General features: G+C 39.6%; 7 protein-coding genes, 2 long non-coding RNA genes and 2 other non-coding genes across 46 annotated transcripts; 5 read left to right on the top strand and 6 right to left on the bottom strand.

The window, feature by feature from the left end:
• Positions 1-18,500: 18,500 nt before the first annotated feature.
• Positions 18,501-48,852, bottom strand: ZNF518A (zinc finger protein 518A). 16 transcript variants are annotated; one of them, XM_047702556.1, is made up of 8 exons: positions 48,836-48,852; positions 45,942-46,024; positions 45,238-45,282; positions 44,720-44,824; positions 29,128-29,278; positions 25,951-26,000; positions 25,259-25,382; positions 18,501-25,113 (listed from the first exon to the last, which is right to left on the bottom strand). In XM_047702556.1, exon 8 carries the CDS (start codon positions 24,987-24,989, stop codon positions 20,514-20,516), a length of 4,476 nt encoding a protein of 1,491 aa, XP_047558512.1. In that variant the 5' UTR covers positions 24,990-25,113; positions 25,259-25,382; positions 25,951-26,000; positions 29,128-29,278; positions 44,720-44,824; positions 45,238-45,282; positions 45,942-46,024; positions 48,836-48,852; the 3' UTR covers positions 18,501-20,513. The 16 variants fall into 16 exon arrangements, with proteins under 16 accessions (XP_047558512.1, XP_047558513.1, XP_047558507.1 ...); XM_047702557.1 differs by lacking the exon at positions 48,836-48,852 and adding an exon at positions 48,641-48,658; XM_047702551.1 differs by lacking the exon at positions 48,836-48,852 and adding an exon at positions 48,512-48,616.
• Positions 26,894-26,996, bottom strand: LOC125085336 (U6 spliceosomal RNA). The gene has a single exon (XR_007122869.1). It is a non-coding gene; the product is annotated as a U6 spliceosomal RNA (small nuclear RNA).
• A 35,143-nt stretch (positions 48,853-83,995) lies between the features above and the next one.
• LOC125085382 (small nucleolar RNA SNORD88) lies at positions 83,996-84,085 on the top strand. The gene has a single exon (XR_007122905.1). It is a non-coding gene; the product is annotated as a small nucleolar RNA SNORD88 (small nucleolar RNA).
• A 998-nt stretch (positions 84,086-85,083) lies between these two features.
• On the top strand, positions 85,084-108,044 carry LOC125085154 (uncharacterized). Of its 2 annotated transcripts, XR_007122792.1 has the most exons (4): positions 85,084-85,308; positions 86,794-86,851; positions 104,300-104,493; positions 107,091-108,044. It is a non-coding gene; the product is annotated as an uncharacterized LOC125085154 (long non-coding RNA). The 2 variants fall into 2 exon arrangements; XR_007122791.1 differs by lacking the exon at positions 107,091-108,044 and having other exon boundaries at positions 85,086-85,308; positions 104,300-105,120.
• A 4,730-nt stretch (positions 108,045-112,774) lies between these two features.
• Positions 112,775-133,236, bottom strand: CCNJ (cyclin J). Of its 5 annotated transcripts, none has more exons than XM_047702743.1 (6): positions 133,099-133,236; positions 132,329-132,438; positions 123,376-123,586; positions 116,138-116,437; positions 115,891-116,050; positions 112,775-115,353 (listed from the first exon to the last, which is right to left on the bottom strand). In XM_047702743.1, the coding sequence occupies exons 2-6, from the start codon at positions 132,395-132,397 to the stop codon at positions 114,942-114,944; spliced, it is 1,152 nt and encodes a 383-aa protein (XP_047558699.1). In that variant the 5' UTR covers positions 132,398-132,438; positions 133,099-133,236; the 3' UTR covers positions 112,775-114,941. The 5 variants fall into 5 exon arrangements, with proteins under 5 accessions (XP_047558699.1, XP_047558702.1, XP_047558703.1 ...); XM_047702746.1 differs by having other exon boundaries at positions 115,891-116,017; XM_047702747.1 differs by having other exon boundaries at positions 115,891-116,014.
• Positions 133,237-143,869: 10,633 nt separating this feature from the next.
• Positions 143,870-250,465, bottom strand: CC2D2B (coiled-coil and C2 domain containing 2B). 5 transcript variants are annotated; one of them, XM_047702018.1, is made up of 35 exons: positions 250,398-250,465; positions 247,814-247,923; positions 244,183-244,234; positions 240,406-240,482; positions 239,983-240,048; positions 237,865-237,948; positions 233,414-233,612; positions 232,968-233,104; positions 232,738-232,866; positions 223,330-223,539; positions 220,289-220,386; positions 211,053-211,193; positions 209,181-209,289; positions 208,862-208,980; positions 205,993-206,170; positions 203,080-203,230; positions 202,063-202,210; positions 196,174-196,312; positions 194,836-195,039; positions 187,506-187,598; positions 187,101-187,192; positions 185,675-185,845; positions 177,749-177,845; positions 176,851-176,960; positions 170,704-170,800; positions 164,100-164,198; positions 161,577-161,759; positions 161,213-161,410; positions 159,427-159,516; positions 156,063-156,176; positions 153,741-153,875; positions 153,239-153,361; positions 148,444-148,502; positions 146,412-146,589; positions 143,870-144,337 (listed from the first exon to the last, which is right to left on the bottom strand). In XM_047702018.1, exons 3-35 carry the CDS (start codon positions 244,232-244,234, stop codon positions 144,149-144,151), a joined length of 4,269 nt encoding a protein of 1,422 aa, XP_047557974.1. In that variant the 5' UTR covers positions 247,814-247,923; positions 250,398-250,465; the 3' UTR covers positions 143,870-144,148. The 5 variants fall into 5 exon arrangements, with proteins under 5 accessions (XP_047557974.1, XP_047557971.1, XP_047557972.1 ...); XM_047702015.1 differs by lacking the exon at positions 247,814-247,923 and adding an exon at positions 246,104-246,168 and having other exon boundaries at positions 250,346-250,459; XM_047702016.1 differs by having other exon boundaries at positions 250,346-250,441.
• A 275-nt stretch (positions 250,466-250,740) lies between these two features.
• On the top strand, positions 250,741-315,274 carry LOC125084556 (uncharacterized). 4 transcript variants are annotated; one of them, XM_047702022.1, is made up of 11 exons: positions 250,741-250,843; positions 265,386-265,461; positions 267,772-267,903; positions 270,058-270,181; positions 276,154-276,214; positions 276,322-276,368; positions 276,760-276,835; positions 286,959-287,060; positions 289,632-290,606; positions 293,853-294,032; positions 315,089-315,274. In XM_047702022.1, the coding sequence occupies exons 1-11, from the start codon at positions 250,815-250,817 to the stop codon at positions 315,129-315,131; spliced, it is 1,845 nt and encodes a 614-aa protein (XP_047557978.1). In that variant the 5' UTR covers positions 250,741-250,814; the 3' UTR covers positions 315,132-315,274. The 4 variants fall into 4 exon arrangements, with proteins under 4 accessions (XP_047557978.1, XP_047557976.1, XP_047557979.1 ...); XM_047702020.1 differs by having other exon boundaries at positions 289,629-290,606; XM_047702023.1 differs by lacking the exons at positions 293,853-294,032; positions 315,089-315,274 and having other exon boundaries at positions 289,629-291,294.
• On the bottom strand, positions 299,217-402,607 carry ENTPD1 (ectonucleoside triphosphate diphosphohydrolase 1). Of its 2 annotated transcripts, none has more exons than XM_047702026.1 (10): positions 402,472-402,607; positions 356,021-356,148; positions 336,369-336,486; positions 333,674-333,824; positions 331,711-331,870; positions 330,584-330,823; positions 329,019-329,276; positions 315,702-315,818; positions 304,372-304,509; positions 299,217-302,272 (listed from the first exon to the last, which is right to left on the bottom strand). In XM_047702026.1, exons 1-10 carry the CDS (start codon positions 402,485-402,487, stop codon positions 302,066-302,068), a joined length of 1,533 nt encoding a protein of 510 aa, XP_047557982.1. In that variant the 5' UTR covers positions 402,488-402,607; the 3' UTR covers positions 299,217-302,065. The 2 variants fall into 2 exon arrangements, with proteins under 2 accessions (XP_047557982.1, XP_047557981.1); XM_047702025.1 differs by lacking the exon at positions 402,472-402,607 and adding an exon at positions 361,776-361,932.
• Positions 402,608-434,879: 32,272 nt separating this feature from the next.
• TCTN3 (tectonic family member 3) lies at positions 434,880-453,426 on the top strand. 2 transcript variants are annotated; one of them, XM_047703003.1, is made up of 14 exons: positions 434,880-435,250; positions 435,413-435,536; positions 435,910-436,028; positions 437,199-437,326; positions 437,553-437,661; positions 437,816-437,931; positions 438,416-438,451; positions 439,149-439,229; positions 440,273-440,398; positions 441,473-441,580; positions 442,029-442,123; positions 442,382-442,535; positions 443,237-443,374; positions 449,640-449,700. In XM_047703003.1, the coding sequence occupies exons 1-14, from the start codon at positions 434,995-434,997 to the stop codon at positions 449,673-449,675; spliced, it is 1,626 nt and encodes a 541-aa protein (XP_047558959.1). In that variant the 5' UTR covers positions 434,880-434,994; the 3' UTR covers positions 449,676-449,700. The 2 variants fall into 2 exon arrangements, with proteins under 2 accessions (XP_047558959.1, XP_047558958.1); XM_047703002.1 differs by lacking the exon at positions 449,640-449,700 and adding an exon at positions 452,100-453,426 and having other exon boundaries at positions 434,881-435,250.
• Positions 453,427-459,090: 5,664 nt separating this feature from the next.
• On the top strand, positions 459,091-498,765 carry ALDH18A1 (aldehyde dehydrogenase 18 family member A1). 7 transcript variants are annotated; one of them, XM_047702574.1, is made up of 18 exons: positions 459,091-459,235; positions 462,948-463,063; positions 470,605-470,819; positions 474,382-474,531; positions 474,620-474,724; positions 478,394-478,546; positions 478,981-479,071; positions 482,662-482,786; positions 483,802-483,946; positions 484,570-484,643; positions 485,687-485,780; positions 488,407-488,627; positions 489,547-489,684; positions 491,609-491,804; positions 491,910-492,031; positions 494,073-494,259; positions 495,242-495,337; positions 497,745-498,765. In XM_047702574.1, exons 2-18 carry the CDS (start codon positions 462,976-462,978, stop codon positions 497,924-497,926), a joined length of 2,382 nt encoding a protein of 793 aa, XP_047558530.1. In that variant the 5' UTR covers positions 459,091-459,235; positions 462,948-462,975; the 3' UTR covers positions 497,927-498,765. The 7 variants fall into 7 exon arrangements, with proteins under 7 accessions (XP_047558530.1, XP_047558529.1, XP_047558526.1 ...); XM_047702573.1 differs by having other exon boundaries at positions 478,394-478,552; XM_047702570.1 differs by having other exon boundaries at positions 478,394-478,552; positions 485,687-485,801.
• LOC125084778 (uncharacterized) lies at positions 497,148-500,673 on the bottom strand. The gene is made up of 3 exons (XR_007122697.1): positions 500,663-500,673; positions 500,471-500,472; positions 497,148-497,285 (listed from the first exon to the last, which is right to left on the bottom strand). It is a non-coding gene; the product is annotated as an uncharacterized LOC125084778 (long non-coding RNA).
• Between the last annotated feature and the right edge of the window lie 29,278 nt (positions 500,674-529,951).

The following is a 529,951-nucleotide window of genomic DNA, read 5'->3' as shown; positions in this document are numbered from 1 at the left end:
ATGTGTTTTCTAAACATGGGAACTTACATAAATGAGTTTAAAACATTATTGTTTTCTGATATAACTATTTAAAGCTGAAAGTTTCCCTCCAAGCACAGCTTTAGAATATCTCACAAATTTTGATATAGTTTTCTCAGTTTTTTTTAAAGATTTTATTTATTTATTTGTCAGAGAGAGAGAGGGAGAGAGAGCGAGCAAGCACAGACAGAGTGGCAGGCAGAGGCAGAGGGAGAAGCAGGCTCCCCGCCGAGCAAGGAGCCCGATGTGGGACTCCATCCCAGGACGCTGGGATCATGACCTGAGCCGAAGGCAGCCACTTAACCAACTGAGCCACGCAGGCGTCCCTAGTTTTCTCAGTTTTATTCACTTTGAACATTTTCAGATTTTGTGATTTCTTTTCTTTAAACTATTGGTTGATCAGAAAAGTGCTATTTAATTTCTGAATATCTGGCAATTTTCCAAGTCTTTCTGAGATTGATTTCTGATTGAATTCTATTGCAGACAGAAAATATAGTCTATATGAACTCAATTATTTTAAATTTATTAAAAATTGGAATGATCCAGTGGATGTCCCATATATACATTTAGCTCAGGGCACCTGGGTGGCTCAGTGGGTTAAGCCTCTGCCTTTGGCTCAGATCATGATCTCAGGGTCATGGGATCCAGCCCCACATTGGGCTCTTTGCTCAGCAGGGAGCCTGCTTCTGCCTGCCTCTCTGCCTGCTTGTGATCTCTGAAAAATAAATAAATAAAACCTTTTAAAAATTTTTTTTCATTTAGCTCAAGTTGATTGGTAATGTTGCTTATGTCTTTTATGTCCTTACTGGTCTGATTTTTTTTTTTTTTTTTTTTTGCCACCTGTTCTATCAATTACTGAGAGTGTTGAAATATCTAACAATGCTTGTGGATTTGTAGATTTCTCTTTGTAATTCTGTCAGTTTTGCTTCATATATTTTGAAGCTTTGGTATTATGCGCATAGAACTTAAGAATTGTTATATCTTCTTAATGAACAGATCTCTTTATCCTAAGTGTTTCTTTTTTATCCCTACCATTATTTTTTGCTCTCAAATCTACGTATTTTTATCATCTCTCATAATTTCTGACTTTTAATGGGAGTGTTTTCACCATTTACATTTAATGCAGTTATTGATGACTGGGTTTAAATCTACTATCTTTATTATCATAATCCCATCTGTTTTTCCTCCCTTTTTCTCTGGCTTCTGGTGGGTTGAAGTTTTTAAAATCAAGTCTATCTTCACTATTGAATTACTAGCTATATCTCTTTATTCTTTTTAATGTTTGTTCTGGGGTTTACAAAATACATCTTTTACTTACAATTTATCTTCAAGTACAATAGTGTATCTCCATTTCTCCTTCTTTGCCTATGTACTATTGTTATACATTTTACTTCTACATGTTATAAATACCATGATGTTATTTTTTGCCTTAAATGATGAATTCTCCTTAAAAGAACCTAAACAAAGCAGGGAAAGTCTTTTAATACTTATTCATTTACTAACATTTCCAGTGCTCTTAATTCCTTTGTATAGATTAAATATCCATCAGGCATTATTTTCCTGTCACCTGAAGTATTTTTCTTAATATTTAAGATAGTCCAATTTTGCTGGTGAGGACTTGTCTTAGATTTCTCTTATGTGAATTTGTCTTTGTTTTATCTTCATTTTTTAAGAATAATTTTGCTAAAGAATTCAAGAATGACTTTTTCCCTCAGTACCTTGTAGCTATCATTCCACTGTCTTCTGGCTTGCGTAGCTTCTGATGACAAGTATGCGATAATTCTTCTCTTTGATTCTTAGCACATGTGTGCTTTTTCTTCTCTGGCCACTCTAAACATTTTCTCTTTATCACTTGTGATTATGAAAATGTGATTATGGTGTGTCTTAGTGTGGTTTTTCTTTATTCTTTTCCCGCTTGAGCTTCATGTTCCTTCTTGGATTTATAGTTTTCATCAAATTTAGAAAAAAAAAAATCATTACTCCTTCAGATATTTTGCCTGTCCTCTTACTTCTCCTCCCCTTCTGGGACTCCAGGAACACAAATGTCATATTACTTGACATTACCCAACAGCAGCAGCCATGGAGGTGTGCTGCTTGAATTTCTCCATCAAGAAAAAACTGGGCATTCAACTGTGAGGAATGCAATTAGGTGACAGCCTTCAGCTGTTAGTGCTTTTAGAATCTACCTTGGGTTTTGAGCCAAGTCCATGCTCTTCCTAGACAGTCTTCACTCTGGTCATTTCTGCCCAACAGGGAACTCTAATGGGAAGTCTTTGACCTAATACATTCATAGAGTTGGCTGATTTTATCAGCAATGCATGGCAGACTGAAGCTTTCTATACCCAATCCTACTTCCATTCACAAATCCTGTTTTCCCACCAGTGTCTGTACTATGGTTTCAAGGTTTTTCTTACTCAATTTTGTTCCCTCCCCTTTTAATTTTTCCCAGGCATTACTGTTCAATAAACCTCTTGCATTCCAAACTCAGCATCTGCTCCTCAGAAAACCCAACTGACAAGGTTAATACCAGGAGTAGTCCAAAAAAGTAGGCAGCAAGATAGAATCTTTGGACCAGATTACTAACCACCCAGCTAGTAGTGAGGACCTCATCCTGGGGGTATTTGAGGCATGGACCATCCCTCGTATAAAGTGGCAACCCAGTTGTTAATCTCCTGCAGAGAGAGAAGAAAACACTGAAGACCAAACTCAGGATTTAATAGAATTGCTGAGTTGCAAAGAAAATTTAATTCTGAACCAAGACAGGTATGTTATGCCAGTTTGAGAGTCCTAGATCAGAAAACCGGAGACCCTGACAGGCGGGATGAGGATATCTGGTGATGAATGGTAATTTTTCCCAAAAGTGGATTAGGGATGCCCAGTGACAATCACTCTTCAGTGAGTTTCTCAGCCACCCAGCAGGTCCAGTTCTAGCCTGTGGCATCATCCCACTGAAGTTTTCCAGGCCAATTTCTGCTAACTGGCACTAGCCAACCAGTGCTTATAAGCAAATTTCTCTCAGCCACCTAGTAGGCTCCAGCTTGGCCACACCCTTCCCTTTAGTGAGTTCCTCTGCCACTCAGTGGGGCAACTACCTGTGGACCAGCCTAAGGCTGCCCTTGCCTTCCAGTGAGTTTCTGTAACACTCAGCAGGTTGTTTACAACAGAGGAGCTCTAGCTGACCAGCATCCTCCAATGAGTTTCAGAGCTTCTGAATTGACTACTGCTACAGACCAGCTAAAGTCTGCACCATCCAGCTGAATGTGCCAGTGGTGGCTACAACCTCTTCAGTAAGGTCTGAATCTCAGACTAGGGATTAGGGAGCCCTATTCTAAGTGTTGAGTTTCTTCCTTGTTTATTCTTTTTTGCTCCTAAAAATAATAGTGATTCCTACATTTGCCATTTCTGTGTTCCTTAGCAACAGACTTTCTCCTTCTAATGGCTAAACAACTTTTACTAGGTGCTAATTTTAATGGCATTATCAATATATAATTCACATACTATAAAATTCGCCCACTTAAAACTATATGATTCAGTGGGTTTTATTATACTGAAAGTTGTGCAATCATTACCACAATCTGCTAGAACATTCTCACCTCAAAAAGAAATTCCATTCCCTTAAGCAGTCTATTCTCCATCAGTCCCCATCACAGTTAACTTCTAATCTATGGTGTCTCTACACACTTGCATACTCTTGACATTTCATATGAATGGAATCCTACAATAAATATGTGGTCCTTTGTGACTGGCTTTTTTCATGTAGTACATTTTTGAGGTTCATCCAGATTACAGCATATACCAATTCTCCACTTCTCTTTATCTCTAATAATATATACTACAGACATACCACATTTTTTTCATTCATTGGTTGATGGACATTTGAGTTGTTTCCACTTTTTGGCTGTTACGGATAATACTGCTCTAAACACTTGTGTACAAGTTTTTAGGTGAACATATGTCTTCATTCTTTTATCTATATCTAGAAATGGAATTGCTGTGTCATATGGTAACCAGGTTTAACAGTTTCAGAAATGCCCAACCATTTGCCAAAGCACGACTTCACATTCTGACAGACGTCTGGGAGTTTCAGTTTTGCACATACTCACCAGCACTTATTGTCTTTTTGATTATATCCATTTTAAAAGGTGTGAATTACTATCTCATTGTGGTTTTGATTTGCATTTCCCTAGTAACTAAAGATGTTAAGCATATTCTCATATGATTTTTTTTTTTAAGCAGGCTCCCTGCTGAGCAGAGAGCCCGATGCGGGGCTCAATCCCAGGACTCTGGGATCATGACCTGAGCCGAAGGCAGAGGCCCAGCCCTCTGAGCCACCCAGGTGCCCCTGACTTTGTTATTTTTATATTTTCTTTGAGAAGCATCTATACAAATCCTTTGACCATTTTCGATGTAATTGATTTTTTTTATTATTAAGTTATGATCATTTTAATATATTTTGGGTACAATTCCCATATTAAATAAGTGACTTGAAAATATTTCTTCCATTCTGTGCGTTGTTTTTTCACTTTCTTGAGTTCTTTGAAACCCAATTTTTTCATTTTAATGAATTCTAATTTTCTTTAAAAAAAACCTTATTTTTCGGGGCGCCTGGGTGGCTCAGTGGTTAAGCCGCTGCCTTCGGCTCAGGTCATGATCTCAGGGTCCTGGGATCGAGCCCCACATCGGGCTCTCTGCTCCGCAGGGAGCCTGCTTCCTCCTTTCCCTCTACCTGCTTCTCTGCCTGCTTGTGATCTCTCTCTGTCAAATAAATAAATAAAATCTTAAAAAAAAAAAAACAAAAAAACTTATTTTTCTTTGATTTCTGTGCTCTTGGTGTCTTATTTAAGAAACTGTTTTCTAACCCAAGATCATAGAGATTTACACCTATGTTTCTTTTATAGTTTCATCTCTAATATATAGGACTTTTTAAAATTTTATTTATTTATTTGACAGAGATCACAAGTAAGCAGAGAGGCAGGCAGACAGAGAGAGGGGGAAGCAGGCTCCCCGCAAAGAGCCCAATGTGGGGCTCGATCGCAGGACCCTGGTATCATGACCTGAGCTGAAGGCAGAGACTTTAACCCACTGAGGCACTCAGGCACCCCTATAAGTCTTTGATCCATTTTGAATTAACTTTTATATATGATGAGGTAGTGTACAAATGCATTCTTTTACACGTGGATGTCCAGTTGTCACAGCAACAGTTGTTAAAAGACTGTTCTTTTCCATGTTTAAATGTCTTGGCATTCTTGTCAAAAGTCAATTGACTATTAATGTATGGATTTATTTCCGGACTCTCAGTTCTATTCCACTGATCTACATGTCCATCATGTCAGGACTCAACGGTCTTGATTAGAGTAGCTTTGTAAACTTTCTTCTTCTCTTCAAAATTGTTTTTGCTATTGGTTATTGTGAATCCTCTGCATTTCTATATGAATTTTTAGAATCAGTTTGTCAATTTTTTGCAAACAAAGGCAGCTGGAATTCTGAAATGGATTGTGTTGAACCTGTGGTCAATTTGGGAAGTCTTTCAATCTTAACAATATTAAGTCTTTGGATCCACAAACATGGCTTGTCTCTACATTTATTTAGGTCTTAACTTTTTTCAACAATGATTTGTAGTTTCAGTATAAAAGTCTTGCATTTTTTTGGGTCAGATTTATTTTTGTCCTTTAGCTGACACTCTAAATGGAATCTTTTTTCCTCAATTTAGGATTGTTCATTGCTAAAATCTAAAATCAAGCAGAACTGGTTTTTCTACTGATCTTGTATTCTGCACCCTTACTGATCTCATGTATTGATTATGAAAAAAAATTTAGTGGATTCCTTAGGATTTTCCACATACAAATCATGTCATTTCATGTTATAGATATTTTTAATTCTTCCTTTCCTACCTTTTTTTCCCTTTTATTTGCCTAATTGCCCTGACTAGACTGGCTAGTATAATGTTTAATGAAAGTGGTGAGAGTGGACATCTTTTCTTGTTCCTGATCTTAAGGGGAAGGTTTTGTCTTTAACCTTTAAATTTGACATTAGCAGTAGTCCTGAAGATAAAATCCCCATTCCTGGTAATAGAACAGAACTGACGCCAACCAAAAAGAATTGTAATCATTTGTTTTGACTAGTCTGGTGGCTTTCTGGAAGACTGGCTCTTGTCTGACTTGAAGCTTGCCTGGAACTAAAACTGCTACCTAGAGGCAATGTTGAAACATTAAAACGCAAATGTTTTGGTTACTGCTGCCTGAGTAAGAGATAACATTTGAGGCAAGCAAGAGACTGACCAAAAGCTAGGGAGGACAGGCTGGGGAATGAATGATGTCCATAGGGCTTGGTAAAGTTACAACATATTTCTGGGAATCTAGAAAACCACATGCACAGTCAGGGCTGTGTATGTACTCAGGAGAGCCCTGAGAAGGCCTCACGCTGTCATCTCTGACTGACCTGGAGGTTCTGCCAAAGTAGAAAGTGGAGGCTAAGGCATACTTGTAAACTGCCTGGCTGAGTGTTGGAGGTGCACCACAAAAACACATCGAGTCCCTGGCAAACACTGGGAGATTTTTCCATTCTGGGTGTATAAGGAACTCTCTACCCAATCATTTGCTGGCCATTAAGCTAACATAACAGATACTGTAGTGGCCACACATGACAAAGAATACAGACTTCACAAAATTAGTTCAGAAAAGTTACTAGACAAATAACTACAAGAAACAACAACAACAAACCCTGGGACAGAATGGGGTTGGGGGGAGAATCTGATTTTCAGAATTGCCACATTATAACACTTTAAATGTTGTTTTCAAAAAAAATTACAAGGCATGCAAAGAAAAAGTATGGCTCATACACAGAGCGAAAAGCAATCAATGGAAATCCTAGGAATGCCCAGGCACTGGATTTTCTAACCAAAGACTTTAATGAAACCACGTTTAAATAATGAAAGGAAAGTATGTCTCAATCGAATAAAGAATATAAATAGATAGAAGTATGAAAAGAACTTTTAATTCTAGAACTTTTAATTATAGAGTTGAAAAGTATAATAATAGAAATGAAAATTTCACTTGAGGGGCTCAGCAACAGATCTGAGCAAGCAGAAGAGAGAATCTATAAACTTAAAGATAGATCAATTAACATTGCCCAGTTCGAGGAACAGAAAAAAAAAATTAAGAAAAATGAACAGAGCCTAAGATAATAGAGCCAATAAGCATAACAGCATATATATAATGGGAGTCTCAGGGGGAGAGAAGAAAAAGAAAGCATTAAAAAGAATTATTTGAAGAAAACTTCCCAAATCTGATGAAAAATATTAACCTACAAATCCATGAAACTTCAGATAGTCCAAGTTCTCAAAGATATGTATACTCAGACATATTATAATCAAACTATAAAAAAAAAAACAAAAACAAAAAACAAGGGAGAATCTTGAAAGCAGCAAGAGAGAAGTGACTCATCACATACGAGGGGTCCTCAATAACATCAACAGCTGACTTCTCTACAGAAACTATGGAGGCCAGAAGCAGTGAGGACATAGTCAAGGTGCTGAATGGGAAAAAACTGCCAACCAATTTTATAGTCAGCAAACTAATCTTCAAAAAGGTAGGAAAAAAATTCAGACATTCCCAGATAAACATTACTAGCAGAACTGTCCTACAAAGAAATGCCAAAGGGAGTCCTTTAGGCTGAAAGGACACTAGATAGTAATTTGAACCCGCACAAAGCCAGACAGAACTGATAATGGTAATTATAAAAGATGTAAATGTATTTATAAATTTTCCCCTCAATTTAAAAGTTCATGAAGCAATAATTGACGGGCACCTAACTTACAATGATATAATTTTTTATAACAGCAGGAGGGGAGGAATGAAGTGTAGAGCAAAGTTTTTAGTATGGAAATTATTGAACTAGATTAAATAGATCAGCTCAATCTCTTCTAATAAAAATTCTCTACATTTTAAATTGTCTATTTCTTTTTTTTTCATTTGTAATTTTGATGTCATATCTAAGAAGACAAAGGTCACAATATTTACTTCCACTAGTTTTATAGTTTTGCCTACATTTTGGCTCATGATCCATTTTTAGTTAACTTTTGCGCATGTAGTGTGAGGAAGAGTTTTTTTTGTTTTTTTTTTTTTTTCACTTTTCTTTTCCCATCCGTGCTTCAGATTTTGTAATCTCTCTCCATCTGTCTTCAGGTTTGCTGATTCTTCTGCCGGCTCAAATGTACTGTTGAGCCTCCCTAGCAAAAGTTCCACTTTGGTTATTGAAATTTCCAACTCCAGAATTTTCATTCCGTTCTTACTTCCCATCTTTTTATTTTCATTTGATGAGTCACTGTCAGCATACTTTCTTTTAATTCTTTAAACTTGGTTTCCTTTAGGTCTTTGAACACATTTACATTTGCTGCATAACACTTATCCTGTATCTGGTACCCCCTGAAGGAGGTTTCTATTGCCAGCTTTTGCCCGTGTCACACTTTCCTGTTTCTTTGAACATCTCATAACTTTGTGTTGAAAACAGGACATTTTAGGTAATATATTGTAGGATCTCTCCATGGTGGTTCTCCTGTCCACCCTGGGCTTATTTTTATTTAGTGACTTGGCTAGACTAATTCATGAAGTCTGTGCCTCTGATGTCACTGTTCAATTTGTTTCTCCCTCATTTTTATCTTCAAGTCTGACTTTCTAGGGGTTGCTTCTGAGTCAACATCATTTAATGATTAGTCACTAATTAAAGAGGTTGCGTTTAAGCCCCCTGAATTAGAGAGATTTACACTGTGTGGGGCTTCACATTTTTTCACTATATAGGGAGTTTCCAAGTTTTGTCCTACATTCTGTCAGGTATTTCGAACTAAGACATTCCCTCTCTGGTTGCTCCTATGTAGCTATAGCCTTGAACCCACACACACTATTTCTGATCACAAGGGATGTCTTTAGTTTTACCCACTCTCTTGGTCTCCCTGATCTTGTCTTTAAGCTTTCTGGCTGTATTTATTGGTATCACCAGCAATTGTTAGCCTCTATTTATTGGTAGCTGATTGTCCTATAGTTTTCAACAATATTCAGGAGTACAAACTGCTCCAGTCTGTCCCAGGTGAAGTTAGGTCCCTAGTAACAGGAAGTGTGCTGTCAAGTCTTTGTAGTTCACTCAAACCCTCCTTTAAACAGAACCTCTTTGCCTTTGTGCTATGGAGCATTGGGGTGGGGGGGTGGGGGGTAGGGTATAGTTTGGGAACCCACCTCTTATTGAATGTCTCCCAGATCCTCCCTGCAGAGCAGCTGTGTCAGGGGTTAGAGGAGGGTATAGGGGAGAATCCTTTATCACCTCCCAGTATGGATCTTCTATAGCCCAGAAACAGGGAGGATGGAATCTGCTAACGTTCAACCAGCTGCAGAATGTATGCAGAATAGCTCTTCTGTCCCCAGAAAGCTGGGACAGATTTAAGCTGCCATTTGGATGCCAAGCCCACCAGAGCTGGTCTCTTGCAACATGGTTGTGCGGGAAAGCAGACCCGCACTGTAAGAGTAGCTGTCCTGACCAGATTCTCCTTATACTGCAGGATTTGGGAGTCACACAATGGCTAACCAGCAGCCACCTCCCACTTGATATAAGCCTTCTGTGGAACACCTGTGTGGTACATGGGATCTACAAATAGGGATATATTTAATCTTACACCCAGACAAACTATGTATCACCCAGTTAGGTTTTGTGGTGTTTCCTTTGGCAGCTTTACATAACTTTTATATATATTATTTTGTGGCTCTTAATACAAATGGGTCTTTTTTATTGTTTGCCAATTGATTACTATTAAGTGTTCAGGAAAGCTAATTTTCAGTGTACTTTTTTGGATTTTCAAAATACTGAAATCAAGTCATTTGCAAATAGTGTTCTGATTTCTATCCAAGTTTTTCATTTTGTTTTCCTATCTTTTTACGTTAGCAATAACTTATGAAGTAACTGATGATAGCAGGCACCTTAACTGAAAGAAGCAGTTTCAGTCACAACCCCAAACATTACCTTCACTTTTCGTTAAAGGACTCTGAAGTATTAGGGAAGAACTCTTCTAACATATTAAAAATGACTTTACTAGGAATGAGTATTTTTTTGGTAAGTACATTCTTAACACTGACTAAAATTATAATTTTTGAAATTGATGTACCTAATATAGTATTTTTCCTCACTATTTACTCAAACATTTCCACTATCACAATAATGGTATGTACTTTTTAAAGAAAGATTTTTAAATTTGGGGCACTTAACAGAAGTTCAAAAGATAGAAAAAAAATAATTCAAAGACGACTTTGTTAAACACCTCTTCCAAGATATTGACTACTTTTCAATTATCCAATTAAAAGCATACTTAAAATCAATGAACAACAAAAATCAACCAAACTGATCCTATTTCAACTCTGCATTACAGGAAGATTTTTCTGCTACTGCTACATTCTTAAAGAGCACCAAATAAAATGTCCTGATCATTCCTCCAGCAAGTTTCACTAGATAAGATCCTAAATGGAGTCAAGGCACTGTGCTGCAAACAAGAATCCTAACAAATTGCTATGTAATGATAAGGGGACATATCCCAAGTTAAATTTAAAAATTAATGAAAAACATCAGTAAATTAGCTGCATGGAATTAATATTGTTTTCACCTCACCTCCATTTTCCCCAATCCCAAGAACCTCTACTACTTAACAACTATTTCAAATCACTTACTAACTAGTATCTATTTCTCATCTAACCTGAACAGAAATTCCCACAGCACCTGTTTCACTTTTAATCCCTCCATAAGATGCATTTGCACACAAATGACCCATCATTATTTACCCACTAATCCTTTTCGTTACATTTACACTCTCTTCGCTTTTAAACACATCTACACTGGTAACTTAACAGCATATTTTAGTTTTTCTACTTCATAAGTTTTATATAGCTGGTATGTATCACAAAAGAAAAAAAACTGCATCAAACTTGTTTTTTAACTTAAAAAAATCCCGTTCTAAGAGCAGACTTTGAGAGAACTAAACCAAGTGTTAGTAAACAAGGTGGTGGGCCAAATTCAGCCCATGGCTCATTTCTTAAAATGAAGTTTTATTAAATCATAGGCATACTCATTTATTTATGTACTGTTTAGGGCTACTTCTGCATTATAGAATTAAGACATTATGACAGAGACTAAATGGCCTAGAGAGCCCAAGTTATTTACTAACTTAACTTACCCTTTACTGATAAACTTTGCTGACCCCACAACAAAATCAGTTTTTCATTAAAAAAAAAATATAGAGAGAGGAGGAGTCAAGATGGTGGAGAAGTAGCAGCTGAGACTACTTCAGGTAGCAGGAGATCAGCTAAATAGCTTATCTAAAGATTGCAAACACCTACAAATCCAACGGGAGATTGAAGAGAAGAACAGCAATTCTAGAAACAGAAAATCAACCACTATCTGAAAGGTAGGACTGGCGGAGAAGTGAATCCAAAGCGACTGGAAGATAGACCATGGGGGGAGGGGCCGGCTCCCGGCGAAGCAACAGAGCACAAAATCAGGACTTTTAAAAGTCTGTTCCGCTGAGGGACATCGCTCCAGAGGCTTAACCGGGGTGAAGCCCAGGCGGGGTCAGCGCGGCCTCAGGTCCCACAGGGTCACAGAAGGATCGGGGGTGTCTGAGTGTCGCAGAGCTTACCGGTATTAGAACAGGGAAGCCGGCTACAGAGACAGAGCCGAGGAGTGACTCTCAGCTCGGGGTTACCTTGAACTAGTCGCAGGCTCGGTCAGCTCGGAGCGCGGCCGGAGGCCAGGGTGACGGGAGTAGTTGGGTGCTGTTCTCTGGGGGCGCAATGAGGAGTGGGGCCCGGCTCTCAGCTCTTCCGGGCGGGAGACCGGGAGGCCGCCATCTTCATTCCCGTTTCCAGAACTCTACGGAAAGCGCTCAGGGAACAAAAGCTCCCGAAAGCAAACCCAGCAAACCTGAGCGGATTACTCAGCCCGGCCACGGGTAAGGGTGGTGCAACTCTGCCTGGGGCAAAGACGCTTGAGAATCACTACAACAGGCCCCTCCCCCAGAAGATCAACGAGAAACCCAGCCAGGACCAAGTTCACCTACCAAGGAGTGCAGTTTCAATACCAAGGAGAGCGGCAGAATTCCAGAGGCGGAGAAAGCAAAGCATGGAACTCATGGCTTTCTCCCCATGATTCTTTAGCCTTGCAGTTAATTTAATTTTTTTTTTCTTTTTCAATTTTTTTTCTCTTCTTCTGCTAAATTTTTTTAACTTTTACTGTTTTCTTTTTTAACGTTTTTAAAATAGTTTATCTAATATATATATATATATATTTTCCTTTTTATATTTTTTATCGGCTTTCTTTTTTTAATAGTTTTTTTTTTCTTTTTCTTTCTGAACCCCTTTCTATCCCCTTTCTCCCCCCTCACGATTTGGGATCTCTTCTGATTTGGCTAAAGCATATTTTCCTGGGGTTGTTGCCACCCTTTTAGTATTTTACTTGCTCCTTCATATACTCTTATCTGGACAAAATGACAAGGCGGAAAAATTCACAACAAAAAAAAGAACAAGAAGCAGTACCAAAGGCTAGGGACCTAATCAATACAGACATTGGTAATATGTCAGATATAGAGTTCAGAATGACGATTCTCAAGGTTCTAGCCGGGCTTGAAAAAGGCATGGAAGATATTAAAGCAACCCTCTCGGGAGATATAAAAGCCCTTTCTGGAGAAATAAAAGAATTAAAATCTAACCAAGTTGAAATAAAAAAAGCTATTAATGAGGTGCAATAAAAAATGGAGGCTCTCACTGCTAGGATAAATGAGGCAGAAGAAAGAATTAGCGATATAGAAGACCAAATGACAGAGAATAAAGAAGCTGAGCAAAAGAGGGACAAACAGCTATTGGACCACGAGGGGGGAATTCGAGAGATAAGTGACACCATAAGACGAAACAACATTAGAATAATTGGGATTCCAGAAGAAGAGGAAACAGAGAGGGGAGCAGAAGGTATGTTGGAGAGAATTATTGGAGAGAATTTCCCCAATATGGCAAAGGGAACAAGCATCAAAATCCAGGAGGTTCAGAGAACTCCCCTCAAAATCAAGAATAGGTCCACATCCCATCACCTAATAGTAAAATTTACAAGTCTTAGTGACAAAGAAAAGATCCTGAAAGCAGCCCGGGAAAAGAAGTCTGTAACGTACAATGGTAAAAATATTAGATTGGCAGCAGACTTATCCACAGAGACCTGGCAGGCCAGAAAGAGCTGGCATGATATATTCAGAGTACTAAATGAGAAAAACATGCAGCCAAGAATACTATATCCAGCTAGGCTATCATTGAAAATAGGAGAGATTAAAGGCTTCCAGGACAAACAAAAACTGAAAGAATTTGCAAATACCAACCAGCTCTACAGAAAATATTGAAAGAGGTCCTCTAAGCAAAGAGAGACCTTAAAAGTAGTAGATCAGAAAGAAACAGAGACAATATACAATAACAGTCACCTTACAGGCAATACAATGGCACTAAATTCATATCTTTCAATACTTACCCTCAATGTTAATGGGCTAAATGCCCCAATCAAAAGACACAGGGTATCAGAACGGATAAAAAAATAAAACCCATCTATATGTTGCCTACAGGAAACTCATCTTAAACCCGAAGACACCTCCAGGTTTAAAGTGAGGGGGTGGAAAAGAATTTACCATGCTAATGGACATCAGAAGAAAGCAGGAGTGGCGATCCTTATATCAGATCAATTAGATTTTAAGCCAAAGACTATAATAAGAGATGAGGAAGGACACTATATCATACTCAAAGGAACTGTCCAACAAGAAGACCTAACAATTTTAAATATCTATGCCCCTAACGTGGGAGCAGCCAACTATATAAACCAATTAATAACAAAATCAAAGAAACACATCGACAATAATACAATAATAGTAGGGGATTTTAACACTCCCCTCACTGAAATGGACATATCATCCAAGCAAAAGATCAACAAGGAAATAAAGGCCTTAAATGACACACTGGACCAGATGGACATCACAGATATATTCAGAACATTTCATCCCAAAGCAACAGAATACACATTCTTCTCTAGTGCACATGGAACATTCTCCAGAATAGATCACATTCTTGATCCTAAATCAAGTCTCAACCGGTATCAAAAGATTGGGATCATTCCCTGCATATTTTCAGACCACAATGCTCTAAAGCTAGAACTCAATAACAAGAGGAAATTTGGAAAGAACCCAAATACATGGAGACTAAACAGCATCCTTCTAAAGAATGAATGGGTCAACCAGGAAGTTAAAGAAGAATTGAAAAAATTCATGGAAACAAATGATAATGAAAACACAACGGTTCAGAATCTGTGGGACACAACAAAGGCAGTCCTGAGAGGAAAATATATAGCGGTACAAGCCTTTCTCAAGAAACAAGAAAGGTCTCAGGTACACAACCTAACCCTACACCTAAAGGAGCTGGAGAAAGAACAAGAAAGAAACCCTAAACCCAGCAGGAGAAGAGAAATCATAAAGATCAGAGCAGAAATCAATGAAATAGAAACCAAAAAAACAATAGAACAAATCAACGAAACTAGGAGCTGGTTCTTTGAAAGAATTAATAAGATTGATAAACCCCTGGCCAGACTTATCCAAAAGAAAAGAGAAAGGACCCAAATAAATAAAATCATGAATGAAAGAGGAGAGATCACAACGAACACCAAAGAAATACAGACAATTATAAGAACATACTATGAGCAACTCTATGCCAACAAATTTGACAATCTGGAAGAAATGGATGCATTCCTAGAGACATATAAACTACCACAACTGAACCAGGAAGAAATGGAAAGCCTCAACAGACCCATAAGCAGTAAGGAGATTGAAACAGTCATCAAAAACCTCCAAACAAAAGTCCAGGGCCAGATGGCTTCCCGGGGGAATTCTACCAAACATTTAAAGAAGAACTAATTCCTATTCTCCTGAAACTGTTCCAAAAAATAGAAATAGAAGGAAAGCTTCCAAACTCATTTTATGAGGCCAGCATCACCTTGATCCCAAAACCAGACAAGGATCCCAACAAAAAAGAGAACTACAGACCAATATCCTTGATGAACACAGATGCAAAAATTCTCACCAAAATACTAGCCAATAGGATTCAACAGTACATTAAAAGGATTATTCACCACAACCAAGTGGGATTTATTCCAGGGCTGCAAGGTTGGTTCAACATCCGCAAATCAATCAATGTGATACAACACATTAATAAAAGAAAGAACAAGAACCATATGATACTCTCCATAGATGCTGAAAAAGCATTTGACAAAGTACAGCATCCCTTCCTGATCAAAACTCTTCAAAGTGTAGGGATAGAGGGCACATACCTCAATATTATCAAAGCCATCTATGAAAAACCCACCGCAAATATTCTCAATGGAGAAAAACTGAAAGCTTTTCCGCTAAGGTCAGGAACACGGCAGGGATGTCCGTTATCACCACTGCTATTCAACATAGTACTAGAAGTCCTAGCCTCAGCAATCAGACAACAAAAGGAAATTAAAGGCATCCAGATTGGCAAAGAAGAAGTCAAACTATCACTCTTCGCAGATGATATGATACTATATGTGGAAAACCCAAAAGACTCCACCCCCAAACTACTAGAACTTGTACAGGAATTCAGTAAAGTGTCAGGATATAAAATCAATGCACAGAAATCAGTTGCATTTCTCTACACCAACAACAAGACAGAAGAAAGAGAAATTAAGGAGTCCATCCCATTTACAATTGCACCCAAAACTATAAGATACCTAGGAATAAACCTAACCAAAGAGACTAAGAATCTATACCCTGAAAACTATAAAGTACTCATGAAAGAAATTCAGGAAGACACAAAGAAATGGAAAAATGTTCCATGCTCCTGGATTGGAAGAATAAATATTGTGAAAATGTCTATGCTACCTAAAGCAATCTACACATTTAATGCAATTCCTATCAAAGTACCATCCATTTTTTTTCAAAGAAATGGAACAAATAATCCTAAAATTTATATGGAACCAGAAAAGACCTCGAATAGCCAAAGCAATATTGAAAAAGAAAGCCAAAGTTGGTGGCATCACAATTCCAGACTTCAAGCTCTATTACAAAGCTGTCATCATCAAGACAGCATGGTACTGGCACAAAAACAGACACATAGATCAATGGAACAGAATAGAGAGCCCAGAAATAGACCCTCAACTCTATGGTCAACTCATCTTCGACAAAGCAGGAAAGAATGTCCAATGGAAAAAAGACAGCCTCTTCAATAAATGGTGTTGGGAAAATTGGACAGCCACATGCAGAAAAATGAAATTGGATCATTTCCTTACACCACACACGAAAATAGACTCAAAATGGATGAAGGATCTCAATGTGAGAAAGGAATCCATCAAAATCCTCGAGGAGGACACAGGCAGCAACCTCTTCGACCTCAGCCGCAGCAACATCTTCCTAGGAACATCGCCAAAGGCAAGGGAAGCAAGGGCAAAAATGAACTTTTGGGAGTTTATCAAGATCAAAAGCTTTTGCACAGCAAAGGAAACAGTTAACAAAACCAAAAGACAACTGACAGAATGGGAGAAGATATTTGCAAATGACATATCAGATAAAGGGCTAGTGTCCAAAATCTATAAAGAACTTAGCAAACTCAACACCCAAAGAACAAATAATCCAATCAAGAAGTGGGCAGAGGACATGAACAGACATTTCTGCAAAGAAGACATCCAGATGGCCAACAGACACATGAAAAAGTGCTCCACATCACTCGGCATCAGGGAAATACAAATCAAAACCACCATGAGATATCACCTCACACCAGTCAGAATGGCTAAAATTAACAAGTCAGGAAATGACAGATGCTGGCGAGGATGCGGAGAAAGGGGAACCCTCCTACACTGTTGGTGGGAATGCAGGCTGGTGCAACCACTCTGGAAAACAGCATGGAGGTTCCTCAAAATGTTGAAAATAGAACTACCCTATGACCCAGCAATTGCACTGCTGGGTATTTACCCTAAAGATACAAACGTAGTGATCCGAAGGGGCACGTGCACCCGAATGTTTATAGCAGCAATGTCTACAATAGCCAAACTATGGAAAGAACCTAGATGTCCATCAACAGACGAATGGATAAAGAAGATGTGGTATATATACACAATGGAATACTATGCAGCCATCAAAAGAAATGAAATCTTGCCATTTGCGACGACGTGGATGGAACTAGAGGGTATCATGCTTAGCGAAATAAGTCAATCGGAGAAAGACAACTATCATATGATCTCCCTGATATGAGGGAGAGGAGATGCAACATGGGGGGTTGAGGGGGTAGGAGAAGAGTAAATGAAACAAGATGGGATTGGGAGGGAGACAAACCATAAGTGACTCTTAATCTCACAAAACAAACTGAGGGTTGATGGGGGGGGGTTGGGAGAGGGGGGGTGGGGTTATGGATATTGGGGAGGGTATGTGCTATGGTGAGTGCTGTGAAGTGTGTAAACCTGGCGATTCGCAGACCTGTACCCCTGGGGATAAAAATATATTTTTATAAAAAATAAAATTTAAAAAAAAAATAATTATATATATATATACATATACACACACTCAAATATGTATTTATATATATGTATAAACATTTCAATCTACTGAGTGCTTAGTAAGATAAAAGGTAAACTTTTTAAAAATTAAACTATTTTTTTAACTGAAAGTCAAATAGAGGTCCATTTCCAACGGAGATGGACAAATAGGAAAAAATGAAAACACATTCCTGACAAAGAAGCTGGATTGCAAAAATAAAACTATTCCAGTTGTAGTAACAACCTCAAACTACCGGATATTCACATTTTAGAGAACCATCTTTAGTTCAGTTTCAGCCAGGAGGGGAAAAAAAAAGGATGGGAGGTTTTGGCTCTGGATTTTTCACTCTGGCAATATAGAGGCCCCAAGCAGGTCTGCCTTCTTTAGAATAACCTAATGAATCAGAAAAGGTACTAACCATAGTACCTGGGACATGAAGCTTTTAAAAATGGCTTTTAAAACCTTAAGGCAAAAAGTATGTATTAAAACATTAAATCTATTTTTACTGGTATGGCTATTCTGAAATGTATTTTTATAATGCTGCAAACTTTGGCAAGATTGTTGCTTCTCTCTCTTTTCATGGAAGGCAAGGAATTATAATAAATCTACCGTTAACAACAGAGCATTTCAATTTTATTGCTGTTAGGGTACTAAAGAGCATTAGCCTCTCTATAACTTTCCTTAGCAGCATAACTACAATAACCTCATAATAAATGTTACCCTTCTCAAACAAAATTTCAAAATTTCGCCTATGATTTTAGGGAGAAAAACCCACACTTTATTACACAGTTCCCTAGCATTTAAAGCAAAAAAAAGTCTTTGATATATAAATATTTCCCATTAGAATAAAATCCCCTTTTGATTTTAGTACAGTAAAAAAATTGTGTAAACACAAACTTAAGATAAATTTAATTGATGAAAATATTCATTACAGAAATTAACATTGCTTGCCATTCTTTAAACACCATATACATTATTAATATATACTGTATATTTCCAATCAACTCCATTCTTAGGCTCAATTTAAGAAACACAATTGTAACAGGTTTTATACAAAAAATACTTCACTAGGAAAGTAGACAAACTGCACAAAAAAAGTACATGTGTATAATGTGCATAGCAAGATAGCTTGAAGCATCTATGTATGGCTTTCTTTAAAATAAAACTTTTGGGGAAATGGGCCCATTTGGGACCTACTGTTACAGTTGACATATGTAAACTGTTTCACATCTTTTAGGCACTTGCTAACAATAGTGTTCAATCCCTGAAAAATGAATTTACCCAAAAAAAAAAAAATAATTCTACATCTAAAATAAAAACCAAGAAAATAACATGGGTAAAGTCTTACATATTCCTTTTAACTTAAACAACCAGTTTTATTAGTGCATGCACAGAACTAAATTGAAAGAAAATAAACTTTTTATGTCAAAAATCTTCTGTGCAAAATTTACATAACAAACTGAAAGGTACAAAAATATGTACAGGTTTAAATTCTTTCTTATATACAGAAAAGAAGCCCTGAAGTTTTCAATTAATGAAAATGTTTTAACACTTATAGTAACAATATAACAAAAATTATACAGTAATTTGTAATATAAGAACTCCATTATTCAATAATCCAACAAAATTTGATCCAAACTTACATGGTGAAGTTTCAGTCGATGATTCTGTTGTCCTGAAAGTATCCATTTTAAAACTCTACCTGCTGGGTATATCCCCTAGGAATCTGTCCTGAAGTTTTATGTCCTGCCACTGAGTCCACTATTAATGCTTCTTCATTTCAACTGCCAACAATCAGTAAAATAATCTGCTTTGGGTTGTCAGGGAGACCAAAAAGGTGCTAACAAAAATGATTTGTCCCATTGTGTACATACATCTTCAGACACCTATAGTAACTAAAGAGCAAAAATCTGATTTGCTTTGCTAATCTTGCTTCAAAATACTGTTTCTGTAGAGTGATTCTTAATTTTCAAGAAAAGCCATTCCCTTGGAAGTGCTTCTATGTTCCACTTTTTAAATGGATGAAAACCAAGATAAAAATTGGCCATTTGGTTTATGGGGGACAAACAATTTAAATCAAATAAGCATAGTTCTGTGCAAGAGAATCACTGGAGATTATCATCAAATTCAGAAAAATGTTCAAGTTCTTTAATCAGACTTTAAACTGGACCAAGAGAGTTTAATTTTTTGGAGGCTGCCCATCTACTGTAATGCCTGACATAGCCATTTAGAAAAAGAAAATAACCTTGGGAAGGTATTCCAATTCCTGATTTGGGACACAGTGTAGAGAAAAGAGATTTACTTGTGAAAAACTCTGTTCAAGCATTATGTGGTGTATCTGTAGTTAGTTAAATGTGCTCTCAGAGGAGCCTAATAGCCTTCAAAAAGAACTATATTTAGCAGATGTAAAGTTAAGTTCTTTACTCAAACTCTTGGTGTGTCTTCAAAAATGAGGAGAAACTCCTTCAGCTCCGTGGTGAAAGAGCCTCCTCCATCTTCAGAGAAGCTACACTTAACAGATTCATAAGGCTGGTGGAAGGGGAGAGGGGATGCAGCTGTCAGCCATGACCCTCTACTAAGAGTCACTATATAACTAAATTGGGAAAACTGTTTTATCAAAATTTTCTTTAGCCCTAACTTCTCAAGAACACATTTAAAAAAATTAAATCAAGGTACATCTGTGCTGCAATTAGTTTCTTGCTAAACTTATGTGTGCAGTGATAGCATTTTCAAATATCACACATGAAACTTTTTTAGTCTCCCATGGAAATTCAGCCAACTTTCAGATGCTCAATTTTAGGTACTATACTGAAGTAGAAAACGTCTGCCTTAAGGTAATTCAACCCATGTTTTCTTCTAAGATAATTTTACTTTTCTTTTCCTTGGTAACTACAGTAAATTATTCTAACATATTCCAGTCACGAGTGGCTTCCATTAGATGTCTCTGCCCATGACCAGCCCAAGCATCCTGATTGTCAAATACTCTACCACAAAACCAACAGTTAAATTTAGCTTTCAGAACATTTTCAGAGGTAGTCTTCACGATCTGATAATTGTTTTTGCTTGTCTTTTTGAGTGTTAATTTTAGCACAAATCTTTCTTTCACAGAACTAACAGGTTTCAATGTTTTATGTCTTTTGGAAAAATCACCATAAATTGTTTTCGAGGCATTATCACAAACTGGCTTCAGTAAAGCACTGATAGTTCTTTTCGACAATGAAACCTTAAGTACACGTCCATTAAATTTAGCAATAGTTTTCATCACACTTACTACTTCTGGTGCATCTGCATCAGGATGATTCAAAACTACAACTGGTTGGTTTCTCCTAGGACATTTCACAAGCTGTTTGGAACTAAAGGGGAAAAGCCGCAAAGTTCTGACTGAATCTCTTGAAAGCCTTGGTCTGCTAAAATCAAATGATTCACGGGCATCTTCAGGTTTAGACTTTTCTTTACACTTTCTATGTAATGTTGCTTTTTTTCTTGGAGGTTCTTCATAACTATTCCTACACTTTCGTTTACAGTTTCTGTTTCTAGATACAAAGGCAGTTTCAGAATCTTTACTTCTTGCATGAGTTTTTACTCTTGAAAAATTTTTTTTCGAAGTCTTTTTTCTATTGAAGCTTCTCTCGATTGTACAATTTGTTTTACACCTTAATACCCTGGTATCTGAATGGTCAGTGAAACATAACGGTTCCTCAGAAGATTCTGGGCATGTTGCAGTAGAAGTTATCACAATTTCATTTGCTGGCATCATATCATCTAGTAAGAAGGGTAAGGCATCTCTAGAAGATTCTGGCTCTCTCTGCTCTCCTCCCGTAGTCTGATTAGATGGTACCTTGTCTTTCTGCAATGAGGATGCAGAGGTGCTTACAGACAGATTGTTAGCAGCAGTCACATTTAAAACAGGGTTAAAAATTTTCAGCAATATTTTCTGTGGTGTTCCTTCAGGTTTCTTTGGCTGTATGTTTTGATAATATGTACTATTTTGGACTAATTTAGGCTTAAGCAGCTCAGTCTTATTTGGCATCACACACTTTAAAAAAACAGCTTGTTTGCCATCAGGCAAGAGGGTATAAAGAGGTGGTTTTGGAAAAATCTCATTCTGCTGTTTTACTGAGTCCAAGATATTCAACTTGGTGCCCTGATGCTCAGGTACTGTATTAGGCGTAGGAACAGCTTTCGCTGAAGAATTTGCTGATGTTTTGATGATGTAAGGGCCTTTTAATGGCAAAGTATTTTCTGAGCTACTTTTCACGCTCAAACAACTGCCAATGCTGGAACAAAGTGCAGGTGTCAGACAATTACTGTTTCGTTCTACCTTTAAAAAAGGTATTCTGCAAGGCTCCTTAGCTGTAGTTCCACAAGCCTGAGCACTCTCAGTTTTGACAGTGGAAACACCTTCAAGTTTCCCATTATTAAATGTTAAAATCATCCCAGGTTTCTTGTTTAAAAGAAGAGAAGCAGGTACACCTTGTGTATTAACCAATGGAAGTGGCCTTCCTGAAACAACATGTAATCCAGGCTTGTTAGCAATGTGCAATGGTACAAAAAAGCCTTTTGGAGTCTGAACAAATATAGCCTTTTTTGGTTCTGAATTCAGAAGTGGACTCTGCCTATATAAAGAACCTAAATTTTGTGTAGTGGCTCGCAGTTTATCTTTTACGAGCTGCTGTGTTATTATTGCATCTGACTGAGTCTTAAGTAATGTGCCAATACCTGAAATTCTAGGTGTCTTTTCTGAATCTCTCACATCTTGTGATATTGACAGATTTTGTTTTTCTTTTCCACTACATTTTAAATTCAGATCATTGGTAGGCACATTAATCCCTATACTACCAGATGGAACAGAGAAAATGCCTTGTACTTTGAAGTCTTTTGAAGATTCAACTATCTTGCCTTCTCCCTCAAGTTTCTGAAATGACTGGTCACAATGAAGTGGCAGGCCTTTATCTGGGGTGTTGTTATTACTAGAGTCTTGTTTTACCTCAGATTTTGTTTTTAATCCATCCTGAAGTAACTGGTTTACTTCAGGCGGCAAAAATTCTGATGCCTGTTGACTCTGGAGAGAGAAAACAGAGGTGATTCTAGGCATCATAGGTGACTCAACATTAGAAATGTTATCCCACTTAGATTTTTCAGTCAAGCTCTCTAAATTTTGATTTTCATTAGTGTATAAGTTCTGTCCGTCGCTGTTCTGTCCTTTTTCTAAAACACACTGTTCTTCAATTTCAGCTTGCATTTTTAAAGTTCCATCTTTAGTATTCAAAAGGCTAATAGATGCTAACATGCTATCTGGATTTGAGCTCTCTTTCCTCACTAGTGACAAAACTGATTCACTTATTGGTTGTTGAACAACTGTCTTGCTTGATGAAGGTTCTTTTTGAGGGTTTTCACACATTCCTGTTCCTGAAAACCTACGCCGTTTATTAGAATTATTTACTTTTGAGTAATTATGAAAGGGCAATGATCCTTGGTTGGAAGGTTCAACAGGTAACTCAGAGTTGACATAATTAATGCAATAGTTATGCATATCCCCACTGTTATATGCATTTTGTTTGGTAGTAGAGTTGACTTTATCTGGACTTCTAATGGCAGCACCTGATATCTCAGGGTGACTCTGAGTAATATAACTTCCCCACAGGTCAATATTATCTTTTGTTTCAGCTTTTGTGGTCAAATTCACTGATGCCGAAACTAATTCTGATGCTGACAAAGAAGACACATTTTTTTCATCATCCATTGTTTGAAGCATATTACTTGTTTGAGATAGCAAAGCCATTTCTTTTTCTGATGTTACTTTCCCTGAAAGTATAGGAGATGAACATGAAAATGGGGTAGTTGCTTTCATGTAAACTGTGTCACTTAATTCAGTTGTTACTCCTGCTAAAAATCCAGTAGTGTCCAAAGTCCGGGGCTGCAAATTGGCAGTACTGTCCTTTGCAGCATCTGACTGTGAGCCTGGTGAATATAAATTCTGTTTATTGGTAGGTAACAATTTTATTACAATATGTTGTTTTCCATCCACCATCTTAAAGCCCATAAAATCAGCACTGTAGTTAGCAGGAATTGTTATTCTATTATTTTTCACCATTAACACTGTAGGTCCTTGTACAGCAGTCTTCAAGAAACCTAGAGTAGAATTTGATCCCTCTTCAACTCTATTACATTGCCCAGTGGACAGAAGAGTTGGCTTTTCTGACTCTGACTCAGCAGGTTTATCATTATTCTCACAGTGTGGTCTTTCATCCTTTTCTTCATTTAAATGCTCTTGAATAAGATGGCTCTGGTCTTCAGATTTAGCCTGTGTTTTGTTCACTTTCTTGAGCACTTGAGTGTTTTTTTCTATACTTCTGTCACTTCCGTTGTTGATCTTTTTGCGTTTCCAGAACGTCTTCCTTGATGCATCTATTCTGTATCTTTTCAGTATCAGCTTAAGTCCTGCTGAAGTCTTTGCCATCCTCTTTTCATATTTGTCTTTTTCCAGTTTTTCTTTCGCATATAAGTGTTCTTTGTGCAAAGTTATAACATGTCTTACCAGGTGCTCTCTCCTAGTAGCACCGTAGCTACAATATTGACAAGTGAAGGGAAATGTACCAGAATGAACATGAAGGTGCTTCTGAAGCTCTCCTTTGGTAAAACATACATGATGGCACTTACCACATTTATAATGGATTTCATTATGTCTATGAATGTGCTGAACAAATGTGCCAACATCCTGGGTGGAGAATCTGCACTTTTCACATTGAAAACTACCATTTACACAATGTGTGGATGCAAAATGCTTTGTCAAGTCTAATAAAGTATATACACTCTCATTGTTACAAATGTCACATTTTACTAAAGTGCTTCTATGTGTCCGTCTGTGTTGTTTAAATATCTGGAAGTCATTTGCTGAAAAACTGCACATTTCACAAGGATAGGAAGGTAATTCACCATGGTGCCACATTTGAAAGTGTTTCTGCAAATCATTTGGACTATATCGAGTGCTATCTCGGCATTTTAAACAGTTGAAATTGAGTATTTTTGCAGACATTTTTAAACCCTCTTCTTCAACTCTCTCAGACTTATGGAGCAACATACACTCCTCTACACAGCTTACAGTCTTTACACTGATAGATTTTCTTGCAGTCTGTGGTTGACGCTGAAATAATTTTTTGTATTTGTCAACTTCATGTTTCAAAAAGACTTCATTTGGAATATGTATCTTCGGCAAATCAATTTTCACATTTTTAAGTTCATAATGAAAACTACTTTCTGCAATTTTTGGCCTAGGTACTGATCTGATAGTATCCACTATCTCATTTTTCACATCGTAATTTTTTAAAGTAGTTTGTTTTTCATCAAAAAATAATGGTTTCTGTTCAGATGGCATGATTTTACAAAAAAATCCCAACTTCTTTTTTCTCTAAAAACTGAAGTTACTTGTAATTTAAACAGGAAACAATACTGTGCCAAGACATCTTCAAAATACCAGAATTTTTCCCACATTAACTCACCTAAAATCAAACAAAGAATTGAATTTTCGTAAGTATCAGTAAATTTCATATTTTAAAGTTCATTTTGATACAAAATAGGAAATGCTGATCAAACACATACATAAAAGATATAAAAGACCTGTTAAGTATTTTAAGAATAGCTTACCAAGAAGTAATAGCTTGAAGTAGAAATAACACTAATCTGCAAGTCGGGAAATACAAGTTTTACTTCTGTCTCTGCTCTGTGACATTGGGCAAGCTTCAAGTTCTCTGAACCTCAGTTTTGTCATCTAAAGAAAACCACAACTGGATAAGCACCCTCAAGCTCTAGATTTTTATATTAAGTTGGTATGACAATATTTAAGCAAGATTTTAAAATATCTTAATGAGAACCATAAAAATTTAAGTTCCAATTACACATGTGTCTCCAGTTACAGACATGAACTATTAACTCTCTCACCTCCTTAGCTGACCCTCTGGCTACTACCTCATGAGAAACTCAACAGGCTTCTTCTTCAGATTCTTTATTTCCTTAGTGCTTCAGAGATAATTTAGATCTAAGATGTTTCATTTATCTAACAACAGTGACAGAAGACATTATCTGCTCTTTCAAGTTATCATTACTAACTGGTTAAAAAAAAAGAAAGAAAGAAAGAAAAGGAAAAAGAAAAAGAAAAGAAAAGGAATAGCACATTTTGCTGGGATACTATTAAAGTCTACCTACTATCTTTTTGGTTCTCAACCATTTTGGCTCTTTGGCTTTTTGTCCCTAGAACTCAGGCAGAAGGCATCAAGGAAAGCTCCTGGCATATGAGAACACACCCATTACTACCTGCCTTCGTTAATTCCAACACTTACTGGTTTGTGTTACTCTAGACAAGTCTCAATCTCTGTCTTCGTTTCTTCATCTATAAGGTGAAAAAAAAAATTAGTACCTTCTCTATATTTCACAGGGTTATTGTAAAGATTAAATGAGAAAACATATGAACAATATTCTGTAAAGCGCTATAAAAATTGTAGTTATCATTATTGTATGTGATTACCATGAAATGACACATTATCGGTTAAACTACAAAAGAATAAAAAATAGGGTAAGTAATAAGATGTGAAAATATATTGCTGAGACTGGAATCTGAGTATAAAAGTTCAGAAATATCAAAATGTGTATTAGAAAAATTACCTTTTCTTACTTTTGTGATCTTAAATATGTATGCACGAATAATAGACAAAATCAGATAAGCTAAAGAAAATAAAGTATAAATCACGCTGAGCTTCATCTGTAATGTATAGTCAAAGGTCTGAGCTTTAAATTTCAATTAATCTTGGGGCACCTGGCTGGCTCAGCTGGTAAAGCATGCAACTCTTGATCTTGGGTTTTGAGTTCTAGCCCCACGTTGGGCAGAGATTACATAAATAAGTAAAAACATGAAAAAAAATAAATTCCAATGAATCTAAGTAACTAGATACTGTTTCAGAAATCCTTTATTAAAGGAATACAATTAAAAGTTAAATTACATATTAAGAGATTCTTTTAATATCTCTAACACTCAGTAATTCTGGTTGGGTCTGAAAAACACATTCTTTGATAGTCTTTAAATACACACACACACACACACACACACACATATCCACACGTATGCTAAACTGATAATGAATTCATTAACAGGGTACCAGTTTACTGAATATATTTTTAGTAGTGAAAAATCACAATTTCATTATTCAGTGCCATACACTGTGCTCTGACTCATACCATTTTCTCAGAGTTCCTCTGCAAAGGGTGGTACAATGCTCAGGAACTGCTCAAAATATGAAATACTTCACAAATTTGCGTGTCATTCTTTGCACAGGGCCATGTTAATCTTCTCTGTATTATTCCAATTTTAGTATATGTGCTGCCAAAGCATGCACTGGCTTTACCCACTATGTCTAATTCAGTAAAATATTAAAATTTTTACTTAAAATGTTTTACTCCAATTACTTAAAGCATAATATAAATACTTTTTCTTCAGAAGTAAGGAAAACTAAATAAATGGCTAGAATAAAGTTCAGTGACAGCTGCTGCTGGACACGCCATACCAACTGAGAAGACCCCCTAGAGAGAGTCACATTCTCAACAGTGACAAGCATCATAATCACCAATGGAGACTTCACCATACCAGAATCTGAGGGTGAGGTTCAAAGAGGTGAAACTTTTAAGCACACCTGTAACGTTCTCCACTCCCTTGAATACCCTATTGTGGTCGTTCTGGATTATCCATACTCAAGCTTTTCTACTATACACATGATCAAGAAACTGTATCATGGGTTTTCTTACAAAAGGGAAATTGCTTCTTATAGTAACATTACATGTGTTCAAAAATAAATTTCTAATGCTAGAAACAGACTGATAATATTTCTAAATATCAACTCCATTTCAAAATATCTACACAATTTAAAATTTTTCTTGTAAGAAAACACCAAAGTCTAACAACCAGTGTTAAAAAAGGATTTTAAATAACTCGATCAACTAACACTTACTAATAAATGAATGCCTACTATGAATGTGAGGCATTTTGATGGGTGCTGTGGAAAGATTAAAAAACATGATCCCCACCCTATTACAGCTTACAATGTGAAGGAAGAGAGGCAGGACATACATATTAATATACTGCTTATTCAGAGATGACCATTCAGCAACCTCACTCTTCCAGGACATGAAGAACAGAAAACAATTAAGTAGAACACATGGCAGCCAAAACAGAGGTCACAAAGTTCACCCATTAAAGTGCATGTTCTTGGGACGCCTGGGTGGCTCAGTGGGTTAAAGCCTCTGCCTTCGGCTCAGGTCATGATCCCAGGGTTCTGGGATCGAGCCCTGCATTGGCTCTCTGCTTAGCAGGGAGCCTGCTTCCTCCTCTCTCTCTCTCTGCCTGCCTCTCTGCCTACTTGTGATCTCTGTCAAATAAACAAATAAAATCTATAAAAAAAATAAAATAAAAAATAAAGTGCATGTCCTTTACACACAGGCAAAACAATGTTAATAAAAGGGACCTTATCAAGTAATCCACTTAGCTTTTACTTAAGCTTGGTAATGCAAAATAATTAATATTGAACATCAGTATTTTTTACATTGAATGAATGGCATGTACAATAATACAGTATTAGGGGAGCTTGTGTATTATAGGTAGTTTGGAATTTGTTATTCACCCTCAAATTTTAAATTTGGAGAATCTATTTTTGTCTTCAACTATGTTCAACCTGCACTGTGTGGAAGCAATCAATGATGACATCTGGCAGCAAATCATGCTAGGGTTGCCACCTATGGGCAAAAATATTTGTGTGTCATGAATTTCTCAGATAATATAAAAAAAGGAAAGAGGAATTTTACTCTAATTTTAATCTTTCAAGCTACTAGCTAATGCTCTTTTCACTATAGTTCAATCTTTACCCTCACCAACAAGGATTACTGATTTTAAATCTCCATTTAAACTACTGCCCTCTCTATATATTTTTACCCCCTAAGTCTTAACCAACATCTCCTCAAGCCTTGAAAAAATACTACTTGTAGTAACAGTCATACTACAAGTACGCCGTATTAACAGTCATACTACAAGTACGCCGTATTAACAGTCATACTACAAGTACGCCGTATTAACAGTCATACTACAAGTACGCCATATTAACAGTCATACTACAAGTACGCCTAGCCCTTTCAAGCAAACCTGGAGAACTGCCTGCATCAAGATGGCAACTTAAGCCATCTGGTTTCCATCTTCTTCCAACTGCCCAATGAAACACAAACCAAAAAATGACGTCCTACAAAATGACTAGAAATTAGAAAAACATTCCATACACACACTGCAAGGTGTTTGGCAAGAAACAGTCCAGAGAGAGAAGAGTGAAAACAAATGCAAACCTACTGCCAAGCACCACCTTTAAAGAGGAATTTGACCAAGGGACATTTATTTAATAAGCATTTAAAATAAGCATCTCTAATGCCCTTCCTTAGTAAGAAAGTAAAGGACATAAATCTGCCCACTCCCTCCCTGAACATACCTTGAGATTCTAGAAAGTGAGGACTTCAGTGGAAGATCATGTGGTACCCTCTGAGGAGATAGAAAGCTTGGGCTGAGGTATGGGAAGGAAGAGAATGAATCCAGAGTTCTGAGCTGGGGCCAGGGGCTGAGTTGGGACTCGTTAGCACCAGCTGTTGGGAAAAATATAAAGAGGAAATTATTTCTGAACAAAGATAAATCTTCCTATATTCATGCCTATCTTCTGTTTAACAGTTCTGTCCTTTGTCCACATTAAGTAAATTATCTCAAAGTTGTCAGGGAAAAAGTATATTAACTCCCCCATCCCTTTAACTAAAAAACTGAAAAAATCTTGGCTCATTCTTTAAGAATTCATCTCAACTGCCAGCATCACCTTGATCCCAAAACCAGACAAGGATCCCAACAAAAAAGAGAACTACAGACCAATATCCTTGATGAACACAGATGCAAAAATTCTCACCAAAATACTAGCCAATAGGATTCAACAGTACATTAAAAGAATTATTCACCACGACCAAGTGGGATTTATTCCAGGGCTGCAAGGTTGGTTCAACATCCGCAAATCAATCAATGTGATACAACACATTAATAAAAGAAAGAACAAGAACCATATGATACTCTCCATAGATGCTGAAAAAGCATTTGACAAAGTACAGCATCCCTTCCTGATCAAAACTCTTCAAAGTGTAGGGATAGAGGGCATATACCTCAATATTATCAAAGCCATCTATGAAAAACCCACCGCAAATATCATTCTCAATGGAGAAAAACTGAAAGCTTTTCCGCTAAGGTCAGGAACACGGCAGGGATGTCCGTTATCACCACTGCTATTCAACATAGTACTAGAAGTCCTAGCCTCAGCAATCAGACAACAAAAGGAAATTAAAGGCATCCAGATTGGCAAAGAAGAAGTCAAACTATCACTCTTCGCAGATGATATGATACTCTATGTGGAAAACCCAAAAGACTCCACTCCAAAACTGCTAGAACTTGTACAGGAATTCAGTAAAGTGTCAGGATATAAAATCAATGCACAGAAATCAGTTGCATTTCTCTACACCAACAACAAGACAGAAGAAAGAGAAATTAAGGAGTCCATCCCATTTACAATTGTACCCAAAACTATAAGATACCTAGGAATAAACCTAACCAAAGAGACTAAGAATCTATACTCAGAAAACTATAAAGTACTCATGAAAGAAATTGAGGAAGACACAAAGAAATGGAAAAATGTTCCATGCTCCTGGATTGGAAGAATAAATATTGTGAAAATGTCTATGCTACCTAAAGCAATCTACACATTTAATGCAATTCCTATCAAAGTACCATCCATTTTTTTCAAAGAAATGGAACAAATAATTCCATTTTTTTTCAAAGAAATGGAACAAATAATCCTAAAATTTATATGGAACCAGAAAAGACCTCGAATAGCCAAAGCAATATTGATAAAGAAAGCCAAAGTTGGTGGCATCACAATTCCGGACTTCAAGCTCTATTACAAAGCTATAATCATCAAGACAGCATGGTACTGGCACAAAAACAGACACATAGATCAATGGAACAGAATAGAGAGCCCAGAAATGGACCCTCAACTCTATGGTCAACTCATCTTCGACAAAGCAGGAAAGAATGTCCAATGGAACAAAGACAGCCTCTTCAATAAATGGTGTTGGGAAAATTGGACAGCCACATGCAGAAAAATGAAATTGGATCATTTCCTTACACCACACACGAAAATAGACTCAAAATGGATGAAGGATCTCAATGTGAGAAAGGAATCCATCAAAATCCTCGAGGAGAACACAGGCAGCAACCTCTTCGACCTCAGCCGCAGCAATATCTTCCTAGAAACATCACCAAAGGCAAGAGAAGCAAGGGCAAAAATGAACTTTTGGGAGTTTATCAAGATCAAAAGCTTTTGCACAGCAAAGGAAACAGTTAACAAAACCAAAAGACAACTGACAGAATGGGAGAAGATATTTGCAAATGACATATCAGATAAAGGGCTAGTGTCCAAAGTCTATAAAGAACTTAGCAAACTCAACACCCAAAGAACAAATAATCCAATCAAGAAGTGGGCAGAGGACATGAACAGACATTTCTGCAAAGAAGACATCCAGATGGCCAACAGACACATGAAAAAGTGCTCCACATCACTCGGCATCAGGGAAATACAAATCAAAACCACCATGAGATATCACCTCACACCAGTCAGAATGGCTAAAATTAACAAGTCAGGAAATGACAGATGCTGGCGAGGATGCGGAGAAAGGGGAACCCTCCTACACTGTTGGTGGGAATGCAGGCTGGTGCAACCACTCTGGAAAACAGCATGGAGGTTCCTCAAAATGTTGAAAATAGAACTACCCTATGACCCAGCAATTGCACTGCTGGGTATTTACCCTAAAGATACAAACGTAGTGATCCGAAGGGGCACGTGCACCCGAATGTTTATAGGAGCAATGTCTACAATAGCCAAACTATGGAAAGAACCTAGATGTCCATCTACAGACGAATGGATAAAGAAGATGTGGTATATATACACAATGGAATACTATGCAGCCATCAAAAGAAATGAAATCTTGCCATTTGCGACGACGTGGATGGAACTAGAGGGTATCATGCTTAGCGAAATAAGTCAATCGGAGAAAGACAACTATCATATGATCTCCCTGATATGAGGGAGAGGAGATGCAACATGGGGGGTTGAGGGGGTAGGAGAAGAGTAAATGAAACAAGATGGGATTGGGAGGGAGACAAACCATAAGTGACTCTTAATCTCACAAAACAAACTGAGGGTTGATGGGGGGAGGGGGTTGGGAGGGGGGGGTGGGGTTATGGATATTGGGGAGGGTATGTGCTATGGTGAGTGCTGTGAAGTGTGTAAACCTGGCAATTCGCAGACCTGTACCCCTGGTGATAAAAATATATGTTTATAAAGCTGTAAAAAAAAAAAAAAAAAAAAAGAAAAAAGAAAGGATGAATACCCAAGTTTTGTAGCAACATGGACGGGACTGGAAGAGATTATGCTGAGTGAAATAAGTCAAGCAGAGAAGAGTCAATTATCATATGGTTTCACTTATTTGTGGAGCATAACAAATAGCATGGAGGACAAGGGGAGATGGAGAGGAGAAGGGAGTTGAGGGAAATTGGAAGGGGAGGTGAACCATGAGAGACTATGGACTCTGAAAAACGATCTGAGAATTTTGAAGGGGTGGGGGGTGGGAGGTTGGGGGCACCAGGTGGTGGGTATTGTAGAGGGCACGGATTGCATGGAGCACTGGGTGTGGTGCAAAAATAATGAATACGGTTATGCTGAAAAAATAAAAAATTTAAAAAAAAAAAGAAAAAAGAATTCATCTCAACTACCAAGGCCATCAAAAGTTAAGCTGGCAGAAACATCACTAGCTGCAGCAGCTCAACAAAGAGAAAATAACCTGAACAGAGAAACCCTTCCCATTCCCCCATCCAACAATGAAAAACAGTAACTACACAAAAGTTTCTACTACCGGAAAAAGGAGGAAGCTTAGGGGATAAAAATAAAGTACTAGTTGGCAATTTCAGTAAGACCTGAGATAATATACTAAAAAAAAAAGAAAACTAAGAACATACTGCCATGAAAGAGAGAACAAAGTAGATGGGAGAGAAATAATGATTTTGAAAACAAGAAAAAAGTAACATTTGAGTTTTGGGTTTTTTTTAAAGACCCGAATTTTCAAAATCAAAGGCTCCTCAAATGCTAGGCAAGATTATTAGTTAGAAAAGAACATAAGACTCAATGTTTACAATTTATCCTCATCAAATTTTTGAGTTTAAATAAAAATGAAATACTACAAAAAAAAAATGTAGCAAAGTAGAGTTACCTAAAAGGGTATTTTTCAACAGCAATGCCAAGTTTAATCAGAAATCAATATTAATCAGATATTTTCGGGACGCCTGTGTGGCTCAGTCGGTTAAGCATCTGCCTTCAGCTCAGGCCGTGATCCCAGGATCCTGGGATGGAGTCCCACATCAGGCTCCTTGCTCAGCGGAGAGTCTGCTTCTCCCTCTCTCCTCTGCCTGCCATTCTCCCCTGCTTGTGCTCTCTCTCTCTGACAATTAAATAAATAAAATCTTAAAAAAAAAATCAGACATTTTACTCAGAGTGACATTTATAGAGTTCTGAGGAAAACAGAATAACCCAAGAATCCATTCTCTACACAGGAAAATTCAAATGTAAAGGAAAAACACAATTTTAGATGTATAAGGATTTAGAGACTATACTACATATGTACTCTTCTGGAATAAAGTTTCAAGTAAATACTTTAGCAAAATCAAATTTCAATCAGAGAAGAAGAACTTAAAAAAGGAAAAATGTGTTACAGAAGAAATATCTCTCAACAGTAAGATCTATGAAATAGAAATAAAAGTAAATATTTTGTTAATAAAGTTAAGAAATGCAGAAAAGACTGGAATAAGAGAACACTTATGACACAACAAATATGTAAGAGGTCCTTAAAAAAAAAATTTACGATAGGAAATAAGAGACATGAAAATAGCAACAAATTTCTAGATGCTGGAAAGCAGATAAATTAGTAAATGACCCTGCAAACACAAGAAAACTTAATCCCAGACAGACTGGGTAATGCTAAGAACTAACCTATTTTAGTTCTGAATCTTCGAAAGGCTTAGGAACTGGCAAGTACCAAGTAACTACGAAAAAGAGATGAGAAAACTAAAACAGAGAAATTTGGAGAAGGCTGCTTGAGTTCTGGTTTGATGCTAAGATTCCCTTCCCCACTCCATAAGAAAGGTTACTGCTATTTCCCCACCAAAGCAGATGCCTGCAGGTTTATTCTCTACAGAAAGTACACAGACTCTCTTAAACAGGGGATACCAGACACAGCTGAGAGTAGGTGCCATACCAAAGCCAGAGGATTAAATGACCATATATGGATGAGACACAAACTCCACCCCAAGCCCACTATTCCCCCTTCTACACTGGCCCCTAGACTAACATAGTGCTACTAAAAATATGGTCCGCTGATGGTCCATGAAACATTCCTCACCAGTTCACAACGTATGTACAGAAACTGAGAGTTAAGCATTTAAACACTACTATAGCAACTTTACAGAGTTAAGTTTCTATCTGTTGAATCAAACAATAAAAATGTGGACTTGTATTTTATATGCCTTCATTTTTAAAATTTCATTTTCTGAAATACACAAAATAAAAATCTGTACACAACCAGGAAGAAAGTATATAACTTCCAATTTACTTCTAGAAATGTATCCTAAAGGTAATAAGCAGGTTCAATGAAGCATTGCTTACAGAAATCACAAAATCAAAAATAACAAAATGTCCACCAATAAATAATGATATTTTCGTTCAGTGGAATATTATTCAATTTAAAAAACAATATTATAAACCTATATTTATTAATTGGAAGATATTCAAGATGCATTTAATAAAAAAAGTAAACAGTAGACATATTAGGAGTTAATCTGTTCAAATATTGGTAAGTGTATAGAGAATAGATGAATAAGGAACAAACACACGGGCCCATACAAACTCATAGTAAAAAGTCAAGAGTAGGGACACCTAGGTGGCTCAGTTGGTTAAGCAACTGCCTTCAGCTCCGGTCATGATCCTGGAGCCCTGGGATCGAGACCCACATCGGGCTCCCTGCTCAGCGGGGAGTCTGCTTCTCCCTCTGACCCTCCCCCTTCTCATGCTCTCTCTCTTAATTTCTCTTTCAAGTAAATAAAATCTTTAAAAAAAAAAAAGGAGTCAGGAGTACACATTTAAGTGTTTATCATGATTACTGGTCATCCTTAGGTGTTTCTTAAAGTGCTGTCCTTGGATCACTACAGCCTCCACACTGGCAAACTTATCACAGCACAAGCAAACACCTTACATTTGGATGTGATGAAAATAAGCTCCTGCCTCTAGACTATACTGTTATGAAACTTTATCAAAAAATGGCATGAAGCCATGAAAATTCTGAAATTCTCAAGCAGATCAAGTGAATTCTGTGGTAAACCAACTGAGTTTTTTCTGAACAAACTGATGTAAATCAGTAAAACTGATGCTAGCAAAAAGTTGAGGAATGTTAACACTAAAGGTGGAAATCAAAACAAAATAGGTATCAGTCAACATTGTACATGGTACCCAGTACATCAGTACTGCATCAGTACACAGATACCCAATCACACCGAGAGGACTGTACAACAGCCATAAAGTTACTGGCAAACATTATACTCAGAGAATAAAAAATTATGCTATGTTACTCATGGTATATAAATTCATGCTATTGAGAGGTCTTTTTTTTTTTTTTTTTTTTTAACAGTTAATCTGTGAGCCTTGAGGATACTTTAAAAAGTAAGTAAAGGAAGCTGGCACCACCAGAGTAAGTTATGAATGCAGTGTTCTTACACAAATATAAAGCTGTATTTTACATAGAAAACAAATGGTATTCAACTAATATGTTTCCTGATCTTAGTACATCATTAAAAGAAAAAAATTTAAATAAAAAGAAATTAAAACTTCTTTTAAAAGATAAATAGCAAAAACTATAATACTGATCTAAATTTGACAATTATTTTTCTATCAGGTGTCCCCTGCTTTATGAAAGTTTGCTTTTCAAAAGTTTGCATTATACCACTTCACTTACAAACCTACAGTAGTATGTTTTTTGCTAACCAAAAGAAATCCAAAGAGGGTTTCTGTTTTTACAAAAAAAAAAACAAACAAAAAAACAAAAAAAACCTAAAACAAACAAAAAAACCAAAATCAGCGTTTAGCCTTTGTTTTGCAGCAATCTGTTACAGAGGCAGCATGCAGCCCAAGCAGTGAGAATGGCACCGCCAAGCTCCTTCCCCAGGAACTACAGGTCAGTATGTCAGCATCAGGAGGCCAGAGCTTTGAACTGTGTCTGTGGGCATCTGTGCCTGATCTCAATTATTCTGGCCTCCCAGCAAGATGTGCCTCCTAACGTATCAGAAAAGCCTAAGACTAAGGTTATTTTGGGGGTCTGAGAATACTTAAAAAATTTCCACATGAATTAGTGCTAACTGCTTCTTTGCTTTATACCATTTCAACTTATAAAAGGTTTCCTAAGAATGCTCTATTTTCAGATAGTGGGGGAAATCTTTATAGTATACAAAGAAATGAACAGCAAGGATAATGCTGAACTATTTTTACATCAGCTAAGTATATTACTCTTCAATAAAGTTCTGGTTTTCATCTGACAAAACTTTATTCAGAATTTTCTTTTTTGATGCTATCTTTAATAGTTTTAATACTGACATTATATAGAATATATAAAATGAACTGGAGTAATTTCCACCATTTCATCTCTGGAATAGTTCACTAAACATGAGAACTGCCTACTCCTTAAAATTACACAACTGTACCAAAATACCATATAGGCCTGATACCTCTTTGGATTTTAGTCCTTACAAAACTTTGAAAGGTCTCCATGATTTCTGGGCTCTTGGGGGTTTCTACTGCTTCGATTATTTTTCTCAATTGATATTTTCCCTGAAAATAACCAATTTCCTTCACATTGTCTAAGTATACTCCCTTAAACCTCACTTTTAACAACCTATTGTACAGAAATAAAAGCACAACATATGTAACAGTATCACTTAAACATCCATGCATAGGAGAATGATTAGTAAATTATGGAACATTTACCCACCTGAAAACATTAAAAACAAAAAGGTTTATGTATTAAATTGACTTAGATTTCGTTGTGAATTTTTGTTTTGTTTTGTTTTGAAATAAGGAAGTTACAGATGAAAACATGTAATAATACATTTTTCTATTAGGAGGAAAGATCCTCATTTTCATGTCAGGAGCAAAGATACTATAGGGCTATGTTTGTATAGGCATAGACAAATCTACAGAAAGTTACCTCTCAATCTACTGGCAACAAGTTAAATTTCTTAGGGAATGACAGCATAGCAAAACAAAAGACAAACGTACCCAAACAGCAGGGGGAGAATCATCAACTCTCCTAAGTACTCTGAGTGAAACCAAGAGGACAATGTTATTACCACCAAGTCTTTACTGAGGCTTGTGTCTACTCTTGCCCTTGAATTCTAAGAAATCTTATATCCTTAAAATAATTCCTCCTTTTACAGCTTACGGTGACTTAAACTACTTTAAGCTGGTTCTATTACTTGTAACCAGACTCTTAAGACATTAAGTTGATAGATCAATGTTGACTGCCTTTAATTCACAAAAAGGTAGGTTTCGTGAAATCGTTTAAAGAGTAGTAGACTTAAACTTGCACAAAAGGAGCAAAGGCTACCTAGAGCAGAAAAAAAGAGTAATATTGGAAGAAAAGCGCTTTTCTCCCATGGCACTGTGGGATCTAGATGACAGAGAAAATGTATAATGGTGAGGTTAAGTGAGAACAGACTACAGAGGACAGACTTGAACTTGAAATCAAAGGTAACCAGGAGCCATGGTGAGTTCATGAGCAGAGAGAAGTTATAAAAGCAGTATTTTAGAAATATTATTAGAATGGTACTAGAAAGCAAGATATATTGGAAACAGTAAAAATAGAAGTCAGAAAATTTAGAGGACTAACTGAGAAATCCAAATAAAAAGCGAGGAACCAGAGAACTGGCAATGTTAACATAGGTTAGGAATCGCAGAGAAATTTTAAAAAGATGATTCCCTAAGTGAAATGCCAAGGATAAGAAACAACTAAATAGAGTACAGTAAATCAAAAAGCACCATTCCTAGAGTTTCATTTGCTTTCTACAACAGATTACAAAGCAAAGACATTCTATAGTCTTTAGCTTTACTGAAATGATATAAAAAGAATCTATATGCTTTTTATTAAATTCTTGTTGCTTAAGCATTAAAGAACTAAAAAAACTCTGATTTTAGCTTCCCCTCATTTGTAACTCAGCATGTAGTCTGTAACCTAACGTCACATCACACAGACCGAAGGACTAACATAATTAGCCATTATTTTGTATAACAATTTCATTCCTTGAGTCATCGAATTCTTTTCTACAGAGATAACTGAATTCAAAACACTCATATGAATATATAACTAGAAATAAAACAAAAGAATCATGCAGCAAGAAGAGCTTATTGAAAAAAACCTAAGGTTCTGCCTAAAAGGGATCTAAAGAAAATTATTAAAAAAAACCTAAAACTTCGTTTAAAAGCAGAACCTTATAGTGCCTTCAAAATAATAATCTTTTCATGACGTGAAACACATTCTGGGCTTACTTTTTTTGGTAGCTGCTTTAAGTTTTTAAAAAGTTTACCTGTAGGGGTAATATTTATCATATTTTAAATAAGTGAAAGAATACATTTTGTAGAATTAATAGATATAATAAAAGGCAGCTCTCTCCAAATCATGGCCTAATAAGCAACTTAAACACAGAAAAGAGAAATGAAGAGCTAAATATGCTAATGTAATTAAGGACAGATACAGAGAGATTCAAAATGCTAGGATACATGTGAGCCATGTACCACTCAAGTAGGTTGGTAACACTGGTTGGTATACAATTATGAAGGAGTCCCAAATCAAAGGTCCCAAATCAAAAGTTAAAATATAGAAGCAGTTCCTGGTTCAGGTTAATCTTCTTTCTTATTACTGACACAATGACTACATATATAATGTACAGTGCCCAATATCTAAAGACGCTTTCCACTCCCCTACACGTACACCTTTATTCACTTTTTTATCCTATTTCCTTTCACCAGGCTTGTCATCCCCTTCTATCTTCTCAATACTGGTTGAACTTCCTTTCTAAATCTATCTCCTATAGGGACATGAAACCTGCAATACACACAAATCTCTCCCTTCTCTGAATATCCATTTAAAGCACAACCATTGCTCACCATTTCATTATGCTGCTTTATAGTCACATCATTTCATTTTTAAGTTTTACCTCCCAAGCTAATTCATAATCTTCTTAAAGACAAGTTCTATTTTATATTTTTCATTTATCCCTCACAAAAACCAAGACGATTGGTACACAGGGTCCTAACACACTCTTGATGCATTTATTCTTTTACTTGCAACCAAAATATCTGACTTCCTGTGACTTTAGATTAAATTACTTTACAGCAAATGCTACAGATCATGTAAACTTATTTGCTGTAATGGAATTTGACTTCACACACACACATGCACACACTCTATCAGCCCTTCAGAAATCACATTTTCAATATGTGGAAACTGGGAGAAAAATCAGAAGTAATCCACCCAAAGTAAAATAGAAACCACTCAATTTAGTATGGGAAGGAGAAAGATTATTTCATCTCTTGTGCTTTTCTTCTTCTGTCATTTTGCTGTGGCAATGATGTAGATCAGGCAGATTTTACTTAAGATTTTGGAACACCCGGTGGGGGGAATCGAAAAATTTATGGCTATCTGACTGGGACAACACACATCAACATGATTCCCATTTACCCTCAGCTTCCCACAATAATACAAACTATTCAATTTTTCTCTGGCCCCCAAAATCACCTGTCTCTATGACAGAAGCAAATTCTACTTCCCAGGCTTCCCCACTTTAGTAATATAGCACCACAATCCATCCAGTTACTCATTTCAGAAATCAAGGAATCATCCTGCATCCTCTTTCCCCTCCTCCCACGCTAATCGGTAAGCAAGACCTGTCAATTCCATCCCCAAAAAACATCTTGAATTCTTCTTCTCTCCATCTCTACTGTCATCATCTCAGTCCACTGTCATCTGTAACTTGGATTAAAATAACCTTCTAACTGGCATTCACGCTTCCCTCTTGCCCACCACCTTCCTCTGAATCCTTTCCCTACACAGGAGCAAACGTGATCTTAATATAAAATAGATCACTATGCTCCCTGCTTTAAAATCTGCAGTGGCTTCCCAAAGCACTTAAAATAAACTTTAATCTCTGCCAAGGCTTACAAGGAGCAGTGACATCTGGTACTGTACCTCCTTCTTAAACTTCACCTCACACCACTCTCATCATCTGTAACTATAACTCCAGCAAGCTATCACAGATAGTCTCTCAGTTCCTCAAATACTCTTCCTATCTCGGGCCTTTGCACCTGCTATTCCCTGCTTCTATTCTTCAAATGGCTAGATCTTTCTCATCTTTTAGGTCTCAGCTCAAATATCATCACCTCAAGAAAGGCCTTCCCCAACCTATAAAGCATCACTTCTCAAACAGAAACAATTATTCCCTATCTAAACCTCTTGTATTTCTTTTTTTAACACTTTGGGAATATTTTATGTATTTGCCAATTTACTTTCTATCTGTCTCCACCACTGGAATAAAAGCTGTATAAGCACAAGGAACACATCTGTCATGTTTTTTGCTGTATCACCAGCATCTGGCATAGTGTTGGCCATGTAGCTAGCACCAAATCTGTGCCAGTCTCTGTTCGAAACACTGAAAACACAGCAGTGAATAAAACAGACAAAAATCCCTCACCTCATGGACATAACACTCTGCTAGTTATTTAGGTGATAAAGTGTAAATTATTTAATATATTCAAACATCCCAAGTGCTACAGAGAAAAATAAAGCAGAGAAAAACAGGCAGAACTAGAGAGTTGCAATAAATGTGAAGTCAGGTAGCCCTCATTTGAAAAAGTCTTATTTGAGCCAAGATCCTAAGAAGTGGAGGCAGAAAGTGTTCCCGAGAAAAGAAATAGTAAGTGCTAACACTGAGTGTAGAGTGTGCCTAACATGTTCAGAGACTAGAAAGAATGTCAGTATGACTGAAACAGAAAACACTAGAGGGAAAGCAGTAGGAGATGAAGTCAAAGAAGTAATGGAACTGGAACAAGGCCTGAGGGACACCAAAAGGACTCTGGTTTTACTATAAATGAGATGGGAAGCTACTGGAGCACTTGGGGTAGAGAAATAACATAAGCTGAATGATTTTTTAGAGATCACTTTGGCTGCAATGGTAAGAACAGAGTATCTGGGAAGGAGGTAAGAGTGAAAGCCAGAAGACCAGTTTGGAGATAATTATACTACAACTGTCAGGAGAGAGATGATGGAGACATGAGACAATGGTGGAGACTTTGGTGAAGACAATGAGGTATGGTTAGATGGTGGATATGCTGTGACGACCTAGCCAAAAGATATGCTGACAGACTAAATCTGGTCTGTGAAGAGAGAATGTTAAGGATTAATTCTTAAAGTCCTAACATCAGCAACCGGAAGAAATGAATTGCTATTTATTAATATAGAAAGACTATGTGGAAACACTAAGTATAAAAAGTATATCAAGAGTTCAGTTTTAGCCATATAGAATTTGAGAGATCTAGTTGATACTCAAGTGGAAATGTGGATGTGTAGCTGAACAGAGAATACACAGACCTTGGGGTAAAATAAAAATTTTGGTCACTGGTGTGTATATATTTATGTATTCAGAACTGAATAAAATCACCAAGGAATAAGTACACACACAGAGAAGTCCAAGGGCTAAGCCTCAAGATACTACAACATTCAGAGTAAAAAGAGAAGAAAAAACCAACTAGTAAGAATGAAAGGAATGACCAGTGAGTAAGTTAGGAGAGTGGTATCCTGAAAGCAAAGTAAAGAGTTTCCCAGATCAGAGATTGATCAACTCTGACAAGCAAGATCAGGAGTGAGAACTGACCACTGGATTTAATGTCAAGACCACTGGTGACACTGACTAGCACCATAGAAGGGCTGACTAGCACAGATTTAAGAGGAAATGGGAAGAAAGGAAGTGGAGATGAATACAGACAACTCTTAAGGCGTTTTAGTATAAAAAACCAAGAGAAGAACTGCAGTAGTGTTATTTTCTTGTTTTGTTTGTTTTTTAAAACTGGAAGAAATTACCCTGAAAAACTGATGATGAAAGAGAAAAAACAGAGAAGCAGTAGCAATGTCCCTCGCAGGATGAGAAGGCGTGGGATCTACTGAACAAATGGAAGAGGTGAACTTAGAAAATAATAAAATAATTGATCTACAGTTACTATAGAGGAGGATAATAGGAAAATGTGAGCATGAGAAGCTGTCGAATGAAATGCCTCATTAAGTCTATGATAGGTGGTCCACAGCCAACAGCCTATGGGCCAAATGTAGCCTGCTGCCTTTTTTTGTAAATTAAGTTTCATTAGAACATAGCCACATTCATTCATTTACATATTGCCTATGGCTGCTATCATGTTACAACAGCAGCTGATAGGCCCAAAGAAACCACCCTGCCCACAAAACCTAAAATATATACTATTTTGCCATTTACAGCAAAAGTTTACCAAACCTGGTAAACAGGAATGTTCCAAATGTTAATTCTTTTGAGTTGAGGATAAGCTAACTGGTTATTGAATAAAGAAGGTTAAGTAGACAACAGCACTTAATGGAAGAATTAACCTACATATCATTCCTAGTATCTGGAGCTCAAAACAAGTATTATTATGAGTAATCAAACATTAATTTCATTCTTTATCTCTCTCAGAATGTTTTTATATCTACTGCAACATTAGTTTTGAACTGGCTGTATCTCTACAGGAAGGATATGGTTTTGACAGTCACTATGAGATCTCTCAATAAAAGGGGAAAAATGAGAAGAAAAAACTAATTATATATATATTATATGTATATAACATATAAAACAGAACAACATTGTAGGTCAATGGCTGTTTTTTTAAAAATTTCAAGGCAGAGGAATATAACAAGATCTTTTCCACAAGTAAATTTCCATCACTCGATTACACTTATTTATATCTTAGCATCACAAAAGTGGCATCACACTTAAAAGAAATATAAACATTTTATTCAAAGAAATCCCCACCTTATCAAAAAATAAAATGTTTGGCTTTCCAAATGCCTCACACATGAATTTACCTATAATACTCAACCTTGTATCTCACTACCTCTCACTCCCCCAAAATACAAATTGTTAGTCAAACCAACCTCCACTCCATCTTGATCAGCCCTCAGTCATTTTCAACTCCATCCCTTCCCCAATTATTCTGTGCCTAACAAAACTTGATTCATAAGTTAAAACCCATTTGCTGTGATACCTCCTTCAAGAAACCTGCCAGTCCCTCACTAATTTCTTTTCTATCAGAACTCAGACTTAAAATCCATACCATACAATCACGCATTCATTTATCTGCTGTTTGTATTATTTCATATATGTTAATCTGGGTTCCTTAACTAAACTATAAGCACTCAGAAGGCAAAGAATTCCTTTTATTCTTTCATATTACTAAAATGCTGGCACAGCACTGATTATTCTGAACACATACTTATTGATCAGTGTAACCTAAAACTATAAAAACGTGCTACATTAAAGGAAGTCCACCATCCACTTAGCCAGCAGGTAAAATGCTTGGCTATCCAGACAGTTGCACATACTTGCACATCGTAGACACTCAACAAATGTTTGTAGGTTGAATGAAGGACTGAATATATACATGAATGATGAGCGATGGGCATCTTTCATAAGGTGGAAGAAAAGGGGAAATTGTGGATGGATGTGATCAATGTGAAGCTACAGATCCTAAATTGATAAGGGCCAAATATCCATTAGAACATTTTCTGCTGCAATCCAATTCAAACTATTTTATATACAAAATTTTGGAACATAGGACTGGGAAGGACACCATGGTAACTGACAGGATCAAAAGAAAACCATAGATACTCTTAACCATGGTCCCTAGAACTGAAACTGGCATGCTATCGCCACCCGTCTCCCATTTCCATATGGCTTCACTTTTCCTACTACAGATGGGGCCCTCATACATGTGGAAAAGAGTGTCACTAACACCCTACCCCATTGGTAACTTTAGAGAAAAGGGAGGATCTTTCTCCTAGGATTCATACATCAATTTCAAAGAAGGGTTCTTGATTATCAAGATTCTGCTTGATTAACAGGCCATCACTGTTTCAATAGGGATGACTAGGTTTGGGTTATAAGTCTATATGATTGGCCTACTAACCACTCATAATAGGGGAGAGATGGCTCCCCAAACGAAGAGATACTGAGTTGATAAAATTAATATACAGCTGACCCTTGAACAAGACAGCTTTGAACCACGCAGGTCCACTTGCACACAGATTTTTTGATACAGTATAGTACTATAAATATATTTTTCTCTTATGATTTTAATAACATTTGCTCTTCTCTAGACTACTTTACCATCATTTGTTATTAAGAATATAGTATCTAATATATATAGCAACATATGTTAATCAAATATTCATGCTATCAGTAAGTCTTCCAGTCAACAGAGGGCTTACGGTAATTAAGTTTTAAAGGAGTCAAAAGAATACATGCAGATTTTCAACTGTGTAGGGGTCAGTTTCCCTAATCCCTGTGTTGTTCAAGGTCAACAAATACATATTTCTTTTTCTACCAGCTATAACCTTTAAACAACTCAATTTTAATCAGGAATCAGTGATGATTTTACCACACTGTGAAATTATTTGACTTTCTGTGAAACCAATATTTTTTAGCTATCACCATTTCTTGAAATGAGACCCATGTGAAACCTACTTAATTATCCTAAGTGTCAAGTCATGCAACTTCATTCTGATATTCTGATATCTGTTTCATGCAGTCAAACCAATAGTGATTTTAAAATTTAGTCAGACTTTGCTCACAATTTTTAAGATGGAATAATCCAAATCATTTTGGTCAGTCATCATAGAGCAGCCTCTTGTTTACTTCATTACTTGAAGTTTTCATTCTTCATCATATTACTTTTTCTGAGAATTTTGGATCAAACACAGTAAAGAAAATCCTTAGCACTCAGCATTTACTTTATTCAGGAACAACACAGTACCCATGTGAACCTAACTCAGTAAGAGGGCAAACAAATGTTATGTAGGAAGCAATTAACATATATAAATGAACACAGGTAAGTACCCAGTATCTAAACTTTGCCACTCTTACTCACTGTACTTAGTTGTTAGACATTAACTTCTAATAAAATAAAACATTCCTGCCTTTGTGAAAAATGACCCTGAAAACAAAGCCATCTACTAGAAAAACTCATGGCAAAACATGGTTATGATTACTGAAGTAATAATTTAAATTGGTTTAGTCTACTTCAGCTATTTCAGTAGTTATACAAATAATCTTATTTCTAATTTAAGGTTATATTTATGGGTACACTTACTGTATTTGGTGAGAGGAATTATATGATACTGTGGTATCCCAGTACCTATCCAAAACAAACAGTAAGAGACACTTGTGTTTCAAGGGTAGATAAACCATGTTTTTGTATAAGGGTACAATATTTTCCACTGAGTATGCAAAGCTTTCCTTATAATACCATGGATTTGATGGCAGATTTTTTTTTCCTTCTTTTTGTTCACACCAGGATATTCAAAAGATTGTCTTCAGGAAACCAGTCATAACTCCACAGTGATTCTCAAGTACCTTTTCTGACTCATAATGTAGATGCCATTAATCAAAATATAAATATATTTCAGCTTTTCTTTAGGTGCATTACTTTGCACTTATTAGAGCAAAACACAAACACTCATCTGGTCATTTATACCACTTCAAAACATCTTCCTACCATATGTAACTCCATCGTTCATTACCCAGAAGACTTTAATGCTGTCTTTATATTTAGAAGAATATAGTTAAAATTATCATTACATCAATAATGGAGTATTAAATAATATACTACAAAACCAAAAAGACCTTTTTTGCTTACATTAAAAGAAAACCTGTAAGTATTTTATGTAGGCCAAAAATAAAACTATAAGAAACTTATGTATACATAAGTATTTTACTTTATTTTGTCCAATATCAAAACATATTAACTTACTGCTTAATAGACTACATGCTGTAATACTTCAATCTTTACCATACCTCCTTCTTCAAGGAACAAAAGGCACGCAATTTAATGCTTGGACAAAGCCACAATCAGGAACAGTGATCAAAAGAGACGATATCTGGAAATGAAGACCAAGATTTTAAAACTGACTGCAAAACCTGTTAGTAAAATGTTTTTATACTCTTGATTCAATTATGCTTCATATTATGTGTTTAAATTTAAGAGGAAAAGAAAACCTTCTCCACTTCTGGCCCATAACCCATCATTGCTACTCCATGATAATACGTCATATATTTATAAAAATCACAAAACTCAAAGTTTAGAAGGGAAGTTAGGCTCAATCTAGTTCACTTTCTTTGTTTATTTCAAGATCAGGAAAATGAATCTTGCCAAAAATCACAAACCTAGAACAATCTAGATCTGATTCCAAGCCAGATATTCTACTACCACTACCACCATACTACCTCTTTATACTCACTTGCGCTTTCTAACATCCCATGAAAATTGCTTACCACGTAAAGCCAACACCCCCATACAGAACTAAAACATTCATAGTACACACCTGGAATCAGATAATAAAAATTTCAACTTCACCACAATTCTTTCCTTCTCCTTATAGTGCTTTATCACAAAACTTTTGGTAGAGTCCCTAAAGGAAACTGAGCAAGACTCAAAACTTTCATCATCCCCTCCCCCGCCAAAAAAAGTTGTATTAAGTGATCTAAAGCAGACAATGCTTCCATAAGAACAATTCCAAACAGAAAAGTAAACAATAAAAGTACATTAAAGGACATGTTTAAAGTACATTCTGAAGTCAAATTGTATATTTATGCTAAAATATATCTTCTGGAATGCTTCAAGATACAAAAACTTGGGACCACATATACTGATAAGAAAGAAGAGAATAGAATTTAAAGTGTGATAATAATTTCTAAAAAAAAACTCAACCATTTAAAAGCTCATACATTATTGATGTACAGATAGGTATTCATTGTGGTTGTATATTCCTTTACCCTTCCATAAAAACAGATATAACATTTTGAACTGACATTCATTCTTACTTTCACTGCAACAATAAAGAATAATCTGGATGTGCAAAACAGGTCAGATACCTGCATTTTTTCCCTCCCTCCCCTTTTGTTAACAATTTTCTACACTCGGGGCTCATCTTATTAATAAGAATTTTAACAAAAATGAACGTGGTCTACTATGCTTACCATCCTCATGAAATGCTAATGGCCTGAAAAATGTTAACCCAATGCAATGTCTTCCTTTATAAGTATCAGAAATATACGGTTTTGCTAAAAGATAATAAATTCACTTATATGGATTTGCAGCTAAAACTTTGCAAAATGTCAGGTTATTTCACTCCCTCAACTTAAGTGGTTTCTATCTGTTCAACCTGAGAATACTAACTTTAAGGTACACTCTTAAATCAGATCCCTGGCTGCATAAAAAAAAACAAAAAAACAGTAAACTAAGCCTAACACACAGTCACTCAAGTTAATGAAATTCCTATCCTGATGTACAGTTTAGTGTCTTTTTCACCACTGCTATAACCAAAGTTCAGCATTCTTACGAATTCCTTAATATTGACTTATTTTATTTTCTTGGTGTTTTTAGACTTTTGATATCCAAACACACCCAACGAATGTTTTGGCTAAAATAGCTCACAAATACTAAACGCCCCCCCGAATTAAGCAAAACTGAACCTGAACTTTTGTATTCTATACCTTAAAGCTACCCTGTTTTGTTGGTCTACTTAAAGAGTTACAACATTTTACCTTATATACATTCACCCTATATATTTTCCATTACCATATCCATCTAGAAAGAGACTGTCTACTTGACAATGAGGACACCATGTTAAGAACAGACTCAAAATGGACCCTACAAGTGAGAAAGCCAGTTACAAAGAAATCCATCGGCCACTGGGTGTGGTTGGGGTCTGCAAGAAGGGCGCCTTTGGCCAACTCTGTGGAGGAGGGAGCGCGCGCCAGAGAGCTGAGCGTAGATGCAAGAAAAGACCTCCAATGACCAGAGACTGGACCCACAATGGGGACGCCGTCGAGTCGGACTGCCGTGGGCCTGCGAATCTACGGCTCGAGGGGTGCGGTCGCAGCAGTACCCATGCTGTCTCCACCAGCCCCGGAATGCGCCGAGTGGGTGCTTCGAGCGCCGCGCGCCCCGCTCCGTCCCAACACCGCGCCCGATCCGCCCCTTCCTCCGGGGTTCGGCTCCCCTCGGGCGCGCGGAGGCACACGGTCGCCGCGCTCCCGCTCCAGCTCCTAGGCTGTGGGAGAAGCAAAGTTCAAAAAGCCCGAGCGTAGTGCAAACCCAGCTAAGAAGAGGAAGGTTAGCTCTAGCAGCCTGCAGGAGCGCTGAGTAAAAGAAGCGACTTCTCTAGAAAAACTTTGCAGCAAGTTAGGCGGAAGCGCTGAATAGCCGGGACTATTTAGCAGGCGCTTCCTATCACAAGAGGCGGAACCCTGAGCCGGTTCAGGGGACCCTGACACCCCCACAAACTCGCATTTTGCCCCCTGGCTGGCCATCTAGAAGTCCCGGCATCCTAACAAGTCCGGACGGCCCCGCTCATAGGGAATACCTGTCGTGGTCCCCATTGCCTGCGAGTCCCTGATGGCGGCCATTACGCTTCCATCCGGGTATTGCCGAAAAGCCGATCGCGGCGCTACCGGGAGCGCACGCTGCGGCGGAGGGATCCGCCGGGCTGTACCTGAGGCGAGCGGAAGAGGACGGAGGCCGGCAGGGTCCGAGCCACGGCCTGCGAGACTAGGCCATTGAGCTGGACTCGCAGCTGACCTCTCAAATTAGCGCCCTTCCCCGGTGCTGGCCACGCCAATGTCTCACTCTCTCCCTGTGCTCTCCAATAGCTGGAGAGATTCTACTGCCAACCTTATGGTAGACAAACCTCTACTCTGTGCTCTTCAGGGTAGACAACAGAAGCAGGAACTGTGGTCTTGGCAAGCCTTAACTTAATGGGAATGGTCTCAACCCTGAGATTTTAATCATTTCCGGTTTTGTAAATGGCGGCTCCCCACCCCCTCCTTGTTGCTTTTGACTCCCAGGTTTTAGCAGCAATTGCAACCCACATCAATGAAGGAAGGTGTCCCAAGTTCCTCAGGAAGACCTACTGAACTCCAAACGTGTACATATTTAAGAAGTGATCTGCAAACTGTCGTTAAAACAAGGGAAGCTTTTATCCCCATCAAAGGAATCCCGCAACATCAGAACTGGGCTGGATCAAGAGGTCAATTAGTACTAAGATTGGGTTTCTCCCAAAGACCAGTATGGCTCCCCTTCTCTCTTGTAGAGTGTTTCTGGAAGCCAACCTATTAATCTCACTTTTTATATGTTTAACATATTACATACTTTCATATGTATAAATATGGCAAAACTGTTAAAAAAATCAACTGGGGTGGAGGGACACATCAAATTATTAAAAATGGAACTACAATAGAATTGTCTTCAGTTTTTTTGTGTGTGCGTTTCTTGTTTTCTTAGGAAGTATATATGGTGTTTTGAAATGAAATAAAAATTTAATGTTTATCCTAAACGTTTTTTATTGTCCTAAGGATATGCTTTTGAAAATGTCAACCTGTAGCCAAACACAACACTTTCTGCATCCTTTAATAAAAAGCACACTGACAAATCCTCACTGTCCTTGGGGAGCTTTCTTAACACTATACTGGTCTACACGATGCTTCCTGGAAAAGGCAAATGCACAGTAATCCACATTAGATGTACTCCTATATCCTGTATTCATATGCCTGTATAAAATACACAAGGAGAAATCTTCTGTAAATACCAAAAGGGAGGCTATTAGAAAATAAAATAAAATAACATGTTTACAAAATGGATTTTATTTTGCATTAAGCATCATCCCCTCTCTGGTCTTCTTTTGCATGCAGGTCACACACACATGTGCATTTCAGAGTAAAGAGAGGATAAGAGCTTTTTTTGTGTTTTTTTTTTTAAGATTTTATTTATTTATCTGACAGACAGAAATCACAAGCAGACAGAGAGGCAGGCAGAGAGAGAGAGGGAAGCAGGCTCCCTGCTGAGCAGAGAGCCGGATGTGGGACTCCATCCCAGGACCCTGAGATCATGACCTGAGCCGAAGGCAGCGGCTTAACCCACTGAGCCACCCAGGCGCCCTGGTATTTTTTTTTTAATAGCAAAAAAGAAGATGATAGTTGGGAATATGAGCAGAATTGTTTGGTTTGTGTTTTGATGTAATGTTTATTTTTTGTTTTTCGGATTAAGAAACTGCACCTCTCTCCTCCACAGTATTTGCATCATAACTTCACTTTTATTTATACATGTATGTTTATCTAAACACATTACAAATCTGCATATATGATGTGGAAGAATTGGAGTGCGTGGGTTTTTTTCTTAAGTGAATAGGGTATTATTCAACCACAAACTTCTCTCTTCCCTCTTTTTCTTTCTCCACCTATATCACACAACCTCTATCCACTTTCTTGCCCTCTTTTTGGATTTTGAATATTAGATTAGCACAGAAAAAGGGAATGAAATGGAAAGGAAAGAAAGAAGATGTTAAAGAGAGAAAAAGAAAAAATACAAAGGAGAGAAAGTGGAATCATAGATTAAGAAGATATTTTATACTTGAGAAGGATAGTTAGTGGAGATAGGGCACCTAATTTAATCCTTTAAATAGTTGATTTTTGTGAACATGTGAATCTACTATTTACTAGCTGAGGACATTTAATCTCTGAGTCTCACAGAATTATGCAATGCATAGCTAACAGTTGATAGATTATAGAGAGTAATCAACCCCTTTGTACCCACAGTGTAAATAAATGGTAGAAGTGATAATGGTGGTGATAGTCAAAAGTTTCCATCTTGATTACAAACCTCTTTCTCCTTTTCAAAATATAATTCATGGTCTTTGTATCATGAAGCAGATCACTTCAAGACAGGGAAATTTTCTCCTAAAAAGAATATGTAAGTGGGAATTACATTTCACTCAAAGGATTCATACCTCTGAATCATAGGTAACACCATATCATAATCAAGTTACAAGCCTATATATACATATATAATATTTGTAATATTTATTATATATTTACATAAATATATATTTATAAAAACAGCATACTTTTAGTCATAGCTTGGTATATCATAAGCATTATACGATATTCTATAGATGATAACAGGTACAATTGTAATTAAAGAATTAAATGATTTAATTTGAAGAGTAAGTTTCCCTGAAAAATTATTCTCTCCTTTTTGCTGATCTCTCAACTCAAGTCCCAACTTTCTACTTCCAATAATATAACCAAGTATATTGGAATTGGAAAAATAAAGATACCAAGAGCCTGGTAATCTAGCTTAAAATGGTCCCCCTTCTTGGTCAAGAATATTATAGGTTGGTTACTCTTTTCAAGCTATCGAACAAGTGTTAGTTGAACATGAGCTTCAAGAACTGGCCTTATCATTGGGGAGTGTATGTGAAATGGTGAGTGCTGTGAAGCGTGTAAGCCTGACGATTCACAGATCTGTACCCCTGGGGCAAATAATACATTATATGTTAATAAAAATAATTAATAATAAAAAAAGAACAGTTCTTACCAACATCCTCTGTATGGATGTTACTTCATATTCATTCAACAGACATGTTCTTGAACACCTATTATCTGCCAGAAATTGTGCTAGTAATAAATAAGATGTGATCCCTCAAGGAGTAACTAGTTTGATAGGAGATTCTTAATATCTAAAAGATTTCATGATTCAACAGAGCAATTCCAAAAATGGGTTTTCAGACACTGTAACCGGTGATGAGAAAAATCTTTTTAGGATGGGCACCCCTGCCAGTTTCCTCTCAACTCAGACTTCCTAGATGATTAAGACTTTAGATATGTTGCTCTTTTTATTAAGTTGTTATTAAAGATGTAGTCACTTTCTCTTAGTTCTTTCAGTGGATACTATATTCAACTATGAAGAACATTAAACTATATAAACTATATTGGCCTTCCCTAAATAATTTAGGGTATCTCTCCCTTTCCCCAGTCACGAATTCTTTATAAGAATTCCTATATCCTGAGGGCAAGAGAACAGATGGCACAGATAATTGAAGTCCTAAAACTAATGATGTACTTTATGGTAACTAACATAACATAATAAAAAAATATCATCCATTGGTTCTATGGTGAGCTGTGATAGTCTCAACTTACTCTGGAACAGAGGACCTACAATCTGTAATATAAAATCTTGTTCACCCCATCTGCTGGGATAGGCTCAGAAAGACAGCTTCAAAATAACTAAACAGTGAAGAGAGAGAAGAGGGGAGGGGAATAACAAAAGATAAACTTCCCACTGATTTAAATTAAACTCTAAATTCCATAAAGTAATGTAATACTATGACATTAACCTACAAAATCAAATTTTAGAATGTAAATTCACTCTGGAAGAAATGAAATGCCTTACAAAGGTAAATGAAGAAATGATGTTATTAAAAAGAACAGGCAGAGGCATATGGATGGCTCAGTCAGTTAAACGTCCAACTTCAGGTCAGGCTGTGATCTCAGGGTCCTGGGATCTAGCCTCGCATCAGGCATCAGAGTGGGGCTCTGCACTCAGTGGGGAGTCTGCTTGAGGTTCTCTCACCCTCTCCCTCTGCCCCTCCTGCTCATGCTCTCTCTGTCTCTGTCTCTCTCTCTCTCAAGTAAATAAACAAATCTTTTTTTTTAAAGATTTTGTTAATTTATTTATTAGACAGAGATCACAAGTAGGCAGAGAGGCAGGCAGAGAGAGAGGAGGAAGCAGGCTCCCCACTGAGCAGAGAGCCCGATGCGGGGCTCGATCCCAGGACCCTGGGATCATGACCTGAGCCGAAGGCAGAGGCTTTAACCCACTGAGCCACCCAGGTGCCCCTAAATAAACAAATCTTAAAAAAAAAATTCAATGAGAAAATCCTGGAACAGCCACTGAAATAATATGTTACAGCCTGGATAAAGTCTAAAGTGGCTACAACAAAAAAGAGAATAAATGTGAAGATAGGCCTGAAGAATTTTCCCAAAATGCAGCAAAGGGAGATAAATACATTAAACACATGAAAGAGAAGTTAACACAGATGGAGATAGATTGTCTCCAACAGGGATGCCTGGGTGGCTCAGTGGGATAAGCGCCTCCCTTCAGCTTAGGTCATGATCCCAGAGTCCTAGGATCAAGTCCCACATGGGGCTCCCTGTTCAGAAGAGAGCTTCCCTCTGCCTGTAGTTCCCCCTGCTTATTCTCTCTCTGTCAAATAAATAAATAAAATCTCCAACACACATCTATTGGAAAAGCACCAGAAGTATGCAAATGTATTAATTGTGGAAAAATAGCATTTGAACACACAAAAGGTAACCTTTTTTAAAAAATTAAAGATATCTAAGAGTCCTTCATTTTAAAATATACTACAAGTGGTCAGTAGGATAAATAAAAACTTACCTAGGCACACCACAGTGAAATTTAAGAATGTCAAAAATACAGAGAAATTTGTTTAAAATTTTCAGCCAGAAAATACTGATTAAATACTGATAAATATAAATGACAGACTAAAAACAAACTTTTCTGATTCTATAGTAGATGTCATAAGACAATAGCTTAATCTTTTGAAATGTTAAGAGACATTGACTATCAACCTACAGCTTCATAACTAGGGAAACTATTATAATGAGGGCAAAATAAAGATAATTGCTATCATATGAAGATTAAGCTAATTTACTCCCTTAAAGTAGTTTTCAAAGAATGAACTTTAGCCAGAAGGTAAGTAAACTTGGAGAGAAGGTATGAGATTTAACAAAAATGGTGAGTTCTGAAGCTTATAAAATATGTCTGTAAATTAACGACTCTTCAAAAAAGCACATTTTCTTATTTTTGAAAAATTTTATTATTTATTATTTATTTATTATTATTTGTTATTAAATTTATATAACAATTACTGGATTTGGAGTTGGATTGGTGTTCAATGAATAGGTCATATTGCACTCAGAAGATGGAAATATTGAGTAATTATAGACATGGTAAGAAAATATGTATGTACTTTAAAAATGAAGATGACTGTTAAAAGAATAGACAAATATGCTATAGTAACAGTAAATTTTTTTCAATCCAAAATAAAAAAAAAAGAGAAAGAGATACAATGGTAAAAGTTGATGAATAGAAAATGAAAGTACTAGGGTAAACAAAAATAAGTCCAAATATATCAATAATCATTTCAGTAGAGTAAGCTTAAATATTGGAAGACAGATTATCAGAAAAATCATAAATATAAATTCAATCTCTATGCTGCTTAGAAGAGAAAACTTAAAACCATAAAGTCTGAAAGTAAAGAATAGGAAGATACACCAAGAAAACACTAAAGGAAGATAGGTTAAAAATATTGCAACCAAAATAGAATTTATAGAAGCTATAATAGAAATTTAAGAGTCACTACATATTAACAGTAAAAGGAACAACCAACCAAGAAGGTATCACAATCCTGAACTTACTTATAACTAACAACACAAGATTAGAATTTATGAAGCAAAAACTAACAATTAAAAGAAAAACATTGAGTCAGAGAAGGACAAATACCATACAATTTCACTCACATGCAGAATTTAAGAAACAAAGCAGATGAACATGGGGGAAGGGAAGGAAAAATGAAATAAGATGAAAACTGAGAAGGAGGCAAACCATAAAAGATGCTGAACTCTAGGAAACAAACTGAGGTTTGCTGAAGAGGTGGGGATGGGGGAAAGGGATGATCAGGTGATGGGCATTAAGGAGGGCACTCGATGTAATGAGCACTGAGTGTTATATGTAACTAATGAATCACTAAATTCTACCTATGAAACTTATAAAAAAAAAAAACAGGAAAAAAATAACACCAAGGTACAAACAAATAAAAAAGAAAAAGAAAAACATTGAGAAATCCACATCATGGAGGGAGGTTTTAATACATCTCTATCAGAAACCGATATGGCAAGCAGGGCCTGGTGGCTCAGTGGGTTAAGCATCTGCTTTCAGCTCAGGTCAGGATCCTAGGGTCCTGGCATTAAGTCCCGCACTGGGTTCCTTGCTCAGCGAGGAGTCTGCTTCTCCCTCTGCCTGCTTCTCCCCCTGCTCGTGCCCTCTCTCTCTCTCTCTTACTCTCTCTCTCTCTCTGTCTGACAAATAAATAAAAATCTTTAAGAAACTGATAGGACACACAGAAAAAAATTTAATAAAGATATCAGCAGGCTTGATCTAATTTATATATTCCTGCACTTAAAAGCTAAGAATAGACAAATAGAGTGTTTACAAAACTTAAACACAATTTAAGACACAAAGAAACTCTTAATACATTTCCTAGAATCAACACCTTACAATCTAATGATTCCAAAACCAGGACAAAATGACCCTATAAACAGGATTGCATTTCACTTCACATAGTATTGAAATATGGATATCGGGATGAGTACTTTCTTTAAAAGTTTCAAGCTCAGGGCTCCTGGGTGGCTCAGTGGGTTAAACTGCTGCCTTCGGCTCAGGTCATGATCCCAGGGTCCTGGAATCGAGTCCCACATCAGGCTCTCTGCTTGGCGGGGAGCCTGCTTCCCTCTCTCTCTCTGCCTGCCTCTCTGTCTACTTGTGATCTCTCTCTGTCAGAAAAACAAATAAAATCTTAAAAAAAAAAAGTTTCAAGCTCAGTGGAATTTTGAAAACAGGAACATTAAACATATATCATATGTTACAAAACACCATGCAAAACACAATTTTAAAAATATGTAAATATATATATATTTTAAAAACATATTAAACCTGCCTATCATTTGGATATAAATCTTTGAGTAATAACTGATAATAAGCTATTGAAAAAATACCTAAACACTATCCCCAAATGGATAAAATTTGATTTAAAATGAAAAACAGAAAATGAAATAATGTTTAATGATCTTTAGAAAGTGAAATCTTAAAAACAATGTGTTTGTAGATGGCTTTCATGATATTGAGGTATGTTCCCTGTATCCCTACACCACAAAGAGTTTTGATCAAGAAAGGATGCTATACTTTGTCAAGTGCTGTTCTGCATCTTTTGAGAGTATCATATGGTTCTTGTTCTTTCTTTTATTAATGTATTGTATCACATTGATTGATTTGTGGATGTTGAACCAACCTTGCAGCCCTAGAATAAATCCCACTTGGTTGTGGTGAATAATCCTTTTACTATACTTTTGGATCCTCTTAGCTAGTATTTTGGTGAGAATTTTTGCATCCATATTCATCAGGGATATTGGTCTGTAATTCTCCTTTTTGATAAGGCCTTTGTCTGGTGTGGATCAAGGTAATGCTGGCCTCATAAAATGAATTTGGAATTTCCATTTCTATTTTTTGGAACAGTTTCAGGAAAATAGGTATTAATTCTTCTTTGAATGTTTGGTAGAATTCCCCTGGAAAGCCATCTAGTCCTGGGCTCTTCTTTGTTGGGAGATTTTTGATTACTGCTTCAATTTCCTTACTGGTTATGGATCTGTTCAGGTTTTCTATTTCTTCCTGGTTCAGTTTTGGTAGTTTATACTCTCGAGGAATGCATCCACTTCTTCCAGATTGTCTAATTTGCTGGCATATAGTTGCTCATAATATATTCTTATAATTATTTGTATTTCTTTGGTGTTGGTTATGATCTCTCCTCTTTCATTCATGATTTTATTAACTTGGGTCCTTTCTCTTTTCTTTTTGATAAGTCTGGTCAGGAGTTTATCAATCTTATTAATTCTTTCAAAGAACCAGCTCCTGGTTTCTTTGATCTGTTCCACTGTTCTTTTAGTTTCTATTTCATTGATTTATGCTCTGATCTTTATTATTTCTCTTCTCCTGCTGGGTTTAGACTTTCTTTGCTGTTCTTTCTCTGCTCCTATAGGTGTAGGGTTAGGTTGTGTATTTGAGATCTTTCTTGTTTCTTGAGAAAGTCTTTTATTGTTGTATACTTTCCTCTCGGGACTGCCTTTCTGTATCCCAAAGATTTTGGACAGTTGTGTTTTCATTTTCATTTTTTCCCATGAATTCTTAAAATTCTTCTTTAATTTTCTGGTTGACCCATTCATTCTTTAGTAGGATGCTCTTTATTTGAGTTCTTTCCAACTTTCCTCTTGTGGTTGAGTTCTAATTTCAAAGTTTCTAGTTTCAAAGCATTGTAGTCTGAAAATATGCAGGGAATGATCCCAATCTTTTGGTATCATTTGAGACCTGATTTGTGACCCAGGATGTAATCTCTTCTGGAGAATGTTCCTTGTGCACTAGAGAAGAATGTGTATTCTGTTGCTTTGTATTCTGTCCACCTTGTCCAGTGTGTCATTTAAAGCCTTTATTTCCTTGTTGATCTTTTGCTTGGATGATCTGTCCATTTCAGTGAGCAGGGTGTTAAAGTCCCCTACTATTATTGTATTATTGTCTATGTGTTTCCTTGATTTTGTTATTTATTGGCTTATATAATTGGCTGTTCCCATATTAGGGGCATAGATACTCAAAATTGGTGTATCTTCTTGTTGGACAGATCCTTTAAGTATGAAAAATAGTGTCCTTCCTCATCTCTTATTATAGTCTTTGGTTTAAAATCTAATTTGTCTGATATAAGGATTGCCACCCTAGGTTTCTTTTGATGTCCATTAGCATGGTCAATGGTTTTCCACCTCCTCACTTTAAATCTGGAGGTGTCTTTGGGTCTAAGTTGAGTCTCTTGCAGATAGCATATCAATGAGTCTTGTTTTTTTATCCATTCTGATATCCTGTGTCTTTTGATTGGGGCATTTAGCCCATTTACATTCAGGGTAACTATTAAAAGGTATGAATTTAGTGACATTATATTGCCTGTAAGGTGACTGTTACTGTATATTGTCTCTGTTCCTTTCTGGTCTATGTTATTTCTAGACTCTCTTTCTTTGCTTAGTGAAGCCCTTTCAATATTTCCTATAGGGCTGATTTGGTGTTTGCAAATTCTTTCAGTTTTTGTTTGTCCTGGAAGCTTTTTTTTTTTTTCCTTAAAGATTTTATTTATTTATTTGACAGAGAGAGAGAGAGAGATAACAAGTAGGTAGCAGCAGGCAGAGAGAGAGGCAGAAGCAGGCTTCCCACTGAGCAGGGAGCCTGATGTGGGGCTCAATCCCAGGATCCTGAGATCATGACCTGGGCCGAAGGCAGATGCTTAACTATCTGAGCCTCCCAGGTGCTCCTGCCCTAGAATCTTTTTATCTTTCCTTCTATTTTCAAAGACAGCCTAGCTGGATATAGTATTCTTGGCTGCATGTTTTTCTCTTTTAGTGTTCTGAATATATCATGCCAGTCCTTTCTGGCCTGTCAGGTCTTTGTGAATAGGTCTTTTGCTAATCTAATATTTCTACCATTGTAGGTTACAGACCTCTTGTCCCGAGCTGCTTTCAGGATTTTCTCTTTGTTTCTGAGACTTGTACCTTTTACTGTTAGATGATGGGGTGTTGACCTATTTTTATTGATTTTGAGGGGGGTTTTCTCTGGATTTTGATGCCTGTTTCCTTCCCCAAATTAGGGAAGTTCTCCACTATAATTTGCTCCAGTATTCATTCTGCCCTCCTCTCTCTTTCTTCTTCTTCTGGGATCCCAATTATTCTAATATTGAGTCATCTTATGGTATGACTTATCTCTTGAGTTCTCCCCTCGTGATCCAATAGTTGTTTATCTCTCTTTTTCTCAGCTTCTTTATTCTCCATCATTTGATCTTCTTTATCACTAATTCTCTCTTCTGCCTCATTTATCGTAGCAGTCAGAGCCTCCATTCTTGGTTGCATCTCATTAATAGCTTTTTAAATTTCAACTTGGTTAGATTTTAGTTCTTGTATTTCACCAGAAAGGGATTCTTTAGTATCTTCTATGCCTTTTTCAAGCCCAGCTAGTATCTTTATAATCATCATTCTGAACTCTAGTTCCAACATCTTACTAATGTCCATATTGATTAGGTCCCTGGCAGTCGGTACTGCTTTTTGTTCTATTTTATTTTTAAAGTAAGCTTTTCCATTTTGTCATTTTGTCCAGGGAAGAACAGATGAATGAGAGAACAAAATGCTAAAAGGGTAACAATGACCCCAGAAAAATATACACTAAAAAATTCAGAAGAGACCTGAAACTGGGGGAAAAGAAAGTGAGGGAAAAAAAAAAAAGAATATGATCAGGCTGGTGAATAGAACAGAGCCACACACTTGATTTTGGATGTATTTTCGTATGCTAGAGGAAACTGGCTTCCAAATTTTAAAGAAACAAATATATATATATTTGGGGATATAAGGGCAAATATGATGAAGGGATGGACTATGACTATAGAGAAGCAGGCTTCCCATGGAGAAGAAAGCCCATTGCGGGGCTCCATCCCAGGACCCTGGGACCACAACCTGGGCCAAAGGCAGATGCCTAATGACTAAACCACCTCGGTGCCTCTAAAAGATTTTTTAAAAGGAATTGATAAGATAAGAAGTTGGTTGAAAAAAAGAAAAAAATTTTTTTAAAAAAAGGAGAGAATGTGATCAGACAGGGGACTAGAACAAAGCCATACACTAGATTTAGGGTATTTTTTGGTCTGTTAGAAGAAACTGTATCCCAAAATTTTACAGAAAGAAAAACTTATATATATATACCAAAAATAAGGTTAAATACAATGAAGGGATAGAATATGAGTGTAAAAATGAAAATTTAAAAAGATTAAAAAAAAAAGAATTGATAAGATAAGATGTTGGTTAAAATTAGAAAGAAGAAAACTTAAAAAAATAGAAAAAAGAAAAAAGAAAGAAAATTTTAAAAATTAACTTTGAAGACTAAAGAATCATGGGGAAACAGCCATGAATTCTATGTTTTGTATTACCCTAGCAGTGGAGTTTTGCAGTTCTCATTGAACAGTGGACTTGGTCTTGGCTGGATGTTCTCATTGATCTTCTGGGGGAGGATCCTATTGCATTGAGTCTGGAGTGTCTTTGCCCAAGGCAGAATTGCACCACCCTTGCCAGGGGCCAGGCTAAGCAATCTGCTTGGTTTTGCTCTCGGGAACATTTGTTCCCTGAACGCTTTCTGTACAGCTTTGGGAGATGGGAATGAAGACAGCCTCCCAGTCTCTGACCCAGAGGAGCTAAGAACTTGGGGCCCCCTCCTAAGTGCACCCTCAGAGAAAAGTGTCAATCCCTCCCATCTCCCTCGTCTCTGGCCACACTCTGTGCTCACCCAGCCTGTGATGCTCAGTCTGTCTGGTACACAACCCCATTTGGAGTTTTCAAGTCCAGCAGATTCCTTTGGGGGAGGCAGGGGAGTCTCCCCAGATCTGCTACTTGTGGGTCCCTGATGGAAGAGTAGTGGCCTGATGGTGCTGCAGATCATGGCTTATGGCAACCCTGAGCTGAGAGCCCACTGCTTGGCTCTGTCTTTGCAGCCATCTTCCCCACTCTAATACCTGGGAGCTCTGCCACACTCAGGAACTCCCAGTCTTTTTGTGACCCTGAGGGTCCTGAGACCACACTGTCCCATTGGGCTTCTAAACCCCCCCACTCCCCACCCCCACCTCTCAGCGGAGCAGACTTCTAAAAGTTACGATTATGTGCTCCCCTGTTCTATCCTTTGCTAGGAGCTGGCTGATGGAGTCTTCCTCCTCCCACCATCTATCTTCAATATATCACCTCAGATTCACTTCTCCACATGTCCTACCTTCCAGAAAGTGATCGCTTTTCCATTCATAGAATTGCTGCTATTCTTTTCTTCAATCTCCTGCTGAATTTGTAGGTGTTTAGAATAGTTTCGTAACTATCTAGCTGAATTCCTGGGACTAGATGAAATTTAGGTCTCAGACTCCTCTACCATCTTTTTCCTTCCACCTCAGAAGAGTTGTGTTTTGATAGAATCATGTTTCAATGGCCAGCTTTTCTGTAATAAATACCAATGTTTTCATAAAGTAATACTGTCTGACTTCAGAGAAAATAGATTGTTGAATTCATATAATTTAACATCTTCTGAAACTTTTTTTGTAGGTTATATGTGTAGAGAAACATCTCCCAGTACTAAGTCCTGAAAAATGCTACTTGGATTTCAAAAACATCTTTAAAATATTGCTAATCTGGTGGAAAAGTAAGAAACTCAACTGGAGACCAGGGAAAACATGATTCCCCAGGGACAAGCAAGTATCAGAGCCAGCAACTATTGTCAGGGCATCTGCCATTACATGCCTGCCAAGAATTGGTGTTTTTATGTAGTTGGTGTCCTAGGAAGAGTGAGTTCATTTTAAACATTTTAATGAAATGTTTTTTCTAATATAGAGAAAATCACAGATGTATAGTGCAATGAATTTTCTCCAAGCAAAAACACCCAGGTGATCAACACAGAAATTAGAAAAAAAAAGTGATCAGCATCCAAGAGACTCCCTCAGGACCTCCCTCAAACTCCACACTCTCTCCCCTCCCAAGAGGTAATCACTTTCCTGACTTATAATCACCATAAATTAGTTTAGCTTGTTTTGTAACCTTATATAAATGATATTATACAGTATGATATGCTTGTATTTATTCATTCAACATGTCACCCATCTTCTTGTGTAATGATAATAATCTTTAAATAACTGTGAAACATTACAGTGTATGAATATATCATGTTATATTTATCCTCCTTCTTGCTGATGGACAGTTGGACAGCTTCCAATATGGAATAATCACAAATAAGGTTGCTATAAACATTCTTACACACGTATAAATGTGCATACATTTATGTTGGCTATATAACCAGGAATGGACTGGCTACATCACATGATTGTGTATATTTATTTTTAGCATACTTTGTCAAATCATCACTCAATGATTCTACTAATTTGTTTTCCGACTAGGAATGTATGAGAGTACTAGTGGTTTCATATGTACATTACTATTTGTCATTGTTGTTGGGTTTGTATTCTGCTCTTTAATAATGAGATTGAGCATCTTTACATATATTCACTGGCTAGCTGGATTCTCTTCCATGAGGTGTCTAAGTCTTTGCCCACTTTTTAATTTTTTTGAATGACTTACTGATTTATAGGTGTTCTTTATACACAGTACTTTGGATATGAGTTCTTTGTAGATTAAATGTGTTGTAAATATATTCTCTTCCTTCATGGATTGTTTTCAATCTATCTTTCCCCACAGCTTTTTATTGAAGTACAACTGATATACAAAAAACTGCACACAATGTATGTATACAATTCAGTGCATTTGGACATTATGTGTACACTCATGTTACTATCACCAAAATCAAAGTAATAAACATATCCATCACCTTCAAAGGTTTCCCTATGTCTTTTTGTGGTTTCTTTTATTTTATTTTAAGAACACTTAACATGAGATCTACTCCCAACACACTTTCAATACCATATTGTTAACTATAGCCACCGAACTGTATGGCAGATCCCTGGAACTTACCCATCTTGTGTAACTGTATAGCTTTGTACTCATTGAACAACTCCCTTCCCTCATCCCATGGTAACCACCATTCTGTTTAATTCTATATGTTTGACTGTTTTAGATGTCTCTTATAAGAGGAATGAGGCAGTATTTGTCCTTCTGTGACTGATTTATTTGACTTAGCATAATGTCTTACAGTTTCATTCATGTTATTTAAAATGGTAGGATTTCCTTTAGGGATATCTTTTGATGAATAGAACTTTTAAATTTTAATGTAGTCCACCTTACTGATATTTTCTTTTAGAGTTAGTGTTTTTTCATGTTGTTTAAGAACTATGTGAGGATGAAGAGAAAGGGGAACAGAACTGCACTGTTGTTGGAAGTGTAAATTTGTGCAGCCACTGTGGAAAGCGGTATGGAGGCTTCCCCAAAAATGAAATACAGAACTACCATGTGAACCAGCAATTCCTCTTCTGAGCATTTATCTGAAAGAAATGAAAACATTAACTCAAAAAGATATCTTCATTGCACCATTATCTACAATAGCCAAGACATGGAAACAATCTAAGTGTCCATTAATGGATGAATGGGTAAAGAAAATATAATGGAATATTATTCAGCCATTAAAAAGAAGGAAATCTTGCCATTTGTGACAACGTGGATGAACTTTGAGGGCATTATGCTTAAGGAAGTAAGTCAGACAGAGAAAAACAAATATTGTATGATCTCATTTACATGTATAATTAAAACGAATCATCAAAATCATAGATATGAACAATGTATTGTGGTTTTCAGAGATGGGGGTTTGGGTGAAATAGGTGAAAGTGATGAAAAGGTACAAACTTCCAGTTAAAAGATAAATAAGCTCTAGGGATATAATATACAGCAGAGTGACTGACTGTAGCTAATAATACTGTATTGTATATTCAAAAGTTTCTAAGAGAGTAGATCCTAAAAGTTTTCATCAAAAGAAAAAGATTTATAATTATGTGTAGTAATAAATGTTAATTATGTGTATTGTGGTGATCATTTAACAATATATATATTGTACACCTGAAACTAACATAATGTTATGTCAATTATATCTCAATTTTTTTAATGAAAGAATTGTGTCCCCACCAAAGCAAGAAAATGGTTTTCTTTTTTTTTTTTAAGATTTTATTTATTTATTTGACAGAGAGAGATCACAAGCAGGCAGAGAGGCAGGTAGAGAGAGAGGAGGAAGCAGGCTCCCTGCTGAGCAGAGAGCCCGATGCGGGGCTCGATCCCAGGACCCTGAGATCATGACCTGAGCAGAAGGCAGCGGCTTAACCCACTGAGCCACCCAGGCGCCCCAAGAAAATGGTTTTCATATGTTACCTTCTAGAAGTGTTATTGCTTACTTTTCACATTTAGAAGTAGAAGTTGCTTCATTTTTTTGACATGGAGATATCCAATTTGCCCAACATTACTTATTGAAAAGACATACCTTTCATTACTGTTCTATAGAACTATTTTTTTTTCATAAATCAAGTGTCCACATGAATGTAGTCTATTTCAGATTATCTTCTGGCCAACTGATCTATTTCTCTATACTTACATCAAGAGAACACTGTCCTTTTTTTTTTTCTTAAGTTGGCTCTATGCCCAGTGTGGAGCCCAGTGCAGAACTTGAACTCACAACCCTGAGATCAAGACCTGAGCTGAGAAGAAGAGTTGGACGCTTAACTGATTGAGCCACCCAGGCATCCCAAACCCTGTTTTAATTACTATAACTTTATATAAGTCTTGATATGTGAAGAGAAATTCTTTCCACCTTTCCCTTCTTATTCTTACAAATTCTTGTGGATTCTCATGGTCCTTTGCGAATTTAAATCTACCATGTATTGGGGTCTTTTTGTCCTTCCTTTTCTGTGTTCTCTGTTTTCCTTTCCTTTTCTTCTTTTGAATCGATTGATTTTTTTTCTGTCTTTGATCAACTTGGCATTTATTTATTTTTGTCCTCATTTAAGTGTTTTACCTATAGCTTATTTTATTCACCCTTGACTTATTAATGTCTATTGTATATTAGTACTTTATCCTTTTCCTGGACAATGAATAGAGAACATTTTATCTCAATTTAATCCTGTCTCTCCTGACTTATGCACTATTTTTGTTCATGTATTTTAATTCTCCTTATGTTTTAAACCCCGAAATACATTGTCATTACTGTTTTATAATTGATTCAGATTTCTTGCTTCCTAATGTCCTGCAACTCCAAGATTCTATCTGGGATCCTTTTCCTTCTGCCTAAAAGAAATACCCTTTATTATGTCTGCTAAGTGGATTTGCGGGTGACAATATATTTTCAGGGGGCTTTTTTCTGAAGATATATTTATTTCACCTTCTTTTTGCTTGATATGGAATTCTAGGTTGGCCATTATCTTCTCGCACTGTGTTGAAATTATCTTTATGTGGTCTCTAGTCACCATTGTTCCTATTGCAAAGTCATAGTATCTCTCCAATTTTTGTTCCATTGAAGATAACATGTCTTAAAATCTTTGTAAGAAGATAATTTTGCTTGAAAAAATTATCCTTTTGTCTTGGATTTCAGCAGTTTTAGTATGTGTTATTTCAGTGTTTAGTATGATTTTCTTATATTATTTATCCTGCTTGTGGGGTTTTTTTAATGTGAAAAAAAACCCTCAGTTTTGGAAATTTTTCATATTTTAGCTATTTATAAATGCCAGAAATTACCTAAAGCTTAGCAGAAAAAAACAAGACACATTTATAATCTCATACAGTTTGTGTAGGTGAGGAATCTGGAAGCAGTTCAACCAAATGTTTCTGGCATAGAGTCTCACATGTGATAGTAGTCAGGATGCCTGCCAGTACTGCAGACATTTGGAAGTCTGACTAGGGATAAGGGTCTAGTCCCAGGATGTCTTACTCCGATGTTTGGTGAGTAAATAATGCTAATTATTAGCAGGTGATCTGAATGCAATGTCACATGGACCTGTCCATAGTGTTAGTTAAGTGCCCTTCCTGGCATGGTAGCTGACTTCCACTAAAGCAAGTGATCCAAGAGAATACAAAATGGAAGGCACATTGTGTTTCATGACAGTCTCAAAAGTCACACTTCCTCATTTCTACGATATCCTATTGGCTGTATATTCAACTATATTCAGTGTGGGAGGGGACTACACAAGCTAATACGAAAGACAAGAATCACTGGAGGCCATCTTGGTGACTGGATACCACGTTCTACCTTCTCTCCCTCTCATATGCAATACACACTCATCCTCAAAAGATTCATCCAATTACAGCATGAGCTCAAAGTCCAAAATTCTATACCTAGATCAGGTCCAGGTGAGCATGAGTCTCCTTGAACATATGTCCTTAATAAAATCCCATTGAGTGCTGTTCCTTTTCATCTGAAGCTATGTGAGCTAAAGAGGCAAGTTATTTGCCTCTTCCATGCCAAACATAGAATGGTTGGTACAGCAGAGGCTAAGTGTTATGAATGTTCTTGTCCAGAAAGGAGAAAAGGTCACAACACATGGTCCACAGCAATTCAGAAACCTGACGGAGCCAAGTTTAAAAGTTCTCTGATTAGAACTCATTTCTACTCCTACAAAGAAATGATTCTCCATATGTCATGGCTCCTCCCTCTGGGCTCTTGCCTCCTCTACTTGAGTTATCCTTTCTTTTTTACAAAACATACCACTATTTTTGGTTGTATGATTTTCTCAGCTTGCTTCCTGCTTCTGGAAGTTTCAGAATCTAAAGCCTCCTTTCCTTGTTACTGTCCCTGATTCTTTAAGTCCAAATCAGTGGTGTTTCTGCTAATACAAATATCTTTATAACTTTGTGGACGCTATTGGAGTTTACTCTACTAGACAAAGGGACACACCACAAATGTCTTTGAGGTAAGCCTTTCCTTACCTTGGGCTTCTGCTGATACTGCTGAGGAGAAACACACTTAAGCTTCATATAATCCCTATTCTCTGAATGTCACTAAGACACCACCTTGGATCATTTTGAGACCTTCAAAAGGACTTTACAGTAATACTTTTTTAAAAACAGATTTTATTTTTTTATTTGAGAGAGAGCGAGCATGAGCAGGGGGAGGAGCAGATGAAAAGGGACAAACAGACTCCCCACCCAGCAGAACTTGATCCCAGGACCCTGAGACCATGACCTGAGCCAAATTCAGACACCCAACTGACCGAGCCATCCAGGCACCTCTTACAGTAATACTTTTAACTTCATTATTAGATCATGTTTTCTGAAAGTGCCTTGGGTTTGAATTTTGCTTGGAAGCATTTCTTAATTTTAGCATTATGTGTCATTTGGAGAGGTTGGGAATTTTTAATTCACTGATTTCTGACTCTCCTCAACCCACTTTTCAAAACAGTTTACCTTTGGCTTATGTCTCCACTTTTATATTTTAGTATAAGAAAAGAGAAGAAATAAGGCACTCTTAGTATTTGGCCTGGAATTTCTCCTTAGCTAGATCACCCAGCTTATCTGATATGTTTCCTAACTTCCATGTTACTACATGCACTTGTTTGCTAAACTTTGTTTCCACACAACTTGGATCCACTTTTTTCAACATTCAGTAGACTTCAGCTCACTCTCAGTTAAGTCCTCACCTGCTCATTCCATGAAGGCCATCAGGCTTCTACTAACAGACATATAAAGGCTCTTCCCACTTTCCCTAACCCAGGTACCACTGACTGCCTCATTCCAAACCCACTCCATATTTTATGTTGTCATTATAGCAAAACTCCACTTCCAGGCCTCAGCAATCTGTATGTGTTGTTTGTTTCTGCATAGCAAATTACCCCAAACTTAGTGGCATTCTTCAATTAACATTTATGATCTCGTATAGTCCATGTGGGTGGGAAATCTGGAAGTGGCCTAGCTTGATGGTTTTAACTCAAGGTCTCTCCTGAGGTTAAATATAAGATGTCAGCTAGGAATGTATTTATCTGAAAGTTTAATGAGGCCTGGAAGATCTGCTTCCAATGTAGCTTACTCATGTCTACAAAGTGTATACTGGTTGCTGGCAGTGGACCTCAGTCCCTTGACACATGTGCCACCAAAGGACTGCTGGAATGTCTTCATGACATGGTAGTTTCTCTGAGAAAGTGATCTGAGAGAGCAAGAGAGAAAGCACAGGTCTTTTATGGTCTTGCCTTGGAAGTCTCACTCCATCATTTCCACAATCTTATTGGTTATTCAGATCAGCCCTCTACAATGTGGGAGGAAGTCACACGTGGGAGGAGAATACCAGAAGGTAGAAATCAGTGGAGATCACTCTGAGGCTAGGAAACACTTTTCACCTTGTGAAAAATCTCAGCCATGATCTCTCCGAGGACTGTTTCTATCCCATTCTCTTGCCCCTCTTTCTGGAATTACAACTACAATTATACATATATTAGGCAATATATAATACCTTTCCACTTTATTTACTATGTCTCTTATACTCTTATATACATTTGTACCCTTTTTCCTCTCTGTACCTCATTTTTTAAAAGATTTTATTTTTCAGTAAATCCCTACACCCAATGTGGGGCTTCAACTTACAACCCCAAGATCAAGAGTTGCATGCTGTACCAACTGAGCTGGCCAGGCACCCCTCCGTACCTCATTCTTTCTTCACAGTTTACTAATTCATTTATGAATTCTTTTCTTCTTTTAAATGACTCAAATGTTTTTATTATTTATTTTTTCTTATTACTTTCATGATTATGTAGCTTTCAATCGATCATTTAGTGTTCACCACAGAAATTACATTATGCCCTCTAGATTGATTAGAGTCTCTCTGAAATTAGTAATTTTACCTCTTCACAAACAACGAAAGCACTTTTCACATTTTAAATCCATTTACTCTCCCAGTGTGTCCTTTTGTTGTGCTAGTTTTCATTCTCTATATACTTAAAATTTTATTTATGTATGTATTTATTTATTTATTTTTAAGTAGGCTCCATGCACAGCAAGGAGCCTGATGCAGGGCTCAAACTCACAACCATGAGATCAAGACCTGAGCTGAGATCAAGAGTCCAATGCTCAATCCACTGAGCCACCCAGGTGCCTCTGTATATATTTTAAACCCCAAGAATTATTATTGTCATTATATAAGGTCAACATTCATTTTTATAGAGCCACATATTTATCCTCCTCAGAACTATTTCCACATTTTTATTGTTCTATTTGAGCCATTTTTCTTTTTCTCTAAACAACTCCCTTCAGTATTTCTTTTGGTGAAAGTCTGCCTGCAATACGTTTTCTCAGTTTTGGGGAAGAAAGGCTGAAAAAGTCTTTATTTTGGTTTAATTTTGTTACTTTACTTTTGAAGGATACTTTTTTAAAAGATTTTATTTATTTATTTGACAGACAGAGATCACAAGTAGGCAGAGAGCCAGGCAGAGAGAGAAGGGGAAGCAGACTCCCCCCTGAGCAGGGAGCCTGATGTGGGGTTCGATCCCAGGACCCTGGGATCATGACCTGAGTGGAAGGCAGAGGCTTTAAGCCACTGAGGCACCCAGGAACCCCGGATAGTTTTTTTTTTTTTAAGATTTTATTTATTTATTTGGCAGACAGTGAGAGAGACAACACAAGCAGGGGGCACAGCAGAGGGAGAGGGAGAAGCAGGATACCTATAGAGCAGGGAGAGCCCAATGTGGGACTCGACCCCAGGACCCTGGGATCCTGACCTGAGACAAAGGCAGATGACTGAGCCACCCAGGTGCCCCTTGAAGGATACTTTTGCTGGTTATAGAATTCTAGCTTTATAGATAGTTTCTTTCAGCAGCTTAAAGGTTTCAATCTATTACCTTCTGACTTCCATTGATTGCACTGAAAAGTCATTTGCTACTCCTTTGAAAATAACATCTTATTTTTCTCAGGTTGCTTTTAGAATTCTTTATGGGGGGGTGGTAAAACAACAGCAGCAACAATGGTAACAACAACAAAAGGCATCCGTACATGTCCTAACTTTTATGCAAATACTTTTTTTTTTAAGATTTTATGTATTTGACAGAGAGAGAGATATCACAAGTAGGCAGAGAGGCAGGCAGAGAGAGAGAGAGGGAAGCAGGCTCCCTGCTGAGCAGAAAGCCTGATGTGGGGCTCTATCCCAGGACCCTGAGATCGTGACCTGAGCCAAAGGCAGAGGATTTAACCCACTGAACCACCCAGGCGCCCCAATGCAAATACTTCTAAATTTAATCATTAATATGTTTTGGGGGGATTTTGCATTGACATCATTTACAACATTAAGGGGTTATAAAGGGTTTATACTTTGCTAAAGGGTTGTTTTTTAAAATCATGAATAGATTCTGAATATCATCAGTTTCTCTCATTCATTGACTATTTAAATGGTTGTATTTTTAATTTGATGTGTTAATATGATGAGTTACATTGATAGAATTTTTAGTTGTTAAACCATTGTTGAATGTCTGATGTAAATTTGGCTTGGATATATTTTTTACTATGCTGTTTGATTCAATTTGTTGATATAGTGTATTTACATACATGCTCACAAGTGAAATTTGGCTATAATTTCTTTCATTGGCTTTGTATGGCCTCATGAATATTGAATAGTTTCCTCTTTCTTTTAAGTAATGTTTTCAACAGTGTATAAGACAGTGATGAGTTTTTCCTGGAACTTTGCTAGAACTACTTTAAACCTACCTAGAAAGGTCATCTTTATTGTAGAGAGAAGAAATTTGAATGCTGTTTATGACTTTTGAATGATTATTTGACTAGATTTTTTAAGCTTGTTGGATTTATATTTTTCTAGAAAATAATATATTTCATGCAGCTTTTACAAATTTGTTGAATATAGTCATTCAATTTACTCTTCTAGGACTTTAACTCCATCAGAGCTATTTTCTTCATTTGATCCTTTATGTTGGCCTCCCTTCTGTTTCTTTACCTATTTATATTGATCTATTTGTTATTTTTTAAAACCTTCTGGTGGTATTATTTTCTTTCTTATTGTTTTGTTTGTTAAATAATTAAATCCCACTTTCATATTTATTATTTTCTTTTATATTCTCTGGGCTTAGGCTATATTATTCTTAGCTTTGTGAATTAAATGTTCACTGTATTTGTTTTCATACTCCTTGTGTTCTAATATGTAAAGACCATAAATTTCCCTCTAAGCTCCTCTTAACTAGCTGCATCTCACTATTTATAGGTAATGATTTCATTGCCTTCCATTTTTAAAAATTTCATAATTTTCATTTTGATTTCTTATTTGGACCTTGGGTTGTTTAGAAGTGAGGATTTTGTTTTCCAAATTAATTTTTAAACTATATTTTTGCATTCATTTCTAATTTCACTTCATGTTGGTCAGAGAACATTGTTTCTATATTATCAGTTTTTAAAGATAATTATCTTTATCAGAAAACAGAGTAAGCTTAATAAAATGTCTGATAATTAAGATAATTAAGTTCTTAAATAAAAAATGAATTTCATTTTTTAAAATCAGCTTTATTCTGTTTATAAGAGAAATCTGATATATATATATATATATATATATATTTGAAATACCACAATGAAAAGTTAAATGTGAATAGTAATAAATATACCAGAGACCTAGTCTAGCAAAAGATAATATCAGACAAAATAGACTTTAATGTGAAATTATTAACAACAAAAGAAATAATTTCTTAATGAAAAAGGCAACTATCCATCATCAAAATCACAACATTTGCTTTGTCCAGCTTTATAACTCCACATGCATATAGAAAAACTGTTGTTATTGAGGGGAAGAATAGGCAAACCACGGATAAAGATTTACCATAGTCTGTTTCAGAAACTGATTGCTCAGCCAGGAAAAAAAGGTTATAAAAGTGCTGATCTAAATTAATATGTAAATTTAAGTAAATATATGTAATCCTTTGAATCCAACATAGAAAATATGTATTTTCCAAGCATGCACAAAATATTTACAAAAATTACATATTGAGACACACAGAATCTTCAACACTTTTCTATTTATTTCATTCCCCCCAAATGACAAAAAACATATGATTTTACTTCCCTTGTCTCCTTTCCTATATATAGTACCTACCACATTGGTATCGGTTTCAGTTGCTATGACTGAAAAACCTACCTCAAAGCATAATGTTATAAAATAACCAATTTTTATGTTTATGAATATTGTGGTACAGAGGGTTGGCTTGCTTCTGCTCTATAATGTCTCGTATCTCAGTTGCAAGACTCAAAGCCTGGGCACTAGCATCATCTGATGGTTAATTTATTCAGAAGTCTGGGGGTGGATGCTGGCTGGGAGTTGCATTGCCTTTCTATTGGCTTCTTCATACAGCCTCTCTTTGTAAACTAGTTTGGGCTGCCTCACTGCAAGGTGCCTGGTTTTGCCAAAGCAAATTTCCCAGATAGAGAGCTAGGATAAAGCTCTGTCCTTATGACCGACTCTCAGAAGTCACATAGTGTTATTTCTGTGCACTCTATTGGTTAGAGCAGTCACAAGCCTGCTCACTTTCAAAGGGAGGGAAAATAAATTACACCTCTTGATGAAGAATGAGAAGTTTCTGGAAAAGCATGTGGAACTGAATGCATTCCTATGTCCATTTTTGGAAAACACAATCTGACATCAATGCCAGAGTGCTACTGAAAAGCATTTTACAAATATTTACCTAATAATAAATTTTACTAAATATATGTCCACCTTTTTTTTTTCTTGGATTTCACTAATTATATTTACTAAATAAATGTCCACCATTTTTTCTTGGATTTCACTGCCTTCTCTTTGTAGAAGAGCTCCTTTGGCAGTGTGCTCAGAGGATCTGTGGGTGATCAATTTTTGAGTTACTGAAATGTCTTAAAACGTTCTTTTTTCACCACTGAATTTGGAAGATGCTTTGAGTAACTATAGGATGCTGGGTTCAAAATTCTTTTTCTTAACATGTTGAACATACTCATTTTTTTCTTGATTTCAGTATTGTTGATGAAAATCTGACTTCAATGACTCTCATCCCTTTTGTAGGTTATCTCTGATAACTTTTTGGACAACTTTTTGGACTTCTTTTCCAAGCTTTATTTTGTTATAATTGACAAATCAAATTGTATATAGTGTACAACAAGACGTTTTGACATATGTATACATTGTGAATTGTTTACTACAAGGAAGCTGTTAACAGCTTCATCACCTCAAATAATAGTTGTCTTTTTTTTCCCCTGCAAGCACAATTAAGATCTACTCTCTCCTTCTTGATTCTCTAAAATTTCACTACAATTTGTTCAACCTTCACCATACTATTTTCCATGTTTCTCGTTTATTCTACTAGGAAGGATGCTTTCAATTTAAGGATTTGTGTCTTTTATCTGTTATTTCTTTCCTTCTATTCCCTGTATTCTCTCCTCCTGGAATTCATGGATGTTAATGCTTTTGGATTCATCCTTTATATGTCTCAATATTTCATTTAAACATTCCATCATCCCAGTATAGCCTAGTGTTTAAAAGACTCTGGAACCAGCCCCTGGTTTCAAAGCCTGGCTCTCCTAATTACTAGATGTGTGAACTTGGGTGAGTTATAATACTTTCTGTCCCATATATTTCTCATCAGTATGATGGAATAATCCTAGTGCGGTCCTGACAGTCTTGTTATGAGAATTATGTGAGTTTTAGATCTGTAAATAGTTTGGAACAATGCTTTGAAGATAGTAAGCCCTATATATAGCAATCTATTCTTCTTATCTTATTATCATTCCCTCCTGCTGTCCCATGGACCAACTCACTACACCAATCTTCAGCTATGTCTACTCTCTGTTCAGCCCATGTATTGAGCTTTTATTCTCAGCAATTATATTTCTCATTTCTAAAAATCTTTATTTTTGAAAAGTCACTTGTTCTTGCTTTATGTATCAAATACCTTCCTATTTGAGAATATTAATTTTACGTATTAGTTATTAGCTGTTTGACTGAGTGTGAGTTTTCCTTTTTGGTTTTTCTCTCAGAGTTTATATTCCTTAAGTAGCTTGTGGTAATTTACTATGAACTCATCCTTGCAGTTATGATTTCCTGCTAGTTCTCAATGCAGCCTTCTTGGTAGGAGAGATGAAAGCAAGTTGCTCAGGGTTATTTTCTGTGTTATACAAAGAGCTGTGGGGTGAAGATGGGCTGCTGGTTTTGGTATCTGAGCTCCCTATGTCTGGTTGCTCCTCACTCTTACCCAGTAACATCAGACATTTCCTTCATCTCAAGACCTGCTCCTGGAGAGTAAACACCCCTACTGTAGCAGCTGGCTTTTCACTTTATTTTATTACTCCATATTATTGTATTTCTTCCCTATTCTGGATCCAGGGCACATAGTAAATGCTCAGTTAGTGTTTATTAAATACACAGAGAAAGGAAAAATGGAAATTTAATTAAATTTTAAAACCTGCCGGGATGCCTGGGTGGCTCAGTGGGTTAAAGCCTCTGCCTTCCGCTCAGGTCATGATCCCAGGGTCCTGGGATCGAGCCCCGAGTCGGGCTCTCTGCTCAGCGGGGAGCCTGCTTCCTCCTCTCTCTCTGCCTGCTTCTCTGGCTACTTGTGATCTCTGTCTGTCAAATAAATTAAAAAAAAAAACAAAAAACAAAAATCCTGCCATGGCTTGTTTTGAGATTTTAAGGCAAGTTACTTTAGCACATATTTATTACATGTCTCTGCTAAATATTTTATATACACTACCTAGTTTAATAATATTCACAGTTCTATGAAGGGAATTGTATTCATTAGGGTATAGGTTCAGCTCCTGTTATAGAGACCCAGGATACAGCATATATATGCTTGATAGGAATTTATTTCTCCCTTATGTAACAACATAGATTTAAGTAATCCATGATTGGTATGGTGACTTACAGTGTCAGGGAACCAAACTCCTTCTGTCTCATTGCTTGGTCATTTTGAGTTTGCTACCCTTGGTTTATGGCCTAACATGACTCATTACTATATCTTGATTCTGATCAGTAGGAATGGGCTAGGTAGAAGGAAAAGGCACCACTTTTCCTTTTAAAGGCATGCCTTGAGATCCACACCCATCTCTTATGCTCATGTGTCATTGGCCAGAACTAAGTCACATGATCTAACTTCAAAGGATCTGAATCTTTATATTTAGCAGTCCTATGCCCTACTACATTTGAGAGTCCTGGTACTATAGAAGATTGGTAAGAATGGAGATTTGGGACCAGTACTGTTTATATTTTTAAATGAATCTAAGGATACAAAAATCCACTTCAAATTAAATTGTGACAATACTTTCTTATCACTTAGAATTTCTGTTGTGTATTTATTGAAACATAACTTTTTGATTAATTTAGACATGAGCTGAATTATATATCACTTCTGTCCATATATAAAAAAGGATATGCAAGCAAAATAAATCATTTAAGATACTTAAATTTTTTCTTCACATTCAGAGTCTATTTTCAATCACCTTAACTCAGAAGCAAATATATCTGAATTTTTCTACATAGCGTTATCCTCTGTACCATAAAGAATGTTTGTGATGTAGCATTCCTTTAAAAAGTGCCTCACTATTTGGGGTGTCTCAGTTGTCTCAGTTGGTTAAGTGTCTGACTCTTGATTTCAGATCATGTCTCTATCTCAAGGTTGTGAATTCAAGCCCTGCACTGGGGTCTGTGCTGGGTGTGGACCCTATTTGAAAAAATAAATAAATAAAAATGCCTCACTATTGTCCCTAGTATTGTCTTAAAAACCAGCAACACTCATTCTGTAGAGTTTGATGGTGACTATGACAGAGAAGCTAGTAACTTAGTATTCATTCTGGATAGTCATGGATCTAACTAAAAATTGGGGCCTTACAGATATAGAAAAAGGGGGGAATGGATATTAGGGGACAACTAGCAGTGTCAGCAGCATGGGCATCACTTCCATACTATATATACAAGGTAAATGAAACCCAGGGAATGGACTAATTTGCCCAATGACACACAATTATTAAGTCACGGAGCCAGAGTCAAGCCTAGGTGTATTCAGTTTTACAAGACTACTCTAAAACACAAATATGGAATTGACAAGGCTTTGAGGACACTGGCATACTCATCTACTGTGTTGTGGGAGTGTAAATCAGTATCACATTTCAGGGAATGTGATTTAGTAAAAAACATTACATGCACTTCTCTTTAAACCCAGTACTTCCAGGAATTTGGTTATAGAAATATCAGTACAAAAGTACAAAGATATGCATCTAAGGTCTGCATTAGTGGGGCACTTCTACAGGATTTAAATTAGACACTGGTACTGTAAATAAGAACAGGGTGATGGTGGCAGGTAGGTTTAAATTTCAGAGCCAGCAGACGTTAATATTGCCTTTCATGCAAGCCAGTGAGTCTCCAACCAGCAGTCGCAGCAGCTAAGTCCCCACTAGACCAGTGCTATGGTGGGATTTCCCGAATTCATCTTATCAGATACTCTCCAAGCTAGCTTCTCTGGCCATCCCAGAGATTCTGTGAGTTGCCCAGTATTTTTCAGTGAATTCCTTTTCTCCTTAAATTGTTACACTTATTTCTACTGAGTGTAACTAAGAACTGTAACTGATACACTGGCCTCATTTCTTTTCCTGTAAATTGCCTACTCGTTATTGCCTTAGGACCTTTGCTCCTGGTTTTCCCTAGGCCCTGACCTCACAGGACTGGTTCCTTTGTATCCCTCAGCATTTAGGCAAATATCACCTTGTAGAAACAGCTGAGATCCCCCACCTAAAGAAGTTCTACACCCACACTTTTAATTCTTTATCAAATATCCATTTTTCTTTTCTTTTTTAAAAAGGATTTATTTATTTCAGAGGGAGAAAGAGCACGAGAGGGGAGAGGGTCAGAGGGAGAAACAGACTCCCCACTGAGCAGGGAGCCTGATATGGGACTAGATCCTGGGACTCCAGGATCATGATCTGAGCCAAAGGCAGTTGCCAAACCAACTGAACCACCCAGGCACCCACATTTTTATTTTCTTCACAGAACTTAATAGGTGAAATTATTTAGTTCACATACATTTGTTTTCTTGTTTATTTCTTCTCTGCCCCACAAAAAGAAACTGCAGAAATTACCTTGCCTAGGGGCGCCTGGGTGGCCGAGCAGGTTAAAGCCTCTGCCTTCCGCTCAGGTCATGGTCCCAGGATCCTGGGATTGAGCCCCACATTGGGCTCTCTGCTCAGCAGGGAGCCTGCTTTCCCCCTCTGTCTCTGCCTGCCTCTCTGCCTACTTGTGAACTCTGTCTGTCAAAAAAAAAAAAAAAAAAAAAAAAAAAAATAAATAAATAAATAAATCTTAAAAAAATTTACTTTGCCTGGGGAAGTGCCTGGCACATGGCATGAGCACAATATTTGCAAAATGAATGAAAGAAATTTATACTTTTGCCTTGAAATTGGGAACATCCTTTGAATATTCATCAATAGGAAATTGGTTAAGTAAACTGGGGCACACCATGCAATAGAATATTATGTACCTATTAAAAAGATGGGGTACATTTTCTATGTCTTAACGTGGAAAGGATTCCACAACACTGCTAAGTAAAACAGTCAAATGTAAATGAAAGTAAATATAAGGTGATATTTCGTATGTGTAAAATACCTAGAAATAATATGGGAAGATACTAAACAAATTGTTAAGAATAGTTAACTCAGTATAATGGGAATCCTAGGGTAGAAAGAGACCCCCCACCTCTTGCCTAATTATTGAAACAATCATGCATGCATTGAGTCTTTCTTTTGGTTTCAAACAAACTGTCCAAAAAATAGATTTATTAGAAAAATATTAAGGTTTGATATCCTTTGTAATGAAAGGAAAAGTTGAACACACAACTATTGAAAAGGCAGAAATGATTCGGGGGTCTCAAAAACTCCCAGAAACAGAGATGTACAATTTTTCAGATCTCTTTCCACTGGTCTCTTGCCTCAGTTTCTCTATGCATCTCAGCTTCACTCTGTCTCAGTGCTATACTTCTGTTATTCAAGTCTCATGTTGGGGATGGTGGCTAAACACTGGAGAAAGCCGCCCTCTTCAGCTTTATCAAAGACTTCTTAGAACCATCATAGAGCCTGTGCACTTACCTGCAAGTCTGTCCTAGGTGAAAGAGGAAATAGTAAGGGGGATGGTTTGTGAAAAACCACCTATCTGACATTCAAACTGCTGCTCTGAACTCTCTTGCCTCCACAGAACACATTTAGAATAACGTAAATGATGCAAGATTCCAGTGTTGGATACACATGGTGAGAACTTTTTCCTTGTCATTAGGGTAACTGACTCTGTCTTCTAGATCACCCATGTCCTTATCTTCCCATAATCTGTAGGCAACAGCTCATCTTTAAGCATTGTTGAGAAGCCTTCCACAAAAAATTTGGGAGTCGTATGTAATGCTGAAGAGGGACTGCCAATAGCTGCAGTACTGTATCATTTCTTATAAGCCTTGGTTAAATCTCAATCACATTTATTTATATCATTGATATTTTTACAAAATTTTTTTGCCCAAATCAGTTTGTCCCATCAAAATCCACAAGGTAATATTTTAAACTGTTGATGTATTAGAAGAGACTACCTGCTGGTTTGTTTTATTTCAGTGTCTTAAAAGAATAAAGGATTATTGCTTTCTCAAAGCAACTCAAATGTCAATCAACTGATGAATGGATAAACAATATGGGCATATCCATACAATGGAATATTATTTGGCCATAAAAAGGAATAAAATACTAATACATGCTACCTTAGAAACATTATGTAAAGTGAAAAAAGCCAGGCACAAAGGACCACATATTGTATGATTTCATTGATATGAAAAGCCTAGAATAGGGAAATCTATAGAAACAGAAAGTAATTACTAGTTGCTTAGGTCTTGGATAGGGAGAAGAAATGGGGAATTCAAGGACAACATCTAAGCAGTGTGGGGTTTTTTTTCATGGCAATGAAAATGTTCTAAATTGATGTGGGTGCTAGATGCATGATTCTGTGAAGACACTGAAGGACAACGAATTGTACACTTTAAATGACTGAATTTTATAGCATGCGCATCATCCAGCAATAAAGCTGCTTTTAAAAAATGTATTTCTTGACAGATGCTGGCGAGGATGCGGAGAAAGGGGAACCCTCCTACACTGTTGGTGGGAATGCAAGCTGGTGCAACCACTCTGGAAAACAGCATGGAGGTTCCTCAAAATGTTGAAAATAGAACTACCCTATGACCCTGCAATTGCACTGCTGGGTATTTACCCTAAAGATACAAACGTAGTGATCCGAAGGGGCACGTGCACCCGAATGTTTATAGCAGCAATGTCTACAATAGCCAAACTATGGAAAGAACCTAGATGTTCATCTGCAGACGAATGGATAAAGAAGATGTGGTATATATACACAATCTAATACTATGCAGCCATCAAAAGAAATGAAATCTTGCCATTTGCGACGACATGGATGGAACTAGAGGGTATCATCTTAGCGAAATAAGTCAATCGGAGAAAGACAACTATCATATGATCTCCCTGATATGAGGGAGAGGAGATGCAACATGGGGGGTTAAGGGGGTAGGAGAAGAGTAAATGAAACAAGATGGGATTGGGAGGGAGACAAACCATAAGTGACTCTTAATCTCACAAAACAAACTGAGGGTTGATGGGGGGAGGGGGGTTGAGAGAGGGGGGTGGGGTTATGGATATTGGGGAGGGTATGTGCTATGGTGAGTGCTGTGAAGTGTGTAAACCTGGCGATTCGCAGACGTGTACCCCTAGGGATAAAAATATATGTTTATAAAAAAAATAAAATTTAAAAATGTATTTCTATAAAATACAGAAAGAACTTATAAAACTCAATGCTCAAAAAACAAATAATCCAATTAAACAATGGGCAGAGGACATGAACAGAAATTTTTCCAAAGAAGACATACAGATGGCCAACAGACACATGAAAAGATGCTCAACATCACTCATCATCAGGGAGATGCAAATCAAAACTACAATGAGGTATCACCTCACAACTATCAGAAGGGCTAAAATCAACAACACAAGAAACAAGGTGTTGGTGAGGGTGTGGAGAAAAAGGAACCTTCATGCACTGTTAGTGGGAATGCAAACTGGTACAGCTACTGTGGAAAACAGTATGGAGGTTCCTCAAAAAGTTAATAATAGAACTACCCTATGATCCAGCCATAGCACTACTCGGTATTTAGCCAAAGAATACAAGAAAACTAATTTAAAAGGATACATGCACCCCCATTTTTATAGTAGCATTATTTACAATAGCCAAGATATGGAAGCAGCCCAAGTGTCCACTGATTAATGGTTGGATAAAGAGGATGTGCTATCTATATAAGCAATGGAATATTATTCAACCATAAAAAAGAATTAAATCTTGCCATTTGCAATGACATGGATGAAGCTAGAGAGTATTATGCTAAGTGAAATAAGTCAATCAGAGAAAGACAAATACCATGTGATTTCACTCGTATGTGGAATTTAAGAAACAAACAAAAAGAGAGGGATAAACCAAGGAACAGATGCTTAACTACAGAGCATGAACTGATGGTTACCAGAAGGGAAGTTGGTGGGGGGGATGAGTAAAAGGTGAAAGGGACTAAGAGTACACTTATTTTGATGAGCACTGAGTAATATACTGAATTTGTGGATCACTATATTGTAAATCTGAAACTAATATAACACTGTATTTTAACTATCCTGGAATTAAAATTAAAAAGTACATAGTGTGTTTAAACAACAACAACAAAAAAACATGTATCCATAGATAATTGGCAGCACTGTATTTCAGTAAAATTTTATTTAGAAAAATAGGTGGCTGGTCCATGGGCCATAGTTTGCTGACTTCTGTTCTAGAGTAGTAAAATCTTTTCGCTGGGTACTGACTTACTAGGAAAAAAAGTATTGCCCTTTCCAGCCTCTCTTGTAGAAGTTTGTGTACAGCTTCCGGGAATTGCCTTTAAACGGAAGAGGTGTGCTACTCTCTACATATCTCCATCCTTCTGTTCACCAGAAGACTAGAGCTCTAGCCACCATCCTGGACCAGGAAATGACTTTGGAAAATGGAAATCACACACAGTGGAGCAATAAGGTAGCAGGAGCCTGGCATCCTCACCCCACAAATCACTGTTCTAACCCCAAGCTAATTTCAACTGAAAAAAAATTATATCATATAAAAAGCATAATAAATAACTTTATTTTGGTGCTTTCTGTTACTCTGTGCTCACAGCTAAACTTAGCTCCTACTACTAAAGTCTCAAGGAATTAAAAACCAACTTGGCTTCCTAAAGGGACTCAAGTAGATATTAGGGACATTCAATATCCAGTTCTATAGACATTATCACCCAATTCCATGTGTGTGTTTTCTTAACAGCATTTCATTCCTACACTTGCTCTCAGCCTAAAGGCAAAGAATTGATTGTAGCACTTCATTCTGATTTTACTGGCCTTTTGATCTAGTGTCTTGCAACTACTTGGGTCCATATCTGTAAGAAAGATCAGGAAGATACATTCTCTGATTAGCCAATCCTTTGTAACTTTTTAAAAAAATGTCAAACACCGTAATTACAGACAGCACCATATCCAACAGTTCCACTGTTTATTAAATCCTTGTTCATCCAAGTCATGATCACTGTGTACACAGTCTATTGTGGGGTTCTTTATGGGTCCAGTAATGTGAACATTAGCTTGTCAATTCCTCTGCTCTACAGGACAGAAACCAAACTAAACCAAACCAAAACAAAACCACCAGCACAGGCCTCTCATGGGGTTCAACTTTACCTTGACACGATTAAGATAATGTCTGAAGAGCTTATGTTTACTTTTGTTCATAATGTTTACTTTTACTTTTGTTCATAAAAAGATACAGGGCTTCAGTGTCACAAATGCGTATCTTCTCCCTAAGGATGTGAGGCATGAAACAGCTAATATTTTCAAGACTCCCCCCCCCACTTAATAAAGTATCTCTGTGTTTCAGAGTTACCCTGGTACATATCAAATGCTTGTGTCCCCTTAAAATTCATATGTTGAATCCCTAACCCCTGAATGTTGCTATATTGGGAGAGGAGGCCTTTGAAGATTTATGGTTAAATAAGGTCACAAGGGTGGGTCCCTGATCCTATAAAATTAGTGTCTCTATAAGAAAAAACATCAGAGATACCTCCGATCCCTGTCTCTCTCCTCACCCAGGCAGATGAGGACACAGCAAGAAGATGGCCATCTGCAAGCTAGGAAAAGAGTTCTCACCAGAAATTAAATTGGCCAGACCCTTGATCTTGGACTTCTTAAGAAAATAAAGTTTTGTAGTTAAAGCTACCCAGTCTGATACAATGTTATGGCAGTCTGAGCACACTATACACATTCCTAAAGGATGGGTGGAAAAGAAGGTCCTGCTCCAGCACATTTTCCAATTATGCCCTGACAAAATCCACTTTAATACTAACATAATCATAAACTGGCTTCACATATTCTGAGCCTACTTGATATTTCGACTTGAATCTTATTCTCATGGGTGACTTGGTGGACTTTGGAGGTTCTCTGCTGGAGTGCCTTCTGACTGTAACTCCTGTGACAGGCAGAATGACCAACCATCCTGAGTGATCTGGGACTGAGGGATTCCTGAGACTCGGGACTTTTGGTACTAAAACAGGGAGAGTTCCAAGCAAACTTGAGCAAGCTGGTCATCCTAGATGGGCAACACATTCTATTTCCCCAGTTACTGCTCCTTCTGTAGCTCCAGATTTTCTGATAATCCACACCACATGGGCTCTCTCTGTTGGGAGTCCCATTTCCCTTCCAGGAAGTCCTCTTAGGCAAGAGTCAAAAGAGCTCCAGGCCAGCTCTTTCTCTCATGTGGTACATATTTGGTGCACAAGAAACACTCAAACATCATTTGCCTGGACAAACTATGAAGTCACAGCTGATTCCAACATAGCAACTCTCCTTTACTCCTCTGACCAAACTTCTTACTGGCCCATTCTCCCTACCCTGGGATTTCTCAGATGTGAGTCAGGCACTATGTACTTCTGAAAACTCAAGGGACACATATCAAGACCCCTGAGTAGTGCCATTGAAGCCCCACTCAGTAGACTTGAAGGAGCATGAGGAAGCCTAACAACAATATAAAATCCTCCTCATGAAATCGCCTCTTTTATAATCTTCTTCTAAGCCTTGAAACTGGTGAAAAGCGCCAATAACTGAAAAAGCCCATTTGGGGACTGCGGTTACCAACTATAGGGAGCAAAATTGCCCAAGGGCCCCAGGTGCTGCCATACTCTGAAATCTTCCACCACATTTGCACCAAAGACCAAGCTTTCCATGGGCTGATCCGGCCAGTGATTGAGTGCAGCACAGATCATAAGGCAAGCTCCTTCCTAGGACGACTCCTGGTCATGGCAATTTTGGCTTGAGCATTCCCAGTAGCCTTGCCAAATCCTCCTCAGACTGTACAGCAGTCTAGGACAATTCCACCAACCTCTCCCCACCTCTTTCACTGTTTTTAACTTCCATCTATCTGATGGCTCTCCCTGGTTCCCTCCTTATTCTCTCTCACAAGTGTTGCCTCTAATAAAATTCTTGCACATTTAATGTCACCCTAACAACTGCTTTTTAGAAGGCCCAGACTAACATGAAGATACTTCCTTTGAAAACATGTATCTTGTCAGAACCTCACTTGGGAGTTTCATATTGTTGTATTATAATGTAACAGGCAACACTTCCCGTTCAATATCCACTTATGCTACTAATCATAGGATGAATGAATGATATGTTAAGAGGGAATACTAGGGAAAACTATGAGATTTTACTTCATAGTTCTTGTTGTTCAAGCCACTCTAGGTTTTGTCAAAATATATATCTAATTTGTATAAGTATAAAGCTGAAATTTTGGTAAGGATTCTCATAGTGGGTGCTCAAGGTGTGAGTGGGAACATTATATATGCAAATCTGTTTGAGTGGGCAACTGGTCTTGTACCAGGACTTGGGTGAAAGGGTTGTTACATGCTATCTTGGAATTTCAAAGCAACCTCGACCCCAATATCAGCATTTTCCATTATTACTTTATATGTTCTTCCTCCCCAATCCCTTCTCATTTTCTCTTCTGTCCTTTCACTGTATTTCTTGTAGTGCCACTGCTTGATAGTTGCTAAAAGGCAATAATGGAAGCAGACTACAGAACTAGAAAATAGAAGAGGTTATTTTGCTTTTATCTGAACCTGGTAAGTTGTTTAAAGCTACCCCAAAGAAGGCAGAATAAAAGTAGCTTTTTATACTTGTTATCCCGAATGCCAAGTGTCTCAAATCCTTCTCTCCTCTTTTTTTTTGAGAAGTAAAACTTCTGATTGGAATATTTTTATACAAAGGTGTGTGAAAAACACCTATACCAAATTTGTATTTTGATAATATCCTGACAAAAAACAACAACAAGAAACAAAGCTTTGCCAAGGAAAAGAATTCCTTTCTGTAGTTTGTATCAAAGACGGTCATTTGTCAAAATGTGACAACATGCCTTTGTCTTCATTATAATAGGCAACTGAGAAAGGTTTACTGTGGTCAATTTATTTCCCTATATTAAAAACAACTGTAGCAGATATAGAAAATAAATAGTAGAGAGAAGAAATAAAATAATTAAACGGCTGCTCTTCAAATATTATCATTCTTAATTCTGATGTATTTTTTTTCTATGCATAATTTGTTTTTACAAAAATACTACCTCGCCCCCATGATATCCAGCCATGGGCTCTGACCTCCCCTGAGGACGCTGTGCCCCTGGGACCTCTGACACCCAGGGATCTGAGAGGTTCTGAACGTTCTGGGGAGGTGCTGGTGTGGCTATTTCCCCACCTGATGGCCTCTGTGAAAAAAAGAAAAAGAAAAAAAGAATGACCTCAGTGGATATTCACACTTCATCATTTGATGGCTGGTTATAGTTAACGGTGACATTAAGGTCGAAGTATTTGTTCTTATATTCTAAAGGAATAGAAGCCAGGAGAAACAACTGATTTGGTGGAAAGTCCAAGATAATCGTTGTCAGGCTTTTATTATCGCCAGAGGCTATTTGCCAATAATGACAGGCCTCGAGCCGTTTGAGCAGTCTTGACTTTACAAGTGCCTGACAGGAGTTAAAATGTTTCCCAGCACCCAGAGTCAGAGCCAGTTCCCTCAGTTAACCGGGGGTTGAGGGCAGCAAGAACCTTCCATGTGCAGAGTCAAGGGGCAGGAGACCAAAAGAAATTGCAAGACACCGGGTTAACGAAGGTGACCGTGGCACACGGTTCGATTCTCTGTCCACCGCAGAGACCACGGTGGCTGTGGCTTGGCCCTACTCCAAGGGCAACAACGCTGAGCTGAAGGTGAACGCCCTTGCAGAAGTGGCCTGACAGCTGGAAGGACCAGGGGTTTGGGGTTTTTCTAAATCGAAGCATTACGGAGGAAATTTAAAGCACTGGCTCCACAGACAAACTGGGGGATCAGATCAGCTCCAAGACGAGATGCATTAAGACAAATCACTCGCCCCCTCCTGGCCTCAATTTTCCCATAATGGAAACAATACCATTTCTTCCCCCTGGACCTGTTGTAAAGAAAGGATTTAAAAGGCACGGGAAAGCGGGTGTTGGGCACAATACATAACACGTAACACCCATTACAAGTAGGTGGTGGTAAACAAAACCCCCAACCCCACCACACCACCACCAGCGTCTCTACCGCACCAGCTTCCTGAGCCCCTTCACCTCACCGAACGCAAATCCCTCCGCGTTCGCGTCACTTCCGGGAGACTCTGGTCGCGACTCCACGAAATACCCGGATGTAAATATCATGTCTGCCATCAGTGAGGGATCGCAGTGGAGTTCGAGTCAAGAGCTGCCCGGAAAGCGCTCAGAGTTGGGGCTTCAAGGAGGCCTGTCAAAGAACAAAAGATGAGATTACTGGGGCGGCAAGGTGCCCCAAACCGCCTAAGAACTGCGCCTCCGCGCTTCCTGTTAACTTGCCGCCAAGTTTTTCTAGAGGAGTCGCTCCTTTTGGCAGGGTGGGGACTCACTGGTTCCTTGGGCCTTTCTTCTGTGCCGGGTTTTAGTTTCCGTCACTCCGCTTAGTCTCGGAGTTGCGCGGACAATGCGGTAGCTGGCCGGGGAGGAAGGGGCGGGGCAGAGACTAGGACAGAGACAGGTGGGGCGCGGTGGGAAATTTGGAGCAGCAGAGGTGTGGGGCGTCCCACTAAGTGCAGGTAGCCTCAGGCCGCTGCCCTCATTGGAATCTGGTACCGGTCTTTTTGGCCGGATGCACCTTACCATGGGTCTCTCATATTTGGCCATAGGGGTCTTCCCTGCTGACCCAGCCATACTCAGCATTAGACTTTGATCTTCGAATACTATCCAGGATGTGTGTAGTGAAGTATGCGATCGGTTTTTTTTTTTTTTTAAATCCCAAACACAAGAAAACTAAAATGTTGGTTTTAAGTTTAAGAATTCATAGGGATACTTCTCATGTTGAACATTGGGTTGGTTTTCTTTTTAAAGTTTGAATTTGGATAACATGTAAGTGCTTGTGAGATTTTTTAACAAAAGCATTCTTAAAATAACTGGTATGAGAAAATATGCTGATATTTAAAATAGAGAATTGTCGCACTTTGGTACTGCGCAGTTGTCATGAGCGAAACAGCAGGACGCCAGAATTGGACCTCATGATAAGACTTTTAATTGCAAGAGGCTTCTGCAAATACAGTAATTCTAAATACAGATACATTCATTTCAGTTCTCTTTGCAGAGTGGCCTATAGATTTTGTCTTCAGGTGAAACAGGAACAAATGTGAGTTGATTGGTTAACATTTCCCAGTAGTTAAAACTACTTTTCAAGTGCTTACCTGTGTATCTGTTGCTTTCAGAATCTCAGCTGAAACCAATTTTATTTGTCTGAAATATGTAATGAACTCAATGTAAACTATACATATAGAATGTTATTTTATAACAAAAATATAGAAACAAATATGTAAAAACAGTTGATTCTATAAAACATAGTGTGCCATAATTTGGATTTTCACTTAAATTCCCAAAATTAAAAGAGCTGACCAGAAAGGCTTAAAAAAGAAATGTAGACCTTTGCCCCTTCTCTAAACATGCCATTGTTTGAACAGAAAACAAAATGACATTGTAAAGTACCTGGGATATACTTTTATAGTTATACTATATGTGAGGCACTGAATTGATAATGAATGAGAAAATGCTTTACAAAATATAAATTAATAATGGATTATGAACAGTTAGTACTCTCACTCTTTGGACCAAATCAAGCTTAACCTCCAAAACTTGTGGTTGTTGTACAAGTATTATATACCTGGTTGTAATTGTGTTTTATAGAAAGCAAAAATAAATGAACTGTTTAACATTTGAATATTTGTTCTTGTTTATATGTTGTTTCAGATTGTATTTATAAATGCATTTGAACACAGTGGAGTCCTAAGTAACTTGACAAACATAGTTGGTGTCAATTCTTATTTTTTTATGTTTTTTTGCAGGTAGATCTACTGGATTCTTGGCACAGTACCATATGGACCTGGACAAAGCATTGTTAAGGTGGAAATTTTTATTGTATTAATCAGTTCAAACATTTGACCACTCTATTTATTTTTCAGTATTTTAGTCAAATAACTAGATGTGGGCTTCATATAGTGAGCAATATTTGTAGGATAATTGGTCACTTTAAATTTCCTACCAAATGTAAATTTTGATCTCACATAGTTAAGTTTTACAGAGCGCCAACTATTTGCCAAACTCTGTTAAGTCCTATAAATACATTCTCTTACTCAATACAGTATCATGAGTTGGTCTGTTAAACTCCTTTTTTTACAGCAGAGAAGCTGAGGCATAGAGGGATTAAGTTCCTTGTCCATGGTCCCCAAACTAGAGCCATATTCTAGAGCCTTTATTTCCATATATCAGAAGACTTTGGTAGAAGAATAAGAATAGAAGTTAGAACCTGGACTCGTACTACCTACCCTGCTTTCTAAAGATTTAGGGCAGGTTATTTAACCTCTCTGAATTTCATTTTCCTCTCCTCTAAGAAATGAACACTTTTAACTATTATATTTTACTGAATTGTGAATCATCAAGAATCCTTAAGAGTGCCTTCACCATTGTCACCCATATTTTCTTCCAAGCCTCCAACACTGTTCTGTGAGTTTTGATGCACAAACACAGGCAGTGACAACTCTCCCTGAGTGCAGCCTGGTCTGACCACATTGTAAGATATGGCTGATTTTACAGCGTCAAAATGTAAAATAATGTGCATCTTGGAATTGATAACATATAGTAGATGATCTCTGAGCTCCTTTCAATCCCAATTCTATGACATTTGTGACTGTCTTATTGCTGGTTTATATATTTTTTAATGTGAATGATTCAAGATAAAACAAGCTTCTTGGCAGTGGAAAAGCAGGAACCATTCTTGTCTTTTTCATTTCTAAATCTTCAGTACCCAGAACAATGCCTGGCATGTAGTAAATGCTCAGTAAATATTTGATGAATGAATTAAGCAAATCTTAATTTTACATTACAAATACAACTTCCTAAAAAGTTATGCTTGACTTGAATTTGACATAAAACAGAACAGTATCAACAATGCAACAGTGGTCTTTGTTTCCAAATATCTTTTCTGTGCATTATTGATTGTCATCAAGTGTGTGGTACATTATGTTCCTTGAAGAGGTATAGTAAAAATGGACCTGCTGGCATCAATTTTTTAACAAGGCATCAACTTATTTTAAACTAGCAAAAGTATAGGAACACTGATTAATTATATAGAGATTTTCATTTTAACAAAAGTTGGAAAAATGTTATTTGATATTCTTACTAGATTTTTATGAGTATTCTGGAAGTGATTAAACATACCATCCTTCCTAATATACAAGTAATATTAAATACATCCGCGTTATGAATGATAAAAGTAATTGAAAGATATTTTGAAACTCTGTGAACGGGCAGAAGAGTTTTAGGGTGGCTAAGTGTAAGATAATGTAACTAAAGAGATTATCCCAACTATATTTATAGTATGTCTGATGAGGTATGTACTTTCAGTTAGAGCCAGAAAGGGTACACAGTAATTATTGCAGAGTTCTAGACTATTGTCTGGTAATAATCAGTTAAATGTTCTGCTGTGGCCAGAAAAGCCGAGAACATGTGAAGTATCATCAAAAAAGGATTTTGGAAAATCAACAAAAAAATCTTACCTTGAAACAACACAATGGTCTATCTAAACATGAAGGTACAGGCAGTTATTTTATATTCATGAAGGATAGATCTAGAATGTTCAAAATAACTTAAATCCTTAAATATTACTATAAATATCATTTTTTTCCTCACATAATTCTGGAAAAGCTATATGTCTACATACTTAACTTTTAAAGACTAAAATAAGTAACTAGTAAGATTTACATAGCTACTAACATTTCTGCCACTAAAATAAAGCTCTCCATCATATTACAGCATATAGTTACTGGATGAACATTAACCACTAACTTCTCTCAATTTCCACTATCAGTTTGCTTTTCTCAGGGCACCTTTTCATAGAAAACAGTTTTTATTCTTTGTAAGTCACAACCTGTGCAATAATGAGGAGGGAGTAGTTTTCACTTCTCTTAGTACTTGTTCCCTTGCACAGGATGTGTCAGTGAATCCTTTCTCAAAGCCCCAAACTCAAAGGAGAGTAAGGCCAAGGGCCCACAAGACATTATGAGCTCAAATGGAATAGTACATTTTATGAGGTTTTTATAAAAGTTTCTGTGTATTAAAGGCTTATTCCTCTACAGTTTTAGAGAATTGAAAGAGGAGTGATATTTATCATTAAATTTGGGACAAATATGTTCACTGAGTTCAATAACTAAAGAATTTTTTTTTAAGTACCTAATGGTAATGCTTTCTACCACCTCAAAAAACTTTTTCTTTAAAACTTCTATTTTCACCTCTTTTTCCCCTCCATTTCTTTGCTTTCCTATAAATAAATCACAGTAGACTCCCTCCCCCCTTTCTGAGCTGCCAACCTCCCCCACCCGCTGCCAGCTGTGATTTCATATGACTTCATCTAGGATAAAATCTTAGGATACATTCATCTTGTTTTGTATATTTTCTCCACATGCTTAAGAATTTATATCAAGGGGCACCTGGGTGGCTCAGTGGGTTAAAGCCTCTGCCTTCAGCTCAGGTCATGATCCCAGGGTCCTGGGATCGAGCCCCGCATCGGGCTCTCTGCTCAGCAGGGAGCCTGCTTCCTCCTCTCTCTCTCTCTGCCTGCTTCTCTGCCTACTTGTGATCTCCATCTGTCAAATAAATAAAATCTTAAAAAAAAAAAAAGAATTTATATCAAGTATGTATGATTTGGAAAATCTGACATTTGGATAAGACAAATATAAATCAAAATAATAAAATCAGGCATGGTACACTTGAAACTAGAAACAAAATTTTAAAGTGTTCTCTGGTTGTTTACCTATAGCAAAAGTGAATGTATATGTGTAAGTATCACATTTAAACACTAGGGCAAGTAAATCTCTCAGAAGTTTTTAGAAAAGGAATACAAATGGAATGTTGCTAATTCATTATTGTTTTTAGTTTGGTATATTGAAGGTTAAGGATTTTACAAGTTCATTTAGCAACCTTATTCTTCAAATCCTGATTTTTCCCTTTGAGGTTTCAACCATGACTTTTTTTTTTTTTTTTTAAGATTTTATTTATTTATTTGACAGACAGAGATCCCAAGTAGGCAGAGAGGCAGGCAGAGGGGGTTGCGGGGAAGCAGGCTCCCTGCTGAGCAGAGAGCCCGATGTGATGCGGGGCTCTATCTCAGAACCCTGAGATCATGACCTGAGCCAGAGGCAGAGGCTTTAACCCACTGAGCCACCGAGGCGCCCCTCAACCATGACTTATTTTAATAGAGGTTGTTTAGAAATAATATGCTGCAAGTTGGTGAAGAAATACTGCATCTCCTTTCTAATACTTATTAAAAAAATCAATTTTGGGGGGGTGGAAGAATGTGGTAACTGGGTGATGGACATTAAGGAGGGTATGTGTTGTAATTAGCACTGGGTATTATATGAGGCTGATGAATCACAGATGTGTACCCCTGAAACAAATAATACATTATATGTTTTAGGAAAATAATTTTTAAAGTAATCTCTACACTCATCATGGGGCTTGAACTCACGACCGCAAGATCAAGAGTCAGATGCTCCACCGACTGAGCCAGCCAGGCACCCCACAAATCTTTCTTTATAGTCAGAACTTAAAGGCTTGATGACTCATTTTCATAAGCAGAAAATTCTTTTTATGCTTTGTCTTCTAATTTGGTGATTGTGAGAAGTCTCTTGTTTAACTAATGACATTTAGGAATGCATGCATATACAGGGTTGAGAGACAGACATGAAAAGATCACTCATTACACCTGGCCATAACCCTGGAAGTACCTATATGAGAATGACATTTAAACACAAAAGTGCAAGGAAGGATGACCTGTACAGTGGTGAAAGTATGTATAGGGTAGAGAGAGACACAGGTGGTCCTTTCAGAGGTCTGGAGAGCATGTTAAAAGGGGGAGAGGGGCTTCATAGAGCTGTGATGACTTGGATAGCCAGGCTCCTTTGAGGAAGGAAATAATTTGGTGGCTGTGTCTTTTAATAGGGACAGTATTAACATAGGGCAGGACAGTTTATCACTGTATACTGGACTCCTAAGCGATGTAAATATTTAGCGTCCTTGGCTCTGTGGTCTTTTTGTGCCAACTAGCCTCAATTGGGATCATGAGGAGCACTTGGCTTTCTTGCTTCTCAGTTCTGATATTTATGCATGCTCACAGTCAGACTGCATTGCTTTCAGATGCTTTCTGTCCATGTGTGTCATTCTCATTCATTCCTTGCATTCTCCAAAGATTTTGGTATCTGACTTACAGTTTCCCTTCCCCAAGTCCCAACGTTAAGCCATGTGGGTAACCAGGTGATATCCTGGTCTCTTGATTGCTTGAACTTCTCAAATTCAGTGACCTTTGCCTTTTCTATAAAGCCACCCATTCCCTGGACCTTGTCATCACTTATGTCAATTTCACCCTTAAAACCTTAAAATAAACTCTTCTGCTTTCTGCCCGTCTCCCCAGCTTCCTAATTGAATGACTTCCAATGCATCAATACTTGAACTTCAAGAACTCCAGGCCCTTGACTTTGCTACTCTCCCTACCAGTTTCTTCTTTTCACTTCCCATCACTCCAACCACTGCACTCTTGCACTCTTGTCCTTCTGTTAAACCTTTTCAAGAAAACCCAACTGTAGGTCAGAAATAATAATAGTAGCTAACATGGGGCACAAGGTGGCTCAGTGAGCTAAGCCTCTGCGTCCAGCTCAGGTCATGATCTCAGGGTCCTGGAATTGAGCCCCACATCAGGCTCTCTGCTCAGCAGAGAGTTTGCTTCCCCCTTCTCTCTCTCTGCCTGTCTCTCTGCCTACTTGTAATCTCTGTCTGCCAAATAAATAAATAAAATCTTTAAAAATAATAATAGTAGCTAACATATACTGTATACTTATCATATTCCCAACACATCTCTAAATCTTTATAACAGCGCTATGAGATAGGCATTACCATTATTTTCATTTTGCAGATGAGAAAACTAAAACAGAATTTCTATCTACTAAGTGGTATCTCTACAATATGAACCCAAGCAGTTTGCCCCCAGAAACCATGCTCTCTATGACCACTTTAGACTACCTTCCAAATCAGCTGTCTTCTGTGCTTCCATGCTTGGACAGCTGAGCTGTTTTAGGGACTAGTTGGACAGTGTTGAAAGTTTTCACTTTAGCCTCATGGCTAAGTTTCAAGCCAAGCTGGGAAGCATAGAGGGAAGTAAAGTGATTCGGTATTTAATGCCCTTAGCTACTTCTGGGTGTCTGTAGCCAGAGGGACTGGAGAACTAAAGAGAATATGTATCAGTGTGGGAGTTGGACATGACATATAACCTCTATTTGATGACCAGGTAACTACTGAACTTGAGAGACTGAACTTGGCTTTTTCTGCAACAGAGTAGACAGGAGGGAGAGTCCTCCATCTGTTTTGAGAACAGTTACTCTCACCGTTTTTCTTCTGGATTTCTTACTCTAGGTGTCCTCTTTTTGTCATGGATTTGTTGACCCTGGTGTTATCGCTCTAAATGACAGGATCAAGCTTTTGAAAGCAGATTGCTTCAGTTATTGGGCCTACCTGTGTAGCCCTCTAAGTAGTTATTTTAGGGCTTTGGTTTTGACAGTGATTTTTGGTTCCCTGTATAAAAAAACCTTGCCTGTTGCCATTCTTAGGTACTCAAAAGGCAAACTTTTATTTTCTATGTATTTAAGGTAATACCAGTGACTTCTTACCTTTAATATTAAATACACCAAAATTTCTGTATGTACTACATACAGAATGTATGTAGTACATACAGAATTTTTATCTTTGCCACAATTCTGAACCTGGATTTAAGTTACTCAATTTCAAGAGAGAAAATAGCCTCTAGTGAAGTAGGGATTTTTCTTAGAAACCCTTTTCTGCTTAAAAGACTTTCTAGAGAAAAACCACGCATTAGAGAATATTAGTAGTCCAACAAATTTATATTCATGACTTTGCCTGGCAATTCTTCCCTGTTTCCCATTTTCCACAGGAGCTGTTTTAAACTTCTGCCCACCTAAGACCTTCCCCATTTTGTCCACCAACCCCTGTACTCCTTCACTCAGCAGATTATTGTACTTCTCATCATCTTGGAGAAAACAGAAAAAATAAGATGGAATCTTTCTCAAATTAGTACCACCAAACCATCAAACATACTTAATTGGTACCCATTCTTTGTTCTTCCCTCCTTTCACAATGGAAAAAGTAACCTTCTTCTGATGTAAGACTCTGGCTCCCTTCCCAGCCCTGCTTCCTAGTCCGGGTGTTCCTTTACGGATCTGTGGCTCCTTCCCATTGGCATTTAGGTATTTTCAAGTCTCTTCTATCTTAAAAAAATAAAACCTTCCTATAGGAACTCCTCATTCTCTATTCTGTATCTTCTTCACAGACATGGTTTATTTACTTTTTAAATTAACATATAATGTATTAATTTGTTTCAGGGGTACAGGTCTGTGATTCATCAGTCTTACACAATTCACAGCACTCACCATAGCACATACCCTCCCCAAAATCTATAACCCAGCCCACCCCCTCCCTCCCAACCCCCTCCCCTCCAGGAACCTTAGTTTGTTTCCTGACATTAAGAGTCTTATGGTTTGTCTCCCTCCCGAGTCCCATCTTGTTCAGTTTTTCCCTCCCTTCCCCCATGACCTCCCTCAACCCTGCTTCTCAAATTCCTCATATCAGAGAGATCATATGATAATTGTCTTTCTCTGACTGACTTATTTTGCTTAGCATAATACCCTCTAGTTCCATCCACGCCATTGCAAATGGCAAGATTTCATTTTTCGACGGCTGCCTAGTAGTCCATTGTATATATATACCACTTCTTCTTTATCCATTCATCTGTTGATGGACATCTGGGCTTTTTCCATAGTTTGGCTATTGTGGACATTGCTGCTATAAACATTCGGGTGCACGTGTCCCTTCGGATCACTATATTTGTATCTTTAGGGTAAATACCCAGTAATGTGATTGCTGGGCCATAGGGTACCTCTCTTTTCAACTTTTTGAGGAACCTCCATTCTGTTTTCCATAGTGGCTGCACCAGCTTGCATTCCCACCAACAGTATAGGAGGGTTCCCTTTTCTCCTCATCCTCACCAATAACTGTCGTTTTCTGACTGGTTAATTTTAGCCATTCCGACTGGTGTGAGGTGGCATCTCACTGTGGTTTTCATTTGTATTTCCCTGATGCCGAGTGATGCTGAGCACTTTTTCACATGACAGGCATGGTTTATGAAAGACTTGTCTCTATCCGTTGTTCCTTACTTTGTATTCCTATTTATTCTCCAGCCAACTGCAATATTTTACCCCAACTGAAACTATCAGTTGTAAAGGTCTCCACCTACCACTCTGTTTCTAAATCCACTGTGCACTTCCAGAACTTATCTGACTTGACCTTTCTTCAACAAATGACAGTTGAACCACTCTCTTCTCACTGATCTTCTCTTTCTTGGCTTCTGTAACACCATTGTTTTTCTGGTATCAGATAACTTACTTCTCCAGCCATTCCTTCTTAGTATCTTTAAGGGCATCTGTTCATTCTCTTTCTCATTCTCTTACTCAGGTCTTTACTAAGCATCTCTTACATTCCAGGCACTCTACTAGGTGCTGGTGATAGAATCTGACATAAAATCTGAAGTCTTTGTCCAGAAAAATGCACTCCCAAACATAACTCAAAATTTAGCATATGTTTTCAAGCATTTCATGATCCCTAAATACCTGTTCATCACTGTAGATTAAGAGACCTTGCCTTGGAACTTCCAATTGCCTTAGTAGAAGCTTTTACAAAAACATTAAAAAACAAAACAACCTGATTAAATTTAAAAGAAAAGGCTCAGAAAATGAAAATGAAGGCAGTTTTTCCCAGAGGAGAGATTTTGTAACCATTGGATACTTCCTCTAAGATGTTAAGATTAAACCAGTTCCTCCAATGTAACCTTTGTGGACAAGCAACTGTTTCCCTACCCTCCAACCCCCCACTCCTATATGCCTTGCTTGGTGTCACAAGAATAGAATTCAGTAAAGTCTTAACTCATCCTTAAAAAGGAGAAAATGGGGGCACCTGGGTGGCTCAGTGGGTTAAAGCCTCTGCTTTCAGCTCAGGTCATGATCCCAGGGTCCTGGGATCAAGCCCCGAGTTGGGCCCTCTTCTTGGTAGGGAGCCTGCTTCCCCCTCTCTCTCTGCCTGCCCCTCTGCCTACTTGTGATCTCTGTCTGTCAAATAAATAAATAAAATCCTTAAAAAATAATTTAAAAAATTAAAAGGAGAAAATGAAGTGATAGAGTTGGTATTATTACTTTGAAATTAGATTGAATAGGATTCTAGTCTCTACTAGGGTTCAAATGATGCATAGGATGTCAGCTTCAGAGAATGGGGCAAGCAGGAGGCTGAGTAATTCCTCACTTGATGAAGCTATTTCCAGTGACAAGAGAAGGAAATGGTGCTGATGTTGATATCCTGTGGTCACAAGTAATAGAACATTTACATTCTGGGTACTATCTTTTTATGCCATCCATAGTCTCCCACCAGCCCCGGAAACGTGTGTGTGCTGAGAAATCCACCTGTGTCTTCTCTTTACATGTTTTTTTTTTTTTTTAAAGACTTTATTCATTCATTTGACAGAGAGAGATCACAAATAGGCAGAGAGGCAGGCAGAGAGAGGGGGAAGCAGGCTCCCTGCCGAGCAGAGAGCCCAATGTGGGACTCGATCCCAGGACCCTGAGATCATGACCCGAGCTGAAGGCAGAGGCTTTAACCCACTGAGCCACCCAGGCGCCCTCATTACATGTTTTTAAAGGAAGAATCTTTTAGTCACAGATTCCATATCAGAGTTCCTTTGATCACTGGAAAAAAAACAGGAAAAACAAACAAATGGTAAGATTCGTGTTTCTTTTGGGACTATTGTGTATGAGATAAAATGTTCGCCATTTTTTTTTTCACCTAACACATGTATAGAGCACCCACTGCTGTGCTCAACTCTGAGCATGTAATCCTGAGTAAAAATAGATAAAACCTCTGCTCACAAAGCTTATAGTTTGGTGTAACAGATCACCAGTAACCAGACAACCACACAGAAATATAAAAATGCAAATTTAAGAGGTAGTAGGATGAAACAAGGTTATATGAGAGTCTGTATAACAAGAGAATTTGACTACGTTAGGAAAGTCTTAAAATGATGCTCAGGCTGAAGACCAACTAAACATTATCTAGGTGAAGGAGGAAGAAAAGTGTTTCCTAGATAAAAGTGCTAGAATGTGCGAGGATCTCTGATAGAATATTCAGGAAAGAGGTAGGGAAAAGGTTGGATGGCTACAGGGGAGAGAGGAAGAGGAAATGAGGCTTGAAGTTGGACTTGAGTTTTGAGAGGATCTCCTTGGCTGAGGTTGAAGAAAGGACGAGACCCAGGCAGAGGACAGGTGAGAAGACCAGTCACCCAGGTGTGATGGCTGGTGGGGATGGAAACATAAGGGAAGAAGTCGATTGTATTTGGTAATTCATTCTGAGTATGAATACTGGATTAGATTAGGTATATATTTTGCTAATAGTTTAAGGAACTAGATTTTGATTTTTTCCTTTTGGCAGTGAAATAAGAATTACTGGTTAAAAAAAATATATTTTTTTTTAAAGTTATGGAAGACCACACTGGGACACAGGTTAGGCCCTTCTTGAAGCTTAATATATACACTGAATATGAGCAACTAAAGCCTTGAATTGGAGAAAACTGAGTCAGTCACCTTCAAGATTCAGCCTCCAGATTGAAAAGAATATCTATAATTTTAAGAATAAGACTAATATTTATTTGAGAGAGTGAGAGGTAGTTTGAGGGGGGAGGGGATGAGGGAGAGAGAGAAGGAGGAAGCAGATTCCCCACTGAGCACAGTAGTACCTTAGACTGCATCTCAGACCCTGAGATCCAGACCTGAGTCCAGATCAAGAGTTGGACACTCAACCAGCTGAGGCACCTAGGCGCCCCAAGAGTAAAACTAATTTTTATAACCAAATTTGAGATTATTTAGCTTTTTGGATGACCTAATGGAACATTATTTCGTTAATATTTTAAGTGGTTCTTTTCCCCCCACTCCTTCTGTAACTGTACTTACCTGTAATTTAATGCATTGAATTTAAAGGCAAATTTAGATATGATTCCTAAAAGATTATATACCTGTGGTAAAATTGTAGGGAGAGGGTGTTTATTTTCCCGAGCACATTTTCTATGATAGTGAAGGTTTGTTGCGTTTTTCACTTGCGGGCAACCAGCAAGCTTTGAATAACAGGGACACTTACTGCGTCTGCCTGTCTGACTGAGTTTGTAGGATGTACAGTTGCTTCATACTAATTGGTACAGGACAGTCCTAGATTACAGCACTGGGTGGGTTGGTATAATTAGCGGAATTTTTATTTTGGGTCCAACCGCAGGGCAGCCTTCATGGTTGGTTGTCTCTGCTCACGGGCCCCATGATGTCATCAAGGACACAGGCTCTTTCCAGCTCTTTCTGCCATCTTTCGTGTTGTGTGGGGAAGTGTGTAAGTCTGATGTCAGCCTCAAGCTGTAGCAAGATGGCTATGGCAGTTACAGGCATCACACCCAGACCCAGGCCTCCACTTCTCTGACACTTCTCTGACACTCCACTTCTGTGACACCGCTGCTGAGGTTCTCATTCTGACACTGGGCATTGCATACTGCCAGGGGTCTGCATAGCCTATTTTGATAATGAACAAATTCCTCATTCATTGCTGGCTACTTCTGGGGACTTGTCCCAGGACCTGACACCCTTGCCAGTAGAATTCTACACTGAGTAAATTGAATCTGTAGGTTTATAAATTCCATTCTCTTCTGCAGTTGTATGCCTCCTGAGAGGCTTGATATTAAGGCCCTTTTCTTCTCTTTCCTACCACCCACCACAGTTCACTGATAAGGCTCCCCCTCTTTATTCTGGATTTGCATAATTGGCTCAAAGAACCTAGATAAAAAATAAATTTCCCTCTTGTTCCCATTTTCCTAAGTACCTTTCTTCAAAGTGTATTCCTTACCTGTCTCATTGTCTTAGGACTAGAATCTTTATGTTCTATTTTTTTAAAGCTGTTTTTGTTTATTAGAGAGTACTTGTGAGAGAGAGAGGGAGAGAGCATGCATGAGGGAAAGCAGGGGCAGAGAGAGAGGGAAAAGCAGACTCCCCACTGAGCAGGGAGCCTGACGTGGGGCTCAATCCCAGGACCCTGGAATCATGACCTGAGCAGAAAGCAGATGCTCAACCAACTGAGCCACCCAGACACCCCCTAGGGTCCTTATATTCTGTTGTGATTTCCTTCAGGGATTTATCTTGGTTGTTATTTGAAATGGATATTAAACAAAAATTTTAATTCTAATTCCACTGAGAGGCAAAATGAAATGGTCGTCCCTCTCTCTGCTCTGGTAAGGCTTGCAAAAACAGATGGCTTTGTTACCTGACTCCCTCCTTGGCTCCCTCAACAATCCTGTCTCTATTGCTTCAGGCTTCCTGTGGAAGGAGCCTCAGAGAAGCTTTTCTGTTATTCCTTAAGAGTTGTCCGCTCCATCTGCCACCTCCCAGATAAAACCATTCTGCCTGTCTCCACAAATTCGTTGGCCAGAGCACAACCTCTCCGTCATCCATATTTTACCTCAAAGAAGAATGCAGATGCTCATTTTATTGAACTTTGTCCCTATGCCTCAGATTGGCTGGAATGTTCCTCTTTCAACTCTGAGCAACTATGTTTCTTATGAGGAAGGATGACCACGTTGATTTAGGGGAGACTAAAGCCAACTTAATTGCCAGCAACTCCATCCTGAACTTCTAGCTCTTTGGATCCAGTTACCTTGGTGGATCAGGTTTCCTGCAGGGACTTAGATCAAACGAGCTGATTTCATTTCTGGTGCTGGTCAATGTGTTTCTTTCGCCAGTTGAAGAATCCAAGTGGGCAACTTGCTGATTGGTACCTTTGGGGGAACTGAATAAGAGGGTATGCATGATTTTTGTTCAGTTTAAAGAAATCCAGAGGTCCAAGTATTAAAGGCCTCACTTCCAGGAGCTTTGCAACCCTTGATGTAGGACAAAAGTTGGACCTTTCATGGCTCAAAGATGCCCCATGGGAAGGAGCCTGCAAAGAGGACTTTGTTTGAGACCACTTCCTTGTAGAAGCAGAAAAATCTCTCTCTGGCAAGTTAGCTTTTCATCTCTGTTCTTCTCTGCCATGTGGATTTCTTATGGCATCATGGATTCACAGTGCTACTCAGCATCAGTGCTGTTAATGGGTCCTGAGGACATGGGCACCCTTTTTTAAAAACAAACTTACTAATATTCATACAATGAAGTGCACACAAATACACACCTGTATAACTTCCACCACAATCAAGATATAGAACGTTAGCATTACCCTAAAAGGTCTCCGTGTGCTCTTTCCCACTAAGTCCTCCCCCACCTAAGTCTCTGGCCCAAGCAGCTGTTGGGAGTAACACCCCTGAGATGACCTATCAATGTGGAATAAACCTGTCTTTCCTAGAATTTCAAACAATTATAGTTATGGATTTCCCCCACTATCGGAAAGCATTCTTCTGAACTCTTTCATAAGCCAAAATGGTGTAAAGCAAAGTAGCATTTACCTTTGATTTATAAGGAAGATTGCTTGAGTTCCCAGACCCAAAAAAGGATGTATCTTGCTAACGGAGGCACAAGATAAATCAGGACAAAGAACATGCTCACAGACACAGTTCAGAGCTATGGTAGCTCAATGCTGAGATGGCGAGTATAGTTCCCAAGAAGGGAACTTGGCGGGGCCGCTCTTGCTACTGTGGGTACGGGCTGCCCCTGTTCACGGCTTGCTACAAAACAAGCACTAAATGCTATTTTTGCTTTTCACCTCTTCCATCAAAGTGAATATCCTCTCTGGATTTCTTTGGGTTTGTGGAAACAGGTACTCGTGTGGGTCTTTCCTAATAGCAAAGAAGTGTAACACAAACTTTCAAAAAGTGGGGGACATGTCTAGAATGTATTCTTTTTGGGGTCTGGCTTCTTTCATTCAGCATTGTCTTAGAGGTTCATGTGTGTTGTTTATGCATCTGTACTGGGTGTCTTTTTGTTTCTGTGTATTATTCCGCTGTGTGGATGCGCTGTAATTTGTCTATCCATTCACTGGCAATGGGCATTTGGATTGTTTCCTATTGGGGGCTAGCTTTTGCTTGGACACGTGTTTTCATTTGTCATGGGCAAATAACTAGGAGTGGAACTCCCGGGTCATGTGGTAAGTGGATCCTTAAATTTAGAGTAAACTGCCAAACTGTTTACCCAGAGTGTGTCGCTTTCTCCTTCCAGCGACAATATCTGAGAGTTCCTGTTCCTCCCCATTCTCACCCATATGTAGTCATTTTAATGATAGCCATGGTAGTGGGTGCATAGTAATATTGCATCTTGGTTTTATTTTGCATTTCCTTGATGACTGCTGGTGCTGAGGATCTTTTTAATGTGCTTATTGGCCATACTTACATCTTCTTTTGCCAAGGGCATAAATATTGATGAGCAGCTGATTTTACTAGGTGGTGAGACACCACATCTCCTGGCGCACTTGAACTTCTAGAATGGGTTCCAGAGTTGCACTGTCCCTATCCAGCCACACACCCTCTTGGCGCTGTACCTCCTCCCTTTCTCTAGGTTGGGGATCAATAAACTTATTATGCAAGGGCCCAATAATCAGTGTTTTAGGCTTTGTACGTCATGGCAACTTTGTCACAGCTCTTCAGCTCTGTCTGCTTGTAAAAGGAGCCAGAGGTAACATGTAAGTGAATGAGTGTGGCTGGGTGCCAATGAACCGTTACTTATAGACCCTGAAATTGCCCCCAAATAGTCTTTAGATTGTTTTTCAACCATTTAAAAAGGTAAAAATTATTCTTAGCTTGCAGACCTAAGCTTGCCAGACTCTGCTCTGGATGGTCCACACGATCTCCCCCTGTCCTTAGCGGCAGTAGAATCACACAGTTTGAGGAGTTGGAGTCCAGCTCCCCCACTTCCTGGTCTGTGTCCTTGGGTATCTCTGTCCCCCTCACTTCTTTTTTTTTTTCTTTTTTTTTTTTAAAGATTTTATTGATTCATTTGACAGACAGAGATCACAAGCAGGCAGAAAGGCAGGCAGAGAGAGTGGAAGGGAAGCAGGCTCCCCGCTGAGCAGAGAGCCCAATGCGGGGCTCCATCCCAGGACCCTGAGATGATGACCCGAGCCAAAGGCAGAGGCTTTAACCCACTGAGCCTCCCAGGCACCCCTGTCCCCCTCACCTCTAAAGGAGACTTTCTGGAAGTCCCAAGCAATGCTTCCACTTATATTTCATTGGCTGAAACTTAGTCACATGGCCGTGCTGGAGGCTGGAAAAGTCATCTTAGCTACATGACCATGTGCCCAGCTAAAATTTTGGGTTCTGTTACAGTGGCTGAATGGGTTTGGGGGTAAGTAACGTGGTGTATGCTATACACCCCTTGTACATAGCCTTATCCAGATATTCTCTGAGCCCTAGAATAGGCTCCTGAATTAAACCAAACACCCCTCTGTCACAGCCACCTGCGTGGGAGTTGCCTTGTGGAACAATGATGTCTGTTAAGTTACGATGAAAAAGAGAAAAAACCCAACAGATTTTAAAGTCAGCGTTGCTCAGTACTATCAGTGAAAACAGTTAGCGTGGACAAAAATGTCATCCCCCAAATATTTAGAATGTTATCATTTCAGATCTCTTTTGTGATGTTCTATTTTCCATACTTTTCCAAAGTTCTGGATCAGATTCTGAGGTTTCTTCTATTTCTGGTGATGACAGTGCTTTGGTGAACAAAATGTCAGCATGGACTTTTTCTACCCTGCTGTTCAGTAAACATTCAAAATAAGTAGGTATGATTATTTTAAATATTTTTGCTTTGGTTTTTTTTTTTTTTCCTCTACTAAATGCTTCTCTCTATAGCACCTGACCTTTTAAAAAAATTGATAGTGGTAACATTTGAGTGGAGGGAGCCTTGGTCGACCATCTCCAGAGGATTTCATGGCAGACATCATCTTACTCAAGATCTTTGACTGCCTGTCTATTCTTTAAATAATATCTAGGTAGATACATGGGAAACTCTTCCAAAGTCAGAAACAGTCATGCCGGAATGGCTTCCACAGAGCACACTCCTCTTCAAATGCCCATAGAAGAGGGCGTCCCAAACGTTTAGACATACCATATTAAAAATATTAGGGTGGAAATGGGAGCCTTAGATTATTTGGGTTTAGATGGTGAAGCCTTTCTATTTGGATTAAAATAACATCCTTTTATACTGTTAGGGAACAAATAGAACATATTTTGTTTACAATTTATTTACTATGATTTTATCATGTTTCCAACAGTTGGCAAAACTGCTTTGCTTTTGTGGAAACAGTGAGAGCACGTGTTTGTCTGTTGGAATTCCCTCCTCTTAAAACATGAATACTTACTGTGGCTTTCATCTAGAACTCCTTTGAAGCATGGTGAAGAAGTCAGTCTTCTACTTGATCTGAGATTTTTATTATCAGTAAAAAAAAAAAAATGTATTTTTTAAAATTTATTTATTTGACAGAGATCACAAGTATGCAGAGAGGCAGACAGAGACAGAGAGGAGGAAGCAGGCTCCCTGCTGAGCAGAGAGCCCCGATGGGGGCTGGATCCCAGGACCCTGAGATCACGACCTGAGCCGCAGGCAGAGGCTCAACTCACTGAGCCACCCAGGTGCCCCAACAAAATTGTATTTTTCCCAATTGTAAAAGTAATCCATATTTACTGTAGAAAAAGAATACAAAGTTACCAAAGGAAAACAAATAAAATCATCCCCAGTCCCACTACCCAACACTAACTAGTTAAACCCTTTGACAAACATCCTTTGAGATGATCAAGTTAGTTGTCTTTGAACCGGTTAGACATACCCAGTGGCCCATCCTAAAGTGATTTGTGAATAAGGGAGGGCTTTGAGCCTCTCTGTAATCCAAAGACTGCTTTCGCTTAGCACCTGGGAGGAATATCTATAAAACAGGAGTCTTCCTAAATGGACTCATGGCTAATACTGCAACAGAGACCCAAACAGTCCTTTATGTATTTCTCAAGACCTTTTGGAGAATGCGGTTTCTAGGATGGCACGTTATTTTGTGATGCCTTGATAATAGGATCAGTAGAAGTTGTATTTCCTTAAGGGCATGAACTATGTTTCCTTTGGCTGTGTGAAAGGAGGAAGAAAAGGGTGGAGTTTAGAGGATATAATCCCATCATCTCAGATTATAAACCATTTCCCTGGTATCTGAAAACCATGAGGCACCTCTGTGAAGAGCAAAGAAAATAATTTGCTGAGCCACTTTCTTGCTTTCTGTGTATTGGGATGGGGTAGTGGTGGTGGCTGGCTAGGAAGACTTCTGGGGCAGTCACTTTGTTTTCCCTCTAATGCCAAGCACAAAGCCAGAAGCCTCGTGGTACAGTAGTAATTAGCAAAAGTATTTGTAGTTGTGTTAAGAATAATCAAGGTCAAGGAGCACTTGAGGACATATCGACACCAGCTTACATCACATAGGCCACTTAACCACATAAGAGATCAGATCTTAGCCATGGTTGTCACCCCTCTTAGACATGTCGCTGGCCCAGTAAGTTAATTTCTAAGAACGGAGGCAGGTACAGGAAGGATTTGCAGACTGACATGAGGATGTGGTTGGAATCTGTGGGCGCGTGCCACCTAGCCCTGCACTTTTGTACTGAGGTGGCTTTCTGTGGCAAACGGATGTCTCTTCTGCTATATTGGGAACTTTCTGGAGAAGACACGCATGTACAGTAAAAGTGCTTTGTTTCTGCAGCAGTACACCCCCGCCCCCCATCTGCTTCAAAGTTGCCTCCAGTCCTTCTAAAAATGCAGGTTCTTGCTTCCCAATATAGATGTGCTAAATCTGAATCCTTTGGACTTGAGGTCTAAATGATTCTTCTGTACCTTGTTGTTTGAGAACACGGGGTTAAGCAGTGTTTTCAAGCTTTTTTTTGACTGTGACATAGTAGTTAGAAATGTTTAATGACACAGTACTTATTCCTACTAGGGCACACATTCATCTCTTCTGCTGCATTCTTTTCTATTCAGGTTGCTGACTCTGACCCACTAAGTCTATTTCATGACCCACTCCTGCTGAGTTAGAAAATTGAATTCAATGTAAACAATTTACAACTATGTAAATGTATGTGAATGTAAATGTAAAACATAAGCATTTTACAACTAGGAAGAATTGAACAGCATACAGAAAATAAAAATAAATGTAAATATAAAAAATTAAAAAAAAAAAATGCCCCCTTCTTTTTTTTTCTCCTTTCAGATTGTAGCCAATGTGAAGATTGTCAGAATTCACAGAAGCACAACATACGGCCTACCTGGGCTTTACTCTCGTGCGACTGAACAAGCAAAATCTTTGGGCTTCAGTTTTTCATCATCTGTTACATCATGCTAATATTCCCCTTTACATTTCTTAAAAATTCTCAAATGAGAGGGGTGCCTAGGTGGCTCAGTCAGGTAAGTGTCTGACTCTTGATTTCAGCTCAGGTCATGATCTCAGGGTTGTGGGATCAAGCCCCCTGAGTTGTGCCCTGAGCAAGGAGTCTGCCTATCCCTCTCCCTCCCACTCGCTCTCTCAAATAAATACTCTTTAATGAGATTAAAACTGTAAGGAAGCTCTGTGAACTCTAAATTCATACACTGACATTAATTGTAACTCCTCAGTGTAATGCAATTAATATAATTATGTCCTTTTACATTAATTTTACTTGAAAATGTTTGGACATCCAGGCACCTCTCTCATAACACCTGTTGCTTTCTGGTCATAACTTATACTCTCCTTGATCTTGGTGGATGGGCTTTAGAGGAAAAGGCACTGACTGCAGAAATCATGTGAATGCTGATGTGAATATCTGGTTCTTGCTCTTACATTCTGTCTTAGTTGCTTTCATACAAGAGAAAATGTCCTGGAAAAACACACCTGGGAGTGGAATCTAGATCTTCTGTCTCTGAGATATCTCTGAGATATTTATTTATTTTAGAGAAAGAGAGCATGGGGGAGAGATAGAGGAAGAAAGAATCTTTTTTTTTTTTAAGATTTTTATTTATTTATTTGACAGACAGAGATCACAAGTAGGCAGAGAGGCAGGCAGAGAGAGAGGTGGAAGCAGGCTCCCTGCCGAGCAGAGAGCCTGATGTGGGACTCAATCCCAGGACCCTGGGATCATGACCTGAGCCAAAGGCAGAGGCTTTAACCCACTGAGCCACCCAGGCGCCTCAGGAAGAGAGAATCTTGAGCAGACTCCCTGCTGAGTGCAGAGTGAGACTCAGGGCTCCATCTCATGAACCCAAGATCATGATGTGAGCTGAAACCAAGAGTCCGATGCTTAACCAACTAAGCCACCCAGGTGCCCCTCTGAGATATGTTTATTTGGGTTTTTTAAAAAAGATTTTATTTATTTGACAGAGAGTCAGTGAGAGAGGGAACACAAGCAGGGGGAGGGGAAGAAGGAGGCCCTCCACTGAGCAGGGAGCCAGATGTGGGGCTTGAGCCTAGGACCCGGGGAGCATGACCTGAGCCGAAGGCAGACACTTAACAATTGAGCCACCCAGGCGCCCCGGAGATATGCTTTTAAGCCTCATAACCAACACCCCCTGGTCATTGTTGAGAAAGTGGTAGAATACATGTTCATTAGAGCATTTTTTTTTATCATTTCAAAACATTGGAAAATGGTTAAAATATATTGTATTCATATAATTTAATACAACTCTCCTAACAAATATTTGGATATATTTTAATTTCATGAAAAATATTGTTATTGATGTATTTGGAGTAGAAAGTTACATATTTTATATACTGATCATGTAAATATGTATGTGTGTAAAGGTGCCAAAGAAATTATTAGTTATGCCATTTTGCTTTATATTTTTTCTTTTTTTTTTTTTTAAAGATTTTATTTATCTGACACACAGAGAGAGAAATCACAAGCAGGCAGAGAGGCAGGCAGAGAGAGAGAGGAGGAAACAGGCTCCCCGCTCAGCAGAGAGCCCGATGTGGGGCTCGATCCCAGGACCCTGAGATCATGACCTGAGCCGAAGGCAGAGGCTTTAACCCACTGAGCCACCCAGGCGCCCCTATATTTTTTCATTTTTCAAGTTTTCCATGTTGGCCAGTGAGAAAAAAGCAATGAGCCCTGATAGACAAAAAAGACTCCTCATAAGACCCCATAAACATTGGTATAATGGTAGGTAGCATTGCTCTGCTTTGATGTATCTTGGAGACTGCCTGTATCAGCTTACATAAATACTTTGTTCTTTTAAATCCCACTGTAATAGTAAAACAAAGTCCCCAAATGAGGAACATTTAAGTTGTTTATAGTCTTTTGTTCTTACTGGCAATAGCGAAATAAATAATTTGTACCTATCTCATTCAATATATATATAACTCTGCCCACAGGATAAAATCCTAGAAGTGGAATTTCTGGTTAACATATTTTTGCATTTGTATTGCCCAACTGCCCTTCACAGAATTTGCTTCCTCAGATACTCTCAATAAGTAAAGTAGGATAAGGCCTACCACCTCACCAACACCGTTCTCAAACTTCAAAATGAAGTTAGGCATCTTTTCTTCAGAGACATCAGTATTTCTTTTTCTGGGAACTGCCTGTTAATATCATTCCGTGTTCATATATTAAGAAAATTTGCTCTTGCCTGGAGATTAATTGCAAATACTTGACCCACGTTGTTAATTAGTCTTTTAACTTTGATTATGGTTATTTTTGTCATGCAGAAAAAAATTTAATTATATAGTTTAATTTTATTGCTTCTAGATTTCTTATACATACTTAGAAAGGTAATCCCCTCCTTTAGGTCATAAAATAATTCTTCCAAGGGGCACCTTGGTGGCTCAGTCGGTTAAACCTCTGCCTTCGGCTCAGGTCATGATTCCAGGGTCCTGGGATGGAACCCTGCATCTGCTTAGCAGAGAGCCCCTCTCTCTCTGCCTGCCTCTCTGGCTACTTGTGATTTCTTTCTGTCAAATAAATAAATAAAAAATCTTAAAAAAATAATTCTTCCTTTAAGTTTTTGATGGGAGATCAATTTTATTTTTCCAGATGGCTACCCCAGATGACCCAACTCAATTTATTGAATAATCCATACTTTCCTCCACTGACTTGAGATGCTACCTTTATTACATATTAAATTCCATATATGATTAGGTTTCTTTTTGGAATTTCTCTTGTTTCATTGAACTGTCAGCTCATTTGCCAGTAGTACAGTGACTTACTTATTACAGGTTTGTAATATATTTTAATGTGTCAAAGAGCTTGTCTCCCCTTGGTAGCCTTTTTCAGAATTTTCCTTTTTATTCTTGTTGAGTTCATTGTAAAAAATTGGCTTGTGAGGTTAATTTATAGATGAATGTAAGAATTGTCACCTTTATCATGTTGATGCTTCCTGTCTTAAGAATATGGCATGACTGGGGCACCTGGATGGCTCAGTCAGTTAAGCATGTCTTCGGCTCAGGTCATGATCTCAGGGTCCTGGGATGGAGCTCCATGCCTGGCTCCCTGCTCATTGGGGAGCCTGCTTCCCTTCTCTCTCTCTGCCCCTCCCCACCACTTGTGTTCTCTCTCTCAAGTAAATGAACAAAATCTTAAACAAATATGGCATGACCTGTTCAAGTATTCTTTTGTGTCACTCACAAATATTTCAAGTTTTCTTCATATCAATCTTGCACATGTCTTAATGTTTATTGCTAGACATTTTATCTTCTTTGGTGCCATTATAATTGATTATATCTTTCATTAAATCTAACTGCTAGCTGTTTGCATATATGAAAGCTATTTTAATTATGCACCCAATTTACTGAATTCGCTTACTGTCTGTCGTAGTTTTTCAGTTGGTTATCTTGGAGTTTCCGGGTGTACAATCATATCTACAAATAGTGGCAATTTTACCTCCTCCTTTTCAATTATTTTTTTTAAGATTTTATTTATTTATTTGACAGAGAGAGAGAGATCACAAGGAAGCAGAGAGAGAGTGGGAAGCAGGCTCCCTGCTGAGCAGAGAGCCTGAGGGGGGACTTGATCCCAGGACCCTGAGATCATGACCTGATCCGAAGGCAGCAGCTTAATCCACTGAGCCACCCAGGTGCCCCTTCAATTTTTTAAAATATATTTATTTATTTATTAGAGAGCGAGAGAGATCATAGAGGGAGAGGAGAAGCAGACTTGCCACTGAGCAGGGAGCCCTATGTGGGGCCCAATCCCGGGACTGGGAGATCATAACCTGAGCCAAAGGCAAAGGCCCAACCCAGGTGCCCCTTCCTTTTCAATTTTTAAACTGTTTTCTTTTGTCTAGCTGCACTGCAGGCATTTATCAGGGTTTTTTTCTTTTATAATTCTTTAATTTCTGCTTTTATCTTCTTTCCTTCTGTTTTTGCTTGATTTACTTGTTCTTGTTGGCATTTTGACTTTGACTTTAGTCCTTTTATCTACTTTTTTTTTTTTTTGCTGCCTTTTCATGGAAGTATGTTTTCTACCATGACTGTACAATGTTAATTCTACATTTGGTTGCTGTTTTCTTATAAGATTTCTTTTTTTTTTTTTTTTTAAGATTTTATTTATTTATTTGACAGAGAGATCAGGAGTAGGCAGAGAGAGAGAGAGGAGGAAGCAGGCTCCCTGCCAAGCAGAAAGCCTGATGCAGGGCTTGATCCCAGGACCCTGAGATCATGACCTGAGCTGTAGGCAGAGGCTTTACCCCCTGAGCCACCCAGGCACCCCTGGTTGCTGTTTTCTTTATGGATTAATACATAGTCAAGTTTTGTGAAAGTTCACATTAGAGTTTAATATTATCAAAGAAAACTTAAATATAGTAATTACTAGTACACTATTTACTTGGGCAAAGGATATGGGTTAATTTCATCTAATGAAGGCAAAAATGGGAATATTTTTGCAGTTTGGAAACCATGGATTTTCTTTTTCGTTGGGTGAGCTGCAGATCAGCTGGCAGCTAGCAAAGAGGCCAGTCAAGGCGTTGTGATCGCAGGCACCCAGATGGGTCCACAAAGAAAACTGTTCCAGTTGTTAAAAACTTCTGAGAAGACTGAGAGATTTGCTATTGGCACAGGTGACACTCTGTCAGTGTCCTCTGTGATCTTGTCCATTGGGTCTGTACCAGTTTCCCTTCTCAGAATCTCTCCATATATGTCAGTTAGAGCAAGCATAATGTTACTATGATCTAGATCTTTACTGAGTTTTTAAATTACTGATCTGCCATGGATCAAAAGTGATGAATTTATTTCTTCCTACCTATATTTTCCTTTTATTTCTCCTTATGTCCTCTGTTGCTTTCACATAACATTGCAAGAATCAAATGTTATTTAATTCACAGATATTCATTAACTGTTCATCTTTACTGTGAATTATAACCTTTAGCATTATATAGCACCCCTTTTTTCTGGTTGCTTTAATACACTTGGGCCTGAATTTAGCCTTGTCTGTTATTAAGATATTGCTTTTTGAGGTTTTTTTTTTTTTCAGTATCTCTTTACTCATCCTGTGCCTTCAGCCCTTCAGAATCGTTTTTATTGTAGGTCTGTTAGATAGCATAGATTTGAGTTTTGCTCTGTGATTCAGTCTGGAATTCTTTTTCTCAGGAATTGAATTTAGCCCTTTTACATTTATTGATTTGTATATTTGATCTTACTTCTGTCCTGTTCTTATGCTTTTTGTATTTATACCTTCTAAAAATATTTTTCTATATAGACTGCTTGCTTTGTTTTCTGTGTTTTGATAATTAGGAAGGTTTGTACTTTTGTTCCTGTAGTTACCTTTGTAATATCCTGATTGTATAATAACTTCAGTTCTGTAATTATTCAGCCAGATTTCAGGATTTGTCATTCCCTTCCAGAAGTAATGACAAATGATCAGCTGGATTTCATTAAGATAAAAAACTTGTGCTCTGTGAAAGACAATGTCAGGAGAATGAGAAGACAAGCCACAGACTGGCAAAGACACATCTAATAAAGGATTGTTATCCAAAATATACAAAGAGGGGCACTGGCTGGCTCAGTCCATAGGGCATGCAATTCTTGATTTCAGGGTCCTGAATTTGAGCCCCACATTGGGCATGGAGATTACTTAAAAGAAAAAAATGTGGAATACCCAAAATACACAAAGAACTCTTAAAATTGACAATAAGAAAATAAACTGAGAGGCACCCAGGTGGCTCAGGTGGTTGGCATCTGACTCAATTTTGGCTCAGGTCATGATCCCAGGGTAGAAAGATTGAGCCCCGTGTCGGGCTCTGTGTTCAGCACTGAGTGTGCTAGAGATTCTCTTTCTCCCTCTGCTCCTCCCTGCACTTACATGTATGCACTTTCTAAAATGAGTGAATAAAACTAAAAAAAAAAAAATAAAAAAAGAACCCAGTTAAAAATTGGGCTAAAGACCCTAAGATACCTCCCCAGATATACAGATGGCAAATAAACACATGAACAGTTGTTCCACATCATTTACCACCAGGGAAATGCAAATCAAAACAATGAGATAATACACACTACGCACCCCTGCACACACCACACACCTATAGAATAGCCAAAACCCCAAACGCTGACACCACCAGATGCTGATGAGGATGTGGAGCAACAGGAACTCTCATTCACTGCTGGTGGGAATGCAAATATTATACCACTTTGGGAAAGAGTTTGGCAGTTTCTTACAAAATTAAACATACTCTTAACCATACAATCCAGCAATCTCACATCCTTGGTACTTACCCCAAAGAGCTGAAAATACACAGGAAAACCTACATATATTTGGACAGCAGTTTTATTCATCACTGTTGAAACTTGGAAGCAGCCAAGATGTCCTTCCGTAGGTGAATGGATAAACTGTGATCCACCCAGACAATGGAATATTATTCAGCACTAAAAAGAGCTAACAAGCTATGAAAAGACATGATGAAAATTTATACATACCACTAAAGTGAAAGAAGCCAATCTGAAAAGGCTATGTATTGTATGTCCTCAACTATATGACATTCTGGAAAAGGAGAAACTATGAAGACAATAAAAAGATTAGTGGTTGCCAGGGGTTGGGGGTGAAGGAAAGAGAAGGCATGAGGAGGGATGAATAAGCAGATTACAGAGGATTTTTAGCAGTGAAAATACATAGTATATCACAATGATGGAAACATGCCATTATACTTTTGTCTAAACCCATAGAAATGTCCAGCACCAAGAGTGAACCATAATGTAAACTATGGACTTTTAGTAATTAGGATCTGTCACTGTAGATTCATCAGTTGTAACGTGTACTACTCTGGGCAGGACATTGACAATGGTGGAGAATGAGCATGTGTGGGGTAGTGGGCACATGGGAAATCTCTGTACCTCCTTCTCAATTTTGCTCTAAACACTCCAAAGCTGCCTTTTTTTTTTTTTTTTTAAGAATTTATTTATTTATTTGACAGACAGAGATCACAAGTAGGCAGAGGCAGGCAGAGAGAGAGGGGGAAGCAGGCTCCCCACTACGACCCCAGCTGAAGGCAGAGGTTTAACCCACTGAACCATTCAGGTGCCCCAAGGGGTGGAAGTTCTCAATCCACACATACAAACCTGTTAAAATTTTACTCTTCAAAACAATTTCTGTCTGCTGAGTTTTAAGTGGTAAATGATACATACACTTAGGTGAACAGACCATTCTCACTCACTGTTGACCCTGCTTCCTCTCACACCCTCGACCCTCTTGTGTCCCTACTGTTTTTTTTTTTTTAAGCAAAGATTTTATTTATTTATTTGACAGAGAGAGATCACAAGTAGGCAGAGAGGCAGGCAGAGAGAGAGAGAGGAGGAGGAAGCAGGCTCCTTGTGGTGCAGAGAGCCTGACGTGGGGCTCGATCCCAGGACCCTGAGATCATGACCTGAGCTGAAGGTAGAGGCTTAACCCACTGAGCCACCCAGGTGCCCCCCTACTGTTCTGAGATCAGACCTCAAATTTCTGAAGTATGTGTTGCTTGATAAATCAGAAGCTGCAATTGCTAATATACTGATTTTAAGCTCAAAAGGCCAAAAGCTGTGTCCAACATACTTCATGGGCTTTGATGCTCTGTATGACTACATAATCAATGGACAAGAGTTTCCCACCACTTCAGTTATGCTCTCCATCTGGATAGCTTTTAGTAAATATAATTAGGATTCCAAGTCTGACTAATATAATGACATGGTTCACTGAAACGACAAATATAAATTAAAACAAAACACTAAAGCCATTTTACTGAAAACTAGTTTTATTTTAAAATTAAGTGCATAGCACTCATCTAATTCCATTGGTGTAGAATTTAGCACCATACTCACTATTTGTAATTAATGTCACAACACAGATACATTTTGGTTTGCAGTCTGTACTTGAGTAGTGTTTATTTAGTGGACTTTGGTAAAGCCCTTTATACATATCATTAATCTCTTCACAGTACACATTTAATGATGGTCCAGTAATCTCAAACAAACAAAAAACCAAAAAAAAAAAAAAAAAAAAAAACAAACCAAAAAAACCCTAAAGACTAACCAATAAATTAAACAAAACCAAACCCATACAACTCCCCCCACCCCATCCCCCAAGGCTAGCAGTTTTGAGTTGTATTTATATTGAAACCTAATGTTTTAAAAATAGTTCTGATTCTCCAACCATCCCATCCCACCCCACCCTGGGTATGCAGCAATAGTAACCAATTAATTATTTTATTCTACCCACACCCCCAAAACTTAATCCAGTGTTCTTTAGCTTTTTTGTTTTTAAATACAAACTGGGAAAGTGTTATAAGCTTTTTAAAAAGGCATATTCTTCTATAACAAGAATGACATTTAAACCAATCAATAAAAGCATTTGACAAGACATTAAATTACCATAGGCACCAGTTGTTGTTTCAAGCTGGGATCTCTATCCCAGTATCTTACATTCATAGCATTATTGAGGTAGTTAAAATACTGAAAATTGGACTCCAGGTGATGGGTTCTGCATGTGAATGTGAAAGATATATTCTCTTTTTAACCCACTTTCCCCCAAATAATTCAAGTTCTCTTGAGGTAAGAACTACCAAAACCCAATTAGCAGCCTTTCTGTAAAGAGGAAAAGTGATGATACTTTCAGAAAACAATTTTCAGGCTTGAAAACTGCCAAGAGTGAGTGTTCTTACCTGAGTGGTTTTTTACCTACCAGACTAATAAATCCACATCATGCCATATGTACTCTAATTATAAAAGTTAACCATTCTTTTAAGGAGGACATTCTCTAGGAATTCATGCTGGCAGACGCCACCCACCCACATTTACCCACTGGAGCCATCTGGATCAGTCCACTACTGCGTTGAGTCCCTTCCCTTCACAACAAAAGCCGTCGGTGTGATTACAGAGACTCCTGCTGCATACCCACAACATCTTATAATAAGTTTGTCTTCAATGCATATTGTGGCAGTCACACACCTGCCATGCAGTTTCCCTTCTATTCAAGTGCTATCTTTAAAAAAACACAAAAAGACACACCTTACTAATTTTTAAATCAGAAAGCTTCCCTCCACCAAATCTCTCTTCTTCCACAGATAAGAGCACAATGTATAGTTTCAGTTATTACAATACTTTCTTTTTCCTTTTTATTCCCTCCAAACTTTCCCCCCAAATTGCCCTTGCTGTAATGACTAATTATTGCTGTTTTCACTCATTACCGACACAGTGAAATGTCTCAGGGCAGTTCTGGAGCCAAAGTAATGCAAGTGGCTACTGCAATCTAGTATTCGGTTCCTTTGCCTGATACACCCGAACCGGCTGGATTGCAAGGCTGCTTATAAAACTTGTCCTCCACGTAACAAAGTGCTGCTCTAGCACAACCTGAGAACTACCCTGGCCACATTCCACTTCAAAATAAACCTACAGGACTTTATTCTAGTACTGACATTTTACAGTTACACCTTCCCTTGAAAAAACTTCTAGAGTAACATCAAATCTGAGTATAAATCATTGATTGCACTGAGAAATGCAAAACCTATATATGGATTATGAATGACAGGAACCACTTCATTCATTCTAAGCTACAATTATGTTCTCAGCTGAAAACATCCTAGCAAGAGTATTTTAACCTATGTTATAAAGGTAGTTCATACGGTAACATTCCCAAAGCATGTTGCATTACAGTTAAGTGTTTCCAAGTAGTACAAATTCCCTGAGTTAAGTGTGTTTTAATCCTAAAGATTTGAGGTTGATCACTTAGGGCCAAAAAACAACAAAAACTTATGACCATGATTTTAAGAGATCTACTCCACCCTTAATTTTAGTACATAAATCCAGATACCTATATATTGTGAGAGGAAGTTATATAGACTCATCTAAAAAAAATTTTTTTTTACTGTACAGATTGGTATAGCATAGCAATTCATGAGTTTAAACTCAGTCAAAAATTCATTTGTAGATCAAAAATGTAACTCAAAACTGCAGAATAAAAAAAAAAAGACCTCTTCAAAAATTAATACTGTAACTTTCCTTCATAAAAAGACCATTTGGCAAGTCTACAGATAAACATTAGTCTCTGAAATACAAGCTAACATTAGGCCCAGAGCCCACCACAGGTCAAATCTCAAAATGGTGATTTAGAGTCTGTCCAAATTTTCTATTGTATTGAACATTTTTGAAATATTTGGACCATCAGCCAGGGCTTGAAAATTTTTGTCACACAGGGATGTGTTTTAACAGGATTTGATACGCATACTGTTAAAGTGTGCAGTGTTTATTCAGTCCTCCCAGGTACCCGTGGTGCAGTGAAAGGGACAGTCGGTCTTCCTGATGCTGGTCTCCGAAGAGTTCTGATATAATGTGGATCCCTTTCCTTCTGAAGAGAAGTTTACAAAAAGCTTGCTCCAGAGCTCCAAGTCACAGAACAGTCTGGGTCAGGAATTACCTTCACATAAAATCACCTTTCAAAGCACGGAGTGATGCAAGGGTAATGTTCATTGATCTGATAACTCCGATTATAAGAAACATTCAGACAGGGCTTAACTTCTACTGGTATGGCCAGGGACATCCCAACACCAGTCTGCACGTGCCCGAGGCCCTGCACGCTGGTTTGGAAGCCACCAGGACACGTCTGTAGTGTGTAAGATGAGGTGTGCGTGGTGGATCCAATCTGCGGGCAGCTTGGCTGTTCAGCTACAGGATGGCGATACTGTAGCGGGGTGTGGTGCATCTGGTGGAGATAGTGGGGCTGCTGGAAGTGAACTGGCCGAGAGGGCTGGGAGGCTGACTGCAGCACGCTCAGCTGCGCTGGCTGGGACCCTGCCTGGCCTCTCTGTTTGTTCGCCTCTTTCACATCATTATCATGCGCGCTGCAGGGAGAGAGAGAAGATGGTTAATCGCGGCTGACTCGGCAGACGGCCCCACTACCTGTCGCAGTCCCCGGAACCATGATTCCGACAATGGCGAGATCTCACTCTTATCCTTCTGAAAAGCTCCTTCCTTTGGCACAAACCTTGGGAACTCACTGATAGTAACTTGGAGGCCTACTTCCTGCTTAAGAAATATATCCACAATAAACACTCTGGCGACACCCTGGTGGCCCAACAATTCAGAGATGTGGAAAGGACCAAGGCGAGACTTGCCTGGAGTGATCTGGGTTATGGGCTCACTCACGTAAGCGCGTACACCGTGTACCCAGATTCATGACAGCACTGACAGCCTCTCCCTGGAAAACAGCCAAGGTACAGCTTTCCAGCAAACACTGCACATAAAGTGGCTTGCCCACGGCAGCAACGGTCAGAGCCAGGGTCCCAAAAGCTACGTGTATGTGAGAAGTTGTTTTTAGGGCCCCTCATCCATGAAGAAAAATACTGAGAAATCACAAACATGACATTAAGGAGGCTTACATCAAGAGCCGTTCAATGCACTGCACTAAAAAATCCCAGGAATAAGCAGTAAGACGATGCAGTCTTGTAGGCCACGTTGGAGAAAGACGAAGTATAATCCTTGAAGAAGCCACACATGCAGCAGCTACTAAAGAAGGTGCATAATTTAGAAAGGCATAATCTGTGGAGACATCAAAAATGAACTTAAGCAACAGAATACACAAGTCACAAGCTCACATGTCACCTCCTGGCATCCACGATGACTCACCTTGCAAAGATACTTCCAGGAAATAATCTGCATACTTGGCCATGTAGAGTTTTGTTTTTTCCAAGCAAATCATCGGCCAGCCATCATGAAGATCTGTTTCGTGTACTGCTTCGGAGAGATAATACTCAATGAAATGGGCAGCTGTTGGAAGGCAGAGGTTCCACTGAAAGGTTTCTAATAATAACAGTTCCATGTGTAGCAAATTTTGTTTTGTTAATACTAGATTCATATTAGTCATACAACCCAGGCTGTTGAGCTGTTCCAGCTTAGGCACACTATCTTCTTTTTCTTCAAATTTACCTTAGAAGGAAAGGGGACGAGAGAGAGAGAGAGAGAGAGAAAATGTTACACAAGTGATCATTAAAGGTCTAGTTGCTTAAATGGGATTTGCTGTCTCACTGCAAAAATTTAGAGGCAAAGACTTTCCTCCTCCTACCTTGGGCATATGTAATTGTGCTAGGACTCTGGCTCTCATATCCTGCACGTATTCTCGCCTCCTGCCTCCATCCCCGCCTGTCCCCCTCCTCTAAAAAAATGGAACATGTACACATGTTGGTCTCTGTCACACTATATAATGAAAAGAGTCCTACGTGCCAATGAAAAAAGAATGCTCTCAAATCTCACCAGCCAAATTATTTCCACGAAATTTCTACTGGGAGGGCAGGCAGTGGTCGGTGGAAGAAAATTAGTTTATTTTAGAATAGAAGGAAGGGTAAAGAATTTAATTTCTGAAGTTATCTGAGAATACGGAGTTATCTGAAATCAAAAGTAGCTAAGCTTCAAGTGTTTCATCTTGGTATATTTTTCCGCACAATCTCAATTCTAGAGAGAATTGGGGGAGACAGTGGGAGAAAAAAACTGGGTGAATATCTAATAAGCCTTCTCATTCCATCCAGAAAACTTCTCTTGGTATTTCAAAACAGAAACCTAGCTAAGTCTGTTACCAAAAAAGGGAAGGGAAGATACTTTTTACTTACTTTCATATCCCCTTCCTGAAAGCAGAATAGAAGTAGACAATCAGATTGCTGAACTTCATTATTCTAAGGCATTAACTTCTTTTCAGGAAATACTCATCCACATTTATAGCTGAGGAATAGAATTTCCTCTTCAGCCCCAGAATACTGTTTCTATAGGTTTTGTACCATCTTACACTTTAGTTTTCCTATACATAAATCATTCATTTTAGGTACCTCTAGAACTTAGGACTGGAGAAAATTCAAACTATCAAGTACCAGTATGGTTTTCCAGATGCAGCAACAGAACCAAGGAACTGTCTTCAAGTCTCTTTGGGTTCATTCCATAGTGGTCCATAGAAGAAGGGAAATTAACTAAAACCTTCTACCTTCTAGTATTATGTTCTATTTTACGTTAAAGTTTAAAACAGTCATTATATTGTGATTATTTCTAACTGTATGCAATACAAATAGACTTCTCACAATAGCTTTTATACTTGCTCAAAATTACAGTTGTTAGACTATGTTACATATTACTGTGTAAAATTTTTTTGTTTTACTATTTTGATAACTCTTTCAACATATTTATAGTTTCCTTGGAAATCTTATGATTTTATTTTATCCATTAAAAACATATTTTGGAGAAAAGCCAGAAAGACTGTCCAAAGCAGTAGAAACCAGGCAAGGCAAGCTTCCCTGTGAAACTTCTCTTCTAGAAGGGCTGGGTTTATATCACACATTGGAGGTACTACAACAAATGGTAGTGGCCCTTGGGCCAGATGTTCAATGTATTGGAGCCACTGGGGCTGTTCAAATCAGCCTGCCTCAGGGCTGGGGAAAAAGCACTGCTGACTACATGGGTCTTTGCCCGGAGGGTGGGAGAAATGGAGTAGAAGGCTGTGTCTCCTATGCCAGGAAGAGTCAAAGCTCATGACTTGAAGAGCTGGGGCCCAAAGAGAATTTTTCTCCCGCCTCAGAAATTCTGACCTTCTTTAGATCTAAATTACTCTGAACACTAAATACTGCTGTGGGTAGGAGTTGATTTAAAAAAAAAAAAAAAATACACAATTCAGATTTTAAAGAATCTAGATAGCCCTTCCCACTTCAAATCACATAGAGAAGAATTTCCCAAGTTTTTCCAATATGATATACTTAGTATAGCCAAAAGCCCTGACATGGTCTTTAAGACATAGTCATCCAGCATCATCACTGCATAAAGATATAGGAAGGAACCACTGTTCTCGATGTCAGAGTGGAGGACGTCCTAGGAATTTAGTACAATCCCTCTGGATGAATCATTAAGGTTCTTAAAGTAAGTGCCCCGCCATTTGTGCAACACCAATAACACTAGCAATATACTTACTTCAAAGGAATATCGTAAAAACTAATGTGTTTATTTATATCATCCTTGAGGTTCCTTCAAAGAAATTAATACACCATAATTCACTGTTTAATTCAAGGATCAAGAATGTTCCACATTATCTCCCTGAAACTTTCAACATTGAAAACCAAATTGTATATGACCAATGTCAAAGTTCAAAAAACCCAGATAGTGAGATTGGTCAATTCATGTAAGGTCAAATAAGCTGAACCAAATAAAAAATGGAAGCCAAAAAGGAAGACTTATGTTTGAATTCCCAAATCTGTACTTCTAGATCAAAGTATTGCACTGGGTTATATGGGAACAAAAACTATCAAAATAGGTAAGACGTCCATATTATTAAACATCTATGGGGTTTCTGTATTTATAAAGTGCTTGGGTATTACAAGTGTGAAAGCCTTTGCAACTTAACATGCAGAGTTAAAAATAACCTTGAATTACATAAATAACCATACTTGGGATTTTATTCAGGCTTAGGTTTTTTGGGAACTTTTTCATTACATATAGTGATATAAATACTCAGAATCACGGAAATTGAAGAATTTCCAAATGTGCGACAGTGTCAGTGAGTACCTGCTTTCATATCCATAGTTTCGTTGTGCTGAAAGCTATGTGCATGGGTATTTTAAATCAACTTATCTGCAATACCACATACAGATCACAAAGATCAGTTTCTTCCATTGAAAGGAAATACCAGAAGCCATGTGATTATATTGATAAAGGCCTCAAACAGGAACTATGGGCACAGGAAATTCACATCTGCTTCCCAGAAAATAAAGAATTAGACGCCACAGAAACAAAACATCAGACTTTCTTTCCTTTATAGGAAATGATCAGATCAGCCGTGGAAACCAGCACATTTTCAAAGCCAGAAGTGAATGGCAGGTATGTGGCAGAAGGGCAAGGATCAAATGTCACACTGTACACTCAGCTAATCCACATTTGATTCGGTTAGTACTGAGTAGGAAAAAAGTCACCCTTAATATAGCTAAGAATGTTCACAAATTGGTAAGACTACCCATCCAATAGAAAAACAGCTAAGGAACAGGAAGACAATTCGTGGCAGGGGAGAGTGGGGAAGGTTCTATTCTCATTAAAAACCGAGACGTAAATCAAATCAACTAAGAGATAAAATTTTCACCTTTAGTTAATAAAATAAAAAGCTCTGTCAACCCATTATTGGTAAGCAAGGAGAAACAATCACTTATCACAGATTTTTACTACTAACAGTCTATAATCTTACTTTTGGCTTCATCTTGATTCTGAGATCATTTCTTAGTTACACAAGACCTTGGGCAAATTATCGAAAGTCTTATCTCTAAGACTGCTTACACGTTCTCCACAAATTCAGTGCTGATCACAGAAGCCAAGGGACGCCAGGGTATACATGACAAAGAGTTGGAATTTCAGAATTTCCCAGGATAATCCAAGACTTTTTCTGGAAAGAGCCAGAATCTTTAGGGCTAGGGAGCCATATTAAAGATTACAGAACAGTTTATGGAAGAATTAATCATTATGATGCTGACTCTTATGTTTCAATTTCCTATGTGGTTTTAAACATCTTACCCACTTGATCTGCGCAATAATTTTGTCAGTTAAATGTCTTTATTTTCATTTTATGGACAGGTAACTTCAGACTTAAGGGTTATTGAAATTCATATTGCTGACAAGAGATACAAACCTAGGAAATTCGTCACTGTAATCCTTACTCTACAGCACTGCGTACTCCTCTCCAATCAGGGACAGTCTGTAGGCCCTTTCTTCCTATTTCCAACAGTGCAGACACAGGCAGCTGGGTATGCATATTACCTGGAACTCACAAGCTGTGCTTCATCTTTGGCCAAACAACTGACAGCCTTCCGTCCTACTTAACAAGTGGAACCCAGCTGTCACTTAGTCCTATCAGCTGTAAGCTGTTCTTCACTTTTACACAACAGGCTGCCCATCCTAGAGCAGGTAGCAGCTGGAGAAGGACATACCAAGTTCAATCATTCTGGGAGGAGAGAAGCATTATACTTAAATAAAGTTTATGAAACCTAACTGGAGAGCTGCCAAAGGTTAAGAAGAGTATAAAAATATAAAAAGCACTAGAATGTACTCCACAAATTAAAAACAGATATCAGATACTGAAAACAGGCTACCGGTTTAGAAGCATGTTAAGTATTTTTGTTGTAGTAAAACAGAGCAGAGGCAGGAGAAATTGTAGCCAACTACTAAGCATCAGCTGCTTTGATTACCTAACCCAAGCAGAGAGCTGATAGCTTTAACTTTTTTTTTTTTTAATAAAGATTTTATTTTTAAGTAATCTCTACACCCAACGTGGGCCTAGAATTTACAACTCTGACAGCCTGAACTCTTGCTTACTGCCTACCTGCAGGGGCTGAGACCCTGGCTCACACCTACCTCATACTCTTCCATTCTCCAGTGAAAAAGGAACAATGGAAAAACAATTCTCTCTCAGGAAAAGAGAGGTTAAGGGGTTTGAGCAGGACAAAGGGAGGAGGTATTGGACTCTTTTAGTAATAAGTGATCAACAAGTCATATCTGAACCACAACAAATACAAATCCTAAAGCCTAGTCTCTGGAAAATGTGCAAAATCATCTTCAATAAAATAATCATCTTTATTCAATAAAATAAACTAATCATAATCTTTAACAATAATAATTAAAAAAAAACAAGAACAGGTGAAAAGTTCGTTCCAATCAACCTAAGATGGTGTACAAGGTAAAGCATCCTTCCAAATTGTACAAACTGCAGAAACTTGGCACCAATACCAAGCACAGTGTGGTGGCCAGAATCTTATTAGATTATCTGACTAGAGTCCCCAGTGAACTTTGGCAATAACATGTAGTTTATGAGTATCTAGTTTAGCATCCCCTAATTCATCTGATAAGTTACCAGTAAGGAAACTTCAGTCACAAATATAAGTTGGTCCATGCACTGACTACCGCATTCATAATTTCACAGTCCACCAGCAAGAATCTCCCACTTGGGCTGCATACTTTTAAGAATCTCAGGCATAGAGCAGATGGGGCTTGGTAGTGGAAAAAAGCACAATATGGCCACAACAGGCAAAAATAATTTTTCACTAATGATCTGAAGTTTTTAAAATAACCTAACTTGTGTATTTATTTCCAGTGTCTCTCTACTCTAAACTGATCCTATTATAAACTAACATTCTGTAGGATAACAAGAAACCACTCCATTTGTGGATTCTCACACATCCAATATGTCAAGTATGGGTTTTTCTAGTCCTGTGCAAACTGTGAAACCACAAAGAGCTTCATAGCCAGTGATGAAACACATACAGAATTGTACATGAGATTGCTTATGAGAATGACACTCTAATTAAAGGCTAAAAGTTAATTATAAATACAAGTATTACCTCTCCAGCTTTCTGGGTAGAGGTGAGAAGAACAGGTGATGTGTCTGAATCCTAGAGGACAACAGATTAAAGGAGAAGTATAGATTTTCGGGAAATAGATGGTATTCTGGTGAGACTTTGGCTCAAGGTGCATGGGAATAGGGTGGGAAGGTAAGACTAGAAAGGTAGCTGGATCCAGATGAAAGGTTCTAAATGGTACACGAAGGAGCTTCTACCTTAATTCACAGAGAGCGGGAGTCATTTATATGTTTGTTTATATTCAGCCAGGTCCACAAAGGATTTGAAGTAACTTAAAAAAGACCTCCAAGGAGACAAAATCAGTAGTCAAGGTCATCAGCTCAAAGGAATAATAAGGGAAGAAAAAGAAAATCTGAAAAATCAGTACTAGAAATGATTACACAGGCCTGCATTTGGTTTTAGGTTTACTTGCAGTCAGAGAACAAAGTTGTTCTAGAACTCTGGTGGCAGGGTAGAGGTGGAATGTTCCTTAGACAGCAGCCACAAAAGATCCCAAACCCTCAAGTGGGGGTTAGAGATGAAGGCACTAAGAATTTCTACATCTTACCTTAAAGTGGAGTTTATATTTCTATTATAATGTCATAAGTAATACAAAAAGTAATGAATTCCAACTTCAATATCAAATACAATCTTTCTCACATTACTAGGAAAAACCCAATTTCAATTCCTTACTCACCCTCCTTCTCTTTGGTCAAGGTTCTAAAAATGAAATGATTTACAGGAAGAAGCTAAAAGAAAGAGGCACCAAAAGACCTACCAGTACATTCTCCATCAGGTAACAAATACGGTTTGATATCAGATTCTACCTGCAACCGACCATGGCACTGTGCCTACTGCAGAAGCAAAATCCTTCCCATTTATAGCAGTTGTTGTGAACCTTTAGTTAATTAAGCCAAGTCATCATGCAGTCAGTAGAAGGTATTCTAACAAAACAAGAGTATAATACCTTTTAAACAGAGTTTCTCAACCTAGTTCCATGGACATCTGTGGCCATTCTTTACTGGGGGCTGTCCTGTACACCGCAGACATTTAGTAGCATCCCAGCCCTCTACCCACTAGATCCCAGCAGCGTCCTCCCAGGTTGTCATGACAACCAAAACGGTCTTCCACCAAAGCCAACTATTTCTTGTGGGGCACAATTTATCCCGGTTGAGAACTTTAAGACAATGGTTCTCAGTTGGATGAGAACATCAGAATCACCTTTCGAATTCAAGCCCCATGATACAGATTCTGAGTCAGTAGATCTGGATTGGGCTAGACATTTGTAGCAGAATCTTCAGGATGTAGGGCTTAAGAACATATGTTTTCAAAAGACTTCAGAGCCACTTTTTAGTGTCTAGTTTAAAAATTATTATGCCAAGAAGCACTTTCAACATAAACTTTCTGATACTAGTAAACTGGAATGAATGGAATTTGGTGATATTTCACTGAGCTCTACATAAATTTTCTTTATTATAAACAATGGAAATTTCTAGTCATATAGATGAGATTCATACTTACTTGCTAAAAGTAGACAGGAAAGTGCAACTAAATGCAGCTGCTGGATGGAGATGTCATATCGATCCATAAATAAGTCCAGCAAATAGACAGCAAGATGTCGGGCAGAAGGGCAGAGGGTGAAGCGATTGCTCACAATGGCAATCAGGTCAGCAAAATACCTTCTGAGACTTAGTTGAGGGGACTGGCCTTTGTAGGAAGGCAACTTCAGCTCCTATATCAAGAGGAACAACATTTAATCTAACATAGCCTATAGGAATAGTACCCGCACAATGCAAAGACAACTCCCCCCCACACCCAATTTATTAGTGTTAACAAGAGCCTAAAACACTTCTCTTGAAAGAAACACAAATATGAAAAAGTTGACTGGAAGGATAATGAATAGTACTAATTAACAGCACTGAGTTTAAAATTTAAAACCAAATTTTTCCCTTCATTTTTAACCATCTTTGATGTGACAAATTGTGTTTCTTACATTACGGAATGGATATATTCCAGCAAGATTTTTGTATCCTGTTTTCCCAACCAGGTGTTTTCCGAAAAACATCCTCACCAAAATCCCAACCACACAACACATACACACCCCCTCCAGAAAGCTCAAAGCTTTGGGTCAGAAGGTAACAAGAAGTGAATATGCTCCTGGTATGTCACTATATTGCACTTGCAGAGGTGTGGAAGGTATAGACTAGTATTCATCCACTAGTACCTTCTAAGCAGGTTTTCCTTTCAGCAGTTTTATGATGCTCTCCTTTGCCATTACTTTTTCATATACCTAAAAATTATCCCCATTGCTGTTCAACCTCGAATTATATGAACGCTTTTTTTTAAGTAGAAATTTTCTACACTACTAAATAAAATATTTCCACTGCATAGAGAATGACAGGTTCTAAATTATTTCATGATATCAGCATAATACTAAAACTAAACACAACAGGGTATCACAACAGCAGGAAGTTACACAGATATGACCCCAAAAGCACAGGCAAAAAAAGATAAATGAGACTTCATCAAAATTAAAACCTCTTGTGTATCAAAGTTCATTCTTTTCAACAGAGAGAGAAGTCAATTCACAGGATGGGAAAAATATTTGCAGATCAGATGCAGGCAAGAGGTTAATATCCAGATTATATAAAGAATTCTTTTATACATGCAATCTAACAACAAAAACAACTTGTTTAAAAATGGGCAAAAGACCCGAATAAACATTCCTCCAAAGAAGATATACAAACAGCCAATAAGCACATATAAAGATGTTCAACATGACTAATCATTAGGGAAATGTGAATCAAAACCATTATGAGATAATATATCATACCCACTGGGATTGCTATTTTTTTTTTAAGATTTTATTTATTTGACAGATCACAAGTAGGCAGAGAGGCAGGCAGAGATAGAGAGGGGGAAGCAGGCTCCCTCTCTATCTCTGCCTGCCTCTCTGCCTACTGAGCAGAGAGCTTGATGCAGGGTTCAATCCCAGGACCCTGGGATCATGACCTGAGCCGAAGGCAGAGGCTTTAACCCTCTGAGCCACGCAGGCACCCCTGGGATTGCTATTATCAAAAAAACACAGGGGTGGTAGTGGTTCAGTTGGTTAAGCATCCGACTCTTGATTTTGGCTCAGGTCATGATCTGGGAGTTGTGAGATGGAGCATTACAGAATAGATACATTCCAGCAAGAGCACTGGTCTCCACGCTGGGTGTGAAGCCTGCTTGAGATTCTCTCTTTCCCTCTCTAGTCCTCTCTTTCTCTCAACAAAATAAAAACCACAAAAACAGAAAACAAAATTAACAAGTGTTGACAAGAATCTGAAAAACTGGAAGCCTTGTGTAATGGTGGGACTATAACATTGTACAGCCACTGAAAAATGGTACTGTAATTCCTCAGAAAAATTAAACACAGAATAACTATATGATCCAGCAATTCCACTTTTAGGTACATACCAAGAAGAACTGAAGGCAGGGACTCAGATATTTGTACATATATTGACAGCAGCATTATTCACAAAAGCCAAAAGATGGAAACAAACAATCCATCAATATATGAACGGATAAACAAAATGTATTTTAGTTTAAGGAGTTGAAAAAGTTCTGAAGATGGAGAGTGGTTAAAGGAGAACGTAAATGTACCTAAAGTCACTGAACTGTACACTTAAAAATGTTTAAAGTTTTATGTTGTGGCCATTTTATAATAAACAAACAAAAATAGAAGTTTTATATCTGACTTAATAAGGTATAAAATGTTAACCAATGTAATTTAATAGTATATCCAAAGAACACATCAATTGTAGTTCATCCCAGGAATGCAAAGATGGTTTGATATCAGGAAATCTATTACTATAAATCATAATTTTAAAAATCACACATGAATATTCACAACCATCTTGATAGATGCCAAGATAGCATCTGGACAAAGGTGACCCTGGGAGAAATAACAGCAGATGAAGGAAGAAGTGTTAAAAAATGTTAAAAAAAAAAAATCTCAAATTTAAGAGCCAGCTTCTCACTTGGAGATAAAGCAATAGAAGGATGAGCATTCTAGTGCCTGCTATTGCAATATTACTTCACATTATCCTGTGAACACTAGTCCAAATAGAAAAAAGAAAGAAAAGGTATAATGAATGAAAAAAAAGAGAATCAAAAATCACTTATAGGAATAAAATTATTTTTTAGATGATAGAATTCATATCCAAGAAAACCAACAGAGAAAGTAAACAGTTAGTATTCAGTAAGATGGTTGTTTACAAAATTAATATTTAAAAAAATCAATAGCCTGGGAGTGCCTTCAGCTCAGGTCATGATCCCAGCATCAGGCTCCCTGCTCAGCGGAGAGTCTGCTTCTCCGTCTCCTTCTGCCTGCCACTCTCCCTGCTTGTGCTTTCTCTGTCCAATAAATCAAATCTTAAAAACAAAAACAAAACAAAACCAATGGCCTGTTTGTATATTAAATGGCTAGAAATAGAAGATTCCATATAAAGTAACTACAAAAATTAAAACACCTAGAAAAAGTATTTGTATTTTAGCACTCTATGAAGGTAACATTAAAATTCTGAAGCAGTACGAAGACTTGTATACATGCAAAGACACTCCTTTTTCTTGGATAAAGAATTTGATTTGGTAACAATGCCATTTCAAATCAGGAGAATAGATGAATTTAATAAATGTTTCTGACACATAGGACAGAGTTAACTTCTCCATTATTTAGAAAAATCTTACACATCTATAAGGAAAAGGAAACATCTATGAACAGTTTACAGGAAAATTAAATACGGCCAAAAACATATAAAGAGATGGCTTCTCTCTTTCAAAAGTAAAGAATTACATAGTTTTTCACTTCCCAGATTATATCTTATTAACTCCTGCTTATGCTATCAAGAGTGGAAATAGAAACTACCATGTATCCAATAGGTCAGGTTGACAACTGACATAACCTTTTGGAGAGCAATTAGGTGATATAAATTTTTTAAAATGAAGATTGCAAATACCTTTCAACCTAGCAATTAACCCTACATATAAGGAGGTCCTTTGCAACATTGTTTTTAATAGCAGAATAGCGGGGAAAGCTTGATGTCCAACAATCTCCAGGGATTTATTGCTGAGTGTAGAGAGCCAATCCCGTCACATATTCTAACATATAACATTCTTAAAAGGACAAAATTATGGACTTTAAGGACAAATTAGTCGTTGGCAGAGGTTAAGGCGGAGAATAAGCTGGGAGAGAAAAGGTCGTGGCTATAAATCATAACATAAAAGAGATTCTTGTGGTGATAAAAAAAAAATTCTGTATCTTGACTATATCAATGTTAATATCCTGTTTGTGATAATTATACTAAAGTTTTGTAAGATGTACCACTGAGGGAAACTGGGTTAAGGTTTTAGAGGATCTCTCTGTATCATTTCTTACAACTGTATGTAAATCTACAATTATCTCAAAAAAAAAAAAAAGTGCAATAAAAAAAAAGCCTGGCATTCATCATCAGAGAACTGATAAACCATAGGACATCAATTCAATGTGGACATTAAAATAAAGGGCAGTTGATCAAAATGTGTTGATATGGAGAAAAACATAAAGAGAATGAGTTGAATGATGTTGGGATGGAAGGATGGTAAAGAACAGGGAATATAGGGCGCCTGGGTGGCTCAGTGGGTTAAGCCGCTGCTTTTGGCTCGGGTCATGATCCCAGGTCCTGGGTTCGAGCCCCACATCGGGCTTTCTGCTCAGCAGGGAGCCTGCTTCCTCCTCTCTCTCTGCCTGCCTCTCTGCTTACTTGTGATTTCTGTCAAATAAATAAATAAAATCTTTAAAAAAAAAAAAAAAAAAGCCTGGCATTCATCATCAGAGAACTGATAAACCATAGGACATCAATTCAATGTGGACATTAAAATAAAGGGCAGTTGATCAAAATGTGTTGATATGGAGAAAAACATAAAGAGAATGAGTTGAATGATGTTGGGATGGAAGGATGGTAAAGAACAGGGAATATAGGGCGCCTGGGTGGCTCAGTGGGTTAAGCTGCTGCCTTCGGCTCAGGTCATGATCTCAGGGTCCTGGGATCGAGTCCCGCATCAGGCTCTCTGCTCAGCGGGGAGCCTGCTTCCCTTCCTCATTCTCTGCCTGCCTCTCTGCCTACTTGTGATCTCTGTCAAATAAATAAATAAAATCTTAAAAAAAAAAAAAAGAACAGGGAATATATATTCTGACCTCTTGTATCAACAATAAAAAATATTGCATATATACTACTTTACTAGATAGATTTTCAGGAAAAAAACAACAATGGTGATAACCTTTGGGGATCAGAGAACAGTGAGGGTTGGGGAAAGCTCATTTTAAACTTTATACTATTTGAATTTTTTTTTAACCATATGCATTTATCACTTAAAATTTCTAAATAATATTAAAGAGTCAATTGGGAGATAAACTAATAGTCCATTTTATTTATTTTATTTTTTTTAAAGATTTTATTTATTTGACAGAGATCACAATTAGGCAGAGAGGCAGGCAGACAGAGAGAGAGAGAGAGAGAGAGGAGGAAGCAGGCTCCCTGCCGAGCAGAGAACCCAACATGGGGCTCGATCCCAGGACCCTGGGATCCATGACCTGAGCTGAAGGCAGAGGCTTTAACCCACTGAGCCACCCAGGCGCCCCACTAATAGTCCATTCTAAATCTTTGTACATGTGTACAAATTTTCCTAAATAGCATAAGTAAATGCTATTTAGGAAAAACAAAAACAAAAACAAAAAACCCACTGGCTTAGGCTTGCTTGATTCTTTGAGAAAAAGTATTAATTTCCCCAAATAAAAAGGAACATGCTGATTTCTCATGCAGCTCCAAGGATCTTCTCTTTCCCATCTCTGCAGATCTTTAGAATGGTGTAAATGAGTTACAATTTTAAACTTCACCTTTCTTTGCTGTCATCACATGACATTTATTGAGTACCTTTTATGTAGCAGATACTGTGTTAACCCCAGGGATAAAAGCTGGAAAACACTCTTGAGCAGGTAAACCAAAATACAGAGATGATTAGGATATATAGTAATCACAGGGTATTACAGGAACACGGAGACAGAAGATCTAACCCAGCTCAGGGGACCAAGTGCTGGGGAAAAAACAAAGCCACAGTAGGCTTTCTTTAAAAGAGGCCTCAACAAGGTCTTAAAGCTCACTGGGTAACACAGCTGGAAAACACTGTATTTGGTGGACTTTTTCACTATATTAACTTTAATAAATATGGACAAAACAAAGGCAAGAACACCAAAGACCAACAGGAGATTTTTAACTAGTGCCTTCTCTTTATGTCATTTTAAATGGTAAAGTACAAGTGCTTGCCAGCTGGCTGTCAGATTTAGTTCTCCTTGTCCAGTCACTGCCTGCAATTAGGCAAGCATGAGAAAATGACCTGTGCTTCTCTCAGCTTACAAGGTTTTTCTAAAATCTATTCCTGATCCTCCAGAATTTTACACTCTTTTCCCTCTCTGCTTCTCGGAATCCCATAGGCCCGAAGCACCAAGACCTGAACTCATCATCTGCCTCTCCAGTCTCAAGTACTAGTCAGTTCCCCACCCCAAATGCGATCCCTTCCCCAGAACAGATTACTGTTCAGCCAGGATAGAAAAAAAGGCATAGAAGGAATATTCACAAATGTAAATACAACTCTGTGGGATATTTTCTGAATGTTTCTTACAAGCTAACATTGTTCCCATCTGTTATAAAGGCTCTTGAAAATACTTCCCAAGCATCCTAAAGCACTAATATATACAGAAGAACAAGAAGACAGAGGAGAAGACAAGGGGGTGTAAGAAGACATCTGCTTTGAAGGTTTTTTGGGGGGGAGTGTAATTATATTTTACAAAAACAATATAGCTGGCTTTTGGGGGTTAAAGAAAATTTCCATTTGTCATCATTTTTACCCTTCTCTAATAGATATAATGCTGGTCAAAGCAATTATTCCTCCATACACCTTGGATCTACACACAGAATACCATCCATAGTGTCTGAGTGACATCTGCCCAAAGGAAGATCTAAATTGAGATGCTCGGAGTTATAGATTAGACTCTGCAAAGCAGATTATGTCTGTCTCATTCACTATACCATTTTAACACCTTGCATAGCACTTGTATACAGCAGGTACTCGAAAGTGTTGAATAAAAAATAAATAAGCAATCACCTAATTTAACAGCCTGGAATTAACATGTATTGTTTTTCATGAGAAAAGTTCAGTTTAACTTTCCCTGACTTCAGTGTACTATAGTTAGGGTTCTTTCCAGTTCCACGATGTTCAAGTTTTACTGATTAACATAATTTATTCAAAGAGTGTGTCCATTGTGTCAAATGTGGCTTACACAGTGCTTAAAGATAAAATAAAGACAACCCAGGGTAGCATGCCACAGGTGGCTATAGGTGGCCCAAGGTAATATTCAGTTGCATTCCCTCAGACTCTGTGCTATCTCATCCTCTGATAGTTCATAAGCAGCTTTAACAGGGTTGTGTCCTATTTCTTCAATTCTCCCCAGAGCCTTACACACAAGAAGTATTCAACAAAACTGTGCGGAGGGAATCCACTTCCAACCTCAACTGACAAAATTAATTCAGGAAATCATTCAGGATTTAAAATTACACATAAAATAATCAAAAACCATGGAAATCCATTAAGAAAAATCTTTTGAGGGGCACCTGTGTGGCTCAGTCAGTTAAGCGTCTGCCTTCAGCTCAGGTCATTATCTGGGGGTTCTGAGATCGAACCCCACATTGGGCTCCCTGCTCAGCAGGAACGTGGCTTCTCCCTTTTCCTCTGTCCCTCCTGCTTGCTCCTTCTCTTTCTCACTCACTTTCTCTCTCTCAAATAAATAAATACAATCTTTAAAAAAAAAAATCTTTTGAGTTTTATGTCACTAATAAAAGTATCATTAACATCAAATAATTAATTTCACCACATACCAGAGGACTAAAAAGAGTGGACACTTAGAAAAGGAGAACATTTAAAACTAAAAGACATCTTGGGGCGCCTGGGTGGCTAGTGGGTTAAGCCGCTGCCTTCGGCCCAGGTCATGATCTCAGGGTCCTGGGATCGAGTCCCGCATCGGGCTCTCTGCTCAGCGGGGAGCCTGCTTCCCTCTCTCTCTCTCTGCCTGCCTGCCTCTCCGTCTACTTGTGATCTCTCTCTGTCAAATAAATAAATAAAAAAATCTTTAAAAAAAAAAAAAAAACTAAAAGACATCTTAAAAAAAAATAAAAAAAAAAAAAATCAAAAGTATATGGACAATTTTCAAAATGGAAAACCGGAAACTCTCTTCCTAACATTCCAGAGAACCATTCCACAGTTGAGACCTTTTTGTGGTAGGAAAAATCTCTTAGGGGGCTGAGGTGTATTTAGTCCACCTAAGAAGCTGAATGTCAGAATTAATAAGTAGCATTTAGAAATCTCAAACCTTAGAAAAGGTACAATTGTAACAATTAAAGTCAGAATTAGGTTTTCTAATCTAGTTAACCTGGTTAAAAAAAAAAAATCAAGATACAAGTTCATTATCATCCCAGGATCTCTCAACTCCAATAGTCAGCATCCCTTTTATTAGTCAGTTGTTTTGCTTCTCTCTCATTTTCTATACATAACAAACGGCTCTCTCCATCCTTGGTGAAAATGAGTCAACTTAGGGATAGTTTTGGATCTGGTCTCTCTCCTGGTTATCAAAGAGGCAGAGATAACCCCTTAAACTGAGATGTGACCCAGTAAAATTGTTACTTAAGAGCAACAACACCCAGACTTTGCATTGTGCCAGAAAATTGTATTCTTCCCCCCATCTATTAAATATAGTAAGTCTACTTTCTGCTTTACATTAGCTGGAGGGAGCAGTTAACTCCTACCCTAAGGCATTTTGAACAGCCCCTAAATCTGAGGGTCTAAGGGAAAATAACAGTTAGGGCTCAGCGCTTCTATATACCAAGCACTGTTCTAAAGCACATGTACAGAATCAGTTCATTTAATCTCGCAATCCCCGCCCCCACAAGGCACGTTTCATTATTATTATTCATTCTACAGATGAGGAAATTGGGAAACACGAAAATTAAGTAACTTGTCCAAAGTCTTACTTAAAGTAAGTTAGTGGACAGGCTGGGGACTTGATGTACAGATGTGACTTAACAGCCTAAAGCAACAGCAACTACAGAACAAGGACGGCTACTCTGCCCAATAAAAAGGGAGCACACATTATCTGTTTAAACACAGTATCAAAGTCCTGTTCCACCTTCCCTCTCACAAAGATCGCGCCCCACCCCCTTCCTCATTTAAGTTGCAGGTTCTTCTGATACATCCAAGGGAAGAAACTAAGAAGTTAATTAACCTCGAGCAAACAAGCAAACGCACCCTTTCTGGTCTGGAAACTAGTGACCGCACTTCCCAGGGAGCCGCGATTTATACTAACTGGCACAAAACACTACAAGGAAAAGTCGCGGATCGGGGTTACCTTGTATCGAAGCGCTTGATGAATGTCTGCGGCCAGCTGTCCCCGCCACCACTGTCCCTCCAGCTCCATGGGACCGGGCGGCGCGCCTGGCCAGACGCGGCAACTTCAGTCTGTAAGACACACCCCAGACGCGGTCACGGCCAGCACCCTCCACAGAACCCTCCGCGCCCCCTCCCCGAGGGGTGTGACTTCAGGTCACCTCGGGTGGCTGTGCCTCTTCACCTGACTCCACCTAAAGCGAGCACCGATCCAAACCAATTCCCCGACGCGGCGCATAAGGCCCGACCTACCCCGTCAGGAGGAGTGGGCTCACACTGAGAAGAGCCGGCCTGGGTCCCGGGCAAAGAGGACCAACTTGGGCCCGAGTTGCCAAAGCGCGGCCCTGGGTGCGCGCAAGGGAAGCTGGAGGCGGAGGCTCGGCTGACGGCTCCCCGCGTCCCGGGTTCGAATCCTCCCGTCCGCCCCCGAGGGCCGAGACGCTGACATCAGTCGCAGACCCCCTGAGAAAACCTCCCGCGGACAGACAGACGGACGAATGCCCGCCTGGCTCCGGGTCCCGGCTGCGGGCGCCCGGGCGCTCGTTCCTCCCGGGGGTGGGGGGCTCCCCGAGGTCCCGCCGGGGCGGGCGCGCACCCAGGCCGCTTCCTCCTCTCCCGGAGCAGCGCGCAGGATCGCGCGGCCCCAGAGAGGCGAACAAAAGACCGGGCCGGGCGGGTCCGGTGTCCCGCGCCCAGCACAGGCCTGCCGGTCCCCACGGCGACCTCCCTTACCCGGAACCGCGGCCCTCACAGCCCCAGCCCCGCCGGCGTACATGGGACGCCGGCCCCGCTCATGATGCGGACAGTCGGCCGCGAAGCGCCGGCCTCAGCTCGGGCCCAGCGCCGGGGCGCTCGCGCCGCCCATTGTTAAAGGACCGGCAGGCGGCTCCGCGTACAAAGCCAGCGCGGGGGCACATGCGGCCCCGCCGCTGCCAATCTCGTCTCGCGATACAGCCGGGTCACCCCGAGCCGTCCAATCGGCGGCCGGGCCGGACCCAGGTGCAGCACCCGGCGGCGGCTCGGCGGCCCCGGCCGGACCCGGTAGCATCTAGCCGCGCCACTTCGGCGCGACGCGGTCGGTGCTGGCGTTGTCTGACAGCTCCGCCACCATCTACCGGGAAGCCGGCCCGAGCGGCGGGCAGAGGGCGGAGGACGGCGCCAGAGAAATTACAACGCTGATCATCATTGCGGGGGCCAATCTGGTCATGCCACTCACCTGCTGAGAACCTTCGATGGCTCCCCATGCTCGCGGAGGAAAGTTCTGAAGCCTCAGCTTGGTGTTTAAAACCCTTTCTGGGGCGCCTGGGTGGCTCGGTGGGTTAAAGCCTCTGCCTTCGGCTCGGGTCATGATCCCAGGGTCCTGGGATCGAGCCCCGCATCGGGCTCTCTGCTCGGCGGGGAGCCTGCTTCCTCCTCTCTCTCTGCCTGCCTCTCTGCCTACTTGTAATCTCTGTCTGTCAAATAAATAAATAAAATCTTAAAAAAAAATACCCTTTATAATGTGGCTTGAGTCTGCTTTATCTCACCCACATCACAACAGCGCTGTTTGCATCCTGGGGACTGCCCAGGGGGTTATCAATCCCTCCACAAATGCTCTAGCCGTTTCCGAAGCTCCTAAACGGCCGGCCGTTCTCTGTGAAATTCTGCCGTCTCTAAGTTCCAACCTCAAAACCTATACTGCTTCTAGAAACGTTAATTTATCATTCCCCCTCCTTATTTCCTTTGCTTTAGAGATCCCCAAGAACTTTGAATAGAGTTGAGATTACCTTTAGTAACCTAGTTTTGTCAAATCCAAAGTGGATGTAATTAGCCATCTGAGGTCTTAAATCAGAAAACTACGGAAACTGTGGAAACACTCCAACATCAAGTAAGATGATGTGGGACCTGGAATATGATTCGCGGAATTCTAATCAATTGTATTTTAACCTTTTTTGTGGAGTATCACAACAGATGTGCAGGGTCAACCCAGGACAGTGATGCTCACTTTTTCTGAGAAAGTAGATCAGCCTCTTTTAATACTAAAAAATGAATCATGAAAACTTCCCCCTTTTACTTAGGAGTCTTTGTCCCCAAGAGGCATGATAAAGAGCTACCATAAAGTGATGAATGTATGTTACAAAAATTAGTTTTATCACAATGGCTTCTTGAACAGCTGCAGATATGTATGTGAGCCATGTGAGACAATGCTTATGCCCAAGAGAGAAAGGCTACAGGAACTAATGGCAAGACAAGGAAAACTCGGAGAGATTGCCAGAACCCAGCCTAGCCCAGCATTGTCCAGGGAGAGGCTGCCCAGGCCTATCTCAGTTACAGAGTTTACCTAGAGAGGAGATAAACACATCAGGCTAAAAAGCTCCATGCCCTTTATAATGGTGTTTAAATAGTACCTACCTACCTTAGGTTCTAGTTCATGTGCACTAAACAACTTTATGACAATAATTTTGGCATCTCAATAACTTAAATGTGCAGGGTCTAGTTAAGAAGCCTTTCAGAAAAATAGGTCACAGACTGTAATCAGTATAATAAGTAGGTTGTCTCTCATAGTTTACTTTGAAGATGTTATTCACTGGGAGATACTTGTTCACAAAGAATTCTCAGATTTTCTAGATTTGGCTCCTATGATGAAAGGACCTTAATGTTCATTCGTTTTAAAATTTGTGTGTGTGGGGGCGCCTGGGTGGCTCAGTGGGTTAAAGCCTCTGCTTTTGGCTCAGGTCATGACCCCAGGGTCCTGGAATCGAGCCCCGCATCGGGCTCTCTGCTTAGCGGGGAGCCTGCTTTCCTTCCTCTCTCTGCCTGCCTCTCTGTCTACTTGTATTCTCTGTCAAATAAATTTAAAATAAATAAATAAATAAATAAATAAAATTTGTGTGTGTGTATATATATATACACACACACACACAAATTTGCCCTAGTGTGTCTTAGATTATAAATCCCTAAAGTGTAAAACTCAGGCTTATTATGATTTCCTCATTAATCCCTTTGGGGCAAGCTGGACACAATTAGGTATTTACTAATTCCTAAATGAGATCTGGTTTCATAGAGTTTATATTATAATGGGGAGAGAAAAATACAGTAAGTGAGCAACCACAAAAAGTCACATGGTAACAAGTGCTGTGAAGAAAAATGAACAGAAATAGAGAATAGAAAGTGACAGTGAGAACACATTGTTTTAGAATAAGGTGAGGAGTGTAAAGGCCTGAAGGAAGTGAGGGAGCATGCATATATCTGGTGACTGAGTGTTCCAGGCAGAGGGAACAGCAAATTCAAAGGCCCTAAAGAGAAGGCATGTTTGGAATGAACATGGAGGTCAGTGTCTGCCTGGAGTGAAGAGACAGGAAACACTTGGAAGTCTTAGAAGCAGCAGCCGGCAAAGGTATGAAAGGATGGAAGTACAAAACAGGCAGAACTTCTACATGATGAACAGAATAGGGAACTTGCAAAGGGTCCGCTGTGCCTGCTGCATAAGGCACAAATTGGATTAGGCAAAAGATGAGGGCAGGACCAGATTCTTTGGAAAGCTTTTAAAACTCATGAACTTTAGGCAACGAAAAGCAACTGATGTTAAATTGCTTAATTTTTTTTAATGAATGCATGCAAAAGGCAATACATTCAAACAGAAAACTGTATACAGTGACTAGCAAATCTCCCTCTCTCCTCTAATCTTAGTTCTTCCTATAGGCAATTAATAACATTTCTTTTGTATCCTCTTCCAGGGATATCCAGGTACTTAAAACCATGCATATACATAATGCATGCCCCATTTTGTACACAAATAATAGCACTTCACACTCTCTATTGTGTACCTAGTTTTGTCATATATTCTGGTGAACATTGAATAATAGAACATCCAGGATTCCTTTCAATGGCTACATTGTATTCCATTGGATACAAAGGACTAGAAACCAGAAGCCCTGAGCTCTGGTTCTCAGTTCCTGATTTATTGCTTCTAATTAGAATGCTGGTATTTTATCTCCTCTGAGACTCAGGTTCCTATACATAAAGTGAACTAGATGACAGCTGAGATTGCTCCTGACTTTAACATTTTAGGTTCTTTGGTCTTGCCACACACATGACAAAGTCTTCTGTAGGAAAGAGACTCAACACTGGCCATAAAGCTCTGATCATTATCAAGTTTGTTTTGTTTTTTTTTTTTTGATTTTTGATTTCTTTATTTAACAGAGGGAGAGAGATCACAAGTAGGCAGAGAGGCAGGTAAGAGGGGGTGGGGGGGAGCAGACTCCCCGCGGAGCAGAGAGTCCAATGTGGGGCTCGATCCCAGGACCCTGAGATCATGACCTGACCCAAAGGCAGAGGTTTAACCCACTGAGCCACCTAGGTGGCCCTCATTATCAAGTTTTAAAGGTTTTAAATTTAAAGTGTATCCTGGCAATTCATGTCTGTACACCCATTAAGAAGTCAAATATTTCTAAAAGGCATATGATGGAAAGCAGCCATTCCTTATTCCACACCCTCCTCACTCCCAATTCTCATTCCAAAAGGTAACCACTTTGATCTCTTTTAGCTGTTTCTCATGGTGTTTGTTATCATCTTTCAAAGTGCCATGTTTATGATTTTAATTTGTCATTTTTAGATATAGTTATATATTGTCCTGGAAAACAAAGATTTCATGCCACACTTTACCTTTCACACACACATTTCCCTCTGCCCTCATCTCCCCAATATATAATTTTAAGATATTTTTGGTTACATCCACTTTCAGTTGCTTTCATCGTTATGACTATACAAACATGTTCCCTGTTGAGACACGTGGTGTCCTATAATTATACTTTTTTTCATTTTTCTGTAGCTTTCTTCAAGCCTGTATGTTAAGTTTTCTACATCCTCCAGTAGCTCTGTAGAATGTCTCCATTCAGCTTTCAAAATAGTCAAACCTTCAGATAATTTATTTGTTTTATCTTTCTGTTCTTGATTTATCCTCTTGGATCCATCAACCCTGATACTCTAGCTCCAATACTGATGGCTTCTCTCTAGCACTCTCTCTAGCTGCCTATCCTGGGATAGATTTCTGTTCCCAGGATTCCATGTCATTCTCTTCCTTGGTTTACACAGCCCAGTAGCTTTCTGAGAAAGGGTACCTGGGAAGCAAAGCTTTGAGACTCAGTATACTGAAAATATCCTTAATCTCCTCCCATTTCATTTGCCTAGATATGAAATTCTAACCTGGAAATCACTTACCCTCATAATTTTGAATTCATGCTCTAATTAATGCCTTCTAGCCCTCTCATTTTCTGCCAAGGGAGATGGTATAAGACTGGCTGATAATCTTTTGGAGGCTACATGGAAAAGAAGCCTAGAAGACTGTCCTCACTATAAACAGACTTTCACATGATTTCTCTGTTCTCAATAGAACTCCTTTTTCCTCCTACAGTTCAGCCTCTTTAGAATATAAGCTTTCAGACTTCTAGTGTTGGTAAGTAGAGTTGCCTGGCTACAAAGGGTGAGGAGGGAGATCTTACAGTTTAGGCATTCCTTTTAAAGACTTTTAACCAATCATCCTATTTTTAATTCACCTCCTATCTCTACCCCTGCCTCGACCTTAAAGTATCACAGGTCTTGGGGTGTCTGGGTGGCTAAGTTGGTTAAATGTCTGACTTTGGCTTTGGTCAGGATCTCAAGGTCCATGGATGGTCATGATCTCAGGGTTCATGGATCAAGCCCCACGTTGCGGGGGAGGGGGGGTCCCCGCTCAGTGGGGAGTCTGCTTCTCTCTCTACCCCTCCCCCTGCTTGGGATCTCTCTCTCAAATAAATAAAATCTTTAAAAGAAAGATGTCACAGGGGGTGCCTGGGTGGCTCAGTGGGTTAAAGCCTCTGCCTTTGGCTCAGCGTCCTGGGATCGAGCCCCGCATCGGGCTCTCTGCTCTGCAGAGGGCCTGCTTCCTCCTCTCTCTGTCTGCCTCCCTGCCTGCTTGTGATCTCTCTCTCTGTCAAATAAATAAATAAAATCTTTAAAAAAAAGAAAAGAAAAGAAAAGAAAGATGTCACAGGTCCTGAGTTTTCTGAGGTTCTTCTTGACTTTGAAAAGTCCTAACACCCCTGAATCCATAGGCACTTTACTTGCAGCTTTCTCTGGTCTGGTAAATTGGTTATCATGGGTCTATGTACTTTCTAATTTCTAAGTTTTTATTCACTCTTGTGGTCCACTTGAGAGGGAACAGAATAAATTCTATGTTCAATCTGCTATATTTAATTTGAAGTTGAATTATTTCCCATAAAAGCCTTATGTTTCAGTCTTGACTTTTTTTTTTAATATTTCAGATGTTTTGTAACTACAGCTCTGTTGGTTCTACCTCCAAAATATATCTTGAATTGGTCTACTACTGTATTAGGTTTCCCAAGGCTGCCATAACAAACTACCAGAAATTGAGAGGCTCGAAACAACAGAGATTCATTCTCTCACTGTTCTGGAAGCTAGAAGTCTGAAATAGGTTGTCAGCAGGCTCCTTGAGAAGCTCTAGGGAAGGATGTTTCCTGGCCTCTTCCTAGCTTATGGTAGTGCCTGGCAATCCTTGGTGCTCCCTGGCTTGTAACCACATCATTCCAATCTCTGCCTTCCTCTTCACAGGACCTTCTCTTCTGTGTCTGTGTCTTCTCTTCTTGAAAGGCTAGTAATCATTGGATTTAGCCCCCACCCCGCCGATCCAGGATGACCTCATCTTAATTATATCTTTCTATATACATATAAGGGAGGAAGGGTAAAGAAATCTATATGGTGGTGACAGTTCTACAATCTACTTAAAGTGGTGGACTTTAAGTAAACTGTGAAAAGCTAAGTATGTATAGTACAACCCTTAGAGAACCCTTTAAAATATAAAAAAAGATACAGCAAAAAAATACATTAAAATGAAATACTAAGAAATGATCAAATAACCTAATAAAGTAGCAAAGAAAAAGTAGTGAAACAAAAACAGAGAGGAAAAATGAAAATACAAACAATAAAATGGTAGACCGAAGTCCAAACATAAATAATGACATTCAGTGTAAATGGTCTAAATATGCCAATTAAAAAAGAGATTGTCAGAAGTTTTAAAAAAATAATCCAACTATATGCTATTTATTAAAAACTTACTTCAAATAAAATTAATAGGTGCACTGAAAATAAAAAGATGAAATATATATATATATATATATATATATATATATACACACTAAGTAAACATGAATCCAAAGAGAGCTGAGTAGCTATATAAACATCAGTCAAAACAGACTTCAGAGCAAAGAAAATTAGTAAGGATAAAGAGGGACATTGCACGATGATGAAAGGGTTAAATAACCAAGAAGACATAAGTCCTAAATGTGTGTGCATTTAACAGAGCTTAAAAATACATGAACCTAAACCTGACAGAACTCAAAGAAACAATAGACAGACCCGTAATTACAGCTGGCAACTTCCAAATACATCTGTCTCAGTAACTGACAGAACTAGTAGACAGAAAAACAGCGAGAGTATAGAAAATTAAACAACACTTTGACCAACTAGATCAAAAGATATTCCTATCAATAAGAGAATGTTGAATGAACCCTACTATGTTCACAACCAAGGCTACATACTACATACTACACAACTCCCGGGGTTCTGGCACATAAATTCTGAGTTGTGTGGTGTATAAACTGCTGAAATGTATGTGGTGGTTCTGCCCCCCACTTCAGAATACTAAGGATTCTTTAAGAAATAGTAATTAGTTCACTTGGAGATATTTCTACTGTTTTTGAAAGAGAAAAGCAACATAGAGAAAAGCATACAAATATGGTCCTATTTTTATAAAACAGACAGGAACACACACACACGTCTGTACATATGTATATCTGAGAATGATGGTAAGTGGAAGGATGCATCCCTGGTTGGTTAGCAGGTGAATGAGGTGAATAATGTGGATGGAGGAGGGGAGAGAACAGTGGTGTAGGGACCTAAGCAAAGAAGAGGGAAAAGAAAGAAAAAATAAGCTGCACTTAAAAAATATGATCACATTTATGCACTTACATAAAATAATGAGTATCTGTAGAAGTAATTTTTAAAGTAGTCTTAAACATGAAAAAGAAAAATACTTTACTAGGTTACTAAACACCTTTCGATGATTTGTTATTGTACTTGGAATAAAATCTGAATTCCTTACCATGACTGATGTGATCTGATCTTTGTCTAGCTCTCCAACTTTGTGTGCCTTTGCTGTCTCCTCCTTGTGTAAATCTCTTTCTGAACTCAAGGCCTTTGCAATTGCAGTTTGCTCTGCCTGATATGCTTTTGCTAGAGGTTTGCACTACTGACTTCCTCTCATCTGTGGAAGCCACAGATGCCTACCCAATAAGCCACCCTCACCTTCTTCCTTAACAATAGAACACAGATATTACTGGGACAGCAAGATCTCCCACATTGCCCTGTAGCTAGGAGTGATACAATTCTGGTTGATGGGAGGTAAGTGGAAGTTACTAGGCATGGCCTCCTGGGAAGCTTTTTAAAAGAGATACACCAGCTGCATCCTTGACCTCCCCCTTCTATTTCTGCATTTTTTTGCCATGGAAACGGTTGTGAGGCTAAAGCAAAGATTCTCAAGGTGTGGTCTGCATATCTGCAGTCCCAGCATCACCTGGAAGCTTGTTACAAATGCAACTCACTGGGCCCCACCCCAAAAACCCCTGAATCAGAAACTCTGAGGGGAGGGCCCAGCAATCCATGTCAACTGCTGTTCAGGTGAGTCTTGAGCATGATGAAGTTTGAGAGCCACTGAGCTAGTGGACAGACGCCTCCCTAGAGATGCCTCCCTAGAGGATGGATGAAGACTAGTCCACCTATGATATCACAGATCCATTGCATCAGACTTGGACTGCCTCCTCTGGACTTGGCAGTTCTGTGGAAAAGTAATCCCTGTTTGCTTAAGCTACTGTGATTAGGTTTCTGTTCGATGCAACTGAATGCAATTCTAGTTGATAAATCATCTTCTAAATCTTGGTTCTAACATTGTCTCTTTAGAGAGGACTTCCTTAACTACTCTGCTTATACCCTCCGTCCTCACCAAAGTCCTTCTCTATCATGCCATCCTGTTGATATTTTCTTTGAAGCACTCAGTATACACTGACATTATTTCACTTACTTATTGTTTATTTGCTTATGGTCCATTTCTGCTGAAGAATGTAAGCCTCACAGGGGCAGAACCTTTGTCTTTTCACTGTACTCAAGCACATACTGAAGTGTCTGGTACATAAGGGATGTCCCATTATTATTTGTGGAATGATTTAAAGAACTCTTTAAAATTAGATGTTACATTTAAAATCATGTATTTTTAAGTTAAAAATAGAACTACCTTTCAATTCGGCAATCACTAAACTACTAAATCACTAAACTACTAAACTACTGGGTTCTCACCCAAAGAATACAAAAATACTAATTCAAAGGGATACATGCACCCCTATATGTATAGCAGCATTATTTACAATAGCCAAGATACGGAAGTAGCTTGATGAATGGATAAGGAAGATGTGGAAGATATGTATACAATGGAATATTTACTATACAGTCATAAAAAAAGAATGAAATCGTGTTATTTGCAACAACATGGATGCCAAGTGAAATAACTCAGAGAAAGAAAAATACCATATGATTTCATTCGTATGTAGGATTTAAGGAAAGAAAACAAATTAACAAAGGGATGGGAGAGAGAGAGAGAAGCCAAGAAACAGATTCTTAACTACAGAGAACAACCTGATGGTTAGTCAAGGGCAGGTGAGTGAGGGGATGGGTTAAATAGGTGACAGGGGTGAAGGACGGCACTTGTAATGACGAGCACAGGGTGAGGGACGGAATTGCTGAATCCCTGTATTGTACACCTGAAACTAATAATACAACACTGAATGTTAACTAAGCGGAATTAAAAACTTAAAAGTAAAATCATGTATTTTTAAATTGTCGAATGAAAAAAAATGGGTCACTACAGTTTCAAAATTTTAAGGAAAAAATTTTAGTTAAGAAATTCATATACTTGTAAAAAAGAAATGCATATGATACAGCAGGATCCTCTATGTTTGCCTATGAACACTTTCTCTTACTCAAACGTGGCCTATGAATCAAAAAACCATAAACAACTAGCAAAATAGTTATATAAATATTGAAAGTGCCATAGAAATGAACTCCTGCATGAGTTCAGTGTTTTTTTGGTAACCTTGTCTTTCCATTGATAGCATTTTGTGCTATCCCAGTCAATGTGGCATATGTGTTAATAACAAAACTTCCTATAGCATTTAAACACAAACATTCAAATAAGAACAAAAATCCTAATTTTCACATGCATGCCAGAGAACACACACAATCAGGTCCTAACCTTGGAGAGGAAGCATTTTCTTCACCCACATCCCTACTATTTTACTCTTCTAGTAATCTCAAGTTTGGTGCAAGACTAACATCACTGTGAATAAATGAGATCTTCTCTGGCCTCAGCCATGCAGGTGCACACAGGAGAGAATTCAGATTGAGGGTTCCTCAGTGATGAACTTGGGGTCTCTGCTTGTGAGATTGACCCAAGAAGCTGCTGCTCTTCTGCACGGGGAGGGGTCAATTTCCTTTCTGCTGTTTTTACCTCCTATAAAACTGTTCTCATCAAGCTTTGGAAATCTGTCTCCTTTGGTTTTTCTAAAATAAGTTGTTCTTATTCAATGAACATAAAATAAGTTGTTCTGTAACATTTAAGGAAATAAATATATATATTATATAATAGGTGAAATATATAATATATATATTTATATATATATGAATGAAGCACAGAACAACTAAAGAGAAAAAAGTGCAATGCTTCTGACTCAGATCCCCGTTTACTCTCTCTCAAGGCTCCTAGGATCTAGATGGGCCTCCCTGGAGCCACTGCGGAAAGGAAAGCGGCAGAAGAATGTCAGGGGCAGAATGGCAGGCTGTTCACTAAGGGCAAAAGGGGCCTTGAGATTTGGTAAGACCATTACTCCCTTTTTCCCAGAATCAGGAAGGCATACCAGACAGAGCTTCTTGAGTGGCCCTTCAAAATATTTGGAGCTAGAAAAACTTCAGGTCAGTAGCATCCCAAGCAAAAACTTTAAGGAAGCCCCCAGAAGCTGGCCTTAGTCCTCAGCCCATTGTGGCAGATTTTCCTTTTACTTCACTAGTGCAGTATCTAGGAATGATCTAGTAATGATAGTAACAATGATCTCATGGTTGTACTTGGATACCTTCCACCTTGAACGGCATCATAACCAGCATCAGATGTGCCAAGCTCACTTTGGTAATGACAACATTCTGTAAACCAGGGTTCTCACTCTTAACAGGTCATCAGAATGATCTGGGGGTCTTTTTTACAATAATGTGGGTTCCGGATATCCACGCCTAGAGGTTCAGATTCAGTAGGTGGGATGCAGGAGTCTGCATTTTCAACAAGGCCGCCCGGTGATTTGATGGAGGTGGTATGAGGCCTACAACTTGCATAATATTGGCTTCAAAGGGAGGGGCCAGAATCACCTCTTTCCCATAATAAGATTTATTGTAGACAGTGACCAAGGCCACCAGACTCCCCAAAGTATTCTCCTTGTAGAGGTCTCCAGTGGGGAGGTCATTTACACTCATTCTCAAAGGTTCAGGGAGTGAGTCTCCATGGTACCCAACTCTATAAAAGAACCAAAATTTGGGTTCATACTTGGGTGGACTTGAAGATAGGTAGCAAAGTCCTAAAGTACCAGAAAAGTCTTGATTGTTCTCGGTGAAGGGCCCATGACACATTTTTTTTTTTCTTTTCCAGTCTTCCTTTTCACTGATGTCGAGCTAAGGAAACCAAATAGACCCACACGGATAATACGTTGTTTGGGTAGGGGTGAATGTATACAGCTAGAGCAAATTCTGTCTGGGGGAATTCAGAAGAATGAATTCCAGTCTGATACACAGCATCAGTAACTGACTGGACATCAGTGTATGGCATCCGGATAGGAAATCCTGTGACCTAGACAAAAGACAGAGTAACGTGTAAACCCATGTTATAAGTATGTAGGTAATTGGGAGTCACTGCATGCAAAAATATTACAAAAGCCTTAAAAAATGGTAGTCATAAAATAATAAGTTATTTTATAGGTGCTTATGTTGTCCTAGGAACAATACTAAGGGCTTCACATACATATTTCATCCTTACACAACCTTATGAAGTAGGTTCTACGATAATCCCCACTTTCCAGAGAGAGGGGAGCAGAGCCAGAGCTGATACCAGAGCCTGCACACTCAACACTCCACACACTTGCAAACTTTCTAGAAGAGCAGACGGCCAGTGAAAAAATTAACTTGGTCCTACAAATGAGGTATTTAAGTGAGCATTATGGGAGAATTTATTTAATATTGATTCAGTTCATATTTCTTTGTCTTTTTTTAAGTTTATTTATTTATTTATTTATTTATTTATTTGATAGACAGAGAGCACAAGTAGGCAGAGAGGCAGGCAGAGAGAGAGGAAGGGAAGCAAGCTCCCTGCTGAGCAGAGAGCCCGATGCAGGGCTCGATCCCAGGACCCTGGGATCATGACCGGAGCCAAAGGCAGAGGCTTTAACCCACTGAGCCACCCAGGTGCCCCTCAGTTCATATTTCTTAAGTGACAACCATGTGACAGGATTAAAGGATTATGGTACATGGTCCTCCGTAACATTATCTATTTAATAATACACAGACAATAATCATAAACCTCTTTCCTCCTCCTGCAACTTCAGGAGGCTTTTCTTGATCCTTAAATCTGTTCATGTGTCCTTCCCCTGTGGTTGCAGTAAGATGCTATCCTTTCCTAACTTACATAATTAAAATATATTGCAATTATATGTTTTCTGCTCTGATCATTAGCTTATAGTCTCTGTGAATGCACAAGATTGTATCTGCCTTGCTTATGATCATAAGCCCAGGGCCTAACACAATGCCTGGCACATAGAATGCAAATAATGTTTAACATTTGCTAAACACTTGCTGAGTGCTGTGGTTAATCCTCACCATAACCACAGACCAGATAACTATTTTTAATCCCCGTTTATCTTGCCCATTGGGGTGGAAAGTATAGAGAAGTTAGGTAACTTGGTCAAAGCCAGTGAGTGGTTGAACCAGAGTCTGAATCCCAGCCACAGGATTCAGCTCAGGATTATGACTGTGTGTTATCATATAGGTAATTTTACAAAGAAATTATAAGTTTTAAACCTTGGCTTATATTGCTTTGGTTATCTGTTTATCCCTCATTCTATTTTTTTAATGCAAAACAAAACAACCTCCTCCCTATTCATGAATAAATTGCACCTGCAGATCCCCTCTGACAGCCTAAGTCCTGAACTCCCTACAGGTTCCTCCTTTTCTTCTCTCAAAGGGTTTCCCTAGGAGATATCTCCTAGTCTATGGGATAGTAGGGGAAAGAAGCAGAGTTCTCAAAAACCCACCGGACCAGTTTTATAGGGAAGAGTCAGTGAGAGGATGCCCAGAGCTGGAGGTAGATAGGGGCAAAGAAGGAGGCTCTAGCAATGTACCAAATGCCCACCATGTTTGATTATGAACTTGTTGAGTTTAAGATGCCTTTTAACTATCCAGGATGACATCAAATGTGTTGGTAACATTTGATGTTAGGTCAGGAAAGAAGTCCAGGCTGGTTACATACATTTGGAGTATTTTGCTTATAAAATATATTAAATCTTTCCTGGATCCTCTTGCTCAAAACCAAGGACAGGGAATCTATTCTATTACTATCACCAAGGGATCATTTTTCAATTTCTCAGTTGCTAGTGATTTCCTTTTGGTCATCTCTTTCCAGAGGTTGTGGTTAATTTAACATAACAACGTATGACTGAGTCCAAGAAAATGTCATGCACTGTGGTCGTGGTAATAGTTGTTCAGTATATTTGAAATTTCTTAGTCTATAAATAAATGTATTTTAATGTTATATCATCTATCATCTAGGATCAAGAAAAAAAGCATTTCAGGGATATTTAAGGTTACTCTTACCTAGTAATGAATTACACAGATAAAACAAATATTATTAATGTACTAAATCATATACACACCAAATAAAATTGTAGTAGTCTTTCAAATTCACTCTCTTCTTCAGATGAAACAAAGCTTCCAGTGCCAAGTTCTAGTTTAGGAAGGATTTTTCGCAAAATATAAGTACATTGTCGATTCCAACGTGTTGGCTGTTTAGGTCGCCATTCCATCATTTTACATTTCAGAGTCCTTTCAATCCTAATGTAAGGATGCAAAGATTAGTTTATGACCCGTTACAATTTGTTTAATAAATGGGATAAGAGTTTTGGCACTTTACTCAAGTATGAGAATGATATTTTTGACTTAGGATGAACTAGTCCTCTCTGGCTAAGTATATCTGCCATCATTCACATCACTTAAGTTGGGGAGAAGCAGGCTCCTGCTTGGCTTGGAAAAGCAAGAAGCTTCATAGGGTAACCAACAATGAGATCTCAAGGGCACAGCTCTTTTCTAGTTACCTGTGTGTAGGCACCTACCTACTGGGTGTGATGGGACAACCGTCTACTATCTGGTCACTGGACTGACAGCCTCATTCTCCAGGACCCTCCCCTGCCATAAAACATTGCGTTTCCAAGAAGCTGCATTTACAAAAGTTCCGATATCTGGTCTGATTGATGTTAGCAGGGATGGATTTATTAGATCAGTTAATTCAGCAAGCCAAGTTGGAAAGAAATAGGCATGGACAGATAAGTATGATGATTAGGTTTGTCTACTAGAAGGTGCATGCTGTGTAGGCAGGGATGTGTGCCTGTATATTCAGTCCCTAGAACAGTGCCTGATGGTAGACTGTTCCAAAGACAGTGCAAGTTGGTTGATGGAGCCCACTTGGGAAGCCTCACTCCTGCAGAGAATCAGTGTGTGCTTTAAAAACAAAAACAAAGGGGCACCTGGGTGGCTCAGTGGGTAAAGGCCTCTGTCTTAGGCTCGGGTCATGATCCCAGGGTCCTGCTCTCTGCCCCGCACGTCCATCCGGCTCTCTGCTCCGCAGGGAGCCTGCTTCCACCTCTCTCTCTGCCTGCCTCTCTGTCTACTTGTGATCTCTGTCTGTCAAATAAATAAATAAAATCTTAAAACAAAAACAAAAACCACCGGGAGTCACCTCTGGGCTGAGTCTGTGGTGTAACCGATCAGTTTGGAGTTTGTAATCTCAGTAATGGCTAAGCATCAGAATCACCAATCGACATATTTTACCTCCAGATATCGATTAAACAGGTCTGGTCTGGGACCCTCGCATCTGTATTTTTAAATAGTTCTAGAAGTGATTCTGATAATAATTAAAAAAAAAACAAACAAACAGAAGCTCTACCTACTTCTTCCTCTTTTTGTTAAGAACTGGGGGGAAAGGAAGGGAATAAAAGGTGGGAGTTGTGTGCTAGAAGAGACAAGAGTAGCAAAATTGTTTTTGTCATGCTTTGTTTTGATCAGTTGGTAGCAGCTTCTGTGGCAGCCTACTATGTCAGCATGAGTCATTAGAGGCAGTAAGATCTAGAAGCTTCTGACACATCTGGAGTAGGAGTAAGGACTGCTGCAAAGTCTGTGACTTTGACAAACTTGTTCAGCTTGACTGAATAACTCCTTTGTATAATTACGTGTGTGTGCGTGTGTGTGTAAGGGAATGGGGAGAGTGCAGGGGTTGGGGGTGGGAAAGTATTGATGTTACCACCCAACTTGGATGTTTTCTCCATACTCCAACTGCTGGGCCATTTACCTTCATGACTTTCAAGAAGTATGAGCTACCACATTATTATTGCTGTAACGTCAACAGGTGTCTGTGTCGAGAACTTCCCAACAGCAGCCCCACAATGTTTCCAGAGGCAACCATTTCTTGACTTAGTCTTTTTAAGGAGTGTTCTGGAATGGTAGAGGGGCTGCTTTTCAATGCACAGATCAAAAGACAGCTGGCTCAGAAGAAACTATCGTAAACTCCATTTCCTGCTTCTATGGCTGAATTAAATAGGTATTTTAAAAGACTGGGTTAGAGACTGAAAGGTGGGTGGAGGACTGAAAGATTTGGGAGAAATCATAGTAATAAGATATAAACAAAGGTTATACCTGTTCTTTAGATCTTCTATCATGCTTTTATTAGTCTCACAGTAAATTATTTCTTCAGGCTGAAATATATAGACAGTTGAAAGTTAGCAAAGATTCTAGGGAGACCATCTTCATTTACATCGCAGTCACCCCTGGAGTGCAAATTATAATGGAGGGACCCAAACTACTTTCAGGTGGCAAAATCACTCCACTACAGAGGCACAAAGGTAAAACACAGATCACAGGACTTCTTTCAGTTTTAACATTTTTCCTGGGTAAGACAGATCTGCTGCCCACATTCATTTATTCAAACAAGCGTTTGACATGTTTATTATGATACCAGATAATCTTTGGCAGCTGCTTTAGTTTCTTCCACTTATTGACTGGGGTCTTGGTGAACTTACTTAACCTGAGTCTCAGTTACCACATCTTTAAAAGAGGGACAATAATGGTACTTACTTCCCTAGGGTCTTGTGAAGATTTTGAAATAAAGTAATAAATATGCAAAGCCTGGCACATATTGTTCAATAAGTCAGGTATTACTGTAACTACTGCTCTTTTAAGATGGTTTTCTTCTTCCTTCTTTGAGTATCCTTTTCATTCAGCTCGCAGGAGCCAGGTCATTTTGTTTTGTGTGCGTGCATGCGTGTGTGTGTGTGTGTGTGTGTGTGTTCCATTTCAATCTTTCCTGTCTTCAAGCTGTTGCTTCAGACACTATAAAAACAGCAGAGAGCAAAGCTCTATCACACTCCCCCCATATTCCCTTCCCTGTCCGACAGGATTTGCTGCAGGAGTCTTTAAGAGAGGACTCCTATGTCTACCACCCAAACCAGCCCTCCCTGCCTGATTTCCCAGGGCGCACTTGAACAAGAAGGAGGGGTTGGGTTCAGACATTTTTATTTTGGGCATTCCTGAACTGAGAAATAGAAACAGCTGTAAAGACAGGGACACAAATGGACAGAGGATTGTGCAAAAAGAGGGCAACAGTTCATAAACCTCTAGGTGCTAGAATATTTCAGGAGTGATTGAGAAGATTCAATCTGTCACGTGGTGATCTAAGCCCGTGGTTCTTGAAGTGTGCCCCCTCGCCCCACCAGCAACCTCATTCCTGGGAACCTGTTGGAGATACAACTTCTCAGTCCCCACAGGGCATCAACTGAATCAGAAACTCCGAGGGTCCACTGAATCAGAAAGGCCAAGCACTCCGTGTTTCAGCAAGCCCTCCAGGGTTCTGGTGCCTGTGGTGGATAGATGTGAGAACAGTCCCAGGCACAGGGCGCTTCCCCACAACAGATCCCAGCAAGAGCTGGGAGGCACTGGAGAAAGGGAGCTACAAACTCCAGCGTCATGGTGCAGGGTCACCAGCTCTCCCAGACAGGACAGGTAAACCGAATGCTGTCACCAACCACTGTCCAACCCTCCAGTACCTCCACTCCCCTCCCCCGACCCCCTCTCCAACAGGTAACTCTTGTGGATCAGTGAGGCCACCTTCAGTCGTGAAAAAGAGGCCTGGGTTATGTTAACTTGGTAACTTTATGAGGTATTAGTCCACTTTCCTTTTTTTTTGGCAAAGGCCCCTTTCTTTCAATGAATGCATATCTTTTAAAATTTCAAGAGGTTTTCCCTGTTAACCTCATCTCTGAGTACCCACATGCTCATTTTACAGGCTCAAATTTATGTCTGCAGTTGCGATAAAAAACAGTGTTCATTGTAGATAGCACTTTATTTTGGCATGTGTGTGGCAAGACAGAAGATTGAGGGCCATTAACCCACAGGAAAAAAATCAGTAGAGATACAAGTCAAATGCAGTTCTGAGTTTTATATCTATAGATTCAACTTGACAAAAGGTTTCATATCCACACTCAGGCTTTTGTTTTTGTTTTTTAATTTTTAAAAGATTTTATTTATTTATTTGACAGAGAAAGAGAGACTGGGAGAGAGAGAGAGAGGACACAAGCAGGGGAGGTGTGAGAGGGAGAAGCAGGCTTCCCACTGTGCAGGGAGATGGATACGGGGTTTTGATCCCAGGGATCATGACCTGAGGTAAAGGCAGATGCTTAATGACTGAGCCACCAAAGTGGCTTTTAAAAACTACAGCTGTGATCATGGCAGCTTTGCCTTAGTGCTGTTGGCTTCTGACTGCCCTGAAACACAGGGCCACATCCTTAGTAGAACTCTGCTCACCCCTGAGCTTGTCTTGCTAGCTCCCTGGCACGGGCCAAGCTGGCCTTTCAGCTGCTCCACCCACCCCTCCATGCCCCGCAGGTCTTCATTCCTGCTGTGTCCTCTCTCTGCTGCACTGGTCCCCACACTGATTTTCCTCTTGGCCAGCTCCTGCTCACCTTCCTCACTTTGCCTGTCATCCCTTTTTCCCAGGAAGCCCCAGCAACTGTCCTTCTGCTCAGGTCCTCCTGCTGCATGCTCCCAAAGCACACTCATTTATTCCTTAATCATATTCACAGCTCTGTCCTGCAAGGGCTGGCGTCCTTCTCTTTGCTCCTTGAGAACCTAAGTCCCAGGACTATGAGACATGTCTTTTCCTTGTGGTACCGATGCCTGACATAGCATTGGCTCAGAGCAGGCACACAAGAAACATTCACTAAATGCCTAATAGAATGATGAATAGTAAACAAAACCCCTCATCTCTAAATGTACCTCCCCAGGAGGCAGCAAGGCAGCAGTCACAGCTTTGGGAGGGGAAGAGCAAGGCATGGTCGGTGGATGCTGAAGTGTTTGCTCGAGAGAGATAAGCACATTTCCCCTTCTTTAAAATGACTTTACAAGCAGGAAACATAAAAAATATATATGTGCCTGCAACACGTGGAGAATGTTTAGAAGGATGCACAAGTTACTAGTAAGAGTAGTTATTTCTTAGAGAGTGGGGAAAAAGATGGTGGGGGGGCATTCTTTATACAGTTTGGTACTGATTTGATCCCTTCCCTGCAACCACCATGCATTCTTTTTGTATTGTCAAATGCCTCAAAGACACAGACAAGCGTTGAGAACAATGTAACGAACATCCACTCAACATACCTACCACTTAACTCTAATATTTGCATTTTTCCATATTTGTTTTAATTTTTTGAAAAAGAAGTAAAACATTCCAGATAGACTTGAAATACTTTGTATGTCGCTCCCTGATCTCATTCTGTTTTTTGTCTCCAAAGGTAACCTTTACCTAAATTTGGCATTTATCATTCCTATGAATGCTTTTACATTATCACTATGTATCTATACATACGTAAACAGCACATAGTTTTCAAACTTTATATAAGCGATTTTGTACTCTGTGTATCACTTCACATACTCTTTATTTTGCTTTACATTACTTTTTAAATATTCATTCATGTTGATGTGCATGGCTCTAGATCAGTGGTTCTCAATCTTGGTGGCACACTGGCACCCCCAGGGAGTTTTAAATAATAACACAGGTATGCGAGTTCCATTCTCAGAGATTCTGATACAGTGGATACACAGTTCAAGTTGGGAACTAGTGTAAATTGTTTTTTGTTTTGTTTTGTTTTGTTTTACTACTATATAGAAGATTTCATAGTATGAGTACTTCATAACTCATGTACTCTTTTTTCTGATGGATGAGTCAATCCATCTATCCATCCATCCTTCCTTCCTTCCTTCCATCTTTTTTTGCTATTTCGAGCAATTCTACAGTGAATGTCATTGTACTTGTCTCCCTGTGTTTGCTCCTTTATGGTATATAATTAGAAGTTGAACTGGTGGATCCAAGGTTGAGCATCTTCAACTTTACCAGATATCATCACATTGCTTTCCAAAGTATTTCTAGTGATTTACTGACCCACCATTTCTCTGCTTCTTTGCCAACACTTGGTATGATCCTACTTAAAATCTCTTTGGTCCATCTTATACCTGTGAAGTAGTGTTTTGTTGTTTTAAATTGTACTTCCCTGACTGTGAGACTGAGCATTCAAGTTTCTGCTTCTGTGAATTGTGTTCTATCTATTTTTCTACTATTTTTTTTTCCCTCTCATTTTCTCTGGGCTCACAGCTCTTAGTTTATTGATTTTGCAATTGCCCCTCAATCCAGAAACAGCCACTGAGGTGACATCTGGGGTGTCTTCACAGAGTGACACTGAAGACATCACAGATCCACTGGCTGAGCCATCAGGTCATTAGTCTGTTCTTGACCTCAGGTCTGTGCTTCTACCTCCTGCCTCTTATAACCCAGGCAGTGAATCTGCAGCTTTTCTTCCCCATCTCCTTTCAAGAGTAGTGAAGTAGGGAGCCCCATCACAGCCCCTGGCTCCAAAAAGTGAGACTGGCTCTGATTTCTGGATTTCATGAACCATTTTCAGACCTTGCTGCTGTCTCTTGTTCAGCCCTACTCACTGTTAGTATTTCTGTCCTATTTCTAGTCCATGAGACAATTGTCATGGTTTGGAGCCCAGATAAGCCTTTTATTCTTCAATTTTTATATTTTACCATTGCCATGGATGTGGAGCAGATGGGTTAGGTCAAAGTAAACTTACTACACCATCTTAACATTATATTTTCAGTTTTAGAATAAATATTTAAAATTTTTTACTTTAAAATCTAGATTCACATTTGAGATGATACTTTCTTCTCAACTCTTCTTTTCTCCAAGTAGAGGAGTATGATCAGAATAGCCCAAACTCAGGCTGGATGGCAATCTAGTTTTATTAAAATCTAGTTTTATTAACATTGCCAGGTAAGTCAACATGCAACCAGCTATATAAACATAATAAGAGCTGGCATGACTGGTAAAGTTTAGAACCAACAGTAACTTTCATATAGGTATACCTGAAAGAATATAATTTACCTGTATGGTATGTGCTTTTGTCCCTTGGAAATTTTTTGGAAGCAACTGTTTCCAGAAACTTTCCTTTGAATAGTCAAAATGTACAGCCATTGGTGTATTATTTTGTTGAATATTAAACCAGACCTATTAAAACATTAACATTAAATCAGTATAGCATATGGGAGCACAAAACCCCTATCGGTTAGGATGCAGCAAAAGTTTACAATCCTACTACCAAATGAAGTGGTAGAAGCCAAAGGCAGTTCTGAGGTAGGAGGTAAAGAGATTCGAGGGGTATGTGAACATTAGATTACTGGTTCCCAGTCTTGGAGGTGCTACAGAATCACCTGAAGAACTTTATGGATAAAGGATTTCCCTGGCCCCATATCCCAGGGATTCTAACTGAACATCCGGAGTTTCCTCAGAGTTTCCCACACGATTCTAATGTAGAGCCAGGGCAGAGGACCACTGTTTGACTCTTGAGGAGATAACACAGAATAAGATTTTTCTCCCATATACTTACATTTCCATCATCAAACAAACAATCTACACTTTGTAAGGGACAAAATGGGTCGAACTGCTTGTGACATTGCCCAGTTAATGGATTCCAAAGCAAAAATTCATCAGTTTCTTGAGTTAATACATAAGCCACTTGCCCCTATAAGAGGAAAAAGAGTTGAGTCATGTTTGGTGGGTGTTTGACTTAAGTCATTTTTGTATGTGAAAATTATGATTAAGTATGTGATATCTATGATTTCTAAAAGTCTTTTTTAGGGTCTTCAAAGTCTTTTTGAAAAGCAAAACAAACCAAAAAACCAAACCAAAACAAAACAAAACCCCAAAGCCCCAGAAATCCTCAGGCCCAGGCTAGCATGAAGATTCAAATAAGAGAACTTTAGAGCTGGTGCTGCCATGTACATCCCTGTAGAGTGTACCCTCACAGCAATAAAACATTGTTCTTGAAACACCCACATACTCTGAAAATTTCCCAACAGCTAGTCCTGAAATGTTTTGAGGTAGGGATACTTTGGCCTAATTTACACAAAGGCTCTATATGGAGTAGCCCTGCTTTGAGGGGAATATACTTGGGGACTGCAGGGGAACCCCACGCAGAGTTAGGAAATGGACATTTGCCTGAGGCTCTGAAAAAGCCAAGAGAAGTTAAAAAGCCATTAATTTTGAGAATAAGATCTGAAGTTAGAGGCTAGAGAGAAAGTATATAGGAAGCCATCTGAGGAATAAAAGTGGTCATTATTATTCTGTTCTAAACACACCTTTTTAAGTGCAAAGTTTTCTTAGAAAAGAATAACAATTTCAGGTAGTAATCATAAAGACTATTGATCATTTAATGGGAATTTATGTACGCCAAGTACCGTGCTCTGCATTCATATGAAAATTTTCACTTGCATTCACTCCAAATTCTTTGAGATGGGGTGATCATTAAGCCCATGTTTCAGACAGAGTCAGAGGTTGAGGGGCTTGTCTAGAGTAACCCTAAATGACATTAGCCCTGTTCAGGGAGAGCATAACTGAAGCTCAGAGAAGTAAATAAGCTAAGATCACACACAGTTAGTAAAGGGCATTGCTGGGTTTTAACCCCTCTTTGACTGACTCCCAAACACAAATTCTCTCTCTCTCTCTATTTACTATACTCTGCCGTATAGCCTGGTGTCTCCAAAGCTCTTGTTCTTTATGACTGTACTCATCTTTACGGTAAAGAGGAGGCTTCACTTTAGCCACAGAGCCGAGGTGAAACACACAGCCCAGGTGCCCCCCACTGTTGTGGACTCACAGGCACAAATGCAAATGTTTGTTGAAATATTGTCGACTATTCACTGCCATCTAGTGGCACATAAAACTACACGGGGGGTTGGGGCGCATGGGTGGCTCAGTGGGTTAGGCCTCTGCCTTCGTCTTGGGTTGTGATCTCGGGGTCCTGGGATCAAGCATCGGGCTCTCTGCTCAGCGGGGAGCCTGCTTCAACCTCTTTCTCTGCCTGCTTCTCTGCCTACTTGTGATCTCTCTCTCTCTGTTAAATAAATAAATAAAATCTTAAAAAAAAAAACTACATGGGGGATCGCGAGGGGGGAATTAACCACAGCCTTTTAGCTTGTAAATGTGGCAGAAATAATAAGCCATGCCAAGGAAATATAGTGAAATAAGTGATCATAACACAAAGACTAAAACCAGACTGAAAATCTTGACCCTTATCAAGACACTCATGGCGGAAAGAGAAACAGTCCGAAAGACTATAGCTTTCTGGAGGTATGAATGCAGGAGCATATAATTAAGTTGTAAAAATTTCAGGTAGGTAAACACAAATTTCAGACCCATATCTTGTATGACTAAAAACTGAGGGAGGAAGAATAGGGAGAAGTATTTCTTAAGGATCTTTAAATCTATTATTAGAAAGGTAGAAAGATGATGCTGGTGATAGTTATCCACCCCTACAACTCCTGCTATAACTCTTATTACATCACCACAACCACCACCACAACCACCACAACCACCACCACCACAACCACCACCTCCATTTACTGAGTATTTGCTCTGATGCCATTCTCAATGTCACATACTCACTATGTAATTTACTATCTTAGTAACCCCATGAAGTAGCACTGTTATTAGTACAACTTTACAAAAAAAAAGTGAAGGAAAGCCTTTCTTTACATTGTGGTCATTTTGATGAGCCAACATTATCCTCTTAACTAAACAACTGGTTGTGCATGAAATTCCCCAATTAGCTTGTGAAAAGACAGAAAACTGGGGTTGGTGTTTTTTAAATTTGCAGATGATGGCTGATTAGTTTTGTTTACACTATTTAAATATTAACTCCAGCACTTACTTCCAACATTGAGGTCCCCAGGAGGACCAAGGCTTTCTTTCCGAAATACAGAAAGAAATTACAGAGTAGTATGGCATGCTCTTCCTTATTTCCAACAGCCAAACTGATGCAGCGCTAAGGCAAAGCAAAAGCAACAAGGCCAAAAGAAAACAGGAGAGAAAGATGAGTAATATAAGCATACAACGTATTCCCAGAGCCCCCCTGCTCCCTCTGGGTTCAAACACACATATATCTTTTTAAAGATTTTATTTATTTATTTGACAGACAGAGATCACAAGTAGGCAGAGAGGCAGGTGAGGGGGGGTGGGAAGCAGGCTCCCTGCTGAGCAGAGAGCCTGATGCGGGACTCGATCCCAGGACCCTGAGATCATGACCTGAGCCGAAGGCAGTGGCCCAACCCACTAAGCCATCCAGGCACCCCTAAACACACATATTTTTGCAATGTGGCTAGGATGACTGACTGCAAGGCTGAAAGCTCTGATACCTTGTGCCTGAGAAAACACTGGGGAGAACACTAATTTGGAATAAAGGGGTCACCTTTACGATGGGACAATTAATGTGGATACTGTTTAAGTGACCAAATAAAATAGTTCATCATCCAAAATAGGATATTCCTGTTTAGGGCAAATATTAAACTGCCCTTGGAAAACAGGGACATATGGACTGCTATTTTAAGAAACCTGATCTGATAGGAAATCAAATAGAGTTTTTAGAGGAAAGGATCCTCTGGTCAATGGAGCTTTACTCTGTCAAATACCAATATAGCGCTCTCAACTCCAAGAGAGGAAGAGGATGGAGTTGAAGCCCAATCAGAAAGATTATTGAAACTTCTTCAACTGAAAGAGTCTGTAGTCAAATATAGGGTGCCTACGAAAGCAGCTGTAGTAAGAGAGAAAAAGCATAGTAGAGGTAGGTGATCTATGACCTAGTTCTAGTCTGTAGCTGGTTTTTTGCTTGGCCCTGGAATGTTTTTTTTTAAATCAGGAGCTCTCATATAAAACTCTGCATTTCTGGCTTCTCTTGAAAAATCAAAAGATCTAACAACATATATGGGCCCAAATGTTCATATGGCAAAAGTCTGTTCTTACTGAGCAGCAGCTGCAACATTTAAACAGGATGTGTGCCTTCTGGTTCAGTACAGACCCAGAGGAAGGGCTGTGGTGGCCAAGGAGGTTGGGAGTGGGGGACCTCAGGAGCTCCTGGCAGTGACTATTTGCCAATCAGTATGAAAGTATTTCAATGTTTTAAAAAACTGATATGGCCGTAACCGTACACACTGGCTGAATGTGATGGTGAGGGATGAAAATTAGGGAGGATGGTGACATGGGTCCTCTGAAAGAGAAGTGTGAACAGAAGAATCAAAGGCAGAATATGAGTAGTCTTCAGTGTCAGGCCAAGGAGGTTCCCCTGGCTGGATTTCCTAAGAGGAGAAGGGAACAGGTGAGAACAGGTAACTACCACACTGAGTTCCAGATACCTTGCGTATATGTTATCCTTTCAAAAATCCCTGTATGACACAGATGAGGAAATTGAGGTCCAAGGAGGCTACATAACTTATCTTAGGTGATACAGCTCTTAAGTGGTTGAAATAGGATTTAACCAAGGTTTATTTTTCTCCAAAGACTGTTAGGTAGGAGAAAATAACACTTGTCCTGTGGCAGTCTAATTAGTCATATGTCATGAGCACTCCATGGCCAAAGAGTTCATGTCAGTGGGAAGACATTGGCCAAGAGGAAGCTCACACTTATAGTAACTAACATCTTGTTTATGAGTATTGTTTGGATTGGGGGCGTGGAGGGTGGGGGAGACTTGCGAGTACTAGTATTTACCTGAATGGTTATTTTTATGGGGTTTTTTATTTTTTTATTTATTTTTTTAATGATTTATTTGACAGAGAGAGAGAGATCACAAGTAGGCAGAGAGGCAGGCAGAGAGAGAGAGGGGAGGAAGCAGGCTCCCTGCTGAGAAGAGAGCCCGATGCGGGGCTCGATCCCAGGACCTGGGATCATGACCTGAGCTGAAGGCAGAGGCCTTAACCCACTGAGCCACCCAGGCGCCCCTTATGGGTTTTTTTAAAGATATTTTAGAGGCTCTTTCAATGTTCTGTAGGATCATAATAATCATGAGCATATTCTGATTAGGTCAAAGAGTTTCAGAAGAGTCTAAAGTTAATGACACCTCTTTGACTTCGACTACATTTGAATCACTGAATCATTAGAACCCCATGCTTGTGTCTCCCTTGTTCTCACTTAGCAGAAGACTGGGTAGCTAACCAGTTAAGCTAGCCCTGTGTCCTCTAAATCCATTTCAGCTCAACTCTAGCCTCTAAAACATTTTAGATTAATTGCCAGGACCATTGGTTCCAAATGGAAAGTTTCCTTCTCGTAGGTTCCTGTCTTACTAGTAATTTTCAATTAAAAATATTTATTGAATGTTTGCTAAATTTATATGAAAATCTAAAAATAAATAATCAAGTTTATCTCTTCATTCAGAGGTTAAACTTGGGATGTGTATGTACAGAGTGTGGATGTAGGGTCAATAATATAAGCAACTAAATATAATTTAGGGTGGAATGAAAAAACTGCTCTAATGAGGATTGCCAGGTTTTGGGAAAAAGTAGATGAGCTATTGAATCTGCATTTCAGATAAACAAATTTTTAGTACAAATATGTCTCAAATATTGCATGGGGCTTGTATTCTATTTGGCAACCAATCTAAAGAGAATTTTAATCCAAGTGCTAAGGAAGAGAGCATTGTTGTGCAAGCTCCCCATTCAGATGTGGGGAGACTGGAGAAATCTTCTGAGAAGTGGTGCTACTTGCCCTAGACTCAGCATCTTCCAGCTCCATAGTGACAAGCCATATTTCTTTCTGGGAGATGTCATAATACTGCACTCCCGGAACTCCCATTGAATTAAGATATTCATGAACTACCACTTATAATGTTGAATGAGGTTGTTCTTCCTTAAGAATTATTTCTATGGATTGTTACAGAGCTGAAAACAATGTATTAAATTATCAAATGCTTTAGATTTCATAAGACAAAGTATTTCATAAGTGCATAAATGTTTGTTTAGAAGAAAGGTGAGAAATACTAAATATTTTAATTATAAAACATAATGGGGGTGCCTGGGTGGCTCAATTGGTTAAGGTCTGACTCTTGGTTTTCACTCAGGTCTTGATCTCATGGGTTGTCATATCAAGGCCCATGTAGGGCTCTGTGCTCAGTGGGGAGTCTGCTTTAAATTTCACCTTCTGTCCCTCCCCCCACTCATACATACACACACACACACACACACACACACATACACACACTCTCAAGTAAATAATCTTACAGATTAATAAATAAAACATTAAGTTATTACTTCTGATGTCATCCATATGTCAAAACCATCATTTTCATCCAGAATATCAGGCACAATAGGAATCAAAGATACAAAGCGAGCAATGAGGTCCTAGAATAATATTAATTAACATTTATTAAGTGCATACTATATTCCCATCACCAAGCACAGTGTTTTAAGTGCAATATCATCACATTTAGTGTATCCCACAAGCCCTTCAAGTACATACTATTATTACTTTTGTCCTACATAAGAGGAACAAAAATAGATAGAGTGCTAAGATAACTTTCCCAGGGTCACAGAACTAACACAATGTATGAAGTCTCTGGGAATAAGCCCAAGTTAGCCTGACTCCAGAGAATGCCTGTTAACCATTACAATTCACTGTAATAAATTATTAAAATGTTAACATGATAGATATTACATATATACCTTAAATTAAAACTGTTAAAAAATTTTTAGAGAGATATTGAAGAACAGCAAAAGTTTGATTTGCTTTTAGGTTCCAGATCTATCAGAATTATTTTTTATTAATATAAGTTTGTTACAAGCTGTTGAAGCAGGAAAATGTTGGTGCCCTATTCTCCCTATAGGGCTGGAAAGAAAGGCTCAGACTAAAGTAGGAAAGGAGAAAGGGATACAAATAATGAGCCAACACAGAAAGTTTACCAATATTTTCACTGATTTATAATAGCCATCACTTATGCACCAATGACCTCCTACATTGGTCATGTTTCTGACTTCATGCAATTGAACATAGTTCATAGTCCTTCATAAGCAAGGTTCCTAAGAGTTATATTCTTTTTTAAAAAAGAAAAGATTATCTTTGAAATAAATCTAGAGTATATTATTATCTCCTTGGACTTTGGGCAATAAGAAACAGACAGGAAGAAACTTGTGATGGAAAGGCAGAGTGAAGCAAAAGGCAACCTAAATTAAGACTTTTGATGAGTCCAGCTGAGGGAGATTTATAGTGGACAAATAAAATATTCTGAAGTGAACCAACTAACTCAATCAAACCTGAATAAACAAAAGATATAGGCAATTATTCATGAATGCCCTTTAAGCAAAGCTAATTTTTTCTCAAAGAGGAGACTTATATTTTTTATTTCATATTTTCCTTTCTCAAAGTAGAAGGAGGTTTTGAGCACCTAGTGAATAAATCTTCATTTTAAAAGAAATTCAGTTTTGAGTATATGTCTCTCTTGTCAGCTGGTAAATAGATATGCATGAAGAAAATGTCACATAGGGATGGAGTGGGAAGTGTTATGTTGGCAGTTTACAGAGAAAAATAGAACATAGTTTCTTCATTCTCACATATAGTGAGAAGCTATCCTGTGAGAAGCAATCCTTAGAAGGACACATTTCCTTAGAAATGTAATTTGGAATTTTTCTGTGTCATCTTTCAAAGTTTGGTAGAAATGTTACAAAGCTAGTGTGGACACATGAACTGGTGTAGCAACAGTGACTCTAGTCTGAGGGGGCAGAAATGAAGGGAATCTAGAAGAAATATTCTCCCTCATCTAGGGCTCAGGAGGACACACTGCAGTATAGACACTTTCTCTCTCAGGAAAACTGTCTTTGAAAGCAAAACGATTTTAGTAAGAAGGTAATGCTCAAAGTTAATACAAAAAAGTAAACAAAATAAATGTAAATTAAGATTGACAAAAATGTTCTAAAACTTACTATGGTGACGGTTGCACAACTCTGTGAATATACTAAAAACAATGAATTGTACACCTTAGATGCATGAATTCTATGTAATATGGAGTATGTATCAATAAAGCTACTAAAATACATATCTTACAAGTGTTGCATTAGAATCATGAAGAAACATATCCAGGAGTTGCTGAGGTGGATTTAATGCCTTGATATATCTTGTTACTAAGATCTGTATTCCTTCACTGTTAAAGACAGTAGTTGTGATTCTTCGGTTGGGAAACATTGCCTTACAAGTATTTTTAAAAATCTGTGCTCTCTCCAAAACATCAGTTTGATCTGAAAACTGGAATAAAGTTCAAAATATTTTGACATTGTACCATGTTGTTTCCATAGGAAAATATAAAAAACCAATGTTCATTTTCACCAGCTCTGAAATTATTACTAGTTTTTAAGAACAGTTTCTACTTCTTTAGTAGTATACATAAAAAAAAATTCAATGCAAAACCTACCTTGTCTAGTTCTGGATTACAGGTGACATGTGATATCTGAGGTTCAATGGTAGCAAAAATATTTAAGAAGGTACATTCTTTTAAATTCTGCCCATTAAAATCTTCTTTAGGAGACACGTAAGTTTTACTCCAAGTATACCCAAGCAAAACTGGTGGAATATTTACTTGAAATGTTCCACTAATCTGAAAGAATATATCGATAAAATAGATTCTACATGAAGAAAACATACATCTGAGGGTACAGTACAGCCCATTCCAGTCTTCTTCAGAGGAGGAAACAGGCTTGCATGGGTACGTATGTGCTTGTTCTGTTCACCTGTGCAATGATGATCAGGTTCTCCACGGTGGTCTATATTCACAGGCACCTTGACACCCTGGGTCCCCAACTAATATGCACTATGTGGAGAGGGCAAAATTTAGAAAGGGATGACACGAGGGTGCAGGTTACCCTAACCGAATGATAGAAGTTCTTAGAAGATCCAATTCAGGCTCAGAGAAGACACTAAAAGACCATGCTACATTTTACATTAGGTCTAGAAAGAGAAGAAAAAATATAACAGCAGGAAGGACAACCCACAGGTCCACATGGAGGAGGGCTCTCCTGAATGTGTGTGTATGTTTGTGTGTGGAGGTAGGAGCTGATTTACAGTAATAATAACTAATAGTAATAGCTAGTAGGTAATTGAGGACTTACTCTGTGCAAGGCACTGTGCCTAACACTTGATACAGATCATATCATTCAATGAAGTAGATATGGCTCTTATCTACATTTTCCAGATAAGGAAACTGAGGCTCACAGAATTTAAGTAATTTGTGCCAACTCAGATAGCTAATGAGGTCTGTCCATGCTGAAGTTCACATTGTCAATTACCTCTCTATCCTAGAGTCTGGCCTGAGACTGGGAGATATCCAGAAATTTACAGATGTAGGAAGCCCTGTGTCTCTAACAACTTAAATCTCTATTGCTGGGACGTTTGGGTGGCTCAGTCGGTTAAGCGTCTGCCTTCGGCTCAGGTCATGATCCCAGGGTCCCGGGCTGGAGCCCCACATCAATCTCCTTGCTCAGTGGGGAGTCTGCTTCTCTCTCCGCCCTTCACCCCGCTTGTGCTCTCTCACCACAACCCTTCCCCCCTCGTGTTCTCTGACTTGCCCTCTCAAATAAATAAATATTTAAAAAATAATAATAAATCTCTATTGCTCTTTGTTTGCAGTCCTGTACTTCCAAGATGCTCCCGTGTGACATTCCTCTTGGGGACCCATTACATAATAATTTCTCCTCTCCTCCCTTAATATCCATTCTGTCCTTCTTTTTTACCAATGGTTTTAGGCAGCAAGACAGGCACATATGGCTAAGTCACATAACTATAAGAAGTCAGCCAGGATTTTCTGAGAAAGTGTCTGCTTTCCTAATACAGGCACTGCCCCTTCTTGCTTCATCCTACTCTTGTCTTCAACATGAATATGAGGCTGGAGGTGCATTGAAGACTTTGCAATTATGAGGGTGAAAGGTACATGATATTTATGTGATATGATGATATGCTTGAGCTGCTGCACTGTCATCCAGACTTCTTTTTAGGTGAGACAAATAGACCCCTTGCATCACTGTTGGGTTTCCTGTGGTAAATGGCTGAATGCAATACTAATACACACATAACTCCTTCTGAGTCAAATACCTTCCTCTGTTTGACAAACCATTTTTAAGGACTTGATTCAGAAGTTATCCCTTCTGTAAATACTTTCCTTTCATTCTCCTCGTCATACCCCTCTTACTCACCCCTGACTCCTATGAATACCCCGCACTCCTCCTCCAAGCCAGGAAGAGCAAGGTGCTCCCTACTGTATGTTCTCATAGCACCTATCTCGTGCCCCTATCAAAGCACTACAGCATTATTAGGTTGTGCTAAAGCGTTAGTTTTCTTTTATAGACAGTGAGCTCCTTGAGGTAGAAAATTAATTTCTGAAACTTCTGTGTCTGGCAATGCTCTGTAAGGAAGTAACAAAGCCTAAAATGGAGTCTAGGCTGGGGTTTTTATATTTTGCTGGACTTGAAACATACTTGTGCTACATAACAGGAGAGCCCTTTGGGGATATCACAGAGTCAGGTGCTAATCATCAGTCTCACCATCATCAAGAAACAGTCCCGAGAAGCTGAAGCTCCTGGAACCCATGGTCACAAAGCAACATCATTAATCATTTATCATTAATCAAAGAACATTTGTGAATCTGGTCCTAAAAAACTATTATATGCAAATGTGTTGCTTTAAGACCTGAGGCTAGCTTTGTTGTTCTTTATCAGCGAACACTCTAAAGATAGAATAAATAAATTTATGGCTGTCTCCTGTTCTAGAGACAGCTAAAACATTTAAATACTGCAACATCCTAATGGCACTCAAACACAAGATCACTTTAACTGACCTACCAGTCTGCCAATCACAGAATCTGATTCAAAGACAACAAACAGCAAGTTTTTATTAACCAGAGGTAAAAACTCAGAATAATTAGCAAATAATCATTTTCTATTACCTCAGATTGTTGCAGAAGAGCCGAGAAAGGGAAGACAATGGATCCGAGCCAATTCTTTCTTACATGTGAATGACTACTGCAGCTCTTGAAATAGGGATCCTTTAAATATGAATAATTTTTCTATTACATACTTTATACCATGTGATGAATAACTTCACAAACTTGCAAGTAAGTATAAAAAAATCACCTTTTCTTTTCAAAAGAATATTTTTCTCTCTTTAAAAGATAATTGACTATTTAAAGCAAAATAATGACCTGTTGTGGAGCTGATGGCCGATGTATGGCTATTGACATTATTGTAATAAATACACTCTGTGCAGCAAACTTTGAAAATACACTAAAGAATACAAGGAATAAAACTTACCTTAACCCCGAAGACATCACCACCATTAACAATGTTTTAAGATATTAAATGGTAGTGAAATATGTCTCAATGATGAGGACAAACTCAAAGAGCAGAACAGCATCATGGATGCTGGATCAGTGATAAAAGTAGACTTAGAGTGGAAGTCTGATGGTTGATATAACATGGTCAAAAAGAAGCAGGTTTGCTGACATGGCTAAGTAATTTAAGTGCATAACATGTCTATTGGAAACAGGTGACCCCCAAGCCTACCTCATTAAGCCCTTAAGACCATGCAATTCAGTTTTCTCTTATTTACCACGCAGTCTTCTGAGCCCAGTTCAGTTTTTAAGAAAGTTTTCTCTATCAAGGAGTGATTGCACTGATAGACCAATTCTGGCTGCTTGGTATGTTATGTTTCTTATGCTAGTTGACAGATTGTTTATTTTCCCCAAGATCCTGATAGCCTTTATCATAGGAATTTCAGATTTGCAAGATTGGTTTGATTTCCTTTCTTTCCTAGCCCCACTTTAGCCTTGGATAGAGCTTGCCTGACACTTCCAGGACCTTGTCATTAAAGAAGTAAACAACAGGCCATCCCGTTAAAGTAAACCAACCATCTGTGTACTAAGAGAAATTAATCATTTTGGCCTGTTTAGAATATTATGATTGATTCTAGGCATGCTTAAGCCCCATCATGGTACAAATTGGGAAAAGGAAATTGTGATAGTTAATTTTACTTGTCAACTTGACTGAGCTAAGGGATGCCCAGATATGGTAAAACATTTTCTCTGGGTATGTCTGTGGGAATGTTACTGAAAAGAACAGCACTTGAATCAATAGACTGAGTAAAAATTAGCCCTCATCAATGTGGACAGAAATCATCTTATCCTTCTGAGGGCCTGAAGAGAACAAAAAAGTAAAGGAAGGGCAAATTCTCTTTCTTCTTGAGTTGGAACAACCATCTTCTGCTCTCGGACATCAGAGTTCCTGGTTCTCAAGTGCTTTTGGACCTAGACCAGCAGTCTCCCTGTCCTCAGGCCTTTGGACTCAAATTGAACTATAGCTCTTGCTTTTCTGGTTCTCCAGCTTGCAATAGCATATTGTGGCATATCTCAGCTTCCATAATCCCATGAGCCAATTCCCATAATAAATCTCCATATATATATGGAGATATATATAAATATATTTTATGATTTATATATATATATTAATATATATAGTATATATAAAATATATATTTTATATATAATATAATTATAAATATATATTAATATATTATATATAAATATATAAATAAATATAATAAAATAATATAATAAAATATATAAATCATAAAACATATTTATATTTATATAATTTTTATATAATTTATATAATTTATATATAAATATTTATATATAAAAATATATATATTATATAAAAATCATAAAATATATAAAATATCATAAATATAAAATATCATAAAAATAAGTGATTCTGTTTCCCTGGAGAATACTAATACGAAGATAATTAAAGGGGGGAGAGGGAACATATGCCATGTATATGGGATTGGAAACATCAATATTATAAAGATGTCAATTGTAATCTAATGCATCTATGTATTCAATCCACCCTAATAAAAATCCTAGCAGGTTTTGTCTTGTTTTTGGCAGTCATAAAGCTGACTCTATTATTTATATGGAAATATAAAGAGCTAGGAATAGCCAAAGCAATCTTGAGAAAGGAAAAAAAGCTTGAAAACTTAGGTTTCTAGATATCAAGATTTATAGCAAAGTTTTAGTAACTAAGACAGTGTGGAATTTATGTAAGGATAGATAACAGATCAATAGGACATAACAAAGAATCCAGAAATTAACCCACATTTATACGTCACCAGATATACAACAAAGGGTGATTCCGTAGTGCAGTGGGGGAGGGGATGATTCTTTCCATAAGTGATGCTGGGTCAGCTGAATAGTCTTAGGGGGAAAAAAGTACTCTTGAACCTCTACCTCACAGACACATAAAAACCAATTCTGGTTGGATATTAGATAATGATTCAACTTTTAGGAGTAACCACAGGATAATATCTTCATGACCTTAAGTCGGCAATATTTCTTAAAGAGGACCCAAAAAAGCACCACCACTGCATTGTACTATATTAAATTAAGACTTTTTGTTCATGAAAAGACACATTAAAAAATTTTAAAAGACAAGTCGGCATGGGAAAAATACTTAGGAAGTGTATATCAGACAGAGCGCTCATATCCAGAGTATACACAGAACTGCTAAAAATCAATGAAAAAAAAAAAAAAAAACCCGGGCAAAATACTTGACAACATCTTTCACAAAAGAGGGCATCAAAATGGTCAATAAACACTGAACACATCTTTCACAAAAGAGGGTATCAAAATGGTCAATAAACATAGAAAACGGTGCTCAATTTCATGAGTAGTCATTAAAATGCAACTTAAAACCATAAGGTGATACTATTAATTTCATTAGTATGTTTGAAAAGAAGAAATCAGATGATGCTAGGTAACAACAAGGACGTGGATCAGTTAGAACTCTCATAACCTGGTGGTGGAAATATGAATCACCACGAACATTTTGGAAAGTACTTGGCATTAAACTACTAAAGCTGAGCATATGTGCAATCTAAGAGCTAGCAATTTTACTCTTACATACACTTCTAACAGAAATGCATAATTTCCCCCACGAAACATCCAATTGTATTTACATCAGTGTTAAATGTATGAGCTGACAACTAGAAAGAAGCAAATTATCCATCAGTCATAGAATGTGTAAAAAAGTTGTATACTCCTACAATCATATACCATACATCTGTGGGAATCAATGAGTAATATTACAGATGACTCCACAAACAATGTAGAGAGAAATAAGCCACTCACAGATGGATGCATACTGTACGAGATTTCAACCATACAAAATTTAAAAATAAGTAATACCTAATCTATGTTGTTAGAAGCGAGGATAGTGTCCATCGACAGATGAATGGATAAAGAAGATGTGATATACACACAGACACGTACACACACATGCACGCGCAATTGAGTTTTACATAGCCATCAAAAAAGAAATCTTGCCATTCGCAACAACATGGATAGAACTAGAGGGTATTATGCTAAGTGAAATAAGTCAATCAGAGAAAGACAATTATCATATGATCTCACTGATATGTGGAATTTAAGAAACAAGCCATAGGGTCATAGGGGAAGAGAGGAAAAATGAAATAAGATGAAACCAGAGAGGGAGACAAACCATAAGAGACTCAGTCTTAGGAAACAAACCGAGGGTGGCTGGAGGGGAGGGGGGTAACTGGGTGATGGACATTAGGGAGGATATGTGTTGTGGTGAGCGGTGTGCGTTGTGTAAGGCTGATTAATGAATCACAGACCTGTACCTCTGAAACAAATAATACATTATATGTTAATTAATTGAATTTAAATTTTTTAAAAAGCTAGGATAGTTACTCATGGGAAGGAAGCAACTTGGAGAGAGCACAAAAGAGGCTTTGGGGGTGATACTAGCAATATTTGGTTTCATGTTCTGAAGCAATGACAGTTTTTTTCCTTTTTTAGGCTTTTGTCTCTACTATTTATTTTCTCTTGGGTAGAAAGCAAGATATTTGCCAGAATAAGTTTGTCAATACAAATATAATTAAGAAACCTGGAGTTGAGTCTCTAGCATCTGAATAATCTAAACTTATCTGAAGTGGTCTGCAAACTTTAGAAAAGCATATAATTAAAATTAAACTTGAAAAAATATTTTAAAGAGTTATGTTTTTCAAAAATCATAGTACCAATTATTAAAAATCACAAAAGCACTTTGGTTACAATGCAATAAAACTAGAATTTATTTTTCTAAGATTCTATTTATTTATTTGAGAGAAAGAGTGAGAGCACAAGCAGGGGTGTGGCAGAGGGAGAGGAAGAAGCAGGCTCCCCACTGAGCAGGAAGCCCCTGAACCAGGGCTCAATTCCACGACCCTGGGATCATGACCTCAGCCAAAGGCAGACACTTAACCCACCGGGACCCCTAAAAACTAGAATTTAAAATCAAAACTTTACATTAGAGTCACTCAAACATTTGGAAATATAAGAACATAGTATTAAATAACTAGTAGGTCAAGAAAGATAAATGTAATAAAAATACATAGAAAATAACACAAAATAAAAATAACCTAACATAGAAGATATAGTCTAAGCTATTTAAGAGATAAATTCATGGCCTCAAAATATTGTCACTACTATGAAAGAGAGATTGATTCCAAATTCATTTCGGTCCACTCTTTCATTCCCAGTGCTAAAAATAGGCCTCTTGTCTGTGAGACTTCCAAGTTCTCTGCTTCCTGCTAACAAGTTAAATAATGAAGGGAAAACCCACAGGAAGTAAGAAATAGCTGATAACAGGAAGAAAAAATACACAGGGAAAAGAGGAAAATCAAGGCATGGAAAGAAACTATTTTCTAAAGAATAGTGATGGATGATAAACTAAAACCTTCTTTCAACTGGGTGGTCAACTTGGGACTCATTCTTGGTCTGGTCTTCTTTGAGAAAATGGAATGTTTGGCCTATCATTCGTTACCTTGTAAGCCAGTGCATGAGAGGAATTAAGAATATAGGCTAGGCCCTTTCCTTTCCTAAAGAGCATGCCAATGTTGTCACATATGTCTGATACCTGAAACATATGGATTCCATTCACTAACAACACAAAGCACTTAAAAGAATTGAACTATTAGTCAACTACAATTGTGGTCAAATGATCATTGAGATAATTCACTTCTGAGAGAGAAAGTCTGTTAGGCATTCTTTTGGGTTTCCCAAGTTCTACCCATCATCAATTTAGATATTCAGAAACTACTCAGCTTAACTCCTTGGAGAACAGCCATCACCAGGGCACCTGGGTGGCTCAGTCTTTTAAGCGTCTGCCTTCAGCTCTGGTCATGATCCCAGGGTCCTGGAATCAAGCCCAGCATTGAGCTTCCTGCTCAGCAGAGAGCCTGCTTCTCCCTCTTTCTCGGCTTCTCCCTCTCCCTCTGCTTCTCTCCAGGCTTGTGCACTTTCGCTCTCTGTCAAATAAATAAATGAAATCTTTAAAAAAAAAAAAAAAGAATAGCCATCACCAAATTACACCTCAATATTTTTACCTTCAGCCTTTATGAAGAATTGATAGAAAATGTTTTAATAAGAATGTGTGTCTGCATCTCCTGGAAAATTAAACTGGAAGACCTTGACATTATGTCTCTTAGTAGTTCTTAGAGAAGTCTCATTCCTGAACCATACCTGAAGGTCTCATTCAACTTCTCTCCCTCTGATCCCCAATCCCTCCAGACAGAATTAGTTGCTCCTTCAACTAATTGCCATAGGATTTGATGGGCATTTATATTAGAGCATGTAATCAGAGTCCCCAAAGAGGGACTCGATAATACCTCTATAATGGATCTGCATCTTTATACTTCTGCTGCCAAGCTTAGTAGGAGGGAAGCTAACATTTATTTGAGAGCTTGCACTAAGCGTTGTTACGAGCTTTCGCGTATCTACGAGGAAGACGTTCAGTAATTTTAAAAAATTTGATTGAAAAGGGGCGTCTGGGTGGCTCAGTTGGTTAAGCAGCTGTTTTCAGCTTATGTCAGGATCCTGAGGTCCTGGGATGGAGCCCCACATCAGGCTCCCTGCTCAGTGGGGGTGTGTTTATCCCTCCCCTTCTTCTCCCCCATCACCCTCATGTTTTCTGCTTGGGATCCCCTCTCTCTCTCTACTTCCCCCTGTTCATGTGCATGCACACATATGTGCTCTCTCTCTCTCTCAAATAGACAAATAAAATCATTTAAAAAATAAATAAAATCTGATTGACTAGAACTGGGTTTTAATCCTATGAGTAATTTGGTATCTTCAGCAGAAGTGGTGTATTTTCTTTTATCAGACAGTGAGAAATATATAACCCATTTTCATTTTGTTTCATTTATCTTGGCTACCAGGAAGCTCACACTCGAATGTTATGTTTAAAAGCAGAAACCAGCTTCTCCCAAATTCCTGGTATATTTACCCCTTCTCCTCCTATATGTGGTTTATGATCTCTGTTATTTTTTAACTGACTTGCCATATGTCTGATTTTATTTCATGTTACCCCAAATCCTTTTTAGAAAATACTGGAAATAGACATTGCCTCTAAAAGCAAATTTACAAATATGTTACTAGATTTCATTCAGTTTGACTGCAGAATCAGCTCAACAGTATTATAATTATTCTAATTTACCTCATGTTTTTCAATAATCATTTCATCAAAGATGTTGATATATATATTATCTTTTATTTTAGATAAGCTTGAGAAGCTATAATCATGCCCAGGTGAGCTGTAAATAAGAAAAACATATGTAAATGCTTAATTCATTTTATGAGAGCATTATACATAAAGAACCACAAAATTACTTGTTCTTTACTTTTATAAAGTATAAGCTAAGAAAAAGCTATGTGTTTTGCAGATGACTGTCATCTTTCATTAAAGACAGTATGCGCTTTGTAATTTATCTTGTCTCTCTCTTAAGGTAATTTGCATGAAAAATAAGAATACTTAAATTTCAAGCAGAAAGACTTTCACTATAGCCATTCATGGCAAACAAATTATCCAAAGTATGGTGTATTAAGACTTTCCAAAAACCTTAAACTCTGCTACTTTCTGCTAGCTCCCATATATAGTTAAACTGCTCTTTTGCTCTCAGCTAAGAGATACAACTGTTTAACTACAGCACTTATTCTCTTTCCCATATTTATTTTCTCCAACTAGAAATTGGGATAGTGGAACACATTGTGCAAGCTGTCTGTTGATGGCTTATTTGATTGGACACATTTTTGGAGGTAGCTTCCTTCACTCTTAGCTCCAGCTTGTGCATGGAAACTCGAACCTTGATCAAACTTCTAACAGCTAAGAGAAGTTAAATAACTTGCTTAAGGTAATGCCACCAGCAAATGACAAAGCTTGTATGTGAACTCAGTTCTGACTGACCCGAAAGGCCAGGCTCTTTTCACTCTACAGTCTGCCATTGATATTACTTATTGAAGCTTGTTGCTAAGGAAGCAACTATTTCAAGGGATCTCCAAAAGTTTGCATAACCTTCGGTTATAATGAAAAATATTAGCTGATATTAGAGAACAATTTTAAGTTGAATTTTCCTTATATTTTCAAGTGATAAACTGACTTCCATACCCTGCTCTTCAAGAGTTCCCTTTCATGTTGCAAAGCCTTAAGATAGGACAGAAGAGGCAATGAACATTTACAACACTATGCGGGCAGGAGGAATGATAACTGTCATCCTCCAGACATTTTTGAGTGTGTCAACTCAGTATGTCCCTTAAATCACTCAAGTCCTGCATTGTCTTGCACTTTATATTCTACTAAAACCTTATTCAAATTTCACCACAATTTCTCCTCCAAAGTAGAGCTCGCAAGGCTAATTACTATATACTGTTTACTATTATTCTCTATCCCATTTGCACGTGGTTTTTATTCACTAAAACATCATGTGGAGAAGGGAATAGAGCTCTTGTATCTCAGAAAACCAAAAGTGTAACTGAATGGTGTGTCTTAGCTGAACCCTCTGATCTACTTGACTATACTCTAAATGTGTTCTTGGTGTATCTTGCTGCTATAACTGCAAGAATGCAAATACTCTATAGCCTCCTTCTCTTTAGTTCACTTTTTAAAAAAATTTCTTTTCAGTGTAACAGTATTCATTGTTTTTGCACCACACCCAGTGCTCCATGCAATCCGTGCCTTCTCTAATACCCACCACCTGGTTCCCCCAACCTCCCACCCCACACCCCTTCAAAACCCTCAGATTGTTTTTCAGAGTCCATAGTCTCTCTCTTTAGTTCACTTATAAGTTTATTTATCTTATTGACTACTGTGTGTTCTCCTAAATCCATTTATTTAATACAGAGACACCATCAAAGAATAATGCAAATAGGAACCTCATGATCTGCAGAACTTGAGAGAGCTGAACAAGGTTGACAAGAGAAGGGGGATAGGGCACCAGGACAAGAGAAAGGACTTTGATAATGGATGTAGTTGACAGTTCTTTATATTCTTTTACTCCAGTGAGAGCTAAATATACTTAGAAAATGGCTAATTGAGTTTGGAGAACAATATTAAGTTTTAGGTTTCAAATTTGTCTCGATCAACATACTTTTATTTCCAATAACAAAAGCCTACTTATATAGCTTTTGTATCAAATATAAATCTTGAGAAAGAAGAACAAAGCTGGAGGCATCCAACTTCCTGATTTCAAAGTATATTACACAGCTACAATAATCGAAATAGGATGATACTGGCATAAAGATAAGACATGTAGACCAATGATATAGAAAAGAGAGTCCAGATATATAATCTGGATCTACATAAGGACAACTGGTCTTTGACAAGGATGTCAAGCATACACAACGTTGAAGAAATAGTCTCTTCAACAAATGGTGTCAGTACAACTACCAACATGGAAAAATAATCAAATTGACCCTTATTTTAGACCATACACAAAAATCAATTCAAAATATATTAAAGACTTAAAATGTAAGTAAGATCCGAAACTATAAAGCTCCTAGAAGAAAACACAAGGAAAAAGCTTCATGGGATAGGTTGTGGCAAAGATTTCATTCCGCAGATATGACACCAAAGCATGGGCAACAAAAGTAAAATAAACAAGTAGAACTTATCAAACTCTAAATCTTCTGCACAGCAAACAATCAATAGAGTGAAAAGGCAGCCTATAGATGAGAGAAAATTTTTGGAAACCATATATATTATAAAGGGCTAATCTCCCAAATACACGAGGAACTCATACAGTAAACTCAATAGTAAAAATGTTAACAACCCAGTTTTTAAAATATGCTGAACCTTGAATAGACATTTCCCAAAGAAGATCTACAATGACTGACATGTATTTGAAAAAATGCTTGGGGGCACCTGGCTGGCTCAGTCAGTAGAGCACACAACTCTTGATCTCAGGGCTTGTAAGTTTGAGCCCTACGTTGGGTGCAGAGATTACTTAATAAAATCTTTTTTTTAAATGCTCAATAATTGCTAACTAATAATAAAATGCTTGCTAATAATCAGGGAAACGCAGCTCAAAACAACAGTGAGGTATCACCTCACACCTGTCAGAATGACTATTACCAAAAAAAAAAAAAAAAGATGAAAAGTATTAGTAAAGATTTGGAAACTGGAACTGTACACTGTTGGCAGGAATGCAAAATAGTGCAGCTGCTATGGAAAACAGTATGGAGGTTCCTCAAAAAATTAAAAACAGATTTACCATCTGATCTGGCAATCTCATTTCTGGAAATCTATCCAAAGAATTCAATCAGGATCTGAAAGAGATGCTAGCATTCCTATGTTCATTTGTAACACTATTCACAATAGTCAAGATGGAAGAATGAAACTCGAGCATTCTCTTACACCATACACAAAGATAAACTAGAAATGGATAAAAGACCTCAATGTGAGTCAGGAATCCATCAGAATCCATCAGAGGAGACCATAGGCAGTAACGTCTTCAACATCGGCCACAGCAACTTCTTTCAAGATATGCCTCCAAAGGCAAAGGAAACAAAAGTGAAAATGAACTTTTGGGACTTCATCAAGATCAAAATCTTCTGCACAGCAAAGGAAACAGTCAACAAAACAAAGAGGCAAGCATGGAATGGGAGAAGATATTTGCAAATGCCAATACAGACAAAGGACTGATACCCAAGATCTATAAAGAACTCCTCAAACTCAACACACACAAAACAGATAATTGCATCAAAAAATGGGCAGAAAGGTGCCTGGGTAGCTCAGTGGGTTAAAGCCTCTGCTTTCGGCTCAGGTCATGATCCCAGGGTCCTGGGATCAAACCCCGCATCGGGGTCTCTGCTCAGCGTGGAGCCTGCTTCCTCCTCTCTCTCTCTCAATCTCTGCCTCTACTTGTGATCTTTGTCTGTCAAGTAAATAAATAAAATCTTAAAAAAAAATGGGCAGAAGACATGAACAGACACTTCTCCAAAGAAGACATACAATGGTTAACAGACACATGAAAAATGTTCATCACTAGTCATCAGGGAGATTGAAATCAAAATCACATTGAGATACCACCTTACACCAGTTAGAATGGCCAAAATTAACAAGACAATAAACAACATGTTTTGAAGAGGATGTGGAGAAAGGGGAACCCTCTTACACTGTTGGTGGCAATGCAAGTTGGTGCAGCCACTTTGGAAAAGTGTGGAGATTCCTTAAGAAATTAAAAATGGAGCAACTGCAGGGCCATATAGTCACCAAACTGTGGAAAGAACCAAGATGCCCTTCAACAGATGAATGGATAAAGAAGATATGGTCCATATATACAATGGAGTGTTATGCCTCCATCAGAAAGGATGAATACCCAACTTTTGTAACAACATGGATGGGACTGTTAGAGATTATGCTGAGTGAAATAAGTCAAGCAGAGAGAGTCAATTATCATATGGTTTCACTTATTTGTGGAGCATAAGGAATAACACAGAGGACATGGGGAGATGGAGAGGAAAAGTGAGTTGTGGGAAATTGGAGGGGGAGATGAACCATGAGAGACTGTGGACTCTGAGAAACAAACTGAGGGTTTTGGAGGGGAGGTGATTGGGTGGTTGGGTGAGCCTGGTGGCAGGTATTATGGAGGGCATGTATTGCATGGAGCACTGGCTGTGGTGCATAAACAATGAATTCTGGAACACTGAAAAGAAATTTAAAAGTTTTTTAAAAGGTAAAAAAAATAGTCAAGATGGAAACATCCTAAATGTCTGTTGACAGATGAATGGATAAAGATACAATGAAATAAATACTATTTACCCTTAGAAAATAAGAAAATTCTACAGTACTTGATAATACAGATGAACTTTGAGGACATTATGCTAAGTGAAATTAACCAATAAACCAGTCACAGAAAGACAAATACTGCATAATTCCACTTTCATGAGACATCTAAATTAGTTAAATTCATAAAATCAAAGAGTGGAATATTGGTTGCCAGGGGCTGGGAAAAGGGAAATGGGGAGTTTCTCACCAATAGGCATAAAGTTTCAGTTAAGAAAGATGAATAAGCTTTAGGGGTCAGCTGTACAACATTGTACCTATAGTTAACTATAATATACTGCATATTTTAAAATCTGTTCATAGGGGAGATACCATGTTAAGTGTTCTTTCCAAGTTAACAAAAAATGAATAGTGTTCAGTAAAGCAAATTACCCTCTGTAGTACTGGCTCACTTGATTGTGAGGTAGCCAAGTCCAAAATCTGCAGGGTATACCAGCAGGCTGGAAGCCCAGGGAAGAGTTGCTATTTAAGCCTTCCCAGGAGGGAGGTTAATTAAGTCTTTTTTCCATTAAGCCTTCAACTGATTAGACGAGGCCTACCCATATTATAAAGGATAAGAGAGAGAAAGACAAAGACACAAAGACACAAAGATACAAGTGTGTGTGCTTGTGCACACATACACACACACACACACACACACATCCTATTGATTCTGTTTCTCTGGAGAACCATGATTAATGTGATGATATTCTGGAAAAGGGAAAATCATGGAGACAGTAAAAACATCAGTGGTTGCCAGGTCCCAAGGGAAGGCTGAAGGGATAAAAGATGAAGCAGAGAATATTTTTAGGTAGTAAAACTATGCTATATGGTATTAGTGGTGGGTATATGTCATTATATATTTGTCAAAACCCATAAAATGTATGACATGAGAGGGAACTCTGAAGTAATGGTTGATAATGATGCATCAACATTGGTTCGTGGATTGTAACAAACATACCACACTGATGCTGAGGGAGGCTGTGTGTGTATTGTGAGAATGAGAATGAGAAGGGAGGAAGGATGGGAGGGAGGAAGGTTACAGATGAATCTCTCAAAATAATTAAGAGTAAACAAAGAAGATTGCAAAAGATGAGTCAATTTATATAAAGGTGAAACATCCACAAGTGAATAATAAATGGATAGGGATAATACTTATGATATAAAATCATAAAGAGAGGGAAAGTTAAACACACATTAGTGGTTGCTACCTCTAGGGGCAAAGTAAGGGAATACAGTTAGGTACTGGCTTCGTAACAACTAGGTACTGGCCTTCAAAGGTAATGGTAATATTATATTTTTTTAAGCTGGATGGTAGATACACAGGTATTCATTTATTACTTTTCCACAGAACTTACATTTGCCTATATATTATATATGCATATATATATATATATATATCAATACCTATGTAAGAAGAATTTCATAATTTAAAACTTAAAAAATAAAGCTTATCTCAATTGTTATTTTTCAAGCAATGGCTCAAGAAAACAATTTTGTTGTTGCTCTTTTTTAGAAGCCAAGGACAAATAGATTCCAACCTACATAAAATCTACTTTAATTTCTTCATTCCAGCATGGGTGAGATCCACTTGCAGTACTGGTTTGGTATACAGTGTGTTGAAAAGAAACTTCCACAAAAGGTTGTACAGTATCCTGAAACACACAATAAATACTGACTGGATTTTTGCGCTATTTTTATGTAGTTGATGAAAGGTAGAAGGCCAGGAAATTACTTGTTTACTCGCTGACAACTGGATGGCTTACTTTTTCTAACAGCTATTATTCGTTCACTCATTCAATAAACATTTATTGGTCCTATTCAATACCAGATGCTATTCTAGGATTGAAGGATAAATGGAACTTTCCTTAAGGACTTTATAGTCTATCAGGGGAAAATAAACAGGTAAACAAATAATTGCAAATGTGAAAAATAAAAGAAATATATTCAAGGTATAATAGTTACACAGGAGAGCCAATAATTAATTTTCTGGAGTAAGGACAAGAAGAATTTCACAGAGAAACATTCATTGACCTTGAGCTTTGAAACATTAAGTAGTAAGTTTCATGTGGCCAATAATATGGAGCTGCGTGGAGGCCATTCCAGGCAAAGAAAAGCGAAAGAGACCTTCTAGAAGTAGTGGTATGATATGGTACGGTCTTGGGGAGGAAGGAGATGTGGCTGATTGGTAGGTAAGGGCCAGATCATCATAGATTTTTGTAGGCATTCTAAAAGAGTTTGTACCTAATTCTATAGGCCCTGAGAACAGGGGAGCAGGGAATGAATTGATTAGGATTACATCTTATGAAGAGTGCCTTCATTGTATAATAGAAAATCAGCTGGAAGCTTAAGACAGTGGAAATGGAGACACCAATTAGGAGCCAGTTGCAATTCAGGGCAAACATAATCAAATTTGCACTTCATACAATTGTTAAATACTTACCTCATTTAAGATCTCATCTGAAGCTACTGATTTGATTGTTTCTTTATGTCTGAGGCGAGATATTGATGATTTCAAATAGGTAGGCAGATCCAAGGCTCTTCAGGAACAACAATATAGAGTTATACACTTCAAATGATTTTAACAGAGAGGAAGAATTAAGATGGCAGAAGAAGAGTAGGGGTACCCTAAGTTTGTTTCATCCCTTGAATACAACTAGATAGCTATCGAATCATTCTGAGCAGCTGAGAAATCAACTGGACTGCAAGTCTACAAGCAGAAAAGCGACCCCCTTTTGGAAGGTAGGCAGTGCGGAGGCTTGACTCTGGTGTGATAGAGCTGACTGAGGATATGGTGGGGAAGGGGCGTGCTTGAGGAGGCTACTGCAAAGTAGTATAAGCAGCAGAGTGCAAAATCGGAAGTTTTAGAAGTCTCCTACAGTGGAGGCTGTTCCTGGCTTAAAGGTGCTCGGGTGGTGAAGTGGGGCAGAATCCCAGGTATGACACCATGTGCTGAGGATCCCCTGGGACACAAGAAAATGGGTGGCATCTCAGTGATGCACTGTTCCCAGGCATAGGAGCATGGAAGCTGGCTGAGAACACCAAGTGTAGATGCCAGCTTTCTGCTCTGTCTTGCCATAAACTGAGAACTGCTGCATGGTCCTGGGACCACTTTCCTGGGGGGTGGTCCAACAAAAGGCAGAAGTGTGGTGAGACACTCCCTGGGAGGAACAGCTTGGGTGTGCCCCACAGGACTCCCTAAAATTTGGTTTTGAAACTCAGTCACATGCCTGAATTTAAAAAACCCTGGACACAGGCAAGGTGAACACAGAGTTCTGACAGAAACCAGGGAAACTGGGGCGCCTGGGTGGCTCAGTGGGTTAAAGCCTCTGCCTTCCGCTTGGGTCAGGGGATGGAGCCCCACATCCGGCTCTGTGCTCAGCAGGGAGCTTGCTTCCTCCTCTCTCTGCCTGCTTCTCTGCCTACTTGTGATCTGTCAAATAAATAAATAAAATGTTAAAAAAAAAAAAAAAGAAGAAGAAACCAGGGAAATAAGTGTGACTGACTTCTTTATTGTGAGGGTTCACTGAAGAGACGGGGACATGAATTTTCAGCTCCAGGGCTAGAGATAGAGGAGCCACTATATTCATTCCACCCATCAGTGCTCAAAGCCCTCAGGGAGCAAAACAGCGCCACCTAGTGGAGTTGAGTCCAGAGGCACTTACACCAAGCCCTGCCTCCCTGCCCCTTAGGGCACATTTCCATTGGGGCAAGTCCACCTGAGAATCAGGCTGCAGGCCCTTCCCCCAGAAGACCAGAAGAAACAACTCACTCGAACCAAGTTCACTGATCATAGACAGCTGCAAAGCTTCAGCTCTAGGAGAAAATAGTATCTAGCACCTTTTGTACTTTTATTCTTTAATTTTTTATTTTATTTATCCAGTTATCTTATTTTTTTGAATTCTTTTTTGAATTCTTTTTAATTTTTATTTTTATATATACTTCATATTTCTTATTTTTTGTTTCCTTTCATTGCACTTTATTTTACTCTTTCTTATTTTGGGATTTAGTTTCTTTTAATAAGCAGACCAAAACACACCCAGGATCTAGGTTTTGTTGTTCATATCTTTCAATAATTACTCTGAATGTAAGTGGGCTAAATGCTCCAATCAGAAGATACAGAGTATCAGAATGGATTAAAAAACAAGATCCATCAATATCCTGCTTACAAGACACTCAGTTTAGATCCAACACCTCCAGATTGAAAGTGATGGGGATAGAGAACCATTTATCATGCTAAAGGACATGTAAAGAAAGCTGAAGTAGACATCCTTATATAAGACAAACTAGAATTTAAAGCAAAGACTGTAATAAGAGATGAGGAAGGACACTATATCATAATAAAAGGGTCTATCCAACAAGAAGAGCTAATAAATGTAAATATTTATGCCCCTAACTTGGGAGCAGCCAAATACATAAACAAATTAATAACAAACTTAAGGAAATGCATTGATAATAATACAATAATAGTAGGGGACTTTAACACCACACTCACAGCAATGGACAGATCATCTAAGTGGAAGATCAACGGCAAACAAGGGCTTTGAATGACATGCTAGACCAGATGGACTTACCATGTATATTCAGAGCATTTCATCCTAAAGCAGCAGATTACACATGCTTTTTGAATACACATAGGATATTCTCCAGAATAGGTCACAATAGGTCACAAATGAGGATTCAGCTAGAACAAAAAGATTGAGATCACACTATGCATATTTTTAGACCAAATGCTATGAAACTTGAAGTGAGCCACAAGAAAACATTTGGAAGGACCACAAATACATGGAGGTTAAAGAACATTCTACTAAAGAATGAGTGGGTCAACCAGGAAATTAAAGAAGAATTTTAAAAATATATGGAAGCAAATGTAAATGAAAACACAATAGTTCAAAATCTTTGGGATGTAGCAAAGATGGTTAAAAGGGAGGTATATAGCAATGCAGGCCTTTCTCAAGAAGCAAGAAATGTCTCAAATACATAGCCTAACCTTACACCTAAAGGAGCTAGAAAAAGAACAGCAAATAAAGCATAAATTCAGCAGGATAAGAGAAATAATAAAGATTAAAACAGAAATCAATGATAGAGAAATTAAAAAAAAAAAACAGTGGAACAGATCAATGAAACTAGGAGCTGGTTCTTTGAAAGAATTAACAATATTGATAAACCCCTAGCCAGACTTACCAAAAAGAAAAGAAAAAACACCCAAATAAATGAAATCGTGAATGAAAGAGGAAACATCACAACTAACGCCAAAGAAACATAAACAATTATAAGAGAATATTATAAGCAATTACATGCCAACAAATTAGGCAATCTGGAAGAAATGGATAAATTCCTAGAAATACATCAATGACCAAAACTGAAACAGGAAAAAATAGAAAACCTGAACAGACCCATAACTAGCAAAGACATTGAATCAGCAATCAAAAATCTCCCAATAAGAGTCCAGGGCCCAGGGATGCCTGGGTAGCTCAGTCATTAAGCGTCTGCCTTCATCTCAGGTCATGATCTCAGGGTCCTGGGATCGAGTCCTGTGTCAGGTTCCTGCTCAGTAGGGAGCCTGCCTCTCCCTCTGTCCTCCCCGCTGCTTGTATGCATTCTCTCTCTCTCTCTCTCAAATAAATAAATAAAATCTTAAAAAAAAAAAAAAAAAAAAAAGAGTCCAGGGCCCAATGGCTTCCCAGGGCAATTCTACCAAACATTTAAAAAAGAATTAATACTTCTTCTTCTGAAAAGATAGAAATGGAAGGAAAACTTCCAAACTCACTCTATGAAGCCAGCCTTACCTTGATCCCAACACCAGACAAAGACCCTACTAAAAAGGAGAATTACAAAACAATATCCCTGATGAAGATGGATGCAAAAATTCTCAACAAGATACCAGTTAATTGGATCCAATAGTACATTAAAAGGATTATTCACCACAGCTAAGTGGGATTTATTCCTGGGCTGCAAGGTTGGTTCAACATCCACAAATCAATCAATGTCATACACCACATGAATAAAAGGATAAGAACAATACAATCCTCTTTTTTTTTTTTTAAGATTTAATTTATTTATTTGACAGAGAGAGATCACAAGTAGGCAGAGAGGCAGGCAGAGAGAAGGGTAAGCAGGCTCCCTGCTGAGCAGAGAGCCTGATGCAGGGCTCAATCCCAGGACACTGAGATCATGACCTGAGCTGAAGGCAGAGGTTTAACCCACTGAGCCACCCAGGCACCCCCAACATGATCCTCTTAATAGATGCAGGAAAAGTATTTGACAAAATATAACATCCTTTTTTTTTTTTATATAAGATTTTATCAATTTATTAGACAGAGAGAGATCACAAGTAGAGAGGCAGGCGGGGCGGGGGGGGGGGGGGAAGCAGGCCTCCTGCTGAGCAGAGAGCCTGATGCGGGGCTCAATCCCAGGACCCCGAGACCATGACATTAGCCAAAGGCAGAGGCCCAACCCACCTAGCCACCCAGGCGCCTCTATAACATCCTTTCTTGATAAAAATCCTCCACCATGAAGGGATAGAGGGAACACACCTCAACATCATAAAAGCCATATACAAAAGACCCATAGCAAATACCATCCTCAATAGGGAAAAACTGAGAACTTTTGTCAGGAACACAAGAGGGATGTCCTGTTGTTCAACATAGTACTGGAAATCCTGGCCTCAGCAATCAGAAAACAAAAAGAAATAAAGGCATCCAAACTGTCAAAGAAGAAGTCAAACTTTCACTCTTCACAGATGACATGATACTTCATGTAGAGAACCCAAAGACTCCACCAAAAAATTGCTAGAACTGATAACAGGAATCCAGCAGAGTCACCGGATATAAAATCAACACACAGAAGTCTGTTGCATTTCTACACACTAATAATGAAGCAGTAGAATGAGAAATCAAGGAACTGATCCCATTTACAAGTGCATCAAAAACCATATGATACCTAGGAATAAACCTAACCAAAGATGTAAAGGATCTGTTCTCTCAAAACTATAGAACATTTATGAAAGAAATTGAGGAATACATAGATAAATGGAAAAATATCCCATGTTCATGAATTGGAAGAACAAATATTATTAAAATGTCTCTGCTACCCAAAGCAATCTACACATTTAAAGCAATCCCTACCAAAATACCATCAGCATTTTCCACAGAGCTGGAATAAAAGATCCTAAAATTTGTATGGGACAAGAAACGATCCTGACTAGCCAAAGTAAAGTTGAAAAAGAAAACCAAAGCTGGAGATTTCACAATTCTGGACATCAAGCTCTATTACAAAGCTGTAATCACTAAGATAGTACAGTACTGGCACAAAAACAGACACATGGAACAGAATAGAGAACCCAGAAGTGGACCCATAACTCTATGGTCAAATAATATTTGACAAAGCAGGAAAGGATATTCAATGGAAAAAAGACAGTCTCTTCAACAAATGGTGTTGGGAAAATTGGACAGCCACATGCTGAGGAATGAAACTGGACCACTTTCTTACGCCATATACAAAAATAAATTAAAATGGATTAAAAGACCTAAATGTGAGATAGGAATCTATCAAAATCCTAGAGAAGAACATAGGCAGCAACCTCTTTAACCTCAGCCACAGGAACTCCTGACTAGACACATCTCCAGAGGCAAGGGAAACAAAAGCAGAAATGAGCTATTGGGACTTTATCAGGATAAAAAGCTTTTGCACAGTAAAGGAAACAATCAACAAAACTAAAATGCAACTGACAGAATAGGAGAAGATATTTGCAAATGACATATCAGTTAAGGGCTAGTATCCAAAATCTATAAAGAACTAATCAAACTTGGGGTGCCTGGGTGGCTTTGTTGTTAAGCATCAGCCTTCAGCTCAGGTCATGATCCCAGGGTCCTGGGATCGAGCCCCACAGGCTCAGCGGGAAGCCTGCTTCTTCCTCTCCCACTCCCCCTGCTTGTGTTCCCTCTCGTGCTGTTTCTGTCAAATAAATAAACAAAATCTTGAAAAAAAAAAAAGAACTTACCAAACTCAACTCCCAAAAAACAAATACTCCAGTCAGGAAATAGGCAGAAGACATGAATAGAGATTTCTCCAAAGAAGACATACAAATGGCCAACAGATACATGAAAAAAATGCTCAACATCACTCATTATCAGGAAAATACAAATCAAAACAACAATGAGATACCACCTCACACCAGTCACAATGGCTAAAATTGACAAGTCAGGAAACAACAGATGTTGGCAGCAATGCGGAGAAAGGGGAACCTTCTTACACTGTTGGTAGGGATGCAAACTGGTGCAGTCATTCTGGAAAACAGTATGGAGGCTCCTCAAAAACTTAAAAATAGAGCTACCCTACAATCCAGCAATTGCACTACTAGGTATTTATACAAAGGATACAAAAATAATGATCTGAGGGGCACCTGCACCTCAATGTCTATAGCAGCAATGTCCACAACAGTCAAAATATGAAAAGAGCCCTCAGGTCAGGTATATCAACAGAAGAATGAATAAAGAAGTAGTGTGTGTATAATGTGGAATATTATATATTTTATATATATGCATGTACATTCCATATACATATATGGAATATTACTCAGCCATCAAAAAGAATGAAATCCTCCCATTTGCAATGATGGGGATGGCACTAGAGGGTTTTATGCTAAGGGAAATAAGTCAGTCAGAGAAAGACAAATATATGATTTCACTCATATGTGGAATTTAAGAAAGAAAATAGATGAACATAGGGGAATGGAAGGAAAAATAAAATACAATAAAAACAGAGAGGGAGGCAAACCATAAAAGACACTTAATTATAGGGGACAAACTGAGGATTGCTGGGGGGGGTTGTCGGGGTGGGGGGGTTGGCGGGGGGGGTAACTGGGTGATAGGCATTAAGGATGGCACCTGATGTAATGAGCACTGGGTGTTATATGCAACTGATGAATCACTAAATTCTACCCCTGAAACTAATAATATATGTTAACTAAATGGAATTTAAATAAAACAATTTTTAAATAAATAATTTTAACATTAGTTTTGGTGGTAATGGGCAGGGTTTTACCTATGTTCGTGGTGATAAATAATTCAGTTACCCTGAATTTTATAGAGTTTCTTTGGATCTTCTTTTCATAGGTGGTTAGAGCTACACATTTGGTAATCACCAGTGGTTTCACTGGTTCTCAGCAAAGGATAAAAATAAGGCAAGTGATATTTTGAGATTATATCCTTTCTATTTTTGATGTTATAATATTCTTTCTTTTACAAATTGATGATTATAGAAAATGGTAGTGATTTTATTATGTCTTTACTTTATAAAAGTTAGCCTTTGGAATGTGCATTTGTTTTGAGAATATAGATTCTATTAGATAAATAAGGTTGTTGTTTATAAAACATAGGAAAAACTTTTAAGAGGTTTTAACTATAGATTAGTATTTAGTAAGCAAAATATTTTTCATGGGATGTGGTAAACATAAGACAAGCAAGTAGAGCACATTATATGCTAAACATAGAGGGGGGCTACTTAATATTCCTGAGATACCTGGGTTCTAAGTACCAATAATATAGGATTCATACATGAGACTAAATACAGAAGACACTCAATATTCAGGACACATGAGCATTTAATACTCATGATGCTTTAATTTGGCCACTAAATAGTGATCTCCATTCTGGCCCCACATACCCTCTACTTAAGAAATATAAATAAAATCCATGGAGTACCTGCAGAAGAGCTGGGTAAGATCTGATTTTCGCAGATGTCAACTAAAATAACAAGTCCAAAGCAGCCTACTCTCTCCTGTGTTCTACCTGCAGTACTGAGAGTGGCCAGAGATAGACGGCAGTTGCAGGTGGTGACAGCAGGGTCACAAGTGCTCACAATAGGGAATAAGGATAAAAGGCATTTATATGATATGACACCCCAAAATATACATGGTATAGTTTTTGTGGTCATCTCAAACTTCTGAAAACTTTTTTTCTTAAAGATTTTTTATTTATTTACTTAAGAGAGAGAGAGAGTGCACAAGCAGGCAGAGCAGCAGGCAGAGGGAGAGGGAGAAGCAGACACCCCACTGAGCAGGGAGCCCAATGCAGGGGCTCAATCACAGGACCCTGGGATCAAGACCTGAGTTGAAGACAGATACTTAACTGACTGAGCCACCCAGGTGCCCCCCAAAACTCTTAATACATGGTAATGACAGTATGACTATCCAAGTGAAGACTGCAACTTTCATTCCATTTCTGTATACAGAACATTAATAAAGTACAAAGTTTCACACATAGGACAGCATGGAAATTTACATTTAAGATAGGGCTTTTGCAAAAAGAAATTAAAATTTACGAAAAGAACTTTTGCAACTATTTAAAATTGGTGCACACTATCTTACCTAGTAACTGTTGTGTTCCTGGTAGGAATATTATAAGCCCGCAGTATTCTGACAAGAATCTTAATATCCCCGTCACAGATAGTCTGTGCTGCTACTTTCTTCCTTTCTTTTCTCTGAGGCTTTAACTGTCTTCGTCGTTCAACAATTTTACAAACTGCATGCGTCAACTGGCTAAAAAGTAAAAAAATGATCAGCTGCATATGCACAAGATAATTTTGTTTTAAAAGACATCAATTTTTAAAGTGAATTATTGTAAATAAGGCTGTTATTCTGAACCATATTTTCTCCTTTGTTGAGGGAAGACAGAGTTGTCTTAAACCCAAGGAAAGGACCTTCCTGAGCCCAGAAGAGATGCTGTGCTCACTCTCATGTCGTGAGAAAATGTGATTGTGATTGCCTCATGCTCTTTGGGTACACAGTCCAAGAATAGACAAGGGCATGGAGACAGAATTCCACAAAAACATGACGTTCTTTCAGAACATTATTCATTTTTCAGAAATCACTCTCCTAAAAGTGATTTGATGCTCAACTGTTCTACAGGCTCTGAAACAGGAGTTAGTTATACAAGCTGCCAACACAAATCCATGGAATTACGTACAGCTTTACGGCTACACTCATTTCCCCCCAAAAACTGAAAATAAAATACAATAGATTTCAGCATCCAAACCAATTAAAACATATTGGTGACACTAGGAATCTGCAGGTGGCCCCAGGGAAGGTTCCCAGAAACATGGCATCCCTACTTCTGGTCCTACCCCTATGGTTCAGAGATAAACAGTGTGGGAATTGAGTTGAGCCAAAGGCTCCCTCACCTGCTGCCTGTGGGTTATAAAGGAGGAGATTATAGGCTTAGTATGTGGTGCTGCAGGCAACAGCTTTTCCAGGAATGGTTCCAAAACAGGAAAATCTTAGGGCAAAACTAATTTGGGACAAAGGTATTTCTTGTCTTTTTCTTTCCTGCCCTAAAAACTATTAATAAGGGGAGGATTGAAAAATAGTACTAAGCAACTGAAAATATATATCATATAGATGTATCCAAAATGCAATTTTAAAAGAACAAAATATATTTTAAGTCACTATATTTCACTTTATGCCTCGTAAATGCATCCTCTGACATGTAACTTAATATTAAAACAGAGAACTTAAGAGATCTTTGAAGGCATTAACTTAAAGCTTTGTATTTCTTTTTTTTTTTTTAAGATTTTATTTTTATTTATATGACAGAGAGATCACAAGCAGGCAGAGAGGCAGGCAGAGAGAGAGGAGGAAGCAGGCTCCCCGCTGAGCAGAGAGCCCGATGCGGGGCTCGATCCCAGGACTCTGAGATCATGACCTGAGCCGAAGGCAGCGGCTTAACCCACTGAGCCACCCAGGCGCCCCAAGCTTTGTATTTCATATTTTAAAAATAGTAATTTTTATGATGTACCTTGCAGACACAATTTCTTCATAATCAGCCACAACATCTGATAAGTTAAATTTGCTAACTTTGACAATTCTTTTCATTATCAACCTTCTCATCTACAAAAAAATAAGTTTAATTTAAAGAAATAATAGTTTATATTTGAAGATTAAGTATTTACAATCCTATTGGTACAATTTTTAAATTTAAATTTATTTTTTTATTAACAAATAATGTATTATTTGCCCCAGGGGTACAGGTCTGTGAATCGTCAGGCTTACACACTTTACAGCACTCACCATAGCACATACCCTCCCCAATGTATTGGTGCAATTTTTTTAGTCCTAATTTTTGCAAGCAATGAATGTAAAGGGAGATTAGGATTTCACAAAAATAAATGCAAACATACCGATAATATTATTCTGTTGTTACCTTTTTCAGAAAATTGGCAGAATTAAATCTTTGTGCAGTAATGGAATTGACATCTGAAATGGAGATATCCTTCTCTATCTGACTTTCATATTCCTAAACAGAGAATTAAGTTAGTTTTACCTCTTCAGTGTAACAGAGTTCAGGGTCTGATACACTGCAATAAGATGTAAAATATTAAATATTTGGTTTATGTGTAGAAGACAGACAACACTCTGGCATGAGAGGGAAAAAAAAAACATATTTCTTTCAGATTCTTCCACTGAGCATTAGCTAAGAACAGCTTTTGACCATATTTCTTTGCTTCTAGGATGAGGTCCATTCATCTTTAAAAATAGCATAATATTGGTGCACTTGGGTGGTTCAGTCAGTGAAGCATCTGCCTTTGGCTCAGGTCATGATCCCAGGGTCCTGGTATCTAGCCCCACATCGAGCTCCCTACTCAGTGGGGAGTCTGCTTCTCCCTCCCCCTGCACCCTTCCCTGTGGCTTGTGCTCCCTCTCACACACACACTCTCTCTCTCAAATAAACAAAATATTTTTAAAAATGTAAAAAAATTAAAATAACATAATGTTGAGAAAAAAATTATGATCGACAAAAAATTATGAAAAATTGTGAAAATGACTGCAAAGTATTCTTTATGTGTATATTTATTTACCTGGAAACCACTGAAAATAAAACATATGGGAAGCAGTATAGTATCAATAGCTTTAATGTTTAACTTCTAACTTTATTTTTTTTTAAGATTTTTTTTTTTAAGTAATCTCCACACCCAATGTGGGACTTGAACTCACAACCCCAAGATCAACAGTTGAACTCTCCACCAACTGAACCAGCCAGGTGCCCCTTAACTTCTAACTTTAAAAAGTTAATCAATAACTTTAATTTTACATCCAGTAGTTGGTATAAGATTATTTGTCAGACTGCTTCATCTATATAATTCAGAATAAATCTGCACCCGTTATATCTGCATTTGTGGGATACATCCCTAATGCACATGGAGATTGTCTTACATTATGGATAATATTAAAAAATACACAAAAGTAATGAAGTAGATACTTTAGAACTTTCAGCCACGTTACAAGCATTCTTTTATCTGAAAGTAATTTATTTGTTCTTCCAATTATCTGCAAGAAATCTTGAATTTAATTCTGTTGACAAGTAACAACTTTTACTTAAAGATAAATTAATATTTCCTACCACTTTACTCTTTAAAGTATTAATTTATAGGAGCTACTTAAATATTATAATATCTAGATGTTAACTTTTTGTTATATGTGTTGCAAATATATTGGCTTAATCTGTAGGGTTTTAACTTTAATAACAAATTAATCTTTTTAAAAAATTTATACTTTTTGAGTTTTAAGAAATACTTTCTTACCCCAAGATTAAGATATCTATTTAAAGTTTTGCTTTTCACATGTAATCCTTTTCTTATTAAGATTTTTATTTTAAATCTAGCATAATTAATATAATTCACATGTAGTCTTCATTACACATGGTATTTATTGCTTTTATAAGGTCTGAATTTAATTTTATTTCTTTCTAAACAGATGACCAGAACCACTTAACAGATAGTCTATTCTTTTTTTTTAAGATTTTTTTTAAATTTAAGGATTGTATTTATTTATGTGTCAGAGAGAGATAGGGAGAGCGAGCACAAGCAGAGCGAACACAAGCAGGGGGAGCAGCAGGCAGAGGGAGAAGTAGGCTCCCGGCTAAGCAGGGAGCCCCCTGCAAGACTTGATCCCAGGACTCTAGAATCATGACTGGAGCTAAAGGCAGACACTTAACAAAGTGAGCCACCCAGGAATTCCTTTTCAAAGATTTTTTTTTAATTTATTCATTTGAGAAAGAGTGATTGAGAGCATGAGCAGTGGGGAGGTGCAGAGGGACAGGGAGAAGCAGACTCCCTGCTGAGCAGAGAACCTGACTTCAGGGCTCCGTCCCAGGACCCCGAGATCATGACCTGAATCAAAGGCAGCTGCTTAACCCACTGAGCTACCCAGGTGCCCCGAAAATCCATTATTTTCCAACTTATATGTAATGATACTTATCAAATATAAAGTTTCTACATATGCATAAGTCTGTTTTGAGGCCCTCTGTTCTATTTCACTGGTTTGGAATTGCATGACTACATTTACAAAATAATTTGGGAAGGACTGGCATCCTACAAAGCTGGCTCCTTACAACTTCCTATCAGTGAATATTTACTCAAATTTCTTTTTTACATCATTCAAAATGTTTTATAATTTCCTCCACTAAGTCCTTGCTAAGCTAGTTGTCCCACATTCCAAATTTGATTGTTTCCTTGTGGTGCCATTTAACTTCTCTATTCCTCATACTTATTGTAAACAAATTAACCTGAAGTCTTAATTTGATTCAGATTACACATGTGTGGCAAGGAGATTTCATACATAATGTTGTATATTTCATGCTGTATGATGTAAGGGGTAATAATGTCTGGATGTCTATTATAAGTGTATTAGTTTTCTCTTCCAGCTATAACAAATTATCACAAATTAAGTTGCTTTGAACAACACAAATTGAGTATCTCACAGTTCTGTAGGTGAGAAGTTCCGGGTTGTGTCAGCTGCTTTCTCTGTGCCGGTTTTGCAAGGCTGATGTCAAATTGTAGGCCTGCTAGGTTCTTATCAGGAAGGTCCGGGAAGGATCTTTTTCCAAGCTCATTGAGGTTGTGAGCAGAATCCAGTGCCCTGCCGCTGTGTGACTGAGGTCTCCTTCCCTTGCCACCATCAGGTAGAGCCTGCTCTTAGCTCCAGCCACCTCTCACCAGGCTTTGCAGGGGGTCCTCTAAGTCTCAGAGTCAGCCACTACATGTTGAATCCTTCTCATGACAAATCTGATTTCTCTTGCTGTAGCTTTTGCTCCCAGTTGGAAAAATTTCTCTACTTTTATTAAAGACTCACTGTAATTAGATTAGGTCCCACCCAGATAATCCAGGACAATGTCCCTATTTTAAACAATGTAACAGAACCTATTCACCGGTTCCACTGATTAGGGAGTGGACGTCTTTAGGGGAGCCATTATTCTGCCTAACACTATTAATAAGATTAAGCTGGATCACTGAGTCAGGATGGTGACAGCCAGGTATCTCCATTGTAGAAGTACAGGGTTCCTTTTGCAATAAATAAGTTGTCATTTTAAATATGGATGTTATATTCAACAAATTTACTAGTTGTGACAGTTTGCTGTAGTTTCTCTTATGTTTTCCATGTAGACAAATATATTTTCTGCAAACAAGGGCAGTTTGTCTTTTCTAATTTTCTTCTTTCTCTCTTAAAGCATTGGGTCTTACTGGTAGAGATGATAGTGGGCATCCTTATGTTGCTCAGACTAATGGGAAAAATGATGTCTATCCACTAAGTATAATGTTTGTATAGAAGTCTATGAGGAGGGGCACCTGGGTGGCTCACTGGTTAAGCCTCTGCCTTCAGCTCAGGTCATGATCTCAGGGTCCTGGGATCGAGTCCGGCATCGGGCTCTCTGCTCTGCAGGGAGCCTGCTTCCTCCTCTCTCTTTCTCTCTCTGCTTGCCTCTCTGCCCACTTGTGATCTCTCTCTGTCAAATAAATAAAATCTTTAAAAAAAAAAAAAAAGAAGTCTATGAGGAAACAGATTTCTGATCATGAGCCATACAGTTAATAGGGTACTGATACACAGTCAGGGGCAGGGGTGGTGGTGGTGGTATAAGGAATAGGTTTTCCAGAATGCTAAAAAACTAGAGACAGACAATTTGTTCAGGGACACCTGGGTACTGGCTCTATTTCTTTCTTTTTCTTTTTTTTTTTTAAGATTTTATTTATTTATTTGACAGAGAGAAATCACAAGTAGGCAGAGAGGCAGGCAGAGAGAGAGGAAGGGGAGCAGGTTCCCCACTGAGCAGAGAGCCCAATGAGGGCTCGATCCCACGACCTCTGTTTATAAGGTCTGAATTTAATTTTATTTCTTTCTAAATAGATGACCAGAACCACTTAACAGATAAGTCTATTCTTTTTTTTTAATAATATTCCATTTTATTTTATTTTTTTTTAAGATTTTATTTATTTATTTGACAGAGAGAAATCACAAGTAGGCAGAGAGGCAGGCAGAGAGAGAGGAGGAAGCAGGCTCCCCGCTGAGCAGAAAGCCCGATGTGGGGCTTGAACCCAGGACCTGGGATCATGACCTGAGCCGAAGGCAGCGGCTTAACCCACTGAGCCACCCAGGCACCCCAAGTCTATTCTTTTTTTTTTTTTTCCCATGACCTGAGTCAATGGCAGAGGCTTTAACCCACTGAGCCACCCAGGTGCCCCTCTATTTCTTTTCTTGAAGGATAATATGGCCTTAGTGACCAAGAGCCCCAGGAGTACAATGTTTGTAAACATTCCCTTGGCAAGTGTTAATCCTCCTGGAGTAGTTAGGTAAACCTTGCCTATTGTGTACAAGGGTTTTTTATTTGATTTTTTTGTTGTTGTTGTTTCAATTTGTTTTGTTAACTCTGTCAAAACCCCACTTTGTGTGGACATGTCACAAGAAGCTTACTCCCCATTAGGGCAGCAAAGTTCAGGAAAAGCCAGCAACAAAATTTGTTGCAGCTATCTCGTCCTGTGTTCTGCTCTGCTTTCTGTATGTTTCTGCATTACTGGCTAACTACATCTGAGACTCAATGTAATCACCCAGTGGGTATATAGGTGGTTCCTTCTTGTCTTTCCTCCCACCCTCTCAATTCCACGATTTAGAAGAAGCACTTCTTTCAATGCAGTTCACATCATCAGAAAAAAACAAAAATGTTTTAACATTCTTAATCAGTTTAAAGAAGTTCTCTTCTAAGGAAACAATCAACAAAACTAAAAGGCAACCTAAGAAATGGGAGAAAATATTTGTAAATATTTGTAAATGACATATCCAGTAAAGGGTTAGTATCCAAAATATATAAAGAACTTACCAAACTCAACACCTCCCCCTGCAAAATCCAATTAAAAAATGGGCAGAAAACATGAACAGACATTTCTCCAAAGAAGACATACAGATGGCCAACAGACACATGAAAAGATGCTCATCATCACTTGCCATCAGGGAAATGCAAATCACAACTACAATGAGATAGCAACTCACACCTGTCAGAATGGCTAACACCAACAACACAAGAAACAACAGGTGTTGGCAAGAATGTGGAGAGAGGGAACTCTCTTGCACTGTCGGTGGGAATGCAAACTGGTGCAGCCACTGTGGAAAACAGTATGGAGGTCCCTCAAAGAGTTAAAAATAGGAATACCCTATGATCCAGCAATTGCACTACTGGGTATTTACCCAAAGAATTAAAAAACACTAATTCAAAAGGATACATGCACCCCTATGCATTATTTACAATAGCCAAGATACGGAAGCAGCCCAAGTACCCATCAATCAAAGAATGGGTAAATATGGGGTATATGTACACAATGAAATATTATTCAGCCACAAAAAGAATGAAATCTTTCCATTTGCAACAAGATGGATGGAGCTAGAGTATTATGCTCAATGAAATGAGTCAGTCAGAGAAAGACAAATAGCACATGATTTCACTCATATGTGGAATTTAAGAAACAAAACAAGCAAAAGGGAAAAAGAGAGAGAGAGAGAGAAAAACCAAGAAACAGACTCTTAACTCTAGAGAACAACCTGATGGTTGCCAGAGAAGGGGGTGGGGGAGGGTGGGTGAAATAGGTGATAGAGATGAACAGTGCACTTGTCATGAGCACTGGGTATTGCATGGAACTGCTCAATCACTATATTGTACATCTGAAACTAATAAAACACTGCATGTTAGCAAACTGGAATTAAAATAAAAACTAAAAAAAGAAAAAATTCCCTTTTAATTCTAATATACTAAGAGCTTTCATCATGAATGAGCACTGATTTTATTAAATGCCTCCTGGGCATTTATTAAGAGAAGCATATTTTTCCTTCCTTAATCCTATTAACATGGTATAGTATATTAATAGATTCCCAAATTAAATTAGCTTTGTTATGTGAAAACAAACCCTCTTGGATTATAAATAATTATATATTTATATACAATACATTGTTTATCAATTTGCTGAAATTTTATTAGTAATTTTACAACTATGCTCAAAAGTAAAATGATCCAAAATGATTATTTCTTGTCCGCCTTGCTCAATTTTGGTATGAGAGTTATATCAGACTCAGAAAATGAGTAGGATTACTTTCCCTGCTTTTCTGTTCTCTGAATAGTTCAAATAAGATAAGGAAAGCTCCCGGGCACCTGGATGGCTCAGTGGGTTAAGCCTCTGCCTTCGGCTTGGGTCGTGGTCTCGGGGTCCCGGGATTGAGCCCAGCAACAGGCTCTCTGCTCAGCGGGGGAGCCTGTTTTCCCACCCCCCACCTGCCTCTCTGCCTACTTGTGATCTTTCTCTCTCTGTCAAATAAATAAATAAAATCTTTAAAAAAAAAAAAAAGATAAGGAAAGCTCCTAGTTTCAAGAGCAGAAACAGTTCCTGTTTTATGAGGTTATATTCCGGATTATCCTGAGCCTTGTGCTCTACCTGTCACAGTTTATGTAACTGTAGAAGTAAACCCAATCACTGAGAGAAGCAGCAGGAGGAAAGAGTAACTTTCTAGCTATTCTAAGCTATTCTAAGGCCTTCCCCCTATAGTTTGCTAACTGAAGCTCCTAAGGTCTCAGAACAGGAGATTGACCATAATTAAACCTGAAGCCAAATACCAATTGGTTAGTTTGTGATTACATATATTTCTACTCACTCTTGTTTGTGAAAGTCATGAATTATCTGCAAATCCTATCGTTAGATGATGATAATAGTCAAATGTACTGACTGGTGGTGCTAAGATATTGTCATTGAAAAATCATTAATTTGCCTTTCCCCTTTTACCTCTGAGCCACACCAAAGAGAGTCTCCAGACAGTCCATTTGGTTCAGAATATGAATGTCCTTGAGTTTTAAATGTAATGAGTCCTGTATAGTTTTGTTTGTGTATCCTCTAAGTTAAGGTATACAAGCTAAAGGATGGCTATGTGGCAACAACAATAACAAACACACACTATTTTTTAAAACAACTTTTATTTAATATTAAGTGGCTTATTGCAATTTACTTTCAGTCCAGAATAAAATGAAGACAAATATTGAAGAGTTTATCCATGTTTTTCTTATAGATAATAACAAAATTTAAATAAGTCTATTGTAACCTATTTTTAAAATAGGTTTTTAATACAAACTTATTTGTTAAAAAAAAGGAAAAATTAAGATAGATTTAAAGCAGCAAAAATTATTAATTTATCATACAATAAACAATATTCAAATAGAAATCACATACCTGAAGGACTAAATCTGGAATATCCTTGTCGTAAAGGGGTATTTGCTGCAGAAGGAAAATGTCTAACTGACCGGCATTTCTAAGTTGCAGTAGCTGGAAACGTTTACTCTTTTTCATTTCTTCTTCAGAAACAAAGTTAAATTCATCTTGCAACTGTTCCAGACGAAAATATTTTGGAATGTCCTGTCCTTTATGTTTCATGTACTATAAAACATAAATAATAGAGTTTTTACTTAAAATATTAATTTTTTTAAATTTGAGAATCATTTCAAAACACTTTTTTCCCTTCAACTGCTAGATGTTAGAGTTGCCATATAGGAAGGAAATGGAGCAATGACTCTATACAGAGATAGAATCTGGAAAAAAAAAAAGAAAAGAAAAAATAGAATCCAGCCTCCATGGCTTGCCAATCTTTTCCTGGTCATAACAGATATGAAAAATGAGAATATTTATATTGCACACTGGGTTAAAAGATGAGACCTATTCATATCTCTTTGCCATAAATGCTGGTAAAGGATCAATATTTCTGTATACCTGTAATCAACAGAGCACCTTACCTGGGAAGCTCTGATTTAGGGAAGCTTAACTGCAATAATCTATGCATTGTTTTACTCAATAAATGCAAATGTGCAGACATGGTCCATGCAAGGAAAAGTGCTAGCTATCAAAGATTTATTCGCTGTAGTTCTACAAGGAAAGATAAAACACAGAATGAAAAACTACAGTAAAAGGCAGAATGATATCAGAGTCATAGAAGTTATAAAGAGAAAGAAAAAATTAACAGGAAGGAATGGAAAGAAGGGCCCACATCTAACTGAGGTTATCAGTGGACCTTCATCAGACTTGCATGGTAGGTAAGATAGCCACCTAGGGTGCCCTTCTAGGCAGAGGGAATGACATGAATAAATGCATGAAGAATGCATGTTTGAGGAATGCAAAGCAGTTCAGGTGGTTGTAAGAAAGGACAGAAGCAGTGAACAGAGTCTTTGAGGGTAGGAGTGTGTCTATAGATCATCTCTATAGCCCTGGCATCTAGAATACTATGGGTACTCAGTAGTTGTACAAGAGATGCTTGCCTGAAGGTTAGCCTATAGGATGTACTGCAGGCTGCAAAGCAATGGCAGAGTACCAACCATCAAGCCTAAGTAGCAATTATTTCAGTTGTTGAATTTCTAATTGTCTTTACAATACTGTAAAACTGGTTGAAAATCGTATCTGTCCTCAGAGTTATCTTTATATGCCTCCTGGTGCCTAGAAAAATATACAGCAAACTATGAAGTATAAGGGGGTAGAGCTTAGGAAATAGAATATACAGTATTGATACTTGCCATAACTTACCATAATAAATTCCATTAGATCAGAATATTCTGGATTATTTGGATCAATTTTTACTTCCTTTGCCCACTCAAAAAGCTTCTGTGCATTAATGAGCCATGGAATTCCAGGAACCCCTCTTGCATTTACATTCCTTAACACACTAACATAGAGAAAAATATCTTGTGAATATAAGCAAAATTACAAATAGGTGAAGTATGAGTATTCTTTTTTTAATTCCTACTTCTGTCCTTATATTTGAACTGTTTTGATATCTTTGTCAGAAGAGATCTCTAGGGCCTGAGATCTGAATTCTTATACCATCATGTAAGAAATATTCCTTTTCATAGGAAGAGTGCTAGCCTAGGTCACAAAGGCTGAGGCAAAGCTTACATGTTAATTAATAGATTAGGGAGAGAAACTTATCCAGTTACAGCCTTAAAATTAAAAAGTTGTGATTGGATTTCAATGTACTCCCATGATTTCTTCCTCAGGGAGAGTAATAAAGACCTCAGCACATCTCCTGCCTTTGCTACAATAATTCCTCCAGCCGTCCATATAGGTGTTCAGCTGTGGGCTATGCCAAAATCCCTTTGTCCCCTGTACTCCCTTCTCCACAACCAAATGCCAAGCAAGTAACACAATTCAGTAGCATTAAGTATACTCACAGTGTTGTACAACCACCATCACTACCTATTTCCAGAATTTTTATCATTCCAAAAAGAAACTGTTAAACAACAACTCCCCATTCCTCTCTACTCCCAACTACTGGCTTTCTGTCTCTATGAATTAAGAAAAAAAAAAAGGTAAGGTTATTAGGGAGGAAAGACAGACTGTCTATAAAACACCAACATGGCGACTTTTAAATAAGAATGATAAATCCCAGAAGATTATGCAATCATAGCTTCAAAGTGTCAAGGGGAAAATAAGTATCAACCTCAGATTTTATACCCAAACTATTATTCAAGAATGAGGACAAAATAAAGATATTTTCAGATACACAAAAACTAAACAAATTTGCTAGCCACAGAAACTGACTGAAAGAATTAGTAAAGGTGCAGATTTTCATCAAGAAAAGTACATGTAGAATGAAGGTGTAGAAGATAAAGAGGTGCAAACACAAAAAGTCAATTAACCATGTCAGAAAATTTCATTAACTAGAGAGCATAAGAAAAACTTCTATATTTTAAAAATGTGTTAAGTGAAAACTCTGGACTATAATCATTGAGATTTGAGAAGTGTGCTCAATGTGATATTAAAGTATTCCAAGATCTTTTGGTTTATTGCTTCATTTCCAGCTCATTGATGAATGAATAAGTGAATGAGTAAATCAGAAAGTACATGAATACTTTCATTCAGAGCTCCCTGCTCCAAAGGAGAACTCCATGCTCTGACACCCCAAGTCAGCCTTGCCTTTTGGAGCACCCATCCCAGGTTCCTGGAACCTCTGCTCAGCACCAGCCTTTGAGTGCCCACAACTGTAGAGCAGAGTTCTGGAACCAACCACTTTGATCACAGATGTCCCAATTGTAAAGTTTTACTTCAAGTTAACTTCTTCTTCTACTTCTTTTTAAGATTTTATTTATTTATTTGACAGAGAGGGAAAGAGCACAAGCAGGGGGAGCAGCAGACAGAGGGAGAGGGAGAAGCAGGCCCCCTGCTGAGCAGAGAGACTGATGCAAGACTCCATCCCAGTGATGAGGGACCAGAAGGCTGGCTGAGGACAAAGCAAAGGCTGGGTGGGACATAGGTGACATTCTTTAGGAATCTCCCAACTATCTTAATGTTAATACCTTGCTAAGAAGGGGAAAATGACACTGCCAATGGCAAGGCCTCTGGTATCAGGTATCTTGTAGGTCCACTTTAACATATGAAAGTTCTATTGAAACCTCCCTTTTTCCTTTTCTCCCCCAACCCCATCGTAAAGAACCTGCCACCCCTCACAATCCTAGGGCAGCAGCTCTTTTTGCCCATAGGTCCTGTCCTGTGCTTTTTTTTTTTTTTAAGATTTTATTTATTTATTTGACAGAGAGATCACAAGCAGGCAGAGAGGCAGACAGAGAGAGAGGAGGAAGCAGGCTCCCTGCTGAGCAGAGAGCCCGATGCGGGGCTCGATCCCAGGACTCTGAGATCATGACCCCAGCCGAAGGCAGCGGCTTAACCCACTGAGCCACCCAGGCGCCCCTGTCCTGTGCTTTAATAAATCACCATTTTGCACCAAAGATGTCTCAAGAATTCTTTCTTGGTCATGGGCTCTGGACTTCATCACTAAACCTCACCTACATCACCAGGACCCTGGGATTATGACCCCAGTCGAAGGCAGACGCTCAACCCACTGAGCTAACCAGGCATCCCCAAGCTAACTTCTTTAGAGTGCTGTGGGGGTGCCTGGGTGGCTCAGTGGGTTAAAGCCTCTGCTTTCGGCTCCCAGGATCCTGGGATCGAGCCCCGCATAGGGCTCTGCCCAGTGGGGAGCCTGCTTCCTCCTTTCTCTCTGCCTTCCTCTCTGCCTACTTGTGATCTGTCAGATAAATAAATAAAATCTTTAAAAAAAAAAAGAGAGAGTGCTCTGGACTTTGAAACCTCTTGCAATTCACTGCCTCTTGAAATCTGTCATCTGTTCCAATCTTTAACAGAACTGCTTTTCATCTTTTGTAAACCTGAGAACTGCTAACTGCAGCATCATAGAAGCCATGAGAGAAAAGACTTCAAGAAGCAAAATGATGAGGACAGGCCAGTGACTATGGCCAGAAGGTCACTGGTAGTATTCAGGAATAAATGGGTTAAGTTAGGGAAGGAATGTGTGAATGAAAAATGGAGGCCTTGTACATAGATCAGTAGACTACACAAGTGAGGACTTGGACAGAAAAAACAGCCAAGACAGGTTTTCAGGGTTTAATCAAATGCTTGGGTTTTTCTTTGTTTTTAAAACAAAGAAGGCTTCTTGAAATTAAAAGACTAACATCTTAGGGAAATGGAAGAGTTAAAAGATAATGTAAGAAAAGGATATAAATAAGTCCTTAGGATCCTAAATAAGACAAAGGAAAGTTCCAAATTACCTATATACAAGTTAGCTTTAGATAAGAAGAATAAATATTTGACTCCAAAAAGTAAAAAAAAAAAAAAAAAGAATAGTATAAGGAGGCAAAGATTGGGAATAGCCCGAGTGGGGATGATGCTAGGGAAAAACGAAGAAATACAAGCATATAATGGTTCAGAGTATTAAAATCTTATTCACTAACTCCAAAATGGATTACCTTTATTAACTGTCCACTTTTCTCTAAAATGCTATTATTCAGGTCTCTAAGAAGATGACCTTGTTTCCTTAGCAAAACAAGGACATCATCAAAATTATGTTCCTGTCTACACAGCAATTTCCGTTTCCTTCTCTGATTTGAAGAGATTTCCTCTTCTCTAGAGCCAAGCTATCACTTATATTCTGGTTCAATATCTTCTTGACTCTGAAGGATCACATATTCTTTCTAATACATTCTGGCTCTTTTTCTATGGATTTCATCATTTATTCTAAGAAGATAAAAATTGTCCCAATTTTCAAGAAACTTATACTTTGATTCTATTGTCTGTCTTATTTTAAAGCCTCTTTTCAAAACTTAAAACTTCAGTTTTAAAAATAAAAAAGGAGTAGGGAGAGGGTGGTGGGGTTATGGACATTGGAGGAGGGGTATGTGCTATGGTGAGTCCTGTTGTTGGATCCATGGTCAAAGGAACAAGACTGATACAAAGCGAAGGTCAAGCAAAGCTTTATTTCGTGCCAAGCATTGAGAATCAAACCGTCTGGTCAGGGTTGCCTCTTACAGAGACGGCGACACCCCCCTGCCTTGCCGACTAACTTTTATAGAGCAAAGGCCATGTGGTTGAACCTGGCCACACACAGGTGGCCAATGAGATTGTAACACGCAGAGAAAGCGGCACAATCATGCTAGGTCACACACAGGTGGCCAGTTGAATTACAATTCACCCCATAGTAGCTATTTGAACTAGCTTATCACCTTGGTCAGGATTGCCGCCCAAAAGGCGGGGCCCACACTCCTTGGTAGCTAGGGAGACAGTATGCTCACTTTACTGATTGGATGTCTCCACCTGGCCCGACTCATCCCTGCATTCGGGCTCTTTACCTCCACCTGACCTGACCACCCTTGTATTTGGGCTCTGTTATCAGGGACTGGTCGGCCATATTCTACTGCGGCGGGGGGCGGGGGGGGGGTGTCAGTTTAAGTTTTACTGCATAAACAACAAAATCACTGTTTAACCAGATGGAATCACTCTGGCTAAATAGGCCCTTACTCTGTGAAGTGTGTAAACCTGGCAATTCACAGACCTGTACCCCTGGGGCTAATAATACATTATATGTCTATTAAAAAATTAAAAAATTATAAAAAAAATAAAAATAAAATAAAAAAGGAAAATAATCCACATCCACAACCTCAGCCTTCTCAACATCAGTTGCTGAGTGCTACTGACACTGTTTGTTTTTCTCTAAAACTATTCCCAAGAAAATCATTTATGAACTCTTACTATGACTCTGGACATATGCCACTGACTTTATACATAGTGTTCTCACTCTTATTTATAAAACAGTCTCTAATTTCAGTTGTGATTTCCTGTTTAATCCAAGTTATTTATAGCAATGTTTTAAATTTAAAAAAATTAGGGCACCTGGGTGGCTCAGTGGGTTAAAGCCTCTGCCTTCAGCTCAGGTCATGATCTCGGGGTCCTGGGATTGAGCCCCACATCGGGCGCTCTGCTCAGCAGGGAGCCTGCTTCCCCCTCTCTCTCTGCCTGCCTCTCTGCCTACTTGTGATCTCTGTCTGTCAAATAAATAAATAAAATTAAAAAAAAAATAAAAATTTAAAAATATTATTCTAAAAATACTTTTTTTTAGAGCAGTTTCAGATTCAGAGCAAGACTGATCAGAAAGTGCACAGTTTCCTTATGTCCCCTCCCCCCCAAAACATGCAATCTCCTCTACTATCAATATCTGGTACCAGAATTATAATTTATTACATTTATTGCAATAAAAGAGTTGCATTTGTTACAATCAATGACTGACACATCATTTTATCACTCAAGGTCCATAGTTTACATTAGGCTTTACTCTTGGTGATGTATACTCTATGCGTTTTGACAAAATGTAATGACATTTATCTACAATTATAGTATCATAGAGACAGGAGTTTCACTGCCCTAAAAATCGTGTGTGCCCTGCCTATCCATCCTTGTTTCTTCCTAATGTCTGGCAACTACTGATGTTCTACTGTTCCCATAGTTCTGACTTTTCCATAATGTCATATAGTTGGGTACAACAATGTTAGAAAAAAATATACATGTGTTTAGATCGGGAGGAGGAAACATCTTTCTGTTATCATCATTTTGAAATGAGGGAATCTACTTGGCTTTTTATATTTACTGTTTTATTCAAACACAGCTCAATATATAAAGCAATATTACCTTTTTATAGATTTTTTTATTGTAGTTAATTCTAGTAATCCTACTTGTGGTATGATCTAGATATTAATCCCAATTTCTCTAAGAAGTCCTAGGGCATAGAATAAGATTTCTAGGATTTTTCTTCTAGCAAATTGATAATGCATAAATGGTTCTTTCATAATCCAGAAAGGTTGGGATATACCAAGGATCCAGAGATAAAATCCTTGGGGGTCTTGGCCTCTGCCTGCAAGACCTATGGAACGGCCTCTCCCACCATCCATATAACTATAAACCTAAGCGTTAAAGAGATACATTCACTTACATATGAATCCAAATAAAAATAAGTAGTCCAAATAAACTAGACTACTCTTGCCATTGCTAGAGTTTTCTCTTTTACAGACACAGGTTTCTGTGTGATGCTTTGTTGAGGAATGGCATTATTTGTCTAGCATAAAAGTTTATTACCTGCAGTAAGCAGATCTTGACGACTGTGACATGGGTGTCAGAGGAATACCATTTTCGTCTAAAGCCCACGATAGAGAGTAGCTCAGTTTTCCTGACGTCAAAAGACAAATTTCTTCAGTTTCATTTCCCTCAAGAAGAAAAGGCACATCTGTTTATAAAAAGTATTAAAACATGAATTTTTATTAAAGCGTAGAGTGTGACACATTGTAGAAGCCCCCCCTCCCCCGATTTACTTGTGGAACCCCAGGCTGTTCTGTGGTGACATCAGGCTCTAATCTTAGAACCCTCCCTCATTTTCCATCAAAGGTACCTCAAGGCAGACTACTTCAAACAGACTACAAAACAGAGAAAAAATACTGATCTGAAGACCTAGGGATGAGCCCCTCTATTATCCTCTTCTTACTACTAGAAGCATCATTAACCATTCTTTCTGGAAGTGGCTTCCAGCAGGAAAGGACAGAACTGGAGGCCAGCTACTACTCTGTCCCCTTTCCCTACAGTCCTGAGTCTTCCCCCCTCTACCCATTTTCTTTCTCATTCTCCAGAGAGCCTAACAATACTCCTTGAAACTTCTTCTGAGTTCCTGGTTGCTCCCTAAATTTTTTGCCCTAAGTCTTTTCTCCTGGGTTCCCACAACCCTATTTTCTCACTTCAGCTGGACTCTAAGCAAACTACATTCCTTTCTTATTCCTGTCCTTCCCAGGCTTTTTTGCCTACTTATTTCCTTCTCTCTCCTCATTGCTCACAGGAGCTCCTGTTCCAGAGAGTGTACTGCTCTTGTCTCAGGTGATTTAGGAAAAGCACAGGTGCCAATTCTAAATTCCAGATTTTTCAAAGATCTGATTCAAGACAGTTTTTAAAATTTTAGTTTAACATCTGAAAGGAGAATTTAATACACTTTAAAGCTAATAGTGTAAACAGAGCACTCTTGACTCACATAAATGACCCAGAGTTAGGTAGGATATAGAACTCATGAAGAGAATGAAGGTGGGAGGGGGACATGTTAAATAAACTTACTGCTTCCTACTTCTCCACACGCAGGTATGACCAGCTCATCAGAGCTAAATTCTACATATTCCAAAACAGTTTTACTTTTCACCTCTGTGTTGTTAGGTAAAGGTAAATATAGTTTTGCCAGTAAACTTGTTCTTTTACTTATCTCATAAACCTAAATATAAAAGAAACAACTGATGGCTCATTGAAAGTATAAAATGGGGGGTGGGGAGCTAAAATGAGAACCCTCAACACATTTTTATTCTTTTTAAAAAAATACTAGCATATAAAATAGGTATTTCTCTAGAGCATTTCATCCATATGATTATGAGAAAGGAGATAATCATAAGTCCTTAAAAATAATGCCTTTTACTTGTTTCAGAGAAAATGAGTTGAATTAAAGGATTACAAAGAGAGTTCTGAGCATAGAGGTACATATAACATAATACTCAAAAACCTTACTTTTGCATAGCATTTTTAAAGTTCTTTATCTCATTTAAGCCTGATACAAATGATTAGGAAATAGGCATTATTTTCCAATTTTATAAATGCAGCTGTTGAGTATATGAAACTACATTAGTTTTTATTATAAATGGTAGAAATGCAGGTTGAATTGCTTAGGAAAAGGGAGATTCATTGGTTCATAGAATCAGAGGACAAGTTAAACAAACTGTGGGAGGTAGGGGAGGGAGAAAGAGTCGCAGAAGAAGGAGAAAGGGAGGGGTTGAGTGGACAGCTCCATAGATGTCCACTGGGTACTAAACCCAGGTCTTCTGATTCTGTATACTGTCCTTTCTACTACCATTCCATCACTGCCGTAACTACAAATCTAATTTTTAAAACGATTTTATTTATTTATTTGAGAGAGAGCACAAGAGGGGAGACGATTAGAGGGAGAAGCAGACTCCCCGGGGAGCTGGGAGCCTGATGCAGGACTCGATCCCAGGACTCCAGGATCATGACCTGAGCCAAAGGCAGTGGCTTAACCAACTGAGCCACCCAGATGCCCAAACATAATTTTTTTTTTTAAACAAAAATCTTATTTTGACCTATACTGTGTTGTCAGTATTTGGGAAAATAGTGACGTGCTCAAAGAAGAAGAAAATCAAGGAGGAAAAAAAAATGCTTCCTGAAAGGTAAGAATGTGTCAATCAAAAGGATGGTTAATTAACCAAAAAAGCAGAGCAAAAGGAAAGTCAAAGAAGCAAATATTTTTTTGCTCATCTAAATATTGTCCCTGTAAGAGTGACTAGAAGTCAGCACACTAGTTCCTTGACAAAGGCATCCTTAACACAGAAAGGTATGTAGGGGTTATAGCTAATGGGCTTACAGCATGTTCAGGCCTATGAAAGAAATTTCCTACTGCAAATCAGTAAACTAGGTAAGTGAAAAGAGGCATAACTATACTGATGACTATATCCAAATGTTACACTGGCATTTTTTATTTTACAGATCAGCCTTGTGATTTGTTTAGGGGATATAGACATATTCTTATGGACTGTCAAATCCAGTTTCTGGGACTGCAGGGCTGGAGGCCAGACCCTGGATAGTAAAGGTGAAGGTAGAGAATTCCACCTTCATGAGTGAAGTCTCCTGGGAGAGCCTTGTCCCCTGAGAGCAGCTCTCAAAAATCACTGTGTAGCTGGGATGGAGTGTCAAGAATGAAGATGGACCTTGTAAGTGGGAGAACTAGAATATTCAAAAGCTCAGAAGTAGGAAATTGCAAGGATGTATGCGGGGGGGAAACCCAAGCAATTCAGTTTGGCTCAAGTGAAAAATGAATAAAGGGAATGATAAGAAGTAAATTCAAAATGTAGGTCAGAATCTGTTAGGTTAGGCCATTTAGATTTATTTTGCAACATTTTCAGTTGCTCATGGTGCACTTTAATCCCAGCTAGATTCCTTTCTTTCCCTGACTCTTAGTTTGCTAAAATCATGTTCTAAGTTGTAGGATGATGAAGAATTTGAAATACACATTTATCTACTTGGGGGTGGAGGCAAGTTTTATACTTCAACTGGCTGGATTGTTCACAATTTATTTTAGGTACAGTAGGAAACTATATTCAGTGTATTTTTTAAATAGAAGTTTCAACAGAGGTACATTTTAAGATGATAGAAACTTGAAGTATAGATGAACAAAATGAATGTAGCCTCTCATCGGGGATAGAAAAAAATTATTTTAGGTATTGTAAAAATACCTTTAATTTAGATTTATAATCATAATTCTCTCCTCACTCCCCAAAGCTCACTCGATGTTCACATACAAAAATCTTTATTCCCTCCTAACTTTCCTTTCAGGTCTAGTTGCAAGTTTAACCCCTATGTTAGCCATCAAGACTTCTTATCTAGACTACTTTAATGTTTCTAATTTTTTCCCATTGTCCTATTTTCTTCTCCATTTAGTGCAGGGGTTCTTAGGCTGGGTCTTTGGAAAGGGATCAGGAGTCTTGTGTGTGTATGTTCTTTCATCAGATTCTTAAAGGGATCCAAAACATAAATAGATGAATGAATGAATGAATGAATGAAACCACATACACACATACAATTCAGCAACACACTGAAATCACTAAGTCAGGGTTGAGACAATTTGGAGAAATCATTCAATACCGACAATAGCTATGTTACACATTATAGTTTAAATAACCCTCTTCCATCTCATGAGCAAATGAATAGTAGTGCTGCACATCCAGGGTTGAGAGGAATTTTAGCAGGAAAGAATGGAAGTATTTAGAAAGCCACAAATCAAATAATTTTGTACTTGTAGCATACAAGACTATTGCTGAGTTATAAATACATTATTTATAAATAGTTTGCCTACCCATAAAGATCCGTCATCTTTAAATAGAAATTACTTGCCACATGTAACAGTAACTAACAAGAAGCTAAAAATTATGTATGGCATAAAATAAGATACAAAAGTAAATGATGATGGCATACCTCCAAGCAAATTGTTTCAGGCCAGTATATCAACTGAATATTGAAAATTTGCTGAAATATGACTTTAAAATCAAACTGAAGAGGAGATACTGAAGTACAAGAAACCTGTTTATTGTTGTATAGTATTTTAATGAAATATTTAAGCTTCTGAATTTTGGCTCTCCTTTTTTGTTCATGCCTAAAAATTAAATAAATCTTTAAAGGATCTCTGAAAAGCAAAATGGATGCAACATAATGTTCTTTTCAAAATGCATCTAGGCATGTTAAAGTATGACCATTTTAGAGGACAAATGTCATCTTTAATCTCAATAACGCTTGCCTATGTGTGGATAAAAGCCTCTCCTACTCAAATGTTTTTTTTTTTTTAAAGATATTTACTCAAAAATAGATAAGGGACTAAAATCAAGGTACTATATAAATCACTCAGTTATTTATTTCACTAAATTGAAACTTGAAGAGATTATGGTACTTACTCATCACAAGATGTCTTTTTTTTTTTAAGATTTTATTTATTTATTTGACAGACAGAGATCACAAGTAGGCAGAGAGGTAGGCAGAGAGAGAGAGGAGGGAGCAGGCTCCCCACTGAGCAGAGAGCCCCTGATGTGGGGCTCGATCCCAGGACCCTGGGATCATGATCTGAGCTGAAGGCAGAGGCTTTAACCCACTGAGCCATCCAGGCGCCCCCATAAGATGTCTTATAAGAGGAGGGAACTGAGGGACTTAGGAATGGGGGTGGGGGAACTTGATTTAAAAATTCAAAAATATTTTCTAACTTCTAGAAGAAAGACACACTCCTAAAAGAAATATGCCATATCTTCAATAACCTCGTTGAGGTGGCTCTCAGTCAACAGGCTTGTTGTGTCCTCTTTAAGGTCTTTATAAATCCCTTTAGGCCTTAGATAGTACACTGTTTTCCTCCAGGACATTCTTTCTCTAACCGCAAGGATCAGAGAGGCAAGCCAGATTCCCTGGGCTCCTATGAAACACTCGCCGGGAAATAAACTGATGCCTTAAGTGATATGAAACTCCTAAAGAGTCTGCCAGCCATTCATTCATTTGTTCATTCACCCAGCATTTATTGAATATCCTCTCAGCTGTAACGCAACTGACCAAATGATGTTTGGACTTCTCTTTTTCAGAAGGAAGAAGACTGGTTGGAAGATAAGCTCTAGGTTGAAACATAACATGCCCTTCTGTTCTTCACCCTAATTGTCCTATGGGTCCAGGATCTCCTGGTGCCCATATGTACCCATATAACCTTTTCAGAGGGTTAGGAGACAAAAGATTACTTATTTTTCCTATCTCCCTGTTGGCCTCTTCTAAGCATCTTCTCAATTAACTTTAGAGAAATATCTTAAGTACACTTCCCCTTTATGTTGCCCTCTGAAAGTAGTTTTAATAATGACCTCATGAACCGATTATGAAAACTCATTAATTCAGGATTATATTTATCCTCAGGAAATCTTGCCTTTTTTGTCACCTGTAATCTCTTTATAATTCATCCTTAGTCCCTGTGTTCCCTTCATCTCTATCCTTGACATCAGTATATTCTTCTCCAGAGAAAATATTGTTATTCAACTGTACCTTTCAAATGGATAATGACAGCGAGACCCCATAATAGCAATAGCTTTGAAAAGACAGAACACATCCCACTTTGCCTTGACTTCCACTGTTTATTCCTCTTTCTCTTTCCCCTCTTTACTTCTTTTTTAAAAGTATTTTAAAAAAGATTTTATTTATTTATTTGACACAGAGAGATCACAAGTAGGCAGAGAGGCAGGCAGAGAGAGAGAGAGGAGGAAGCAGGTTCCCTGCTAAGCAGAGAGACCGATGGTGGGGCTCGATCCCAGGACCCTGAGATCATGACCTGAGCCGAAGACAGAGGCTTAACCCATTGAGCCACCCAGGCACCCTCCCCTCTTTACTTCTAACTTCCATTTTATGGCTCATGTTTTCTTATCCTCATTTAGATGGTCCTTTTGTATGCATGTCTTACATAATAATCATCTCGGGTCCTCTTTGGAAGTAGGTGTAGAACAAATAAAGCGTTCCTCCACTGCTGCACTTTGCTGGTTAGAAAGAGGGTAGCGGTAATTGTGACTTTGTGTCTGCTACTCTTTAGGTTCATTTTAAATGTAATCATCCATTCAATCATTTCATAAATAGGGATATTTGTTGGACATTTATTACCCTCCTAAATGATACACATTCACAATACTCAAAGATGAATTGTTACAAAGGGTCCCATGGGACAGAGATGTTGAAAAGCTGAACTTAGTTCAGGGTTCTAAAGCTGCCATATCCTCTTTAAAGGAGATGAGATCCATGGGCCCAGAGATGGAAGAAATGGGGATCTATATTTGATCTGTTTTTGTGTGAATGTTCTAGGAATAGGGAGAAAACAGCTCAAGGAAAAAGTCACAATTGGGAATGGAAGATGTTCATTACAAAGTAGAAAATTGCCCAGAGGATCCTTCAGATACAGAATAGTTTTTATGAAAGCAACAGTTCCCCTTAATAATCAAGGGCAACCACATAATCTTTTTTTTTTTTTTACAGTGGCTTTATCTCCTATCTACACCTGAACAAAAATTACTGTCATAGCGAACAAAAAACAATCATCAAACCAAATGGGTTTATGTTCTACCTCAGTCATGAATTAGAAGTGTGACCCTGGGCAACTTACCCTTCCATAAGTCTAATTACCCCATCCCTAAGATAAGGATAATACCACAGAGCTATACTTGCAATTAAATGTGTAAATATGTTTAAAAACTTAGTAAAGTGCCAAGCATATGGTACTCACTTTATTAAAACAATGTAATAGACAACCTATAATAGAGAAATCATCCTTTAAAATGCTTACAGTGAACACCTGGATAAGTTTGTTAATTCTGCAGTGAAAGAAAGATGTGGCATCAAGGTAATTGGCTTTATTCTTTCAATATCTCTTTCTCCAAGTTCTGAAGCTAAATATGAGAAGCTCTAGAAACCAAAATATAAATACATAATTTACAATCTAAGTTCACTGCTTAAGACAACTATTCTTAAAATTAAACTTTTATTTTTTATGTGTGTCATTTTGTTGGGTAACTGTTACAAATACCAAGATTTCCTACTTTACCAAACAATTAAACATTATAACCAGTTAAGAGGAGTTGAATGTTATTTTGTAATATAAATACCTCCTGTTTTTCCCCATTCTTAAGTGCTTTTCCTTCAGTTTCCTTCTCAGCCTCAGACATTGCTAACAGTTCTTCTTGGTTTTGTTCATTGCATTTATTCATTTTTATCCTAATTAATAATAAATATAATTATTCAAAGAAGAAATAGTAGACGTATTTGAGATTTGGTTTTGGTGTTGCTAACACACACACATACACACACGACCAATAGCTACAACAAATAATTTTACTACCCAAGGATGATAGTAGTGAGAATAAGAGTGGGTGTTGAGCAGGCAGTACTGGTCCAGAGCTACTGTTCTGGACAAGCTTATGGCATCTGTGGCTCTCCTTTTCTGCTCAGGGGTTCAGAGTGCATGTGCGTATCAGATTGGTTTAAAGATGTGGAGGGAAGGAAGCAAGTTTACATGAATTCAGGACTCTACAATAAAGTTTCACATTGGGTAGGTTTAGAAATTGTCAGAAGCACTTTCACTAAAACCACTGCAGCAGAGAGGTACCTGGGTGGCTCAGTAGGTTAAAGCCTCTGCCTTCAGCTCAGGTCACGATCCCAGGGTCCTGGGATCGAGCCCCACATCGGGCTCTCTGCTCTGTGGGGAGCCTTCTTCCTCCTCTCTCTCTCTACCTACTTGTGATCTCTGTCTGTCAAATAAATAAATAAAATCTTTAAAAAAAAAAAAAAAAACCACTGCAGCAGAAAGAAAAATCAACAAAGTAAATGTCTTTCTTAATAGGCTGAAGTTACACTAACCTCTTAACCTCTTTTTTTTTTTAAGATTTTATTGATTCATTTGACAGAAATAGAGAGCACAAGTAGGCAGAGCAGCAGGCAGAGGGGGAGGGGGAAGCAGGCTCCCTGCTGAGCAGAGAGCTCGACGCAGAGCTCAATGCAGGGCTCGATGCAGGGCTCGATGCAGGGCTCGATGCAGGGCTCGATGCAGGGCTCGATCCCAGGATTCTGGGATCATGACCTGAGCCAAAGGCAGAGGCTTAACCCACTGAGCCACCCAGGCACCCCTCTTACAGTATTGAAAAAAGATATGAACCATGGAGAGGGAACCAGTTATTCCCACAACAGTTCACAAATAGCTTAAGTGATTAAAAAGTACAGTTTTTAATTGTAACCATCTCCTCCACTAACCATGTTTCTATGACTGTAAGTCTCAGCTAGGAGTTTGACTGCAGGGTCTGTGCAGCTTTGTAAGGAAGTGCCATACTGCTTTCAAAGGGCTGCAGCATTTGCATTCCCATCAGAGCTCCTGCTGCTCAGCACCCTTGTCAGTATTTGTTATTGTCTTTTAAATTCCATTTTGTTATGGATATTTGCCATTCTAAACGGTGTATAGTATATTCACATTGTGGTTTTAATTGACCTCTCTCTATTGACAGGATATGATGCTGAATATCTTTTCATGTGTGCATTTGCCATCCATGGGCCTTCTTTAGAGAAGTATCTGTTCAAATCTTTTGCCCATTTTAAAAATCCAGTTGTGGGGCACCTGGGTGGCTCAATGGGTTAAAGCCTCTGCCTTCGGCTCAGGTCATGATCCCAGGCTGGGTCCTGGGATCGAGCCCTGCGTCGGGCTCTCTGCTGGGCAGGGAGCTTGCTTCCTCCTCTCTCTCTGCCTGCCTCTCTGCCTACTTGTGACCTCTCTCTCTCTCTCTCTGTCAAATAAATAAAAAATATTTTAAAAAAATCCAGTTGTCTTACTAAGTTATAAGAGTTTTTCATATATTCAAGATACAAGTCCTTTGTTGACTACATCAAATAGCAGTCTAGCTTCTGGATTTTCTCCCAGTTACTCTGAATTCCCAGTTATTTGTGGGCAGTTCTTCAGGAGCCCTACAAGAACGAATAGAGCAGCCACTCACCTTCGGAACTGTAACTTTACTGAGGTGCTTGTAAACCCTTGTCGTTGTCGAAGGGATTTTATTTGTTTCCAAGTCCGTAATATACCGTGGAATAGAGAGAAGTCCTTTTCCCTTTCTAAGTCATAGAGCTGTTTTGTATTACTACAACAATAAAGGTAGATCAAAAATACATTGGTGGATTAGAAAGACAAATCATTTAAAATGGCCTGGAAGAATGTATTGCACTAACCCTTCTGGATACACGCACCTTGTGATTTTTTTTTTTTTTTTTTCATTTTACCCACATCTTGATATAGCTACTGAAATTCCATTAAGAGATTAATTCCTTTATGACTTGAAGATTTTTCACTATTCAAAAGTGTTCTGCTAAAATCCAGACTTTTCCAGATGGTCGGGTCATTCTGGAGTGTATTTATTATACTTTTTCCAGATTAACAATTGAAATCGTTGCTTCAAATTTAGAGGTACTTTGCTGGATGGGTTAGTGATCATATTATTTGGAAACAGGTAATACACTGTTTTAAAAGATACTTATTCTGTTTCATGACTTCGCAAACACACTATTAGTATGACAAATTACACTAATTGACTTTCTAATGTTAAATCATCCTTGCACTCCTGGAGTGATCCCAATTCACTGTATTATTTGATAGAATTCTGCTTAGCATATTTGTAATTGTTCATGAATGAAATTGGGTTGCATTAGTTTTTGTATTATCAAGTTTTAATTTCAAAGATAAAATAATGTCATATATGAAGTTTAAAATGTGGCCTCTTTTTCTATTCTTTGAAAGAGTTTGTGAAAATAGAAGCTATTTTTAAATCAGACAGCTCCAACATTTCCTATATCAGAATCACCAGAGGGCCTGATGAACACAGATTGCCAAGCCCCACTCCAAGTTTGGGATTCAGTAAGGCTGTGGTGGACCTGATAATTTGCATTTTTAACAGGTTTCCAGATGAAGCTGATGCTGCTGGTCTGGGGAACCACATTTTGAGAATCACTGTTTTAAATGTTCTACAGAATCCTTATTTTGTCATCTGAGCCTGGAGTTTTCTTTGCAGAAAAATTTCAAATTACTGATTGGATTTCTTTAACAATGATTGAACTACTTAGAGGCTTTTTGTTTCTTCTTCTCCTTTCACTTCTTGGATATATTCTCTTTTGTATTTTTTTTTTAGGATTTTATTTATTTATTTTAGAGAGAGGGAAAGAAACAGCACAAGTGGGAGGGGCAGGGGGAGAGGGAAAAAGAATCTCAAGCAGACTCCCTGCTGAGCATGGAGCCCAATGTGGGGCTCGATCTCATAACCCTGAGATCACGATCTGAGCCAAGATCAAGAGTCAATGCTCAACCAACTGAGCCACCCAAACCCAATTCTGTTTGTATTTTTGTACAGATTTTTCCTTTCCATGTAAATGTTTACATTCTTAGGCATGAAGTTTTTCAAAGTATACAGCATCTTAAGTAATGTCCCCCTTTCTGTCCTGACATTGTGTATTGTATATTTGCGCTATTTTTCTTTTCAAGATTTTATTTATTTATTTGACACAGAAAGAGGGACAGAGCACAAGCAGGGGCAGCAGAAGAGGGAGAAGCAGGTTCCCTGCTGAGCAGATAGCCTGATGTGGGGCTTGATTCCAGAACCCTTGGATCATGACCTCAGCTGAAGGCAGACACTTAACCAACTGAGCCACTCAAGCGCCCCATGCTGTTTCTTTTCTTGATCAGCTTTGCCAGAGTTTATCAATTTCTTTTTTAATTTTTTTAAAAAATATTTTATTTATTTGACAGACAGAGATCACAAGTAGGCAGAGAGGTAGGGAGAGAGAGAAGGGGAAGCAGGCTCCCACAGAGCAGAGAGCCTGATGTGGGGTTCTATCCTAGGACTCTGGGATCATGACCTGAGCCGAAGGCAGAGTCTTTAACCCACTGAGCCACCCAGGTGCCCCAGAGTTTATCAATTTTTACCAAACATTTGAGTTTACTTATTCTATCATAGCTATCTTATTAATTTTCTGCTCTTTCATTCCTTCTATCCTTTTTCCTAGCTTAAGTACATTCCTAGCTCATTAATTTTCAACCTTTCCTTTTCTCTAATGTGTATTTAAATAAACAAATATCCCTCTAAGTACTATTTTAACTGTACCACAAATTTTGATATATATTTGTTCTTAATCAGTAAATTCAAAAAGCTTTCCTAATTATCAATGATATCTTCTCTGAAAAATAGATTATTTTAGACATGTATTTCTTAATTTCCAAACATATAGATTTCTAGTTATATTTTTGTATTAGATTTCTTTCTGCATTGAATGATTTAAATCAGTTGATTATACTGAGACTTTGAGATTTATTGAAATAACAGAAGATCAACTTTTGTAAATGTTCCCTGTGTTCTTGAAAAGAGTGGCATTTTGCAGTTGTTGGGTACAACGTTCTATAACTATATATTAAGTCAAATTTGTTCATCATGTTGTTTAAATCTTTTATACCCATACTGAAATTTTTTGGTCTACTTGTCCCATCAATTACTGAGAGGAGTGTGTTAATATTGCCCAATATGTTTGTGAATTTGCTATTTCTCCTTGCACTCCTATCAATTTTGCTTTATTTATTTTGAAGACATATTATTATATACACATATGTATTTATGTGTATAAACATATATATGAATATATGTTAACTAAACTGCATCATTTTGATGTGGCCCTCTTTATATCTACTAAAGCTTTTTGCCTTTAAAGATCTATTTTGGGGCACCTGGGTGGCTCAGTCATTAAGCATCTGCCTTTGGCTCAGGGTGATCCCAGGGTCCTGGGATCGAGCCCCATATTGGGGGGGGTGTCCCTGCACAGCAGGAAGCCTGCTTCTCCCTCTCCCACTCTCTCTGCTTGTGTTCCTGCTCTGCTGTCTCTCTCAGTCAAATAAATAAATAAAATCTTAAAAAAATAAAAATGATCTATTTTACTTTATATTAACATAGCTATGCACCTTTATTTTGTCAGTGTTTGTGTGATTTTTTTCCCCCAATATTTCTGTTCTCTAACTTTTTATATTCTTATGATGTAGGTAAGTCTCTTATAAATAAGATATAATTGGATCCTGGTTTTGGAATTTTTTTCCTACTTTTTAAAAATTTTTTATTGAAGCATAGTTGACACACAATGTTATATTGGTTTCAGGTATATATACAATGTAATGATTCTACAGTTCTAGAAGTTATACTATGCTCACCACAAGTACAGCTACCCTCCGTCGCCATATGACTCCAGTGCAATACCGTGGACTATATTCCCCATGACTTTTTATCCCCATGACTCACTCATTCTACAACTGGAAGCCTGTAGTTCCCACTCCTCTTTATCCATTTTCCTCAACTCCCTACCCTTCTCCCCTCTGGCAACCACCAGTTTGTGTCTAGATTTACGGTTTCTTTCTGTTGTTGTTGTTGTTCATTTTGTTTGTTTTGTTTTTAGATTCCACATATAAGTGAAGTCAGGGTATTTGTGCTTCTCTGTCTGACTTACTTCACTTTGCATAATGCCTCTAGGTCCATCCGCGTTGTCACAAATGGCAAGAGCTCATTCTTTTTTATGGCTGAGTAATATTCCATGATGTATATATACCACATCTTATTTATTCATTCATCTATTGATGAACACCTAGGTTGCTCCATATGGATTTTTAAGATTTTAATCCAGTCTACTAATCTAGACAAAAATGGAGCACTCAGCCCATTTAGATATATTTAGGTTTAACTCCATTTTCTTTTGTTTTCTACTTGTCTCATCTGCTTCTATGTTCCTTTTTCTCTCTTTCCTTGCTTTCCTTTGGATTATTTCAGTATTTTCATATTGTCTCACTTTCCTCTTATATTGATTTGAGAGATATATCTTTTTTCTTTTCTTTTAAATGTTATAAATTAAAATATAAGCCCTTAATTTATCAAAGTCTAATATTAAGCTTTAACTTTACTCGCCTCCTCAAAATATTTAATTACACTTACACTCCTCCATTTTTTACTCCATTCTAGAAGATATATATTTGAACTCTCTCTATATATTTGTACCTCATGAGACAGCATTACAGCATTTGTTCACTGAGACCTACCTATATATTTTCCACTTTTTTGCTCCTCAATCTTTCTTTCTTTCTTTCTTTCTTTTTTTTTTTTACTGTAAGCCTATATTCCTTAGAATTTCACATCTGTGGAAAATCTCTGAGCTAGGGTTAAATTTTTGCACCTCCAGAAAGAGTATTTATTGACTTTGCCAATTATCTGCTGTCACTACTGATTTGGGGCTATTTTAAGTTAAATTCTAAATCTGGTATTTATGGATGCCTGGGTATCTCAGCTGGTTAAGCATCTGCCTTTGGCTCAGGTCATGATCCCAGGGTCCTGGGACTGAGTCTCATATCGGGCTCCTTGTTTGGCAGGGAGCCTGCTTCTACTTCAGCCTGCTGCTCCCCCTGCTTGTATTCATTCTCTCTCTCTGACAAATAAATAAATAAAATCTTAAAAAAAAAAATTAAAGTTGATATCTTAGACCACGTAAGTACTATAAATTCAGATTATAAATCTGCATGAATGCTGGCTTGTGGTTATGAATTTTCAAAGGAACATTTTCCTCCTTCTGTCTAGTGACAAAGTCAAAGACAAGTTTCTTTGTTATCTCCTTTATATTACCCCTTCATGAGGTTTAACACCCATTAGAGAGTGATCTCCTGTTAGACTTTCCAATTAAGTTGAACTTGGCTTTATCTTTTGGCATTCCGTGAAGCTATCTGAATGACAGCTCAAGGTAACTATCCTTAGGTAAAAGCTGGCTCTACACCTCACTAATTTTTATGATTTCTCCTTTCACTTTGTTTTTGGCTTTTGCAGATTCCTTACTTTTCTGCCATTTTGGCAATATGTTTATAAAGATAATATTTATATTTTATTAGACATTTTTGGTTGTTTTCATTAAAGGGGCTGTTCATGAAATCCAGTCTACTGGAAATAGAAGCCTACTGCCATTTATTCCTTCAGCAAATATTCACTGGATGCCTACTGCATTCCAGGCACTGTGCTGGGTAAGGGGGATACAGAAAATAAACATGCTCTCTGGGTTCAAGACACTTACAGACATGTAAATTAACTAATGCAATAAAATGTTTAGGTATTATAAGAGAAGTCCACACAGCTAGAGTATGGGTTTAAGTAAGAGAATAAAAGGTGATAATAGGGAAAAATCTCAGAGTATGTGACACTCAATTCAAATCAGTGAACAGATAATAAATATCTTATGTGATAAGAAATATTTTGGGTGATGGTGACTAATATCCCAGGAGAGAAAAATACAGAACAAATAATTATAAATGTGATGAATATTATGAAAGAGGAAATATATAAATGCTATGTGACTATACAAAAAATAAAGAGAGAGAGGGAGAATTTAATCTCATCTTATGGGCAAGTAAGAGCCCCCTGAGAAAGTAACATGCAATTGAATACAATGTATATGTTGACTTAGTATTAAACAGAAAACATAAAGAACCTTCTAGAAACAAGAGACATTAAAACAAGATATATAGGGGGCACCTGGGTGGCTCAGTGGGTTAAGCCTCTGCCTTTGGCTCAGGTCATGATCTCAGGGTCCTGGGATTGAGCCCCACATCGGGCTCTCTGCTCAGCGGGAGCCTGCTTTCCTCTCTCTCTCTACCTGCCTCTCTGCCTACTTGTGATCTCTGTCAAATGAATAAATAAAATCTTAAAAAAAAAACCACATGATATATAGATATTAGAGAGTCCATTTAGGGCACTGACTATGAAGTTCCAAAGCAGAGAGCCCCTACTATGAGGCTGGAGAGGTAAGTATGAGTCAGATTGCACAGGGCCTTACAGATAATGCTAAAGTTATTAAATTTTATTGTAGAGGTAATAGAAAGCCATTATTACTAATAGCCATCTATTACTAATAGAATTAGTAATACATATTATACATGTGATATGGTTTTAATATACATAGAAAATCATTTTGGTTTCAATATGGAGCATGGCTTTAAAAGAGGTATTTTAGGGGCGCCTGGGTGGCTCAGTGGTTTAAGCCTCTGCCTTCGGCTCAGGTCATGATCTCAGGATCCTGGGATCGAGCCCCACATCAGGCTCTCTGCTCAGCAGGGAGCCTGCTTCCCCCCCTCTTTCTCTCCCTGCCTCTCTGCCTACTTGTGATCTCTGTCCGTCAAATAAATAAATAAAGTCTTTTAAAAAAAATGAAAGAGGTATTTTAGGAGACTGTATAGTCGGGCTATGACATAAGCACCTGAAATAAAGCAGAATCAATGGGAATGGTTACTGGTTGGATGTGAGGGATGAAAAGACAGACAAGAAGGGGGTCGTGAATGACTTACAGCTTTCTATACTGGGTACCAGTTGATTGTGCGTGCCAGGCAGGCACTTAGTAGACAGATAGTCATTAAATGTTAAATATATATTTTTTCTAATAGAAACACTGTTTTTTCAAATGTCCACAGACTACTCCTTGCAGCATTTCAACACCACTCCAAAAATTTTCCTGAATGGAAATCTATTACATTGCTTTCTTTTGCTTTGATAAAGCAATGACCTCTTCAATAACCCTCCTACACACAAACACACAAGCACACACACATAGAGGTAGACCCTTATTTACCACCATCAGACCCCATCTAAAGCCTACTTTTCTCTTTCTTGCATTAAAGCTTACCTGTTCTAAGGGAAACAAAAGCAAAAATGAACTACTGGGACTTCATCAAGATCAAAAGCTTCTGCACAGCAAAGGAAACAGTCAACAAAACTAAAAGGCAACCTACAGAATGGGAGAAGATATTTGCAAATAACATTTCAGATAAAGGGCTAGTATCTAAGGTCTATTAAGAACTTATCAAACTCAACACCCAAAAAACAAATAATCCAGTCAAGAAATGGGTGGACGACATGAACAGACATTTTTCCAAAGAAGACATACAAATGGCCAACACACACATTAAAAAAATGTTTCACATCACTCATCATTAGGGAAATACAAATCAAAACCACAGTGAGATACCACCTCACACCAGTCAGAATGGCTAAAATTAACAAGTCAGGAAACAACAGATGTTGGAGAGGGTGCAGAGGAAGGGGAACCCTCTTTCACTGTTGGTAGGAATGAAAACTGGTGAAGCCACTCTGGAAAACTGTATGGAGGTTCCTCAAGAACATCAAAATAGAACTACCTTACAACCCAGCAATTGCAGTACCAGGTATTTACCCCAAAGATACAACGAATGTAATGATCCAAAGGGGCACCAGCACCCCAATGTTTATAGCAGCAATGTCCACAACAGCCAAACTGTGGAAAGAGCCCAGATGTCCATAGACAGATGAATGGATAAAGAAGATGTGGTATATATACAATGGAATATTACTCAGCCATCAGAAAGGAAATATTAACCATTTATATCTATGTGGATGAAATTGGAGGGTATTATGCTAAGCAAAATAAGTCAACCAGAGAAAGACAATTTTTTTTTAAAACGTTGCCCAGGACATCCTTTTTTTTTTTTTTTTTAAAGATTTTATTTATTTATTTGACAGAGAGAGATCACAAGTAGGAAGAGAGGCAGGCAGAGAGAGAGAGTGGGAAGAAGGCTCCCTGCGGAGCAGAGAGCCTGATGAGGGACTCGATCCCAGGACCCTGAGATCATGACCTGAGCCTAAGGCAGAAGCTTAACCCACCTAGCATCCAGGTGCCCCGAGAAAGACAATTTTCATATGGTTTCATTCATATGTGGAATATAAGAAACAGCACAGAGGATAAGAGGGGAAGAGAGTGAAAACTGAATGGGATGTCATCAGAGAGGCAGAAAAGCCATAAGATACTCTTAACTATAGGAAACAAACTGAGGGCTGCTGGAGGGGAGGTCCAAGGGGGAAGGTGTAATTGCATGAGGGGCATTAAGGAGGGCACATGATATGATGAGAACTGGTTATTATACACAACTGATGAATTACTGAACTCTACATCTGAAACTAATGATGTACTCTATGTTGGCTAATTGAATTTAAATTAAAAAAATAAAGCTTACTTGTTCTGTGTTCATTATGCCAATGTCTATTCTTTGCCTTTAATTTTAGTTAATCTTATTTTAAAAAACACCAATTTATTGTTTTGTAAATACTGATGGCTTCTATTCATTCATTCACTCATTCATTCATTCAAGTAATATATAGAGGGCTCATTATGTGCCAGGCCTTGTGCAAGGTATATGTCAACCTTCTCAAGTAATATTGTTTGCATTTAACTAGATTATTCTAGGAAACCAATTATTAGAGACTATTGTCTCTAGAGGTTGTAAAACCACATCAGCTAAACAGACAGGGAAATTCTTTAACTACCAAACCACTCTCTTATATAGACAATTACTGTATCTTTATGCATAGGTGAACTTTCTATCCAGTAAGTACCTCCCTGTGAGTTTTCCTGCTTTTGGAGATCTTTTTTTTTTTTTTTTTGTCAGAGAGAGAGAGAGGGAGAGAGAGCAAGCACAGGCAGACAGAATGGCAGGCAGAGGCAGAGGGAGAAGCAGACTCCCTGATGAGCAAGGAGCCCGACGTGGGACTCGATCCCAGGACGCTGGGATCATGACCTGAGCCGAAGGCAGCTGCCCAACCAACTGAGCCACCCAGGCGTCCCCTTTTGGAGATCTTGACAAATAATTATGTTTTGTCTTAGAATTATTTTTCTAGCTATTTCATACTTTCTTCTCTTCCCAGCTATTCTATAAGCTAATGGTTCCCAACTTTAAGACCATGTTTTTTTTTACAGGGGTTCTTAAATCTATGTGCTCTTTGAGTATTACCTTTAAACTGAATTAGTAATACATATTGTACATGTGTATATATAGGCTAGTTCTCAAATATATACAAATGCTTGAGACTAATATGATCCTAAAAATATTAGTGAACTCAGGGTGGTTTATAATTAACACGTGCTTTTTTTTTAAATCAATGGATATTAAAATTACAACTACTTTCATGTGACACTTTATGAAATATTTTTACACAAAACTGGGTCTTAAGGAAAGGCTGGAGCCACTTCTGTAATTGCCTAAAGACTAGGGACCTTGTCTTTTCCTTATTTTATATCTTCCATAGCAACTGCAATACTCAGCTTAAAGAAGTTATTTTTAAATGGTTAGTAGATATATTAATGGTCCCAAACCTACCTTATCTGCCAATAATAATCTTGTAAAGATTTTTTGGTCAGCTGGCTTCTTTCCAAGTTTTCATTTGCTAATTTGGTAGCATCTGTCAGTGCTTTCAGCTACAACAAAGAAAAGAGCTTTTTTGTGTATCTCATCCACTGTTACCAGCACTCCAATTTCTCCAAAGGTCTAGGCGTGTGCAACAGAAGCACAACTGCATAACTTTTGTGTATTTCTGTCTTATCTTCCAAAATATATTTCATATAAGCACCTTGGAGTAGAACTGAGAAGAGCATCAATATCTAAGGAATAAATACTATACCTAGAGCTTTCCAGGTAATCAGTTCATCAATTAATGTAAAAAAAATACCAATTAATCAAAATGGTAGATTGAACACAGGAATCTACCTTATTTTCCACCTAAAATCCCATGGTTAGAGAAAAGATATCTGTTTATCTGTCTTAACCATATCCACTGCTAACATCACATCCATATCTATACATGTATATTTATAACTGTTTATATCTTTATCTCCCTATAAGAAATAAATGCATAACATAGGAAAACAAGAAAAAATAAGATCAAGAGAAGAAGATACTGAGGAAAGCAAAAAGATAGAAATATACAGAGAATATTCATAGAGAAAACTGGAGGAACCTGTACCCTAAAACATTTGTAGGAGATATCTGTCATAGTTAGGGACAGTTTGTAGGAACTCCAAGACTAGAGTCAATTAATATGAACTTCTACTGGAAGAAATCAGAGACCTCAACAAACATGAAGACATACTATAGTTCTGGATAAGGGAATATAACTTTTATAAAGATAAACATTTCTTTCAAAATTAATATATAGTAAATATGATAATCGAATTTTAAAAACAGAAGTTGACAGGCTAATTCTTAAGTTCATATGGACAATCAAATCTTCGAGAACATACAAAAACATTCTAGGAAAAAATGAGGAGCCACTTGTTTTACTACACTATAATATAATAATAGAGTAATTAAAATAGGGCATGACGAGGGGTGTCTGGGTGGCTCATTTGGTTAAGCGTCCACCTTTGGCTGAGGTCATGATCCCAGGGTCCTGCCCTGTGTCAGACTCTCTGCTCAGTAGGGAGCCTGCTTTTCCCTCTGCTGCTCCCCCTGCTTGTGCGCTCACTCTCTCTCTTTCAAGTAAATAATTCTTTTAAATCTAAAAAAAAAAAAAAAAAGAGGGCAGGGCTAGACTATTACATCAATGGAATAAATAGTTCTTAAATCTATAAAATATGTTAAACTAGTTGACAATAAAGGCAGAATTTTACATTAGTAGGAAATTATGGTGTTTGGCTAACCTTTGGGGGGAAAGAAACTGAACTGAATCTCACAAGCCGCCAATACAAATACTAGACAGAATACGAGTCTAGAAATCACACATGCACACACACATATTATTAGAATATATAAAAAGATAACTATAATTTTGGTCTCTCAGACACCACTGGTTGCACTTGAAAGGTCATTTTTCTTGGATGGCAGAACCCTAATTTTGTTCAATTGCTTGATTATCTTCCATGTGTTTCAGAGGTAAACCCTGATTAGCTATTTGTAGCAATTTCATTCTTCTTGCTAGTGCTGGTTGAGACATGATCATGTGAGATAACTCTAACCAATGAGACCGGAGGGGAAATCTGCCCAGACGCGAGGGGGAAAGGCTGAAGAGGGCTCTCAAGTGAGGTACTATGCATACTGCGTGTCTGGTCAGCTGCCTTGAACTGGAGCAGCCAGGTAGTTTACCTGACAGGAGCCAACGAGGTCAATTTGCTGAAGATGAACATTAGAAAGGGAGGAAAAGGGGGCACCTGGGTGGCTCAGTGCTTAAGCCTCTGCCTTCAGCTCAGGTCACGATCTCAGGGTCCCGGGATTGAGTCCCGCATGGGGCTCTCTGCTCTGCGGGGAGCCTGCTTCCTCCTCTCTCTCTGCCTCTGCCTGCCTCTCTGCCCACTTGTGATCTCTCTCTGTCAAATAAATAAAATCTTTAAAAAAAAAAAAAAGAAAGAAAGAAACGGAGGAAAAAAGCTAGGGTTGTTGACGGTATTGTTGAAGCACCAAATCAGCCAACCCTAGAGTTGCCCTAACTTTGGACTTGTGACATAGGAGGTAATAACTTTTCCTTATTGTTTAAAGCCACTGAAACAATTGCTTTCCTTACTGTTTAAAGCAACTGAAATGCTGACTGATACACTTGGGGTAGAGAAGGTCTTAGGAAGCAAACAACAAACCTAAAATATACAAGGGAAAAGATGGAAAGATTTGGCCTCACTAAAATTTTTAATGTTTGCCAAGATACATAAAAAATGAAATTAAGGGGCGCCTGGGTGGCTCAGTGGGTTAAGCCACTGCCTTTGGCTCAGGTCATGATCTCAGGGTCCTGGGATCGAGTCCCGCATCGGGCTCTCTGCTCGGCAGGGAGCCTGCTTCCCTCTCTCTCTCTGCCTGCCTCTCTCTCTACTTGTGATCTCTCTCTGTCAAATAAATAAATAAAATCTTTTTTAAAAAATGAAATTAAAAAGCAAGTAAATGAGTGGTACAAATTCATAAAAAATAATCAGAGGGTACTCATTTGATTTTTTTCCCCCACACTTTCATGTAACCTTTATGCTGTCATTGGATGATTGGGTTAATCATTCTTAGACTAAGACTTTTCACATTTTATATGTGATTCAAGATCTAATATTTTCATCAAAAATACTTTACTAGACTTAAAACAACCATATGGCTCTTTTAAATAGTAATCTTTTCAAATACTCTTCTTGAGTCATAGGACCAAGAATACCAATGATTAGCAAACCATCTGTAAGTGCTAAATATCCTGCAGGATATGTTTGAGGCTACCTCCCTGGTCAGTCAACTCCCAGAGTTTCTTTTCAGAGAAACTGAAAGAAACTATTGTTCCAATTGGTTAAATATTTAAAATGCTAAGGGAATATGTTCTAGGATAGCTTGCTCTGTACTATTTGTTTTCCCTTTCAATATTAAATCTTCAGCTCTATAAATATAATGGAAGCCATTCTCACCTTCTCATAAAGTAGCTGAGGTAAATTCTGTTGCTGCCTGTCCTGAAAACACTCATAAAGTTGAAGCAGCCTAGCACATAATACTTGTTCTTGATTGAAGAGAGGATGATGGCTGAATTGTAAACCCACAATATTGAGATCTAATTGGTACATTTCCCTTTGACCTTCCATTTTGTTCCTAATAGAGCTTTCCAGATCAGGTTTCACTGCCTTTTAAAGAAAAATACCTACACAATGTTAATTTGATTCTTTGTATTTCTTTTGAAATTACAAGTGACTTTTCTTTATAAAAGTAACATGTTAATTATAAGAAAATTAAGGGATGTAGAAAAGCAATAAATAATAATTTGGTCCTTCTTCCTTGAAATTATGACCCCTGATTTCATTAAATATATTTACATTACATCCACTTTAATCATCTTGCTATAATTTATGTCATATACCTTACGTCATGTGCTGGTAGAGTTTAGACTTTCGGGTTATAAGCCCTGCCAATGATTTCCTAAAGCAACACTATGACAAATGGTGTTGAGATCCTTTGGGAGTTGTGATCTAATAGTTATCTATGGGTGACAGTTAAGTGGTAAACCCTTACTAAAACATTGTTCCTATGTGAATATATTGTTAACCCCCTGGAAAATTCTCTGGAGGGGCTTGGAACCTCCAAGCAAGAGCTAAGGAGACCATTTTTCTTTATACATGAGACTGTCTCCACTTGTATACCAGATTGCCCTTAAATTAGCTGAAGTCTTTAGGCCTTAATATATACAAAATGATTCAAATATGTTTTAGTACCCTATTCTGAATTTAAGCACATTTGCTTGAATATGTATGTGACTGGTTTTTAGTGATGTAATTTGAGAGGGTTAACGGGTTACCTGGCATGCATAGTCTAGTTTGTAAGTCTAGCTACTTCCAATAAGATCCATGACTGCATCCCCCTGAAAAAGAGGGCATGAGCCTTTTCTCTGGACCAGTCTGGTATAATAGAACATGCTTGTGCCATTGCTATTACAACTGCTGTTACAGTGAAAAACTGCTATCCCACCTGTGGCCTGGTGTGGCAGATCCTCAAAGACTGCAGAAATGCCTGTATTTCTCCCTCCCTACTCTCTCCCGAGCTAGGAATCTTCCCCTGTTTCCTCACTGGTTTGAGGGAAGGCAAGAGAAGAGCCATAAAGTTTGTTTTTGTTTCATCCTTACCTTGTAAGTCTCTGTTCTCTATGGAAGGACCAACTCAGAGGAGAAAACCTGCTCTTGATTCCACTTAAAAGATTTAGTCAGTTAGTAGTAAAATGGTAATTTACCAGGCAAAACCACCAACAAAATAAACAGTTTAGGTATTAAGTAACCAAATTATAAATAAGCTTTTGAGAATTAAAGTTCCTAAGCTAGAGAGGACTGTCTTATTGAGCAGATTCTGCACTGGTCAATTAAGTGAGGGGATTAAGTGAATTTCTAGAACTAAGTTAGTCCAAAAGCACAAAGTCTAGGAATAATAAGTCAAAGGCCAGATAAATGCACAAAAATATCCAAGCTGATGACGAGTGTAAAATCTATGTAAAGACATGAGACTGTCTGAAGAGGGAGAAAAGGGCATAGTCAAACGATCAGGCAAAACTCACACAGGCAATGAGACCTGGGGCAGAGGAATGTGGCAGAGCAACAGCACAGAGAGAACTTTGGTACTCGGGCAGCTCTTATCTGTGCTTCAGTCACCCTTATATTTCTTTTATTCTGGTGAGAAACCCCAAATGAGCCTTGCCTCTAAGGCTGGCCAGGCAGAGTAACCAATGTGGGTAAGATAAAATGGAAAAGCAGGCAGAAACATTTGTCTGGCATAAATTCCAGAACATCGTCTGCTATGGATGCTACAGAATGAATTTTAATACTCAGTTTAGATGCCTGGTGAAGTGACATTTCAATTTATTTCCAAGTCTAAAAGGTCCGTGAAATACTGAAATTATGCTTGGATGAAGCTAGAATAAACAAATGCACTTAAGGAAAAAGGTATTTGTTCAGCCCAGTGGTTTCCAATTTGGGATTCTGGTGGTTACAAAGGTTAATGTAGATGGCGGTTAGTATTTCTCAAAATATTGTATATTTTGCATTTATTTGTTATCATCCAATTGTTCATGCATACAATCATTCATTCATTAATTCAACAAGCTCCATTGTTTCAAGGATCTCTCTCCCTAAGAATAATGGTCTCAGATAATTATGTTAAAATATCTGTGCTTTATCTTCAGCAAAATTTAGATGAAACATATTGTCACCATAAGGTGTAAAAGTTATGCCACTTAATAACAAAGAATAATATAAGATCAATACTAGGGATTATCTCTCCTCCCTCTTTCATTCTTTTATTTTTATTTTTAATGGAGATGGATGTTTTTAGTGGCCAAACTGGAGAAAACAGAAAGATAGTGCATGTTGGGTGTGTATGTGTGTTGGGGGGGGATCATTTACAAAATATAAGTAAATATGTTATATTATAAATGAGGATGGGGTAGAGACATTGCTAGTCTCATGGTGTGGCAGGCAGCATGCAAAAAATAATCTTTCTAAGATTATGCCAGTCAACTGATGTCTTTCTCTTCTAATGTATACTAGAACCATAAAAGTTTACATCTACTGAGATTGCTTTACAAATAATAAAAGCACTCATTGAGTGTCTACTATATGCTAAGCATTTGGATATGTGTTAGGAATTGATTCAAGAAAGAAAGAAAGGAAGGAAGAAAGAAAGGAAGGGAAAGGAAGGAAGAAATAAAAGAAAAGAGAAAAAAAAAGAAAAGAAAAAAGAGAAGAGAAGAAAAGAAAGCCCAGGGCACCTAGATGGCTCAGTGGGTTAAGGCCTCTCTGCCTTCGGCTCAGGTCATGATCTCAGGGTCCTGGGATAGAGCCCCACGTCAGGCTCTCTGCTCTGCGGGGAACCTGCTTCCTAATCTTTCTCTGCCTGCCTCTCTGCCTACTTGTGATCTCTGTCTGTGTCAAATAAATAAATAAAATCTTTAAAAAACAAAAGAAAAGAAAAGAAAACCCTACTCTGCAGTCAAGCAGGAAACAGATTAGGTAAACAGAAGACAGAGATACAGACTGAACCTTGACATAACTGCAACCTAGCTGAAATCAGGGAAGTCCCTAATTGGATTAAAATGATTATCCCCACTCAATACCCCTAACAAAGCAAAGGACAGCACCTTTCTGAAAGAAGATATCATCTAGAGATTTTATAACTTTTCATATGTAATATTTGTAATACAATAGTCATCGACCATAATAAAGACCAGTCTAAATGAGCAAAATGAAGAGAAAAAACAAAAATAAAAACAGACTCGCAGGAACCCAGATATTATATTTACCAGATATGGACTTTAAAGTAGCTATTATTAATGTGTTTTTAAAAACAGAGTAAAAGAGAAAATACATGAAAACATGGCATATTCTAAGAGGAATCTGGAATATATACATAAGAATCAAATGTCAGATGAACATTTTAAACTGAAAATATACTGAAAATATCTGAAATTAAGAATTCATTAGACAGGGACGCCTGGGTGGCTCAGTCCGTTAAGCGGCTGCCTTTGGCTCAGGTCATGATCCCAGCCTCCTGGGGTCGAGTCCCACATCGGGCTCCTTGCTCAGCAGAGAGCCTGCTTCTCCCTCTGCCTCTGCCTGCCACTCTGTCTGCCTGTGCTCACTCTCTCTGACAAATAAATAAAATCTTAAAAAAAAAAAAAGAATTCCTTAGACAGGTGATTCTGGGAATATGGTGGCATTATAGCTTTAGATAGTCCCAAATCTCTACCATTAAAACATATCTACATAGCAAAGCCAAAGATCCATGGACAAGATCCGTAACAGAACTACATCCCCAAGAATCCCTTGTGAAACCCAAAATACAAGTGGGTGAAGACAAACCACCAACAGTAGAAAGCATGCATAATGTCGGTGATTGTCTGGAAGAAATCTAAGAAGCAATGAAGCATCTGAAGGTCCTGAGAGCAGGAAAACCCCAAGGAGCCAAAAGTTAGTTGTTCATCTGAAAGTGCAGCATGCCAACTCAAAAACAGCAGTTAAAACTGGAAGAGGTTTTGTCTATTCCACCTGTTGGGGGCGGGGTGTCCGGCTTTTGGAGAGGACTAAAGGGGCTGAGAGGAACCTACTTCCTCAGGATTTTTAGGACAAGTCTTCACACTAAAGAGAAACTTCTAGGAGTGGTATAAAACTTGAGAAGGCCAGGAACCACAGAGATTAAGGAAAGAGAAGGTGAAAAAAATATCTTGGAAGGGAAATCCAGCCAAAAAATTTTGGAAATCCAGCCACTATATATTTCTAACACTAGACAAAAACAACAGAGTTCTGTGACATTATTAGAAAAGTTATCAGGGGCGCCTGGGTGGCTCAGTTGGTTAAGTGCCTGACTCTTGATTTCAGCTCAGGTCATGATCTCGGGGTCATGGGATGGAGCCCTGCATGGGCTCCCAGCTCAGCATGGAGTCTGCTTGACATTCTCTCCATCTCCCTCTGCTCCTCCCCTTGTGCTCTCTCTCTCTCTTTCTCTCTAAAATAAATGGATAAATCTTTTTTTTTTAAATAAAGGTTTTACTTATTTGACAGAGAAATACCCAGTGAGAGAGGGAACACAAGTAGGGGGAGTGGGAGAGAGAGAAGCTGGCTTCCTGCTGAGCAGGAAGCCCTATGCCGGGCTCAATTCCAGGACCCTGGGATCATGACCTGAGCCAAAGGCAGATGCTTAACCGATTGAGTCACCCAGGTGCCCCATAAATGGATAAATCTTTAAAAAAAAAAAAGAAAGAAAGAATAAAAATGAATAGACGGTAAAATAATATCCCCACAAAGTAGAAAGAAATCCCAAAACAGATAAAAATAGAAATTGTACTTCTGAAGGAGCTAAAAGACATTGAGAAAATTTTTATGACATTTAAGAACATAAATCAGAGTTTTAAAAAACTGAGAAATGTGGTGACAGAAGGAATTAAAAATTTTATTTATTTATTTATTGAAGATTTTATTTATTTATTTGACAGAGATCACAGGTAGGCAGAGAGGCAGGCAGAGAGATAGGAAGGGAAGCAGCAGAGAGCCTGATGCAGGGCTTGATCCCAGGACCCTGGGATCACAACCTGAGCTGAAGGTAGAGGTTTTAACCCACTGAGCCACCCAGGTGCCCCAGAATTAAAAATTTTTAAAAATTAGAAATTAAGCCTAAACTAGAAGGAGCATAAGGGCAAAGAAACACCACAAAAATGAACTTTTTCTTAAGGTATAGAGGGAGAAATCTTTCTAAATAAAAAAGAAATGAATAAAGAGAAAGAATTCATTGGATGGATTTAACAGATAAAGCAGAGCAGAAAATTAGGTAAGTGAAGTAGAAGACAGATCATATAAAAAATACTCAGACTAAAGATCAGAGAGAAGACAAGGAATAAAAAATAAGAGCAAAGTAAGACATAAGGGACATGTGTACTTAAAGTCCCAGAACAAAAAGAGGAGACTGAGGTATCAGTCCTATTTGCTAAGAAAATGGCTGACAACTTTTTTTAACTGATGGATGACATGGAATCATACATTCAGGAAGTTCTAATACCCCAAAGCAGAATAAACAGTGAAAAACTCACAACTCAACATATTATAGTGAAAATTATTGAAAACCAAAGAGAAAAACTGAAAAACAAAGTAAGAATTTAAGTTGGCTTTTCAAGGGGTACCTGGATGGCTCAAAGAGTCTGACTCTTGATTTTACCTCAGGGTCATGATCTCAGGATTGTGAGCTCTAGCTCCATGTCAGGATCCACTCAGGGAATAGATTCTGCTTAAGATTGTCTCCTCTCGGGGCGCCTGGGTGGCTCAGTGGGTTAAACCCTCTGCCTTCGGCTCAGGTCATGATCTCAGGGTCCTGGGATCGAGCCCCACGTCGGGCTCTTGGCTCAGCCAGGATCCTGCTTCCCGCCCCCCGTCTCCCCACCACCACCGCACCTCTCTGCCTACTTGTGATCTCTGTCAAAAAAAAAAAAAGATTGTCTCCTCTCAGGGCACCTGGGTGGCTCAGTGGATTAAGCCTCTGCCTTCAGCTTAGGTCATGATCTCAGGTTGTGGGATTGAGCCCCCCATCAGGCTTTCTGCTCAGCAGGGAGCCTGCTTCCCCCTCTCTCCTTCTCTCTCTGCCTGCCTCTCTGCCTTCTTGTGATCTCTGTCAAGTAAATAAATAAAATCTTAAAAAAAAAAAAAAAAGGTTCTCTCCTCCCTCTCCCTCTTTTCCTCCCCTCTCCCATAAATAAATAAATAAATACTTTTTAAAAAGATGTCTTTTCAATAGAAACAATGAGATTCAAAAGAGAGTAGAAAGCTCTCTTCAAAGTGCTAAAAGCAAAATAATGTCCAACTAGAACTCTAGACCTAACAAAAAATACCCCAGCTCAGATTTTTATTTTATGTATTTATTTTTTACTTCAAGGGTATGTTAGAATTCTTCACAGGACTTGTGGGCTTCCACAAAAAGGCACTCTTGGCCACGGGTGATTGTCAGAATCATTGTACTTTGGAGAAGAAAGCAACAGAAAACTCTTTTTCTGCCATTATGATGATAACATTCTCTCCAGCTTTCTTCTACTTTATCAAGATTATTTTGTCTATTCAGGGTCCTTTGTGGTTCCATATGAAATTTTAAGATTGTTTTTCTGTTTCTTTGAAAAATACCATTGGGATTTTCATAGTGATTGCTTCCAGTTTGCAGACTGCTTTGGGTAGTATGGATATTTTAACAATATTAAGTCTTCCAATCCATGAACATGTGATTCTTTCCACAAGACAGTCTTTTATTTTTAAAGAAACTGTATCTATAATTAAAATTGTTCCCACAAATAAATTTTCAGGCCAAAATGGATTCATCAGTGAATTCTTCCAAACACTTAAGAAATAAATAACACTAATACTGTACAATTCTCCCCAGAGAAAAATAAAATATATTTTTCATACAATGGAGTTCTGTATAGCAAGAAGATTAAGCAAATTATTGTTGCATGCAGCAACATAGAATGCCTACTCTATTATTATATTTATATATATTATATTTATGTAAAATATAGGCAAAATATAGAGGTAGAGTATATAAAAATATAGAGGTAAGAGTAATCTACAGTGGTAGAAATTATAATAGTAGTTACCATGAGGGGAAATAGTTAATGGCAAAGGACATGAGGGGGACTTCTGGAATGTTGGTAATATTCTATCCTTAAGGGGCGCCTGGGTGGCTCAGTGGGTTAAAGCCTCTGCCTTCCGCTCGGGTCCTGATCCCAGGATCCTGGAATCGAGCCCCGCATCAGGTTCTCTGCTTGGCAGGGAGCCTGCTTCCTCCTCTCTCTCTCTGCCTGCCTCTCTACCTACTTGTAATCTCTGCCTGTCAAATAAATAAATAAAATCTTTCAAAAAAAAAATTCTATCCTTAAGCTCAATGCTGGTTACACAGGTTTGTTGACTTTATGTAAATTTATCAAGCTAATATACTTGATATATTTATATTTCTGTACATAAAGATAACTAAGTGAATACATTGCTAAAATCCCCCTCAGAGCCTTGGAAAGGGACCTCTGCAAAGTTAGGGACCCTAATTTTAAAATTCATTAGCATCACAGCAAAACTGCCTCTGACTGAGGCAATGGCAATTCTCTTTTAGGTGTTCTGATCTTAAGACACCAGACTGAGGGGCCACCTGGGTGGCTCAGTTGGTTGAGCATCCAGCTCTTGGTTTTGGCTCAGGTCAAGATCTCAGGGTCGTGAGAACAGAGTCCCACATGGGCTCTGCACACAGTGGGGAGTCTGCTTAAGATTCTCTCTCTCTCTCTCTCTCTCCCTGCCCTTCCCCCCGTCTAAAATAAATATATCCTTTAAAAAAAAAAAGACACCAGATTGAGCTTTCTAAAAGTATTCTATATATGCAATTGAGGATTAGGACAGAGATCTGGGAAAGATACATGTTTGGGAGTCACCAGCAATCACATGGTAGCAGCAGTCATGGAAGCTGGGATTATTAGGCAAAGAGTATGATGAAAAATACTGTATGAAGAAAAAGAACATAAAATTGCTGTATGAAGAAAAAGAGCATAAAAAGACCAAGGACCTAATTATATGTCTTCAACATTGAGTTTCTTTGCTTCCGCTTGGGTAAAACCCTGTTCATCGAATGATCAGAAGTTCTGCTAGACAATTGTATATGTCTGTATAAAAGAGGGAAAATTAATTAAAGTTTAAGTGCATTTTACATAGTAAAATGAAAAAGGCTTTCTTAGCACAAAGTGTTGGTATATTTTTAGAAAGTCCCAAGAACAACTTATAAACAGTATAAAGATATGAAAAACATACCACAATTTAAGAAAAAAATTTTTTGATTTCCTAAATTCCCTGGGAAAGAAACAGAAACATGGGAAGAAAAGAGCATTTATCATATATAAAGAAGATCCTTAAATGTTATAGAAAGACAAGGAGACTCCCAAAACTGACAATCTTTTCAGTTGAGGGAGAGCCCTCATTTCCTCAGGCTAAGAAACATCAACCTAAGTGCCCTTGCTATTAATATGTCCCTGCTATCAGAATATGTAAGAACTAACTGTAAGAATTGTAAAGAAGAAGCATTAATTACAGAAGGAAGACATATAATTACTGGGAGAGAAGTAACTCAACAGGTTCAAAGCAACAGAGGGAATAAAGAATAACATCCTCTATTTCTAGTAGATAGTTTTCCACTTTATATCTACTCACAGCCATATTTCTTATATATAGAATGGTTAAGGGAAATGAATGTGCAACTGAGTTTTCATAAATAGTTCTGATTTAAAATTTTCAAGCCAATTTTTAAATATAACTATTTCTGTCCAAATATTTCTTCTCATCAGGTTAATGGACTGCTAATTTTCATGTCTTAGAATACATGTAAAATTTATTTCTTTATGAGTATAATATACAGTCATTTTTGAAATTTAGAAAATAGAGAAAGAAATAAAGAAGAAAAATTAAAATAATCCTATGTTCTACCAGTCAGAGATAATTGATATATTTTCCCACTCTTTTACTCTATCTACACATATATGTATATATTTATTCATTCATTGAGTAATTCATTCATTATCTGTTTGTATAAAATTAGGATCATATATGACTTGGCATTCTGCTTTATCACTTTGCATTTTGAGTACTTCTTCATATCACTGAATTTTCTTCAAAAACATAATTTTAATGGCTATTTTACATTTCATCATAGTTTTGCCATTACATTACTAGATTTACTAATATCTTTAGAGGGTGAATTAACACTAGAAACACATAAGTTATAAATGATATTATACAAATTCTTCTAATCATAATCACAAATAAACTGTTGTTGGTTACCTTTCTGTATATGGTCTTTAGCACTGGATTTAAAGATCCCTTGCTTGTGTTTAGCCTGAAATTCCATGACTGTCTAATGGGTGAAGGTAGTGACATAATTTCTCCACTTTCTTCAAACCAACACTTTCCCTACCAAAAATATTTAAGAAATAACTCAGTAAAATACTTCACTAAAAACAAAAGTCACATACTAGCAGTGAATGGTGTAACTTGTTAGCTGGTACACTTACCTTTTCTAGGGTAAGCAGGCGGTTTTCCATTTTGTTGCAGGTCTTTTTGTATATTCGTGGCTTTCTCTGAATATAGAATCCTTCATCTTCTAAAATGCGTGGAATCATACCTTTTGGCAATTTACGCTGGTTGACCACTTAATGACAAAATCTAGATATTACTTTAAAGTCCAAATTATTAAACTGGTATTGACCAAACAAGAAAAAAAAAAGGCAACTACCATATACCCTACTACTAAAGTTTAGCAGAAAGTCTAAAACAAACAAACAAAAAATATTATATATATATGATTTCTTTTAATCAGTTTCCTTAAAGTCAGGATGATGTGAAGAACAAATGTAGAAAACTTTCTGTAATTTTAGATCAGTTCTTTTTATCTAACCAACATACAAAAAAGCACTACTCTAGGAGTCATTAATGACTTAAATATTATAAAGAATTTTACCTGGAGAACTACTTGGCACAAAAATGTTTGCCTGTTGTTTTTTGATTTGTTCTTGATCATCTACATATTCAGCAGCTTTTACTTCAAGTAAATCTGGGAAAATGATTTCCTCCATAAAATCTTCATCTTGGCCTTCGGCAAAATTTTGTAAATTATCACCAAGTGAAAAATGTTTGGGGTAACTATCATTTACGGATCGCTGTTGAATACCAAAGAGAAAAAAAATAAGCAAATACGCTGTCCCCATGATTACATATAGATAAGTGAGATGTAATGGGACCTTGCAGTGAATTGTCTTTCTGAGTCATGCCACCTAGTTCAAGGTCAAGCTGAAACTGTTACAACAAAATCTCACTGAACATAGGAAGAATTCATTTAAGGCTTAATGGTATGAAGGACTACTGAAACAGAACTACAATTAAAGTCCCTCCTCGGGCGCCTGGGTGGCTCAGTGGGTTAAGCCGCTGCCTTCGGCTCAGGTCATGATCTCAGGGTCCTGGGATCGAGGCCCGCATCGGGCTCTCTGCTCAGCAGGGAGCCTGCTTCCCTCTCTCTCTCTCTCTGCCTGCCTCTCCATCTACTTGTGATCTCTCTCTGTCAAATAAATAAATAAAATCTTTAAAAAAAAAATAAAAATAAAGTCCCTCCTCGTCCATGGAAAATGACCTAAGATATTGGAATATGGTATTTCAGCCACTGAGAATTCACAGTGTAAGGCAAAGTCCAGAGACATCAGGCCATGCAGTCTTAAACTGTGTGTTTTTTTTCACCATTCAGAAAGCAGTATTACCTAAAATGATATGGAGCATTCATGCTGGTTTCTGGATGGTATTTAAAAGAAAAAAAAAAAGATTCAACATAGAAATCTATGGCAGAATGATTATAGGGAGATTCTGAAATATGATAGCTACTACAAAAATTATAAATAATCTGAATATAAGTATCCTAACAGATGTATTACTAAATATCAAAATGCATACTTTTATATAAGGATCAGAAATTTTACACACACACACACACACACACACAAAAATCATGAATTTATTCTTCACACACACAAAAATCATGAATTTATTCTGGATGACTTTACTTATCTAATTTGAAATCTATATATATTGAAAAACAGAAGGAGACAGAGAGTGTGTAAGTCATGCAAATAAAATCCCTCAATTTTCCAAAACATACATTTGGGGATAAATCATTAAATTAAAAATAATTTGACCATCTCTGATAAAATTATGAAATCAACTTGGTTAATCAACACTTAGGTTCATATCAAGTCATCATAATCTTGATCCCTCTCTCCTACTCCCATCAGAAATCAAGAAGTATTTTATATCCAATAAAATTTTTATTTTATTTTGCAAAAATTTGAGGGATCTCTAACACAGGGGATCTCTGAAGATTCCAATCATGACAAGAAGGGGCTTGAACTCCTGTTATCAGGCATCTCTCATAATACCCCTGGTGTGGACCAGGGCTTTCAACCTGCCTTCAGAGTTAAGGTTTGTCCTGACAGCTGAGTAGGTCAGTGCTCATCTTGGATCCCAGACTTTTATTTGTGACCAAACAAGTCTCTTTTAAAAACCTTACCCTGTTCAATTGGCCTATATTTTTAGCCTTAGACAAACTATGATTTTAACCACTATAAGTCCCATCTGACCAACTATTCCTTATTTAATCTAAGGCTAGCTGCTCTTCCAGATCTCCTTCCTGGTCTTTACCATGCAGCTCACAGCAGAGCAGTGTCTGTGCTGTTAGGTGTCATGTGATAGGGAGTATGAGGTCAGAAGGCATCCACCCAACTTTCCATTCATAACTCTAGATGGACACCTGAGCATGGTGTGGTTAGTGTGGTTAAAAAGAGATATTACCCTCCCCGCCCACCCCCGCCCTGGCCATGTCACAGGAACATGTCTTGCTAATTGCGGTATGATAAGTAGAACTGTCAGAAAATAACCCTGGACCTCACTCTGGGCTGCCCAGACAACATATTTGGGATCAGGACTCCCCTTTCTCCCTGCAGAAAAAAACTCAGTCTCCCAAATGGTGGCTCTCTTCTCCATGATGAGGACAGTAGTTTCCTATGGACCTCAAAGTCACCAGGTACAGGGCAATGGCTTTTCAAGACAGTGCCTCTAAACAACCCACATCTAAACCTGACTTACTAAAGCCCAAAGAGCCTATTTGCCTCACTGACCTAATTTCTCTCATGCCTGCCCTCTGGGAAGGAAAAGCAGCCATAATCACAGTACCTGACCCTGGTATTTGTTGGATGGACCGTCTCGTCTCTTGTTTTCCCAGAAAAACTCATTCCTTAACCCATACTGTGAGACTCCGGGAGGTCACGTGACTTGGCAGAGCATGCACATGTTTGAAACTCACTTATTCAATATTCATTGGAATATTCAATGAGTGCCTAATATGTTTCAGGAAGAAAATAAACAAATAGATATAGAAATATATGCTCAGGAGCGCCCGGGTGGCTCAGTGGGTTAAGCCTCTGCCTTCAGCTCAGGTCATGATCTCAGGGTCCTGGGATCGAGCCCCACATTGGGCTCTCTGCTCAGCAGGGAGCCTGCTTCCCCCACCTTCTACCTACCTCTCTGCCTACTTCTGATCTCTGTCTGTCAAATAAATAAATAAATAAATAAATAAATAAATAAATAAATGCATGCTCAGTGGTGATAAGTGTGTTTAAGAAAAAAAAAAAAAAACCTCAACGAGATAGGAGGATAGAAAATACCAGGCTAGGTGGGTAGGGGCTACTATTGTAGATAGGGTTGTCAGATACAGTATCTTAAATTATCTAAAATGATGAATCATTTGAACAGAGACCCAAATGTAATGAGAGAAAGATAGCATGAGGATAAAGGAAGAGCTTTCTAGACAAATAAAAGGTACAAAGTCCTTTGCATGTTGTGAGGAATAGGAAGGAGGCCAATCTGGCTAGAGTTGGGTAGGAGAAGGGCAAAGAGGTAAAAAATGAGGTCAGATAGGTACCAAGTGGGACAGGATATACAGGCTTTGGAGGACTTTAGCTTTTGTTTGTTTTTTGTTGTTTTTTGTTTTTTTGTGAGATAGGAAACCGTTAGAAGGTGTAAGCAAAAGAATGGTATGTCTTAGATTTTAACAGGAGCACTCTGACCACTGTATGACATGGAAAAGAGATTGTTGGGGCACTAGTGAGATGCTAGGGAGACACTGGCAATGATCCAGATGAGAGGTTATGGCGGCTTAGACTAGGGTTATACCAGTGGAAGTGGTGAAAAGTGGGTCAGATTCTGGCATACTTTGAAGGTAGAACCAACAGGATTTGTGACGAATTGAATATGAGGTCTGTTAGTAAAAGAGGATCCAAAGATGACATCAGGGTTTAGATGAGCAACTGGAAAAATGGAATTGCCATTTACAAATATGATTCTATTCATACGAATGTCTGTGTATGTGGAAGTCTGGGCATAAGCACTGAGAAAGGTGTGAAAAGTGAGAGTGGTTTATCTCAGCGCAGTGGGATTTGATGTGATTTTTAGTTTCTTCATATGGTTTTCTGCATTTTAAGAAATAATATACATACTTTCTTCAAACTTTTAAAAGATAAAGTTGTTTTTATTGTAGAAAACCCAGCAAGAACAAAGAAGGAATGAAAGGACTGAACAGGTTGCAAAGAAAAGGGGATAGAAGGGACTGGGAAGCAAACTGGAATGGAAATGGGTGTCTAAGAGGGACTCAGGAGGCCTGAGGGGTTAGGCAATGCTGAGCTGCATCAGAAGATACTGGGTAGAATTCCGGGGGATAGTAGTACTGGGGAAGGGACCAAGGAAACTGCAGAGACTAAAGGCAGAGGTGGAACTGGAGAAAGTGTAGAGGAATAGCAGCAGACAGGGAGAGCAGAGGGATGGACAGTCAGGAGATGGGAAAGACCCATGAGACCGACTAGTACAGGTGGAGAGGGCCACCAGGGAATAACAGGGGGTGAGGAGCTTGGGAGGCATGGGAAGAATTGCTAGAAATTAGAAGGGTCTGGGATCAGACTAGGAGGGATGAAGAATGAGGCATCTATGGAGAGTAATGGAGACGACAGAGAACAAAGGGGGGCACTTGGAGAGGACAGGAGCAACAAAAGAAAAAGAAAACACAGGCTTCGGAGCTGACGTTTCACCCTCATCCCTGAGCTTCCTCACCTTTAAAGTAGACATTATAATAACGCCTGCCTCACACGATTACTATGAGGACTGGATGATGTTATCCATATTAAAATTTAGTGTAACACTGTGCATCCAGTAAGTACTCAATAACTGTTTGGAATTATTTTTTTTAACAGATTGTTAATTCAAAGAAGAGTTGGCTCAAATAATAAAAATTTCATCTCCTAACCAAGTATTTCATTCTATGCCTTTAATAAAGGGCTAATTTGCCTGAGACAGGAGAAGAAGGGGAACAAATCCAACCTGCTCTGAACAGCGGCCCACAGCTGAGCCTTCTTCACCGCTCGGCATGAAAAACCAAAGCCCTTCGTCCAGCGAGACTTCTATCTGTGGATTAAACAACGGTCAACCAGTATTCAGGGTGGAAAAGAGTATTTTTTCTGCTAATACACGCAAGAAATATTTTTCTATGATATGGTAAACAGTAATGGTCATCTTATTCATGAGCAAGGAGCAGCAAGAGTCTGTTTGGTTCATTACATTTTTGGGGGTTTTGTTTTGAAGTTTCTGGTAACTACAGTAAGAAACAGAATGCAGTAGAGCCCAAATGTTCTGCCTCCCAAACTGTCTTGTCACTCTAGCCAGAGTACTAAGAGTATTACTTTACAGTTTGATCAAAATGGGGGCTCAGGGCAAATTCTTCTTTTCTCTCCCTGCTTTTGGATGCTCTCATATATGTGTGCACTCACATACAAGTACCATCCAGCCCACCTACAGTCTTCTGTGGTTATAGACAGTTAAAAGTATTAAAAGGTACATATTCCTACTTATAAATTTGCTGATAAATAAGTTTTTGCTTTTCAGTACTGTCAAGTCTGAATCTTTTAAATGTAAATCACTTACCACTTCTTTCTCACATACATATTAAAATGAACTGTTTTTAGGGAGATTTGGGAAGTAATTAATTCCATAATAAAAAAGTAAACTCCAGTTACTAGAAGTCAAAGAATTTTAAAATATATAAAATACAAAGCTTATCTTATATCCTGTCTGTATCTACAATTCAGCTGTCACATTAACTTTAATAGTTATTCACCCTGCAACAATGCTGCATATCAAAATTATCAATATACCTTACTTCCCTTCATCTCTGCTCATCGAAAAACCACTTGCTAAATTCCTCAACTTCCTGAGCAGATATCTAGCAGCTGGTATGTAGAGTCTTAGAAGCCAATTTCTCTTCTTTTTCACCTCTTTTCTTGACACTCAATGGACTGACTCTGACAAGCTTCCAATTTTTTATTATTCAGTTACATAAATCCAATTTAGGCAAACTTTTATTTGAATGAATAGCATGTATACACATCTTTTTTTTTTTTTAGTCCGCTTTTACTTTTAAATTTAATTAAAATAATTCTTACTAAGCACCCAAGAAGGACACTGTGGGAGAAACAAAGAGGACTTTAAAAAAATTCCTTGCAGGGCACCTGGGTGGCTCAGTCGTTAACCATTTGCTTTTAGAGCAGGTCATGATCCCAGGGTCCTGGGATGGAGTCCTGCATCAGTTTTCCTGCTGGTAGGAAGCCTGCTTCTCCCTCTCCCACTCCTCCTGCTTATGTTCCCTCTCTCACTGTGTTTCTTTTCTGTCAAATAAATAAAATCTTTTTAAAAAATTCCTTGCATTTTAAAATTTGTGGAGTTAGTCTCACTGCTTATGGCAGAAACGACTAGTTGTCTATTATGGTCTCCCCCCTCCCCGTCTCTAATAACAGAATCTACTTTTGGGGGGGCTACCTAAATATTTTCCCTGCATTCCTTTAGGGGAAGTAATGTGTGCAGCTTGCAGGTCTTACCCTATATGAGATCAATCTGCAACCCTCTGGCTCTTTCCTTCTTTCCCTGTGGCCAGCAAATAAAGGCACTGAAGCTTTGCCACTGGACTCTGAGATAGAAACCATCTGCTAAAGATGGCAGAGCTCTCCTAGCAGTTTACCTACCTGTTAACAACTAGAGAGAAATAAAACTTTGATCCTAATTTTACTTGGAATCTTTGGGCTAAAGGTGCTTAACAACTTTTACCCTAAATAAGCTAGTTCCCCTAAAACAGAGGAATTGTTTTGTCATTTCAAGTTTCAAATATGTGATTACACATTGAATTATAAAACAAAAACTGTAAGTTTTCACCTACAGTATTTTATTATAATATTTTTAGGACAAAAATAATGTCAGGTAGGAATAAAGAATGCTGTAAATTGGTATGAGGAATCTTTGTGGAGTGACAATAATGGCTTATAGTGTTGATTGCATCACTCTGTAAATTTACTAAAAATCGTTAAATCATACACTTAAAATGAGTGATATTTTGCTATACAAAGTATAACTCAATAACGCTGTTCTAAAAAGTATAAAAAAATTATTTACCTTAGGCCATTGATACATCTTCTCATCAAGGAGTAGCTGAGGTGAGGATTTTTCACCTTGATTAATCTGAAACATAACATAAGTAAATGGTATGGAAAATTTAATCTTCACAAACGTAGACATAATTGTGCTCATAAGTCTTTTATCCAAAATGGATAAAAAAATCAAGATTTTTCAATGCTTTTCTTTTAACAAGTACATACATGTTTTCCCTTGAGATGTCATATACAGTTACCATGACTAATTCAACTTTTCTTAGCTTTAGGTTTGAGGGGAAAAAAGCATGGAAAAGACAAAGCATTTGGGATTTAAGGAGCTATATTAAGGCTGAATTTTCACTCTTTTCTGACAAAGAAAAGTTTATTATGATATATATTGTAGTAAATAGTAAATATGAAAACAGGAAAGAAAAAGAAGCATTACCTTAGCATTTTTTAGCTTCTCTCTTACTTTGCCTCTCAATGTTTCTATTATGTTTTGATTTTCTTCTGCATCTAAATCTATCAAGAAGTCAACATAATAAAGAGTTCATGACACTTTCTTATAATAAAACAGCAACAGTAGAAAAAAGTGCTTATTAAATAGGTAAACTGCATGTATTTCTAAAGATCATGACAATTACAAAGACCGGGTCATTGTCCTATGTGAGCTTAGAACCTAAGACCAAAGGCTGTTATCCCTTCCCTCTTTTCCATTTTGGACTAAATAGTCAGGACTGAAACTTGCTTCTTAAGATCTCCTACTATTAATGTATTCATATCAATATGACTCTTTATCTTGATTAACAGTTTTCTTATGTAATTGGCTGCTCCCATATTGGGGGCATAGATATTTACAATTGTTAGATCATCTTGGTGGATAGTCCCTTTAAGAATGATGTAGTGTCCTTCTGTATCTCTGACTATAGTCTTTAGTTTAAAATCTAATTTATCTGATATGAGAATCGCTACCCCGGCCTTCTTTTGAGGCCCATTGGCATGAAAGATGCTTCTCCAACTCTTCACTTCCGGTCTGGGTGTATCTTTAGGTTCAAAATGGGTCTCTTGTAGACAACACATGGATGGGTCCTGTCGTTTTATCCAATCTGCAACCCTGTGCCGTTTTATGGGCACATTTAGGTCATTCACATTGAGGTTGATTATTGATAGATACGTTTTTATTGATATCATGTTACCTTTGAAGTCTTTCTTTCTGTAGATTGTCTCTATATTTCTGTTCAATGCTATTCTTAGGATTTTTCCTCTTTTATAGAACCCCCCTTAATATTTCCTGCAGTGTTGGCTTGGTGGTTGCATAGTCTTTTAAGCCTTGCTGGTCTTGGAAATTCTTTATCTCTCCATCCATTTTGAATGTCAGTCTTGCTGGATAAAGTATTCTTGGCTGCATGTTCTTCTCATTTAGTGCCCTGAATATATCTTGCCAGCCCTTTCTGGCTTGCCAGATCTCTGTGGACAGGTCTGACGTTATTCTGATGGGCTTTCCTCTGTAAGTAAGGAGCCTCTTTGTCCTAGCGGCTTTCAAGAGATTATATCTACAATTATGATTCCTCAATTTGACTATCAGGTGCCTTGATGTTTTTTTGGAATCTATAATCTTGGGTGGAGACCGTTCGGCCTCTAGTACATGAACACTGGGTCCATTCGAGAGATTGGGAAAATTTTCATGAAGAACTTGTTCCACTATATCTTCTAGACTTCTTTCTTTCTCCTCCCCTTCAGGGATTCCAATAATTCTGACATTGGAACGTTTCATGGCATCATTTATTTCCCTGATTCTGTTTTCGTGGCTTCTAAGCTGTTTCTTCCAGGCTTCCTCCTGATCCTTTCTCTCTATCTGTTTGTCCTCCAGATCACTAATTCTATCTTCTGTCTCAGTTACCCTAGCTTTAAGAGAATTTAGATTAGATTGGAACTCATTGAGAGCATTGTGAATCTCAGCCCTGGTAGCTTTTAGCTCTGCCCTAACATTGTGAACATCATCTCTGGTCACTTTCAGTTCGGCCCTAATCAATTCCGTTTGGTCATCCATGGCTTTCTCCAACCTAGCTATTGCCTGGATAACTGTTTTTTTTATATAGATAATTTTTAACCTACTTACCATCACAGTGAGCTGTCCAGTACATCAAATTCCATAATAACCTTCTAACCTGAACTTTTTGATACATACACCTGTGTTTTTCTTTCGCATTTCTATTTTTTTTTTCTTCACGATTTGGTTTTTTTTTTTTAATTTTATTTTTTATAAACATATATTTTTATCCCCAGGGGTACAGGTCTGTGAATCGCCAGGTTTATATACCGCATTTCTATTTTTTAAATTTCTTTTTTTTAATTTTAGTTTAGTTTAGTCTAGTTTATTCCTTTTTTATTTTTATTTTCTAATATTCATATAGAGTTAAACTTCAAAGTAATCCCCTTTCCCCAATCAATACTACCCCTATAAGTAAACCAATTTTTAATCCCCCTTTATCTTAGGAAAGTTGAGTCCTTTAACAAAGATATCAAGATACATCCAGGAAGAATCAAAACAACCTTCCTCGCCCACACTGAGAATTTATAACCACTCTCCCATCTTTTTCTTCTACTAGTGTTTCTGTGTTTTTGTGTTTGTCCTGATAGTATATAAATCTTACACTTGGGGTTCTTTTTGACGAGGTTCTTCCTTTATTTGCTTATATATATATATATTTTTTTCTCTTGTCATATACTTTTATCGGTCTTTTTGTTTGTCTGTTTTTGTTTGTATACTTCATAAATCTTACCCTGGGGCCCATTTGGGCTGAAACTTCTCTTTTATCTTCCCTTTCTTTCCGTCTCTCTCTCTCTTTTTTCTTTTTCTTTTCTTTTTTCTCTCATTTGGGTGGGGAATCCTGATTGCTCAGAAGTGTTCCAGGGTGCACCTTGACTGCACCACAGTCGATACATCCAGCTACATCTGTTCAGTCATCTCTCACCAAAATGACTAGGAGGAGGAATGTCCAACAGAAGAAAAATACAGAGGATGGACCTTCTGCAACAGAGCTAACGGCTATCAACATAGACAATATGTCGGAAAGAGAATTCAGGCTAACAATTATCCAGGCAATAGCTAGGCTGAAGAAAGCCATGGATGACCAAATGAAACTTGCTTCTTTTTGGGACTTTCTCCCCTACCTTCTATATTCTTAGCTATTGGAGAGTCCTTCTTTGTAGTCATTCAAAAAAGAAAAAAAAAAAAGAAAGAAAAAAGCAAGCTCCGATAAGCATGAGAACAGTCACATTCTATGTAGACTGTTCTGTAGAGTATACAAATAACAAAGCTGGGTTACTTCAATATGATTAAACTGAAGAGAAAGGGATCTGAAAGGAAGAGAGAGAAGTGTCCACGTACCCATTTTAACTACTTATGTCAGTTCTGAAAAGTCAGTACAACACTGCCAAGCCCTACTTCTGCCAGCTCTTAAAGGATATGAAACATGAGTATAAAGAAGGTTCCAGGTAGTGTGTGCACTCTAAACCACGTGTTATTTTCTGCTCATTCACCAGACAATCCACCAGATAGGACTGAGAAAGATAAGGGTTGTGCAGTCCTATGTACAGTAGAAAATGGAGAGCCTATTGGTTATTCTGCCTTGCATTTTTCTTTTTCTTCTCCTTTGAGTACTCAAAAGGTTGCATAGAGGCTAATGGAAATAAAGGATAAGTATAAAGCTAAATCACTATAGGTAATGAGAATCCTCTTTCTTAACTGCAGTATTCCTTGGTAAGTTTAAAAATTACTAGTTGGTTTGTTTATACTCTATTCCCAGAATTTAGAATAGGCAGATGTCACAAAGTAGGGTCTCAGTACATATTTGGTGGATGAATGAACCAGGCTTTGACCATATTTATATATGTTTTTCCATATATATGAGATCTGGAGCTTCCTGAAGCAGGTTTTGTATCTATGCATGTTTGTGGACTAACATAGTCTCAGGCATTAGTGACTTCTCCATGTTCGCAGAAAGGAAGAGAAAACAAAATTTGGTTTTATTACATGTGTTGACTTTACTATGTATTTTCTTATGCCCATCTTGTATTATCTAGGAAGTTTAGTTTCTGTTTGAACTCATTTCTTAAGAAACTTGTGTTCCCACTTGAAACCCTATAATAGGATTAGTCATTTACATCTTTAAAAAACAGAAATCAGCAGTATCAGAGTTGTGGTATACTTATTGAGAACCTTTTCGGAGATGCTTGTCTACATTTTCTTCTGCACTGTTATCTTCTGACATCTGTAAAAAAGTTGGGGGGGGGCAGGTTACCTTACATCTTTTTGTTTTGGCATCGAACATCTTTTCGTATGTTCATCAGCCCTTTGAGTCATCACCTCTTAAAATGCCAATTCATGTCCTCTGCCTATTTTCTTAAATTTCACCTTTTTATCAATTGGTATGAGCTCTTTAAATACATTGGATTTTTTTTTTAAGATTATTTATTTATTTATTTATTTGACAGACAGAGATCACAACTAGGCAGAGAAGCAGGCAGAGTGAGAGAGAGAGAGGAGGAAGCAGGCTCCCCACCCAGCAGAGAGCCTAATGCAGAGCTCAATCCCAGGACCCTGGGATCATGACCTGAGCCGAAGGCAGGGGCTATAACCCACGGAGCCACCCAGGTGCCCCAATACAGTGGATTTTTAATTTTTTTTTTAAAGATTTTATTTATTTGACAGAGAGAGATCACAAGTAGACGGAGAGGCAGGCAGAGAGAGAGAGAGAGAGAGGGAAGCAGGCACCCCGCTGAGCAGAGAGCCCGATGCGGGACTCGATCCCAGGACCCTGAGATCATGACCTGAGCCGAAGGCAGCAGCTTAATCCACTGAGCCACCCAGGCGCCCCTGGATTTTTAATTTTTAAATGAAGAAATTTCTCTCTGTAATATCAAAAAGGACCTTTGATTGATAAAATCCAATGGTTAGTTGTTAGTGTTCATATATTACTAACTTTACATATCTTTTAGGAGGGCCAAATAAGACCAGACGTATGAAAATACTTTGAAATTCAACACTCTATCCATGTTAGCTATTTACTTGATTACTCTGTAGCATCTGGTAATGTTGGGCACCTTTATTTTCTGAAAACTTTCTATATCATTGCTCTCTACTCTCTGGCCACTTAATCAATGGTCACACTTCTCTTCATAGTTTACATACAGCCACATTCCAAGGCTTTGGAGAGTGGATGTATTCCCAGGGCTTCCCAAATCTGTCTCTAACCTTGACTGCTATCCTGAATACCATACTTCTAGCTGTCTGCTGGTATTTCTGATTGAATATCCTACCATTATTTAAAAAACTCCATATGTTCAAACTTCCTTTTAAGTTTTTCAAGCCTCACTATTCTGAAATTGAACCATACTAGCAATGTTAAGTCCGTTTTTAGAACAATATAGACTATGAGTTTATCATTTTAAGTTTAAATACAATAGCAGAAGACTCCTTAAATAACAACTAAAATAAAAGACATTTCATAATAAGAGCCTAGTCTACAGACTTCCTGAAAGAACTTCAAAATCCGCTAGTGTTTCCTGTATCACACTTAAGCACTATTGAATAAGATCAACATAAACTAAGACATTCAATATCTTCCTCAAGACAATTAAGAATACGTAATTCCATTCTGGACTCAGGGACAATAAGTGATTGATAGAGATCTCCCTTTAATTTCTAATAATTTCACCCAGCATTCCCAGGATTCTGCACATTTCTTCATAACTTCCCACCCCCATCTAGAAGACAGGGATAAAATATGAATCTTAACAGGAGTTACTCTAAAGGAAATGTAGATATTAGCCTTATATATGTTTTATTCACTCACTAAAAAAAGAAAAACTTTTTTTTTTTGAGCAAAGCAGAAAATGGACTGTTGGCTGAGAGAAGAGTTGAATGAACTAATATTTACATAAGGGAATAAATAAATAAATAACCAACCTCTAATACTATGGCATAACTAACACATCAAAGAGTAGAATTCATTCTTAAGCTTATTATTTTTTTAATATGTGAACTATATGATTTGAATATAGAACCAAACATAGCACATTGTTCAGGATTATCTTACATTTATAATTCAAGGTCCTTATAATCTCCATTAATACCTTACCTTTTTTTTCATATCTTCCTTTCTCTTTGAGATCTTTTCCATGATGATTCTTTCATTTCCACTTTCTAAATAAATAAGAAATAGCCTTAAGGATGATATATTACTGAAAGTATGATGTGATACTTAACATATGCTACTTAAATTTAAGTATGCTACTTAAATTTTTTAATTTAACTAGAAACTAAACAAAGAAATACACTATCACCTTTAGTATATAGTAAAAATTCAGGTTAATGTAATAAGACACATAAAAGAAGAAGTATAATTATTAGGAAAGGGAAGACAAAGTTATCATTGTTTGTAGAACATAGTTTTTTTTATGTTTTGTGTTGCTTTTTTAAAAGATTTTATTTATTTATTTTGACAGACAGAGATCACAAGTAGGCAGACAGGTAGGCAGAGAGAGAGTGAGAGAGAGGAGGAAGCAGGCTCCCTGCTGAGCAGAGAGCCCAATGCGGGGCTCGATCCCAGGACCCTGGGATCATGACCTGAGCCGAAGGCAGAGGCTTTAACCCACTGAGCCACCCAGGTGCCCCGAGGATAGTTTTTTATAAGTAGAAAACCCAAGACACTCAATCAAAAAGTTCAGACACAATTAGAAAGTTTTATATATATATATATATATATATATATATATATATATATATATATAATATATGTGAAAGTTAATAGCTTCCCTATATATTAATATAATAAAGATCACTTCCATAATAGCAATAAAACAAAAACATTTTCAAAATACCTAGAAATAACTTCAATTAAAATACGTGGGAACCCTCTGAGAACAATAAAACTTCAGTGAGAAAAAATATCTGATTAAACATGGAGATATATACCAGAGGCAGGAAGATCAGTTAGGAGGCCATTATAATAGTCCCAACGAGAGATGCTAGAGATCTGAGTCAAAAACGGAAGTGGGAATGGAGTGTGGAGAAATCTTCACTTAAAAGGTAAAAGTCACAAGATTTCATGAGCAATTAGATGGAGAAGACAAAGTGAGGGAAGAACCAATCCAGGTGTTTGGTTTGAGTCACTGAAAGGTAGCATCATTTTAAGTATTGTCAAAGTAGGAATGTAGTTTGGGTAGGGATCAATAAATTTTTGGATATTCCTAATGGATGTTTATGGGACATTCAGGTGAGAAATCCAGAACATGATTAAAAATACTGTGCTAGAAGAGAACAGAAGAACAGAAGAGAATCAGGTCTAAATTCTTTGTTTAATCAGTAAAGAGACATTAGGAAATTATTTAAGACTTTAAAATATCTTTAAGATTCTTTCTACTAACATACCAAAATTAGGCACAATAGGAATATATCGCCAGGAAAAGAGAATTTTTAATTCACTTTGCATTCTGCAAGAATGTCTAAAACGACCTTCAAATCAATTCCTGGCTTACTGATACATACATCTGTAATTTTTATCTGCTAAACCCAGGGAAACATCAGTGACAGCACCTCCTATACATATCTCTATTATAATTAATTTAAAACATTATACAAGAAATTTTTAACAAAGGTATTGTTTTGCATATCTGGAGATGTTTCTAACCTGGTTCATTTATCATTTCATAAATGATATAAGATAAATAAATGATTATGGATTAAATAACAAAACTCATAAATAAAATTGAAGATCTGGAAAAAAAATTGCATTTGCTTTTTTTTTTGAAAATTTTGCGTAAGGAAAAATTGTGACTCAGACTTTTACCTTCTTACAGCAATTCAGCTCTCTTTATTGAAAAACTGGCTCCAACAGTTAAAGCCAATCTTCTCTTCAAGGTTATTGCTAATTTGCAATTCTTGCAGTTAAAGCTCTTTCTAAAGAGTAAGGAAATTGAGGATTAGCTATTTTTGTGTCAGATGACCTAGAGGTCTATAGTCAAAATCTGAGAATTAAAGTCTAGTTGTTCATTTAGCCTTTTCTGATCCAAATGTTTGCCTCTTGCTTAGCATTTAGAAATCTGAGTTCTGGGCGCCTGGGTGGCTCAGTGGGTTAAGCCACTGCCTTCGGCTCAGGTCATGATCTCAGGGTCCTGGGATCGAGTCCCGCATCGGGCTCTCTGCTCAGCGGGGAGCCTGCTTCCCTCTCTCTCTCTCTCTCTGCCTGCCTCTCTGTCTACTTGTGATCTCTCTCTGTCAAATAAATAAATAAAATCTTTAAAAAAAAAAAAAAAGAAATCTGAGTTCTGCAAATTTACCCAATTGTGCCTTTATCACTATTGTGATTCCTGAAATGAAATTTTATGTTGTGTATAAATTTAACACTAAATTACCTTGATTACTTCTGTCACATGCCATTTGGTTTCAGGAGTGTTAGCAGAATAAAATTACAGAAAGATCTCTAGCATATGGAATGGTCACAACATGCATATTCTGATATTTAGTAATATTTCTTAATTATGAAGTAACTAGGAATTTATTTCTCTTTGAGTTTTCTTCCAGCTCTTGGAAATCTTTCCAAATGTATTAATCCACCTACCTTCCTTAGCAGAACTGAATTCAGTCCCAAATCCGACTTTATCTTTATTTTAGTTCATCTATTGTCACATAGTAAGATCAGTCCTTTCTGAACTCCCTTATAGCAGTGTTTCTCCAGTCATGCTTTCCCATACTTCTTTGATTTGCATTGTGATGCTATACACAAAACTTAAAGTCTTCCTCCAAGTTATAGTAAAATTAAGGCAATGGATAGCATTTTGCCAAAATCAAAATTTATTAAATATATGGCAAATATACTGGTACTAAGGTATAGAAAAGGTGGGATTTAACAAAAAGATATTCTACAATTAGGTAAATATAACAGCATTATTTCACAATGTTTTACAGAAAGCATCATGACTTCCAGGTGTTTCATTAACTGATGAATTAAAAAATGAATAGCTTTTAGTTAACTATCATCTTATTTTCTAAAATAAAAAAACTAGGAACATGTAGATTGACAAAGGATTTTCTGTGAACTTCTATATGTCTTTAAAAGGCATCAAAACTAAATCACCAGGGCACCTGGGTGGCTCAGTGGGTTAAGCCTCTGCCTTCGGCTCAAGTCATGATCTCAGGGTCCTGGGATCAGCCCGGCATGGGGCTGTCTGCTCATCGGGGAGCCTGCTTCCCCCTCTCTCTCTCTGCCTGCTGCTCCGCTTGCTTGTGATCTCTCTCTCCCTCTGTCAAATAAATAAAATCTTAAAAAACAACAACTAAATCATCCACTGCACACAGGACTAAGCCCCCAAATCACCATAACCTGCTCTTAGAGGTCAAGAAAGATTTGGGTTTACTTCCCTTGAGACTTCAGGTACATAGAGATTGATTAATGCCAAAACAAGTCACAAAAACTGTGGCATACTTTAAAAGTTTATATCTAACACACACACACACACACAGAGACCATGTAATGTAATTTTGCCATTCTCAAGTTAATCACAGGATTTATAAAAATGTATTAATTCATGGAGCAACACGGGCCATGATGTCCAGAAACGGCACAGGTAAGTCCTGTGATGATGCGTTTTACTTAAACCTGACATATATCCCAGTGCCCTTACTTATGAGTCTCAACTGGAGAGAAAGTCAAAATGAGGCCGTTCCTGAAAGTCAGGCCAAAGGATCGCCGTGTCTACTCTCCCACCTAAGCCCTGCTCACCACTCTCCAACATAAACCTTTGATTATAGTCTGATCAACCTTCTTTATATTCCCTGCCACATTCATCCGTGGATTTTTGCAACTTCCTTCTAACCTAGAGCATTCCACGTCTCAAATGCTGATTCAAACCCCACAACTTCTGGGAAGTTTTTTCTGACTCTGGCTCTTCTGTGACCTCCAAAAGCATTGCATTATGATTGTAATTTTTGTTCATTACATCCTACTCTGCAAGTTCATCTTTCTCCCTACCCTAAAGCGAGGACGAGAGCTGGGATCCACACTCATCTCTCCTCCACCAATCCTAGCAAGATGTTCAGCACAAAATAGGCACTCAATAAATAACATGGTCTTGGATTTGATGCAAATCAAGCACTACTCTCTAATGCTGCAAAATGGAGTGGTTCTCAACCCTCTTAACTCCCTAAGGGAATCAATGACGGGTAGGATAGGACTACAAGTCCCAGCGGCCTCTGCGGGACTGTGCCTGGGTCCAGGGGGCCGCCGCCAGTTTAGTCCACAGAGCTGGGCTCCAACCAGACAAGGTATCGGGGTGTCTCACAGGGAAAGTCAGGGGGCTTTAACAGGAATTATGACATTCACCTGGATGGACAGTGCGCTCTTGCTATTTATGAGCAGCTAAGGCAGGACGCACCATTAACCGCGGACTCTCCGAGGTCACCAACCGCCCCGCAAGGTTCCTCACCACAGCGCCCGTAGCCCGCCGCTTGCTTAGCGTTCCCTGCTCTGGGACTGACGTCAAGGCCGTCCAGGAGCATGCGCGGCGCGGCCCTCAGCTGGCTGGGTCCCTGGCTCGCGCAGAGCGTGCGCCTTCGGGAATCTTCGGTGCGCTACGTCTGCTCACCCGGTACCTGCGCTTCTGACTGGAATTGAGGCGTCGGAGCCTGTCACTCCGGCTCTGGCCTGGGTCTCTAGCGCCTGCGGGAGCGCCAGCTGTAATCACCTGCGGCCCGGGTGTGTGCGCTAGGGGCCGCAGCTCCTGGAGGTTTGTTCTGGAAGACAGCTGAGAGCGCGGTGTCCTGGCGCGTGGGAGCCCCGCACCTCTCGAGTCATGGTGAAGAAGAACAGTATCCCCAACGGGTGAGTACCCGGCCGCGAGCTCCCCGTCCGGCGCGGGCCCGCGGCGACAACCGGAGTGGCTGGAGTCCCGGGGGACACGCTCGCGAGCCCGCTGTCCGCGGTCCCGGTGCGCCCTGTGGTCTCGAGCCGGCGTGCAGGGCGGGCGGCGGGGACGGTGGCGCTCGGGCGCCCGCGCGATCCGCCGCCTGGACCGCTCCGGGAAAAGAGGGTTTCTTTGATTTTAGGGTGGCATCCCACGGGGTGCCCTAAAGATGCCAAGAGTTTTTTTTTCTTTCCGGCGATTAGTGTGAGTGTAACCAATTCAGTACTTTTAAAAGCCTCAAATTAGGGGCGTTTGGGTGGCTCAGTCGGTTAAGCGTCTGCCATCAGCTCGGGTCATGATCCCAGCGTCAGCGGGGAGCCTGCTTCTCCCCCTGCCTCCCCTGCCGCTCCCTCTGCTTGTGCTCGCTCACCGTCTCTCTGACAAATAAATTAATAAAATCGTTTTAAAGCCTTAAATTAGGGCACGCAGGACATGCTCACTCGGGTCCTGTCGTCTTTGCTTCATAAACGAAACAGCTTACGTATATTTTCTTTTCCCAGTGACTCACCCGGAGTTAAAATAACGAGTTCAGTGAAAATGTTCTGTGTTTTGAAACTTGGCCCGGGAAACTGGTGGGGTTGAAGTTAGGAGACTCGCTAGTAAGGAAAGCAGCGTGCGATGTGATGGAAAGGCTTTCTTCATTCATTCAGACCTTCGCCACGATTTCTAGCCGCTCTCAGCGCCAGGCGTTGTGCTTGGAGAAGGAACTTAGAAGGTGGTTAAAACTTCTAACAGCCTTGTATATTTGGGAAAGGGGAGGTGTGGAAGTGAAGAAAACTGCAGCGAAATAATGTTCCAGGATATGTTGGTACGTTGTGGCATATGTAGAAATAGAACTTGGAAGTTCCGCTCACTTTCTTATAGGAGATATTTGCATACCGCTAAATGTGTCCGAGCCTCGAAAATTGTCAGAGTAAAATCCTTGCTGGGTCTCCCATCTTGAATTTCTACTGTTCTTCTGCTATGGGAGTTTAGGAACAATGATGGTGAAAGAAGGAAACGTCGAGTAATACTTCATTCAATAGAAAGATTATAGGCTAAGTAGAATATGAGTGCATGTGCAAATAATATGTAATCTGTGCTGTTCTTAAAGTCACGTAATTTCTGGAATTATTATACAGGGATACTGGTTTTGTTTTTTAAGATTTATTATTTTAGGGAAGGGTTGAGGGGAGAGGCAAAAGGAGAGGGAGGAGAACATCTCAAGCTAACCCTTCCTCATCTGAGCTCTGAAGCCTGATGGAGGAGGGCTCCATCTCAGGACCCTGAGATCATGACCTTTGTGAAATCAAGAGTGGGAAGCTTAATAGACTTAACCACCTAGGCGCCCCAACAGGGGTACCATTTTTAAAAATACATATAGCATGCGGGGCGCCTGGGTGGCTCAGTGGGTTAAGCCGCTGCCTTCGGCTCAGTCGGGCTCTCTGCTCAGCGGGGAGCCTGCTTCCTCCTCTCTCTCTGCCTGCCTTTCTGCCTACTTGTGATTTCTCTCTGTCAGATAAATAAATAAAATCTTAAAAAATAGCTTTAAAAATACATATAGCATGGATTTACTGATATACTATTATAACTACACTTCCATATGTGTTGTGAAGTATATAGGCCCAAATAATGAACAGGCTAAAGTGAGGTGGTGTAGGATTTGAGATTGAATACTCCATAGTTTGTAGTTTAGAGGGGTAAAACAAAAAAATCAACCCTAAATTTTTTTTAAAAGATTTTATTTATTTATTTGGCAGAGAGAGAGAGAGAGATCACAAGTAGATAGAGAGGCAGGCAGAGAGAGAGGGGGAAGCAGGCTCCCTGCCAAGCAGAGAGCCCAATGTGGGGCTCGATCCCAAGACACTGAGATCATGACCTGAGCCAAAGGCAGAGGCTTAACCACTGAGCCACCCAGGCGCCCCTAAATATTTTCAGGTTTAAAGGAAAATAGTATCACTCCTGCAGATATCTGGATACCACTCAGGCTGGTCTCCAAATCTCACTTGCCAAAGTATTTTGCTTCAGTTTTTGTTTGTTTGTTTGTTTTGTTTTTTTAAGTTGCTGTCATTTAAAGGTCTGGAGCTTTCACATGAAAATTTAGATTTCTTCAAAAATCAGATTTAAGAAACCAGATTTGTACATGGCAATAGTAAGTGATTTGCAGCTGCCTTCTCTACAAAAAGTAAGCCTCTCCAGTTTCCCATCCCCTTTTAGCCTCTGCAGCACTAAGACTTACTGTTGATTGACTTTATCATTTTATCATTTCTTTATTTGGGACATATTTTACTGAGGTATGTCAACCGCATTTGAATTTGTAAGTCCAGCTGTAGACGGTAAATGGGAGGAAGGAACTTAGTTTATTATATTACTTGTTTCCAGAATAAAATGTCATTTTGAGTGCTGCAAGGCAGTGCTGTGAACTGTTTTGTCAAAAAGCATGGTTACCTTCCATATTGTGAGCCTCAGAAGATGACAGCACTTCCAATATCCCTAAAGTTCCTTAAGTTGGTGAGCTGCAGTTTTGGCATCCGAATAGCCTGGGTAATCATAATATTCCTGGTCCTGCCTCCCTCCCACCTGGGATTATGAAAATGTGACAGGGAAATAGGAAAGTACTTTTGAACCAAAGAGCCTCTAAACAAACTAGTTGCAGTAGCTCTAAAATAGCAATTTTCTTATCTGGAGGTATAGATTTACTTTTATCTTCCAATGATCTCTCTTCCCAAAGTTGTTTTGGTTTTTTGTTGTTGTTTTGTGTTTTTTTGTTTGTTTTTATTTATTTTTTTTTTAAGATTTTTTTAATTTATTTATTTGACAGAGAGAAATCACAAGTAAGCAGAGAGGCAGGCAGAGAGAGAGGAGGAAGCAGGCTCCCTGCTGAGCAGAAAGCCCGATGTGGGGCTCGAACCCAGGACCTGGGATCATGACCTGAGCCGAAGGCAGTGGCTTAACCCACTGAGCCACCCAGGCGCCCTGTTTTTTGTTTTTAAGAGAAGAGAAGAGATATGGCTACAGACAAGAGATACTGTAATTGGGATTGATTTGGAAAAGAGTTTCAAAGTGGGGCAGCTGGGTGGGTCAGTTGATTAAGCATCCAAATCTTGATTTCATCTCAGGTCATGATCTCCGGGTAGTGATATCTAGCCCAGAGTCGGGCTCTGCAAGCTCAGCAGGGTGTCCGCTTGAGATTTTCTGCTCCCCCTCCCTACCTCTCTAAGACAAATAAATAAATCTTAAAAACAAAAAAAAGAATAATGAATACTGTTATGCTGAAAAAATAAAAAATTAATAAAAAAAAAAAACAAAAAAAAGAATTTAAAAATGTGCAATTGCCACTTTAAATTACACAGGATTTTAACATGAGTTTAGTTTTTCAGAAATGTTCTCTTTATTTGATCTGATTGGAATACTCTTTTATTAAGTTCTCTGCCTTATTATTTTTTTCTTTGAGAAATTTCCCTTTGTTAGAAGGTCTGTTCCTGGTGATTATACTTCAGATTCAGTCTTTTTTTCCATGTAAAATTCTGTTCATTGCTATATGAATCCTAACAGGTATTATATATGTTGTGACAAAGTAATCACACTGAGGATTTTTATCTCTCATTCCGCTGTATTTGTATTCAAAATAATTTGGATCCTCAGTCCTATACTACTATGTCTTCCTCCATTTGCCCATTTTTCAGAGCTTTTCTGTCACAAAACCAGAGGGTCTGCCATGAGAAGGACACCAGGTGGGGAGACAAAGTCCCTGAATCCTGAAATTGGGAACAGAGTACTATCATATTGATTCTTGCCAAACACTGAGTGAATTTAAGCTGGGAACTCACTGTGTAATGTAAATATTCAGAATGGATTTGTATTTTCAAGCAGTATTCTATAAACATACTATCTAGAGATCAAAATACTGCCTTACCTTCCAAACTATCTCTTTCATGCTTCAAGGGATACCCTTTAATTCTTTTGAAATTTGAGTTTCTCATGGGATTTTAAGCTGTAATTTTATTTTCTGAATGTCCATATTAATGACAGATGATTGTAAACATCATTAATCTTTTTTTTTCTGAGTTTCATTGATTGCCTGAGTTTCTTGAAGTTCTTTTTTCTTTTAATAATATAGTCACCAAAGCTAACACTGTTGTTTAACCTTAGCAACCAAATAAAATTCTAGAGTTTTGGGCAGCTTGATATTGAAACAGTACTATGAGAGTTTCATTTAAGATCAGAGATCAGTAAATCCCATTCTACTTCAAGTTTCTTTCTTTCTTTCTTTCTTTTTTAAATTTTATTTATTTATTTGACAGAGATGCAGTGAGAGAGGGAACACAAGCAGGCTTCTGAGCAGGGAGCCCGATGTCGGGCTCAATCCCAGGACCCTGGAATCATGACCTGAGCTGAAGGCAGATGCTTAACAACTGTCTCACCCAGGCACCCCTACTTCTAGTTTCTATCATACTCGGTAACCACACTGATAATTTTTCATAGACTTATCCTCACAGTTTCTCTCTCCCTTGATCATCAGCCTTCTTCCAGAGACATTAACTCTTTCTCTGGACTCCCCATATGTGATGTAAATAAATTCCTCTTTATCCCTTCTTCTTACAGAACATTCTGCCTCCTGATATTTGGAGCCTAACTCTCCCATAAGGCCACTGCTTTCCCAGCAGCTCACCACATTGGAAGTCATGCCCCACATACCACAGGGGGCATTGATATGCTCCCATCTCCTCATTGCCATTGTTAGGCCACTCCATCCTACCCTTGTAAAACATAATGGAATCCCTTGTGTAATTACCATCTACCTTTCTCTTCACCATTGTTTATCAGCTCCCTCCTTACTCCCTCATTTTTTAAAATGAATTTAGCACCCAGCTTAGTCTTCATTACTCAAGTCCTACAAGACCATGATGAGACTAAAGCAGTCACGTGCATCACATTTCCAGCACCTGAGATGACTGTCTATGGGACCTCAATATCTAAGACTATTCCATATTAAAAATCCTAAATTCTAGCATTCTCCTCTCATTTGTCTATTCCTCTCTCCCTCTTCCTTATTTTTCTATATTTAATCTGCGACCTCATAAAGACCCTGTCCTTTGACTAGTATTTTATCATTATCAGCCTCTATGTAGAATAACTTTATTCCTTGTCTAGCCACACTGCTTGGTTCATTATTTACTCACACCAGTATCTAAAATTTCCTTGCCTTTTGTCTTTCTCTGCTTTTGCTTTCTGCTCTAGTTCAGTTTAGTCATTTGCTTTTTCAACTCATATATCTAAAGATAATCAAGTTCTAGTACTGAAAAATCACAAAACCAGTTTATCGTCATGACAATGTATCATGTTTCATAATAGAACTCAGCCATTCTTTTCCTTTTCTACCCACAGCTACTATTCTAACTTTTATCACTTTTAAACCTTCTATTCCCTCTTTGACCTTGTACTTTCAGCAGCTGGTTTTGTGTTTTCAGAGGAAATAGACTCTCAAGTGAATTTGTAACAGTGACCACCAGGCAAACTTAACTTCATCAGCAGATATCCTTTTCTTTTGTCTCAGCTAAAGAGGTGTGCTTTTTACTATCCAGTTTTACTAACTGATCCTATATGTATGCTAGATCCCATCCATTCTGTCTCCCTGGGGCCGTGCATCATCATTTAACCTTTACTTTTCTCTTTAGTATGCCTTTTCTCACCTCCCTGCATCAGCTTCATTTCCCTTATTCAACAACAAAAGAACAGGAAGAAAATGTCTCCACTTGGATTATCCTCTGATTTCCGCTCTTTCCTCTCCCGTACTGTCAAATTTGTGGAAATAGTTACTTCCCACTCCCCACATCTATTACCTCTTCCACCTGCAGTGTTCTGGCTTCCATCACTTATCTGCCACTAAGGACTTTCTTTGATAAACCCAGTGTATCTTCTTAGACCTCTTAAATGCACTTGGTTCTTTAGACCATTGCCCAGTCTTGAACTTCCCTTCTTTGGTTTCTCTAACATCAGATTCTACTTTTCTTTTCAGATCTCCTAGAGCATTTTGAATTTTCTATACTTGTTCCTCTGGAATCTCACTCTAATCCCTTTTTTCTAAGATTTTTTAGTCATTTTCTTCTCTTTGGCATATGAACATGTTCAAGTTCATCTTAAGAAAAGCAAAAAATAAAAAAAAGAAACATTAACTGTTGCTTTCTAGGATTTTGTCCTTTATCTTGTTCTCTTTTTATTTTGTTCTCTTTAGTAGTCTTATAGCCTCAACTACTGTCTGCAGGATAATGAATTCCAAATCTATTCTTAGCCTACACTTCTTACCTGAGCTCCAGACTGACTATGGATACCTTTACCCCAGTTTCCAAAACTCTGAATATGCAGAGCTTAAAACCAGTTTTGCCTCACAAAACTTATTCTCTTTATTTCCTGTTTTTTGAATGAAGCCAGTATTCAGTCACCCAAGTTAAAACTAGAACAATTCTGAAATTCCATTTTTTTTTTTAAACATCCCACACACAGTCCACAGGTTATCTGATTCTGTCTCCTAAACAGCTGCTCTTTGGAGCCTACTTTTCTCCTCATTGTTCTGCTTTAGCAGCCATCATCTCTTGACAGTAGCCTCTTAATTGATGTCTTTGTCTCCAAGTTGTCCCCTTCTGATTCATTTTTAAAGTTAAATTAATTAAAAATTTTTAAATTGAAGAATAATACACACAATATTACATTAGTTTCAGTTGTACAACATAGTGATTCAACAAGTCTATACATTATGCCATGCTCACCACAAGTATAGCTACCATCTGTCACCATACAACACTATTATAGTATCATTGACTTTTCCCTATGCTGTACCTTTTATCTCCATGACTTATTCATTCCATAACTGGAAACTTGTATCTCCCATTACTCTTAAGCCATTTTGCCCACCCACTCATCCCCCTCCCCTCTGGCAACCATCATTTTGTTCTCTGTATTTATGGGTCTGTTTCTGCTTTTTGTTTGTTCATTCATTTGTTCTATTTTTTAGATTACATGTATACCATATATGGTATTTGGCTTTCTATGTCGGACTTGTTTCACTTAGCATAATATCCTCTACATTTATCCATGTTGTTGAAAATGACAAGATCTCATCCTTTTTTATGACTGAGTAATATCCACTGTATACATACCAGATACATATGTATATCACATGTTTTTATTATAGAAGTATAGTTGGCACGCAAGGCTACATTAATTTTTAGTATACACTGTAGTAATTGGACAAGTCTGTACATTTTTAAAAATTTTTTTAAAGATTTTATTTAATTATTTGACAAAGATAGAGATCATAAGTAGGCAGAGAGTCAGGCAGAGGGAGAGGGTGAAGCAGGCTCCCTGCTGAGCAGAGAGCCCGATGGGCTCGATCCCAGGACCCTGAGACCATGACCTGAGCCGAAGGCAGAGGCTTAACCCACTGAGCCACCCAGGCACCCTCAGTCTGTGCATTATTATACCACATCTTTTTTAACCATTTGTCTATTGATGGACACTTGGATTTCTTCCATATCTTGGCTATTGTATTAATGTTGCAATAAACATGGGAAACATGGAGTGCATATATCTTTTTGAATTAGTGTTTTTGTTTTCTTTGGGTAAATAACCAGTAGTAGAATTACTGAATCACATGGTATTTCTATTTTTAATATTTTGAGGAACCTCCATATTCTTTTCTACAACGGCTGTTCCACTTTTCATTTCTACCAATAGTGCACAAGGGCTCCCTTTTCTCCATATTCTCATCAACACTTGCTCTTTCTTGTCTTATTGATTCTAGACAGGTGTAGGGTAGTATCTTGTTAATTCATTCTTTATACTGTCACCAAACTGTCCTAGTAAAATGCAGGCCCAATTCCCTATTTTCATTTCCTCCATCTGGTAAAATCTGAGCTCTTTACATGGCATATATGAACTGTTTTCTCTCTTTATAAGGTTCGTTTTTTTAAACCACTCTCCAGCATGCATGTTATGCTAAAACCATATTTAACTGCTCACTGTATCCTGTGGCATCATGCCTGCATGCCTTTTCATGTGCCATTCCTTCCTGGAATGCCATCCCTTTTTCCCCATAAAGTTTCTACTCAAGCTTTCTTTGTAATGCTGTCCCTAATTCTGTTCCGTGGCACTTTATGGTAATTGTCTCTTTCTCCACCAGACTAAACATTGTTTGAGGGCTAACACTGAATTTCTCCATTCATTAGTACTTTATAAGTTTGCTGAGTGAATAAATGAATAGCAATGAACACAGTATCTTCAGGTAACAGTGGGTAGTTTGGGTGATAATCAGGTATTAACTTTGGGAAAGACCTCAGAGACAGTGTGGTCTGCCTCTTCATTTATCAGATACAGAAACTGAGAACCAGCAAGGACCAAAGCACCTGTTCCTCAGGCATGGCATATTCATGAATGCCTTCATATATTGTTTTTGTTCTTCCCTCTGCTTAGAATGGAATGTTCTACCTTACCATGTACTACTTGTCTGTGGATCTTGTTTTTTCAGGGTTGTCCTTGGACTACCAGCTTCAGAATTACCAGGAATGCTTATTTAAATGCTTATTTAAAATGCAGATTCCTGATCTCCATCACCTCTACTTCCCCCCGTACTCTTCCTCTGTATAACAAGCACACAAAGAGAGAGAGAGAGAGAGAAGAAAAATATTCATTCTAAGATGAGAAAGGAACTGTGTTAGTATACTGCAAAATCACAAGCTTTCAATGAATCTTTTATTTTCATCTTTGTTACTTAAAAAATAAAAGCAAACTGGACCCAAAGTATATAGTAATCAGAACAAAAACTAATTGAAGTTCAGATTTGCTGTTGCTCATTCCCTAGCAAAACCTCTCTCCTAAAAAGTGCTCTTGAAGTTCAGTTTTTCAGTGAGATTGTTCCATGTGTTTGCGGAAAGATGAAGAGGGTGATGACTTTCAAAGGCATCCTTCGACATTTAGTGGTTGAAGATGAGAACACTTGAAGGCTTGAGAAGAAAACGAGGCCCAACTGATTGCCTACATATCTCCATAAGATTGGAAGTGCCCTAATGGGTAGTTGATCTCCCTGACTTAAAGACATAGTGGCTCTATACAGAAGGTGTCAACAGAAGCTGCTGATTACTACAGAAAAGTGAATGTTAGGTTAGCTAACTGGAAAGGGGAAATAAATAAATACTATAACTGGTAACGGATAATTTTCCATGCCAAAACTACTTTTAACTACTTTTAATTCTAGTAGGTCCCACCTTTGGAAATTCTGATTAGCAGGCATAGATTTGGAACAAGACATCTAATATTTCTATAAAGAATCTTTGAAATTTTTTTATATATCTGTGGTAGAGATCCACTCTTTAAAGGGAAAGAACCCAATCAAGTACTTTTTTAAGAATTTACATTTAAGTGAGTTTGTCCTCTATCTAGGTAAGAGTTCTAGCTCCTTTACTTGCTCACTAAGGTACCAATTTTATTGTCTGTCTGGATTTAAGAAAAAGTAATGATTACTTACCATGTGCTTAATGCTTGGGTTTGGTTCTTTTTATCTGTGGTGTACACGTAAAGCCTCTAGCTCATATAGATCTGATATCAGCAAATGATATAAAACACCAGCATACCAGATTCTTATGAGACAGTAGAATCCAGAATTGTCCTTTCTTCACTTCTCAAAAGCTTGACTTAAAGAAGTTGACCAGCAGATCATTTCAAGACTCTGTAGTCCATCCGTTTCTTCCAGTGGATCAAGCTGAACCACTCCCCATTTCCCCTCCCTCGGCCCCTGGCAGCCATTAATCTACTTTCTGTGTAGATTTACCTGTTCTGGACATTTCATTTAATAGAATCATAAAGTCTGTGACCTTTTGTGACTAGCTACTTTCACTTAGCATGTTTCAAGATCCATTCATGTAGCATACAGTTCATTTCTTTTTATTCCCAAGTTGAATTAATTTTTTAAACTTGAACATTTTTAAACTTATTTGTTTTTTTTTAAGATTTTTTTTAATTTATTTGACACAAAGTCTAGGAATGTAAATTGTTATTACTACGACCTTATAATTATCACCAGATAATTTTTACTTTTATCCAGCTCATGATACCAGTCTGACTCATTTGATTAAATGTTCACTTTCTCCCAGATATGAAGGTTCTTAGTTTCCATATTTCTATAAAGTAGAGTGAGAATTAGTTTTGGTCAACATTTACAGATGTTACCAGCATTCTTCTGGTGTATTTGTTATTGCTCTCAGTGGTATGTGCTGATGGTATAACAGATTTGATTTTTGTATTATATGATTAATAAGAAAAAAATCAGTTAACATAATGCACTACAAAGCCGAATACAAATAAGTTTAAAAGGGGCGCCTGGGTGGCTCAGTGGGTTAAAGCCTCTGCCTTCGGCTCAGGTCATGATCCCAGGGTCCTGGGATCGAGCCCCGCATCGGGCTCTCTGCTCCTCAGGGAGCCTGCTTCCTCCTCTCTCTCTGCCTGCCTCTCTGCCTACTTCTGATCTCTGTGTCAAATCACCAGAATGTGGTTAAGCTCTGGTTCCAGAAAGGCTAATCAGTATTAGTAAAATTACTTCATTTATCTGTACTTTCATTTACTTTTCTACAACTTTCTGTTTAATTTCTCCTAGAATCACTGTATTTATTTGTTATTTATTTGATGTGTACAGATACTATTCCAGTTAGGTAAGATATTGTTACATGTCATTTTTAGTGGGGTTTATGGCTCAGGGAAATATTTGTTCATATGTTTTTATGGCCCCATCCTAATCTTTTATTAGCATAGAGTTTATTGAACATACACTATATACCTACTACCATTCCAAGTGCTTTGTGAGGGTAAGACTTAACAGAAGAAATTTAGAGACTAAGACATAATAAGAGCTTGCTGAACTCTATGGTTCAATGAGTTAATAGAAATGGCAGTTCAGAGAAGAAAGAACTCAAAGGAGATTTTTTTTTTTTAGGGCAGAGTATAACTAATTATATTTTTTATTATGCCATTGTTTGTTTCCTGTTTTTATTTTTAAAAATTTCAGAACTTCAGAAAAGTAGGAATAATACAGTAAATATTTTGTAACCTTTGCCCTAGAACCTAATTTGCCACATTTGCTTGATCTTCATATGTATACATATGCACTTATCCCACTTTTTTTTTAACCACTTGATTTAGTTGCAGAGGCCATAACAGTACACTCCTGAATACTTCAACATGTATCTCCTAAAGACAAGATAATTTCCTTTTTAACCACATATAATCATCAAACTTTGGAAATTATACATTGACACAATATTCTTATAATCCATATCCAGGTTTCCCAATATAATTATGATGGAGTTGTTTTTGATCCCAGAAGAGTCATGTGTATATTTAGTTGTCTCTCCAGTCTCCATCTACAATGGTCTTTATTTGGTCTTTCATTATATTGTCATTTATTCAGAGTCTAGACCAGTGTTTGGCAAAATATGGCCCATGGGCTGACCCAACTGTTTCTATAAATAAAGGTTTTTTTTGACAAATAGCTGTACTCCTGATGCACAGACTGCCTGTAGCCGCTTTTGCGCTGCAGTGGCAGAGTTCTATGGTTGCAACAGAAACTGTGTGATCCACAAGCCTCAAATGTTTACTATCTGACCTTAGAAGTTTGTTGATCCCTAATCTAGGCAGTTTGTTATGTATGACCCTCTTTTTGAGTTTGCTGATCATTTCCTTAATTATATTCAGGTTAAACTTGTTTTGTTTTGTTTTGTTTTGTTTTTGGCAACAGCGCTACTTTGGTATTGTTATATCCTTCTCAGTATACATCAGGAGGTACATGAGGTCAATTTGTCCTATTCTTTGCGATTTTAAGTTGTGAGGGTGTTTTGTAATAAAGGATGACTTTATGAAAGAAATGATGTTTTAAACTAATCCGCAAGGATAGGGTAGTATTTGAATAGGTGGAGATATTTTTCTAGTAGACATTGTCTGTAGCCTTCTTCTGTTCCTGCTTTTATTAATCCTAAATTAGTATTTTCATCCATTCACATGGCTGGCATGATTGATAGCTCAACAACTTACTGGTCTGTTGGTAGCAGTCAGAACATTATAGGTTTTCTCCATACAGTCTCTACCTTTTATTTCTTTGTTTAATTTTGCAGTGGTAATTGGCTTTTATCTTACATTGTGGCCAAGAATTCTGTAAGCAAGATTTTTTGGATTTGTGTAGAGTACTCTAAAGATTTCTATCTTCTCTTGGAGTGTAATAAAATTTTATCTGTCTGAAAACCAGAATCCCAAAAGTATTGCGTTCCAGAAGCAAATCTTGGGAATGTATATAGATTCACTTACTTTTCTTTTAAAAATAAAAGTAGCTGAACAGGTAATTTAAATGAAGTACTAGTTTATTTAGATACCATCATTTATGTCATTATGGAAGCATTAGTTGTGGGAATAAATGGATTGAAAAAAGTGCATATTACAGTAATAGATGTAATAACGTTGGCAATATTAGCAGATGGTCCGTTATTGCTTCCATATGGTTCCTTTGTATTGTTAGTACAAAAAGTACAGCTTCCAGCTGGATATCAAAACAAAGATGAACATATTTATGGAATTATTGTAGTATAATTGAATGCCATTCATAATAGTAGAATTAGATGTGCTGTTGAGGAAAGGATAAATGTCAGAAGTATTCAAGGGCATCTTATTCCACAAGTGAAGAATTCCGTCAAAGAAATGATCTTTTAAAAAAGTCACAAGCAAAAATCTAAGAGTTAGTGAGTTATTTAAAGGTAAAATGAGGCCTTTTTATTTGTAAGTAAAGCCTTTTACTATGCTAGAAATCATTTTCTAATTTTTAAAGAGAAAGAAACCTAGTCCAACATCATTGCTTTGTTATTGGATTATGGTAGCATTTGGATTGTCTTTAAGAACTTGAGAAACTATATTTTTCAACTTCAGATAAATTATCAGAATCAAATTTCTGTTCTTACAAAGCAAAGGACTAGAACATAGTTATCACTCCTTTTTTGAGGGATAGTTTTGCTGGATATAGAATGATACAGAATTCTTGCTTGGCTATATATTTTTTTTCCACATTTGAATGTCATCCTATTACCTCTGACCTTCATTATTCTTAATGACAAGTCAGCTGTTAATCATGTATAAACAGTACGTTAAATAGTGATTTTATGAAACCAAACTTATTCAACATTTATTTAATATTTATGGAGTATCTGGTGTGGCAGGCATTGTACTGTGAGGAAAGACAGACGTGGTCAGTCTCACAGTTTATGATGAAGAGAGAAACATGATTTGCCCAAAAAAAAAAAAAAAATCACATAATCCTGTGTATAGTTACAAACTGTTAAGTGCCAGGAAGGAAGGTGAAGGGTATGTCTAATGGGAATGGGTGATAACAGAGACGTTCCTGAGAACTAGTACTGGAGCTGCAAGCTGAAGGTGACTAAAGGAGTGAAATGGGAGAAGGAATAGTATGGAACATTGCAAGGACTAAGGAAAGGAAACAGTGTGCAGCCAGAGCCTGGAGAAGAAAAGGATGGTACAGAAATGAAGCTGGAGAAGTAAGCAGGGGATTAAAGTGCTCATCTTGAGAAACATTCATGTGTTTTCATTGGGATTTCGCAAAAATAACTTGGGAACAATTATATGACTAGGAGTTCTTTTTAATACCAGATTTCTCTTTGTTATTCATAAAAAGTCATCATAGATAAATCAAAATATTTAAAGTTAACGAGCTATAGTTCTTAATTCAGGATTAATCAGAAATTAAAACAAGACGTATCCAAAATAATCATGTTGAGAAAATGATTTGTTTCCTACTTACTAAAAACACCGTGGGTTTTGGGCACCTGGGTGGCTCCGGTGGGTGGGTAACTAGCTGCCTTCCGCGGAGGTCACAATCCCAAGGTATTGGGATCAAGCCCCACATCGGGCTCCCTGCTCAGCAGAGAACCTGCTTCTCTCTCTCTCCCTCTCTCTGTCTGCCACTCTGTCTACTTGTGCATTCTATCTCTATCCCTCCGTCAGATAAATAAATAAAATCTTTTTTAAAAAACCACTGTCGGTTTTCATATTTTACTTTTATTATTCCCACATTTAATACCTTTTACCGCTTTTTACTTAAAATGTAATCAGTGACAGTGATGCAAAATTCATAAACTATTTTCCTTCTCTTACTGTTGCCCAAGAAAAACAAAGACAATATCATTTTGGGCATTGGAAGTTTATCAGGAAGGAATGCTGCCTTATTTACTGTCGAAGTGCTGTACCTACGTAAAACCTTCCATTGTTTTTGTGTTTTTTGAGGGAGGAAGCAGTAAATTAAAATTCATGCATGATAGCACTCAAAAAGCAACTAACCAAGAAGTGTAGCTTTATTTATTAAAAAAATAGTCTCTTTATTTACCATCTTGAGTTATTAAAATATTTGTATTATAATTTAGTTGTTTATTTTCATTGCAGGTGGAGGACTGTGACGCCAATTGGACATCCTCTACCTGGAACACGATTTATTGCTTTTAAAGTTCCTTTAAAGGGAGTATGTATATCATTTTCTCATCTATCTTATAAGGAGAATTGGGACTAATGTGATCCATGTTTACTTAATGTTATGCTTTTTTTTTTTTTTTTCATAAAAATATGTGAAATTTCCAGCAAATGTTTGACAATATGGAAGGAACAGTTAATTTTTCATGTAATTATCAGTTGTTCACGCTAGTGTAAGGGAGTAGTTTTGGACTAATTTTTTAATAACAGCTTTATTGGTATGTAATGCACCTATTGACATTCACCTATTTAAAGTACACAGTGGTTTTTAGTATGTTCATGGAGTTGGGCAGCAGTCACTACAAGTTTAGAACATTTTCATCACCCTTACTTCCTCCCAAATGCATAGTAGCAGTCCCTCCCCTTTCTCCCTCATTCCCACCCCCTGCCTCCTAGACAACCACTAGTCTCCTTTCTGTCTTCATAGATTTGACTGTTCTGGACATTTCCTGTGGATGGAATGATAATATCTGTGACTAGCTTCTTTAGCATAATGTTTTCAAGGCTTACCCATGTTAGTGTGTATCATACCTCATTTCTTTCTGTTGCCAAGTTGAATTAATTTTTTAAGGGTTCAACTTGCTTTATTGAAAGCATTTAACAAGATTAAATACCTTTTTGAGAGAAAATATCTTGAATCCTAATTTTATTTTTGCTTTTTATATTTTGATCTACTTAAAAGTTATAATCCAAAAATAAAGATGGATAACTTTCGAGTAACCACCCCCCCACGAAAAAATCAGCATTCCTTTACTAATTTGTGAAACCCTTTGCATAGAATTTCCTAAAAAAATTGAAAGATACTTGAAACCCATGCCATATTTTACATGGCCTCAGATCTGTGGCAGCTTTAGTTTCTCCTACTTGCTCTGACATTGGGAATGTGTGAGCACACAGTTCAGAATCTTTTATACTGGCCTCCTAATTTAACTCAGATTTTTCCCTTTCACAGGTCTTTTAGTTACTTTTTTAATATATTGAGAAGTAATTTAAAGTTACTTTTTAAATATATTTAATATAATTAATACTTTAATACACATACCATAAAATTCACCTTTTTAAAGTATCTTAGTGGTTTTTAATATAGTCATAGAGTTGTGTAATCAACACTAATTTCAGATCATTTTCATCCCCTCAAAAAGAAACCCTTTACTCATTGGTAGCCACTCCCCATTTCCCCTCCCTCGGCCCCTGGCAGCCATTAATCTACTTTCTGTGTAGATTTACCTGTTCTGGACATTTCATTTAATAGAATCATAAAGTCTGTGACCTTTTGTGACTAGCTACTTTCACTTAGCATGTTTCAAGATTCATTCATGTAGCATACAGTTCATTTCTTTTTATTCCCAAGTTGAATTAATTTTTTAAACTTGAACATTTTTAAACTTATTTGTTTTTTTTTTTTTAAGATTTTTTTTTTTTATTTATTTGACACAGAGATCAGAAGTAGGCAGAGAGGCAGGCAGAGAGAGAGGAGGAAGCAGGCTCCCTGAGGAGCAGAGAGCCCGATGCGGGGCTCGATCCCAGGACCCTGGGATCATGACCTGAGCCGAAGGCAGAGGCTTTAACCCACTGAGCCACCCAGGCGCCCCTTTTAAACTTATTTGTATTCGGCTTTGTAGTGCATTATGTTAACTGATTTTTTTCTTATTAATCATATAATACAAAAATCAAATCTGTTATACCATCAGCACATACCACTGAGAGCAATAACAAATACACCAGAAGAATGCTGGTAACATCTGTAAATGTTGACCAAAACTAATTCTCACTCTACTTTATAGAAATATGGAAACTAAGAACCTTCATATCTGGGAGAAAGTGAACATTTAATCAAATGAGTCAGACTGGTATCATGAGCTGGATAAAAGTAAAAATTTCTGGGTTAAAATCTTAACTGCCATCTAGCCTGTGATGTTGGGCAAGTAATTTAACTTTTCAAAGCCTCAGTTCAAATGAGAACTCTACTACAAAACTATTTTTCACTCATGGTTAATAACTTTATTTTAAACTGAATTTGGTGTAAGAAAATTCCAGTGGATCCAAGCAGGATAGTCCCTTTTTAAAGTGTTCTGAGTCCTTGGTGACAAGGACATATATAAAATCACTGAAGCAGATGATGTAAATATGTTTAGGCTCTTCTCACAGCTCCAGTTCATTATGAGATTTGCCAGTGTTCTTAAAGCTATGACACTTTTCACTGATTCTTTTTGTCTTCTTATGTTTTTTCTCTTCCTTCTTTATTTTATGTTAGGTATATTTTATCTGTATTTCATAACCTTACTGTTATTTTTCATTATAGGCAGTTAATCAGAGACTTACTCCAACCCAGAAGTTTACACCAAAAGATTTGATAAGTGCAATAAAAGCACTAAATGTGGAACTTGGATTAATTATCGATCTAACATACACCACAAGATATTATGAAGTTAAGGTAAAGTTACAAATGTATTTTGTTATCATAGATACATCTTGAAATAGAAAAGATTTTTTAATATTGCATTTTAAAGAAAGCAACTCTATGGTTATTTTAATATAAATTTCAGAATTTCCCATGTGGAATTTATTAGAGATCTTCTTAATCCTTCACGTAATCATATAGTACCTTTTTTTCCTAAAATCATGGATTATGCAGAGAGGAAAAAAATGGAATATTTTTCTTCTAAGAGAACAAACAGTGTTTTTTGAACTTTTTTTTGCAGCAAAATCATTTCAATTAAATCTTGATCTAAAGCCCATTATAAAAAGCAGATAAACAGGGAATTGTGCTGGCTGAAGCAGGAGATTAGGATCCACTAGGCCTCATCATCCTCCAGTCCTCCCCTGCCTGTCCCAAGTCTTAGTGACATGACTTAGCTAAGGCTGTGGAGAGCAAGAGAATTTTAAAACTTTGTTACAGAGGAAAATAACTCTTGAGCCTTGCTATTCGATTGGATTGGTGCCATCAAAGATGTCATCTGTCATTCCTGCCCTGATTAGGTGACATATAGTCTTTGATATCTTCAACATACATGTAACTAAACACACCATCATTTCTTTACTTCCATACCACTGCTTCCTAAAAATATAAATTTGCAGTCTCTTCAGCTGCCCTATTTCACCTGAGAGCACCATTACTGAGCGTATTGGGTTTAAATCATTTGAGTCCTCTGTCTTCAAACCCTGTAGATTTTTTCCTTCTAAAATGTATCTCATTTTCTCCAGATCTTTTACCTTATTATTCAACAGCTAGCCTTTTTTATATATCTTTGACTAGTTGTGCCTAAACATAATTTTCATGCCCATTCCAGGTCCTTCCTAAAAAAAAAAAAAATATCAGGTCTCTCTGCCCTCCCCACTGTTTGAATGCATCACATCTAAACTCCTCTCTCTGTTTTTCAAGGCCCAATTTAATCTCACCCCCTTCTCATCAGGCTCTTCTCTGTTTCACAACAAACCATCTCTTCACTATCTCATGAACATTCTTGATTCTGCGTCTTAAGTCATTCCAGAAACTTGGAATTTTTTCCTCTCTCTCCCTGTCCAAAACTCTACCTGTTCTTCAAGGCCTAACATTTACAGCTTTTGCTGGACTATTATGTGTATTTTTTTGGCATATAACTGTTCAAAGGTCATTATCCTTATTTTTCCAAAACTATTACCTTCTCCTAGGATCTGACCATAAGCATTTATACTCATCACCTTGATATTCTTTAAATGAATATTGTTAGTTGATTAATTGATTTTACTTAATTGATTAATTGATTTTACTTAAATGATTAAATTATCCCTTCCCTTTTTAGGGTCTCCACTTTAGACTCCCTTGCAAACTTAAGAATGAGTCAGGAAAATATTAAAATAGGCTTACTACATAACCTAAGCTGATATCTAGAATTGTAACACCAAGTATGGAGTTAACACTTTATCTTTTTTAAGATCTTTTATTTATTCGTTTGAAAGAGAGAGCACATGCAGGGAGAGAAGCAGAGGGAGAGGGAGAAGCAGACTCCCCACTGAGCTGGGAGCCCAATGTGGGGCTCAATCCCAGGACCTGGAGATCATGACCTGAGCCAAAGACAGATGCCTAACTATCTGAGCCACCTAGGTGCCCCTGGAGTTAACACTTCAAGCTAGTATATTATGTTGACACTGTGCCTGCTTTATCACTTGAATCCTTATCATTGGCCTCTAGGAATTAGGCCTATTTTATAGCCTCTTTTTATGTAGACTACAAAAGAGTTCCACACAAATAGGGGCACGTAGATGGCTCAGTCTGATGAGCATCTGACTCTTGATTTAGATCTCAGGGTCATGAGCTTAAGCCCTATGTCAGGCTCCATGCTTAGCAGGGAGTCTACTTGAGAGTCTCTTTCTCCCTCTGCCCCTGCCTCCACTTCTACACAATGCTCACTGTCTCTTTCTTTCTCTCTGAGAATAAATAAAATCTTTAATAAAAAACAAAAGAGTTCTGCACAAATTGATCTGAAGTGTGCCTTCAGTATAATCATTGTACCTGATCTAAAAAATACTGAATGGTAAGTTTCATTAGGTTGAAGAATATGTTTTTTTAATGACATAACTGTTGCATTCTATTTTCCTTTGTTTCTAGGATTTACCTAAAAGCATTCATTATAAAAAACTTTATACTGTTGGACTTGAAGTCCCTGACAATGCTACTATTCTGCAGTTCAAAAAGTGGGTCAGAAAGTTCCTGTGGGAAAATGCAGAAAATGGTAATTAATAACCTTTAATGTAATCAAAATGTTTCTATTTAATTAACAAATATTATTTTAATAGAAATTATTGTAGATCACTTAAAGATGATATAATATACATATTTCACTTAAATACTTCTAGTTAAAAGGACATTATCAAAGATTTTCTTTAGATTATAATCTATGCATGCCCCTCACTTAAAAAAAACTTGGTTTGAAGAAAGTAAAGCATACAGAAAAGGTACATTGAGGGATGATTCTTTGCTTTACAGATGGATTTCCTACAGCATTCCTTAAATGCTGACAGCCCAGGACAGACAAAAATATAACTCAGTATTTTAAAGTTGACTTAGAAATAGCTTTTGAAAGAATATGTAGCATCGGGGCACCAGGGTGGCTAGTCATTAATGGTCTGCCTTGAACTCAGGTTAAGATCTCAGTGTTCTAGGATCAAGTCCCGTATCAGACTCCTTGCCTGGTGGGAAGCCTGCTTCTCCCTCTCCTATTCCCCCTGCTTCTGTTCTCTCTCCCACTGTGTCTCTCTCTGTCAAATAAATAAATAAATAACCTTAAAAAAAAATGTAGTATAAAGGAAGGTACATCTTAGTCTTTTTGATGTACAGTTTGGCTTCATACAGAAAAGAAAGATAAAGTCTTATGTAAACCTTTTAACTCCATGAATGTATTTTGGGGGATGTCTTACCTAAATAAATTTAATAATAAATAGTAGAATTATAAGTAACAGAATAATAAATTTATTCTATAAATAGAAGTATATATAAACATGTGAACAAGAACATTCACTGATATGTTTAAAATATTGATATCTTGGAAGGACCCTAAAGGATCACTAAACATGAAGTTGATTAAATTATAGCATTTACATACACATGGAATAATAGGCAGTTGTTAAAAACCAAGTAAAAGAGAAGTATTCAGTGATTTGGCAAAATGCTTGTGAGGTATTTTTAAATGACAGTGTCACTACATAATTATATTTATAAATAATAAATTTGAGTAAGCACTCAGAAAGATAAACGTCACAGTGTTAATAGTGGCATCTGATTGTGATTTTTGTCTTCATATTTGTACTTCCTATGTTTTAGGTGTTATTTTTTATAATGGACATGTATTTTATAGTTTTAAAAGGCTGCTTTAAAAAACAAAGTGTTCCAGGTGTTCTTAATGCTTAGTGGTCAAGGACTTACCTTTACCTCTGGTAGAGGCTTCCCCTTAGACTGGAAGACCTCAGAGGTGATCTGAGGTGATCTGACCACATGAGCATCTTCACTCTAGTGATTTCCTGTTTGGTTACAAGAGCTACTAAACTTAAAAATTTGTAAACTAGACTATACCTAGGATTAGTCCCAGTGGCTAATAAATACTGCTTATAGATAGCATGTCTATAGAATAGATTTCTCTGATGACATCTACACTCTTCAGATTTCTCATTCTCTTACTCTCACTAGATCTAATGATCTCTGGACGCCTTCCTTCCTTTCTCTCCCTGCCTATTAGTCTTCCAGGGTTTTTTGTTATGTCTCTTACCCTCCCTGCCCCACTGGCTGACAAAATCAATTCTGTTTTCCCTTTTAGTTTTCTTAACTTTTCTCTTCTCATTGTCCTTTTCCTGTACCTGAGCTAAGTAATTACCAAAAAAATCAATTTTCCTTTACTTTCCTGCATCAGTCTCCTGAATTAAACAATTATTTTATACCCAGAAATGTAAAAAGGGCAAGGAACCCATTTTGGGGGTAAATGAACAGAAAGAAAAGGATGAGATTGGTACTGCCTGCCTAGTTTCCTGGACTTAGGGAAGAATTTCAGGTGACAAGGCCTACTTCTTGGAAAGTGGCTTATTTCTGATGTATTGCTAATGGCTCCTCTTTAACCAACTGTTCTGTTAGAGCCTGAGAAGTAGAATTGGTTTCACGGTTTCGGGGTGATTGCAGTGGTTACAATGCCAGCTGCCCACAGCAGCCTTATTCTGAATCTACAGGTTTTACTTTTTATTGTATCTGTCCCAGCAAATCAAAAAATAGCTTCGTAAGCTTATTTTCCCCAAAGACTAGGCAGAGGGGAGAGGGGCTAATTGCTGTTAGTTAAACTGTTTATCTTAGGAAAACAGACTTAATGAGTCAAAACATTGTTCCTTCTAGATACTACTGAGCAGAATAAAGTTACATTTTATTCTATGATACCAAAAGTTTGTGATGCGTTGGGTACTAGAACATTGATATGATCTTAAGTTCTTGATTTTAAAAACCAAGTGGAGAAAAAAAATCTGTAAAAAGATGACTTCCTATATAGACTGAAAAGATACTATTAACATAACAAAAATTCAACTGAGTAAATTAAAGATCAAATTGGTTTTATTCAGTGATTCATGAAATGGGCAGCATCCTATCTAGCAAATAAAAAGGAGCTCTATCCAGAAAAGAAAAGATTTTTAAAGGCAGAGAGGAAATTATTGGTAAAGAACACATTGTTTTAGGTTAAGGTCACCCTCCTATGGGGAACGCAAAGGGTCTATTAGATTATCTCCTTGAGCTGCCCAGGAAATTCCAAGTTGGCTGGTTAAAAGTCACATTTCTGGGAGAAGCTGAAGACACTTAAGTTAGGTATTAAGTCTTGATGGGGTTTAGTTAAGTGATTCCAGTTTGGGCCTGCTCTCTCCTTTTTAACAATACATATCCCTTTTTTATCTTTATTCCAAAAGTTAGTCACTAGTAGATCTTTAAGAAATACTTTCTAAATTCTAATGCAAAAATACTCATCCCTAGTTTAATCCAACAGTCCTACTTCTCTTCTCTTGCATGTTAGAGAGAATACCTCCACAGTGTTATCTGGGTGCCACCGTGGGTTGTTGGTTAAGAGTTTCAGTTGGGTTCTTACTGCTGCTTGGCAGTCCTCTCCCTATCCCCAACCAATTCACTCATCTGCTTCTGAATTTTGCCTACAACACATTCCTTCCTCAGTTCATATAGCATAGCTCCCCACTTCTCAAGAAAAACAGAGGTCTCTTTCTTACTTTCACCTGTATCCATATTCGCATATTCTTCCTTTCTTCTGCTTTCCTAAGAAAAGCAGACCAGACCTCTACCTCTCCTCCAATCCTGGCTTCTTCAGGACATTTTCTTTATTTATTCTCAACTCTGTAATACCAACATATAAACAAGCATGGCTCTCTCCTATGTCTTAAAATTATCCTCTCTTTTTCCTCTTGCAACCTTAATTCTTTCTTTCATGCTCTGTTTCCCTCCTCTGCTGATTACACTTTTGGAAGAGTTGTCCCTGTTCATTGTGCCCATTCCATTACTGTTCACTAAAGAGATTCTTATTGACCACCCATAATCTGATTTCTACAGCTCTCTAATTATAGTTCAATTGGAAGATTGTAGAAATTCAAAGAATAGTTTTCTATCCCTATCTTGCTTAAATCTCTGTAAGCTTAACCTCTGCTGTTCATTCCTTCCTTAAAATTTTCCTTTTGGCTTCTTTGATATTGTTTTCCTCAATTTTTTCCTACCTAAGTGTTTTTCAGTTTTCTAGCTAATATTTTTTTTTAAGTTTTCTTTTCTTTACTAATAATCCCCCTCCCCTACTTCCTCTCTGCCTTTTGTCCTGCTCAAATCCTTGATGCCTACTCTTCTTAAGAATCTGTCCTGCTTTTGGCAACTGCAAAGCTGGGGAGATCCTGGATGTCAGATCTCATTGTCCTCCCAGTCCTTCCACTCCTTCCCTAATCCCCTCAATACAATGGTTTGATTTTAAAAAAAAAAAAAAAAAAAGTCTTTTCACTTTACTTTGTCTCATCTTTTCCTATTTTTAACTTTGGCCCCCTAAATCAGTATCTCTAGCACAAACCTTTCTCCTGAACTCCATGTCAGTGTTCAGGGTTCATCTGGCACCAATAAACTGAACACATCAAAAACTGAACTCTTAGTCTTCCTTCTCCTGCCCCTAGCTCCCCAGATCTACTCTTGCCCTCTCTGATCTGGGTTATTTTGATGGCCTCCTGCATAGATTTCTTGTCTCTCCTTCCACCAGTCATTCCTCCAGACTTCCACAAATTTATCTGTCTAAAATGCATATCTGGGGCATGTGGGTGGCTCGGTTAAGCAACTGCCTTCAGCTCAGGTCATGATCTTGAGGTCCTGGGATTGAGCCCCGCATCGGGTTCCCTGCTCATGCGGCAGCCTGCTTTTCCCTCTTCCTCTGCAGCCTTCCTTCCTGTGATCTTTCTCTCTGTGTCTCTCTCAAATGAATAAATAAAAAGAAATAAAATAAAATGCACATCTGATTATGTCATTTTCTTGCTTAAAATCCTTCAGTGGTATCCCATCTAATAAGCAGCAGATTCCTTAACATGATGCTTCATTACTTGATTCTTGGTGTCCTTTCTAAAAACCTCTTTTTTATGTAAGTTTATTTATTTTTTGAGTAACTGCTGCACCCAGCGTGGGGCTCGTGCTCATGACCCCAAAATCAAGAGTTGCACACTCTTCTGACCGAGCCAGTCGGGTGCCCCTCTAAAAGCCTCTTATATTTGTTTCCCATATGTCTCACTTGTCTATTTCCCACACAAGTCCTATCTATCCTCCTAGTGTACACTCAACTCCTTTATTGAAATGTTTTCCATCTTGTTCTTGGTGAACTTCCTCTCATTTCTCAGGATTATCTCAGTGTTTCTTTCGAACTACCTCTGAAACCTCTGTCCCAGTGCAAATTTAAGGGCTCTTTCTTATGTACTTACATAACACGTTGGTGTGCATTCATCATGTATTATGTATTATGGCAAATGCATTGTTTACTTATGGCTCTTCCCATACTAGACTCTGAACTCATTGAGGTGCCAGATAGATTCAGCTGGAATTACCTGAGCTATCATTGCTCAAATGAAAACCTCACCATTATGTATGTGTGTGTCTGTGTGTGTATAAAGCCATATGGAGATGTTTGAAAAAATATGTACGTATTGAGAAAAATATTTCAGATAATGATCATTCTTCATATAAAAAGGCCATAAATCAGTTCTGTTATTTTTACAAAAATGAATTCCATTTCATTCAGAACGCAAAATAATGAAAATAGGTTTCTAAAATCTCTTACTATAAATTGATTCTAAATATGTTCACCCTAAAATTTATAGTATTTGAAAATAATTTGAAGACTTGGAAATGTGGGTGCCAGTTGAAAATTCAGTGCCAGTTGAAAACAATGTCCTAACAAACACTAAATGAATGCTTCCTGAATCTTTCTTCACACATGATCCTGAAGAAAGGTCCCAAATCAGCTCTTTTGAGAAGTTCTGGCAATTGGCAGGATAGGAAAGGTGAATGAATACAAGTAAAGAAAAAACACCTAGAGCATGAATCTTACTGAAAAATTTCCTCAGAATTGGTACCCAGAAGATGAATATGGCTCTCAAAATCCATCTTCTCTAAGGAAGTACTCAAACTTTAACCTCACTATAGGGAAATTTTTTAAGATAGGTCATTTCCACCATGCAAAAAAAGGTTCCTGGCCCATCCACAAAGATCAGTAGATTGATCTTACTTCTAATTATTCAACTGTGGTTTTAAATAATGTGCCTTAAAGGAGAAATGATGTCATAGGTGTTTATATTAACCAGAAAGTATTAGTACATTTCACTGAATGCAGAGGCAATTAAGATCAAAGAAGTAAGTTTAAAATTATTTCTTTCTGAATAATGTTTGAAGCATGTTATTCATGATCATGACACAAACTTTGTTCTTCGTATGGTTATCCTTAAAAATTCACCTTTTGATACAGTAGGGTCAACATAAAAAGCCTGTTTCTTTTCTGTATCTTTGATAGTGTCCTTTTAACATACTAGATTTAAATTTAATGACTAAGAATTCTAGTGGTAGAATTTTTATAAAAATTATAAATTACTTATACAACATGTAATACTTTTCTCATCTTAAATTTTTTCATACTTTTTAATATTTCTTCACATTTTATAGATAAACTCATTGGAGTTCATTGTACCAATGGAATTAACAGAACAGGATACCTTATATGTAGGTAAGAATGATATAGGTGCTAAATTTTCAAGTCTGTCTTCTTGAGAAGAAAATTTTAAAGTTCAGCCTTACTTATATTGTAAAATTAAAATGATATTTTTAATTCAGGTACCTTATCGATGTTGAAGGCTGGGATCCAGATACAGCAATTCAAGGTATTTTTAGAAAGTTTAGCTAAAAGCAAGGACCAATGTTATGAAAATATCTAGTGCCATTTAAATGAATTAAAATATAGAAAATAATGATTTATTTCTTTTTTATTTAGTTATTGCCTTTCTGTTAATACCTTTTCAACTTAATACATTTTTAACTAGATTTTTCATATAGCCATTTATTTAAGAAAAAAGAAAACACAGGAACATTAAAAATTAAGGTTGTGATGTTTTTATATAAAATAAAAATTTTTAGGATCTCATCACTGCTACCACAATAAATCATTTTATTATATAATCTGTTAGTTGGTGAACAAAATCCAAGGATCTTGTCACAAAATTTACCTCATTAATTTTATTTGACCAACATTAATCCTTCATTGATTATTCTTAGCTTTTGGTGAGGCCCGTGGTCATCGAATAGATGGATGTGTGTACTTAAAGGATCTCAAAACTCGACCCATGAGAAGGTAAATTTTAAACTGGACTGTGAGTTGTATCTTATCCAAGGATCTTATTCCTTTAGTAGATTTCTTTCTTATCCTTTGTAGGTTTCTTAAATTAAAAACCTTTGTTATAATTCATACTGTAAAATATAAAAACCAAAAGAAAACTAATATATATATCGTTAGGATACTCTGCTGGCTGTAACTGATTTTTGTGTTAAATATATTCAGAAGTTTTAGGAAACTTTTAAAGAATGTTGATCATAGTTAATTAAAATCCACTCTTGTTACCCTATCAAAAAATTCAGACTTTGTCATCTCCTAAACTTAGCATCATAGGGCATGGACTAAATTATTTTGAACTGGAAAAGCTTTAAATATACAGGTATTATCAGTCAGTCACCCTTACCATATCAGAGGACCCTTGAGATGCCTCTCCTAAAATGGTAGTTTTTGATTTGGCAATATAGTAGATATAGGTGGAATATGTTTTAAAAAGACAGATTCCTAGGGCCTCCCATATAAAGCTACTAATTTAGTAGGTTTGGTGTGGTGTTTAGGGAGAGAAATGTCAGAAACTTGATTTTTAAATCTCCTCATAATTGGGGGCTAGTGTGCTAAATCATATAAATTGACTAAGTAATTCGTGGACTGCCAACCTGAGTAAACTGAAATATGTACCCTTTAGTAAGTAAATGATTTGACTTCCTTGACAGAACTTTTGATCATCCTCTATTATAATAGTTTGAGATTGCTTTTTAGAAATAGCAACTCAGGAACACCAGAGCCCAACTCTTAGTTTCAGCTGAAGTCGTGATCTCAGGGTCATGAGATAGAGCTTCGTGTGGGGCTCCGTGCTGAGTGTGGAGTCTGCTGGTTTCTCTCTCCTTCTTCCTCTGCCCCTCCCTGCCTAATGGGCACTCACACTCTCTCTCTCTCACTCTCAAATAAATAAAGAAGGGACTCTTAGAAAAAATAGAAATAGCAGTTTATTTTAATAGTAATATGCAGTTGCTTCTTGAGATGTATACTGATTCGTGATACTAAGACTATGTATCGTCATAGAGAAGCATATTTTTCTTTGGCAAGAAATCCTGTGCCCACTTATTTAAAAACTACATCAAGCAGAACGTGTGGGGGGCTCAGTCGATAAGCATCTGACTTTTGATCTCAGCTCTGGGCTTGATCTTGGGGTCGTGAGTTTAGGCCCCACATTGGGCAGAGCCTACTTAAAACAAACAAAGAAAAAAACCCATGTCAAGCAGGGACACCTGGATGGCTCAGTTGGTTAAGCATCTGCCTTCGGTTCAGGTCATGATCTTGGGGTCCCAGGATCGAGCCCTGTATCAGGCTCCATGCCTAGTGGGGAGTCTGCTTTTCCCACTTCCTCTGCCTCTTCCACCCCAGCTCATGTTCTTTCTCTCTCTCTTTGTCTCAAATAAATAAAATCTTGGAAAAAACTGCATCAAGCAAGTTACTCGGACAAAAAATTTAAGACGGGCCAGGATACAGCTTGCTCGTTTATTCACTTTGAAGAGTGAAATTTAGTAATTCAATAAATGTTTATCAAATAATCTGATATATTCTAGGCACCATTCTAGATGCTGGTGATATAGCAGCTAACAAAACAGACTAAAATATAGAGCTTACATTCTAGTTGGAGGCAAACAATAAACAATTTAAATAAGTAAGATATGTAGCTTGTGATTCAGAGTTAATTACTGTGGAAGACAGTAAACCTGGAAAGGGGAGTAGAGGATGTTGAGATGATGGGGAAGGTTGAGATTTAGAAGGATCACCAAGGAAAGCCTCACTAAAAAGGTGACGTGTGACTAAAGTCCTGAAGGAAGAAAGAGAGCAATCCATGTGATTAGGTTTGACATTTGACCCTACCCAGCGTGGACCCTGTTGTCAGCCATCTTCAGTGTCCTTACCAGGAGCCTAGATTCATTCATTCTGTTGACTTTCCATTCTGCCAGTATGGTAATTCCCAATTTGGAGAATTTTCAACAGCTTCCCTTCTGAGCTGGTAAGTATCATAGTCAGACTATGTTCAGCTTAGCTATGAATTAAAATTATTTAACACTGCTTTACTGCTGATGTTTGTTAAACTAGACAGATTAAAGAAAATTAACTGGAGAGAAAATGCAAAGGTAAGAAAAGGGGCAGTTAGAGCCCACTCATTAGAGAAATTTGGCAAGAAATGGAAAGAGGATGAAAATCAATAGGAAACTGTAGGATCTGTTTGCTCATTACTATGACCACACGACAAATGTGATACCCTAACCATTCCATTGTATATATACTACATTGTATATATACTACAATTAGTTGACATTTGGGCTGTTTCTACCTTTAAAAAATATATATGTTTTATTATTGTTAACATATAATGTATTATTTGTTTCAGAGGTACAGGTCTGTGATTCATCAGTCTTACACAATACATACCGCTTACCACAACATATATCTTCCCCAATGTCCATCACCCAGCCACCCTATCCCTCCCACCCCACCTCCACTCTAGCAACACTCAGTTTGTTTTCTGAGATTAAGAATCTCTTATGGTTTGTCTCTCTCTCTCCGGTTTCTTGTTTCATTTTTTCCTCTCTTCCCCTGTGATCCTCTGCCTTGTTTCTCAAATTGCATGTATCAGTGAGATCATATGATAATTTTCTTTCTCTGATTGATTTATTTCACTTAGCATTAATATCCTCTAGTTCCATCCACATCATTGCAAATGCCAAAATTTCAGTTTTTTGATGGCTGCATAATGTTCTATTGTATATATATGCCACTTCTTTATCCATTCATCTTTCTATGGACATCTGGGCTCTTCCCATAGTTTGGCTATTGTGGATGTGGCTACTTATAAACATTGGGGTGCAGGTGCCCCTTCAGATCACTACATTTGTATTTTTGGGGTAAATACCAATAGTGCAATTGCTGGGTTGTAGTGTGGCTCTATTTTGAATTTTTTGAGGAGCCTCATACTGTCTTCTATAGTGGCTGCACCAGCTTGCATTCCTGCCAACAGTGCAGCAGGGTTCCCCTTTCTCCACATCCTCGCCAACACCTGTCATTTCCTGACTTGTTAATTTTAGCTCCACCTTTTTTTAAACTTCACTTTTTATTTTTTTGTGATAATTATTTTTTAATTCAATTAACATATAATGTATTATTAGTTTTAGAGGTAGAGTCATTGATTCATCAGTCTTATATAATACCCAGTGCTCATTACATCACGTGTGCTCCTAAATGTCAATTGCTTAGTTTACCCATCCCTCCACCCCCTTTCCACCTTTTTGCTATTGTGAATAGTGTTGCTGTGAATATGTGTGTATTTGTATTTATTTGAGTAGCTGTCTTCAATTTTGGATTAATGAGTATGAGAGAACAGTGATTCTCAAATATGGCTATTTGGGGGTTACTTGGGGGCTTGTATAGAAGTGTGGACTTCTTTGGCTCACCTATACCTAGTGAATCAGACTGTCTGAAGAGGGGCCTCGGAATTTTTTATGTGTTTTTTTTTAATGCATTCAGAATGATTTCTGTTGCTAATAGGTCACATTTGGGAATCACTATAATAACAAACCAGGTTTCAGAATTGAAATTAATAGGATAAACTGCTGAGCTGAAACCAATATGATGAGATTTATGGAGAAAGAAGTATAATCCTACAGTTGTTGATTTTTTTTTTTTAAATTGCACTGACAAGATGTGGAAGCCTTAGTAGTTCAGATGAAAATAGCAGGAATTTTACTTGATGTAGTATGATGCAGCTGATTAAAAACTAATCTACTTTAAAGGTCAGCATTTAAAGTTTCAGATCACAGTCAAAGGAGTTAATAATTTTACTATACATACGGTTTTGCCACGTTTCAAGTATTGAGTTCAGTTATGTGTACACATTTTAAATCACTGAGAAACCAAGATGAGTGATAACTGAGCCCCAGCTCTCCTTTAACATAGCACTGGGACAGTTAAATTCTCTCAGAAATAAATTAGTAATAGATTTTTCAGGTGCCCTTTGGCTCCCAAGTGCAATGAACAAAATTTTCATTGACCTTGATTATTGCTTTTATAGAAATGAATTCCCAGCATGCAAGAAGGGAGTGTGGGAAATGTTAAATGGGACATAAATATGTCAGGTGTTTATTTTTGAAGGATACAAGTAGAGATGTAGCTCCAGAGCCTAAAGTTAGAGCCAAGGGCAGCAAGACTTTAACAATTTATAAAATTTAATATTTCTATAATATTTTAATATGTAACTATATTGAGGAATACTTTTATATTATAATTTCAATATTTATATTTTAATTTTATATTTATAAATTTTTATTTATATCAATTTTATATTTGTTTAATTTTATATTATATTTTTAATATATAATATAACTTTATTGAGGAGTACTTTTCAAATACTTGTATATATTTAAAGTATACAACATTGTGATTTGATATATGTATATATTCTGGAATGATTACTAAGATCAAAATAATTAACATATCTACCACCTCGCTTAACTCTTTTTTTGGGGTAAGAATGCTTAAGATCTCAACATCTTTGAAGTTTACAGTACCATATTATTAACTCTATTCACCATGCTGTACATTAAATCCTTGGAACTTATGCTGCTTATAATTGACAATTTGTACTGCATTTTCCTTGTTCCCCCTGCCACTATCCCTACTGGCAACCACAATTCTATTCTTTGAAATGAGTTGGGGTTTTTTTAGATTCTACAGAAAGTATTTGTCGTTCTCTGCTTGGCTTATTTTACTTGGCATAATGCCCTTCAGATCTATCCATGTTGCAAATAGCAAGATTTCCTTCCTCCTTGTGGCCGAGTAATATTCTGTGTGTGTGTGTGTGTGTGTGTGTGTGTATGTTTGCCACCTTTTCTTTATACTTACACATTGAAAGACTTTTAGGTTGTTTTCATATCTTGCATATTGTGAGTAATGCTGCAGTGAACATGGGAGTGCAGAGATCTCTTCAAAATGATGATCTCAGTTCCTTTGGGTAAATACCAAGGAGTAAGATTGCTGGATTATATGGTAGTTCTATTTTTAGTTCGTCCAGGAACCAACATATTGTTTTCTGTAATGGTTGTACCAATTTACGTTCCCATTACAGTGAACAAACAACTACACTGACAAGATTTGCAGGGGTTCTCCAGCTTTCCTTTACCTCTGTGGGGTGAAATCCCTCCAAGGGGATCCCTCCTGGCACTAAGCTGCTCTGAACTGGGGGAAGGGGTGATTCAGGTATAATGCTTGGTTTTCTGAGCTCCACAAGGTTTCTTCCGCTTCCTCATTGTGGTCCAGAGCTTTCTCGGGCTGTTTTTATTAGTTTGTAGTTTGTTATTGCTTTGTTGTTTTAGGGAGAGATGAACATTGGCAGCTCCTATCCCTCCATCTTGCACGTGTAATACCTCTATACAATATTAACTTTAAGGATGAAAGACTGTTTACACCTTAGATGGTTATATGTTAGAATTTTTATGTGTGTTATTATAAAGGGATTTTTGTGTAAAATTGGACATAGTAGTCACCATACTTGGTACTTATTTTTGCCAAGTATATCTTACTGAACTATTTATATTTAAAAATTTATAAGAGGGACGCCTAGGTGGCTTAGTTGGTTAGACATCACACACTTGATTTCAGCTCAGGTCATGATTTTGGGGTTGTGGAATCAAGCCCCACTTCAGGCTTTACACTGGGCATGGAGCCTGCCTGAGATCTTCTACACTCTTGGCCCCTCCCCCCATTTTCTCTCCCTCTCTAAATAAATAAATAATTTATTAGTTTAATTGTGCTTCTAATTATTGAAAAATAAAAGTAGGGGTGCCTGGATGGCTCAGTTAGCTAAGCATCTGCCTTCAGCTCAGGTCATGATCCCAGGATCCAGGGATCAAGTCCCACATCAGGCTCCCTGCTCACTGGGGAATCTGCTTCTCCCTCTATTTCTCCCTCTGCCTCTCCCCCTGCTTGTGTGCTTTCCCTCTCTCTGTCAAATAAGTAAATATTTTAAAATAAAACAAAAGGCTATTAAAAGAGAGGAATTTTTTATTGGCCAGTTCATAAAGTAGGAGAGTTCTTAGACCCAAGATTTCAGAGCAGGAGAAAAATGATAGCACCAGACCTTCTGCTTTCAACCATGACAGAGTAACAGGAACCAGATTTACTCTCCCACCTAAGTAACAAACAACTAAACAACTTAAAAAGCAGAGAAAATATATGAAAAGATAATTTTCAAGAAATTGGATAGCAGGGATAAAGGACAATTATCTCCGAGAAATGGTGAACCATGGACATCGATGACCCAGGATTGCTCCAGTTTACTGCCTTAGAGTTTCCAGGCCATAGCACAGGAAAGGGGGAGTCATGGCAGAGCCAGATGGATACCGTAAGTTAAGGAGAAAGAATGATCAGAGAGACCAACACAGCTAGTGCTGGAGAGGAGAGAGCTGCACAGAGAGAGAAGTCTCTAGATCAGTAGAGAGGCACCCTGCATATAAGGAAGCTGTAACTACTGGAAGATTAGAGGGAATGTTTTTCACACAGAGCCAGGAGTAGTGCCTTTTCCCACCAGCCAGATTGGAAAACAGACTAGTTGATAGGATACCGGGTAGTACTTAGAAGGGTCTTGTTTCACTGGTGGGGAATACTTAGCCCTGGACTGAACACTACTCTTAGTTTACCTAATAATTCTTAAAAGCAACATGTAAGAGGATCAAATTATTTCCAAGCAACTTAACTGCCTCCTAAAACAAATCTCAAGAATATTTAAGTCAATACCAAAATACACAACACAATGAATTTGGGTTTTTTTCCCCTAATTTTTCTCAGTTTCTGTTCTGAAAATGTGGGAGGTTGCACAGTATAATGAAAATAATATTAGATTGAGGGGCGCCTGGTTGGCTCCGTGGGTTAAGCCTCTGCCTTCAGCTCAGGTCATGATCTCAGGGTCCTGGGATCGAGCCCTACGTTGGGCTCTCTGCTCAGTGGGGAGCCTGCTTCCCTCTCTCTCTCTGCCTGCCTCTCTGCCTACTTGTGATCTCTGTCAGAAAAATAAAATCTTAGGGGCGCCCAGGTGGCTCAGCTGGTTAAGCGGCTGCCTTCGGCTCGGGTCATGATACCAGGGTCCTGGGATCGAGCCCCGCATCTGGCTCCCTGCTCAGCAGAGAGCCTGCTTCTCTCTCCCCCTCTCCCTGCCACTCTGCTTACTTGTGTTCTCTCTCCAGCTCTCTGTCAAATAAATAAATAAAATATTTTAAAAATAAAAAAATAAAATAAAATAAAATCTTTTTTAAAAAAGCTGAAAAATATTCCATTGTGTGTATTTACTATATTTTCTTTGTCTATTAACTTATTGATGGACATTTCTAGGTGGTTTCCGTATCTGATGTATTGGGAATAATGCTTCAGTAAACATAGGAGTGTAGGTACCTCTTCCAGATCCTGATTTTCAATACCCAGGTGCCCCGACTTACTTGAAATTCTTAACACACGTTTGAGCACACATTTTGTGAAGTATTGCGTATGTTAATTGGCTTAATTATAACAATTATTTCACAATGTATATGTATATCAAAACATCAAAATGTATACCTTAAATATACAGAATTTTAAAAATACCTAGAAGCATTCCATTGATTTCTACATCTTGTACAAACTACCATTCCATTCTCTTGATACATTATCCAGTTTTTTAAAAACACTTGTCCAGGATCACTGCCTCCATTTCTTTACCTTCTTATTCTCTGCCTGAATGTATCCAGTTTGTTTTTACCACTTAATTAAAATTTCCTTGTCAGAGGTCAGCAACAACCTAGCCACATCCTATAGCTTTTCTTTGCAATATCTGGCATCATTAACCACTCTCTACATATACTTTAAATTTTTTTAAAAGATTTTATTTATTTATTTGACAGACAGAGATCACAAGTAGGCAGAGAGGCAGGCAGAGAGAGGGGGGGAAAAGCAGGCTCCCCACTGAGCAGAGACCCCGATGCGTGACTCGATCCTAGGACCCTGGGATCATGACCTGAGCCGAAAGCAGCAGCTTAACCCACTGAATCACCCAGGCGCCCCATACTTTAAATTTTTTATTTTGCACACAGTACTATCCAGGTTTGCCTCCTAATATTCTCATAGCTCCATTCACCTTAGTTGTCTCCTCTTCGTCCTTCCTGTTGTAGATGTTTGATAAGACTGTCTTTGGCTTTTATTCCTGTAATCCCATTTTCTTGTCACTTCAGCTCTTATTTTTACCGTATGACCCCCAAATCTTTCTCACAACTGAACTTCATACAAAATCTCACACTTATGTAGGGAACATTTTCTTTTCAAATTATAGGTGTTTTGGCAAGTTTATATAGTAGCTCATGAAAAGAATGACTTTTGTATTTGTTTTTTAAAGACCACGTCTGTTTTATAATGCACTAAAGCATTATCGTCTTTCAGAATTTAAGAGGCTAAATAAAATTTAACCAAAAATTGAATTAGGACTGTGAGCTAGGAATTTCCTCCTTAGTACTTATTCAAGTACCCTGGGAGGAAGACTTACTGGATATTCATTTCTTACTTTTTACAGGAGCTATTCAGTTAAATTTTCTCTCATGTTTTTCTTCCATTTGAAGCCTTTTCCATGTGCTTGTTTATAGCCTTTACCTGAGGAAATGTTATTACCAATAGATAGCATATGTACCAGAACAATGGTAGCATCCTTTTTACTAGAATTTAGAAAAATAATTTTTGAACTTAATATTAATATTCTCCTAAGGTATAGTGATGGTCATTTATAGACACTGAGATATAATTCTTCCTGCCTTCTTCTCTGCCCTCTATCCCTGAAAAGATTGCCTTTGTAGCATGTTCAGATAGTCATTTTTCTACTTTTTGAAACTAAACAACATTGTAACGGTATAAAAATCTTAAGTGTCCTTTAGCATAAATTCAGTGAGGCATTCCTAGAGAATACCTTCCACTTTATTTTATCTTCTCCAATAAAGATACAGTATTCATTTAGCATCTCTGATATACTGCTCAGGAATTCTGTTAAGCATTTCTGTATGCCAGGCATAGTGCTAAACAGCTGTAGAGGCTGGGAAGAGGCTTTGCCCTCAAGGAGACAGGTGAGTAAAGCCAGCAGATACAACAAAGTGTTAAGTGTTATGATACAGAACACACTACTCATCCTTTTCCATTCCACAAGTATTTATGGAGTACCTACTGTGTCACAGCACTCTGCTTGACTGAGAATTCAGCAGTGAATAAGACAGACTAGTTCCCTTTCCTCATGAAGCTTTTAAGTCTCTGTGCAGTCTCACAAGGCCATATATGAGGGAATTTTGCACTGATGTTTTCTCTACTTGGAATGGTCTGTCCTTGCCTAACTGATTTCTTTGTTCAAATGTCACCACCTCAGAGAGTCAGTCTTTCCTGTCTTAATATTGTCCCCCTCTCCCAGTTACTGTCTATTATACTACCTTGGAGTTCCTACAAAGTGCTTATTACTATCAGAAATTATATAATTTATGTACTTGTTTATGGTCTGCCTCTCCTTTGAGAGCAGGGACTTGCCTGATTTTGACCATTACCATTATCTTTAAGTGTTTGAATGGTGCCTGGTGCATTTTGGACACGTAACAAGTATTTGCTGCATGGAAGAGTCAATGATTGGATGTATGGTACTGGGGAAAGGCATTAACAAGGTAATTTCAGATAGTGGAAGTGGGTAATCAGAGGAGGTATACAGAAGGGGAGAGTTAGGGAGGTCTGGTGTCTGACATTATTCCCACTCCCCCTTTACCTCACCCTTCATCATTAGTGCCTATGCCTAAAGCCCTTAATTTTTATGATTTCTTGGCCACAGGAGATACTGTTTACATCCTCAAAGTTGGAAATCCAAACATCCTAAAATTTTGCTTGACTGATGACCTCTCCCTTATGGTTCTTAAGCTTTATTCTTTTCACTAAGGCAAAATGGCAAAATATCCAAAGATTTTTCTGTGATGCAAATGGTTTGCAGTTGTGCTTTTTTTCTTCCTTTTTTTGTGCTCAGCTTATGTGTTTAAAAGCATATGATCTTATTTTTGATAGAATCTTTAAAAATTTATTGATATTTTTCCTCTAGTAATCTTGGAATGGATGTCTGGGATTCTGATGAAGATGCAAATCTCCCATCTAATTCTATGGAAGAATCTGGAGATTGGTCCCCAAATGAAGACTTTCATGGGTAAAAGCAACATAATTGTAGATGAATATTTTATGATAGTTTAGATACATATTAATGATGATAGAGTAGGGGAGAAAATCCATGGGATTGGGTGTCAGGAAGTCTGCATTCAAATCTTGATTCTGCCACTTCTAAATTGTAGGTAATATAGAGCCAATGACATAACGTTTTCAGGCCAGTGTTGTTTAATGTATAACATAAAGCATTGGACAAGATGAGTTAGCCTTTCTTAAGTTGTATTTTAAGGACATATGAAACTAGTATTTTATGAGGTATTATTAGTTTTACAGGAATAAAAAGTGTTAAGTCAAATAAATTTTGGAAATGCAGGCTGATGTCACCATGAATACTAGCTTATTAGAAGCCCTTCAAATTCCTGAAGTAAAGAAATTTATTAAATTTTATTGAACCCAGCATTTCCCTAACTTATTCAAGCACAAAACTGCTTTCCCCCCTGACAGAACTAGCCTTAACATGATATGGAAGACTAATGTTCTCCAAGCTATTTGGCAAATATTGAATTAGGTAATCTCTGTGATCCCTTCAAAATTTAAAATGCTATGATTCTAAGTAATAATTTGTATTTATTCTACCAATATATCAGGAAGTGGATTAAGGTTATCAAATGTTACTAGAATTTCCTCTGATTTACATATATATATAGATATATATGTATATCTTTTATATACATATATATCATATATATTTATAAATTGATAGGAGAGAATTTAAATTTTCTTACAACCTTTTTTTCTCTGTCTTTCCAAAAAAATTACACTCTTTTCTTGGCATTTTTTTTTAAAGATTTTATTTATTTATTTGACAGAGAGAAAGAGAGAGATCACAAGTAGGCAGAGAGGGAGGAAGCAGGCTCCCCACGGAGCGGAGAGCCCGACGCGGGGCTCGATCCCAGGACCCCGGGATCATGACCTGAGCTGAAGGCAGAGGCTCAACCCACTGAGCCACCCAGGCGCCCCTGGCATTTTTTTTTTTTATAATCACAGGATACACAATACTATTTTAAATCAAGAGGAATATTTGGCACTTGAATTTTTTTTTTAAAGATTTTATTTATTTATTTGACAGAGAGAGAGCAAGAGAGATCACAAGTAGGCAGAGAGGCAGGCAGAAAGAAAAATGGAAGCAGGCTCCCTGCTAAGAAGAGCACGTGATGTGTGGCTGGATCCCAGGACCCTGAGACCATGACCTGAGCTGAAGGCAGGGGCTTAACCCACTGAGCCACCCAGGCGCCCCTTGGCACTTGAATTTTTAAACTGAAATATGTAGCAAGAAATTGATATGATCTATTGTGAACTGACTTAATACAAGCTGGACTAGACAGTAGTCTCCCATTCTCCTCCTTTTTCTCAGCTTCAGATCTCACCCCAAAACATGAAGCATTTTGCCACCTGAGTGGTACAGCTTTTTCTCTCTGCCCTACCTGCCTAGAAGGGGTCCTGACTTGAGCAGGGCCAGGCACTGGGGTAGGCGTTAGCTAACATCACAGGATGTGCGTGAGCCCTGTGAAGAGCTGTACAGATCTCTTCTGTTTACCCTGGCAGCGCCTGTCTGCTCTGACACAGGCTCTTCCTGCACATAATGTCTATACCCCCATTCCAAGGAAGCATTTGTTTATCTTCAGTGAATAAAATCCTTGTGAAAGTCTCTCAGAATTTGGTGCCAGTAATTTTGTTTTTAGACACTGAAGGGTTTCGTTGTTAATCTTTGTTTAGCTTGTGTTTTGTTTTTATGAAACTTTCCTTTTCTTGTTGCTAGGAAACAAAGTTGTAACTTTTTAGTCAATTATAGTATCTCATCCTGGGTTTTTAAATACTTATTTCTATTTTAAATGCTATCTGTTCCTCTTCTCAACCCTTTCAAATTGGTGTGTTTTCCATGTTATGGAAGTTTGGCAGTTCCTTATGAAACTAAAATTGGATTTAGCATACAACCCAGCATTTGCACTCTTGAGCATTTATCCCAGAGAACTGAAAACTTGTTCACACAGAAATGACATGAATGCTCATAGCAGCTTATTTATAAAACTAAAAAACTGGAAATAGTCAAAATGTATTATTTATACCAAATTATTTTATACCATAAGCTCCATTAGTAGTTCTTAGGAGTAATTATATAAAAATCAATATATATTTTCTTACTTCTTCCCACATGAAGTCGGTACAATAATCTAGCGTGTCATCAGCCAGTAATTTGTAGGATTACTTCTTTAACCCATCAGATAGATTATGATAAAAGTGAACTGGTTATGACATTTCTCTAAATGAAAAAATGTGAAATGTGTTGTGGTCTAGTTTTTAGGAGAAAAAATTACTGTTTAACACCAACACACTTTTGTTTGGAAATCTACAAGTTAATAGTTACAGGAGAGAGTTTGGGGCTCATAAGCACAAACAAAGGAGAAAAATGAAAATGTGGCACAGTTGGGGGGGGGCGGACATCACAACAATTTATGTCCTGTTGAGCTGAACAAAGGGAGGTTTTGCTAATGGCATAGATTTATCCTTTATTATTCAAATACTTAGTATTTATAGCCTGTTTTCCCCCCAGCAGGACTGGGAAAAGGTCAAGGCTTCTTAATGACCAGCACCCTAGAAGTGATGTACAGATAAAGGATTATGATTATGTCAACAATGGACGTTTCCAGAGGCATGGGAATTTGTATAAACACAGGTGTAGTGACAGCATGCCAGAAGAGAGACACCTGAGAAATTGGGATTTGGGTAACAAAGGACCAGGACCAAGATGTTCATTCTTTGCTAATCACCAGTGTTATGATGTCTCTCAAGAGGAAACAGATTTCAATAACAAGATACATGGAACCAGACCGAGACCATTTCATGATCCCCAGCCTCACAGTGACTGCCATGAACCAGATGCTGGAGGTGATTTTGATTTTGTTAGCAAAGTTGATGGACAAAGGAGACATTCCATTCAGAATCATCAGGCCTATAGCAACTGTTGGGAAAATTTTCCAACAAAAGATTATGGTTTTATCAACAGAAGCTGGGGACAAAAACGACGGCCTTTCTATAACCACCATGAGTACCCACTTCGTGGTGATTTTCAGGACCATTTACTTGTACAGACTTCTCATTTTCTCAACAGGGGTGGTGGTTTTCAAAGGCAAAAACCCTTCTACCAGAACCATTTTCATGATGAAATGAATTTGGAAGATTTAGAATATACCGATGTCATATCAGAGCACACACGAGGATCTCTACATGACCATTCCAACAATGATTTCTCAGAGAAAATGTCATTGAAAAAATATGTTAATAGAGGTCATGGACAAAGACTACCACCTTTTCCAAAGTTTAAAAAGCAAAGGCATTTAAGAAATTTTGATTTCAACAGTGGAACAAAACCATGGCATATATCTTCCTGTAACCACCCACGTAATGATCCACAAGAACAGGTTCTTTTGGAAGACTTGGATTTTGAACAGGAAACATCCTCACAAAGACCACGGTCTTTTCGGGACTCCCCACTTCCTGATAACATAAATCCTAACTGGCATTTAGATAAGTGAGTCATTTTGTTTTGCACAGTAAGAAACGGTACTTGACTCCAACAAAACACTCAGACTTCTTTCAGATTAGGTATTTGTATAAAAGTTGTATAAATTATCACCCAAAGCTAAAATTCAGATTTATTCTTATATAGATTCAGTTTGTGATGAAGGTTTATTTCTGATGCTGTGAATTATAAATTTACCTTTATTTCCTACAATTGCAGTAAATATACAAATTAGATTTAAATGGTTTAGCTTTTCACTGTAAGCTAGTAGTAAAAAACAAAACAAAAAACAAGAAACCGATTTCTCAGAGAAAATGTAAAATACATTTTACAGTATAGTACTGTAAATGTATTTTCTTTTACGATTTTTGAATAACATTTTCTTTTCTCTAGCTTATTGTAAGAATACAGTATATAACACATGTAGCATAGGACCACATGTTAGTCAACTGTTTATGTTACCAGTAAGGCTTCTGGTAAACAGCAGGCTGTTCCTAGTTAAGTTTAGGGGAGTCAAAAGTTACGCGTGCATTTTTTACTACACAGGGATCAGCGCCCCTAACCTCCAGTTGTTCAGGGGTCAAATGAATTCCTTCTAGCTGTCCTACAAATTATTTTTTCTTTAATTTTAATTCCAGTATGGTTAACATACAGTGTTAAATTAGTTTCAGGTATACAATAAAGTGCTTCAGCAATTCTGTATATTACTCAGTACTCATCAAGATAAGTTTAGTTTTTTTAATCCCCATCACCGATTTCACCCTGCCCCCCACCCACCGCCTTTCTGGTAACCATCCCTTTGTTCTGTTTTTTGGTTTGTCTTTGTTTGTTTGCTACAGATTACTTTTTTTTTTTTAAGATTTTGTTTATTTATTAGACAGAGATCACAAGTAGGCAGAGAGGCAGGCAGAGAGAGCGGGGGAAGTGGGCTCCCTGCTGAGCAGAGAGCCAGATGCTGGCTCGATCCCGGGATCATGACCTGAGCTGAAGGCAGAGGCTGTAACCCACTGAGCACCCAGGCACCCCTACAAATTACTTTTTAATACACACACGCCAGTAGTCCTCTCTCTGCCATGCAGTAATCACCTCTCAGTGCCGTTAGTTGGGAGCGTCTTCAGGAGAGCAGGGACAGCAGTGAAACTGAAGCGCAAGGCAGGAAGAGGAGAGGCCTGCCATCTGAAAGGGAAAGAACGAGATAAGGAAGGATAGGAAAAGGGATAGAAATAAAAGGACAATCCAGGAAAATAGAGCACTGTGCTGGGATAGAGAATAAGACCACAGAAGAGGGGAAGGTTTGAGAAAGGAGATGAAGAGTGGAGAGTTACTATGTGCCTTCCCTTTCAATTCAGAATGTTTCCTCCAGTTGTACATTATTCTACACGTACCTGGAGAGATGTGAATTTTACCTGTGGGCTATGGGCTGTCCTGGTTTTATTCAGAAACTTCTTTTTTTCCTCTTCTACCTTTCCTACCAGCAGCTTCCCTGCCTTCCTCACTTTCCTCACGTCGCAGGGCCTATGGCACTGAGAACTGCAGAGACAATGTGGTCAGAGGCAAATACTGATTTAGCCACAAAACCATCCTTTTCAGTCCTATCCCTGATTGCTACCAGTGACATGTAAACATATTAGAAAACAAGCATTTCGTGAATCCACATGTATGCAGGGTTTATATACCACCTTGGCAGATCCTGGCCACTGCCCTTAGAAGTGATTGTCACTTGTGGTTTGGGGATTCTAAAACCAATCAGTTCATCTTCACCTGGGTTACCAGTGGCTACTAGTTGGTACTAGTTAAGCTAGAACTTTGTTTCATTTCCTTTGTAATAACTTCACTCTATTCCATGATTATTATGTCTTCTATTGGACAGGGTAAAAGACAAGATTGGTCAATGGAAATCTCTCACTCTGGGGTGCCTGGGTGGCTCAGTGGGTTAAAGCCTCTGCCTTCGGCTCTGGTCATGATCCCAGGGTCCTGGGATCGAGCCCCGCATCGGGCTTTCTGCTCAGCAGGGAGCCTGCTTCCCTTCCTCTCTCTCTGCCTGCCTCTCTGCCTACTTGTGATCTCTGTCTCTCCATCAAATAAATAAATAAAATCTTAAAAAAAAAAATCTCTCACTCCTCTTAGGACAGCTTCTCTGTTACTGATGATGCTCTGGATTAGGAGGATTATAGTGTTCAAAAGAGGGCGTGTTTGGCTTTCTTTTTCTTGTTCTTGTCACTCAGTACCAGATTTGGGGTCAGGATTATAAGCATCCTATGTGAAAGAATAGCAGTTTCAGTATAAAAGGATATTCCATACTGATTTATATTTAACTACTCAACAGAAATCAGATTGGAGTTTTTGTTTTAAATTACCTAGTTTTTCTTAATTTACTAATTAGCCATTGACAGGATGAACTTGGCTCAAAGGTATTCGATCAAATGGAGACACCTCAAGGAAAGATTGAAATAGACCAAAAGAGACCTTGGTTTGAGGGGGAGAAGGGCAGATGACATCCAAGACAGGATTTCACCTGACTCTTCCTTTCCACTTACCCATTACTGACAGGCCCAAGTATAACAGCATATTAACAACTTGGAGAAGGGACTATAGTAGGAAAAGAAATAAGAATTCTTTACAAACACTATCAAATATTTACATTAAAAATATGCTGGGATTATCCCACACATGTATATTTTAGTAGAGGTTAATTGGAAGATTTGAAAGTTTTAATTGTATACCTGAAACATACATGAAAAGCAAAACTTACAATTTAGAACAGGTGAGTCGTTAGCCTTCAGCTTCTCAGTGTCAAAGAAATATTCTAAAAGAGACTGTCTATAAGCTACCTAACCTACTGATTTGCTGCTATACTGAAATGATTCTGCTAATCTAACTTCATAGTATAAAAAGGACAGGCAAATAAGCTGCTATGGTCCTAATTCTCTCCGCAGGGTAAAGAGGGCCCTACCTCCTTTCATGGGAGAAGCATTCTTTTACCATGTTGCGTCATGCAGGGATTCTCTTCCCCCCTTCACCATTTGACTGTTGGTGAAAGGGTATACTCACTTCTTCTAGCACAATGCCCCCCATAAAGTCTGAATCCTGTTCTGTGATTATAATTAACCACTTGCTTCTGCAACACTGGCAAAATGATGACAAGTGTTGAATGTTCTGTAATGGGCACATGGGTGTGTATTTTCCTATTGTTGTTTATGTTTGAAAACTCTAATAATAAAAAATTAAAAATAACTGTTTCTGTTACATTATTAGACTGGTGTATCCAGAAGATAATCGAAGAATACATTCTTCACATGGATTTAACCGCAGGAGACAGAACAGACTGACAGCATATTCTTCACAGGAACTCCCATCTTCATGTGTATTCCAAGAAGATGGTTCAGTTGACTATTGTGGAGGCAGAAATCCAAGAGATATGGAACAGCACAAAAGGTCATATTTTTAAGCTACTGATTATAATTAGAGTATGCCTGTCAATTGCAGAGCTGGAGAGGGAGCATTATGACTTACCATTAGAAAAAACTGCAATTGGTGCTGACTAGTTCACTTTAACAACCGCCCACCACTTATCTATATTTGCCCCCTTTGCATTATTACTGGGCCAGAAATCACTTCATAATAAAATAAGTTGTATGTCAAAAGGTAACCTATGTTACTACAAAATTAGCCATCTATATCTTTCAATTTTTTGTAAGAGTATTTATAAACATAAAGGAACTATAATGTAGAATATATATAATTACTGCTTTTTCAGAACTGGAAATTTGATTTATTGAGGCTCTGTTTTTAGTTATATATGCTTATGAATTGCATTTCTGGTTGCAAACTTTATAAAAATTAATTTCTTTGTGATTTTTTATTCCTTTTATGAGTAGTTATTGTGGGCATACAGCAAGAGATTATAGCTTCCACCTCGCTGATTAAGCTACAAAATTATAGAGTTCAAAAACCCATCAGAACTAAATTTTTAAGTCAATAACTCTCTTATCACTGGTAGTGACAGGAGAAGGAAAAATCCATTGTAGACAGGAATAAGGAACCACCTGAACTTTATAGAATTTTTAAAGTTTCCACGTAGGCTTGCATTATGGATCACTTACCAGCTTTCCCATGGGTTTCTACCAAAAGCACAGGGGTAGTACACTGGCAGAAGAGCTGGGAGAAATTCCTCTGAGGCACACCAGGTCTTCACTGAGTGCTAGGCATTGGCTCCCCAAAGGCAGACAGAAATCTCCTGAGGCACAGAAAACTGAAAAGGAAACCCTTGAGGAATGTTGTGGAAAAGTAAGAGGAAGCTTTGAAAATTGCCCTTGAGCTGGCCACTGGAACAGGCTGCCAGGTGACGTATGGCAGTCCGGCGGAAGATGACCATTTACCTGAGAGCCAGTAGAAAGAACTCCAGGGGATGCTAAAGTAGTCTAGGTCGTTGATACTCCAAGTGGGCCTGACAGCAGTACTGGCACTACCAGGCAGCCTGTTGGAAATGGAGAACCTAAGCCTCACCTCAGACCTATAGAGTCATTTTTTATTAATTAGAATTAATTTCTATTTCAACAAGATTCCTAGATGAGTTATATACACATTAAATTTTGATAAGCATGACCATTTTTTAAAAGATTTTATTTATTTATTTGAGAGAGAATAAGCAAGAGAGAGAGAGCACGAGTAGAGTGAGGAGGGAGGAGTAGAGAAAGAAGGAAGCAGACTCCCCACTGAGCAGGGAGCCCAATGTGGGGCTCAGTCCCAGGACCCTGAGATCATGATCTGACCTGAAGGCAGACACTTAATGCACTGAGCCACCCAGGTGCTCTGATAAGGATAACTTTTTAAGGTGTATTTTGATCCTTAAAATTCTACTTAAATAGTATGTGTGATCAATCGCTGGGTGGTGAGCTATACAGAAACTAAATGCATGGTCCAAGAAGGAAACATTCAATGTAAGTAATGCAAGGAGGTGTCATTGAGGAACCAGGAGTTGAGCTGGCCCTGAAGAGCTGGAGGAAGATACAGGTCATGTTAAGAGATAATGAAATAAGAATACTAAACCATAAGTAATGGTATGGACCAGCTTTCCTGCAGTGGAAAGGGAGGTTAACTGGGACTGTTACCTCCGTTCCTGCTAAAATACCCCTGAGGCCAACTTTTCAGAAAGAAGGAAGCCACTTAACTTTCTCTGAGGAGCTTAAGCTGGATGCTGAATAGAAAGGTCTGAGGTCTAATGCAGGCCTAGGCCAAGGGCTGCAGTAGCACAGGGAAGCAGCAGTTTATTCTGACTTGGAGATGTGAATTTGGCCTGTCCTGGCTAAGGCTATAAGAGGCATCTTGTTCCCTCTTCCTCTCTGGTGTCCCTGCCATTCATTTTTTGTAAGAGATGCAAGATACAGGAGCAGGCCTGAACTAAATCTACTGCCTGAAGGCTTCACTGCAGGCATTCCAGCTGAGCTTTGAAGGTAGAGTTGGGCAAAGGTGCTCAAGTTGAGCAAATAACCTGAACAGTGTTGGGTGAAGAAGCAGTCTACCCTGTCTGGATTGTAGGTAACATCAGAGGGGTGGAGTGGGATGTAAGCCCAGAGAGAGCTCACAGGCATGGTTCAAAAAGCTTTAATGTCTGTTGGAGAGTTTGACCTTATTTTGTAGGCAATGGAAAGCTACTGGCAATTTTAGTTAGGGAGCAATGTGGTAAAGCTTTTTTTTTTTTTTTTAAGATTCGAGAGAGAGAGGGAAAAAGAGAGCAGAGGGAGAGAGACAAGCAGACTCTGCATTGAGCATGGAGCCTGATGTGGGGCTCCATCTCACACCCTGAGATCATGACCTGAGCCAAAATCAAGAGTTGGACGTTTCAGAGACTGGGAGCTACCCAGATGCCCCAAAGACTGTTTTTTATAAAGCTTATTTTGGCATTAATAGATTGGAGACACAGCTGCCATTCCTGGTGTCAGATCTTCACTGGGCAGATAACAATAAGATTAGAAAGAGGAATCAAAATGAAAACTGTTGCAAAGGCAAAATGGGCAGGTGATGTTGATGAAGTCCTAGTTACTTGACATAGTGGTGGCACTGAGGCATTAATTATGATACAATTCAGGAGGCGGGGCAGGTTTAGGAGGAAAAATAGAGTTTGGTTTAGGTCATTCTAAATACACACTGTTCCCCACCCAGCTCCCAGGGTTGCCTCCCCTTTCTTCTTAGAACTTCATTATAAGGAGTGGTGCGGTTTCTTAGGTGACCGTATCTCTTTTGTCATTGACTGATCCATGTTCTCTGGTGAGCTTTGCTATTCACTATACATTCAAAAGGGATATAAAAACAAAAAGTTAACCCAGGTCCTGATGAGGGTATGCCATCACTGTATCACCAGTTTAAATTTAGACTTTTAAAACAGATAAATGCAAAAGGTATAGCAATGCTTCTATCACATGTACAGTCTTAAATGCCACTTTTCTAGAGAAGGTTCATGGAGATACTCCTTTCCCATTATTAAAAAACCCATTCTCCCTGTGATAAAACCAAATGTACTCAGTTCTATTAGATTCATGTACAAAATAAAAACTTGGGTAGTTAACTACACATTGTCCTAAACGTATAAAATAAAGAAAATAAACAGATGTATGTTCTCTTAGGAAATCTAGAATAGAGAACCTTTTTTTAGAATATGAAGTCAGTTTGCAAGCTGTTACAGCATCCTGATTAAGGCTCTGGAAAGAAGTTGCAGACTGATGACATCTTGGAAGTAATGACAGTTTAAATAAAGAATATTCTCTGGCAAGATAAGTAGACTTTAATGGATAGAAAACACCCTTTATGTTTTAGTTAATGAGACACTGTGGTAGGTTCAATCATTGTGCCCAATGCTTCACTCCTCTTCTGTATTAAATGAGTCATCCATGTCCTTCGCCATATGACCTAGCCATTCCTCCAGTGTTTCTCCAACTTGCTAATTGTTGGGCTTGGTCATATGACTTATTTTGGTCAGTAGGACGTAGATGAGAGTGACAGAGGCCTGTCCCGGCCAAGGCTGTAAGAGGCATCCTGTTCCCTCTTCCTCTCTGGTGTCCCTGCCATTCACTTTTTGTAAGAGATGCAAGATACTGAACTAAACCTATTGCCTGAAGGAGAGCTACCCAGCTGACGCAGATCCATGAACATGAAAATCAAAGTTGATTTTGGCTTACCACTTAGAGTTTATTACCACTAAACTTAGCGTTTATTACCACTCTAAGGTTGTTATAATAAATTTAAAAGATAAAACTCACAAACAGAAAAGAAACATGGTTAGTGAGCACAACTAACCATAAGCAACTGTCCTATTCTAACAAGATAGCAACTGTTAGAATCGGAACCAGAGAGGGATCAAACCCATCTGGGTGAAATTCAGCTCATCTTTCAAACTGACAATAAATAAGAATATATTTTGATAGTAATTTTAATATAATAATATGGTAATCTTTGTGAGCTATTAAAAAACTAATATTTAGTTTAATATTCAAATTTACAATTTGATTATGGAATATAATCATCAAAATTATCTTGTATCATCTTTGAATCCAGATTACATTTTCCAAAAGTCTTTCATCAGGTGTCTTGGCCTGAATAACAGTCATCTCTGCCTTCACAAAGAAGGCAACAAAACCTGAGGAATAAAGTGAAATTCTGAGCTGAGATCATAAAGAAGAACAATGTCTAAGAATATTTTAATTTCATATATAACAAATAATAGCAAGATGTTACAGTATCTATGGCTGTTTTTTTTTAAGTTTCCCCTCACTAGAAAGACAAAGTACTGCCTGTATCTTTTTAGGTTTGAATGTATTTTTTTTTTAAAGATTTTATTTATTTATTTGACAGACAGAGATCACAAGTAGGTAGAGAGGCAGGCAGAGAGAGAGGAAGGGAAGCAGGCTCCCTGCTGAGCAGAGAGCCCGATGCGGGACTCGATCCCAGGACCCTGAGATCATGACCTGAGCCGAAGGCAGCGGCTTAACCCACTGAGCCACCGGGGCGCCCCGTGAATGTATTTTTAGACACGTGCTGTCCAATGCAGTAGACTAGTTATACATGGTTCTCCATCACTTGAAATGTAGCTAGTGCTGATTAAGATGTGCTGTAACTGCAATATATATAACAACTTTCAAAACTTAAAATGAAAAACAAATATTAATAATAGTTCTTATGTGAACTACATGTTGAAATGATAATACCTTGGATATGGTCACTTTCTTAAACTCTTCTTAGCTCTGTGGTTTGATTGCACCTTCTTTTACTTGTTGACTGATACAACATTAGAGTGAAGTATACTTTTTTTTTAAAAGATTTTATTTATTTGAGAGAGTGTGAGCGAGTGAGAGAGTGAGCGAGCATGAGCAGGGGCAGAAGGAGAGGGAGAAGCAGACTCCCCGATGAGCAGGGAGCCTGACATGGGGCTTGATCCCAGGACCCTGAAATCATGACCTGAGCCGAAGGCAGACACTTAACTGACTAAGCCACTCAGGTGCCCCAGAATGAAGTATACTTTTAAAAATGTCTACTTTGCATTTTATATTTCTTACTAATTTAAGAATTGGGTAAGGTGAAAATTTCTCTCTCTCTCTCTCTCTCACACACACAAACACAGCCTACTTGCATAACTTCATTCTTTTGTTTACAGAAGTAACCATTTCTGATGTTTTCCCATTATGAGTTCATAGAATAAATTTCCCACCTTCTAAGGAATGGTGGAACCCAGTTTAGGTGAATGGCCAGGAAGGAATGGTAATCATTTATAACCAATGGCCAATTCAATATTGAAATCAATTGACAGTGACCCATTTTATTTGGCCCTTCTCATCTAGAATTGCCCAAAGCAGATTCCTGAACCTGCCACAAAATCATGCTTCCCTGCAAAGGAAATGAGATCAGGTTGTGCCAGCTGATCTCCATGAGTTGAGACTTAAAACAAGTGGAATTTGACTCCAAATACCTTAATGGATTTTTTTTTTCTTGGACCCAGGCTGTAAGACAAAAAAAGGAATAAGAAAAGATTTCAATTTATTGGAGGAAACTGGTGAATTCTAATTCCAGCTTGTTGATGGGCAGTGTTTAGAAAAGACAAAACAATAAACTCGGGTCAGAAGACATGAATTTGCATATCTGCTGTACCATCTACTAGTTTGTGTGACCCTTATTTATAAAATGGAAATAGTACTTATAAACCCTCATGGGGTTTTTTAGAATCAAAATAGAGAATGTGCGTGACAGTGCTTTGTATATGTAGACATAAGAAAGGAGCTGCTGCTGGCTCTATTTTATGACCTTTTATTTTCATTTTTATTTGATGCAGAATTGCTGTGCAGGGAGCAAGCACTATAATTAAGAAGCCAGGTATATGGGGAATCCTTGATTAGTATCATACACCATATACGTTACCATGCATAGTACATGAACAGGATATCAGTGTTGCCATGACAGCCTTTGTGGACTTAAAGCAATATTAAGTCACAAGTCCATCAGAGAACAGATCATCTGTCTACTTCCCTCTCTCCCATGCCAGTCAGCCCTGTATTCATACAGAGTTAAGTGTGAGTTTAGAGGTTACCAGGAGACAGTATAGTATATTTGGGAGAGAAAATAATGGTTGAGTGCATTGCAGGCTTTTAGGTCAGCCACTTGGGCAAGTGACTTAACCTCTCTGAGCCTCAGTTTCTGGTTCAATAAAGTGGGAGTGGTAATAGCTTCCTTCAGACTGTTGTAAGGATTAAGTGAGAAAATGAATGTAGTGCACTTGAGCAGAGCATGGGACATAACAAATGCTCAATAAATACTAAGTTTAACAATATAACCGCTAGCACTAGTAGAAAGAGTTTAAACATATTCAAACTTGGCTTCTCCTTCCTAATCCAAGTGCAAGTTCAATTGTGAGTGGCAGAAAAGAAAAACTTCGTATCCACAGTTTGTAAGCTTGTATTCACCTGGTTGTAAAAAATGACTTGGTTATTCAAGAGATATAAGGACATTTGGCTTCCAGTTTGTAGGAAAGCTTTTCCTTCCTCACCCCAGCCCCACCCTGCATTAGTTCAGCAGTCAGTCCCCAAATCCAGAGATGGGGAGCTTGGGACAACTTCAGAGTAACACATCACCACTCCACCTGCTCACAGCAGTCATTAAAGGAAGAAAGTACAGGGTCTCTTCATGTTTCTGTGACAAAGTCCATAGCTGCTGCTTCTCCCACAAAATAGTCCATGGAATAAGTAAATAGAGCCCATACTTGTGTGACAGGGGTGGCAACCACACTTTCAGATCTGGTTCCTGGCATACTTTGATGAGCAAATACCATGACAGAAGAAAGGAGTGTTGTAGTTCTCTCACTACATTAAACCCTGGGACAAAAAGATATGGCATGGCTTTTAAAACTCAATGGGCATCTTTGTGGAACAACTGATGAGCTTATTTGGCTGTTAACTGAAAGGTTGGTGGTTTGAACCTACCCAGGGATGGCCTTGTCTCCAGCTAATTTCTCGATGGGGAAAATATTCTGGAATTAGTGGTGATGGTTGCACAACAATGCAAATGTGCGAAATGCAGCTGAATTGTACATATTAAAATGGTGGACTTTATATGTATTACTACAATAAAAATAAAACCCCAGTAGATGCATTGAAGGATGTATTTCCCAAACTCTTCATTGTAATTGTATTTTTATTCCTGACGTGTATACCTACCATGTAGTATGCCCTGATTGCTGAATGCTTAGATATTACATCAGCTTTTTAAAAAATCTCTGGTCTGGGGGGGGTCCCACTCCATAGAATTTTGGCATCACTGAAGAATATATAACTCATCCACAACCCTGTTTTGGATTGGAAAATCATATTAATGATATAAGCACATAAATTCTCTTGCAAGACTCTTTGGTCCTGGCACATATTTGTCTAGTCTAGAAATTCTCCTGTGCAAACAACAGGATGGGAATGAGATGGGTGTCTGCCCTCTCCAAAGGCATTGTATGGCATTCTTCATAAATGGGCAACAGAAGAAAGAAAGGGTCTGTATCAGTACAACTGAACAAGTTCCTGAGATTTTCTCTTGGCCTGTGCAGCTTACCAGCCCAGGACTCAGGACTCTTTTGAGTTCTTCGGGACAAAGTCATGATTGGGGTTTTGTTTTTGTTTTTGTTTTTGTTTTTGTTTTTTATAAAGCAGAGATCATGAAAGGTAACAGGTCTTTAAGACCCATACAAGCACAGGGTACAAAAGAGAGAAGTGGAGTTGGGAAGGAATCACAAAAGAGACGATGTCTTCTGGGTAGTCCTTGAGGCAGAAGGTGGTGAATACCTTCCATGGAAAAGCTTCAGCAAAAGCCAAGGAAGCTTCGTGCTGGTCAAGACTGGCCTTGGTGAGCAAGGAAGGATGACCTTGTACACCACTGTGGAGGAAGGTGCTCCTTGGGCAAGTTTTTTTCTCACTCCAGCCAGCAGGTTTCAGCTGCTCCTGCTATACCATGTCTTTCCAGAAGTATGAAGGCTTGTGAAAGATAAACACGCCTATGATGATCACTGCAACCAGGATCACTGAGAAGAGAACCATGAGGAAGACATAGGTGGAGTGGGTCAGAGGTGTGGACAACGGCTGCTCAGCTGGGATCATGTTGGTCAGGTTCAGCATGTAGCCCAGAGTCCACCCGACATTGCTGCTCTGGATCTGCAAACAGTGGGGATAGGCTGTTGTTTCTGGTTTGAAGATGAAATGAGCTTTCATGCAATCCCATCCATAACACAGCATCAGGAAGTGGAGAGCACCATGTTCAATTCTCTAGCTGGATTACTTTTACATTCTAAGTTGGGAATATGTTTGTGGGGAAAATGGAGCCTGAGCAAGTGATGAAGGAGAGTTTGGAGTCTCACTGCTCTATTCCTGAAATTCAGAGAAATTTGGTGAATAACTGTCTAGTGCCTCTGCCTAGAAGAACTTACTTCAAACAACCTTTGGAGATTTGCATTCCTCTTAAGTGAATGTGGAGGGAAGGGTGTGGAAGGCAGGATGGTGACAGAAAGCAGGCAAAGGATAAGACAATGATTGTTCCTGGTCTCTTACATCTACGTCACCCAGGAATCTCATCCTTAAGTAACTAGGACATCTTTATGATTCAATGAAGGAAGACTGAGAAATAATCCCAGCAAGTCAGTGTTACTTTATGGAAGTTGGAATACTGTACACATGTTCAGAAGGGATTCTTCCTAAATGTTAAGACATGCTCTGGCCCTGCCATCTTCCTAGGAGTATTTTCCAGTCACCTCCAAACATACTGGAGTGTAGATAGTCTGTGAATAATAAATAATTTTGAAAATGTTTTTATTACATGAGTTGTACATGGTCAAGGTAGAAAAATTAGGACATAAGGATAATCCTAAAAAGGAAAATAAAAACCAGCTATATTTCACCACTCAGAAGTCGCTGCTATTATCTTTTTGTGACACATGCTTCCAGGCTTCTCTGTGGATGTCTTTTGCCTTACAAAACATGGAATTAAGTTATATGTAGACTTCTTCACTTAACAATACCTTTCTAAACATCATCTCATGTCTCAAAGGATCTTCACTGACATGAACTGCCTTCTAGGTTTATTTTTACTCACTTTATCCAATTATATATCCTAGAAATGAAGTAATTGGATAAAATGACATGCATATTCTAAGGCTTTTCGCACATATTGCCACAACAGTCTCCCCAAAGGTTGTGCCAATTTACGTTCCGACCAGTTTCTGTGTGGAAATGCTCCTCTCCCCTAAACCTTTACCAGTCAGTACTGGGAACTAACAATTTGTGAAGGGTCCACTTCCCTTTATGGGGCGCAGGAACCTTGTCTGACGGCATGTATCAAGGAAGTTTCTAGAGTTAGAGGAGTTACCACCAATGGTTTAGAAATACTGGATCATTCACTGAAGTCTAAAGAATACAAATCACTCGCAAATTTGACACAGACATATCCTTCAGACAAAAAAATTGTGATGAAATTAAAGAAGACTAGGAATTAAATCAAGGGAAAGATGAGCATTTGAATTAGCAAGGTCAATATCGACATGAGTGTAATGAAAATAGCATCCTTTAGGCTGCTACACCCCGGAGCCTCAATGTTTTGCTTTGCTTGAAGTCACCATATTTAAAAAAGGGAGTTAATTGTCTTTGCCATTAGTGGGTATGGGTTTAAAAGGCAGGGAAGCACGGCTCTTGATACTTTTGAAGCAGGAATTGCCTATCAATGTGAATGTTTCTCTATGCCTGGATACCTGCAGGTGGCGCTATGGTAAAGAACAGCAGTGAGGTTGCTTCTGTAAGGCTCTGGCTAAACCTGCTAAGCAAAGACCCCCGTTGACAATCACTCATCTTCTTTATGCTAAGCTTTCAGATTAGTCAACCTTGAAGCGACAACCAACAAGACCTGCAGTCCTTATAAGAAGCCATAATAATCATTTCCAGATCATGGAAGGGGCCTTTGGGATGGATGTTGAAATCAGCAAACAGAAACACTGAGATTACTGAAACACAGTTACATTTAAGATCTCACTGTTTGTTTTATAAGGAATTAGTCACTGTTGCATGAGCAGAAAGAAGAGGCTGAGAATGCCCATAGCTCTCCTCAATCAATGGGCTGGTCAACACAGCAGGGCTTGGTACAAAATGTCAGCTTGGGTTAGAAGTGAAATGGTAGAACAGGACATCCCACTGACTTCTACCTCTTTCAAGACCAAAGCTGCCTCAGTCACCCAATCTCCCCACAACCTAACAAGTCCCCAAATTACCTTGCCCATGAAATGAATGTTCTTCCAGGAATCAGCCGTGAAACCATAGCCACTCACAAGGAGAGAGAGGATGTAGGTTCCAGAAAAGCAGTATTCACTCAGGTACTTCTCCTTCACATCACCAAAATGTGTCTTCAACTGGAAGTGAAGTGAAAGAAATATCACACGTGTACAACAGGCACCTCCCCACGGCCCTTTTCACCATTTGAGATGATCGAGACAGGAGAAAGGCCCACCTCAACCAGGCCTGAGCGTTGTCTTCTTTAGAGAGACCTGGGGATGGCGCTGCACTCCTTCAGTGGGTGCAGGGCTATAGTTCAGAGTCTGTTAAGGAAACTTTTCCTCCACTGGGTTCTGTGGGATATTAACAAGTGCTCCAGGAAAACAATGGTTTCCATGATCTAGTAAGTTCCAAAACACAGACTTTCAGTATACCTCTTCACCCCTTCAGAAACTTCCGTTTCACAATCACATTAACATTTTAAAAACTGAAAAATCTTGCATGAAAGAAATCCACCAGTCTGTTTAATCAGACTTTTCTATGTTCTTGACCAGAGTCTGAGTTCAGAGTGTCTGAAGGAATTAGCGCATCTGAAGCATGTTAAGGAAAGAGTGTCATAAAAAGTCTTGCCACTCGTGGGGCGCCTGGGGAGTTCAGTTGGTTAAGTGGCTGCCTTTGGCTCAGGTCATGATCTCAGGGTCCTGGGACTGAGCACCACATAGGGCTCCCTGCTCAGCGGGGAGTCTGCTTCTCCTTCTCCCTCTGTCCCTACCCCACTCATGCTTTTTCTGTCTCTCTCAAATAAATAAAATCTTTAAAAAAAAAAAAAAAAGCCTTGCCACTCGGTTTAGTACCTGGACTAACTGTGTTGGGGTCTCCCAGGAGCTTATTAGTCCTCACCCCAGAACTACCAATATAGAATGTGTTGTTTAATGTGATCCCCAGGTTATCACATGCATAGTAAAGTTTGAGAAACCCTACAATGCAGTTTAGGACATGTTTTGCTCAGCACTGCTAGCAGTGCCAACATCTCACCTTCTGTCCTCAAGCCCTTACCTGACCTCTTTTGTTGCTTATGAGTCATGCAAAGGGGTCTTTTTGAGTCCATGTGTTTGCTCACCCCACTTCCAAATGAAGGCTGCCTGCTGACTCTTACCTCTCCTTTTGTAAATATATGCCCAGATGTCCACAGCTTGCTCTGCTCCTTGCTGGCCCTCAGAGAACAACAGACGAGAACATCTGTAGCTCAGCCCTGAGTTTTGTCTGCTGCCCTATTCCTCAGCTCTTGAAAATAGGCATTCCCTCCTGGACACCCTGGGCAGAGAGAGAACTAATACTTGTTAAACATATATCAAGTACTAGGAATCTGGCCAGATGCCTTATATATAGGACTCCCGGTCTACCTGCCCGCCCACCACCACCACCCCACTTTTGCCCAGATTTCTCTCTCTCCCCAAGCAACCCCTCATCTCTAAACTCCCTAACTGCTAGCTGGGGTCTGTTTCTCGCTTGGTTTCTGCCAGCCCCCAATCTCTACCATCCAAGTACTAACCAGGCCCGACCCTGCTTAGCTTCCAAGATCAGACGAGATTGGGCGCGTTCAGGGTGGTATGGCCGTAGACTCAGCCCCCAATCTCTAAAAGGCTAAGTCCACACCTAGCCGGCCTTGGCCTGCTCTGGTGCAATTCTCTGAATGACCCAACATGGAACTTGTGTTTTTCTCATAGTCCTAGAAACAAACTACTCTTTGATCAGCTCCTCTGTATGGGACATTCTCCCAAGACCTTGGTGTGACATCAGTGCCTATCCAGATCCTGCCCCCATCTTACAGTAACTGCACTCTTTTTTTTTCCTTCATGGAAAGACTTATCCAATTTGATGTAGTCTCAGCAGACCCGTTAAACAAAAAACTGGTATGGAATTCCAAGAATCCACTTGGGTCAAACTGGAAAGTGCTGCAACCCACAGGTCTTTAAAAGCTGGCCTATCCCTTGGGGGAATGCCATTTTGGTCTAATTTTCCTGAATTCTACAAATTCCTATCCCCTCCTCCTGGAAAGATGTACATTGCCATGCAGTCTAATCTGCTGAGGATTAATTAATTAATATAATTAATTGTGATAGTATGCTTGATTAATATAATTAATATAATAATCAACATAATAATAAATATAATACATTATAGATTAAATATAATATATTTATTACATATAAATATGTAATAAAATAATATAATAATATAATTAATATACAATATATTATAATAACATAATTAACATAATTAATTAATTATGATAGTAGCCAAAAAATATGGAACCCAAAAGCATCTACCTGGTTCATCAGTCCAGATCTGATCATGTTTTTGCTTGTGGACTCAACACTATGTTCTCTCCAAATGCGAGGATGGTTTGCCTTTCTCTATCCTAACCCTCTCTCTGCCAGTCTCTCCTCTCTCTTTTCTATTCCTAGGGCAGTGGGATAGTACCAGCTTCTCTTCTCCTTGCCCATTGCCCCTTATCACTCCCCCCAGATGAAGGGGCATGGCAAGTCTTCAAGAATGGGATGCTTTTCCCTAGAAAGAATAATAGTCCATAAGTTTGAATGTCAGGACCCAGAATATATGGAGAAATCCTAGTTAGTAGTATACACAGAATCTTACAGCGTCAGTCTCGTAGGCTGACCAGAGATCTTGAATGCACATATTTTCTGAGTGGAAAAGTGATTATTCTGGTTGTCAAAATTAGAGGGTTGCCGACCTTCTTTCTTTTTTACATTTTTTTTTATAAACATATATTTTTATCCCCAGGGGTACAGGTCTGTGAGTCGCCAGGTTTACACACTTCACAGCACTCACCATAGCACATAACCTCCCCAATGTCCATAACCCCACCGCCCCTCCCAACCCCACTCCCCCCATCAACCCTCAGTTTGTTTTGTGAGATTAAGAGTCACTTATGGTTTCTCTCCCTCCCAATCCCATCTTGTTTCATTTACTCTTCTCCTACCCCCTTAACCCCCCATGTTGCATCTCCTCTCCCTCATATCAGGGAGATCATATGATGGTTGTCTTTCTCCGATTGACTTATTTCGCTAAGCATGATACCCTCTAGTTCCATCCACGTCGTCACAAATGGCAAGATTTCATTTCTTTTGATGGCTGCATAGTATTCCATTGTATATATATACCACATCTTCTTTATCCATTCATCTGTTGATGGACATCTAGGTTCTTTCCATAGTTTGGCTATTGTAGACATTGCTGCTATAAACATTCGGGTGCATGTGCCCCTTCGGATCACTACGTTTGTATCTTTAGGGTAAATACCTAGCAGTGCAATTGCTGGGTCATAGGGTAGTTCTATTTTCAACATTTTGAGGAAACTCCATGCTGTTTTCTAGAGTGGTTGCACCAGCTTGCATTCCCACCAACAGTGTAGGAGGGTTCCCCTTTCTCCGCATCCTCGCCAGCATCTGTCGTTTCCTGACTTCTTAATTTTAGCCATTCTGACTGGTGTGAGGTGATATCTCATTGTGGTTTTGATTTGTATTTCCCTGATGCCGAGTGATATGGAGCACTTTTTCATGTGTCTGTTGGCCATCTGGATGTCTTCTTTGCAGAAATGTCTCCTCATGTCTTCTGCCCATTTCTTGATTGCATTATTTGTTCTTTCAGTGTTGAGTTTGGTAAGTTCTTTATAGATTTTGGACACTAGCCCTTTATCTGATATGTCGTTTGCAAATATCTTCTCCCATTCTGTCAGTTGTCTTTTGGTTTTGTTAACTGTTTCCTTTGCTGTGCAAAAGCTTTTGATCTTGATAAACTCCCAATAGTTCATCTTTGCCCTTGCTTCCCTTGCCTTTGGCGATGTTCCTAGGAAGATGTTGCTGCGGCTGAGGTCGAAGAGGTTGCTGCCTGTGTTCTCCTCAAGGATTTTGATGGATTCCTTTCTCACATTGAGGTCCTTCATCCATTTTGAGTCTATTTTCGTGTGTGGTGTAAGGAAATGATCCAACTTCATTTTTCTGCATGTGGCTGTCCAATTTTCCCAACACCATTTATTAAAGAGGTTGTCTTTTTTCCATTGGACATTCTTTCCTGCTTTGTCGAAGATGAGTTGACCATAGAGTTGAGGGTCTATTTCTGGGCTCTCTATTCTGTTCCATTGTACTATGTGTCTGTTTTTGTGCCAGTACCATGCTGTCTTGATGATGACAGCTTTGTAATAGAGCTTGAAGCCCGGAATTGTGATGCCACCAACTTTGGCTTTCTTTTTCAATATTGCTTTGGCTATTCGAGGTCTTTTCTGGTTCCATATAAATTTTAGGATTATTTGTTCCATTTCTTTGAAAAAAAATGGATGGTACTTTGATAGGAATTGCATTAAATGTGTAGATTGCTTTAGGTAGCATAGACATTTTCACAATATTTATTCTTCCAATCCAGGAGCATGGAACATTTTTCCATTTCTTTGTGTCTTCCTCAATTTCTTTCATGAGTACTTTATAGTTTTCAGGGTATAGATTCTTAGCCTCTTTGGTTAGGTTTATTCCTAGGTATCTTATAGTTTTGGGTGCAATTGTAAATGGGATGGACTCCTTAATTTCTCTTTCTTCTGTCTTGTTGTTGGTGTAGAGAAATGCAACTGATTTCTGTGCATTGATTTTATATCCTGACACTTTACTGAATTCCTGTACAAGTTCTAGCAGTTTGGGAGTGGAGTCTTTTGGGTTTTCCACATATAATATCATATCATCTGCAAAGAGTGATAGTTTGACTTCTTCTTTGCCAATCTGGATGCCTTTCATTTCCTTTTGTCTGATTGCTGAGGCTAGGACTTCTAGTCCTATGTTGAATAGCAGTGGTGATAATGGACATCCCTTCCATGTTCCTGACCTTAGCGGAAAAGCTTTCAGTTTTTCTCCATTGAGAATGATATTTGCGGTGGGTTTTTCATAGATGGCTTTGATAATATTGAGGTATGTGCCCTCTATCCCTACACTTTGAAGAGTTTTGATCAGGAAGGGATGCTGTACTTTATCAAATGCTTTTTCAGCATCTATGGAGAGTATCATATGGTTCTTCTTTCTTTTATTAATGTGTTGTATCACATTGATTGATTTGCAGATGTTGAACCAACCTTGCAGCCCTGGAATAAATCCCACTTGGTTGTGGTGAATAATCCTTTTAATGTACTGTTGAATCCTATTGGCTAGTATTTTGGTGAGAATTTTCGCATCTGTGTTCATCAAGGATATTGGTCTGCAGTTCTCTTTTTTGATGGGATCCTTGTCTGGTTTTGGGATCAAGGTGATGCTGGCCTCATAAAATGAGTTTGGAAGTTTTCCTTCCATTTATATTTTTTGGAACAGTTTCAGGAGAATAGGAATTAGTTCTTTAAATGTTTGGTAGAATTCCCCCTGGAAGCCGTCTGGCCCTGGGCTTTTGTTTGGAGATTTTTGATGACTGTTTCAATCTCCTTACTGCTTATGGGTCTGTTGAGGCTTTCTATTTCTTCCTGATTCAGTTGTGGTAGTTTATATGTCTCTAGGAATGCATCCATTTCTTCCAAATTGTCAAATTTGTTGGCGTAGAGTTGCTCATAGTATGTTCTTATAGTTGTCTGTATTTCTTTGGTGTTAGTTGTGTTCTCTCCTCTTTCATTCATGATTTTATTTATTTGGGTCCTTTCTCTTTTCTTTTTGATAAGTCTGGCCAGGGGTTTATCAATCTTATTAATTCTTTCAAAGAATCAGTTCCTAGTTTTGTTGATTTGTTCTATTGTTTTTTTTTTGTTTCTATTTCATTGATTTCTGCTCTGATCTTTATGATTCCTCTTCTCCTGCTGGGTTTTGGGTTTCTTTCTTGTTCTTTCTCCAGCTCCTTGAGGTGTAGGGTTAGGTTGTGTACCTGAGACCTTTCTTGTTTCTTGAGAAAGGCTTGTACCGCTATATATTTTCCTCTCAGGACTGCCTTTGTTGTGTCCCACAGATTTTGAACCGTTGTGTTTTCATTATCCTTTGTTTCCATGAATTTTTTTTCAATTCTTCTTTAATTTCCTGGTTGACCCATTCATTCTTTAGAAGGATGCTGTTTAGTCTCCATGTATTTGGGTTCTTTCCAAATTTCCTCTTGTGATTGAGCTCTAGCTTCAGAGCATTGTGGTCTGAAAATATGCAGGGAATGATCCCAATCTTTTGATACTGGTTGAGACCTGATTTAGGACCGAGGATATGATCTATTCTGGAGAATGTTCCATGTGCACTAGAGAAGAATGTGTATTCTGTTGCTTTGGGATGAAATGTTCTGAATATATCTGTGATGTCCATCTGGTCCAGTGTGTCATTTAAGGCCTTGATTTCCTTGTTGATCTTTTGCTTGGATGATCTGTCCATTTCAGTGAGGGGAGTGTTAAAGTCCCCTACTATTATTGCATTATTGTCGATGTATTTCTTTGATTTTGTTATTAATTGGTTTATATAGTTGGCTGCTCCCACGTTAGGGGCATAGATATTTAAAATTGTTAGATCTTCTTGTTGGACAGATCCTTTGAGTATGATATAGTGTCCTTCCTCATCTCTTATTATAGTCTTTGGCTTAAAATCTAATTGATCTGATATAAGGATTGCCACTCCTGCTTTCTTCTGATGTCCATTATCATGGTAAATTCTTTTCTACACCCTCACTTTAAATCTGGAGGGGTCTTCAGGTTTAAAATGAGTTTCTTGTAGGCAACATATAGATGGGTTTTGTTTTTTTATCCATTCTGATACCCTGTGTCTTTTGATTGGGGCATTTAGCCCATTAACATTCAGGGTAACTATTGAGAGATATGAATTTAGTGCCATTGTATTGCCTGTAAGGTGACTGTTATTGTATATTGTCTCTGTTCCTTTCTGATCTACTACTTTTAGGGTCTCTCTTTGCTTAGAGGACCCCTTTCAATATTTCCTGTAGAGCTGGTTTGGTGTTTGCAAATTCTTTCAGTTTTTTTTTGTCCTGGAAGCTTTTAATCTCTCCTTCTATTTTTAATGATAGCCTAGCTGGATATAGTATTCTTAGCTGCATGTTTTTCTCATTTAGTGCTCTGAATATATGATGCCAGTTCTTTCTGGCCTGCCAGGTCTCTGTGGATAAATCTGCTGCCAATCTAATATTTTTACCATTGTATGTTACAGACTTCTTTTCCTGGGCTGCTTTCAGGATTTTCTCTTTGTCACTAAGACTTGTAAATTTTACTATTAGGTGACGGGGTGTGGACCTATTCTTATTGATTTTGAGGGGGGTTCTCTGAACCGCCTGGATTTTGATGCTTGTTCCCTTTGCCATATTGGGGAAATTCTCTCCAATAATTCTCTCCAACATACCTTCTGCTCCCCTCTCTCTTTCTTCTTCTTCTGGAATCCCAATTATTCTAATATTGTTTCGTCTTATGGTGTCACTTATCTCGCGAATTCTCCCCTCATGGTCCAGTAGCTGTTTGTCCTTCTTTTGCTCAGCTTCTTTATTCTCTGTCATTTGGTCTTCTATATCGCTAATTCTTTCTTCTGCCTCATTTATCCTAGCAGTGAGAGCCTCCATTTTTTATTGCACCTCATTAATAGCTTTTTTGATTTCAACTTGGTTAGATTTTAGTTCTTTTATTTCTCCAGAAAGGGCTTTTATATCTCCTGAGAGGGTTTCTCTAATATCTTCCATGCCTTTTTCGATCCCAGCTAGAACCTTGAGAATTGTCATTCTGAACTCTAGATCTGACATATTACCAATGTCTGTATTAATTAGGTCCCTAGCCTTTGGTACTGCCTCTTGTTCTTTTTTTTTGTGGTGAATTTTTCCGCCTTGTCATTTTGTCCAGATAAGAGTATATGAAGGAGCAAGTAAAATACTAAAAGGGTGGCAACAACCCCGGAAAATATGCTTTAACCAAATCAGAAGAGATCCCAAATTGTGAGGGGGGAGAAAGGGGATAAAAAGAGGCTCAGAAAGAAAAAAAAAATTTAAAAAAGAAAACAAAGAAAAAATATAAAAAAGAAAATATATATATATATTAGATAAGCTAGTTAAAAAACGTTAAAAAAAGAAAAGGGTAAAAGTTAAAAAAAATTGGCAGAAGAAGAGAAAAAAAATTGAAAAAGGAAAAAAAATTAATTTAGCCTTGCTAAAATTCTTTAGCAAGGCTAAAGAATCATGGGGAGAAAGCAATGAGTTCCGTGCTTTGCTTTCTCCTCCTCTGGAATTCTGCCGCTCTCCTTGGTATTGAAACTGCACTCCTTGGTAGGTGAACTTGGTCCTGGCTGGGTTTCTCGTTGATCTTCTGGGGGAGGGGCCTGTTGTAGTGATTCTCAAGCGTCTTTGCCCCAGACGGAATTGCACCACCCTTACCCGGGTCCAGGCTGAGTAATCCGCTCAGGTTTGCTTTCGGGAGCTTTTGTTCCCTGAGCGCTTTCCGTAGAGTTTCGGAGGATGGGAATGAAGATGGCGGCCTCCCGGTCTCCGGCCCGGAGGAGCCGAGAGCCCGGGGCCCCACTCCTCAGTGCGCCCTCAGAGAACAGCGCCCAATGACTCCCGTCACCCTGGCCTCCGGCCGCGCTCCGAGCTGACCGAGCCTGCGACCGGTTCAAGGTAACCCCGAGTTTAGAGCTTACTCCTCGGCTCTGTCTCTGTAGCCGGCTTCCCCGTTCTAATACCTGTAAGCTCTGTGACACTCAGACACCCCCGATCTTTCTGTGACCCTGTGGAACCTGAGGCCACGCTGACCCTGTGTGGGCTTCACCCCGGTTAAGCCTCTGGAGCGATGTCCCTCAGCAGAACAGACTTTTAAAAGTCCTGATTTTGTGCCCGTTGCTCCGCGCTCGCCGGGAGCCGGCCCCTCCCCCCGCGGTCTATCTTCCCGTCTCTTTGGATTCACTTCTCCGCCAGTCCTACCTTGCAGAAAGTGGTTGATTTTCTGTTTCTAGAGTTGCTGTTCTTCTCTTCGATCTCCCATTGGATTTGTAGGTGTTTGTAATCTTTAGATAAGCTATCTAGCTGATCTCCTGCTACCTGAAGTAGTCTCAACCTGCTACTTCTCCGCCATCTTGACTCCTCCCTCACCTTCTAATTAACCAATCAGAAGACAAGCATGATATGTCCCTTTCACTCTCCTAACCTCTCCTCAGAGACCCAAGGATTGAGGGCATCCCCAAGGATTTGGAGGACATCAACAGGTGTAGTTTGCATTTTATTTCTCCTGCCAAAGCAGGGACAGGCAGCATGATATAATATGTATAAAGTATCTAGCTCACTTTTCAGCAATAAGATATGTCTAACAATTGTCAGTTCTCTCTTGGCCAAAGGTGTCTAGAAGGGACATTCCCAAACTCCAGTCACACAGGAGTAGCAGGAAAAGAGTTGCCCTAAAGAGTGTACTTGAAACCTATGCATTCCATATGGACAGACAAGGCAGTTGGGGAAAATGAACCCTAGGTCATAAGTCCCACCTTAACATCAAGGCTCTGGGTGAGGTTCTATGTCTCACTCTACAACTCCTCCCATCCCCTGCCAAAGATTACAGAATTTCTTTCAGGTGCAGGCCTTAATGAGTCTACTTCCAGGACCTCTGAGCAGCAACTCGTGGCTTATTGGAGTAGACCTGTAGGTCTACTACAGGTCTGCATATAGGCATTGCCAACCTAATGTAACCTGATGAAATTAAAAACAAACAAGCAAACAAAAAACACACACACAAAAAAAAAAAACCAGATGAGGGTAAGGAGAAAAGATGTGATAGAGCTTTCACACTGAACAAGAAGTAATTTTTCTCCCCCCAGGGACATCTGGGTGGCTCAGTCAGTGAAATGTCCAACTCTTAATTTCACGTCAGGTCTTGATCTCAGGGTCATGGGTTTGGGCCCTGCACTGGGCTCCATGCTGGGCACAAAGCCTACTTTAAAAAAAAAATTTTTTTCCCAAAAATCAGCCTAAATCTACCTCTGTCACAGGTATGCATTGGGGTTGTTTCAAGTTGTCTCAACTCCAAGATGCTCACCTTCCTCCACAGATCACTACTAGCTGCAAATGAGGCATTTCAAGGGGCTCTTTCGAAAAGCCCAGAGTCCTCTTCCTTCTTGTTCTAACTCAGACAAAATATGGAGGAATAAGTCCATACCTCCGGCTCTTGCACAACCTTCCTTCCTCTGTCAGCGCCAAGGAGGCAAGCATCCATTTCTAGTTAATTACACCTACTCAGAATGAAAGTACCACTCAAGTGTGCAACCCTGTCAACTTAAAACAGCTGCTGCTGGGCACCACCCTTAGCTGATCTGTTTTGATTAGAGTAGATCCCATACCTCTCTCCTCCCTGGAAACTTTTACCAGGTAGTACTAGATCTTCAATGACTCAGTGCCTCAGACAAGAAACATCTGTGCTTCAAATTTAAGATTAAGTAGGAGTTATCTGGGACCTAGGCACGAGAAAGGGTCTTGCCACAATGGTGTTTATAGCAGATTCTGTGAACTGCTGGTCTTCCTTGCTAATAAAACTCTGACTTGGGGTGTGGGGAGAGGAATGTGTGACAGTGTACCCAGCACCAGAGCATAGCTCACGCTGGGTCTAAGGGTCTAAGCCAGTCCTAAAATCCTGCACCCTGCTTTCGCAGCCAGTCCCAGCTAATGAGATGTCAGGCAAAGACTGCTAAGGAGTGTCTGGGGTAACTGATGCTTTCTTGTAAAATGCAACAGATGTATCTGGCTCTACCCTTCTTCTGACCTTGAACATGAGTGATCTCTGAAGCCACATCTTGTGTCTGTGAAGAAAGGAGGCCTAATGACAGAACTGAAGAAGGAACGGCTGAGACCGAGTCAAGCTGCTGACCTCACACCAGCAGCCTCGGACTGCCAGGCTTGCTCGGTATCAGGTGAGAAAAGTAAGGCTGTGGGACGCCTGGGTGGCTCGGTTGGTTGGATGACTGCCTTCGGCTCAGGTCATGATCCCGGAGTCCCGGGATCAAGTCCCGCATCGGGCTCCCAGCTCCACGGGGAGTCTGCTTCTTTCTCTGACCTTCTCCTCGCTCATGCTCTCTCTCACTGGCTCTCTCTCAAATAAATAAATAAAATCTTAAAAAAAAAAAAAAAAAGTAAGGCCGTGCTGGCTTCAGCCGGTATATGCCCAGTTATCAAGAAATGCCCATGCATGCACTCTGGGATGAGTGTGCCCTCTGGGATCCTCTAACGTCTTTGCTGGGTCTCCGTTCGGGTAGCAGGACTTGATGAGCAGACGCCCATCAGACTCCCATCCTCTGTGCCATCAAAGGCACAGAGAAATACCAAACGGTTGCCGTTTCTCATCACTTACCTCCTCCCAAGGCTGAGAACAGAACTTTTCCATAGTGTCCGTCATCTTTTCCTGTGAGGGGGTTTCCTCTGATGTAAAGTTTAAAAATTCCATGACATAGTAATAAGCCGAAAACGCCTGCAAGAAAAAATGCAGTTTTGCACTGTGTCCAACACAGAGGGACACTGATTCACTCTCCAGAAGGGTGAACCCCGGCGAAGGTGCCTGGAAACCTCTGTTGAGTACATTAATGAATCAAGTAATATTCCAGACCCAAAAGTTGTTTCGTTCCTAGAAGAGGTGTTACTTTGTTGTTGTCGCTTTACTGCTGACATGCATTTCTGAGCCACCTGGTAATTAACTGTCTCTACAATTTTAATGGAAGAGTCAGGAAGAAAGAAAAATGAGGGGAGAAAAAAAGAAAGGTTAAAAAAAAATCCCATCTTTTAAAAACTGTATTATATAGGAACTTTTAATAAATAAAAACTGGGAACGTCTATACAAAGATACTAAGAGTTGTCTCTGAATGGCAATTGTAAGGTGTTTTTTCCTTTTTATTTCTGCTTTTTTGGCCTATTTCTAAAATGTCCATGTACTTCTTTCTTTAAATAGTCAACCTTTATTTAACGTATATTTATTGAAGTCTATCATGGACTAAGCATAACTGAAAGGTTTTTTAAAATCATGATCATACGTGAGAACTACGGAAAAGAGTACAAGTGAGTAGAAAGGAAAATACTCAATTAAAATTCACAGGATAGGTGCTAGGAAGCGTTTTCTACAATACTGAATTCCATGTCTTCCCTTTCCACTCCTTTTTCTCACCCTTCAGTTGAACTTTTGTCCCCCTCCTCCACTAACCTACCCATTCCAGTGGCCACTTAAAAACAAAGTAGATCGGGGCGCCTGGGTGGCTCAGTGGGTTAAGCCTCCCCCTTCGGCTCAGGTCATGATCTCAGGGTCCTGGGATTGAGCCCCGCATGGGGCTCTCTGCTGGGCAGGGAGCCTGCTTCCCCCTCTCTCTGTGCCTGCCTCTCTGCCTACTTGTGCTCTTTCTCTGTTAAATAAATAAATAAATCTTAAAAAAAAAAGATTAAAAAAAAAAGTGGATCACATTACTCCTCGACTTAAAGCCTTCAATGACTCCTAAATATACATAGAATAAAGTCCAAACTCAACCAGGTCTCTCAAAGCCAGGCAAGCTCCAACCCTTCCCACTTTGCCAATACCACCTCCTACCACCGCACACGCCACCCTCCCAGGCCTTCCAGTCACTGCCGAGCTTTGCCTCCCTGCGGTGGCACACCTGCTCTTCCCGCTGTAGGGATTCCCTTCACCTTGACTCATGTTTTCTAATCATCCCCCTGGACTAGGACAGTGTCTTATTCCCTTTCACGGGACTCTGCTGCTTTCTTCCCTGTGGTTGCCACAGTCTAATTTGCTTTTGTTTGTGTTTCTGGTCTTCCATCTGCTTGCCCTCTAGAAGGCCACTGCCACGATGGCAGCTGAATCTGCTTGCATCGGCATGGCACCTGGCACATGGGGGGGGAGCGCTAAAGATGTGTAAGTGGCAGGAAACCGCTCTCGAATTCCTAGAGCATGGCCTTGAAGGTAGGAGACGCTAGGTGGATCTCTGTTGACTGAGAAACTGGATAAAACCAGAGACTGGATAGCTCCAGTATACATAGCCAATGCCCAGAAATGTTTCCCCCTATTAATTAAAACTACTCAAGAGTATTTTTCTCTAGTGAACTGACTGTGGGGCAAGAAGGAGAGGAGGACTTTTTAGGGTGTACTTTTAAATGTTTTATTTTTGTTGTGTAAGAGCATTTAACATGAGATCTACCCTCTTAAATTTTTAAATGTGCAATACAGTATTGTTAACTATATATAAGGACAAGATTGTACGGCTGATCTCTAGAACTGAATCATCTAGAGTAACTGAAACTTTATACCTGTTAATGAGCAATTCCCCACTCCTCCTGTCCTTAGTCACCATTCTATTCACTGAACACATGGAGTGTTTTTGCATTTGTCTTTAATTTCTTTCATCGGTGTTTTGTAGTTTTCAGTGTACAAGTCTTTCTCCTCCGTAGTTAAGGTTATTACTAAATATTTTATTCCTTTTGAGGTTCTTGCAAATGAGATTGTTTTCCTTTTAGATAGTTCCTTGTTAATGTATAGAAAAGCAACTGTTTTTTTTTTGGATGTTGATTTTGTACCCTGCAGCTTTACTAAATTCATTTATTCTAATGGGTTTCTTATTTTTCTTTTTTTAATTGAAGTATAGTTGACACACTATTTTACATCAGTTATAGGTGTACAACAGTGATTCAGTGTGTCTGTATATTATGTTAGGCCCGCCACAAGTGTAGCTCCCATCCGTCACCGTACAACACTAACACAATACTATTGACTAGATTCCCTATGCTGTACTTTTGTCCCCGTGACTTACTCATTCCATAACTAGAAGCCTGTATCTCCCATCCCGCTTCAGCCATTTTGCCCATCTCCTGCCCTCCCTCCCCTCTCACAAACACCAGTTTGTTTTCTGTATTGATGAGCCAAACAGGTTTCTTTTGCTGTGTGTGTAGACTTTAGGGTTTTCTTTATGTACAATCTTGTCATCTGTAAACAGAGACAATTTTTACTTCTTTCTTTCCGATGTGGATTCCTTTTATTTCTTCTTGCCTAATGGCTCTGGTGAGTTCTTCCAGTACTGTGCTGAATAGAAATGGTGAGATTGGGCACCCCTACCTGGCTCTTGATCTCAGAGGAAAAGCTTACAGTTATTACCACTGAGTATGATGTTGGCTGTGTGGTTTTATACCTGACTTTTATTGTACCGATACAATTTCTTTCTGTTTCTACTTTGTCAAAACTTTTTATCATAAATGAGTGTTAGACTTTATCAGATGCTTTTTCTGCATCTATGGAGGTGTTTTCATCCTTCATTCTGTTAATGTGCTGTATCACACTAATTGATTTTTATGTATGGAGCCATCATGGCATCCCAAGGATAAATCCCACTTAGTCATGGTATATTATTCTTTTAATGGACTATTGAATTCAGCTTGCCAGTGTTTTGTTGAAGATTTTGGTTGTTCCAAAGTGTGTTCTTTCATTTCCACATACTTGTGAATTTTCTGGTTTCCTTCTGCTATTTACTTCTGGGTTCGACTGTGTAGAAAAGATACCTGGTATAATTTCTGTCTTCTTACATTTGTGAGACTTGTTTTATGACCTAAGATGTGACCTGTCTTAGAGAATATTCCATGTGCACTTGAGAAGTTTATATAGTCTGCTGTTCTTGGGTGGAATGTCTGTATGTGTCTGTTAGGTCTATTTGTTTTATAGTGTGGTTCGAATCTGTGATTGTTCTATCCTGTATTGACAGTGAGGCACTGAAATCTCCTACCATTATGGCATTGCTGTCTCTTCCTCCCAGCAGTTCTGTCAATGTTTGCTTCAAAGATTCAGGTGCTCTGATTTGGGCATATATACTTATAATTAATGTATCTTCTGGATGAATTATCCCTTTATCATTCTATAATGTCCTTCTTAGCCTCATGTGACATTTCATAACTTACAGCATATTTTGTCTGATAAAAATATGACCACCCTTGTTTTCTTTTGGTTGGAACTTGCATGGAATATCTTCCATCACTTCACCTTTGGCCCATGTGAGTTCCTTAAATCTAAAGTAAGTTTCTTATGTGATATAGTTGGATCTTTAAACTTTTTGTATAGTTCGATTTTTTTTTATAACAAGCATGTCTTAAATTTTATAATAAATATTTCTTTAAATTTCATTTAGGGACATTTCAAAAGACTTTTTAATATTACTCCTTGAGCTTATTCTACCAGCAAAGGGCTTAATGACTTAAAAATCTAGAAATTCACTTGCTTTTGCTAAGGTGTGACATGTGTTTTTTAAAGAAATAAAAATTATTTTAAAAAACTTTAACAAACAGGGGCACCTGGGTGACTTAGTTAAGCATATGCCTTCAGCTCAGGTCATGATCTCAGGGTCCTGGGATGGAGCCCCACATCGGGTTCTCCACTTAGTGGCATATCTGCTTCTCCCTCTCCCTCTGTGATCGCTCTTAAATAAATAAAATCTTTAACAAAAAATTAAGAGAAAATTTGTGTAGGCAGATACAGCAAAATACTGGACTGTCAGTGGGATACATAGCTTGTCAGCACGAACTCCTTGTCTATGCCACCGCCTGCCCACAAAGCTCTGCATGCCATGGACTCTTGAAAATTCTTCCCTGACCTACAGATGTTTCCCTTTAACATCTCAGAATCCTGCTCTTCTTTATTTTTCAACATAGAAAAATTGCCCTCTTCTTTTCCTTCAAAATACATATGTGTTAAAAATTCTTATTCAAAGGTTACACATGTTTATTGTATAGAATTTAATTAGTACAAGTTAAAAATAAAAGTTACTCCTTCATCTAACCATCCCCTAGAGAAAAATACTTTTAATAATTTACTGCTTAATCCCTGCATCTATATATATGTAAAACATTAATATATATATACATATATATATATTTACCTAAATATCATATTATACACATTGTTTTATAATCCTGCTTGGTTTCACTTAATAATACAATATGGGCAAGTTTCCCTGTAGATTTTAGTTTACCCTATTAAATGACTATAAAATATTATTATTTATGGATATATCATGATTTATGTAATCTCCTATACATGAATATTTAGGCTTTCTAATATTTCACTATTATAAATAATGCTACAATGTATTTGTATCTTTGTACCTTTCCTTGAGATGATTTCCTTGGAGTAAAATGATTGGTCAGAAGGCAAATATATTTTGCGAGTAGAAATATGCACTAAAAGACATGAACAAGAGTGTTCATAAAATAGTACATAATATCCTCAAACTGGAAACAACTAAAATGTCCATTAACTATAGAATGGATAGATAAATTTTAGTGTGTCCATGCAAAGGAATACTCCATTGCAATGAAGGAAAGAGCTACTGTTAAACACGACAACATACATAAATCTTAGATAATACTGAGTGAAAGAAGTCAGACAAAAAAGAATACATATTTTGAATCCCAAAACTGGCAACACGAATCTATCATGATAGAAGTCGGAGTAGTAGTAATCTTGAGGGGGCTTATCAACTGGGAGAGTGGATAAGGGAACAAATATCCTGTATCTTCACCCAGTTGATGGACTCCCAGGTGTTTTCCTTATAAACTATCAAGCTGTGGCCTTAAAATGTGCACACTTTACTACAAGTGTATTAGACCTAAATTTTTAAAATATCTATACATATCTCATGAGATCTTTTTTTTAAAGATATACTTGTTTATTTTAGAGAGACAGAAAAAGAGTGAGGGGAGAGCAGAGGGAGAGAATCCTCAAGCAGACTCCCCGCTGAGTGTGGAGCCTGACGTGGGGCTCGATCTCATGAACCATGAGGTCATTACCTGAGCTGAAACTAATCAGACCTACTGAGCCACCCAGGTGCCCCCTTATAAGATCTTCTTTCAAAAAGGTTGGATCACTTTATAACTGTAGGAGGTAATTTTTCCCTGAAGCTTAAAATATGTTCTATTTCCTGTGAGTCCCACAAATGTTCCTTTATATGCCCCTTAAACAGTGTTATTCATTTATTCTAAAACCCAAAATCATTTCTTTCTAAACCCCTGAACCACATCTTCATCTTCAGTCTTCCTAAAATCACCACCATTTTCCTGTACTGTAGAAATCTCTTGGGTTTACAGATCATAAACCTCAAACAAAGGCATCTAATGATCACAAAGGTGATCGGTAAGCTTAGGGGGAAAACCTTCTAAAATACCAGAGGCAAGTCTCCTGGCTGCCCACATGGAAAAACCCATTGAACTACTTTCAGGTCTCTGAACACACTTCATGCTTTCTCACCTTCAGGCTTCTGTGCATGCTGGACATCTCACTAGAATCTTCCAAATACTGACATTCTTTTACTGAGAATATACAATATTCCAGGTATTCTAGCAATTATATATCTAGCAGGCCTAAAAATGAAAAGATAAAATGTACACCACTCGTGCCTTCCAGGCCCTCGGGATGTAGCTGGGGAGACAGATATATCAACCTATAAAGACAATACCCATTCTTGCCAGCCAAATTTTGTGCAACTTTTTTTTTTAGATTTTTATTTATTTATTTGACAGAGATCTCAAGTAGGCAGGAAGGCAGAGAGTTGGGGGGAGGGGGAAACAGGCTCCCTGCTGAGCAGAGAACCAGATGTGGGGCTCGATCCCAGGACCCTGGGATCATGACCTGAGCTGAAGGCAGAGGCTTTAACCCACTGAGCCACCCAAGCACCCAATTTTGTGCAACTTTTAACCTACGCAGAATGCAATACATGCATTCCTGTTCAATTTAACTGAGCTGGTTTCAGTATCACATCTATTCTCTCTCAAATTTTTTCTTATTTTTGTGGTATCAATTACCCACTCTCCTTCCTGCTCCCCCAGCTTTAGAGCATATCCAAGGGAGCTGTTTACTTTGACATGGCTTCTAAAACTATGCTCATTAAAATCACCAATATCCTCCTAATTGGCAAAATCAACAGCCATTTTTTTTCATTCCCCCTCTTCTTTCTCTTGGCTGCACATCATGCATGCATTCATTCAACAACTATTGTCTGAACAACAACTATGTTCCAAGCAGTGACGGAAGCAGATGAAAATCCCTCCCCTCTAGTGGAAGATAGTGCAACTCAAACAAGTAACAGAGGGTATGATGGTCGGGTAAATAAGTCCTATAAAAATAAAGCCTTTTGTTACATACTCTACATACATAAGCCTTTATTCAGACTAGAGAAGCCCACAGAGTAAGCATAGCTCATTAATTTCTTCCAATCCAGATACACTTTATTTCAGGGGTCATTTTTTTCATAAGAACTGTTGCTTAGTAATACAACTGACACTCCTATCTTTATCACGTTTCCAGGGAAACAAATCCGGAAAAATAACCCAAAGCCAAGTTTGTAAGGGAAGAAAGGGGGTTTGTCAAATCATTTTTCCAAAGATCCAATCCAAAACATATTGCTAGCACTTTGGAATAAAGACTAAATGAAGCACCCATAGTCACAGAAGGGACACGTATTACAGTCTAGTCACAAGTTTTGCCCCAAACTGACTACCTGACAGGCACCCCCCGCCCATCTAACCTGGTTACTCATGCTAACTCACTTCTCTAGCATGGCCTGCCTGCTTTTATTGTTAGATATTAGGTTCGCTCTACCTTGGCAGGAAGCATCTTAGAGGCAGGCATAGGATCAGTTTCAGGGTCATTTGTCTCTGGCACATGTGTCTACATTTGCTTTCCATACTTCTAAGGAGACTGGCCTCTAACATTTGTTGGTGGCATTCAGTCCCAGCCATTGCCCTGCTTGGGCTCATGGCTCTACTTTAATCTCTACTTTCTTTTTTTTTTTTTAATTTTTTTAAATCTTTTTTTTTTTTTAATATTTTATTTATTTATTTACAGACAGAGATCACAAGTAGGCAGACAGGCAGGCAGAGAGAAAGAGGGGAAAGCAGGCTCCCCGCCGAGCAGAGAGCCCGATATGGGGCTCGATCCCAGGACCCTGAGACTGTGACCTGAGCCGAAGGCAGAGGCTTTAACCCACTGAGCCATCCAGGCGCCCCTAAATCTTTTTTTTTTTTTTAATTTATTTTCAGCATAACAGTATTCATTGTTTTTTGTACCACACCCAGTGCTCCATGCAATCCGTACCCTCTCTAATACCCATCACCTGGTTCCCCCAACCTCCCACCCCGCCACCTCTTCAAACCCTTCAGATTGTTTTTCAGAGTCCATAGTCTCTCATTGTTCACCTCCCCTTCCAATTTCCCCCAACTCCCTTCTCCTAACTACCCATGTCCTCCATGCTATTTGTTATGCTCCACAAATAAGTGAAACCATATGATAATTAACTCTCTCTGCTTGACTTATTTCACTCAGCATAATCTCTTCCAGTCCTGTCCATGTTGCTACAAAAGTTGGGTATTCATCCTTTCTGGTGGAGGCATAATACTCCATAGTGTATATGGACCACATCTTCCTTATCCATTCGTACCTTTTGTTCTAGATTAAGGGCTCTTAACATGGGGCTTAACAAGGTCCATCTCAAGGAATCATGATGTCTTTTATATTGTACGCAAAAACTTCAGAATGCCTTTACATGTCTATTTTCCTGTTTAGACAATTGTTAGCTTTCCATACATTCTCCAGAAAGTCTTGTGATCCCTTAAAGAGCTAAGAATGACTGGTCTACTGAAGACATTACACTAAGTGAAAAAAGATAAGTATATGATTCCACTTATATGAAATACCTGGAATAGTCAAATTCATAGCGACTCAAAGTAGAATGGTGATTGCCAGGGGCTGAGGGGAAAGAGGAGTGGGGAATTAGCGTTTTGTTTAATGGGTGGAGTTTGTTTGGGAAGACAAAAACGTCTTGGAGTTAGATGGTGGAAATGGATGTACAACAATGTAAAAGTATGTAATGCCACAAAACTGTACTCTTATAAGTAGTTAAGATGATAAATTTTCTATTATGCATGTTTTACCACACACACACACACACACACACACACACACACACACACAAAAGAATAGCTGGCCCAGACAGTATTTTGCTCCCAGCTGTTGCTTTGACTGTGCAGGTTATGGTTTAGAGTCCTCTCTCAAAGTAGAATCAAATGAACAACATGCAACTATAGAATAATGCCATTATATAAGGAATAGAAAAACAAAATAAATACAAACATGCCCTTCTAACGTCTGAATCAAATTTGAAGTAATGTTTTTTTTTTAAGATTTTATTTATTTATTTGACAGAGAAAAAAATCACAATTAGGCAGAGAGGCAGGCAGAGAAAGAAGGGGGGAAGCAGGCTCCCCTCTGAGCAGAGAGCCCGATGTGGGGCTTGATCCCAGGACCCTGGGATCATGACCTGAGCTGAAGGCAGAGGCTTTAACCCACTGAGCCACCCAGGCGCCCCTGAAGTAATGTTTTTAAACTCTCTCTTTTATAGATTTTTAAAAATTTCTCAGATAATAATGTTATTTTCATTTCATATTCCATATAAAATAGACTATAGAAATGACTAATTTCTCTGCAGCCACAGTAGAGAGTAAGTCATAGAATTAGAATCAAGAGCGGATCCTGCTTGCTGTCTGAGCTGGGAATGTGTCCATTTATCTTTCTTTCTTGGACAGTTGTGCTCCAGAGTAAGGTCATCTCTTTCTCTTCCTCTGCTCCAGAACCAGCCCATTCATACTCATATTCATATTTATTTTTTCATTTTATCTGTCAGTCTTTCTCAAAGTGTTCCATGTGTCGAGGCCTGATGGTTTTCCTGTCTGTATATGCTCTTCAGAAACCCACTCACTTGAGTTTAATATCTAATCTGGCCTCTTAAATCCCTTGGAAAGGTCTCTTCTAGGGTGGAATATTCCTTACACTAACATGCATTAGAATTTAATCAAGAAAAATTAAGTGTTAACGGGATGGGTTGGTGAGGTTTAGGATGAATATTTTTTTCCTTGATTTATTTATATTATGTAATGAAAAAGAAACCTTAGCCCTATTCAGAATGCTTCTATTTTTTTTTTTTTAGGATTTTTATTTATTTGACAGAGAGGGTAAGAAAGAAAGAGCACAAGCAGGGTGAGCAACAGGCAGAGGGAGAAGCAGGCTCCCGGTTGAGCAGGGAGCCCAACATGGGACTCAGTCCCAGGACCACAGGATCATGGCCCAAGTTGAAAGCAGACGCTTAACCGACTGAGCCACCCAGGTGCCCCCAAAGGTGATTCTCAAGGGAAATGCTGACTCAGTTCTAAGAATCCATGACCTTGTCTTTAGGTACTGGGGAGATGCCCTATGCCGTATACTACTGAGATCAAAATCTGTGATCAGCTTTTTAATTTCCAAATTAGGGATTAATCTTACTATATAAACCTTTACTTGATTGGTGTCTATAACCTGTGGGCCCATATTTAAGCAGCAACTGAGAATAGTAACACTCTAGGCCATCGTTAGAGAACATAGAGCCTCAAAAGTTCAGCTCCTCATCTTCCAGTTTCCAGCTTAGATAATTAATATTTATGGAAGACGACCTGAAAGATGTATGTCTCCCCTTTTCCAGCCACTCTGAATTCTTTCTTTCTATCAGGTTGAGCATCTATCAAAGACCTCTCCTGCCTTAGTCCATCACAGAATTGCTATGACTGAGTTGGCTTTTTAATATTATGCCTCTAGGTTACAGTTGCTATAAGAAATTGCTATTTTAAGAAATATGGTCGAAGACATTGTCTAATAAAAGCTCCTTTGTAAAATATCCTTGAGAATCAATTTCAGAATATCTCTGCTTTGCCCTGGGACTGGGTATGCTACACGTAATGAAAACTATATTTGATTATGTCTTATTTTTTCCCCTTGGCTACTAGGAAGCTCAGAGCTAAATACACACACACATACACATGCAAGTATATGTATACCTATGGAAACAAACAAGTTTTTAATGTTCTTTAATTCCAGTTCGCTCTTGAATTTGTTTTATATTCTTTCTTGTTTATATAAGTGATATGATGTGATCTTTTAAAATTTTCCTAAATTACCTCATAAATAATTCCCTGCAGATGTTCCCTTTTCCTTTTGGGTGTTTCTAATTTGCCTACAAATTGGATTCTGCCTAGCAACCAATGTAGCCAAACTAAGACAAATGACAGCTTTTTATACTCTATTTACAGAGTAAGAATTAAATCACCAGTGCTGAATGCAACTTGGCAAATAGTCCCTCCCTAAAAAGCTGTGGCTTGGGAACACCTAGGCTAACTGGTCCTGGAAATAATTGGAATGCAACTGCATTTTTGTTTTGCAAATAGTTATGCTTCCAGACACAGGACTGGGTGGTGGGAACTTCTGCAGGTATAACAGCCTAGAGAAAGGACTGTTAGGAGAAAGAACTCACCTTACTAAGGACTCACCTTGTGCTAGGGTATGTTAGCTTTCTGCTATTGGCAGTGATATGCTGGAGGTGGCTCTTTCCCACTCACAAGAGCTAGCTGTTAAAATTTGAAGAGTTTTGTGAGCCCGCTGATGTTATGTTGATTAAACTAGACCATGGTAGGAGTACTTATACCACATAAACTGGCAAATGTCACAAAGCAGCCCCTACATCCCAGAGAGCTGGTTGGTAGACACTTACCAGTCTGCTACCACTGATTGGCTTATCACTCACAACTAGCAATGAGATAGGCACTTCTGTCCTCATTCTATAAATGAGGAAATAGGCTCAAAAAATCTTTAGACTTTAGGGAGAAATTACAGAGGAAAAAACAAGTTTTGTAACAGAAACTGACAAAGCAGGAATAGGTACAGGTATCATGCTAACCCTAAGGGCTATATTCAGAGGAAAAAGATCCTATTCAGGGGAAAGCAATGAGCTAATCCAAGAAGATTGTCAAGCTGAGGTTCAGAAGGCTGTGAGGAGACCAATTTCAGTGAGGGACTAAGAGACCAAACAAAGGCATCCCAGGGGAGCTCAAGCCTCCTTCACCCCTTCCAACTCCACCTCTCCCTACCTAGGTTGGAGGAATCACTTTCAAAGGCAAGAAATTCCACTACTGCCATCCTCAACAGAAAGGGTTTGCTCAAGCTTGAAGACAGGAATTGACTATGTTTCCCAGGAAGTGAAATGTTAAAAAGTCAATACACAACAGTATTTTTCCTTTCCTTCAGAGGTACTTCCTATCAGGGACTAGAATGAAAAGGGCCCTTGGCTGTCCCAGCACCCCTAGCCACCTTCCTCCCTTTCATGGCCCCCTCTTCTATCATCCAACAGATTCAAGGCAAGGGCATGGCCCAAAAAAGTCCAGTATGGGCAACCAGTGCCAGCTTAGGTAAAGGGCATCCAGGTGAGGTTCTAGTTGGTTCTGAACTTAGGTTTAGAGCTAAATAGTCACCAAGTATTACTCTGCCAGGCATTATCCTGGCATGTTATTTCCCTCAGGAACCTCGAGGCGAGGAGTAACTGTGGTCTGGGCCATGGTAAAGGTAAGCCTGGATCAACGGTGCCGCCCATTGTTGTTTTCCCAGAGATGATAGGAATGAAGAGCTCATATAGTTCTCAAGTGGCAAAGCCAGATTTTAAACCAGGTACAATTACTACAAGGCCTGTACTCTATTCAGGGATCTCTTTCTGTGACAATGGGCTGAGCCAGGAGACTTGGGAGAAACCTCGCCTTCTGGGGTCCCATAGGAAAGTTGAACCTCCCTTCACATGCTGTTTTCTGAAAAAGGGAGAAAGAGTGTGAAGGCAGACAAAAGCCTTTGTTTCTATGTATGATATCTTAAGTAATTAAAAAGATAATGCATATATGTTATTTAGTCTGTAACTGGCTCTTGATTGGTGGTAGAGAATTTTGCAATATTCTGCTAAACTATGATTATAATAATGCTTTGTCTCCAGGGCCAAAATATGAAATTTGAATTATGAGTAGATTAAGGGGTACCTCGTCTACCTCTGCTCAAATATTTTATCTTATGCTAGAGTAATTAAGAAGGACGTGGAGCTGGGATTCAAAGAGCCCCCCAGCTGTTCAAAATGTAATGCAAATGATGCTATCCTCAATATTTCCTTGGGATTTCTTGAGTTTTTAACTTCAGTTTATAGAGGAAAGTCTTTAGCTGAGACCTCTAACTGCCACCTTTCCTTCTTCTGACATTAAGAAGCCAGATCACTGACATTGAGCAGCAGATCCCAGTGGGTGTGCCAACCCAACAGCCCGCTCCTTCTTCTAGCTTACAGATTCCTGATTTCACCCATGTAGAAGAAAACACTATGTATAGGAAAGACTCCCCAGTTCCAAGGATGAACAGTCATTAGTCTAAACCAAACACAGTAATCCAATCCCTTTTATCACAGATTGGTTTAGAAGTGTGTATTTCACCAAATTCTGGCCAATGACATCTGAAAAAGACATTTGTTGGTACTTCTGCAAAACTGGACAGAAATGTAATCAACAGAAACTTCCTTCTTTCTTTTTTTGCATGTGAAACAGTAGCTGCCATCTTAGCACCACAAATAAAGGTCAAGAACATAATGGAAAAGCTGATCCCAAATCCTGACATTGTTAAACCAAAGAACTAACCTGAATTATCTACCTAAAGACTTGTTATCATATGGGAAAAAAAATAAATCCTACTATTTAAACCCTTCATAGGCACCTACTCCACAACTTGCAACCCAAATCGTCCTAACCAATATACCTTATTATTTTACAAACTTACCCCAAAATCCCCGTGAAGTGACGGCAAGAAGATCCCATTGAAGGAACAGTGGGAGTAAGGGCAGTAACTGGTGTTGAAGAGTTGAAGGATGCTTTGCTGGCATTGTTGATAATTTCCAGTGCCCTGGATTTGAAACTGATCGAATGGAAGAGTCCTCTCATATCTCTTGGTGCAGGGGCTACTGTAGAGGTCACTTACGTTCATTACTGTCTCGTATCCAGGGTGAAAGCATGGGTCCCTGAGGGTTCCGTTTGTACCCTGAATGGAAAAATCACTTGAAGACATCATGTGCAAACGTGCTGGGTGCAAAAAGCACCACTCTGACTTCCTTAATGTGTAGGAATTTTATAATATCTTAGCATTGGCATCAGTATGCCCCTGCCATGCCTTTTTCACCCTTGGGAACAGTCAGATTTGTATACTAGGTACCAGAAATGGTATCAGATGTGAATGAACTTTTGCTATTCGTAGAAAGCTAATAGAGCTCAAGCTGGCAGAAATGCCATTAGTTTAAAATGTCCCCTAGTGCTTAGTTAGTACAAATGAAATACATAGGTCAGAAGCAGATTCACAAGAAAAACTCTCAAGACTCTCACAAGTCTGAGCCTTGGATAGTTCTCCAGGAGAAGTCTGCCCATGCCCCCCACACCAACCGCCAAGCAAAAAATCAGAAGCAACATGCCTTGAAATTACCTTAGATCATTTAAGCCAGGAGTATCAAAATGACTTTTAACCTACAATGATATGTTCGAAGGAAGAAAGGGGGCTTGGCTTGTGTGAAGAAAGGGGGCTCCTTGGTGGAGCCTTAGGGCTCAGTAGGCATCTCTCAGCATCCCTTACTCCAGTGGGAGTTACCTATTGACAGTGCTTCTGAGAACCAGAGCAGAAGCTCTGGAGGAGAACAGAGAACTGGTTATCCTTTCAGTGGAGACAGGGAACAGCTGGGTGTGACAGCCTTGCTCTGTGTGTGTTTGTCAGGTGTGCCTGGTACTCACATGATTTTGAGTATGTTTAACTTTCCTTGTCTTCAGAAGACAAAAAGCGCCCGGGGACAAGACGCGAAGTGTTGATGGATAAACTCTCATGTTTTCTCTAAGTGAAACTTAGAGGTTGTTTCTAACAACCCGTTTTCTATCGCTGTAGGAAATGGAGACTTAAAAAGTGCTAAGAGCTGTACCCCTGGGGCTAATAGTACATTATATGTTAATAAAAAATATATATTTAAACAAAAAAAATGCTAAGAGCTTATAAATTACACATCCCTCTCAACAATACTTGAACATGTAATTTTCACTGTCAAGGCCACAGGGCTGAGAAATTATTTGCAAGAAAGGATTTGAGTCGTGTCCTTGGAGAAAGTGCAGTAAACAAACACAGGAGATGATGTCTGGATGGGACGATTCACATGGGTCGACCAGATGTAGTTAGATATCCTGCTTGAGAAGGTTTGGAAAGTACAGTAACCAAGTTCAGACCAATTACTGAAGTAGAAAAAGACAACAACAGGATGTGGGGGCCGGTGGCCCAGATGTGGGGAGGGTGGGTCTGGATTCAGTTATACTTGCCTGAATGTCCTTGGCCAGTTTCTGCCTGAGTGCTTGATCCTTCCCATAGCACAAGAAGCTGTGCGTGTACACGCTGTAGTCCCTGCCATAGAGGCGGAAGTGCAGAGCATTGCTTGGAGACTCAATCTTCTTGTCTTGTGGCACAAAAGTGATTTGTGTAGAGGCTCCCCCAAGGTCTAAAGCCCCATAGGTTTCAAGAGCCCTGTCTTCATTTGGCCTCAGGTTGAGCCAACTCGGTTTCTGAAAGAGAGTACAGTCAACAGTGGTAGCAGTCTCTGAACACCTGTTTCACACTATATCTTAGACTCGGGGACTTTCTGGGGTGAGGGAAAGGGGGCATAAGGTGACACAAAGCTCACTGGACGCTCCTCAGTCTGCATCACATCAACAAGGAACATCAGCAAAGCAGGAAAAGAGGGGCTTCAAAGATAGAGCTCAGACTGCAGCAACACAGAAGTGGCATAGCCAGTGTTTACAATCAAGGAGTCTGAACTGAAAAGACTCAAGTTCAAATCTCCACTTATTTGCTCATTAGCCATGTGACCCTGAGCAGATAACTACCTTCTCTAGGGCTCAATCTGAGACTTGAAAATGAAAGAATTCCTCATGTACTTGTTCTGAAGGTGAAATCAGACAGTACATGAAAAGTGCTTATGGGGCACCTGGGTGGCTCAGTGGGTTAAGCCTCTGCTTTCAGCTCAGGTCATGATCTCAGGGTCCTGGGATCAAGCTCCACATCGGGCTCTCTGCTCAGCAGGGCGCCTGTTTCTCCCACCTCTCTGCCCACTTATAATCTCTGTCTGTCAAATAAATAAATAAAATCTTAAAAAAAAAAAAAGTGCTTAGCATAGTACAAGACACATGCACTGGGCAAATATTAACTATTCTTATTTTTAATGATATATATTTAATTTCCTCTCTGCCTCCCTAAGGTGAAGATATGATTTCCTTTTTCTCCAAAAGGAAAAGTTCTTGTAATAAAATTCTTGCCAATGTGGGGATAAATTAACGTGTCCATTCACCCAGCATTCATTCTGGCTACAGATCCCTATACTGCCTAAGACCGCAATGGCATTGACACCCCCCCACCGCCTGGGGGAGCCACCTCCCTGGCTCCTGATGATCACCTGAGTGAATTTGCCCAGCAGGTAGTTGATGGTAATCCAGCCATAGGCACCTTCCTCCTGGCCGGTGATGATTCTGGCACCCTGGAAGTCAAAGTAGTAGTTGCTGAGGCTCCTCGCCACCGCAGCCAGGACCTTGTCTGCCAACTGCTCATTTTCTATCCTGCGCAAAGGAAGAGCTGTGTTTACCGGTTCTGCTTGAATAACTACAAGTACTTCTTTTAGATACAGCTTCCAGCAGTTCTCCTAGGAAGCGAATCCTAACTCCCTGGAATAAACGAAGGGATGGAGATCCCCACACACGGCTGTCTGAGGAGCCCTCCTTTTGGGTGAGGCAGAACTAGTATTTTGGCCCTCCTCTCCAAATCCAGATCCTTCCGGTCCCTACATAGACTGCTCTTCCTAAAAATACCTTTTTTTTGTTGTTGCTCCTAAATATTATCAAAGTAATTTTCATTTTTGTGGTGGTGGTGGCTGGATGTTGTTTAATCACTATACCTGGAGATGACAAATGCTACATTAGCCATCACTGGTGGCTTCCAGCTGATTCCGGAGTCAGGCTCTGCTTGAGGTTTTTAATTATGGCTGTAGCAGATACCAGGTGGCAAATATCCTGAGACAGATACCCAACCTCCACTGGGGGGCCAGACTGGGAAAAAAAATCTTCCAGTGGTGTCCTAGTGAAAATAGGATGTAATTACTCCCAACATTAAGAGGCTCTGGGCCAGAGGATGCCGCCTTCCAAACAGCACTGAACCCTCTCAACACTCATCTGAATAGCTTCACACCCTACGCCTGGCTTCCTTGTCCCCAGTTTTCCTCCCCTTCTCCCACTCCCAATCCACCTCTCTCCCAGTGTGACCAACAGCTTCCCATTATCTCTCAGATGAACACCAAATTCCCAGCCTGGCCCACAAGCCACTTTGTGAGCTGGACCCTGCCTCTTTGGAATTCCACTCAGAATCCTGGCTTTACAACTTACCAGGCATGTGACTGACCTGGGGGTGACTTACTCAACATTTGTAAGTCATGGCTTCCTTATCTATTATTATTAATAATAGTTAATAATGCCTCTTCATAGAGTTGTGATGACTAAGCACAGGTCTAACAACATAGCAAAAGCTCAACAAATACAAGCTGCTTCATCATTTTTTTATTATTATTTTTTTACTATATGTAGCCTATGTTCTATCTATGCAGAACTATTTATAGTCCTCTAAATATGCCTTGGTCTCTCACTCATCCCTGCCTTTGCACGTCTACTAGAATACAAACTTCAGGAAGACAGGGACTTTGTTCTCTTCACTCCTGTATCCCCAGCACTTGGAACAGTGTCTGCCACAAAGCAGATGTGGAAGAAACATAGGTAATGGAATGTGTGACATCTTCTCCGCCTCTAATATGCCCTTTGCCCACCCTCCAACTCATCCTTTGTGATTCAGATCATGTGTACTCTTCTCCCATTCTGAGCAGGGCCAAGTAAGCTCCCAAAGTATCTCTGAGCACTCCTCTGTTAAAGAACTGATGACCTGTATCGAAACTCTCATCTCCTATACGGGTACTAAGTGGTGACCAAAGAAGATGTGCTACTTGTGATTATTTGGGTCTTGGGACATCCGTGGCTCTCCTCTGGTCTTTCTCCTCCCAGATACTGGATGGCTCACTTGGTAGCCTCAAATCCCAGAGAACACAGGCTCAACATTTCTCTTTGTGCCCCAGCCCCCTTGAATTCTCTGCAGGGAGATGGGCAGGAGGACTTTTTCTTTTACACACTTGAACTCCCACCATTACACATACTAAGAGTTTGGGAGTTGTACCCACTTACTGAGATTTTCTTCCTGCAGTGTGGACATGTAGGATGTTTAGAAGGCGGGGTGTTAGGGAAGCGTGGTGCTATCCCGTAACTTCAGAGGCTCTCACACTACCAGCCTAACCCCCGACACTGTGTCCCCACGTGCTACAATACCTGAGCAAACGCATGCCTGCCGTTGCTCCCAAGTAAACAGGGGTCTCTTGGTGCCGGGACTTTGGAACCACTTGAGTGGCTCTTACCATGCATGCCGTCAGATAAATGTCTATTTCACTTAATTTTTGAGCATATCTTGAGATTCCAGGACCTAAGGAAAGATGTAGAAGCAAATGACAATCTTTTTTAAAAAGTACAGGACACACCTGGGCAATAGTAGAGCAAAACAGTGGCATTTTATGAGAAAACCAAAGGAGACAATTTCTTGATGTAATGTAGGTTAGGTTGCTATACTTTGAGGGTAACTCTCTGAACCTGGCCTTGGTAGGATCTATTTTCAGACCTCAGGCTGGGGTCTGTCCACTGTTCAGTAATTTTGCCGCTGGATGGCGCAATTTTCACATTCAATTGCATAATCTCCCTAAGAGGTTCTCACATTTTTAAGGGGGAATAACTAGAATTTAAATAAAAAATTGAATTAAAAAAATTAAATGGGGCTCTTATAGTAACCCTATAGATCTGCTTTTTGATGTTTTTTCTACAAAACTGTAACTAACACCACTAATTCCTAGAAGACCTAAAAGGAGAAATAAGGAATTTAGAAAAATTAAAATAAACACCAGGCACACTGGCTTTTACTGAAAAGACAGTAACTGCTGCTAACTAGCTATGTGATCATGGACAGTCCCCTGAAATTTCTGAAGCAGAGTTTCTTCCTTTATTAGAATAAACAGGTAGAGAATCCATGTCTCCTTGGCAATTTTTCCTCTCTGAAAACCTGGTTTCCCTAGTAAAACTGTTTTTCCGATTCCAGAGCAAAACTAACTGTTGCTAAGAAGTTTTGGGGGTTTTTTTGTGAGTTATGCTTAACAATCTCAGCTCTCTTTAAAATAAACATCTACACTTTAGTGAAAATGTGCATTAAAGATCTTTGGCCAGATATGTGATCCATATCTTTCACAGATTTTTAAAAAGCCGGTTTAACAGTAATGAAAAGATCAGCTCTAAGTTATCAGGTAACTGTTTTGATTCAAAAATTCTGGCCTTTGAGAATTTTTTCCACTCACCTTTCATCTAAATATTTGACTAGAGAACTCTCTTTTGAGAGGGGAAAAGTCCTGCACTTCTTTGGCCAGACATATCTGGAATGAGTCTCAGAAAAAAAGATAGCTGCTGGATTTAAAAAAAAATACCAACACTTTTTTTTTTTAAGATTTTATTTATTTATTTGTCAGAGAGAGAGAGGGAGAGAGAGCGAGCACAGGCAGACAGAATGGCAGGCAGAGGCAGAGGGAGAAGCAGGCTCCCCGATGAGCAAGGAGCCCGATGTGGGACTCGATCCCAGGACGCAGGGATCATGACCTGAGCCGAAGGCAGCTGCTTAACCAACCGAGCCACCCAGGCGTCCCAATACCAACACTTCTTAAAAAATGGAAGGCAATGAATTAAATAGAAGCCAAAAAAAAAAAAAAAAAAGAGGGATTTGGGCTTAAGAAATGCTCAACCTTCTGTCTCACAATGGATGGGTCCAATGTCTGAGGATATCAGGCTCCTGGGTAAAATGACTTGCTCCTTGGAAACATCTCCTCTCTACTGCTTTCTTGGGACACTTTGAAAATTGGGGGACCTCACAGACCATCAAAGTAAAAGTCAGTCTTCTGGGAGCTAAGATACCTGTCTAAGAAATAGTGGGACCCTACCTCAAAAGGCCCAGAGAGATCAAGGTCAGAGAAGACAGTGTGGTACAGTAACACTCGGTGCATGCTGGGGTGTTGAGTGGAGGGAGTGGAAAGGGCTGAACTGACAACTTTAACCTGTTCTGTGAGCTTAGAAGAAAACTAGGGAGGAAAAAAAAATCAATCTGTAATGTGGCGATTCAGAGTAGAAGGAAGCCTGGAGTGCAAGAAAGAGACCTAGACTCTTGTCCTGGGTCTGTTGCTACTTGTAAGTCACTAGTCTCCCAGGTTTTTGCTTCCTTCTTTGAAAACAAGATTTAAATGACCTGCAAGCTCCAGCCCTAGGAATCTTTGATTTCTTCCAAGCTGTAGCTTAGAGGATAAAGACTAAGGGCAACAATTCTGTGGACCAACAGCATCAACATCACCTGGGAACCTGTAAGAAATGCAAATTCTGGGGCCTGTCCCAGACCTACTGCATTAGAAACTCTGGTGGTGGGACCCAGCATCTGTGTTTTAACAAACCCTCCAGTTGGCTCTACTGCAGATTCAAATTTGAGAGCCACTGGAGAAGTCGCGGGTTCAAAATTGGGCAGATCTCCATTTGAACCCCAGTTCCATCACTTACTAGCTCAAGCAGCCTTAACAAGTGGCACACCCTCTCTCTATGTCAGTGCCCTCATTTAAAAAAAAAATGGGAGTAGTAGGACATATCTCCCAGGGAGACCGTGAAGATGAAATCATGCATTTTCCATACTTGGTGCATGACACACAGATGTGTGATGGGAGCCACTATGACATGACAACTTTTACATTTATTTCTTCTTCAAGGGCTCCATCATTCAGGACTGATTTCAATATTATTTATGTAATGACAATAAAATAACAGCAGCAGCTGCCCCACTATGTTCTTCACTGAACATCTTTTTTCTCATGTATTCCCCCCACCTGCCATACATGTTCTCACATATGTTCCTCTCATCCCCCCCCCATCTCCCTCCCCTTTTCCTTCCTCTTACCTTTCAGCTTGCACTCTGTTACCTGGTGCACCACCCCTGTGTCGTTCTCCTTTTCTGCTGGCCACTTATAGATGTACAAACTTGTGTGAGAAGAGCCTGCATCCAGCACAATCCCATACTGAGGGGAAAAACAAGTCAAGAACTTATCAGGATTACATTATGCTTCCCCATACTCAGCTTGCAACAGAAGGAAACAAAGACAAGAGACTTCAAAAACATGAGGAGACATATTTTTATAAAAGATTTTATTTATTTATTTGACAGACAGAGATCACAGGTAGACAGACAGGCAGGCGGGTGGGTGGGGAGGCAGGCTTCCTGCTGAGCAGAGAGCCCAGTGCGGGGCTTGATCCCAGGACCTTGGGATCATGACCTGAGCCGAAGGCAGAGGCTTTAACCCACTGAGCCACCCAGATGCCCCAAGGAGACATATTTTAATTCAAGATTAACATGGGGAGGGGTGGCCTGGTGTTGCCCTGATCATAAGAACTACCAGGACACCAATCTCTCTAGAATCATGGCTCATAGTGCTGGTGGCATGTTAGAATTTTCCAGGCCTTACCCAGGGTGGGGCCTGAGCCTCACTACTGATCAGAAGCTTCTCAGGTGAGTCTTATGGGCAGCCAGGAATCAGAACCAGATGTTGAAGCAGCTGAGACAACATAGAGGGAATAGAAAGCCATAAATCCAGTAGTTTCCAAACTTGTGTGCACGCTGGAATCATCAAAATCACCTGGAGAGCCTTAAAAGCTACTGATACCCGTGTTCTGCCCCCAGATACAGGATGTAATTGGTCTGGTATGTGGCCTGGGCATTGGAAGAGAGACATGGAAAATACTAAGCATGTATTTTTCATTATGAATATAACTATACACTGTATTTAATACATTTTAAAAGGTAAGTATTTTCATGTTTTGGGCTCTTATGACTGAGAGGAGATGTAAGGAAGAATAAAGGGGAAAAGGTGGGAAGAAAGAAGGCAAAAGACAGTATGAGAAAGAACTCGTTGGTCAGAGGGGAAAGGGGAAAGAGCCAAGTCCCCACATCACATTTCATGAGAATATTAAATTTACTGGGCAGGTGTTGCACGAAACTTTTCGTGAGAGTTCTCTGATTTAACTCTCAGAACAGTCCTGTAGGGTAGGTACTCTGTTTATCCCTCTTACATATGTGAGAAATTAAAGTACAAAGAGGTTAAGTAGTTTACTCAAGATACACAGCTAATTGGTGAGAGAGCCAGGGTTTGGATCAGAGTTAGATCCAAGATCTTATGCTCCATATACAGAGAAACATAGGAGCAAGGGCAGAACAATAGTTTTTTTTTTTTTTAAGATTTTATTTATTTATTTGACAGACAGAGATCACAAGTAGGCAGAGAGGCAGGCAGAGAGAGAGGGAGAAGCAGGCTCCCCGCCGAGCAGAGAGCCCGATGCGGGGCTTGATGCCAGGACCCTGGGATCATGACCTGAGCCACCCCGGTGCCCCAGAACAATAGTTTTTAAAGACTTTTAGTGAAGGATAACTATAGCAAAATGCATCCCGGTGAATTTTGGCATATGTGCACACCCATATACACCACACCACCAAGATCAAGATTCAGAATGTTTTCTACTGCCCCTCTCAGTCCGTTCCTCCTGAGGGTAACCATTGTCTTGATTTCTGTCCCCACTGATGAGTTTTGCCTATCTTTGAGCTGCTGTAAAGGGACTCACACAGCGTGCCTCCTCTATATCTAGCTTCTTCAGCTCTGCCCTATCTCTTAGATGCATCCTGACTGTGCACAGCCATAGTTCATCCCTCTTCATTGCTATACAATAGTTCCTATTTCATTATATGCACTATGTTTTTATCCATTCTACTGTTGATGACATTTGAGTTGCTTCCAGTTCGGCACTATTGGGAATATAGTCCCCGGGAACATCCTTGCCCATGTCATTCTTTGGATATAAGCTCATTTATTTTGGGTATTTACGTAGGAGTAGACTGCCGAATGCTCTTTTTGATCATTTAATGTTCATCTTTGGTTACGCCCCTGAGTTTAATCAGGAAAAATGCCATGGGGCTTGTAAGGAGAGCATGATGGTACCTGTACTTTATTATCCCTCTGCTAGAGAGAAACATGGAAGAAAGTAAACAAGGAAGCCGAAGGAAGAGAAAAAGGAGGCACGCCTAAAATATGAGCTAACTTTGTTGCTGTGGACCTCCAAGTGCCACCACACTTTGTTGCTGTGGACCTCCAAGTGCCATCTGCCTCTTGATAATGCTTAAATCAGCAGTCATTCGATATATAGCCTCCCATATTGTCTTATTACCTGTTAAGAACCTAAGATCTTCCAGGGAGGAAAGAAGAATGAGGATTCAAGAGACCTCCCTGGACCTCTGGCAATAGCTAAAAGCTGAGTTTGCTGTGATGTCAAGCTTTATTCTGTTTCTCCAGATGAGGAGAATATCAGTGTGCAGCAGAGGGCAGATCCTTGGCCTTCCGCAACCTCCAGTGTTCTCAGCCTAGTTAGGCACAGCAGGACTCCCTATGGCAATGAACATTATGACCTTAAAAAGAAAAAAGCCTGTATACTTAGCGAGAGAACAAGCTGGATAGACTCCTCCGTAAACAGGCTTGCAGTGAGAGGAAACCAAGAATTGACTTAGGTCGTGACTGTTGCAGGCCCATTGGGGAATGCCTGGCGTCTGGGGCCTTTGGCACCATGGGCAGCCTCCTGGGGTTGAGAGAGGCTGAAAGTTTACACTGCAGAAAATTCTGTTGTTTCCTAGGAGGGTCTGTGAATTCTTGCTGCCAGAAAATGTTCCAACCACAGTGGCCTGTGATAAAATCTGAGGCAGCAGCAGCATTCAAGCAGCCTTTATCTGGGATCAGGACATTCTATTCTTTGTTGACATGAAAGTCACTCTTCTAGCAGAGCAAAGGAACCAGCCTTCCTTCTATCATCCTGTTTCTCGAAGGCCTTAGACAGCGAGGTGGTGGAGAAATGAAAGTTTTTGCTACATTTGGTTTATCAAGTGTTTGAGCAGGAGGTGTGGTGTATTCTGTCACACAAGAGCTGAGGGCTTTCCACCTTATGTATACAGTGGACTGGAATGCTAACCTGCCGAATTGTGCCAAATTATTTTTTCTCTTAGGAAACAGTTTGCAGCTTGAGGGATAGATAAAAGCTTGATTGTGTGAAAATTCTGTTTGGGCATTTTGGAAGTTCGCCTTTCATTGTTGTAAAAGTGTCAGTATATTTAATCATTTTCATAGCTGGCCCATCTTAGAGCTATAAGTTTATTCCACGTAATCTTCTTATTTGAGAGATGAGAGACCGTGTCCAGTAGAGTTCTAGGATCTACCTAAGAAGTACAGAAAGTGAAGCCTTCAAAGACCCATCTAGAGCCCGGGTAGCCGCCATCTTTTTTTACTTTTCACCATGCCAGCATTTTCCAATGCATTTTCCAGAGAACACTAAGCCTGCAAGGATCTAGGCAAATAAGACTTCCCAGGAGTTTGGGGAATGCTGAGTGCTTTCTCTCTCTCTCCTGGGTTCACAAACCCACTAGGTAATGAATGCTTCAGAGTGTGGCAGTAGAGAAGCTTGCCTAACTTTGTTTGAGCCAGCATTCCCCTGACTCCATGACGACAGAATTCTGTTTAAAATAAAAATTTCTGCCCAACAGATAAAGGCTTTGACCAACGCTGTGCCTTACACCATGCTAACACTCCTATCCAGTGTTTCTCTGTAACTCATTTTAAAAAGCCCTGTGAGTACATTCTACACATTAAAGAAAAATTAAATATATGTGTGGTGATGAAGAGATCTGACATTCCCCTAAGATTATTTCAATATTACTTTCTATTTTAAGAATACTAAAAGTTTACTAAATAACATCTATAAAATGAAGAGGAAGGGAAAAAAAGACATTTAAGATCCTACCAACTACATCACTGTTACTTTGATTTATCTCCTTCCAGTCTTTCCTAAATACACAAATTTTTATATGGCTGCAATCTTACTGTGTATATAAACTTTATCCTGGCTAGTTTTTGATCATCCACATGATTTTAGCAATCATAACTGATCTTCATAAGTTATGCTGAGTGAACAGAAGCAGTGTTTCAGGAAAAGGAACAGTAAAAATGACCTTGCTTGGTTCACAGAGACACCAGTGTAGGGCTGTTGGTGTAGACCTGGCGATGTGGGTGGCCACAGACCCTGAGCTCACAGAGACTGGAGGCCATGGGGACATGAACCAAGACTCTCCTTAAGGTGGAAGCAATTCTACCTGCACGATGTCATAGATCCAAGCATCTGAGTAAATCTCTCTAGATGCAGAAAGAAATAGAAAACTTGAGCATCAGATGATCTACTTCTATTCCTGGCTCTGCAGAAGCGGGTTGTTCTCATTCAGATCTCAACCCACTTGTCACCCAACTGTGAGTCTTCTCATTCAGAAAACACTCACCCTGACACCGGCCAGCTCTCAGTTCCCTATAAGACACATAACTTCTGTTCCAGAGCCTCAGCCCAGAATGCCCTTCACCTAAGATCCCAGCCTTCTCTGACCTTTTCAGATTTAATTCTACCCTCGTAATCCATGGCTCAGAGTCCCCATATTTTTGCTCTAAAAACAGCAAATACCATGATGCATAACTACATGACTATATGGCTATTTGATTAATATCTGTCTTCCCCATAAGGACGTGAACCACATTAGGGCAGGTCTGTTTTGCTTACTATGGTATGTCCAGCACCCACCTCAGGATATCCTACCACATGTTAGGCACAAAGAAGGAATTCAACAGGCAATTGTTGAATGAATGAAGAGGGTTAGAATTGTATGATTTTTGAACTCCTTCCAGTCCCAAAAGAACTTAGAACTCACAGTCTAATATAAAGTAGTACCATCAAGGTTGAGTTCCACCATCACTACTACCACTACCCAAAAAAACCCCCCATAAACCAGGGAACATGGGCAACGGTAAGATAATTAACTTCTCTCGGTCACTTCAGACATATTGGTTCTTCAGAATCTTTCTTAAAAGTCCCTGTAGCTTTAACTATACTTTTAGCAATGTCATCAGTTTTTCTCAGTGAGTCCTTTTGAATAAACAAAGCTAATCCTTTTGAATTTGACTCTGGTACCCTATAAACTCTATAAACAAATCAGGTCTCCATTAGCTACGGTAATGCTGGCAGGGCCTATAAACAATTAGAGACCATTTTCTGCTTTTCTTTTTTCTTCAATTAGAATTACTAGACTTTCAATACAAACCATAGTTTCATTGCTGTTTGTTAATTGTGGTAAAATACACTGAACATAAATTTACCATTTTAAGTGTACAGTTCTGTGTACAGTTCAGTGGCATTAAGTACATTAACACCTTGTACAACCATCACCACCATCCAGCTCCAGGTATTTTGGGTTTTTTTCTTTTTAAGAATTATTTATTTGAGAGAGAGCACAAAAAGGAGGAGCAGAGGGAGAGAGAGAATCTTAAGCAGGGTCAGCACTGAGCGCAGAACCTGACGTGGGGTTCAGTCCCACGAATATGAGATCACGACCTGAGCCGAAACCGAGAGTCAGCCACTTAACCAACTGTGCCACCCAGGCGTCCCTCCAGGTGTTGTTTTTTAAACAAGACAACATTAAAATCCAGTGAAGTAAAAATAATATAGATATTTTCCAGGAATATTTGAGGTTGAAAATTGGAGCAAGTCCTTCCAAATTCTCCATAAAACAATACAATCACAAATGCTTAATGAAGAATAGCACTTTAGTTCCTTGTGAAAAAGATGTATGGAGACAGGTCACTACCCTTCAGCAGCAGCTAGAAAAACTGGGAGCACTGGCTCAGTGATCTTAACACATTAGCAGCAAAGAGCCTTCCCTAGAATTCATCTACCTCAAAGCAATGTGGACAGCTGGTCTCCACTGAGGGCTTCCGGTGTGCTGGCTACTCTGATAAAGGAGTCACTGGTATCATCCCAGGTAATCCTCACAACCACCTCCATTTGACATATGAGGAAGCTGAGGAATAGAGAGAGAGACTTACTTGCCCAAGTCTCATAGCAAAAAGTAGCAGATCTGGGATTGAAATCAAAACTATCTGGTCCCTGAGCCAACAGGCTTCCACAGAAGTGGTAGCTGTTAATGAAGGCACGTAGTTTGGTATTGAGTCAGTCTGGTGCCTTCAAGAGAACCTTGTGGGGATCTGTGTGTGTCAGAATGTGCAAGGTTTGTGCTAAAAGGAATATCTGACAACTCGCTAAATGCCAGTTTTCACTAATAAGCAGGCAGTTAAGGGAGTGATGAACTGAACATATCTGAAAGCTACCTCCCCACCCAGGTCCACCAGGACAAAGGGAGTTTCCCAGGGGACACTTAGGTACAGCTAAATGACTCTTCAGTTCATTAAGGCCTTTTTTTTTTTTTTTAAGTATTCATTGCATATCTATAGGATAGTGGTTCCCAGACTTCAGTGGCTTGAGAATGTCCCAGGATGCCTGTTCAATGTGTAGATTCTCAGATCCTGCAACCTGCAACTGAGTAGGGTCTGGGGGTGAGAATAGGGAACGCTGATCTCCAGGGGACTGGGAGACAGGGGCCTGCCTCCCGCACTGACAAATCCTGCCATCAGGCTGGTTGTCCCATGCTCTTCACATCCAAGGAGGAGGCAGTTTTACGTGTTCAAGATGTTACTCTGTTCACTGAGTCAGCAAACTTCTATGAGGCAACCAGCCAAGTCAGATTGCTGGTTGTAATTTAACATTTATTTTGTGATTATTTGATTGATACGTATCTCTTCCACTAGACCGTAAGTTCCATGAAGGTAAGGACTTTGCCAGTTTTGCTCATTGCTATATACCGGGGGCCTAAAATAAGAATAGATGGTCAATGACTATTTGTTAAGTGAATAAGTTGAGTGAATGAATAATAAAATGCATAAAAAAACCAGATGAAACCCAGGCCCTATCCTCAATGCCTTTACCACCTCAGTAGCTGGGCAAGTAAACAACACATCAGTACAATAAGTAGTTCTTGTATTTTGCTAGATATGGCCTGAGCACGAGGCCACCACCGCTGCAGTAAGGCTAACCCCAAACTAGATCAGGCAGGCAGATGACAGGACTGGATCATCAGGATGGGAGGACTGACCCAGGTTGGGTTAGACAAGGATGATTAGATGGGAAGAAGTTATGAAGTGACAATTTGTGACCAGGCAGACAGGCTGCAAAGATGATAACATATGAGCTACCAGCCACTGAGTGTCCACAGTGGGCCAGGATGCCTGCTCATCACTTCACATTTGCATTTATTTATCCTGCTTGATTCTTGCAGTAATCTATGAGATACCAAGCCTTGAGCAAGAGAAACTCAAAGGCCCTCATTTTGCTTAACTATAAGATGAGGATAATCTTTCATTCCTCACAGCATTCCTGGAAAGAAAAAAATGTAAATGATTTATAAACTGCAAGCACTGTATTTGAATGCTAGAATTCCTCAGGACTTGATCCTTGCCCTCTTTTTGTTTTTACCCCCTTCCTATAATCTTATCCACGTCTAGGGCTTCAATACCTCAAAGGCATTAGAGACATATCTTTAGTCTAGACCTGTACTGTCTAATAAGGCAGCCACTAGCCACATGTGGTTCTTGAGCACTTGAAATGTTAACTGCAGTTGATCCTTGAACAACACAGATTTGAACAGTGCGGGCCCGTTCACACATGGATTTTTTTTCAATAAATGCAGTAGAGTCCTATAAGTGTATTTTCTCTCCTTACAATTTTCTTAACATTTTTCTTTTCTGTAGCTCACTTTATTGTAAGAATAAGTATATAATACATACACAAAATATGTGTGAGTCAACTGTTTACGTTACTGGTAAGGCTTCTTCTGGTCAATACTAGGCAATTAAGTTTTGAGGGAGTCAGAAGTTGTACATGGATTTTTGACTGTGTGGTAGGGGTGGCACTCCTAAGCCCCATGTTGTTCAAGGGCCAATTGTAGTCTGAATTGAGATGTGATTTAAGTTAAAAATCACATTGGAATTTGAAGATAACATGAAAAAAATAATGGAAAATATTTTGTTAATCATTATTTTGATGAAATAGTGAGATAATATTTTGGATGTAATGGATTACATTAAATACGTTATTAAAATTAATTTCATCTCTTTCTACTTTTAAAAAATGTGACTTCCTGGGGGCGCCTGGGTGGCTCAGTGGGTTAAAGCCTCTGCCTTCGGCTCAGGTCATGATCCCAGGGTCCTGGGATGGAGCCCCATATCGGGCTCTCTGCTCAGCGGGGAGCCTGCTTCTTCCTCTCTCTCTGCCTGCCTCTCTGCCTACTTGTGATCTCTGTCTGTCAAATAAATAAATAAAATCTTTTAAAAAAAATGTGACTCCTGGAGAAATTAAAATGTGGCTTGCATGATATTTCTAATGAGCACTGTGGGTCTATACCTCTTCTATGAGGTCCAGATCTGATTATTCAACTGCTGCTTTGACATTTCTCCTTGGATATCCACTACCTCAAAAACAAAAAAATTTTCTTCAAAAAATTAACTCTACACCTTCTCCTCCTTCTACACTACTGTAATAGTCTAGTCTCCTATACCTGCTCTTCCCACCTCACTCTCAACTTCATTGCAGCCAGCGTGATCATTTCAAAACACAAATCTGATCAATTTACTGTCTTCTCATTGCTCTTAGGATTAAAGTTAAAATCCTCAGCCTGAGTGGCAAGACTCTGACTGAACCATCTCCCTCACCATCTTTATCTGTGAGATTCTTGGACTTGCTTTCCTTTTGCCTGGAATACTCTCTGTCCTTCTCTATCTCCGCAAACTTCTAATCACACTTCACATTTTATGGTAAATGCCGTTTCTTTCAGGCACGACTGCCCTGGCTCCCAAAACTTTGGTTTTGGTGGCACTTGTCACAACTATAATCAATAATTTGTATCAGCTATTAAATGTGTTTCCTTCCCCAGATAGTAAGCTCAATCATATCTATACTGGCTTCCCAACTCTATAGCTAATATAGAACCTAATATAGATACTTAATAATTGTTAATACATGAATTTGTGAACAAGTGAAGAGCTGCTGAATGAGGTACAGTCATAAAGAGATGATATGTTTTTATTTACTTTAATTCCAGTATAGTTATATACAATGTTATGTTAGTTTAAGGTGTACAACATAGTGATTCCACAATTCTATACATTACTTAGTTTTCATCGCGGTAAGTATACTCCACCTATTTCACCCATTCTCCTCACCTACCTGCCCTCTGGTAACCATCAATTTGTTCTCTATAGTTGAGTCTGTTTTTAGGTTTCTCTTTTTTTGCTTGTTTCTAAAATTCCACATATGAGTGAAAACACATGGTATTTGTCTTTCTCTGACTTATTTCACTTAACATTATATTCTCTAGTTCTGTCCATGTTGTTGCAAATGGCAAGATTTCGTTCTTTTCATGGCTGAATAATATTCCATTGTGTATCTATACCACATCTTCTTTATCCATTCCTCTATCAATGGACAACTGGGCTGCTTCCACAATTTGGTTATTGTAAATAATGCTGCAATAAACAGAGGGGGTGCATATATCTTTTTGAATTAATGTTTTCATATTCCTTGGGTAAATACCCAGGAGTAAAATTACTGGATCAGTAACTTTGAGGAAGTTCCATACCCTTTTCCACAGTGGCCACATCAGTTTGCATTCCCACCACCAGTGCACAACAGTTCCCTTTTCTCCACATCCTCACCAACACTTACTGTTTCTTGTGTTTTTGATTCTAGTCATTCTGACAGGTGTGTGGTAATATCTCATTGTGGTTTTGATTTGCAGCTCCCTGATGATGAGTGCTGTTGAGCATCTTTTCATGTGTCTGTTGGCCATCTGTATGTCTTCTTTGGAGAAACATCTGTTCATGTCTTCTGTCCATTATTTATTTGGGTTATTTGTTTTTTTGTATTGTTCTGTATAAGTTCTTTATGTTTTGAATACTGGCTATGCCATTTGAAAATATAATCTGCCACTCAGTAGTTTGTTTTTAAGTTTTGTTGATCATTTTCCTTGCTGTGCAGAAGCTAATAGATTATTTTTGCTTTTGTTTCCCTGCCTCAGGAGACATATCTAGAAAAATGTTACTACAGCTGACATCAAAGAAATTACTACCTGTGCTCTTCTAGGATTTTTATGGTTTTAGGTCTCACATTTAGGTCCTTAAACCATTTTTAGTTTATTTTTGTGTATGGTGTAAAATTGTCCAGTTTCATTCTTTTGCATACAACTGTCCAGTTTTTCCCAACACCATTTGTTGAAGAGACTATCTTTTTCCCATTGCGCAGTCTTGCTACATTTGTTAAAGATTTAATGGACCACGTAATTGTGTTCTAGTGATCTGTGCCTTTATTTTTGTGCCAGTACCATACTGCTTATAGTACTACAGCTTTGTAGTATATCTTGAAATCTGGGATTGTGGTATCTCCAGTTTTGTTCTTCTTTTTCAAGACTGCTTTGGCTAGGAGCACCTGGGTGGTTCAGTGGGTTAAGCCTCTGCCTTCCACCCAGTCATGATCTCAGAGTCCTGGGATTGAGCCCCACATTGAGCTCTCTGCTCGCTGGGGAGACTTCTTCCCCCTTTCTCTCTACCTACTTGTGATCTTGCACTCTATCAAATAAAAAAAAAAGACTGCTTTGGCTATTTGAGGTCTTTATGAATCTATATATATTTTAGGATTATTTATTCTAGTTCTGTGAGAAATGCTCTTGGTATTTTGATAGGCATTGCATTAAATCCACAGATTCCCTTGGATAGTATGAACATTTTAACAATATTGGTTCTCCCAGTCCATGAGCATGGAATATCTTTCATTTGTTTATGTCATCCTCAATTTCTTTCATCAGTGTTTTATAGTTTTCAGAGTACAGGTCTTTCACTTCCTTGGTTAAGTTTATTCCTAGGCATTTTATTCTTTTTGGTACAATTGTAAATGGGATTGTTTTCTTTCTTTTTTTTATTTTAAGATTTTATTTCTTTATTTGAAAGAGAGAGACCAAGCAAGAGAGGGAGAGCACCAGTGGGGGCAGCAGTGGGGGTGGGGTACAGAAAGAGAGAAGGAGAAACAGACTCCCTGCTGAGCAGGGAGCCTGACACGGGGCTCCATCCCAGGATCCCAGGATCATGACCTGAGCTGAAGACAGATGCTTAACTGACTGAGCCACCCCAGCACCCCCATGGGATTGTTTTCTTACATTATTTTTCTGTTATTTCATTATAGATGTATAGTGTATAGATATACAGTGGATTTCTATATTTTGATTTTGTATCCTCTGACCTTACTAAATTCATTTATCAGTTTTGGTAGTTTTTTGGTGGAGTCTTTAAGGTTTTCTATATATAGTACCATGTCTTCTGCAAACAGTGAAAGTTTTACTTCTTCCTCACCAATTTGGATGCCTTTTATTTCTATTTCTTGTCTGATTGCTGTGGCCAGGACTTCCTATGTAGAATAAAAGTGGTAAGAGTAGACATTTTGTCTTGTTCCTGATCTTAGAGGAAAAGCTTTCAGTTTTTCACCATTATGATGTTAGCTATGGGTTTTTTTTTTTAATATATGTGTCCTTTGTTACACTGAGGTATATTTCCTTTCATCCTTTCTCTTATTAATGTGATGTATCATGTTGATTGATTTCCAAATATTGAACCACCTTTGCATCTCAGGAATAAATCCCACTTGATCATGGTGAATGGTTTTTTAAAATTTATTGTTGGATTTGGTTTGCTGATATTTTGTTGAGGATTTTTATATCTATGTTCATCAGAGTTATTGGCCTGTAGTTCTCTTCTTTTATAGTGTCTTTATCTGGTTTTGGTATCAGGGTAATGCTGGCCTCAGAGAATGAAATTAGAAGTTTTCCTTCCTCGTCTATTTTTTTTTTTGAATAGTTTAAGAAGACTAGGTATTAACTCTCCTTTAAAAGTTTGGTAGAATTCACAAAGGAAGCCATCTGGTCCTGAATTTTTGTTTGTTGGTAGTTTTTTTGATTACTGATTCAATTTCATTGCTGATAATAGGTCTACTCTGTGTTTCTATTTCTTCCTGATTCAGATTTGGGAGGTTATATGTTTCTAAGAATTTATCCATGTCTTCTAGATGATCCAGTTTGTTGGCATATAATTTTTCAAAATAGTCTCATAATCTTCTTTGTATTTCATGGTATTGGTTGCTATTTTTCCTCTTTCATTTCTAATTTTGTTTATTTGAGTCACCTCTTTTTTTTTAATGAGTCTGGCCAAAGGTTTATCAATTTGGTTTATCTTCTCAAAGAACCAGCTCCTGGTTTCATTGATCTGAATGTTTCTACTTCATTTATTTCTGCTCTAATCTTTATTATTTCCTTCCTTCTAGTGGTCTAGGGTTTTGTTTGTTTTTCTTCTTCTAGCTCCTTTAAGTGTAAGGTTAGTTTGTGTAAGATTTTTCTTGCTTCCTGAGGTAGGCCTGCATTGCTATGAACTTCCCTCTTAGAACAGCTTAGCTGCATCCCAAAGATTTTGGACCATAATGTTTTCATTTGCATTTATCTACATGTATTTTTTTTAAATTTCCTCTTCGATTTCTTGGTTGGCCTGTTCATTGTTTAGTAGTATGTTATTTAATCTCTATGCTCTTTCCAGATTATTGCTTGTGGTTGATTTCTAGTTTCCCAGTGTTGTAGTCAGAAAAGATGCGGGGTATGACTTCAGTCTTCCCGGATTTGTTAGGGCTTGTTTTGTGGCCAGTATGTGATCTGTTTGGAAGAATCTTCCATGTGCACTTGAAAAGAATATGTATTCTGCTGTTTCAGGATGGAATGTTGTGAAAATATCTGTTAGATTATTTTGGTCTAATGTATCATTCACAGTCACTGCTTCCTTGCTGATTTTCGGTTTGGATGATCTATCCATTGATGTAACTGGAGTGTTAAAATCCCCTACTTCTATCATGTTACTATTAATTACTTCCTTTATATGTGTTATTAGCTACTTTATGTATTTGGGTGCTCCCATGTTGGGTGCATATTTACAATTGTTATATCTTCTTGTTGGATTGTTCCCTTTATGATTATATAGTGTCCTTCTTTGTCTCTTGTTACAGTCTTTATTTTAAAATCGATTTTGTGGGTGCCTGGGTGGCTCAGTGGGTTAAGCCGCTGGCTTCGGCTGAGGTCATGATCTCAGGGTCCTGGGATCGAGTCCCGCATCGGGCTCTCTGCTCGGCGGAGAACCTGCTTCCTCCTCTCTCTCTCTCTCTGCCTGCCTCTCTGCCTACTTGTGATCTCTCTCTGTGAAATAAATAAATAAAATCTTTAAAAATAAATAAATAAAATAAAATCGATTTTGTACAATGTAAGTATTGCTATCCCAGCTTTCTTTTCACTTTGATTTACATGATAAATGCTTTTCCATCCCCTCACTTTCAATCTGCATATGTCTTTAGGTCTGATATGAGTTTCTTATAGGCAAGATTGTTTTGATTGTAGCATTTAGTCCATGTACATTCAAACGAATTATTGATAGGTATGTACTTACTGACATTATGTTACTTGCTTTATGGTTGTTTTGTTCTTCTCTGTTCTTTTCTTCTCTTGCTGTTTCCTCTCATGGTTTTCTACTTTCTTTACTGGTATACTTGGATTCCTTTCTCTTTATTTTTTGTGTATCTATTACTGGTTTTTTTATTTGTGGTTACCATTAGCTTTATATATAACATCTTATGCGTATAGCAGTCTATGTTAAATTGATGGTTGCTTAAGTTTGAATCCATTCTTTATTCCTTTCTCCCCCACATTTTAAGTATATGGTGTCATACTTTATATCCTTTTATTTTGTGAATCCCTTGACTGATTTTTATATTTATACTTATTTTTCTGCTTTTGTGCTTCCTTAGTTTTCTTACTCCTGCTTATAGTCTTTTCCTTCCACTCAAGAGGCCCTTTTTTTTTTTAAGATTTTATTTATTTATTTGACAGAGAGAGATCACAAGTAGACAGAGAGGCAGGCAGAGACAGAGAGAGAGAGAAGCAGGCTTCCCGCTGAGCAGAGAGCCCGATGCGGGGCTCGATCCCAGGACCCTGAGATCATGACCCAAGCCAAAGGCAGCGGCTTAACCCACTGAGCCACCCAGGTGCCCCTCAAGAGGCCCTTTTAACATTTCTGGTAGTGGTCATGAATTCTTTTAACTTTTGTTTGTCTGGGAAACTATCTCTCCTTCTATTTTGAATGATAGCCTTGCTGGATAGAGTATTCTTGGCTGCAGGTTTTTTTCTTTCATCAGTGTAAATGTGTTATGCCACTGTCTTTTGGCCTGCAAAGTTTTTGCTAAAGAATTAGCTACAGGTTTATGGGACTTCCCTTATAAGTAATTATTTTCTCTTACTGCTTTTAAAATTCTCTTTATCATTACTTTTTGCCATTTTAACTACTATATGTCTTGGTGTAGACCTCCTTGAGTTATTTTGTTGGAGGCTCTCTGTGCCTCCTGGATCTGGATTTTTTTTTTTTTCTTAAAGATTTTATTTTTATTTATTTATTTGACAGACAGATCATAAGTAGGCAGAGAGGCAGGCAGAGAGAGGGGGGGAAGCAGGTTCCCTGCTGAGCAAGAGAACCCAATGCGGGGCTCAATCCCAGGACCCGGAGATCATGACCTGAGCTGAAGGCAGAGGCTTTAACCCACTGAGCCACCCAGGCGCCCCTGGATCTGGATTTCTGTTTCCTTCTCCTGATTCAGGAAGTTTTCAGCTATTATTTCTTCAAATAAATTTTCTGCTCCCTTTTCCCTCTCTTCTCTTTCTGGGACCCCTATTATGTGAATGTTTTTATGCTTGATGGTGTCACTGAGTTCCCTGTTTTTAAATTTTTAATTATTTCTTTCTTAGCTCCTGTTCAGCTTGATGCTTTCCATTACTCTGTGCTCCAGTCACTGATCCATTCTTCTTCTTCCTCCAGTCTACTATTTATTCCATCTAATGTAGTTTTAATTTGAGTTATTGAGTACTTCATCTCTGGTTCATTTTTGTTTTCCTTTTTTCCCCCAAAGATTTTATTTATTTATTGAAAGAGAGAGAGAGAGAGAACAGGGGGAGGGACAGAGGGAGAAGGAGAGAGAGAGAATCCCAAACTGATTCTGAGCTGAGCACAGAGCCTGATACAGGGCTTGATATCACAACACTATGATCACAACCTGAGCCAAAACCAAGAGCTGGTTGTTCAATCACTTGAGCCACCCAGGTGCCCATCTTTTTGGTTTTCTATCTCTTTGTTAAGAGTGTCACTCTCTTCTCAAGTCCAGTGAGTGTCTTTATGACCATTACTTCAAATTCTCTACAAGCATATTACTTATCTCTATTTGTTAGCTCTCTTGCAGTGATTTTGTCCTGTCCTTTCATTTGGGATATATTCCTCTGTCTCCTCACTTTGTCTAACTCTCTGCATCTGTTTCTCTGTGTTAAGAAAGATAGCTATGTCTCATTTACTTGACAGTAATGGCCTTATGAAGAAGTCCTGTAGTGCCTTACTGCACAGTGTCCCCTGTTTACCAGAACCTGGCACTTCAGGGGTATCTCCTATGTGTGATGTGTGTGTCCTGCTGTTGTGGCTGAGCCACTTTTGCCTTCAGTCCAGCTGTCTGTGATGGCTCTCTTTGCCTGTTATAGGCAGGGTCTGATCCCTGTGTTGTTAGTGGGCCAGTCTTGGGCCACTTTCAGCTTGAGTTGAGTCAGACCAGGAGTTTTCCAGAGATGCAGTGACACCAAACTATAGGGCATTTTTTTTGTGTGTTGTCTTTTGAGAGGCTTTCATAGGTGGCCAGGACCTGCAGTCATACCAGACATCAGCTGCCAGCCCACTGCTGGCACTACAATCAGACTGGTCTGTGTGGTGTGTGTAATGTGGTCTCTTCCACTGTCCCCAGGACAGGAGTCACTTTGGAGTGGTGCTGGCCTGTCAGGGCTGGTTGCATACTGTCGGGCTTGTGGCACCACTTTGGATAGGCTTTGGCCAAGGGCATACTGGAGGGGACAGGTTCATGGGAGAATGCAGGAATGCGGGGGTGGGGGGGGACACAGTGCTAGCAAGGTTTGCTTAGGGCTGTTGTGAAAGGGGACCTGTAGCCACCAGAACCAAGGCTGGCTGGATTCGAGGGAGTGGATCTCAAGAAGCACTTGGTGGCATTGTGGGTGGTATTAGTAAGGTCTGTAGTGAAAGAAGACCTGGAGTGAGGCCTGGTTGGTACCAGCAGGTCCACAGGAGAACACAGGGTGGGGCAGGCTGTTAGCAAGTTAGGTAGTGTTGTTGGAGAAGTGCTGGGTCACAGGTATCATGTGTTTATGCTGGACGGTGGAGGAAGGAAATGGCATCCACTAGCTCCTTTGTTCCTGGAGAAGTCTCCCAGTGATCCCTGCCCCTCCAAGCACATGCTCTGAGATTAGTAAACAAATCTCCCTCCTGCACACCCCAGGTGCTTTTCAAACTGCTGCTTCTATGCTGTGTCTCCACAGGGCTATTTAAGGGTGCTGCTTTCCTCTCACCTTCCTGACTCTTCCAGAACTGAGCCCACTAATTTTCAAATTTCCAGGTATTAATCCCTGCTGATTTTAAGAACTCAGGAAATTAAGCCTTTCTGGTTTCATGCAGAATCCCTGTGCACCTGAGGTACTTGGGGTGATGGTCTTTTCCTCTCCCCTTTCCATGCCTGTATCGTTCCTCCCCACTATAGACAGGTCCATTTAACTTCCAAATGTGTCTCTACCCTTCTTATTCTCTTCGAGATGGCCTCTTCCCTACATTTAGCTCTGAAGAGTCTCTTCTGTCAGTCTTCCGAATCGTTTTCTGGGTTATTTACACTGATGTGGATACTATCATGTTCCATGGAATGAGGTGAACTTAGGGTCCTCCTACTCCACTATCTTCCCTGGAAGTTCAATGTTACAGGTTTTTATTTTTATTTTTTTAATTAAAAAAATTATTTATTTATTTGACAGAGAGAGAGATCACAAGTAGGCAGAGAGGCAGGCAGAGAGAGAGGAGGAAGCAGGCTCCCTGCTGAGCAGAGAGCCCGATGTGGGGCTCAATCCCAGGATCCTGAGATCATGACCTGAGGCAAAGGCAGAGGCTTTAACCCACTGAGCCACCCAGGCCCCACAATGTTATAGGTTTTTAAAACAAATGTACCAGGTACAAATATTGAAATAAGTATTATCCTTTAAATCATCATTTATGAAAGGAAATAAATTTATTTCAACAAACTACTCAAAGCCTGTTAGTAGCTCGTGATATCTGGGATGATCCTGGTACTGGTTTACAAACCACACAAGAAAAAGTCTCATTTCTTTTTCCTTATTTTGGATTTTATAATGTTTTATCATATACCTTATTCCTCAAACTTAGTTTTAAATCATTTCGAGGATATTATCAAAGAGTATGCTCTAAAGCAGCAATGTCCAATTGAGCTTTCTGCCCCAGTGGAAATGTTCTAAGTCTGCATTGTCCAGTTTAGTATCCACCAGCCACCTGAGGCTATTGAATGAGTGCTTGGAATGTGGCTACTGCAGTTACGGAACAAAATTATATTATATTATATTATTTTATTTTATTTTATTTTATTTTAATTAACCTAAGTTGAAATAGCTACATATGGCTAGTGACTATCAAATTAAGTATACGTAGCTTAAAGCCATCACCAAAGACAAGTTCCTAAAATATTTTTGTCCTTAATATTTGCCAATAATCTTATTAAAATTAGTATATGATCTTAATAAATGACTAGTTTGCATATATAAAGTGATCTTTGTGTAAAATAAACCAGTGATATTGCTATGAAGATCCATTTCATATGCCACTATCTACTCTTCAAATACTCATACCTCCTATTTAAAGACCTGTTCCATTTTCTGGGGCCAACACAAGACAAAATCACAACAGAGTCAATGATGACCGCTACAAATGCAGGAAAGTCATCCATGACCAGAAGTATTCACTGGGAACACAGAGCTCAAGTCTGTCATGGATTTTGCCTCCTAGGCAGTCCCCTTCTCCAATGATGCAATAATGAACATGTAAAAAGGTCAAATCAAGAAGAAGGCAATCATGTACTTTTGGAGCTGGTAAACAAATAGCAGAACCAAGATGTCACGAGGCTTCAACTGTGAGTGAAGTTTTGCCAAGAGAGCCAACATCACTCAATATTAAAAGGCAAGAGACCATTGACAATGAGATAATATCAGCCTTCTGAGCTGACAAAGGAGTTGCTGTGCACAGCAATACTGAGTTGAGTTCATGTCACAAAGGAATGCCAATGTAACATCCAGACCTCTACTATATAGCGACTGATTTGGGTGGGTGGCAAAAGCTTTAGAAGCCTGGCATATGCATCCATCATTCCAGTCTCATAGTTTGGTGTCTTCAAATACAAGAAAATAAACTTCTGCACATGTATTCCAGAGCCTCCATGGTCAAGTTAACTTCTAGACATGTCATCATCTACGTGTACATTTGTGCCAATATGTACAACATTAGCAAATTGGTATATTCTGGGCCCTTTTAGATTTATTTACTTATACATTTATTTAATTTCAGTGAAAGTTTAAAATGTTGTATTTACAACATAAACTTAAATTTTTCACATGCTTTTTAACTAAGATTGAATAAAATAGTGACATTACAAGCTCTTTGTAACATATTCATGTCTTTGAAATTTTACATTGGTGAATTTGGAAGGAAGTAGAAATATATCACAGCAAAGTTAATGACCCTAATTATTTTTAATGATAGTAACTAGCTCTTCAAATGTGGAAATTTTGAAGAAATATGTCTACCCATGAATTAATTTCAAATCACTATATTTGACACATGTATGTGGTTCTCTGTGTTTTTTTTTATTGACTTTGCTGCTTTCTTTAATATTCTGAAAAAGAGGAAAAGTTTTTCTCCATAATCTTTGACTTCCAAACTACTTTATGTAATGCTTTCTAATAAATTTAATTATTTTGGTATAGTAATGATGATTGAGTAAGAAGATCAAAGAGTGCAGTGTTGTGACAGAGCCACAGTGAAACAATGAATAAGAAGTAGAGATAACACGAGGCGCCTGGGTGGCTCTGTGGGTTAAGGCTCTGCCTTCGGCTCAGGTCATGATCTCAGGGTTCTGGGATCGAGTCCCGCATTGGGCTCTCTGCTTGGCAGGGAGCCTGCTTCCTCCTCTCTCTCTGCTTGCCTCTCTGCCTACTTGTGATCTCTCTCTGTCAAATAAATAATGAAATCTTTAAAAAAAAAAAGAAGTAGAGATAACACTAAGTCATAGAATATCAGCACAAAATAGCATCACATAATATCTGGATGTAGTGAATAAAGTATTTGTTTCTCTCAAAGTACTAACAATTATTGCTGAACAAGCATAAAGATAATTATCTTCCTACCACCAATTGACTCAAGACATTCCCTCTTCCCCTGTGAGCATCACTCCATTTTACCTCCCTAATCCAGTGGATATTGACTTGCTCCTGGGCTGCCAGAATCTCCACCCCTCCTGTATGCTCTGATTTACCATACCCTCCTTCCCCTTCCCCCACTGCACCCCAGCCAGACCCCCTCAGATTTGAGTTACCTTAACATTTTCTGGCAATGGTTTGTTCTGGGTCAACCCCACAGCAATCAAAGCAATCACAGCTATGATACAGGAGAAGCCAAGGATGATCAGTATATTTCTGGAACAAAAATTCTTCAGTTCAGACTCTGAAACCAAAAGCAGAAAAGAAAATATCAACAAGAAATAAAAAAAACATTGATTTTCCTCCAGTTTCAGTAAGGTCTTGTGCTAGCTATCTGGAGACATCAAAGACAGATAAAAGTTCATCTTTATTATAGGGAAATAATTCAAGAACAAAAGGATTTGCCTGTTCTGTGATAAGGGCCAAGACTGTTAGTGGTTGTAGTAAAGAGAATGGACAGAATGTGGTAAGGAGAATGGACAGAATTAGGTCAATGACCAGATAAGGAATGAGGACAGGGAAGAATCCAAAATTGGCTGTTTAATAGGTCATGCTGGTCTGTGAAGGTACAAACAACAACAAAAAAGCAAGGATTGCCCTCATTTTTAAAATCTACCACAAAATGTTTAAGATGTTCAAAAATATTAAGAAAATATCATCAAACGTCCAAGTCCCAACAGTCCATGCCATTTTCTGGATTGACACACCCCTCGCATTTTACCCACACTTAAATGTTGTAATTTGTAACGGTGTAGAGGCTGTGAAGTTTTGAACATTTCTTCATTTACATTATCTCATCTATTATTAGTCTCAGCCTGTCGTGGGACATAATAAAGCTCCAAAGAGAATCATATAAAAGGCACAAGTTACTTTGGTCATCACAAACAGAGCATATAGCAGAAGTGAACAAGAAATGGAAAGTTGCCCAACTCCTCCATTCTGACAACTCACTCCCTTCCTCTCTCAACTTCCCAAACCATCCCTAAACTTTTTTTCTTAGGCTTTGGAAAAGAAGGGTAAGATAAAGCAATAAAGAAACACACAGAATGAGATGGGCTCTGCAGAATAGATTGCACTTCTCTAAAGACAGGGCATGGGATTAAAACAGCTAAAAGAGGAGCCCGACTGACTCTCCCCCTCTGGGTCTCCCACTTGAACAGCAGCAGGCACCATGTGCTGAAACAGGGCGCCTTCCCAAGCTCTTGAGCAGAAGCTTGGACTTAATCCAAAGGACTGTAACTGTATGGGTCTCCAGTCTGCTCATCAACCTCTAGAATCTTAAACTAGTCTTTACTTATCAGACCACACAGTACAAAACTTGAAAGAAAAGCTTTAGCAATCCCATTAGCTTCTGCTTCCAAGCAGAAGGAACAAGCATAGGAACAATAGATGAAATATACAACACTTCCTCTCCTTCTCCCCTCCCAAAAGAACCTCAGTTTTGTTCAGATGATTGCCACTCCCCAAGCAGTCCACATACCTCATGAGAAAAGGATACACTCCACCCCTTAGGCTCAGGATCAAGCCTTATTGTTGTGCATAATCTCATTCCCTCACCAAAGATTAGTTCAACAATGCATGTATACCCCAAAATGGCCCCTGAGACCCTGGAGGAAGTCTGCTGGAGCAAGTCTAGGAAAAGAATGGCAGCACTCTTGTCTTCCTCAGACATTACCCTGCCTGGATAAGATGACATTCAATGATGGCAGAACAGAGAGATGGACAATACTTGAGTCTTTCACAGCATTTTGAACTGCTAAAAGAATAATCCCTGCTCCAAACTTCCCGTGCGATTTATGCTTTGACCCCGTTAGAGTCAGGATTTTAATACTCTGAAGCCAAAATATCCTGATATAACTGGAGTGGCAGAAGTCTCCTGTTTGATGCCAGGGCTCTGGAATCTGAAAAAGAACCCCCTAGGCACTACCTGCCTCAGTTCCCAAAGTGATGGTATTGACAAACATAGCTTATTACAAGCAGCACTTGGCATGAACGATTACAAATCTAATACCCAAGGGCAGCACACTGCAGCAGTTTCTATTTAAACTGAATTCTGAAAGCTTGGCTCCCTCAAGCTGTTCCCCCAAAAATCTATTTAGTTATTTAGTTTTCATATATGATAATTTTGCTCTCATTTTCCTTCCACATCTATTTGGGCACTAATATTAGTAGTGACAAAGACCAAAAAGGTCCCTGCTCTTTGGAGTTCACAATCTGGCTGGGGAGATAAATAACCCAGAACTGAAGTCATTAACCAGCAACTCCAGGTCATGATATATACTAAGAAGAAATTTAAACTAAGGGATATTACACAGTTTAATGGGAATTAGAACCAAGGAATGGGATATGCAGCAGAGTTGGGGTGGGAGGATTCAACTAAGGGTCAGGAAAGCCTCTCCAAGAAGGCGACATTTGACTGAGACCTGGATGATGAGAAAATACCAGCCATGAGAAGGAGTAAGAACATTCCAGAAAGAGGGAACAGCAGCTGCAAAAGCCCTGAGGTGGGAAACAGCCTGATATGACTCTCTCTTCCATTTCCTAATGAGATTATTTACTTCGATTATTATTCCTGGACAGGTAGAGAGATACTTTTCCACATTTGCCCAGCTTTTGCAATGACATCCATATTTTCAGACTATACTGAAGATTTTCATCATATTCTTATGACAGATATGACAAGAAAAAGAACTTAGATCAGCGAGAAACTTTTGGAATTTCTCATACACAATTTTTAAAACTTTATTACAAAAAAAATGAAATAATAATGACTAAATTTGTTTTTCATGTAACTGGCTAGATTACCAGAGAGGAGCAATTAAAATATTACCATGTTTTCTATGGCTTAAGGCAGGTAGTTTTCAAAAGCCCTTATCTCTTCTTAGGATGTGGTACTAGCCATACCACTAGATGTGGGGATCCATGGGGGACATAGCTGGGATGTGCTCATAAAAAGGGAACCCACTTAGGTTACTGCCCCCTCTTCTCTGGCCCCCAGAACTCTTTCAGATGCTGTGACTGCTACAGTCAAATTGCTATGGAAAATTCACAGTGACTCTCTCTCCCCCACTTCCCTGAAAGCCCTTCATTTACCTGGTGGATAACAGAAATTCAGTTTCTATCACACAATGTGAAATGGCATTTCAAAAAACAATTTCAAGGAACACTTTTTATCAAAATATATAATGGCAAAGTGTTGTGTTTGCTTTCCTTTGAACTGTCTCACTGTACTAAAGAATTCAAGACTACCGCTTCCCTCCCATTTTTTCCTTTTCATATGACAAGCGAGAAAATGTTTCTATTTAAGGTGAAAGTCAGGTAGAAAGTTCAGCTCTTCACTTGAGAGACAAAACTGAAGGAAACCCAAGCTTTGTAAAAACAGATTGATTTCAAGCCAATTAGCTATGTCAGAGGAAAAGAACAAAAAAGAAAAAATGATCTTTCGATTCTTACACAAACAGCCCTCCTGACATCTACAGCTAGCATCCTATTAAAAGGAAGATCAAAATTCTGCCAAACAGAGAAATCCCAGCCATCTCACTTCATGATACCAAAGATGTAATATTTTAAAATTTTACTACATTAATAAAAAGATTTGGAGGGTTGAAAGGTGTGGTAGGTTTTGGGCAAAAATCACGAAAATTTTACTCTGCAGATCCTGTATGACTCACTAGTTTCAGACCATTTCCAGTTTGATCAGTTACATCTGGGCTTAGCTTGGCTTGTCACACAGAGAAGAGCAAACACAGACAAGTGCTGGAGGGTAAACAGCAATAGAGTACCGTGGTCCTTCCTGTGAGCCTTCAAAAAGGCCAGTGATGGGACAGTCACTAAAGTTAGGGATTGGTTCTAATCTGGCCTCATCTGGTCCCAAATCCCGGCATCAAAGTCCCTGCACCAACTCTCCTATCTTGTTCCTTCCCTTCCTTCAAGTAGTTGTTCTTGGTGACACACATTTAGATTGTTCTAACACTCTGGGGCTTTAAGATCCTTTCTCAATTTCTCAGTTCATTCCAGACATCTTTGACCCACCCTCTTCTATGGTGATATCACCCCCTCCAGTCACCTCCACCTCTGTACAACAGCCCTTTCTCGGACCTCACCCTTTCCAATGCCCTTCCCTATAAGAATCCACCCTTCCTGTGGCTGCAGAAATCTCCCATAACTGACATTCCCAGGGCTTTTCCAGATCAAGAATCCAAGATAGCTTCCTACAGGCTGCCAGATGAAAGCCACACTGATCTAGACCTCTCAGCCCTCTGGAAATATAAGCCCTTCCAATCTCACCATTCCAATAAGCAGATGTTTTTCTCCAAGATCATACTGCCTGACATGATGACCACTAGAGTGTAAGTACCCTTGGTCATTGCTGACTTGGTCATTGCTGTGTTCCCAGTTGAATGAATAAATGAATTTTGGATTTTGATTTTTCCAGAGAAGTCTGAGATTTCTCTATCACTTAGAAGTCTGTTCCCCTCTTTCTCCACCACATCCTTTTCCTTGTCTCCTTTATTTTTTTTTAAAGATTTTATTTATTTATTTGACAGAGAGAGATCACAAGTAGACGGAGAGGCAGGCAGAGAGAGAGAGGGAAGCAGGGTCCCTGCTGAGCAGAGAGCCCGATACGGGACTCGATCCCAGGACCCTGAGATCGTGACCTGAGCCGAAGGCAGCGGCTTAACCCACTGAGCCACCCAGGCGCCCACCTTTATTTTTTTTTTAAGATTTTATTTATTTATTTTACAGACAGAGATCACGAGTAGGCAGAGAGGCAGGCAGAGAGAGGAGGAAGCAGGCTCCCCGCCGAGCAGAGAGCCTAATGCGGGGCTCGATCCCAGGATCTGGGATCATGACCTGAGCCAAAGGCAGGGGCTTTAACCTACTGAGCCACCCAGGCGCGCCCCCCCTTGTCTCCTTTAAAATCAAGCTCAATAAGAGGTTATGTTCCCTCCATAAGCTTCAAAGCTCAATTGTTCCACTAGTTCTCTCTTTGTGTGCTGCTTCTAGATACTTCATGACTTGACCCACTTCAGTTGGGGAGTTTCATAGTTATCGTCAAGGAGGGGCTTTGCTTCACTCATTCTTTCAGTTAGTCACTCAACAATTATCTAGGGAATACATTATACTGTTCACTAGTCCTGTCCTAGGCTCTGAGCTATAGTAGTGAACAAAACAGATACGCATCCCCATCCTCATGGTACTTATATCATAGTTTGGAAGAAAAGACAATAAGCAAGATAAGTAAAATTTATGGCATGTTACATCATAAGTATTAAGGAGGGGGAAAAAGCAGGAAAGGTAAAGAAGAAGGGTAAGTTGAATAAGAAAGGCCTCTCTGAGATGGTGATATTGATGAGAGTCAAGGGGGGTAAAAAAGAAAGCATGCATAACTGTTGGGCAAGAGCATTAAAGGCAACCAGACTACATGTGCAAAGGCCCTAAGGTGGGACAGTACCTGGCCATGAGGTCATTACTCATGGAGAGTGATGCAGGGGAGAATGATAAAAGATGGTCAGGTGGGTAACCGGGTTGCTTTCTTATAGGACCTTGCGGGTTCCAGCAAGGGCATTGCCTTACTCTAAGTGATCTGACTTATTTCTAATCATTTGTATAGTCTACACTCAGTAGCATAGGGGCCTTTGAAGTCCCTGGAGTCAGTTGGGGGTGAGGGGTGCGCCTTTTAGGCAGCATACACCTGTCTGTTGTCATGAGGTGCTGAGGCTACCTCATTGAGGTCAGGTCATAGGACAATCAAACAACCAAGTGTAGACAGAGCCTGATTCTGTTGGAGCAGAGCCTGTGCAAAGAACAGGGCTGGTAAGATGTATCCAGGAGTAATAAACACCACTACATGGGAGGTCTTCTCTATACCTTCTGGTCTTGATAGATCAGTACCAAAGAATCTTTGCTGAGAGAACATCATGAGGGGTCACCGAGCCAACCAGGATCCATGAGCAGAAAGTTCAACTCCAGGGACTTCTGAAGTGTGGGTCAAGCTAGAGCAGAGTCCAGACAATCTCACCTTTGCTTAACCTCTCTAAGCCTCCATTTCTCCATGTGCAAATGGGAGTCATAATAGTACCTACTTCATAGGGTTGCTAGGTAAGATCCAGTGAGCTAACAATACATAGCAGCCGATACGTCAAGAGCCCTCACTGTAGTCCACATTTTGCTCTTAGCACGTTTTTTTTTAAAGATTTTATTTATTCATTTGAGAGAGAGAGCACAAGCAGGGAGAGCAGCAGAGAGAGGGGGAGAAGGAGACTCCCCTCTAAGCAGTGAGCCCAATGCGGGGCTTGATCCCAAGACCCTGGCATCATGACATGAGCTGAAGGCAGATGTTCAACAGACTGAGCCACCCAGGCACCCTGGTACCGTTAGAACTTTAAATATAACCTTTCATTTAACCCTCCTGGGAGGTAGATGTACTTTTATCGTCTGTATCAACTTCCTAGAGCTACCACAACAAACTACCACAAACTTGGTGACTTAAAAATAACAGAAATTTATTCTCTCATGATTTTGGAAGTCCAGAATCAAGGTGTCAACAGGGCCAAAGTCTCTGGAAATTATTCCTTTCTTGCCTCATCTGGCTTCTGCTGGCTCCTGGCATTCTTTGGCTTGTGGCTGCATCTCTCTAATCACTGTCTGCACATGGCTTTTCTCCCTATGTCTGTGTATGTCATGTTTCCTCTTTTCTCTCATCAGGATGTTAGTCATAGAATTTAGGGCCCACCTGAAATCCAGAATGATCTTAAGACCTTTAATTACATTGGTAAAGACCCTTTTCTAAATAAGGTCAGAATTACGGGTACTATTATCATCATCATCATTGTCATTTTACAGATGAGGAAACTCAGTCACAGGTTAAGGAAGTTGCTCAGAGTTATACTGATGTAAAAGTAAGCACAGAGGCCAGGCTTTTAAACCACTGCCCTATCTTGGACCACTTGACTGAAGCTTAGTACAGTGCTTGGCACACAGTAATAGCACTGTATGTGGGACCCAATCCCAACATCCACAAGTGAAAAGTGACCTTGACTTTGGGGATTTGGCTGGAGGGGTTGTCAGGACTGTTGTCACAGATGATACCAGACAGTGTTTTATCTTTTAAAATAGAATCTTCAGTCCATGATAGTCAGAAGCTTGGAGCTAAGTAACAGAAACTGAGATTGTAATTCCCCAAGAGGTTAAGGGACTTGCTCAAAGTCATACATCTTGCAAACAGCAGAGAGGAACTCAATCCAGATCTCTCACGCCCGCTTCACTGCCTCAGCCATTGCTCTGGATTAGGGACATGTAGAAATGACTCAGGTTTGTTCCTAGACTCAGTGCAAAAGAATTCACCCCAAGTTCTGTTCAAATGGAAAATATCTTACTCCATCTCACACACACACCCCATATTTTTCCAATTAATAAATCCAGAGCCGAGTTTGAGGACAAAGCAGTTTAATTTGGTGGGGTTTTTTTCCTGCCTGTGTTTTTAAGTCAAGGAAGTCAGTACAATGTCAATAAATACACAAATACTAAAAATAAGCTGCAAGGCCTCAATGATAACCAGGTAGTTAAGGGGCAAAAGGCAAATGAGAGGGAGGGAAAACACAATTGAGTCAGGCTTTGGGGACACGTGCAAGAAGACAGAATAAGAGGGGAAGGGAAAGGTGGAAGATGAAATGGAAAGAGAGGTAGAGATGGATAACTGAGTGGATTACCCACATCTTGTCCCACTGATCTCTTGAACCACAGACTTCAGAGGATGTCATTTGCTTTTATTTGATATTTTAGTCCTAGTCTTTGAAATGTTAATTAGATTGTTAATCTCAGTTCACAGCTCTTTAGAAAAGGAGTGCATTTATTTTAACAAAGTAGCCTAGCTGATCCTGAGTGAACCCCTTCAGAGATTCAGCTTTGGGTGGGAGGAGCCCATCTAGAGACACCAGGCAGTGGAAATGGTAGTAGGTACAGAACAAGCTCTTCCTCCAAATCAGATTCTGCCAACCCCATGCTCCCCACCCCACAGCTCTTGCTGTGAGCTATGCTCTTTTCAGATTAGCAGCAAGTAACTGACTTTCACTTGGTATGCTTGACACTAAAAACGTTAATGACTGCAGAAATCAAATGCCCATAGGGGCTCTGTGTGTGGGAAATAAGGAAGCAAAGGAGTCCCCTTCCTCACTCTCCTTCCCCTTACTTTGTCCCACCATACCATCTACCTCCTCATCCATATCCCTTCTGGCCTCTCCTGCATTATTATGCCCATAGACGGCATGGAGCACAATAAGTCTTTGTGGTCATCATGGAATTCCATATTCAAGTATAGGGCTGGCAAGGAGGAGGGCTGTTTCCAGCAAAATGATATCACTGAGACTGCAGACAGGAATTCCCTGTGTCCCAGCCAACAAGCATAACAATCTCGTGTATTGATGGTCTCTGCAATAAGTACATTGCTTTCACTAAATGAATCCTCTTCCACATCTGAATTGAAGAATTACACCCTTGGGACTCTACCCTTTCTCAAAGCAGCTGCATTTGTCAATAAGCTTGGGTTCTTTGTAGCCAGTCAGACAGACTTAAGAAAATCTGTACCGGCCATATATCACTAGTTTGGGGGTCACAGTCAAGGTTGGGTAAATTGACTCACCCAGGTTGCCTAGACTTATAGTCCCCTGTATTCTATACCTGCCATTCATAAATTCTCTCATTTCTACCTCCACATCTTTGCACCCATGAGAGGTATTTAATATAAAACATTAAAATATTTCTGCAGCAAAATATGCCATAAACATAGTAAAACATTACAAACTAAGGAAAATGTTCACAACAACTATGAACCATTTGGTTACCTTAATATATAGAGTCATTAAAATCATTAAGAATATGATCAACCAGGGCACCTGGGTGGCTCAGTGGGTTAAAGCCTCTGCCTTCGGCTCAGGTGATGGTCCCAGGGTCCTGAGACCAAGCCCCATATCGGGCTCTCCGCTCAGTGGGGAGCCTGCTTCCTCCTCTCTCTCTGCCTGCCTCTCTACCTACTTGTGATCTCTGTCAAATAAATAAATAAAAAATCTTAAAAAAAATTTTAAAAAAAGGATATGATCAACCTACCTAATAGAAAAATACCTGAATAGGCAATTTGAAGAGCAATATATATTCTTAACATATTAAGTGTCTTCTAATTGCCCTTAATTAAAGAAATGTAAATGAAAAAATGAGATTGCTTTTATCACTTGCCAAAGATAGCAAAGTTTTTTTTTTTACTTTGATAAATGTATAACATTACTACATACTTATTAGAATGGCCAAAATTAAAAACAACAACAACTACAACAACAACAAAATGTTGGCAAGGATGTGGAGTAACTGGAACTCTCATATGTTGCTACTGCCCATGCAAAATGGCACACCCACTTTGGAAAGAGTTTGGCAGCCTCTCATGAAGTCAAGCATACACTTGCCATATGACCAGGCAATCCCACTCATAGGCATTTATCCAAGGAAAATTAAGACATATGCCTACCCAAAACTCAAAATAACCCAAGTGCCCATCAACTAGTGAATATACCTAAATTATGACACAGCCATATGGAATTCTAGTTAGCAACAAAAAAGGAATAAACTACTGAGAATTACAACAACATGGATGAATCTCAAAAGCATATGCTAAGCAAAAGAAACCAGACTCAAAAGGCTATATACTGTATGATTTCATTTACATGATATTCTAGAAAAAGCAAAACAAAGGATAGGAATGAGATCAGTGGGTTGAGGTTCAGAGACAGAGGACTGACTACCAAAGATCACAACGGTACTTTCAGAGATGATAGAAATACTCTATATTTTGATTGTGATGGTAGTTAAATGACTATATACATTTGTTAAAATCCATAGAACTATGCATCTAAGGAAGGTGACTTTTCAGGAAGGAAATTCAGTAAAGAAATTCTATTTAACCATAATGCTGTGGGGGAAACAGGCATTTCCTACATGTTGGTGGGAGTAAAAATTCATACAACCTCTTTAGTGGGTGGACATTTTGTAATACCTATGAAAGAGTAAAGTACATATATCCTTTGGCCCAAGAATTCTTCTTCTAAAGATTTAACCTGCTGATAATACTTATGAATGTACAAAAAGATCCATGTATAGGAATGTTTGGTGCCTCATTATTTGTAATAGCAAGACTAAAAATGACTAAAGGTCCATTAATTAGGGTCTGGATATATAATCCTAATACACTATAGGTAATATTATGCAGGCATGAAAAGGATTTTGATCTATGAGTGTTGATGCAGACTGTCTTTGAAATATTTTATATGTGAAAAGCAAAAATGTGAAACAATGTGTACAGTGTGTTCTCATTGGGTGGAGGAATACAGATTCCCTAGGACTCAGGACTCAGCATATGGTCATATTCACAAATAAGATTTATTACAGTGAAAGGATATGAAGCCTCAGCAATGAGGGGGGAAAAAGCATGGTAATAAGTCTGGAGGAAACCAGGCACAAACTTCCAGGGGTCTTCTCCCAATGGAGACCACAGGACATACTTAATTCCCCTGGCAGTGAGTTGGGACAACACATGTGAAATACTGTCTATCAGGAAAGTTCACCAGAGACCCAGTGCCCAGGGATTTTACTGAGAACTGGCTACAGAGGCACCTTCCATTCAGCACTCACCAACATTGCAGACTCTCAGAAGGAAAGCAGGTACCCAGCACAAACCATGCACCTGTGCAGTCCAAGCACAGTGACCCATCCCCACCAATCCTCAGAATGGTGAGAACCCTTCTGAAATCCCCAAACATCCAAGGGCTAACCGAGCAAGCAACTGGCTTGCATGTTGATTCCCTTCCACACTGAGCAATTCTTAAAATATTTTACCACATGACCGTCCTTACTCCCTCTTGCTTTTTCCTCCCTTCTTTCTCCTCCTTCCTTTCCCCCTTCCCTCCTTTCTTCCTGATTCTCTGAGTAATTTAAAATTCTTTTTTTATTATTTATTTACTTGTCAGAGAGGGAGAGAGAGCACACATAAGCAGGAAGAATAGCAGGCAGAGGGAGAAGCAGGCTCCCAGCTGAGCAAGGAGCCTGATGTGGGACTTAATTCCAAGACCCTGGGATCATGACCTGAGCCAAAGGCAGACACTTCACTGGCTGAGCCACCCAGGAATCCTAGAGGAGAACATAGGCAGTAATCTCTTCGATATCAGCCACAGCAACTTCTTTCAAGATATGTCTCCAAAGGCAAAGGAAACAAAAGCCAAAATAAACTTTTGAGACTTCATCAAAATCAAAAGCTTCTGCACAGCAAAGGAAACAGTCAAGAAAACAAAGAGGCAACCCACGGAATGGGAGAAGATATTTGCAAATGACAGTATAGACAAAAGATTGATATCCGGGATCTATAAAGAACTCCTCAAACTCAACACTCACAAAACAGATAATCATATCAAAAAATGGGCAGAAGATATGAACAGACACTTCTCCAATGAAGACATACAAATGGCTATCAGACACATGAAAAAATGTTCATCATCACTAGCCATCAGGGAGATTCAAATTAAAACCACATTGAGATATCACCTTACACCAGTTAGAATGGCCAAAATTTACAAGACAGGAAACAACATGTGTTGGAGGGGATGTGGAGAAAGGGGAACCCTTTTACACTGTTGGTGGGAATGCAAGTTGGTGCAGCCTCTTTGGAGAACAGTGTGGAGATTCCTCAAGAAATTAAAAATAGAACTTCCCTATGACCCTGCAATTGCACTACTGGGTATTTACCCCAAAGATACAGATGTAGTGAAAAGAAGGGCCATCTGTACCCCAATGTTTATAGCAGCAATGGCCACAGTTGCCAAACTGTGGAAAGAACCAAGATGCCCTTCAACGGACGAATGTAATTTAAAATTCTTAATAGAAATTCCTAAAAACCCAAAGGCTTTGATCAAAAGAAGAAAAATTGACAGAGGGTTTCCAGTTTGGAGTAAAGGGGCAAAGACACTGGGAACCCAGAAGGTAAGGAATGGGTAAATAGAAAGTTGTGCATTGGTAGTTTGATGCTGACCTTGCCGATTCTCTGCCCACTCTGCCACCCTGCTACCCACTCACCAACCTGATGAGACCAAGCAGCCATCGCTGGGTCCCCCCCACTCCCACTCGTTCATCCTTCCTAGGTCAGTGTAATCTTTTTTCTGTTCTTTGGGGCAGAATCATCAGGTGTCACTTGGCCAGACTTTGGGTGGATTTGGAGCTTTATTTTGAGGGAAATTTGGCATCTCCTCTCAGGTATCTCTGCTGTTATGTAACAACACAGGAGGGAACAGCTCTCTGGATAAGATACAGTCAAGTTTCTAAATGCCCATGGCAACTTTGTCCTAGATCTTTGTCTCTCTTTAACCATGAACACAAAGTATTTGTACTTTAGATACTTAGGTGAAAACTCAACCTTAAGTATCTAGTTCCTGTCAAGAGTATAACAGACACAATTGATATTTGGGAGGGACAATCTAAGAATCCCCTAGATTTTTTTCTTTAGCTTATTTTCTGTACTCATTTAGTGAGGTGGAAGGAAGGAAAGGTTAAGGAAAGGTCCTGGACCTTGGAAAAAGGGGTGTCCTTCTAGAGCAAAACTAGTAAGACCAACACATAACAGATGAGAGCAGCTCCTATCAACTTTGCCCAAGCATTTTTAAAAAGGTATGTTCAGTCCTGTTGATGTGGGAAACAACAGCAGAAGAAAAATTATTAAATGTCCTTACTACCTACAGTCCATTGGCAAGTCCTTGAACCAGGCAGAACATTCCTCTAGGAACTCAGCTGCCTCAATGTTAATAATTTGCTAAGGGCAAAAGGCAATCTTAGCCCAATCCCCAGAATCCTGTAAATCTACATTAACATATGAAAATTCCTTCGGAATTTAGATAAACTTCCTTTATCTCTACCCCCTCTCCCCCAAGATAGTTGGCAATCATCTTCCAAGCATATGACCCACTGATAAACATCTGAAGAATTTCATGACTGAGTTTTTACTGGACAGTAATAAATGACCTTTTCCTAACAATAGCTAGCCCCCTCAGGATTCTGGAAACCTTGTTTCCAAAATACCTGGGAGGCTTCTGCTATCCCTAACTTCCTCCCAACTTGAAACTATATAATGGGCCACTACCCATGACCTGTTGCAGCTCATTCTCTCCACAGGTCCTGTCCCATGCTTTCATAAAACCACCATTTTGTACCAAAGATGTATCAGAAATTCTTTCTTGGCTATCAGCTTTGAACCCAAACATCTTTCTTACATCACCATGACTTCAGTATTTCCTCAAATCCAGAATATAACTAAGAATGTGGGGTCCTACTCAGTTTTGCACCCTGAGTGAAGAGAGAATGTATAAACATGGTGAGGTGGGGTCATCTGCTTGGAGTAAAAAGGCAACTAGAAGAATTGGACAATGTGGTGTGTGTCTCTAGCATGGTCTAGGGGAAAAAATCCCTTGGCCCATGGAATCAAGTACGCCATTTCCCTGAAAGTTCTTTCTCCATAGTAATGAAGGATGTCCTCATTAAGATAACAGATTAACTCCCCTTACTGTGATTTCATGTCCACTAAGCACTCTTGCCATGATTTTTCCAACAGGCTAAAAATGAGCTGATGATTGTTAAACAATAAGTGGGTATTATGCCTTATATACTCATCCTTTGCATGCTTGGTTTTGCAGGATTCTCGTTCTTTTTATTCCAGTAGATGAAATAGATAGTCTTTCCCTTAAAGACAGAGGCTGCCTGTAGAATACAGATCCAATATGGAGACCCCAAGAGTGATGTGTGCAGCAAATTCCACGCACTTCTTGTTCACACCCAGACCGTCTGCTATCTTACCTGCTCAGACTTACAGAGGTAGGAGGTGTGCAGCCAGACAAGGAAACAGACTTGGAGAGCCAAAGCAGACAAGAGTGATTCCATATGCTTTCTCTTCTTTGGAATTATACTACTGTTCTGAGTGGAAGAGAAATTGTCTCCACCTCAGCAAAAGCTCAGGATACATTAGGGTCCTTGGTGGCTAAAATAGTTCAAATTCTTTATAGAAATTCCTGCAAACCCAAAGGCTCTGGAGAACACATGAGTTGAAGAGGAAAATTTTACTCTACCTTCTGGGGAAGTCTTTGTTGCCTAGAACTGACATCTGGGAATGACACACTGGTATACCTATCTTTAGGGATGGAATAGTTAAATTAGATAACAAACAGACTATTAGGCCCACCTTCCACCTATTCTCTCAGGACTGGGTGGGGAAAGGCCACTTCCTCTCTTCTTAGAGCTTTACATGAAACTGGTATGTTCATTCCACTCCTCTTGCCTCTGGTTCTCCCCCTCCAGCATCTCCAGTGAGCTGACCCATGTCACAGCAGTTCTTAAGATGTGACCTCCTCTAACTTGTTTTTTTCCCCTCCTTATACTCTGTGTATTCCTAAATTTCACCTCCTCGAAATGCATCCTTCCTTGATCTGCCACACCTGGCTTCTGTCCCAGCAGTCCACTGAATCCACTCACAGAAATATCCAATGGATGCTTTTCGGTATTTTAATTTTCTGTAGATTTTGACACTGCTAACTTCTTATTACATACAGTCTCTCCTTTCTTGGTTCCCGTAACATCAGGCTCTTATAATAGTCCTATTTCTCTGACCCCTGCTTTGCTAGCTTCTCTTTCTCACCATACCCTTTAAATAGGAATGTTCCATAGTGCTCCATCTTGGAACCCTGGTTCATCTCATTTTATACACATATTTCCAACTCAGTGGTGATAACTCCCTAATCTGTATGAAAATAACTCCTTAATCTCTATGGTAATGATGCTATGATCTATATCTCCAGTCCAGAACTTTCTCTTGAGCTCCAAATCTATAATTCTAGTCACCTACTGGACATATTTGCTTTGATATTCTACAGCCAAAATCTCTATGTCTAAAAGTTAACTTTCTTTTTCCCACTCTAATTTTTCTGCATAATCTGCTCAGTGAAGCTCACCACCATGTCACCAATCTCCCTAAACTCCTCCTTTTCCCTCTAGTCAAACTCAAAACAAACAAACAAGCAAACAAAACCCTCTACGTTTTATTGATTCTACCTACAAAATAGCTCTCAAATCCTTTCACTTACCTCCTTTTTATTCCTTGCCCAGACTCCTACGACAGCATTCAGAAAGGCCCCCACATCTGGGCTCTTCTCCTTGCAGTTCATTCTCTACTTTAGAGCTAACGTCATCATCCTAAAACATGCAGACCTGATTCTACAACCCTACCAGTGTGAGCTTCCAATTCTCTGCGCGATGTGTCTCAAAATAAAAGTAAATCTCTTTAACAACAATTTTGAGTCCATGTCCCCAGGTACTGTTCAAGGTGTCTGTCTCTACTTTGGCCCTTCTTTTTCATAGCCTCATGCCTTGCACAATGTTTCTGCTTCTTTCTTCTGCCTAAAACACTCTTCCTTCCTCCCTTCTAACTCTACCTTATGGTAGATGAGATGAGGATGAGATAAGGATGAGAATAAGCAGTTTATGTGTCATTGTTTCCAGAAAGTCTTGCAGAAAGCTTCTTGCCCTTCCTCTAATGATGGATTAAATATAAATACCCTCCTTTGCATCTGTCTCATGGCACCTGCCCACAGTGCTGCAATGGCCTTTAACCTGTGTCAGTCTCCTCTATGAGAACAAGTACCTTGAGAACACAGTGTATCTTTTAGATCTCCAGAAACCAGCAAACAGTCTGGCCTATGTCAGTACTCCGTACATCAGCTGAATAAATGAATGGATAAGATTGATTCGAATTTTTAGTATACAATGTTTTCCATCAAGAAAAGGGGTATGGGATTTGATTATTTCAGATGTGTTTTAACTTCTCGACTCCATGGTTCTATTTTTAGTGAGTTGCCAGGAAACCTCAACTTCAGTCTGCATGTACTGTAGGAAACAAAAGGACAAATGTTTGTGTAGTAAATCCCAAATCTGGATTAGGGCTTAGTCATAAACTCCATGGAATATTTTCTCATTGAATACAAAGAATAATAGCCCCAAATGATAGGTTTATAATAGAAGGAACTCCACATTTAGCTAGTTCTTTCTAAGCAAGCACAGTTAACCCTACATTGTCTCTGCGAATGAGTCATTCTGATTAAGGAGATATGATTAAGTAGTAATGCATCTTCTTAGTATGTAATAATCTCATAGGATGGAGTCTCAACCCTGCCTCTTACTAGCTGTTTGACTGGGGAAGTTACTTAACTTTCTAAGTCTTCATTTTCTAGACTAAAATTTTTTTAAAAATCTATCACTGACTTTGGGAAGCTGATGTGCTCTGTATGAAATAATGAGCTCTGTACGAAAAGAGTGAATAGAGTGATCCCAGATCACCCTGTGGCCTCAGGTACCACTGTCCATATGTGGGAAATAATCTAACTTCTATTTAGTCCAGACACATTGACTTGACTTTACAGCTGCCTCCTGGCCCTTTCAGCTTGATGACTCATAGACACCTCAAACCTATTCGAACCAAACAGAATGCATGCTTCCCCCCCTTCCCCCAAACCTGGTCCTCTTCTAGTTTCCCATAGCTCAACATCCGCAGCTCAGTGAACATCTCTACGACTCAAACAGTTGTGATACCAAGAACAATAGCATCATCCTCAATTTCTTCTTCCCCTTCACCCTTCACATCTAAGCAACCCACTCGTTCAGGAAATGTTTCTGAAACCTCGTGTATTGTCCTGGGTCTTGCTTCCCAAAGATTCTGATGCCCACCCATCCCCCTCCACCACAGTGCCGCCTCCCTGGTCCAACCACCACCACCTCCCACAGCAGGCCCCTAACTGGTCTCCGTGCATCCACTCTTGCCTCTCAACAACTTAATTTCCACACTAGAGTCAGAGTGATCTTTTCAAAGTGCTTGTATGACCACATCGCCCACTAGATACTTCAAACACTGCAGAGCTTCCCATTACTTTTGAATAAAAGGCAAAGCCCTTCTTGCACGCCACAGTTTCCACCCACAAGCTCCAGGGCTTCCAGCCTCTCTTACTACCACCCTCCCCTCACTCCACCTCCCTCCAGCCTCACTGCACCCTCGGCCCCTGCCGCAACCCGCAAGCACAATTTTTTCCTCTGCCTGGAACATTCTCGTCCCACCCCCCTTTGTTTAGCTATTTTTTTACTCAGCCTTCTGAAAGTCACTTCCTCAAGGATGCCTCAGAGACCCCTCCACACTAGCTGGCACTCTGCATGGCACTCAAAACTTTTTTTTTTTTAGAAGATTTTATTTATTTATTTGACAGAGAGAGATCACAAGTAGGCAGAGAGACAGGCAGAGAGAGGGGTGTAAGCAGTCTCCCCGCTGAGCAGAGAGGCTGATGTGATGCGGGGTTCCATCCCAGGACCATGAGACCATGACATGAGCCGGAGGCAGAGATTTAACCCATTGAGCCATCCAGACTGTAAACTTTTTCTATCACTTAAAGTAATTAATTAATCTCCACGCTTGGGTCTTCCATCACACCAACCTCAATTCTGGCTATATATTAGATTCATTGGAGAACTCTGTGAAAACAACTCCTGAGTTCCACCCCAGACTAATTAAATCAGAATTGCAGGAGGTGAGGCCTGGAAGTTGTTGTCCTTTAATGGCCTCCTGGCACGTCCAATGTGCAGCCAAGGTTTCAAACTTCTAAGCAACAAATCTACTTCTGTGGAACTCTTGAACGCTGGGTATTTAACCTTTGCCATATCCTTCTCCACTGAAAGAGGTGCGTGTCCATGTAGTCCAGGCCATTGCCAGACATTTGTAATTGCTAGGAAGCTCTTACCTCAATCCAGGTTTTATTTTATTCTCCCACCCATTGACCTCAGCTTTAAGCTACAGCACAATGCAGTATGTTTACTTCTTCTACATTAACAAATTTCCTTCCAAATCCTCAAAGATAGCCAATATTCAAATCCCATCCCCCAGTTTCCCATTCTTGAGGATAAATAGCCTCATTTCCATTAACCATTCTTTACATATTGTGATAGACAGATCTCATGTTGTCCTAATTACCCACCACTAGATGCCCTTCAGTTTATTAATGTTGCTCTCAAAACACACTACTCTGAACTGAGGATAATACTGCAGAGAGAGTGAAGTTATTACATCCTTAATCTGGAAAGTTAACTTTAATTGATACCACCTAATATGACCAGTTGTTTTAGATACTCATACTGAGAATCATGGCTCAGTAAAACCTACAAATCTTTTTCAAATAATCTCCAAGTCAAGATTCTCTCCATGTGTGTATCATTTAAATGGCAGCCTTGGGTGCCTGGGTGGTTCAGTGGGTTAAAACCTCTGCCTTCAGCTCGGGTCGTGGTCTTAAGGTCCTGGGATCAGGCCCCACATCGGGCTCTCTGCTTAGCGGGGAGCCTGCTTCCCCTTCTCTCTCTGCCTGCCTCTCTGCCTACTTGTGTTCTTTCTCAAAATAAATAAATAAATAAATTTTTTTAAATGGCAGCCTTATGGCTCCAGCCCATCTTTCCAGTCTGATAATACTTAAATCTTTTATGTAATATATTGCACTCTCACTAAAAACCATGAGTTTTTTGGCCAATTTGTTAAATGTGCTTCCAGTGGTTTCATCCAAATCATTGATAAAATGTGCCAAATAAGACTGGGATAAGGACAGAACCTGGTGGTACATTCCCCTATAACCTTGCCTCAAGGTAGATCCCAAACCATTTGTCGACATGATTTAGCCATGATTCACATTAACGTCAGCCCTCTAAGTTCATTCTTATCCAGTCCGTGTTTCTCCAGCTCATCTTTAAACACATCATGAAAGACTTTGTTATATATCTTTCTTCGCCTGTTGTGTTACACATTTTTCTCGTAATGAAGTATTTACAAATGATATAATACCTGGAATTTGCTTTAAAGTATTCCAATACCAAATAAAATAAAATAAAATAAAATAAAATAAAATAAAATAAATAAATAAAGTATTCCAATACCAACAATAAAAAGACCTGGTAAAGAGGAGAGTAATAGGAAAAACAAAAATCTCAGAATATTAATAGTTGTTAAAAATGGGTAATGGCTATATAGAGGTGTATCATGTCATTCTTTTTTATTTTGTTTGAAATTTTCTATAAAAAGCATGACGAACCTCTTGCTGAAATAAAATACACTATTTCTATGAATTTGAGAGACTGCCAAAAGTTATTAACTCTGGCACCCTCCTACACATTTTTCAAATTGGGATAATTGATATAACTTGACTTAATAAATCCATGCCAGTTTCAAGTGATTGGGGCTTTCTTTTCGAGGTGCTAACAAATCTTCCATATTTATTTTAAGACTTTTCCAAGAATCAACCTCATGTGGAGTTTCCTGAGCCCATCCTCTCCAATATTTTGTAACTTAGATCACTAACTCTTAGAACTTAAAGACCATCATATCTGTAAAGTTCTTTAAACTCCTTTAGGAAAGTAATGGATTCTCTTAATAACTTCCTGTCTGTTTCAATGACTTCTTAATAATGCATGTTTTACTTTGAATTGATTGAACTGCATTTTTCTAGATTGAAGCAGAATAGTTCAAAAGTCCTAATTCCTTTGCATAATCCATTACGGTTGTGAATCCCTCTTCCTGTTCATGTCTTGCACTGAACTGTAATCAAAATAATTTTTTTTGTTATCTTTAGCATTTTTTCCTGCACGCCTCATCTCCAAGTGATACTTAGCCCAAGGGATGCTGCTTTTAAAAGAATCTCCTAGCTTCTAGATGTTCTTCTCAATTACTTGCCATCTTTTTTCTCAATTGTACAAATCCTTATGGGGAAACTTTATTTTATAAAAGCCACAGAAATTTTTAGAAAACAGAGAAATACATAAAATAGAATTAAACTCCCCCATAATTTCAAAGTTCCTTCTCAACGGTCCCTCTGTTCAGATAAGTGTTTTAAATGCCTTTCACTTTTCTTACCCGTTAAGATTACTTATGGTCACACAATCAGATTTCTCACGTAGTTGGTTAATCCACTTTTAGACTCTTACCCTTTTTGTGCCATATTCTTTGGTACATCTGACCATGAGATCTCACCTATCATCTTTCTGATTTTTTTCTTTAATCTGCGTTCTTAAAAATTGAGGCCATATGTCTGGTTGCCTTATGTTTTCCTCCTTCAGGGTTATTAATGCCTAAATGAACTAGTCATTTCTCCTACTTCTAAACCACATCTTTCTTTTGAACCAGAGTTAAATCAAGGAAGAAGGGCACTAAAATCTTCCTCTAACTTGGAGGAAGTATCTGCAAGGAATATCAAGAATTTTCCACATGTTCTATTTTTGGAAAATAAGATTTCCAGTAAATGTTTCAGAATTTCATAATTGAAAGGGGTTGGGTGGGGATAATGGAGTAAAGTGTTGCCAACATCTCTTGTGACCTTCTTCATGCCAGGCACTGTACCAGGCACATCATAAAATTTTTTTTTTTTCCTCACTGAATACCCTCTTTAAAAATATTATTTTAGGATGCCTGGGTGGCTCAGTGGGTTAAGCTGCTGCCTTCAGCTCAGGTCATGATCTCACGGTCCTGGGATCGAGTCCCGCATCGGGCTCTCTGCTCAGCAGGAAGCCTGCTTCCCTCTCTCTCTCTCTGCCTGCCTCTCTACTTGTGATCTCTCTCTGTCAAATAAATAAATAAAATCTTTAAAAATATATATATTATTTTATTTTATTTTAAATTCAATTAATTAACACATAGTGTATTATTAGTTTCAGAGGTAGAGTTCAGTGATTCACCAATTGTATATAACACCCTCATTAACAGTCCTCATTATATCACGTGCCCTCCTTAGTGCCCATGACCCAGTTACCCCATTACCCACCCCCACCCTCCAGCAACCCTCTGTTTCCTATAGTTAAGAGTCTCTTATGGTTTGTCTCCCTCTCTGATTTCACCTTATTTTATTTTTCCCTCCCTTCCCCTATGATCCTCTGTTTTGTTTAACTCCACAAATGAATGAAATCATATAATTTTTTTCTCTAATTGACTTATTTCACTTAGCACAATACCCTCTAGCTCTATCCACATCTTTGCAAATGGCAAGATTTCATTTTTTTTTTTTGATGGCTATTAATAGTTCATTGTATATATACCACCACATCTTCTTTATTCATTCATGTGTTGATGGTCTTCTGGGCTCTTCCCATAGTTTAGTTAAGATGGACATTCCTGCAGTAAACATTGGGGTGCACATGCCCCTTTGGATCACTATGTTTGTATCTTTTTGGTAAATACCTAGTGGTGCGATTGCTGAGTCATAGGGTAGCTAGCTCTATTTTCAACTTTTTGAGAAACCTCCATACTATTTTCTAGAGTGGCTGCACCAGCTTGCATTTCCACCAGCAATGTAAGAGGGTTCCCCTTTCTCTGCATCCTTGCCAACATCTGTCATTTCCTGACTTGTTAACTTTAGCCATTCTGTCTGGTGTGAGGTGGTATCTCATGGTGGTTTTGATTTGTATTTCTCTGATGCAGAGTGATGTTGAGCCTTTTTTCATGTGTCTGTTGGGCATTTGGATGTCTTCCTTGGAGAAATGTCTGTTCATGTCTTCTTTCATTTAATACTCTCAAAGGAACTAACTATAAGTTAAGTACTGTTTTACTTCCTGTTTTACAGATAAGGAAAATGCAAATGAGATAGGTTAAGCAACTTCTCCAAGATCGGGTAGTAGAGTATCTTTCAAATGTTAACTAGCATATCCAATTTGCAAAGTCCTCCTTTAGTTGAAAAACTCCATTCAAGTTTATTTTGCTTCTGTCCTTGCTTTGTAATTTGTATTAAAACACTTCATCCAAAGCCTCCACTTGCCTGCAGTTGTTTATCTGACACTCATACAACAATGTCCTTTTCACTCGCCCTCCTTTATATCCTCACCCAAAGCCCTGCATCGAGATGCCAATCTCATGCTCCTGTATTTTCTTACAGACAAACAATATCTTAACATTCCCTCCATCTCGTAAAACACTTAACTTTGAGTAAGAAATAGAATTCATTGCCTCCACCCAATTAGGAGACCCATCCTTGTGACATGTGGACCTTAGTGTTTATGTACAGTAGAAGAAGCAATAATTTCAATAGGTTAAACTTTGATTTGAAAAAAAGATGACCAGGGGCACCTGGCTGGCTCAGTGGGTTAAAGCCTCTGCCTTCAGCTCATGTCATGATCCCAGGGTCCTGGGATCGAGCCCCACATCAGGCTCTCTGCTCCACGGGGAGCCTGCTTCCTCCTCTCTCTCTCTCTGCCTGCCTTTCTGCCTACTTGTGATCTCTGTCTGTCAAATAAATAAATAAAATCTTTAAAAAAAAAAGAAAAAAAGATGACCAAAATAAAGGCTGGAATTCTAGAATCAAAGTTCCTTAAAAGTTGTTCAGTGAGTCATAGATTTATTCTCCTTTTTCTCTCTCAGCTCTTTTCCTGAAAATTAATGCAGCTAATTATGCTTTACATTAGAAGGGGTAAAATCCATAGCCCGAGACCTTTCCGTGCATCATTCTAATTATGGTAGCTCATTATCTAAATGGAGAAGCAATAGCAAAGCAACACCTAGAGGTTACTAGATCTAGGATCTTGAGTAAGTCACATCCTCAGCGTTTGGTTCCTCAACTATAAAAGGAGGATTAACAGTAATACCGACTTGATGGGGCTGCTAAAAGGATTGAATAATGTGTACGAAACTGGCTATATGAACATAAATCCAATGATTATGATTATTAGGATAATGATGATTATAGTTTGCAAGGCCAAAACTTCATTTTTAATCAGTGTAGAAAATCAGATATGCAAATGTGCAATACCCAAGTAACCAGAGGCATTTCTTTTTTTCCTTTTTTTTTTTAAGATTTTATTTATTTAATTGAGAGAGAAAGAGAAGAGAGAGCACACATGTTGGGGGGAGGGTGTGTAGGAGGAGGAGCAAAGGATCCCCACTGAGCAGGGATCCCAGTTTTTGTCATGGGGCTCAATCCCAGGACCCCAGAATCATGACCTGAGCAGAAGGCAGATGCTTAACAAACAGACACCCAGGTGTCCCCAGAGGTTTTCTCTTTCTCTTTTCTTTCTTTCTTCTTCTTTTTTTTTTTTACAGCTGTAAATGGTGTTGGAAATTTTTTAAATTTCCCAGATTTCCAGGGTTCTTCTTTTCCTCATGATAGAAAAGTCTAGGATGAGTCGATTCCTGTCACTTCGGTATTTGCTGATACTTTTCCCCCACTAAATTTGCTGTTTTAGGAGCCAGGTTTTGCTGCTGACTGTGGGTGCTGGGAACCAAATCAAGGACTGAACCTAGCTTGGTGACTCTCAGTCCTGAGTCACCCTATTCCTTGGGGAGCAACATCAGCTTGGGTTCTAGAATCAGGGTTCACCTTTTCAGGCAAAGAAGGGGGATGCTATAGGGAGGTTGGCAAAACCCACACCTGTTTCCTCCACTGCTGATCCTGCCCTTCCTCTGGGCTTGTCTTTCAGGCTCCTTTTAGGGCAATATGCAAGTCCTGGGGCTCAAAATACCCTCTACTCCACAGCTTCTCACTGATTTCCCATTCAGGGGAGTAAAGAAGCAACATATCTGGTGGCCTTAAAAGTAGAAGGGAGTTGTGTGGTTCTCCACACCTTAAAATGAAATGTTCCCCAAACCTGACTGCGGCAAAGCTGCACAGAAAAGAACATGTGTTTGGAGGCAATATGGGAAGGGAGCAGGGGGCATACTGTCCCTTGGGGTGGGTTGGAACAAAGGGCACTGAGCCACAGTTTGCAAGAACATAAGGCTCAGGAGGTAGAAGAGAGGCCCATAAATGAAACCCTCAGATACCACATCTACTTTACCATCACCCAGTTTTACCAGGTACCCACGTTGTCTCCTCCCTGCCTGCTTGGGTAGAAAGAGCAGCACCCCAAGACTCTAGACCAAATAAGCTGTCATCCTCACAGTCATCATCTGCCATGTGCTTGCTGGGTACCAGGCAGGGTGCTAAACACTGCATGCATTATCCGTGAAATCCTCACAATGCTATAGAGGTCATTAGCCCAGTTTGCATTTGAGGAACCTGAGGCTCAGAATGTTTAGTAATGGGGCGCCTGGGTGGCTCAGTGGGTTAAGCTGCTGCCTTCGGCTCAGGTCATGATCTCAGGGTCCTGGGATCGAGTCCCACATCGGGCTCTCTGCTCAGCAAGGAGCCTGCTTCCCTCTCTCTCTCTCTGCCTGCCTCTCTGTCTACTGGTCTCTTTCTGTCAAATAAATAAATAAATAAATCTTTAAAAAAAAAAAAGAATGTTTAGTAATGGGCTCATGGTCACACAGTAAGTGCAGAGCTGAGATGTGGACACAAGCGCGTCTGACGCTGGGAATGCTATGCTCTTAGTTATTAGGAGGAACTGACACTCATATAACTCTTCCCTTTTCTACTTTCCCCTACCCTCCCCCACCTATCCACCTACTCACTTCCTTCCGTCAAGTGTGGCCATTTTACATAGCCATCTTCTAAGGAGGTCACCACAGGTAGTTTCTGCCTCTTAAGTTTCTATGTTGGGTTTTATGGCTGCCTTTCATATGTCCTGTGACCTCAAGATCTTGGCCACAACAGATTGCTCCAGCAATTGTGGCTTAAGCCAAAGCCAGGGTTGGGCTTGCATTACCTCCTTTAATCCTCTTGACAAACCAATACAATATTAATTGCATTGTACTGGTGGGAATGCTGATTCAGAGAAGTTATCTGCCTGAAGTGATACAGCTAGTAAGAGCAGAACTAGGATTAGAAGATTGGTTCATCCAAATGCTTGAACATTCAGCTCTGCATCTTTTTCTTGGGAGACCAGTGGAGTTGGCCTGGAATAAGAGACTCTCTTGAATGCAATTTGTGACAAGAGAAGGGAGATACAGACCGAGTACAGAATCAAAGAAGAGCTGAGTTCTGGCAATGGAACAGTGATCAGAGGGGTTGACTTCCAAAGTAGCTGTCTAGTCATGCTAGTTATGTGATGCCCTCATCAGAGGGGCCCCACCAGTGCTGGGCGGCCATAGAAGCTGTTACCTTTGTTTTCTGACTTCTCCGAATGGGCCTGTCAACCCCTATCACCTCAAATAGCTTAACCCAGTCCTTGTCACCTGTGCCTCACACATACACACTCCTTTGGGCTTAAACTCACAGCAAGCCACCCCATGACTATCTTGGCCTGTTGGAATGGAGTGGTGAGAGCCTTGGAGCGTTGCAGGCTCTGATGCTTGGATCCTACCCCCACTATGACCTCCAGCTTTACTTCTTTCCCCAACCAGTAACTCTTCCCCTCCTTCACTGCCTGGCAACTCCAGGGGAAGGAGTCTTAGGCCTAAGTGTGCTTTCCAACAAGCCCTGAGTGTTTGGGGTGTACATCAAATGTTTTCTGAGATAACAGCAAGTCAAATGCAGTGTGCAACTCAGAAGACCGTACAAGTACAGAACTTCCATGTCCTGGGTCCTCCAAGGCCTTGGAGTGACTAGGGAATGAAGGTCTTCCAGGTCTTCACACTCTTTCCTTAGGCCCACTGTCTACAAGAGACATCTGAGCTCACAGAAATCCCCTTGTCTCGTGGGTGGACAGAGCAACAAGCTGCTGGTAAGTGTCAGTACTGGAAACACTGGCAATAAGCCACATAGGACATTTTTAGTGCCCCCATAAAGTCTGTGTATTCTGAGGAACTTATATCCACGAGCAGCTGATGCTGTAATGTCACACATAGAAGGCTGTTCCAGGAAAGATCCAGGAGTATAAAAAGCTGGATTTCCTGGCTTCATTGTCTTCCCTTTGAAACCCTGTCTTATGAGGACAGTTTGGCAGAAGGTCAAATTACTACCCTGATCTTTACACACACACACACACACACACAGAGAGAGAGAGAGAGAGAACAAGAAAATCCTTTGATTATATTAAGCATCCCATCACATTCCTCCCTCAGGAGGCAGAATATAGTAATCAGAAACAGACAAAAAGAAAAAAATGATGATACACCGGTTTTTTATACAGATCTACTTCTTTCCACCTCTCTTTCAGGGCCTCCAGCTGTTCTGCTGGGTCACCAACTGCCCCAGCTCCAAATTTGTTCCTGCTTTTCATACTCAGTAATATCTAGAAGCTGAGTTGCCAAGGCAACCACAAATATTTGTTATTCTTTCTGTCCTGTGATTTCCCCTAAAATAAGCTCAGATATTTTTCCTACCATCAAAATGCCATGAAGAATGTAAAAGGATATTGGTTTTTTATGCATACCTGTGAAATAAAGAAGTTGTAATGCTACTTAGGCAAAATGTCGAGGAATGCTGTCAGAGTCCTAAAGTAGAAGATTATATAAAAGCTGGGGTGTCAGATTATTCTACCTTTAAAATGGAACAAGCGGGGCGCCTGGGTGGCTCAGTGGGTTAAGCCGCTGCCTTCAGCTCAGGTCATGATCTCAGGGTCCTGGGATCGAGTCCCACATCGGGCTCTCTGCTCAGCAGGAAGCCTGCTTCCCTCTCTCTCTCTCTCTGCCTGCCTCTCCGTCTACTTGTGATCTCACCCTGTCAAATAAATATATAAAAAATCTTTTAAAAATAAAAATAAAAAAAAATAAAATGGAACAAGCAAAGGAAGGCATGGGAGAGAAGGATTCGAACAAGCAGGTACATACATATATGCTCACATGCACCCAAACAAGTAGAATTTGTTTTCCTTTTTAGAAAGGCAATAGCAGAGTGCCTATTTGCTCTGAGGTCTTATCAGCATTTAGCCTCCTTCCTTCGAAATGCCAGGTTAATGTGCCACCCAAGGACTCCCAGAAACATCCATTTGAAGGTGACAGAACTTGAAACCAATTAACAAGCAAGCTTTGCTTTCTGTTCTTGTGTGACTCTGGAGTGGAAGACCTTTCAGAATCATGGATAAAGTCTCCATTTATGACTCCATCATAGTAATGCCCCACTACACAATTCACTGTGGCTTAGGGGGCTTCTAATTTAAAGGACATCCTGCAAGTGGTAGTGTCACCATAGCAACAATGATAGAAATCTCCACGTTTCAATGGTCTCAACAACAGTTTGCAAACAGAGTTATGTCCCCTCTCTTTTTGGTCCTCAGAGAAACTCCCTAGGACACAGAGGACACACACGCATGCGCGTACACACAATCCCATTTTACAGGTACATGAAAGCTGAGGCTAAAGAGCAAGGAACTTGCCAGACCTGTCCACGGCCACGTGTCCAATTCAACCAAGACTTCTACTTCCAGTCTCTTGTCTTTTTGTCCTAGATATTCTTTATGCCTCCACCTCACCATCTGCACTATCATCCAAGAATCCTGAAGCTGCAGAATTTATGATATAGAAGACGAAGAGTCAAGAAAACAGACCTAGACCTTTAGAGCATCAGTTCATAAACAGACAAAATAATGGAACGACTGTGGGGGGAAAAAAGAGAAAACAGGAAGAGCTGAGATGAACTAATGCAGGATGCAGTCACTAAGGCAACAGGGGAAGTTCTCACTCCTTCCTTTACATCCTCACTGCTCATGACTGCCTGTCCTAAGACTTATGACTTCTCCCAAATGGCCCTTTAATGATCCTTTCCTCCAATATTGGATAGTCTCTTAAGAGACTTTGGCTAACCTTCCTAATGGACCAGGAGCAAGTTTCCCATTTTTTTTTAGAACTACCATTTAGTACCAGTCACATTCATGTCACTGCTTCCTTATATGACATGGTCTCTGAATCCTTTCCCATTCTGGACATACCCACTCACCCAGTTCATCAACATCTTACTTCCAGGGTTTCCAGGTCATTCCAACAGGCCAAGATAGTGATGGGGTGGCTTGCTGTGAGTTTAAGTCCAAGGGAGTGTGTATGTGTGAGGCACAGGTGACCAGGACTGGGTCAAGTTATTTGAGGTGATAGGGGTTGACAGGCCCATTTGGAGAAGTGAGAAAACAAAGATAACAGTTTCTATGCGGAAAGGGAATGTACCACCCACAGTGATTTCCAGTTCTTCATTCAATGAATCAACAAAAAGTAAACAAGTAAGTATCGAATCATGAGGGAACTTTTTTGGGGTGATAGAAAAGACAGAAACTTTTTTGCTCTATAGCTTGATGAGGGCAAAAAGTATTGTAGGGATAAATGAGATAGTGAAAGTCAAGCACTTAGTATAGGGCCTAGCACAATGTAAGTCCTTTATGGACCACTGCAGATCAATACATTCATGGCACTCTCTCTGCAGTACTATCTTCCATTCAGAGCAGTGTGTTCTGAGGGAGACATTAACAAACTGGAGGGCAGAAGCTTGAAAGGAGAGAAAGAAACTCCTACTCACAGAACTTCTATCAGCAGTTTGTCCCTCTCTGTGCCTGTCCAGCTTTGCCCTGCTCTGGTGAAGACATTACAGGTTTATCTTCTGACGATCAACTCTACCTAATTCCTACAGCATGTGAAAATCTATGATTGCTTCCATGCTTTGGATCAAGTGTCCTGGAAGGAATTTAACCCCACCTTTGGGAGAAACTGGGAAAACCTTAGCTAAATCCATCCCAGAATATAAAAGTCTGTCTGGCTATCCAGGTCCTGGTCCTTGTTTCATCTCCACTCTAGGACTAGAGTCAGACCACAAATGTTGACCAAATTGGTGTGACCTCCTCTACTGGTTTCAGTCCATTCCTCTCATGTAGGATCTGAATTCAACTTCTAGTGACTCTCAGACAGACCTCCTGCCCAATGACTTGGCAACAGACAAGAATGTACTTCCCAGATGCCCCTGCAGCTGTACCCCACATCTTGGATCAAAGCCTTGACTATAACCATGGCCTGGATCAAACATGAGTTTATTTGTCTTCCTTGGATGCAATGATCTGGACTACCTAGGACAACTTCCTTTTACTCTCCCGCATCTACAGAGAGCTTCTGGCACATCTCCTATCTATGGATGTTCCATTTCATACACTAACAGTGAGGAATGAATGAATGAAAAATAGTACAAAAAGCAAACATATGAGCTCATAAAGCAAAGCAGTCTGTTGAAGATTTAGTATAGGGGCAAACAGGCCTAAAAACTTTAATAGTCACTACTATTTTATAATTTCATTTATCCATTCATTATGTACTCATTCATATATTCATACCTGCACTGATTTGTGTAACAATTAATTGTCTGGAATGTGCTTGATACTGGATATGTAGATATGAATAATACCTAATCCCTGCTCTTAAAAAAACTATAAGAATTAATGTTCAGAATGTCAGTGTCATCATCTTGACCTATCAAATAAAACTTTTATTTATTTATTTATTTTTAAAGATTTTATTCTTTCAGACAGAGAGAGGAGTGTGAGAGAAAGCACAAGCCAGGGCAAAAGAGGGAGGTGGAGAGGGGCAGAGGGAGAAGCAGACTTCCCACTGAGCAGGGAACCCCCGGGCTCTCATTCCAGGACTCTGGGATCACAACCTGAGATGAAGGTAGACAATTAACTGACTGAGCCACTGTGGTGCCCCTCAAATAAAACTTTTTATGCTTGGTTTGTTCTGTTAAAAGAAAGAGAAAGATGTAATACACCCCAGTAGCTTATATTAAATATTTCCATTCAATAATATTTGCTATAATTAGCACAAGATATAATGTGTGCACTTCAATTCTCTAGCACTGTCAGCCTTTAGTCTGGCGTTTCTAGGACCACATCACACCATTGGTCCTCCAAGTCATATGGCATTGGCCTCACTTCTTCAGCTTTAAAATGAGAAAATCAGGGGTACCTTGGTCGCTCAGTCATTAAGCATCTGCCTTTGGCTCGTGTCATGATCCCCAGGTCTAGGATGGAGCCCTGCATTGGGCTCCCTGCTCTGCAGGAAGCCTGTTCTCCCTCTCCCACTCCCCCTGCTTATGTTCCCTCTCTTGCTGTGTCTCTCTGTCAAATTAAGAAATAAAATCTTTTTTTAAAAAAAGACACATTAATAAAGTGACAGTACCCCCACTCAAGGCTCAGGCTTTCAAAGTACATCTGGACTCTGTATTAAGTTATAGACAGTGCACTTAAAGTGAGGCCTTGACAGCCAGGAGCTTTCTAAAAATGTTAGCCAATGGGAGCTTGACAAAACAGTGAAATACAGTAGGAAAGCCAAGGCCTCTTCAGCTGGGGGATGGCAGATATGGAAGAGTCTTGATAATATCCTTTCAAATATCTGAGGGATTCAGAACTGTCCATCTCTATGGCTCAGAGGAAAGAACTATTGCGAATGGCAGAAGGAAGATGCAGGGGCGCCTGGGTGGCTCAGTGGGTTAAGCCTCTGCCTTCTGTTCAGGTCATGATCTTGGGGTCCTGGGATCGAGCCCCACATCAGGCTCTCTGCTCAGCGGGAGCCTGCTTCCCCCTCCCTCTCTCTGCCTGCCTCACTGCCTACCTGTGATCTCTTCTGTCAAATAAATAAATAAAATCTTTAAAAAAAAAAAAAAGAAGGAAGATGCAGGGAAGAAGAAATATTTCCATTAAGCTTTAAAAAGAGCAAATCTTTCAAACAGAGCTGTCTAATATAGTAAAACAACTGTCTCTGGGGGTTGGGGAAAGTAAAGTATAGGAGGATAAGAAGAAACTTTAGGACTCAAGAGAGAATGCAACTTTGATCAAGAAGCTGGACTGTGGATTTGGCTGATTTGTGGTAACTTTTTCAGACATCCATTGTAAGAAAAATAAAATAATGATATGCTCTTTAAGACACATTAACCATAAAATGAAAATAATATCAACCTGACAGAAGAGTGTAAAGATAAAAATAATATGTGGGAAAAGTCTTCTTTCAACAGGAAGACTGAAATGAAAACAGACAAACCCAGAGAAAACAGAGAAGAAACCTCCAATTACTGTCCTCATAGAGATGAGAGAATATGGCATCTATGAGACCAAAAGTGTGTACGGTTTTGTTTAAATTGAACATGAGAAAATAAAAACCAGTTTTTAGATATTTAAACATTTATAATAACCAAAAAAGGAAATTAACAAATTTCTTTGAAATTTGAAAGATAAAGTTGAGAAAATGTCCTAAAAGATAGAGTCAGCTGTCAAAGAGTATGGGGAGAAAACACAAGAAATTAAAATTACTAATACAAGAAAGACAGCATCTGACTCATATACCTCCCAGGAAGAATGATCAGAGAAAACCACAGAAAGGAAATTATCCAAGAAACCATATGAGAAAAGTTCCCAGAACTGAAGGATCTGAGTTGCCACATGGGAGGGGCTAAGTGCCCAACACAATAGATGAAAATAAACACACACCAAAGTACATCACCATACATGTTTAGTACCTAAGGGATAAAGAAAAAATCCTAAATACTTCCTAGAAAACAGAGGAAGGGGTGGGAATAACAAGTGACATAAAAATAATTGGGAATAGAATAGCATCAGACTTCAAAAATCCAAAAGACACAAAGGCCTCAACATTTTTACTCCAATGCACCTTTTCTCAGGAAGTTACTGAAGGATGTGCTCCACCCAAATGAGGTAGTGAACCTAGGAAAAGGAAGAGATGTAGTACAAACGGAGAATCAACACAAGAGAAAGGTCAGGGGAAGCCCAGGAGTACAGCTATTCAGCAGTCCAGGAGAGCAGCCAGCTTAGATGGGGAAGGGACAACAGATTCAGAAAGGAGGTTTTAAAAAAGGAACAGACAAGAAAAGAAGGACAAAAAGAAAAATTATTGACTATGTAGGAAATTATATCAAAGGGATTGCAAAAAGAATTAGTAATATAGAGACAAAGAAAACTAAACAGATAAAGAAATGAGGCCTTATTAATGCCAGTAAAAAAAAAATCATATAGGAAAGAAAATCTAAGGCACTAACAATGCTTATCTAGTCTGCTAGAGGAAACATTGGATATTCATTTAACCAAAACTTGCAATATCACTATACAGGGATGGTGTGGAGAGGGCACCCCTGCAGGAATGTAAGAAAACAAAGTATTCAGCTATCAAAATAAGTAACAGAAAACATCTAAATTAGCAGTGTAAGCACAAATACCAGAAGAAATTCTGAATCTCTTTTCTTAAATCCTTTCTCTTCCCATCCCTTTGTTAATGTTGGTGTTTCTGGGTCCAATTCTTAATCCTCTTCTTAATCCAATTCTTAATCCTCGAAACTTTCCTGGGAGATTTTTTTTTTTTAAATTTTTTAAGACTTTATTTATTTGACAGATAGAGATCACAGTAGGCAGAGAGGCAGGCAGAGAGAGAGAGGAGGAAGCAGGCTCTCTGCCGAGCAGAGAGCCCGATGCGGGGCTTGATCCCAGAACCCTGAGATCATGACCTAGAGCTGAAGGCAGAGGCTTAACCCACTGAGCCACCCAGGTGCCCCGATTTATTTTTTTTTTAAAGATTTTATTTATTTATTTGACAGACAAAGATCACAAGTAGGCAGAGAGGCAGGCAGAGAGAGAGGAAGGGAAGCAGACTCCCTGCTGAGCAGAGAGCCCGATGTGGGACCCGATCCCAGGACCCTGGGATCATGACCTGAGCCGAAGGCAGAAGCTTTAACCCACTGAACCACCCAGGCGCCCCGTCCTGGGAGATTTATTCATGTCCATACTTTCAACCGCTGATTCCATGCTCCAGCTCCAACTCTCGTTATCTCTGGATTTCAGCCAGATCTTTTCAAGCTCTAGATCCAAATTTCCAGCAACCAACAGAATATGTCTGCCTTGATGTCATAAACATCACGTGTTTAGCATGTGCCAGAATGAACTTGTTATCTCTTTCTTCCCCTACCAAATCTACTCTCCTTCCCCCTTCCCAGCCTTACTTTATAAACATTTATTAACCCAATTATTCAAATTTAAATGTTAGGATAAGTCTTGATATCTCCCTCTCCTTTTCTCCCAACAAACCACCTAGCCCTCTACTTCAGACTCTACCTCAGAAATATTGTCTAAATCTAGCTCCTCACATCCTTCCCCTGCCCTCACACCTTGCAGCATCAATGCCTTAGTAAAATCCCCATCATTCCTCACCTACTAAACTATGGCAGAAACCCAATACGAGTCTCCCCCAATGTTCACCAACTTCTTGTTTCATTGCCTAGACTACTGTCACGGTGATCTTACAAAGCCAAGTATTATGACCATGAGCATGATGGTAACATAAGTGAAAATATTTTGCCACACTCTCTCACATTCTTGTGAAAATCTCTAACTACTCCCTAAAAGAAATGGGTTCCCCCCCCCCAATGAAATACAAATGCATTAGAATTAAAACATGATACTAATTGGGGCACCTGGGTGGCTCAGTCAGTTTAAGCATCTGCCTTATCTCAGGTCATGATCCCAGGGTCCTGCTCCCTGCTCAACAGGGAGCCTGCATCAGGATCATCTCTTCTGAGACATGGGAGCATAATGGGATAAGTAATCAGAGGCCTTAGCTGGCCCTCCCAAGACCCATTAACTTGGAAAAAACAAATGGGCACTATGAGAGAAGAACAGCAGAGTGTGATGGGAGAGGCAAGGGGAATTCTTTGGGAAGCCCCAGGTGTGTTGTTTTGTCTTGTTTTGTTTTGTTTGTTTGAGTTCAGTTTTGCATCTGTGAGTTGGCAGCCATATGTCTATCATGAGTGTAAAGAGACCTTAGAATTGATCTCCATAAAAAGGCATTACTTAGCTCACTCTCCACCGCAACATAAATTTGCTCTCAGTGGGGAAGGGATAAGAGCAAGAAAATGGGTCCTGAGATGGGTCCTTCCTAGATGTCTTTGTGCCTCTGGACAACAATATTGGGAGAATTCTGACAACTGTAGACTATCCTCTCAAACGTGACTATATGGCAACAGGACTTTTGACTTCTACCCTGGATCTGAGTGAGCTTATTTTGGCTAAAGGATTGAAATATCTTCCCACACATAAAAGGGGATCTAGCACTTTGTGACTGCATTCTTCCAGGATCCAAAGGGAATCTGATGGAGCCAAGTGTAGACCAGGCATTCCAAGCATCTCTAACATTGGACTGGATGAATTTCCCCTAACACATCTTTAAATTCTTTTTAGAATAAGTGAAAAATACACACATTCATTTGTACACACATACAAAAGGAATCTCCTTTTTTTTTTAAGGGTAAGGCCTTAGGTTAAATAAATTTTGCAGTAAAGTAGAAAGAATAATGAAGGAAAAGCTTGTCTCTGAAATAGATATGACGCAGGAAAGAGAAAGAAATTCTCTTTGTTTATTTTTTAGTTAGCTGCAAGAGGTTGTTGCTATGAGAAGAGAATGGACTAAGATAAAAGATTTCATGGTAACCAAAAACATTGCAGTTGAATGAAAGTTTATATGGGAGATAATTAAGGATAATTGAAATAGTGATATAGAACACAGTCTCAGGAAAATATTCTGAGGATACAAAGAAATACAAATGAATACAAATACAAATGATACAAATAAAGGGGGGAGAGGGAAAGGTAGATAGTGTTCAGAGATAGAGATCCAAATAACAAGTCCTTGAAGGAAAAAATGAACAAAGCAGTAACGCTGATCACAGTTATGACAAGAGAAATATTTCTTGCTCCTAAAGAAGTCTTGAATTTGGAAATCAAGAGGGTTTACCACATGCTAGGCAAAATCTATGAAAGGAAGTCTATACTCAGTTATCTTACTTTAAGAAGTGTAAATGTCAGGAAGAGAGAACAGAAAAAAGTTTGGGCTGAAAAACAGCTGTCAGACTTCTTTTCAGCATCAGACATCTCAAGACAATGGAGGACTATCTCCAATTACTTGAGGGGGATAAGATTTCTGTATTTAGACAAGTTGTCACTCTCCTACCACATGGATGCCCTTTCTAAAAAATTACTTTGGTATGCCTACTAGACTGTGAAGCAAAATTAAAAACTCAAGGATGGGATTTAAAGGCATAGTGAGGAAAGAACTATACTGAAACCAATTAAATACATGGAAGGATGAGTATAATTATTAATATCTAAATAAAAAGAAACACCTATGAAATAAATGACTAATAGAGTTTTCACTATTGAAATTATTAATATTATCAGATTAAATAATTAAAATAAGAAAAAGGGACCCAGGGAAGCAAAAGCTCTTAAACTCTTCTCTTTCATGACACAGTCAAAATTACTCTGGTTTTGGACTTTGATATGAAGATAAACTTAATCTCAGGAATGTTCTTCTTTTCAGATAGCCACAGATAAAAATATGGATAAAAGCAAATAAGCAAAAGTGCAGAGTCTGTACTGCAAAAAGCATAATATGAGAAAACATTAAACACGAGGGAGAATAAAACAAGAATGGCAAGTAAAATAAATGTGAACTACTATATTTAAATTCCTGCATGAAAACAACCGCAACTTGGATTTTATAAGAGGACACATGGAAAATAAAATGAAAATTCCAGCTGATTTCTTTGCAGAAATTGACAAGCTGACCCTAAAATTCATAAGGAAATTCAAGGGACCCAAAATAGTATAAACAATCTTGAAAAAGAAACAGAACTGAAAGACTCACACTTTCTGATTTCAAAACTTACTACAAAGTTAAAGTAATCGAGACAGTGTGGACCTGACACAGAGATGGACATACAAATCAACAGAATAAAGCTGAGAGTCCTCACATTTATAGTCAAATGATTTTCAAAAAAAAAAAAAAAAAAGCCAAGAAAATTCACTGGGGAATAAGAACAGTTTTTCCAACAAATTATGCTGGGACAACTGGATATTCACATGAAGTTGGGCCCCTACCTCATACCACATGGAAAAATTACTCAAAATGGATCAAAGACCTAAATGCAAGGGCTAAAACTACAAAACTGTTTGAAAAAAAAAAGTAAGTGCAAGTCTTCATGACGGGATTAGGCAAAGGTTTCTTCTCCAAAGAAGATACACAAATACCCGTTAAACACGTGAATAGATATTCACAATCATTAGCCATCAAGGAAATGCAAATCTAGGCCATGAGATGCCTCTTCGAACTCAAGGGGATGAGTATAATCAAAGATCAATTTTAAAAGGTTTAGGTAAGGATGGTTACACTACTGGTGGGAATGTAAAATGATGCAGCTACTTTGGGAAACAGTCTGGCAGTTCCTCAAATGGGTAAGCATAGATATATGACCCACCAATTCCATTTCCAGGTATATATCCAAGAGAAATTAAGAACAGAGGTCCACACAAAAACTAGTACCTGAGTGCTCAGAGTAGCATTATTTATAATGTCAAAAAGTAGAAACACCCCAAATATCCGTCAACTGCTGAATGGATAAAATGTAGTTTATCCATACAGTGGAATATGTGATATGAAATGTTCAGAATAGGCAAAACTATAGCAGAAAGTAGACTGGTGTTTGCCAGGGGCTATGGAGAAGAAAGGGTGCATAAGGAGGGAACAGCAGTGACTGCTAATGAATATAGGGGTTTTTTTGGGGGGGTGATAAATGTTCTAAAATTGATTGTGGTGATGAGTGCACCATTCTGTGAATATCCCCCCCCCCACAAAACATGGAAAAGTAGATTTTAAGTGGGTGAATTATGTGGTATGTGAATTATATTTCAAAATAATAATAAGGTCAACAACTATGGGCTCAAATCTCAACTTCAACACTTACTAATGGAGAGACTTTAGGTAAGTCACTTAACCACTCCTTCTTCAGTTTCTCATTTGTAAGACAGGGACAGTAAACAGTACAAATCTCAAACGCTTATTTGAGAACTGAGTTAACAGCTGTTAAGAGCAGGAGGTGGCCCGATACACACTAAACCTGTAGATTAAAGCTACCACCATCTCCATTTATTAAAAACATAATGCACTAGTTTCCTATGGCTGCCATAACAAATTACCACAAACTTGGTGGCTTAAAGCAAAATACACATTTACTCTCTTACTACAGTTCTACAGGTCTAAAATCAGTTACACTGGGCTGAAATCAAGGTGTTGACAGGGCCGCTCTTTTTTTTTTTTTTTTAAGATTTTATTTTGTTTATTTATTTGACAGAGAGAGATCACAAGCAGGAGAGAGGCAGGGAGAGAGAGAGGAGGAAGCAGGCTCCCCGCTGAGCAGAGAGCCCGATGCGATTCGGGGCTCCATCCCAGGAGCCTGGGATCATGATCTGAGCCAAAGGCAGAGGCTTTAACCCACTGAGCCACCCAGGCGCCCCTAGGCCTCTAGGGCCCCTCTTTCTTTTCTATCCTTTTCTAAACTATGTTCCATGCATTCCTTGGTTTGTGGCCCCCTCCCCCATATTCAAAGCCAGCAGAGTAGCATCTTGCTTCAGTGGTTACATTGCCCTGTGTGTCAAATCTCCCACTCCCTCCCTCTTACAAAGACATTCGTGATTGCATTTAGGGCCCATCTCGATAATTCAGGCTAATCTCCCCAGTTCAAGATCCTTAATGTCATCACATCCGCCAAGATTTTTTTTCAATATAAGATAACATACATGAATTCTAGCTAGGGATTAGAAGCTGTAATCTTTGCAGCCTTGGTTACCATATTGACCAAAAAAGAAGAAAAAGAAAGTAAATCTACGAAAAAACTCTCTTTCTATGAAAGAAATGTTTCTGAGCTCACCAAAATAAAGCAATAGAAAGAAAACGTTAAGCAAACGATGGTATCAGCAATGTTTTTACAATATTACAATAATTACAATATGTGAGTACTGCACTATTAATTTCTGTTAACTAATCCTGTTCACAGGAAACAAGCATTGTTTAGGTCCCTCCCTATTCTGCCTTTTCAGCACAAAGCCTAAAAATTTATTTTGCTGATGACACATTCCTTCAGATATCTTTTTGTGCATGTGTCTGAGTCTTTCTTTAGCCACTTAAGCAATATTGTTTCAATTTTATGGTTCAGCAGTTCTGACCCCACCTCTTAAACCCTGCCAACCTGACCGAGGCAGGGCCTGGTTCTGGCATCCTGGCCTACCATGGTTAGTTGGAAGGGAAAGGCTTGGTCATTCTCACTCACACCCATTCCGTACTTCCTAAAGTTAGGTAGCCACTCATGGCTCAGCTGCCTCAGAAGTCATCTGAGAACTTCATCTCACCTATTTTTCTCTTTCCAAACATTGGATTACTCCTTCTCTGCATCTACTTCACCTTCCTTCCATATTCCTAACTTTCCATCCTGCCCCCCACTTTTCTAATAAGCCACAATAAAAATAGGCCACAATAAGCAACAATAAAAGCCACATTAAATAATAATAATAATATTATAAGCCACAATAAAATAACTAATAAGCCACAATAAAAATAACTCACGTCTCTTTTTTTCCCCCTTGAACTGAAAATAATGTAAGGGTTGGTCACTGGTACCAAAATAAGCCCTGAGACTAAGGCATGCAGTGCTCCTATAATATAGCTCATTGAAATGTGACGATTACCATCACCTGGGAGCTTGTTAGACATGCAGGATCCCAAGCCCCACCCCCAGGGCTGCTGGATCAGAATATGCATTTTAACAAGATTCCCAATGTAGTGCATGTACATTAGAGTTTGAGAAATACTGCCTTAGAACACACATACATTCATTCACCAAGATAGAGCTAGTGCCCCTGCTCTTCTGTGCTTCCATCAAACCATCCAGAGGTTTGATGATTCTTTACCACAAGGGCTTCCCATTCTCCCTCCAAAGACTTGCAAAGAACAGCCCCTATATGATTTTCCTCGGGCCTCACCTTCACCCTGCACAGGCTTGAACCCAGCACTGCTCAACCCCATGGCAGGTAGAATTTCATGTTAATGCCCCTAGGCACAATCACTGGTTTTAAAGTGCAAAGGCAACCAAAAAGACAACACAAAGAAGAAAATACTCTTAAAATGTGGTATAGCCAAGTAAAAGTAGGACCAATCACCATCATTTGTAAAACCTCTTTATCACATGTGCCTAATGACCATGGAAGACAATCATGATTAAGGAAATCATTTAATATGCAGTTGATTACTTTGCAAAGGTTTATTAAATTACATGGCAGGTAATCCCAACCCTACACTTTGGACTTCTGCCTTCAAATCTCTAGGATGGACATGAAAACAGGTTTCCTGCTTGGAACTTAAAAAAGGTAAAAGAACTTTTTATTTTTAAATATAGGCTGTAGTTTTGGTAAAAGAGAGAAAAAAGGTCTTTAAGCTCTGCTGGGACTTGATAGGAGCTTGTTGTGCATCAGGCTACTCATCTTTCTAGATCCAAATGAAGTTCCCATCCTTTGAGAAGTTTTCCCAGAAATCATCACTCCCTATTCTGTTTCTCAAGCCATTTTCTTTAGACTTCTATTACAGCTCTTAGGGATGTAAGAGAATTTATTCATTAGGAATCCAGGCTTTGTAGCATAAATATGTGGGTCTAGATTTCCTCTCTACTGAAGGAAAGATTCCAAATGCATTCTATAAGGCCAATATTACCCTAATACCAAAACCAGATAAAGACACTACAGGAAAAGAGAACTACAGGCCAATAACTCTGATAAACATGGATGCAAAAATCCTCAACAAATATTAGCAAACCAAATCCAACAATACATTTAAAAAATCATTCACCACAATTAAGTGGTATTTATTTTAGGGATGCAAGAATGATTGAATATTTGGAAATCAACCAACATGATATATCACATTAACAAAAGAAGGGATAAAAATCATATGATCATTTCAACAAACACAGAAAAAGCATTTGACAAAGTACAAAATCCATTCATGATAAAAACACAACAAAGTAGTTTTAGAGATGGGGCGCCTAGGTGGCTCAGTGGGTTAAAGCCTCTGCCTTGGGCTTGGGTCATGATCTCAGGGTCCTGGGATGGAGCCCCGCATCAGGCTCTCTGCTCATTGGGGAGCCTGCTTCCTCCTCCTCTCTGCCTGCCTCTCTGCCTACTTGTGATCTCTTTCTGTCAAATAAATAAATAAAATCTTTAAAAAAAAAAGTAGGTTTAGAGAAAACATACCTCAACATAACAAAGGCCATATATAAAAGAAACCACAGCTAACATCATAATGGTAAAAAACCGAATGATTTTCCTCTAAGATCAGGAACAAGACAAAAATGTCCACTCTTAACTACTTTTATTCATCATAGTACTGGAAGTCCTGACCACAGCAGTCAGAAAAGAAATAGAAAATAAAGGCATCCAAACTGGTAAGGAAGAAGGAAAACTTTCACTATTTGCAGATGACATCATCCTATATATAGAAAACCCTAACAACTCTACCAAAAAAACTACTAGAACTGATAAATGAATTCAGTTTAGTTGCAGGATACAAAATTAATATACACATATCTGTTGCGTTTTTATACACTAATAATGTAATAAAGAGAAATTAAGAAAACAATCCCATTTGCAATTGCACCAAAAAGAATACGATACCTAGAAATAAACTTAACCAAGGAGGCAAAAAACCTTCACCCTGAAAACTATAAAACATTGACAGAGGAAACTGAAGATGACACAAGCAAATGGAAAGATATCCCACACTCATGGATTGGGAGACCAATATTGGTAAAACATCCATACTACCCAGATTTACAGATCTAATGCAATCACCAAAAGTATTTTTCACAGAACTGTAACAAATAATCCTAAAATCTGTATGAAACCACAAAAGACCTCAAATACCCAAAGCAATCTTGAAAAATAAAACTGAGGTATCACAATCTCAGATTTCAAGATACACTACAAAGCTGTGGTACTATAAACAGTATGGTACTGGCACAGAAATAAACACATAGATCAACAGAATAGAATAAAGAGCCCAGAAACAAACTCACACTTTTATGGTCAATTGATATATAACAAAGGAGGCAATGATGTCTAATGGAAAAAACAGGGTCTCTTCAACAAATGGTATTGGGAAAACTGGACAGCCACATGCAAAAGAATGAAACTGGACTACTTTCTTCCACCATACACAAAAATAAACCGAAAATACATTGAAGACCTATATGTGATACTTGAAACCATAAAATTCCTAAAAGAAAACACATGCAGTAATTTCTTTGACATCAGCCTTAGAAATAGTTTTCTAGATATGTCTCCTCTGACAAAGGAAACAAAAGCAATATTAAACTACTGATACTATACCAAAATAAAAATCTTTTTTTTGCACAGCAAGGGAAACCATCAAGAAAACATAAAGACAACCTACTGAATGGGAGAAGATATTTGCAAATGACACATCTGACATGGGGTTAATACGCAAAATATATAAAGAATTTATAAAACTCAACACCAAAAAACCCTAAATAATCCAATTAAAAAATGGACAGAGGACATGAATAGGCTTTTTTTTTTTTTTTTTTTTTCAAAAGAAGACATCCAGATGGCCAACAGACACATGAAAAGATGCTCAGTATCACTCATCATCAGGGAGAAAAGCAAATCAAAACCACAATGAGATATCACCTCACACCTGTCAGATTAGCTAAAATCAAAAACACAAGAAATAGTAAGTGTTGGGCATGATGTAGAGAAAAAGAAATCCTCATGCACTATTGGTGGGAATGCAAGCTGGCACAGCCACTGTGGAAAACAGTATGGAGTTTCCTCAAAAAAATAAAAATAGAACCACCATCTGACCTAATAATTCCACTCCTGAGTATTTACCCAAGAAAACAAAAAAACTAATTTAAAAAGTATATGCCCCCTTGTATTTATTACAGCAGTATTTCAAATAACCAAGCTATGGAAGCAACCCAAGCATCCACTGATAGATGAATGGATAAAGAAGAGGTGGTAGGGGTGCCCGGCTGGCTCAGCCGGTGGAGCATGCAACTCTTGATCTCAGGGTTGTGAGTTCAAGCCCTGCATTGGCTGTGGAGCTTACTTAAAAAAAGAAAAAAAGAAAAGGTGGTATATATATTCAATGGAATTCTGCTCAATCATAAAAAAGAATAAAGAATAAGACCTGGCTGTTTGTAACACCATAGATGGATCCAGAGGGTATAATGTTAGGAAATAAGTCAGTCAGAGAAAGACAAATGCCATCTGATTTCACTCATGTGGCATTTAAGAAATAAAACAAAGAAACAAAGAGAAAGACAAACAAAAATAGACTCTTAAATACAAAGAACAAACTGGTAGTTGCCAGAAGAGAGGTGGGTGGGAGGATAGGTGAAATAGGTGAAGGGAATGGAGAACATGCTTATTATGATGAGCACTAAGTACTGTACAGAATTGTTGAATTGTTGGGGCACCTGGGTGGCTCAGCCCATTAAGCATCTGGGTCTTGATTTTGGCTCAGGTCATGATCTCAGGGTAGTGAGATGGAGCCCCATGTCAAGCTCCGTATTTAGCACAGAGTCTGCTTGTCCTTCTCCCTCCCCCTCCGCTCCCTGCCTCTAAAAATAAATAAATAAAATTTTTAAAAAGATTTTATTTATTTATTTGACAGACAGAGATCACAAGTAGGCAGAGAGGCAGGGGGGCGGGTGGGGAAGCAGGCTCCCCACGGAACAGAGAGTCCAACGTGGGACCCTGAATTCATGACCTGAGATGAAAGCAGAGGCTTTAACCCACTGAGCCACCCAGGCACCCCAAATAAAATCTTTTTAAAAAGAGACTTGTTAAGGGGCGCCTGGGTGGCTCAGTGGGTTAAAGCCTCTGCCTTCGGCTCAGGTCATGATCCCAGGGTCCTGGGACTGAGCTCCATGTTGGGCTCTCTGCTCAGCAGGGAGCCTACTTCCTCCTCTCTCTCTCTCTCTGCCTGCCTCTCTGCCTACTTGTGATCTCTGTCTTGTAAAATAAATAAATAAATAATTTTAAAAAGACACTTGTTAAATCATTATATTGTACACCTGAAACTAATATGACACTGTATGTTAATTACACTTGAAAAAAATAAATTCCCCCTATTGTTATGCTGGCTCTGTGACCTTGGATGAGTCATTCTCTCCACAGCTGTAAGATGCAGAAACCTATATCACAGATTTGTCCTGAAGGTTATGTGAGACAGTGCCTGGCTCATAATAATCAATGTTAGCTATTATTATTAGCACTTCACAGAGTCTGGTTTCCATTAGAGTGGGTTGTATATATATCTGTCTTCCTCACTAGACTGTGAGCAAACTGTTTATATCCCACACATCTGGCATAGGGACATAATGGTAGACACACAATAATATTTGTCGGATTGCTTTGAAGGTATGCCAGGAAGAGGAAAGGGAGGGTGCTGGAAACAAATTTAATGTTCTTTATGATTTTATCCAGGGCCAACCTCTGCAGTGTATGTTTCTCTTCTATTACCAGAGAACATTGTCTCAGACTCTAAGGTTGTTCTTTGATGGGGTTGGGGAGGCACTATTTCTGGAACCAGTCATTCTGTTCAGAGATAGCAAGGTTGAACTAGGAGGCATCTGAAATCTGCAGTTTGGCCCCTGGCTGAACAGAGAGTGGGGGCTGAAGTTCTGCCAGAGCTGGACCGGCTGAACTGGGTTCTCTGGCGTGGGACCACATCAGCTCCGAAGCTCATCCACCTAGAAGGGAGGCATCTCATTTCTCAGTGTATTCACTTAGAGGGATGTCTTAAGAGAGCACATAAAACAACAGTATGTACCAGTGGGAACTCTATTGCAAATTCATAGGTCCCCTTTTAGTCCTTTGTTTGTTTGTTTGTTTGTTTTGATAGCACTAATGTTTATTAAACGGTGCCTTAGTACAGATGCTAGGAATTGCCAATGATGCTCTTGATGTATAAAGCCCGGATGCTCGGCCAGTTCTTCTAGAGCAATGACACCAGGAAACTGACTGCTGAGTAGATGTCGTACACGAGCTCATCATGTGTTATCTTCACTGCCAATGAAGTGCAGTGGCCACTGCCAGACACAGCACCTTCTTCCTCTGGAATTTGATTGTGGACTTCACTTCATCCATTCGGTCACTCTGTTCTCCCTGTGCGTCAGCAAGGAAGGGAACTTGCCAGCCTTATTCAGGCCTGGGCCCAGGATTTGTGGGATCTGCTTGATCAGAGATTCTTAAGCCAAAAAGGCATCATACTTCTTGGGCAGCTTCTTGATTATTTTTTTTTTTTTGTCCTTGTTGAGTTTCTTCAGCACCTTCCTGTCCAGGCAGGGAGTATCCACAGCCTTGGCCTCTCAACACAGTGCTGCCAGTCCCCCAAGACACATGGAGAACGTGGGTGGGGAGGAGAGGTAAGCCTGACGGTGTCTGAGAAGCATTCATCCTCGTTCTTCAGGCAGATGTGCAGCTCTGCCGTCTCCATAACCTTCCTGCACCTGCACCTGCACTGGTTGCTTGCGGGCCTTCCCGCCCCACCTCTCACAGGGAGTCGTGGGGGACTCTGCTGCTCACAGCGCCACACACAATAACCAGAAGAGTCACAGGTCCCCTTTTAAACCAGTCTCCTGATTCTTGGATAAACATCAACTAAAATAATAATACTTAGTTTATTAAATATTTGTTGAGTTCCCAGTATGGGCTAAACATTGTATTAGATGCTGCCCATCCAAAGGTCGATAAAGAAATTATTGTCCGGGTAAGCAACACAGAGGGCAGGAATGTGGATGAGTGTGGCGACCAACAGTGTAGGTGTAAGCTGTGAGGTCTTGTAGAAACATCCTAGACAGGGGCTAACCTAAGGTTCGAAGGGTTAGAGGAAGCTTAACGCAGGGAATAACAACCAGGACGAAGCCTGAAGGAATGAATGCAGCAGCTAACATTTACTGAGCACATACATTATGCATCAGATCCTGTTCTGAGAATTTTGCGTGAATCCCTTATTCAGTCCTTATAATAACCTTATGAGGTAGATATTATTATTCTCCTCATTTTACAGATGAAAAAACTGAGGCACACGGTTAGTAAAAAGTAGAGCTGGGATTCAACCCTAGGCAGCTTAGCTCCAGACAGAAGGGGAAGGAGAAGGCCAGACAGGCCTCTCGGGGGCAGAGGCGAGTACCATGCAACAGTGTGGCAGGGAGGAAAGGAGCAAGGTCACTTGGGGAACTGAAAGTGGCTGGGGGGTGGGACAGAAGTTCAGAGATGACTGGGCTCGCTCTGCAGGTCTGAAGAGAAACCAGAGGCAGGGGATTTCTGGTCTGTGTGATTCCTGTCCCTGAACCCCTCCTAGCCCAAGGCTCTTCCTTTGGTAAGAGGGTAAAAATGACAATACCTGGGGTCTCCCATAGAAAATGGCTATGAGCCCCACATGAGAAAAATGAATGTGAACTGACAGCAAAGCACAAATTCCTTCTCAGACTTGAGATTTCAGTAAGTGTCATTTCCCCCGTAGCTTCAAGGCTTTGAAATCCAGATTCAACCACGTCAGGGCCAAAGCGGGAGCCTTCAAGTGGAGTAACAATGTGGGAGTACAGAGAGAAAGGCCCACAGACCCTGTGTCCAACTACCTGCATCCACATTCACCACTCACTAACCATGAGATCCCGAGGCAAGCCACTCTCACACTGTATCAATTCCAGCACCTGGAAAATGGGAATGATAATGATAACACTCACCTCTTAAGTCGGTTCAAGGAATAAAAGGAATAAATAATATGGGTAATGTGCTTAGAAGAGCTCTCCGCACGGAGTAGAGACCTAGTAAACATTAACAGCTACAACTGCCATCATTATTAAGAATCTGTTGGCTACTCATCCCTTCGCTCTGCGTGCTATGTTATAAAAACATGTGGGGAATATCAGAAATTAGAGATGATGAAGAGGAGGGTTTGCAACCCTACACAGCCACACCACTGCGGAGACTCCTCCTGACTCCCATGGGCTGGCAAGCAGCAGGCTCTCCGCGGTGGCAGAAAATGCCCAAAAGAGGTAAAAGACAGAGACTGCACACCATCTGGAAAACCAGGCCCCTCTTATAGTTTTTAGACACAATCTAAATATAGTCACTCAGATATGCCTTGCTTTTTCAAGATAAAACTGTTCATCCCTCCAACCCTTCACTCCTCTCCCCCGCTCCCATACACATTCACACAATCCCAGAAACATTCAGTCTTTTGCAAGACGTACTCCCGGGTCCTGTTGTGACAGCCTCTTGCCACATTAACTTCTCTGTCTAACTCCTGGCAGAGAAGCCTTTGCTAATTTCACAACAGGAAAGCACGCAGGAAATTCGAGAACAAAACAAATCTCCTACACGCTGAGCCCAGCATCTTCAAGCAAACTCACTGAGGTACAGACCCGAAGCAAGATGACTCTGGACTACAAATGAGGCAGCTACTTCTTAAACTGCAAAGGGACCGAAGAAGTCATTTGCCGCTAAAACAACAGATCTGCATGCAAATTGATCGTGAATATTCATGAGCCCCTCCAGCTTGCTCAAGAGCCACCCCTGACTAAACCCTCCAGGCTTTGCTTCCTAAAAAGTTTCCCAAAGTTCTTTCTCTGCCTCCTCTCAGAAGGAGAGGGTGGGAAAGTTCATTTGGGGATTTATGCCTCTTGCTCTTTCAAGTACTTGCTTTTGGTCTGGGCTTTTCTGGAGGGGTTTTTTTTTTTTTTTCTCCTCTTTTTTTTTTTGGTTGTTCTCAAGGATTCAGATCAAATCAATTTGCTCTTACCCTTTCTATCTTCCATAACTGGCAGCCTTTGTTTTCTTCCTCTTTGCTCTTTATTTTTTTCAGCCTCTGCTTGCTGTGGTCGGTCTCAGTGAGAGAGGTACTCAAGGAACCGAGATATAACAGACCCTCGGGCTCAGGGGAGGGGCTAAATTAGCCGGCCCCGTTTCGGAAGGAACCTCAAACCCTATGTCTCTTTCATTGACTCCACTGGAAAGAAGAGATTGGCTGAGTGCAGCTGCTCATTTCCCTAAAGACCACGAAGAGTTGTGCGGGTGGTGATTTTTCGTGTTCTTAAAGCAATGTATGTTCAAGTCGCTCGCTTTCCCTCTCTCTTTGCTACAGAAATCCATTTTTCTCCTTGAGATACGTATCTTGACTGCAAGCAAAAAAGCTATTTACTTATTGCAGTTTTGAAACCAGATAACAGGAAGCTTGTTTTCTGATACCCACTGGAAAAACTGTGGGACTCAAGAACAGTCCTTCCCGCCCCTGAAAGCCGATCCCCGCCGGTCCTCTGATGAGGAATCCCTTTTTCGAGGCTCACTGAGAGCCGAAGAGCAGCAGGTCCTGTCGCAGATGGACGCTGTGGCGGGAGGAGCTGCATTATTGGTGGGAAGGCCAAGGAGGCTGCCGCTGGGAGCCGCTGTCCACCTGTACTGATGCAAGTCTTCCACTTTTTCCAAACTTTAACCTCCTACCTCTGAAGTCTTAGGAGCATGATTTGCCACACCCAGGCTTTGCCAAGATGACCCAAATGCAGACGAGAGGCCGAGCAAAACATTTTCAAACTGTGTATATTCTATGTTATTTTGAAATTAGGACAAGACAATCCTCCCAGAGGAAGGTAAGTGCTCAAGACCCAAAGCCCCTTGGGCAGATTCTCCCTGCACGAGGCTATAACAAACCTTAGCATTTTAGATTTGGAAAGAGACCGAAGACCTCTAGTCTAACCAAGGTTAGAGGCGAGGAAATTTTAAGCCATCTGCTCATGTTCACAGAGAGGGAGCATGCGAGCAGGGAGCTGCATGGTCTCTCTTCTTTGCTACATTGCTCCCCGGCACCCAATACAGTTGCTCCACAGTGTAGGCTCTCAATAAATGTTCGATAAATGGCTGAATCGATGAATAAACAGCAGAGCATGGGTGTAGGTACGGTTTCTGATTCCTACTTCATGCTTTTTGTACACCGCCTCTCTAACATGAGAACTTGTATCAAAAGCCAGTTATACCGTAAGACATTTTTCTTCATATAAACCATTAAATTAGTGACTATTACAAATTGTTTTTGACTCTATATAGAAAATATATTCTCCATGAGACTTTAAGAAAGGCAGGGGCAGACTTTTCAGTTTCGGACATCTATTGCATGGTGACCGGCACAGTGTATGTGCTCAATAAATGTTTGGTGTTTTAATAAATCTGAGTCTGTACAACAAAACTCTTCTTTTATCTTACTAAGTGGTTCATAGTTGCAGGATTTTGCACTTATACTAACAATTAATTATGTTAAATGAAAAATCTAATGGATGTCTTCTCTAGAGCCAGTTTAGATTCCATCACTAACAAAGAATATTGGTTTGATATTTGTCATATTGTAATAAGTAAGATAATGAGATATTTGTAAAAATCAACAATTTTTATAATGGGTTTATGACGGTCTTGTCATCACTGTTTTAGAGAAAAATTTGAAAAACAGCATGTCCCCAAAATACCCTGTGAACTACAAAATGGAAAACAGACCACCAAAGCTAGGAGAAAAGAATGATCAAATGGAAGATCATTGCAGATGAGGGCTTAGGTGGGAAAAACAAACAACAAACACGAACATGTCAAAGAGAGCCCCATACCGGGCGCTGTGGCAATAGTTCTCTATTTCAAACAAAGATAAAATTCAAAATAATAAAAAATGAAATAAAATAAAATAAAATTCAAAGCAATTCCTACCATGTTCTATTTGGACATCATACAGCTGACCAAAGGTTACTTTGACAATTGACTCATTTCTCTTACAATGACATCACAGAGAGAGAAGCTATCAAGAGTTAAGCACCCAACTTCTGGTTCAACCAGAAGAGGTAAAATCTCATTATAGTAACCAGCACCTCATAAAGATTTGAAGTTCACCAAATTGAATATACAGTAATAGAAACATGGTTTTAGCCTCCACCTCAAATTATGAGAACCTTTTGACTAAATGTCAAATGCTTCTTCTGGTAACATGTTCTGTGCTACAGTTAAAACATACTGTCTGGTGTTCACACCCTCCTTGGCATATGAAAACACTATGTAGTTAAGTAAATATTGCCTCTCATTCATCCAAGAATAATTACAAAACAGATGGGGTTTATGTGTGTCTTTTTAAAGGCCTGAAAATTTATCTTAAAAAAATAAACCCTATTTCTGAACAACAACAACAACAAAAAAAATCATCATTATTCATGTTATCGTTATTTGTAATAGTAGAAAATAAAAATGGCACTCAGAAGGACAGAGGGAGTTCTTTGAAAGGGGTGAAGATATTTACCTTTCTGTTAATGATAAAAGGATCTTTGATAAATTCTTAAAATGATGGATCTTTCATTTTTTTATACCTCCAGTCTCTCTCACTGAACTGCCCAGATGATCTTTCTGAAATGTATACCTGATAATGTCATTCCCAAGCTTAAAAAGTTCTAATCTCCTTATCATCCATAAAACAAAATTCAAATTCTTTTTTTTTTAAAGATTTTATTTATTTATTAGACAGAGAGGCAGGCAGAGAGAGATGGAAGCAGGCTTCTTGCTGAGCAGAGAGCCCGATGCGGGACTCGATCCCAGGACCCTGAGATCATGACCTGAGCCGAAGGCAGCGGCTTAACCCACTGAGCCACCCAGGCGCCCCCAAAATTCAAATTCTTACCATAGAATATGTACAGTTCCCCTCTGCCTCTCTAGACTCATTTCCTGCCAGATCCCTATGTTCCAAAATCAAATAATCATTCCAAACCCACCGTCCTTTCAGGACTCTAGACTCAACACAAATCGTATTGACACAAGACAGCCTTTTCCAAACTTTAACCTCCTACGTCCTCCGTTGCTCTCTCTGCTCAGAATGTTCTTTCCCCTCTTTTTCACCTGGTCCTCCTACATATTCTTCATGACTATGCATAAGTATCTAGTCCTCTGTGGTGCTTGGCCTGACCTCTCTTTTCACCACCACCCCCCAAACATAGCACTGAACCACAGAAGAGTCGCCATTCATATTATTATGATGTTTTATTATTTCATTTACAACTCAGTCCATAAAGCTTGGTGTCACATTGAATTCTCTTTTCTCACAGCCCAAGTCCAATCATTTAGCAAATTCTGTGGGTTCCATTTTCAAAATATATCCTGATCCTGACTCCTTCTCATCACCTCCACTACCACACTGGCCAGAGCCACCTCACCTCTCACCTGGTTTACTGTGATAGCCTTCTCTCTGGTGCTCCAGATTCTGCTTTAAACCCTGTTCAGTCCATTCTCAGCCCAGCGCCCATAGTGATTCAGTTAAAACAAAAGATGATGTCATTCCTCTGTTCAAAATCCTCCAATGGCTCCCATCTACTCCAAGCTAATCAAAAGTTCTTCCAACAGCCTATGAGGCCCTATCAGCCCTTCTCCCCACTATCTCTCTGACTTTCTTTCCCACTATTTCCCTTATCTTGCTGTCTCTGTTCCATCATCTTTGCACCTGCTGTTCCTTCTGCCTGCAATGCTATTCTCCCAAATAGTCCACACAACTCATTCCCTCATTCCCTGTAGGTCTTTACTCAATGATCATCTTCTACCTCGGCACAAGATTGTGATCTCTAAATACTGTTTTCCACTAAAATGAACCAAAGCTCTTTGCAAAAAAAAAATAGCTGATTCCAAGTCTGAGGCAGGACGTCTATGAGACTGGAATATTTTGTCATATCAGAAGGACAGACTATCTAAACTACTGGGGTTGCACCAGCTGGACTCAGGAGCTGACTTCAAGTGGCTCCTACTAGCCAAAGTAGTAAAGATTTGAACAGCAATAAGGAATAATAACTGCAATGGATGTTGAGATGTACGTGTTATTAATGACAATCTAAAGAAATCATCGTTCATCTCTGGAACCAACTCATTATTTGGAAAGCAAATAAAAGGGGTCAATATCAACAGCATGCCTTTGCTATGCAGATTGTATCACAGGACGACCAAATACTTGATGAGGGAAGGTTTCTTCATGAAGTATTCCAGGTAATGAAAGCATAACATTGATAGCACTTGAGTATCACTGTTGTACAAACACCAAATAAAGTGCTGAGTGCTGAGGCTGAGTAATAATTGTCAATGGCTGCTGATGTCACAAAAAGAGCTACAAGCATTCCCTGAAGGCCTCTGATGGAACACATGCACATGTGCGCACACACACACACACACACACACACACACCCCTTCTCAAGTCGTCTTGCCAAAAAACTGAACCCTCTAAATCCAACTACCAGTTTACAGAAAATACAGGACACAGAAAACCCTGTTAGAAGACACTTCAGGAATACAATCAGTAAAATTTAGTCTGGAGGAAATACTACAAAACAATTCAAGTTCTTTAACAAATGTCAGGGAAGACAAAAAAGGATGGGGTACCTCTAGGAAAAAGAGCTTTAAATATTATATTAACCGAAGGTACTATCTGGACCTTGAAATTCTGATTCAAACCAATTTTAAAGAAACTCCATGACCACTGAAGAAATTTGAACACAATTTGGATAGTATTTGATAATACTAAAGAACTATTCAATTTTTGAAAGTGTTTAACAGCATTGGGTTTGTAATTTTTCAGAAACCCATGTCTTTTGAAGATACATACTGAAATATGTTCAAAAGAAATCGGGGGCGCCTGGGTGGCTCAGTGGGTTAAAGCCTCTGCCTTCAGCTGGGGTCATGATCCCAGGGTCCTGGGATCGAGCCCCGCATCGGGCTTCCTGCTCAGTGGGGAGCCTGCTTCCTCCTCTCTCTCTCTGCCTGCCTCTCTGCCTACTTGTGATCTCTGTCTGTCAAATAAATAAATAAATAAAATCTTTAAAAAAAAAAAAAAAAGAAAGAAAGAAAGAAAGAAATCTGGGATGAGCACCAAAAAGAAGAGAAGGCGGTAAGGCACAGCTAAAACCGGAGTGGGGATAAGGCAATCATTGCTGAAATTGGATGATGGGTACATGGGGATCGGATTTACCATTTTCTCTACTTTGTGTGTTTGAAATTTTCTGATAAAAAAGAGTCCCAAGCAAAGAGCGGGAGATTATCTGATAATATGCAATAGTTAGATGAGGAAATTGCTCGAAGGACTTCAAGAACCCAGATGAATGTTCACTGCGTCAGTAAACCATATGTAAAACTGGCTTGGGGACTGAAAGATGACAAGGTTCAGTGACAAAAATTGCTACAATCTGGCAAGATGATGATCACAAAATAGGCTGAGCATTTCATTTAAGGGGCAAATAGTCAGATGAAGGAGATCATCTGTAAGACAAGTAAAAGTAATTGAACAACGCACTGGTCAAAACTAAAAGCCATTACACCAGTACAAGCCAGAAAAATATATTCACTTCCCGGTTTGTAATGCAATAATCAGGCACTCTCTCTAAAGTGCAGTATCCATGGTGTGGTTTGACAGCTTGAGGGACTCTGTATATACCCAACAATGACCAAGCAAGCAGGAATCACATGACTGGGACAGAGCAGGGATCATAGCATCTACATCTCTGGTGGGTCGTGATCGGGAAGGTAGCTGGTAGGATGGGGTGGAGGATGGGCATTCTGGTCTCTACACTGTTTCTAATTCTTCATTAAAGCAGAACTCTGTTGATAAAACTCATGAAAGGAGGCACTATGGTTTTACGTATCTTAAAATAAATGCCATGGATAACTTTAAAAAGTGACATTTTTCCAACTCCAAGAATGTCTGTATTTATCCATTTAGCCTTTATTATATTTGAATATACTAAAGTGTTCTTCATAATGTTTAACATGTCATTTTGAGGTAATGTCCTTTCGGAATTTTTTTTTAACAGTCCTTGCTTGTGGTTGCTCTCAAAGCTAAAAGGAGACTGTGAAGGAATGGGTTTTTATAATTGATAGGGATGCCAGAGGCATGGTAAATCATAATACTTAAAGAATCATGGAGTAGGGGAGCCTGGGGGCCCAGTGGGTTGGGCCTCTGTCTGCAATTCGGGTCATGGTCTTGGAGTCCTGGGATTGTGCCCCGCATCAGGCTCGGTGGGGAGCCTGCTCCCCCCCCCCTCTGCTTACTTGTGATCTCCCTCTCTCTGTCAAATAAATAGATGAAATCTTTAAAAAAATAAAAAAAGAATCATGGAGTAAAATATTACTTCTTATAGGGCAATTGACAGATCTAATCTCAGGAACTCATACATTTTTTTTTTCCACCAGCAACAGACCCAAGCTCCATCTTCTTCCACCCATATAAAGCAAGATATTAAGTCAGTACTATTTGGTGTTGGCGTATGAATATTCAGCAAACAAAATTTGCCAGCACCTTTTGAAAATCATATGAAATTTTCTTGACACTATTTGACATCGTGCTTTGACGGTCCATCAGCACTATACATGCATGGCTTATCAAAAGAGAAACACATGGGACTCCTGGGTGGCTCAGTCAGTTAAGCGTCTGCCTTCAGCTCAGGTCATGACCCCAGGGTTGTAGGATCAAGTCCCACATCAGGCTCCCTGCATGGTGGAGAGCCTGCTTCTCCCTCTGCCTGCCACTTAGGCCCCCTGCTTGTGCTCTCTCTCACAAATAGATAAAATCTTTTAAAACAAAAAATAGAAGAGAAACACAGATTAATTTACTGGATTGAACTGCTACCTCTCTTCCATCAATAATAACCTCTGCCCAGACTCCATCCGCTGGTAGAACCCCCGTGAGGAGTAGGAAATGGAGAACAAGGCTGGATCTGAAAGTGCTCTGAGAGTAGTTAGAATGCACATCGGTTCAGAAAACACCTCTTTCCTTCTTTTAGGAGAAAGTAGGAGAGATACCATCTGTCTAAGCAGAGCCAGGATTCTCAACCTTGGCTTACACATTATAATCTCTTAGGGCACTTAAGAATTGTTAATGCCCATCCCTACCCTACCCCCTGACATTGGGATTTAATTTGGTTTGGGATAGGACTCGGGCAAGGTTTATTGTTTGCTTGTCTTGTTTTTTAAGGTCCTAAATGATTTTTTTTTTTTTTTTAAGTAAGCTCCACACCCAATTTTGGACTTGATCAAGTGAACCAGAAGTCAATGGTCATATGCTCTACTGACTAAGACAGCTAGGCCCCTCAAGGGCCTAGATGATTTTAATGGGCCACTAGAGCTTCAGAGTTAAGGAGATCTAGATTCAAATTCTTAATGTGTGATCTGAGACAAGTTAATGAGCCTCTCTGAACCTCAGTTTCTTTATCTGTCAAATGAAAATTTTGTTTTTAATCTATATCACAGAGTCACTGTAAGGGGGAAATGGGGAAAAATACATGAGGACTCCCAAAAGGGACTCTAGTACATGGCTGGTACTCAACAAGTACCAGTTCCTTTCCTATTCACTTATATGCTAGATCTGTGTTCGGTTTAAACAAAACTTTATCTTCTCTTCTGTGTCTCTTACCTTTTCCCCTCCAACATCTTCTATTTGTTTTTCAGAAGTATAAACCCAGGACCCCTGAGGAGAATGAGAGCAGAATACCCTTCCATCCTATAGCACAAAGGATCTCCCCATGCTCCCCTTCCCCAAATTTAAAGCAATCCTATATATTCAACAGCAACTGTGGGGCTGGTGCCATGTTGAGAGAAGGGAATGGCTAGTGAAGTATGACCTGAGATCACCCCGGTCTTTCCAGGGTAAGCCTTAGTAATCAGGAAGGAACACCCACAACCCTGAGTTAGAGAAAACCCTTGCATGATGCAGAATGTCCATCTCTTCCAAAAGGGAAGTATATGTCCAAACAGTAGCACCAGAAGAAGGGAGGCCTCCAGCACACATCACAGCAACTGCAAGAAGAGCAGACACGCAAGAAGGAGTTTGCAGAACTGAAAGGAAGATTCTAAACGTCAGGCCAATGTGGAACCTGACCCCAGTGCTCCATGGAGCCTAAGTGGCCTAGGGATTATCATCGTGTACATCAAGTATCTCACAACTGACTCATAAGCACTCTTATCTGAGCTATAAGAACTGACCCTCTCTTCCCCTGCATGAATTAAAATTTCTTACATTTCCTGTTGAAACATCCTCTTTACCTCCTCCATCCTATTCCCCCAACCCCCAGTGCCCTGATTCCTCTAAACATGTCAGAGGTCTACGGAAACAATGAGTGAACTGTAACTTTATTACAATGATAAGATTTTATGGCTACTTTAAGAGGCAGCCCCCCAAATCAGGTATGATAACTAAATCAGGTATGATAACGTCTTTTAGGTCAAAGATGTTCATTCCAAACAAGTACTCCTCATCTATGAAAGTCTAATCAGTTTATAAAGGTTCCAACTTAAAAAATTTTTAATATAAATATTTTTTAAACATTACATCTAACTAGAGATGGTAAATAGACTAGTGGTTGCCAAAGATTCACTGGGGATGGGGAGAGTGCGTGGGGAGAATACGTGAAATGGGATTTTTAGGATGGTGAAACTACTCGGGATGATATGTAGTGGTAGATACATGACAATATGCATTTGTCAGAACTGAAAAAACTTTAGAGGACAAAGAATGAAGCTTAATGTATACAAATTAGGAAAACAAATCATTCAGGAAGTTAAGAATCCCAGAATGGAATGTAGATTGTGACAAAGTTTCTGTTCTAAAACCATTCTCCCCATACGCCTGGGTGGCTCAGTTGTCATGGGTCTGCCTTTGGCTCAGGTCATGATCCCAGTATCCTGGGATCGAGTCGTGCATCGGGCTCCCTGCTCAGCGGGAAGCTTGCTTCTTCCTCTCCCACTCGTCCTGCTGTGTTCCCTCTCTTGCTGTATTTTTCTCTGTCAAATAAATAAAATCTTTAAAAAGATAAAAAATAAAGTAAATCGTTCTCCAATAAAAGGAACCAGAACTCCCTGGAGAAATGGCTTATTCTAGGACTGGGGCAGGACATATACAAGGCAAGCCTGGAGTATCTCCGAGTGCCAGAAGGTAAGGGAGTGATCAAAAGCCGACACAGTGATGGAGCTCGAACTGACGCAGGAGCCAATAGCCAAAACCGGAAGAATGTGAGCAGCAAAATAAAATAGCATTCAACCGGAACCCAAGGTATAAAATAAATACCCATGAGTTTATACTGATATAAATTATGAATAAATAAATGAAGGAGAATAGACAGACCCCCCTGACAAGAAGAAATCCAAATAATTTATCTGCCTTCTAGGAGGTAGAGGCTAACACTCTGTAAGCAGGGGCTACACATAGTTACTACCTTCCAAAGTAAGGACTGTGGGAAAGGAAGAAGAAAGAGTGACTTCACAGTGGAGAAACCTGACAAACACTACCTCGGCCAGGTGACCAAGAGAACATCAACAGCAATAAGTCATGCTGATGATAATTTATGTCCTTGGTGTGATGTGTTCAAAATGGCACTTCGTCTCTGTGGTAAAACTATATTAGGCTGGTATAATTACGGGAAAGGCATCAGGAAAATCCCTATTGAGGAACATTCTACAAAATATCTGACCACTATTTTCAAGACTGTCAAGGTCATCAAAAACAAGGAAAGTCTGAGAAAATACCACAACAAAGAGGAGCCTAAAAAGACATGAGGAATGAATGAAATACGAGATCCTGGAACAGAAAAGGGACCTTGTATAAAAACTAAGGAAATCCAAATAAAGTATGAACTTTAGTAATAATGTATCAATATTGGTTCATTGATTGTAACAAGTGTACCACACTAATTAAAGATGTTAATAACATGGAACTGGGTATGAAGTGTATGGCAACTTTCTATATTATCTTCACAACTTCACTGTAAATCAAAAACTACCCTAAAATAAAAAGCTCATTTTTTAAAATGTTAAGTTAAACAGGGTAAGGGTGTTTAAAAACCCAGCTGTTGTACAAAAACGCTTTGCTGAGGCACATATGTCTTAAAGTAACTCCTGAACAGACATGGTTTTGCAAAAGCATTTGTCACACGTGATCTCTTGTTCAAACAAAATTAATTGTATCTACATCCAGCAAAGCAAAGTTAACTCGGGCTGTGTGCCAAGACATGGAAATAGCCTTGTTATATAGACTCAGTGTGATAACTGTAGTACTCAAATCTTTCTATCCATGACACACAATATTCCCATTGGCCTAAAAGTAAAAAAGCCTCTAAGTTGATTCTTCACTGGCTCAGAAAGTTTCCAAATAAGTGTCTCAAGGGAGAAGTCAGAAACTCTGGGACCAGGGGAGGGCAGGAAGGAGTAGCGACGGCTGAGTCCAGATTTGAAAAAATAATAATAATAAAAGGAAGGAAAGTGCCTACGTTTCTCCAGAGGGCCACCCTTAAATGGGAACACTGCCAGAGAACTTAAAGTAGCTCTGAGAAGGAGAAAAGTTGGAGCTAAGAAAAATTTACCATACTTTCCAACTCTAAGTGCCCCTGATTGTACTTGCTAGGCAATCAAGATTCCAAAGGGCCTAAGTCTCTTGTCTTTGAATTCTAGATGTTACTGGTCCTAGAGGGCAGGGGAAATTTTTAAAGAACGCAACGCCTCTAGAATTTAATGCTCAAGACCTTCACAGCATGCTCACACACCCAGTTTTTGAAGACAATAATAGCCCACAATACCAGGCCAGTCCATAGCAGGAAGCTCGCATGTTGCCTCCGCCTTTGCAGAGATCAGCCAGCGGTGACAAACATGGGAACAGGCCCAGCCCAAAGTCAGGCATCCTGCTCTCCTTTACTTTAGATCCCTCATCCACTGGGGACCAGCAGAACCTGAATAAATAGGAGAGCAGGAAAAAATAATGGTGGTTTTCAGACTTACTTAGCCTACTTAGCCTAGCTGGTTCTCCCAGCTCATCTTCAAGGTCTAGTTCAAATCTTAAACCTTTAGTCTTCCAGCTAAGCCTCCCTCCTCCAAATTCTGAGAGCATAATTCCCTTCTCTCAAATGCCAAGTTACTTGGCATTTGCTTAATGCCTTGCATTGCTGGCTTCTTTTCTTGTGTAATACATCTTGTCTCTATAGCCTAGAATTAACTTCAGATTTTGAGTCTGACAGCAAATTCTTTTTCTTTCCTTCCCATCCACATCCTTTCATTTCCCATAGCACCTAGTACAGTGTTTTGCATATATATTTAATAAATAGCTGATTTTGAGTGGCTGCTCTGATCTCTCTCAAATTGCCTTTGAAAACATTAAATATAAATCAGACCGTTTTTACTTCTTATTCTTTTGGCTAGCCATTCAAAATAGCCAGGAGGTTGTTTTGATTATGTCCAGCCTACTTATGGTGAGAGTCTGAGGTGAGAAGAAGTAAGTCTTCCTGCAGTCACCAGTATGTTATGCATTCCCAGCCCAAACTGGTCTTTCACAACTCTGGTCACACGATACTTCTTGGTTCCCAGACAACTGACTGACGCATCCGTTTTGGTGCAGGAAAATGACATTATCTTCGCCTCCAAACAGTGACCCCTGGTCTGATCCAGCAAAATGAACCCAACCCTGGAAGCTCAGTCCCAGTACTCACCCGTGCCAGGACCCTGGGATTGCCTACTCTCCCCTAGCTCATTCATAATTGATACCTCCCCCATCTTGAGAAAGGTTGGGTTGTAGTCTCACTTGAGCCGTTGGCATTCGGAAATCCAGGCAGGCACAGAAATTACCAGAAAAAATTCTAATCATGAGATCATCATGCTCACATACAGAATCCAGGGCCTGATGCAAAATAGCAGCTTTCCTTTCCCTGTGAGGCTGCTGATCAGTTCATGCACATTTTACTCCCAATGAGCATCACCTGTGCATTCATTTACTGACTCTTCTTTGCACATTTTTTATATTACTTCCACTAAATATTAAGCTTTTTCATAAAAGCTTTAGGGGAAAAGCTTAGCTAGAACACTTCAGCAGATGTATCATTCCCACGTATAACTCAGCTCATGAACTGGGCACACAAATCTCTCCCTACTCTGAAAGTTTCCTGAACCAGTCCAAAGTACGTGACAATCCCCTTTTTCAAATTCATGGTTTGATATATAACAGGCAATCTTCCACATTTAAAAAAGAAAATGAGTTTTGGTTTGCTGAGTTACAATCTTTAAAAGCCAACTGGGAGTCTAGAATTAAAGGAAAATTCACCTGAAATTGATGGTAAAACTGGACAGCTACATGCAAAAGAATGAAATTCAACCATTCTCTTCCAACATAGACAAAACTTAACTCAAAATGGGTGAAAGACTTGAATGTAAGACCTGAAACCATAGGAATCCTAGAAGAAAACATAGGCAATAAGTTCCTTGACATGGGCCTTGGTGATGATTTTTTTTAATGTGCCACCAAAAGCAAAGGCAACAAAACCAAAAAGAAACAACAAAAAACCTTCTGCATAGCAAAGGAAACCAACAACGAAATGAAAAGGCAACCTATCAAATGAGAGAAAATATTTGCAAATCATATATCTGATAGGGGGCTGATATCCAAAATACACAAAGAACTCATACAACTCAACAACAAAAAACAGTGTGGTTTTAAAATGGTAAAAGATATGAATAGACCTTTTCCCCAAGAAGATACACAAATGGACAACAGGTACATGAAAATAGCATCTTTTAATCACCAGAGAAATGCAAATCAAAACCACAGTGAGACATCACCTCATGCCTGTTTGAATGGCTCTTATCAAACATGTTAAGAAATGGCAAGTTTTGGAAAAGGTATGGAGAAAAGGGAGCCCTTGTTCGTGCCATTGGTGGGAATGTAAACTGATATAGCCACCATGGAAAACAATAGGGAGATTACTCAAAAAAAAAAAAAAAAAATAGAACTACCATATGATCCAGCAATTTAGGCATTTATCTGAAGATATCCTCAAAAGGATATCTGCAACCCTATGTTCATTGCGCCACTCTTTACAATAGCCAAGATATGAAAGCAACTTAAGTATCCATCAATGGATGAATGAATAAAGAAGATAATGGAATATTATTCAGCTATAAAAAAAGGAATGAGATATTGCCACTTGTAACAACATGGACAGAACTTGAGGGCATTATGCTAAATGAAATGTTAGAGAAAAACAAACACTGTATGATCTCTCTTGCAGTGGAATCTAAAATAAAACAAAAAACCAAACTCATAAATACAGAGAAGAGATCAGTGGTTGCCAGAGGCTAGAGGTGGGAGGAGGGAGATGAGTGAAAAGATAAAATGAAAAAAAAAAAAAAAAAAGTGAATAACTGTGGTAAAGAGTAAAAATTATTTAATCAGGTAAAATAAAATGTAAAAACAAAATTCAGCTGCATTAAGTACCATTATAAATAACTCATCTGAGTTGGCAATCAGATGAAAAGATAGATTCCACACAACACTAAGCATGCTCGTGCACAACGACAAACACAACCTAACTCACAGTTTTGCCTGGAAACAGACAGATTGCTTTTGACATTGATTGCGAGACACATTCTGAATTTCAAAACATAAAAATCTGTTTTTATCAAGTGTTTTACAATCAAGGATATACAGACTATATATAGAAAATATCTCTAAGCCTACCCACTCGACTGTTCGCCATAATTTCTTGAGGAAAAACAGAAATTGCATAGAGGTCTCTGCTCTGAAGCCTCTGGAATGACAAAGAGAAAGCTGCCAGTTAAGAGAGGTGTCTGTGGGAGGAAGGGATGGGGGAGCGAAGGGATCTGTACTCTGAGTGCCATAATGCCTCACGAACTAATTTCTTCTGCATCTATAAACCAGAGGATGAATAACAGGGATTTTACAGAATATGCTCAAAGGATATATATGATTAGGGGAAAGAAGAAGAACTTACCAGAAAATACTTCATTAATACTTGACTAATACATACATTTTTACCACACGTACAAGTATTGATTATTATGCTTTGTGTTATGAAACGGGAACAAGCTAGAACAGAAACAGGGAGGAAAATAATTAGTTCCCCCTCCTCTATTTAACTGCCCTAGCCTAGAAAAAAAAAAAAAAAAAACTGAAAAAGAGACAGCCGTGCTCCCAAACAGCTAGTAATACGCCGTGATTTATTCTAGCTATGTTACAATGCTTGGGCTCCTGCAGAAACCTTGTCATATTCTTCTTTTGTCTCATTTATGCATGAAACAGATTCAATCTTGGGCCATGACACTTAAGAAAAATATTTGGACACCTATCTTTATTTTCTTTGTATCAGTTTAAGGCCAATATTAGCTCCCTCCGAGCTGGCAAGAAAGTCCATCACAATCATAATTGTGGTTTACACCAGAATTTGGGAGAATCACCTGTATCAGAAAATCAGGGCAGAACTTCTAAGCTCCCACCTGCCTTAATCACTCATGATATTCTCACTGCCCAAACTGAAATGTGACAGGCTTTCTGTTCCAATGCTAAGCCTAAATGGGATAGGGCTAAACGGGGGCTTTGCCTCCACTAGAAGCTCTGGTACTAGAGGGGAGCCTCCCCAAGGCACCACACAACCACCCTTTCTGAGGTCTCACCCACCAGGACATAGAACAAGCAGGGGTCCCTCCTATCCATGCCCCCGCTTACCTCCATCCCCTTCCCAGTGCTCCAGAATTTCTGCTCTTTTCTGGCCTTCAAAGGTACCCCTTTATTTCTTCCTCATCACCCTATGCTTCAGAGCACCTTGGGGAATTTCAGCAAGCTAAGGTAATATTGGGAACCTGCTATAATTAACATCTTTTTTGTGGGGGAGGGGGACCTGCTATAATTAACATCTTAACAAAGTATCCCGCCACTTACACTGATGATCATTGCTTCCCACCCCAAATTTCCCTTCAGTCTTCAGCCCACCTTCCATTACTATTAGAGTTCTGGAGGGAAGGGACTATTTATTACTCATTTCATTCCTCTAAAATACCTAACATGGGGATTTTCACTCACTAAGCTCAAGAAGTCAAAGCCCTCACATTTTCCTGACATGTAAAGAAATTTATTTTTGCCACAGCCTAGTATAAATACTGTCACAGCAATGCCTGACATACGAAACTAAGTACATCAGACGGCTGGGTGTGGGAACAGCTTTGCTGTAACCGGGGGTATTAGGTAAGCACATTATCAGGTCAGCAACACAGAGATATTGCAAGACCTTTGCCTCTAAGAGGAAGAGCACAGCCGAAGCAGAACCAGATCTTCTCAAACAGCAGTCATCCTGAAGAGCAGACTGTACATAACCATGACGATTTATTGACATTATGGTGGCCATGGCATTGTAATCATTGCTGGCTTAATAAGTGTTGCTTTCAATCATTTCATTTTCTCACACAATAGGTCTCAAAAAGTTTTAGAATTTGAAGTGTACCTCTGTGACAGGCTGATGGATGTTCACTCCTCTTATTCTAATTTTCGTCTTCACCGAAAGAATACCTATTGTTTAGCTGCCTATCATAAAGACTACGGTGCCCAGCCTGGCTTGCAGCTGTGTGTACGAAGGATGGTGAATCACCTTGGGGTTAGTAACAATGGGTGTCCCTGACTAAGGCTGGCCTGAAGCGGCAAGGAGAGGAAGGAAGAGGTGCTTGAAACCCACAAAGTATGGGACGCCTGGGTGGCTCAGTTGGTTAAGCAGCTGCCTTCGGCTCAGGTCATGATCCCAGCGTCCTGGGATCGAGTCCCGCATCGGGCTCCTGCTTCTCCCTCTGCCTCTGCCTGCCATTCTGTCTGCCTGCGCTCGCTCTCTCTCCCTCGCTCTCTCTGACAAATAAATAAATAAAATCTTTAAAAAAAAAAAAAAAAAAAAAAAAAAGAAACCCACAAAGTAAGCTGTGGTTGTAGGAGACAGCTGTCCGACAAGAACTGTGGCTTCTTTATTGGGTTGGGGTCACCCAGAAACCAGCCTTGAAGCTAAGATTCCACCACAAGGAGCTCATTTAGGAGGCAGTTCCGGGAGGAATTGGAAGGGGCTGGGTAAATGAGACAGGACAGGGAAAAAGGCCAATACCAGGTACACTGATCAGTAGATCATCACTGAGTACAGTTGGGGCTCAGTCTTGATAGGAACCCCTGGGAGGCAATAAAGAACACGGCTCAGAGTTGCCCCAACCTGGGGGAGAGGAAGCTGCAGGGTTTATCCACCAATTCCCGAACATCCTTGGTTAAGAGCTGCTCCTTGGGGATCAACCATCTCACACCACTGACCTGCCTGCCCTGTGCATGGGCTGGGCCTGCTCCCATGCCACGAAAAGGCCTCAGGCAGAGAGTGGCACGTGTTTATACAGGAAAGAGCCACCATCATGTGTAAGGAGTGGTGAGGACTGAGGGTACACAGGTGGGGGGGTCCACAGGGTCTGTTATACCCCAGGTTAAAGAGGATAGTTACTGCCAATCTGGCCCAGCAGGGAAAGAAGCTGAGGGATAAATACCCAGTCTTGCTCTCCCCACTCTCCCATCTCCCGCTGAACCTAACCAGAAGCCAAGTGACACAGTCTGCTCTCAGGACACAGAGCAGGGAGGAGCAGAATGAGCAGATCTGCAGGGCCACACGTGTTCAGGACATCTGCCTTCCACGGTTTCCAAATTTCTATACCTAAAAGCACTGTTTGACTATAAAAAATTACACTATTTGACTGTAAGAGCACTATAAAAATACAAAAATTAAAATACTATGATACATTTGTATATTTGCTAAAACCAAAGAAAAGACCTTGTCACTAGAAAGGACCTTGGAAAACGTCTCTGTGAGTTCAAGCAGCAGAAATGAGCTCCGGCACTACCTAAATGAGAAAGAGATTTCAGTCTAAGAATTAGGAATGATGCCACTTTAAACAAGTCATTTAGTTCAGAGGGTTCCTTGTCAGGTCATCGATCTAACGAAGCTATTATACAAATCTAAAGAATGTGAATGCTCTGTAATTACAAAGGTTATTGTGATTACGAATGTGAGGTGTTAGTTTGCCCGTACTACTGTTCCAGACGGATGACACGTGCTGCCACTTCTAAACTCATTCAGGAAGGAAAGGCCACTATTTTCTCTCACTGTGTTTTTTCTATTAGGAAGACATTTACACAACTATCTGCTACCACAATTTTTTTTTAGCATAAATAAGTAGTATGTATTTATAAATAAGTATTTTCTTACCACTAATCCCTCACCCAAAAAACTATATTCAATTAATTACATATCAGTTTCTAACAAAGAGTCATTTCTTTCCCTAGTTATTTCCTTTTACTTTTGACAGTGGGCTTCACTCCTTTAACCACTTCCTCTTTTATCCTTATATTATTCAAAATTTCTGATGATCCAGTAATTATGCCCAAGATCACGATACTTTGTCCTTTCTCTTTTCACTTCCCTTCTAATGTAGAGCATAAGCCTAATGACAGGATACCCCTAAGTTATAGTGAGGAACACTGGGCAAAACATCTTCTACATGAAATCACCAGATCCAAGGAATTAATAAAGTTATAGTTATTATTCCTAAATTGGGATTTCAGAGATTCTGCCTTGTTACAAATCAGGAATTAGGATATCCCTAACCCTGATTTAAGACAATATTTCCTTAAGGGCTATCACACTGTTACTGCCTTAAGATTCCAGAATATAGCAGTGTAGTCCCTCATTTGGCCAGCCTAAAGTTTTTAACAAAAGGAACTCTGGGGCAGGGGAGATGATTTGTTTTGAAATGTACACCACCGAGAAAATGCATTAGTCAATTCTTACCCAAGGGAGAGGGTAGAGGAAGATGGAGACAAATGTTTCATTAAGGAAACAAAAGAAGATATTTCATAAGAGTTAACATAGAGGTGTCATTCTTACTGTTGACTCTATTGTTTCAGGTCTTTGTGTGGGTGAGAGCCAGAAGATTTTAAAGTATAGGGAAGGAAAAGGCTTTGCCCTTTTCCTTAAAGCAAAATCTACTCTTTTTAATGAACTTTCTGACTGTTATCTCTTTGCTTCACACCAGGAACTTTGTAATACCCCATTATCACACCATCTTGAGGAAACAGATATTGCCCTCCTGAACTCTGGTGAGAAGCCTAACAGCTCAGGGCTGACTGACTACTCACGGGAAAGTTTTGCATAGACCCTCCTCCCAGAGAAGCTAAGGGAAACGAATTCTTAAAACTCCCTCGGATATGACAAACCATTTTCCACATAGGTAATTTTCATTGTCTGTATTTGTGTTTCTCTGAAATACAATTGGTAGAACTCCATTTAAAATGCTAGATTAGGGGCGCCTGGGTGGCTCAGTGGGTTAAAGCCCCTGCCTTCAGCTCAGGTCGTGATCCCAGGGTCCTGGGATTGAGCCCCGCATCGGGCTCTCTGCTCAGTGCAGAGCCTGCTTCTCTCTCTCTCTCTCTCTGCCTGCCTCTCTGTCTGCTTGCGTTCTCTGTCAAATAAATAAATAAAATCTTAAAAAAATAAAAAATAAAATGCTAGATTATCCAATATGTATTTAGAAAGAAAGAAAGGGGAGGGGGAAAGGAAGAGAGGAATACTGGAGAAGAACTGAGAATTCAAATAAAATTAAATATATTCAGTGATTAGATAGTCTTAGTAAACTACTATTTTTATATTCCTAAACCTGCCAAAGATTGCTCTGGTTTGTAATACCTAAACAACAATAAACTTACATTAGGATTAAAAAAAAAAATGGGGGCGGGGGGTTGTGGAATGGATACTCAGATCATTTAATTTACACATAAAGTTTTTGTGAATTCTCTGATAAATTTACAACTGTCACCCCAATATGGAAATTTTAAATTTGTTTGGGTTGTGGCATCAGACTGCTAAGAGTAATCAAATAGATAGATAATGTTATTTTGGTGTTATTTTTAGGTTGCTGCTGTCAACACAAAATGAACAAACCTTTTAGAATGTCTAAAAGAAAAAAAAAGAGAATTTTATTCAAGTTAGGACAGATGCCCGGGGAACACATTCTTCATAGGGAAGAAAGTGCTCCGGAGAATGAATAGTTTTTGCAGGCTTAGGTCTTTTATTACAACTTAGTTTTTTGTTTCGTTTTGTTTTTTTGAATTTGCAACTGGTTTTCTTTTCTTTTTTCTTTAATTAACATATAATATATTATTTGTTTCATGGGTACAGGTCTGTGATGCATTGGTCTAACCAACATACCCATCACTCACCACAACACATACCTGCCCCAATGTCCATCACCCAACTACCCCATGCCCCCACCTCCCTCCCCTCCAGCAACCCTCAGTTTGTTTCCTATGATTAAGATCTCTTATGGTTTGTCTCCCTCTCTGGTTTTATTGTGTTTCATTTTTCCTCTCTTCCCCTATGATCCTCTGCCTTGTTTCTTAAATTCCACCAATCAGTGATATCATATGATAATTGTCTTTCTCTGATTGTCTTATTTTGCTTAGCATAATAAATATCCTCTAGTTCCATCTATGTCATTGTAAATGGCAAGATTTCAATTTCTGATGGCTAGATAATATTCCATTGTATAAAAATATACCACATTTTCTTTATCCATTCATCTGTCAATGGACATCTAGGCTCTTTCCATAGTTTGGCTATTGTGGACATTGCTGCTATAAACATTCGGGTGCACATGCCCCCTCAGATCACTACATTTGTATATTTAGGGTAAATACACAGTAGTGCAATTGCTGGGTTGTAGGGTAGCTCTATTTTCAACTTTTTGAGGAACCTCCATGCTGTTTTCCAGAGTGGCTGCACGAGCTTACATTCCCATCAACAGTGTAGGAGGGTTCCCCTTTTTCTGTATCCTCTCCAACATCTGTCATTTCCTGATTTGTTAATTTTAGCCATTCTGACTGGTGTGTGGTAGTATCTCTTTGCAGTTTTGATTTGTATTTTCCTGATGCCAAGTGATGTTGAGCACTTTTTCATGTGTCTGTTGGCCATTTGGATGCCTTCTTTGGAGATATGTCTGTTTGTATCTTCTGCCCATTTCTTGATTGGGTTATTTGTTCTTTGAGTATTGAGTTTGATAAGTTCTTTATAGATTTTGGATACTAGACCTTTATCTGATATGTCATTGGCAAATATCTTCTCCCATTCTGTCGGTTGTCTTTTGGTTTGTTGACTGCTTCCTCTGTTGTGCAAAAGCTTTTTATCTTGATGAAGTCCCAATAGTTTATTTTTGCCTTTGTTTCCCTTGTCTTTGGAGATGTGTCTAGCAAGAGTTGCTGTGGCTGAAGTGAAAGAGGTTGCTGCCTGTGTTCTCCTCAAGGATTTTGATGGATTCCTGTCTCACATTTAGGTCTTTCATCCATTTTGAGTCTATTTTTGTGCGTAGTGTAAGTAAATGGTCCAGTTTCATTCTTCTGCATGTGGCTGTCCAATTTTCCCAAAAGCATTTGTTGAAGACACTGTCTTCTTTCCATTGGATATTCTTTCTTGCTTTGTAAAATATTAGTTGACCACAGAGTTGAGGGTTCATTTCTGGGCTCTCTATTCTGTTCCATCGGTCTGTGTGTCTGTTTTTTCATCAGTGCCATACTGTCTTAATGACCACAGCTTTGTAATTGAGCTTGAAGTCCAGAATTGTGCAGCCAGCTTTGGTTTTCTTTTTCAAGAAATAGCCTGTGGCTATTTGGGGTCCTTTCTGGTTCCATACAAATTTTGGGATTATTTGTCCCAGTTCTTGAAAAAGTTGATGGTATTTTGATAGGGATTGCATTGAATGTGTAGATTGCTCTAGGTAGCATTGACACTTTAACAGTATTTGTTCTTGCAGTCCATGAACACGGAATGTTCTTCCATTTCTTTGTGTCTTCCTCGATTTCTTTCATGAGTACTTTATAGTTTTCTGAGTATAGATTCTTTGCCTCTTTGGTTAGGTTTATTCCTAGGTATCCTATGGTTTTGGGTGCAATTGTACATGGGATAGACTCCTTAATTTCTCTTCTGTGTCATTGTTCATATATAGAAATGCAACTGATTTCTGTGCATTAATTTTATATCCTATCACTTTACTGAATTCCTGTATGAAAAACTTGTAAAAGCTCAAAAGATTACAGGTTAACAGACAGGCAGAAATCATGAGTTTTAACAAGGAATGCAGAGGGTAGGAGTGTTGATCAATATCTTAAGAACAAGACAGTTTTCCTTTAGGCTATTCATTTACAAAGTAGGTATACAATGTATGCTTGGTGGGCCATAAGTCAGGCTTTTGATTTAAACAAAATTTATGTGCACTCATATTGACTTAGAAAGAAATCTAAAATGGCTTCCCATATATATCAAGCCTTGGAGAGTTTTGCTCTCATCAGTGCTAGGAGAGATTCAATCAAAATAAAAATATGTCTACCAGGTGCCAGCTAATATCTTAGATTTCCTTAACTATGAGTGGGGGCAAGTTATTTTATTCCACAATTAGTTGTAAATAGCCATGAGGAAAGTAACAATAGATTCTAGATTTTAAATAGAAGGAAATCCCTGCATTTAAATGAATTATAAATACTGATATTGAGGGGCGCCTGGGTGACTCAATCAGTTAAGTGTCTGACTCTTGATTTCAGCTCTGGTCATGATCTCAGTGTTGTGAGATCAACCCCCATCAGTCTCCATGCTGGAATGAATCTCCAAGCTCTGCCCCTCCACCCCTCTAAAAAACAAATAAATAAAGATTGATATTGAATATAAGTATCGATTAGACCAATATATGGTGAAAGAGGAGGTGAAGAGATTTCATTCTCCCCACAACACATTTTGAGTCCAGTCCTTATGGCTGACTGACTAGTGAAAGAATCTTTCCACAAAGAAATGGGTATTAATTAAAATAATTATGATTATGAAGTACAAATTGCATACAGTGAACCAGAGGAAATTTCTAAACAATTTCCAAATAGGAGGTAGGTATCTCGAATCATCTCTAGACTGAATTCTGACTACAATTCTCAGATATGGAGAGGAAATTTCTAGAAAGTAAATGTAAATGGAGACCTCATCTTTTGGAGGTTGTCTAAGCTCATTGATACGAGGGTTCCTCTTGGTTAAACAAGCCCTCTTTCCCCCCTTAAATATTAAGAAAATTCGATGAACCAAAACTATTACTCAAATCTAAAGGTCAGGAAACATTGTGAGTACAAGTGTGATCACATTTCCAGATGCTGGAGCTCCTCCATGTTTTACCCAGACAAATCCCACCATTGGACTGCATTTGTTGGACTAAGCACTACAGGGAAAAAAATTGACAGCCCATCAACTTCTGAACCTGAACTGGGCCATAATTTACTGTGGAAACACTGTTGAAGGAATTTCATGTTCTTGGAAGCTTCCTGGATTATAAACTCTGAACTAGAGCTAACAGTGAGAGTGACCAAACAGACAAAATTTAAAAGGTCATGCTCCAGAGAGGTGGCACCACCTTCTAACCCAGGTAAGGGGTTATTATTCCTTATTCCTACATCTTACAGGGAACCATAAACCAAAATTCCAAAATAATGAATTTAGTGAAAATCACACAGACACTTCTGTCCCTGAGGAGACAAGTGTTCAGGGATGGCACTGGGCAACTCACAATGTTCCCCATCCGCTGCTGTGATTCACATAGTTCAGGCCCCAGAAGAAAAGCTCTGCTGTATCTCTTACGCTGTGTCCCTGAAGAAAAGATGACCGTGTCCAAATGCGGACTTGAAGACTGAGGCACTGCTGATATCAGAGATGGGCCTTGTTTCAGAATGGGGGAGAATTTGAGTTGGAGAAATAATTAGGAAAAAAAATTAAATCATCATATCTTTCTTCTCAAATACAATGACTGCAATAGAGGTTTCGAATGTTGAAGTATTTTCTAATAGAGCAAAGTGTTCATTTTCTTGAACTCCTTATATCCACTACTCAAAATTTCACACAGTTTTTACAACAGTTACACGTGGCAACTGAGGAACAATTTGTGATATTAAACAATTACATCCTAAGTTTGTACGTGTGGCAGTCTGGATGTAACATATATGACACACAGCTCCTATTCTTCTCATTGGCAGCTACAATTATAAAGAGTTTCATGTTTCTAGCAATATTTAACAAGACCTAATTAAGTTTTTTAAACTTGAGTTAAAATTTTCAACTTCATTTAAATAAATTTAAATTTTGAGATTCAGTATTATTTATGCTTTGCCTTGCCTTTAAATTTAGCAGGTAATTTTTACTATATTAGAAAAAAATAATTTCTTGAAGACACTGAATTTCAAAGATTTTTACATTTACTTAAATTTTATATAAAAAGATATTCAAATTTTATATATTTTTTGTGGCAGTTGTAAAATTTAGCCTCAAATTTTTTTATGTATTTCCCCTAGAGAGATAGGGGATCCATATACTCTCTGGATGGGCTTATAACTGCTTCAACCAACAGAGTACAGTGCACTATATGGCTTTTTCTTTCTTTTTTTTTTTTTTTAAGATTTTTTTTTTTTTTGACAGAGAGATCACAAGTAGGCAGAGAGGCAGAGAGGAGGAAGCAGGCTCTCCGCTTAGTGGAGAGCCCGATGCGGGGATCCATCCCAGGACCCCGGGACCATGACTCCAGCCGAAGGCAGAGGTTTTAACTCACTGAGCCACCCAGGCACCCCTTTTTCTTTTTTTGTAAGATTTACTTATTTATTTTAGAAGGAGAGAGGGAGTACGGGGGGAGGGGCAGAGGGTAGGAGAGAATCCTGAAGCAAATTCCCTGCTGAGTGCAGAGCCTTGCAAGGGGCTCAATACCAGGACCCCAGGATCTCCACCTGAGCCTAAATCAAGAGTCAGCCGCTTAACCAACTGAGCCACCCAGATGCCCCTTTTCCAACTATATTTAAAGTAATCATGTCGGGGAGCCTGGGTGGCTCAGATGGTTAAACCTCTGCCTTCAACTCAGGTCATGATCTCCGTCCGAGTCCTGGGATGGAACCCTGGGTCATGGGATGAACCCTACATGGGGCTTCCTGCGAAGTGCGGAGTCTGCCACTCCCCCTGCTTGTGCTCTGTCTCTCTCTCTCCAATGAATAAATAAAATCTTTAAAATAAAATAAAAAAATAAATAAAGTAATCATGGTCTTTAAGAGTTCTAATTAGGGGACACCTGGGTGGCTCAGTGGGTTAAGGCTCTGCCTTTGGCTCAGGTCATGATCTCAGGGTCTTGGAAAGGAGCCCAGCATAGGGCTCTCTGCTCAGCAGGGAGCCTGCTTTCCCCTCTCTTTCTCCCAGCCTCTCTGCCTACTTGTGATCTCTCTCTCTCTCTCCGTCAAATAAATAAATAAAACCTTTAGGAAAAAAAAAGTTCTAATTAGTATGTAAGTTTAAGTAAGCCACTAAAATATGTTATGACTTTTTTTTTAAGATTTTATTTATTTATTTGACAGACAGAGATCACAGGTAGGCAGAGAGGCAGGCAGAGAGAGGGGGGAAAGCAGGCTTTCTGATGAGCAGAGAGCCCCACGTTGGGCTCCATCCCAGGACCCTGAGATCATGATCTGAGCCAAAGGCAGAGGTTTAACCCATTGAGCTACCCAGGCACCCCTAAAATATGTTATGATTTAAATAGCTGGTGTCCTTTTTTTTTTTGGAAGGCCATGCTAATTTTACTAACCAATATAGTGCATAAAGTGTAAGTCTAGAATTTAAAAATCACAAACTTTTCTAGAAACCAGTAAGAAAATACAAATAACCTATATTAACCAGAACAGGAACACAATTCAATTATCTTAAACAATAAAGGGACTTTATTGGCTCCCAAAACTTTGGTGTCTAGAAGCAGGTCAGGCTTTAGGTACAGCTGGATCTAGAGCCCAAAAAACGACAACAGAACTGAGTTCTCCTTGCTTTCTGCCAGCCTCTGAGTTTCTCCTCAGACACTGCACATGGTACAAATTCAGGCTTACACAGTTCTTAGTTCAAGAGATCTCTGTAGAAGCTTCTCTCCAATAGTCCCCACAGAAGTTCTATTGAAAGCTCTGTTTAGGCTGCCTTGAATTACATGCCTGTTCTTTCACCACTGTGGCTAAGGAGCTGCAGGACTCAGGAAGGCCAGGCCTGGTCATACACTCATTGAAGCCACGGGGAATGGATGCCTCACAGTAAATAAGAATTCTCTTACCGGGGGCTAGGGAAAGAGATGCTGAACAAAAAACCAACATATATCCACACATAACCCAATAGAAAAGCTCTTGTAGGTAAAGGACATGAACAAGCAATCCTGATAAAACTACAGATGGCCAATAAACATCAAAATAGCTTCGACCTCACCATTAGTCAGGAAAATACAAAACGATTCTTTTTTTTTTTTTCTTTTTTGGCCATCAGCTAAAAATTATCGAATGTAGGTAAGGCTTGTGGGGAAATGAGCACTTTCCATACACTTGGTGAAAGTAGAAAGTTATGCAGACATTTGGGAAAGCTAAGATGGGTCTATCAGAAAGCACATCATTTGGCCCAACAGTCTGCCTTATACAACTCCGTCCAAAGAAATTCACACACATGCCCATAAATACATTAAAAAGATGTTTGCTTTGGGAATGTAATAACAAGAGAAAAGATAAGGGGATAGTTAAATATTGGTTTTTTTGTAGTACTGAATCCTATTTAAAAATAAAGCAAGCTGTGGAACAGTACATATATATGATCCTATTTATATAAAAATAGCATTTGTATGTGTATGTATATTCATATGGAAATGTATGGAAAAAGGCTAGGTAGATGTACATAAAACTGTGGGTGGTGGAATGTGACTGGGAACATTGGAGAAAAGTGTCTTTCTTTGCTCTTACAGTTGTGTGTCATTTAAGTTTTGTACAATGAGATAGTCATTTATAATTTCATAATTTAAAAAAGAAAAATAGGCAAACACAATTCACAATGGGAAATGCAAATGACCAATAAACATGAAATGATGTTCCTCTTTACCAGTAATCAAAGTAAAGAAAGATAAAATATGTCTATCTGAGCGGCAAAATTATTGAATGATTCAAGGTTGGTGGGAGGGTAACAGGCACTTTACTGATGAGGCTGTAAGTTAGTATCATCTTTCTGGTGGTATTTCTTAAAATGTTAATTGTGCTCATTCTGTCACCGAATAAATCTATTTCTAGCTATTTATACTATAGAAATACCCACATAGGCAGCAAAATATGCCTATAAGGATGTTAACTCTAGGTTTATGTATAACAAAAAAAATGGAAAGAACTTAATTATCCATCCATAAGGGGTTGGTTAAATGAGTTCCAGTATATTCATGCAATGGAAGGGTACCGTGGCCATAACCAGCAACGTCTATTTACATCCAAGTGGAATGGGGAGGGAAGGCAAGTTTCAGCGCGGTGAAAATAGCTGGTGTCTTTAATAAAAATTATTTCTCCTACATATGAAGGAAGTTCAGAGGTAGGAAGTTCTAGGCAGGGTTGAAGTTTCCATGGCTGTCAGAAATCCAAGTTTCTTCCATTTTGCTGCTTACCTCTGTTTAACATGTCTTCTCAGTGTTCTAAGATGACATCTCGAGCTCCAGCCATCTCACTCAGAATTTAAGCAGCAGGATGGAGAAAGGAGGGAGAAAGAGGAATAGCCTTCATTTCTCAAGAGATTTTCCCCAAAGTCCCATCTGTTCTTTAATGTATATCTCATTGGTCAGAACTATAGGCATAGCCCCACCTAGCTACAAAGGAGGCTGGGAAATACCATCTGTTGGTTACATTACGCTCAGAAAAAAACGGACTCTGTGTATCTGAGAGAGAGGGAAGAATGGATAGTGGTCAACAAGTAAAACAGCCTCTGCCTAGAGTAAAAGGCACAGAGTTAGACTGGAGAAAAGATGGGACTGTAGACAGTCTGCAGAGGATGAAATGAGGTAGAAAAGGAAAAAGAAAAGAGAAGAGAAGAAGTAGATACCCCTCTTATATTAAAGGCATCCTTTCTTCTGTCCAGTTTAACAAATATTTGCCTACCCCGAGATCATAAGAATATTCTCTGATGTTATCTTGTAGCAGCTTCATTGTTTTACCCGCCTCCAGTCCATGCGAAAGTAATGTTTGGGTATGTATAGCTGGGAGGCAAGATACACTGTTGTCTGTATGAGTATCCAGTTGGCCCAGCACAACTTCCTGACAAGATCATCCTTCCCTCACTGCACTGTAGTATCACATTTTTGTCATAGATCAAGTGACCACATATATGTAGGTCTGTTTCTGGACTCCATTCTTTTCCATTGGTCTATCCTACAGTCAAAGCCATATCATTTTCTTCTAATAATTATTTATCTTAATAATAAAGATATCTTATCTTTATCTAATAATAATAAGGTGATATATAGTAGGAACAGGCCCTCCAACTTTGTTCTTCTCCAAGATTCTCTTGGGTACTCCTGGTCTTTTGCAATTACACATGACATTTGAAATCAGCTTGTCAATTTTTACCAAAAAATGCTGAGATTCTTATTAGGACTGTAATGAATCTATATATCAATTTGGGAAGAACTGACATGTTTTCATTCATAAATCTACCTAACCATTAATTTCATGTAGCTCTCCATTTATTTAGACTTTACTTAATTTTTCTCAGAAATCATATACAGTTTGATATGCAGAGATCTTAGGTATGTGATATTGTTATTATAAACTTTACCATCTAAAATTTTAGATGATATTTATAATACAGTTGAGTTTATGTATTTATCTTGTGTTTATCTTTCTCATTGCTCATATTCTTACATTTCTCTGCTTCCGTGTGGGATCATTTTTCCTTTAGCCTTCATAACTCCCTTTAGCAATTCTTTGTGTGGGTTTGTTGGTGGTGATCTTCTTTCTCAATGTTTGTTTTCTAAACACATTTTTATCTTATCCTCATTTCTGAAGGATATTTTGCTAGGTATAGAATTATAATGTGGCTTTTTCTAAGACATTACTCAACTTTTTATGGCTTTCCTCATTTCTGTTAAAAATTCAGGTTTCAGTGGGGGCCCTGGGCGCCTCAGTTGGTTAAGTGACTGCCTTCAGCTCGGGTCATGATCTTGGGGTACTGGAATCAAGCCCAGCATCGGGCTCACGGCTCAGTGGAGAGTCTTCTCCCTCTTTCTTCACTCTCTGCCCCTTCCCCACTCATGCTTTCTCTCTCTCTCTCAAATAAACAAAATCTTTTAAAAAGCCAGGTTCAGGTCTTACTGTTCTCTGTAGAAGGTAATAATGTCTTTATAACCCATATTTTTTGTAGATGTTCTCTTTTTCATTCTGCCTTGAGGGTGTTGAAGGAGGAATGCTGCATGTGCAGCTTCCCAAGGTGAGCTCATATCAGTCTTCAAGATGTGAAGTCTCTCTCTTCCTCCCACATATAAAAGCCATCACAGCTTTGCAGCAAAAGTACTGACATGGACTGCCCCTCCCCGCTTTAGGAGCAAGTTCTTTTGCTACCCACTGCATGTGCAAGTGGGAGTAAGGTGGAGAGCTGTCTCTTCCTAGAACGGTTCCTTAATCAATAACACACATTGTCCAAGGGCCCTACTGATGCCAATAGTTGGTTTTTTTTTTCTGTGTATCTAGAACATCCCCAAGAACCACCTTGCATTTCTGCAGTAAGCCTCTGTTATGCAACTTTTGTTTGTCTCCCTTCAATCCAATCCCATCTGCTTCCTATTTTTCAAGGATTCTCATAAAGACTGGTCCATTGAGAGCACCCCTTCATGTTTTTCAGTATTAAGGTATGCATGTGAGTTTGTGTACCCATTTAAGGCTTTTGTAGTTTTTAGATTTGGGAAAGAGAGGAGGAGTTGGGAGAGGCTAGAGGCTAGAACTCGCTCTCAGTTGGCCATCCTGATTCAATCTCAGTTGATCTCTAAGTACATACTGAACTCCTTAATAGCAAACACAGCTGCTAGTATCATATGATCTAATTTAGAAATATCTGCTTCTGAAATGATGTCATATTAAGCTATTTCAATTTAAGACTTGGTTTCCATGTTAAAACTAGTATTTGCAGGACATGTGTGAATAAATTCCATTCTCCCTCAACAAAATTATCTTTTAGATTTTAATATTAGATCCCAAGATAATTGAGAGTTCTGTATCACAGATTCCTACAAACATACAACAGCAACAACAGAAAGAGTATTTTTGTTCAACTATAACAAAAATGAGGGGGCAAGTAACTATTTTTAAAAATTTGTTAAGTGCTAAGTTCTTTATAGATTTTGCACTTAACGGATTTTTAAGAACAGTTACTTTCCCCCTCATTTTTGTTATAGTTGAGCAAAAATACTCTTTCTGTTGTTGCTGTTGTATGTTTGTAGGAATAATCCATCAAGAAATGGGCAGAGGACATGAACAGATATTTCTGCAAAGAAGACATCCAGATGGCCAACAGACACATGAAAAAGTGCTCAACATCACTCAGCATCAAGGAAATACAAATCAAAACCACAATGAGATACCACCTCACACCAGTCAGAACGGCTAAAATTAACAAGTCAGGAAATGACAGATGCTGGTGAGGATTCAGAGAAAGGGGAACCCTCCTACACTGTTGGTGGAGATGCAAGCTGGTGCAGCAACTGAAAAACAGCATGGAGGTTCCTCAAAAAGTTGAAAATAGAGCTCAGCAATCGCACTACTGGGCATTTACCCTGAAAATACAAATGTAGTGATCCGAAGGGGCACGTGCACCTGAATGTTTATAGCAGCAATGTCCACAATAGCCAAACTATGGAAAGAACCTAGATGTTCATCAACAGATGAATGGATAAAGATGTGGTATATATATATATATATACCACATCTTTATTGTACACACATACACACACACACACAAAATGGAATACTATGCAGTCATCAAAGAAATGAAATCTTGCCATCTCCAACACCATCAGTGGAACTAGAGGGTATTATGCTGAGTGAAATAAGTCAATCAGAGAAAGACAATCATATGATCTTCCTGATCTGAGGAATTTGAGAGGCAGAGTGGGGAGTTTGGGGGGTAGAAAGGAAAGAATGAAACAAGATGGGATAGGGAGGGAGACAAACCACAATCTCACAAAACAGAGGGTTGCTGCGGGGAGGGGAGGGTGGAGAGGGTGGTTGGGTTATGGACATTGGGGAGGGTATGTGATACGGTGAGTGTTGTGAAGTGTGTAAACCTGACGATTCACAGACCTGTACCCCTGGGGCAAATAATACATTATATGTTAATAAAAATAATTAATAATAAAAAATTGTTAGGTGCTAAAATTAAAAATAAGGAAAAGCAATTCAGAAAGATCCTGAGATGGAAAAAAAATCCTGAAATGTTATTTCCCTTTATTCAACCCTAAAATTACTTCAAGCAACAGATTCTTTTGCCAACACTAATAAATTCAGGAATAATATATCATTGATTTACCTTGATTATTACAGTGTAAATTCCAAATTTTTAAATCTAAAATAATCTCCAGGTGGTTGTACAATAGAAATTTAATGTAAATAAATGGAATCCTGAAATAATACAAACTCTAAATATTCTTGTGTTAAACCCAAAAAGTTCATCAAAACGATCTTTTGAAAAAATATTTAATGCACATCTAACATGTCCTAGGTATTGCTCTAGTCATGGGACATATCAGTGAACAAAACAGACAAAATCCCCTGGTTTGTGGAGTTTATATTCTAGTAAATATAGATATAACTTAAATAATTTGAATTTTGTCCTTTCCGACAGAAATTACTAGTAAGGTATGTAAAAGCTTTATGTCCAAACACAAATATACATATCTCTTATAGCCATCCATCATACAATCATATGGAAATCTGTTTGACTTACAGCATTAAAATAAAGTCACAGAGATGAAAAGTATAGCATAGGGAATATAGTCAATAATATCGTAATAATGTTTCTGGGTGACAGATGGTGGTTACACTTACCATGGTGAGCATGGGGTAATATATAGAATTGTTGAATCAATATGTTGTATACCGGAAACATTTATGTTAATCATGCTTCAATAAAAATTAAATAAGTAAGTAAATAAATAAATAAATATTTAAGAACATTTATAACACAGAGATACATTTAGCTACTGACTTCAAAACGTTAGAAGTCAATACCTTGTCAGAGAACGTGAGAAAGGTCAGGGGTCCTAAAATTTATCTGCCTTAGTGATTCATTGGAAAAGGAGGTATTGGCTAGGTTTTAGGTTAAGTATACCAGATTTTAGACAACTCTTAACAGATCTCAATTTATATCTGTGAACAATCAACTGAAATAATCCAGATGTCAGACCTGTGCAGACTGAGGAAAACACGGGGTCTAGCGGGAGCAAAATTTTGATCATCCAGAGTTGTAGTACCCCATATGGTAGCTTGTAGTCACATGTAGTTATTTAACTTGGAATCAACTAAAATTTTTAAATTCAACTCCTTAGTCACATGAGCCACATTTCCAGGGCGCGAATAGCCCCTATAGCGATGGCAGCCAAACTGAAAAGGGAAGACAGAGAACATTTCCAACACTGCCGAAGTTCTATTGGACAGTAGTGCTTTAGAGAATCGGAAGAAGATGCCGCCACTCCTGGGAAAGACCAAAACTTCCCGAGAATGGTTACAGCAAGTGGCAATTTTAATGGCAAAAATATAAGTTTTCCTCTCTATCCCTTGACTATTTCCATTCCCGCGTCTTATCTTCCCTTCAGCTCCTACAAAACCTCTCCTTTCCTTACTCTTTCTCTTCGTAGCTTCTCACATTTTTTCCCCACTCCATTTCTCAACCCCTTCTCTATTTTCTCTAATAACAACTATGAAGTCTACAGTTAAAGACTGCAGCATTTATTGAGGTTTACATTTTTTTATATTTCTCATCGTTAAAATTTAAGAAGCCTAATCTTTCTGTTTCCAAAAATTACAATATTTAGAGGGAACTTTTTTTTATGTGTATGTGAACTTTTGTGTATTTTCCACTCGGAGATCATTATCCTTCCTTAGAATTTCTCATCTTTAGAATCCGTGGTGGGAAAGATACGCAATTCTGGTTCCAGCCTCTGGGGTTTCCCTCTGTGGATGAAGAGCTCGGTCCCGAGGGCCGCGACGCCGGCGCTGCACCCCGCGAGACCTGTCATTCCGATGACCTTCTACTGTCACCTAGCGGAGAGAAGAGGCAAGGGCTCCTCCGCGAGTTTGGCTGTTACCAAGCGACGGAGGCGGTGCGAGGCCAGGTCTAAGGAGGAAGGCGCGCACTAAAAGCCGCTAGAAAGAACTGTAACAACGCCGATTTCTATTGGCTGAGGAGCTCTTGGCCATTGCCTTGAGCCAATAAGCAGATGCATGCGGATGACGTCAGACGAGATGCGACTCCTCCCTCCCACCCTCTAGCGACGCGCCTGGCGACCGCAGAAACCCACTTTGAACTCTTGGGGAGCGGGAGGGGTCTTGACTTCCCCGTGTGCGTCTCGCCCCATGTGCACGTCGCAGCTCGCACTACTGCAGGTGTTGTTCCTGCTGGTCCCCGAGGGCGTCTGGTCTCAGCCCTCATCCTCCCCGTCTGGGGCTGTGCCCACCCCATCGGACGTGGGGCTGGGGTCGCCAGGCGGGACCCTTCAGTCCTTCTCGGAGGGCTCTGAAACTCCCTGGCCAGTGCCTGGGATCTCTACGGTGGGCCCTACGGTAGTGACCCCCTCTGCACCTGGGAATGGGACCGTAGACCTCTTCCCAGGTGAGAGGAGGAGATGTGGGAATGGAAACCACTGACTTCGATCTGAAATTCTGGGAACAAAGTGAAATGCCGCAAAGTGGGGAGTGGGGCCATTGGAAGAGGGGAATTCGCGCTTGGAAGTTTGGGAATCCTCATCCCGTTCGCTCTGCTTTATCTTCATAGTCTTACCGATCTGTGTCTGTGACCTGACTCCTGGTACCTGCGACATAAATTGCTGCTGCGACAAGGACTGCTATCTACTCCATCCCAGGACAGTTTTCTCCTTCTGCCTTCCAGGCAGCGTGAGGTGAGCTGCCGTGTGCCGGGTGAATCCTAGAAAAACTGGGACCCCAGTATAGGTCATATTTGGAAGTAGGAAGAGTTATCTTTCCTGCCTTCAGCCCCCACTTGCATTTCTTTTCTATTCTTTTTTTAATTTTTAATTTTTTTTAATCCCACTTGCATTTCTATAAGTGGGATCATGTTGGTTTTTTCCCCAGGAGTGAAGTTCCTCCTCGAATTCTCCAGCGTAGGGCAGTCCAATAGAATAGGACCTTTGTGTTGTCCTGTGGTTGCCCAAGGAGGCCTCTCTTAGGCATTGGCTGGCATCCATGCAGCACCTTTTCTGACCTAACCCTCGGCTTCTAAATGTATCTGTTCTTCATCCTATTTCCTCTCAGGTCTTCAAGTTGGGTGTGTGTGGACAACTCTTTAATCTTCAGGAGTAATTCCCCATTTCCTTCAAGAGTTTTCATGGATTCAAGTGGAATTAGGCAGTTTTGTGTCCATGTGAATGATTGTGAGTAGTTGACTATGCTTGTTACCTAGCATTTGTTGAAAATTTGGCTTTGTGTCTGGACCTTTGTTTTTAAACTTTTCTTTTGTTTTTTGAATTTCTATCATCTGCCCTCTTCCACCTCTCCACCTTCCCCTTCTCTCTTATTAGTGAATATTTGCAATTTCTTATGCCCTGTTGGCTGTGGATCAGAAAACCCATATAGAACTTTAATTCCAATCATCCCCGTTAGCCATAAGGAGATAACTGCAGGAACTTGAATAGATTTCTGTATTGTTATAAAGTACAGACTTATTACAGAATATACCTCTTTGGAGTGTCTGAAATTCTAAATGTAGAAATTATGAAGTGAAAGGGGAGAAACAATAAATTCATATACTTGAGAGATGGAAACATTATTGAGACTGGTCAGTTGAAGTTTAGAAGAAACAGGAGAGGACAAACTGAGTGTTATTTTCAACTTTGCCATGTTCTGACAGAAATAATACTATTTTGTTGTACTAGAGACTTATCTGGTATGGGGCAAATGTGAGCATTATTGAACCTCCTGTTTTCATCACAAATTGCTAATAACATTCCTGGTATCAGGGACTTGGAACTGCCTGGCATTTGTCGACCATATTCTTACCTTAGATCTTAATAATAAAGCAGTAGTTCTTTTAACAGAATATACATGCGGTAGAATTTGATAAAAATCAGAACTGTTATCTTTGAAAGTGGAATATTATTGATTGTGAGTCTTCTGGGGAAATTTCTATAACTGAATCTGGGTAGTAGGAATAGGAGTGTAGCAATTTGTAGAAATTCTTTTGTACACTTAAGAATAGTGCATTTACAGACTTTGCTATGTATTATGCTCCAATAAGAATACATTTTAGGGGCATCTGGGTGGTTCAGTGGGTTAAGCCTCTGCCTTCAGCTCAGGTCATGATCTCAGGGTCCCGGGATTGAGCACCACATTGGGCTCTCTGCTCCGCAGGGAGCCTGCTTCCCACCCCCCCCCCCCCGCCCCTGCCTGACTCTGTCTACTTGTCATCTCTTTCTCACTGTCAAAAAATAAATAAAATCTTTAAAAAAGAATAATTTTTAAAAGCAGTTACTTGGTGTGCCAGGTATTTCTAAATAAATATTTTACTTTTATCTAAACCCCTTTTCTTTTAAAAAACATTTTAGCAAAATTAAGCTATTTCCAGAAGCTTCAAAAGGTCAATGCAACCCGCTTTGAGGCCCTGGCTACAGAGTTTGGAGGCGGATCCTTCACTTCAACATTCCAAACCCAGTCACCACCACCTCATTACAGGGTGAGCCTGGGGATAGGGACGGGATTGTTTGGTGTGGTTTTTCCCTCATGGCTGACAGTTGACCAGGTATCCTTGAGGTACCCCCCCTGCAACGGGGTCAACTCTTTTAGAAGACAGTTTTATCCACATTCATAAGCCCTTGAGTTAATTTTTGTCTCTACTTTTTTTTTCTGGTGGAGTTCAGTCCAATCTTACTGTGAATGAATTTCTACTGTACTTTGTTCAGGCTGGGGACCCCATTTTGACTTACTTCCCCACGTGGTCTGTAATCAGCTTGCTGAGGCAGCCTGCGGGAGTTGGAGCTTGGGGGCTCTGTGCGGAGAACAATCCTGCAGGTGAGTCCAAAACAGAAGTGCCAACCTTTTTATTCCATTTAAAATAGGCTTTCTTAGAAATTGCTTTAAAAAAAAAAACTTTCTAAAAATTGCTTTTCATAAAAATAAAATAGGCTTTCTCTTTTATCACTCCCTTAATTCTTTGCATTCTAAGGTTTCCTGGAGAGTAAAAGTACAACCTGTGCTCGTTTCTTCAAGAACTTGACAAGTAGCTGCACCTTGGATCCAGCCCTCAATGCTGTCTCTTATTATAACTTCACAGTCTTAAAGGTGGTATTCCTTCCCTCCCTGCTGTCACTCTTGTGGACAAAGTCAGCATGCTTCCTGCTGTTGGGTTGTGGATAAAGCACTGAACTGAAAGTCAGAATGCCTAAGAACTACATAAAAAAACAGAGGGCCCAGAAACCCTACCCTCTGAAGAAAGATGAAAGAGTTGGGGAATATATGTCCAGAATAAGAGATTCTTCCCTTCTGGATAATGGGATTGGCTTGGGAGGGTGGCAGGGGATGACATTTCACTGTTTTACCAAAACCTCTTGCTTTTCTGTTCACTAGAGCTCTGCTCAGAGTAGGTATGTTGTAGCCCAACCCCTCCTCAGCTTTACTCATAGCATTTTGGTATAAAGAGTCAGGTAGAAGAGAAGAATCATTCTAATGTGTTGATTTTTCCTCCCCGCACGTGAAACCACAAGCTCCTGGATATTTTCTGTGAGGTGTATACATACTCACAGTTCTTGCTACTCTCTAATTCTAGGTTCCAAAAGGTATGACTGATCCGCAGAATTTGAAGGTATGATACTGTTTATCACTGGAAAGGAAGGAGACTGTTTGATCCCTTTGCATCTGAGTCCATTTCAGTCTAAAGTAATTGTGAAAGGAAATCTATGTGTGATATATCAGACTCTTAAGTGTGAATCTAAAACATTTTTTCCCATGTATGTTCAATATGATTAATAAGCATTACATGAAATACAAGTTCATAAAATGTTAGATAAGTTTGGGAAACATTGGATTAAGTAAAGTTAAATACTATATTTAGAGTGGACTTCTTGGAGTCTTTAATGTACTAAAGGACTTGGTACTCTCTAAGAGGGGAATACCGAATATAATATTTCTAAAATTTATTTGGGGGCACCTTGCTGGTTCAGTAGAGTTTGCAACTCTTGATTTTGGGCTTGTGAGTTCAAGCCCCACACTGGATGTAGAGACTACTTAAGGGAAATAAAAACTTTTTTAAAAACTCACAAAAATTTGTAAAATTTATTTGACTGTGGAACCTTTATTTTATACCTAGTGGAATTAATGTTATGAGAAATATGTTTTGAGAAGAGCTGACTTAAAATCATTTTTGATCTTAACTTGTAGGCTGGCAATGGAAGGAGAGGGGAAGGCTGTCAAAAATGAAAAATACTCATTTCAGCATGATATATAGCTAGAAGAGAAAATACTGCTTTGATTTCAGTTGATTTGCTTCTTTCCCTTGCTAGTTCCAGGTTCCTGTAACCCTTGTCTCAGAAGCTGATCCTCCTTTCTTGTCTGGAAACACTTGTCAGAATGTGGTTTCCCAGGTGAGGACACTGACGTCAGATTCTGGATTGATGTTTGTTGATCAACATTACCAGAGGTGCCTCATCTTCCATTAAGTACCAGACCAACCCCACATGAATGTTTGTGCATGGAACTTAACATGTCAAGAACTGAGCCCATCACCTTCCCCTTCCTACCATATTTCAGTTCCCATTGCTACCATCCTCCAGTATTTCATATACAAAAGATTATGATTACTTTTGACTCTTCTTTCTTTACCCATTTGCGGTTTATTATAGTTCTGTTGACAAAATCAGTATCATCTGAAAATTCTGAAATAGAAGAGTCAACTTCTTTTCCTCCTCTCTCCCTTTTGATCATCCTACAGAAGGAAGAATTATCTTAAGCGTCATTGTAAAGACTACTCAGAAATCAAAGGTTACCTTCAATTGCTTATGACTTCCATCTCTAGCTGTTATCTTCATTCATCCTCAGACATTGGGAGAGCCAAGTCAACTGGGCGTCCATTCCATGCTCCCTCTCTACTCATCTTCTCTGCACACAGTCAAAACTCATTTTTTCCCCTTTCAATCCTTACCATAAACTTCTCCCATGAACCCTTTCAAAGAGCTCTATCTAGTCTGTTTTTCATGTGTAGATATTATATGAAGTCTTTCTCTTCATGGCATTTGTGTTTGGTATTTTTAAGATTACTTGTTTAGTCTCCCTCATTCAGTTATTTCTTTTATTGAGATATAATTGACATATCATTAGTTTTAGGTGTAAAACATGATTTCATATATACATACATATACACACACAAAAATACACATATAGTGAAATGATTACCACGGTAAGTTTAGTTGATATTCATCACTACACAGTTATACGTTCTTCCTTGCAATGAGAACTTTTAAGACCAACTCTCTTAATGACTTTCAAATATACAATAAATTATTATTAACTATAGTCACTATGTTGTACCCTCATGCAGGTATAATAAAACTCTTAGAGACAGAAAATCTTCTGTATAATTGGCCCATTAAACAATTTATATTAATTGATTTCTACTTTTGTATTTCAGGTCATCTATGAGATAGAGACGAATGGGACTTTTGGAATCCAGAAAGTCTCTGTCAGTTTTGGACAAACCAACCTGACTGTCAAGCCAGGCACTTCCTTAGAGCAACACTTTATCATTCGCTTCAGGGTTAGAACCCTTCTTCTATGGGGGACTAAGGGGAGCAGAAATACTGAATTAGAAATTAGAAATTCAGTATTTCTGTGCTTCTGTGATGCATGAAGAATAGATTAAGAATATGAAGGCCTAGGGTTCCACAGCCAGCCTAAAAAAAAAAAAAGGCCTACAATCTGTCAGTTGAGGCTTCAGCATTTAGTATTTCATAATTTAACTACAAACGATATTTAACAACATTTATTCAGTAACATTTTCTCAGATTATCTGGCCCCCCCAATGAAACAGTATTTTAGTCTTAAATCCAAACTCCATTTTTAGAAAAAAAGAGTCACTTTGAATCATTAACTCAGCCAACCTCCCACAGAAATTCTTTAATTACCTTTTCTCATATTTTTGCGCGTTCAGCAGGTTTTTGTTTCACACTTTTACTCTTTATATTTCTGCATTATTTGAGTTTATATACTTACAACAAATTTTTGCTTATGTATATTTAGGAACATGACCAAATATAATGTGACAGCAGTCAGCATTTTATTCATTTCCCACTTAATCTAACTTTCCAATCCTGGTAACTATCTTTTGACTTTCTTCTGCTTCTTCTTTTTGAACCTAGCAGACTCTTGTTTCTTCTTCACTCTGCCCTCAAGTGATCAACCAAGTCCCGTGTCTCTTAGTTTATCTCTGGAACATCTGTAGTTAATTAAAAGATACTTCTAAATTATGTTTAAATTCTTCTCATTTTAGCCAGGCTGAACATAGCCCTCAATTGACAGGAATTTTTGAGAAACAGGGTTGGTCGATCCTTGGTTGTAATCCTTAGAAGAATTTTAAGATCACTTAGGACCTATTTTAGTGAATAAAAAGTAAAACACGGAAGTTTTGCAAGAAACTTCTGCAAAACGCTCCACTGTGGAAGGGAGCCAGATTGTTCAGTGCAGCGGCCTTACTGCTTTGTGATAAAGAAGGGTATGAAGCCATCGCTTCTCGGCCTTTTGGCTAAGATCAAGTGAAGAAGGGTATGAAGCCAGGCAGTGGAAGATGTGAGAGCATGCTTTCCTCGGTAAGTGACTTTCCCTCTTTCCGCAGGCTTTTCAACAGAGCATAGCTACTTCTTTTACTCGTCCTAGAAGTGGAAATCCTGGCTATCTTGTTGGGAAGCCACTTTTGGCCATAACTGGTGATTTAAGTCACCCTGTATCCTTTTTTGGAGCTGGGTAGCCTGTTGCAGCCTGATGAGAAAAACTGTGGCTGCTCATCTTCTGGGTATCCCAATTCTGAGGTCCCCTGATTTTTTAGGTATTCAGGACTTTCTTTACTGAGCCATTAATACATTATGTTCTCAAAGTTCTTGCCACCAAAGGCTTTAAAATGTGTTAAACTAGCTGAAGGTAAGGATCATGACTCACTTCCTGTTTGTTTTAATGAAATAGTTTTATACTGTTATGTGGTTAGCCATTTTGGGGTAAATAGTTCTTGTCTCTGTGTGTTTTTCAATTACTAGATTAAAAAACAAATTTGTGACTTGAACAGTGTCATGACATTGGTAAAATACAGTGTTAAGGACACAATAAGAGTGTGAATTTTCCAATCTGCCGCCTTTTTATTCTGTTACACTATCCTTGACCATCGCTTTCTGCCTCAGATGACCCTCTTACAGAGTCAGGGTGATGGAATTTGCTCTGTTAAGAGACATGAAGTACAATTTGGAGTGAATGCAGTATCTGGATGCAAGCTCAGGTCACTCTGCTTCTGCATCACTTTCCACAATTTTGTCTCTGTAGAGAATATGTTGATAGGACAACTTTTATATTTTGGTTGACAATGCTAGTTAGAGTTTATAATCTAAATAATGTTAACATTGCTAAAAAGTTTTCTGACAGTCTTCTATATCTAATAATAAGGATTATTTCCTCTCATTTACTTTATAGTATCATTTTTAATGTTTGGATTAATATGTTAACATTGAACTGCAGCCTCCGCGGTGTTTCATTTCAGGCTGAAAAAGGTGGCTTGCAGCCACTTACAGCAGGAAACTTATGAGGCTCTTCATGGAAAGACCAGCCCAGAACTCGTTGCCATCTTTGGTAATGCTGACCCGGCCCGGAAGAGTGAGTGGACGAGGATTCTCAGCAGCAACTGCAGTGTTTCGGTGAGGAGACAAATAACACATTCTCACAAAAATTTATTTTCCTCTTTTGTGTGTAAATTATGGATATCAAAATTAAAACCAGTCCTGTTTCTATAGATGATGGGACTCTCCTAGAAGGAAATGTCTTCCTTAACCTTTCACTGCTTCTGTGTCCAAATCCTTGGCTTCACTCAAGTGGTGTGCTCAAGGCCAGTGCTTCCATCATGCCTGGCACATAGATGACTCTCAGCCACTATTATTCAGTTTTTAATCAATGAATGTCCCTCCATGACATCATATGCTGTTCTACTTGCACACCTTTTTATATGCCATTTCTCTGCCTGAATTTCCTTTACCACCACCACTCCTTCCAGTCACATACTACTCATCCCCGTCCCATGAAGCCATCCTTAACCAGAAGTGGCAGTTTGTCTTGGCGTTCCACAGCACTGACTATGTACCACTAATAGAACACTTCTCATAACCAGTGTACATGAGCTCACCTTTTATTAATCTCTTTGTTAGTCATTCCCATTTTAGAATATTAATTTTTTAAGATCTAATAGGATGATCTGTTGTGAACTTTTGTGTTCTTTCTCTAAGACATATTACCTTCTCTGTTATATATAAAATGTTTAAAAAACAGTAGCTACTTAATGCATGGTAACTGATTATAGGCAACCATCAGCAATTCAAGCAGATGCTTCTTTACCCTTCTACAGGTTATGCATTGCACTTCCTGCTGTGTCATACCAGTTTCCCTGGAGATCCAGGTATTGTGGGCATATATAGGCCTCCAGTCCAACCCACAAGCTCATGTGTCAGGAGCCCGGTTCCTATACCGGTGCCAATCCGTAAAGGTAAGTCATGGCTCATAAAGGACCACTAAGCCTTGCAATGCCTAGGTTGTCTTACAAGCTATATGATAAGCCGATCACTTCTTTTTTTAAGATTTTATTTATTCATTTGACAGAGAGAGATCACAAGTAGGCGGAGAGGCAGGCAGAGAGAGAGGAGGAAGCAGGCTCCCTGCCAAGCAGAGAGCCCGATGCAGGACTCGATCCCAGGACCCTGGGATCATGACCTGAGCCAAAAGCAGAGGCTTAACCCACTGAGCCACCCAGGCGCCCTAAGCAGATCACTTTTTGACAATGAGAGCCAATTTATGCTACCAGCCAACATTTGGTTTGAATGAGCTGACACAACTTCTAAGTCAGTCCCTCTGGCCGGTTATTGAAATTAGCATGTTGTCATGATAAAAACAATCTGTATCCTTTTCCCCAGTTTCTTTTCTCTTTTAATTTCCTGAACCCAGACCGTAATATAGGTTAATGTCTTTTCAATTATCATACCAGTGTTACTATACCAGTTGATTTAACTACAGAAAACATTCCCCATAACTGTGCATTCAATATGACAGTCACATACTTATCAGAGTCTCTGAGCTTAAAGCTTAATTGCTTAAAGCTTTTGCTGGGGCTAGCTGGTAGTCATCAATTCTTGATTGGTTGCACTCCATTAAGACAGATAATTTTACTACATAGTAAACATATATCTGCTGTTTATGATGTGTGTTAAGACACCTTTAACACATCTGCCTTGATTTTAGTATCTAATCCTTAGCTTTAGAATTGCAAAAACAAAAATGATTAAGTCCCAGTGAACTGATTCACATATAAATTGCATGCCAGTTTATTAACTTCTAATGAAAACTAAAACTAATTGAAATTATTACCTATATGTCGTTGCATTTATATCCCAGAAAAGAAATAAACTTGAGACTACATGTAGGCCAAAAATAAAATATCTTTAGCTCCTTCTTATAACAGGGTTGAGTACCTTAGTGCTCTTTGCCTACAGATAGGGTTGAAACTCGAGTTACCCGAAATTATTAGTGAGAGCACTCCATTTTTTCTCTGTATTGGTTTACTGAATAAAATAGCAGTATTTCTATAAGACTCTTTGAGTCTGTTACAAATCCTACACTGAATAAATTGTTTTGTTTTTCTAAACTGTATCTTTATTTGCAAGCACCCAGGTAGTTTGGGAAGATACTCACAAGAGTATTCTTCTTTCTCTGAATCTCTGGTTCTCCTAGGCATGGAAGCGACCCAGTGCCTCTCTCTTATGTAGATATTTTAATCACTATTTTATTCTAGTACTTAGGAGAGGTTAGCTTTTTGGGTTAGTTTTCCCCCTCTACAAAATCACACTTTATAGTCGTTCACATCTAACTGGCATAAGTGGTTGACAATTGAGAATTTCAGCTGTGTTTCATTCATGCATAACTGAAGACAGAATCTATTCCAATCATGGACCAAAAATTACCGTGTTGAACGTATGGAGAAGTGGTGTGGGATATACAAAGTCATATGCCTTTACTTATGGCGATTTAAAGGATGTGCAGAGGTCATGTTGACTATACAAAAATTGTCACTTTAAGGGCTGACTTGAGAAACTCACCCTCATGAAAGTTGCCATGCCCCTATAAACATAAAAGAAGTTGTGAAACAATAGTGTCATATCAGAAAAGTTAAGTAAATATAAATATTTATTTCTATAATAAAGAGATGATTTTATCATCTGTATTGAAAGACTTTATTACTTCTTCAGTCATGAGTGGATATTTTCTCCTGAAGTCCTATAAACATACTCACTTTCTCTTAATGCATTTATATTCTGATTATTTGTCCTCTACTTCAAATCCGTATCCACACAGGCTTGTCTCTCAGGATTTCCCTATGAAATTTTTTTCGTAGAATAGCAAGAGACTATTCAGAGAAAGCTAGTGTACATGTTCCCAAAGCTTCTGAAGTAAAAAGAAGAGTTAAACTTTCAGAAGATCTATGTCCTGTGATTTTCTCCCTACCCACTGGCCATGTGGTTGGTAGCAGTCTCATGTAGGCTGTGTCAGTCAGCTTCTGTATCTGAGTGAGGGCATGAAAGTAAAGCTGGGGGCGCCTGGGTGGCTCAGTGGGTTAAGGCCTCTGCCTTCGGCTCAGGTCATGATCCCAGGGTCCTGGGATCGAGCCCCACATCGGGCTCTCTGCTCAGCGGGGACCCTGCTTCCTCCTCTCTCTCTGCCTGTCTCTTTGCCTACTTGTGATCTCTGTCTGTCAAATAAATAAATAAAATCTTTAAAAGAAAAAAAAGTAAAGCTGGGTGGCACACTGTAGGCTGTGGGCTAGAGTTAGACTATACACTTGTTTCGTTTTACCCACAGTGTTTTGTTTTGTTTGAATTTGTGCCACGTTGAAAAATCAGGAAATTTCATGTTGACATCCAGATTTCTGACTTCTCTTGAAAATCTAGCAATAGCAATCCTACGCTCCTGCCTGGCATAAAATCTCTTGTCACTGAATGGTTGTTTCCACTTTTAAATAGAGGGCCCCTTGCACACAACCTATACCTACCCATCCTTAGCCATCCCACTCTCTCATTCGGGTTCTCTACTTAGAACAGTAAGCATTTGTGTTTATGACCCTTGGAATGAAGCTGCTAGATGGTTAGTTAAATTTTGAATCAAACTGTCTGAATGACTTCATTGTACAGATGTTGCTTTAGAAACACTTTAAATTCCTCTCACTATAAAAAGTGAAGTAGCAAAATTTTTGGAAGTCCCCTAGTTAAAAACAAACTACTAAGCAAGGAAGAATTTAAGCAAAACACTTCCCTGTCTTCTTGTATGATAATAATATCTAAACATTTATTGTCATTTACTTTGTGATAATTACTGGTAGTGTTTTTTACAAATTTCTTTTTTTTTTTTTTAATATTTTATTTATTTATTTGAGAGAGAGTCAGTGAGATAGAGCATGAGCAAGGAGAAGCAGACTCCCCAAGGAGCTGAGAGCCCCATGTGGGACTCGATCCCGGGACTCCAGGATCATGACCTGAGCTGAAGGCAGTCGCTTAACCAACTGAGCCACCCAGGTGCCCACTAATTTCTTTTAATAAATGTTGCATCCTCATAACAAACCCATGAATTAAATAGGGTTTACCTACATGGTACTTTGCTGCTTATAATTTTGTACTAATTGAGCATTTAAAGGGACCTTTAAGTTTGGGAATTAATAAAATACAATATGTATGCTATCTGAATAGAAACTTTCTTAAATTTAAAAATAAAATTATCTCTAGAAAGAAACAATTACTTTTGCAGAATATTCTGGATCAGTCAAAACCAAAACAATAGAGGGGCCTTGTGGCTCATCCATTAAGCATCTGCCTTCGGCTCAGGTCATGATCCCAGGGTCCTGGGATCGAGCCCCGCATCAGGCTCCCTGCTTGGCGGGAAGCCTGCTTCTCTGTCTCCCACTCCCCCTGCTTGTGTTCTCTCTCTCACTGTGTCTCTCTCTGTCAAAAAAATAAATAAAATGTTTAAAACACACAGACACACACACACACACAAAACAATAAGTGAGTGACAAGAACAATGTAGCGTCACAGGATCAAGGCTCTGAACCTTTATAGAATTATAATATTCATTTCATCTTTTCTTTTTAAAGATTTTATTTATTTATTTGATAAAGAGAGAGAGATCACAAGTAGGCAGAGAGTCCAGCAGAGAGAAGGGGAAGCAGGCTCCCTGCCAAGCAGAGAGCCCGATGTGGGGCTGGATCCCAAGACCCTGAGATCATGTCCTGAGCCGAAGGCAGAGGCTTAACCCACTGAGCCACCCAGGCGCCCCTATTCACTTCATCTTTATCTTTAAATGGATTATCAAGCTTTTTAGATTATCTTGGATACGTATCTTTTACAGTTTAGGGAGCATGGGTGTTGAGTCAGTCAGACCTAGGTCTAAATCAAGTTATTTTATTTCTCTAAATCTAAGTTTTCTCATCTATAAAATGGAGATTAATAATAATTCTTCATTGAATTGTAAATATTAATTGAGAGCATAAAAGTAAAATAGTACATTTCCTGGCACATAGTGAATACTCAATAAATATTGCTCATCATAACATTGTTATTATTTTTATCACCATAACTTTTTTTTTTTTTAAAGATTTTATTTATTTATCTGACAGAGAGAAATCACAAGTAAGCAGAGAGGCAGGCAGAGAGAGAGGAGGAAGCAGGCTCCCTGCTAAGCAGAAAGCCCGATGTGGGGCTCGAACCCAGGACCTGGGATCATGACCTGAGCCGAAGGCAGCGGCTTAACCCACTGAGCCACCCAGGCGCCCCTCACCATAACTTTTTTTGTTCCAAATTTCCATAGAAGTAGCATATTAAGAAGGTTTAAAGCAAAAAAAACCAAAGAGATAAGCAGGCATTAGAGCAGTATTTTTCAATTTTTGTTGGCTGTCACCTATGGTAAGAAATGTATTTTACAACATAGCCCACGTTATAGCACACACATGTATAAAGCTGAAACAAAAATTTTAGGAAACAATATTTTATGCAATATACTGTGTGATATTGTCTATTCTGTTGTTGATTCTGTTTTTTGTTTAATGCTAGACACTAATGGGTCACAATTTGCAATTTGAAAAACACTTTTAGAAAGTACATCTCTGACTACATTTTTTTTTTTTTTTTTAAGATTTTATTTATTTATTTGACAGAGACAAGTAGACAGAGAGGCAGGCAGAGAGGGGGGCGGGAAGCAGGCTCCCCACTGAGCAGGGAGCCTGATGCGGGGCTTGATCCCAGGACCCCGAGATCACGACCTGAGCTGAAGGCAGAGGCTTTTTAACCCCCTGAGCCACCCAGGTGCCCCTCTGACTACATTTTAAAGCTAATGTGAATTCTCTAATTTTGCTTATACATAACTTTTAAAATGCAGTAGAAAAACTTGTGTCTTCAGAATTTATGAATAACACACTGAACTTAGAAAACCTTGTTCTTCCGGGGCGCCTGGGTGGCTCAGTGGGTTAAGCCGCTGCCTTCGGCTCAGGTCATGATCCCAGGTCCTGGGTTCGAGCCCCACATTGGGCTTTCTGCTCAGCAGGGAGCCTGCTTCCTCCTCTCTCTCTGCCTGCCTCTCTGCTTACTTGTGATTTCCCTCTGTCAAATAAATAAATAAAATCTTTAAAAAAAAAAAAAGAAAAAGAAAACCTTGTTCTTCCTGTGGTACTAAAATACAAATTCTAAAATGGGCCAGTAACATTCAGTATTATCCAGTGACCTGGCAAATGCATTCAAGTTCCTTTTAATTATGGACTGTCTGCTAGACTGTATTGGTTCCAAACCTCCACACAGTTATGGAGGCAATATTTTAATATATGGGGGGAAAAAGGCATTTCATTTGAAATATTAATTTATAAATAAATATATGAAGGAAGGAAGCACAACCTTTAGGGATCCTAATTACAGTGTTGAGAGAATAAGGGGGTCAAACTGAACTGTAACTGCTGGCTATTAAATAGCTATGGTATGCTTTCTTCCTTGTGTTTTATTATCTCTTGCTACTTTGTATTGGTGCCCTATCTCCAAAAATACCTCTACTCCTTTATCCAAAAAAAAAAAATCTTTATTGAGTGCCTATTTGTGCCAAGTGCTATGGTGGATGCTGTAGATATGATGCATGGAAAACAAGATAGACATCATCCCTGTCCTCATGGAAAGCAAAATGCTTTATTTCTGAAATTAATAATTACCTCATATTTTATTTCTTTAGTTTTCTTTGAGCTAAAAGCTAAGACATCTCACACTCTCCAACATCTCTAAAATCTCTCTCAATGCAGTTTTCTAAACAGTTGAACTTGGCATGAGATATTAACAGTTCTACTTTTTCCTCTGTATTTTCTTCATAGCGACCTCCATTACTCGATGTAGTATAAACTACTTCCTGACCACCTGTTGTTATGGAACTTTCCCATCATCCTAGGAATTCCTCTTGTTTCTTGTGTTAGAGTTACTGTTTGCTAGACACTGCTTTCTCCTTCTTGGTTGGCTCTCTTGTTTTGATGGAGCTCAAAATCTAATAACCTCTTCGAAAAGAAAGCACACATAAAGTACATTTTTATTTTAGTTTACCTAAGAATAACTTTATTCAAGCATCTATCATCTTTATTATCATTTAAATTATGATTGATCATTTATCCAGGCATTCTAGATTGAATTCTAGATTGGAAATGTTTTCTGCTCACAATTTGAAGGCTTTCTTCCATTGTCTTCTAGTTCTCAGTGCTGTTCAGAAGCTATTTTAAGATCTGAAGCTTCTACAATATTATGCCTTGGGTAGGTTTTGTTTTGTTTTGTTTTGTTTTTCATTATGCCAAACAATTTTGGATATTTCTTATTCTGAAAACTGAGAATTTTCAGTTATCATTTAATAATCACACACGCAATTTTCTCTGTTCTTTTTGTAACTCCTGTTAATCTGTTACAGGGTCACCAGATTGGTTCTCTAATTTTTTTTCTTTTCTTTTATATTGTCTATCTCTCTCTTTAGCTCTTTGTTCTTTCTAGAAAAGTTCCTCACCTGTCTTTAACCTTTTTACTGACTTTTTTTTCTGACTATCCATTTTTAAAATCTAAGAGCTCTTATTTTTTCTTTCATTTCATACTATCCTTTTTTATGTATATTTAAATATCTGGGGTACCTGGCTGGCTCAGTCAGAAGAGCTCATGACTCTTGATCTCAGGGTCATGAGTTCAAGTCCCACCTTGGGTGTAGAGATTACTTAAATAAAACTTAAAAAAAAAAAATAAAGATCTTAAGTTTTGATCTTTATCTTTCCTTGTCTGTTTGTTCTGATATTTTTCTGTTTTATTTATTCTGTTCACTTGGTTCAGTTTTTCCTCTTTAATGTGAGAAGCTTCCCCACACATCTGGCAGTCCCTAGCTGTCTGTCCAACCTAAGAGTAAGCAGTTAAAGCTAACTGAAAGCTCTGTGCTCATGAATGAGACTTGCTGACTGGTGGCCTTCACAGTAGGACAGTTAGGTACAGTTGCTTTTGGGGTTATGGAACTGTCAAATGTCAGTCTTTTTGTCTTGTTGCTGAAACTGATCATTTTCTCCAGAAAAGACCCTCCTGATTACTGACTGACAGGTAGGGATATAAGACCATCTGTCAGCATTTTGGAGCTAAATGAGGGAAAGGATTTCATTATACAGAAAAATTTTCCTATTTTTAGTTCCATACGTCACTCTGTCCTCCTTTATGCCCAATGTCCCTAAATCCAGAATTTCTCTTATTTAAATTATCCAATCTCTTATTGAGGTGGGGAAGGGGTGGTTGCCTGATCACACTGAGGGGGTATAATTCAGTAACCACTTTCTGTCCCTACCTCATGCCTGCCATCATGTTATATTCTGTCCCCCCATTTTCTTTCGTTAATCTCAGCCAGTCTTCCATTCCTGGCTGGAGTCAGGGTTGCCTTTTCAGCTTTAGCCTAAGCTGGCTGTCCTGGAATGCATGTGGTTCTATCAGTGCCCCAAAAGTTACATTACTTCTATGCCAAGTCCCTCAGAAACTACACTGTTTTAAAAAAAAAATTCCAAAGAGTTAATATGACATGTAAGATCATCACAGCATTGGCCCCATACCCATTTTTTTAAGTACCTAGAAGGGTTATTCCAGACAAAGTTGTGTTCCCAGAGCCTAGTTTTATTGTTGCCAAAGGCCACAGCAGATAATATGTAGCATCAGGGTAGACAAAGGTGAGTGGAGGAAATAATCATTTCTGGTTCAACAAGATAGTTATTTACGGTCAAATTATAATCGGAATTCCGTCTGATTGGTAAGCACAGAGAACAAAAGGAATTCATTTTACATAAACTTGTTTCAGTCATCAGGCTACAACTGTATCTACCAAAAGCTATGTGTAGTATTAGATCAGATACTTGAGGGGCGCCTGGGTGGCTCAGTTGTTACTAGTCTGCCTTCGGTTCAGGTCATGATTCTGGGTCCTGGGATCAAGCCCCGCATTGGGCTCCCTGCTCGGCGGGAAGCCTGCTTCTCCCTCTCCTGCTCCCCCTGCTTGTGTTCCCTCCCTCGCTGTGTCTCTCTCTGCCAATAAATAAATAAAGTCTTGGAGGAAAGAAAAAAGATACTTGAGTCAGCTTGCTGAGGTCCCTTCTTCCTGGAGCATCTGTTTCATTTGACTTGAATTGGGCGGTTGAGAGGATCCTTTCTAACCCTAAGATTCTGTCAATCTGATGGGCTTTTTATCGACATTACGGGTTCTTTGTTTTTCCCATGAAGTTTCACATTTTCTGCAATTGAAGTGGACTAGAAATGCCACTAGTATGTGCACATGTGTACTGCTTCAGAGCCTGGAGCCTTCTGGGACTTGATAAGGTAAAGCTGCTAAGCACATAACAGCAGCAGTTTTCCCATCTGGCTTCTTTGATATCAGCCAGCTCCCCATTTGAGGGAAGCTAGAGTCAGTTTTTCAGTCTTTAGATAGGTGTAACTGTTCACAGTTCTAGTGTCGTGGAGTGCTGCTACAAAATTCATTTCCTGTGTATCATAGAGTGAGAACTACATAGTACCAATGTGAGAAAAAGGCATATCCTGCTTAGAGCAATTTGGTTTTGGTCTTTTTTCAGGGAAAGTAATAGTAACAATCAAGTTAGAGAGCTATATGAATGGGTTCCAAGCACTGACCTGTCATGGACTTTCTTCCTGCAGGATTCCCAGCAAATAATAGATGTACCTTTGACAACTGTTGTGACCTTTGTGGACATTACCCAGAAGCCAGAGCCTCCAAGGGGCCAACCTAGAATAGACTGGAAACTGCCATTCGACTTCTTTTTTCCCTTCAAAGTGGCATTCAGCAGAGGAGTAGACTCTCAGAAAGGCTCAGCCTCTCCGATCCTTATCCTATGTCTCTTAGTACTTGGAGTTCTCAAGCTAGAAACCAGGTGAAACAAAAAGAACCAGCTATTAATTTTCCCTATGGGAAGTTCGGAGACAGCCTACTTAATCTTGGCTAAATAGGTCCATACCTGCTCGTGACCAGAGGAGAGTGTATAAGATAACAGAGGACCTAACTGAAGGAATGTTTGTATGTGAAAGAAGGGATTTCCGAAAAGCAACAAAAATACCTTATTTGTCATAGTTCTCTGCTTAGGACTGTGCAGACCACAAAGTACACATTAGGTTCTCTACTTCTCAAGCTAGGAAGAACACAAAGAGCCCTGCCTCCAGCCCTTCAGCTTGTGTTTGCCTCACTAAAGTTTTGCAAGATCTTCATCCATCTGCTCACAGGCACGCTGAGGCCCAGCATTGGAAGGAACGTGCTCCTGCTGTCCCCTGGATGAACTTGGGAATAGATGCCCTCTGGACTTGAGAGGAGCTGAAAACTGCTGGCTAAGGATTTCATCTCGCCTCTCCCCATTCCCTTGGGCCACACTCTGTCCGGGCATGAGTGAGGAGAGCAACTCTTTCTAGTCAGTTTCCAAAATGACTGTGGAATCCCAGACCCCAATTTTTTACTAGCAAATGATCCTACCGCTCATTTCTGTATTTTTCTTCCATTGTGGTGAGGAGAAACAAAACTGAGAGCTTTGTTGTACTAATTCCAGCAGCACACAGAAGCTGACATGTGATCACCTCATGATTATCTATGTGCAGGAGGTTTTAAAAAGTGGGGAAAAACTTTCATACATCGCACAGTGGCATTCAAATAGAAGTACTTGGGCTCTTTTCCTGGGAGTGGAGCTAAACATAGCATGATAAGTAAGATTGGTTGGGAGCGTGGAAAGGTGAAGGTGATGCCAGGAGCCAGAGGGTTGGGAACCTAAAGTAACTGTAGTAGAAACACTGAATGGGCAAAAGAGACACTAAGATATGGGGTAAGTAACATGAGAGCTCATTATATGGGGACTTGAAATCCAGGCAGAGAGAACTGGGAGATAGTCTTTTTTTCCCCCACAACATATTAATCTGAATCTAGAATTGCCTTTTAATAAAACATATACTTAGTTATAATAAATCCTACTTCATGAGCAGAAAATGCTAATTGTAGAAGGCATCTCTGATGGGTTTATCATTTTGCCCACTCCAAGTACCCTAAAAGTAACCTGCCTCCCTGGAGGGAAGTGGCAAGGTTCTCATAGCAGTTATTACCAAACCAGGAGGAAGTGCTTCTGTACAAGGGACATTCTGCACAGGGGAGGTCGGGACCTGGGAAGCTGATTGTATGGTTCCCAGTAGAGTCCGTTATGAAGATGTTAATGTGAATTCATCAGCCCTACCTCTAAAGAGGCCTGTACCAAAACAGACCACAAGCTACTGGAGTATTCAGGGTCTCCAGTTTGGGCTTCTTAAAAGGGAATAAGCTTATGTGACAACCCTATATTTTGGGGTAAGAGACATCTAGTTTACTCCCAACAGCCTACAAGTCCTTCTTAGAATCTGATCCCTCTATTTCTTTATTCACATGCTTATTCCCATGCCCAGGTGCTATGAAACCATCCTATCTCTATTTATCTACCAAAAAAATTTAACTCACATACTGTGTAAGTCACCCTTTTAAAAATACAAATCAGTGGTTTTTAGTATATTCAGATTTATATAACTGTCACCGCTAATTCCAGAATATTTTCATCACCCTAAAAACAAAGCCCACACTGACTAGCAGTCATTTCTCATTTCCCCTTTTCCCTGGGTTCCTAGCAGTCACTAATCTGTTTTCTCTGTATGTAGATTTGCCTGTTCTGGACGTCTCATATAAATGGAATCATACAATATGTGACCTTTAGTGTCTGTGGCATATTTTCAGAGTACCTGTTGTAGCATAGATGAATAATATTCCAGTGTATGATTATACCACATTTTAGTTATTTATCAGTTGATGGACATTTGGGTTGTTCCTACTTTTTGAAGTTATGATTAATGCGGCTTTGAACATTCATGTACAAGTTTTTGTGTGGACTTAAGATTTTATTTATTTTGAGTATATACCTTGGAGTGGAATTTATGAGTAATATGGTAGCTCTGCGTTTCTCTTTTTGAAAAACTGCCAAAGTATTTTCCAAAGTGGAAATCCCACCAGCAATGTGTGAGTATTCCAATTTCTCCACATCTTTGTCAACACTTGTTATTGTCTGTCTTATTTTAGCCATCCTTGGGAGTGTGTAGTGGCATTTCATGTGCTCTACCATGCCTTTTTAAACTGTAATACATAGAGATCTTACACCAGAAATCAGCACATCTGTTCTTCCAAGACAGGAATACCTCAAGTGTTCTCTTCCTCTCTGCATCTCTGCTAATTTAGCTTGTAAACATAGTTTCCAGTTACAAGACTACTTAATATACCTTAGATAAGATTTTATGGTTCTCTCTAGTCACTCTCCTTGTAGTAGACCTTCAAGACTTTTTAAAAACCATCTATAGCACAATGCAGTCTTCTTAGTTCCCTTCCTTTATCTCTACAAGTTATCAGCTATTTGATTTACTGCACAAAAGGTCTGTATTGTAACCACGTATTCAATTTAAGGAATAAGTTTTATTTTAAAGGGATATGTACAGTTTGGATAGAATGAAATTGAAATTCCAGGCAAACATCGCCAGAGTGGAGAAACAAGTACTCTCAAAAACTTTCTGGGGAATTATAAACTGGTAGAAACTTGGAGAGAAGGGCAGATAACTATTTTATAATATGTATCAAAAGCCTTAAAGTTGTTGGTAAACTTTGACCCAACAATTCCACTTATTGGACATTTTTTAAGGAGGGAAAAATATCTAACAGTGGAGAATTACATATAATAATATCCATAGATTGCAGTGTTGTACAACCACTGAAAATTGAGTAGACTTACCTTCATTATAATATGATCTATCTTTAAATGAACAAAACTACAAAATGGAGCATATATTCTGTTATTTCATTTTTTTAACGAAAGCTATACATGTGTATTTAGGCAGACAAAAGTCTGGAAAGCTAGCATGTCAAAATGGGGATTTTTAATAGTTTTTTAAAGATTTTTATTTATTTGAGGGAGAGAGCAGGAGTGCAAGCCCACAATCAGGGATAGCAGCAAGCAGAGAGAGAAGCAGGATCCTTGCTGAGTAGGGAACCTGATGTGGGACTCCATCCCAGCACCATGATCTGAACCAAAGGCAGATGCTTAACAGATGAGCCACCCAGGCCCCCAAAATGAGGATTTTTTTAATAATAAGCATTTCTGATTTTTATAATCATAAGACAAAACTATATTTTGAAGAAAACATACACTTTCCAAAAAAAAACCCTCCCCGTAAAAAAAAAAAAAACCCTCCCCGTTTAGTGTATGTAAGAATGTTCTGTATTTATGAGTAACTTCCCTTTTCTATTGATGTATTTATTTGGCATTTTGGGCCTGTCTTTGGAATCAGGGGTTCTGAAATGCCACTCACATCATAATCTTCTGGGGTACTTTATGAAAATAATGATTCCTGGGCCCTATTCCTCAAGATTCTGATTCACTGGTGGGAAAAGGAGGTTCTAAGAATCTATGTTTAAAAGGCTTTCCTGGTACTTCTGATATGCAACCTGGTTTGCAGAACTACATGTGTAGTGTGGCTGAAACGGATTTCATTTAAGTGTCTGTCCGGTCATTGCCAACTCATGTGATACGTCTGCCTAGCCTACTTACTACCTTTTCTCTTAGAATTCCCATCACTCAGAGTTCTGCCAAGGGTGGGCCCAGCCCCCAGGCTCACATTACCTGCATGATTCTGCCTCTCCACAGCTGACCAGTCCAAAGCGGAGTCCTGGACCAAGTAAGCCCAGTAAGATTTTCTCTCCTAAGACTTAGGAACTGGACCAAGATGGGAAGTCAGTCAGGAGCCGGCACTAACTAAGGATATTTGAGAGCTGAGGAAGCTGTTTTCCACCAAGCGTTAACTGATGAAGAGCCTACCTTAAAAGGGAAAAGAGAAACAGATGTGCAGATAAAAGTGTTAAAAAGAGTGTAAATAAGAGACCCAGAGAGGAAGTCTGGGTCTTTAGTCTTAGTCCCCACTGGAAGTCCCCAACTTCCAGTGCCTTGTACCCACCTCTCATGAGATTCAGTTTTACCTCTTGTTCTTGGAGACTGTTACTCCTTCTACTAAACTGCTTTATTTGGATGTTTCTATAATCAACAGTTAAAGAACCCAAGACTAAGATAACTTAAACTAAGATAAACAGTTAAAGAACACCAGACTAAGATAACTTAAACTAATACTCCATAACATGTAAAGGAGTAGTCTTCAATCCTGCATTCCTATAGTCGAGTTCTAAATAGTCCACTTCCTTTGTGACTTTCTAGTCATGGCCAGCTCTATTTCCATTTGCTGAGACAAAAGATCCCTCCAATTAAAAAAAAAAAAAAAAGATATCGGGACACCTGGGTGGCTCAGTGGGTTAAGCCTCTGCCTTTGGCTCAGGTCATGAACTCAGGGTCCTTGGATCAAGCCCCACACGGGGCTCTCTGCTCAGCGGGGAGTCTGCTTCCCCTTCTCTCTCTCTCTCTCTCTCTTCCTACTTGTGATCTCTGTCTGTCAAATAAATAAAATGTTTTTTTAAAAAAGATATTTTAAAAATCATATGCAGGAAGGATACCATGGCTAAGTTATTTCCCTATTTCTGCAGAGGCACAAACTAGCTTATATTTCTAGATTTGGTCTCCCAATCCATTGTCACATATCCCATTCCTTTCTCCTCACTGGGTAGAATATTAATAGTAAAATGGTAATAAAAAATAACTAATAAAATAGAAAATGCACAGTGTTAAAGGATTTCTGTATCTTTTCCTCTTAACAACCCTATGTAATATGTAATATGGGATAGACAATGATAGAGTTATTAGTCCATTTCTTATTTGAGAAAACTAAACCCAAAGGAATTAATTTATTTGTCAAGTATTTATTGAGTGTCTATTATGTGGCTCTATGCTCAAGATCTTATATTCTAGCAGGGAAGGCAGACAAGCAATTACCTAAGGCAACGTGTGATTTAAGAGAAGAACTAGGAAAGGATTTCTCAAGTGGAGAAGGCCCGTCTCTAATGACTTTAGCTCTCCCCATGGTTACCTAATTTGTTTTAAGTTCATGGTAAGAATCTTAAAAGCTGAAGTACCAGATGAAACTTACTGGAAAGCACTTTTACTACTTTTGTGTCCCCAGCCTACTTCAAAGCTAAAGAGCTGACAACTCATGTTCACTGTTATCTTTCACCTCTAAGAACTACCCCCCATCTGTTTCCTAACATAGTATGATGCAACATCATCAGATTTGCAAGAATCCCTCCTCTTCTCTCACCACCACCCACCCCAACTTTAAAGTAGTAAGTGATAGCTCTCCCCACTTTATGCTCCCCGTGCTCACTGCTGGAGCCTCCTTTCCAGTGACCATTTCTTATTTGGGTCTTTGCACTAGTAGTCTAAGCAGCCTCCCAGCCTCCCAGCTTCTACCCTCTTTACTGATTTCAGACACACAATGATTTCTCATCATTGTGCCATTCCGGTACTTTGAAAGTCGTGGTTCTCTATCTTTGAGGATGATTAAATTCAGGCTCTTTAGTGGGGCACAGAAATCCTCTTGCAAGATGCCCCCCTCCCCCACCAAACACATCTCTTTTTTCACATCCTCTGTGCAGCATCTTCTCATAGGACATCTCATCCCTTTACTTACTGCATACCCTCTTCCTCATATGATCCCGCTTCCCATTTCTAGGTGAACGACTTATTTTTTGTCCTTCAAACCACAATTCAAATGTCTACTCTCTTTCGAAAGCCTTACCTGACTCTGGGCACCCCCTCCTCTAGCATTAATCGCATTGTGTTGTAATCATTTGCTCTCCTGTCTCTCGCATAAGGCTATGAATTCATCTAGGAAGGGACGATGTCTTCCTCCACACCTAGGGAACCCTGGCACATCAAGTAGGCAATTGATGAATGAGGAAATGAATAAGTAGGCCCAGCAATGTTCTCAAGAAGAGGAAGACGCTTTCCTTGTCACTGACCTTCAGTCAAGTGCTGTGCAGCTCCCCACCCCCACACCTGGCCAGCCCTGCCGGTGCCCATACAAAACACGCCCTCTGAGGAAAACACGAGTAGGAAAGAGGGAGACTCAGCTCTAATTTAAAAGGTGGATCTGCATTCACCTTTGGAATAGTTCCCGTTGTCAGGGATTAAATACAACTTTTTTTTAAAAAATAAAACTATTTTTAAATGTAATACTCTCACCAATGCAAGAGTTGGGCTGGGACCCTTGGGGAAACCTCCAGACACCTAGGCGGCAAATCATTTTATTGCAGTGACAAAATTTTCGCATTTCAACAGCAGAAGTTTGCCGAAAGTGTGGATTCTGTATATTCTCCAACGTATATCCCTCGGCGCGCCGGGGATATAATGTTCAACACTGACAGACACACCTATGGGGATCTACCAACAGCTGCGGGAGCCAGGAATATTTCCCGCCTCCCTGCGAAGCCGAGTGAGGCCCCCGTCCCCCAGCGGAACGTGGACGTTCACCCCGAGATGTCGAGCCCCGCCTCCCGGCGCCTGCGGGCAGGCGGCGCCCGCCACGTGGAGCGCAGACCGGATTCTCCAAAGGCCTACGCTGTTGCCGCAGCGTAGCTCCGGCTCGGCCCTTCGCCCCACGTCAGCAGCGGAGGCTCCGCGGCCTTCGTTACTCCAACGCAGCTGACGTAACGTCATCTTGCGGGACGTGGACGGAAGAAAAACGGGAGTTATTCGGCGCCAGAATCTGCCCGGCGTGGACTGCGGACCACGCAGCGGGGCCTGCGGACCAGGCGGCGGGGCGGGACAGCTGGGTCGGGCGGTGGCGTGAAGCAGGTACGCGGCGGGGATGGCGGCAGGAATGGCGCGGCGCCAGCGCCTCCGCGGAGGCTGATGGGGCGCGCGGGCGGCCGCGGGGAAAGGGTGAACGCCGGCCCGCGGGCGACCCAGGGGGCTGCGGGGGCGCGGGCGGGCGGGCGGGGAGGCCGGGCCCGAGACTGGGTGTGGGCTCGCGACCACTGATGGAGGCTGCCTGGGCGGCCCAGGGAGCGCCGGCCGCCTTGTGGTGGTCCAATATGGGCTCCGAGGGGCTTGGGGCACGGACCTCCGCGGCCGCGCTTGGTTTCTCCCACGTGGAGGAACCGCTCCGGGTGGAGGCCTGAGGGCCCAGCGGACCCCTCTCGGGGAGTCCGGGGTCAGCTTCCGGTGCACCTGCCCCGCGGCCGGTGATGGACTCTGGTTTGTAACCGGCCACGCGCCGATTCTCCGCGGCTTGTGTGTGGGTCCCCTGCCGCACCCCCACCCCCGGACTCTCGTGACCCTCTCTTTCAAAACCAGGCCCCCGGCAGCGGGGCCGTCCGCTCACGACTGCCCTTTGCAGTGTGACACACGGTCTGTGAGGAGTACCTCCGTGGCACTCCAGGGCGCACCCAGACTCCCCGCCTCCCATCATTATCCCCCGCTCTCTGAGGCACCAAGGTTTATCACACGGTCTTTGTCTTTGAGTGCTGAACCATATACCAAGTCTGTGTTTCTGGGTGAAGTTTGTTGGGACTAAAGTTCAGTTCTTTGTCCAAATCAGTAAGATAAAGGCATTCTGTTTTAAACGAGTGGGGGCGTTTGGGTGGCTCTGTTGGTTAAGCGTCTCCCTTCGGCTCAGGTAATGATCCCAGGGTCCTGGGTTCGAGCCCCACATCTCCGCTGGGCGGAGAGCCTCCCTCTCCCTCTGCCTCCCGCTCCCCCTGCTTGTGCTTGAGGTTGTGCTCTCCCCTTCTTTCTCTCTGTTGAATAAATAAATAAAATCTTAAAAAACAACAACAATAAAAATAAAAACACGAATGAAAGAGGTACTTCAGAAATGACCTGAGTGAAAACATGGGAACTTTTTTTTTTAGCTGATAAGACATTGAGTCTAGACACACACATACCCTTTGCTCTCTGGAATCAGCTGTCTGCTTTAGAGAGCCTAATGAGCTCTGACAGGAGAACCATTCATTGCAGTCAGTCAGAGGTTGTGTGGTACAGGGGAGAGGCCAGGGAGACTTGGTTTCTAGGTCAGTTTTGAACCTAACAAGTTAGTGACCTTGAACATTCAGAGCTTTCAGTTACTAGATAAGAGAGAGGTAAGCAGTAAGCTTAATTTGTGATTATGTCCATCAGAGAATATTCATTGAATTCTTATGCCTGTGACACATCCTGAAGGAAATAAAGAGAAAGTTGTAGGACATTAGTGCTTAGAAGAGGGACCACAGCTGACATTTGTTGAGCATCTGTTGTACTCAAGATTCCCTGCATTGTCTCATTTAATTCTCACAATAATCTCAAGAAGTCCTTACTGTTATTGTCCCTGATTTACAATAGAGGAAACTGAGGCTTAGAAAGATTCAGTAACCTTCCAGAAAGCACATAGCAAGTGTAGAGCTGAAACCCAAATCTGTCCACAATCCATGTTCCTTGTCCAATTTACCCCGCTGTGCTGTCCGTGGGAAGTTGATAATCCAGGTGGGAAAAGCAACAGTAACACATAAACCAGTTAAAAGATAACCTGTAGGGTTATATCCAATTTTGAATGCTACAGCTGCTGAGAAAGTTTTCATGAGACAGAACTAGAATTTTAGTGTCACAATTTGTTTATTTTACCCTCTTGAAGTTCCTTTTGGATAATTCATATTTAAATAATTGCTTAGCAACAGTTACTGAAGGAGGGATGCCTGGGTGGCTCAGTCAGTTAAGCATCTGCCTTCAGCTCAAGTCATGACCCCAGGGTCCTGGGATTAGTTGCCATAGTTGTCCTAGGGCTTCTCGCTCAGCAGGGAGTCTGCTTCTCCCTCTGCCTGCCACTCACCCTGCTTGTGCTCTCTCTGTCTCTCTCTCTGACAAATAAATAAACAAAATCTTAAAAAAAAAAAAATTACTGAAGGAATTTATATAAGCAGCACACAAAGACCATGGGCTTATGTCCTCCTTAAATATTACACAGATAATTTTCCCTTGGGATCTTCCAGACTGTCACAAACTGAAGTCAATAAGGGCAGCACTTAACACATTCTGTTGCCTATTGGATGACATATCTTTTACAGCAGCTGTAAGATGTATCCTGCCAATCTCTTCTCTCCCCTTTCTGTTCCTTTGAGCTATATAAATTGAAGAGCAGCACATGCCACTCCTTGTTTCTCTTCACTGTGGAGTTAACTACTAGTCTTTTGAGACATGTGTAAGAGGGTTGCCATATATTCACCAATCCATAGAGCAAAAGTTAAAAAGAAGTTTGCAAGCAAAGAGGGTGCAGTGTTTTTCTTATCTTGTGGAAACAGCAATGTCCCTGCCGCATGAGAGGTGCAATAATGAATGGCTTATTCTCATGTGCATATGTAGGAGGGAGCCCCCTACTTTTTTGTGAAATAAACTATTCTTTATCTGAAATCTTAGGTTTGACTCCGGGCAGGAAAATGCCCATAACCACCATATTCACAGCTCAGGTTTCTAGCCAGGTACTCACCCTCTACGGGATGTGCCCATAGTCATTTAAAATATCGACCATTTTTTTTTTAAGATTTTATTTATTTATTTGACACACAGAGAGATCACAAGTAGGCAGAGAGGCAGGCAAAGGGGTGGGGGGAGCAGGCTCCCTGCTGAGCAGAGAGCCCGATGTGGGGCTTGATCCCAGGACCCTGAGACCATGACCCAAGCCAAAGGCAGAGGCTTAACCCACTGAGCCACCCAGGCACCCCTAAAATACTGACCATTTGCAGACATTGCACTCTGCCAGGCATGCAAGAGTAAGCTTTAGATTCCTGTGGGCAGGAGGAGGAAAGATGACAGTAGCCTCTGGCCTTCCCATCCTCTTTTTGTGTCAGCAGGGATCAAGCAGACATTTCAAATATGTGGTTTTCGAGTTCTTTTGGGAGGTGATAGCAGGAAGTTGGAGATGGCTGCTTATTGGATGTTGGATCTGTTTTTTATTTGAGTCTCCCTAATGGTGTAGGAATTGTAATGAAGATTTAGTATCAATACAGAAACCTTGTACTTTAACTTTTTTGTCACTCAGAATATTTATAAACCTGAATTGTGATTTGCTTACATAAAAACTAAGGAGGTCCTAGGAAAGGAAGGATAGAGGTGGGACCTGGGAAGGAGCCATTTCTTGTCTCTTTCTTTTCTTTTCTTTTTTTTTTTTTTTTTTTTTTTTTTTAAAGATTTTATTTATTTGACAAAGAGAGAGAGAGAGAGATCACAAGTAGGTGGAGAGGCAGGCAGAGAGAGAGAGAGAGGAGGAAGCAGGCTCCCCACCGAGCAGAGAGCCCGATACGGGGCTCGATCCCAGGACCCTGGGATCACGACCCGAGCTGAAGGCAGAGGCTTTAACCCACTGAGCCACCCAGGTGCCCTCTTTCTTTTCTATATACAGAACAGGTAGGAGTGTGCCTAATACAGAGGAGTCTGGAGCAGAAGAGTGAAGTTTTTACTCAGAGTATGAGAAAGTGGAAGAAAATAAAGTTAATTGCCTATTATTTTCATTTTCATCTTTTAAAAATGTATTCTACAGATACTTTGATCAGTGACCACGTCGCAGCATGTTGAGACAAATCTGTTGCTCTGGTTTCCAGCCCTTCCGCCAGCGTCTCCTTCCCTGGCTCCAATCCACAACCCTCTCCAGATCCCGTACGTACCACAGGAAACTTAGAAGCATGTGGGAAGTGTGGAAGTGTGGTGTTTCATGCAAGGTTTTAAAGGAGAAAAAAGTATAATTTGGCAGAATTGGACAAAGAGTAAACAAGGAAACGATCTACTGGTGAAATGTTCTAAAAGTGTTTGTATTTATCAATAAAATGAAACTTTTGGAGGTGATAGCTTTATGGCATCAACTATGGTGTTGGTTTCACAGGTGTATACATATCTACAGAATCATCAAGTTGTACACATTAATTTTTACAGCTTTTTGTATGCCTAATTAATTAATTTAAAATTTAAAAAAATTTTCGGGCGCCTGGGTGGCTCAGTGGGTTAAGCCTCTGCCTTCGGCTCAGGTCATGATCTCAGGGTCCTGGGATGGAGACCCGCATCAGGCTCTGCTCGGCAGGGAGTCTGCTTCCATCTCTCTCTCTCTCTCTTTACATGTTCTTCCAGTATCTCAATCCAGATATGACATTGATCTAGTCAAGATAAGAACGTTTCCACCATTACAAGATCCTTCACTTCTGTCTTTTATGTCTGTCCTCCTCCTCCCAATCCCTAACCCCTGGCAACCACTAATCTGTTCTCCATTTCTATAATTTTGTTATTTCAAAAAATGTTAAATAAATGAAGTCATCCAGTATGTGATCTTTGGGGATGGGTTTTTTTTTACCCTGCATAATTCTCTGGAGAGACATCCAAGTTGCTGTGTGTATCACTTGTTTCCTTTTTATTACTCAGTAGTATTTAATGGTATGGGTATACCACAGCTGGTGTAACCATTCACCCATTGAAGGGCATCTGGTGGTTTCCAATTTTTTATGCGTATGACTGCTGTGAGCATTTGTGTGCAGGATTTCGTGTGGACAGAGTTTGCATTTCTCTGGGATAAATGCCTGAGAGTTCAGTTGCTGGATCATATAGCTGTTGTATGTTTAGTTGTGTAAGAAACTACCGCACTGTTTTTGCAGAATGGCTATACCATTTTCCGTTCCCCCCAGCAGTGTATGAGCAATCCGCTTTCTCTCCATCCTCATAAACATTTGATGTTGTCACCCTTTGATTTTAGCCATTGTGATAAGTGTGTAATCATACCTCCGTGGTTTTTTTTTTTAAGATTTTATTTATTTACTTCACAGACAGAGATCACAAGTAGGCAGAGAGGCAGGCAGAGAGAGGGGGAAGCAGGATCCCTGCTGAGCAGAGAGCCCGATGTGGGGCTCGATCCCAGGACCCTGAGATCATGACCTGAGCTGAAGGCAGAAGCTTTAACCACTGAGCCACCCAGGCGCCCCGCCTCTGTGTGATTTTAACATTCTTTTCCTTAATGGCTAATGTTGAACATCTTTTTTTTTTTTTTTTAAGATTTTATTTATCTGACAGAGATCACAAGTAGGCAGAGAGGTGGGGGCGGAGAAGCAGGCTCCCTGCTGAGCAGGGAGCCCGATGTGGGACTCGATCCCAGGACCCCGAGATCATGACCTGAGCTGAAGGCAGGCTTAGTATCTGAGCTACCCAGGCGCCCCAGTGTTGAACATCTTTTCATGTGCTAGTTGGCCATCTTAAATCCTCTTTAGTGAAATGGTTCCTTCTCATCTTTAATTATATTGTTTTTTAGCTTTTAATTTTTAGAATTCTTTCTCCTCTAGATACCAGTCCTTTACAGATAAGTGGTTTGAAAGTATTTTCTCCTGATTTATAGCTTGTCGTTTCATTCCTTTAGAGGATCTTTCACAGGGAAAAGTTTTTTTAATTTGATGATGTCCCATTTAACAATATTTTCTTTCATTGATTGTACATTTGGGGTCAAGTCTACGGGTTTTGTATAGCCCTACATACTGAAGATTTCCTTCTGTGTTTTTTCTAAAAGTTTTATAGCTTTACATTTTGCATTTAAGTGTATGATCCATTTTGAGTTAATTTTTGTAAGGTTTAGGTCAAAGTTTATGGTTTTGTCTGTGGACATCTAGTTATTCCAGCAGTACTTGTTGAGAGGCTGTTTATCATGTTTTGAGTGGCTGTCTCCTTGATATCAGTTAAATCTTGCCAGTAGTCTGTCTCAGACTTTACTGTAAGAGAACTTGCTTATCAACTAATGAAGCTTATCATTATCTAGAAAAAAAAAAAAATCTCTGTGTTCCCATTCACATAAGGAAGAGTACAAGGGAGAAAAGATCAAGGTTGAGCCAGGCGCCATGGGTTTTGAAACTAGCTGTGCTACTTACTTACTAAGTATCTTCAGTGACTTAAAAGAACTACAGATTTAGATCACAATTCTGTGTTGGACCCAGCTTAGTTGCGTGGTTGTTCTTTGTGTCAGAAGCTCTTTGGCTCAGGGCCGATTGTTGAGGGCTCTACGACCTCGGCTGGGATGATGGATCCTCTTTGTTCCACATGGTCTCCTATCCTCCAGCAGGCTAAGCATGACTTCTTCATATGTTGGTTTCAGGGTTCCGGAAAAGAGCATGCGTGGAAGCCACAAGGCCTCTTGAGGCCTAAGCTCAGAATTTATGCAGTGTTACTTCTGCTACATTTTATTAGTCAAAACAAGTCATAGAGCAGGTCCAGATTTAAGGGGTGGGAGAACAGATTCTGCCTGTTGATGGAAGAAGCTTCAAAGTATTGTGGCCATTTTTGCAATCTGGTAATGTTAGCAAGTTACTCAGCTTCTCTGGGCCTCAGTTTCCTCTTTATAAAGCGAGTGTAATAACACCAACTAACTTATGATAATACCTAACTCATGAGACTTAACTCATGAGAATTCAGTATGATGATAGCAATAGCAGACACTTTTTAAAATAATACTAGCTAATATTTATTGAGTGTTTATTTTGTGTCAGTTTTTGTTCATGCATCAATTCATTTTATCCCTTACAGCAACCTTATGAGATAGTTAAGGTAACAGCAAATAAGCGGAAGGATTTAGATTCCAATCCAGTCAGTCTAGTTCCAGAATCTATACCAGTCCTTTTCTATGTCCTCTGCCTCCATAAAAGGTGTGTGGATACCTAACATAGCTCTTAGTATATAGTAAGTATTCAGTATTTTTATTATTGTTACTATTGTTTATTCTCTTTAGTCTAATTCATAGAAAGAGGTACTTTCTGATCTTTTCGCTGGGTTTTTCAATTTTTGTATCCAGATTCCTCTGAATTCTGGAGCCCTGTGTTCACTGACTGTGATAAGCAGAAGAACAGAAAAGAAATAAGAAAGGCCAAGTGAAAAAGTGTAGACTTTTAAACAGTAAAGGAAATGGAAGGCCAGGAAGGGAGATAGAAATCCTGTCAGGGTCCTCTCTTGTTCAGGTGTGGAACACAGGCTCATTGATTGCTGAGCATAAGGACTCTGATGCTGAAAAGGTAACAGACTTCTCCTCCCTTGGAGTATGGTGCATGGCATTTTTGAAAAATATGGACAACCCTCTTCTCACACCCACCCCCAACACGGTGCACACACCTACCTCTCAGTATCCCCTTATACTAACCAGGAGGAGACGGCTTTTCTGTGAGACTAAAGGTTCACTAGAAGATGGGAAGAGATTGCCCTTCCAGAAGCCTTGGATTTTTCCTAACTAATCAAGGCCTTCTCAGTCCTCAATATAGACTCTAAAAAATACTCAACACTGTGGAACATAAAAAATGCCCCCAAGAAAGGTAGGCTCAATCTGGGAGTAATGTAGGTCCTCTGCACTGTTGAACTGGAAGCCCAAAAAGCCCTGTACCCCATAGAACTCTCCCTGGTGCTTGAATCCTCTGGATGTAACTGAGCCTTTACTTGCTCGAAACCTTATTCATAGTTGTTTCTTCTTGAACCTTGTCAGCTCTATCTGCTGTGACCCAGTTGCCTAAAGCCAGAATGACCCTTGACTGCCGGGCGCCCAGGTGTGCCAGTATCTTTGCTGATAAAGATTATGGATCAGGAGGCTCTTTCATGCTAACCCGGCCTGCTAGATTCTGATTGGTTTCTGCCATTTGGTCACCTGGACTGTCATATTTGCCACTACCTGTGTCCTTAAGTGCCCTCTTACACTGCTCCACCCATGCTTAGCACTCTCCAGGACAGGACAAGGCCTGCAGGGACAGGAAAGAAAAATGGCTATCAGGCCTAGTCCTGACAGCTATCAAAGGGATACCGATACTTGGGTGTAGCTCTGAGCTTTGCAAATAGCCATTAAAGCCCCAGGTCCAAACCCCACTCCTCTCTCTGCCAGGCCAATGAAGACAGAATTACGTATACAACTTTTAAGCTTAGACTTAGGTGTATTATTGCTTATGATAATAGCACTGAAGACTGAGCCACAGTACCTGTATTGATGACGAACTTAATGAAAGGGAACTCTCCACAGAACTTAGCCCCAACAACAGACCAGCCTGGTAGTCCCTGGGACTCCCACCAGCAGGAAGAGAAAACCCATCTGTGGGTGAGCAAGGGTGCCAGGACCCAGTTCCATCCTAGGTGATGGACTTAGCAGCTTTGTGCCAGGAACTGGACTGCAAGCCTGCTGTGAAAAAAAGACCTTGTCATCTTCTCGTATCTCCGCAAACCTAAAACATAAGCGCTTTTTAAAGTGGTCGTTTAAGAGATGGAAGAAAGGACTCTTTACTGCTTCATTAAAAATACTCATTCTAAGATTTGTGTGTGAAGGAAGCAGAGAGGGAGGAGAACACACACTGATCTTCTGGTCCATGAGCATAAGATTCTGCTCATTTTCTCTGGTTGTTACAGCATAGGGAAAATAAGAGAAACTACATTGTAGTTAGAAGAGTTAGTGGTTGGGGGTTAGAGGTAGTGGCTCTAGAGAAATCTGGGAAATCTGTCTGTAAATATAAATGGAGGTGATAATGGCTGATTGGAGTGTTGGAAGTACTCTGCAGTAGTACCATTGTAGAATAGTGGCTTGGAATGATTACTATAGTAATTCATGCAAATATTTATTAAGTGCCTGTAATGACACATAGAGACCTCTTACAGAGGAAGTACCTGAAGTTTAGTCCTGCTTAAGGACCTGTAGTACTTATCTTGACTTGCTTCTTACAATCAGGGAATCCCACCAAGAGAAAGTCTGTTTGTGGTGAGTGAGACCATCCATCAGCAAGGCCTCACCTGGCCCTCTGTCTGGACACTCATTCTTCTGTATCAATACAATTAGGTCAGGTGTGTATACTAGAAACTCCAAAATAATGGGTCAAACAGAATAGAAGTCTATTTCTCTCTCTTTTTTAAACAATATTTTATTTATTTGAGTGAGAGAGAGCATGAGAGAGAGAGTAAAAACGGGGGAGGTGCAGAGGCAGAGGGAGAGAAGCAAACTTCCCACCATCAGGGAGCCTGATGCGGGACTCGATCCTAGGATCATGATCCCAGGATCATGACCTGAGCCAAAGGCAGATGCTTGACCGACTGAGTCACCCAGGCGCCCTATTTCTCTCTTTCTCCTTTAAAGATTTTAATTTTTTTTTAAGATTTTATTTATTTATTTATTTGACAGAGACACAGTGAGATAGGGAACATAAAGCAGGAGGAGTGAAAGAGGGAGAAGAAGCAGGCTTCCTGCTGAGCAGGGAGCCCAGTGCGGGGCTTGATCCCAGGACCCTGGGATCGTGACCTGAGCCGAAGGCAGTCACTTAACAACTGAGCCACCCAGGCGACCCTAAAGATGTTTATTTTTAAATAATCTCTACACTCAACGTGGGGCTTAAACCCACGACCCTGAGTTCAGGAGTTGCATGCTCTACCCATGGAGCCAGCCAGGCACCCCTCTCTCTTTTGAAAGGAACCTGGGGTTTTCTAAGAAGGGAGACAGTCCAGGGCTTTCAGAATAGCTCTGTGAAATCATTGGGCATCCACATTCCTCCTTGTTTCTTACTTCAAAGTTCTTGATGTTTTGCTTGTAGTCTAAAATTATGTTTGAGTTCCTGCCTCATACTCATGTTCTAAGCAGTAGGATGGATGAAGGGAAGAAGGAAACACTTCTCTTTTGAACAAAATTCCTAGAAGTTCCATGTAACACTTTCACTGTATCTCACTAACCAGAATTTAAGTCACATGGCCATGTCTAGCTGCACAAAAAGTCTGGGAAATGTAGCCTTTGACTAGTGGCCGTGTGCCCTGCTCAAAGTAGAGAAGTCTCTTCATTTGTGAAGGGGCCAATGCGTAACTAGTAAGCAGCCAGCAGATCAAGTTGGACCCGTAAGGGTGGTGAAGGGATTCAGTGCCTGACATTGAGCTTCTACTGTTTTACTTTTGGCTTTATGTAAATAAATCTTCAGCTTTTTTTTTTTTTTTAAGATTTTATTTATTTATTTGACAGACAGAGATCACAAGTAGGCAGAGAGGCAGGCAGAGAGAGAGGAGGAAGCAGGCTCCCTGCTGAGCAGAGAGCCTGATGTGGGGCTCGATCCCAGGACCCTGGGATCATGACCCAAGCAGAAGGCAGAGACTTAACCCTCTGAGCCACCCTGGTGCCCCAAATCTTCAGCTTTTTAATCAAGACAATATTTACCTATATATGAGTGTGTGTGTGTGTGTGTGTGTGTGTGTGTGTGTGTGTGTGTATTTAATATTTGCTTCCTTAGAAATCCTGTATAGCATGCAAGAAAAAAGAATCAGGAAAGGATTGCTTAGAGGCAGATGTCCAAAAGGATTGAAAGTATCTGACTCCAACATTCCTTGTCCTTCAGAAAGCTATCCAGTTATCTTTAATCATTGTTACAGACATATGGAATCATGCTACCATGTCAGAGAGAAAATTTGTAGGTGGATCAGTTAATGCTTTTTACTACTCATACCAGTTACTTTGCCCTTTATTGTCTTTGCTAGTCAGGCTCACTCCATATTTATAGTGGTATGGTTTCTTTAAAAGCTCACTATTTTTTTTTTTTAAACAGTGTATTTTTATTCCTTAAATTTGGGAGACATAGATAAGAATAAGGAAGAAAATTGAAATCACTTGTAATTCCATCAAAAATAAAAACATTAACATTGTGACTTATTTTCATCTTTTTTCTGTGCACTTAGACACAGGAAACTAACATCATGAGCATTTTCTTACGTTATTAAAAATTAAGAAAAAGTTAATTAATTCTTCTTTTTTTGGATGTTTACTCTGCTTGTGATTTTTCCTGTTACAAATAACACGGATGCAGCCTTCAGATAAATCTTTTTGTTTCTGTCTTTAATTAGTTTCTTAGAATAAATTTCTGAACATAGAATTACTGGATCAAAAGACATGAACGTTTTTAAGACTTTTGGTGTATTTTGCCAACTCGTCTTCAGGAAAGATTATTTTGTTTAAACTCTTCACAGTGTTTGAGTGTATCTGGGACCTATATAATGGGTGTGAACTCCAGGCAATACTAGAATAAGAACATGCTGGGTATACTGGCTTTTGATTTAGTTGGTTTGACTCAGTTAAGCATGATAAGGCTATTTTTTGACTAAACTGATTAATATTGCATGTGTATGTTTTTAATGAGAACTTTTTATTATATATTAATCTTTTTTCTTGCATTTGACTTTGGGAGCTACAGATCGTGTCCAGCCTTCAGCCATCAGACATGTTCGTTCTTGGAGCAACATCCCCTTTATCACTGTACCCCTCAGTCGTACACATGGCAAGTCTTTTGCCCACCGCAGTGAGCTGAAGCACGCGAAGAGAATTGTGGTGAAGCTTGGAAGTGCTGTAGTAACCCGGGGGGATGAGTGCGGCCTTGCCTTGGGGCGCCTGGCATCTATTGTTGAGCAGGTAATTGCCAAGATGGAAGACTCTGGTGAATAAAAATAATACAGAGTTTTTTAAGCTATCAGTTCGGCCCTAATTTTATCCCTAACCCATCCTAACCATCAACTCAGGTTTATCAGCTCGTAAAAATAATTTGAGTACAATAAATGTAACCCCGTCTGAAAAACTCCCTTTCCAGTAAAGGTACCAGTGAACCCAGCATCCCAGGGCAAGCAAAGGGATGTCAAGGATTAAAGTTGATTTCATGCAGTTCATCCCTCAGGCTTCTTAGTGATAAGGAGCTGTATATGTCAATGATTCCTTTTTTTTTTTTTTTTTTTTTAAGATTTTATTTATTTATTTGAGATAACACAAGCAGGGGGAGTGCAGGCAGCCGGAGAGGGAGAAGCAGGCTTCCCACTGAGCAAGCAGCCCAATGTGGGGCTCGATCCCAGAGTCCTGGGATCATGACCTGAACCGAAGGCAGATGCTTAACCGGCTGAGCCACCCAACAAACCTCCCTTTGTTGATGATTCTTAATCCTGGACGCACATTAAAATTGTCTAAGGGGCCTAGAGATTCCTACGCTTCGCACTCAGTCTCTGGGGTGGGGCTCAAGCACCTAGATTTTTAAAGTTCCCCAGGTGACTGATAAGTACTCAGGGTTGAGTACCTAGATGGATGTTTATGAATATTGAGCTTTTTTTTTGTTCCTGTTTTGCTAAGCTTTTTCTTTTTTAATTAGGAAATAAGTATGAGCTATCATTACAAAGATTTTCTAAGTTTATATATTTGAAAGGCTTTGGCAGAATCCACAGAGAATACCCATATAAGACTTTCATTTAAAGGCAAAGGATTTTTTAAAAAGCGGGGACGGAATGCCTGGGTGGCTCAATTGTTAGGCGTCTGCCCTCGGTTCAGGTCATGGTCCCAGTGTCCTGGGATCGAGCCCGGTATCGGGCTCCCTGCTTGGTGGGAGGCCTGCTTCTCCCTCTCCCACTCTCCCTGCTTGTGTTCCCTCTTTCACTGTGTCTGTCTCTATCAGATAATAAATCAAATCTTAAAAAAAATAAAATAATAAAAATAAAGGCAAAGGATATGAGGCAGCAAGAGAGAGTACAGGCAGGCATTGGGGTCTGAGAGACATCTGTGCCCAAGTCCTCCAACATCTTTATTTGCACAGGGACCATAGTGTGTCTTCAGATTGAATTACTAAGAGATCCGTGCAGGGAATCTTACCTTTCAAAGGGTGCAAAGCAGAAGTTTCCGGTAGGGATTTTATACCCCACTGACTGCAAGCAAGCCAGGTTGACTGTAGACTATCAATAAATAAAGGGCAGGGGCGCCTGGGTGGCTCAGTGGGTTAAGCCGCTGCCTTCGACTCAGGTCATGATCTCAGGGTCCTGGGATCGAGCCCCACGTCGGGCTCTCTGCTCAGCAGGGAGCCTGCTTCCCTCTCTCTCTCTCTCTCTGCCTGCCTCTCTGTCTACTTGTGATCTCTCTCTGTCAAATAAATAAATTTTAAAAAATCTTTAAAAAAAAAATAAAGAAGGGTTGATGTGGGAGTTTCAGACGTCATAACTACATATCCTACTACCTATCTTTGCCAAAAGTAGGTATCAATAAACTTTTTTTTACAAAAGACCAAATAGTAAATATTTTAGGCTTCGTATGCCAGATGGTCTCTGTCTCAAATATTTGTCTCTACCATGTAGTACAAAATCAGCCATAGATAGTTCGTAAATGAATGGGGATAGCTATGTTCTAGTAAAACTTTATTTACAAAGCCAGGTGCAGGTGAAATTTCATTCTGCTGATACTCATGAAAGGGCCACGTTGTGAGAAACTTTCACTGACACGTAACTGCCTAATGGAATGATGTACTTTATTTCCCATTCTCCCTGGTAAGACCACCACTCCTGCTTTCAAGCTTACTTCCTCCCTGGCCCACCGGCATGTCATACTCGTTCCTGTCCTTGTCCCCAACCTGGAATCCACTCTTAGAGCCTCCTCTTCAGAAGGAACCCCTTGGTTGCACAACTCCAGGGGCACCATTCACACTGTGCACTTAGCAGCAGATGCAAATTCTCCCAGTCGTGGAGGCCCAGGCTGAGTCCCAGCTCTGTCCTAGGAGGCCTCAAGAAAAACTACACTCTGATTTGGCTTTCCCATCTTTGGACCTCTCAGTCACTGTCATTTGGCAAGCTGAAAAAATTGGAGCAGTGTTATAACTGATTGGATCTTTTATGTTAAGGAGTTACTGAAATGTCTTAGGTGACACTGGTTTTTAGATGTATGCATATATATTCTGTCTTTTAGCAATTACTGCTGAAATGTTTATAGACGAAATGGTGTGTCCAGAGCCTGGGATTTGTATTAAAATAATTGTGGGGTGGGGCGCCTGGGTGGCTCAGTGGATTAAAGCCTCTGCTTTTGGCTCGGGTCATGGTCCCAGGGTCCTGGGATCGAGCCCTACATCGGGCTCTCTGCTCAGCAGGGAGCCTGCTTCCCTCTCTCTCTGCCTGCCTCTCTGCCTACTTCTGATCTCTGTCTGTCAAATAAATAAAATCTTTAAAAATAAAAATAATTGTGGGGCTAGCTGTAAAGGCAATACCAGAGACTGGGAAATTGGCATGAGAAATAGTTGTTGAAGCTGGGTGATGGGTTCGTGGGGATTTATAAAACTGTTTGTACCACTTGGTTAAGTATGAAATTTTCTTTATTTTTTTCCTTTGTGTGTGTGTGTGTGTGTGTGTGTGTGTGTGTGTATCGAGCATTTGTTCCATTTTTAAAGTTATTTATTTATTCATTTTAAGTAATCTCTGTACCTAATATGGGACTTGAACTCACAATCCCAAGATCAAGAGTCTCATATTCCTCTGACTGAGCCAGCCAGGTGCCCCAAGTATGAAATTTTCTATGATAAAAAGTTGTTTTTCAAAGTCGTGATTCATCACAGATGTTGGTGAGTTCCTGAGCTGCTAGTGCTCAATCAGGAGGAATGGACATATTAGGACTATGGACTGTATTTGTAGCTTGAGTCTTTGGTTCTTTCACATCTGTCCAAAGTAGGGAACAAAGTGACCACAGCTCAACCTGGGCAGACAGAGCAGAACAGGGTCAACATCTGTCCTTGGTCTAGCCTAAGGTGACCCATAGGGATCAACATACCTCAGAAAGAGCCTCAATCTTACACATCATGCCTTAGAACCTAAGATGCCATCTGCTAAGTTTACATTGCAGTTCTTAGCTCCAGACTTCTTTTTCTGGAACAACTAGGCCTTCTGCACTATAGATTCCCACAGGTACCATCAAGTGCTGTGCATGTCAAAGGTGCCTGCATACCAGAATCCCCTCATTCAAAATTTCTGATCTCTGTCTGCCATCCACTTAGCAAATTTGAGATAGCATGTAGGAATCTGTATTTTTACCAAACAACTTGGGTGATTCTTCCAGAGCCAGCCCAGTGCTGGTCTGTAAACCAACATTTGGGATCCACTCAGTCATCTACCCTACCTGAGTCTCTTCTGAGAGAAGAAAGAGATGATACAGTAATAACTTGTAACTTTTCCTCCCTCAATGTTAGGTGTCTGTGCTCCAGAATCAAGGCCGAGAAATGATGCTGGTGACCAGTGGAGCGGTAGCCTTTGGCAAGCAACGCTTGCGCCATGAGATCCTTCTGTCTCAGAGTGTCCGACAGGCTCTGCACTCGGGGCAGAACCAGCTGAAAGAGATGGTGAGTGCTACCTCCCCAGCCCCTGTAATGGGTCTATAGACCTCCTTGCCTCACTCCCAACCACACCGTATCTATTTGTGTGTTATAGGCAATTCCAGTCTTAGAAGCACGAGCCTGCGCAGCTGCCGGTCAGAGTGGACTGATGGCCTTGTATGAGGCCATGTTTACCCAGTACAGCATCTGTGCTGCCCAGGTGAGAGGCTCACCATTGCAGAGAGGTGTGGGATCTTTGAGGGTGATTCCTGTGAAGCAAAGAGGTGATGAGCAAGGTTCTAGAGCTAGACTGCTTTAACTTCACACTTGCTAGTTGGGAAATGCAGAGAGACTGTTAGGTGTAACCTTTTTGTGCCTTAGTCTCCTCATCTGAAAAAAGAAGATAACATCAGTGCCTACTTAAGTGGGTTTTTGGAAGAAGTCAATGAGAAAATATATGAAAGGCATTTAATGTAGTGTCATTCCCAGTAATTATTAGCACTCGGTACTATACTAGTAACTGTTATAGCTACTACTTTATGTGTTTATATTTTTGATGACAGGAAAATTAGGCATCTTTTATTTCATTGGCTTCTTTGGCTTCGGGCAGCTTGCTTCTCTTTGTACTGGGTTATCTTATTTTTTTTCCCTAGAGATTTTATTTATTTGACAGAGAGAGACACAGCGAGAGAGGGAACACAAGCAGGGGGAGTGGGAGAGGGAGAAGCAGGCTTCCTGCTGAACAGGGAGCCCAGATCGAGCAGGGCTTCATCCCAGGACCCTGGGATCATGACTTGAGCCGAAAGCAGATGCTTAATTATTGAGCCACCCAGGTACCCCTCTTTATACCTGGTTGCCTTGTATAATAAATTTCTATCAAGCATTGATAAGAAAGAAGAATGCATATGGTTGGTTTTCATTCATTAGCAAATATTTATTGAGCACTTAATGGTATACCAAGAGGTATGTTAGGCATTGGGGATACTGTGGTAAAGAAATAAACTATGGTTCCCGTCCTTATGAAACTTGTACATTTTTAGAGGTTGCACTTGAAATGTTCTAGAACCTTCTTTCCACATTGTTTTTTGCCTAAATTTCCAGAATTATTTTTTCAGTTATATCTTTGATCATCAGTGACACTATACACTAGAAACATGTAAATATCACAAAACAAGTTAACAATCATTTCACAAAATAGTTGGAAAAAATTGAACTCCCCAAGTTAACAGTCTTCCAACTCCTTTGCTGTCCCTGATCCCACCATTTACATAGGTGTTATTTTACATATTTGATGTTGTTATGTATACATCCTTTCAGATTTTGGTCTTTCATTTCCTACTGCTGTTTCTATTTCTTCATAATTCTCACAGTGTTATCAGCAGTTACGTTGTGGTATTGTTCCAGAGTGTTCTTGAGTAAGTGAGCTGAAGCAGAAAGTCATGGATTTGTCCACTTGTTGTCTGTAGCTGGGTACCCCACTCTTTCAGATTTTTTTTTGTGTTAGCATCAATATAATAGAAATCTTAATTTCTGTCAGCCACTATTATCAGCTTTCTTCTTTTCCACAATCCAATGGCAATTTTGTCTTTAATTTTTTAAAAAATGTCTGGAGCCAGGTGAGGAAACTTAGGTCCAGTAACTGCTTTTGTTTTGTTTTTTCCCCAGATATGATGCTTTGGGGTTTTTTGTTTTTTTTTTTTTGGTTGGTTGGTTTTAATGAAAGTAGCATTAAAAGTCACTGCACATCCGCCATGGCTTCCATTAATATTGACGTGAAAGAGCTCTGTCCCCTACGGTTTCCAACAAACATCCATCCTTGAGACCATCTCACACGTTTGCCTTCCCTTGGATCTTATCTGTAAGAAATCTCTGCCATTTGTACCTTCTGTGGTTTCTTGTTGTCTTTAGTAGTCCTGTTTTAAAGACCATTATCAGGGGTGCCTTTGTGCTCAGCCGGTTGAGCATCTGACCATTTTGGCTTAGGTCATGATCTTGGGGTTGTGGGATTGAGCCCTATGTTGGGTTCCACACTCACTCTCCAGAGTCTGCTTGGGATTATCTCCTTTCTTCCCTCCCCCCCCCCCCCCCCCCCCCCCGTTGCAAGCCTGCACATGCTTTCTTTCTTGCTCTTCTCTAAAAATAAATTAATAAAACCTTAAAATTAAAGACCATTATCAGTGGCTTTTGGAAAACGCCACCAAGTTGTTTGTCAGGTTAAAGACTTAAATAGAGCAGCTTGTTTTCTCTTCATAAAAATGAAATTGATTTGCATCCTAACAGACTGCCCAATTCCATGCACATACTTTTCTCTCTTAGGGCTCTTGTCTTCTACTCCTTCTTTGTTAAACTGTTTGAACAACAGGTATATTCACTGGACCTTTATACCTCCTGCTTGCCTATCCTACACATATGTTTATTTTATCATTTGACCTTTCACTCCTATGGCTAGAATCTATAGACTTGCCTTTGATCAGGTCCTGTTTCCTATAGGATTGACTTTCCTAATAAAAAAGAGTTCGTGATCTGTCCTTAAAAAAATGTGCCCCATTCCACCTTCCCCAAACTATCAACAGTTTTATTCTCTATCTCGGCAGCTCATACAGGGCCTGACATTCCTCAAGTATTGAATAAGTCTTTTACCAAATGAGTGAGTAGATTATTTCCCTTGTTTGTGTAACCATGTTGTCTTCCTTACCTACATTTTTTTATCATTAAATCTGCATTACCATCTTCTCAGTTACATAACCAGACCCTCAGGGCTTCACTATGCCTACTTTTACTGTTTGGGTACCTTCTTTCTTGACCATCTGCCTGCTGCCTTTCCTACTTCAGCCTGTCCCACATTGCAAGAACCTTCTTCCTTAAACATTAGAGGGATTTAATTGAAACATTTATTTATGAGCTTCAGGGCTTATTACCATTAGTTTCTTGCTATCCTCAGTTACCTTCTCCTGCTAGCCATTGCCCAATACTCTGTTGTAAACAAGGAAGTGGAGCTATCTGCCCACTCCCACACCCAGCTCTTCCCCAGACCTTTGAGTAGCTTATGCTCATCGCCTTCCCTGAGCTAAGTTAAGTCTAGGTCTTCTTTTCAGTTTCTGACTGAAGACTTGAATTCATAAGCCTCTCAGACCAGTCGCACAGGCTCAGACCCCGTCTTTGCTAACCTCAGCCATGGTTGGTGGCAGAGCAGGGGAGGCAGCACAGCCCTCCTCCATTTTGTCTCCTACACTTCTCTGGCCAGGGCAGACGGTTCTTGGCTCACTCACCTAATGTTTCAGTGCCTACTGTGGCCAGCCCCTGAATCTGATGCTAGGATGGATATTTTAGAAATTAATGGATGGCCATCACTTCCTCCAAAGTGTATCTCTCTAAAGTTCATACATTAATTTTCTTAATGCTGTAAATAGAAGAGATTTAGTAGCTCTTTGAGAATTAAAGTACTTTCTTTCTTTTTTTTTTTTTTAAAGATTTTATTTATTTATTTGACAGAGATCACAAGTAGGCAGAGAGGCAGGCAGAGAAAGGAGGGGAAGCAGGCTCCCCGCTGAGCAGAGAGCCTGATGCGGGGCTCGATCCCAGGACCCTGGGATCATGACCCGAGCCGAAGGCAGAGGCTTTAACCCACTGAGCCACCCAGGCGCCCCGAGAATTAAAGCACTTTCTACAAGAAGTCTTGAGCATCCTTAAATATTCCAAGTGATTGATTTTTTTCCCATCTTTGAAAGAATTAGATCAGTATCCACAGATATATGTTCCATTCCCATCTGTATGGGATCCAGAAACCTAGAGTTTAACTCCCCACCTCTTAGCATCTTTTGTATGTTGTTGCTAGGATGTTCATAATTTCTCTCCCTTCTGCGTTTCCGATCCATTTAATAACTTTTAGATTTTGGTGACCAACTTGGATTTCCATGATGAACAGAAGCGCCGGAACCTTAATGGGACACTTCATGAGCTCCTCCGAATGAACATTGTCCCTATTGTCAACACGAATGATGCTGTTGTACCCCCAGCTGAGCCCAATAGTGATCTCCAGGGGGTAAATGTGGGTAAAGTATTCCTAAGGGTTGAGCATGCTGGACTCTAATGCTGTGCTGTGCTGCATGTACTAACACCGGAAGTTTGGCCTAAACAAGGTGGGGAAATTGGGACAGAAGCTGGCCTCATGGAGCAGTGGCTGCATACACTCTTCTGAAGTCGGGGAGGGTCTCATTCAACAGGGTGAGGTGCTGTTGTGGTTTCAGATGGTGCTATGAGCATGGCTTGTGTGTGTCAATGGAGAGAAGGGTGCATGTTTAGAAATGGGGGGACAGGGCAGTATGCACAGTGTTTTGAGACAGAAGGGGCCTATAAGAGCTGTCATCCACACACTCAGTCATTGATCTTGCCTGCCAGAACCTAGCAGAGTGCTTCTGTGAACATCTTCTTGAGCTGCATAGTTCACTCACTTTTAACTTTTTACCTGCATTCCAGGTTATTAGTGTTAAAGATAATGATAGCCTGGCTGCGCGTCTGGCCGTGGAAATGAAAACTGACCTCCTGATCGTTCTTTCAGATGTAGAAGGTACAAAGCGATGCCCTTTCCTTTAATCCAACCTTTGTTTTAAATACTAAATGGCGGAGCACGTGAATTCCTCTCTTTGAGTTCTTTTGATTTTTTTTTCCTTACCCTATGGACCATTTTTTTCTGAGCCATATGGTCTAACAAAGGGATTTTATGGCTCAAAAGAAGGTGAGGGAGGCGCCTGTGTGGCTCAGTGGGTTAAATAAAGCCTCTGCCTTCGGCTCAGGTCATGATCCCAGGGTCCTGGGATCAAGCCCCGCATCAGGCTCTCTGTTCACCAGGGAGCCTGCTTACTCCTCTCTCTCTGCCTGCCTCTCTGCCTACTTGTGATCTTTGTCAAATAAATAAATAAAATCTTAAAAAAAAAAAAAAAAAAAAAGGTGAGGGAATCTGGGAGATGGAGTTTGAATGCTGAAATATTGTCATTTCCAGGCATTTCAGGTTTGCTTTTTAGAACAGCTTTATACAGATATGATTCATATACCATACAGCTCAGCTATTCAAGATTTACTATTCAGTTCATTGATTTTTGGTATATTCATACAGTTGCTCAACCCTGACAACAATTTTAGAACATTTTTATCACCCCAATAGGAAACCCTGTACCTATTTGCCATCACTGTCCACTGCAGGCAACCTCTCATCTATTTTCTGTCTCTATAGATTTTCCTGTTCTGGACATTCTGTAGAAGTGGAATCATGCAATGTGATCCTTCATTACTAGTTTCTTTCATTTAGCATAATGTTTTCAGGGCTCATCGATGGACATCATGGCATCTGTCAGTACTTTTTTTTTATTGCCAACTACTACTCCATTGTGCACGTGTACCACATTGTGTTTATGTGTTCGTCAGGGATAGACTTATGCCACTCTGAACATCCATGTCCAGATTTTTGTGCGGACATGTTTTTTGTTTTACCTAGGTGTAGAATTGCGAGATCCTTTGTAATTTCACGTATGTTTAGCCTTTTGAAGAAGTGCCAGACTGGTTTCCAGAGCAGCTGCATCATTTTATAGCCCTGTCAGCCCTGAATGAGGGTTTTAGTTTCTTCACATCCTTACCAGCACTTACCTCTTAAAATCTGCCTTTTCGCTGATAGGTGTGAAGTGCTATTTCACTGTGGTTTGATCACTTCCAGTTTTTAATGTAAATCATGAGACAGGTGATATTAAATTGGAGCCACTGCAGAAGTCCTGCCTATGTGGCCACCATGGTCTTATATGTTAATCTATTCTACCCTGCTTTCCCTTTCCTCAGAGGGGTCCCTCTTCATTCCAGTTTGACTCTCCATTCACTCTTCTCACTCTCGTAAGCTGTTCCCAGTTTACATTTTGACCCATAAGGAATATGGTAGCTGTGTCTAAAACAGGCCAAACCTAACAGGATCCCAAAGGACCCTCATTACATTCCCAGGAGATCACAAAAACCTATTTGGTTCCCAGCCCAGACCCAAGGCAGGGTACTTTGGCAGGAGTTGTTTTCCATTTACACTCCATGGGTGTAAGATTAAGAGCAGGGAGCTGCCTCATGGAGGTAGGGGCAGATATAGATGGATTGATCTGTCTTCTGCCCTTGTGGGAAGTCTGATATATCATACCTATATGTCAGTTTCTTTACCTGTAAGAAGTCTTGGTGCCATTTTTATCCACTGTAAATTTGAAATCTCAGGACAGGAATAGCTAGGTTGGGATAAGAGTGAGCCACTCTAGAGAAGAAGGGTTTTCAGTTAATCTGCAGATTTTTATTAAATTTCTACTATGCACAAATACCATGCTAGGTACTTTATAAATGTCAATTTTTTTGAATCCTTATAGCAGTCTTGCAAAGTAGATAGGTTAGCTCTGCTATTGAGGTGAAGAAATTAAAAATTAAGTTCACACCAGTTAAATGGTATATCCAGAGTCACACAGTGCTTAGCAGAGGCTGGTTTTAGAACTAGATCTGTTCAGTTTAAAAATCTACACCCTTCCCTCTCCTGTACTGCCTAGCAAGGTAAAGGACATGAATTTGAAAGTTAAGTATATAACACCCAATTTGAACTAGACTCTAGGAAACATTTTTAATGCAGCCTCAAACACTAAAATTGCTTATCAGTGTGATAGCATATATCAGTACTTTTCTCGTGATTGCCAAATAATACTCCACTCTGTAGATACACCACATTTTAGTTGCTTATTCATCAGCTGGTAGACATTTGAGCTATTATAACTAATGCTGCTATGAACATTCATGTATATAAAACAGGCTTAGCTTATTAACCCTGATTAGTTATCCACTGAATGTTGATTTTTAGCATGATATTAGAATTTTAAATATGCTCTTGATGGGTTTGAGAAGCCACTATAAGGGAAAAAGAGGAGTAGGCAGAATACCAGAATGCTAGGCCCTCCTCAGCATCTCTTGAGAAGGTCTCGCTTAGAACTTTACAACCTTGCCCATGCTATTTTTGTATGAAACCAAAACAGCCTTGGGATCCACGCTTATGATCTTATAGCATAGTGCCTTCTGAAAAGACTCCAGCCCTGAATCCAGGAGCCATGCGTGGGGCTGCGGTAGGCAGAGATGGTGAGAAGTGGTTTTTCCTCCCCCTGTAATTGCTGCCCACGGTTCGCACTGCTTCATTCTATACCGGACACTTTCCATCACTCCTTTGATACCTTTCTCCTGGAGAGGATGTGTATAGCAGAGTTGTGTTAGAGATTGGAATAATGAAGCAGAGGGGCTGTATTTTCACACAGGAAAAGCAGTAACTTAAACCAAAAACATCACTCTCCAGATATCATTGACCAGTCCCCAGCCCAGGGCAGTTCCTCTCTGTATGTGTCCCATGCAGGCCTTAAAGTGATTCCATTTTCACAGGCCCATGATTTTTCTTTCCAAGGCTCCAACTTGCTCTTTTTACAAGTGAAATTATGAAGATTTTTAATCATGGGTTGTATGCATATAATGTTTCATGTAACTCGTATTTTATGTTACTCTGTTTGGTTATAAAAGGGACATGGGCTTTGTGATGATAAATCTAGACTGAATGCTGGCAGTCCTGTGCTCTTCTGCTGACGCAGCCTAACCTTCACATCGGGTTGCCCATAAATGCAGACTATAGTCAGTGGCTGTTTCAAAGGGTGCTGTGAGAGTTGATGAAAACCTGTCTCCCGTTTCATCCCACTTGGAGACAGTCATGTTATAATATACGGCTGCTGCGTCTTCTGCAGTGGCCACTCATCCTTTTCAGTTACTTCCTTAATTCAGCATCATAAGTAGCAGTGGCAGAGGTGAGGACAGCTTCCCTATAGACAATGGGCAGGGCTGGTAAGTTTTGTGCCAAGGATGTGGTCATGCCATGATACTAGCAAACATTCATTCATTAAGCCAGATTGTAAAATTATGTAAAGAGAGTCCTCCTGTTGCTGATTTTCAACATGGGTAGACTATACACATCCCTTTTTCCCTTTTCTGGTTAGAGCTGGTAGAACACAGAATTCATTTGGCTCAGTCATGTACAGAGGGGTTGGCTGGTGCCCAGGGGTCTGTTTTAGGGGACACTCACTTCCATTACAGCAATATTACTGACTTTTGTCTGCTTTTTAGGTCTTTTTGACAGTCCCCCAGGGTCAGATGATGCAAAGCTCATCGATATATTTTATCCTGGAGATCAGCAGTCTGTGACCTTTGGAACCAAGTCAAGAGTAGGAATGGGTGGCATGGAAGCCAAGGTAAGGATTTGATGCTCTTACTGCCTGTAACAGATATAAAACCAGACAATATTTTACCCTTTTTACTTTGTGAGTGTTTGGGCATTAATGGTTATGATAATAAGCACATATGTACTTAAATGTGCACATCTAAATACGGATTTTCGCATATTGTGTACCTATATTTAGTCATGTCTGTGTATGTGTTCTCTTTACTAATACTATATGGCGCATTCATATTGTAAACTTGTCAAGGGCAGGGTCTGTATATTTTTCATAATTCATAAATCCTCTAATGTTATCAGCTCAAAAGTTTCTTTTTTTTTTTAAGATTTTATTTGAGAGAAAGTGAGAGCTAGAGTGGGCATACACACAGAGGGAAAGGGAGAAGCAGGCTCCCTGCTGAGCAAGGATCCCAGTGCAGGGCTCAATCCCAGGACTCTGGGATTATGACCTGAGATGAAGGCAGATGCTCAACTGACTAAGCCACTCAGGCACCCTCTTTCTTTTTTTTCTTTTAAGATTTTTTTTTTTTTTTTAAGTAATCTCTACACCCAGCATGGGTTTCAAACTCACAACCCTGAGATCAAGAGTCACCTACTCCATGGACTAAGGCCGCCAGGTGCCCCAGCTCAAATATTCTTTATGAAATCTTTGAGAAATTCTTCCCTCCCATTACTCTAGGAAGTAATATCCTTAAGATACAGCATCATATGTGGCAATGGCAGAGACATACGAAAAAGGTATGCAAAGGCTAAAAGAACTTGGGCTCAGACCCTGGTCAAACACCAGACTGAACACTGAGCATAAAGGGTGGATTGACTCAGCATTAGGCAGCACATGCTGAAGCTGGGCTGGGAAGAAGGCATGAGCTGAGTGTGTGTTCAGACCTTCCGAGCTGTTGGAAACATTCCTGCGTATACTTCGATTGCTCAGTATCACATTGTATTGTCTATCTTTTTGCAAGTTTATAGTGTGGATGACTAGACCCTGCAAAGGTCTGAATCTCATAATGGGATCTAACCTCTCCTATTAGGTGAAAGCGGCCCTCTGGGCTTTGCAAGGTGGCACTTCTGTGGTTATTGCCAACGGAACCCACCCAAAGGTGTCTGGGCATGTCATCACAGACATTGTGGAGGGAAAGAAAGTTGGCACCTTCTTTTCTGAAGTAAAGCCTGCAGGTAAGTAGTTCTTTGTAGAGACCCATGGTTTGTGGATGATAGGTAGCCACACCATGGCCTAGATGAGACTGAAGACCAAGCTCTCCTCTAGGAACAGAGATCACAAAATCGATGTGTTGATATCATGAATTCTGGTAATGTCTCAAACATGCTTGCAAAATTGGATTTTGCTTTGCTTTTGTTAAATTTAGCTAACCTGCTCTGCTAGACTTCCTGTTTTTCTCTAAAACCACTAAGTTAAAGAATATAAGCATCCATTTTCTTAAGAAACATTTGCTAGACCCATGCTGGATGCCTAGAGATGCAAAGATGCGTAAGACATGATATGTACTCTGAATTGTTCACAAAAACAGAATTGCCAAATAATCTGCATTCAGAAATGGAAACATTAGAGAATATAAACCAAAGTGGAATTGAAAGAACTCCATGAGATATAAATTATGTTGTCCAGTTTGGAAATACAAGTTTCTTGTATTTGTGCTTGAGTTAATCTAATCTATTCTTTTGCCATTTTATTGGTCCGAGTGACCTCTGGGAAACAACACACCAAAACACTGAGCATTCGTTCTGTGCACATGCTGGGGTAGCAGTCTGTGATCTGATGTTTGCAAATATTTTTACAGGTCCTACCGTTGAGCAGCAGGGAGAAATGGCTCGATCAGGAGGAAGGATGCTGGCCACTTTGGAACCTGAGCAGGTAATAACCCTAGCTAATAGTTTTGTTGGTTTTCAGAGTAAGTCATGCTGTAAGGTTTAGTGCACAGTCAAGCCTGTCTCCCCCTTCATTCCTCATGGCCCCAGAGAGTTATTCTAGTTATAGGTATGATCCAGATTTGTTCTGCCTTTTTTCTTTCTCCAAATTTTATTTTCCCTTTTGTCTTTGTAGCCTGAGGCCTAAGGTAGCTTTTCATCAATCTAATATTTTGATCAAAAACATCATGAAAATGATGAGACCAAGGAAACTCCCTAATCCTGCCACATCCCAGACAGGGAAATGGAGGAAAACTGCTTATTCTAACCCATCTGAATCACTTAACTTACCTATTAGATGCAAGCTCAACAGCCTGCTCTCTAGTAGGGTCCTTCCCACAGGGAAGTGGCAGACGCGAAGAGTCTAGAAATGGAAGCAGGTGGAAGCTGGGGATTGGCTTCTCGAGGCTTGTGTTGTTAAGGACAGATTTGAGAGTCGTGCATTTAGGTTTCTTCAAGGAAGCACTGTGGCCTGAGGAATAGGAGAATTTAAAACAACTACAAGTAGAGAGAGGAAAGCAAAGAAAGAGTTTAGCTTGTCTCTTAAGCCACTTCCCATTGCTCCTTCAGTAATCTCACTCATTTGCTACACTTCTTAATCTAGGTGGGTAAGGATTGGGGTCTCTTGGTTCTCTCCCTTTGGCTGAATTCATTAAATACATAATTATGTAAAAAAACCTGGGAGTTAAACTATATAGCCAGTGATACTGAGTATGCGGAGGTGGATGTATTCTGCTGATTCAAAATGCTGGCCCCCTGGGGACAGATTGTGTCTGTCATTCATTGCGGAGATTAGTAGTGAGAGAGGAAGGAAAAAGTGAGAGCTGAGGTGGGGATTGAAAGGAGGTAAGGACATTTCAGTGAGTGGTGACCTTGGGTTTAGGAGCAAGACCTGGCTTATGCAGAGGAGTAGGTTTAAAAGTATGCTGTGCGTTCTTCTTGGATTAATGTGTTTGCTTATTTGTTCAGTGTTTTTACCTTTCTTCCTAGAGAGCAGAGATTATCCATCATCTGGCTGATCTGTTGACGGACCAACGTGAGGAGATCCTGTTAGCCAACAAAAAAGACTTGGAGGAGGCAGAGGGTAAAGACCAAGTGACTGGGAGTCAGTGTTATGGAGGGTTTCTTTTGGTTTTTGTTCTTTGTTTTACTAATAGCTCTTATGTCATAGTCTGCCTAAAGACGAGATTGTTATAGAAGAAATCATGTATTATACATCTTTTTTATTAAGAGTTGCTTGCTAATATTCACTGGGCTTTTTCAAATTGTACTTACCATCTTCAGCTCCTTTCCCAGATACCCTGGTGCAGCCCTCCAGGGGGCTTTTTCTATACCCACAGGTCATGAGCCATGGATACTGTGGCAGTTTCAGTGCAGAAAAAAGATTGAGGACCCCGTCATTTTAGACATTCCCTAATAGCAGCTAACACTTACTGAGGCCTTTCCATGTTGCAAGGCATTGTGCTAAAAGGCTTTAGAGACAGGATATCATTTTATCTTTACAGCATGGTACCTTTGAGTTCGTTAATATTTATTATACCTATTTTATAGAGGAGGAAACTGAAGCACAAGCAAGTTGACATATGCCTAAAACCATATGGCCAATAACAGATCCAGGATTCAAACCCATATGGATTATGCATGTAAAATAGTTGTGGAAGTAGTTTGTGGGGCCTGTGATGAGAGGTAGCGTATCGTGTAGTTAATTAATCAGTGCGTAGTCTGCCCAGAGCTAGCAACAGATGCCATCCACAAGTGCCCCTGAGGTGCAAATGGTAGAGTGAGTGATACAGCCGAACTCACACTGCAGACAGCTAAATACGTAGAGAGTCAAGTCAGCCTCAGTCTTTCTCTCCTTCCTAATTCTCTGTATCTCCACCCTAAAAAAATGGGGGGTGATTTTATGAGGCTTTGAATTTACTTTTCTCTTGAATAAATGTGCCTTAAATTAAACATCCAGATTAGTGGTCTTCCCTTCAAAGAAACCTTGCAAGACTGGCTCATCAACATTACTTTGATTTCTTAAAACGTTTTGAGCTATTGCTTTGGAACTTCCTTTAGAGTTTACATCTGGTCTTTTGAATTTTTGCAGTATTGGAAAGTCATAAAATAGATTCTCAGAAATGGAAGAAATCTTTGATGATAATCTTACCAGTTGTTTAAAAGTAAAAGAATTAAGATCCACTAAGGTTAAAGCTTTTGCTTAAAGTCACACAACTAGTTGTTGGCAGACCTCTGACTTTTGATCCCAGTTATATCTCTCTGGAAATTCATAAGGACACACAGTGGCTTAAGAACAAAGTCCTGGGTATACAGGAGCGTGGTGGTCCCCTTTAACTCGGTAAGCACATTTCAGGAAATGTATCCTAAGAAATTATTTCAGGAAGAGAAAAACATTCTATATGCAATGATTCTTGGAGCAGGGTTATTTATCACCCTGAAAACTGCAGACGACCTCAGTGTTTATTAATAACATAGATCTAGTTAAGTGCATTAAGCTACATTAACTCAGTGGAGTATTTAGCAGTAATTACAACAGTTTTGGCAACATGGAAAACACACATGCATTGTGAGGTGGAAAATTGGAATGTAACATTTAACACTGTATTTAAAACTTGTTAGCACATAGGGAGGGACACAGTCAGGTAGGCATCTGCCTTTGGCTCAGGTTATGATCCCAGGGTCCTGGGATCAAGTACCTCATTGGGTTCCTTGCTCAGCAGGAAGAATGCTTCTCCCTCTGACTGCTGCTCCCCCTACTTGTGCTCGCTCACTCTCTCTTTGATAGATAAAATCTTTAGGAAAAAAACACATAGGGAAAAGTGAAGAAAATGGATTAATGTAATTGGTAAAATGATGATTTAACTTTTTTCTTAATATAATGTTGGTTCCTCTCCTCCTAAGTAGAAAACTTTTTATTATTTTACCTCGGTGGATATAACTATTAAAAAAAAAGAAGAAAAAAGGGGAAATTTTTCATCATCTCATCTCAACATTAACTATAGTAATGATTTGTGTTGTGTGTTTCCAGGTGATTTTTCTGGTGTGTGTGTATGTGTTTCAGGAGTGTGTGTGTAGACAATCACACCATGCAAATGGTGTATTTAAATTGAAAGAAAATGCTGTATGTGAAATTATCATAATTCTCTTTAAGTTTTTATTTCAAAAGAAAACATCTTTATTGCTTCTGATTATAAAAATAAGCTTGTTACAAAAAATTAAAATAATGCTGAGAGAGATCATCAGACATCTCCAGGTCCACATGCATATATGCAAAATTTGATAAATAGGATTTTATCATGCATGTTTTTGGTAGTTTTGCATTTTTCACAAACTGTATCCTGGACAGCTTTCCATAGCTGTATAGCATTATTTGTACAACTGCACTGTAGCTCATTGTCTAAATTTTCAAGTTGAATTTGATTCTACTGTAAAAATGCTGTAACAAGTATCTCATTATATGCAAGTTTGCTCACGCAAATGACAGATTTCTGGAACTGAAATTGCCAGCACAGTGGGTATTGGCTTAGTGCCTTTACATGGTGAACTATCCTGCCAAGAGCCCCCTAGAGAAGCTGTATAAGGGGCATGTCATTGTCTGCTCGAGACCCCCTAAGCTCGTGTCTGTTCCTCACACGGTGCCGTGTGTTCAGTAAGCTGCAGCCTGCCCAGAGCTGCTCCTTTATCTTGTGTTCTTCACACCTCTTCAGGGAGACTTGCAGCTCCTCTGCTGAAACGCCTGAGCCTCTCCACATCCAAACTGAACAGCCTGGCCATCGGCCTTCGACAAATTGCAGCCTCCTCACAGGATAGCGTGGGGCGTGTTTTGCGCCGAACCCGAATTGCCAAAAATTTGGAACTAGAACAAGTGACTGTCCCAATTGGAGTCCTGCTGGTCATCTTTGAGTCCCGCCCTGACTGTCTGCCCCAGGTATGGGCCTGCCATTGGGGTAGGGGAAGAATGTATTTTCAGCACGTGAAATAAGTCTCCCAAAGATAGTTTTCTTTTTTCTCTTTTTTTTGGTGAGAAAGTCTTACCTTTTTTCCTCCCCCAGAGGTAATTTTTGGGACTTTTCAGGTGCTTAATTTATGTTACTGATTCTTCCAAGTGATTCCAAAGTAGGTATTTATATATACATTTTACAGTTGAAGAAACTGAAGTTAATAGAAGTTCCTATTCCTGTCACTTGTAAAGGATGGAGCTGGGACGTGAACCCAGATAAAACCTTCACAGCACAATGCTGGAGCACATTGCCATATCTCAGCTCATTGGGGCACTTTATTCCCTGACCTCTTTCTAGCTTCCTGCAAGGTCATTCATCTAGTACCTGGTTTTGCCCATGTGAAAAAGATCCTTTATTGTTAGTGTCACAGATGGTCTCCTGGATGTAAATCTCTGAGGAAAACTTTTAGTAGTTCATGGAAACTAGAATGCAACATCTTTAAGGAATTTGACTGTCACAGGCTAATGTTGAGAAACCGTGTGTTAAAAGATTTTACTAAGCAGCCATGCCTTGATTCATCAGGTGGCATTAGAGTGTTGCCCCACTGGTTACCCACTCTCCCAGAAATCTGAGGCCATTTTCCCACCATGCTGACCAGTAGGATGATACCAGCTTTCTTTGCACTAGCATCAAGTCTTAAGGAGCAGTTCTACTTAAAAACAACAGATGTTTAGGGCATAGGGTGAGCCTGGGGTCTTCCCTCCCTTAATCCGTGAGGATTAAATGGATTAGGTTTTATAAAGTGACTACACAGTGCTTGGCACAGGAGGAGTACTCAGTTGAGTGCTAACTGTTGCAATGGTTGCTTTTTCCCTTTGGCTCACTGCTCCCCTCTTTGATCTGCAGGTGGCAGCCTTGGCTATTGCGAGTGGTAACGGCTTGTTACTCAAAGGAGGAAAGGAGGCCACACACAGCAATCGGATTCTTCACCTTTTGGCCCAAGAGGCCCTCTCAATCCACGGAGTCAAAGAGGCCATACAGCTGGTAGGTCCTTGGGAATGAGCCCCATCAGGCACAGAAGCCCAGGTCAGGTGTTTGGGTGTTTGAAGCAAAGCTTAGGTTACCTAAGGCCAAGCCACTTGTACAGGCAAGCTTGACTGGAAGAGCAGCAGGTCCTGTGCACCTGCTGACCCTGGATGATGCCAGAGGCTTCCTGGGCCCAAGAAGTCGTCAGTGGCTTGGGAAGGCCACTGTCATACAGCTGTGCCCTGGCACTGTGATTTACAAGAATGCCTGGTAGCCCTTCATTCTTGGGGCACACTTACGTAGAGTATCAGGTCAGGGTTCTGCCCACTGGCAGAGTGATTTAGGGCAAGTCAGATGAAACACAGTTTATGAACCCATTGTGCAGCATGTGAGTATGAGGTCATGCTATTATCACTGTTGTCATTGTGCTCGTTACTTTAACTATCGTCTTACTCTCCTCAATCATCAAGTGGAGTCATTGAACTGGACTGTAATAGCTGGAGTTTACTGAGCACCTGCTGTAGGCAAGGCAGCTTCCATCCATGCCTCATTCAGCCCTCACAACAACCGTAGCAGGAAAATGCCAACAGTATTAGGGAAAAAACAGGCTCAGTGCTAAAAGTAACTCACAGAAAATCACACAGTCTGTGGGAGAGTGTAGATTTGAACCTCAGCTGACTCCAGATCCATCTCTTTCTCTATTGAGGCCCACTTACTCCAACGTGCTGGGATTCTGCTGGCTGCTGGGACAGTGTCTGTAAACCCGCTGCCTTACATACTCACTGACAAGAATTGGATTTTTTCCTATAGCAACATAGGGGGTGGAAAGGGCACAGACTTGATGGATTCAAATCCCAGCTCTGCTGCATCCTAGCTTAATTAGACAGGTTTCCTTCCAGCCCTCTTCCTACTGCTATATCATATCCATACAGAAATTGTGCAGCTCTTATGTGAACAACTCTAGGACTTTTTCCATGGATCCGCATACACACATATATAACTGGCAGCCTATCCAGCTGTAGAATGTTTGCAGCACCCCAGAAGGTTCCTGGGTCCCTCCTAATCAGTATGGCTCTCTTCCCCCTGTAATGGCCACCTCTTTGCTTCTTTCACATTGAATCTGTTTTGGTTATACTTTTTTTTTTTTTTTAAGATTTTATTTATTTACTTGACAGACAGAGATCACAAGTAGGTAGAGAGGCAGGCTCCCTGCTAAGCAGAGAGCCTGATGCGGGCCTCAGTCCCAGGACCCTGAGGTCACGACCTGAGCCGAAGGCAGAGGCTTTAACCCACTGAGCCACCCAGGTGCCCCTGTTTTGGTTATTTTTGAACTTCATTATAAATGGCATCATACAAAATATACTCTTTTGTGTTGTTGGGGTTTTTTAAATTATTTATTTGAGAGAGAGGGAGAGCAGGGGGGGACAGGCAGAGGAAGAGGGAGAAGCAAGCTCCCTGCTCCGATGCCAGGGCTCAATCCCTGGGATCATGACCTGAGCCAAAGGCAGACGCTTAATCAACTGAGCCACCCAGGCACTCCTTTGTGTTCTATTTCTTTTGTTCACCTTTATGTCTGTGAAGGTCATCCACGATATTACCTCAAGCTGTTGTTTTCTCTTGTCTGTCGCCATGTGGTTTTCCATTTACACGTATATGCTACAGTTTGTCCTTTCTTCCTTTGGCCAGCTTTAGGGCTGTTTCCGATTTGGGGCTACACAGAATAAAGTTGCTATGAACATTCTCGTACATATGTATTTGTATTTCTGTTGTAAGTCACATGACATATGGGTGAAATTAAAAGAGGAGGGGAAAAGGCCATCACCCCAGTGTCTTGACAAGCGCTTCATGGCAGGATAGAGGTGGTCAGCAGCACTCTGGGTGCTGCTACTTTGTATTTCATTAGGTCAGATGTCATTTTCATTTTTATTCTGTACCTCTTCAGGTGAATACCAGAGAAGAAGTGGAAGATCTTTGTCGCCTAGACAAAATGATAGATCTGATCATTCCACGAGGCTCTTCCCAGCTGGTCAGAGATATCCAGAAAGCTGCTAAGGGAATCCCAGTGATGGGGCACAGTGAGGGGATCTGCCACATGTATGTGGATTCAGAGGCCAGCGTCGATAAAGTCACCAGACTGGGTGAGCTGGATGGGGCCCCTGCTGTTTGCAGGCAAGATATTTATCAGATCCTGTGTGGCTTGGGAGCACGTTATTAGAAAAAGTTCTTTGTCTTCCTTTTTTCAGTCCGAGACTCTAAGTGTGAATATCCAGCTGCCTGTAATGCTTTGGAGACTCTCTTAATCCACCGAGATCTGCTGAGAACACCATTATTTGACCAGATCATTGACATGCTGAGAGTGGAACAGGTATGACAAGTCCCAGGACTCATACATCACTTCCTGTCTTCCATTTTGAGATTTCGAAGCCTGTGGGATTAGACCAGGAGCAGCTGCCATACCATTTATGGCAATTTAAGAAGCAGTATTTTTGAGCATTTACTGTGGACGTAGTTCTGTGCTCAGTACACAGCGAGTAAGACACATCCCTGCTTTGTCAAAATCTAGTCTATGGAAGAAACCCATATTCCAGTAGCTGTATTACAGAGTGGAATGTGGTAAGTGCTAAGAGAGGGCAAAGATAAGACCGATCACGTGGCAGTTCTGTTTCTGGGAGCCTTTTATTGAGGCAGCCTTGTTTAAAGTTTATTTCTGAACACACATTTCTGCTTGGATTTGATTTGGAAAGATTGTGCAGAAATGTTTTCAAACAGAGATTTATATGTGTCCACCCCTCCACCAGTGTCTTCAATTACCAGTATTGATGTACTTAATACAATGATATTTGGGAGTCAACAATTTGTATAATGTTCTCCCTAGATTGTTTTATTACCATTTCATTGAGGTTGTAAAAACCAGTGCCGGTAAGTTTCAGACAAATGTATGTTCCATCTTAAGTTCCTAATTGCAAGAAAATAGATGCTCTCCAGGCAAAAGTGGGCAATCTCAAGTTTTCTGGCAGAACACATTGTAAACTTTAATGTCTGATGCCATGGCACCCTTTCATAATTACATAAACAAGCGCAGCATTTAGAGAAAGTAGCTGCTGGCCTTGGTTGCTTTGACCCTGAGTGTGACTTTTCCCTTTCATCCTTTACCTGGAAAGGAATGCCCCAGTCATAACAAATGGGTGGGCATGGTCCCAATGAGAACCTGAAAGGATTGTTTTGAAAATGAAAATGCACCCCACAAATTAAAAATGGAATTAGATTACATGATCACTCAAGTTTGGGACCTTCCTTGATACTATTGGCCTATTTGATGGGCCACCTGTGTATGCCATACACCACATGAACTGGACTAGACAGGAGGAAAATTGTCCTTTAGCTGGGAATAAACCTCCTGTTCCTGATTCAGACAAACCCGTGATATCCTTAGTCATTCTCAAGATTGCCTTGCAATATTCTTTGAATCAAAATCAGTCAATATGTGTACTTCATGTAATACCTTTGTATTTCCTGAAGTAAACCAGCAGGGTGACTTGCCCAGAGCTAGGGCTCAGGGATGGGTTTCCTCTCCCTGAAGAGAACATGGTTGGTCCCCAGGCCTGGAGGAAGAGGGGTTCCAGGAAAAAGGGCCTTGGGAACAACAATTACAGGACAGACACCACTTGTTGTAACTTGAGTGAAAGGAAGAGCTGGGTCCCCAAGAATCAGGGCTTGAACGCTGCCCTGTGGAGGTCACAGAGAATGAAGCCTAAGTGGGATCAGACTTGTCAGGGGGGACCCTCAGTGTCCAGCCCCCAGTTCTTAAATTCCTCCAGCTAGGAGCACAGTTAGCCCCCAAGTCTGTCACTTAGCTGGGCCTAGAGGTGGGGCCTGACAAAAGTTGGAATTCTGACAAGTAACCACAGTTTGACCCGGCTACTGACTAAATACTCTTTTCCTCTAAAGCACACCTATGACTCTCTGGAGGGAAGGAGTAGAATGTATACGAGCCATCTCCCCCTTTCCATGCGATTCCATATCTGAGTCCCATATGCAGGGGATGGGATTTTTGTAGTCAAGTGTTCATTTCAGTAAGATGCCAGCGGTCGAGGGCTTATGTTGATAGCCTGTTAAATGCCTTGCACATTCTTAACATTCAGAGGCTTCCTGCTTAAATCCCTGTTCCAGTTTTAACTGAGGGCCCCTTGCTGGCAAGCGGCCAGTCAGCATTTTCCCAAGCAGAGCATCCTGGAGGGTGGAGCACACTTCTAAAGGAAGGCAGGGCTGGTTTAATCATCTGTGCCGCAGCACCCACAGGCTCCCCCCCTTCAGGCTCATCTGGCTATTTGGTCCTAGAGAAGAAGTGTGAGCTGGCTTCCTGCTGCTGTGTTTATATTGTCACCCCTCAACTTCCTCTGCTCCAGGTGAAAATTCACGCGGGCCCCAAGTTCGCTTCCTATCTGACCTTCAGCCCCTCTGAAGTGAAGTCCCTCCGAACGGAGTATGGGGACCTGGAGTTGTGCATTGAAGTGGTGGACAGCGTCCAGGAGGCCATTGACCACATCCACAAGTACGGCAGCTCACACACAGATGTCATCGTCACGGAGAATGGTCAGTGCACACGTGCCTCAGGCATATGGCGCCTGGTTTTTCCACCTTGGTCTCCTCTCAGCCCCTCTGGCTACAGGAAAACATAGTCGGAATAGACTAATGATAATGCCTGCCATCGATTGTATTTGCCCATCTGCTGCCTCATTGTATTGTCACAGCGGCCCCAGGGGAGGAGGCAGGGAAGAGATAGTTAGCTACACTCTGCAGATGACTCACTCTGTCACAGGGAATACCATTTAATCCAGACAACAGTCTCTCCAGGCTTTTGGAATAAACCCATTTACAGCTGAGGAAACCCAGGCTCAGGGGGCTGAGGGCAGAAGCAGCTCTTCACACACATTCATTCATTGCACAGATGTGTACCGAGAGACCTCCAAGTTGTCAGGCACTGGAGGCCCAGCGGGAAAGGCAGCCAGCATGGCCCCTCAAGGGATCTGTGGTTGGTTGGGGAATCACAACACCGCCAATAATAATAGCTAATGTTTACTAGCACTTACGTGTGCTAGGCTCTGGGGTGAGTGCTCTGTGGATGTCAAGTCCTTTATCCTCCACACAACCCTGTGAGCTAGGTAATATTATTAGTCTCCATTTTGCTCAGGCACAGAGAGGTTCAGAAACCTGCTCAAGGTCACCCAGCTAGTGGGCATGGCATGGAATTGGAATTCAGACTTAGGGATTCTGGTTCCAGAGTCTTATAAAGAGATAGTATAGTTAAGCTGTTGCAGCATGAAGGGTATGTCTACAGGAGGAGATCTGTATTCCAACCCAGTCTTTTCCAGGCAAATACTCTTTCCATAACAGGGACTGATAAAGCTGGGTTAGCCTTCTTCCTTTTCAGATTTTTCACAAGTCTGCATGTTTAATGTGTAGGGAAGCTCTTCAGGGGCCTGGGCCCAGCCCTGGTCAGTCACCAGTGTGTGACTATAAGGAGGGATATTTTCCATGGGTCACCCTAACTCACTGTCCTCTCTTCATGCTGCAGAGAAAACAGCAGAATTCTTTCTCCAGCATGTAGATAGTGCCTGTGTATTCTGGAACGCCAGCACTCGCTTCTCTGATGGCTACCGGTTTGGACTGGGTAAGAAAGATTCTGATCAGGAGAAAAAGAGGCCCCTTTGTGAATCACCGTGTCCAAGGAGCTGGTGAGGGTGGAGGAGACACCTGTTCTTTGAAGTCACACATGCTTAAGATAAAAGAGAAGAATTATGGGAGGGCGGTTGATGAGAGAGAATCCTCAGAGCAACCATGGGCTGGGAGAAGTCCTGTGCTCTAAACATTTTGTGTATTAAGAAGGTAGGTACTTGTTTTTCTTTTTCATAGACCTTTGAAATTCAGAGAAGTGAAGTAACTTGCCCAAAGCCCCCGAGCTGTCTCCCAGACGCACACTTAGACAAGTCCAGAGCCTAGGTTGTTCCCATTACAGTACGGGCAGAGCACAGCATGTCTGCGTGCACAGGTCACGACAGGCGTGCATGCTGAGGTCCCTCAGGAGCTGTTGCAGACTCACTCCTTCAAAGAGACAAAGCCAGGTTGCCTGAGAGGGATTCCCCGTGAGGACAAGACAATAGAAGGTTTTAATACATATGCTGGGCTTAAATAGGCAGTATCAAAAACAAGTAAGTCCAGAGGTGCAGGGTTTATTTCTAAAGCACGCCTTTGAAATAAAAAGCTTCAGAAAAGTAACTTTAGAAAAAAAAGAAAGGAAGAAAGAACCCCCGCCTTCTCCCCATCCATCATTAGAAATAAAGTCGGGCACCTGGCTGGCTCAGGTAGAGTATACAGCTTTTGATCTCAGGGTTGTGAGTTCGAGCCCCGTGAAGAAAGAACAAAAGAAAATCTCCATTCCCCAGTATAGAGATTTTTAGACAGTCTCTGGTTTTCAGGGGTACCATTATAAAGAGCACCAATAGGCATTTGTGACACATCTGAGAATTATTTTAATTCCTCTGAACTTTTCAATAGATCTGCCTAGAGAACAGTTCTCACTGAATTACTAAAGTTTGTTAAAGAGAATTTTATCCAGTTATTCTTAGCCATTAGGGTCTTTACTGTTAGTTACCTGTTTCTGTTATGTTGGGGTTTTGATTTAATTGTCACATCCCTTCCTTTCACTGATTTTCATTTTCCATGTTGTTAATGAAGAAATAGCAGCATACTTTTAGGGGCTGAGGTACCTAGCTTTCAAGCAAAAGTCCAGGATGGGGAAAGAGCAAATGACCACTCCATCGTCTGTCCATCACGTGCTCAGAGCAAATGCTCAAACTCTGGTTGAGTTAAATTCCTATGAAGTGCATTAATAACAGTGACAGATGGTGTTTATTGAGCATTTACATATTCTTAGCACTGTGCTGTGTATCACATGCATTGTCTCACTTAGTTTTATGTGATGGGTTCTATTCTGTTCCTTGTTTTCCAAATGAACAGAAGCAGAGAAGATGGTTCCACCATGTGCCTGAAGTCTTGTGGTCCCTCTGCTATTAAACCAGAATTCAAATCTGGTGGTCACACTATCCTTGCCAACCACTACTCCCTAGCACGTCCTCACTCAGGCCTCTGCGCTGCTGGTCTCTGCCTGCAGCACCTCTCCACCTGCCCCTCCACTGGCTGGATCCTCGTCATTGTTCAGGGTTCAGAGGAAAGTCCCTTCTCAGGGAGACCCTCCCTAACCACTCTACCAGTGTGGTGGCCCCCCACCTCACACAGTCTGTCCCAGCACCCTTCCCTGCACTCCCAGCACCACAAGGAATTATTTGCTAAACTATTCTTTGACTGCCTTGCCCACAGAAGTATGAGCTCTAAGATTACATGACCTTGCATTGGGTATTCACCACTGCCTCCCCAGGGACCACCTTGGTGCCTCTTACATAGTACATGCTCAGGAAAATTGTGACGGACAAGGGAACCCTGCCTCCACTGTATCCCATGTGGGACACCCAGCCAGATCATGGAAAACCCCTAACACCATGAGTTTAAGCTTAGAGCAAGAGGGAAGGAAAATGAACAGTCCCCTTTCGTGTATTCAGTAACTGTCTAGTGAGTGCCTATGGACTAAGAATTCTGGGGGATACTGAGAACATGTCCCATCCCTTCCATTCTGGGACTTAGAGAATAGTTGAGGAGATGAAACCTTGATACTGGACATTGTTGTATACTTCAAAAAATGCCTGAATGTCAAATTATGATACACAGTCTAGACACCAAGCAGATATCAGCCAGCATTCCTAGTATTGTCAAAATGCATTTGGGATAAAAGTGTGGAGGAGAGCCCACACATTGTGTTTTATCAGAAGTAGAGGGCTTATGATTCATAATGACCGGAGGACACGTTGAAGGGGACCGTGGAGCTCAAGCTGATCTGGGAAGGATGGAGCAGGAGTGGGCAGAGTGGAGGGTGGCACATGAGGAGAGGAAGAGCTGTGGGTCTGGTGGGCGGATAGGAAGCAGGGGCTGGGAAAAGCCACATCCTCATCCATGCTTTTCCTCAGGAGCCGAAGTGGGCATCAGCACATCGAGGATCCACGCACGGGGACCAGTGGGACTTGAGGGACTGCTCACCACTAAGTGGCTGCTGCGAGGGCAGGACCACGTGGTCTCAGATTTCTCAGAGCATGGAAGTTTAAAATACCTTCACGAGAACCTCCCTGTGCCTCAGAGAAACACCAACTAAAAGCATTCCAAGAAGAGCCGGGAAAGATTCAAGAGGTCTTCACAGTTAAACCTGTCTTAAGAATCTCAGGGGATGAGCCATTTCTCATCTCCGACTTCGTGGAAGGGTCTGCCTATTGGAAAGTGCACCCAGATGCTTCTGGTCTCTGTTTGGCTACGCCAGGGATGGCTAATGTGCATATTCCAATTCACCCATCTCTTTTTTAGTTAGAAAATGATCGCTGTGAATGGGGGCTTCGCTTAATTGCTGCAGTTAGGGACATCGCTTCATATGGTCCAGTTCCCTTCATGATAGGAACAGAAAGGTGCAGCTTCCCCACAAAAAAGTCAATGGGAAAATCATGGCTGCTTTTACCTTTTTATCGCCTCAGTGAGGTAACATCTCCCCTGACGTTTGGTTGGCAATAGAGCCCATCACACCTAATGTGTTTTTCCACATTTCATCTCCTTATGCTCACACTCATCTTCAAAAAGGAAAGGCTTGGAATTTAGAAGAGGGACAGCCCTTCATTTCATCATTCTCATCAGAAACAGTCGCAAAAATGGACTGAATCATTTCCACGGGGAGGATTGACCTTTTATATTTATTGTGGATTAAGATAAAGCAGCATTCTAGACGCTTGTGCCTCTCCGAGCCCAGAAGATTCAGCACGACTGGGGATGCCGTTGGAACCTGGAACTGCAAGTCCCGGGATGAAGTATCTACAGCAATTATGCTTGAAATTTTTATATAAATTATTTTGTCATCCTACCCTTTTCCTCCAAAACAAAAATTAGAAGGTTATTTTAATACTTTGGATTCTTCCCCCTTTTTGAGAAATAAAGTTCTTATGAAAAGCCTGTATGTGTGGTTAAAGTCCCCACTCTCGCTTGCCCTGGCCCTCTTCTTCCTCTTCCCTCCCTGGGCGCGCACGCCTGCTTTGACACGCTGGCTCTTCTCAGGAAGCTGGTCGGGGAGACCGTCTGTCTGCCTCATGTGTCCGTGGAGGCAGATCCCAGGGGACAAACCCAGCCTGACAGAGGAGAGGAAAACAGAGGAGATTGGGCCCTAGAACATCAGGACTGAGAGCATGGTGACAGAATGAGGTCGGCAGGTATGGATAGCACAAGTGTGCTGCCATGGTGCCAGGACCACACAGCCTCCACTCGGGCAGCTGTGGTCCCAGACCCGACATCCTATTCACTTCGGAAGACCCTCCCTCCATCCAGCTCCTGTTTTAGGGTCCCTGGTGCTCAACAGTCCGCAGTTGAAAGCTCTCTTGTCTCATGGGGGCCCTTCCAAAGAGAAAAGCGCTCACTGACATGCTGCTGCTTAGCCTTTAAGGATGTTTTATGAGCAAAAGAATCACAGTGTCCTGTGGAGCGTGTTCTCAGGCCTGCTCCCAACTCTCCCTCTCATCCAGACCCTTACATGGTCCGGCAGGCCACCCCACCCGCCCTGCCCTCGGATTGGGGGAATTCCGGCATAGCTTGCCTGAAAAGGCAATAGACAAAAGTCCTGCCAGAAACTGTATGGCAGATACCACAATCAGCTCCCAAAAGACAGCAAACACCCCTGGAGTCAAAAATAGAAAGTGACCCAAGAAGGCCGGGGCCCTTGGGGAAGACGCCACTGAGGAGGCAGGCCTGGATCCGGGCCCTGAGCAAGATGAGTCACAGGAGTAGGGAGTGGGCCGAGCACTGGGGCAGGGGACTGGTCCAAGCAGAAGGCCAGAGCTGGGGCTGAAACACAGGTCTGTGGAGCAGGGAACACACCAGTGCAGGGCAGAAGTTCTAAGTGAAGGCATTCCATCCCAGACAGCTGACAGCTGAAGAATCCCAGGGTGGCCACCCTTCTTGGGTGGACAGTCCAGGATTAGATTATTTTTTTTTTAAGATTTTATTTATTTATTTGACAGAGATCACAGGTAGGCAGAGAGGCAGGCAGAGAGAGAGGAGGAAGCAGGCTCCCTGCCGAGCAGAGAGCCCCATGTGGGGCTCGATCCCAGGACCCTGGGACCATGACCCGAGCCGAAGGCAGAGGCTTAACCCACTGAGCCACCCAGGCACCCCCAGGGACTAGATAATAATCAGTGTTATTTGCTCTAGATCCCTTATGTTGCGGAACCATCTCTCCTGTGTTTTGCAGTAACGGGGAGACAGGACAGGGCAGAATACATGTGGTATGCGCGCTTCTGAACTAGAGATTCGTTCCTAACCTCCAAGCCAGCACAATGGTTCTGCCTATTTATTTTTTTTAAGAGACTCTTTTTTTTTTAAAGATTTTTTTTAAAATTTTACTTGAGAGAGAGAGAGAGAGAGCACAAGAGGGGAGAGGGTCAGAGGGAGAAGCAGACTCCCTGCTGAGCAGGGAGCCAGATGCGGGACTTGATCCTGGGACTCCAGGATCATGACCTGAGCTGAAAGCAGTTGCTTAACCAACTGAGCCACCCAGGCACCCGGTTCTGCCTATTTAGATGCATCCTCTGACAGTCCTGTCTGGCTAAGGCTTTAACTCTAATCAAGTCTCCTTTTTGACTGGAGCCATCGTTGTCAATGTGGTTACTCCTTACTTCTGCCTCTCAAACGGACATGGAACAGAATATTTCTGGGTACTATTTTGTGTCCTGTGAGGATAGTGACCTCAAGGCCGCAACTGTAGGAGTGTTTTCAGGTACAAGTAACAGAACCCTCTGCTCTAACTAGTTTCACAAAAGAAATTGTATTTATTGGGTTACATAATTAAGGAAATCCAGACGTGTAGTTCAGGCATGATTTGATCAGGGCTTGGCTCCCTTTCTCTGCAGATCTCTATAAATCGGTGGTTTTCAAACTTGAGAGTCTCAGAATCACCCGCAGGGTTATTAGAATAGATTGCTGACTCAGTAGGTTGGGGTTGGGGCTGAGAATTTGCATTTCTAATAAGGTGGGTTGGATGATGGGAGGGCATCCGGTGAAACTACCATCAGACAGAGGTCCTAACCTCCGCTCTTATTAAACTGGCCTGAATCAATCACTGTAGTAAATGTAGGAATTGAGTTGCATTGTCCCAGGAAATGCAAACAGCTAAGGCTTGAACATGATAGGAGTTCATTTTCATCTCCAGTAAGAAGAGATCTGGAGGTAGGCATCTCAGGGCTGAGGCCGCAGCTCCATGATGTCATCAGGCACTCTGGCTCCTTTCAGTTTCTGCTCTCCCATCGTAGGATAAGGCCCTCATCCACGTGACAGTGATCTCCCTACCATCAGGACCATGTTCCAGACAGCAGGAAGGAGGAGGAACCACAGGCAAACAAGTACATGCCAGCTGCCTCGTCCAAGTGACTTTTCAGGAAGGCCCATCCAACTGCTTGTCCAGAACTGGCTTATGACACTCCTTGCTTCTACAAGAGATCTAGGGAGTGTGGCTTTTTTATCTGGGCATACTGTAGCTCTAAGAAGGAGTCTATTGGTAAGGGAGAAGAGAAATTGAATAGGGGAAGAAAATTACTCTGATTCAGGGAGATGGGAGAAGCATCCATTCACCTAAACAACATGGCTTTTAGGGAAGAACTGTTTCTTGCAGCCATGTGGACAACTCTAGCTATAAGGGAAGTTGAGAAATACAGCTTTACAGTTGGGCACATTCCTCCTTGAACAAAAACCAGGAACTTCTTCATAAGGAAGGAGAAAGGATAAACATTGGATAAGCTACTAGCACTGTGTGCCACCATTACCCTAAACCTCCTCTTAAGACTAGCTTTTTCTAGAAGCCCCTTTTGTTCTCTTGAGCTCATTGAAGGGTTTTGTAAATCAGATTTTGTGGTAGGATGTGGGAAAGCCGAATTGCTCTATAGGAGATGGAGAAAAGGAAAAATTCCTGGGCACTACTGGAGAGGAGAGTGGGAATTTAGAATTTCCCTAGGCAGCGGGTACAGACTGAAGATCTGCGGGATATTAGGCTGGAGAAAGCTAGACCACCAAAGTGAAAAAAAAAAAAAAAAGCCACCTGTTTGTAAACTGATGGCTCCATGGGGCTAATCCTCTTGGAGGTTCTTATATTTTAGAAAAAGGCAACAGTCACAATAACAGTTATTCCAAAAAATTAGTCGGTGCCATATTGGAAAGAGCTTGCATTTGAGAGTTATCCTGGCCTGTGTTGCCATCTCTAAATTATGTGAACATAACAAGAGTTACTTCTACCAAAATGGGCCTCAGTGTCCTTATTTGGAAAAAGTAGGAGACTACCACCTACCTGTGAGGAGAGACCTGGGAGAGCTAGATTGCATACACAGCTCAGGGAAGAAGCTCCATCAGCATTAGCCACAATTAGCAATAGGGCCCTTCCTGGTATGTCTGTCTTAATGTTTCCCAGTGGTCCAGCTAGCAGCAGTGCCTACAGGTGTTCACTGACCTCTTGGTGAAACAGACCGCTTTGGCAGAGTTGTGGATGCAGCAGGAGGTGGGGAGGGGGTGTTTTCTCCGAGACCCTTGGACCATTAGGGACTTGGTGTGAGGGTGGCAGCCAAAAATTATCACACATCTTTACTGACTGCAGCTCATTTCTGAACAACCAAGGAGTGTCGTCATTCTTACCTGGTCATGAACATGAACATTTCCTTGGAATCTATTAGGATGGGTGGTGGGTTACATGTTGCAGTGTCTTTTCTGCTAGTGTTTCTGGCAAAACCAATAATTCCATAACCTCCTACTGGCAGAACTCTCATAAGGAGAAAGAGATTTAAAACTTAGTTCAGTACTCACTGAGTACCTAGTATGTGCTGTGTGCTGAGAATAGGAGACACTCCCTCTACCCAATGGTTTGAAGCTTAACCTGTCTGAGAATTGCTGTTCTGTCCCAAGATAGTCCCTCTCCTCAACTCCCAGTCTTTACCACCTTTTTGACCCCCGTTCCTAGGAGAACTCTTTGGCCAACAGGAAGGCACTGGACAGACTGCACTCCAGGATGGAAGGGAGGAGGGTTCACTGCCACCTCAAAGGAAAAGCCACTTGCTCTTTATTCCATGTGGCCCTCACAGTCCTCCAACACTAGAGGGCAGTCTGGCCGCATGGACCTAAGGAGGTCTACCCTTTATCCACTCCACCCACCCCCCACCCCCCACCCTCCCCCCGCCAGGCCACCCTCAGGTTGTCCACCTGCAGATGAGTGCTGGCACAGTAAAATGACTTTCAGAAACCAACTTGCCTAGAGGGTAAGAACACAGGTTCTTTTTTTTAGACGAGGGACAGAACAGGTTTGGACCTCGATTCCGCCATCTTCTAGCTGTTTGCTAGGGGTAAGTGTCTTAACTTCTCAGAACTTTGTTAATGGGTTTTGTGAGATTATGTGTAAAGCACTCAGCACAATGTCCAGCCTATAGTAAACCTTCAAAAACCGTTAGCTGGGGCGCCTGGGTGGCTCAGTGGGTTAAGCTGCTGCCTTCGGCTCGGGTCATGATCTCAGGGTCCTAGGATCAAGCCCCGCATCGGGCTCCTTGCTCAGTGCGGAGCCTGCTTCTCTCTGCCTCTGCCTGCCTCTCTGCCTGCTTGTGCTCTCTCTCTATCAAATAAATAAATAAAATCTTTAAAAAAAAAAACTGTTAGCTGTTATATTTATTTTGTTCTAAGGAATATATTTCTCTTCTTGGCATTGCTCTTTTATTTAAAGCACAGAAATCTCGTCTTAGGAAATGTGTTTGGGGACACTATGAGGAGATATCTATTATGTATCAGGCACTATGGTAGGAGCCTCGCATGTGATGTCACAGCAGTCTCAATAAGTGACTTGTTATTCCTAGTTTATAGGTGCAGAAACTGAGGATAAGAGAGGTTGAGTAAATTGCCCAAGGTCACACAGTTAGGAAGTAGTAGAACCTAGACACCTGGGCTTCAGAGCTCTTCCCCACCATGGCATACCGTAGCAGTAGTATTTCCCTAGAAGCTTCTTATACCTTAACCCAAGGTAAGTTGTAAGGCTGAAGAAGGAGGTTGCCATAGCTACTAACTGGACCCCTTTTCAAGTAATCAGATCCTAGGTCGGCTCCAGCTTTGCAAGAGGAGATGCTTGTCTGGAAACTCTCCTCAGCACCTGCCCCTGGAGGGAGCTGGCTGCACCTGAATTATTTAGAGAGTCTCTAGACACTTGATACAACGAGCAGGTGTGGATGCTTCTCTGACTTTCCCTGACATGCCTTTACTTACCCCTTTTCCCTCCCCTTAGTTGCCTGCGAGGAAAAGGAGGCATCAACCGACTCCACAGTGTGTACATATATATCTCCTCCCCACGATTATTTGTAAGTGGACCATTTTCCTTGCAAATTTCAAAATCATGTTGATTTGAGTGGAAATTGGTGTGACTAAGACCCTAACTAGTAAATGGATAAATTGTCTTCTATTGATACACAGTTCCTTTTCCTCTATCCTAAGTTTATACAAATTAAACTTGAAGACTGAGTTTGTATAAATGAAAAAAAAAAAACCAGCAGGTAACAAAAATATTCTTACTATAGATTTCACCAATGTAAAAAAAAGCCATTATGTTTAGAAAAAAGACTGGAAGGAAATACGAATATACAGGTGGCACTTGGACTACAGATTTTAGGCCATAAGAGCATAGGGAAGAGCATAATAGCAATTATTAATATCTCCAGTGACTAGAGTCATGGGTTTTCTAGGATCTGCTCACCACTCACTCACCCTCACCTGGGTGCTCCCATCCACCCTGACCCTGACCATCCACCCACCATATTCTCTTTCTCACTTCCTGCCCATGGGCCACTGTGCAGCCCAAGTTGTCCTGGTGCCGAACAATCGTTTGCACATCTGCTCCTGATCCTCTCTGTACAGACTGTGACTCCATATTGTGATCGGCATCCTCTGCGGTCCCACAGTTAGATTTCAGTGTGAAATCAAACTGAATCCATTAGAATCCTAGTTAATAATATTTTAATCCTGGATCTCTTTACAGCAAACTGTTTGAAAACAATCAGCCATTGAAAATCTTGTTGTTTTTAAGTAGGCTCCATGCCAGGCGGGGAGCCCAACATGGGGCTGAAGCTCATAACCCTGAAATCAAGTCCTGCACTAGGATCAAGCATCAGATGCTTAACCGACTGAGCCACCCAGGTGTCTCTAACAATCTTGCTGTTTTGTTTTTTTTTTTAAGATTATATTTATTTGAGAGACAGAGCTAGAGAGCACAAAGAGGGGGAGAAGGAGAGCAGCCTCCCCATCGAGCAGAGAGCCTGATGTGGGGCTCTATCCCAAGACCCTGGGACCATGACCTGAGCTGAAAGTAGACGCTTAACCAATTTAGCCACCCAGTTGGTTAAAAATCTTGTTTTTAAAGAATATTTATTGACATGGGGGAAAAGCTCACGACAAAATGTTGAATAGAAAAAAAATAGGCTATAAAATAGTGTAATTTTTAATAATATAATTAATGTTTTCCAATTTTATTATAGATATTTGGTTTAAAAAAAGTACTGGGAGAAAATACATCAAAATATAAGGAGGGATTCTTACCAAACAGTGAGACTACTAGTGACTTTTGTCATTATACTTTTCCAAACTTTCCAAAGTTTCTCTGTTACTGCCTGAAGTATTTTTAGAATATTTTTCTTTTTTTTTTTTCACAGCTACTAATATTTATTCCTATCGGAAATTATTGCTATGATGGTGAAGATAAAGTTTGTCCTAACAGTCTTTTAAATCTGAAGAGAGGCTTATTTTTCTCTCCCATCCCCTTTCACAGTCTGTCTTTTGCAGACAAGAAATCAAGGCTCAGAGTGATTAAGTCCAAACTGGCACCCAGGGATTGTGGCCTCGGAGGAGAGATGGGACAGGTTAGGTTGGGGGTGCCTCCAGCCTGTGGCTCTGTCTGCTGATGGTTTGCTTTCCCCCACCCTGTGGTCATAGCCCTCCCAAAGCAAGAGAACTTCAGAAAGCCACAAAGCTTTCCTGCTCCGGGGGCTTCTGGACTCCAGCTTTCCTTCTCTAACTCACAAATAAGGCTACATCTCTGACTCCATGTTTACAGATTCTGTTTCAATGCAGACAATTAGATGGTAAATAATTCAAGAGAACGGAAACTGGCAAAGTGGTGTGTGATGTCCAAATAGCTATCTTGTTTACCCTCTGGTGTAAACTTCAGGCTCATCTGCAAGTCAGGAGCCCCAGGAGCAGATAAAATGTGCAAACATGGGAATCTTCCTGTTTCCATTCCCTCCCATCTTAATATTGTTGAGGATAGGAAGCAGTTTCACAGTTTGGTTAACATAAAACAACATAGTTTTGGCAGGCAGATTTGGATAACTTCTTAGGCAAGTCTGAAGTTCCTCCCATGGTGGGCTCAGTGTCCAGAATCCAAAACCATCCATCTCTCCTTGGGGTGAGGATTCATGACCCAAAGCTGAGGTCTCAGCACTAGTCACCATCCATCCTCCATCTCTTTCTCTGTGCAGTGAGGGAGATAGCTTTCACTAGGCCCTTCTATGCCTGCCCATTATTAAAGAAGCAGTCTTAGTTAAGACTCTTTGAGTTACAGGTAACATAAACCACCTTTACCTTGCTTAAGAAGAAGAGGATAACGTATTATATGGACCTAGGATGTCTCATAAAGTCAAGTGCAAAAAACAGAGCTGACCCAGCCTCTCAAGAGACTGGAACTAGCTCTGGCATAAAAGAAATTTGTGGCTTGAGTAAGCGAACCACAGCAAGCGTGAGTGACTAGAATCAGGGACCCCAACATTGTCTGGATGCTCCTATGCTTCTCTTTTTTGGGATGGCTTCATTTCCTCCTGTTGGAGACTGGCTTCTTCCTTGAGCCTAGGACCAAGTCAATGGAAACTTCCAGTGAATAAGTGAAACTTATTCTCATGGCTTTGTCCCACTTCCCAAACACTGCAAAAATAAAAAGGCTCTGGCTCCCCATTCCAGTGTAGAACTTTGGTTGGTCTACTTGGGCCAGCTGTCCTCTCTGTAGTGGAGATACAAAGGACATCTGTATCATCCTCTGAGGCATGATCTGGGTTGATTCAGCCACATATACCCCTGTGACCACACATGCCTAAATCTTGAAATAATTTCATAAGACTTCCTCTCTGGATAGGATGTAGTAGAGGTATGTTTCTGCTGAAACAACTAGAAAAAAACTGGTCAAGTTACGGAAATCATGTTTTTTATTTATTTATTTTAAAATATTTTATTCATTTATTTGACAGAGAGATACAGCAAGAGAGGGAGCACCAGCAGGGGGAGTGGGAGAGGGAGAAGCAGGCTTCCTACGGAGCAGGGAGCCCAATGCAGGCTTGATCCCAGGACTCTGGGATCATGACCTGAGCCAAAGGCAGACAATCTGCAACTGAGCCTCCCAGGTGCCTCCCAAAAAAGCATTTTCTGAATGAGCTGATAATCTGTAACCATTTTCTTCCCTGGGGGTATTTGCCAAAACTGGGTGCAGGCCAAGGATAGAGGCTGGCACAGGAGTAAGGTGTTCACTGGGACAACATGAGACTGGCAGAACTTTTTTTGGTCGTTGTGATCTGGAGCAGCCCAACACTGGAATCGAGAGTAGCTCTAAGTACATGGCCGATTTCCCCATGGGGGACACTGGCTGAATTCCAAGATGGAGCAGGAGATGCTGGGCTAGAAGTATCGACTGACTAGCAGAGGGAAATTTCCCAAACTTGCAGTATGTAGGAAACAAAGTCCTCTTAGAAGGAAGAGGGCTACATCCAACATACGGTGGGTGTCTCCCTCAAGATATTTGCTAAATTTTGAAACTGTGTGGGGCAAGAGACCAAAGAGCGTGAGCTCCTAAGAACAGAAGTGAATCTTCCACAGGCTTTGAGGGTTAGAAAGATAGAGACCTGCCAGGCTGTCAGTCAAAAGCTTGCGTGGGCTCCTTCCAAGGAACAAGATGACCCAGAGTTGGGATGGACTCATAAAGTTGTAGTCAAGCCCCTAGGCAGCTGAATCCCTGACTCGATGAGGATGAGCTCTCTCTCACCCCATCTGTTAACAGAAGCAAAAGAGAATCACCACTGGAGGAAAATGATATCATCTACAGCATTTATGATTCTTTTACATAATCATGAGGCATGTGAAGAGCAGAGAAATATGACTAATAATGAAGAGAAAAATCGGACTATGAAAACAGACCTACAAACAGTTCTGATACTGTGTTAGTGGACAAGGACTTTATAAGTATTATAAACATGTTAAGAAAAGGATACAATATATGTAAAAATAAAGAATTTCAATAGAGAATTAGAATCTATATATAAAATAGAATCAAATAGACTTCCTAGAACTGATAAATGCAACATCTGAAATTGAGAACCCATTAAATGAAATATTGCCCTACCTGTTAATTAATACCTACTGGCCCCAGTCTCTTTGAGTTTCCTGTCCTCCCCATCCATGGCCATGTGGCTCTTCCTGGGACAACTGGCATTTCCTCATGACCCAGCAACTGAGTTCATTGCTGACCCAGCCGGGAGCCTCCAGGACCTGCTTTACCATTGTTGCAAATGTCCCTTCTGATTGGTTGGGGCCATCCTTTCCATTGTCAACGATTTCGATGTCATTTCTCAGCACTGTCATTGAAAATCCCCACGAGAACCAATGATTAAAGTTTGGGAGAAGGAATTCCCTGAAACGAGGCAATACCAGAATAAGAGGAAAAATGGAAGGACGTGGAAAGGGATGTTTGGGGACACCTGGGTAGCTCAGAGGGTTAAGGCCTCTACCTTCGGCTCGGGTCATGATCTCGGGGTCCTGGGACTGAGCCCTGCATTGGGCTCTCTGCTCGGCGGGGAGCCTGCTTCCCCCTCTCTCTCTCTGCCTGCCTCTCTACATACTTGTGATCTCTGTCAAATAAATAAATAAAAATCTTTTTAAAAATATTAAAAAAAAAGAAAAGGAATGTTTGTTCATTTATGATACTCACTCAGAAATCTGGGACTGAAGCCTGCTGTGGTTCTATGTTTCCTCTCCACCACAGCTGAAGAGGATTGAACAAACCCTGGGAGAAGGGATTGAATGAGGTGTTGAACTAGCTGGAAAACGTAGCTCTGTTGCTTGGTCCCTTGAAACTGACTGACTGGTAGTTCCCACACCAGTTCTTCTCACTTAACAGCCAGAATAGTCTTAGCGACTTGAATTCCTCAAAGGCAAAAGAATCTAGTGATGACTAAAAAACCAAACCAAAATAAAAAACCGAAAAGCCCAGAGCTTAGTGAGGACTAACTGCCTCCCAGAGCATAGGTTCAGAGAACAGGTTTTAGAGACAGTTCTAGGTTCAAATCCCACATCTGCCACTAACTGGTGGTTTGACCTTGGGCAAGCCATTTTCCTTTCCTGCACATCTCATAAAGTTTGTAGCAGACACTCCTGGTCAACTAGCCGTTTCCTCCTTTCTTTGCTGCAAAAGTCTCATTCTTTTTTTCCAGAGTGTTTCACCTCTTCCCCTCTCAACTTGCGGTGAAGGTCTAGGCCCACTGCAGTAACCTTACTCCTGGTCAGTGATCGGATTAGGCATGTGTGTATGGCCCAGTTCTGGCCATTCATGTTGGGGGGAGGGGTGATCCAGGGGAAATTTCTTGGAAAGTTTTTCTTGTTCATCAAAAAGCTGCAAGGAAGAGACCATCCCTCTGCTAAACCTTGTCATGTTCCACGTGACTCCTGGAAATTCAGCGGCTACTTTGCAGTGACGAAGAGTGCTAGCCTGGAGACCAGAGCCAACTGAGCAAAGAGATGGAAAGAACCTGGGTCCCTGAAAATCTCACTGGGCCTCTAAGTTAAGCAAGCCGGAAGGTGCCCTTGCAGCTTGGGGTTTCTCTTATACAGTGTCAAAGGCATCTTAATGAACCCAATATTGTTTTTGAGGATTAGATTCATAAAATAATTTATGTAAAGCTCTTAACACAGTTCCTGATATAAAAAGTGCTAAAAAAGGTATTATTGGTATCATCATTATTTTTAATCATTATTATTTCTATTTCACCTGATTGCTTTAGCTCTGGTTATAAGAGAAGATAATAGGTCTGGCTTTTATTTTTTTATTTTTTATTTTTTTTTTTAAGATTTTATTTATTTATTTGAAAGACAGAGATCACAAGTAGGCAGAGAGGCAGGCAGAGAGAGAGGCAGGCAGAGAGAGAGGAAGGGAAGCAGGCTCCCTGCTGAGCAGAGAGCCCGACGTGGGGCTCGATCCCAGGACCCTGGGATCATGACCTGAGCCGAAGGCAGCGGCTTTAACCCACTGAGCCACCCAGGCGCCCCTAGGTCTGGCTTTTAAAGATGTGATGAGGGTTGCCTAGGTGGCTCAGTTGTTAGGCGTCTGCCTTCAGCTCAGGTCATGATCCCAAGGTCCTGGGATCAAACCCCACATCGGGCTCTCTCCCTCTGCCTGCTGTTCCTCCTACTTGTGCTCACATGCACGCTCTATCAGATAAATAAATAAAATCTTAAAAAAAAAAAAAGAAAAGAGGGACGCCTGGGTGGCTCAGTGGGTTAAGCCGCTGCCTTCGGCTCAGGTCATGATCTCAGGGTCCTGGGATCGAGTCCCACATCGGACTCTCTGCTCAGCAGGGAGCCTGCTTCCCTCTCTCTCTCTGCCTGCCTCTCTGCCTACTTGTGATCTCTGTCTGTCAAATAAATAAATAAAATCTTTAAAAAAAAAAAAAAAAGAAAAGAAATGATGTGATGATAGGGATGGGGGTGTCAGAGGTAAAGGAAAGAATTTGGGTGCTTTGGCTCCTCACCCAGTGCTCCTCCTAACAGTGGTTTTAGTTAAGGGTTTTGTGTGTGTGTGTGTGTGCGCGCACATGCAGGCATTAGAAACTGGCTTAAGTTAGCTCCTACTAATAAAAAAAAAAATAATCTTTTCAAAGGCTGTCGAGTGTATCACCTATTTGAAGGAAGAGATTAACAAAGAAAATCTAGGTGAGGAAGGAGTTAGGACAACTCCAGACAGCACAGCAGCCAGCAGCCATGGACCTCATGCCGAGGACCAGTGCTGCCCTATCATTTGCAAAAAGGCAGATATGTCTAAATATTTAAAAGCTATAAATCAAGCTATGCCCACTTTCATCCTCTGTTCCAACCGAGCTTTTTTCTCTCCCTACAGCCCACTCCACTTCTTTTAGTTGTGGAAGCTAAAGGAACAAGTTTCTCCCTGGGTTGTTCCTGCCATCTGGACACCTGAGTCGTAGTTAGATGGACATGCTAGGGCAGGGCAGGGCAGAAGCTGGCCGCAGGACGCTGGGGTGGGGGGGTTGGCTGGGTGCATCCAATCCCAGGATACAACCTGACTGAAGGCCCTAAAGTTAGGGCAGGCAGATTACCCTCCCCGACACCTTATTTTTCCAATCCAAGAGTACCAGGCAGTTCTAAGTGCCTCCCAAATCTGTGGCAGCCCAGCCAAAGAGGAGGGAGTGGGGCAGGGGGAACGTGTAGGAGGGTAGTTACAGAGGAGTAAGTTCTGTCTAGACACCCGTTTGTGTTGACTGGAGGGGCCAACTTTAAACTGACATAGGCAGTCTTTTTTTTTTTTTAAGATTTTATTTATTTGAGGGGCATCTGGGTGGCTCAATGGGTTAAGCCTCTGCCTTTGGCTCAGGTCATGATCTCAGGGTCCTAGGATCAAGCCCTGCATGGGGTTCTCTGCTCAGCAGGGAGCCTGCTTCCCCCTCTCTTTCTGCCTGCCTCTCTGCCTACTTGTGATCTCTCTCTCTCTTTGTCAAATAAATAAATAAAAGATTTTATTTACTTGAGAGAGAGAGAGAGAGAGAACAAGTGGGAAGCAGAGGGAGAGACAGGCTCCCAGCTGATCAGGGATCCTGATGTGGGTCTCCATCCCAGGACCCTGAGATCATGACCTGAGCTCAAGGCAGATGCTTAACCCACTGAGCCACCCAGATGCCCAGGCAGTCTCTCCTTGATTTCTGAGGGCAGAAGCTGGGATTTTTGTCTCCCATCCCTCCCCTTTGCCCACTCCCCAACCCATTGTCATGTTAGCCTCAGCTCTCATCTTCCGCCTGAGGGGACCAGTTGGGTCCACACATGACCCCTCCCTTCCCTGACTCAATCAGTCACCCAACTTTCAGAAAACTTTCCTATGAAATCTGAAAAGAGGAAAAAAAAATACTTTGTGGCTCAGTGTATGTGATATGTGTGGCCAAGGGCAGGGGCTCCTATTTCCCCGGTGCCAGGGCAATGCTAAGGAGGACCTTAGAAGTTATCTCCAAAGTTGAGTCTACAGAAACTAAGAATTGCCAAACCCCACCAGAGCTGGTCCACAGGACTCTGGAGCAGATTAGAGGCTCCCACAATGCCACTGGCCAATGATGGGATAATCAATAAGGATTATAACTGCATCAAACTCAAACTTCTCAAATATATTTAAACCCATGAGTTCGTAGTAGTGCTTTAAAAAAAAGCCCTCTCATTTGTCATCTTTTGAAGGATGCTAGGGAATCGCCTATTATTTTGAAACTAGTAAATAAAGGGAAAGACATAGCATTTATTCTGCTATTCTTTTTCCAGCTGTGTGCCAGGATAACAGAATAGTTGATTAGGAGGTTTTCTGTATAGAAATATGCCAGATATAAAGTTTTTTCTTTATAGAAGTAAATGAAGAAGTGAAGCTAAGACATGAAGTTAACATACCAACATTTTACAACTCTTCATGAAATAATGGATCTATCTATGCCATGATCTTCAACGCCTGCTAATGTCTGAAAAAGAAAGATAACAGGGCATGGTGGAAATACAGAAAGCTGCCTATGAAGCATTCTTGACAAAGAAGAAGGAGAAGGAGGAGAGGAAGAAGAAGAACCTGAACTAGATTAAGTCTTTAAAAAAAAAAACATTTTATTTATGTTATTTGAGAGAGAGAGAGAGAGAGAGCACAAGCCAGGGGGAGAGGCAAAGGGAGAGGGAGAAGCAGGCTCCCTGCTGAGCAGAGAGCCTGATGTGGAGCTCAACCCCAGGACCCTGGGATCATGACCTGAGCAAAAGACAGATGCTAAACTTACTGAGCCAGCCAGGAGCCCCTAGATTAAGTCTTTGGATCTAACTACCAGTGTATAGGAAGTACAAGGTAAATGTACTTTAAATGACAGTTGGAGAGGCAACCAACAGGATCCAGACTTAGGGAAAGTCTGGGACAAGAGACAAGTCCCTTCAACAAGTAAGGCACAAGAAATGTGTGTGTGGGAGGATGCATGTGGGGTGACTGTGGCTTAAACAAAACTTAATATGCATTTCACCCAATTGCAATCTTTAGAGCTTAAATCTTAAAAAATATTTAGGACACAATCAGAGAAATTTGAACGCTGAATTGACATTAGATGATATTTATTTTAAGTGTGATGAAACTGTATTTACAAAATACTGGCTTTTCAGAGTGACACATTGAAATGTTTGCGGGTGAAATTATATGATATCTGGAACTTGCACCAAAATAATCTGTGAGGAGGTTTAGAAGTCACTTGAGTAGGAGCACAGAAAAGCAAGACTGTGAGGGATCATTCCTGGAGCTGAGTGATGAGTACAAGGGAGTTTATTGGAGGTCTCTCTGCATTTGCATTTGATGGAAGCTTAATGAGCACTTAAAGAGGCACTGTGCTGGCAGCTAAGGTCCCTAAGCTAAAGCTGGTAAAGTCTCTTCTCCATAGTGTCTTACAGACTGGTTCCCAAACTCTTACCACCAAGTGCCTCTCTTATTACTCTTATTCCTGGTGAGCTTCATGTTTGAAGAATTCTGATCACTAAATAAATGCATTTACTATGTAATAAAGTAAAAGTCCTATATCCTTGGAGTGGTGTGAAATGTTCGAACATTTTTCTTTTAGATTGCCTTAAAGGGAGGCTTGGCTGGGAACCCCAAAGTGGTCCAAGTTTTTCAATTTGACAGAGGTGGAAACAGGTAGACAAGCCAAAGTCCCCCTTTGGCCGAATTGCCGCTGGAGCCTCCTTCCTCTAAGCTAAAACCATTGCTTTTTCCAGGGCACCACTGTCTGCTGAGCACAGAAGGTGTTTTTGGAGTGTTGATGATCTAGTTCACTGTACTAGAAACAGGCACTATATGAGCCTGTCACCTTCTCTTTGTAAGGCTGAGGTATGTCACTTCCTTCAACTTTTCCTCATAGATTTTATTTACTTGCCACCTTCTGAGACTATTCCAAACTGTCTGACACATTACCAGTTGGTTTAAATTTTCCCTTTGTGACAGGCTGTTTAGCATTTACTTTCCCCACCCCTCGTCAGTTAAGAGTGGAACTAATTAAAGAAGTCAAGCATAATCATCTCCTGGTGATCCTGGAGCAGACTGGCAAATTTTCTGCCAATCATGGTAGAAACAACACAAAAAACCACATATCAGTAGAATAACTATCAATCGATGCCACATGGCATAATTTTGCTCAGAATGTCCCTTCCTTTCATCAATTCTAGAGTATGTGCAGGTTGGTTTCTTGAGAAATACGAGCTATCAGTGTTTAGTACTTTATTCTGGATGTTTGTCACAAACGCTTTTACCACAGTTCCCCAGTGTTAAAGTGGACCTCAGCAATGTTTTGATTGCAACCTCTTCTCCATCAAAAAAGATCTTCCTGTCAGAATGGCAGAACCACATCTCCGTCAAGCTGACAATGGAGAGTGAGCCACCAGCCTCGGTTGCCAACATTCTCACATGCAAGATTGAAATCTTTAAAAGCCCTTGTGGATGGTACTGTGGTCAACTCTTGTCTCTGTTGGGAATTATTTGGTTTCCTTCCTGAATTTCCATCACGGAGAAAAAGAGGCTTGATTTGCCCACAGGAAGAACAAGAAGTGGCTTTCACAGCAACTGATTGGAATGGAAAACCGGGATCAGATCCACCTCCAAAAAGCTTTCACGTGAAAAGGGATGAAGTTTCAGTTATCTGCTCCAATTCAAGAAGGTCCAAAGGCTTCTTGAAAATCCAGAATTGCTTATTTAAATTAATAAAAGAAGAAACGAGAACTATAACAAGAGCCAAGTTTTGTCATTGCTACCCTCAAGGGTCCAGTAGAGTCTTTGAATCGCAGTATCACACTTAGTCTGAGAGCAGAATATGAAGAGCACTATCGGTGCCATGACAGTCCCTCAGGACAGGATGCGGCATCATCCCCCAGCCTACCGGCTTGGCCTCAATTCTTCCTTCTGATATTCCTGGGCTACCTCCCAAGCCAACCTACTTACCTCCCTGCTTCCCTGGTTTTCAGTGCTCTACTTCCAACCTAGAAACTCAAGTCTAGTAACCACAATGACATATCACGTAAGCTTAGCAAACTAGATGTAGAAGAGAGCTCCCCCATTGGATAAAAGCTATTTAGCACAAAGCCAAGGAAGGAAAGTCATAATTAATGACAAACTATTAGAGGCATTTCCATTAAAGTCAAGAACAAGACAAACAGCTATCACCGTAGTGTACTAATGCAGTGGGCAAGGAAAGGAATGAGAAACATATGCACAGGGGAGGGGGAAGAGAATGTCCTGTTTCTCCTCTGCCCTCACTGCTGCTGGCTCCTCATTTGACCTTGGGTTTTACCATTCAGTCTGTGGCAAGGAAGCCGCTGAAGCCTGTGGCTTCAGATGACTATGTGGTGAGGGAGGTACCATGTACTGATCTTTCTGTCACCGGGTCGATCATTTCCTCTTGGTTCTCTGGAGCCCAGGTAGGAGGCAGAATAGAAAATGGGGGACAGGGGGAGGGGAGAGAGAGAGAGAAAAAAAAATTCTGGTTAGAGTTTCCATGACATAAAGAAAGATGGCGGGGAGAACCAGAAATAGTAGGAGAGGATTAAGTGAGCAAGAAGGACAAGTAAGGAGGAAAGGCAGGATGGATATGCAGGAGCAGTGAGGAGACAAACAATAACCAGGAAAACATCTGGATGCAGCTCCTGGAAGCCTCATCATGACTGAATGGGTGCAGAGGTATCTGAACGAAGCTGGGTCCAGACGAGGATTTGACTGGGAAAAAGCAGAGCTATTGGATCAGAGGTGAGATCTGGGGAAGCTCCCAGGCCCTGAAAGATGGGCACAGTGTTCTGCTAAGTGGTTCACATCTGTTGTCTTATTTAATTTAACCCTCACACCCACCCTGTTATGGAGGTGCTCTTACTCTTCCCATTGTACGGATAAAGCAACTGGGGTTTAGAGAAACGAAGTACTTTGCCCAAGAACAGTCATTTAAGAATAAGTGGATCTGGGATTCAAACTTGGGTCTGCTGACTCTGGAGCTCTGACTAGGTAATCTTTAGTTTTGCTCAGATTCTTATCTGGCTTGACCCAGTTTGCCTTCCAAGGTTGGGTGTATTCAGCATGGTATGGGACAGATGGCTCTGCATTGTCTAGCTAGATAGCAAGAATTTTCTCAGACTAGTGAAATGATGGAGGCCACTGCTCTAAGACCCATGTCATCCAAGGAACTTCTGGAGGATCTGGGTTGACTAGTCTGGAGGTGAGAAAGGTGGGACATTGGTCATTTGAGGGACTGGCATGGAAGAGACAATGGTTTCCTGAGCTGTTCCAGAGAGGAGACCAGATGGTGTGACAAGAAAGCAGACTCGGAAGGAAGTTCAGTCTTGAGATAGGGTTTCCATTAAGGTTTCCTGGCAGTGGGATGAGCTGCTTCATGCTGTAGGAGATCACCATTCCTGAAGATGTCCAAACCAAGTTCCCATCATTCATTCGTCCATTTATAAAAATTTTTGTGGAGGATCCACAATGTGCCATCTCTATCCTAGGTACTGGGGTATAAAAGGGAACAAGAAAAATGTACTCACTATACCTAGAGATTTCATTGTAGTCAGGAAAACAGATAGTAAACAAGTAGAGAGAGACAAATAATTATATAAACTACTTATAAAGCGTGACATGTGCTATGAAGGACATGAACAAGGGCCTAAGACAGGAAATAGGGAGGGAACTGGAGTGGATCCAGTTGGTGCTCTGTTGAGGGTCCCTGTCACGCATTCTTTGTGCCAGTCTCCCAGCTTCTGCACACTTTTGCTAAAATGATCAGTCTTGCAGCTTAATTCCAAAACTAGCACTTGGGTCCTGGGAGCTCTTGGCCCACGTGCACAGAGAGCTCCTTCTAACCTTCTTGGCCCACGACTCTGCTAATAGAGCAGTAGTATGAAAGCCTAGCCTTTATCTTCAGCAGGAACGAAGTTCTGGATGCAGTGCAGGTTCCCAGGCATCTCCTTTGCTTGGTGTCTTGTGCTGCCCTGTCCAGCTTCCCCCACTCCCTCACTGGCTCCTCCTGGAGCATGTTTTAATGAAAACAATTGCTGCTGAGTCCTTATTTCAGGGAGTGTTTCTGGGGAACTCCATCTAAGATGGGGAGAGAGTCACGGTCAGATTCACACTTTTAAAAGGTACCCTGGTTTTGTGGGGAGAAGAGACCGGGGATTTGGAAGTGTGGGCAGAAAAAGGCCAGGTAGGGCTGATCGTCTCTAGGTAAGGGCTGCAGGAGGCTTGCTCAGGAAGCATGGCAATGGCAATAGCGGGAAGAGGAGAGAGCCAAGGTCAGTTTTGAAGATGCAATTGACAAGGTTTGCTTGGAAATGACTGAGAAAAGGGGGTGGGAATCCAGATTGTCTCCTAGGGACATGTAGGGATATTATGGCTAGAAATCCCCTCACTGAGAGGGAAGTAGAATCAGGTGACTCCAAAGGCCATGCATCCATTTGAAAATATATCTGCAAAGGCTGGATTTAGCATCTTTTGATGCTAAACCACATCTGAGAGTAAACCTAAGAACACAGGGAACGCACACACACCGGCAGGTAGCTTGCAAAAATCATCAGAGCCCCCCAGATTCCTTCTGAGTCAACTAATGGGGGTTTCCATTTCCTGCTCCTGTGGTCCCCATCCACTTAAATCCAGACCATACCTGGCCGTTATGAAGTGTGCTGGGCCTTTGTATAGGAGGAAAATGTTTGCTGGCCTTCTGGCTTGGCTCTTTCAAAAAAACCTTGCTTTTTAAAGAACAGATGCTAAGCTGTTGTCATTCCTCTGATTTGCTGAGCGCCAGGCACTTTGCTTAGTCCTTTGCATGTATCACCTCATCTCACAGCTCCTCCCAGCCAGGCTCTTATAGCCCCTTTGAGGGCTGAAGCCATCATGACTTAGCCACCTGTCCAGAACCAAATAGTCTGAAAGTGGCCAAGTTGGGATTGCGACTAGAAGTCCCAAAGCAGATCCCAAGGTCTCAACTGGTATGATTGAACCTATGGAAGAAAAGTTGGAGCCTGAGCACTCCCTGGGCCTACACAACACTATAGACACTCCCCACTGTGGAGCCCCAGGGCAGCGGAGGTGGCTCTCACCCCCACCTGCCAGAGCCTCCCAGCAGACAGACACACCCACTAGCCTCTGTTCCCACCCAAGCCCAGCGACCTAATTCCTCTGGGCACCCGTCTAGCTCTGCTTCACAAAACTGGGCTCCCTGATCCCATTCTTAGGTTCCTAGTGAATAATGCAAGCTCTTGAAGAAGTTTGCCCCCTCTGTGGTTTAGGAATTTCCTTAGAGGTGACCCCAAAATCACTTGGATTAGAAGCACTTCAGATCCATTCCACCCATGTTCACCAAGTACTTGCCATGTGCTGGACTGTGTTTGCAATGAGAGGAGAAAATTTGGCAAACATTGTCTTTGACTGCAGGGAACTCACAGTTAATGTCAAGCACATTGCCAGGTGACACATATCTAGAAGGCTGTCTATTCCTAATTCTCTAGAGAGACTTCAAAGGCCTTTTCTAGTTTGAGGGGCTCTCCAAGGCCAGAAATGCTTCCTAACAGATGAAAACAGTAAAGGATTGGTTAACTCACTGATAGAATATTCCATACCCGGAAACATTCCTGAAGGCTTTGGAAAGAATTCTGAATCGCATGGATTCCATAATATATTGTTTAGATACTATGATGCCATTTACGTGAGAAAAAGATACACGGTGTTCCTGGCTAAGAGTGATTACCTCAAAATAGTAAATTCCTGGTGGTTTTTGTTTTCTTCGTTACAGTTGGCTTTAAATGTTTGATTTAAAAATAATTCGTCCAGGACCCTCTCTGCAAAGGCTATACACACTGTAAGATTCCAACCCTATGGCATTCTGGAGAAGGCAGAACTATGGAGAAAAGACCAGCAGTTGCCACGGCTTTGGGTGGAGGGAGGGAGGAGTGAAGAATGACTAGGTGGGTGGAGCAGAAGATTTTTAGGGCAGTGAAACTGTACTGCAAGAGACAGTAATGATAGACACATGTCATTATACATTTGTTGAAACCTGGGGTGCCTGGGTGGCTCAGTGTGTTAAGCCTCTGCCTTTGGCTCGGGTCATGGTCTCAGGGTCCTGGGATCGAGCCCTGCATCTGGCTCTCTGCTCAGTGGGGAGCCTGCTTCCTCCTCTCTCTCTGCCTGCCTCTCTGCCTACTTGTGATCTCTGTCTGTCAAGTAAATAAGCAAAATCTTAAAAAAAAAAAAAAACCTGTAAACTACACAATACAAAGAATGACCGCTTATGTAAACTATGGACTTTAGTTAGTAGTAACGTACCAATATTGGTTCAGCTGTAACAAAGGCACCACAGTCAGACAAGATGTTCCTAATAGGGGGGCCTGTGTGCGTGTTGGGAGAGGGGTGAGAATGGGTAGAAGACCCCCCCATACTTTTCTGCTCGATTTTTCTATAAACCTAAAACTGCTCTAGCAATACATTCTGTTAATTCGAAAGTAATAAGCTATTCTATACAGTCAGAAGAATACAGACTATAATGAGCACATTTATTCATCACCTAGATTTAATGTCTTAAGATTTTTTTTTTAAAGATTTTTTATTTATTTATTTGTCAGAGAGAGAGAGAGAGAGAGAGAGCACAGGCAGACAGAGCGGCAGGCAGAGGCAGAGGGAGAAGCAGGCTCCCCACAGAACAAGGAGCCCGATGTGGGACTCGATCCCAGGACTCTGGGATCATGACCTGAGCCGAAGGCAGCGGCTTAACCAACTGAGCCACCCAGGCGTCCCATGTCTTAAGATTTTGACATATTTGTTTTAGATCATTTTTCAAAGAAATAACAAATTATAGAAACAATGAAAGCCTCTTCACATCCATCCCTGACTTCAACCTCCAACCTCCCTCCCCAGAGAAAATCCCTTCCATTTATTTTTCTATACCTTTTACATGTTTGTCAACATTAACAATATAAAACAACATATAGCATCAACAATATACAATATTATTTTTGAAAATTATTTAATATATATAGTTACATTTTATAAAACTATATATATATTATTTTTAAAAATTCCCCTTTTATTCATCTTCTATTAAGAATTATTTGTTTATATATGAAGCTCTAGGTTATCCATTTTAACTGCTGAATACCATTCCATCATATGAACATTTCACAATAAGAAGTTTTAAAATAATACTTGGGAATATACACCTTAATGATATAGGAAAGTACTCATGGTATTAAATGAGAAACACAATATATAAAACATTATTTGTAGTCTAACACAAAACACATGCATACAAAATAAAATGCGGCAATGACAAATATATTGTGGGATTCTGGGTGATTTTTCATTTTCCTAAACCTTATACAGTGAATAAGCATTGATTTTATAATTTTTTTTTATAAAATAAAGCTAAGAACTTGCAGTTTTACTGAAACAGGAATGTGAGCTGTGTGTCCCGTGGAATCATCATGCCCCTACCACCTCTCCCGGCCGAGCGCCTGGTCAGCTGTAAACCTGCCTGTTTTCATCCATTCATCTCACACGGTAGCAGCTGGCCCAGCGGCCCCCACCCCAAAAACCATCTTCCTGGTCTCTGCAGTGCATTTGGTGGGGTTTGGGTGCCTGATATCCGCAACGCAATTAGAGGATTGGCTATAATTACGCCTGCAGTGATATTATAGGATTGGATATAAATATACTTGCTACATGTGAGGAGAGTTTATTTCTGTTCACAGTTTACCATCTGGCTGCGGCACACCCTTTCCTAGCCGGGACAGGGGGAGCACTATTCAAGCCAGAGGTGACACAGGAGTCCGATTGGAGGCTCGACATAAGCAACTTCTGAAAACTCATCTCCACGTGTGCGGTGGGGCTGGAGTGTCAGGAATGACAGGAGGGAGGCAGCAGGTTGGTACCCAGGCTACCTTGTGCTTTCTCTGCTCAGAGCCTGGAATGGAGGTCAGGCAGGCCAGTTCAGACCTTCCAAGGTCACGGTGCTCCCTATGGGTTTGCAGCCTCTTTCCTCATAGAGGTAGCCGCGTGTCCGTCTTCTGTCTTCCCTACACTCTCCTACTCAAGTCCCACATTTCCACCTGCCTGCTGGATAGTTCCATCTTCCTGTCCTACTGTATCATCAAACTAAATTCAGGATTTACTTCCTCGATGCCCAAGCTAGGTTTTTCTTCTGCTTTCTCCATTTCTCGTCATGACCACATGATGATTCTCGTCATCTAGGGGATCATGTTCGGTTACTTTCTGCCTAGCAGACAGTCATTTGTTTTCCAGCACACAGCGAGCCTTGCCCCATCTCCCTTTATGAGTCTGGTGCCTAGATCTAGCACAGTTTCTGGTTCTCGGTGATGAAGAAATATCCGTCGAATGAATGAATGACTCAGTGAATGAAGCATCTCTTCCTTTCCATTCCCATGGTCACCTCCCACGTTCTCATTCTTCTTCTGAGCTTGACTGTTACAGTTACTTCTCAACTGCTTGTTCTGCCCCTGGTCTTTCTTGGCGCTAATTCATCCCGCCAGGCGGGATGTTCCTACATGTCACCTCTGTCCCACCCCTCCCTTGTTGAAAAATTTTTGTCGACTCCTCACCGGCTACCAGATACAATTGGAAATCACGAGCTTGGCTTTCGAGGCCGCTGCGCCCCAGCCCTCATGCCTGTAACCGCCCACATTCCTAGACCCTCTATTCTCCTCTCCCACATCTTGCACCTCACAATCTCCGGGATGATCCTCAGGGCACTCCCTCGGCCTGGACAGACATTCCCATTTTCACCTGTTCTCCAGTGGAGGAGATTAAGACCAGAAACATGATTAGGAAGAAGTAGAGCCATCATTCCCTTATTTAACAAATACTGAATTTCCACTCTGCTGGGCTCCGGGGCTGCCATATATCGCCCTGGCCCTTGCTGTTAAGGAGAGAGTCTGCCACTCAGATCACCCACAGGCTCTCCGGGACCCTGAAACGGCCTCACCCTGAGACTCCTTGGTCAGACTGATTTTGGGGTGTTAACCTGTGCCCTCAGTTTTCTGGTCCCCTTTGGGTTTAACCTGCTGACCCTGCAGGGGGAATGGGCCATGATTCATCCCTAATGGTTGCTCTGGAGCTAGCTCCCTGGTGAGGCCCATTGGACTCAGCTTCTTGTCTGGACCCCCGTTCCTGCAGGACACCCCTGGTCTGGGATAAGACCTCACATTACCTATTTCCTTGCCCACTTCCCTGACTCCAGCCATTCCAGTCAGACTCCCAAGTGGGCTTCCAAATAAACAGGAAAGCAGGGGGTGGGGTGGGGGGTCCAGCCCTCCCAAGCAACACTATGACACTGTGGAGAAGGCCTTTATAGAATAAGCAATTCCAATATATTACAAAGTTTTTTTAAAGGAGGTTCTAGAACAGGTATGTGTTACATGGTTAATTCTGTGTGGAGAGAAATTTGGCAAGCTGTACATACAATTTAACAGAGATGATTTGAATTGTTTATTTTTGCTCATCAGTGGTTTCTAAATTTTTCACAATGTCCTATCTCACCAGCAGAATATTTAAGGGAAAATGAACTTGGTGGCACAAAAAAAAAAAAAAAAAAAAAAAAAAAAAAAAAAAAAAGAAAAGAAAAAGAAAGAAAAAGATAGGATCTTAAAAACATCACTCTATATTTTGTGTTATATAAACGTGAATTACTGACACAATACTTCTGTGATTTGCTCTCTTGGAAAGTTCATAATTACGTTCCTTGCTAATTATATCACCTGTTGGAGGGGGTGGTTTAGAGACACAGAGGTTAGTGCTTGCTCACAACACTGAAAGTCCTTGCTTCTCACATGTTGGCCGCCCAGGCCTCTCTGTCACAGCCACCAGGTCTCGGCATCAGTCAGCTCCCCTGGACACAGGAAACCCTGGATGAGGGAGTTCTCCCGGCCTGGCCGACAGAAGCTTGAGCAAGAATTGCTACGAAGCCTCCTAACAACAGAATGCGGTGTCGTGGGCATCCCAGAGGGCAATAACACTAAGTTGAAATGCATTTTTGCATGATTGATTTTCCCTGCTGATTAAGCCCTGTTTATCTCAGTTGGCACATCAGTCCCAAAGTGCATGAACTATTTGTGCCTCATTAGTTCCCAATAGATTGATTTTGCTAGGATTGCGAATTGGCCATCTTGAATCGCAGGCTGCAGGAGCCAGCCCTGGCTCAGCCTCGGGGCAGGGTTGCCCGGAACAGCAGCAGCCGCTGTGGGCTCCACCACCAGAGAGACAGACTGGAGAGCCAGTCTGAGGCCACCAAGGCAGCGGTGCCTTAAATTTTTCTCTTCAACTAGGCAGGATAAAATATGGAGCTATGAGAAAGCAAACAAGGGTCATGTCTGCTTTCTCCTTTCTTGCTCGTGTATCCTTCATGGCATTTCCCCCCCCAAATGCCTCTCTCTCTCTCTCTCTCTTTCAGTCTCCTCAGCAAACCCCTCAAAGGTAAGAAGAATAAAGACAACACTCTAAAAAGAAAAACATAAAATAAATTTGAAGACGAATCTATAAAACAATGAATGCTGAACTACTTATGATATGATGATCAAAGAGAAAAGCAGAATATAAAACACAAAATATAAAATATGCTAAAACTGACATTGCTTCATGAAAGGCATACAAAGAAAAAGGAGATTAAAAGGAAAAAAGCCATGCGGATATAGTGGTACTTTGTAGGGATATGGATGATTTTCATTTTTTTCCTTTAAGCTTTTCTATATTTTCAACATTGTCTGAAATGACTAGTATATACGCATCCTTGGAAAAATCTTATAGAAATACGTAAAGTAGTAATACACACATAAAGAAATAAAGTGACCCATGCCTTTCATTCAACAAGGTGTATTGACCTCTGCCAGTTAAAATAGCAGAAACCTAACTCAAATTAGTCCAATAGTTACTCAGAAAGTTAAACATATTGTTACCATACGGTGCAGCAATTCCACTTCTAGGTATACACCCAAGAGAACTGAAAACATATGCCCATGCAAAAAATGTTCATAATGGCATTATTCACGATCAACAAAAAGTGGAAACAACCCAAATGTCTATCAACAGATGAAGGGATAAACAGATTGTGGTACACGGGCAGTGGAATGTTATTCAGTCATAAAAAGCAGCGAAGTACTGATACACGCTATAGCCAGGATAAAGCTTTACCACATGATGCAAAGTGAAAAGAAGCCAGATGCAAAAGGCCATGTATTCCATGATCCCCTTTATATGAGATGTCCAGAACAGGCAAATCTAGAAAGACAGAAAGTAGATTAGCGGTTGCCAGGGACTGAGGGGAGAGGGGAAATGGGGGACGGGGATGGGGGTGGGTGACCGCTAATAGGGTTTCTTCCTGTGGTGATGAAAATGTCCTGGAATCTGATTGTGGTGATGATTGCACTGCCTTATGAATATGCTGAAAACCACTGGATTGTATACTTCAAAAGGATAAATGTTCTGGTATATGGATTACATCTCAATTAAATAAAATGTTTGTCTAGAACACTGTCTTGTAATTGCCTGTGTATTTATTGATCTCTCCCAACAGTTTATGAGTGTCTTGAGGTTAAGTTCCTGTCCTTGTTCCCTGGCTTCCCAGCACTGAGTAGAGAAGCTGGACACAGTAGGACCGATATTGGTTAATTGAATGACTCAAGAGTCCTCTTCCCACAATCCACCTGGTGGCTCATCTCCCCACCCTCAATGAATCATCTGGGGGTTAGAAGCTCTCATCCAAGTATAGAATATTCTGGAACCAAAGAGTGGAGCAGCTTACACCAGCAGTCAACACCAACTGGTGGGGTCACATTGTTTAACCCCATTGAGCCTTGTCCCGGGGCCTTGTCCCGGGGTCACATTGAGTGGCCTTGTCCTGGGGTCACATTGAGTTCAATAGAGGGGATGACCCCTCAGGGGTCCTTACTATCCTTCTATTGGAGGATTCATCAGGCATAACCCTTCCTTCCTTGAAGGTGGCAGCTTGGGCTGCAACAGATTTTGGGAACCTCATTTTAGCATGCTTTATGGTTCTGCTCTTCTTCTAATCAGGGCCAGATGAAGAAGTCCTTGGTTCTTTTGGCCTAAGGAAGGAGATAGTTATCTCTGTCCACTTCTTTCTTGTGTAAGTCCAGTTGCCTTCAATTCCTGATGGTAGAACTAGATTCTTTCAGATTGTCTCCTTCTTCCAGGGCCAGATAATAAGCCGTGCAAGCACTGCTGAGACTGCCAATTTGAAGAGGGCTCCAGACATCCCTGGGAATAGGTGACTTTCTGAGACCTCCTGTCACAGAGAACTGTGTATGCCTGGACGAATCGGTTGGTTCAGCCTGACAGAGAAGCAGAGGTAAGTTCCCTAATGGCGCATTAGGGCACAATGACTAGAGGTGGTCCCTAAGCTGTTGTTCATGAAAGTCGAGGTCACTCAGGTTTAGGGTTCAGGGTGAGCAAGTTTAGGGACAGAATAGACTTGCTGAGGTCGTGGAGATGGGGCTGATACTTGATAGGCAGGTCCACCATCTTCCCTTCTGCCCTCTCCCCACACGGCACTTGGCATCTGCCCTTGACAAATGCTGACAAAGAGTTATTAATTTTCCCAGGGCACCCGTGTGACTCAATTTGGCCCAGTGTAATGAGTTCTTCAGTGAACTCTTCCAATCACCTCTGACAAGCTTCCAACAGCTTCCAGAATGTCAGTTAATTCCCTTAACACCATTGTTGTTGATTTTTTAACCTCGTTAAGGTTACCGTAGTTTAGTGAGGCTACTTGCCCTGTTTCTGACGTTGTTGTTGTTGTTTTTTTTTTTCTTTGCCTCAGGAGATTCAGTGATCTCTCTTCCTCTCCCCTAATGTCTCTCTCACTTTCTCTTGCTCTCCCAAAGCCACCCTCTTTTTCCTCCTCCTTTGTTCCTCCTTCCTGGCTTTCTCTCTTTCTCTCTCCAGCCTCAGTCAGAATGCCTGTCTCAGAGCTGGCAGCTGGATCCACCAGCCCTAGGAATGCTTCCCTCAAGTAAATACTTCATTAAATAAATTACTTCAGAGTAGTAAGACTTCTCAGGTAAACCCAGTGTATTCTAGTGGATGAATCCCCTGCCCAGTCAGATGGCCCCCTCCTCTTGTCCTCCAAAACTCCTGACCTAGACAGATTCTCCCATTAATTCAGTGACAGTGGTTGGAAGGGTGTTTCTATACTACTGATTTCTCTCAAAGGTCCACCCAGGTCAACATTTTAAGTGTCTTATTTTGACTAATAGCATAAAGCAATCTCAAAACCAAACCTTATGCCCTTGGTCAAATACAATTGTGTAAGGTTGGTACTCTATTACATACATGTGTTTTTATATAAGTAACAAAACAAGATACGCTGGAGTAAGTGTTTTTATTTTGTATATATTTTTAAAGATTTATTTATTTATGGGGGGGAGGGGCAGAGGGAGAGAATCTTCCAGCAAACTCCCGGCTGATTATGGAGCCTGCTGTGGGGCTGGATCTCAAAAGCCATGAGATAGTGACTTGAGCTGAAACCAAGAGTTGGATGCTCAACCCACTGAGCCACACAGGCGCCCCAGAGCAAGTGTTTGTAGATTAATAAATGGAAGCCTGTCACTAGACTCTTGAAGTTACTGGTTCATACTCATCTTGGCACAGCTTTCCCAAGCATGGTGATCCCCATGGCTCCTCTTATTTCTCCATGGTCCCATAGACTTCTGACCAACATCCTCTGTCTCACCAAACTTCTCTAACACAGTAACATGGTTATCTGTCAGTCCTGACCTCCTTACTGACCTCCAAAGAATGTGGAATTCTTGGGTCTGGCATTGATCTTCATTGATATGGCATTGATCTGACACTGATCTTCATGTCAGTTCTGTGCCCTCAGACATGAGAGTGTAGATTCACTTTTTCTCAGTAATTAATCAGTAAGAAACAAGAAAATCTGTTCTTTAAGGAAGTTTGGCTCTTTCCATTACTTGGTTCACTTTCTTCAAGATGTTACAAAGGAAATCAGCTACAAATGCTCACCAGAGCTTTAGAGATATATCTGCTAAATTCTTTGGTACATAATTCCCTTTCCCTTATCCTATTTTCTTCTCTCCCATTCTGGCGTTCTCCAGCTGATATGGCTGAAAATAGTTATGGTCCTTCTTTTGGGTAACTGGGGAAACACGTTAACAAAACCCACACATTTTAGGAGAGAATCTTTCATGACTTGGCCTCCCAGTAATATTAGGAATAATATCCACTTACTGAGTTCTTATGGGTCAGGCAGTGTGTAAGCACTTTCCATGCGTGCTTTCACCTATGGCTCGCAAGTAAACCTCAGAGGGTTGTGTGTTCCTCGCGTCACAGAGGAGGGACCTGAGAGCTTACACAAGAGTTCCATGTTAAGTGTTGGAGACAGGATTCTGTCCACAGGCTTCACCACCATGCTCACTGCCATCTCTAGGTCGTCTTATTTGTTTCCCTCTCCTATAGTCCGTGTGACTGGAAAGATGGAGGAAATGCTGACCACTCTGGGCTGTCGTCTGCAGAATCCTTCTCCCTCTTCCCCTACTTTCCCATAGTTACGACCTGCTTGGGGGCTGCTTCCCACAGCATGTTTATGATCTTGGTTTGTGTGCTCAACTCTCCTGCCCGATACTGTTATTTCTCTCCAGCAGTGGAAGGACTGCTGGGAATAATCTGATGCCCATGAGGAGAAAATGAGGAGTTACTAATAAGGCTAAGTTTAAGGGCCTTTTTTACAGTATGTAAAGCACCATGCTAAGTGCTGTCGGAGATGAGCAGACACAAGCAAGGACCTCATGGAATTTACAGTCTGGTGGGTAGAGAGGATGAGGAATAGGACTATACACGTATGTACGTGAGTTCATGCCAAATATGGCCAATACCGTGAGAAAGGAAGAAGTTAAGTGCTATGGGACTAGAAGGCGGGGGTGCTCACTTTCCTTGGGAGCCCAGGAATGAGCTTGTGCTATGAGATGGGATGAGAATGGAAAGCGCTGTGCTTTATTCCAGGCTTGATTACTGATACACTGAGAAGGGCTTGGTGTTTCTCCTTCCCAGGACAGGCCCCAGAATTTACAAGAATTTGTAGGCCCCACTACAAAATGAAAATGTGAGGCCCCTCACTTGAAATGAAAAATTTAAAGATGCTACTAAACCGCGAGTGGGACCCTTTCTAGCGCAGAATGTGCACCCATGGAGCTGGCCTTCTCTGGGCCTCTGCTTTCTTAGGGGTTATCTTTGGGAGGTTGGGAGTCAGGTCTCACCAGCCCAGTACAGGCTCTTGAATCAATGAATCAGTGAATGACTGAAGACAAAAATGAGTTGAACACAATTACACCTGCTGATTTCTTGGGTGGCTTTCAGAGTTAATGTTATTAGACCATGACTCTGAACTCTTCTTGGAAGAGACATTTGAGATGAGTCTCGAAGGATAGTAGGATTTTTTTCTTTCTGTTTTCCCCTCTTCTCTTCCCTGTTGTCCTTCCATTTATCTCATAAACACACAGCCTGAAACCAGCAGAATTCGATATCTGAGGGATGGCTCAAAGATGTAGATCTTACTTAAGATTCCTCAAAGCACTTGCCCACTTACAAGGATGGACTTGTCTATATATAAAATTTCCAGAGATAGAGTCTGGCTTTTCATTTTAAAATTATTTTGTTTTATTTTAATTAAATAATTTGATAGATGTTTTTGAAGAAAAAAATAAAAATATACATGGGCAAAAAAATAATTACTCACAATCCCATAAAAATTGTTCTAATGGGATTGCAGTATTAACCTAGTTTTCAATCTATGATTTATTTATTTATTTATTTATTTACAAGATTTTATTTATTTGACAGAGACACAGTGATAGAGGGAACACAAGCAGGGGGACTGGGAGAGGGAGAAGCAAGCCTCTCGTGGAGCAGGGAGCCTGAGGCGGGTCTTGGACCCTGGGAACATGGCCTGAGCCAAAGGCTGATGCCTAACAAATGAGCTACACAGGTGCCTCGCAATCTGCTTTTTTAAAAAAGATTTCATTTATTTGAGAGAGAGAGAGAGCACAAGCAGGAGGAGGGGCAGAGGGAGAAGCAGACTCCCCGCTGAGCAGGGAGCCCATTGTGGAACTTGATCCCAGGACCCTGGGATCATGACCTAAGCTGAAGGCAGGTGCTTAACTGACTGAGCCACCCAGGTGCCCCTCAATCTACTTTTCTATTCAATAATGTATCATGTACATCTTCTTGTGTCAGTATCATTGTACTTTTTCATTTTTTTTGTGGCTGTATGGTATTCTGTCATATGGTTTTAGTAGAAAGGTTTTCTTATCCAATTAAAATTGGACATTGAATTGCTCTAATTTTTTTTTTTTTTTTAAAATTCTGAATGGTATTGGCCTAAGTTTTCGAGGGAGGCAACTTCTCTGGTTTCTCTCTCTGTTATTTTCGTCCTCTGTGGACAATGTCAGGATAAGTATAGGACTCCCTCTTGGGGTTATTGTGTGGTGTGAGTTAACGCTTGTTAAGCGCTCAGTGCAGGTACAGAACGGTGCCTAGCAGACTAGCTGTGCTTGAGTGAAAGTCATTTTATTACTTTCCAGGCCCAGAAGGAACTGTCTTGCCTAGATCAGGGAGAAAGCTAATAGCAGAGCCTGGGGAGCCTGATTCCTAATCTAGTCTTCTTTGCAAAGCCAAAGGATAAGGTGAAAGTGGAAGGAGACATGGGCTGGGAGCTCCTTAGGGTGAGTGGTTTCCTGGTGGCATCTTGTCTCCTCAGTTGTGCAA

Source organism: Lutra lutra, chromosome 14, assembly GCF_902655055.1.
Source record: "Lutra lutra chromosome 14, mLutLut1.2, whole genome shotgun sequence".
Lineage (NCBI taxonomy): Eukaryota > Metazoa > Chordata > Mammalia > Carnivora > Mustelidae > Lutra > Lutra lutra.
The sequence above is the reverse complement of the archived record's forward strand: the minus strand, read 5'-3'. Positions and strand labels throughout refer to the sequence as shown.

Bases quoted from the DNA above. Each gene is read 5' to 3' on its own strand.
- ZNF518A (XM_047702556.1), bottom strand. From the start codon at position 24,989: ATGCCATCTGAACAGAAACCATTATTTTTTGATGAAAAACAAACTACT.
- CCNJ (XM_047702743.1), bottom strand. From the start codon at position 132,397: ATGGAGCTGGAGGGACAGTGGTGGCGGGGACAGCTGGCCGCAGACATT. The intron at 123,587-132,328 runs GTAACCCCGATC...CTCTTGATATAG, and splicing joins ATCAAGCGCTTCGATACAAG to GAGCTGAAGTTGCCTTCCTA. The intron at 115,354-115,890 runs GTAAGCCTCCTT...CTCTCCCTGCAG, and splicing joins TGCATTGAACGGCTCTTGAT to CGCGCATGATAATGATGTGA.
- CC2D2B (XM_047702015.1), bottom strand. From the start codon at position 246,145: ATGGAAAAGATCTCAAAGAGAAAGGAAGATATGAAAAAAAAG. The intron at 196,313-202,062 runs GTAATAAACTTT...TCTCTATGTTAG, and splicing joins TCAAGATCTGCTTACTGCAG to TGTGTTAAGGAATGTAAATG. The intron at 153,876-156,062 runs GTAAGTGCTGGA...TTCCTCTTATAG, and splicing joins TGGGGACCTCAATGTTGGAA to GGGCAAGTGGCTTATGTATT.
- LOC125084556 (XM_047702020.1), top strand. From the start codon at position 250,815: ATGGTGAAGAAGAACAGTATCCCCAACGG. The intron at 287,061-289,628 runs GTAAAAGCAACA...TTTTCCCCCCAG, and splicing joins CCAAATGAAGACTTTCATGG to CAGGACTGGGAAAAGGTCAA. The intron at 290,607-293,852 runs GTGAGTCATTTT...TTACATTATTAG, and splicing joins CCTAACTGGCATTTAGATAA to ACTGGTGTATCCAGAAGATA.
- ENTPD1 (XM_047702025.1), bottom strand. From the start codon at position 361,827: ATGATGTTCTCTCAGCAAAGATTCTTTGGTACTGATCTATCAAGACCA. The intron at 330,824-331,710 runs GTGATCATCAGG...ACTCTCTTTCAG, and splicing joins TGCTGGGCAAATTCACTCAG to AAACCGAGTTGGCTCAACCT. The intron at 304,510-315,701 runs GTAAGTGATGAG...CTTCACTTCCAG, and splicing joins GTTCTCAGCCTTGGGAGGAG to TTGAAGACACATTTTGGTGA.
- TCTN3 (XM_047703002.1), top strand. From the start codon at position 434,995: ATGTGCACGTCGCAGCTCGCACTACTGCAGGTGTTGTTCCTGCTGGTC. The intron at 442,124-442,381 runs GTCACTCTGCTT...GTTTCATTTCAG, and splicing joins GTATCTGGATGCAAGCTCAG to GCTGAAAAAGGTGGCTTGCA. The intron at 442,536-443,236 runs GTGAGGAGACAA...ACCCTTCTACAG, and splicing joins GCAGCAACTGCAGTGTTTCG to GTTATGCATTGCACTTCCTG.
- ALDH18A1 (XM_047702568.1), top strand. From the start codon at position 462,976: ATGTTGAGACAAATCTGTTGCTCTGGTTTCCAGCCCTTCCGCCAGCGT. The intron at 491,805-491,909 runs GTGAGCTGGATG...TCCTTTTTTCAG, and splicing joins CGATAAAGTCACCAGACTGG to TCCGAGACTCTAAGTGTGAA. The intron at 492,032-494,072 runs GTATGACAAGTC...CCTCTGCTCCAG, and splicing joins ACATGCTGAGAGTGGAACAG to GTGAAAATTCACGCGGGCCC.